The sequence below is a fragment of the Ovis aries genome, chromosome 3, assembly GCF_016772045.2.
Source record: "Ovis aries strain OAR_USU_Benz2616 breed Rambouillet chromosome 3, ARS-UI_Ramb_v3.0, whole genome shotgun sequence".
NCBI classification, from domain to species: Eukaryota; Metazoa; Chordata; class Mammalia; order Artiodactyla; family Bovidae; genus Ovis; species Ovis aries.
In genome coordinates, this window is record NC_056056.1 from 11,024,876 (window position 1) to 11,597,673 (window position 572,798).

Below are 572,798 nucleotides of genomic sequence, written 5' to 3' on the forward strand. Positions count from 1 at the left end.
CTGCTCTTCAGACAGGCCCACTGTCAGCGGTTACAGGGAACAAAATGTGCCTTGTCTGTGTACAGGCTTGTTCCTACCTGTTTGTCTCTCCCTCCTGTAAAGAAAACCCCTCAGCATCACAGTCTTCCTGGCGAACAGCCAAGCCCAGCGTCCGGAGGGGTTGATGGGCACACCTGAGCCCACTCCCAGGACTCCCAAGTGCAATCACACAAACTGAAGACTTTATTAAATAAGCTCCAAAACTACATACAAATCAGAGGAGTAAAAACAATAGTTATTCAGCAAAACATGTCTGTGTAGCAGCCAGCAGCACTGTGGCCCAGGCTCGAGGGACCGCTGCAGCCAGAGTGAGAACACCACGCTCGCTCCCAGGCAGCTCTGCAGGGAGTTTTGTCTGTCTACCACTCCACGTCCAGTTTCCAGAACAGGCCACCTCTCATCCATGACCATCCCATTTATTTCCCGTTCCTTTTATACACATGAAACACACGGCAGAGTATATACTAATAAGCCAAGAGCTTTATTGATGCAGCAGGCACTTTACAATGAACCCAAGAGAGCCCGCCTTCTCTGGGAGGTCGGGGTGTCTGTACAAACCCTCGGGGGTTTCCGCTTCAAAAAAAAACCTAGCTCTCCCTTTTACCGCAGCCCTTGGATCTGCACCTGCCCAAACCACCCCTCCCTCCTTTTAAACAGGCAGTGCACACAGGTACCCCGGACCAAGGCGGGCCAGCCACTCTGGTAGAGTCAAAATGTCAGTTCTGCGTTACTCGTGGACAAAGGCATAGACTATCAGATCCTGCAAAGGATTTATGAAAACAGACGATCTCTCCCTCCACCTTGAAAATAAAACACTTCAGCGGATGCAGGTCGTGAAATAGTTGACTTGGGAGTTCCGAGACAGGCGGCCCATTGTCAATCCCTTCTTCGACAGCCTGTGCATCCAAAATTCTTCTTGAGGTAACATGAGTCTCTCTCTTTTTTTTTTAAACAGTCTTTCTTGCTGTAAGAACTCTTATAATGGAGCCTAGTCCTCCTACTGCTAATGCCTGTAGGGGCAGCAAAAGAAAAGGTGTCAATTGAGACCTGGCTGGCCAAGGGGCTCCTAGCTTCTTGCCAGGGGAGACAGGACTACACTCCTGACCATGTCACAGATCTTCTGAAAAAGCATTCCTGCGAGAGCACAGAAGAGGTGTCAACAGGGCCTGCATTCGACGGATCGAGCCCTTTCCTGGAACAAAGGGTCCCCAAAAGCTGTTGGCTCTTTAAGGCAGGAGAACTGGGCTTGCAACACTGTCACCAAGCTCACAGAGCCCCCCAGTTTCCCTTTGACAAGCTCACTGTATCCAGAAACAGCCCTAGGCCCTAAAACAGACACTAGCCCACTGCAGTGGAAATGTCCACAGGCTCATGCATCCGGCTGCCATGAAGGGACCAGAGAGCGTGGCCCCTCAGACGACTCCAAGGGCTTTGCTCAGCTCCCAAGCACCATAGCCACCTCCATTACGAAGCCCAGGAGCTCACCTTCTGGCAGGGCAGGCAGAACACCCACCAGCAGCACCAAAGGCCACAATTCAGCCCAGGCCTGAGGCTGGCCATGTGACTGACCCCTCAGTTAAGGGCCACTCCCTTAGTACTCGGCAGAGCCTTTCATGAGGGACACTGGCTTGACAAGAGGTGGCCCTCCCTCCACCCCCCCACCCCCTACCCACCCCCCAACACCTTGTACTAAAACAAAGGACAGGCCCAGCTTTTCCAGCTTCAGGAGGATGAAGGTCCTATTAAGAGACTGCCAAGGTATCTACCACTGTTTCTGTGTGGCCTGGTGAGGTAAGGCTGGAGCAGGAAGCCCTCAGAGCTAACCGGAGGGCTCAGCCTGCATCTAAGGCCCAGGATCACCACCTCCGCCAGCCCAAAGAAAGTATGTCAAAGCCCTGCCACCAGCAAGCCTACCTGAACCTCACCAGCCAAGTTACAGGCCCCAAGGCCTCCCCGGCACAAACTCAGCTAAAGCAATGGCAATGACCAGAGATGGTGGACCCCTACCAGTGCTTCCTTGGGAGAGGAAAGTGCTCAGATGTTCCAGGTTGCTTGAGGCGTGGCCCTCATTCTCAACGGCCTATCAGACCATCCTGTCTGTGTTTGGGACTGCCTGGCCTGTTGATCTGAACCCTGGGCTGGGGTGAGCCAGCGGGCAATGTGTTCACGTACCTTTTCATGCCACTGGAGTAACACTGCGCTGCTATTCTCTGTGGGCTTCTCAAACCCTTTATAAATGTACTTCATTAGCAAGTCAATGCCGTTTCTGTCCAGTGACTGCACAGCCTGCTCGATTTCGCTGCTCTTAAAGTTTGTAAGCACTTTCAGCACCACGCCCTGGGCCCGCTCCTACAGGGGAAAGAGAGAGGGAATGGGGTCTAGAGCCATGGCCCAGGCGTACCCACGTCCCGCACTGCAGGCTCTGAAACAGCAAACCAAGTAGTCAGAACTCATTAGGAACATTGCCCAATTTCTAATTCATTTGCAATGCTTAAAAATATATATATATATATATATAGTGAAATTTTTTTTTATTAAGTTTCAAAGTATCCCAAAGTATTCAAAGCCAATGATTTATTCCACTTATCTGAGGGGAAATAAGCAGTTTACTGGGAAAAAAATCACTATTTCTGATGACGCCAGCAAGGCCTTAAATTCAACTCCCATATTTAAAAAACAAACAACAAACCCCCCACATAGCAAAAGGCAAGTTTCCTTGGCTGTACCTTCTGTGCTCACGCCCAGTGGAACAAAGGGGCCACTCCCCTCCACTTTTGAGAGGTGCAGTCATTGATTAAATCAAGATACCATCACAACACAGAAAAAACCCCAGCTCTAAAGAGACCCCCTTCCCGGACCAAATTTTAGATAGCCTCACTGATGAGATTTTAGGCAGCCTAACCGATGCGGTCTGCCCAAGTGTCTCATCTCACCTAGTTTTTAAGAGGCAGAAATCATAAAAGCACTGAAAATCCTTATGCAAATAAAGCCTATTCAATAGCTTATAAAAGCATAACCACTAAGTCCCATGAGGCAAGCTAATTTATAACTTTGTTCATCAGGAAGGGCTGGGCTGACTTCTCACCCCATGAGGCCTTGGGGAGGAATGAACGTTTCTTTGGGGAGTGTTTACTACGAACACTGACAGCTTTGGTGTCAGGGGTGCCAGGCAGCTTCTGAGGAAACACTGCGCGGAGCCAGCTCGCTTCCCTGGTAGAGGTCCACTGATGAAGAGATGAGACACCTGCTGTCCAGAGCCCCGGGAAGCTCATGCCCTGGTCCCAACACCGCCCAGCAGCTCGACCCCCTTTACCTTCACGGCTTGATTCTTGGTGTTGACGGGAGAGTTCCGCAAGGCTGCGTGAAACGCCCGAAGCATGTCCCCTGTGCACTGGCGGTTAAGGACAACTCGCCTCAGCGTGTCCGCGCTTTTCTTAACAAACTCATTTCAGGAAGAGCTCAAGGGAGTAGTGACAAGTGCCATCTTATCCACATCCAGCCCCCACCCACTGTGGCTTCCCCGTGGGCACCACCTGTTTAGAGGGCAGTCTATAGCTCTCCTTAGCCACAAGGAGGGCGGGAGGGGCACCTCTGCCAAGCCTCTCCTTCTGCGGCCCCTAACCTTCCCCTTCAAAGCAAGTTTGGACATGGACTCGCTCCCTCCCAGGAGGAGGAATGAAGTTGCTGCCCCAGCATGGTGACTTGCAGCAATATCTGACAAAGCTGGTTGACACCTACTTGGCACCGGGCCCCGTATCTGCCCTGCTAGACCCTCATGACCACTGTGTGAGGTTATCATTTTCATCTTCTCATTCTCCAAAGGGAAGAACGAAGGCACAGATGGAGGTCCCTAATTCTTAATCCAGTGTGTTAAACTATTAAAGAAATTAAGATGTGCTAAAACTTTTATCTTCCAAAACCTACCCAAGTCAGTGCGGTCCCAACGGAGGGAAATTTAACAATCTCAAAGAACCGTCTGCCAAGGAAATAAACCAAGCTTCCCCTCCCTGTTCCCCAAACCTTAGCTGGAGTCCTGACACACTCTTTGCTGAGCTCTGAATATCCAGCACGCAAAAGAAAATTACAATCTGGGTTAGGTCCCTAAAGGTGACACCTATTTTAAACTGAATTACATCAGCTGACTTTCATTTCCTCATCCGAAACATCAGCTTCAGCCAAAAAGCTTCAAAAATAGAACAAGAGGTGGCTTCTGCCCAATCGGGTCTCTACTCCTGTTCATGCAGTGATACCCACATGTGAACAGCCAGAACCTCCTGAGCAGAGCCGAGTGCCCAGTCTGCCCCACTGTGGCCTCCATCTTCAGTGAGTTGGGCCCACACCCCCAAGGTGGAGCCCCCTAGCACCTTGCAGGGCTGTGGTCCACTCTCGCACACCCTGTACCTGTCAGCTTTGGAATCCTTTCGCCCAGCCAGGCGTGGGCCAGTCTGATTATCAGTCACTGATAAAACTTCTACCTCAGAACTCTTTGTGAATTTGGCATCCCAGAGCAGTAAGCAGAGTCCCAGTAAGCTTCAGAGGAGCGCAACTGGCACTCTCCACTAACCAAGCATGGCTGGGAAACAGTACTTCAGAAGATGAATAGGTAAGGGTAGGGTAACCAGTCCACAGAGGCAAAAAGACCCATGGCCCTGACGTTCATCTCTGCAGCATCCCTCTGCCTATCATTCACTGTAGTGTTGAAAGGTAGGGGCCTTCAGGAGCTGAGGCAACTAGGGAGCAGGGAGGAGCATACCATCTATCAAGCTGGCCTCTGTCTAGGACAGCTTTAGCCCCTTCCAGAAAACCAGCTGCAGAAGCTGGGGAACGGTGCCCAGCTCCAGGTCTCCTCTAGATCAGGGTTTCTCAACCACAGCACTAATGACATTTTAGACCAGATGACTGATGTGGGGTCTGTCCTGTGCATCTTACAATATTGAGCAGCACCTCTGGCCTCCACGGACTAGATTCTAGTTGCACACCCCACCACATACCAAATTGACAAAGTATCTCCAAACATGGACAAATTTCCTCAGGGGGAGGAGACTGCACAATCACTCAAAACTCTGCTCTGGACAGATCCTCGCTTCAGAGGACCAGAAGGGGTCTCAGCAGGAAGAAAAGGAACCAAGTCTCAGATATGTACCCAGGTGTTTTCACATGTCATCTCATTACTGCTAACAGTTCTTTGTGACAAGAATCATTATTCTGATTTTAAAGGCAATGAATCTAAGGCTCAGAGAAGGAAAATGACCTGTTCAAAGTCACAAAGCTAACCTGTCCAGATGGCCTTCAAACCCAAGCATGCCTGAGTCCAAAGTCAAGCTCTTTCTACAACCCTCTGCAGCCACTCCCCCCCCCACCCCAGACGCAACTGGCATGCCCAGGATGCTTGCTGTGGGTCCAGTACCATTCTGAAGCCTTCTGGGATGCTATCTAGTAATGCTCCCACGGAACCTGTAAGCCCAGCTTGGTTCTCCTTTTAACAAAGGAGGCTACCAAGGTTCAGGGAGGGTAACTGACCTACTCAAAGTCACACAGCTATAGCATGACTGAGTTGGGTCTGTGTGGGTGCACAGCTCATGCTCTATTTCATCCATGACTAGCTTCCCTGTAACAGAACTAGGATGGGCCTACTCCCTACATTCTCCCACTCCAATCAACCAACCCCTATCCCTACTCCCCCCACCTCTGTTCCAAGACTCCTAGAAGCCTGCTCCACAGTTCAATAATCTAAATCCAATACCTGGCACACGGTAGGGACTCAGCAAATATTAGCTCCTTCTTCCTCCCTTCCTGGGCCCCGCTCAGTTCTCATTTGCTAACCTCTCTTTCCCAAATCCCAAAAGGTACACGCTCCATGGTAACAAGGTTTCTGACACTGCCATTAGTGGAGAAACTACCATCCCGGTGTGCTAAGCCTAGGCTTCCAAGCAGCCTCAAGGATCATGTCAGGAGCGTACCAAGAGGTGACCTTCAACAAGTCCCTGCAGCACTGGGACCAAGACAGCAGACCACCAGACCCCGCGCTCCCCTTCAGTGGATGATCTGGGCCACAGGTCTGATGCTGGAGTCTTTTTGCCAATACCTGCCCATGAGCCGGGTTCTGCACCACACTGCAGAATCAACCTTCCCTCATGGGGGCCATTCTCATGACCCCACTTCACCAATGGGGAAAGCGTGGTGATCCTGACGGGGCAGGAAATAACAAGATCGAATCCCCACCTTTGAAAATACATTTCTGTTCAAACAAAGAAAAGCTGAAGACATTTGTTTCAAAGGCACTTTGGAGGAACACTGCAGGACTCCTCCCAAAGGCAGTGAATGGGTTCGACTTCCCAAGCTGAGTCAACTGATAAAACACCCAGAACCTGATTTATATACAGTACAGCCTGAGCCTCCAACCCTGTCCTGGCCAGTAAGGGGGAGGTGGAGGCACTTCCTGTAACACCATTTGAATAAAGAAAAATCCTTCCTGTGAGAATAAGTCAGTTTCCTGTGCTCAAAGTGCTACAGGACCAAGCAGGCTGTGACAACCACCTCTATTTTTAATCTTGTTTTCTAAATGCTTGTTTTCTGTGACCACAAACAGTCATTTCCAATCGTGGGGCTCTACTTTTATATCTCACTTTATGCTGCTTGGTTTTTCTTAGCTCTAAACAACTAGTTTTTTTTCCACTGCTTCCTGCACAAGAAGGCTATCGGGGGGAGGGAGCCAAAACTCACTTGTTGAACGTGACTGAGACCACTGAGGTCCGAAACCCAATGGTCACAGGAAACTAAGAACAGGTGAGGAAGAGTGGCATTAAGCTGAAGGGTCAGAACGATTCTGAGGTGCGAGGTGAAATCTCAGACCTCAGGGCTGGACTAAGGCTGCAGCCTTCGCTCCCCCTTGGGTCCTTTCTTCCCAAGAACTGCCGTCTACCACCTATTTTCAAGTGGTGCTGCAATCCAGCCCGAAAGGACTGTGCCTGGGAGCCGCCCTGGCTGCTCAATTACTCAGCGGTGGCTCACCTTGGCCCCTCCCGCCGATCAAGCCCGAGTAAGGCCCCGTTTCCTGCATGAGAGAGATGGAGTGATCGGGAGCCCAGGCAAGCGCCAGCCTGAGGGGACGGAGGGAGGAAAAGAGGAGAGGCCACCCGGGGCAGTGAAGGGCCTGCGGGGCTGGAGGTCCGTCCGGCATGCTCTTGGGGCCGCCGAGCCAGCCAGCCCACCAGGATCCAGGAGCCGCGTGGGGCCGCACTGCTGAGGGAAGGTCCAGGGGCCCGGGACCAGGACAAGGGGGCCCGAGACCAGGACAAGGGGAGTAGGGAGTTCCTGAAAGGGAACTGAGGATGCCTGCCCGAGGAGAGCCAGATCAGAAGGGAGTTAGGAGACTGACCTGGGGGGTCCGGGGATGAGAGGAGCGGAGAGGCCGGCCTGAGGGGCCAGAGCCAGGGATGAGTTAAGTAGGAAGGCCGGGCCACAGGGAAGCCCGGGCCGCCGCGCGGGGGAAGGATATTGCCGCAGGAGCCCGTCCACCTCGCTAGGGTCCGGGCCTGGCTCGCCCGCCGCCGCCGCCGCCTCCTCCTGCTCGTCCACGAATTTGTTCTCATCAAATTCATCGATGTCCACCCGACGGAAGCGCGAGGACAGCGTGTTCCGGGCCATGGCGGGGACTCAGCGCCCGCTGAACCGGCTATACTCCGGAGCGGACCTCCACTCTACTCCGCTCAGAACCGGCTCCGGCTCGGGGGCGGGAAGCGGCAGCCCGGCACCTCCTCCACCTCCTCCGCGCGCAGCCGCTGCCGCCCGCCCACTTCCGGTTCTCGCCGGAACCGGAAGTGCTGGTGGGAGGGAGGGATGGGGTGCGTCGCTTCGGGAAGCACTGAGAGACGGACGTGGAAGGCTAACCTGTGGACCACCGCGGAGCTAGTAATCTTCATGGAATCTCAGTTTCCCCTTCTGAGAAGCGGCGGCCAGTCCTCCGCAGGCCCAGCACCTGGATGCCACAGCTGCGCTCTTCGGCTTCCCTCCTGCACCGGGCAACCCCTGGCCCTGGAAGGGCCCGGGGCCGGCACAGTCGCGGATTTCGGGAATCATCTCTGCCCAGACTGAGGGGGCACGGGGCCTCCAGAAGAAGGAGCCCTGCTCTGCTTGTCGAGTGCTGGGCAGGCTTTTGGGAGAAGACAGCTTCGAGCTGAGGCCTGAGGGATGAGTAGTAGTTCTTATGCCCCGAGAGTGATGTTGAGTGGGAGAGCCTAAGTCTCGAATTTGAAGACTTTAGGACGCCACCGCACGGAGCTCAGAGGAGGTTGCATCTGACCTTATTGTTGTAGTGACCCTATTGTTAATGGACTGGGAGACTTTCAAGACGTTTAAAATGTATCGAGGGTGCTGACAAGACAGGGAAGACATTTAGATTTGAGTGCGGCGTCCCGCGTGTGTAGCAGTCTCCTTGACCCGCAGTGTAGAGGGCAGGGATACGGGGATGACCCTGTGACCACCATCCTGGCAGGAAGAGGTCCTGGGGACTGAGAAATCTTGACTGGCTGGAAAGGCATATCCTGGAAGGAAAGGAATCCGGAGAATCTGAAGTGGGGGAAGTGAGGGTGGGGAGAAATAGGGCAGAGTCAAGGACAACTTTGTGGTGTCAAGATTAGGTGCCTGGGCTGTTGCTTGAGGGGCTCTTGCTCAGTCGTGTCCGACTCTTTGCGACGCCATGGACTATGCAGTCTGTGGAATTCTCCAGGCCAGAAGGGATAGGCTCCCACCCACTATCCCAGGGTAGCCTTTCCCTTCTCCAGGGGATCTTCCCAACCCAAGGCTCGAACCCAGGTTCCCCGCATTGCCTGGGGCCGAGGTGGAGGGGGGCGGGGTGATTCTTTACCAGCTGAGCCACAAAGTGAAAGTGAAAGTCGCTCAGTTGTGTCCAGCTCTGCAACCCCATGGACTGTACAGTCCACGGAATTCTCCAGGCCGGAATACTGGAGTGGGTAGCCTATCCCTTCTCCAGGAGATCTTAACCCAGGGATAGAACCGGGGGTTTCCTGCATTACAGGCGGATTCTTTACCAATTGAGCTATGAGGGAAGTCACAATAGCCTTAGCCTGAGACTACATTGGGTCTTTGTTTTCATATAATGGTATTCCTTTTCATAAAGACCAGTAGTTAATGAAATGTGCCTGGGTTTTCATTTTTTCAAATATTTCTCATTGAACTCTCTACAGATCAAAAAATATTGCCCAGCTAAGGTGCTACCTAATATTGGGTGCTAAAGATAGATTCCTACAGGGAAACAGGTGCTGAATAAAAGTCTCAAGGGTCTTGGGAGACCTGCCTATCAGCTCCATACCTTGAAAGAAATCTGTGACCAAGGCAGGCAACAAGCTAACAGAAATTCATATCCCCAGAACATTCTGATCAGAAGGAGTTTCAAACCAGAAATGCTCATTTTACAAGTAAGGAAATAGCTCCCAAGTAAACTAATAAATAATATCACTGTTTATGACCGTCGATCTGCCTTCCAGTCAGTGAGGCAGAAATTTAAAAATCCACACTATGTCAGGGATGACGGCATTTTGAGGAGGGGGAAAAAAAAACAAAAACATGCAGTTTCTGAGAGCACCTTGGATAAAGTGGTTAAGAGAAGTGTCCCTGAGGAGGTGATGCTGAAGTGGATCTGAAGGAAGTGAGGGATGGAGCCAAGCAAAGGCTCAAACACAGAGCAGGCTTGGTGTGTTCCAGAAAAAGCAAGGCCATACTGGAGCAGAAGAGTAAAAAGAAACAAGATGGGGCTTCCCTTGTGGCTCAAATGGTAAAGAATCCACCCGCAATGTGGGAGACCTGGGTTCTATCCCTGGGTTGGGAAGATCCCCTGGAGAAGGGAAAGGCTACCCACTCCAGTATTCTGGCTTGGAGAATTCCATGGACTGTATAGTCCATGGGATTGCAAAGAGTCAGACAGGACTGAGCAACTTTCACTTCACTTTATGAAATGCAAAGAAATCTTAACCTAGGAGAAGAAACAACACAACGTGGAAGAGGGAAGAGGGAGTGGCGGGTGCTGTGGGACTTTGAAGGTGAGAAAAGGATGTGGTCTTAACTCAGGACAGCCCTGGAAGTTCTGGGCAGAGAAGAGACATGATCTAACTTCAGTTTGAAAAAGGTCCTTTTGGCAGCTCTACTGAGAATGGAAACCAGAGCAAACTGAGGTGATTTATGAGGTGACAATAATGGTCCAGACAGGTGCCAATAACAGTGGTAGGAAGAGGCTGGGTATTTTGAAGATGTGCTGTGCTTAGTTGCTCAGTCGTGTCCAACTCTGTGACCCCATGGACTGTAGCCTGCCAGGCTCCTCTGTCCATGGGGATTCTCCAGGCAAGAATACTGGAGTGGGTTGCCATGCCCTCCTCCAGGGGATCGTCCCAACTCAGGAATTGAACCAAGGTCTCCCGCATTGCAGGCGGATTCTTTACCGTCTGAGCCACTGACAGAAGCTATAAAATTTGGGGGTGGGTTGAATGTGGCATGTAAGAGAAACAGGGCAGTCATAGAAGGGGCAAGAGAGTATGAGATGGTTGGGTGGTATCATTGACTCAGTGAACATGAGTTTGAGCAACTCTGGGAGATAGTGAAGGACAGACATAGTCCATGGAGTCGAAAAGAGTTGGATACAACTGAGCGATTGAACAAGAACAATAGATAAAGTTCAGAAAAGCTGTACACAATTATTAACTTTAATAGAACTATAAGCATTTGGAACCTATGATAGCCAAGTCCCTGTGCCCCATTCAACCTCCATTTATGACTAATCCATGCCAAGAATGCCCTCTGCTTTCTCTTCCCCACTTCCCTCCATTTCCTAGAAGCCTGCCTCACTGTGATCTGAGACAAAGCTCACTTCAATTCATCCAACAAGTATCCATGTGCTGGGTCTGGAGGCGAGAAAAACCAAACTAGTTGTCAGCTATGGTTCTGCTTGGGGAACTTCCAGGTTGAATGTGGAGGCAGATGTATAAATTTCATTCTAATTCAATATATTTGGGGTTAGAGAGAGGTTTGATTGCACAGAGATCAACAAGGGGAGGTTTTGTCCCAATTTACTCCAATGCTAAAGATTCATTAACAGAAACCCATAAGAGGCTGAGAGAAGGCTTCCTGGAGGTGACATCTGACAGCAACAAGGGGGCAACCTGGCTTTAAATAGAGCTCTAAGGCGTGGGTGTGCCTTTGTTAGTGGCAGTGGAGTGACACTAGGGCACTGATTCATGCTTGCTGCTGGGGGCAAAAAATGCAACTGTTCAGTCAGAAAACCTGAGCACTTTGCCTTGTGAAGTCCCCCCTTTAACTTTCAGGGCCAATTTATGTGTTCATTTCAACTGGGAACATTAATATCAATGATACTGAGCAGTTATGCATCAGGTCATGTGCAAAGAGTTTTACATGTTATCTTCCTGATCTTGCTAAACACTACATTTCACAGGTGAGAAAACTGAGACTCAGGGGAAGGGATTTGCTGAGAGTCAGCTAGCACTAAGCAACAGAGTAAGAATTTGAAACCGGATCAGGTTCACTAACAAAAGGCCATGAATGCCTTTCCCCCTAAATAACACATGCTGTCATTATAGCTGTCTACCCCACCACTCCCCACCCACCATAGCCTTTAAATTCCTCCAAGGCAGAGGCCATGTTAATTCACCTTCTAAAACCCTCAGCCTTCACCCCCTGGACCCCTCCAGAACAGTGGCACCCAGCTCGGAGTAGCCCAGACTGGGCAGCCTGCAAAAGTACCGAATGAGTGAACGAACCAACGAGTGGATGAATTCCAGTCTTATTGGTCAAATAGGTTGCCTCTCACCCCAGGGTGAAATTTCCCCACTGCCCTGCAGGAAACAGACCAAATCTCAGTAATTTTCCAGGAGAAACAACAACCTCAGATATGAAGATGATACCACTCTAATGGCAGAAAGTGAAGAGGAGCTAAAGAGCCTTTATGATGGCAGTGAAAGAGGACAGTGAAAAAGCTTGCTTAAAATTCAACAATCAAAAAACAAAGATCATGTCATCCAGTACCATCACTTCATGGCAAATAGATGGGGAAAAAGTAGAAGCAGTGACAGAATTTTATTTTCTTGGGCTCCAAAATCACTGCGGATGGTGAGTGCAGTTATGAAATTAAAAGATGCTTGCTCCTTGCAAGGAAAGCCAAGACAAACCTAGACAGCGTATTAAAAAGCAGAGCACTCACTTTGCCAACAAAGGTCCATATAGTCAAAGCTGTGGTTTTTCCAGTAGTCATGTATGGATGTAAGAGTTGGACCATAAAGACGGCTGAACACCGAAGAATTGATGCTTTTGAATTGTGCTAGAGAAGATGGTTGAGAGTCCCTTGGACAGCAAGAAGATCAAACCAGTCAATCCTAAAGGAAATCAACACTTAATATCCATTGAAAGGACTGATGCTGAAGCTGAAGCTACAATATTTGGCCACCTGATGCCAAGAGCCGACTCACTGGAAAAGGCCCTAATGCTGGGAAAGGTTGAGTAGGAGAAGGGGATGATAGAGGATGAGATGGTTGGATAGCATCACCGACTCAGTGAACATGAGTGAGCAAACTCGGGGGATAGGGAAGCACAGGAAAGAGTGCCGTAACTGCACTTCATAGGGTCGCAAAGAGTCGGATAGGATTTTGCGACTGAACTACAACAAAGTAATTGTCAGCGCGCAGGAGAGACAGGCTCATTGCAGGGCGCGACTCCGGCTCCTCGGGGCGGGGACTCGGCTCCCCAGGGCGGGACTCGGCTCCTCAGGGCTGTGCGGGGGCTGAGTGGGCGGTACCAAAGCGCTCCAGACGGCGGGGGGTGGGGAGGCTGGGCCCGCGCGGGATGGTAGGGGCGGAGCCAGGGCTCCCCAGCCGCCGCTCTATTGACCACGCCCGCCGCCACCCGGCAGTAGTTGCGGAGGTCAGCCCCACCCCTTCCTCTTTCCCGCCAAGAAGGCAGCGGAGGCAGACTCTACAGCCATGGTGAGTGTGGAAAAATCGGCCGCCATCCGCGTACTGTGGGGCTCAGGGGCCGGGATGGAGGGCGTGTGGCAAGACCTGAGACCCCATCTGCCAGCCTGACCTGTGGGACGCGTTGAGAAGTGGCCTAGCGCCACCTCAGTCTTCTCCCCACCTCAGGCCCGGGCCCCGAGAGGTATGCGCGCGCTCCCGGGGCCTCCGTCTTTCCGTCTGCGGAATGGGAGTAGGGGACCAGCCTCGCAGCAGGACTGGGCGAGGGCGCGTCTGCTGGGGTCTGGGTTGCCGTGCCCGAGGCGGGTAGTGCTGGGTCTCCAGAGCCCCCTTGGCCCGGGGCAAGGCGCTTGGCCTCGAGAGGCGGATTACGATGCAGGTGGAGGGGAGGTGTTTGACGCAGACCTGCTCTGTCGGGCAGGCCAAGATTAAGGCTCGAGACCTTCGCGGCAAGAAGAAGGAGGAGCTGCTGAAACAGCTGGAAGACCTGAAGGTGGAGCTGTCCCAGCTGCGCGTGGCCAAAGTGACAGGCGGCGCGGCTTCCAAACTCTCGAAGATGTAAGTGAACTGGCGGCCAGAGTACGGGGACACACGTACGGGCCTTGAGGAGTTGTCCGTTTAACTGCCCTTTCCATGGCTCCGTGGGTCACAACGTGGCGCCGTTTCTATTCAGCCTCTTTAGGTGCCTCTTTCTCACGGCGAGGCGCTGGTGACCAGTTGCCCTTACCTGCTTTTGATCTGTGGTCCTTTTTCCTGATGTAACGGTTTGACTGTCTAGAGGAAGAATTAAGTGCCCCCGAAGTCCCGTTTTAACGCCTCCTCTGAATGTCTAATTGACCCCATTCCTCTATCTCCCACCAACACTTGAGGTTTTTCCCAAGCCTCTTTCACTTGGTTGAGGCATCCCTTGCGTCCTTTATTTTAGTTGTAGTGTAACTTACTGGTGTATGGGGGTCAAGAATCAAAACTTGAGAAAGGGACATTAGTTTGGAGTTAGTCAGCTGGGGCATAAACTCCACTTCGGCCACATTCTACCTCATGTGCAGATTGGCACACCACCCATGTTTTTCTCCTTTCCTATAAAATGGGCCCCCAGTAATTTTCCGGTGGTGCATGCTGAATCAAGACGATGTTTACAACCATTTACTGATCAGCCCTGTTCAGCCTGAGGACATGTTTCACTTATCCCCAGCTTTTTCTTATCTTCAGCCTTGTCCCCCACCAGCGGCCCAGCTTGTGGCATGGTTCCCTCCAGTGAGATTATTCAGATCCACATTGCCTAGGTCTTCTTTGTAGCCCTTAGGATATATGGCCAGGGATGAAAGGTCTTCCTTCACTTCCCCTCATTAAGCCTCACTGAAAACCTCACAGCTCTTGGAAAACACTGTTTGTGCCAGCTGCTTCATGTCCCCTCTCTTTGGATGTTCATGTATTGTTTCTCTTGCCTCCAGAACACCCTCCTGGGCTGGGTTAGGCACCTCCTGGGTGAATGTGGGTGAGCTGATGGGGAATGCCCCTGCCCTGTGACATCTGGGTCAGGCCCTGAAATAGATACCTTGGGGAGTGCTGTGTGTCTTACACATCTTCATTGATTGTCTCTTGTTTTGTAGCCGAGTGGTTCGTAAATCCATTGCCCGTGTACTGACCGTCATTAACCAGACTCAGAAAGAGAACCTCAGGAAATTCTATAAGGTTAGTGGAGAAAGGATAATGGTGCTTGGCTACAGGGAGCAAAATTCCAGCTCTCCCTAGGCCCGAGAGGTGGTATGGTGAGCTCTGGCTGGGGTGCTTGGGACTGGGCTTTCTAGAGCCTTCTAGCACATGGCATGCAGACTGCATGCGGCTGCAGTTGTCAAGGAATCAAAGGTGTGGGAGTCTGGGTAGAGTTGGATTTTGAATAAAACCTCACCAGCTGGGTGAGTTTGGGGAGTCTATGAGGATTGACTGTTTAAATGTTTTGCTTGTCTTGGTGTGTCAGTCACCATCAAGTATCTGGCATTCTCATTTTTCAAATGAGGACCTCAAGACTTGGGTTAAGTTGCCTGGCATCACTGACATGCAATAGATGGAGTGATTGAGATTCCAACCCATAGGGTGGGGGTGGATTGAGTGCTTCTGGGAGATTGCCACAGGTACCTGTCCCTCACAGCCTGGAGTTTTTAACAACTGTTTTCTGGGGCTTGTGCCTAAAACTAAACTACAAAGCTGAACCTAGTAAAGAATCCGCCTGCAATGCAGGAGACCCTGATTCAATTCCTGAGTCCAGAAGATCAGCTAGAGAAGGGATAGGCTACCCACTCTGGTATTCTTGGGCTCCCCTTGTGGCTCTGCTGGTAGAGAATCTGCCTGCAATGCAGGAGACCTGGGTTCAATCCCTGGGTTGGGAAGATCCCCTGGAGAAGGGACAGGCTACCCATTCCAGTAGTCTGGCCTGGAGAATTCCATGAACTGTATAGTCCATGGGGTCGCAAAGAGTTGAACACAATTGAGTGGCTTTCACTTTCACTTCATGCACACATTGGTTTACTACAAGGGAATGACTTGTTTGCTTGAGGAGGAGGTGCCCTCTGTCCGGAAGAGAGGATCCTGAGCAAGCAGAGCTAAAGATTTGGTTGAAGCTGCTGCCCTCAGGTGGGATTTCTTGGAGAAAGCCACATCCCTGCCATTAAGGCCTTTCCGCTGGTTAAAGCAGGCCCACACAGATTATTCTATAATCTCTTAAAGATTACTGATTAGGGGGCTTTGACTGCAAAATGGCTTCACATCAACACCCAATTAGTGTTTGAATGACTGGAGGGTTTGACATGTCAAAGTTGCCACTGTGTGCTAGGCTTGCTGCCATCCCTGGACCTGTGTACATTTGTGCGTGTTGGGGGGGGGTGTTTCTGAGAATTGGGTCTGGAATGTTTATCAGGCTCTGAGGGAACTGTGTAGAGGTATGGCCTGGAAGAACTGCCTCCATGACCATCCAGTGAGTACACTCCACCATACAAGCCAGGCAGGGCTCCGGAGGGTAGAGATGAGGTCTCTGTGTCAGCACTTTTTGATGCATTAACCTCTGGTCCCTGTGCCTGTTACATGGTTATAGTGACTGGAGGATTTAAACAGCGTGTGTGGCTATGGCTGCTTTCTTGGACAAGCAGACCTCTAGGTGCTTAGCAGATTGAAAGCAGGAAGCCCTGACCTGTATCAGCTGGTATGAGGGGTGTGGATGGGCAGACTTCAGGTTTTCCTCAGAGCTTGCCCTCATCTCCTGTGTAGCTTTTTCCCTGCAGTTCTCTGCCCCAAGGCTGTTCATAAACTGAACCCTGTTAACTCACACCCACCTGCCCTGTGCCTACCCCTCCAGGCTGTTGGCAGTTCCCAGCCTGAGCTGTCACTCTCCAGGGCTTTTATGGCCACTCTGGCTTCTCGCTTTTGAAGCTGTTGTCAGTCGTGAGGTGAAACCTTCCACAATCTCTTTCCTTCTCCACACCAACGCACCACTTGTTTTCTGGTGGGCTGGGAACTCCTTGAGCAGGGAGCAGGTCTCATTTGTGGCTAAGCCAGCACACAGGACAGTGCTTCAGATGAAAGAGGCCCCAAGGGGCCTTTGCAGAACAAAGGGGACCATCACAGCTGCCTTAGCCTAGACTGACAGGGGAGAGAGTGGAGTGAGAGCAGAGATGGAGAGATGACCCATCTCCTGTTAAAGGCCTGAGAACAGGAGCCAAGGTGGGGAGCTTTGCCCCTCATAGCAGGATGGCCTTGGCCAAGCCAGATCTTCTCCTTAGATGCATGTTTTCAGTGTTACTGTCACCACAGGTACCTAGCAGACATCTCCCCAACACACATTTTGCTCAAGTCACTTCCTGGCACCTCAGTTCCAACCTCCAGGGCTTACTTAGGTATTGCAGTAGCTCCCAAACCCTGGTCCTCAGGTTCCCCTTGCTTTTCTTCACCCAGGGCAAGAAGTACAAGCCCCTGGATCTGCGGCCCAAGAAAACACGTGCCATGCGCCGCCGGCTCAACAAGCATGAAGAGAACCTGAAGACCAAGAAGCAGCAGCGGAAGGAGCGGCTGTACCCCCTCCGGAAGTATGCAGTTAAGGCTTGAGCATCCAGCTGTCAATAAAACAGACCACTGGCTGGCGTTGCTTTGTGTTTATAGGGGCTTCAGTTGTTGGGGAAGTGGCTGTGGTTACCAGGTGCCCGATGGATTCCAGCAGGCTTGCTGCCCTGGCCATAGGGATCTGTTGGGTGCTCTATTATGGTTACTTTGGGCCTGTGCCCCTGGGCATGGAGAGGCAGGGGTAGAAGGTGTGAGGGCTGTAGATGGTGATGTTCTGTTTGAGCAAGTCAAGGTGATCTGTGGTGGACTTGACATTTTGTCTAATCAACAGCTCCAGACACTAAGAGTTTCCCGTCTGGCATAAAGGCACAGGCATGGGCCACGTTCAGAACCCCCTGCCAAAAGCATAATGTTGGGCTCTGGGGGTGCAGGCCTCCCCAGCAGACCTTCCACTGCACCCTTGTTTGCTTCGGCCATGGACCTTACCTTCAGAGTCTCGGTGCACTTTCCTGTGTTGCAGTCCCAGACTTTGACCTGGAAATAAAAAGGTGAAGGGTAGGGAAGTCTTACAGGCTGGTGTCTTTGACAAAATTTTGTTGTCCGTGAGGTGTGTTTAACAAGGGCTGCGTAATACACAGACATTCAGTGCAGTATTTTCTTTGCCCTGAAGTTGAGTCCGAAATGTCAGCAGTACTAATATTTGGGCCAGTGCAGACATGAGTGCCAGGCATTAGGTACAGAAGTGGTTGGTATCTGGGTTCTACCCCTGGTAGCCTACTGAGGGCAGATAGGGAAGTGGACATTTCTGGACCTGCTCAGGGCTCTGGGAGGGTGTGGGGTAGGGGTTGGCAGGAAGGCAGGCCTGGAGGGGTTACCATGTGGGAGTAGCCAGCGCTGGCCAGCTGCTGCCCATCGGGGGAGAAAGCTATGCTCTTCACCCAGGTGATGTGGCCCTTGAGCTGGATGAGCAGGCTTCTGGTTGAGGGCTTCCAGATGTGAATGGTCTTGTCCCAGGAGCCAGATGCCTGGACAGCAGACAGCTCTAAGCATACAGGTTTGGGGACTGCATCCTCTGCCCCCTAAGTGGCCCATGACCCTCAGAGTTGCAGTTGGCAGCCACCCTGGAACTCAGGCAGCCCAGCTCACCAGTAGGCCAGATGGTGAGTAGCACAGGCAGCTGATGTTGCCTCTGTGACCCTCCAGCTCCTGGTGGAAGATCCCAGGGGTCCTTGCCCGGAGGTCCCACATGCGGATGGTAGAATCCCAGGAGCCAGTGGCCTGCAGACAGCTGCCCTGAGTGTGGAGCCTGCTTCCTCAGCTGGCCACGCCCAAAGGAAGCAGGCACCATCTCACCTGCAGAATCCCCATTTTAGGGAGGGGACAGGCTCAGAAAAGCTAAGTCAAGTTGTGGGATTTTAACCACTCTGGCCCAAGTCGGGAAATGGGGCTGGGCTCCCGGTTGCCTCATCTTGTTGGGGCCGGGGCAGAGATGGCTCACCAGGCAGTCTGAGCTGGGTGCGAAGTCACTGCTCTGGACAGAATCTCGGTGTCCCACAAAGTGACGCAGCACCTGGCCTGACTGGAGAAGAGAGCCCTGAGCTTCCGAGAGCTCCACCTTGGATGGGTCAGACCCTGTGCAGGCCTGCCTGGGTAGTGTCATGCCATATAGGGGTTGGAGGGGCTTCCAAGGCCTTGACAGAAGAGGGGGGACTTAATGGCAGAGGAGGTACAAGGGTGGTTGGGAGGGCATCTGGGGAGGTGGCTGCAGCTAGGTGCAAGGGAGTGGAACACCAGGTGTGCACATGGACAGTGGTGAAGATGGAACCACCTTTCCCAATTGGGAAAGGGTGACCAGTGTGAAGGGCCTCGGGATCCCAGGCCTCACTGGCTGCCCCTCCACATACCTGCACCTCCCAAAGCATCACCCTCTTGTCCCAGCCACCGGAGGCCAGCTGCTTTGAGTCATGGCTGAAGCTGACGGTCTCCACACTCCGCTGGTGACCTGTAGACACCCGCCAAGTGTCAAGGAGAGTCGAGGTGGCACAGGACACAGCAAGGTCTGAAAGGGAACCCAGGCCTGGCTGCTTGGCTCCCAGTCTCCCCCCAGCCCACTTACCCTTTAGGACCTGCAGACACTTGGCATCTGCGGCATCCCACAGGCGGACAGTGCGGTCACAGGAGGTGCTGGCAAAGAGGCGGCCGTCAGGGGAGAAGCGGCAGAACCTCACGGGGCCTGGGGCGGGTAGACATGGTCAAGGAATAGGGCACTACCCTCCACCTCCAGCCCTTGCAGTCTAAACCCCTGCTGATTTCTTCAGTTTCACTGCCTGCCTCCCTTCACCCTTCTAACCCTTATCCTCCAACCAGCTGGAAAATTCCTGGGCTTCCGTGCCTTTGGCCTGAAATGGCCAACCTGGTTTGCCCATCTGGAAGAACAAATAAAAGCACCTCCCAGAAACTCCTTTCAGTCCAACCTAGGTTCTACATTATCCTCTTTGAGCTCCCCAGCCCCTGGACTTTGCCTAGTATAACATGAACCAATTTGCCCTATAACTATCAGATTTTCCTTGTCTTTATAATTTACTGAGTTATTGGGAGCCAGGCACTTTACATGAATCTCATTCTATAGGATAGTGACTATTATCCCCATTCTAAAGAAATAAGAGGCACAGAGAAAGTGACAAGACGACTTCGATCATAGTCAAAAAAGTGGGTAAACGAATATAAAGGACGTTACGCCAAGTGAAGTAAGTCAGCAAAAGAAATATTGTTATGATTCCACTTACACCAGGTACTTAGTTAAACTGGAGACAGAAGCCAGGACAGCGGTTGCCAGGGGCTGAGGAAGGGAGAAATGAGTTCGAGGGGTACAGAGTTGTGGAGACCAGTTGCACAAGAAAGTGAACATAATGCTACTGAGCTGTACACTTAAAAATGGTTGAAACAGTGGCTGACTTTATTTTCTGGGCTCCAAAATCACTGCACAAAGTGACTGCAGCCATGAACTTAAAAGACGCTTACTCCTTGGAAGAAAAGTTATGACCAACCTAGACAGCATATTAAAAAGCAGAGACATTACTTTGCCAACAAAGGTCCGTCTAGTCAAGGCTATGGTTTTTCCAGTGGTCCTGTGTGGATGTGAGAGTTGGACTATAAAGAAAGCTGAACAAAAAATTGATGCTTTTGAACTGTGGTGTTGGAGAAGACTTGAGAGTCCCTTGGACTGCAAGGAGATCCAACCAGTCCATCCTAAAGGAGATCAGTCCTGGGTATTCATTGGAAGGACTGATGTTGAAGCTGAAACCCCAATACTTTGGCCACCTGATGAGAAGAGCTGACTCACTGGAGAAGACCCTGATGCTGGGAAGATTGAGGGCAGGAGGAGAAAGGGGACAACAGAGGATGAGATGGTTGGATGGCATCACCAACTCAATGGACATGGGTTTGGGTGGACTCTGGGAGTTGGTGATGGACAGGGAGGCCTGGCGTGCTGCGGTTCATGGGGTCACAAAGAGTCGGACACGACTGAGCGACTGCACTGAACTGAATGTGGTATTACCTAGATTTAAGTGGTAGGATTTGAGTCCAGGTCTGTCAGTCAGGCTCGGACCCAAGGGACCAGCTCCCATCTCCTTGCCCTCCCACCCCAGCCCTACTGGTGCTTCTTGCTGGGACGCCCAGCTCAAATGCTGGTAGACTCTGCGGAATGCAGAACAGGTCAATGAGCCTCAGTCTCCCAATCTGGGCTGAAGAGCCTCACCTTTGTGGCCACGCAGTCTCCACAGCAGCCTCCCGCTCTGGGTCTCCCAGCCATATACACAGCCGTCCTCGGAGGCTGTGAGCAGCCTCTGGCCATCAGGAGAGAAGGCAGAAGAGTTGACCTGGAAGGAAAGTACAAAAGGCCTATCGTGGGGCAAGAAACACTTTCTGCTCATGCCTAACTCCAGACTCCTGAGCCAGCCCTAAACACTGCCCCAAGAGCTTGGGTCGGAGCTTGGACTTCAAGCCTCTCAACAACCAGAACCCAGGAACCACTCTGCAGTCGAGTCAAGAGCTTGGAGCCTTCTCTGCTGTCCTGTAAAACCAGAGCCTGAGGCTCAGAGCTAGCCTTCTTTAGAAGCCAAGATCCCGTTTTAGAACTGGAGTCCAGAACTAGCTTAAAATCTGCTCTGTGCCGAGTTCCCTCTTAAGCCAGAGTCCAGAGAACACTGGAATCAGCTAGGAGTTTGAACCCTCTCTGGAACCACAGCTTAGAATTCTAGACCCCATTCTGCAACCGGAGCTCGGGGAACACTCGAGCTCCCGAACCACGCAGAACCAGAAACTACTCGAAAGCCAAGAAGCCCAAGGTCTGTCTGGGGAAAGGTCGACAGAACCTCACCTCCCCACGGTGCCGGCCGAAGAATTTCACTCTCCCCACGGCCAGCTTCCCTCGGGGCTTGCTGTTCATGGACCTGAGGCCTCCTGCCCTGGCGGGCTCCCTCCTAGGCGGGCGCTGATCCGGCCTGCGGACCTGACTTAGGACAAGGTGGAGGGGAAGGGGGAAACTGTGTACAAGCGGTCTCCATGGCAATCGGGGCGGGGCACGCAGCCGCTCTGGGGTCTCTGGGAAGCCATGAGAAGGGAGTCTGGGAGAGACTGTTCCCAGCCCGGGGAAAGTGGGACAGCAGCAGGCTGGACCGCGGATGGCTCCAGGAAGGAACTTCCGTGCCCTAACCGCGGGCAGTCGGACTTTGGGCAGCTCTGGCCGCGGGGCGGGATGGCGCCCGGCGGCCGCTAGAGGGCACGCCAGCACCACATACCGCGTCAGCCTCTGCGGCTGCACCGAACCCAGGCACAGTGCTAAGGGCACACAAGCCTGTTGGAGAGGATCCTGTTTCCCCATCTGCCCAATGGGGAGTCCCATCCCTGCCCCCCAGGGATCCAGGCATGACACAAGATAGGTGCCGATGAGGGCCCACTCTGGACCAAAGACCCTTTTCCTCCAGGAGTGGCGAGTACCGGGGCTGAAATGCTCCCATGTAACCGCTGGAAACGATATGATATTTAGATATTCATCTGGGCCCTCCAGGATGTGGAGAGCCAGAGGCAGTATGCAAAGCACAGGACATTAAAAAGTGAAGTCTCTGATGACATTCCTAGCAGCACGAAGTGTTCCAACTGAGGACGTGGAGGGAGGCCCCAGGAGTTGTCAAGATCCTTGTTGGATAGCTCAGCTGAAACCAGAAAGAACAGGACTTGGTTTCAATGTGCATTTTTCAGATGAAGAAACTGAAGCTCCAGGAGGTGGGGGGACTTGCTCAAGGTCACTCAGCCAATAGGAAAGGAATTGGGACCTCATCTCATGTCTCTCTGACCCTGAGGCCTATATTAGGATCACCTGCCATGAACTCCAGTGGCCTCACAGCAGATGAAGCATCTGACTCCTGGTACATCTGGGAAACTAGCCTTGGGGGGACAAACTAGGTCCAGTCATCCAGCATTTCCCTGGCAGAGCTGGGGGCAGAACCCAGCCCTCTCCCCACGGTTGGACAGGGGTGGGACTAAGATACCCCACTCTCCCACTTTCCAGTGGCTCCCTGAGGGTGCGGCTGGGGCAGCTGGGCTTTGGGAGTTTCAAACTCAAGTGAAGTGTTCCCAGTGGTGATTCACACCCCTCCCCCCAGACCTCTTTGCCAGAAATTCTTCTCACGGAGATCTGCTGTTCTCCTGCTCTATTTTAGGTCCTAGACAGTCAGGCGGACAAGGGGGCGACAATGGTGGCTTTGAGGCTACCCCACCCCCACTCTAACTCCCAAAGGACCCAGGTCAGTGAATTGGCTCCCCAGGGACTCCTCTGGTCCCATAGGGCCACCTCTGGCCCAGCCCCGCCCCAGCTCCAGACTTGGGTCCTGAACACGGCTCCCCCATCACTGACTCCCCAGACCCTCTCCTCCCTCTCTCTGCTTAGGCACCCTGCAGCCCATGCCACAGCCACCTAGTTGCTCCTGCTTTACCCGAAGTACCCAGAAGCACACGTTCCTGAGCTCAGCCCGTCACTCCCAGAGCGCTCTGGATAGACCTTGTCCACCAGGCCCTGCAACCACTCAGCCTGTAGCAGTGTGGCTGGGGTTAAAACATTTCTGCTTAACCCAGGAGTCTGTGGTTGGAATCACCCACAAAGAATTCCAGGGCCCTTGGACCAAGCATCATATCCACCTCTCCTGCTTCATTCTGCCCCTGTTCCCCGACCCCCCTGGCCCATCTAACTCCCTGAACTTATCCACAGGGGGCCCTTCTCCTTCCCTGCATCCCACCCTAGGCCTGTGCACACGGGGTTTCCCACCCTCTTGGCCTGATGCTTCCCCTGGATGGACGTCCTTTGCCCAGTTCCCAGACTAAGTCAGAGCTCCTGCCCCAAAGATGGGGCACTAAAGCCATGATTCTGGGTTAAATCCAGGTTCCGCCAGCTACTGGCTCTGCAACCTTGGGTAAGCTAACTGGTCACTCGGTGCCTTGATTTCCTCATCTGTAAAATGGGAGTGCTGACAGTGGTTACCTTGTCGGGAGTTGGTGACACGGTACCTGTTAAGGGTGCCTGGTGTGCAGAAAGTGCTCAGAGAAGGGGAGGGGGACTTGATATCCATCTTTGTCACTTCAGGCTAAAGCTCCGAATGCCCTTTGTCATGCTCCCAATGCCCTCAGTCATCACCTGAAGGGCCCACAGCCCAGGTACACCTCATGATGTAGGGAAGACCTTGTAATCAGGAGCTGTCTGGCTTCATGCGCAGCAGGGGCTGAAGGTGTGGCAAACCCTGGCTTTGGGCAGGGGCTGAGCTTGCAGGATGTGGTCTGTGGCAGCATGGGAAAGGGGCGGGCATGAGGGGGTCACAGTTATGGCGGCAGCAGAAGTATTTCATATCTCACTGGCTCAGTGGGATTGAGTAACTCAGAATCCAGCCTCTCCAGGAGAGTCTTGGGGGCCACTTTCCACCCTTTGGCTGTCTCTTCCTTCTCCGAGAGCCTGCCACGTTTTCTTCTCCCTCAGCCCCAACTGCCTGGGGCAGGGGGCTCTGTGCTTAGCTTCTGCACTCTCACCCCATCTCCTGAAAATAACCCACAGTTCTGGGACCAGATTTACTTCTCTTCATTTCCTCCAAGTACCAGCCTTCCCAGGCTCCTTAGTTCCTTCTGAACCTGCTGTAGATACACAGTCATTTTAAAGAGAAAACTGGAGATTCTGAAAGGAAAATGACTTGCTCAAGATCACACAGCTGGAGAGTAGTAGAGCTGAGATTCAAACCCATGTCCAATAGCCCCTAAGCCCCCAGGTCATTTCTGGCACCAGGCACTCAATAAAGTTTGGGGAGCCTGGGGTATGAGCCTCTGCCCCAACACCCAGCCCTCACCCCCTGTGAATGAGATCTCACTATCCTGCAGGACAACCTCTCCCATCGTGGTGTTAGAAAATCCTCAGTGAGTCAGAATCTGCCTTGTACCGTCTAACAGAGTGGAAGATAGGCCCGGGCTGCATCTCTGCATTTCTACTCCCAGGGACACATCCAGTGCTGTTGGTACTGTCGTTCTGGAAGGCTGGAAACGACCTGAAGGGTCATCTGACAAAACGCCCGGCAAAAAAGCAACACGGCAGAAGGCACTACAAGGAGAATCCCCCTCATATAAAAATCGACACACCAAAGACTGCCTTCCATTTCTCAGGCACACATCCATATGCACTGGAACTATAAAGAAAAGCAGGAGTAGGCAACTCCTAGCCCTCCAGAGGGGTTGGCTGTGGAGAGAAGGCGGGAGGGACTCAGCCGCCTTGGAGAGCACTTGCTCCTGTAATATCTGGGATTGAAGCTGGGCAGTGGGCACCCAGGTGTCCTTTGGATTATTCTTTAATAACTGGCTCTGCCTATTTGACCCTGCCCTCCTTTCCTGGCTTCCCTGGTGGCTCAGTGGTGAGGAATCTGTCTGTCAATACCGGAAACATTGGGGTTTTGATCCCTGGGTCAGGAAGATCCCATGGAAAAGGAAATAGCAACCCACTTCAGTATTCTTGCCTGGGAAATCCCATAGACAGAGGAGCACGGCGGGCTGCAGTCCATGGGGTCGCAGAGTCGGACACAACTTAGAGACTAAACAGCAACCGCCACCTCTCCTGCCTTCTCCCGGCTTCCTCACCTTCTCCCTCACTTCTTGTCCCCATCACCCCCAGTCCTGAGCAGTTTGGTGGATTATGCGGTGTCAGGGCTAGTATGAACTTTCAGACAGTGCCCCAGCAAGCAGAGAAAACTTTTGTAGCAGTCAGGAGAGAGAGGTGGAGAGTCAGAAGCCCTACTTCCTGCAAGCTTTCCAACTCCTAGCTCCAGTCTCAAGGCTGCCTTGTCCTAAAATACACCTGTTTCCTTAAAGTACATTCCTTTTTTTTTTTTTTTTGCTGAGTGAGCACCAGTGTGGTTTAGGTTATTTGCCACCTGAAGGGCTTTGATTAAAATATCTCTGGAATTTTCACAGCTGGTGCCCCGATGTTATGCCTTTGGGACCTCCTTTCTGGGACTCCCTTGCACATGGGGATCACCTAGGGGCGATCAACACCTTCCAGTCTCAGTCCTTTCCCCACAACCTGGACCACCCTTGCTGGAATACACCGTACTTGTCATTGTCCCTCCTAAAGTGTGAAGGCCAGAACAGGAAACATGCTCTTTGGCGGGGCTGACAAGTGCCAAGTTGAAATATACTGTCATCTCCAGTTTTCTCAAACTCTCGTAACGCAGCCTGCCTTACTAGAGTCACTTGTTTTCAACAGCTACTCTAATCTGGTGACTCACTGTGTTTTCAGTGGGAGCTTTTTCCCATGAACAACTCTCCAATCAACTCTCCCTCCCTGATGTGCTACTTGCACAATGGATTCTTCGGAAACACGAAAGACCTTACGTTACGCTGGCTAAATGTCATCTTTCTGGATCTCATCCAGCAGTCTGGTCTTGAAAGCATTGTAAGTCTGGCTGCCACTGCACAAAGCATTAATTCTGCCACTGTGGCAGCTGCGAGCTTTATGAGTAGGCCTTCTGTGTTCTGAGTCCAAACTGTGAACATGATGGTCAGCGAGATAAGGATAAGGACAGAGCCCTGTGGTCTATCCCTGGATTCTCACTTTTCTGGCACCCATCCACACCCATCACTAATGGGGGAGAACCCACTTTCCTTAAAGGTAGATTTGAGTGGAGAGGGGAGTGATGTGATCCTACCTCTACCAAAGTTCTCTGGTTGTAAATAACAAGAACCATCAACTACCAAAAGGGACCATAGGAGAACGGAATGAATGGCAAGGTTGGGGGGAGTGGTAAATCAGAGGGAAAGGATAGGAACCAGAGCTAAGAATTCAGGGTGAATCCTGGATGCTTCCAGGTCTTTGGAGAAAGTGACTGACCCAGCGTGCCCGCTCCTCTGCCAGTGCGGGGCATCTTAACTGTCAATCCCCACAAGATTTGGACTTCCATCCCCACCTCCACCCTTCCCTGTTAATCAGTAAGGGGGTCTCCAGATTGGTTTAAAACCAGCTATGCACCTATAGGCTCAGGGGTCAGACAGCTGCTTTCAAATCTGACTTCGCAACCTACCAGCTGTGACCTCAGGCAAGTTGCCTAACGGCTCGGTGTTTCCTTTTCCCCACACTTAGGAAGATGGTTAATGCTCGTCTTGTAGGGTTTGCTTTGAGGCAGACCCTTTGCATGTATTGCACGCATTTGTGTTCACACATGCAAAGTGCTTGGCATAGCACCTTGTGTACAGTAAGTGCTCTGAGTTGGTCAGCTGTGTTACTAAAGCAGTATTGCGTCATGAGTCCACATTTTCCCGATGTAGTCCCAAAGATAGGTGATGAGCTGTCAGGCCTTACAGAAACCCGGGTGTATCTGGATTGGGTTATTAAAGCATCCTGTTATTAAAGCAGAGAGGCAAGAGCAATTTGATTGAATTCCTGGTGACCCTTGCTGGCATTTCTGGTCACACTTCCTTTTCTGAGCCCTCTCAAAGCACTACCAAATGATCTGTCCAGAAGTGTTTGGCAATTAATGATGGGCTAACTGGCCTGTGATTGGGGACTCACCCTTCCTAGAAAAGTGGGACTTCTTTTTCCTGACTTCTTACCTCTATAGTGTCAGTCACACCTTCCACTGGGGCTCTCTTGGGGTAGTTTGCTAGACCTAGAGACTTGGTCTTATTTATTTACTTTGTAATATTTTTAGTGTGGATTTTCTAAGACTTTTTTCCATTTGGGTAGCAACGTGACCCAGGCGCCAGAAGGAACCCGAGAATCTCAGGGGGCCTGACCACCACCCACTGTCCCCAGTGTGGACTGTGACCTCATGCCTGCTTTCCAAGCTCTCAGGTTCAAGGACGCTTACCCCCAGGCCCTGTGGGCCTCTCCCACATTCCAGTGACTCTCACAGAGAGTCCAGTGACTCTCACAGAGAGGGAGAAACCTCTGGGACCCTGGGACGAGCCCCAGAGAGGTCTCGAACTCACCACCCTCCTGATGCCAGACCCAGACAAGAACGGAATGTAGCCAGCAGGGCCTCAGTGACAAGCCCTCCTGGCTTGTCGAGTCTGGGCCACAGCCCAGCCAAAGAACAGTTTTATGGTATTTCATTTCTTTAATTTCTTTTTCATTTTTCTTTTAATTCTTAAAACATCCTGGACACAACAGTGTTAAAAGGACTCGACTGAGGACAGGACGGCCACTCATTCTCCCAAGCCTCCAGTGTCGCAGCCGTGGTTACTCCTCAGGTGAGGCCTGTGCTTGCAATTACGCCGATTTGGGGTGGCACGTGGTTCCACCACGACTCCAGAGTTGTTGCTGAGGTGGAAGGGGCAGGCCTAGGTCATGAGGCAGACACAGTACATTGAACCTGGGTCTGACTTCTCTACGCCTTTGCTGGGCCCTGTTACATCTCTAATCAGCTTTATTCCTAGCACACGAACCAATGTTTTTAATTTTTTAAAATGCTTTAAAATACATGCTGACTGCAAAATATGGGTATGTATATGTATAAGACATAAGTGTCCGCCTCACTTCTTACAAGGATTGGTTGTGAACAGTTTAGGGGTGGGTGTCCTTCTAGTGACTTCTCCTCTGAACCCTATTTTCCCTTTGTAAAGTGTAAACAGTGATGCTTGGTCCAAGGGGTTCTGTGAAGGGAGGTGTTGCTCATTTCAAAGAGGCAAAGTAAACAGAGTGCCCGGTCTGGATCTAAAATATAATAGGTGCACAGGGAATGCTGCTTATTTCTCAGTGGTTACAAATGACTCCTTGTGTGATTGTGCCCCTTCAAGCCTCAGTCACCCCCTTTGGTCTCCCCAGCTTGCAGCCTGTGGTCAAACCCCATTTACTGCTCTCTCACTGGATCCAGAAGAAATTAGTTTTGGCCCAAAAAATCAGGGGAGAGGTAGAGGAAGGGATGAAACTCTCAGAACTTAATGGCCTCCTTGGGGTGACTGATCTTCAGCATGGGGTACCATCTGTCTTTAGCATGGGGTACAATCCCATTTTTTGCAGGCAAGGAGACCAGGGTTGGAGTGTGGAAGTGACTTAGCCAAGACCACCTGACTAGTGGGCACAAGAGCTAGAATGGATACCAGGCAGGTAGGTCCCTTCTGCCAAGCCACTCTGACGGCAAGTCAGTAATTCAGTATCCTAAATCCCTGTATTCAGGGTAGGCCCAGTGGAGATCTTGAAAATGCTTTTTGAATGAAAGAATAGGTGAATGAATGAATCACGGCTACAGTATATAAATCATATATAGTTACCATTTGTACAGCTTTGGTTTCCTTTTCACATCCCTCATTTCACATGATTTTTTAACAGTAATCCTACCTGCTAGGAAGCTTCACTTCTGTTTCACATATGGGGAAATAGGTTTGTTTTTCCATTTTGGCCCCAGGCCTTAGCATGAGAAGGAGACAGAGCTGGAACTCATGCCCAAGTTGTCTGAAGTCAGAGGCCACGTGAGCTGTTTCCACTGGCCCCTCTGCCCTCTGCACAGTGCCAGGGCCAGCCCTGGGAGCTCCTGAAAATGGCATAGGTCAGGGCTAAACTAAGTGCTCACTAGATGTTGAAGCACTAGGTGCCTGCACTGATGCCTGAGGGATACAGGGCTTGTCTGCTCAGGACCATGTGAATGATGGGCTTTGGGATACTTGCCCAAATTCTCCTGGATGCCCATCCTATCCCAGCTGGGTTTGGTCTCCCTGGAGCCCTGCATAGGAAGGCTCCAGAAGAAGTTGACACCCAGCTCTGGTCTCTCTGTGTCCTTCCTGGCTCTGAGGGAGAAGGGTTGGAGGAAAGGGTGGGGCTTGCTCAGGTCCTGAGGCATCTGTGAAGGCGGTTGACCAAGGTTGGCATCTAGTGGACGAATTCCCACCTCCTCGGGTTTTGGAGGGACATGACCTTGCCCTGAGAAGTAGCTCAGGAAGTCAAAAATGAGGGTCCTAGAATCCTCTTCCCCACCAGCTCTGGGAGCCCTGGGCTTGGCCTCAGGGCAGGGGCAGCCTTGGCCTGCTCACCCTCGCCCCTTTCCTTCCTTCTTTGCTTTTGCCCTCCACCCCCATTGCCTTCCTCTCACCTGCATCCCTCCCTCCGGCTCTTGCTAAATCCTGCCCCTCCACCCACTGAGCCTGCTACCTGAGCTCTGCCAAGCCTGAGAGCTCAGGGAGGAGGGCCTGGCCCCCTCGGGCCATCAGGGATGTCTTCTAGGCAGGTTTCAAGGCCTCTGGAGTTAAGGAGGTGTCTGGCAAATGCCAAACAGGGAGAGGATCTGGGAGGGGGAATGGGGTGTCCAGGGCCCTGGACCACCCGGGGGGCATCCACAGGAAACAGGAATGAGAGCTGACAAGAGGTGAGGAAATGCACCTTGAATGCCAGGCTAAGGGGCTTCACATGCCCAGACCAGTGGTTTTCCAAGTAGATGTCATGGAACCCAGAGGGTACAAGAAGGAGCCTCAGAACTCCTTGGAGGGGTGAAAGACCAGGAGGAGGAGACCCAGGGGTAGAATTCTGGGCCCCTGGCCCCACTCCAGCCAGAATGGCTCTAATTTCACAATATTTGCATTCAGCGGGAAGAGGGGGTGACCCACCTGGGCTTTAGGAAGCGAGTGCTGGCTGCCAGAGAGGAAGAATTGGGCTCACACAGGCCTCCTGACCTTTTTTCCTCACGTCACCAGGAGGTAATAATAATAATAATAGCAACCCGATCATCACAGAGCCAGCAGGTGCCAGACTACGCACACTGCATTACCGCATCAGGTAGAGTGGGTACCTGTGCCGGTGGGGAGCTTGAGGGCTCGGGAGAGGAAGAGACTCCAAACCAGGGTCACCACCCAGCCTCAGGGGCAGAGTCAGGATACAGACCCGGGGTCTGGTGTACCCCGGAGTGCCTGACCCCTGGGCAGCCCAGAGCAGCTGTGGAGCAGCTGCCATGGGATCCGACCTTGGCTGGAGCCCCCTCTGCCCACCTGCCCTCCCAACTGTCTCAGCCACACCTGGCACCCATATGCCCTGTGGAACTCTGACCAGCCTTGTGCTGCCCTTCAAGGAGACAGCTGGTAGGTGGGGGTTGGGAGACATGAGTAGGGTGGGGGCCAGAAAGCAGGAGCAGCTCTGGCAGGGCAGGGATAGACTAGCCGCCTCTACTTGCTGTGTGACCTTGGGCTCCTTGTCAGGCCTCTCTGGGCTAGGGCTGCTCTGAGCCACCTGGAGCTGGAGCTTCAGGGTTAGCTACAGGGAACTGGTGGCTTCCTGGGTTCATCTGCTCATGCCTGAAACAGCACACTGGGCTCCACAGGACGCTACCACATCCTTCACCCCAGGGCCAGAGTGCTGGGAGCTGACCGCTCGCTGGTAAGATCCCAGGCCAGTGTCTCAGCTTCCTCACCAGTACATTGAGAGGGTTGGTGGCTGGATGCCCTGCAGATAGCTGCTGCCTCCTCCACTTGGGGGCTATCCACAGCAGCTGCCCACACCCCCAGCCCGCTCCCCAGGGCCCCAACCTTCCTCAATGGCCATTTTGTGTCCTTGCCAGAGGACTGCTGTTTGCTCAGCTGCCCCACCCCTGAGACCTCATGATAATGGACTCCTGTCTGCCCCTGGAGGCCCCTGTGTCTGAGGGCTGCGGGGTGAGAAGCCCTCTCCTTCTGTCTGTCTGGTTCATTGTCCTTCCCTTCCTGTCTGGGTCAGGATGGGAGGCATTTGTGGTCATTTCCTCTCAGACTTGTTTCCCTTTCTAGAAGCTGAGGCCTGAATCCCAGCGTCCTGCCACCCCTAGCCGTGCATTCCCATGCAAGTCCCAGTGGCCCTCAGCCTCAGTTTCCCATTCTGTAGCACCCACCTAGTCATGCTTGCTCAGTCAAGTCCAACTCTTGTGACCCCATGGACTGTAGCCCGCCAGGCTCCTCTGTCCATGGAATTTTCTAGGCAAGAATACTGGAGTGGGTTGCCATTTCCTACTCCAGGGGATCTTCTGGCACCAGGGATCAAATCCTCATCTCTTGCGTCTCTTGCATTGGCAGGCAGATTCTTTACTACTGTACCACCTGGGTTCAAATCCCCAGTTCAAATCCTATTACTTATTGGCTTAATACCATAAGCCTCAGTTTCCATCTGAAAAACAGGAGTATTTCCTACCAGCCTCGTAGGCGTACAGTCATGGGAACTGACAGCTCTGGGCTGCTTTATAGCTGAGTGACTTTGGGTGAGTCACTTGACCCCTCCAAGCCTCAGCTTTGTCCTCTATGGAGTGGGGACCTGCTGTGGATGTTCCAGGTGAGAAATCAGGGGAGGGCACACACACCTGGCACACACTAGGTGCTCAGTAAGGGCTGGCTTTGAAAAGCCACTTAGGAACAATGAGGCGAGATGGTTGCACATCCCACAAACAAAACGGATGAGGTTCCTAGGCAACTTCCCCTCCCCAGACTCCAAGTGGATCTCTCTACCTTTACCTGTTTTTGCATTTTTCCTTGTGATTTCGTGTTTGAAGTCTGTTTCTTAATTTCCAAACGCGTGGGGATTTTCTAGTTATCTTTTTTTGTAATTGATTTCTAGATTGAATGCATACTCGGAATGATTTCAGCCCCTCACTCATGTGGCCCAATATGTGGTCATTTTTTTTGCAAATATTGCATTGTCCTAGCAAAGGCAGTGTCTTCTGTAAGTGTGGCTGCCGGGTTCCAGATGGGTCCTTTAGATCAGGTTTCTAAATCTTGTTTAATCTTCTAGATTCTCACTGACTCTCGCCCCCCTCACTTTTTCTATTAATTACTAAAGAAAATATGTTAAAATCTCCAGTTATGATTGTAAAGTTTATCGACCCTCCTTCTATTTCTTCTATTAATACTGTTTAATGTTATGTATTTTTAAGTTTAGGGGTATATATTTTTAAATTGCTAATTTTATGGACAGGTGAAACCTGTCTATAAAAATATCCTGTTTTGTTATTATAAAATGGCTTTATTACTAGTAATGATTTTGGCCTTAATGTCTGTTTTGTCTTCTACTGATATAGCTATGGCGGTTTTCTTGGGGTTATTTGCAGGTGTATCTTTATTTTCAGCCTTCCTATATCCTTTGGTTTTATTTATTTATTAAAAACCTTAGTTTTGACCACACTGGGTCTCTGTGGCTTTGCGCGGGCCTTCTCTAGTTTGCAGTGGCTTCTCTTGTTGTGGAGCACAGGCTGTGTGCTGCAGACTTCAGCAGCTGCAGCATTCGGGCTCCAGGGTGCTTGGTCTTCCGTAGTTGCAGCTCAAAGACTCAGGAGTTGGGGCTCATGGGCTCTAGAGCTGGAGCTCAGTAGTTGTGGTTCTTGGGCCTGGTGGCTCCTTGGCGTGTGGGATCTTCCTGGAGCAGGGATTCATGTGCCACCAGGGATGTCCTGTCCTTAGGCTTGGAGGTGTCTTTTTCAGTTGGGTCGTCTAGTCCATGCACACTGAAGTACTGAGTTACTCGGGGATTTGAATCAACTTCCTTTCGTGCCTTCTATTTGTCTTTTTGTTACACATTTCCTTTTCTCTCCTTTCTTATCTTACTCTGATCATCTGTTTTTCTTTCTAGTCATTTGGAAATTTGGCACTTTTAGTGGTTGCCCTAAAAATTACAACCTGTGCTCTTGCTTTCTGAAATCTGAAGTCTTCCCCCATATATCCATCACCTAGGATGCTGCTGCTGCTGCTGCTAAGTCGCTTCAGTCGTGTCCGACTCTGTGCGACCCCATAGATGGCAGCCCACCAGGCTCCGCCATCCCTGGGATTCTCCAGGCAAGAACACTGGAGTGGGCATCACTTAGGATAGAATGACTCTATGACCTGTTTATCAACACTGACTCTCCTGTCTGGTCATTTGGAAATCCCCCTCCCAACCAACTACTTATTTTGAGCAATAACGCTCATGGAAAATGTCCAAGTATAATACAGTGAACATTTATCTCCCACCTAGACTCACCAACAGCTAAGCTCTGGTCACATTAGTTTGATCTATCTATGCTTTTTTCTTAGTCTTTGGACAATCAATTGTAGACTTGTCATTATTTTTAATAACTTTTTTATAGCCTCAGAAAGTCTCATTTTTTTTCAAAGTGAAAATTCATTTTTTCATGGTTATATGCATGTACAATTAAAAAATACTCAACAGTAAGAAAGATACAAAGAAAAAAGTAAAAATCACCTGAAATCCTACTCCCTAGAGATGTTAATATAGACATATTATATATGTGGACAAGGATCCTATTTCCCACTCTCCCAGTTGTATATATGGGATCTGGGCTGCTTGTTCACCTCTCTGATCCTCAGTTTCCCTGGCTATGAATTGAGGATGTGATGGTCAATGTTATGTGTCAAGCTGGCTAGGCTGTAGTACTGTGTAATGTAACCAAACTCTAATCTAGGTATGGCTGTGAAGGTGTCTTGTAGATGTGGTTAACATCAACTTCTACAATTAGTTGACTTTAAGTAAAGGTTACCCTCAATGATATGGGTGCTCCTCATCCAATCAGTTGAAGGTTTTAAGAGCAAAATAGGTTTCCAGAGAAAAAATTCTGCCTCAAAACTGCAATATCAAATTCTACCTGAGTCACCACCAGTCTGGCAGCCTGCCCTCCGAATTTCTATTGCTTGAACCAATTCACATATAGGTTTCCCAGATGGTGCTAGTGGTAAGGAGCCCACCTGCCAATGCAGTAAGACATAAGAGATGCAGGTTTGATCCCTGGGTGGGGAAGATCCCCTGGAGGAGGGCATGGCAACCCACCCCAGTATTGTTGCCTGGAGAATCCCTTGGATAGAGGAGCCTGGCAAGCTAGAGTCCATAGGGTCACAAAGAGTCAGACATGACTGAAGTGACTTAGCATGCATGCATTTATCTATCTATCTATCTATCTATCTATCTAGTGAAAGTGAAAGTGAAGTTGCTCAGTCGTGTCCGACTCTGCAACCCCGTGGACTGTAGCCCACCATGCTCCTCTGTCCATGGGATTTTCCAGGCAAGAGTACTGAAGTGGGTTACCATTTCCTTCTCCAGAGGATCTTCCCTACCCAGGGATCGAACCCAGGTCTCCCACATTGTAAGCAAGACACTTTACTGTCTGAGCCACCAGGGAAGTCCTATATATATATATCCTAGATATGTATTACCCTAGATACATATTATCCTATTGGTCCTGTTTCTCTGAAGAACCTTGACTGTGATGGAGGTAATATTTGTTATTCATCTCTGCTGCTGGAAAGTTGTCCAAGGTCACCCATGGGAGGCAGAGCTCAGGCCTATAGACACCTAAACCTTTCCAGAGTCAAAGACAGTATGGTTCCTGAGTAAGGAGTAGCTGATGTTAGTCTGTCCTGGTTGAACCCTCCACTGTGTGATGCTGGGTGAGATTTGGGATGTCTCTGAGCCAAGGAACAGGATCATGGAGCCCACCTCACAACATGGTCATTGTTCATTTTCTATGCAAGTGAGAGCTTAGTTCAGCCCCTGACACAGAAAGTGCAAAACTATTATTGTTATTAACAAAAGTCTCCAGAATGAATCCCTGCAGAGGACAAAGTCTGACTGTGTGCCAGGTCCCAACAGGGCTGCTGTGACTGGCGGTCATGGTCTCAGAGCTGGGAGGGGAGTGAGGGTGCTGGTAGAACTCCCAGCACAATAAGACCCACAGCCTGGGGGCTGCACACAGCCTCACACACAGGACTCCTTTCCAGTGCCTAGTGGCATCAGGACCAGGCCCACCCCTAAGCTGGAAAGTCTGCTTCCCCATTTGGACTCAAGGGAAACCACCCAGGTCTCCTTAGTCTGCTGAAGGAGTGGAGGAGGGAAACCCAAGATGCTGTGACGCCAGGCTCAGGGGTCCTGCACTCTCTGCCACCTGTCTGTGGGTGACATCAGGTGGGTCAGTCACTAGCTTCTCCCCTACACCTGACCAGGCTTCCAGATTGTGTTAGCAGCCCTGCAACTGAGCCCCTACGTGTGCTTGCAATGGAGCACACACGTGTGCTTTGAGTCATTGAATGCATCACTGGGCCCCACTTAACAGATGAGGAAAGAACAGCTTGGAGGGGCAGGGACACGCCTGAGCTTGCGGTCAGATTGGAACCATGCCCCCCTCCCACCCACAGGCCCAGATTCCAGGCTGCCACACCCGGCCCAACCCTTGGCCTTGGCAGTCTGCCCCTCTAGTCCTGTCCTTCAGCCCCACAACTGACATCCTCCCCGCCCATCCCACTCCCAGAATTCCCTGCTGCCAGCTTCCAGCCTCAGCTTCCAAACAAGATGCTTTCCATCCCCTCCATGGTTCCCTGCCCATCCCACACCACTTACCAAAGCATTTACTGTGCCCCAGGGCTGCTGGCCACCCTTGGCTCTAGAAATTGTTAAATGGCATGGCTTTATCTCTCTTCTCACTACTTTAATCCTTAAACCTTCTCAGACAACTTTTCCAGAGTGTGAGCCTCCCAGAAGGGCTTTGGGATAATAAATATAATTCCAAACAATTTGTTGAATATTCACTAGATGCCAGGTACTGTGCCAAGTGTTTTCCTTGTATTATCTCATCTAATTTGCTCATCAGTGCTCTGAGGTAGGATCTAGCATTATTCCCATTTTACAGATGAGGAAGCTGAGGCTCAGGGAGGTGAAAGGGCACTGCTCAAAGACACAATAATAGTAATATCCCACATTTACTGGGCACTTAGTCTCTGTCAGACATTGTTCCTAGGGCTTTATACATACTGGGTCATTTAATGCTCTCCACAATCCTGTTAAGTCAGTACCATTCTAAACTTCATGAGAGAGGTAAGGAAATTAAAGTGTGCAGGGCAATGAGTTGCCCACAGCCATGTGGCTGGGACATGGTCGAGACTGGGTTCTAACCTAGGGTCTGACTCCACAGCCCACACTCAAGTCCTGTGGACTTCTAGGAGATAGAGGTGGGATTTGAACCCAGGACCTACTGCCTGCAGGACCCAGTGCTCCCTTAGCCTCCCCTGGGAGACAAGAAATAAAGCAAAGCCAGACCTTAGACCGTGGGATGGCTCCCAGCACATCAGGGCAGAAACCGCAGCTCGGAAGCAGGCCAGCTTCCAGGCGGGCTCCGAGCTCAGCCGAGTCCGAGGAAGTGGCTTTGGCTGGGGCCCCTGAGGGGGTGGAGGACTCCCCAAGGGCCTGGCTGGGGCAGGGCCTGGACTCCCCAGATGGCCCAGAGTTGGCGGGCATCTGTGCTGACCGAGTATTTTGCAATAATTGCTGTTTCCTGCCTCCAAGTGCTTCTAAGTTCTTACACTTAAATTTTTTAAACAGATGGGCCTTGCAACCTCCTTAAAATATTCTTAAACATAAAATTCAGAAACATATTCTTTTTGTAATATACATACTCTCTGGACGTTATTATCAAAGTCTGATGTTGATTGCCCAAGCCCCTCTGAAAGAAAACTTGAAATATGCTGTCAGAACCGTTAAGGGCATGGGCTCCTGTCTGTGAGGCAGGCCTGTCTCTCCAGCTGTGTGTCTCCAGACAAATCACTTCACCTCTCTGAGCCTGGGGAGACATGCAACACCTGGGTAGTGGGTGCTCTTATCACCAGGAATGAAAGAGATGTCCAGTATCCCAGTATGCCCAAGTAAACTACATCTTGGGCTCGACCCTCTGTAAGGTGATGAGCTGGCTCCTGGTGACTAGACTGTTTTCCTGGAAGGATGGGCACCCTTGGCCCTGTCTCTGGGCCTTGGCCTTTGCTGGCCCTCCCATCCTTCCACTTCCTCACACTGTGCAATGCCTCATCCATGCTCTTCACCCCACCCAGGCTGCACAGGGGCTGGGTGTGGCAGCGTCTGTCCCACGGCGTCAAGCTGGCAAGCCTGAAGCACTGGTGGGGCCATAGTAGGCCTGGGGCCAGGGTTCCCAGAGCCCAAGAGGCAGGAGATGGGAGAGGGTGGAAGGGTGGACGCTAGCTCGTGGCCCATTTCTCCTCCTCCCCCACACCTGCCCCATCTCAGTGATGGTAGCTCTTTCCATCTCTTGGGTCAGCCAGAGTCCAGGGCTTGTCTTGTCTGTCCCTTAGGTCCCATTTCCAGGCAATCCCCAGGTCTCTCCACTCTGTGGCTGGACGCCGGCAGCTATTTGCTCAGGCAGCCATGACAGCTCGACAGCTGAGGCTGGGAATGTGAACAACAGAAATTTGTTTTCTCACAGTCTGGGGGCTGGGAGACCTCCCAGGCTGGGAGATCAAGGTGTCGCAGGGTTGATTCCTTCTGAGGCTTCTCTCTTAGCTTGTAGGTAGCCGCCTTCTCCCTCTGTCTTTGCATGGTCCTCCTTGTGTTCTTGTCTTGTCCTATGGGGACACCCTTCCTATGGGGACACCAGTGGATATTGGATTAGGACCCATTTTAATGACCTCATTCTACCTAATGCCCTTTAAAAGCCCTTTCCACCAAAACTGTTAACTTCTGAGGCACTGGGAATTAGGATGTCAATATCTGAATTCTGAGAGGACACAATTCATCCCCAACAGACAGTCTTGAATCCTCCACTTTCCCTGTGTTCATAGCTCTTGCCAGGCCTGACCTCACCACTGTGCTCTGACCACAGTGTTAACTCTCTCTACTCACACTCCAGCCCACCTCTCCCCTGCAGGCACCCTGGTCTGATCATGTCATGCTCCTGGTGAAAACTCACTGTGGCTCCCACCAGATTCCCTAGTCTCAGTTCAGTCTCACCGCCCCCAATGCCCATACCAAAACTAGGAGCTAGCAATTTACCAAAGGCTACCCTGCATAGGGGCTGGTCTAAGCTCTTTAAGTAGCTTATCCTCATCAACCCTATGGGGGTTCAGTTCAGTCGCTCAGTCGTATCCAACTCTTTGTGACCCCATGAACTGCAGCACGCCAGGCCTCCCTGTCCATCACCAACTCTCAGAGTTCACCCAGACTCACATCCATCGAGTCCGTGATGCCATCCAGCCATCTCATCCTCTGTCGTCCCCTTCTCCTCCTGCCCCCAATCCCTCCCAGCAGCAGAGTCTTTTCCAATGAGACAACTCTTCTCATGAGGTGGTCAAAGTACTGGGGTTTCAGCTTTAGCATCATTCCTTCCAAAGAAATCCCAGGGCTGATCTCCTTCAGAATGGACTGGTTGGATCTCCTTGCAGTCCAAGGGACTCTCAAGAGTCTTCTCCAACACCACAGTTCAAAAGCATCAATTCTTCGGCGCTCAGCTTTCTTCACAGTCCAACTCTCACATCCATACATGACCACTGGAAAAACCATAGCCTTGACTAGACGGACCTTAGTCGGCAAAGTAATGTCTCTGCTTTTGAATATGCTGTCTAGGTTGGTCATAACTTTTCTTCCAAGGAGTAAGCGTCTTTTAATTTCATGGCTGCAGTCACCATCTGCAGTGATTTTGGAGCCCCCCAAAACAAAGTCTGACACTGTTTCCACTGTTTCCCCATCTATTTGCCACGAAGTGATGGGACTGGATGCCATGATCTTCGTTTTCTGAATGTTGAGTTTTAAGCCAACTTTTTCACTCCCTTCTTTCACTTTCATCAAGAGGCTTTTTAGTTCCTCTTCACTTTCTGCCATAAGGGTGGTGTCATCTGCATATCTGAGGTTATTGATATTTCTCCCGGCAATCTTGATTCCAGCTTGTGCTTCTTCCAGTCCAGCGTTTCTCATGATGTACTCTGCATATAAGTTAAATAAGCAGAGTGACAATATACAGCCTTGACGTACTCCTTTTCCTATTTGAAACCAGTCTGTTGTAGGTGCTATTAAAACTGTTATGTGTTGTTTTGGGATCTCTGAAGAGCTCCAATCCTTTATGTCTCAGTGGCAGAAAGAATTCATTGAGAGGCAAAGTGATAGATAAGAAGTCATTTATCAGAATAGGACTCTTGTGAGGTTTACAAGAGGGTGGTTGAGAGGATGCTGTGCCCTGAGAACTTATTGGGATACAGTTTTATAATCAAAGGAAAAGTGGGGAGGGTAAGAAGACCTTCTTTATCTTTCTTAAATAGACATCATTCTTCTACCATCAGGTTTTCCTCCAGGTTAAGCAGAAGAGTTTTCTTTTCTTTTTCTTTTTTTTTTTTTAGAAAAAAAGACATAGTATTTTTATTAACTAACTGCGTAACAAACTTCTATTACTTTTTTCCCTGTATTTTTTGACCATATATTCTTTGATCACCTCTTCATTTTATGACAATTTTAAAAATTTTATTTCTTCTTTTTTCTTTTTAATTAATTTTTAAAATTTCAATTGGAGGCTAGTTACTTTACAATATTGTGGTGGTTTTTGCCATACATTGACATGAATCAGCCATGGGTATACATGTGTCCCCCATCCTGAACCCCACTCCCACCTTCTTCTCCATCCCATCCCTCAGGGTTGTCCCAGTGCATTTGGCTTTGAGGGCCCTGTTTCATACATTGAACTTGGACTGGTGATCTATTTCACATATGGTAATAGACATGTTTCAATGCTATTCTCTCAAATCATCCCACTCTCACTTTCTCCCACAGAGGCCAAAGCCTGTTCTTTATATCTGTGTCTCTTTTGCTGTCTCGCATATAGGGTCATCGTTACCATCGTTATATAAATTCCATATATATGAGATAATATACTGTGTTGGCGTTTTTCTTTCTGACTTACTTCACTCTGTATAATGGTTCCAGTTTCATCCACCTCATTAGAACTGATTCAAATGCGTTCTTTTTAATAGCTGAGTAATATTTCATTGTGTCTATGTACCACAGCTTTCTTATCCATTCATCTGCCAATGGACATCTAGGTTGCTTCCATGTCCTAGCTATTGTAAACAGTGCTGTGATGAACACTGGGATACACGTGTCTCTTTCAATTCTGGTTTCCTCAGTGTGTATGCCCAGTAGTGGGATTGCTGGGTCGTATGGCAGTTCTATTTCCTGTTTTTTAAGGAATCTCCACACTTTTATCCGTAGTGGCTGTTGCATTCCCACCAACAGTGTAAGAGGGTTCCCTTTTCTCCACACCCTCTCTGGCATTTATTGTTTGTAGACTTTTTGATAGCAGCCATTCTGACTAGGGTGAGATGGTAGCTCATTGTGGTTTTGATTTGCATTTCTTTGATAGTGAGTGATATTGAGCATCTTTTCATGTGTTTGTTAGCCATCTGTATGTCTTCTTTGGAGAAATGTCTGTTTAGTTCTTTGGCCCATTTTTTAATTGAATCATTTATTTTTCTGGTATTGAGTTGCATGAGCTGCTTGTATATTTTTGAGATTAATTCTTTGTCAGTTGATTTTTTTCCCATTCTGAAGGCTGTCTTTTCACCTTGCTTATAGTTTCCTTCATTATGCAAAAGTTTTTAAGTTTAATTAGGTCCCATTTGTTTATTTTTGCTTTTATTTCCATTACTCTGGGAGGTGGGTCATAGAAGATCCTGCTGTGATTTATGTTGAAGAGTGTTTTGCCTATGTTTTCCTCTAGAAGTTTTATAGTCTCTGGTCTTACATTTAGATCTTTAATCCATTTTAAGTTTATTTTTTGTGTATGGTGTTAGAAAGTGTTCTAGTTTCAGTCTTTTACAGGTGGTCGAGCAGTTTTCCCAGCACTGCTTGTTAAAGAGATTGTCTTTTCTCCACTGTATATTCTTGCCTCCTTTGTCAAAGATAAGGTGTCTGTAGGTGTGTGGATTTATCTCTGGGTTTTCTGTTTTGTTCCATTGATCTATATTTCTGTCTTTGTGCCAGTACCATACTGTCTTGATGACTATAGCTTTGTAGTATAGTCTGAAGTGTGGCAGGTTAATTCCTTCAGTTCCATTCTTCTTTCTCAAGATTGCTTTGGCTATCCAAGGTTTTTTCTTTTCTTCTTCTTTTTTTGTATTTCCATACAAATTGTGAAATTATTTGTTCTAGTTCTGTGAAAAATACCATTGGTAGCTTGACAGGGAGTGTGTTGAATCTATAGATTGCTTTGGGTAGTATACTCATTTTCACTATATTGAATCTTCTGATCCATGAACATGGTATATTTCTCCATCTATTAGTGTCATCTTTGATTTCTTTCATCAGTGTTTTATAGTTTCCTATATATAGGTCTTCAACAGTATGTGAACTGTGAATTTCCAGATGTTCAAGCTGGATTTAGAAAAGGCAGAGGAACCAGAGATCAAATTGCCAACATCTGCTGGATCATCAAGGAAGCAAGAGAGTCCCAGAAAAACATCTACTTCTGCTTTATTGACTATGCTAAAACCTTTGACTGTATGGATAACAACATACTGGAAAATTCCTCAAGAGATGGGAACACCAGATCACCTGACCTGCCTCCTGAGAAATCTGTATGCAGGTCAGGAAGCAACAGTTAGAACTGGACATGGAACAACAGACTGGTTCCAAATTGGGAAAGGAGTACGTCGAGGCTGTATATTGTCACCCTGCTTATTTAACTTCTATGCAAAGTATATCATGCAAAATACTGGACTGGATGAAGCACAAGCTGGAAATATCAGTAACCTCAGATATGCAGATGACACCACCCTTATGACAGAAACCGAAGATCTAAAGAGCCTCTTGATGAAAGTAAAAGAGGAGAGTGAAAAAGTTGGCTTAAAACTCAACATTCAGAAAATGAAGATCATGGCATCCGGTCCCATCACTTCATGACAAATAGATGGAGAAAGAGTGGAAATAGTGACAGACTTTATATTTTTGGGCTCCAAAATCACTGCAGATGGTGACTGCAGCCATGAAATTAAAAGATGTTTCCTCCTTGGAAGAAAAGTTGTGACCAACCTAGACAGCATACTAAAAAGCAAAGACATTACTTTGCCAACAACGGTTCATCTAGTCAAAGCTACGGTTTTTCCAGTAGTCATGTATGAATTTGAGAGTTGGACTATAAAGAAAGCTGAGCGCCAAAGAATTGATGCTTTTGAACTGTGGTGTTGGAGAAGACTCTTGAGAGTCCCTTGGACTGCAAGGAGATCCAATCAGTCCATCCTAAAGGAAATCAGTCCTGAATATTCATTAGAAGGACTGATGCTGAAGCTCAAACTCCAATACTTTGGCCACTTGATGCAAAGAACTGACTCATTTGAAAAGACTCTGATGCTGGGAAAGATTGAAGGTGGGAAGAGAATGGGATGACAGAGGATGAGATGGTTGGATGGCATTCCTGACTCAATGGACATGAGTTTGGGTAGACTCCAGGATTTGGTTATGGACAGGGATGCCTGGCATGCTGTAGTCCATGGGGTTGCAAAGACTTGGACACAACTGAATGACTGAACTGAACTGATATATAGGTCTTTTGTTTCTTTAGGTAAATTTATTCTTAAGTACTTTATTCTTTTCATCACAATGGTGAATGGAATTCTTTCCTTAATTTCTCTTTCTGTATTCTCATTGTTAGTGGACAGGAATGCAAGGGATTTCTGTGTGTTGATTTTATATCCTGCAACTTTACTATATTCATTGATTAGCTCTAGTAATTTTCTTGTGGTGTCTTTAGGGTTTTCTATATAGAGGATCATGTCATCTGCAAACAGTGAATTTTACTTCTTCTTTTCCAGTCTGGATTCCTTTTATTTCTTTTTCTGCTCTGATTGCTGTGGTTAAAACTTCCAAAACTATGTTGAATAGTAGTGGTGAGAGTGGGCACCCTTGTCTTGTTCCTGACTTTAGGGGAAATGCTTTCAACTTTACACCACTGAGGATAATGTTTGCTGTGGGTTTATCATATACGTCTTTTATGTTGAGGTATGTTCCTTCTATGCCTGCTTTCTGGAGGGTTTTTATCATAAATGGATGTTGAATATTGTCAAAGGCTTTCTCTGCATCTATTGAGATAATCATATATTTTTAATCTTTCAATTTATTAATGTGGTGTATCACATTGATTGATTTGTGAATATTGAAGAATCCTTGCAACCTTGGGATAAAGCCCACTTGGTCATGATGTATGATCTTCTTAATATGTTGTTGGATTCTGTTTGCTAGAACTTTGTTGAGGATTTTTGCATCTATGTTCATCAGTGATATTGGCCTGTAGTTTTCATTTTGGGGGCATCTCTGTCTGGTTTTGGTATAAGGGTGATGGTGGCCTCATAGAATGAGTTTGGCAGTTTACCTTCCTCTGCAATTTTCTGGAAGAGTTTAAGTAGGATAGGTGTTAGCTCTTCTCTATATTTTTGGTAAAATTCACTCGTGAAGACTTCTGGTTCTATTTCTTCCTGGTTCAGTTTTGGAAAGTTATACTTTTCTAAGAATTCATCCATTTCTTCCAACTTGTCCATTTTATTGTCATATAGTTGCTGATGGTAGTCCCTTATGATTCTTTGTATTTCTGTGTTGTCTGTTGTGATTTCTCCATATTCATTTCTAATTCTGTTGATTTGATTCTCCTCCCTTTTTTCTTGAGTCTGGCTAAAGGTTTGTTATTTTATTTGTCTATTTTATTATTCTTCTCAAAGAACCAGCTTCTAGTTTTGTTGATTTTTGCTATAGTCTCCTTTGTTTCTTTTTTATTTATTTCTGCCCTAATTTTTATTATTTCTTTCCTTCTACTAACCCTGGGGTTCTCCATTTCTTCTTTTTTCTAGTTGTTTTAGGTGTAAAGTTAGGTTATTTATTTGATTTTTCTCTTGTTTCTTGAGGTAAGCTTATATTGCTATGAACCTTCCCCTTAGCACTGCTTTTACTGAATCCCGTAGGTTTGGGGTTGTTGTGTTTTCATTTTCATTCGTTTCTATGCATATTTTGATTTTTTTTATTTCTTCTGTGATTTGTTGGTTATTCAGAAGCGTGTTGTTTAGCCTCCATATATTTGTATTTTTAATATTTTTTTTCCTGTAGTTGACATCTAATCTTACTGCATTGTGATCAGAAAAGATAAGCAGGGGAGTTTTCTTGTCTCTACATGGTCAAGCTAGGTCCAAAAATTATTGTGTTTTGTGTATACAGAGAGCATGTCCTAACTTACTGAGCTCACTGGGCAGGTTGTGGGGCTCATGCCACCATTGTTTTATTGTTTGGGCACATGTCCCATTCTTCTGTTGCATGGTTTGTTGCTAAGCAAGCCTGTTTGGTTTTGTGGTAAAGCAAACTTGCTTTCTTGAGTGATCATTAACTTTTAGGGGTCTCCCAGACTTTTTCTACTTACAGCCTCCTAGTGGGATTAGCTGCTTAATCACCTACTTTGTCCCCTTTACTCTGTCCCTATCATTTTCATTATGTCTATTTAATAGATGAAGAAATTGAGGCATAGAAGGAGTAAAAATCTTGCTCAAGATTATACAGCCAAAAAATGGGTAAGGCAGGACTCAAATGCAGGCAGTCTGGCTACACATCCTTGCTCTTGCCCATTGCATTCAATGCACTAAGCTGTCCCAGCCACTGTGCTTTTGCTCAGCTGTTCCTTCTCTCTGGAATACCTTTTCACTCCTGTACCTCACAAACTTCTATGTGATCTTCAAAACATCTCAAATGCCCCTTCCTTTGGATGGTAGTCTCTGCATGACTCTGTGCCTACCCACCATAGAATGCCATGAGGTGAGGTGAGGTGAGGTGAAGCCGCTCAGTCGTGTCTGACTCTTTGCGATCCCGTGGACTGTAACCTACTAGGCTTCTCCGTCCATGGGATTCTCCAGGCAAGAATACTGGAGTGGATTGCCATTTCCTTCTCCAGGGAATCTTCCCGACCCAGGGATCGAACCCAGGTCTCCTGCATTGGAGGCAAACGCTTTAAGCTCTGAGCCACCAGGGAAGAGTAGAATGCCATAGCTGCAGTGACAGTGGTGAATGTGTCTTCTGTCTCCCTGGGGACAGGCACCAAATCTGATCCATCTCTATATTCCCCACACTCAGGATGGGCCAAGAGCAGAGGAAGGTACCAGTGAACAGATGAGTGGGTGAACAAATGAATGAATGAATGAATGCTTCATCACATACAAATAATTAACCTGGGCATTTCTGAGAAAAGATTCTACTTTCTTATTAAAAGAGCCAGATGTCTTGAATCTCCCAAATTCCTGCTTTTGGAGAAAAAGATAAGTAAAACACAAATGCCTGCCTAATTTTTTAATGGAAATTTACCTTTTTGCCTCACTTTTATCCCTGGACCCAGCACAGCCTTTGGGCCTTTGTAACAAACTCATGCCTATCCCCCTGGGGGATAGGAAAGTGAAAGTTGCTCAGTCATGTCCTACTCTTTGTGACCCAACAGACTATAGAGTCCATGGAATTCTCCAGGCCAGAATACTAGAGTGGGTAGCCATTCCCTTCTCCAGGGGATCTTCACAACCCAGGGATCAAACCCAGGTCTCCCGCACTACAGGCGGATTCTTTACCATCTGAGCCACCAGGGAAGCCCAGAGATTAGGAAGAGGTTGCCAAAGACGGTGCCCCAGGGAAAGGAGGGTGGGAAAACAAAACAACAGAAGGAGAAGCTCTTAGCACCCCCATGGGTTCCTTCCACATCCAAATAGTTAAAAATTATATTTTCGGGGTGTTTTTTTTTTAAATAAAGGCTTTGTTTTTGTAAAAATGACTCAGCCCCTTGTAAGACTGAAAAAGATTTAAATGACCCAGAAAAGGACAGAGAGGAAAATAAAATCATTCCATATCACACCTCCCACCTACTTGCGTGTGTCAAGTTGCTTCCACCATGTCTGACTTTTGCAACCCTATGGACTGTAGCCCAAGGCACCTCTGTCTATGGAATTCTCCAGCCATGAATACTGCAGTGAGTTGCCATTTCCTCCTCCAGGGAATCTTCCCGATGCAGGGATCAAACCCATGTCTCTTTTGTCTCCTGCACTGGCAGGCAGATTCTTTACCACCAGTGCCACCTGGGAAGCCCCCCACTTGCCTATGTTAGTGTATTCATTTGTACAGTCATCAAGGTATGTCTAAGGTGAGCACTCTGTTGTGGGTTATGTTTTAATAAAAAATCTCACTACTCATAAAGCCCTTGATATCATCTTCCAGACCTCACATCTGCTTCTTGTAGCATACTGATACACATGTCTAGCCAGTAAGCTGCTTATTGAGCACCTATTCTGTGCCAGGCTTTGACTGTGTCCTGTTTGACTGTGTGGATCACAATAAACTGTGGAAAATTCTGAAAGAGATGGGAATACCAGACCACCTGACCTGCCTCTTGAGAAACCTGTATGCAGGTCAGGAGGCAACAGTTAGAACTGGACATGGAACAACAGACTGGTTCCAAATAGGAAAAGGAGTACGTCAAGGCTGTATATTATCAACCTGCTTATTTAACTTCTATGCAGAGTACATCATGAGAAACGATGAAGCACAAGCTGGAATCAAGATTGCTGGGAGAAATATCAATAACCTCAGATATGCAGATGACACCACCCTTATGGCAGAAAGTGAAGAAGAACTAAAGGGCCTCTTGATGAAAGTGAAAGAGGAGAACGAAAAAGTTGGCTTGAAACTCAACATTCAAAAACTAAGATCATGGCATCCAGTCCCATCACTTCGTGGCAAATAGATAGGGAAACAGTGGAAACAGTGTCAGACTTTATTTTTTGGGGGCTCCAAAATCACTGCAGAAAGTGACTGCAGCCATGAAATTAAAAGATGCTCACTCCTTGGAAGGAAAGTTATGACCAACTTAGATAGCATATTAAAAAGCAGAGTCATTACTTTGTCCACAAAGGTCCATCTAGTCAAGGCTATGGTTTTTCCAGTGGTCATATATGAATGTGAGAGTTGGACTGTGAAGAAGGCTGAACACCGAAGAATTGATGCTTTTGAACTGTGGTGTTGGAGAAGACTCTTGAGAGTCCCTTGGACTGCAAGGAGATCCAACCAGTCCATTCTAAAGGAAATCAGTCCTGGGTGTTCATTGGAAAGACTGATGTTGAAGCTGACACTCCAATATTTTGGCCACCTGATGCAAAGAACTGACTCATTGGAAAAGACCCTGATGCTGGGAAAGATTGAAGGCGGGAGGAGAAGGGGACAGCAGAGGATGAGATGGTTAGATGGCATCCCCGACTCAATGGACATGAGTTTGGGTAAACTCTGGGAGTTGGTGATGGACAGGAAGGCCTGATGTGCCTGATGGGGTTGCAGGGAGTTGGACACGACTGAGCGACTGAACTGAACTGAACTGAACTGAACTATGGGTAAAGAGTGTGGAGCTGCCTCTGTGGGACAGACTTTATCTGTAAAATAATGACATGTGAAATTGTTTAGTTACAACCACGGCCAGAGCTACAAGGTGCTGGTTCTTTGACCTAGGCAATGAGGACAAGGAGGGCTTTCTGGAGAAGCTGCCCTATTGGTGTGAAGGAGGAGGAGGGGCCTTCCCTGGTGGTCCAGTGGCTAGGACTCCATGCTCCCAGTGCAGGGGGCCCAGGTTCGATAAGGATTGAACAGGAAATTAGATCCCACAGGCTGCAACTAAGACCAATGCAGCCAAATAAATAAATAAATATTTTTTTTAAAAAGGAAGAGAAAGCATAAACTTGGAGAGACTGAGAAAGGCATGCAAAGCAGAGGGCAAGGCCTGTGGGGAAGGAATGCCCACCATGGCTGACTGCCAGTTCCCCCTCCTCCAATGCTGCAGAGATCAGATTTTGTTCTTGTGTCTGCCCCTCTGGTTACTAAGTTACTTTTCTACTCAGGTAAATCCTGATGAGTCTAAGCTAATCATGGTGGTCCTCAGCCCCTTGCCAGGAGTTGGGTAGGGCCAGGACACATGGTCCAGCACTGACTATGAGAAGGAAGGAGCCTCCTTCTGAGGAGGACCAAGTCAACCCCTTTCTGCCTCTGGACACTGATGCTGCAGGTGGGATCCAGAATTGCAGCAGCCGTCTTGCACCCGTGAGGATGAGACAACATGAGAGGCCATCCGAGCAAAAAGAGCAAGAAGCCAGGTCCCCTACCACAGTCCTCTGGATTCCTGGTGGGATAGATTCTCCATGGTGTCACTGGCTTCCCAATCATTGCTTTGGATTTGTCAATTTCTCCCTGAAGTTCTGTCAAAATTTGTTTTACTGAAGCATTATTCACATGCTATAAAACTCATCCTTTTAAAGTGTACAGTTCAGCAGTTTTTAGTATGTTCACAAGCTTGTGTAACCATCATCAGTTCAGTTCAGTTCAGTCACTCAGTCATGTCCGACTCTTTGCGACCCCATGGACTGCAGCGTGTCAGGCCTCCCTGTGCATCGCCAACTCCCACAGCTTGCTCAAACTCGTGTCCATTGAGTTAGTGATGCCACCAACCATCTCATCCTCTGTCTTCCCTGTCTTCTCCTGCCTTTAATCTTTCCCAGCATCAGGGTCTTTTCAAATGAATCAGTTCTTCGCATCAGGTGGCCAAAGTCTTGGAGTTTCAGCTTCAATATCAGTCCTTCCAACATCATCATCACTATCTTATTCCAGAACATTTTTGTCACCCCATAAAGAAATCCCATACCCATTAGCAGTCATTCCCCCGTCCCCCTCCCCTTAGTGCTGGCAAACACTGTTCTTTCTGTCTCTATGGATTTGCCTATTCTGACATTTCATATAAATGGAATTCTGCAATATGTGGCCTTTTGTGACTTGCCTTCCTCTCACGCCAAGCATCCCATCAGATAATATTCCAAACAAGTGTGAGAGCTGCTGTAATCACCTCTTGTTAAAAATGGCACTTCCCTCCCTTGCTATATGCACAGAAAACTTTATAGAAGTAAAACCATATTATACATGTAGGTTTTACATTTTAAAAATTCAATCCAGTATCAAGGACATCTTTCTGTGTCAGTACAGATCTGTATCTCTTTTTAGTGTCTGCAGAAAAAAATCACATGGATAAAAAATTTATTTCTGGCTCAAGCTTAGTGCCCACATGCTCAGGCCCAGGAGGAAGTTTGGTTAGTCCCCTCCAGACAGGTCTTTACTACACTTCAAGCTTTTCATGACTGTAAAGAATTAGATGAACAGTCTCATGTGTACATTTCTTTAAAGTCCTAGACTTGGGACTGTGGGCTAAATGGTATGCATATTTCCTTTTTTTTTTTTTTTTTAATATTCTGCCAAACTGTTTTCTGGAAAGGTCAGATCAGATGGGCTGGCCACTACAATGAAGTACTGTGGCCTTTGGATTCCTACTTCTTGAGTTTTAGTCCCTTCTCTCCTGCTTGTTAGCAGTAGGACTTTAACATATCTGTGCCTCAGTTTCTTTGTCTGTAGAATGGGATAATGAAAATGCCAATCTCATCAGATTGTTGTGATAATGAAAGTAGTGTAATATTTGTAAGCAGTGGTTCTTAGCTGGGGTGAATTTGTGCATCCTCCAAGGGGGATTTTTTGGTAATGTCTGGAGAGATGATAGTTGTCACGACGAGAGGGGTGCTACTAACATCAGGTGGGTAGAGGCCAGAGATGCTGCTGACCGCCCTACAATGCACAGGACAGTGCTCCCCACCCCAGCAAAGGGTGGTCCAGTCCCTACAGTCAACAGTGCTGAGGGTGAAAAATCCCAGGGTAAAGGGCCAGACTCAGAGTAAGCGCTCATTAATGTTGGCTGTCATTATACTTCCAACACGTGGGCCTGAGAATGTTCATTTCCCCATACTTTGGCCAAAAGCTTAAGTCCAAGTTGCTTTTGACAGGGAGGACATAATATGATGGTAGATTTCTAAGCCATCAAAGGAGAATGTCTTTATACCTTTATGGACCCGACTTCCTGAGACTCGTCTTTATTTAGTCTGGGAATTGGCTGGCAGCTGGCTGTAGCTAAGGAATCTTTGACCTTGTAAGCAACAGCTTCAGAGTTCCTTGAATTAGCTGACTGAGTGTGTGTTTGTCTTTGGAAATACAAAGCCTGGGACGTATTGTGGATAAAGTGTAGATTTTGAAGTCAGGTCTGGATTCAGGTCCCAACTCACAGCTTCCTAGTTATAAGAACAAACGACTCTCTAAAACCCAAGTTTCCCCATCTGTAAAATGGGATTATTGGAAGGATTAAATAAGATAATGGAGCACCATGCCAGGTTCTTAGTGCTTAATAGCAGGTGCAATGTAATCAGTGATTACCTCATCCATGCCCTTTGCTAAGACTTTTCATAATTATTCAACTTAATGGTAACTACTGTGATAATCATCATTATAATTATCATAAGGTCAAGACCCTGGGTCTATCTATCCAGGTACAAGGGGAAGTCACTTGTTAAGCCTCCAGCCAACATTCCGCAAATGTCTGCTGAGCATTCTTATGCTCCAGACCAGGTGCTGGGTTCTGGCAGATACGAGGAGGGGCTCCTGACTCTCTCCCATCCATATCAAAGAAATAACAAAAAATGTCAGGCAAAAGTCCGGATAAATTAGCTTTCACTGCTGTAAAAGAGTTAATTTCCTTTATTGAAACAAAAGCAATAAGACAAGCTTAAAAAAAGTGGAGAAAAGAAAATTTAGTTATGTTATTCATAAGAGAACTGAAACAAGCCATAGGAAAAATCTCAAGTGAAATATCTCTGTATTTATAATTTATTGAATTATGTTTCAAATGAATAACAAACCACACTGAAGTGGAAAAGGACTAATTCAAGTAGCAATTTTGGGGTCATCCTTATGCAGGAGACACGCTAATCTCCGTATTGTTCTAATTTTAGTGTCTGTGCTGCTGAAGCAAGCACCCCAAGTAGCTTTTGAACACACAACTTTGATATACGCTCTCAGTTTAAAGATAAAAAGAACTGCAAACAAATACTGAACTTTACCTAATGGTCTTGTTTTTCACAGTGACTAATTTGGAAACTAGTCTCTGTGTACTGGCAGATTGAGTAAAAGGTGAAATGTATTAAGCATGTTGAGAGTCAGGTTGCTTACTGTTGTAGAAGAGACGTACAAATAGGAAATGACTGGAACTGAGGCATCAGTATGAACTCTTGGATTTATATTTATATATGTATGCATTTCCTAGTTGTATCCACTGAGAAGATCGACAGTGAGCCCAGCTCCTACCTTCTAAGTACCATAGTATCATCCTCCACAGGGGAACCAGAGCTCCTAGAAGAAATGGCTGGTTCCTACATGAGACCAGAGAAAATATAGGATGAGTCTAGAGCATCGTCTTGCGCCAGAAAATAGGGAATTGCTCAATGAATATGAGAGACACATCAAAATGGCACAGTGCCACCTTAAATGAGTCCTCACTGGCCACATCTGCAACAATTCGATTATCAAGCAAATAACAATAATGATGAATTATAACCCACTGAATAAGATAAGAATTTATGCCCTCACCATCCCCTGTATGTTTCTATAACTGTAGACTCTTCTTTACAGTAGAATGCTGAGTCATAACAATAGAAATTGTCACAATTTTGCAATCATCTGAGAAATTAAAATAGATAGAAATAAAGATGCTAAGAGGGTGAAAGTTTGATGAGAAATCAAATATTTATATAGTCTCAAAATACTCCCCCACAAATTACTTATTAATTATAAAGAGAACATCGTAATTGTACAGTAGGTAAAATTGGTAGACACCACCTTAATCAAGTGATTAAGATAACCATCACCACTAATAGGGCAAATGGACTTGAAGTGCTTCTTAATATGGGGCTTCCTAGGTGGCTTCCGAGGTGGCAAGAATCCACTTGCCAATACAGGAGATGAAGGAGATGCAGGTTTGAACCCTGGGTGGGGAAGGTCCCGTAGAGGAGGGCATGGCAACCCACTCCAGTGTTCTTCCCTGCAGAATCCCATGGACAGAGGAGCCTGGCTGACTGCACTCCACAGGGTTGCAGAGAGTGGCTGAGCATGCATGCTTCTCAATAGGATGTGCTGAGAAAGATACAGTATCAGTGCTGTGGTATCTCTGCCCCAAATGCATAGCCTGGAACTAATCATGAGGAAATATTTGACAAATCAAAGTCCAGGAATGTTTTACAAAATAAATGACCTGTACTCTTCAAAAATAGTAATGTTATGGAAAACAAAAAAGGCTGGAGACCCGTTTCAGAATTAAGGGAGATTTACATGTGATGTGTTATTCTGGATTGGATCTCTATCTGGAGAAAAATTGCTCTAAGCATCACCAAATTTGTATAAGATCTGTAGATTCGGTATGAAAAAGTGAAAGAAAAGTGAAGGTGAAGTCGGTCAGTCATGTCCAGCTCTTTGCGACCCCATGGACTATAGCCTACCAGGGTCCCATCCTCCATCCATGGGATTTTCCAGAGTACTGGAGTGGGTTGCCATTTCCTTCTCCAGGGGATCTTCCTGACCCAGGGATTGAACCCGGGCCTCCCACATTGTAGGCAGACGTTTTACTGTCTGAGCCACCAAGGAAGTTCGAGATTAGGTATAATATTGTATAATGCTAAAATTCCTGATTTTTCTAATTGTGCTGTGGTTATGTGAATGTTCATATTTAGGGGAAAAGGGGCATCATATCTCACCCTCAAATGTCCAAAAAAAAGCTCTCTATTGAGAGAATGAGAAAGCAAATGTCACAAAATATGAATAAATGGTGAATCCAGGGGGAAAGTATTTAGGAGTTATTTGTGTTATTCTTGTAGCTTTTCCATAACTTTGTTATTATTTCAAAGTTAAAAAGTTCAAGAGAAAAAAGAAAAAACAAACCTGTTTGGATTCTTTTCTTTAAAGAAGCTATTTTCCCTCAAGGAACTCATTCATATACTTGCCTGTTGAGCAAGTCTAGACTCTTCCCTAGTATTTCAGTGAACATCCCAATCTTTTAGAAACAAATGTAGATTTGCTTTTGAGTTCCTCATTCCTCAGCCATGTGGTGTGGGTTATGCTTCCTGACCATCAACCCTTCCTGTCCAGCTCGTTGACAATGTCCATTGAATACTTTCGCGTTGCACCATCGCTGAATCACCAAGGCTCATCTCTGCACCTGACCAGAGCAGGAGTATAGGGTGGGATCTTGTGAAACTGAAAGACTAAAATATCTGATTGCCTTTAGGGGAATAGCAAGGACTGAGAAGGAATGAGGAGGAACCTCAATGGCCTCCTGTGGGATAAGGGTCCTCATACATGCCTGGATCCTGGACTAGAAATCTCTGGCTACAGCGGTGCCTGGAAGCCTCCACCCTGTGTCTGGCTGCCAAGATTTGTCTTGGAAGGGGCAATCAGGAAAAGAGGGCCATGTAAATTCCCCTCTGCAGGAGTGACGCAGAACTAATCCCATCAGTGTGGTTAGGGGTGAGCAGGTGACCGCTTTGCTAAACTGCACTTCAGGGTTCATTGGAAGTTTACCAGCTCCCTCCGGTTTGTTAAACTCACTGTTGGCAAATGCAGTGAAATCTCTGGCTGCCCCTCTGATCTCAACCTGGTCTTGTGAGTCTGGGTACAGGGTTTGGGTTTGATTTTCCAAGCTGCCTTGGATCCTCACATCTCGGCTCTTGAAGGCCTGCAGGTCGATGGGGCTTCCAGTTGGGATATTTGGAAGTGAGTGGCTATGGGTGGGGCTGGGAAAGTGAATGGAGGCCTTGAAAGTCACCCCTGGGATCCTTAGAGCAATGGGAGGAGCCATGGGACAGTGACAGGTAATAGGGTGAAATGGTCAGCTTTTCATTTTAGAAAATCCACTCTAGCAACTGAAGTTGAAGATCAGAGGGTGGGAAGGGACGACAAGCACAAAGATCAATGTAGAAGCTGTTACACAAATCCAAGCAAAAATAGTGAGGAGTTTTATTTAGACCTTGTTCCATAACAGAGACAGCAAACGTAGCATATATCTCACCAGCCAGACTTCTTATTCTCATGGCAAACCCTGCTAATCCTTCACTGTCCTCCCACTGTCCTGCCAGGTGGGCAGCTCCCATAGATGACTACTGCCAGTCAATCCAAGTGGGCTCACTGGATGAAAGAAATGTGCCCTCCCCACTCTCCTGTTAGAGAAGGCAAGGAAGACAATCACTTTTGAGGATATGCTTGCATTTGTTGACAACTCACGTGATCAGACCTAGAGTGATGCCCCAAGTCAGTCTTTGAGGTTCTTCATGGTGCACCGTGCTTCGCCCTGCCGTACACCCTCTGTGTTCCCACTTAGTGCTTTTGCATGTCCATTAGCTCATTTCAACCTCTCAACATTCCTGGTTGTGAAGATCGAGGTTGTCGCTCCCATTTTAAAGATGAGGAAATTGAGAACAGAGATTTCAGGTAGAGTGCCCACGTTCTGCAGGTGGTAGGTGGTAGGTGGCAAATTGAGATTCAAATCAGGGCTGTCTGGCCCCCACAGCCATGGGTCCTTCCACTAGAAGATTGTTGCAGCTGCAGCAGCTGTTCAAGTCCATCAAGGCCTCGTGCAAAAAAGCCAGGCCAGGTTGGGATGGGACATTTTGGTAACAGTGACTTTCCCTGTCAATAAAATCCCTGGCTTAAAGAAACCTGGGAAACTTGTCTTTGGAATCACCCTATCTAATCTGCTCTGTGTTGGGCCATGGAGAAGGGGGGCCCTGGCCCTTGGGTGGGGGCGGGGGGATCGCTGAGGGGGTGCTGCACAGATGGTGAGGGGCGGAGGCCTCTTGCCATGGGAGAGAATAAAGTTTCTGTCCTTGCACAGTTGGAATGAGGGCCCCGGAGCCAAGCAGCCAGGGCCAGGGCAGGGCAGCCAACCTTTGGCACGTGAAATGGCACCCTGAGCTCATGGCAGATAATTCTCGGTAATAATTCATACCCCCTGGCAGGCATGCATCCTGAAAGCCCTGTCTGTTCTGCCTCACAGAGTCCCTGTTGGAATGTAGGGGCTCGAGGGACTGGCCCCAGATGTGGGCAGAATTCAGACTGGACCCGGTGGGTAGGGTAGCGTCTGGGCACTGCCTGGGGCAGAGGGTGTCTTTGTGCTCTGGGCCCTAGGAACCCCACCCCCACTCATAGTCGCCCCGTTGGGGAGAAATGGCCCACACGCCAGGCTAAGGCCTGCTCCCTCTGCTGTTCTTCTGGGGCAGCCAGGAGGAGGGTGCTTTCATAGGTGCAGCCTGGCATCTGACAGATCCACCCCATCACTCCTGGGGTGCCCCTTCTGAGCAATGGGAAAGTGAAGGGCAAGGGGCCCTCCAGCCCCCATGGCACGATCTTCTGGGCAGGTCTCAGTCCTCGCCCCCAGGGACCATTGTCTGGGGTGGCACCTGGACACCAGCAGTGATTCTGATGGGAGCTGGATTTTTTTTCTCAAAGCTTTTTATGTATATATATATTTATATTTATTTGGCTGTGCCAGCTCTTATTTGGGTCATGCAGGATCTTTGAAGATCTTTCAGTTGTGGCATGTAGAATCTCGCTCCTGGCCAAGGATCGAACCCAGGTCGCTGCATTGGTAGCACAGAGTCTTAGCCACTGGACCACCAGAGAAGCCCTGGGAGCTGGGTGCGAGAACCTCCGGCATGGTGTTTTGAGAGGGTGGTGCTGCAGCTCGGTCCTCACGGCTGTGTGACCTTGAACAGTTTACACAGCAGTTGGTGCCCCAGTCTCCCCATCTGTGAAGCGTGGACAGCAAAAGTACCTGTTCTGTGGGGTCACTGGGAGGATTCAATGAGATGACGCTGTAGACTCGGCAACTGAGCCTGGCATGGAGCACACACCTGGATGGCGGAGTTCCTATAGACAGTTATTGTTATTTCTTCCTTCCCCACTCAGTGAAGGGGAAATTCTAGGGCCTGTAGCCCTAGTGAGAAAATCTAGAGGGCAGGAGAAGGTCATCCCTTTTGAGGAGAGCATCATAAAAGGACCAGAAGAGGCTCTTCACTCTCTAACTGGGAGGTAGGCTGGGAGGTGTTGGCACCTCCCTGGCTCCAGGAGCAGCCCCCACTCCTTGGTAAGGCACAGGGAGCCCCTAAAGACTCTTGGTTCTCAAAGCACCAAGAACACCATGTGGATGTGTCTACGAAAGGCTTCCGTACCTCTCAGCAGGTTCCCAAGGGGAGGAGTGAGACCTGCTCAGCTTGGTGCCCCCAAGGCTGGCACACAAGCATCAATCACATTGGATATCCCACAGCTCTCTGCTGGAAGAGCTGGCAGATCCTCTGAGCAGGGAATTAACTGGTCACAATGCTAACAGGAGTTACTGCCTCCTGAATGCCCACGGTGTGCTGGACATCATGCTCAGGGTTTATAAAACAGCACAAGACTTGTCACTCGTTTTCTGGTGGGTGATGCTGTCAGGCAAGCTGGTAAGGGTCACAGATAAGTCTGTCTGGCCCCCAAGCCCCCTAAGCTCTACAGTCTCTGGCTTCTGTGGGCCACTGAGCTGCCCTGAACACTGAACTGGGGTTCAGAGCTGCGCGTCTGGCATGTGAGAGTGTTGTTGCCATAGACGACAGAAACAGCACAGCTTTCTTTACTGGCCAAGTGTCTGGCTGCAGACCAGGGTGGAGGGTTTAGGTAGGCATTTTTTCCCTGAAGATGGGTTTTCTCATTTTCATAGAACTTCAGGATGGAGAAAATTACTGGAAATATCCCATCTGCTCTCCAACCTTAATGATCTGAGATTACACTCTAGAGATTCCTGCCTGGAACCTGACTCTAGGTTCTGAGACAGATCACTCAGTTATTTGCAGACATTTGTTGGGGTCTCCTGGGTGCTGATCAACAAGAAGAGAGCAAGTTCTGCTTTCATAGAACTCAGACTCCAGGGACAGGAGACAGGCCTGAAGAAGGAAAACTAATAAATACCTGCTAGTGAAGATACAAGGAAGTTTGTGATGGGGACAACTTTAGACTCAGCATTGAGGGACAGTGTCCCTGGGGAAGCTGAGGCTTGAATAACAGAGGGAGGCGGCCATGCACAGGTGCAGGGACCACTGTCCTGGGCAGAGTAATGCAAAGCTGATGCAAAGTTGGGGGAGGATGGGGCGGAGAACAGATGGGACTGGTGCTGGTGAGGAGCCAGAGTGGGAGGTCATGGTCCAGATTCCCTAAAACCCAGCCATGTTTGGCTTGCTTGAGATTAGGATCAGCCCCAGTGGGGTCTGAGTGGTGACAGGGACATGTCCCCGTCAGCCTCTGCCGTGGCAGGAGTGGCACTGTGCTTCTGACTTGTCTGTCCTGCAGGGACTGGGCTGAACAAGTGCATGTATATGTGTGTTTGGGAAGCCAGTCTAAATCCAAGTCACTCATCAGTGGTTTGATTGCTCCTTGGAGGTACCTAAGGCACCATGTGAAGGCCCATTAAGTCATATGGGAGAAGCTATTCTCTTTCAGTCTCATCCTTCTGATTACATCAAGGACATGTCCACGTTCTGCTCATTTGCCCTTTACATCCCCTGAACATTTGCTAACCTTCCTTTTTACACAAAGACCTTGGGCCTGTTTCACAGGCATGGTGTCCAGCGAGACTGCGTGTTCTCAGCATCACATTCTGATCATCTTGTGTTTGTGGTCACTGGCTATCTTATACTATTGTAAGAAAGTTCATCTCTAAAAAAATTTTTTTAAGATTTTTTTGTTTTCATTTTTGCTAACAGCTTATAAAGCTTCCCTTTGAAATAAAATTAGTAAAAAGAATGAAATGATCGAAAAAAGAAACAGTAAAGCATACTGAAGATGGTAAAGGGAAATGTGACAAAAGTCACATGAATGACTGAAGTTTGAGAAACATCCCTCCGTGATGCTCAAGGCCCCCCTCCCCGATTCCACAATACTGTCTTTTCCCCAGGAAAACATTTCTTTCTGTTCTTACCTTCCCTTCAGCCCCATGTCCCCTGATCTGAGATTCTCTCTCTCTGCAGCTAAAGGTGGGGCTGCAAGGTGATGTCTGCACCTTTGGGAATGGCTTGCTTCTCCTCTACCCTGGGAGGGGCCTGGTTTTCAGTCTGACTTAGGTTCTTCTGCCCTAGTTCATTTTCCAGATCAGTTTCCAGTAACAAGGCCAATTCTCATAACAAACTAAGTATTGTTTTAAAGTTATTAAATGTCTGTGTCATGGTAAGGATGCAGATGATAACATTTAATCAAGACTTATAAATCAAACTTTTGATCATGTATTTATTTCGGTACAGTCCACCTTGGTGCAAAAAAAGATACTGTGGCAATTTACAAAAACAGATAAAATACAATATAGTAAAGAGATCAGGGTAAAGGCAAAAGCAAAAAGCTAGAATGAGGCCAGAGTCCAGTAGGAGACTCAGTACAATGACTGTTAAAAATAATCTCAAGTTTGACTTTAAGCTTCCCAGTAGCCAAAGCAAAAAAAAAACTGACTGGTTATAAAATTCTTAACAACAGTTAGTTTTGGGCTTTGGTGTAAAAACAGACCTGGTTCAACTCTTGACTATACTTCTTGTTAGATTCGTGACCCTGAGCAGGTTGCTTAACCTTTTTGAACTTGAGGTTCATCCCCTGTAATGGGGAAAGTAATGCCAACCGTGGGGTTCCTGGGTGGATTAGTGATACTGTAAGTAAAGGTGCCTTCTAGCTCTAGGAGGGTACTGCTTGGGCCCTCAGCTGCCCTGTGTCCTCACTAAACTGCAAGTCTTCAGCCATAAAAAGGAGTTGACATCTGTCCACTCTAACAGTCCCTACCTGCCCAAATGTGAAGCCTGTGAGAAGCACAGCTGGATTCGAACCTAGGACTTCCCAACCCTTCCTTACCCAGGGCTCCCTGACAACCATCCTGGGCTGTGTCCTGTCACCAGAGTGGTTTCCAATGTTGTCAAGGAGGAAAAGATGCTTTAGAACAAACCGGCTTTCAGAAGTCCTCAAGTCATTCCCAGGAAACCCCATCCCACCCCCCGAGCCTTACTTTTAGGTCTGCCTCCCAAGGCAGAGGCCTCCTTCTTTTCTCCCCAGACAGAGCAAATTAAATATTAAGGCCTAGAACTCTCTCATGAGGAATCAAAGGTAGCAGTCAAAGCCCCTTCCTGTATCATGTTGTTCAGAAATACCGGAGATGGCTTCCTTTGCCTTCACAGCTGAGGTCGGCAGGAAAAGCTGGCTCTCTCCTTTAAGTACCTGCTGTCAAATGTAGTAAATCCCACAACAAAAGCTCTCCCCTGCCTCCCATCACTGATAGGACAAAATCCAATTGTCTTAGAATTTCCTTTCCTCTCCTTTATACTTGACTTCGTTCCAAATGTGATTGGAGGGAGTCACTCTTTGGTTTGGCATTCAAGGCTCTTTATGAGTGGACCCCAACCTCCTTCTTGGGTCTCCTGCTGCTACTGCTGCTAAGTTGCTTCAGTTGTGTCTGACTCTGTGCGACCCCATAGACGGCAGCCCACCAGGCTCCCCCATCCCTGGGATTCTCCAGGCAAGAACACTGGAGTGGGTTGCCATTTCCTTCTCCATGCATGAAAGTGAAAAGTGAAAGTGAAGTCACTGAGTCATGTCCAACTCTCAGTGACCCCATGGACTGCAGGCCCACCAGGCTCCTCTGTCCATGGGATTTTCCAGGCAAGAGTACTGGAGTGGAGTGGGATGCCATCGCCTTCTCCTGTGAAGATGCAATTCATGGCTTGGCTACACTGGTCTAAAGGAAACGAGCACTATTCTGGAGCTGCTGCGAGAGAAATATACAATTGACAGAAAACACGTACTAACCAGCCGTGAAAACCTGACTCTGCTACAGAGTAAACTGCTTGCTTGGTAAGTCCCTTCACCTCAGTTTTCCCATCTGTAAAATGGGCACACACAGAGTATATACCTTCCACTGTTGTGAAGATGTACATGCCTTTCTTAGTCCACTGCTGATGTTCATGTTATATTACCTGATTTGGAAACCTGGCTTTCCACTTAACTGCCTCCACTTAACTTCTCTGGGTGCCAGTCTGACTATCTATAAAATGAGGAAAATAACTGTACCTACAATGTAACCCACATACAAGGACCTGAAAGCAGAAGGGGATCAGTGAATGTTTAGAGGCTGCAACCAGCATCCTGTCCCCGAGAAAACCATTCTGCTTGTCTTTTTTCAACATCAGTCCATTTTAACTTTCCCTTTTCTAAGACTAATGGGAAGAGAGGAGCCTGAACACTTCTCACATGGTTGGGCTGTGATATCACAAAGCACTGAGTCTTCTAAGACCCACACCCAGGACTTGCAGCCCCCAAAGAGTCTGTATGCTCAGCCCTTGGAGTTCCACTGGGTGGGGGCGCCTGGATGAGTCCGCTACTATGAGTCAGGCCTGGCTCAGCTGGGCGTCATCATTCCCCTTTATTTTGGGGGTGAGTTACAGCTTAAACAAAATAACGTCACCTGACAATGTCTGAAAGAAGTGTATTCTGCACAAAATGCATTTCCTTACACTCCAGGGTATGCAGCTGAATTTCCCAACGTGGCAGCTGGGTGTTCATATACACAGACACCTGGGAGCTGGCATGGGGACTGAATGAGAGCAGCAGGGTCCGGGGTTGTGTCGAGATCAGCTGTAAATACCCTTCAAACGTGTTAGTATGGTTTGGGTGCCAGGGGGTCTACAGCATAGCTGCCTCCAAGCCTGTAGGATAAAGGATTTGGACAAAGCCCTTCTGGAAGGAGGTCGGCTATGTCCCGTTCCCAGAGTGGCCCTGTGCCCTTTCTCCTTTGTTGATGCAAGGAGTCAGGCTGAGAACTTCTTCCAGCTCTAAAAATGTTGTTCAAAGCAGATAGGGACAGACCTGAAGGTCTGATCCCCTGGGTTGCCTGGGACTGAGGCTCAGGGGAGCCCACCTTTGCATTTTCAGCCCCAAGTTGGACTCCGGGCACCCTGGCCTCAATATCTCTGAAGCCAGGAAAAGCCTGACCCACAGACCCCTTTCTCCTTCCCTCCCAGCTTTCACCCCCTGGCTCTTCCCTGCCACCAGAAGGTCCAAAACCTCCTCTGTGCTGGCTGCCCAGATCTCAGCCTCCCCGCCGTCTCCCAGGCCAGCTCACCTAAAGACCAGGTTAGGACTGCCAAGGAAAAGGAAACCGGTTTCACCCTGGTACTGCCCAGCCTCAGGCTTAGGATCTTGCTCACGGCAGACCTGGAGTATCCCTGAGTGAACACAGGTTGTGGGTTAAAAAGTCCAAAGAGAAAGGACAAGGTGGACCCCGGCCCAAAGGCTCTGGGAGGTAGTGGGGAGAGGTCCCACAGCCTGGGTATGTGGCTGGAGCCAGCACTCCTGGGTGGAGAGGGAGCCCCAGGGCCTGGCCCAGTTCCCCACTCTGGTAGAGTTGCAGTGGCAGGCAGCTGCCTGCAGCCTTCTCAGCTGCTGCCTCAGAAACAAATGACGGCACTGATGAAGAATAAGAGAAAATAAAAATGAGTACAGAGGGAGGGGGTCTTGGAAGGGGGGCTGGTATTTTTTTCTTGGGGTGTGGTTTCTGTTCAGTGGCTGGGTGACTGTGGAGGTTTGGAATGCGGTCAGACAGCGGGTGGGGATGGGGGGCTGGCCAAAGGCAAGGAGCAAGGACATCAGCCAAAGGGCCCAAAGCCCCAGGGCCACCAGCAGCTCAGTCAGAACAGGGCCCTGGGATGGCATGCAGAGCTGGCCTCCACCCAACACTAGTGTGTTGGTTCCAAAGGTTTCGAGTAGCCCCTGGGTAGGGAGACAGACTTGAGAGGACAAGAAAAACCAGGAGAGAAGGGAGAGGGTTGGAGGTAGGGGAGAGCATGGTCAGGTCTTATCTGTAAAGTGGGCTAGCCTGATCCAGACTGAGGCCTCAGTCTCCTCATCTGTTAAATGGGCTTAACTGCCTCTACCTCCAAGGGGGTCAAGATTAAGCAGGTTAGTGCAGGTGAAGCTCTTGACAATATTCTGCAGGTGGGAGCGATTATTACTTCACTGGGTGCTAAAGAAGGCTGATCCTTGCTAAGCCACCTGCCTAGCACCTAGCCCTGGGCCTGGCCCCCAGTAAATATTTGCTGAGGGAGTCCCTTGCAGGAGTCGCTGTGGGGAGCCCCCATGCCCATGGCCACTCCTCTCCTGTGACCCCAGGTCCCCACTCAGATCACGAAGTGGAGGGTGTAGGTGAGCTGGTGGCCGTTGTCCCAGGCGTAGAGCACCCGCTCCTTGGGGTTGTAGTCGATCTGGGTGGTGTAGGCGTGCTCATTGAGGAAGGGCAGCTGCAGGCGGGCATCAGTGCCCGTGTGCGTGTCGAAGGCGTAGGCCACGTGGCCCTCCCGCTGGTTGTACGTGTCCACGGCGTACAGGATGCCGCACACCAGGAAGCAGTTCCCGTAGGAGTTCCGCCGCAGCCGCGTCTTCCACGTGGTCTCGCGCTGCACTGACAGGTCGCCGGGGTCCAGGCGGCTCAGCACGATCACCTCGGACTGCGCCTCGTCGCGGTCATCCACAGCGGGGTAGATGACCCACAGGCCACTCTCGTCCACGGCGAAGTCGATGTCCGAGTGGCCACGCCACTTCCAGGGCGTGGTGTCCTCATACACCACGTCCGGCAGCAGCGCCCAGGAGGCCACGAAGCGCTGCCGCAGGTCATACTTGATGATGTTCTTGGTGAAGGCGCGGTTGTAGTAGAAGGCTCCCTGGTACACCACGTGGCCCGTGCCGATCCAGTTGTAGGGCAGCTTGTACATGTTACTCCAGCGGCCTGCGTGCAGGGGGCGGATGGTCACACCAGAGCCTCGGGAAAACCCTCAGCTCATCCCAGGGACTAGCAAGCAATGGAAAAGCAGTGAGCTGTGGGCCTGGGGCTGGGCCAGTTATCTCCCCCGTCAAGACATTACCCCATGTGCCAGGGGGCTCAGAGGATTCAAGGTTACCAGTTGTGGACCAGCATAGGCCAGGCTGATACCGGGGCATTTGCCCATGCCCTTCTTGCTGCCTAGACTGCCATTTCCCATCCTGTCTGCCTGGGGAATGCCTCAGCATCACATCCTCCAGGAATTCTTCCCTGGTCTCCAGGCTGGGCTCCCACAGCCCCAAGGCCTCCCTCTAGCACTATATCCAAGTTGTTTCTTGAAGCTTTTGCCACACACATCAGATTGTGCATTTCTGGAGGGCAGGTCATGTCTAACTGACCCTTTCCCCCCATCATGTTCCAGATGTGATAACAAAATTTCTGCCCTTCCCTGTCCAGACCTGAAGCTCCTGCAAGGCCTGGGGCTCTGCTAACCTGTAAGACAGGGTGATAACCCCCCACCTCGTGGAGTTATGGAGATACCATGAGTTGATACACACAGGTGATTAGCACATAATAAGCACTCAGCAAGTGCTGCAAACAAGATGGACGTGGTCTTGCCCTCGTGAGTGTCATTTACTGTCAAGGGTAACAGTACTCAATTTCCACTTAGGGGGTGCCCCCAGACTCCCCTTCTTGGGGTGGCTGACCATTCAGAGCTAGGCCAGGCTGGGGAAGCCTGGACCACAGAATATCACAAGGCAAACAAGGGCCGTGTCTCCAGGGGAACCCTCCCTAGGCTCCCCAGACCTGCCCCCTCCCCAGCTCGGGGGTCCCCCACCTTGCTTGAAGTTTTCCAGGTTGCGGAATTCCACCAGGCTGTTTCCATAGTAGTAATTGGTGACATAGATCCTGTCATCCCTGGCAGCGGGGTCCTTCATCCAGGCCCCCTCATGGCGCCCATAGCTGTGGTGTCGCACAGGGGGGTCCACGGCCCGGAGGGTACCCTCACAGCTCGCCTCTCTGCCTGTGGGGAGCGAAGGGTGCAGCATTTGGTACACACAGGCCCCGAGCCAAAGGAACAGACCTGGGAACATTATCTGAATCTTTCTTAAATCCCTTCTGAGGTTTTGTTTGTAGCCTTATTATTATTATTTTTCTTTCTTCATAATCAAAGCAATGTCTCCTCATTGTAGAAAACAGAATATTCAGAAAAGGAAAAGGGAGAAAATAAAAATCATTCAAACTTCTGTTATTCAAAGAAATTTTTAAACATGTTGTATTTCCTTCCTTTTCTTATTTTCTCTGCATGTACAGCCATGCAGAAATACTTAAAAAGCACCATCATTCTTCCGAGTATACAGTTTTATGTATCCTGTTTTTTCCCTCCACTGAGCAATCTCTCACATCATTAAATGGCCTTTTAATGATGTGATTTCAAGGTTCCACCAGACCGCCAGACAGCTGTGCCACTGAATTAATTTAACCAGTCCCCTCAGTGTTGACTTCAAGATTATTTTCAGCTTTCTGACATTAGAAATAGACCACAAGCAAACCAGTTAAGCTGTAGCTGCTGTCCACATATCTGACGGATCCCTTAGGAAAAGATTCCTAGAGGTGGAATGCACATGGACCAAAGTAGGGAATGGTTTTAAGGCTTGTTATCACGGGCAGCCAAGATGCCCTCCAGAAGGATGGGCTCAATGACTTAATTAGGAAGATTTCTACCTAAGACATAAGCCGAAACTACAAACATGGACATAAAAAACAGGGCCAGAGACTTGACAGAAGAAATCCGGAAGTAAAAATTTGGATTTGATGATGGGATTCTAGGTGATGTTTTAAGAAGAATTTGTTGAGAACACTATCTGTTTCCCTGTAAATGTGGTCAGGCTTTTCCTACAAAGATCAGATAGCCAACATTTTAGACTTTCCAGACCACATATTTCTGTTCCATATTTTTTTTTTTTAAACAACCCTTAACATTTGTAAGAACTATTCTTAGCTCAGGGGCTGTACAAAAGCAGGTTGCAGGCTGTATCTGGCCTACGGGCAGTAGTTTGCTGACCCCTGTGAGGCTTACTCACCTTGACTGGGGACTTCTGGGCGTGGGGGTGGCTCGGTGGGCAGGGGACTGGTGGTGGGGGTGGGGGTGGGGGTGGGATCCAAGGCATGGGTGCCAGGGGCCAGATCCGCTCCCTCAGGGCCCTGGGGCGCAGCCTCCTCATGCTCTGCTGAGTTGGGCTCAGGGGGCCGGCCCTCCACCCTGGGCGGCAGCTGCTCCAGCCAGGAAGTGCCCTTGAGGGCATTGTCTGTGGAGAGAAGACCCCGTGTTCACATCCGAGCAGCACCCACCATTCCCCGGGATCCTCCCCAGGCCCACGGGGCTGCCAGCGCTGGGGCCATGGGGGAGAGAGGGGAGTGGCCCCTGAGGAGTGAAAAGCCTTGCAAAGTGGGAAGTGGGGAGGGCTTCCTGGTCAGCAGACTGGCTGTAAGCCCCTCAGGTGAGTGATCTCGGTCAAGTCCCCTGCCTCAGTGGGCCTCAGCTTCCCCTTCTGTGAAATGAGAGTCGTGAGGTCTACCACATCAAGCTGTTGTATCGATTAGAGAAAAATGTGTATGAGACATTTGCACAGATCCTGGCAAATATGAGGTGCCAGACCTGAGACCCCTTTCCCTCCTAAATAAACACTTTGTACCAGTGTTTTCATTTCCTGGATCCCATCTCCGGAGGCAGAAAGCCCTGCTCCCATATTACAGACGTTGTCTTTGTCTGGATCCACCCTCTAGTCTCTCTCATCCGGGATTTGACATCGCAGGTAGGGCAGGCCAGGCGTGGCCAGCTTCCCATCCCTTCTGGACGCCAGGTCTCTGTCCCCTTGTTCATCTCCTAACTCCCATCTCTCAGCTTGCTTGCTCTCCCTTTTTCCATCCCTGCTAGCATGGGCTGTGCTGACCGGAACTTCTTCAGCTCCATAGAATTGGTTGGGGCCCTCTCTGGTCATCCCTGACCTGCGCTCCCCTGGGTTGGAATGGCTGGGGTCAGGGAAATGGTTGGAATGGGCAGGGAAAGCAGTAAGACTCTGTGGCAGAGCAGGGGACGAAAATTCTTTAGCTTCTGGGCTCCAGTCCCACTAACTTGCTGTAAAACCTGGAGGTGGTCACTTCACCTCTCTGAACTTGTTTCCTCTCCCGGATCAACTGTGACAGCATGTGTGCAAGGATTCAGAGCTGTGATACCAGAGACAAAGGACCTGTGCTATCGTTACTGTGGTGGTAGGGCCTCCAGAGATGTACCGAGGCTCATGTGACTTCTACCTGTCTCTTCCTGCTGGGCTTCCCCTTTGCACAGGGTGTAGCCAGGCCCCACTGGGGAGCAGCCCCTGGAGTCTCTAGGGAATGAAGGTACACCCTCTGGTCAGCGGACCTCAGTGGGGCCCAACCTTGGCACCCAGCCAGGGCAGGGCTTGTTCCCACAGGCCTCACTGGCAGAGTCAGATGCCTGCAGCTGTTCATGGGCAGGGCCCCGGCCAGGGGTCAGCAGATCTACACAGTGGCCAGGCTGAACTGGCAGGACTCAGAGCTGACAGCTGGCACCAGGAGCTGGGAGAAGAGGCCCCTGAGATCTGGGAGACCAAGAATTGAGGGGCTCTTGGGAGACTGGTCCCTCACAGTTCCACTCCTGGCCCCCTTGGGCATGGGCTAGGCAGAAAGCCTCAGTGGAGGAGGTGATCAGCAGGACCCAGGAAGGGGAAGCAGGGTAGGGACACCTCTCAGGGACATCAGAGGAGAGCAGGCATCTGGGGACGAGCTCAGAGGGAGGATCAGAACCACACCAGTGGGGATGGCCCAGAAATCTGGGAACTCTTGGAACTTTCGTCTCTTGTTTTTCGATTAATTATTTCGTTGCACTTCACCATGATCTGGTAGGGAGCTGTAAGAAAGAGACCAGAGTCTGTGGGCTCTTCTTTGGGAGGAAAAGAGTGGAACGTGCTGGAGAGGCCATTCTCTCCAATGCCAATCTTGGCATGGGAGGTGTCGCAGAGGCCCCGGGGCACTTCCCAGAACCCTGGCCTGGCCCCTGCGTTCTCCCGCCCCACCAGAGGCAGCTGCTTAGTTATGCGTGTGCTTTCCCCCACTAGACTATGAGTTTCATGTTAGGCAGACTGTCTGGAAGATACAGCACACACAGAGTGAACTTTCAGCAAATCTTTCAAGGAAGGAGGAAAAGTCCAGTGAGACTGGAGATAGCTAGAGATCCTGCAGGGGTGCTTCACGTTGATTTTATCATTTCATCCCCACCCAACAACCCCAGGAGGGGGACTATCCCATTGTGTGGATGAGCAAAGGGCACCAACAGGTAAACCACGGAGCTGAGGTCTGGGGCAGTTTACAGAAGAGATCCTGGGTCCCTGTAGGGCTCCTCCTCCCCAAGGTTCCCATCTTCCTCCAACTCACCAGCCATGGCCTCGGTCGTGTCCTTCCTGCCTGCCTTGTAGTAGGTGATACCTCGGATCACAGCCTGCTGCTGGGCCAGGGCCCGGGGCTTGGCTGTGGGCTGGGGGAATCTGCCTTTGCCCTCCTTCTTCAGCCTCTCCACCTTCAGCAGCTTCTCCTTAGGAGGTTTCAAGAGGCCCTTATCGACAAAGCTCTTCTGCACGCTGCCATATTTGTTGTTTTCTTTGCCTTTCCTTCCAGCTGTGTCCTGGGGAAGAAGGGGAGTCTCAGACTTGGAGGGTGGTAGAAGGGATGTTTCAGGGGGTCAGGGAGGCTCAGCATTTGGGGGCTGGTAGTGGTCAGGTGGCTCCAGGCCCTGTGTCCCAGGAGCTCCTGAATTCATAGCTCTCCTCCCATCACGGTGACATCCATGACCAGGGTGTGCCTCGGTTTCCCTACTCAGCTCTCTAGCTCCCTGGTAGGCTTGAAGCCCAGTCTAATAGGTTAGATCCTGTTCCACTTCCCAATTATTGTTCACTCTGCCTGGGGGGTAGACTGCAATGGTCAGCTCCCCGGGGAGGTCAGCTTCCCATCCGTCTCTCTCACTCATTGGTCTTTGTGTGTGAGCAGGGAGAGGTTCTCAGGCCCTCCTGACCAATCCATCTGTGAGCCTGGAATTTTCCCAGTTAGCGCCGAAAGTCCCGTATCCTGGGAAACCCTTCAGTCCTGGGCAGACTGGGATGGTTGGTCACCAGGGCACTGACCTTAGGGCATGCTGTTTCTAACATTTTAAGAATTGTGTTATTTTGGCTTCCTTTTAAACGCTTCTGATGCTGGCTTGGCATGCGAACACTGCGCCTGTGACATTACCCATTGTTAGGCAGGATCTCCAGGAGATACAGCAAGGACGGTATCTAGACTTTCTGTGCCACTGCCCCAACAGGACTCTTTCCAGCTCTGGAACTGGCACGGAATGAGCAGGAAGCCAGCTCTGGGCCGAGGCACCAGGCTTCCTCCCTGCTTTATCAGCATCCTTGTGGTCTTTGCTGCAGACACAGATGGTCCCATCATCAAAATGTCAGCACAGGAGGCTGAAGGGTGGAGGGGAAGAGCATGGGCTTGGCCGTCACGCAGGCCCGGGTTCCATCAAGGCCACCTTCTCCGAGGGACCCTGCTCCATGTGTCCGCATCTGCCAAACCGGCAACGAGCATCCGTCCTTGCAGGTCGTTGCGGGCTTCACTGAGACAATGTCTGTGAAGAAGTCAGCTGCCTTCTTACCCCACTCACTAGAAAACAAGGCCCCTGTGGGAGCGGTGGGGGCTGTGTCCTGTACGTGGTGACTGGTCAAAGGAGCGAATGGAAGTAAAGTCTAGTCTGTGCTCCCTCTGCCAAGGCACACATCCTGGTGTGTGCTGGTCACAGGAAGTAGACTTCGGATAATTTATCCACCCAAAGAGGACCCTTTTTTTTTTTTAAACTTGTTTTGGTTGCCCTGGGTCTTCACTGCTGTGCAAGGACTTAGCAGTTGCTGTCCTCGAGCTTAGTTGCAGTATATGGGATCTTAGTTCTCCAGCCAGGGATGGAACCTGAGACCACCGCATTGGGAGCTCAGAGTCTTATCCACCGGACTAGCAGGAGGTCCCTCCCCCTTCTAATTTATCTGACCAGTGGGAGAGTCTTTTCTGCAATCTGTCTGGCTAGAGGAGGGCGTTTTGCAAATTTGCCCAAAGGTGTGTTCTATGTCATGGATGGCTCTGCCTGGTGAAAAGAGCAGTGCCTTTGCTCGCTTTGGGAGCTGAGTTTGAAGATGGAAGGCTGGGTGTTTGCTGCAGGAGTTCTCCACCCCACAATCAATTGGTTGCATGAAGAAGTGGTATTAGTTGGCTCGGGTCCCGGAGGCATTGCCCACATACATCCCCTGCCCGCCCTCCTCCCCCGCCCCCCGCAGCAGAACTGATGCAGCCAGGGGCCCAGCCACAGCAGATAAGGTTACAAGTGGTGGTGCTGCAGGCGACCTGGTTCCCCGGGGACCAGGCAGGGAGGGTCATCTCTGCAACTTTGTCCCCGCTAGAGTGGAACCAGGAGTGAGAATACTGCCAAACGCCTGGCTCAGGAGCCCCGTGTCTGCTCCCAGCTCACCTGTGTTGACGGTTTACTGCGCAGCAGGCATCCCCTCGCCCACCCCCACCCTGCCAGGGACTCTCCCACTAGGCCAACCCTCAGCCCCAACCCACAACCCCAACCCATGACCCAGCTGGCCCTCAGGGCCAAGGTCCCGGCAAGCTGTGCTCCCAGCCCACCCACCTCTGGTCCCGTCACCAGAGCCTGGTCTCACCTGAGCCTTGCTGCCGGCGCCAGGGGCCGGGGCAGCGGCGGGCGCCGTGGCCACGTCCTTCTGCAGCAGCTGGAGGCCCAGGCTGGAGAGCTCCTTCTTGATGCTCATCATGATGGCTGAGTGGTTCTCGTAGTGCCTCAGCTGCTCGCTGAAGTGGCGCATGCTCTCCCTCACTACCTCGTTCTCCCGGCTCAGGTTGGCCTTGATGCTCTGTGGGGGTGGGACTCGAGGTCTTTCCAGTCTCTGGGCTATCTCCCACCCTGGGGCACACCCCAGCTTCTGCCATCAGGGTTTGCCAACCCAGTCTCCCAACCCAGGGCTCAGGGGAACGTGTGGGGCAGCACCCAAGAGCAGTGGTGAAATAAAGCATGTTGCCTGAGACCCTGTGGTTATCAATTTTAATTTAAAAACTGCATGAATGAACAAATAGAAAATATGTTCATAGTACTAAATTAAAGGATACAAACGGATAGAAAATCTCTGGCTCCCATCCACCTGTTTCTGGGTTAATCATGATGGCCTTCTTTCTTTCTTCTTGTTTTTCTTGGCCATGCTGCATGGCTTGCGGGATCTGACTTCAGACACTGAACCCCCATCAGACACCGCACCCTGGTGGGGATCGAAGCCCTTGGCAGTGAAAGCTCAGTGTCCTAACCACTGGACTGCGAGGGAATTCCTCTTCTTCCTCCCTCCCTCCTTTCTTCCCTTTCTTCCTTCATTTCCCCTTTGCTTTCTCCCATGAGTCTGTTTTGGGAACTCTTGCACATCTCTGTATATAGTGCTCCTTACACCTTCTACTTCCTGGTGGCTCAGATGGTAAAATGTCTGCCTACAATGTGGGAGACCCGGGTTCAATCCCTGGGTCGGGAAGATCTCCTGGAGACGGAAATGGCAACCCACTCCAGTATTCTTGCCTGTAAAATCCCATGGACAGAGGATCCTGGTAGACTACAGTCCATGGGGTCGCAAAGAGTCGGACACGACTGAGGGACTTCACCTTCCACACCTTCTACTGACCACACAGTCGGCCACTGTCTGAATGGACCAATGTACTTAGCTAGTCCCTTATGGATCCACCTTTTAAGTTTTAAGTTGCTACCCATCTTTTGCTACTTTAAAATTACCTAGTAATACATAAATATCCCCTTTTCATAAAATAAACATAAACTTATTGGGGTTTTGCTACGGCCTCTGATCTCTTCCTTATCTCCAAGTCTCCAACTTTTCTCCTGGGTCTTGTCAGCTCCACCCACAGCACTAACCCCCATCTTTATCCCTACTCTGCTTCTCCTGCCCTGCCTCGTTGTCTCCCTCCTGCTGCGGACATTGCCTGGCTTTAGCAGCCCCTAGCTCCACAGGCTTCCCTGGTTTTTCAGATGGTAAAAAATCTGCCTGCAATGCAGGAGACCCAGGTTCCATCCCTGGCTTGGGAAGATCCCCTGGAGAAGGGAATGGCAAACCCACTCCAGTATTCTTGCCTTGAGAATTCCATGGACAGAGGAGCCTGGTGGGCTACACAAAGAGTTGGACATGACTGAGCTACATACACACACAGCCCCACTCCCACTGGATCACAGGGAAGACAGAAGGCAAACCATGTGAGGCAGCTTTCTCAACCTCAGCACTACTGACATTTGTGCGTTGTGGGATGTTTAGCAGCATTCCAACCACTGCCCACTAGAACCAACAGCATCCGCCACCCACTTCCCCCAAATTATGACAACCAGAAATGGCTCCAGATACACCAGCTGTCCCCTGGGGAGCAAAATCACACAGGGCTCAGAACCACTGGCATAAGGGAAGAAAGCAGAGGGAAGCTGGGACTCCAAAGTGCTGCCTGACTCCTGTGATGTTTTTCCCTTAGGCAGAGGGAGCCAGCTCCTGAGGCTGTTCTCTCTGTCTCCTCCCAGTGTTCGCAAAAAACTTCTTTTGTTTTCCACAGCTATCACTTAGTGAACAGAAGCAAAGCAAAGATAATGCAAAACAGAAGATAATTTAAAAATCATTTCTTCGTGGCTGCGGAAATCATTGTCTGGCTCCTCCAGATTGCCTGGCTCACAGTTACGCGAAGTGAGTTAACATTTCCTAAGATTACAAGAGGAAAGGAAGGTCAAAGCAGAACTGCAGAACCAACAACAGGAAGACCTGGCACGCACTATGCACAGGAAACCCTGGGCACAGGAGAAATTCAACAACTGTTATTATCTTTCTCCCGTGCTGGCACAAAAGAGATACTAATCAAATAATCTTTGAATAGTTAAGTGACCCTGGACTTTGGGGTTCGTAGGGGTTAATAGGGGCTTTTCAGGTGGCGCTAGTGGTAAAGAACCCGGGTTCATGCCTGGGTGGGGAAGATCCCCTGGAGAAGGAAATGGCAACCCACACCAGTATTCTTGCCTGGAGAGTCCCATGGACAGAGGAGCCGGCAGGCTATAGTCCATAGGGTTGCAAAGCTTTGGACATGACTGAAGTGACTTAGCACGCATGCACACAAGGGGTTAATCTCCCCTTGTGGGGCACAGGATGCCCAGGTGCCCCCTCCTGCTGGAAAGGAAGCCAGGAAAGGAAGCCCCTCACACCCCTGCTGGCAGCAGCATAGCCCCATGCTCTCAGCAGCCCAGCACGGACCGGATGCCGGAAACAGGCGGAGGCCAGGCTGTGCCAGCAGAGACGCAGACCTTAAGCCTGCACCTCCACGCTTGCTCAGCTCTGTCCCTGTCCTCAGGGGGCGGTGCCAGCCACCCACCCAGCCCTCCGGCACATTTGCGCTGAGCAGGAGAAGACAGTTAGCACCTCGGTCTCCACGGTAGGTGGGTCCTTGAACAGCCATGCTGCCTTGGCCCTGGCCCCAGGAGGCTTGGCCAGCCCTTCACAACACTCGCCCCAGACTTGTGCCCTGGTCTTGGTGAACTGAGGGTGGCCACAGGTTCCAGCCCCCTCCACACCCCTTTCACACAACCAGCAGGCACCTCAGTTTATCCACCCAGCCCTCCAGCTTCCTGTGGGCCCTCGAGGCCCAGTCGGATTTCCTCCTCAAAGGCGGAGCCCTGTGGCCTGCATCTCCTTGTCCCAGCTCCCTCCTGGAATCCATCTTCTAACAGCCACCAGGGTCCAGACAGAACTGCCCAGGCAGCAGCCTGGCCACTGGCTTGAGCCCTGCCCTTACCTCTTCCAATGTGTTCATCTGGGAAGCCACCTTGTGGACGTAGGCGTGCACTTTCATGAGGTCCATGCTGTACAAGGTGCCCTCCAGGAGATCCACCATGGACTGCAGCTGCCGGGGAAGGGCGAGAGTCAGGGAAAAGGCATAGCATGCGGCAGGACGAGAAGTAACAGGTAGAACTGGACATGGAACAATGAACTGGTTCAAAATTGGGAAAAGTACGTCAAGGCTGTATATTGTCACCCTGATTATTTAACTTGTATGCAGAGTACATCATGTGAAATGCTGGGCTGGATGAAGCACAAGCTGAAATCAAGATTGCAGGGAGAAATATCAATAACCTCAGATATGTAGCTGATGACAGAAAGCGAAGAGGAACTATAGAGCCTCTTGATGAAGGTGAAAGAGGAGAGTGGAAAAACTGGCTTAAAACTCAACATTAAGAAAACTAAGATCATGGCATCTGGTCCTATCATGTCATGGCAAATAGATGGGGAAAATATTGAAACAGTAACAGACTTTATTTTCTTGGGTTCCAAAATCACTGTGGATGGTGACTGCAGCCATAAAATTAAAAGATGCTTGCTCCTTGAAAGAAAAGCTATGACCAATCTAGACAACATATTAAAAAGCAGAGATATCACTTTGCCGCAAAGGTCTGTATAGTCAAAGCTATGGTTTTTCCGGTAGTCATGTATGGATGTGCGAGTTGGACCATAAAGAAATCTGAGTGCCGAAGAATTGATGCTTTTGAATTGTGGTGCTGGAGAACACTCTTGAGAGTTCCTTGGACTGCAAGGAGATCCAACCAGTCCATCCTAAAGGAAATCAACCCTGAATATTCATTGGAAGGACTGATGCTGAGGCTGAAGCTCCAATACTTTGGCCACCTGATGCGAATAGCTGACTCATGGGAAAGACCCTGATGCTGCGAAAGATTGAAGGCAGGAGGAGAAGGGAATGACAGAGGATTAGATGGTTGGATGACATCACCGACTCAATGGACATGAGTTTGAGCAAGTTCCAGGAGATAGTGAAGGACAGGGAAGCCTGGCGTGCTGCAGTTTATGGGGTCACAAAGAGTTGGACACAACTAAGCATATTCCACATATGGCAGGCACTGTGTCGGGGCCTGAATGAACCACTTCACTTAATCCATAACAACCCTGAGGACAGTGGAGAAGTGGACAGATAGCAGTGGATAGATAAAGGAGCTCTATCCACACCCCCTGGATCCCTGCTTCTGTTTCTCGTGCCCAACCCTGGCTTCCACGTGCGTACCTTTTAACTGCCTGTATCTGTGACTCTCTTCAAAGAGCCACTTTGCCCCTCAAAGTGTTTGGGAGTGTGTGTCCTCCTGGGGCAGTCTGTAGGCAAGGGCTGACTGGTGTGGACATCTAGAAGTCAGCATCCTAGCCCTGCAGGATAAGTGAGCTGCCACTCATACTCCAGCGTCCCCTACAGCTGGGGCTGGCACATGGCCTGAAACCATGCCCCTACTGGGCTTTCCTTCCCCCTCTCCCCCTAGCCCTCCTGCTGCTTCATCCGCTTCAGTATCAGTACCTCCTGGAAGCCCTTTCATAATGAGTCATCCGCACACAAGAGTCTGCTTCTGAGCACCCGACCTATGATAAGGTTTGGAGGTCTTTTATCTCGGTCGTGCAGATCGGGAAGCTGCGGCATAGAGAGGTAAAGCCAAGGCCCCCGGCTGTTAAATGGTGGAGCCAGAAGCAGAGCCCAGATTGGTATAAACCAAAACCTCTTTCCCATCATGCTTTACTGTGCCTGTCTGGGTTCAGATGGGGAAACTGAGGCCAAGAGATGGGGAGGGGCTTGCACAACCAGTCAGTAGCAGATGCCGCGTCTCCCTCGCCCAGTCACGGCTCTCCCCTCAGCTGCCCAACTCCATCCCCTCTCTGTCACACCTCATCAGGACATGATCCTTCCCTCCAGATGGCCAGGATGCCAGTGAGACTGTCAGGAAAACCTTGGCACAAAGGGCCAGTTGGGAAATCAGCTTTCCCTTGCCTCTAGTGGGCAGTTCCTCCAGTCCACCCCCTGTATGCATTCTCAGGGCCTGAGCAGGCCGGCGCTCCTGTTTGGCCTTGGCCAGCTGTTTCCAACAGTTTTACTCCCATTCTCCCAGGGGTGTTCAAGCTGTTTTAAGCCAGACAGTTCTTCTCTGAGTAGACTCTGATCTCGAAAACAGAAAAACGGGGACTCTGGTGGAAGTAGGGAAAGGGCCCTGAGCCTCCTCTGCTTCCCCACCACCGTGTTCAGCCTTGGAAGGGTTGCCTGGTACCCCCAGGGCTCTGTGGAGTTCAGTTTCTGAACTGTGCAGTTTCAGAACTAGACGCCCCTGGGTCTCAGCTTCTCTCTGGAAGGCAGGCAGCAGGGGTATGGTGCACAGCAGTACTGTCTGGACAGGGCTCAGCTCAGATGGGTGCATAGCAAGGGCTTCATGAATATCAGTGATGAGTACCATTCCAGGAGGCTAGATGGGACCTCCCAGCTTCACTTCTGTTGCCTTCAAGGCCACCAAAACTGGCTTCCTGAAGCACAGCTTTGACCATGGGTCTCTCCCCTGTCAGATGGCTCGCTGTGGCTCCCCACTGACCAGGTGGGGCTTCTAATCCCCTAAGCTTGGCACTCAAGGTTGCTTCGATCTGCCCCTGCCATCTTCTTTGGCCTCAGCAAATGCTCACTCTGGCCCAGGCATTAAGGACGGTGATGACAATACAGACACGAGCTTCCGTGATCCTTCATAGGCTGTCAAGGAGTGCAGAGTGACAGAGGTGTCCAGATCAGGAAACACAGATGGAAACACACACAGGTGCCCAGGTCATTAACGGCGGGGCACTGACCTTGTCTGGGAGTGGGTGTGGGTTGGTAAAGTCTGCCAGGAGGGAGTTTGAACTGAGCTCTGAAGGAGAAGCACAAAGTGAGCAATGATGGCCGGAGACAGACATTCCAGGCCAAGGGAACAGCTCGTGCAAAGAGCTGAAGGTATGAAGACACATGGCGTGTTTGAGCTGAGCTACTCAGAGTGTGGTCTGCAGACCAGCACCATTCCCAGTCCAAGCTGCTCATTACCAGTCTGTGATTAAATAATTATGCAAAGTGAGAGTAGACTTTCATAAAATTTCAGAGCTGTTCGACAGAGAAATTTTATATCTGTGGACTCTACTAATACAACACTGGATTTGTATTTAGTGTTTTGTTTACATTCTGTTTCATTTTTCTAACAACTAATTTTATAGTATTTTACAAAATATTGACACTTGACAGATTTTTAAAGAACTGGTCTTTCACCACATATAGTTTGAGAAGCACGATATGGAACTGACCGGTGGCTAGTAAGGCTGGGACAAAGGCGAGGAGGCACCCTGGGTCATACCCACTCTACTTACTCTCACCTAGCCTGTCTTCATTGCTGCTCTGCCTGAGGGACTCCTACACATCCCACAATGCCCACAGTTCTAATGTTACCTCCTCCTCAGGACTACCACGGTCCCTGGGATGGCACTTGGTCTGGCACTGACTACCTAGCCATTATTGGGATCAGGAGCTACGTCCCCACAGGACTGGGATTTCTCAAGGGTGGGGCCACGTCTAGTTCATGTCCAGAAGGAAAGGGAGTGAAGAGGTGAGAAACACTGCTCCCGGAGGCTCCGTGCAGCCAACCTCCCCAAGAAAGGGGATCTAGAGTCCCATTCTTCCTCGGAGCCGTTGCAACTAAGGCCAAGTAACAGCTGCAGTTCCTAGCTTGAGGGGAAGGGCTGGGGTAGAGACAAGGGGCGGGTATAGGTGGGTATGCTCTGTCGTCCTCCGCAGGACCTTCTCCTGACCTCTCCTCCTGGGGTGGTGGGGGCACCCACGGAGGAAGGCGGAGCCACACCAAACAGGAGCGGCCTCAGCCCTGTCCTGCACTGCTTCTGGCCATGGTTCCTCTTGGGGCTCTCTGGGTACCTCTCAGGCCCTCACTTTTGCTCCTAAGGTGTCGAGGAGGCAGAGTATCTTCTCTGGGCTCTTCCTACAATCCCACCTGTTGGGCTAATCCCACCACTGCCCCGCTCTAGTCCTCTAAGGCTGAATAAAAAATCCCATGGCTGCTGTGCACTAAAAGGCCTAAGGGATAGCTCCGGGCTGAGAGAACTGCCCAGTGACCTCTCCACTGCGCAAGGGGACACAGCAGAGAATTCCTGGGTTCAACTCTTAGTGCTGCCAATTTCTTGCTCTGTGATCTTAGGCAAGTCACAGTTCCTCTCTGGGCCTCAGATTCCTCCCCCAAGTAAAGCTGGGAACATAAGTTCCCTCTCCAAAGGGTTGTAGCAAGGATTAAACCGGCTAGCCTTTAGAAAAAGGTTTTGTCTATCCTCATGTTCAGTATGCTTACAGTCGGGTTACTGAGAAGTGGATATGAGCAAAAGTTGGATTTGTCCCTGTGCCTGAAGACTGGCCTCTGGCTTCTGTCCCTGGAGTCTGCAGCGTGCTAGTGGATTTGGGGGACAGTGTGGTCCAGGAACTGCCAAGTTGTCAAGAAGTCACTTGGGGACTTCCCTGATGGTACATTGGATAAGAATTGCTTGTCAATGCAGGGGACACTGGTTCAATCCCTGGTCCAGGAAGATTCCACCTGCTGTAGAGCAACTAAGTCCATGTGCCGCAACTATTGAGCCTGTACTCTCTAGCCTGCAAGTTGCAACTACTGAAGCCTGAGCACCGAGAACCTGTGCTCTGCAAGAAGAGAAACCACCACAGTGAGAAGCCCACGCACCGCAACAAAGAGTAGGCCCCCGCTCACCGCAGCTAGAGAAAGCCCGCCCAGCAACAAAGACTCGTCTCAGCCAGAAATAAACTAAAGAAAGAATTTCACTCCTTAAAAAAAAAAGAAGCCACTTGGCCTAAAATTCACCCCCCACCCCCTGCCCCCTGCAACTTTGAGAGTTTTGGTATCCATCCAGTTGTTACAAAAATAAAACTAAAGTTAAATTTAAAGAAAATATTTTGAGCCAAATGTTGGAGACGATTCTCCCCGGGGCCTCTTGCTTTTCTGTGTGTCTTGCCTGCAGAGGCACTGACTGTTCTTGTTCCAGGCCACCTTGTTGTAGAGTGAACAGCCTTGGAGCAGCCAGAGAATGTTTCCCTCCAGAGCAGGGAAGGTGGGTTTGATGCTCCTCATAAGAGATTTGGATTCTCTAAGTAGGAGCTCTTCTCTTGGAAGACATCCCACTGAACGTGCACGTGTTATCCAGCCCCCACTGCATCACCCCATGGGAAGTGAGTGGGAGAACCAGTGCAGGAAAGTGGAGACACTCCGGTGAGCATGAGTAATAATGTCCTTTGTCTCTGGCTCATGTCTTCTGCCAGCGTCCATGAAACTGGCAGGCTGCTTGTTAACTTACAAGTAGGGCAGCATCTCAGTGAATGTGACAGTTCTTGACACGAAAAGGGCGAAATAGACGTGTTTGGAAGAAATTATAAAAGAAACAGATCCTCTCAAAAGCCACCAAATTCTCTGTGATGACCTACAGGGGTGATGGGAGGGAGGCTCCTGAGAGAGCCTAATTCATAGACTCAGAGCTAATTCACGTTGTTGTACAGCAGAAACTAACACAACATTGTAAGGCAATTCTCCCCCAGTTTGAGAAAAAGCCATCAAATTATCTGGGCTATTACAAAAAGGAAGACAGGGTGATTTAGAACACATGCTTTGGACATGGATCTGAGTTCAAATCTGAGCCCCACCAGGCCCTCCAAGGACGGAATTCTGCATGGTGTGAATGGTACGTGGGTGCCTTGCTGCCTGGGTAGCTGTGATCTCCCTGTCCACGTCTATCCAAGCTATGGGTCCTGGTGCTGGGCCTGGCACAGGGCTGAGTCACTCAGAGGTGGTGCCTCTTGCTAATCTTCTCGTGGTGGGTGCGTGGTTATAAGCACAACCTTCACATAAAAACAGGGTATAGACTTAAGGTTGCATGTCATTATATGAGCACTTGGGCAGGTTACCTAACTTCTCCAAGCCTCAGTTTTCTCACCTATAAAATGAGGGCAAAGATCCCACATTTCACCAAATGGATTAAGAATTCAGAGAAATAATGTAGAGAAAAAAAAAAGAGCTTAGCATATCTGGCACGAAGGTGGCACATGAATATGGGAAATGTTATGACATGAAACAATCAGGTGCCACAAAATTTCAAACGCTATGTGAAGGTGATGGCGGATGACCTGGTTTGGGGAAAACCAGGACACTCGGCTGGATGGTAATGAGGCAGTAAAGGGCTATCTCCAGGTAAACTTGCCAGAGCACACTGCCTCCATCGCTGACTGGCCCTGTAGCCTTAGGCAAGATGCGCTTGCCTCCCAGGGAGCCTGTTTCCTCACCTGTGAAATGGGGCGAGCACAACCCCTCTCCTAAGATGTGTGGCCCTCTCACTGGAGGGCCAGCCCCGCCAGCCCACGCTAGGTGTTGGTGCAGGAGGGGGCCCCATCCCGCCTCTCCTTCCAGAAGGTCTACCTTGAGGAGCTCGGGTGCCTGTTTCTTGAGTTTCTCCATCTTCCACTCGTTCTCGCAGGGGTTGAGCGAGGAGGGCGGCGCCGTGCAGGAGCAGCGGCAGTCGGTGCCGGAGCTCACCGTCTCCACCGTGTAGAAGTCCTCCACGCGCGCCCGCCCGCTGCGCACCCGGCTGCACGCGTCCTTGCTCAGCGGCCGCATGATGCACTTGCAGCGGCAGTCGGAGCCCTCCGAGGTCATGCGCACCTGGTCCACGTCGCCGAACACCTGCAGGAGGGGCCGCGGTGAGCCGAAGGCCAGGGCTGGGGGAGGGCAGTGCTCCCCTTCCCTCCCCCCTTTTCCTTCAAGCCCACCCTAGGAGGCCACACACCCAGTGTCTGGGGTCACTGGGGGCAGCAGCACTTTGAGCCTGCAGGAGTCAGCTGGGTGAGATCAGTGGCAGGCACCCGGCTCCAGCCTGCTTTGCCCTCATACACCAGCAGGGCCCTGGGAGTCCCAACCAGAACTGCCCTAGCTGGCTCAGCCAGCCCATCCTGGGCTCCAGGCTCTCAGGGCACAGCTATTTATGACTCAACCAACAAATCCACACCCCTGAGCTCTCACTGAAGCCACCAGGACCCAGGTGGATTCAAGGCCCCCTTGGGCTTTCTGCCAAGCCCACCCCCATGAGCATCCCCGCATCCTCTGGGGAAGGGCAGTAGGCACTCCATTTCTGCTCTGAGCCCTCAGACACCTGTTTGAGGCCCTGGCCTCTGCCAGACTCTGGGTAGGAGCTGGAGGTGCAGAAGTAGATAGAGGTGCATCCTTGACCTTCTCAGCCATGGGAAAAGTTGACTCAGTGAGCCCTGAGATCCAGAGAAAGACATCCATGAAGACTGCTCGGAGGAGGGCACCCCGGGGGACATTTCTAAGCACGAGTAGAGCAGTCCAGGGAGAGCAAGTCAGATGTACAAAGACAAGCAAGGACCGGGCACCTTGGGAGCCTGGAGGAGGTTCATTCTGGCTCATGCCTACAGAGGGCCTGGTGGTAGGAGGTAAGGCTGAAGGAGGCAGAGCCTGACCCATGGAGGGCCCTTAAAGCTGGCTGAGGATCTGGTCTTCTTTCTGAAAACACTAGGAAGTCATGGAAGGGTTATCAGCAGGAGAGAGCCAGGGCCAGGTCTGCAGGGCACTCAGTCAGCCTGCTTTGTGGACAGACGGTGGATGGAGGAGGCAAGCCTGGGATGCGGAGCCCAGGGAGGAGACATTTATTGAGAACTCACTGAGTGCTGGGGAGGTGTGGGGCGGTGGTGAGGAACACAGCCATGGGCCACCTACAGCTGTGTACTCTTGGGCAGATTACTTAACCTCTCTGTGCCTCAGTTTCTTCACCTGTAAAATGAGGGTACTGCTAGTAAGTATACCCAGTGAAAGACTGTGAGGACTGAGAGACAGAATACCAGGAATATGTTGTAGTTGTTATTATTACCACCAATAATCCTGACAGGGGCTTGTTTATCCTCTATATTTCTCCATGTGGGTACATTGATAGATATTCTTTTTATTTACTTATCTGTTTGGCTGTGCCAGGTCTTAATTGCAGCACCTGGGATCTTTGATCTTTGTCGCAGCAAGTGAACCTTTAGTAACGGCTTGTGGGATCTAGTTCCCTGACCAGAGACTGAATCCTGGCCCCTGCATTGGGAGCATGGAGTCCCAGCCACTGGACCACCAAGGAACTCCCTAGATATTATTAGCGGTGTTCTCCAGATGCGAAAATAGCCCTGGAGCCAGCAAATAACTTGTTCAAGGAGGTGAGAGCCCAACACGGGTAGACTTGCGTCCCACGGGGGATGAGAAGGGTGGGGAAGGGGGCGCTATGGTGGAAGTTTTGTCCAGGGCCCTCTGCAGGGCAAGTGTACCCTGGGCCCGGCTGGGCAATTCTCTGCACCCATGAGCACTGCCAGCCAGGCTCAGACGCGGTAGTCTTTACATCGCCGCTAGTGCAGTAAGCCTGCCTCGCTTTGAGACTTCTGGGCTCCCTTCCCAGCTCTGCTGGAACCCCTAGTCACCCCCACCCACTCCCCCAGGTGGGGCGAAGAGCCCAGCAAGTGGATGTGGGTGTGTTCTGTGTGGCCCAGGCCAAAGAGGCCTGCCTCTTTCTGGGGACTCACCCATAATCCAACACCCATCCCCACCAGCAGCGGCCTCCACATGACTGCAACATTCCTTCCCGCCTCAGATGAGGTGCTATGTCCTGATGGGGGCGGCCAAGGCCCTGACACAGGCCAGGAGGCAGGAGTCGGAAGAGGGCCTCGGCTCCAGCCCCAGCTGCCAGGAGCCCGGGGCAGGGCCCCGCCTCCTGTGGTCACAGTGTCCTGTGGTGCTTGACTGGAGGCAGCAGAGCGTCGTGGAAAGGAGCCAGGCCTGGGCTCACATCCCAGCTCCCACATGGCCTCCCCGCATGGCCCTGAGTCCTCTGAGTCTCAGCCTCCTCCTCTGTAAAATGGGGAGGACAACCATCCTTTCCCCATAAGCTTGTCCTGAGGCTGAAATGAGTCAACGCGTGTGGAGCACCTAGCATAGAAGAGCTGCTCTCTACTTGCTACTGAAGTTGCTGCCAATAACCCTCTCGCATGTTTGCACATAGTTTTCTACCTCTGTGCTCTCACCGCAACCACACATCTTGGAGAGGAGAAATCTGAGTCTCAGAGAAGGTGAGGGGTTTGCCCAGGGTTGCACAGCACAGCCTGACTCCAAAGTGTAGTTCCCATGCTCTTCCTCCTACGACCACCCACAGTCACCAGGCAAGGGCTTCTGCACAGCAACTGAGCTGGGAGAGAGACAGTGGCCCTGGAAGGATCAGACCTCGGTCGGGCAGGGGAAATGTGCCTGATCCACCTTGCCCTCAGTCTGCAGGCTGGGGTTGCTGCCAAGCAGGAAAGTCCCTGCCTCAGCCCCCGTTTCTCCCTGCAGCCTCACTCAGCACACACTGCTGCTAAAGCCCCCAGAAGTGAGCTTGGGTGGCTTGTGCTTAAAAAGATCCCCAGCTATTTCCAAGGAAATCCCACAATAAGAGGCCAAGAAGGCATGTTTGATATTTCTGAAGAGAGATGGCCAGAATGGAGAAGTGGGGTTTCAACCTAGAAAATGTTCTAGGAACAGAACAGATTGTGTCACCTGGAGGTTGAAGCTTCCCTCTTCGCTCATGGCCAGCCCAGCTTCACCAAGAGGCAGTTTCCACATGTCCTTCTGCGGGCAAAGACCTCCCCTAGAGCCCATGGTCATCTGGACACCGCCTCCAGATGCACCCCACGGGCACCCCAACTTAAACCATTCAAAACTGGGCCCACCATCTTCTCCCAAACCCACATCTATCTACCCTCCTGCACAACTCAGATCTTTGAGCCTCCTCCTTGCTCTCACCACTCTCACCAGAATGAACCCACCAGTCATATTTTTCTGATGTGTGTGCATAAATGCTCAGTTGTGAAGTCATGTCCAACTCTTTACGACCCCATGGACCGTAGCCCATCAGGCTCCCCTGTCCATGGGATTTCTCAGGTAAGAATACTGGAATAGGTTGCCATTTCCTACTCCAGGGGATCTTCCGGACCCAGGAATTGAACCCGTGTCTCTTGCCTTGGCAGGCAGATTGTTTACCAGTGTGCCACATAAGAAGCCCGTTCTTCCGATGCTTCTTCCTAAATATCTTCTATCTCAATGGTCTCCACTCCCTGGCCACAGCCTAAGCTCAGGTTGCATTAACTGCTTAGTTAATGCAACTGCTACCTAGACCACACATGGGGCTTCCCTGCTGGCTCAGAGGTAAAGAACATGCCTGCCAATGCAGGAGACGTGAGAGTTGCGGATTTGATCCCTGGGTTGGGAAGATTCCCTTTAGAAGGAGATGGCAACCCACTCCAGTATTCTTGCCTGGGAAATCTCATGGACAGAGGAGCCTCACAGGCTACAGTCCATGGAATTGTAAGGAGTCAGACATGACTTAGCGACTAAAGTAAGCATGGTTAATAGACCTACTTAGCAACTAAACAACAGACAATATAGGAAGCTGCCTCTGCTAGATTAATCCTCCAAAGCTCCTCTTTGATGATCTGTTATTCTCTTGCTCCACAAACCTCCATGAGTTCTCAGCTGGAGATGTGCCTCAGAATTACCTGGGATGGGATAACTTGGAAAATGCAGATGCCCTCTCCTTACTCCACCTTGATGCAGACTCTCCCAGGCTCCTCGGGAATTTGGGTGCCCACTAAAAGGCTGAGAATCCTGGAGCCCCAGGAATCTCCAAACTCCCCAAGTTCCCGGTCTTGGATTTTTGAGCAGCCCCAACCTGACTCTATTGAGTCTCACTGTTCAAGTCTGTCAAATGGGGAAATCCTGAATGTTGTGTAAGATCTTGAATGCAAAGCCTAGGCAGACGGCTCTGCACCCAGGATGTTCTTCACGTGCCCCAGCCAGCGGGAGAGATGGGGCAAGACTTTTGCTGCAGCGAGACCCGAGGGGCCTGGCTTGGCCCCACTCTGTTTCGTGCAGAAGGACTCCATGTGCAGCCTGGCCTGCCATGGAGCCTGTTTCCCGTTACACCCACAGGCGGCAGCTCCGAGCGGAGGAGCAGCAACACCTAAGCCTCTGAGAACGGCCTGGCCTGGAACAGCTGATCCAGCCTGGGATACCACCGCCTGCTTGTGCCAGCCCCTCCTGCTCTCCTGGCCCAGCTCCCACAGGCCTTGGTACCTCCTCCCTGCCCTCAGGCCTCTGATCAGCGGCAGGGCTGTCCAAAGATCCCCTTCCCACTCCTGAACGCATGGAGGAAATGAGGTGCCAGCAGCTCTTTCACAGATGGGGAAACTGCAGAAGAGACGTGGAATTCTCAGCCACATTCCAAGGACCTACAGCAAAAAGCAGGTTCCTGGAGGCCTCTGGTACTGTGCCTGGGTGTCATGTGGTCACCTGTCTATCCAGCCTAACCTCTTCACTGGGCAGCCCCTTAGAAATGCCAGGAAGCTGTGAACACCTCTCACTGGACAAAACTCTTCCTTAGATGGAAAGCCCAAGTCCTGTTTAGGAGAGACCTGGTTATAAACACAAAATTAAAACATGCCAAGGGAGGAGCTGGCCACAAGCGTTCTGGGGTTAAGTTGCCCCTGTACCCCTGAAAGTCCTGGGCAGAAGGGGAAGCCAGACCTCCCAGGAGCCCGAAGTCTGAAGCAGGGCCAACTTAACCTTTTAGAGCCTAGGCAGACTTCACTTCCCAGATTGGCCCTCCAAAGGGCTCGCCCCTCACCCTCAGAAAATAGGATGGGCTTGAAGAGGAAGGAGGATTGTTGGGGGAGGGGGGTAATAATGAAAACAGCTCTCTCTCAGAGCCAGCAGGAGTCTGGCTGTGCTGAGGAATGCAGAGTAAATTCACCCATCAATTGATTTTTATTTTTCCCAGCTGGGTGAGTGGTGTGGGTGGGAGGTGTCTGGGGGAGGGCTGTGCTGAGTCCCCCAGCTGCTTCATCCTCCAAACTGTGATGTGCCTCCCCGCCCCACCAGCCCCAGCTTGCCCTGGGACAACACGTGCACGCGCGCGCACGCGCACACACACACACACACACACACACAGTCACCCAACCTAGCAAGTGTTTGGCTGACTCACTACATAAACAGGGTGTTGGGTTTTCTTTGTCTTTGCTTTGAATGCAAGCCCTCCCCCACAAGCTCTATAGTCCTCAGCATGGCTCAGAGGATGCCCAAGACCAAATATTCCTCCCAGCTAGAGAGATGAGAGATGGCAAAGTGCTGATCAGGTTATCTGGGGGTTTTGTTCCTGGATCCGACCCAGGTCCAGGAATCCTAGAAGGCGCTATATGGAAAGGAAGTTGGGAAGATGTTTTTCCAATAGGGGATCTGAGGTCCAGAAATAGGCAGTGACTTGCCCAAAACCACACAGTCTAAGAACAACAAAGGGCAAAAAAACCTAGGTTTTTTGATTCACAAACCAGCTTTCTACATACCCTAATTTCCCATCTGTAAAATGGGAATGCTACTCATTCCCTCCTTATCTTTGGAGCACATGGTCAAGACTGCAGCTCACTTGTTTGTATACCCTGAGCTGAATCTTCAGGCTAAGGGTCTGCCAGTGCTCACTGCTCATATACTTACATGTGGATAGTGGCCTCTGCCCTTTACCTGTCTGTGGACAGGGCAGCCTCACCTCCTACCCAGGAAAGAGGTTGAAGAGACATCAAGAGAAGCCACTCTTACTCTCATGCTCTGCAAGAATAAGGGCTCTACCTCCCTCCTGCCTCTCACTTTCCCTCAGTCCTGACTCAGTCCTCACCCGGTCTTTCTAAAACATCCTCAAGGGGTCCCTGCTCTGACTGACTCAAAGTGCTTCTCCTCTACATTCTGGATCTCACCCCCTTTTGGAGTCTCTGTGGTGAGATTTCAAAATCACAGTAGCATTTATTGGGCACATACTAGCTGCCAGAGTGGTGTTAAGCATTATCCAGGCCTGATCTCTCTCATGTAGAGATCATCGACTAAAGGAAGTGAGAACTACGTTATTATTCCCATAGTTACAGGTCAGGAAATTGGAGGCTCAAAGAGGTAAAGGCTCAAGGTCACTTGGATGAGAGGTGGAGGTGGGATTTGAACCCAGATCTGCTTGACATCAGAGCAGAACCTTTAAGCCACAACTGAGAACATCTTGATCACTTCTGCAGACATGGTGTCCTCTAGAGCAGGGATCCCTGACCTCCAGGATCTACTCCTTGATGATATGAAGCGAAGCTTCATATATAATAATAGAAATAAAGTGAACAATTAATGTAATGTGAAAAACTATCTTCCACGAAATCCATCCCTGGTGCCAAAAAGGTTGGGGACTGCCACTCTACGGGGTGCGTCAGATTTCTGGCAGGAGGGACCAGTCCAGCTGGATTCACTGGGGAGGGACTCTGGGTCCCCAGTATGGCCTGAAAGCCTTGGCCGAGGGCCTGCTACAAACCTTGGAGTCGCTAGGTAGCAGTTACCAGGGCTCTGTCCCACGTGCGTTAGCCTCCCACGGAAACTTTGAGCCAGATCTCCAGGCTGCCCCTGCCCAGCGCTCATGGGAATCACCTTCCTAGGCTGGAGATTCCATCGCCTTCTGCCCCCGCCTTCAAGCTCCCAGTGCCCCTTCTCCCTGGCTCAGGATTTCAGTACTGACCTTCTGCCCTCACTGGACTGTGTCCAGCGCCCCTTCCCGATGCTCCGGGTCCCAAACACCCCTACCATCTCCAGTGCTTCTTCCCCACGCGCTCCTGTCCTGGTGTCCCGGTCCCTGCAGCCTCCCTATTAAGCTCGAGGTCGGGTCTCGCCTGTCCTGGTCCTCGGTTCCCGGCCCCACACAGTGCCTGGTCTGCAGCCCCAGCCACAGCGCCCCCTCGCGCTCGGCTCTACCGACCTGTGCCCGGATCGCAGGGGAGCGCATACCTTACTGTCGGCGCGGACGGGGCCCACGCGCAGCAGCAGCAGCAGCAGAGGAAGCAGAAGCAGAGGCAGCGGCCGGGGCCCAGGCCGGGACCCGGGCCTGGTGGAGAGGGCGGCTGCGGCCATACGGGGACGGGCACGGACGGCGGGCGCTGACAGCACGCGCGGACGCCGGGAAGCGCGGGCCGCACTGCGAGCTGGGCGCCGCGGTCAGCTCTACCCGCGCGCGGCGTGCCCCCCGTCCGCCCGCGGCTCCCCGCCCCGCGACCCCTCCCGCGCCGCTGGGGGCGGAGCTGGGATGGAGGGGGCACCCCACCCCGCTGGCCCGCTCCCAGCCGAGCCTCTTTGCCATTGGGCGGCTCTCCAAAGGGCATCCCTGCAAGGACACAAAAAAAGGGTCTGGTTCGGAGCCCGCAGTAGCAGCTGGGGCAGTGAAGGAGCGCGGGCTCTCCACACCGAGTGAGGTCCTGTTCTTTGAGATGTAGGACCTTGGGAGTGTCTCTTCAGCTCTTTGACCTTCACTTTCCCGTCTGTTAAATGGGGAAAATAGTGCTTCCCTTTTGGAGTTGGGTGTAAAGTTCAGAGGAGGGATGTTTCCAGGGCACGCGAGGCTTGGAGATCTCCAAACACCCCGACCGTGCCAGCTCCACCCTTCTCCTGGCTCAGACTTCTCTCTTGCAAGGTCCATTTCTTCCCCTCTCCGAGATCCCTCCCGTTAACCCCCAACTAAACTCCTGTAGCTCCAATCATTTATACACCCTCCTCATCCGCCTGAGGAAGCGCCTCGATTCTCCGCTTCCTAGGCAACAAAACGTCCCGAGCAGCAGTTTGTGTTTGCCACTCCTCAAATTCCCTGGCCATCCCCTCGCTCCAGGGGTCTTCGGTCTCACTGCGGAAATACCTTGTTGGGATCTCTGTAACCGAAACCAAGGCGGCACCTCTCTACCCCCTCAGAGGCCACATCTCTCCATCGCGCCCCCTTCTCCAAGGCTCCTGTCTCGGATTTTCCCCCTCGCATCTCATTCCGAATTCCACAGTCACTTCTGCAGGCCCTTCTGGCTCTGTGCAGGCTGTGGTGGGAGTGGAGCCCCCTTTCTGCTCTCTGCGTATTGTCTCTTGTAGGTTTCCTCTCCCCTGAGCCCAGGAGGGCTCCTCTTGTGTGTGCTTGCCTGGCTTTGTAAATGCCAACTGCTCAAAAAGGGCCACTTACCTGTGCCGTCAAATGTTGCTACCTTCCTCTCTTACCCCAACCCTACTCTCCAGCACTTCCCCTTCCTGCACTCCCCTACCCATTTTCCTTGTAGAACTGATCACTTTATGAACTACATTGTTGGTATGTGTTTGTGTCTGTTCATACTTTCCCTTTTGAGAGAGGAGTAAGGCTCCCCAGACCATGTGCTTTGTCCACAGAGCTGCTCGCTCAGAGGTCTCTAAGTTTGGTCCCTGGTCCCCGGACCAGCAGCCTCAGCATCTGGGAACCTGTTGGAAATGCAAACGTCAGGCCTCAACCCAGAAACTCTAGAGGTGGGGCCCGACAATCTGTGTTTCTTAACCAACCCTCCACGGGGATTTAAAATCTGAGAACCACTGCCTCAGCACAAGGTCTGGTGCTCCTTAACTTTCAGTTGAATGATAAGAGTCATGTGCAGTAGGCGTTCAGTACAAATTGGCTTTCATAACTAGAGATTCCCTAGGGAGGGCTAGATTAGCTTAAAAAATAAATACGGTGTGTTTTTATGTGCATAGAAAATCTGGGAATGGACACAATTAATGGATAAGGAGAGGAGCCAGCCTTTAGGAATGCAGTGAGAAAGGATTTTCATTGAAGCATTTTTTGCAACCTGGATGTTTTGCAATGTGTGTCCTAGCTATTCAAAAAATAGACAAAATGTACTGAAAACAAACAACCTGGTGGGGGTTTCTCTTACCCAGCCCTTTCTCCCCATGCAGCCTGGATTGGACTCTTTGGCGGAGGTCCTGGACAAGGCTGCTGCCATCAAGAGAACTGTGCTCCCCCTGCTGGCAGTCTCCTACCTGAGCCCACGGTTTCCTCCTTTTCCTGCCCTCTCTCCCCTGGGTGGGTGGGCTCCTTACAGTGAGTTTTCTGTTTCAACAGGGCCTTGGGACCTTTGCACAGGCTGTTCCTTCCCCCTGAAACACTCTCTCTTCACCCAGTGTGACTCACTCCCACTCATCCTTTCATCTTCAAGGTTGAGATCCCTCCATCACCACCCCTGACCAAATAAATGGTCACACACACTCCCACAGCACCGGGAGCTTCTAAGCATATTCTGTTGTAACTGTGGGTATGTGATTATTTTGATAAGTGTCTGTCTCTACCACCATAGGACAAGTCCCTAGTGATGGAGCCTACACCAGCCTTGCTCTTAGTGATAGCTCTGACTGATTTTCTACCTCTGGCCTCAGCACTCCCCCCACAGATCCTCCTCCTTAGATAATTTTCTTCCTCTTTTGTCATTTGTCCGGCTGGTGTGTGTGTGGGGGGAGGGGGAGTCTTTTTCATCTTTCTGAGCCTGTTTCCTCATTTTTAATTGGTGGATAAAAGTGTCGGCCTCTTGGGATTGTTGGGGGGACAATGTAGGTGAAAGGACATACCTCACGGGACCCTATCTGCTTAGAACAATGGTTGGGGTCTCAGTACACAGTCATTTCCCTCACTCTTCTCAGTTTTGTGTTAGTTGACTCTTCCCAAGAAGCATTTTCGGAAGAGAAGTAACTGGGAATTTAGGACCACTCTTTAAATAACATTAGTAACAAGTCCTATTCCTTAAGCCACTTTGTTAATTGCTTTGCATGTGTCATCTTATTTGATTCTCATAACAACCCATGAGGTAGTAACTCCGTAAAAAAAAAAAATTTGTTTGGCTGTGCTGGGTCTTTGTTGCTTCGAGGGCTTTGCTTCAGTCGTGATGTGCGGGTGGGGGTTACTCTTTGTCGTGCAGGCTTCTCATTGTGGTGTCTTCTCTGGCCGCACAGCACAAGCTCTAGGCGTGTGGGCTTCTGTGGTTGCAACACTTGGGCTCAGTAGTTTCGGCTCCCAGGCTTCAGAGCACAGGCTCAATAATTGTGGCACACCAGCTTAGTTGCTCTGAGGCATGTGGAATTTTCCCAGATCAGGGATCAAGCCCCTGTTTCCTGCATTGACAGATGGATTCTTTACCGTTGAGCCACAAGGGAAGCCTGAAACCAGGACTTTGAGGTCTGGAGGTAACCAAAGGTACAGTTATTAAGTAAAAAGATTAGATATGTTTTATTTGTTCTTTCACCCCCTCAGCGATTATTGTCTACTGTGTTCAGGTTTTGTGCTCAGCAGCTGGGGTTATAATGAGAGTGAGAACAGAGGGATTTGACCAGTCAAGATCTAGAAAGGTTTTTGTGTGGCAGTTGACAACAGAGCTGGACTCTCATGGAAGAGGAGGAGCTGCTTCCAAGGACTGAGAGTTTGACTGAACTTTTCTGTCCATCTTTGAGAGTCGACTTAGAAAACCCCAGGCCTTCCAGAGGTTTCTGCAGTGCCACTTAGCTCCTGATTGGATCTCCAGGGAAGGGGAACTTACTACCTCCAGAAGTCTGTAATAAAGGGAAGTTTTGGCTCTAGGAAGGCCATCTGATCCTAACTCATTTTAGAACCTAGAGCTGAAGGAATGGCCCAGAAGACCCATCTCCTCTGTCTCCCTCCCTACTCTAAGGACTCCCTTTCCCCTTGGGAGCTGGGGAATAGTAGTGGGGAAGCAATCACACAGAGACCATCTGTCACAGTCCACAGAGAACTCAACAGCAGTAAGGGGACACACTGGGGATCCAGGTGTCCCCTGGTGGGATATAAATATCCATGAGAGGGTATTTGAACAGGATCTTGAAAGATGAATAGGAGTTTGGGAGTGGATTGGGTCAAGCCAACAGTGTGAAGGAGCCAAGCGTTCAAGCTCTGGTGTTTGACCGACTGGGTTTGGAATCCCCATCACCGAAGGGTGATTTCGTCAGTATATGATAGAGGCAATATTGGAGCTAAAGCTCCTCATAAAGCAGATGTGAGGTTTAGAGAACATGGCGTTAATGTCAAACTCTCAGAACAGTAGCAGTTACAGATTAAGGAGGCAGTACAGGTTAACCGGTGCTGGTAAGGTACAGCCACTCAACCCGTAAATACAGGGAAGCATTACAAAACATCCTGCCAAGCAGGTGAGGGAAGGGCTGTGATGAGAAATGTGGAAGGGGTCAGATCAGGCAGGAGTGCGAATTCCAGTATAAGGACTTAAAAATTAATAAGCAAGCAATGACATAGACAAGCCGACGGATTGGTAAGGCAGGGTGGGAGTCCGGATGGGAGACAGGCTGGGGAGTGGGCAGCCAGTGAGGAAGCTGAGGCATAACCCAGGAGACTAGAGGCGGGCAAGGAATCAGTGTTCTTGTTCTTTGTCTTCGAACAGCCCAGGTAGACCCTGGTTAGACCTTGGGAGGCGGCCACGATGAGCCCTTTACAGAGACGGTCGCTGAAAGCGGACTGCCGGGGCAAGCCCAGACGCTGGTGGCCGCGCGCCACCTGGTGGCAGTAGTAGGGGGGCTTTGCAGCGGAAACTGCGAAATCCGGGATTGTGCTCTGGGAAACTGAGGCAAGCAGCACGGGTGGGGGAGGTTGGGATCTTCCAATCTGACCCCGTCTCTAGTCTAACCCCGTTTTATTTATAGGAAAACTCAGGAGTAAGGAAGGCGAACAAGACCGAGGAAGGACGCTCTCAAACGAAGGGCTTCAAGACCCCAGGAGTAAAGAGCCTGAGTTTCTTTAATAGCATCAATGGCTTGAAGCTTAGTTTGCCATTCTGTTCCGTTCCTTGGGCAGGGGGAAAATGAAAGAGGAGGAAGAGAAACTTCAGTCTTTCCCGCCCACCCGGAGGTAAAAAGGCTTTAGAGAGTACCCCGGAAAGCAGAGTTTTATAGATTCCATTTGCATACGAACGCGGTCACCTCTAGTTAAACTCCGGTCCTTTAATCTCGGGTCCAATTTGTCCCGAAGCCGCGGAGGAAGGCCCTCGTGAATACCTACAAACACCGCCCCCTCTGAGACCCGCCTACGGGGCTGGGCCTCTTTGCACGTGCTCACCCGGCTCCTCGGTGATCCGCCTCCTAGGAAAGACTCATTCTAGGGATGGGGGGATCCGAGGCGTCACAGGGAAGGTTGAATACACGGATAAGTCACAATAAATAGAAGGTCCTGAAGTAACCTTTATTCAACTTGTACCGGAAGTCTTCATCAGGGTTCGTGATATTAACAGGCCTTGGCCTCCCCTTCTCAAGGCCGCTTTTCCCTCCTCCCACCCCTTCCGTTGGTGGGGTCCAGCGTGGCCGGCCTCGCCCGGCGGACTCCAATTCCCAGTGTGCCCCGCAGGGCAGTGCGTGGCAGCGGCGCGTGACGTCGGGGGTGGGAGCTGGCCAGTGCTGAGGGGGCGCGGCGCGGAGGGGCGCGGAGCCCGGCGGCTCGGGGCCCAGAGAGCGCCGCGGCCGGGAGCCCGCTGGCCCCTGACAGCCCCCTCCCCCTGGCGGACGACGACGGCGACGAGGGCGCCGGTCATGGCGGAGCAGCGAACCGAGCGCGGGCCCTGAGCTCCACCGCATGGAGCGGGACGAACTGCCGCCTAGCGGAGGGGGAGGCGGCGGGGGCTCGGCGGGGTTCCTCGAGCCGCCCGCCGCGCTCCCTCCGCCGCCGCGCAACGGTGGGTGAGGGGCGTGCAAAGTCTCGGCCCGGCGAGAACCCGGCCTCTGTCCCCTTACCCCGGGGAGTCCCCTCCTCTCAGCTGACTCTCTCCCTCTCTCTCTGGGAAGCCGCGGCGGCCCCGGGTTCCCTCAGCGCGAACCTTCACCCCGGTCCCCCTTCAGCGCCGATCCTCCTTCGCCGCCCTCCCCCCCCCCCACCCCCCCCGCCGGCGGACTCCCCTCCGCGCGGATCCCCCTCCTGCCTGGCTTCCTCCACCCGGACCTCCGTTTCCCCCTCCCCTCGGTCCCTTCAGCACAGGCCTCCCCTCCCCCCGGCCCTGTCCCTCAGCCCGAATCCTCCCCCCACCCCGATCCCCTCCGCACCGGCCCCTCTCCACCGGCCCCCCTCACCTCCAGTCCCGTCAGTGGGGGCGTCCCCTTCCCCTCGGGTCCCCTCTTTCCCATCCTCCCCTTCCCGGCCTCCGAGGGACCCCCTTGCGAGGGTCTCTTCGTCCAAAGGGTCCCTTCAGCTCCGAGTCCTTCCCCTCCGCCGACCCCCTCAGCGCTCCCCGCCACGGGTCCCTCCTCCCTCCGCGGACGCTCCCTCGGCGCCCTGCCGCCGCCACACCCTCGTCCCCTGGGTTCTCTCTGCCCCTCACCTTTTGGGAGTCTCTTTCTCTCCCCTCCGCGCTGCCGCGCTTCCCGGGCTGCCCACCCGCCTCCCTCTCGGCGCCCACCCCCTCGTCCCAGAGCTCCTGGCTCAGCGGTTCCTTTTCGGACCCAGCTTCTCCGCGCTCCTGCCCCGCGCCCTCCTCCCCGCCCTGCTCAGCCCGGTCTCCCGATGCCTCGGCGCACCGGCCCGACCGGGGACCCGGGGCACCTGCCTTTTTCCTCTTTCCGCCCGCTGGTCCCGGCCCGCGCCCGCCCAGCCTTACTTCTCCTCTTCCTTTTGGCGCTCCCGGAGCCCGGGCGATCACCTGGCCCGGCCCTTCCCTCCGCGCGCCCCCCTGCCCCCGTGTCCGGGCCAAGTCCTCAGGTTCCTCGGGGCTGCGACTGGGCCCGACTCCCCCCACCGCTCTCCCCCCACCGCCCCCGCCGGCTCTCTGCCCCCGCGGGGTGTTTTATTTGTATCTGTTTGATATTTCCCCCCACAGTGTTTGCCGCGGAATGTTTTTATTGGTAACGTGTAAGGAGCTTTTGTGAGGTCGTAAAAGGTGAACTTTTGAACTTGGAAAGCGCCCTGGAGCAATTAGCGCAGGCGATAGCCCCGGGAGGCCTGCATTACAAAGGGTGCTCGTACCGGCCGGCAAACGCTTCGGCGGCAAACCCGATTTATTTATTTATTTGCCCTGCCTTCCACCTTTCACATCTCCTCATTTCCGAATAAAGGGCAGGCTCTCGGAGATCCGCGCCTCCTCCCCTCTCTGCGCCATAAACGCGCAATTCTCTGAAAGATCTAGGACCGAACAGTGTCTAACAAGTAACAGATTTCAAATTGAATGCAAACACCCGGGACAGTTAGTAGGCACTAAAAATTAATTGCTTCAGCAAGAAGTTTCTCAATCAGGACAGTGGCCTGGCAGGTGTGAGGAAAGTAACCTGAAAATAGGTCACTTAGGCGCTCAGTTGCTGAATGAATGGGGAGCAATTTTGGGGTGTATCTCCGCCTTCATAAATTTACGAACTCGTCAGACATTTATTGCCAGTTGAGTAGATCTGGCATTTTTACCAGTTAAGGAAAAAGTCGGTTTCGAAGAGAGCCTGGTTAGCTTCATTTACTGTTGCTGACCAAATAGTGATATGTTTTCAAAGCTCTTGTCTTTTTTTTTTTGAGATGTCTGTGATGTGTAGTATCTAGGTGGCTTGCAGTCCCTTGGGTTGTCTTTGGAGACTAATTTCTGAATGTGAACATGTTTGAGATCAATAAAATCCCGTGTCACAAAGGAAGAGGCAGGAATCCAGTTAGGGTGGAAGGAGATAGTATCATAGGAACAAAGGATTTCTTTAGTGCTTTTGACTTTTAAGCTTTTTAAGAGGTGATTTGGTTTGGTGTTAATGTGTTAAAGTTGTAAATTTTGATCTAAAATTTACCATGCTGATTTTTTTTAACCAGATCTGTAGAAGCTCAGATCTATATTATGGCCCGTATTAGTGTGTGTAATTTCGTAATGCTTATCTGTGTGTGTAGGCTTCCTGTACCCACCTGTGCGACTCGTAGCTGATGGATTTTTTGCTACAGTCAGTACTTTCAGTTCTACTTGAGAATATTGTTGTAAGGGAAGTCTAGGAACTGCACTTGCTATTAATTATTCATTAGTACATTTTAAAGAACTCAGCGGTAATTTTAACTCTTAATCAAATTTCCCTTTCACAGTCTCATTTCCTCAATCGGTCAGGACCATTTAAAAGAATGTTATCAAGCAATCCATTTAGGCTAAGGTGGCTTTAGTATTTTACATCAGCCCAATTTAGTGCTACAAATATTTCCTTTTTGTTGAAAACAAAATGGGCAGTTTGATGGGCTCTAAGGAAAATACATGAAACATTAGACTGTTGTGGAAAGTTTTATTTCCCAGTGTAAAAATGAGTAGTGTGTACTGTTTAACAGTTTATGTTCATTATCTCTTATTAAGTTATAATTCACAGAAGAATTACCAAAAAAGAAAAAAAGTTTATTTTTGGAATGGTGGGGTTTTTTTTTCGTAATATAATTCCTAATTAATATTTTTCTCCAAAAGTGAATGAAACTGCTTAGGTTTAAAGCAGAGAAAATGCATTCTCCTGGCTTTTTATCCTGGTGGCTGATTTCTATTTTATACGAACTATTTGCAGTAGATAGTCATCTAGATAGCAGATCTTTTGGTTTGTGACATGAAGAAATAAACTGAAAGTGAGATTTTAGAAATGTTTTCCTGCTGGAAACGCCATTGATGATGAATTTACAGTCCTTTAAGTGGTTTTTATTATTCTATCCGAACAGAATTGCTAGTCTTTTGATGCACCATCACCCTTCCAAGAATTCCCTGTGCTCACTGCACTAAATATTTCAGTTGTTGCTTTTAGGTTTTGATGACAAACATGAATTCAATCAGAATTTCAAAGGAAGATGAATGATTTGAAGAAGTATATGTCAATGTTGCACTTGATCATTTTATTTTGAGAGAATAATGGAGTTCTAAATGTTTCAAGCAAAGGAAGTTTATAAGCCATTATAAGTAATTAAAAGCATGTTTTATGTAATTACACGTTGGAGGAATTGGAGAGAAGTTCACTAAATAAACCTGATGCCCTTTTTCTGTTAAGACCATGCCATCTGAATGTTTATCCCTGAAAATACTTTAGTAGGTATTTTCCGTGACTGTAACTTTTCAGTTCTGTGACTTTAAAGATCAAGTTAGTTCTGAGTCAGTCCAGAATTTTCTACCTTCATTAAACAAACAAGCAAAAAAGCATACTATAGTACTGTTGTTCTTTAGTCCAAACAGCAAACAGGTGTTTTTTAGTGGGTTCTGTGACCTCCAAAGAACACAGAAAGGCAACAATGAATAGATTCATCGGTGAGCTGAGGTGTGAGATGACCACATTTCCAATCTCAGCTTTATCGTCTATCATACTCTTTCATGTAATCTTAAGTATGAACATGTTCCAAACCCATAAATCATTCTGAATTCTGTAGCAAAAAGGTGTGTGTGTGTAAGCATGAATTAGTGCAAAGAGGAGTTAGATGGTGAGGAGGGAGATGAGCCAGTGAATAAAACTGCTGGTGAATTTCCTAAATTATGCTCAAATCCTATATTTCATATTTTATTAATAATTTCTTGTTTTTTTCACTTTTTCCCTTTCCTGGGGTTGTGGAGCAAAGGTTAGGAAATAGTTTTAGGTTTAAATATCTAGGTTTAGTTTAGTGGAGAATGGAGGATAGAAATGCTAACTGCAAATGTGGTGAAATTTCTCAAAACTAGTGCCTGTTGTGAAAGCTGGCTTTAAATTGCTAATGAGCCTGCATGTTCTGGGGTCTGGGGCTGTATTTGGAGTTTCATTAAGACATCATCATTTTGTTTTTATAACTAAGTATTTATTGGTTTGTGTTGAATAAATTGGCCCATTAATGAATTGTGTTCACATGGTAACTTCTGGCTTTGGGATAGCCTTAGCTGGGATAGTCTCCAAAATTAGGAGACTTCATTTTCAGCAAGCTCATCTAGATTTTTGGGGCCTTTTCATAAGTTTTGGTTATTATTTAATTTTCTGTTGTAGTCAAGTTAAATGACATTCTCCATTTAAGTATTTTTTGCAATATTTTATATAATTAGATTGAAAGTTAAATTTGGTAAGATGCCATTTATGAGTAAAGTTTAATGTTGTTGGTCAAATCTATTAAAGTAGGACAAGAAAAATGCCTCATTTTATGTGTACCAGTTGTCTTATATGTGAAAAAGGTTCACAATCAGGAAAATAGAAAGTTCTGAATCAACAGATAAATTTTGCTTTTCAGCAAAGAATAAAAGTGTCCTTGAAACAATTTTAAACAGAAAGTAGCTATTGAATATGTCCACACAGGTGATGATCCAATATACCCAACCTTGTAATACTTTAAAAGTATTTGAGACCAACAAGTTGTGAAGGAAAATGTTTTCTTTCAAACTTTTACATTCTTAAGGTCAACTTTTTCCTGATTCAGATAATTTCTTAAGGGTTCATGGATGCCTTTGTTAATAACTAGGGTTCAAAAATACCAGAATTATTAAAGTCAGCAGAAAGTGCTGAGCAGCTAATTATTTTTTGAGTGTTGAGTCCCTCTCAGAGCCGAAGTTTCAGATTTGTCTGAGCTTAATCTATGTTAAAAAACAAACAGAAAAACCAACTCTGGATTAACTTTGATATATATATATATTATTCCTAGAATCAGTCCCAGGCTTCTATTTATTGCTTGTTTTCCGACATGGGTTGTCTTTATGAAAAAGATAAGGCTGTTTGTCTAACCTGTTTTTTCAGCGTGGTTTAGAAATAGCCATAAATAGAAAACTTTATGTGAAAGATTAAAACATTTCCTACTTTATTTCATTCTTCCATTACTACCTGCTGTTAAATAGTAGCCTGGGGAGAACAACTTCTCAAGAAAAGAGATTTGTTTTTTTGCTGTTTACGATTATTTAAATAAGATTTTACTATGTAACCCGGTAATTCTAATTAACAGTGATTTAGTTGGGGAGCGAACCAGGATTTCCTCAGCTGGCTGCTGGGGACCTGAATTGCTTTTTTCCCCACCCCCAGCTGCACCAAATCTTTTGATCCCTAAGCTACAGTGGTTGTCATTTGAGAAAGCAAACTGAGAGAAAATAAGTTGAAAATAGTCTACTTTCAGCCTCATTTGCATCTTGGATGTTTTGTTCTTAAAAAAAAAATTATAGGGATAATTGAGTCTTTAAAATTTATTTTGAAGGGTGCAAACTCTCATGTCTGAATAGAAAATTCCTAGATTTCTTTAAAAATACTTTTTTGTTTTTTGCTTTAAAAATTTGGGGGATGTTGTAGTATTGACAGTCATTATTTCAGAAGAGAAATTATTCTCATTTTAAGTTCACCAGAGGCATTCAAGTGTTTTGAATTTCTTTAGGAGTGTGTGTTTGGGGAAAACAAAAGTTAGCCTTTATGCAATGGAAAAATTTTCAATCAAAGTAGTTGTGGTTTCTCCATCAGCGTTATATTCGTAAGTTCAAATAAGGAATCACAAATTCTTAATGTCATACACTTAATAAACTCAACAATTTGTTATATTCAGAGTTTAACTTTAAAAAGTGTCTTCAAATGATGAAATCTTTGGAACCTAATTGCCAACTGTACATACCTTTCAATTTGTTTATACGGGAGAAGCTATTCAACCATAAACCACAGATGGCAGTAGCAGCATATTTTTCAGTTTTCTAGAGGGACTCTGGCCTTTAAGTTGGTGTCAATTCTGCTGGCACTGTTGATAGGTCAGCTGCCAAGTGTAATGTTTCCAAAACCAATTCCCTAGGCAGCAACATGTAATGTATTCTGGAAACAAATCCGGGCATTTGATTTGAAGATACACTGTGGGTGGTTTGAACCGGAGTGGTGATTTTGCTCTCATTGTTTAGAGTGAGAAATCATAAAGAGAAGCTGGTAATAATGATAGAGGGAGTTTTTTGAGTGATAAGCTATATCACATTGGAATTGCACTGTGTATTAGTAGAGGATATATCAAACAGATATTTGCTTTAACAACAGTTTGCATTGGAAACAATTTGTAATTATGTAGAAAATAAATGAGAATTGTAATTTTGAGAGTGAAATGCACAACTAAAGTCCTCATGTGGCAGAAGTAGATAACTTTCTCAGTTTTTTATTTCCGGCTCTTCCTTATATTTCAGTGAATATTTTTATAAAAGCAGTTCAGAGATCTATGAGTGCCTGCTCTTCCAGCCCATCATTGTAGTGTTAAATTTTCTGTGTTTTTGATTTTCCTTCTAAATACATTGATTGAAAAAGGACATAATTAAACAGATTTTAAAATTTCCTATTATACTTCAAGTCCAGAGGTATAATTTCATAGTTTAAGATTTAGGAAACATTTCAGTAACAAATCTGTGCCAAAATGATGGACATTCTGGTTCTGTGAAAGAATGGGGAGTTGGGGGGACTACCTTAACTGGTGTTAGTTTTCATTAAAAAAATTAATTCTTGCATTCATTTCAGTCTTGAATCCATACTGTCTTGGAAGGATTTTAAAAAGTCTTGATTTTGTTGTTGTTAATTTCTTACGTTCTACTGGTAAAGAATCTACCTGCAATGTGGGAGACCTGGGTTTGATCCCTGCGTTGGGAAGATCCCCTGGAGAAGGGAACAGCTACCCACTCCAGTATTCTGTCCTGAAGAATTCCATGAACTGTATAGTCCATGGGGTCGCAAGAGTCGGTTGTGACTGAGTGACTCTCTCACACACACTGCATCAGATACAGTGTTCTTTTTATCACAGTTAACTCGTTTGTATAATTTAGTTTTTCTCTCACAAGAAAGAAGAGGACACTTGAAGTCTTACACACTTTTTATCTTGTTTCCTCATCTCTTGCCTTTTAAAATTCATAAGTGAGTAATGAAATAATACATAGTTGGATTGTGTTTTTTGTCAGTGGTTTCTTGATCATTTGTTACTAGATTGTTTCAGACTTAATCTCTTCCTATTTATTGAGTACTTAAATTTGTTATTAATAATTTACTGTATGGTGTAAACCAGTAGTTTTCAAAGTGTCATCCATGAACCACGGAAGAATGGGCCCTGAAACCTTTTCAGGAGGTTCTTGAGGTCAGAACTATTTTTATAATGCTGACATTATTTGCCTTTTTTGCGATGTTGACATTTGGGCTCATGTTGAGAAACGATGGTGGGTGAATTATTGGCACCTTAGCAGAAATCAAAGCATCAAACTGTACTAGTAGTCATTGTATTCTTCAGTTCTAGTCACTTGTATTTTTTTTTTTAAGCTATTTTCACTTAAGAACATCCTGGATGAAGTAGTAAAAATGATTAATTTTATCAAATCTCTACCCCTGAGTACAGATGTTTTTGGTATTCTGTTTGAGGAAATGGCAAATGCACAAAGCATTTCTTCTGCTTACCAAAACAGAATAATTGTTTCTAGGAAAAGTGCTTCTGCAATTATGTTGTGAGCTGAATTAGCTGCTTTTTTCATGGAACACAATTTTTACTTGAACAATTGACAGACCATATTCATTGGGCATTTGGCAGACCATGTTTTGGAAAATGAACAGGGAGCCTGTTAGGCCAGGGAAAACTGACAATGCTTCTTGATGGTGAGTAAAATTTGAACTTTCAGGTAACAATTAGAATTTTGGAAAACTTGTACTTGCTGCTTTGAGCTTGACAACTTCCCAATACTTAAAGCCTTTTCTGGTGAGCCCTAATGTTGATGTTACTGATAAATCTGATTTTTAAAAAATATTATATAATGAAATGTTTCAACATTTTGAAGATCCATTTTGGTGAAGGAGCAGTTTCCAAATTATCCAGTGTATGATGTTAAAAAATTCTGAATGGAGAAAAGATGGGTTCAACGTGCTAAATAGACCAATGGGTTTTAATGTAACAGAGTACACAAAGTTCATTGATACGGTTTTAGATTTCCCTTTGAACTGACCTTTAAGAAACCACTACTTACTGAATTTTGGTGTATTATCAAAGGAAAATACCTACAATTATTTTCATTAGGAAACAGTTCTTCCATTTCCAATTACAAATCTGTGTGAGACCAGATTTTCTGTGTATACTTCAACCAACAGCATACTGAATGCAGAAGCATGTAGGAGAATCCTAACCGCCAGAATTAAACCAGATATTAAAGATTAGTAAAAATATAAAACAGTGCTACTCTTCTCATCAATTTTGTTGTTTTGTTGGAAATTATAGTTACTTTTCATAAAATAGGTTATATTAACATATAACAGGTTTCTTGTTACTTTTGGATGAATTAACAGATATTTAAAAAGATTTCACACTGTGGTAAATATCACTAGATATAACCTGTGTAAATGTTAGCTCTTTGGGTCCTCAGTAATTTTTAGTTGTGTAAAAGGGATCCTGCGACCACGCAGACCAAAGTAATCAGAGAACTTCTTTTCTAAACAGACTGACTTAATGTGTAAGAAAATGGTGACTTTACCAGGTATTATTGTTAGCACTTAGTTACTTTGGGTTTTTCATTCCTTCTCTTTCTCAAAAAAAAAAAAAAACAAACTCTGTGAAGAGGCTATTTGGAAAAAAAAAATGAAAATGAGTTCATTTTAAGTTTTCTTTGCTTGAGACTAAATGAAGTATGTCATAGCTCACCTCACTGAGTTCTCTGATAAGGCTTTTATTACTTGTCATGTGAAACCTGTTGCTTAACTGTTAATTATTTGTATTAGAAAATTTCCAATAGAACCTGTTTCCTCCCCAAGGGTGGATTTATAATTGTGGAAATAAATCTGACAATACAAAAATACTTTATTACTTGCTAAAGAGTCATTGCTATAAAAAATTAAAATATTTAAGAGATAAAACCCTCTTATCTTTTCAAAATTTCCTTCAAGAATAGTTTGCTTCCTATGATAAACTATCATGGAAAAGAATATTAAAGAATGTATATATATTTAATTGAATTACTTAGCTGTGCAGCAGAAATTAACAACATTTTAAATCAACTATACTTCAATTAAAAAAAAGGACAGTTACAAACATAAAAGAATGGTTTGCTTGTTTGCTTTCAGTAGATGTGTTGGCTTTCACTGAGCCTTCTAAAGCTGTGATTTTGGCAGTGTCAGTTTGTAGATTGGTTTTCCTTTAACCTAGTTTTCACTGAGGGAGGTTGTAATAAAGTCTGTATAGGAGAAGTATCTCCTCTGCTGATGCAAGAATACCCTTTCCTAGTGTGAGTAACATTTTAGTGTAAGTCAATTAGTGTGTTGTTAAAGAGTTACGGATTTACTCCTTAGGGTTGTTGCTAGGTAGAACTCATTCTGGAGTGAGTTTGCTGGCAAAAGAAATGTCACAGAACAATGTGAATAACAATAAGGAGTTACTGGATCAGAATTTAAGATGAAAAGCTTGGTGGGTGATGAAAGATCAGTGAGATATCTGGGCTACCTTCCTGAGGTCTCTCTAGTCATCTTGATGTTCTTGGAGTTTCGTTTAATGTACCTTTCTAAGCATTTTTGTGTTCTGTAGGGATTGCAGCCTAATAATGAGAAAATTCATTTTAATGCTTGGATATTATTTCAAGTTTCAGATGAGCTTAATCATTTTAATTACTAAGCTTAATAACTGAGGCAGATTTGTGTTTTTTTCCCCTTCTATATTTTTGCTGTACTTTGAAATCTAACCTGTTAGGAGGCTTCTCTTTAGCCTTACAATCCTTCCTCCAAAATGCCTTTTTGGCAGGATAATAAACCACCTGGGGGAACCCCCCACTGATATCTGTTTAGAGGGGTTTTTTTTTTGAAGTGGCAGTGGTTTCAGTAAGGGAGGAAGGATTTTGGTTAGATAATATGAGAGGGAAAGAGCAGAGACTCTGGAGTGTGGCAGTACAAAGATCACAGCTGTGTGACTTTGTCACTTGACTTCTCTGAACTTTTGTGTTCTCATTGAATAATAACAGCAGCTAGCATTTATATAGTTGCTATTATATAATGTTTAAGCACCTTACATATGTTAACTTGCTGTTTTCATAACTCTGTGAGGTTGGTGTTCGACTGTCACCTGCATTTTGCAGATGTGAAAACTGAAGCCCGCAGAGATTAAACCCTAGTTTTTACAGTTAGTAACACCATTGATCATTTGTTTCCTAGGTTTAATCTCTCCTTCCACTCCCCTTCTCCCCATGTACTATGATGTTTCTGAAATTGAGGGCAGTGTTATTAGGACTCGTGATAAAGTCTGTAGAGTGCCAAGCATAGTGTTTGCCTCAAAGCAGATACTTGTGAATCCAGGCGATTTATTATTGTTGAGGATTATACACAGCTCAACTCCCTATAGAATAGAGTCACAGAGATCCACCGTTAGAGTTGCAAGTGATTTATTTCTCTTTCATGTTGGCTCTAATAAATAAGCCAACCAGAACACAGTTTTGATAGAATCAGAGACTATCTTTGAGTGCTAAGGAAAGAGGGGATTTCTCGCTATTCAAGCCAGTGATACCATATCTTGAATCTGTAGCCTCATCACTAAAAACACAAGTAATTGGTGTTTCATGAATGAATGGATAAATGAAAGAATAATCAGGTCAGGAATTTTGAGTCTTTTCCTATGTCAGAGTCCTTTGAGTCTGAGTTCTTTGCAGGTAGTCAGAGAAAGTCTACAAAATACAAGAGAAGAGAATATGCTTTTCAGTCACTTGAGAGAATTGGGGCAGTATGTAAGTCAAGCTGAGTGTTGAAGTTAAATCCAAGGTTTGAAAAGCCCTCCTGGAACCAGAATATAGTACATTTCTGTTTGGAAATACAGCACTCCTTGTAACTAAAATGACCAGATACACCAGATTAAGATGAGATGGTCAACAAATCCCTGGTTGTTGGCTTGAGTACTTTGGGGACTGCCATTTAGGAAAAGGTAGCCTTTGTCTCCTGTACATTTTTAAAAAATTTCTGCCACACAAAAGCTGGATATATGAAAAAAGGAGGACCAATCCAAGATTGATGTGACCTTTTGAAAGTGGAAATAGAAGAACCGGTTGTCCAAAGCTTGTAAAATATAGAGAGTGATTTTCTAGCAAGGAGATAGTGAGAACAATGTGACAGTGGGGGTTAATAGATTATAGTAGTAATGTCGTGTCGAGCAGGGAAGGACTTGAGAGAATAGAGCAGCCACACTATTTGAGGAGGTAGGAGGCTCAGGAAATAGTTGGTGGACCTAGGTTTTGCCCGGGTTCTGATTCTAGCTCTCTTATAAAGGCATGTTTCTGTGGGTCTACCTATAAAATGAAGGCGCTAAATTAGGTAATCCCTGAAGGAATTTTCCAGCTTTATGATGAAATGAGTTGGGTAAAGCAGGAAGTTGTAATTTAGGAAAGTCCTGCCTAAAGCAAATAACTATGGTACTCACAGCACAGATTCATTGGGATGATTTTGACTTTAGATACTGTTTGGTCATCCCTCAAGGAATATTTACATTCCTTAATGCTTACCATACTTTTGTCTCCTTATTAGAACACCTGGCTGCTTTAAGGTCTTTGGAATCACATAACTTACATGTAAATTCAGTTCTCTGGGTCTATATTATAGAAATGTTTGCAGTTAAAGTTATGATGTTATGATAATTTGTAATGTAAACTCGAGATTCAGTGTTCTTTTCTTTTTTAACATGATCACTATTCTTATACCTCCTCCCCCACAACCGTGCCACACTTTTCTTTTGTAAGGACAATTTAATTCACTGAGTCAAGCCCATAGTTAATTTCAGAGTTTTCCCTTATTCCTTGTAAAGGAATTTTTATCTGCAATATTCCTTCAGCACTGAGAAGAGTCCTGTCCTCTTAAGACTTAAATGCCCTGAGTTTGAGAACTTGGATTCATTAAGGAAAATTGCAAACCCTCCTTAAATGCTGTTGGTCAGTAAAAAGGGAACCCAGCAGGAAAGGGGCGGCAATGCATGGGGGAGGGGTGGAGGGGGGTTAGCAAGGGAGCTGCAGTTGAAATATTCATCAATCATTTTACTGGCACCAGGAAACCAATCAGCCTTTTAGAGGAGAGAACTTAATCAATCACCTAAAATGGGAAATTACAATTGCTTTCCCGCAAAAAAATATTCTCTTACTTGCTGACAGTTTAAATCTGAAAGATAGTTGGGCTGACTGGAATTCAGAGCTAACTGCTGGCGAGCAGCTCAGTTACTGAAAGTACTACTGTGATGAAAAAATGTGTTTTAACATTTGAAGATAAAATGTGCTATCTGCCATGAGCCTTTTAAAATATTTCAAGTAAAGTACTTTTAATGTAGTATGCCCATTAATATTAACAGTTGCTGAGCATTTATGGGTAATATGAAGTGTGTGAAATACTGTAAATTTATTTTGCAAAGCTAGTTTTCAGAGCATAGAGGGGCTCTTGGCTGAAGAATACCCAGTGTTTCCAATGCCTTGTTTGGAAAGCAAGTTTAGAGTGTTGTCTTAGGGACACTTCCTGGGGAACACAGTTGGAAGTGCTTGCATATCAATAAAAGCAGGAAGGATTTAGCTGTATCTTGTATTTAGATTTAAATGGTGTGATCTCTGAATTCTGGACTTGAATTGCTTGTGGCCCTTGGGTTCCTTAGGTTTGAGCTACTTAGGAATCTAATGATTTTAAAATTAGAAATGTGTCATCAGTGTATAAAATATGGAAACTGAAGGGAAAATTACCTATAATTTTGCTTCCAGGCGACTTTTATTAGCATTTTCTTATGTTTTCTTCTAGACTTTCTTCAAATCCTAGTTTTTTGCTAATTGTTGTGATCTTACAGTATATACCATTGTTTTATGCTTTTTGTTTGATTTTACTATTTTTCCTCAGTTTGTAAACTTTGCTGATTCAACATTAACTCGCTTGAAACTTTTAATAGCCATATGATATCTCATTGTTTTTCATTGTTGAACATTAAGATAGTTTATAGTTTCTCATTGTTTTAATGATACTCTCTAGACTATCTTGTGCTTTCTTTTGGCTTATTTTGTGGGGGCCCATATTTTTAGACGTATGTGTCTACCTCAACGTACCATCAGCAACAACCAGTTTAATTTACGCTAATACATCTTGTATATTAACATTTAGGGCTTATTACTATTTTTTAATAAATGCCTGATGCTTGAGATAGAATTGAGACACAGGTACGCTGTTTGCTCTAGTCTCCTGTCACAGAAGAGTATGTGGAATCATTCCCGTTGCCTTTCGTTTTCTGAATCTTGTAGATTTCTGGCATTAGTACACCCCCCTCCCCACCCCCACCCCCGGAAGCATGCACATTGCCTTCTGCTGCCTACCCCAGTATCTCCAGCCTAGTCAGAGCAGTGCTTATGGACCCTTCTGAGACTGCCTTCTTTCTCTTATAGATTATGGGTGAGTGGATCACAAAGACACTCTGGAGCCTTCTCTGGTTGCCTCTCAAAATCTCAGGAGGATGGATTAGGGTGTGTGTGTGTGTTTGTATGTCTATGTATGTGTCTGTATGTCTCTCTTCAAATACAACTGTATCAGTTGCCTCAAAGTCTTGAATATGTCCTGAAACTTACAACTGAATTTGACTGGAAATTAAGTACATGGAGAGAGAAGTTAAATTTACATTCCTTTAGATATCTGCATACTTTGCATGGTTTCCTTCCTCAGTAACTGAAAAACTGATCCTGCACAGGGTTTGATAGTGAAAACCTAAATAAATTTTATGCTAATTTGAAGGACATTCATAATTTTTAGCAGAGCTGGTTTCAGAATGGAAATATAAATATTTTTTGGAGTCTGGCTATCTATAAGTTTTGAATTATAAATCATATTGCTGAAATGAAGACCTCAGAGTCTTGTGGTAATTTAAAAAGTTTGTTGATTGAGAGTAAACACAAATGTTTGAAGATTATTTGCTCTGCTTCTTTGTGTTCACCACTGGTGGTAAGAGAATTTGCTGTTTGCCAAGACAGTTTTTATAAGGCTCTTTAATAAGAAAGTGAATAAGCCAGCTGCTCTTTCCTTCGACTACACCAATTGCAGAGCTCCTCAAATCCTGGTTAGTAATTAAGAGCCTTGAGATGACCTTGAATCTAACTGAACTACAAAAGCTGTCTTGAGTTAAATTTATAGTCTTTGTTGATTTCAAAAGAGGTTAGAAAGAATCATATTCTGTTTGCTGAAACATTAAGGGTAGCCTTGGGTGTACATTTAAGATCAGAAATAATTAATAAGAGGCACTTTTAAGTACAGAAGAGAAACCTGGAATGGACAAAAAAATTAGATTTGTCATTTCTTCATTGAGCATTCAAAATATGTATTTGAGGAGGTTTAAAGTAGGGTGACATTTTTCAAAGTGTCAGTGTGCAGTATTCAGATTTGCTGTAAAGATCTCTTTTCCCCATCTTAACACAGAAATTTTTGAACCCAGCTGGGAAATCAGAATAAACATTTAATGCTATTTAAAATTAACAGCTTATTAATTCATGCTTAAAATATTTTACAGTAGTGGTAGCTTTGTTAATAAAAGTTCCTATTTATACTCAGGCAAAAATTCCCTGGTGGCTCAGACAGTTAAGCATCTGTCTGCAATGCGGGAGACCTGGGTTTGATCCCTGGATTGGGAAGATCCCCTGGAGAAGGAAATGGCAATCCACTCCAGTACTATTGCCTGGAAAATCCCATGGACAGAGGAGCCTGGTAGGCTACAGTCTATGGGGTCGCAAAGAGTTGGACATGACTGAGCGACTTCACGTCACGTCAAAACTGCTTTATATTTGGGCTATGTCATAAGATCTATGAGTAGCGAATTTGTCTGCTTACCAAAAAGGGCAGAATATGTTTTCAGTTGTTAGAGAGCCTTGAGCTACTATCTTATTAATAGAAGGAAAGTTAAAAATGTTGTAAGAAAAGTCAGATTTTATGCGTCAATAGGTGAGATAGAACATTCTCTTAGCATCATAAATGTGATAAATCCCTGAAGAGCCCAGCAGTAAAACAAATAGTTTGAGCAAGCACTAAAGTCTTACATAGATCATGTAGGCTTTAGGGTTATTTTAGTTTTTATGTTTTTTAATAGGATTAGCTTACACTTTGATCGAAATAATTGATCATAAAATTATATACCTTTGTGTGTGTGCCACACACATCAGGGATTGTCAGTGTGGGATCATTAAAGATGGTAGTGGGGGTTCTCAGGAAGTTTTAGTTGTACAAAATTTGATCTGAAATCATGATTGTCCAGCCTAAATAAAGTAATATTGTCTCTCAAATCTTGACTTTTGCCTTGAAAGTGTTCCAATTTAGTCTGGCAGCTGTGCCATTCGACCTCTGAATAGCAGGTACAAATTTTTTCAGAAGGGTAGAATAAATAGTCGTTGTAGTATGGTAGACAAACTGCATTTGTGTGAGTGGCAATTTAAAATTATTTCAGCAAACTATTATTATGATATAGTGATTAACTACGTGTGTTAGCTTTAGTTGGACCTGGGTTTAAAGCCTCTCTCTCCTGGAGAGTAGTGGTGTTGAAAGGATGTAGAATCACCACACAGAATTTCTTACTGGAGAATGAATGAATGCAATGTGTGAAGAACTTGGAGTGTAGCTGCATTACTGTAGAAAGATTATTTAACATTTCTCAATTTCCTTTTCTATAAGTAAGGGCTTCCCTGGTGACTCAGCAATAACAAATCTGCCTGTCAATGCAGGAGACATGGGTTTGATCCTTGGGTTGGTAAGATTCCCTGGAGAAGGAAATGGCAACCCACTCCAGTGTTCTTGCCTAGGAAATCCTATGGACAGAGGAACCTGGCAGGCTATAGTCCATGGAGTTGCAAGGAGTTGGAAATGACTTAGCAACTAAAGTAAGTAAGGTGAATAGACCTACTTCATAGATAAGCAAGCCAGTTCACCAAAATGCAGCTCACTGAAACTAGTTTGCAAATATCCAATTTACCCAATATTCAGTTCAACAGAAATCAATTTGCTGAATCTAATTTGTAGAATTTGTTGTCAGTTTCCTTCTAAATTGCTGGCTTATCATTTTTTACTCCTTTATTCTCTCTCTTTTCCTGTACCTTATCTCTTCCCCCATTACCTGCAGACCAAACCAGACCGTATCTTTTTCACCAGCAGAGGTCCCCTCTCTGCCCTAACTTTTTGCAACTGCAACAGCAGCAGAGACAAATTGAACATTGTTGAAAATGCTGCTATCCTGTCTGTCTTAATTTGGCAGAAATCTTTAAAAGCTAATTAAACTCTCCCATCAGTATGTGTTTTTATAAATTGTCTTCATAGTTAAAATAAATTTTTAGTAAATTTAGAGAATTGACTATTAGGAATTTTGCCTATTTGGTGAATAGACTTGAAACTACCTCCCTCAGGTATGTTTGGAGAAATTAGGCAATATCATGTAAAGTGCTTATTACCAGACAATTGTTGGATTAAAGTCAGTATTCAGGTGTTCTTTTTCTTGAAGTACTCTTACTCAGGAAACTGGGAACCATCTCCCTGTACTCTCTCTCGAGGATTTTCTCACCTGGACTATCTAGTTGGACAGTATCTAATGCTGAAGTATCAAGGTTGGTTTATAGACCACCCTGTGACTTCCTCCTCATTATAGTATTGTTAAAATTGCCCAAATGAAGTACCTTTTTTTTTTTTTGCTTGGATAACTGTTATAAAATGGCCCTGCCTTCCCTGGTACCCTTCAGGGTTAGACTTCTCAGTGAATTTAGACATGTACTGCTTTTCTGAAGCATTTACTTCCAGACACTTGTAACTAGAATTATGAGCTTTAGGAGAGTAAACTGCAGCTTTATCAGGGTAAGAAGCAAGGCCAAGTCCCTGGAGGTTCTTGGTGGGAGGTATCACAACCAGAGCAAGTGCTCCTGTCTGTAATACACAGGAAGACTGGCTGCACCACCTCCTCACCCAAAGCCTTCTGAAGGTCTCTTAAAAGGGCTTTCTGGTAAAAATCTTTAAAAAGAGGTTGTTGAATGTTCAGTGTGTGCCAGGTTCTTGCTAAACTATCCAAAGTAATCCTTCCCACAACTTTTCTTCTGATAGGTGGTGATATTCCCAGATTACATATGAGTTAACTGAAGCTTGAAGTTGAAAATAACTTACCATGGCTTATGCCACTATTCCACTAAATCAGTATTTCCAAACTTTTGTTTTTTCTGTATCACTATCATGATTTTTGTCATTTCCTAATATTTGTGTATTTAATATATTAAATATTGAATTGTTAAAACTTTGCAACCCAAAATTTATTTTAAAAGGATATTTTGTTATTATCCTATATGAAAAATTATATGCTGTAGAGAAGGAAACAGTAAAAATAAATTTAATGAAAAAATACTGTGTTAAATTCTAGTTAAGATGTTGCCTGCTCAAGTCTGTATGATCAGGCCTTCTAGTTACAGAGGGAGATGAGCAAGCATTAGAGGGGTAATAGAGGAACTAGTGTCAAACTGAGATTTTTCTTCTGATATAATTAGAAGGGTTGAGAGAGAAGTGAAAAGGTAACAGCTTTGAAATGTTTTAAAGTGCTTTATCTTGGTTCACTTCAAATCTTCCAGTGGTCTCCTCACTTGGGGAAACGTGGATAGAGCCGAAGGTCTCATTTTCCATATGAATAAACCAAGAGGAGAGGAGAAAGTCTGTTCAACCGTCGCACCACTGGTTCCACAGACCTTACTGTCCAAGCCACCCTGCTTCTCCTCCTGGATTTTCCTTCTGTCGCCTCCCTTCTCACCCTTCATCTTGCCTCCTTCTCTCCATGCTTTTCTTTTCTTCCCCATCCTCTAGGAGAATTCATCTGACTCCAAGGTAGTTTGAGAAGGAAATTCTTTGATGCATATTTCTGATGTCTTTTTGTTTGTTTGTTTTAACAATTGTTGAAATAGGATTTCCTCTTATGAAACTCAAGTCTTTCTACAAACATTGCATTTCTTGGTTCTTACTGTGATTCCAGAAGGCGTAAAATATTCAGTTATTTTGTAGGTATTTGTACTCCTACATAAAGTATTTATGAAATAACTATATAACTAAATAGCTATAATGACATCACAAACCTTCCTTAGACTCCTAATTATGTTAGGAATTAGGAGTTAGGAATATTGGAAAAGTAAGTTTGGAAAAAAAAACTGCCAGCAGTTTTTGATGTCATCTCAAGTACAGTAAAATGTCTTTGATTTTGTAGTCTTTCTTGGTTTTGTAATTTACAACAGTTTACATTTAGTTAACATTTTATTGCATTCTGTTCCAGTGGAGACAGTATGTGCGAGCTCAGTTTCTCAGTCGTGTCCAACTCTTTGTGACCCTGTGGACGATAGCCTGCCATTTAGGACATGGCCTTGCAAACAGGGAGGCAATGCTGGCCCTGAGGATGTGACCCCGAAGTAGATCTCTGTGTGGAATGGGAGGAAATTTTAATACTTAATGCCTTTTAGGAAATAAAGCAAAATGGCATTAGGGTAATTAATACCATGTGGAGCAGGATTAAAAATTGAATAATGTAAACTGGAAACAGGAAGACTGTGACATGGTAGTGGCTGTAACAGCCAGTATGTCAGCACAGCTTCAGTTCCCAGGCCAGCTTGCATTTATTTCAGTCTGCTTCGACCTTACGAGTACACTCCTCATCTTGACATCGCTAGTTACTATTCTAAAAACTATGGTCAGTTCAGCTTATTCAGGGTTTCCCTGGTGGCTCAGCTGGTAAAGAATCCGCCTGCAGTGTGGAAGACCTGGGTTCAATCCCTAGGTTGGGAAGATCCCCTGGGGAAGGGAATGGCCACCCACTCCAGTATTCTGGCCTGGAGAATTCTATGGACCATATAGTCCATGGGGTCTCAAAGAGTTGGACATGACTGAGAGACTTTCACTTCTGACTTATTCAGGAATGTGAAGCATACCCAGAAACAGGATTGCTAGAGTCAAGTCACATAAGTGTTGTGCGTCAGTCTCCTACATACGAACCTTCAAGTTGTGAACTTTCAAAGACTGGAACATGTTTCTACCCAGACATCACTGTATCTTTTCTGAAGAGAGTAGATAGAATTGAATCCAGCAAGGAACCCGAACCTGTGCCATCAGCGTCAGGCGTGGGTGCAGTGGCAGCTGGCCCTCCATCTCCTGCTGCTGCTGATCCTTCCGCTCTGCCGTCTCCCACCTCCTCTCCCTGTTCCAGTCAGTAGTAACTCTTGCCTGTTCACTTGATACCAGCCCCTGTATGCCAGCTGCTGTACTGTACCTTGTACTTTCCAAGATACTGTACTGTAAGATTTAAAATGTTTTTCAGTTTTTCTGTTTGTTTTTAATGTAGTGTGTGATAAGTATTACAAACCTATTACAGTACTGTATAGATGATGATGCTGTTAGTTGGGTACCTAGGCTAACTTTGTTGGACTTCTGAACAAATTGGACTTATGAATGTGCTCTCAGAATGGAGCTCATTCATGTGTAGGTGCTTATTGTATACCAGCTAATGGTTTCCCACTCTGGAAGCCTGACATTTTTAGTATTCCACTAAGTTTTGGGCTACATATGGGAAGTAAGAATGCTGCATCGTGTTTCTGCTAGTGCTAATGCGTACTAATGCTGGAAGGGGAACTTTAAGCTGACAGACCTTAAAACAGGTATCAAAAATTAAAAGGAAGCATGTCTTATACAAGTAGAGTATGATTTTAGTGGGGCAGGGTAGACTAGTATCTGTAACTCTTAAACATGCCTCAGTCATTTATTTTATTGGTCTGGTGATTCGAGATCGCGAGATCTGAATGGTTGACCCAGAGGTCAATGCTGTAGCTTCATCAAGAAACCAACATCTTAATAATAGCACTGAGTGATGACTTAATAAAAGGTCCTGTTCTCTGTGTGTGCACAGAGTGCAGCAACAAACCTAGAGCTTCTGAAAAGTGGTTTTTATTTTTTAATTAAGTCTGTTTCACAAGTATACTTAAATTTGCGGCTTGGAGGGTGAAAATCAGAATAACTTTACCACCTATGATGAAAGTGAAAGTGTTAGTTACTCACTCATGTCTGATGCTTTGCAACCCCATGGTCTGTAGCCTGCCGGGCTCCTCTGTCCATGGGATTCTCCAGGCAAAAATACTGGAGTGGGTAGCCATTCCCTTCCCACAGGATCTTCCTGACCCAGGGATCGAACAATGCAGTCTGCATTGCAGGCAGATTCCTTATTATCTGAGCTACCAGGGGAGCCTCAAATGATATGATTATTAATAATGTTAATAATGGCAAAACCTGTTTTCTCATCTTAGAAGATGGCAGGTGAAAAAGCCCAGAAGCCAGATAGTAAGGAGAAAAAGCCCAGAAGCCAAGCAGTTTGATGCTGGTGGCAGAGTTAAAAAGGTTAAGAAGGGGAACCCCACTGCAGCTGAAATACTGTCGTGGTCAGAGAAATTGGCAGATATTCCTAATCAGCTATGTAGTCCAGAAAGCCCTTTCACGAGATGAAGTATTCAACAGCTAAATGCAAGGTTGAAAAGGAAAAGAAGGTGATGGTACTTGCTACTGTCACAAAGTCAGGTGGTGGTGACAAGAATGGTGGGTGGTACTTGAGTGGTTAAATTTGCCAAAATGCCTAGGTATTATCCTATTGAAGGTGTGCCTGGAAAGCTGTTATGTCATGGCAAAAAAAAAAAAAAAACCCTTCTAAGTTTTTTCTCAGACATGAGAAAACTGCCTGTGCACTAGCATCGCTTCTGGGATGATTCTGATCTTCCTCACTGGGCACCACAGAGGCAGCAGGGTCATTTTCCTGAAGCTTACTAATGACTGAGCTCTGTCCCTCACACCAGAAATTTGTCATTGTCATCTCCACAGAAACTGAAGGATGTGAAAAACCCCAGAACATCTCGCTGATGCTTACTTCAAGAAGATGAAGCTATGTAAGCTCAGGTATCAGGAAGGCGAGCCCTTCAAAGGGACACAGAGAAATACGAAAGTACAGAGCAGCAGTAGTGCAAGGTTGATTAGAAAGCTGTGGACTCATAAATTCTGGAAGAATCATAGCTTTTCCTCAGCTCCAGGGCTGTCTCCACTCTGTATATGCTATTACAGTTGGAATTTATCCTCACAGAATATTGTTCTAAACTTTTTAAAAAGAACCTACTTAAAATAATTAATCCATTAAAAAAATTGGCTAACCTTTACTGAACATACTCTATGCACCAGGTGCTCTTGAACGCTTTAAATTTTTAAAATTTCATTTAATTCAGCAACCTTATGACATGTTTGTATTATTGGTGCCATTTTAATTAAAAAAATATTATTGCTGTTAATTTTTTTTTTACATTTTGTTTGGCTGCACTGGGTCTTAGTTGTGGCATATGAGATCTTTAGTTGCAGAATTTGAACTCTTAATTGCTGCCTGTGGAACTTAGTTCCCTGACCAGGGATCAAGCCTTGGTCCCCTGCATTGGGAACATTGAGTCTTAGCCTCTGGACCACCAGGGAAGTCCCATTGTTGCCATCTTTAGATTAGAAAAATGCCAAAACTGTTAGGGCCATGATTACTGTTTAAATCACAGAGAGACAGTACAGATGTTACTTACTTTACACAGTTTCTCCCTTCTTCAAAATGGAGGCTAGAGTGGGATGGAAGAGATTAGGGATGATTTACAAAGATTCTTCTAGTTAAAAAAAAAAAAATCGAAGAAACTTGTCAACCTCTTAAAGGTTCCTCAAGTATTAACATTATATCTCCTGTATCCCCTAGTATGCACAACCACCAACTTTGATAAATTCATATTTTATAGGTGAAGAAAATGCTAAAAAGTTTGGCCAAACTTTTCTCTGGGTCACTGTTTGTGACCCTGTTAACTGCAGCATGCCAGGCCTCCCTGTCCTGCTCTATCTCCCAGTTCGCCCGAGCTCAGATTCATGTCCATTGAGTCGGTGATGCTATCTAACCGACTCACCCTCTGCCACCCTCTTCTCCTTGGCCTCCATGGCCTTGCATGCCATGCTAATTCTTGTAATCCCTCTCCCTACTGGTAACCACTAGTTTGTTCTCGGTGAGTCTGCTTCTTTTACTCCTTGTTGAAAATGGGGATCTAGCCAACAGCCATATGAGAAGATGTTCAACATTTGCTAACCATCAGGTAAATGGAAATCAAAACCACAATGAGGTATCATTCACACCTATCAGAAGGACTCTTATCAAAAAGAATACAAATAACAAAAGTTGATGAGGATATAGAGAAAAGGGAACCCTGATACACTGCTGGTGGGAATGTCAACTTGTGTAGCCACTGTGTGGCAGTGTGGAAGTTTCTCAAAACACCAAAAATGGAACTACCATATGACCCAGCAGTAGAAAGTGTATATCCAAACAGAAAAAAAACAAAAACACTAGTTCAAAAGGTTACCTTCACCTCAGTGTTCATAACATTATGCTTTATTGCAGTTGTCAAGATATGGAAGTGACATTGTCTGTCAACAGACACATGGATAAAGAAGATGTGGTATATAAATACGATGAAATACTGCTCAGAAGAAAGAATGAAATTTTGCTGTTAGCAGCAGCAGGGATGGACTTTGAGCATATTATGCTGATTGAATTAAGTCAGGTAGAGGAAGACAAAGTGTTATATGTGGGGTCTAAAAAATAGAAGAAGTAATGAGTAACACAGAGAAGCAGGCTCACAGAGAACAAACTAGTGGTTACCAGTAGGGAGAGGGATTACAAGAATCTAGGGGCAGCCTGCTTTGTACCCCTTATTAGCATCGTGTCCTATATTGAAAACGCTGGGTAAATGTTTGTTGAACTTAATTTTAGATCGTAGGAAACTTTAGCATGTAAGAAGCAGCAGGAATTTTTCACCCTTAATCCTGTTTGTGGAGTGTCTTTTACATTTATGTGGTGAAATAAACATATGTTGTTTGTTGTTCTTGTGCTTTGACTCCAATTTGAATAAAAAAAAAATTCTTTTGGGGTTATTTTGTAGATATGACTAACCAGCAACTAGCTTTGCTTCAGATTTGAAAGATTCTGGGGTGAAAGGTTAAAGATGTTGTATTTCTTTGTTGCCACACAATGGATTTCTGAAACAGACATAAGAGATGGTACTGAGCTTTAGCATTAATGATTAACTAGTATGACAGAAAGATTTGTACTCAGAATTATGTTTCTAATAAGAAGTAATTTAGAAGTCATTTAGAGAATGTCTGGGAGATTTTTTTTCCCTTCAGTTGAACTGGTCAATTTTAGAGAGCTAATAACACAAATCATTTCATTCTTAGGATTTTTTTTTTTTTGAAGTATAGTTGAGTTATAAAGTTGTGTTAATTACTGTTGTACAGCAGAGTTATTCAGTTATATGTATATATACATTCTTCTAAAAAATATTTTCCATTGTTCTTAGGATTTTTTAAATGTGTAAGTGTCCATTTATAAAAGCAATATATTTTCAATCAAAAAAGTAGAAGGAGGAAAAAAAAATATCACCCTCAACAGATGGTTCTGAAATGACCTTGGAAGCTCTGTGTCCATGGTCAAACAAACTCCTTGGTCTGTGAGACTCTTCTTCGGTTGAAATGACAATGAACCAAAAAAAAAAAATCTCCTTCACTCTCCCTACTCCTGCTGGGAATAACATATATTTTTTCAAAAGAAGCTAGTTCTTGTCTAATTATTTAAGTCATTCATTCATGTAAGGTTTTATACTTTCGTTTGTTGATCTCGTTAGTGAAGTTACTGTAGCTGCTTCTGATGTGGACATCTTGGGTTATTCAAGGAGGTTTATAAATGAATTCATCTACCATATGGTACTTTTTTCTTGGACTCTGAGGCCCCACTTTTGTGGGAACGTCAGGGTTTGTTTTTTGAAATAACGTCAAGTTTCCATCTGTCTGGCTGTTGCAGAGCATATACCTTGCAAAGGTGGTGTTTTATTAGCCAAATTGCTCCGAATATAAGTTCTCTTGTTTTGACTTGTGGCTCTTTCCATGGAACAAACTATGATTATTTCTTTAAACTTATAAGATGGAGATAATAGGAACTCCTTTCAGGTAGAATTCATGTGAAGAATCAAGCCAGTGCCAGGCATATAGTAAAGATTCGATAAAATGACAGCTGACAGATTATTCCTCCGTCCATGGGATTTTCCAGGCAAGAGTACTGGAGTGGGGTGCCATTGCCTTCTCTGTTTGCTACTCCAGACATCCAGGAATTGTAAATGAAAAATGTTAGAGGCTCACAGTACATGCAGTTTTCTGAGCAATGCCTGTGCTATATTTCCATAGAAACACTAATGACCTCTGATTCATCAAACTGAATTGCCTTCCTAAACTGTTTTCACCTTCTGATTCTCTCTTACTGCAGCCTTGAAGCTCTGTACTGCTTAAAAAAAAAAAAAAAAAATCTTAAAATTGAAATGTCATAATCTTGGGCTGGTTTTTCTGCCTTCAGTTTGGTTTCAAGGCTGCAGTTACAAAGCTTGAAGCCTGAAAAACTGTATAAAAGGTGATGTAGGTTGATCAGATGGAATTTATTGTTTCCATAGAAATGTAGACACTTCTTGTAAGCCGCATTTAAGCTGAGCAAATACATGGGCACAATAGATTATATAATTGAGAATCCTTGGTTTCTCTCCCTATTCTTTTTTCTCTACCCCTAAGATTTCATGTTAAGAAAATGACATTAGGGAGAAGGCTTTGTTTTTTGTTGCAGTTTTTAAAATGTGACCTTGACGTTTGTAGGTGGAAAAGGGAAATACAGCTTGAAGTTCTGCCAGCCGGATTTTGCTGTGCAGACTTGTGGTGTTATGTCTTTGTATTCAAAAGCGTTTTCTGTTATTCCTGAAGTATAGTTTATCAGGTTGCCTGTGAGAAACAAAAGCTAACTGTCCAAGTGGCATCCCACTGACTGGATAGAAAGGAAAGAGGCAGATGTGAATTTAATGCTCAACCAATCCAGAGAAGAGTGTTTCTGTATTTGCTTGGGTTTGGTGCTGAATTGCAGGCTGCAAGACTGGCTGTAAGGCAGCCATGGTCTGGCTAGCTAATGTTTGTTACCGAAAAAACAGCTACATTTATTCCTTTTCAGCCTCTATCCAAGCCACCTTTTGTACCAAAAGGAGCTGAGGAGATGGAGTTGGGAGGGGCTCTGAAAAATGGGGAGAGTTTCTAGAATTTCAGGAGCTGTGGATGGTTTGCCATGTGTATCTTGATTAACCCCTCAGAGTGCTTCCCTCTTCTCTTTTTAAGCCTTACACTTTTAATTACTTGGTTAAAATATTAGAACCACTGTATTGAAGTTAGTGAGAGTTCTGCTGGCTTCCCTTGTGGCTCAGCTGGTGAAGAATCCACCTGCAGCGCGAGAGACCTGGGTTCGATCCTTGGGTTGGGAAGATCCCCTGGAGAAGGGAAAGGCTATTTTGGCCTGGAGAATTCCATGGACTGTATAGTCCATGGGGTCGCGAAGAGTCTGACACAATTGAGAGACTTTCACTTTTACTTTCTGCTGGTGTTGACAAACTTCATAGGTGTATCTATGTATTTCCTTTCCTTAGTGACTCTATTACCTATAGAATAAAAGCCTAAAACTCCCCATGTGTGGCAGTAAAGTTCTTTATGATATGGCCCTGGCTGGGGCTCCAGTAAAATCACGTTACCGGGTAACATTATTCCCTTTCTGTTCATTCCTCGTACATGTGGCTTCCTCTGCATATGTTTCTCAAATAGCCCTGTTTATCTGGTGAATGCTTTTCTCTTCCACATGCTCCTGGCCCCATGGTTGCTGCTCTGTTCTCACTAATATTGATTACAACTACTAAGCACTTTCCACTGACTTAAGTGTATCATTTCATTGAACCTCACAATAGCCTACAGATGAGGAAATTGGTTTAGAAAGGTGAAGTCACTTCCTCAGTTAACAGTAGTAAGTGATGGTGCCAGGACTCATACCTATTCTTATGTCAAAATATATGCTCTTACCACTGCTTCTGTTTCATCAGGTCAATCTGTCCCAATCTGTCTGTCCATTATTCTCTCCCTACCATTAATTTTTTAAACTATTATTTACTTCATTATCTTTTTTTTTTTTTTGGCTGCACCACACAGCATGTGAGACCTTAGTTCTCCAATGAGGGATCGAACCCATGCCCCCTGCAGTGGAAGCACGGAGTCTTAACCGCTGGACCACCAGATAGGGAAGTTCCTGTCTTTCATTTGGCTTTAATTTTTTCTTGTTGTAATTAAATATATATAACAGAATTTACCATTTAAATCATTTTAAGTATACACTTCAGTGGCTTTGAGTATATTCACATTGTTGTGCTCTATAATTATTTTTTATTCTGTACCCCTTTGGACTGTTTTCTGACAGTAGGCTCAGTCTTGGGCTTCCCTGGTGGCTCAGACAGTAAAGAATCCTGCAGTGTGGGAGACCTGGGTTCGATCCTTGGGTTGGGAAGATTCCCTGGAGAAGGGAATGACTGCCCACTCCAGTATTCTTGCCTGGAGAATTCCATGGACAGAGGAGCCTGGTGGACTATATAGTCCATGGGCTCAGAGTCAGACACAACTGAGCGACTTTCACTCACTCACTCAGGCTCAGTTGTACTGATACCTGTATCTTCCAGGCCTAGGACCTGCTACAGTGTGGGCAGGTACAATAACATTTGAAGGAATAAGTGACTATATTTGCTAGGCTGATGGAATTACTTTCTGATAACAGTGGATGAACTTATGAATTGGTTAGTAAATAACACTTGTGTAAGTGTTTCCTTATTTCATTTACTTTAAAGCTGCGACAGAATCCAAAGGGTGTCATGATAAATTTAGAAGGAAGGACTTCTCTGGTGGTGCAGTGAATAAGAATCCACTTGCCAAGGCAGGGGACATAGGTTCACTCCCTGGTCCAGAGAGATTCCACATGCCTAGGAGCAACTAAGCCCCGTGCACAATAACTACTGAGCCCACATGCCTAGAGCAGCCCCCGCTTGCAACTAATAAGAAATCAACTGAATGAAGACCCAGCACAACCAAAAAAAAAAAAAAATTGGAAGAGGGAAGATTTTTTTTTTTATCTTATGTTTTTCCATTATAATAGCCATTGGCCTTACGTGACTAATTAAAATTAAGTTGAAATTCAGTTGCTCAGTCACACTAGTCACATTCCAAGTGCTTAATAGCCCCACATGGCTAGTGGCCATCATTTTGTGCAATGAAGATAGACAACATTTTTCATCACTGTAGATATTTGAATTTGACATTGTTGCTTTAGACTTTAAAGGCAGAGAACAGTGAAACTTATTTTCTCATAGAACTTGATATTTTGGCAAGAACTGCATTGTAGTGGCATGCGATTTAATACCATTGCTTTCTGGAAAAAGAAGTAGTTACTCAGCATTTACTAAGCAGCCTTTCCTGGGATCCTGGGATATACTTTAGCCTTGTGGCTTGGGATATTTAGGGCTAAGACCAGATTTGACTGAGAGAAGGACAGAGTTTCATTGGGAACCTAGTCATAATGGGGGGCGGTGTGGGTGGGGCACAAAACAGATGGGAAACTGATATAAATGACTAAATGTTGGTCTGGAAAGGAGCAGAATGGCTCTTGTGTATCAGTACAAATCCAGGATAGAGATTTTTAGCTTTTTTCATGGGTAGAATGGAAAACAAAATTTTCTAAAACCGGAATTCATGGTCAGTAGCCATGATCATAATTTGGTGTGGAAATCAGACAGCACTGAGATCATAGGGTAGGGAATCTACTTAAGCAGAGGAGTTTAAAAATCCTCTTAGAGCCTTGACTTCTGGAAACTCTGCTTCACTTCATATCTCAATTTTAAAGTATATGAAACTTGAATTGCAGTTGACTAGGAGAAATAATGTTATATTTCATATTTAATTAAAACATTTAATCTGACATTAGTATGTGGTTTCTGTTTTGGGGAAAGGTGAGATGTTGGATTAGAATTGCAGAATTTTGCATTTTTAAGGGCCTCACCTTAATTTTGCCTGTGGGCTTCAAAGTAGACTGGCAGAATCCTCACCAAGATTCAAGTCCCTATTGCACCATGCTGCCTTCCTCTAGTCAAATTGAAACATTCCTAGAGTAATATTTAACTTGCTTTTGTAAAAGACACAGTAGATTATAGTTAGCTGATGTTTGGGCTTGAATTTGTTAACTGGCATTACCCACAAGCTTTTGTTTGTTCACATTTGGAAAAAAAAGATACTCGGTTTATTTAAGATCCTTTTGTGGTAAATGTGTAACTGTATAGCCAAAAATATAAATAAAGAAGAAAAAAATCAATATTTAAAAAATTTGTTATGGTAGCCAATCATAGATTGAGGAGTCATTTCTTTTTGCCAAATTCTCTCCTATTGGAGAAAAGCTTGTGAACTGGATCTTCCTTTGTTTTAAAGAAAATTCCTAGACTTGGAGCTAGAGATTGTATTAAAGAATTGTATTCTTCCTTTGTATTAAAGAAAATTCCTAGACTTGGAGCTCTTGCCATAAAGTAGTTTATTTATTTATATATACTTAACCAAATTTTGTTGACTGGCAGGATCCTGACCACGATCCAAGCCTCTACTGCACCATGAAACTCACAACAGTTGAACAAAGTGGTTATTTTTATCCCCATTTCAGGAATAAGCTATTGGGTAGTTAATTAAACAAAAACAGTGGCAAATCTGGGATTTGACTCCAACTCAGACCCATGCCCTTTTTCTCTGCTTCTAAGCTGAACTGTGGTGGCTGTTCAAATATATGGGCTTCACTGGTGGCTCCGTGGTAAAGCATCTGCCTGCCAGTGCGAGAGCCACAGGTTCGTTTGATCCCTGGGTCAGGAAGATCCCCTGGAGAAGGAAATGGCAATCCACTCCAGTATTCTTGCCTGGAAAATCCTAGAGACAGAAGAGTCTGGTGGGCTACAGTCCATGGGGTCACAAAGAGTTGAGCGCGACATCAACTAAACAGCAACAGCTAAAAACATACAAACCTTGCACTAAATTTCAGATTGCTTCTGAACATGCTGACCGAGTGGTGTATCTGTCATTTTAGGAACCAGTCTGTTTGTTTGTTTTATTTTTGGCCGGGTCTTCGTTGCTCTGTGCATGCACGCCTTCTCTCTTTGCAGCAGGTGGGGGCTTCTCTTGTTGCAGTGCGCAGGCATCTTGCTGTGGGGGCTTCTCTTGTTGCAGCGCACAGGCTCGAGGCGCGAGGGCTTTCGTTGTTGCAGCACGCAGACCCAGGCGCTTCTGCTCTCTGGCTCTCGAGTGCCAGCTCGGCAGTTGGGATGCACACGCTTAGTTGCCTCTCGGCATGTGGGATCGTCCAAGACCAGGGATCGAACTGGTGTCCCTTGTGTTGCAAGGCAGATTCTTAACCACTGGACTACCAGGGAAGCCCCCAATCGGTGTTTCTTGACTCTCCCTTTTTAAAGCAATTTAAGCCACCAGCCAAAGGCTCTAGATTTCTCAGAACATTTCCGTAATCTGTTTAATGTGTTACTTCTGTGAGGCAGGAGGTTTGGGGGTTATTTTTGTATTTTTAGGTAGCTTAGGAGTCTGCTTTTTATTGAACAGTTCTGATAACCTTTCTTTGCCTTTGTGTTGAATTGAATTCAACACATAGAGGGGTTACTTCTAGCAGTGGTTTGGGTTCTTGTAGCTAGAAACCCTTTTGTTAGCCAGATCTGGTTTCTGAGAATCTCGGTAAGACTGTTTGAGAAGGGTAGCCAGATCTAGCCATTCCATTGACTTGTTGTAGGAGGTGGGATTAACATTGTTCTCTGTATCTCCCCAGACCTCCTGCATTAGTGATGATCTGTAAAGTCAGAGACAACATTATTAGCTGATGGTCTCAGGGCTGAATAGAGGGAATATATAGACATGGTTACTGAATTTCATAATCAGGGACCTTTGTGACCACTGGAGGAATTTGTTTTAAGGCAGATATAAAGAGTTCTTCTTTTCCTCAGGGAGTAACATACTACATCTAGGATTATTGTATCGAGCAGTTTATAGGCACAAAATATAAAAAAAGGTTCAAGTTACAGGAAGTAACTAAACTATGTTAGTAATGTTAGGGGATTCCATTCCAGGTCTTTGAGGATGATGTCATGAATGAATTAATAGTTAACTCTCTTATAATCTGCTCTTTGGTGCCATAGATACACCACGAGATTTCTTGGACCCTTGAAGTTAGTTAGTAGTAACTCACATATATAGAGCTTTGACTTTGTCAAGTACTGTGTAAAGTCTTTACATGCACTGTCTCATTTAATCCTTTTAACAGACCTATCAGGTAAGTGCTGTTAATCTCAGTTTGTAGCAGGGCTGGGGCCAATCCTACTTGGGTTGCATCAGCTGAAAGTGTAAAAGGGCTAAGTCTCTAAAGGAAAATCAGAATGCCATTAACAGAAGGGGGAGTGATTGCTAGGCAGGTAAAAGCAATAGATGCCCACTTTATCTGTTTTTCTTGGAACTGTCTTTGTTTTTTTAGTCACTCCCTCTTTATTTGTGTCTGATCTAGTTATTTTGAGTTCCTTATGTTGTTTTCAGAAAATGTTGTTAGATTTTGTCTTTTCTTGAAACCCAGTAAAGTTCTTTCACTTAATGTCCAATTCTGAGGTCCAGAATATAAGTAGTTACTTGCCTACGCCATATGACTAAACCAAAAGTGCCTTTTGAACTATAACTTTCCCATTATACTATTCTGCCTTCCCATGTTTTTGTCCTATTTTTGAGTCAGTTTATGTTAAGTGTTTGCTTATTCTCAGTTTCATTTCTGGCAGAATGTTCAATATTGGACCCATATGTGTAATGATGAGTGATTTCCTTATTGCCTGGCATCTCTCTACAACTTTTCTGATCCCCAGGCGTTTATATAGAGAGGCTTTAAAGTCGCTCTAAGGTGATCCTTTTTAGGCATATCAGTCAGTTTAGCACCTTCCAAACTCTGATTTTCCAGATCAGATTTCCTCACTCAGACATTCCACACACTTTTCAGGCCAGACTTAGATTTTCTGATCCTGTGACTTTCTTCCCTTGATCCAGAGACAGGGTAGTGTTTTCTGTTTTGTTTGTCCTACATTTGAACACCTTGCATATTGTATCAGTGGCAACCGTTGTGGGCATACGAACAGCTCTGTGGATGGATGAGGCACTGTCACTATGCTTAAGAACTCACTATCTTGTGAAGTGAAGTCGCTCAGTTGCGTCCGACTCTTTGCGACCTCATGGACTGTACCAGGCTCCTCCCTCCATGGGATTCTCCAGGCAAGAGTACTGGAGTGGGTTGCCATTTCCTTCTCCAACTATCTTGTGAAGGAGGCAGTTATTTAAGTTGTGAGCACAGGAGAAGCATCTCCTGTTTTCCATGTTTCATTGAAGAATGATGAGTAGTTCTTTACCAAGCGAAGGAGGAGGAAGCGAAGGAAGACAAGGAATGTGGTTTGTTTGGTGAATGTTTAGGATTGCAAGGACTTTGAAAGGGGTGTTTAAACAGTCTGCTATTTGAATCCTTCTCCACATGACTCTCAGTTGCTCTTTTGGCTTCTGGTTGCCTGACTCTGATGACACAAAATACTCTTGTAAACATCTAGTCCTAGTTTTGCACCATTATTTTTGAGTTTACCATTGAGATACTACAGTTGATATTTATTAAACAGCTGCTTTGTACTAGGCTTGTGAGAGATAATGGGGATACAGCTGTGAACGAGACAGGCCAGGTTCCTTCCCCTAGGATGGTAGAACATTACTAGTGGAACAGCCTTATAGTGGCATCAGACATTGAACAAGTAATTCCTTGTTGATGAGTGCGCAAAGCATTGTAGATAGTTATTATAGGGAGCTTTGACCTTTTGTATGAGATGAGGGTAAAGGAGGCAAGAAAAAGCTTTTCTGAGGAAATATTTAAACTGAGGATGGGTCAAAGCAAACTGGAGAGAGTAAGCAGTCATTCCAGAAACTAGAACTTTGATCAGCTGTGTATAGAACCCCTATTGTCTATTTGCCACTCACTGTGCTTGATTTTTCTCTTCAGTGTGATAGTTGTACACCAATCGGAAAGATGTAGCTTAGAGTTTTGGGGCCTGAAATGTGTTTTGAGGGCTGTTTATTCCAACCTGAATAGTATACTCATTAATGAAAGAATTGCTTCTGTTTGTGTGTATAGGTAAAATTCTTCTGCAGTTATGAAAATTTTAAGTAAAATTACCCTGTTTGATGTTTTATAAGTTCATTTTCTTTTGTTTTTATAAGTTCATATATTTTGCTTTCTTTTGGAAAATAATTGATAGCATAAGTAGAACATGACAAATATTAAGTGCATTGTAAATTTAGTACAAAGTATGATAGCTCAGCTGGTAAAGAATCCACCTGCAGTGCAGGAGACCCCAGTTAAATTCCTGGGTCAGGAAGATCTCCTGGAGAAGGGATAGGCTACCTACTCCAGTATTCTTGGGCTTCCCTGGTGGCTCAGTCGGTAAAGAATCTGCCTATAGTGTGGGAGACCTGGGTTCAATCCCTGGGTTGGGAAGATCCCCTGGAGAAGAGAGAGGCTACCCACAGTATTTTGACTTGGAGAATTCCATGGACTGTATAGTCCATGGGGTTGCAAAGAGCTGGATATGAGGAAGCAACTTTCAACATATGTATACATATTGCACATGTTTTATTATAGCTAACTTTGGCATGCTTACTCATAGTTGCTTATACTGTTGTTTATTGAGCTTCTCCGTGCCAGAGACTGTGCTAAATAAGCATTTTATATCGTTATCTCACTAAATCTTCATTACTGCTCCATGAGAAGTGCTGTTACCATCTCCATTTTTTTATATAAAAATGATGAAATGGAGGCTCAAAGAAGGATCTACAGTAGCTAAATATTATAGAGCCAGGATTCAAATGCAAATTTGACTTATGAGTCTAGGTGTTTTTTTTCACTGTATGATACTTTTCATATTTGGAGGTACCTTGGAGTAATTCATGAATTATAATCTTTTTTCCTATTTTTTTCTCTTCAGGCTTTTGTCAGGACGAATTGGCAGAGCTCAACTCAAGCACTAGTAAGTTCTAAATGTTCTAGTGTTAATGGGTAAGAAAAGCGTATGTGTGTGTACTTTTAAATGTATAACTTAAGGTGTCATTTATAGGCCTATTCACAGATTTTATTTCACTTTATGATTATGGGGAGGACATTCTTTTTTCTACTTATATTTTATTTTATTTTTCCTAATACTTTTTGGTGGTCAGACTCTAGCCATTTAATAGAAAATTTTTTGCTGAAAATTTCTGTTTAATGCTAGTCTTGTTTTCCATCATCCCATGAAGCTACCACTGACAAAAATTGTGCTTTCATTTATGTATACATACAAGCATATACCCACAACCACGTTTTAAAAGTATTGACTAATTTTGACATTTCTTTCAAAGAAGGATTAGGTAAAGGTTTAGATATTTATAGATCATAACCTTCCTACCACAGTTTAATTTCTAAGCATCTTCATCTACATTCTTAAGTTTAAGGTACGAGAATGACCATTCCAAAATATTAATTAAATGATGCTTTTCATCTGTGTTTATAGTGCTCTCATAATGTCACAGACACCATTCTGGGTTGTGGACATGGGAATATTCAGTGTATACACATATGATTTTGCTGTAATATTAAAAGGTCAAATGATACTTTAGATTGAAACTCTATTAAATGATCTAGAGTTATTTTTTCTAGTTCTTGTATATTTTAGGGTTATGAGGCTGGTTATTTGTTACCATTCTGTTGTTGAGGTAAGCGATAAAGTTCACCTTCTCACCATCCTGACTAACAGCTGTGGACCTTCTCGTATTTCCCTCACACACCTTAATAGTATAAAATTCATGTTTGTTCAACTAATAGTTACTTATTGCAAAACAAAAGTAAGTCTCATAATGGTTATCAAACATTAAGGAAATAGGTTTTTCTTTCTAGAAGTCATAAAGTTCTGAATCAGCTTTGTAGGTAATACTGGATATTACTTTGTAAGATATTATAGGTTTGGTTTACCCCACCTTCCTACCTCACATCCCAGTACCTATGAGGGAACACACTGTTTTCACTTTGTCTTTCTTTTATGAATAGCTGTCATTTAGGAGGAGGAAAAAGTAAATTCTTGAGTCATGGGCCTTTCTTAGAAGCACTTTTTAGAATTTGTCATTCTTGGCTGCTCTGGGTCTTCCTTGTGGCACATGGGCTTTCTCTAGTTGTGGCAAATGGGCTACCCTCTAGTTGGAATAAATGGGCTTCTCATTGCAGTGGCTTCTTTTGTTGGAGAGCATGGGCTGTAGGTATGCAGGCTTCAGTAGTTGTAACCCTCAGGCTCAGCAGTTGTGGCACTGGGCCTAGTTGCTCTGTGGCACGTGGGATCTTCCTGGACCAGGAAGTGAGCTTGTGTCCCCTGCATTGGCAGGCAGACTCCCAGCCTCTGGACCACCAGTGGGAAGCCCCACTTAGAAGAATTTTCGAACACTAGGAAGGATACTGACATGCCTTGTGATCTTTGAGATAGAACTACACATAAAACAAGCCAGATAATTGAGAACTCAATTTAATATTGAATGTTTTCTGCTCAGGCCCAGTTCTAGGCTCCAGGGATACAAAAATAAATCAATCTAAGTCCCACTGTCATTTGTTAACAGTCTATCAGAAAACCTTTCCTAGTCTGAAATTATTTTAAAATACAGTTTTTTAAGCATACGGGACCCAAATTTATTATTCATTTAGTAGCAATTAAAAATATTCATGCCAATCTTCTAGGAAAGGTACTTGATATTCTTAGGAAGATTATTTTTGGATTTTTCTTCCTGCTGACCCAAGTAATTCTAACTCATTTAACATTTCTGCATAGAATCCCTGTCTAGATATTGTGCTTTATAGATCTCTCCATTCCATGAGAATGAGCAGATACTGAATCATAATTTTATTAATATATGTCAGTATGGAATGAGAGTTTCCTAAAAAAATCATTTTTTAAAAAAAATTATACTTAGCTTATGTGGCCAATATTTTCAGTAGTCCCCATGTTATTTTTGTGAATTTACTAGTGTTTTTGGTCTGTCTCTTTGAAATACATAAAGATCTGACACTATAATAATGAGTAGGCAGAAACAGAAGTTTATCATCCTGTCTGAATCAATCTTGGGGTTCAAATGAGCATGCTCAGTCCTACCGAATAATAGGAAACCTCAAGAAATGAAATGGGCTATACACGTGTATTAAGTTGATTATGGTTGTTGATATTACAAATTCTATGGCTTCTGATTGGGAAGGAGTAAAGTCTCCTATGTTAATACCTCATGACTTGTGCATTAGATGGAGGACAGTAGGGTTTTCTTTGTGATGAATCTTTGGAATTTAGAGGCTCCAGTGTCTCCCTTACTCCTCAAATTCCTGATAGGGAAGGCCTGCTCATTCTTGCTTATTTTGGACCAAGAAATACCATTGTTGCTGATTTCCCATTTTGCTTGTCAGTGGTTGTAGACAGCAAGTTTGGGACATGTGGTATGTATTGGAACTGGATGAGGAAAACCAATTTTGTCCAATTCATATGGCCCCCGCCTCCCTTTTCAGTGGTAGAGCAGATGGGTAGCCATGCTTAGAATATGGGCGGCTGTTCACACTCTGGCCGCCTTCCTATGATTCCTGGGCTTCCTGGAGTCCAATGTTACGGCACAGGTTCAGGCTAAGTTCATTTCTACAAGAAGCATCTCTGTACCCTGCCTATTAGCATAAGCTAGGGACAAGGGCAGTCAAAGGTCAAGAGAAGTTCAAAACAGCATAACCTTTCTCTGCTTCTGTTTCCAAATAACCCCAGTCTGCCCTGCTCCCCGAGTTTTTTTTTCTCAGTCTCAGCCATCATGTTTACTGTGTAGTTGTAAAACTCAAGAGAACAACGACTGACTTGATACAAGGGAAGTTAGAGAATAGAAGTCATTGTTGCTTAAAACAGGAGAAATAATTGATTTATGTTTGGGGGCCAATTAGGCTATAAAACAGGAACAGTAAAGGGACCTATGACTTCAGGACAGCTACTTGCTCTGATTTCTGTCCCACAGACAAGAGGCTCCCCAATAAAGGCTGTCAGCTTTCTAGGCTAAATTATTAATTCCTTTCATGCCTCTCAGGGATTGTAAACAGCACATAATACAGGAAAACAATTGATACTGTTCAGTTATTGGCCAGATAGAGGGTCAAAGGGTAAATAGTTGGATTAGCAACAGCTGTTCTTCTTCCCTAGTCAGACTTTGTCCTTTATTACATTTCAGCAAATCCATTCCTTGATTTTTGGCCTTTGAATAGTTAAATCCATTCCTCTTCTTATAAAATAATCCTATAAATAATTGGAGAATGGATATTGACCAAAATTGAAAATACTGATATTTTAATTCAGTTTCTGTAGTTGAAGGTGAGCATTCTTTTTGGTATGTGCTGACTGTGGTGGTTTGGTGTCCAAAGGGTTTTATCCCAAGGAAAGTAACAACTTGAAGTTTAGACAGATTAGTAGCTTTTTAGCTGTTTATACCATCTGCTTGAGGATTTTCTTGTAGCTTGATTAAAAGACAGAAATTGCCTTTATTTAAACTGTTGGTAGGATAGTGCATGTTAATTGTGGAAAACACTAAAAGAAAAATACAAACACCCCTAATTCCACCGCCTGGAAATAACCATTGTTTCTTATTTGAGAATATGTCCTTCCAGTTTGTGTCTGAACTTTTTATGTGGTTAGAAATCATATATACAATTTTGTCTACTGTTTATTGCTCCCCCACTCAGCATTACATTGGGAATGTCCAAGTCATGAAAAATTTTTCATAAATCTTTTTAATGGCAAGATTTACCGTGGTTTATTTAACCATTTTCCTACTGTTGGACATTTCAGTTGTTTACAGTTTTTTCTTCATTATAAGTAATACCACAATGCATATAATTTTACGTAAATTTTTTGTCTGCATTTTAAGTGAGCCCTTAGGTTTTTATTTAATATAAGCCAGAATTCTTCCGAATTAAGAGCATGGACTCTGGCTCAAGATTGCTTGAGTTCTGTAATCTTGGCTAAATTATTTAACCTCTCTGTGCCTCAGTACTCTCTTCTATTGTATGGGGACAATGAAGAAGTACTTCTACTTGACAAGGCTGTTGTGAAGATTAAATGAAGTAATAACAGGCATTTGGAATAACGCTTGGTAAATGATAAACACTGTTGTTTTTGCTGTTCAGTTACTAAGTCGTGTCTGACTGTGACCCTATGGACTGTAGCATACCAGACTCCCCTGTTCTTTACTATCTCCTAGAGTTTGCTTAAATTCATGTCCATGAGTCAGTGATGCTATCTGACCATCTCCTCCTCTGTTACCCTCTTCTCCTTTTGTCTTCAGTCTTTCCCAGCATCAGGATCTTTTCCAGTGAATTCGCTCTTTGCATTAGGTGGCCACAGTATTGGAGCTTCAGCTTCAGATATGAATATTCAGGGTTGATTTCCTTTAGGATTGACTGCTTTGATCTCCTTGCAGCTCAAGGGACTCTTAAGAGTCTTCTCCAGAATTGCAGTTCAAAAGCATCGGTTCTTCAGTGCTCAGTCTTTGTGGTCCAACTCTCACATCTGTACATGACTGCTGGGAAGACCATAGCTTTGGCTACACAGACCTTTGTCAGCAAAGTGATGTCTCTGCTTTTTAGTATGCTGTCTAGGTTTGTCATAGCTTTCCTTCCAAGGAGAACGTGTCATTCAGTTTCATGGCTGCAGTCACCACTGGCAGTGTTTTTGGAGCCCAAGAAAATAAAATCTTACACTGCTGCTGTTTTTCCCCTTCTATTTGCTATGAAGTGATGGAATCGGATGCCATGATCTCAGTTTTTTGAGTGTTGAGTTTCAAGCCAGCTTTTCACTCTCCTCTTTCAGCCTCATCAAAGGCTCTTTAGTTCCTCTTCGTTTTCTGTATATCTGAGGTTGATTATTTCTCTCTGTAGTTTTGATTTCAGCTTGTGATTTCATCCAGCCCAGCATTTCTCATGGTGTCCTCTGCATAGAAGTTAAATGAACTGAGTGACAATATATAACCTTGTCTTACTCTTTTCCCAATTTTGAACCAGTCCATTGTTCCATGTCTGGTTCTAACTGTTGCTTCTTGACCGACATACAGATTTCTCAGGAGACAGGTACGATGGTCTGGTATTCCCATCTCTTTAAGTGTTTCTACAGTTCGTTGTGACCCACACAGTCAAAGGCTTTCGAGTAGATGTTTTTCTGTGTAGCATAATGTTGAAAGTCTCAGTCTCTCTGTACTACCGGCTGTTGTAATCACTTTATTCAATTAAACTAGCCTGTGTTTCTTAATGACACAAAGATAAATCATTCCAGATGTTAGCAGGTGTAAGTTACTACTTCAAGTAAGTAGTTTCCTCCAAGGAGCAGAGCTTATGTATTGCTGGCCAAGGCTGTTCTTTACCATCTGGTTGACTGTTTGGGTGTTTGGACCCCTTCCTCCAACAGCAGCAGGTAACCCAGATGACCATCTGCCAGCCCATTTATTTAACCTCTTAGGAAACTAAAGAAGTTAACCCTCTGTTTATTCAAAATAAATAACTCAGATTGTGCACTTGCTGTTTGGTCAGTAGCAAGGTCTTATAGAGGGCATGCTGAGGAAGAAATTTGTATCATTGAAAATCTACCATTACCATTGTAAAAGGACTGCATAGTTGGGATTCTTCCTGACACAAACTTTAATACACACACGCACACGCACACGCACACACACACACACACACCTACACCTCCCCATTACTGATTAAATACCTGGGTAAATGAGCATTTTAGAAGAGACTTGAGAGTTAAATTAATGTTTGCACTCTCTTGCCATACTGATAGATTCCCACCAGGCAGAGATTCATGAGTGATGTGGGAGGAACAGGCAATTTAAAACACAGCTTCAGAGTGAAACAACTTAATACTACTAGTTTGCTCTGGCTTCACGTTCATCTGTCAAGTGTTTTGGGATCCCAAGGAGACTTTTTGTTGATTCTTCAGGCTATAAGAGAGAAATGTACATCTCAGCTAGAATACCCAATTTTGGACTAGGTTCATTCCAAAATTCCAACATTCCGTGTTGTGTCCTATCAGTCTATTCCTAGTTGTCAAACTGTATATTACAATTTTTGATTTGAGAAAACAGTTCATATGAGCCCAAGTGTGGTCTGCAGATAATGAACTTAAGGCTGGGTGTTAGAGATCAAAGAAAACGAACATTTACTGGGTGTTCCTTATGTACTAGGTACTCTGAACATGTTCAGTGGGAGTGAGAAGGGTTGGTTATAGCATTTAAAATTACCTAAATTTAAGTTTGACTTTGTAATACCTACCTCATTGTTTCTTTCCCTTCTCACTTCTCTTTTTCCCTTTGATGTGTGTGCCAAGCTAAGACTCAGTTCCTGCCGTCAAGGGACTCTGATTTAATCAGGAATGACAGACACAAAACATGATATGTGGCTTTTACTCCATAAAAATAAAAATAATGATAATAATAGTAATAATGGCTAATATTTGTTACACACTTAATGCTTCATGTGCATTTTTCAATAAGCACTCATGAAACCTATTGAAAAGATACTGTTCCTATCTTACAGACCAGAGTGCTGAGGCCTGGAGAGGTTAAATGACTCACTCCAGTGTACACAGTGGAGAAATATCTGGGACTTCAGAGCTGCTGTTTTGATGAATCTTCTATCCTGTTTCTGGCTCTCTTGACTATGACAAGTCTCAGATGTTAATGGAAGAGTTTAAGGCAATATAATGATTTATAACATATAATGGGGCCTTTTGTGTCCAGAATAAAGACTATTTTCTAAGTGTCATTTGGGCTCTTTTGCATATATTAGAATTATTTTGGATGTAAAGTAAAGTAATTTTCTATGGAATAGGTTCCCAAAGAGATTTCTTCTGTAGTTCAGGATTATTTGCACCATTTATTGTCAAATGGGTTCTTTCCTGAAACAAATGAAGATAAGTTCACAAATCTGCCTTGGTTTCCCTTTTTGTGTCACCTTTCCTTCAGAACATTCTGGTTGTAATATTGGTATTTCACATTCATAACAGTTCCAAGAGCCTTGGCTTCCAAAGCTTCAGCAAAATCTGCTAGGTCACTGCAAGATCAGGTCTCCTGAATGTGGCCTTTTGCTGAGGAGTTCCTTGCTGATAAGGATTCTTTTGAACAGGATGGGGGTGGGATGAGAGCCAGGGTTTAGGCTGAGCGCTCATCCCCTTGACCTCTGCCCCTATTTCAGAGTTTATACTGACTTGGTAGGGACTCCCTATGGAGCCAACAGTTTAGGACTTGTTTACAGTTGATGAAAAGATAGTTGCATTCAAAGGCTGTTTTTGGGCCCTTGAAGAGTCATGGATCTCTGCTATTATCTTTGGTGGGTTCAGGGAATGCTTGAACATCTGGGTCTGGAGATTTGTAATAGATGACTAAGAAGGAATGAGAAAAAACTCTGAAATTCGATAGGTTGCTGAAATTATTTCTGTGGGAGCAGTATTGCAGTAATATTTTGAGAGCAGAGAAAGATTTCTATAAACCTGTTGTTTTAATTAAAAAAAAGCGGAAGATGACTGTTTAAATTCAGTATATGATAACAAAGGGAATGTGTGGGAATTCTTTTCTTTCTTTTTTGATGTCTCACCAAAGAGAAAATTTTTTGTGTTAGGCAAATGTGTTAGGTAGTGGAGACAAACCTTGGATTATTAAATCCTCCTTTTCAGAGTTATACAGAGGTTTACAAATTGGTATTTTCTCTAAAAATCTTGTGGTCCTCTATGTTGAGGAGAGTATAGCAATTGAATCCCAAACCAGTCCTCATAAGTGTTTTCTGGGCACAGAGATCAGTTAAGATGACTCTTAGCTTCTGTACCTGAAGTTACATTTCTTCGTTTTGTTTTTGTTTTTTGTTTTTTTTTGGTCCAGTATTTGTTGTAGATGTGAATCTGGAAGAAGAAAAGAAGCATCTTTCTTTAAAAGGTGCTGACAATATGAACCAAAATTAAATTTTAATAGGTATACCCTCTGTTGGTAAACATAGGGAAGGATAAAGTTCATGAATAATAAGATTCAAAGTGAAAATGTTATATCGTTTTCACCTTAGCATGAAATTCCATGAGCTAAATGTAATCTGGCCTATAGAGCTATTTTGTTTGACTAATTGGATGTTTAAATAAAAACATATTAGTTGTCAACATTTAAAACCTGCAAGATTTTTGTGAAAATTTGGATTTCTGGCCTTCTTGATAAATTGGATGGTTCAACTGTAGGCCCAGATTTCTACATGGGATCTGTTGGCTGCCTCTTTAAATGAGCATGTGCTCAGGTTTGTCTCAAACCTGCATGACCTCTTTGATATACTTAACGTTTCCTTCTAGTCTTCTGTAAGCATGTGAGTTTGCAATTCCTGCATTAAAAAATAATTGTCAGTGCAGATGAAGATGTGCGCAAATGAGAAAGAAGTTTATGAGTATAATCTAATAATATCTGTCAACACTAAAAATGTTTGAGTTTATTCTCACAGATTTAGCAGTTTAAAATTTAAACTTTTTAAATTCAAATTTGCAGATTTAGCAGTTAACCCATCTGGGTATTTATCCTATAAAAAATGACAGGTGTGCAAAATGTATATTCACAGATATTCTTTTCAGCATTTATAATAGCAAAAAAAAAAAGGAATAGCTCAGAAATTTAATAGGGGACTTGTTACATGGATTGTAGTTATCCATGTAGTGAAATACTGTAGAATCGTTAAGGAGAAGGTAAATTTTAGTCTGGAAGAAGATACACTGAACTGTTAACAGTGATGTCTTTGGGCAAATGGTATCACAGAGTAATATTCACTATTACTGTGTTTTAATTTTTTTATTGGCTGCACCATATTTTACAGGATCTTAGTTCTCAGTTCAAGAACCAAACCCTGGCCCTTGGCAGTGAAAGTGTGGAGTCCTAAGCATTGGATCACCAGGGAATTGACCTTAATTTCTTTTTTTTTTAATGAGGTTCTTATGTTAAGAAATGAGGTACAGATTTTTAAAAAATCTACTGGCTCTCATTTCAGCTGCCAAGTTTCTAAGGCTATTCTGCCAAATTGAGCCACCCAGGCTACAGTTTCCCATTTAGATCACAGATTTTACATTCAGAATTCTCTTATCTTGAAATTACTTTAAGGAATGAGGATTAGTATCCTCAAGTATCAGAAACTGTCTTGAAGCTCAGGAACAGGGTAAAAGCTTAGAGCAGCATTTTCAGGCTTCTGCTTTCAGCCTTGCCTTCATTCACTAATCATGGCATCAGAATTGGCCTACTTTTTATCCTACTGTCAAGAATGTAGGGAGCCTTAAGTAAGCTGCTCATATGAATTGTGCTGCTCTGGAGGTTGCAGGGTTATGTTGCTAAAAGTGAACCTAATGGACGTGGTGTAGTGGAAGAAATATGAGAGTTTGCATCTTGGCTTTTGCCAGTTCTTGCTAGGTGATCATAGGCAACCTGTGAAGTTCAGTTTCTTCATCCATAAAACAGTAATAATCCCTGTTAGGGGTTATTTTTTAAAAATAAGTCAGATAATACAAGTGAATTGCCCAGCATTTAGCTGCTCCAGCTGTTCTTGAATGTTTCTTCACTGCTGAAATATATGATGTTTCTAACTTTTTAGGCTAATATTTAGTGAGCATTTACTATATGCTTATGGTTTTAAAACTTTGTCTCCTTTTTCTTTCAACTCTGTGAAGCTGTTCTCAACTTTGGTTCTCCCCATTTTATAGATAAGGAAACTGACAGTTTAACACTTTGCCAAGATCACACAGCAGTTAAGTGGCAAAACTGAAGCCTCTGTGAGTCCAAAGCCAATGTCCTTTTTATATTTTTAAAATAGTGGAATGATATATTTACAGTGAAATATTAAGTATAAGATTCAAGAAGTTTTCACAAATGTATGTACCCTTGAAATTTATATTCCATCTAGATGTAGAGCACTGCCATCCCTTCAGAAAATTCCTTTAGGCTTTTTTCAGTTGATCATACGATTTTGCCCCCAAGAAGCAGTAACTTCTGACTTCTGTCATGATAGATTAGTTTGTTCTAGTGTTTTTCAGCATAATGTTTTAGACTCATCCATGTTGTCTCAAGTGTTACTAATTCTCTTTATTGATGAGTAGTAGTCCATTGTTTATATCATAGTTGATCTGTTCATCTGTTGATACCTAGTCTCCTTCTGGGTCCAGCCTACTAGGAATAAAGCAGCTGTGAATATTCTTGTACATGGTTTTTGTGGATATATTTTTATTTCTCTTAAACATATCTAGGAATTGTTGAGTCTGATAGTAGCTTTGTGTTAAACGTTTATGAACTTGTCAGTTTTCCAAATTGTGTATGCATTTTGCAATTCCATTAGTATGAGTTCTAATAGTTCCACATCCTTGTAGGTGTTTGGTGTTGTAAACTTTTAAATTTTAATTATTCTAGTGAGCAAAAATGATGTGTTTTTAATTTGCATTTCCCTTATGACTATGTTGGTCACTTTTTCACACCCTTATTGGCCGTTCGTGTTTCCTTTTTAGAAATTTCTATTTAAAATCTTTTGATAATTTCAGAAATCATGTTCTTTGTACTGTTATTGAATTGTGGATATTTTTTATTATGATACAAGTCTTTCATCAAGTATATATGTTGGGAATTTTTCTCCCAATCTGTGGCTTTCTCTTTTATTTTATTAAACATGACTTTTGATTAATAAAAGTTATACATTTTTATGAAGTTCTATTTATTAATTTTTTTCTTTTATTATTAATGCCTTCTGTATCCTCCCTAAGACATCTTGGCCTAACCTGAGGTTTCTGAGGTATTATCCTGCTTTCTACTAGAAACTTTATGGTTTTAGCTTTATTAAAAGTAGGTGGGTTTTTTTTGGTATGGTGTAAGATAGGAATCAGAGTCTTTTTATATGAATATTTATGTTACAGCACTTTTTGTTGATAAGACTTTCCCATTGAGTTTTTTATATGCTTGCTGAAAAATAATTTGATCTTCTTATGTATGATCTATTTGTAGACTCTTACTTTCTTCAGTAATCTATTTATAATACCACAATATTTTGAATGCTATAGTTGTATAGTAAATCTTAAAATTCTGCAACTCCATTCTTCCTTTTCAGAGATATTTTAGCTGTTTTAGCTATTCCAGGGTTTTGTTTTAATTTCCTTATACATTTTAGAATCAGCTTATCAAAAAAAAATTTTTTTTTAAACAAAGCCTGCTGAGATTTTGGATTTCACTGATCTTATCAGTTTGGAGAGACTTGTTATTTTAGAATTGAACCTTCTAGTCTATTAATTCAGTATATTTTCCCACTTATTCAGAACTTTATTTTTTCTTAGTGATGTTTTAAAAGATTAGCGTTGAGATCTTATACCTCTTTCTTTAAACTTACCCCTGAGTATTATTTTTTTTAATGCTGTAGTAAATCATATTATTTAAAAATTTTATTTTCCATTTGTGTGTTGCTAGTGTATAGAAGTGCAATTGATTTTTGTATATTGAGATTGTATCATACAACATTGTTAAATTTGTTTACTACTTCTAATAACTTTAAAAATAAATTCTTTGAGACTTTTTATGTGTGTGACTATGAATAAAGACAGTTTTACTTCTTTTTTGATGTTTATGACTTTTATTTTTCTTACCTTATAGCACTGGCTAAGATTTGCAGTCCAATAGTAGATAGAAATGTTGGGGATGACCTTCTTGTCTTGTTTTTGATCTTTGAGGAAAAGAGTTCAGTGTTTCACTATCACATATGATGTTAGCTATAGTGTTTTTTTTTTTTTTAATTGTGGTGAAACATACAGACCAAAACATTTATTAACCATTTTTTTTCTTTTTTATTGAAGGAGAATTGCTTTACAGAATTTTGTTGTTTTCTGTCAACTGTTTTTTAAATGTACAGTTTAGAGTCATTTCTACACTCATAGTGTTATGCAACCATCATCACCACCATCCATACACAGGTCTCTTTTTATCTTGCAGAAATGAAGTGAAGTTGCTCAGTCATGTCCAACTCTTTGTGACCCATAGACTGTAGCGTACCAGGATACTCTGTCCATGGGATTTTCCAGGCAACAGTAGTGGAGTGGATTGCCATTTCCTTCTCCAGGGGATCTTCCCAACCCAGGGCTCGAACCCAGGTCTCCTGCATTGTAGACAGACGCTTTACCATCTGAGCCACCAGGGAAGTCCTGGAAATGCAGAAATGAACCTGTAACTATTAACAGTATTTCCCCATTCTCCAGACCCTGGCATCCACCGTTCTACTTTCTGTCTCTGTGAATTTGGCTAATCTCGGTATCCCATATAAGTGGAGTCATACTGTATTTGTCCTTTTGTGCCTGAGTTCTTTACTTAGCATACTATTTTCATGGTTGATCCATGTTGTAGCATGTCAGAATTTCCTTCCTTTTTAAGACTGACTGATCTTCCATTGTTCGTTATATACCGCATTTGTCTATCCATACATCTGTTGATGGATCCTTGGGTTGCTTATACCTTCTACCTATCGGGAGTATTATGAATAATGCTGCTATGAATATTGAGTGTACAAATAGCTCAAGTCCATATTTTCAGTTCTTTTAGGTATATAGCCTAAAAGATCTTATTATAATTCTATTTTTACTTTTTTTAGGAAGCACCATATTGCTTTTTTCTATAGTGGCTCTACCATGTAAAGTGCCACAGGTTCTAATTTTTCTGCATCCTCCTATTTTTTGTGTTTTTGATAGTATCACACATACCTTATGGGTGTGAGTATCTCATTGTGGTTTTGATTGCATTTGTTATTTTGTTGTTTTAGTTCCACAAGTTCTTTAAATATTATGGATTATTCCTTATCAAGTATATTATTTGCAGATATTTTTCTTCCAATTTATGGATTGGCTTTTCACTGTTGATTGTGTCCTTTCATATAAAGAAGATTTAAATTTTGATGTACAGTTTACTTATTTTTTCTTCTGTTGTCTGTGTCATAGCCAAGAAATCATTGCCCAGTCCAATGCCAGGAATCTTTTCCCGTTTGTTTTCCTCTAAAAGTTTTATACATTTTGGTCTTCGTTCTGTTTTGAGTTGATTTTTGTATAATATGGTAATGTTCATAGTCATTCTTTTGCATGTAGATACTCGCTTGTTCCATCACTGCTGAAAAGATTGTCCTTTCCTCATTGAATGGTCTTGGCAACCTTGTTAAAAGTCATTGATCATATATGTGAGAGCTTATTTCAGGGCTTTCTATTCTGTTTCTTTTGTCTATGTGTCTGTCTTTATCCCACATTGTTTTGAGTACAGTAGCTTTATAGTAAGTTTTGAAATCTGGAAGTTACACATTTTTTGAGATGCCCTTTATAAGCTTGAGGAAGTTCCTTTGTATTCCTAGTTCTCAAAAGGTTTTTAGCACAAATGGTGTCAAATTTTTCAAATACTACTTCTGCATCTGTTTAGTTATTTAGACTGTTCATATATATTTAGACTGTTCATATATGAATTTCGAAAACTCAGCCAGCCTTGCAGTACTGGGATAAGCCTCTTATGGTCATGATGTGTTCTCATTTTTTTATCTTTATTTAACTCATTGTTTTGAACACAGTCGCTTTTATTTGTGTGAATTTATACTAGTTTTTTGTGTAGGCTTAAACCAACTGGTTTTGGTGTAGGCACTCTTCAGATTTCAAGTCTCCACCTAGTGGTCTCTTCTGGAAGCCCAGTGGTGAGAACCTGGCATAATATATTGGCATTTATTCCCACTTTGTCCACTAGGTGGCAACAGGTCCTAACTGAAGAGCCAAGAGCAAGGAATGAGACTGAAAAATGGAAAACAATGCTTGTAGAACTGGTAGTTAAACGGAACAGAAAACCAAGATTTTCTTTAAAGTAATACTACTAGTCCTCAAGATTGAGAGAAGGAATGATCCTTTAGCTTATTCCAAGAAACTAATTGGAGTGGAAACTCTTTAATTAGTATCATGGGAATCCATTCTGCTGCCTGACTTCCATTGCCTCTAAAACTGCAAAATGTTAGCTTATTCAATAACTACAGTTGCTTTTTTTTTTCCCCCCAATATTGGGAGAGGAAGAGGAATGTGATAGAGCTGACTATTAACGCAAAGGGATCTGAGTTTGGGGAGTCAGAGTAAGAAGGATGTGCTTCTTTATGCAAGAGCTGACAATTTACTTCCTTGGAGGCTGCAAGAAGAGGTGTTATTAGTACCCTGCCATCCCTTGTGTCTAAGACATCTTTCTTAGGGTATGAAAAGACTTTCTGAATGTTATAGTTGAAGGTGTGGGTTTTCTTTATAAAAATGGAAATTGGGAGAACAGAAATTTTCCTGGACAAGGATTTGTTTAAGGTAGTAGTGAAAGAACAAGGTCACTTAAAGGGATTTAAGATTCTGAGAAGCCCATAGGTAGAATTATCAGGCTGTGAAAATTAAAGGTAACAGGTGGAATGAGTTTCTAATTCTCCCTGAAGTAGTTGAGAAGAGATTTGAGAGGACAACTAGGCTGAAAACAATTTGACCTATTGTAGCTTGCTTGATAATGACGATGATGCCAACATTTTTGACCTCAGTGACTTAGTTAGCTTATGAACACAGCTGACTTAGGCAGGACCCCATTATCTACTTAACCTTTCTATTCCTGCTTTCCAGTTGAAAATAATTCGTTGACAATGAACTATTACATACAAATAAATTTGGAGGGAAGATGGTAAGTGTGCATTAGTTGAGATATGGTTCATATTTGAAATGGCATATACATGTCAAAGTCTAATAGTACTAGAAAATTGTAAAGGATACAGTTGATGTACTACCTAGCATACACAACATGTATTGACCTAATTTGAAAATGAGGATGCTGAATGAACTGTAATGAAGATTGAAAAGTTAGAATAACAGTAATTGGAAACTACCACATTCCCTTAACAGTGATAATGGGGTTCAGAGAACTGTAAGATTTCCAAGTGATTTTATGTTTGTGTTTGCAGTAGGAGCTTTGAAACATTGTCACCCATTTTGTGGCATCCAGGCTTATTAGCAGAATGTTAAAGAATCTCTTGTTACTTTTAGTTTATAAACACCAGGTTTTGTTGACAGTCCATTAACAAGTTACTGATAGCCTTTATTCATAAGTAGAAATAAATGGGATGTCAGTCACTCATAAAATGGATGAAAGTTGGATTAATATACCAAGAGGATTCTTTAAATTCATACCTTGAGAATCATGGGCCTACAAGATTGAGAAGGAAGAGGAGAAGGTAGAAAACAGCCACAGGCTAGCAAGAAGAGGCCTCGGTGCTATAGCCTTTGGCGCTAGGTGTGAAATTTTAAAAAATGTGTGTCTTCTATGACTTTACGCAAAATCTGTTATGTGGGTCTTCACTATGTGTATGCAGATGTTTATAATAGTAGCTCTAATACTGTTGATAGAATTACTACTTATGTGATCAGTCCTATTGACAGAATTATTTGTTACATGAGTAACAACAACTGATTCTTCTAGGAATTGTTTTTCTGTATGTTGGATGGAGTAGACCTTTGTAATTGAGAAGGCAGTTAAATCCTTTATGAAATTATTTTGTGCTGAGATTTTTGTTGATTCTTTTTGGTGTCTGCATTATTTAGTATCTCTGTTGTTCAGGAATTTTTCAACATAACTAAGATGCAGTAAAAGCTAAGCTCTAAACATCATTTTCATCAGAATAATCTTAATTGTGAAATTTAGTCTCTGTCTCTATCCCTTTGTTTCTCTGTCTTTTTCTCTGTGTGAGAGGTTTTATTACACAAAAACTTAAAATGCTTTAATCCCTGTTTCCTAATAGTCATGATAATTTTGACTCTTAATCTCTCACCAAAATATATCACATTCTCTTAAGCTTTATTAGTTAAGTCTGACCAGTTAGTTTCAACTTCTGGCCTTTGTTTTCTCTTTTGAAATACCTTGGGTAAAAAATACCACTAAAAAAACAAGCCTCATAAGCACCATTTGTAAATTAGTGGAAATGATCCTACAAATCCAGGTGAAAGATAGCAGGGTAATTTGAAAAGCTTCAAAAATACAGTGGGACTGGAAGGAAGCCTGGAAGAAATAGATGCTGATGGGGGCTGATCGGCTGCGCACAAGTTAGCAACATAGTGTGGTCCTGTGAAAAGAAGGCTGCCCAGCAGCAGTCACTCTCAATTAGTATTCTTGATATACTCGGTGCCATTTAGATCCTCATTATTAGTGACGTGACTTTTACCTATTGTTCAGTGTGCACAAGTGCAGTCAAGGTTTTGCAGAAAAGAGCTCCTTTAGTGGGGCTCGCTATATGCCAGATTCTGTACTAAGCACTTTATTCTCACCTTATATAATTTCCATCACAACCTTATGTAGTAGATGGTAGTTCCCAGATGAGAAGCTAAGACTAAAACGTTAAGACCACACTGCCTTTCATTGCCCTTTTCATCATAACCAAAGAAAACTTTAGAGCTTAGAGAATATGATCTCAGCTTAGGGGGTTGTAAAGAAACTTGGTAGAGTCAGAAAAACATGAGTTGAATACAAGAAGCTGTATTATGGCGAAGTAACACACCAACATATGTGTAAATAATTGTTGGTGTCTGGGAAATATAGACTGGTAGAAGGGAGGAAAACTAGGGGTGTTGACTTGAGTAGTTAAATTGCAAGAAAGACACTCTTCTTAAGCTAGTTTAAAATGAGGATATTGGTGGAAAATACAGGGTTTCTCTTGGAGACAAAGGAGGGAGCATTCAATTGGATTTCATGAAGGAGCAAGACCAGGATTCTTTTCAAATATCTCTTGTGGAGGCTTATTTCTCTTTCTCTGGTACTTCTGTTTCACATTTCTCTTCTCCTTCAGACTGATAACTCTTTGCTTCTGTGTCCATGATGAAAAATGGCTGCCCCTTCTCTGCCCTGACTTGTCTTTTGTCTTTCTAGCACCCGTGCTCAACACAGGCTGACATTTGTGTTCATATCTTAAATACTCAGGAAAGAGATTAAACCCAGCTTTGAGTCCAGGTATCCGACTTTGGCCACTGACTATTCAGCAGAAATTGCTGGTACATTGTAAGGAAAATATTAATAGAGCAGGTGAAATTTCTGATACGATAGCTTCAGTCAGGAAACAGGTAGCATGGAGATTGTAGAAACTCCCCATTAAATCTGGTATTAATATTTGAGGGACAGTGCAAACAGAGGGCAAATTCAGGGGCATAGTTTATTAGGAATTTGGTAGCCCTGGGGTGAGAGAGGATGGGGATCTGGGAACTGCAGTGAAAGCCCAGGCATTAGGTGGTGCTTGAAGTTTGGCAAGTAGAAAAGATACTTTCAAACCACCCTATTTTTGGCTGGGAGTGTAAATATGATGGACTTAATTGCAGTGGCCAGCGCTGGTTGTAGCCCTCAGTGTAACTCATTGCATAACACCTATTTGGTACCTACCTGCTGATAAGATCTGAGGCTGTCCAGGCTCTCTTGCCTTAGCCATGATTGGCTCTGGGGCTGGTTCAGATCGTATATACACATAGATGGTACTCCCACAGGTACAGCTTTTCAAAGTGGGAACTGAAGATATGTCTTTGGTATTCAAGTTTCTGTATTGTTGCCTTTGGAATTTGAAAACCATTCCAGTAGTCCAGAGTGACTTTCCTCCTCTGTCTTCCTCAGGAAGTTTTTCCTCCCAAGTGTATTTTGGGATTGAGTTATATTTGAGCAGTTTGTTATGGCGCTTGGGTCTAATTCCAGGAAAATAGACTTGATTTCAAGCTAACTGGCTTCATCAAGATTAGGGTTTTATTATTTGTGAGATTTGTGAAAACATAGGAAGAGATTCATTTCTGTCATAAGTGAGTGAAAAGGTGAACGAAGCTTGTCCCCAAGAAAAGCAACTATAAAGCTGAATAAAACTATCAACAACCACCACGACCATAGGCTTATAACAAATTGAGAAGTAATCAGCCAACTTTCCATAGGTCATGTTTATTGAATATGCCTTGCAGAATATACATTGTTTTCAAGTACACATGGAGCTGTTTCTAAGAGTATCCTGGGACATAAAATAATTCGGATAAAGTGAAGGTTAAAAAGCCCTAACTGATCATCTTAGTAGACACAGGAAAAACATTTGGCAAAATTCAATACTCATTCATGATAAAATCTCCCAACAAACTGGGAGTAGAAGGCAGCTTCCACAGCTTCACTAGGGACATCTATGAAGAGCCTAAAGCTAATAATACTTAATTGGTGAAATACAAACGTCTTTCCCGTAAGATTGGGAATAAGGTAGGTAACAATGTGCTCTTACTACCTCTTTTCATCATTCGCTGGAGATTCTAGCTAGTGCAGTAAGGTGAGGGTTAGGGAGGAATGCATCTAAATTGGAAAGGATTAAAATTGTTTTTGTTCATAGATGACATAATCCTATGTTTAATCCTTAATTCACAAAAAAAAGCCCCAAAACAAATAGAGTTAATTTAGTTTAGCAAGGTTATAGGATACCAGATCAATATACCAGAATCTGTTGTATTTTCATAACTATCAACAATCTAAAAAATGAAAGTGAAAATAATTCCATTCATGATTACATCAAAAGAATAAAATACTTAAGATTAAAATTAACAAAAGAAGTATAAAATATGTACACTAAAAACTAAAATATTTCTGTGGGAGGTTTAAAAGATCTAAGTAAATAAGAGAGGCTTCCCAGGTGGCACAGTGGTAAATCCACCTGCCAGTGCAGAAGATGCAATTTGATCTCTGGGTAGGGAAGATCCCCTGGAGAAGGGGATGGCAACCTACTCCAGTATTCTTGCCTGGAAAATCCCATGGACAAAGGAGCTAGGCAGGCTACAATCTATGGGATCACAAGGAATCAGACATGACTGAGCATGCAAACATAGAGTGTGGCTCTGATGGACTGTCTAGGCTGGTGACACTTAAGACACAGAAAAATGCCTGCGTTCAGACCCGAGTTACAGGTTAATAACCTCAGCTAGACAACTTGCAAATATGTGCTTCTGATTAACAAGTACGTGAGAGTTTGGGGAGTGAGGGAATCTTATCTGCTGCAAGTAGGGATAACTCATGGGGTAGAGCCATCAACAACCAGATGCATTGGGCAGTACTGCTCTGTGCTGTTTGCAGCACGTTTCCCGCTGTGTTCCCTCTGAGGCCTCGCAGCAATCCTGTGAAGGTAGGAGAGGTGTCTTTAGTCTCTGTAGGTACAAGTCGTAAGTACGGCTTAAGATGCGATTCACTTGTCCAAGAGCACAGAACCGTGGGGGAGTTGGGATAAAAGCAGAGTTTCTGTCTCCACACGATCCCAAACCATCTGTTTCTTTTTTAACTGTACTGTTTTGCCTCAACTCTTTAATGTCGTCCCTCAGTATCCACAGGGAGTTGATTCCAGGACCCTCCCTGAACACTAGAATCTGAAGATGTTCCAGTCCCTTCTAGAAAATGGTGTAGTATGGTTGGTCTTCCATATCTTAGATATGGAGGACCCACTGTACTGGGAAGAGAAGAAAAAGGGGTGTGTGATTTTGACTGATTGCATGTATTTTTCAGTAGGTTTACTTAGTCTGAAGAGTAGGAGGAAAGTTGGGCTATAGTGTAAATTCAGAGGTTCTATAGCAAGTATAATCTTGCTGATATCTGGTGGATACTAAAATTATACCTGTGTTGAAACTGTAGTTCGTGGCACAGATGCTTGAAGGTACCCTGTGCTTACTTCAGGGAGCTTCCTAAGTTATAAATGTTAATTGTGCCATAAGTCATAAAGGAACTCATTTGGCATCCATTTATTGAGTGTTTATTCCAAGACAGGCCCCTTTCAAGATTTGAGATCACCAGGTCCAGTTAGATCCTATTGAGATACAGCCTCAGTTGGGGAGGAATACAGAAGCAGGCTGGAATGTGCTTTGTCATTTTCATTCTCTGAAGCTGATGTGTCTGCCCTCCAAGGTGACCACTTAAGCCATGGACCCGGTGCCCTTTACATTCTACTAACCCTGCAGCTGCGCTTTCTGCAGGTACTCTTTCTTAATAAAAATAGTCCGTCTTTTCTTCCTTTCCCACTGTGGATTCTTCCATATGCTTTTCATCCAAACGTAGGTAGATCTTGCATCTAAAAGAAATCTGTGCTTTTTAAAAAAAGACATTCAAGTAAATTTTATTAATTATTGAAATATTGCATATTTGTTGTTAAACACTTCGAAGGCATAGATGAGTTATAAATAATAAACGTAAAAATCACCTTTATTCTACAGCCTAAGAGGTTTCAACCGTTATCCCTTTTCCTTCTAGCTGTTTACTTCCCATCGACCAGTGCACACTTGGCACATATACACACAAGTACGAACACACACACACAGACACACACATACATACACAAGATGTTAGCATTCTGTTGTGGTAGGCTCTGTGTGAAATGTTTCATATGTATTCTTATTCCTCAAGTAGCCCTTTGAAGTAAATACTATTACCATACCTCATGTTTACATGCATGTGTGCTAAGTCACTTCAGTCGTGTCAGACTCTTTGTGACCTATGGACTGTAGCCTGCCAGGATCCTCGGTCCATGGGATTCTCCAGGCAAGAACACTGGAGTGGGTTGCCATACCCTCCTCCAGGGGATCGTCCCAACCCAAGGATTGAACCCGTGTCTCTTACATCTCCTGTATTGGCAGGCAGGTTCTTTACCACTAGTGCCATCTGGGAATCTGACCCCTGTTTAAAGATGACATATTTAAAGAGGGTAAGTGACTTATTCAGGTTCACATAGTTGATAAGTAATGGAGCTGAAGTTTTCCCTCTCATTTATCCTAAGGACTTCACCACTCCTTTCCAGAAATCTATTTTCATCCGTGACTGTCACTCTAAAATTCTACTCTATAAGAATATTGCTAACTTTTCAAAGTTCCTGCCTTCTTCTCCAACCTTGTCTCAGGACCTCTTCTGTGTGCATCAGCCACACTTTCTGTTTCTTGAAAGCACTATGCTCCTATGCTCCTGAACCTGTGCCACCTATTCCCTCTGCTTGGAATGGTCACCGTACAGGTAATTATATTTCACCCAGGTAGTTATACTTATCCTTCAAGTCTTAACTTACACATCATTTCCTTGAGGTCACTTTCTAGACCTTTCTAACCCCTAAGGCTGACTTGGTCTCTTATTTGCTCCCATAGTACTTTGTTTTTATCATTTGCAGAACTTTTCACCATTGGAAAGATCTGTTCATTAGACCGTGGTTTGCCACTTTCACTCTGTACTTTTGTTCCCTTTGTGTCTCCAGGCTTCTCTTGCAGTCCAGGTACATGGTAGATGTCCAATAAAAATTTGTTACCTATGTTTTTCTTTCTGTGCTTGGCTCATTTACTCTCAACTCCATGCTTGTAAATCACAAATTTGAATCCTCTGTTCAAAAAATGAACTCCTCTTCCTTCTAGTCTGAAGTTGCTCATTTCTTAGTGTACTCCAGGTTCCTATTATAGTCTAGAAAGTTTGGCATCATCCTTGGCTCCTCATGATTTTTTCTGTTTGAGCCAGTTCCTTGGAAGGTGACTCATGTCCTTTGAACTGGAAAGATAGCCATATCATTTTAAGTGAAAGAAGGTTACGGAGAATTATATATAACTTGTGATATTTTCTCTAAACAGAAATACATGTATTTTAAATCTCTCAGAGACGTCTGGAAAGATATTACACTGAGTAGAATGATTGAGGGGACCAACTGGTGGACCTTAGTTTTCTCTCTCCTGTAGAATTTTCAGTGACTCTGTAGGACAAAAAAAACCATTCCTATTTGAAAAACAAAAAGCAACCTAAACCAACAGCTTAAATGCCTTTTTGAGATATCCTTTTCATTCTATTTCTGCTGCTTCACTTTCAGCTTAGCTCTTTTGTGCAACAGATTTCTATTTCTTCTTGTCTCTTTCAGAGTCTTTTCCCTTTCTCCTACTTCATCTGCTTAGTGAATCTTCCCAAAGTCATGCTTTCATTATTGCCTTTCACAGCTCAACACTTAAAGTGGCTCCCTATAGCACCAGTTTTAAACTTTTCTGCCTGGCTCGCAAGGCTGTCTATAATTTATCCTTTTATTTTTTCAGTGCTGCTCTTCATGACACCTTAACATAGTCTCTGAACTATTGTCCTCTTGTCCCCTATATATGCTGCATGTTTTCTCTGTTGCAGATATTTACTTACAAGTCTCATCTTCAGGAAACACCCTCAGACTCACATAATTGTCTTTCTTCCTGTGTGTGGGTGTGCTCAGTTGTGTCCAGCTCTTTGTGTTGCTCTTTTGGTGCTGTTGCAGGAGGAGATGATCGCAGGTCCTTCTACTCCACCATCTTGAACCAGAAGATACTTGTCCCTTATTACATGTAGTCATCTAATCTTTTTTAAACCTGAAAATGTTATTTATAAGCCACTAAATTCACTTCAAAACCCACTGAAGGGGCATCCTGAACTTTGAAAGCTATATAGGGGAGAAATCTGAGGCTCAGAGAGGTTATGATTTGTCCAGTGTTACATAGCAAGGAAGTATCAGAGCTGGTAGTTAAACCATTCTAAAGCCTTACTTGTTACATTGTATACCTTTTCTAGTGATGATAAAGTTCAGTGAATCTGAACAAAAATAAAACACCTTAAATAACCTTTAATAATGATTATGTGTGTGTGTGCTCAGTCTCTTCATGATCTTGTGGACTGCAGCCTGCCAGGCTTCTCTTTCCTTGGGATTCTCTAGGCAAGGATAGTGGAGTGAGTTGTCATGCCCTTCTCTAGGGGATCTTCCCGGCCCAAGGATTGAACCCATGTCTCCTGCATTGGCAGATGGGTTCTTTACTTCTAGTGCCGCCTGGGAAGCCCCTCCCTTCCTGAAGCACTTGGTTTTATCCAATAAAAACTAATAGAGGATTTTAGTGACTAAAATATGCAATTTTTTCATTGGCATATGTAAAGACAATTGATTTTCTGGGTAAATAAATAGCATGCTTGTTTAGTTGTACATTTTTCAAAGAACACGTCAGACCTTCTAACATTTTCAGAAACTTTGGAAATAATTGATGAAAGTAAATGCCTATAAAATGCATGGCATCCTGAAAAACAGCAGTATGTGAATTACCTCTTATGTGACCATCAGTATGAAAGAAAGAAAACTTTGATTTCTATGAAGGCATCATGGGAAGGACTGCTAAATCTGAATTTAACTTTGTTCATTCATTAGGTTTTTTAGGTAGGTTTTAGTTTTTGAGAGCTCATAAATGTATCTATTTGTATAAAATATCAGACACAATTTAATGTGTTTGGTTGCCACAACATGGTGCAAAGTTGTATTTACTCTGAAAAGAGATACTCAATAGCAACATAAGTATACCTTTCCTGTACTCAGAGGGTATCACCTGGCAGCATAGAAGTTTGGGCAATAGTTGAAAAGTGGATGACATGAAGTGTGGTGGTTGGAAGCTGATGTTAAGTTGGTGGGCTTGGCTTTGCTTCACACCAGCTTTCCATGGGGCAAAATACCTGGTGAACGTGTTATAATAAAATACGGATTATAGGACCCTACTTCTGATCTGGAGTAGAACTTAGGAATTTGCATTTTTAAAAGAAACTATAGATGATTCTGATATATAGCCAGTTTTAGGAAACATTGGCCTGAACCTCATATTTTTCCTGAAATTTTTCTAGTTTCTTTTGGCTTTGATTTTTCTTTTTAGTTCTTGTCTCAATACATTTGCATTTCTCCTTACTTCCTACCCATAGGGGGGAAAATTTCAGAAGGCTGAGCTGACAAGCCTCTTCTCCTACTGCCTTATTTTATTTGACCACCACCACTACCATGAGAATCTCAGACTTAAGTGTATAATGAATTATTCATGACCAAAGTGCTTGTTTTCCTGTCATTATCATGAAAGATTTAGTGGCTCATCTCATCTCATTTTAAAGGATTCAGAGTTGATAGTACATTTCAATTTTTGTTAAGAGAAATGTGAATCTCCCATCTCACTTGTTTTTTTTTCTCTTAACTTGAAGAATGTGGCTTGCAATATTCAGAATGAATGGACCTTATAGTTTTGGCCAAAAGAGAATATTTAAATATATTTGCGGCTTCCCTGGTAGCTCAGTGGTAGAGAACCTGCCTGCCAATGCAGGAGACTCAGGTTTGATCCCTGATCCGAGAAGATCCCACATGCTGTGGGACAGCTAAGCCGTGCGCCACAGCTACTGAGCCTATGCTCCGCAATAAGAGAAGCCACATCAATGAGAAGCTCAAGTACTGTGACAGAGAGTAGTCCCCACTTGCCACAGCTAGAGAAGAACCCTTGCACAAAAATTCAGCAACAAAGACCTAGCACAACCAAAAATAATAAATAAAATAATAGAGAATATATATTTGAACAATAATAACCAAGGTATTCCTACTAAGGCGTACTACATAGTCATTTAAAAGAATGAATGCAGTATAATAAGATTGTTTTGGAAGGCTGTCTATATTGTATAGCTGAGTGAATAAAGCAGATTATATGGGAGTAAGTTAACTTATGTACAGAGTACATCATGAGAAACGCTGGACTGGAAGAAACACAAGGTGGAATCAAGATTGCCAGGAGAAATATCAGTAACCTCAGATATGCAGGTGACACCACTCTTAGGGCAGAAAGTGAGGAGGAACTAAAAAGCCTCTTGATGAAAGTGAAAGAGGAGAGTGAAAAAGTTGGCTTAAAGCTCAGCATTCAGAAAATGAAGATCATGGCATCCAGTCCCATCACTTCATGGGAAATAGATGGGAAACAGTGTCAGACTTTATTTTTTGGGGCTCCAGAATCACTGCAGATGATGACTGCAGCCATGAAATTAAAAGACACTTACTCCTTGGAGGAAAAGTTATGACCAGTCTAGATAGTATATTCAAAAGCAGAGACATTACTTTGCCAACAAAGGTCCATCTAGTCAAGGCTATGGTTTTTCCAGTAGTCATTTATGGATGTGAGAGTTGGACTGTGAAGAAAGCTGAGAGCCGAAGAATTGATGCTTTTGAAGTGTGGTGTTGGAGAAGACTTTTGAGAGTCCCTTGGACTGCAAGGAGATCCAACCAGTCCATTCTGAAGGAGATCAGCCCTGGGATTTCTTTTGGAAGGAATGATGCTAAAGCTGAAACCCCAGTACTTTGACCACCTCATGAGAAGAGTTGACTCATTAGAAAAGACTGTGATGCTGGGAGGGATTGGGGGCAGGAGGAGAAGGGAACGACAGAGGATGAGATGGCTGGAAGGCATCACTGACTCGATGGACATGAATCTGAGTGAACTCCGGGAGTTGGTGATGGACAGGGAGGCCTGGTGTACTGTGATTCATGGGGTCGCAAAGAGTTGGACACGACTGAGCGACTGAACTGAAGTTACAAACAATCCTAGTGGAGGTGATGGAATTGCAGCTGAGCTATTTCAGATCTTAAAAAAGAGTGCTTTAAAGTCCTGCACTCAGTATGTCAGCAAATTTGGAAAATTCAGCAGTGGCCACAGGTCTGGAAAAGGTTAGTTTGCATTCCAATCTCAAAGAAGGGCAGTGCCAAAGGATGTTTAAACTACTGTACAGTTGCCCTCATTTCACACGCTAGCAAGGTTCTGCTCAGAATCCTGCAAGCTAGGCTTCAGCAGTGCGTGAACTGAGAAATTCCAGATTGTCAAGCTGGATTTAGAAAACTTAGAGGAACTAGAGATCAAGCTGCCAACATTCGTTGGATCATGGGGAAAGCAAGGGAGTTCTAGAAAAATGTCTGCTTCATTGACCATGCTCAAGTCTTTGACTGTGTGGACCATAACAAACTCTTCTTAAAGAGATGGCAGTACCAGACCAGCTTACCTGTTGGCAGGAAGCAACAGAACCAGACATAGAACAGCTGACTGGTTCATAATTGGGAAAGGAGTATGACAAGGCTATATATTGTCACTCTGCTTATTTAACTTCTGTGAAAAGTACATCATGGAGAATGATCCCTAGTTGGAATCAAGATTGCTGGGAGAAATAACAACCTCAGACTTGCAGATGATACCGCTCTAGTGGCAGAAAGTGAAGAGAAATGAAAGAGCCTCTTGATGAATTTGAAAGAAGAGAGTGAAAAAGCTGACTTGAAACTCAACATTCAAAAAACTAAGATCATGGCATCCAGTCCCATCACTTCATGGCAAGTAGAAGGAAAAAGTGGAAGCAGTGACAGGTTTTATTTTCTTGGGCTCCAGAATCACTGAGGATAGTGACTGCAGCCATGAAATTAAAAGATACTTGCTCCTTGGAAGGAAAGCTATGAGAAACCTAGTCAGTGTATTAAAAAGGAGAGACATCACTTTGTCAACAAAAGTCTGTATAGCCAAAGCTATAGTTTCTCCAGTAGTCATATACAGATGTGAGAGTTGGACCCTAAAAAAGGCTGAGCCCTAGAGTATTGATGCCTTTGAACTGTGGTGCTGGAGAAGACTCCTGAAAGTTCCTTGGACTGCAAGGAGATCAAACCAGTGAATCTTAAAGGAAATCAACCCTGAATATTCACTGGAAGAACTAATGCTTAAACTGCCAATTCTTTAGCCACCTGATGCAAAGAACCAACTCACTGGAAAAAACCCTGATGCTGGGAAAGATGGAAAGCAAAAGGAGAAGGGGGCAGCAGAGGATGAGATGTTTAGTGAGATGTTTAGATGTTTGACTCAGTGGACGTGAATTTGAGCAAACTCTGGGAGATAGTGGAGGACAGAGGAGCCTGGCATGCTGCAGTCAGGGGGGTCACAAAGAGTCAGACACAACTTAGCGACTGAACAACAACATGGGAGTAAAATGAGGTTGTTCTGAGGAGCTCCTGGGTTGCCTAGTCATTAGGATTCTAGGGTTTTACTTCCTTTCAATCCCTGGTCAGGGGACTGAGATCCTGTAAGGCATGCAGCATGGCCAAAATTAAAATGAGGTTGTTTCTGTTACAAGCCACCTTCCAAAAAACCACAAAGTTGTGCTGTTTGTATGTTCATGGGTAAAGGTCTTCAAGGAAATTAAGTAGTTTGCTCATGATATTTATTTATTATTTTAGTAATAGATAATACAACAAGTAAATACTGTTTATTACATTTATTATTTAAAATATTAAACTGATTTATTATATTTATAGTGATTTCCATTAAGGAAAGAGATCACAGATGATGAGAAAATGAATTTTCAGTTTTTACTTAATGTTTCTGTATTGAATCCTAAATAATGAGCATTGATTCTTTTTAATTTAAAAATTATGAAAGCATTGTTTTTAAATTGTGGTGTAATGTTCATCTTTCTGTAAAATATTTTCTTAACTCAGAACATCTTTAAAGAAAGAAAGATAGAAGAAAAGTATTAGGAATTTAGAGCGTTTATTCCATATTAGAATCAAAGAGAGCCTTTAGACAGTATATTGGAAATAGCAGCACCTCCCACCCAGCACAGTAGCAGATACACTTGGGTGATTCTCTGCACATCCTTTTGCTTCCCTTGGGTTGTTTGGTCCGCAGTTTGCATTCATTGATCAGTGAGTTGATTCAAAGTCAAACCCACCGACAGCAATGAATGTTGAGTGCAGCCATCAGTGTTTTCAGTTGGTGGGGTTACCTTGGCCCATCCCAACTCCTGACTCTTCTTTTCTACTCTAGGTTTTTGAGGTGTGTGTCTGATATCTCTCTTAGTAACCAACCATTGAGAATCCACATAATTATAGATGACATTGATGGTAGGGCTGTGAGAAACTATGGTTCAGGGAATGGAAGGAGCTCCTGGAAAAGCTCATGGGTACCTCTGTGACCACACAGGCAGTACTTACATACTGGTAGGTGTAACAAGAGTTGAGAACCTGGTTCTTCCTGTGTTTTGAACTGAGAAATATTAGTGCCATTCAAGGTAAATTAGCACAGATTATGCTTTAGGTTAAGTAATAATAATAGCTTACATATACTGAGCATTTGTTGTTTGCTAGGAATGGTACAAAGCACTATATATATTATTGTATCTCAAACTCTAGTAAGGTAGGTGTACTTATTATCTCCTATGAGCCTGAGGAAATAGAGACTCAGACACTCACCGGGGTCACACAGCTAGGGAGTTGAAGCAAGATTCATCCCAGATCCTTCTGACTCCTGACCGACCTTTTTACTTGACTTTAATGAACATTTAAATAAGCTCATGTGTGGATGGAAATGGTGAGGCAGTTACTGCTTTCAAACAGCTTGTATTCTAATTGGGCTGTCAAAACTTAACCACATTAACTATAATTGAAGTGGAATGTATTAAGAGCTGTGCAGACATTGGACAGTTTTGTGCTATTTTTGCTTATTAAATCCTACTCTTGTTCCTAATTAAAGGTTTTGAGGGAACATGGGAGAAATGGCTGTAAAGTACTTAATTGGATTTCACTTCAAAATGAAATACCTGTTTTTAATAAATCTCTTCTTGCTATTTCTCATCAGAATGGCCTATTTTTAGGAGACATTTAAAAACAGTATTACTGGGCTTTTCTTATCTCGTTGAAATGAAATACCACAACAAAAAGCAAGGAACAATGAGCAAGAGAAAGAGGAGAGTTTTAAAAAAATTAACTGGACCACCTTTGGGGGTTAGGGAGCAGAACTGGTTTTGGTGATCTCACGTGACATGTGAAGGTACACCGTGCTTCTTTGCTTCAGGAAATATAGTGTTGTCTGTAAGGAACCCAAGGTACAGTCAACGGTCGGTGGTTTTTTCAAATCCCAAACTCACCGACAGCGTTGAATGTTCCTTGGAGTCCTCTGAAGACTGGATCCTGCCCTGGCAGCCCTTCTTCAGCCTGCACCAATGTTCCAAGAGCCAGTGAGCCGAGAGACCACTGGTGATGGAGCTTCTCACATTCCAAGGTGATAGTATTTAAGAAATCTTTGTGTACAGCCCAGAGCTAATGAACTTCAGGATTGTGAGGCTGCAGTTACTTACTTATAAGCAGACTAAATAGATATCTGAGAAAAAACTTTGAATAGTACTATTTTGTAATTCTGAAAATATCAAGTATCCCATTTTATAGCAGTACTTTAATTATTGAAGGGCATGGATAATAAAGAAATTAACATATATATTGAGGATTTAATGTATACTGGGATTTATATATTTTTATCCTCCTTAAATTATCAACCCAATTTGATCTTGTGAAAAAGCTGAGTCTTAGAGAAATCAAGCAATTTGTCCAAAGTTACATAGCAAGGAGTCAATGTTACAAGCTGGAACTTGAATACTGGACTTTATGATAGTGGAAACTGTCATGATGCTTACTCCATTGACCACCTCAAAACTTAGCTGTTGTATATCTGGGGTCAGTACTTTCAGTGAGATCTAAGTCAAACAAGTAAACATCCTCTTCTTTTGTTGTTCAGTAGCTAACTCATGTCTGACTTATTGCGATCCCATGGACTGCAGCATGCCAGGCCTCCCTGTCCTTCACGATCTCCTGGAATTTGCTCAGACTCATATGCATTGAGTGGGTGATGCCATCCAACCATCTCATCCTCTGTTGCCCCCTTCTCTTCCTGCCCTCAATCTTTCCCAGCATCAGGGTCTTTTCCCATCAGTCGCTCTTTGCATCAGGTGGCCAAAGTATTGGAACTTTAGCGTCAGTCCTTCCAATGAATATTGCAGAGTTGATTTCCTTTAGGATTGACTGGTTTGATTTCCTTGCAGTCCAAGGAACTTTCAAGGGTCTTCTCCAGCACCACAGTTCAAAGGCATCAGTTCTTTGGGCTCAGCATTCTTTATGGTCCAACTCTCATATCCGTACATGACAACTGAAAAAACCACAGCTTTGACTAGACCGACCTTTATCAGTAAAGTGATGTCTTCGCTGTCCAGGTTTGTCATAGCTTTTCTTCCAATGAACAAGCATCTTTTAACTTCATGGCTGCAGTGACTGTCCACAGGGATTTTGCAGCCTAAGAAAATGAAATCTGCCACTAGTTCCACTTTTTCTCCATCTATTTACCATGAAGTGGTGGGACTGGATGCCATAATCTTAGCTTTTTGAATGTTGAATTTTAAGCCAGTTTTTTTCACTCTCCTCTTTTACCTTCATCAAGAAGCTCTTTAGTTCTCTTCACATTCTGCCAGTAGAGTGGTGGTATCTGCATTTCTGAGGTTATTGATATTGTTCCCAGCAATCTTGATTTCACCTTGAGCCCAAGATTTCTCATGATGTATTCTGCATGTAAGTTAAATAAGCAGGGTGACAGTAGACAGCCTTGATGGACTCTTTTCTCAATTTTCCCAACGCTTCCCTGGTGGCTCAGACAGTAAAGAATCTGCCTGCAGGAGACCTGTATTCGATCTCTGGGTTGGGAAGATCCCTTGGAGAAGGGATCCCTCTTCTTGTTTGCTTGTAGTAATAGCAGGTTAAATGTTTCATAGAAGATGAAAAAAAAATTGAAATTGATGATCTCTAGCTGATCTTAAATCACCAAGTTATCACAGAGGTTCAGGGGTAGTCTTCAAGTTATTTTCAATAATGAAAAAAACAAAACAAAGAAAAACACTGCTACCTAGTAGAAAGCATGGATTTCTCCATAGTAAGGTCACAGAGAGTAACTAAAATGTCAGGTGTCTAAGCTTTGGGCAGAAATGCTGTCAGTGCATTGTAGACATATTGGTTATTTTTTATTACCTGTTGAATATCCTTGATGAAAAACTTGGAAAATGAATTAATTACATAGAATTTTTCAGAGTATAGGATTTATAACAGGATGGATCCAGACATGCCCTGTCGAAAAGAGGGCTTACAGAACTGCCGACTGAATTGAGGTTAATCTTTAATCAGGAATAATTATTATCATTTGCTTTAAATTTAAGTATTAAAGGCTGAGTGTTCTCAAATTCATTTTTAAATAGCCAAATGGTAGACATTAAAAAATATCAACCACTGAGAATTTGGTTTGAATATAAGCTATTTGCATTCTACATCAGTTTAATTATTTCACCCTCTGTCAAAATACTTCAGTTAGCCAGCTTTATTGAGTCCTCAGTGTTATGACAGTAAGTTGTATATAAGAGACAACAAAAAAATCAAGCAACTGTTACTGTGTAGTATTTTAAAAACTCTAATGGTTTATTTTGAATGGTCTTCCCATTGGGCTGATAATATGAAGTCAGTGCCTTATTCCATTTTGATAAATAATCAGGCTTTATTTTAAAAAATACCTCTGCTACCCCCAAACCATTAGACATTTACAAAATACCATTTCTTAAATTCATGACATTCTAAGAGGAATTCTTTTCATAGACTTGAAAAACTTAGAGAAGAGTAAAAGGTAAGTTTCTAAAGTGAGATAGGGGTCTTTTCCATTGAGATAATTAATTTTCAGGGCAGTAAAGGCCTTCATTATCTTCATTCCTTCAATTTACTTTAAATCCTTACATTTAGTTTTTAATATCAAGCAAGTTTAAGGCACAAATTGGATCTTTTAAATGAGTTTGGCTAAGAGGTGTGTGTACTCAGTATGAGGATAAAGCCTAGGGGTTAAAAGCAGATAAGGTTTAAATTAGACAGGTTATAGAAGCTATACTTTTTACAGTTTACTTTTATACTACACATTTGATTAGTCCAAATTAATAAATTGATTTAGGCTGGTTTTGAGTAGTTTGTCAAACTCAGTATGCCATCCTTTAGTGTTTCACTTACCTCCTTTCGTTCCTTTTCCAGAGATGCTATGAAATATTGTGAAACCCACATGCTTTGGCTTGGAGATGTAAATATTCTCATAGTCCTCTTGAGGCCTCTTGATATACTTGAAAGAAACAAGAAGCATAAACTTGTTAGAACAATATATATTTGAGAGATTTGTAGCATAGAAGAGGAGTCACTGTCTTAGGTGGCTTTCTGCCCATACACTTCCCAAGCACTATTCAGGGAATATGTCTTAGAAGTGTCGAGGGTAATGCTGGTGTTCTTGAGGACAAAGTCTTTAAGTTATAAAGATGACAACAAAATGTCAGCATGAATCCATGTTCCTCTTAGCCAAGGTGCCAGTGTTCTGTTTCATTCATTTACTAACTCAACAGCGGAATCTTTTCTAGGAGTTCCTTCTCTACATATAGCCTTTGCCATCATGGAGCCCAGTGTCTACCCAGAGAACTAGACATAGACACAGCTGATGACAGGATATGTTGCCGAAATGGTATGAATATGTTAAGGGAAAATAGAGAAAAGAACGGTTAATTCTGCCTAGGAGTGCCAGGAAAGGTATAACTAAATGGTCATGTCTCATCTGGGCCATGAAAGTTTAGTAGAACTTTTTACTAGACAGAGAAGGAAGGATAGTCCAATAGAGAGAAAACTGCACAAGAAATCCTAGAGGCAGGATAATGCGGAATAGTATTGAAAGTAACCCCTCAGAGCATCAGTTAGCTCGACTTTAAGATGCAGGACAAATAGTACTGGTTCTTGCTGTGCACACAGCTGTGAAAATCACAGGAGGTTATGTATCTGAAAGTAGCATGCAAATGAAATTGCTTGGTCTGTCTTCTCGTCGCTCTTGGCTCATATGTGCTAAAATAGAATAAATGAAGACTTTTCCAATTGGATTTTTATTTGGCTTTCCTTTTTCCCCCTTTAAAGTGACCGTGTTGTTTGTTTGTTCAGTGGTGTCCTGACTCTTTGTGACCCTGTGAACTGCAGCATTCCAGGCTTCCCTGTCCTTTACTGTCTCCTGGAGTTTGCACAAGCTCATGTCCATTGAGTTGATGATGCCATCTAACCATCTCATCCTCTGTTGCTCCCTTCCCCTGCCCTCAGTCTTTCCCAGCATCAGGGTCTTTTCCAGTGGGTCAGCTCTTCAGATTAGGTGCCCAAAGTATTGGAGCTTCAGCTTCAGCATCAGTCCTTCTAATGAATATTCAGGACTGATTTCCTTTAGGGTGGACTGGTTTGATCTCCTTACAATCCAAGGAACTTTCAGGAATCTACTCTAACACCACAGTTCAAGAACATCAATTCTTTGACCCTCAGCCTTCTTTATGGTCCAGCTCTTACACCCGTACATGACTATTGGAAAAACCATAGTTTTGACTATATGGACCTTTGTTGGCAAAATGATGTCTCTGTATTTTAATATGCTCTCTAGGTTTGTCATGGCTTTCCTTCCAAGGAGCAAGCATCTTTTAATTTTATGACTGCAGTCACTCTTTGCAGTGATTTTGGAGCCCAAGAAAATAAAGTCTGTCACCATTGCCATTGTTTCCCCTCTGTTTGCCATAAAGTGATGGGACTGGATGCCATGATCTTCATTTTTTGAATGTTGAGTTTTAAGCCAGCTTTTTCACTCTTTCACTTTCATCAAGAGGTTCTTTAGTTCCTCTTCACTTTCTGCCATTAGGTTGGTATCATCTGCATATCTGAAATTGATTTTTCTCCCAGCAGTCTTGACTACAGCTTCAGCCTCACCCAGTCTGGCGTTTCACGTGATGTACTCTGTAAAGTTAAATAAGCAAAGTGGCAGTATACAGCCTTGGCATACTCCTTTCCAGTTCATTGTTCCATCTTCATTTCTAACTGTTGCTTCTTGACCTTCATAAAAGTTTCTCAGAAGGTCAGTAAGGTGGTCTGGTATTCCCATCTCTTGAAGACTTTTCCACAGTTTTCCACAGTTGTGATCCACACAGTCAAAGGCTTTAGCGTAGTCAATGGAACTGAAGTAGATGTTTTTCTGGAATTCCCTTGCTTTTTTCATGATCCAATGGAGGTTGACAGTTTCAGCTCTCTGGTTCCTCTGCCTTTTCTAAATCCAGCTTGTACATTTGGAAATTCGAAGTTCAAGTACTGGTGAAGCTTAACTTGAAGGATTTTGAGCATGACCTTGCTAGCATGTGAAATGAGTACAATTGTGCAGTAGTTTGAACATTCTTTGGCATTGCCCTTCTTTGGGATTGAAGTGAAAACTGACCTTTTCCAGTCCTATGACCACTGCTGCTGTTGCTGCTGTATTGAGTGCAGCACTTTAACAGCGTCCTCTTTTAGGATTTGAAATGGCTCAGCTGAATTGCATCACCTCCACACTTGACTTCACACTCTAGGATGTCTGGCTCTAGGTCAGTGATCACACCATTGTGATTATCCAGATCATTAACACCTTTTTTGTACAGCTCTCTGTATATTCTTGCCACCCCTTCTTAATATCTTCTGCTTCTGTTAAGTCCAAACCGTTTCTGTCCTATATTGTGCCCATCTTTGCATAAAGTGACCATAGTTTAAATTTTTTATATATTGTTTGGGGAAGCAATATTAAAAAAGCACAAACTTTGGGGCCAGAATCTTGACTTTGAAACTTACTAGCCACTTTGTTTCTCTTTCCTTATCTATAAAATGGAGATCATGATAGTATATGTCTTAGGACTGTTCTGAGGACTAAATGAGATGATGTATGTCAGATCTGTGAAAAACTATATGTATTTTTTATGTTATTGCAAAATGATTTAAATTGTTAATCATTTTCAAGTGTTATTTACATGTTACTAAATAAAATTACATTTTTTGCTCAGAATTTGGTTTCTGTGCATATATACTAATGTAAAAACCTTCTTTTATAAGTAATATAATGTCTAGCTAATACATTAGTATACATATGTGTATGTGTGTTTTAAAGACATTTTTCAAAACAGTGCTGTACCATTTTCATTTTGACTTTATGTAAAGTTTTTAATCTGTAAACTTCAGTTTCCTTAATCTGTAAAAATGAGAATGTTAGTACCTGTGTCATATTGATTGTGAGGATTAAGTTAGATATATTAATATAATTTAAACCTCTCTGGAAAGCTATGGATTCTCTACCTAAATACATGCATATAAACACAAAAATTAAAAGTTTCAGTTATAGAATCTAAGAACACATCCATAGACTCACTATGAACTTCAGGTTTAGAAATTCTGACTGGAGTTTTAGACCAAGGTTTTGCAGTCTAGTCGTCTTTTTCCTATAATATCTCTAGTTTCGGAAGCCTCCGCCTCTCTCTTATTAGGAATAGCTAGTGTAGACTCACCATCATCTAGTCACACCTTTCCCTGTGGTGTAACCTGTGCAGTGTAACCTGGGACAGTGATAACTATAAAGATGTAATGTGAATATTATATCTGGGAAAGTGGATATTTCGACTTCATTGTTTTGTACTAATTTCAGATACAAATCACTGACTAGTAATTCTGTGCTTATAAAATTAGCAAGAAGTTGCTGGGTGACAAGTTAACACAAATAATATTTGAGTGAATTTAACTGTCTTGCAGCAGTTCCCCACCTTTCTCTCCCCTTACTTCCCCAGCAACCATTTGGCTTGGATCTGATTCCAGCACTATGACTATTAATTCCGACTCGAAATTAGGCTGAAAAATTGTGTTGTTTCAAGGCAAAGCTTATAAAGGAACCTGCTGAATTCAGAGTGTTTACTTCAATGTCAGGAAATGGGGGAAAGAATGTGCCAGGGATTGTGGATGGATACATAATGGAATTATTGCTCTTTATTGTATTTGCCCTCCTTGAATTTTTTACCAGGGAGTTGAGATGTAGGAACAGGTTTTTTTCAGCTATTTCAGATGAGTCTAGAAAATAAGGAGGTAAGAGACCAACTCAGTGAGATAGCAAATTGGCCAAGTGCCAGAGGCATTATGGGATGCATACTTCAAAGCCTATCAAAATATTATAAGGACCACCTGAATTCTCCATCACCTTATTACAGTGATTTCATGTGTTTTGAGATATTACTATTTTATATTATTTTGCAAATCCACTGGAAACAAGACTTTGTTTTTCCATGGTAAATTAATTTGCAGGCTATTTGTAATCAGTGAACTCTTCTAAGAAATTCTGTACCAAGGTTTGTTGTCTAGCTGAGCTAAATAATGGAGTACATAAATAAGTTAGGCTTATAAAGTTGTAAAAGAAGTAGGAACCCAAGTCATGTAGTAGCTAATATTCATGGGAATTAAGGAATTAGTTGGAGAGATAGTGGATTTTATTTCAGTGTGTGAAAAGTGTTGGCAGAGATTTTTAAAAAGTCATATAGAGTAACAAGCATGTGTTTTGCAACAACCAGTTAGTGAAATAAACAAGAACAGTGAACAGAAGACTCAAAATCCTTTTTTATAATGAAACCCTCTTGATAGATACATCAATAATATAAGATTTTGATTTCTTCTCTAGCCTATTTTAGTTTATTGGGTTAAAAATTTATTCATATGGTACTTTATGCTTTTAAAACTTGACATCTATTTTTATAACCTTTATATTGAGGCATCATAAGTTATTAATATAAATACTAATTAAGTGTATTCATTCCATACTTTTAAGTTATTCATAACATTTAGGGAAAATGCTTTTTAATTGTTGCTTTCCTTGACTATTTCCAGAAAATAGTTGAATCTTTTTAAAATATGGTGTCTTAAACGTTTTATTTTTGAGGGTATATTGTTTAGAAAAGCTATGCTTATTAATTAGATCTACTTTCATAAAGAAAATAGTAGTGTACTATGTTTGGTAAGCTATTAATACTTGACAGATGGCTTTTACATTTTATGTCTCCATTGTTAACCTGAAGTTAGATAATCCTGATATTTGAGTGGGAATGTTAATAGTGGATAGGGGAAAAAATTCTGTGATGAAAGAATAGAAAATACGTTCCCATCCATAGTTTTATAACTTTCAAAGCTATCAGGTGTCTTAGAGGTCATTTAGTTGAATGATTTTCAAACTTGACTTTACATCAGAATTTAAAATGGTGTTGGTAGGGAATATAGATTGCTAAAAATGCAAACTCCTGCGTATCATCCTGGACTTTGTAAATCAGATCCTTAGGGATGGGTTCTGTAGTTTTATCAAGCCCCCAGAGCAGTCTGATGTAACCATTTCATAGACAGTTGGTAATCTCTGATTTAGGCCACACAATCTGTCTTTAACAAATAAGGAAGCAGATGTAGAAGGGAAACAACCCCAAGTCACACAGTGGATCAAAATTGAAATCCTTTACTCTGTCTGTGTGCTTGCACGTGTGTGTTTGCTTATTTTTTCCACACAACTTCTCCACCGTGAAAAAGCCAGCTTTTTGCAGACGTTTGCTAATGTCCTCTTGGGCATCGGCAGGGCACTTCAGGTCATCTGCCTGACAGGTCAAACGTCTTAGCCTTAGGGATGAACCCAGAACTAGTGCAAACAGGACCATTGATTTGAGTTTGGTATGCTGACTTGCCCTGTTTGACTAAGTAAGCAATGCTGAGTGGTGTTGGCTTAAAACCGTCCATGGTATGAAATGAGAAATAGCTGTAAGTTATCAAAACTCTGTGAAGGCCCTCCAGGCTCTGACATTTATCAGTTGCTGCTATACTTTAACACTTTTCTGTAATCAGAGGTGACTGTTAAGGATGGAAGAGGCTTGCCCGACCTCTGGCTGTTCTCTGGGGAGGATTTTATTTTAATTGCCAGTGGGATGTTAGGAATTATTTCTAAAAAGATCAAGAAACTCCAAATCGACTTCAGCTTGGGCTCCTGGCCAAGTGTCCGTCCTCAGGAGGGAGTTGGTGTCAGCTGCTGCCATGTGACTTTAGTATTTCAAAAAATCCAAAGCCATTACAGAAGTCTTTCCTGAGTTGGCAGGCAGAAGCAGCACCAGAAATCAAGGTCTGACACATGTCATCAGCCTGGAAAAAGTGGAGCTTGGACACTAATGATGGCTCTTGTCAAGGCTCAGTGTGATAAAGCCAGGAGGGCTCAGCTTAGGGGTTAGTTTGCATAAGAGAAGAGTTGTAGCTTAGAGAACACCTGCCAAGAGATTTCAGTGCCTCAGTTGTGTGTCAGTAACAAATCCTTCACCCTTGACTCCTGTCACTTCTTTTTAATGGGTGATGGTAAAGTTGCTGGGTGGCTAAAGAAGAGAGGCACTTGGTTATGTATCTGGCACATCTCCCAATTTGCTTGTTTTCTTGCCACTCAGTGTAGGACTAAATATGTGTGTCCGTATGCCAGTCTAGTGTATTGTTCTGTGTACCTCTGAAGGTGTACTGGGCCAGAGTCACAGGTCCTCTTTTTCCCTAAATGCCACTACCAATGACCACACAAATGTTTTGATTGACAGTTATGAGAAATCGTTTTTTGCTGGTATATCTCTCTGTTAGAAATGTTATTTTCACATCCCATCTCTGCCGTTTAGTAGCTCTGTGACTTCTGGTTTAACGTCTACCTCTCATCTAGAGGTTAGTAATTAACTATACTTCATAGGGTTGTGAGAATTATATGAAAGCAGCAATATACAATAACTAGGACATAACATTTGAATTTCAGTTTCTGTTATTGTAATTATTTAGTCAGACTTTCTGCTTATTGAAAATGATAGAATGAGGGGTTTCAAATTGTTGTCTTAGTGAATATATGAATTGTAGTCTAGAATGAATGTAAAATTGAAGTCAGGAGACCCAGTCTTGACTGTGCTGTATTTTACTTCAGTTTTCATACTTTTCCATTAAGAAAAATTATACCAACCAAACACGAGGTCAGATCTCTTAATTTCTCTTGCCATATAAAAAAATCTTTGCATTTGTAAAAATTATAAAAGTTACTGAAGTTTCCAGGGGCTTTTGTTTATTTGGGTTATAGCTGTCATTTTTTATTATATCAGAAATTAAAACTGAAAAATTGGTATTTATTAATTTGAAATAAAATGATAAATCCATTACTTATCAACATAACAGTTTAAAATAAGAAATGTATTAAAAGCAGTTATATTTTACCCAGAAAGATTAGTGAGAACTGTGGGATTATTTTATATTTTTGCAGCTCTCTTTAATGTCTGGCTTTATGTAAGTTAACTGATTTCTCATATCTGCATGTTTCTGCATCTGCCTTCTATCTGTTTCAATATGTTATTTTGGCTGAGGTATATGAAGAAAATCTGGCATATTGGAGAAGGAGATTGCAACCCACTCCAGTATTCTTGCCTGGAGAATCCCATGGACAAAGGAGCCTGGTGGGCTAGAGTCCAGAGGGTCGCCACAAAGTCAGACAGGACTTAGTGACTAAACAATAACAAAAATCCCTACATACATAGAAAAGGGAAGGGAATTTTTGTAGTTTCTTCAGATAATTATACTTAACTATTCTTTGATACTATATCTAATAGTTGGTAGTTTCTTAAAAGTTGGTAGTTCTTAAAGTGTCTAATAATGTTATATCTAGTAGTTGGTAGTTTCTTAAAAGTTAGTTCCAGTTTAGCATCTGAAACCACACATGAACTTCTTATACTCTATTCTATTCAAATCTGCTGGTCCGTCTTACACTTTGCTCAATCTTTGAATACCCATAAATGATTCTTTGACATCATGCATTGGCCATTTGGAAAATATTAATTCACTGATCTATGCAGATTTTCTGAACATTGACATATTTCATTATATAAATCAAATGAATTTCATTAGTATCACCACTAATGTTATTGAAAGTGAAAGTTATTCAGTCGTGTCCGACTCTTGCAACCCCATGGACTGTACAGTCCATGGAATTCTCCAGGCCAGAATACTGGAGTGGGTAGCCTTTCCCTCCTCCAGGGGATCCTCCCAACCCAGGGATTGAACCCAGGTCTCCTGCACTGCAGGTGGATTCTTTACCAGCTGAGCCACAAGGGAAGCCCAATCTCATTGAAAAAACTTATAAATATTGGGAAGCCATGTGAAACGCACAGTGACAGATATAAATTAGCCACAATTCTAATTTTTGTTTAAACGCTTGAATTGTTTCGTTGGCAACAAGGATTTGTTAAGTTATTCTCCTTGAAATGACATGCTCATTTTGTTCATTTTCAAGAAAATATCTGTCTAACATCCACATCTGAATTACCATAATATTCTGTTAGTTGTTCCTTCAGGTAAATTGAAAAAATGGACTAGTTCAGTGTACAGTTCAAACAATAGCTCAAAGTGTGTTTCCTTGGGGACAACCAGTGTGCAGTAGAATTGCTTTATGTGTACTTTCCATTTTGTACACAAGATACAAAAAAGTTGTATACTCATGCATCAAGATTTAATAACCAATAAATCTTACTGCTTCATCAAGGGCATTCAGTTAAAGTGGCTAGAGGAGGTCCTCTCCTCCCTGCCCAGCCCCGTGTGTGGCAGTGATGAATACAGTGACTGTCAGTGTATTTTGATGCCACTGCTTTGATGAGTGTTACAGTTAAGCAATTAAACTTAACATTGGCTTCATCCCATTAGTGCAAATGTCAAGCGAAAAAGGCAAATTAGTACAGAAGTAGTTTTGATCTTCCAGACTCTGTGAAAGGGTCTTGGAGACGTCTGTGAACCACACTTTGAGAACCAATACTGTGGAGTTTGACATGTTAGGAAAGTGTGGGCAAGCGGAGGAAACCTCCTTAATCCCTTCAGAATCAGAGGGCTGCTGTAGAGAAGACAACCGCTGGCATACCGTTTTGGTATCCCCAGAGGGCTTAGTTTATACATAGTGGATCTCAGTAAAGGTTGATCTATCAGTATAAATTGCCTAAATAATATTTCTAGAAATTTCTTTTTTCTTTTGTACTTAAAATGTCAGTTTTTAAATGTTCTCATGGTAAACAGTATGCATTTTCTAAGTCTTGCTGAGTCTTCTGTTTGTTCAAAGTTATCTTTTTATAATGAAGTTAAATTTATTTACCAGATTATGAGATGGACATGTGTCCTATATGTGTTTTTTTTTCTCTTTTTGAGTGGATAAAAAGTAAACCCCATGGGATTTACTCTTTTGTGTTCTTGGGGAAAATAAGCAGTTAAACAACATACCAAGTGCTGTTCAGATGAAGAGGTTAATAGTACCTGGCATAGAATTCAGTGTTTAGAAGGTATTTGTAGTAAATATTTCCTTTTCTTAAGCCTTCTTTCTGTGTCAGACATTGTTATTTTTTTCCCCACTAGCATTACTGAGAAATAATTGACATACATCACCGTGTTAGTTTAAGGTGTACAGCATAATGGTGTGACTTACACGTATTGTGAAATGATTACCACAATAGATTTAATTAACGTTCACCATCCATTGTGATTTTATATATATATATATATATACAACATAACATATATGTAAGTATATATTACAGTAAAGTTTGTATAAATAGACACAGTATATAAATATGTATTATTTATATAGTTATAAATTCATATAAATATGTAAATCATTCACATTAAATCTTCATGACAGTTCCACCAAGTATTTGATATTTACCCTTAATACATGAGACTCTAATAGTGGGTGTGATTTTGTCAAAATCAGAGAATCTTGGTCTGTCTGGTGCAAACTTTTAGTAAATGCATACCTGCTTAGAGTGATGAAAGGAGTATGGGCTGGACTGGGTAGAACTAATTATTTTCCCACTGCCAGGTTTTTCCTTAATCTTTCCCAGACTTCCTCCCAGGATCTCTTCGGTTCTATAATATTTGTCATGGTGTGCCTTCTACTGGAGTTGTTTGCAAGACTTATCTTTTCTACTATAATGTACCTCGGTGAAAAACATTTTGTTCAGATATATGTCAGGTACTTGATAAATGTTTATAAACATTAACAGTGAATTAAACTTTTATTTAAACACTATATAAATGAAATAATTTAAATATAAATTGGCTTCCCTAATAGCTCAGTTGATAAAGAATCTGCCTGCAATGCAGGAGACCCCGGTGTGATTCCTGGGTTGGGAAGATCCGCTGGAGAAGGGATACGCTACCCGCTCCAGTATTCTTGGGCTTCCCTTGTAGCTCAGCTGGTTAAGAATCCACCTGGAATGCTGGAGAGCTGGGTTTGATCCCTGGGTCGGGAAGATCTCCTGGAGAAGAGAAAGGCTACCCACTCCAGTAATCTGGCCTGGAGAATTCCATGGACTGTACAGTCATGGGGTTGCAAAGAGTTGGACGTGACTGAGCGACATTTACAAATATATATTAAGTCAGTTTAAAAACCATACCTATTATTTCCTTCTGAGATGTGACTAATAACCCTGTAATCTGTCTATTCTAAAAGTTGAAGTATGCATCTATTTTGATGGGAGGAGGTATGTTCAAATGTTTTATTTTTAATTCCTAGGTTTGAAGAAGAATGAAAAATATGAACATTTTTGTTCATATTGCTACCTTTGATTAAGCAGTATACTTTTTGGCTCTTGAGAGATGGTTCTATAAGATAATTGTAGAGAGGTTGCTGACTTGAGTTGATAAGATATATTTACTTTTCAGATGAAGGCAGATGGAAAAAAGTTGTAAAAGTCCAGCTTGCTAACCTTTTCAACATAAGAAATAGTCGGTTTGCAGCTTCATAAATCAACTTGGAGATCAAAGCACCCTCCATAAGATGTCAGTCACGATAAAACCAGTAGCTGGCAGGGGTTATTTATATCTTCAAAATTAATAGTGATCAGAAGCAGCCAGTATGATAATTGTTCTATTTTTATACACTCTATAAAAAGATTATTTAAATAGTAACATCTGTGTACAGGACTAACCATAAATGCTTAGCTAGCTTTGTGAGTGGAAACTTGAGGTACGGATAAAGGAGGGAGACGAGTTGTCAGTTCTTTGTAAACCACATGCAGTTGGGTCTTTGCTTCCTAATAAACCCTCAGCTTATCTTTTTGTTTCTAAGAAGTACTTAGGGCTTTATTTCTTCACTCTAGGGCTTTCTTAATACCTTCTCAAGTTTTTATTTTCACAATGGAGTCTTAACTAAGATATATGAAAGCAAACTGATAAAAAGGATTTTATCACAAAGTTCCATTCTTAAGTTTTCCAAAGATATTGGTTACACAAAATGAATTCTTGAAAATTATGGCTATTTGAAGTAGAATATTTGTGCTGCTCTAGGATGTTGAGCTGAGGAGAGGGCGTTTGTTAGATCACAGCTTAGTCAGTGTAAATCTAAGGAGGTGAGGAGTGCTGAGGAGGTGACAGAAGTAACACCCTTTCTTTGTGTTGTCTTAGTTAATGCATCCAGCGACACTTCTGATAAGGTCACTGCGCTGAGATGTCTGTCCTACTCCACTGTTTTCCAGTTGACCCTAGAATTGCTTGGTTTGCATGAACCAAAGTAATTTAATATACATGTTCTCCAGTCACATGACTATTAATTTAACAGTGATGCTTATTGGTAAAAATAGATCAGCTCAGTTGTGTCATTTGATTGAAATATTAAATTCTACAGTAACCGAAGGGTGGTGATATGTACTTACCAAATACAAGACTTTACTCAATGAAAAATCTTGTTGTTTAGGGCACTCTAAATTTGTGTGTGTATTAGGTATAATATTATATAGGGATCTGGCCCATTTAGGAAGAATGTCAGCTTCTAGGCGTGAGAGCATAACCTTAAAATGGTTGTGAACTTTAAAGAATATATAGTTGTAATTGGAGTGGGATTTATTCAGACACTGACAGGCAATAAAAATTGACATATGAAAGGTTTAAAATTTCAGTTGAATATTCTCTTTAGAAATGTACAAACTTTCTTATTTAGAAAACTGTCTAGTGTGTTTTCTTTAGGATTTATTTAAATCAAAATGAATTCCACTTTTCGTTTTGGTCATTTTTATGCTAGCATTCTCAGTCTTCTGACCCATTTAAAATGCTGAGGGACTTATGGGTGTTCTAAATATGTAGACTTTTTTCCCACTATACTTTTTAGGTCTTTTGCCTGTTTCTACTATTACTACTTTGAGTCTTGCAGTGGCCAAAATATGTTTGCTTGAGGTAGACTGGTGAACTATTTAAGAAAACAGAAAAGTAAAGCCTAGATCAGATTAGTAGTGGTGAAAGGAAAACCTAACAAGTTAAGAATAATACTAACTGAATTCAGAATAATAGCTACATCAAGAGGAAAAAGTCCAGAGGGAATTTGTGATCTGCTATAAATATTCCATAATTTTGTTCTGGGTGGTGATTACATGTATGTAAACATGTATAAGAATCAGACTTATTTAACTTAAGGTTTGTTCACCTTACTGTATGTAACCTAAAATAGTAATCTTTTCTGAAGCAAATGTGGTAAAATCTTGAACATAATGGAATAGAAAATCCTATCACTAAACAAATAAAATTATATCTACTTTAAGAAAGGTATAGGTGGTTTTTTATTCTCTCTTCTTTAACCTGTCATCATTTTTCATATTTGGAATTTTGTGTTTTATTGGGTGTTATTGGAGAGGAGAATGAAGTCTTATTTTTGTGCTATCACTTGTTGAAAGAGGACAAACCCAGTCTTGATCTTAAAACCAGATTATATGTAAATTCTTTTTATTCTTGAATCTGAGTAGAGAAAAGTCAAGACCACTTAGCTCTAGTAAGTTCTAAGTAAACATCACTTTTAAAGCCTCTATCTTTCATAAGTCTATCTAATACTTACTGAGGACTTGCCATGTACTTGATATTGTGAGGACTGTCTTGTGGGGGTGATGTTACTATTTCACTTAGCATTTGAAGCTCTGAGGTCAAGAAACTTTTCCAAGTTTTCATGGCTGAAGTAGAGGGGGCTTCCCGTTCTTGGCCTCCAAAGGATACCTAAGCTGCCAATGTCAGAGTATAAATATGAAGATAATTAGCATCCTTTGTAACTGACTCTATTGCCACAAAGGATAATCACTGGTTTAGGAGACATCCATGTACTGTTTGAGATGTCCCTTTAGAGCTTGTATTTAGTGGCCTTTAACGTCTCAGAATCATTTCTAACACTTTTTAATACCTTGGCAATATGACTTTGTCCTTTAAAACAAAATCTGGGGTAAAAGGAAGTGTTTATTTCTCCATTGTATGAAAAAGGCTATTTGTAGGTCATTTTTTCTTAAAAGGCCAGAAATTCTCTCTCTAAACCACATTAGAACCCATGCCAACTTGGTACAGGGCCCTTACCAGAGTAATGATGTAAGAACTTGAAAAGAGTACGCAGTGCAGCTGCCAAAGCTCACACTGTTTAATTTCAACACCGTCTGTCTGCCAACGTCCACAGCTTGATATTTTTTTTCTGTACATACCAATTTATAATCACATATATTTATCTCATTGGGGGAGGAAAAATGAAGAATTACTGTTTGATAAACTTACTGCTTTCTGAGGTAATGGTGCTGTTTTGCCTCTCACATACTTCTCACATACTTCCCTCCCACCTAAACTACCCCCTCCCCACGTATTTATTCTCCTGGGTGAATTTTTCCAAAATGTGACAGAGAAAGGCAGTTCACACCTTGCCTAATTTATGTTTTGCAAGGAAACCCATCCCCTTGCAAGGTTCATGTGCTACATTCCATCCGTTTGCCAAGTCTTGGACTCTTATCCAAAGTACAGTATTTGAGTATGCAATTACACATACTGGCAACAGCATACTTTTTCCTGGCCTCTCTTAGAGAAAGCTCAAAGCCAGGGGAGCAAATCCAGATGTTCTTGAATCTGGCATCCTTAATTCAGAATTCTAGATGGCAAGACTTTACTTGGAAGTGTACCAGACTTACTCAGCACCTGTTCTTGCTAACATCACATTTTTATGACCAGAGATTCTGGAGTTTGCCTCCTTTGCTGAGCAGAAAGAACAGCACATTTGAGCTGCATGGGAAGAGGCGCTCTATCATTTGAGAGAAATACTTGATTTGCTTCAGCAGGCATGCAGAGGAGGGTAGTGTTGCTTTTGGGGTTAGGTCTGGGATGAGAGCAGGTGCAACTGCAGCTGACACTCCTTAATCAAATCTGGCCTTGTTTAATTTTTAAATAGTCTAAAATGTTTTGACATAAACATGAGTGAACCGTTTTGGGCTGTCTGGCATCTACCATAGCACCTTTTACAAGGGGGAGGTGCTCAGCGACTAAATTCAGTCACCACTTATCGAACACCTTCTGTGCGTACTAAATACTGGTGTTGAATAAGATCTTTTTCAAAGATCTGTCTGGTAGGAGGCACAAACTCTTATACAGATAAATTGCAAATCACTGATTTTATTTGTTGACGCAGTTCAGTATTTTGTTCATTTTGTGAGTCAGCTACAAAAACCAGAACACAGGGTTGACTTTGTAACCTAAGAACAAGCGTGGGGTTTCTTTTTGATTCTAAAGTGTGCTACTTGTTGGCATTTTTGCCTCTTTAGATACCTCTTCTGTCTTGCCCAGAAATGAAGATTTGTGGAGTGTGGAAAGAAAATATTAGTATAATGCAGAAAGACATTTCTGAGACAGCTTCTAGGATTGATTATTCTGTTGTAAGCAATCTTCCCTTATCTAAAAAGATGTGAGGATGCACCAGTCTCTAGCACGCTGTGTAGGTTATCAGGCTGTTGTAAGGTGAAAGTAGGAAAAGTAATTTCCTTCTCTCTGTGGAATGTAGGCTTCCTTCGCCTGAATTGTTGCATAGTTAGGGCAGAGCCAGAAAGCACATTTACCCCCCAACTATTTCTGGACAGATGAGGTCATATTTCCTTAGTAGTGATACAGTTCTTATGTTTAACTTGTTATTCTTTCAGCCTTCCTCCTGATTTTTAAGGCTGAGTAGATGAGTATTTTCATTGGGCTTCTCTTATCCCTGAGAAGAACATTAAATTGCCCATGTCCAAACTTACTACCTCCCCTCCGTTTCTTGTGGCTGCGTTGCACAGCTTATGGGATCCTAGCTTCCCAACCAGGGACAGATCCAGGCCCTCAGCAGTGAAAGCAGAGTTTCAACCATTGGACTGCCAGGGAATTCCCTGAAAGTGAAAGTCACTCAGTCGTATCCAACTCTTTGCGACCCCCATGGACTATACAGTCTGTGGAATTCTCCAGGCCAGAATACTGGAGTGGGTAGCTTATCACTTCTCCAGCAGATCTTCCCAACCCAGGAATTTAACTCAAGTCTCCTGCATTGCAGGTGGATTCTTTACCAACTGAGCTAATTTCCCTACCCATTTCTTTCAGACAAAACATGTATACTGCTGCTATTAAAATAATAACAGTTTATACTCATATGCTATTTATGTTCCAGGTTTTGTCTCTAGAGCTTTATAAATAAAGCACTTAAAAAGAGTTATCTAATCCTCACAACAGTCCTGTGAGATAGATGCTTATGTTTTCAATTTTACAGGTAAAAACTGAAAGGCACAGTAAGGTAAGTAACTTGCCCAAGATCACATAGCTAATAAGTGGCGAGGCCAGGCTTTGAACTCAGGAGTTTCAAACCCATTGTGTTCTTAATCAGTGCATTATACCATTTCATATGCAGTTTGATGTTGAATGACACAGTTTCCTAAAAGTAGGAGGTAATAATAACATCTATCATTTGAGTGCTTCCTGTACAGGCATTATACATGGTCACTTTTCTTCTTTTCAGTCTTAATGAAGTGTGAATTGGTCCCGTTTTGCAGATGATAATATCAAATTTTATGGAGCACTTAATGGGTCAAGCATTGTACTTAATTGCTTTACTATGTATTATCTCATTTAATGTTCACAGTAGTGCTGTGGATAATTATTGTTCTCATTCTGGATACGAGAAAACTAAAGCTGGAGATGTGCACTTGGCCTAGAGTCAAATAGCTAAGGAGGTCTCCTGCTCATTTTTGCTGTATACTAGAAACTAGCACAGCATTGTTAATCATATTCCAATATTTAAAAAATTTAAGATATATGTATGCACACATATGTATGTACATATATGTGTACAAATATGTACAGATAGCTACTGAGAGATAGAGTTAGGATTTAAATACAGGGTCTGTATCCAGACCCCAGCTCTTGATACCACATAATAACGTGAAGCAATAATTAGCTATAGATGTTCTGGTGATGAGAAGAATCTCAGAAGACAGAGCCTAGCTCCAAATCTGTTTCTTTTCTATAATCCTCACATAGTTTGTTGTAAGCCTTGCTTTTCGTCGTCTTCTTGTTCTCATAACAGAGAAACTTGAAGTGTCAGAGACGGCCTTCTTATAGAACACAGGAGGTCCTTGTCTAACTGATTTAGTGAATTTGTCTTTTATTAAGGCTTCGAATTTTGCTTTAATTCCGTTTGCTGGGCTCATCTCTCTGAAGATGTCTTTCCATTATCTTCACAGGAATTCCTAGAAGTTATAGTAGGGGGAATCTTAAGCATGTATGAGGCTCTGTTTTTAAATACCGCACTTTAGTGTATCTTTATTTTTCTTCCTTTGGATTGTAAATTTATTTTCTTTACAACCTAACATGGTGTTGGAGATTTTTGTTTTAAATTACTTTTAACATGAGAACCTTTATATGGTCATTGAATCTTAGCTGCATTCAAGTCTTGAATCTAAAAATTCACGCATTCCCATTGGCAAACTCAGAACTAATAATTTCAGAAAGGGAGCGTGTTTTCTGCCCCTTCTTCCTTTCCTAAATAGCTTTCGTCTTTCCTGTCGTTCTAGATTTTCTCTTCTTCATCTTCAGTCAGCTTTTCACTGCGATTTATTAAATCTACCTCCGAAATACCCATCAAACTCTGGTTCAAGGTACTCAGCATCACTAGAAATCAGAAAAATGAAAAAATTTTAAAACTGATATGCTACTACATGGCCAGAATAGCTAACAAAAAAAACCCCTGACTATGTAAAGTGTTGGGGAGAACAGCTGTAACACCCTTTGCAAGCAGAAGTAGAGTGTAAACTGGTACAAACATTTGAAACTCTTCAGTAATAATATCTTTGGAAGTTGAACATAAGCAGTTCCATTTCTAGACGTATATCCAACAAATAGTGGATAAACTATATGCTGAAAGAACACTTAGGAGAATGTTCATAATAACATTATTTGTAGTATTCCCAAACTGGCAACAACTAAACTGGAGACAGTTGAATATCTATCAGCAGTAGAATGGGGGCTTCCCTTGTAGTTCAATGGTAAATAATTTGCCTGCCAATGCAGGAGACCAGGGATTTGATCCTTGGTCCGGGAAGATCTCACATGCTGTGGAGCAACTAAGCCTGTGTGCCACAACTACTTAGCCTGTGTGCTCTAGAGCCCGGGAGCTGCACCTACTGAAGCTTTAGAGCCTGTACTCCACAATAAGAGAAGCTACCACAATGAGAAACCTGTGCGTCGTAGCTAGAGAGTAGCCCCCTCTCACTGCAACTCAAGAAAGCTCACACACAGCAGTGAGGACCCAGGGCAGCAAAAAATAAATAAAATTATATTAGAAAACAACCCAGTAAAACAGGTAAATGAATTATATAATTTACAAAGTAGAATACTGTATGGCAGTGATATGGACAGACTGACAGTATGCAGCAGCATGGATGAATCTCCTATACAAAATGTTGAACAAAAGAAGCCAGACATAAAAGATTATATAATATGTGATTACTCTTGGACTGCAAGGAGATCAAATCAGTCAGTCCTAAAGGAAATCAATCCTGAATATTCATTAGAAGGACTGACGCTGACACTGAAGCCCCAGTACTTTGGCCACTGATGCGAAGAGCCAGCTCATTAGGAAAGACTCTGATACTGGGGAAGATTGAAGGTGGGAGGAGAAGGGGATAACAGAGGATGAGATGGTTGGATGGTATCACTGACTCAATGGACATGAGTTTGAGCAAGCTCCGGGAATTGGCGAGGGACAGGGAAACCTGCTGTGCTACAGTCCATGGGGTCACAAAGAGTCAGACATGACTGCGCGACCGAACAATAGTACCTTTGTGTAAAGTTCAAAGATAGGCTAAACTAATCTGTGGTGATAGAAGTCATAATAGTACCTTTACTGAGAGGATATAAATTACTGTGAGGGGGAGCAGAAGAGTTTTCTGAGAAGTTAGTAATAGTCTATATCCTGATTTGAGCGTCGGTTTCACAAGTGTGTTCAGTTCAGTTCAGCTGCTGAGTCATGTCTGACTCTTTGCGACCCCATGGACTGCAGCATGCCACGCTTCCCTGTCCATTACCAACTCCTGGAGCTTACTCAAACTCATGTCCATCGAGTTGGTGATGCCATCCAGCCATCTCATCCTGTGTCATCCCCTTCTCTTCTTGAACAAACAGAATTTAAAAAAGCAAATGTGTTCACTTAGTAAAAATTCTTTGAGCTGTATATTTGAGATGAGTGTGCTTTCCTGTATTTTTACACTTGCTGTTGTTTACTCGCTCAGTCATGTCTGACTCTGTCATCCTGTGGACTGCAGCATGTCAGGCTTCCCCGTCCTTCACTATCTCCCGTAGTTTACTCAAACTCATGTCCATTGTGTTGGTGATGCCATCCAACCATCTCATTTTCTGTCACCCCCTTCTCCTCTTGAACAAACAAAATTTAAAAAAAACAGGCAGAAGCTTGGTTTAAAAGTTTGAGGAGAAGCATAAGGCTCAAGGACTTATGTGTTAGATCATTTCTAGTTAATGACTTGGGGTTAGTCACTTAAAAGTGGCTTTAAATGACGACTTTTTAAAATTTACAGTAGAAAGCTGGAAGGAATCATACCAAACCAATAATACTTGAATCAAGGGTAGGGTTTTGAGAGAATTTGTGGGGTTTTGCTTTTTATTCAGTTAGCATTTCTCACATTTTGAGTTATTTTTCAATAATATTTTAAACATGCTTTAAACAATAATATTTTAAAAAGCAACTTTAATGAAGGAAATGTTCAGTAGCATGACAGGTAAAGTATCTTAGATACTTGAGGTCATGTGGAACTTCTGGTGCCTTGCAAATCAGATCTCATTTAGCCATGTTTGTTTTATAATTCAGTAAAACGGCAAGAGAATTGTTCAGAGGTTGAACAGAGCAAAATGTCAAAATAAAACAAGCCCTGGTCTCTTGTTTACATCTTTAAAAAGAAAAATTGTGGTAAAACCCACATAATGTAAAATTTGTCTCTTAACCTTTTAAAAATACACACTTCAGTAATGTTAAGTAATTTCACATTGTTGATCAGCAGATCTCCAGAACTTTTTCTTTCTGCAGACCAGAAACTCTGTATTCGTTAAACAGCTTCCCATTTTCCCTTCCAACCTCATCCATGGTAACCACCATTCTGCTTTCTGTTTCTATTAATTTGACTACTTTAGATAGACCATATTATTGGAAGCATACAGTATTTGTCCTTTTCTGTCTGGCTTCTTATTTCATAATGCCCTTACGGTTCATCCGTGTTACAGCATGTGACAGCCTTTGCATCTTCTCTGCCACCATTGTAGTCAAAGCCATCATCTATTCATCTGAATTACTGCAATAGCCCAAGTATTCTCCTTGCCTCCAGTCTTATAACCAACTATACCATCCCAAGACATTTTAGCGATTAAAAAAATTTAGAAAATAAAGGAACACGTAGTAGGCTTTTGTTTCATGTTTCATGTAGGCTTTTGGAGAAGGCAATGGCACCGTACTCCAGTGCCCTTGCCTGGAGAGTCCCATGGACGGAGGAGCCTGGTGGGCTGCAGTCCATGGGGTCACTAAGAGTTGGACATGACTGAGCAACTTCCCTTTCCAGTCTTGTGCTTAGTTGCTCAGTTGTGTCTGACTCTTTGCGACCCCATGGACTATAGCCCGGTAGGCTCCTCTGTCTATGGGGATTCTCCAGGCAAGAATACTGGAGTGGGGTGCCGTGCCCTCCTCCAGGGGATCTTCCCAACCCAGGGATTGAAATGAGGTCTCCCGCATCGCAGGCAGATTCTTTACTGTCTGAGCCATGAGGGAAACCCAGTCTTGCCTACCTCTAATCCATCTTTAACCCAGTGGCTAAATGCAAATATGACTTTACTTAAAATCTTGATGCCCCAACTTAGATAAAGTCTAAATACCTTAACCTAACAAAAGCTTTCACTATGGGGCCCTAATTCACTGATTCTTAAGTCACATCTATTTCCTCATTGCTCCTAAACTAGGTACACCCTTGGCTCCCAAACTAGATATACATCTTAATTCTTTTCTCAATCATATTTCCTGTTCCCAGTCTGTATTTATTGACAGTGAATCTTGAATGAATCATGGGATTTAGTGAGGCTGTTTGTCAGATGCTTCTGCATGGAGCTAACCTAGTGTGTTAATGTCAGAATGTAATTTAGTAATAAAATAATACTTCTCATTTCCTAGGTTTTTAGACTTTTAGACAACTAAAAATAGTCTGATCTAAAATAAGCAAAAATCTTAAGAAACATATTAACCAAATTCCTGTGAGGGGAAGGCTGGGGCGGGGGGGAAAGATGGGGAAATTATTTTAAAGTCTTTGTCCCACTTGGCTTTTTAAAATAGGATATCTGAAAGGTTTCTCTCTCACTCACTGGAATTTAATCCATGAAGTGTGTATTGAAGGTCTGTTGTATATTCAATTTTATGAGTCAACAAAAGTCCAGAGAAGTCTGTATACCTTGAATGACTATACATACTTCAGTAATTACCCAATTCAGATAACTTCTTTGGTTTCTCAAACAGTCTCTTCTGATCTAGATGGAAAATGACAAGTGTGTGGAGTGCATGTACCCACCACAAAACCAAGTGTATGTGTATTGTGTGTGTGTGTATTTTAAAGCTAGTCAGATTGAGTGACAGTTAACATATTAAGCTATAAAATTGAACTGATGTCACCCTTTTTACACAGGTTTAGTGAATTACTACATAGGGTTGGAATGAATTTCACTATTTGAACCTGACAGAGGAAGCCTCTGCCTACCCTATCAATTGTCTCTATTCCTCTTGAGCTCCACCAACATTGTACAGTGTGGTTTCTTGAATACACAGGTTGGTCTCTCATGTCAGTGCTTTTTGCTCACACTATTTCCTATGCCTGAAAAGCACCTTTTCTTTTTCTCTTATTTTTCTACAAATCACATTTATCTTTCAGTACACATCTCAGATGTTCCTCCTAGTTGTCTTTCCCTTACCGGGTTACATGCTTTTTATTTGGGCTTCCATAATCCTGAACTTTCCTTTAATGTAGCACTTAGAACACCATGTTATCTGTTTAAGGTTTGTCTCTACTACTAGATTGTGAGCTTAAGGCGTTTTTGTGCTTCACTTGCTGTAGGGTAAGTTTTCATTGACTCTTTGGATAAATAAAGTGAACTATTATTGAATGTTTGATAAGAATATTTGAATGAATAACAAAAAACCAACTTTAAACTTACTTTACTTTAAATTTGTGATTTCCAGCCACAAATTTTGAGCAGTGCAATTCTATTTTTGTTTAGATCATATCCACCAGCAAGCTTGGAACTCTGTCTGGCTCTTTCAAAGAAAAACTTCCTAAAGGAAGAGAACTATTATTAATAATTGAACACTGCTCTGTTGGGCACTGGGGACTTTGTCATTTAAGACAGCTGTGTGAAGAACTTTAGTATTTTCCCATGTTACAGCTGAGGCAGCTGAGGCTTGGAGAATGTTAGTCAGCAATTTAGTAGTAAAGCTTTAATTAAACCCATGTTGTTATCAGTTCAGTTCAGTCGCTGGGTCATGTCCAACTCTTTGCAACCCCATGAACTGCAGCACACCAGGCTTCCCTGGTATCACCAGCTCCTGGAGCTTGCTCAAACTTATGTCCATTGAGTCGGTGATGCCATCCAATCATCTCATCCTCTCTTGTCCCCTTCTCCTCCCACCTTCAGTCTTTCCCAGTATCAGGGTCAGTTCTTTGCATCAGGTGGCCAAAGTATTGGAGCTTCAGCTTCAGCATTAGTCCTTGCAATGAATATTCAGGACTGATTTCCTTTAGGATTGACTGGTTTGATGTCCTTGCAGTCTAAGGGATTGTCAAAAGAATTCTCCAGCACCACAGTTCAGAAACATTAGTTCTTTGGTGCTAAGCTTTCTTTATGGTTCAGCTTTCACATCCATACATGACTACTGGAAAAACCATAGCTTTGACTATGTGGACCTTTGTCAGCAAAGTAATGTCTCTGATTTTTAATATGCTGTCTAGGTTTGTCATAGGTTTTCTTCTAAGGAGCAAATGTCTTTTCATGGCTGCAGTCACCTTTGGCAGTGATTTTGGAGCCCAGGAAAATAAAGTCTGACACTGTTTCCATTGCTTCCCCACCTGCTTGTCATGACATGATGGGATTGGATGCCATGATCTTCATTTTTTGAATGTTGAGTTTTAAGCTGGCTTTTTCACTCTCCTCTTACACTTTCATCAAGAGGCTCTTTAGTTCCTCTTTGCTTTCTGCTCTAAAGGTGGTGTCATCTGCATATCTGAGTTAATTGATATTTCTGCCAGCAGTCTTGATTCCAGCTTGTGCTTCATCCAGCTTGGCATTTCTCATGATGTACTCTGCATATAAGTTAAATAAGCAGGGTGACACTATATAGCCTTGACGTACTCCTTTCCCAATTTGGAACTAGTCTGTTGTTCCATGTCCAGTTCTAACTGTTGCTTCTTGACCTGCATACAGTTTTTTTAGGAAATCTGCATACACTCATCTCAGAAGGCAGGTAAGGTGATCTAGTATTCCCACCCCATTTAAGAATTTCCCATAGTTTGTTGTGATCCACACAGTCAAAGGCTTTAGTGTAGTCAGTGAAGCAGAAATAGATGTTTTTCTGGAATTTTCTTGCTTTTCCAATGATCCAGCAGATGTTGGCAGTTTGTTCTGGTTCCTCTGCCTTTTCTCAATCCAGCTTGAACATCTGGAAGTTCTTGGTTCACACACTGTTGAATCCTAGCTTGGAGAATTTTGAGCATTACTTTGCTTGTGTCTGAGATGAGTGCAATTGTGCAGTAGTTTGAACATTCTTTGGCATTGCCTTTCTTTGGGATTGGAATGAAACTGACCTTTTTTAGTCCTGTGGCCACTGATGAATTTTCCAAATTTGCTGCTATATTGAGTGCAGCATTTTAACAGCATCCTCTTTTAGAATTTGAAGTAGCCCAGCTGGAATTCTGTCATGTCCTCTAGCTTTGTTCATAGTGCTGTTCTCCAAGGCCCACTTGACTTCGCACTCCAGGATGTGTCTGGCTCTAGGTGAGTGATCAAATCATCGTGGTTATCTGGGTCATTGAGATCTTTTTTGTATAGTTCCTCTGTGTATTCTTGCCACCTCTTCTTAATACCTTCTGCTTCTGTTAGGTTCATACTGTTTCTGTCCTTTATTGTGCCCTTCATTGCATGAAATGTTTTCTTGATAACTCTAATCTTCTTGAAGAGATTTCTAGTCTTTCCCAGTCTGTTGTTTTCCTCTATTTCTTTGCATGGATCACTGAGGAAGGCTTTCTTACCTCTCCTTGCTATTCTTTGGAACTCTGCATTCAGCTGGATATATCGTTCCTTTCTCCTTTGCTTTTTGCTGCTCTTCTCAGCTGTTTGTAAGGCCCTCTCAGACAACCATTTTGCCTTTTTGCATTTCTTTTTTTGGGGGATGGTTTGGCATGTTGTCATACTGTCTATGCTTTTTTCTCTATATTTTGCTACCTGCCCAAAATTAAGAATCTGTTTGCATGAGTTCTAGTTATCTGTTATCAAAAAGTAAATGTGAATTTCTAGGAACTATTAAAGCCGAAGTACCTTAAAATAATGTTAATGATAATTTTGCTTTCCTGTTACCAGGCTTTCACATTCACATAGAATCTAGAAATGCTATTCTTTCACGATATTATATATCCATTTAAACAACATTATAATCATAGAGCATTGGTACAGTGGACACTAGCCTATTTTTGAAAACAATGGATTTCCCCAAATTAGACTATACTGTTTATACTTAAGTAATTTTTTGAGAAATCATATAGTTCTTTCTACTTTTTCTGGAGACTTGAAACCTAATAAATAAATGATATCTAGCTATTTTAAAAGTTCCATGCATAATTTAGACTATATACTTGGCTGACATTCAGGAATCTATTTTCATCATATGTAAAATTGCAATGTACTGTCCCATATTCTCGTGATCCTGGAAGCTAGTTCTTTTCAAAGCTAGAAGCAGAAAAAAATTTACCCAGTTTTTGACAGGAAAAATTTTAAAGGGAGGTAAATGTGCCAGCAAACCATAGAAAATCAAACTGCTGAAGAGAACGGAGCTATTTCCCAAGAACCACTCATCTGGACTCTGCTTCTTCCTAGCAGTTTTGACAATGGACAAGCTTTCCAAGCTGCAGTATCCTTGTCAATAAAATAGGTGCTGATAACATACTGGATTATTCTTGAGGTGGTTTTGATTATTAAATGGCATGTTTAGAAAAACACTACACAGGTTCTGATACATTCAGTTCAGTTCAGTCGCTCAGTCGTGTCCGACTCTTTGCGACCCCATGAGCTGCAGCACGCCAGGCCTCCCTGTCCATCACCAACTCCGGAGTTTACTCAAACTCAATGTCCATGGAGTCGGTGATGCCATCTAACCATCTCATCCTCTCTTGTCCCTTCTCCTCCTGCCTTCAATCTTTCCCAACATCAGGGTCTTTTCAAATGATGCATAGTAGACCTTTAATAATTATTATTAGGAAGAGTGTGTTTTTGAAACGTAATAGTTATATATAGATAACAGAGTCCTAACAGAAGTAAAACTTTACCAGAAATCTGTCCTTTCACACGAGCTGATCAGCTTTCATTTTTGGAGTAGGCAGTTACTGTGACAACTTCTCTTCTATTATATACACATACTCTAAAATATCTACAGGAAACCTGGATCATCATTTTCTCTTAAGGAGAAATCCCTCTTGTCAGATTGAAAATAAGCATTTACAGGGAAAATTATGAAGAAATGAAAAATGGTAGTAATTTTATTAGTCCATGGGAAGTGAGAGGTTTTTTTTTCTTCCTATCATTATTTGAATTCCTCTTGACTGTAGGTACTTGGATAAACATTATTTTGTGCTGATAAGTGGTCATGCAAGTGGAATCTATTCAGTTAGGTTGTATTGGATTTGGGCGCTTTTTTTTTTTTTTTCTAAAGAAATTTTGATTTTTAAGTTGATCATTCAGTACAGTGTGTGTCCTGAAAGGTTTTCCTTTTTTTTAGCCGTGGTATGAAGTATTTAATGTGCCAACAATTAGGCAGGGCAAATGTTACATGATGTAAGAGGGCCAGACTGGGAAGCATACTAAAGGCTATTGTTTCCAGGAAAGAACTTGTCTTAAGGACTTCAGATCTCTTCTTATACATATACCTGAAACAAAGGTGTCAATCAATAAAGCTTTGTTGAATAAGTGATATTATTGGTTATTTTCTTGCTTTGGTAAGACTTTATAGTATTTTATTGCATTTGGGAAACCAAAAATTTATATCCATGTTTAATATTCTTTGCTTCTTCCTAAAATTTGAAACTGATTCAGATGTGAAAATACTGATTTTTGTGCATCCTAAATTATCATTAAAGTTTTCCATGTCATTTTTCTCCCAAAGGTGGGAACTGATTCTTGATTCATGTCATTGTTTCCAAGTAATGAACACATCCTCTAGAGTATTTTGTTTTGATTTGATTTGTGTTACTTCTGAAATTTTGGGGGTCTAATGTTCAACTTCTCTGTATCTTATTGGAAGGTTTTCAAGATTTCTATCAATTGCCTAACATTTGTAGGTATGTATAATTTATCTTACTGGAGAGATTCTTCTATTTTCTTGTCCTTATTTCACTTTGTTTTCTCCTTTAAAACTCTTCTGTTTTCATTATTGAAGAAATGAAAACCTTATTATATCCGGGTACCAGTTCATTATGTATAGCACATCCTCAGTGGTTAGGGTGAGACATGGGCTCTTAGTTCCTGTTAGTAGGAATGTGCATTGAACTTAAAAAGTTATCAGAAAGGTAGATAGTGATTTCTGTATAATTGTGTTCACTACAGTGTTATTTAAACAGAAAACAACTGGAAACCATCTGGATATCTTTTTTTTTAAGTCATTTTTACAGACTTTAAGAAATGTTTATAAGTGAACAAATTAGAATATAAAATTGTATATAAAGAATTAATTCCACTGTATTTGAACTGTACCAAGATATTAATAAGAATTTTCTCTGTAGGTGAGATTATAGGTGACAAATTCTCTTTTTTATTAGCCAAATGTTACGAATAGATAAGGTGTTACAAGTATAGTGACAGAAAAACTCATAGTATTTTAAAAATCACTAATACATAACTACAAATAACACTAGAATGAAATTTACTAAATAAAGATGAAAAAATAAGTTATTTTATAAAGTATATCATTATAGTTGACCAGGAATTTTCTTTCAGAGACATTCCTTTCTCAATGAGGCTTATCGATAATGATCTTTAGAGGAAAAGATATACTTTCTTTGCCCTGCTCGATTTCTGTGGTAGACTTGAGAATCCAGATCTTTTAGTTATGTTTCGTCTGATTAAATTGACAATTTCTGATTAAATTGACTGAAATAGTGTACTACTAGAAATGAAATGTCCTACCCTTTGAAATCTGTGTGAGTGCAAGATCCATTTCACCATTAAAATCCTAACCTCAAAGTATTTTTTTTCTCATATATTCTTGCTGTCTTGTGTTTAGCATATGTAACCAGAAACTGTTTAGTAACCAGAAATAGCAGTTTATCCATTAATGACTTTTATTCTGCTTGTCTCTTAACACCTGAAATATGTATTTTAGGTACATATATGTCATTGAAACCTTTTATTATTAAAAAAAAACTGGAGTGATTCTCAGATGCATGGATGTGGAAGCAGGGTGAATAATAGTAATATCTTCTGTTTGTAAAACTTGAGCTATGTTTGTCAAGCATCTGTGGTATTCTAGGTACTATGCTAGGCACTGACAATTATTTTTCGCAGCAGTTCTTTGAAGTAGTAGTATTCCCTCCGCGTTCCGCCCCCCACCGCCCCGCCCCGCTCCTCTCCCGCCCTCCCCAGAGAAGCAGATTTGTCTAGGATCATGCAGTTGGTGAGTGCTTAAGCTGAGACTGGATTCAAATCTTTGTGACTACGATGCTGAAGGATAGGATCTTTGTTTTGTTTGCTATTGTATGTATGTTCAGTGCCTAGAATGAAGCTTAGCATGTACTAAGCATTCAACAGATAGCCTTTGAAAGAATGAACTGTATACCTAGAAGCTTTTAAGCGGCCCAGCAGAAGAAGAGACTGTCTGTTGCAGTAATACAGGATTATATAGAGAAGTGAGCCTGACAAAATGTGATGCTATTAGAAAGCCAAATGGAGGTACTTCTAACAGAATCTAGATCCCAGTAACAGATGACAGATTGGGAACCTATTTTTTGATTTAACTGTCAAATTTGTTCTAAGTACATTTGCCAGATCTCTTTTCCACTTGACTTTGATATTCAGTGAGCAAAGAAAAGGCAAAAGACTACCTGATATTGGGTCCTTGCTGGTCGGGGGTGGAAATCTATTTGGAAATCCAAGTTTTCTAAGTATTGAGAAACTAGAATGGTAATTTCTTGATTGGGATTTGGATAGCAGGAGCCTCAGATTCTGTGGAAATAACATTGTGCTGTTGTGGTATATGGATATACTTTATCTGTTGTTAACAACAACTCTTGATATAGTCCTGTGACAACAATGACTAATTCCAGTTGGAAGAGAGTTAATCCAGTTAATATTTAGTTACCTCATAGACATGGTTGTAATTTGTACAGAAGCCCAGTTGTGACTAGCCCTAGCCATGCCTTCTCTTTATATTTATCATCCATGTCTCAGATATTTTTGGTTGCTAACAATTAGCTGTGTAATCATGATGGTTGTAGTATGCACCATTGAAGTGGTAAGTTCTAAGAGCATAGTCTTAGGAGAGGGAGTGAAGGAAATATGTATCACATTTAATGCTCCAGTGTATTGTGGTCTGTTCCCAAATTAGACAGTCCTAACTCAGACCCCCTTTACGCTGTCCCCTGCAGAAATTACCTTGTTCTTCATCATCATCTATCAAAAGGAGCTGAGCTTTTATATGATAGTGGTTTGCCACACATCTGAGTAGTGATCACTGTGAAACCACTCTCTGTATTTGAAGATGTTTTGTTTCCTTAATTGCTTGAAATCCATTAAGATCTTACAGTTTAGCATCTCTCTTTACTTGAATCAAATGGAGCTAAGGGTGTACCCTCTTTCATATTCTTATGAACTTCAGCTTCAAAGGATGGCAGGGCAGTTTCCCCAAATTATTGGATCCATTCTCAAAGTTTCTAAACTCCCATGCCTACTATTTTTTAAATGAGGTGACTCCTAGTAATTGTTATCTCAGTTAATAACTTAGCAGCTCCATGAGGGCAACTTCTGTATCTGTTTTGTTCATCATTCAACCTGGGTCTAGCACTGTGCATGATACATGTTTGAATAGTCTCTGGTGGATCAAAATTTTTCCCAAGTGCTCTGTCATTTAGCCTCCAGTATAGATGTATTTTTTGAACCACCACTGATAACAAAGATTCATAAGTGACTTGTTAAAAGTTACCTACCTAAATAGTGGCAGAGCTAAAATTTCATGCCATATCTAATCCAGCCAGTTTTTTGGATGTGAACCTAGGATTTTGGATTTTACAATATGGCACATTATCTCCTCTAGACGTAGTTCTGCTGTTTGCTTTTGAAAATCTCTTGCTTTTCATGCTATGAAAAGATTTTATGACATGTTCAACATTCTTCAGTTATTTGGGATCATTATTAAGAAACACCTACTATTTCTAGTTTCTGCTAGATTATTTTCAACATTAAAATGAGTCTACAGATATAGTACAGCTCTTGTCCAGGAATTCCTTCTATGACTGGTTTTATTTTCTTTTTTAAAGTTTTTATTGAAGTATAGTTAGTTTACATTGTTGTGTTAGTTTCAGATGTATGGCTTTGATTTTTAAAAGACATGAATTTTTTTTCTCATACCTGCAGGAAGCTATTTTAATTTCTTAGTCATGAGCAGTATTAGAATTTTTATGTTTTTGTTTTAATCACCAAGAATCAGTAGAAATGTTACTCAAAAAGTGTCTCCAGGAAATATTATTTCTTAAGAAATGATTCTTATATACTAAATAGCATTAAATTAATATTAGTATTAAAAACACCTCATGATATTAAAATTTGTTCCACCTACCTTTTCAAATGATAATTTTCTTATATTCATTCAATCCATTTAATATTTCTAAGACTTTGTAAAATTCTTTGTGCAGTGTTGACAGCTTTCATCTTTATTAAAATTTAAACAGAGAATTGTCTGTGCTGTATATCAGCCTGGACCCTTCTATTTCCATTCTCTGTGTTTGGTAAGAGTCTCAGACAGTGAATTGAACCTTAAGCCCTTACTGTATTTTCACAGAATTGACATTTCCAGAGTATTTTCTAATGTGCCAGGAGTTCAAGATCTTTTATATATATGATCCTTGAACCTTAAAATGACTGTCAGGAAGGCATTAATATTTGCGTTTTATGTATGAGGAATCTGAGACAAAGAGAGGAAGTGACTTATTGAAGATCACATAGTAAATAAGTGGCAGAGCCAGGAATCCAACCAATGTCCACCTGACCTTAAAAACCAGTTTCTTGCACCAAGCAGGAATAGGATGGGTTGAGAATGCATCCAAATTGAAGAACCTCGTATTCATGTTTATCATGTCTGTTTTATTTGTTGGTAGATTTGATGGTTAAGACATGTAGTCATGACACTAAATGCCATTCTGGAACATTTTACTGTGGCCGCTGCTGCGTGTCTGTCATTACTGTCTTAATATTCTTTATAACCTTCATTATAGACCAAGGAAAAAAATGAAATCTTTGGTTTCAAAATGCCTGTTTTAGACATCTCTGAAGTATCATGGTACTCACTACCTTGTCATTGTGGTTTTTGCTTAGAGATCAGTTTCTTTCATGTTGAGCTGGATGTGCAGTTGAAAATGTGGTCTGGATATAAGCATGGTCTAGTTGGGCTTCCCAGGTGGTGTTAGTGGTAAAGAACATGCCTGACAATGCAGGAGACATAAGAGATGTGGGTTCCATCCCTGTATCGGGAAGATCCCCTGGAGGAGGGCATCCAACCCACTCCAGTATTCTTGCCTGGAGAATCCCATGGGCATAGGAGCCTGGTGGGCTACGCTTCATAGGGTCGCAAAGAGTCAGACATGACTGTAGTGACTTAGCAAGCACACTGTCTAGATCAGTACTGTCCAACAGAACTTTCTGCAGTTGGAAATACAATTTTTTGCTTTTTCCAGTATAATAGTCACGAGTTACATACATGGGGCTATTGAGTGCTAGAAATGCATGCAGCTAGTGTGACTGAGCAACCAAAATTTTAAATTTTATTTAATTTTTATCTAAATTCAAATAAAAATATAGCATAGTTTGAGGTTGTAATTGATCCTTGTGTTTGATGAGTAATGATAGAATTTGAAGACATACGATAATTAGTAGTAGTTTAAAAGTTGGTTTTCCGACAACATAAAATTTGGTATGTGTTTATCCTAAAGCCATAGGACCAAATAGAGTACAACAGTTCATATTTCCAAAGCACTTTTTGATCATTCACAATCTCATCTGATGAATATTTCAGGTATGATATCATTTGGGACTTGTGTTTGCTAATGGACCACAGAAGAAAGAATAACAAAACCATTTACAACTTTCTTGTGCCGTGTCCCCTCTTTTTGAAATGGACGTCATTCTGGCCCCTTGATGCTCAGGTTGCAGCATGAGAGCTTGCAGAGAAACCCATGTTCTGTTCTCTTCTGCTCACTGAGATTGAAGAGTATCCCTCTCCCCTCACCTAGAATTACCAGTAATGTCATTTCTTATATCTAAAGAGAAAGTGGAGACTGTTTCTATATTTAGCCAGCAAGCTATAATAGTTTGATAGCCAACAAAAGAAAATGTAGTTTTCCTTTCAACAATGTCAAAGTAAATCCTCAGGGCTTCAATTTTAGTTCTTTGTTTTGGAAAATATGACCCAGAAGTCAGAAATGTTCTACCTAAGATTAGTTTTTAAATTGATGTCTTCCAAAGAAACTTTGGATGGAATTAAATAATAGATTTTATATAATAACTTGAAAAGGCATTTGTTTCTCTGGAGTTTTGATAGATTCAGCTTCATTTTGCTTGCTTGGTCTTATGAAATAATTTGTCGACCCTATTAATTTTGTTATGTGTCACTTGTGTTACTTATTATATATTTTTTGCTGTCATTTTATTTGTAAAATACCCCTCTCCTTTCTATCAGAGCTCACAACTAATCAACTCTGGGTGCTTTTGATTTTTCTGACTATGCCAGGGCATTGAATGAAGTTCCCTGTAGTGAGAAAAGAGAGCACATGGGACTCGTGACTTTATGTACTCCAACAATAGAGCTTTTATGACATTGGAGGTGGTTAAAAAAGCTAGAAGTAGCTCTTAAACATGGCATCACTGTGTTGCCCTTTTTTTTTTTCTTTCTGTATTCTTAGAGCTGCCAGGAGTGCATCGGGCCTGTAATTTCCTGTTCTCTGAATCCCCCATCTTTCTCCAGCTCCAAGCTTTGTGTCCCACAGCCTGTGACTCTGTGCTAACAAATCGCTATTGTCCAGTGGGGCGAATGGTGGCTGGAACTAAAGAATTGCTGTCTGGTTTCTATTCAAATCCAGGTAGTGAGATATATGAATGGACTTTTCGAATCGTCATGTGAATAACGTCTGCTCGGCATGAAGGCTCAGAGCCATACTAGGAAAGATTAACTCCTAGGCTGACCACTAACATTTTTTGTGATAGGAGGTAGAAACATTCCCAAGTATCATTTTATTCACACTTAATTTTCCATTTCATCTTCCAGAAGTAGAGTTCGCCATTCAACTATTTGGCTACTTTTCTCTCAAGTGATAGTGTTTCTGTTGGTAATATGGAAGTTTGGGAAAATGCTAAGTTGCTTTTACTTAGAGCACTGTTGTTTTCCATGAAAAGTTTCCTACTTTACATCTATATGACATAAAGTTATCTTTGTAGCATACTTGCAAAAATGAGAGAGAGCGAGAGAGAGGCTTTCTCTGAGAAATAAAGCAAAAATGCTTTCTAACCATTGAAGGGAAAAATCTCCTTTTTTTTGGTGCATTCTGAATACTTCTTTGCTTTTTTTCCTCCCAAAGCACAAATTTATACAAAGAAAATGGAAACAACTTCAAATGCAATGTATTAACCAAACAAGCATACCTCCTTCAAATTAGGAACCATCATAAACATTTGTAAGTATAGCAGAATCGGGATTTTTTAAAATTAGGTTGGAAGCTTGACGGTAATTCATAATTTTCATTACCCTTGGAAATTTGTTATATTATCTTTCTCCTCTATACCTGAAAAAATGTCCACAGGCTTAAAGGGCCATGCTTTTTACATTCCTTCCATATCATAGGTACTGTGGAACGAGAGAGCCTTTTATGTTTCTTTTTGTCTTAAACTCAGCTTTGTAAGCAGTAGTGTGTAGATTACAAGAGTTAGACAAAAGCAGGCGCGACTGAGAAGAGTTGAGGGGGGGAGAGCTTGGGGCACTTCCTGTCACTCAACACATTCCAGATCACTAAAAAATTTCCACACCCTCTGCGTTTCCCTCTTGCCCACCCCAGATCCCAGTATTTTCTGATTCCATATGTTGTGGTATTCATCACACTCCTTTGCTATCACTGGGCCCTGGCAAGACTGCTTCAGAGAAGATGCATTCCTTCAGATTGCACAAAGCATAGCTGGGAAAATGGCTGGCAGTTTCAGAATCTAGTCACGATCGCACGCATGAGCACCTCACACATCCATGCCCCTTTCCCCCCCTCTCCCGCCCCTGCAGCTGGCTGACCTGTCTCACCCACTGCTGGCCTATCGAACGGCCAGGACTGTCTGGTTTTGGCTCATGCCTTTGTCCATGTCTGGCTTAGTTCCTCTCTGTCTACGCTTGCCTCTACCCCCACCGCCCCAGGCGGCACAAGTGTTTGGCCACACAAAACTACAGATAGTAAAGGTGGTAAAAACTTCAAACTTTGCTAGATTTTCCAACAGTTTATTCTTTCGTTTATTCAATTTCTCCCTTCTTTAATACTTCATTTTAAGAAAACAAATACGAAATTAATTATCTAAAGGCAAAGAATGCAAAGCAACCTTTGTGTTCCTTATAACTGACTTCATAACTCTCTCCAGCTGCGTTATGGGGTGTGTATAAAAAGCTTCTGTTCTGAGAACAAAGGAGCACGTGCAGAAATGAGACTAAAAAATCCACTGACAGTATTTCACCACACAAATTACTTAAAAGATTTTAGTCAAGACTCTCAACAGATTCAATGTTAAAATGGTTTTTAGTTTAAAAAAAAAAAAAAAATTGAAAGTGCTTACCCAGTAAAAGAACCGAAGTAGTCCTGAACTGTTACGTAAGACTTTTTACAGTTGGATCTTTGTCAAAAGGGGGTGGGGGTGATGGGAGAAAGCAGCAACAACAATCAAAAAAGTTCGAGCTGCTGTGGCTTAGAGGACAACTTCTGTGTTTCCAGATAGGATTCTTGCTGCAGAAATGGAACTCCCAGCCAGCACAGCATCCTGTCCCGGTAGAGAAATGAGTTTGTCAGTTTGGAAAAAAAAAAAAAGGTACTGGAACCCAGACTAGACGAGGTATTGAACCGCGCCAGATTTCCTTGCAGCCCTGTCTGCTCAGCTCGCATTGAACTATATATGACCCAGATGATGGACAGAAGCACATTCAGTCATGTGCACACTGGAAGAAAGCGGATTTGCTGGTCCCTGGCAGTGTTGGGGTTTGTCTTCTGATTGGGCTGTGCCCTGATCAGTGAAATGTGAAGCCCTCACCATTCAGAGGCCGTAATTCAGGACTGGCAGTTTGAGTGTCTGGCTGCCTCTAGTCACTGAGAGAGACTTTGAAGGTATTGCTTTTGTTTGGTGACATTACCCACTCAGAGGCTACTTACACCTATGTACTAGTATTAGGAGCAATGCTAGTCTTTCTGAAATGCCAGAAGGAAGCCAACTTGGCCTGAATTCTGTATCATCTTGTTGATGAACTTTGTTCTAACTTAGCCCAATTATTTGATTTGAGAATTTTTGTGATCTTAACCAAGGCTTATGTCTAGACCACACCCCGGCTATGATTTTATGGGTTTGATAAGGTAAAAATAAAGGTAGCATTTGACTTTGAAGCTTTCTAGATGATATAAATTGTTCTTAATGGAAATTGGATGGAAGGACAGCAGAGAAGTTTGGGATTCTGGAGTCTTTGAATGTGCTAGGAAGAAGCTTTATCTCTTACTATTGCCTTTGTGAAGCTGTCACTCTTATCCTAGTCCTTAATCACATAGGCAGCTGCTGGGGGGAAGCTACTGAAGTGTTTACCCCATTCAACTGTGACATAGTCTTTAATTATGCAAGAACCACAGTCTGCTCTCTCTAGTCTATCTGAACTAGGGTCCTTGGGATTTATTTTCTGTCTTTCTGGGCCACTAGGAAACAAGGCCATTATTTGGACTGTTGGTTGTGACATTTTTATTTAGTGTATGAAAGTTATTTGTTTAATGTAAATTGACATTTTTAAAAAATTGAATAAAGTTGTTTTATGGGACCTTAGCACTGATAATAGGAAATCTACCCTACATGGATCAATTGATTCCCCCCGCCCCTCCCGCCCCTGCTGGGGACTTTGTTTGTTTAGGAATTAGCTTATATATAATCCTAAACTGGTATTTAGACATAAAAGTACTTTGGTTTATTTTCTGCGCTTTTTAGACTTTCAGAAATAAATCCATGGGCAGTGTATAACATCTGTTAATTTTGCTGTAAATTCTAGGTTTGGGTGTGTAAGGAGTTGTTATTTCTTAGATGTCATGTAATATCTTATATATGGTGACTGTCTAGGAATTCTCTTGTCTTAACCTGGAGAAGCTGGGTTGATACACTATGGGATATAACAGTGATCAAAGTCAAAGAAGAAGGGATGCACCCTCTCTGTAAACTACAGAGCAGTCATTCCTTTTTTTCCTTTAAATTGTGGTAAAATACACATAATGTAATGTTTATTATTTTAACCATTTTTAAGTCTACAGTTTTATAGCATTAGGTACATTCACATTGTTGTGCAATCATCCCTGCCATTTTCTCCAGAGCATTTTCATCATTTCTCAAAACTGAAACTTTGTACCTAACATAACATTAACTTCTTATTCCTTCCTTCCCCAGCCTCTGGCAACCACTACTCTTTCTGTCTCTATGAATTTGACTACTCAAGATGCTTCATAAAAGTAGAATCATACAGTGTTTATCTTTTGTGACTGGCTTACTTCACTTAGCTTAGGGTCCTCTAGGGTCATTCATGTTGTAGCATGTGTCAGAATTTCTTTCCTTTTTAAGGTTGAATAATATTCAGTTGTATGTATAGACCACATTTTGTTTATCCTTTCATGTGTTGATGGACACTTAGTTGCTTCCACCTTTTGGCTATTAAAACAGTCATTCTCGCAGATTTCCCTGGTCGTCCAATGATTTAAGAATCTGCAGCTTTACAGTGTAGGGAATTCAAGTTCAGTCCCTGGTTGGAGAACTAGGGTCCCATATGCCCTTTGGAGCCCTCGCCACAGCTAGAAAATCCGTATTCTGCAACGAAAGATCAAGTTGATACAATGAAGATCCCACATGCCCCAGCTAAGATCCAACAAAGCCAAATAAATACAACAAATTTTTAAAAATACATTTAAAAAAGACAATCATTCTTGACCATTCTTCTTGTAATCTTAAAAGGGCTTCTTTACAGAGCTATTCTGACCATCTTAAAAGCTATTCCTTTTTATAAGTAGGAAGGGTTTTGGTGTGCCTTTTAACTCTAGACTGACTGCTGCTGCTGCTAAGTAGCTTCAGTCATGTCCGACTCTGTGCAACCCCATAGATGGCAGCCCACCAGGCTCCGCCGTCCCTGTGATTCTCCAGGCAAAAACACTGGAGTGGGTTGCCATTTCCTTCTCCAATGCATGAAAGTGAAAAGTGAAAATGGAGTCACTCAGTCATGTCCGACTCTTAGCGACCCCATGGACTGCAGCACACCAGGCTCCTCCGTCCATGCGATTTTCCAGGCAAGAGTACTGGAGTGGGGTGCCATTGCCTTCTCTGACTGACTAGATCCTAATATCAAATTTACTAGAAGAGGGCAGATTCTTTTCAGGCTTCTTGGATGAGAGTTAATACATAATTCTTCTATGCTTATTTTTTATGGGTTTATCTTTTCCTTTTTGGAACTTCCCTAGTGGCTCAGAGGGTAAAGCATCTGCCTGCAATGCAGGAGACCTGGGTTCGATCCCTGGGTCAGGAAAATCCTCCAGAGAAGGAGATGGCAACCCACTCCAGTACCCTTGCCTGGAAAATCCCATGGACAGAGAAGCCCTGTAGGCTACAGTCCATGGGGTCGCAGAGTCAAACACGACTGAGCAACTTCACTTTTCACTCTCTTTTCCTTTTACACAGTGAGCTCTTCCTGGGCAGGGACTAAGGTCAATTTTTTTTTGAATTGTGCCTTTTATATCAATAAAAATTAGTTGGAAGAGTGTGAATTAATTAATAATAGAATAATAGCTGATTTTATTGGATTTTTATTATGTGCAAGACTCTAACAGATGTTTATTATATGCATTATTTAACTTTCAAAACAACTCTTAGATAAGTACTGTTATCTTTGTTTAATATTAATAAGTAAGATAACTTGTTCAAGGGATTTGAACCTTGTCTCTTTTGGCTCCTGAGCCGTTATGGAAACTTAATAATGAGATGATCAGTGTGTTTATTAAGCCTATGCACTGATTTGAAATCAGTTATTCTTTCATTAGGTATCAGGAGCTATAGCCCTGTGATAGATATGATTCCTGAGTGGATACTTGGAGGAAAGCTTGCCAGTTAATTAATTGAACCTTCTATAGGGCTGAACAATCCCTTGTTGAACTCAGTTTGCAGATATTCCTGTGTATGTAAATTCTCTTTCTTACATTATTTTCAAAGTGCAGTTAAATGAATGCGCTAAAACAAACATGTCGATGATCTTCATATATATATATTTATATTGTATTGTTCTAGGTGCTAAGGAGAGTCAGGAATAAAAGAGAATGCTTCTCTGAGGAAGTGAATATACAAGCTGAGAGCCAAATGATGACGAGAAGAATCCTTGAGTATAAAGATCCTGAAGATGTGTGATCTGGGCAATGAGAATGAGATATAAGAGCTCTAAGATATTAATAGGATTGAGTGTGGTGTGTTTGAGGAGCAGAAAGGATAGCTGGAATGGAGTGAATGCAGGGAGGAGGTCATGTTGAAGAGGTGTGATGGGACCCTATCATGTAGGGTCTTGTAAGCTGTGATAAGTAACTTGGGCTTTTCCCCAAATTTGATTTTTTTCCCCCAAATGGTGGGAAATGGGAGGTTTTAAGCAGAAGAGTCCTCCTGCCACTACTGCAAAGCACGTGGGATCTTAGTTCCTATACCCTCTGCAGTGGAAATGCAGAGTTCTAACTACTGGAACACCAGTGAATTCTGCTGATGACAGTACCTTTAACTGGAGTTCTTCCCAGGCTCGAGACGTTGCCAAGGCTTTTGTATGTTAGTGGCCTGCTCTAGTTGCCCTAGCAGAATGATACCTGTTTAGAAGAGTGCTAGAGCTGCCATTGGTTGCATTGCCCTTTCCACATCAACAAGAGTCTCTTGTTTTCACAACATTGCTGTTGTTTGGATAGGGTTTTGTATGCTGGTTTTTTTGTATTAATTTAGGCTAAAATTCAGTTTTAATTGGACTTGGTCTTTCAGTGTCAGTAATTTAAAAAAACATTTCCTTCACACATGTTGATGACTCATTGTTTACTTTATGTGATATACTTAAAGTCATATTGATAGGATTCTGAAATTGATAAACAGGAACTTTTCCAGTATTCTTAAATAAAGTTGTAATTAGATATTCTGACTCTAGTAGAATTGTTAACATTTCTCCCATATTACTGATTTTTTTCAAATATTCTGAAAAATATTGAACATCACATACCTGATAGTCTCATAGGTCAGTTCAGTTCAGTTATTCAGTCATGTCTGACTCTTTTTGACCCCATGGACCATAGCATGCCAGGCTTCCCTGTCCATCACCGACTCCTGGAGCTTGCTCAAACTCAGGTCCATCGAGTCGGTGATGCCATCCAACCATCTCATCCTCTGCTGTCTCCTTCTCCTCCTGCCTTCAATCTTTCCTGGCATCAGGGTCTTTTCAAATGAGTCAGTTCTTTGCATCAGGTGGCCGAAGTATTGGAGTTTCGGTTTCAGCATCAGTCCTTCCAATGAATATTCAGAACTGATTTCCTTTAGGGTGGACTGTTTGGATATCCTTGCAGTCCAAGGGACTCTCAAGAGTCTTCTCCAACACCCCAGTTCAAAAGCATCAATTCTTCGGCGCTCAGCTTTCTTCACAGTCCAATTCTCACATCTGTACATGACCACCGGAAAAGCCATAGCTTTAACTAGACGGACCTTTGTTGGCAAAGTAATGTCTCTGCTTTTTAATATGCTATCTAGGTTGGTCATAACTTTTCTTCCAAGGAGTAAGTGTCTTTTAATTTCATGGCTTCAGTCACTATCTGCTGTGATTTTGGAGCCCAAAAAAATAAAGTCTGTAACTTTTTCTACTGTTTCCCCATCTATTTCCCATGAAGTGATGGGACCAGATGACATGATCTTAGTTTTCTGAATGTTGAGCTTTAAACCAACTTTTTCACTCTCCTCTTTCACTTTCATCAAGAGGCTCTTTAGTTTGGGCCTTGCTCAGTAATACTTTTTTTTTGCTGACTGTACAGAGCTTCTCCATTTTTGGCTGCAAAAAATATAATCAATCTGTTTCGGTATTGACCATCTGGTGATGTCCATGTGTAGAGTCTTCTCTTATGTTGTTGGAAGAGGGTGTTTGCTATGACCAGTGCATTCTCTTGGCAAAACTCTATTAGCCTTTGCCCTGCTTCATGCCGTACCCCAAGGCCAAATTTGCCTGTTACTCCAGGTGTTTCTTGACTTCCTACTTTTGCATTCCAGTCCCCTATAATGAAAAGGACATCTTTTTAGTTCTAAAAGTTCTTGTAGGTCTTCATAGAACTGTTTAACTTCAGCTTCTTCAGCGTTACTGGTTGGGGCATAGGCTTGGATTACTGTGATAGTGAATGGTTTGCCTTGGAAACAAACAGAGATCATTCTGTCGTTATGAACTCCTTATTGCCAAATACAGACTTAAATTGAAGAAAGTAGGGAAAACCACTGACCATTCAGGTATGACTTAAATCAAATCCCTTATGATTATACAGTGGAAGTGAGAAATAGATTTAAGGGACTAGATCTGGTGGACAGAGTGCCTGATGAACTATGGATGGAGGTTCGTGACATTGTACATGAGACAGGGATCAAAACCATCCCCATGGGAAAAAAAATGCAAAAAAGCAAAATGGCTGTCTGAGGAGGCCTTACAAATAGCTGTGAAAAGAAGAGAAGCGAAAAGCAAAGTAGAAAAGGAAAGATATAAGCATCTGAATGCAGAGTTCCAAAGAATAGCAAGAAGAGATAAGAAAGCCTTCCTCAGCGATCAATGCAGAGAAATAGAGGAAAACAATATAATGGGAAAGACTAGAGATCTCTTCAAGAAAATTAGAGATACCAAGGGAACATTTCATGCAAAGATGGGCTTGATAAAGGACAGAAATGGTATGGACCTAACAGAAGCAGAAGACATTAAGAAAAGGTGGCAAGAATACACAGAAGAACTGTACAAAAAAGAGCTTCACGACCCAGATAACCACGATGGTGTGATCACTTACCTAGAGCCAGGCATCTTGGAATGCGAAGTCAAGTGGGCCTTAGGAAGCATCACTGTGAACAAAGCTAGTGGAGGTGATGGAATTCCAGTTAAGCTATTTCAAATCCTAAAAGATGATGCTGTTAACGCGCTAGCAAATTTGAAATTTTGATGCCAGCAAATTTGGAAAACTCATCAGTGGCCCTAAGACTGGAAAAGGTCAGTTTTCATTCCAGTCCCAAAGAAAGGCAATGCCAAAGAATGTTCAAATTACTGCACAATTGCATTTGTTTCGTACACTAGGAAAGTAATGCTCAAAATCCTCCAAGCCAGGTTTCAACAGTATGCGAACCGTGAACTTCCAGATGTTCAAGCTGGATTTAGAAAAGGCAGAGGAACCAGAAATCAAATTGCCAACATCCATTGGATCGTCGAAAAAGCAAGAGAGTTCCAGAAAAACATCTATTACTCCTTTATTGATTGTGCCAAAGCCTTTGACTCTATGGATCACAACAAACTGTAAAACATCCTTAAAGAGTTGAGAATACCAGACCACCTGACCTGCTTCCTGAGAAATCTGTATGCAGGTCAGGAAGCGACAGTTAGAACTGGACATGGACAATAGACTGGTTCCAAATGGGGAAAGGAGTACCTCAAGGCTGTATATTGTCACCCTGCTTATTTAATTTATATGCAGAATACATCATGTGAAATGTAGGGCTTGATGAATCACAAGCTGGAATCAAGACTGCCAGAAGAAATATCAGTAACCTCAGGTATGCAGATGCTAGCACCCTTATGGCAGAAAGAAAGAAGAACTAAAGAACCTCTTAAACCTCTTAAAGAACCAACCTAGACAGCATATTAAAAAGCGGAGACAGTACTTTGCTGACAAAGGTCCATATCGTCAAAGATATGGTTTTTCCAGTAGTCATGTATGGATATGAGAGTTGGACTGTAAAGTAAGGTGAGTGCTGAAAAATTGATGCTTTTGAACTGTGGTGTTGGAGAAGACTCTTGAGAGTCCCTTGGACTGTAAGGAGATCCAAACAGTCCGTCCCTAAAGGAAATCAGTTCTGAATATTCATTGATGCTGAAGCGAAACTCCAGTACTTTGGCCACCTGATGCAAAGAACTGACTCATTTGAAAAGACTCTGATGCTGGGAAAGATTGAAAGAGGGAAGAGAATGGGACAACAGATGATGGGATGGTTGGATTTCATCACTGACTTGATGGACATGAATTTGAGCAAGCTCCAGGAGTTGGTGATGAACAGCGAAGCCTGGTGTGCTGCAGTCCATGGAGTCACAAAGAGTTGGACTGAGCGACAGAACTGATCTGAGCCTTCAAGGTCAGATTCCCTGGAGATTCCCAGTCTCTCTATCTGATCCCAGGGCTGGGAAGCCTGACGTCGTGCTCAGAACCTTCACTAACAATGGGAGAACTTCTTTGGTATTATTGTTCTCCAGTTTGTGGGTCACCCACAGGTATGGGATTTGGTTTAATCGTGATTGCACCCCTCCTACCGTCTTGCTGAAGCTTCTTCTTTGTTTTTGGATGTGGATTATCTTTTATTGGTGGTTTCCAGCATCCTTCTGTTGATAGTTAATAGCTATTTGCATTTTGGTGCTCTTGCAAGAGGCAATGAGTGCAGTTCCTTCTACTTTGCCATCTTGAACCAGAATATACTTGTCCTTATTAATTGTAGTTATTTGATTTTCTTTTTACTTAAAAATGTTATTTATAAACCACTAAATTGATTTTAAAGCCCACTTCAGGGGCATCCTGAGCTTTGAAAAATATTATAGAGGAGAAATCTGAGGCTCAGAGAGGTTATAATTTGTCCAGTGTCACATAGCAAGGAAATATCAGAGCTGGTACTTAAACCATAGCTTGATTCTAAAGCCCTTACTTGGTGCATTGTATAACCTTTTTAGTGATGATAACCTTCAGTTGATCTGAACAAAACTAAAACACCATAAATGACCTTTGATAATGATCTTTAATAATAATATGCATGCCTGTGCTCAGTCACTTCAGTCATGTCTGACTGTTTGCAACCCTGTGACTGCAGCCCATCAGGCTCCTCTGTCCATGGGATTCTCCAGGGAAGAATACTGGAGTAGGTTTCCATGCCCTCCAGGGGATCTTCCCGACCCAGCGATCAAACCTGCATCTCTTCTGTCTCCTGCATTGGCAGAGGGTTCTTTGTCAGGAGAAGCCCAGTAATGATTATATAAAATGTAAATTTTCTAAAACAGAGGCTGCTGGGTAGAACAGAAATAATCTTTTTCTGATCATGTCCTCTGACTTTTTCAAAGAGCTGTTGGCCACTTAGAGTTGTCTTCTGTTGATATTACTCATTAGTTGTACTGGGAACCAGCAGATTCCCAAAGCACTTGTATCTCATTACTCAGCCTAGCCCTGAGCTAATCTTGGCTTCTTAAAATAATAGCTGTGTGAGACCTAGCTTCTGAGAGTGAGAACATGGCCTCTCAAAAGCGAGCTGTTGCAACATAACTTGTAGTCAGTGCTCAGCTACAAGACAGGATATATCCAGTGTCTGAGTCCAGCCCTTCTGTTTCCTGACCTGGTTATGGTAGTACTGGTTGAGTTAATTTTAAAGGAGAAATCATGTCCTCCTCTCCCCTGGAGGATAAGGGAAGAGAAGGAAATTAATGCTTGTTGTTTATTATGAGTCATGTGGTTTACTCTAGGGCCTTTTGACATAGGTTTTAATTTAATTCTCTTGACAATTCCATGAGAGAAAAGTTATTATCCCAACTTTTTTCATTTATTTCTCAAGTTAGCACAAAGGAAAATTGATTGTTGGTTATATCTTTTTTTGAATTTCAACACGTGTGATTTATGTAACCACCTCTACCATCAGGATACAGAACAGTTACAGTGCTCCCTGCCCTAAAACTATTTTGCGTATTACCCTTATTTTACAGAGAAGAAACATTGAGACTCAGAGAGAGGAAATGATTCTTAAACAGCAGAAAGTCAGGTAGTGACTGAGGTTGGGACCGAAGCTAAACTATACCTAACTTTGAAAATCATACCTTCACATCAGAGCTGAATTGGAGCTCTGAATTGATGAGACTTTGTAGAAGTGGACGTTTCTAGGCTTAAAGAATAAAGGGTTATGTCATAGGATGGAAGCCTTTGAAAACCCAACACTGTGGAAATAGAGCTCCTTTCTTATTCCTTATTGTATTGTGGGGTCTGCCTTGTATACCTCCAACATGTAATCAGTACAGATTTATGTTTTTGTCTTCATGGAGTAGCTTTTCCATGAAAAACAGAAGTTTAATCTTCCACTTACATCCTTTATTAACCAGCTGGGTCTTGTTTTTGTTTTTCCTTTCTTCTGCCATGACTTGGACATAGGTGTTTTTTTTGCCGGGCTTAAATGGAGTTGACTCTCCAAAGCTTCTGAACCAGTTTGTTTCTTGCTTGAATAGACAAAAATAGTCAGGAACCTCAGTGTCTGCTAGGGAATAGAGTAAAATCACATGGGTAGGATTGGGTTAAAGGCATGAGCCATAAAACATTACTCTTGTGGCTGCCAAGAAAGTGTTCATTTTTTTTTAAGAGACTGGTCCAATGTTAGTGATTGATTATATAATTAAAATAGGAATTTTGGATAATTTCTTCAGGTAGATGATAAAATTACTTTTCCTCCCCCATTTTGTCTTCCTTGGATCACACCAAGGGTAAAGATGGGAAAGTAGATTGAGCAAGAAAACAAAGAAGATTTGAGAACCACAATGGGCCAAGCCAGATGGTAGGTGCTTTGCAAAACTGTTATTTTGAATTCTTATAATGTCTTTATTGGCATTGTCATTTCCTCCTTGTACAAATGAATAAACCTGAGATACATAGTCTCTTCTTCATCATTCCTGAGACAGAGCCAGTAATCTAACTCAGGTGTTTTCTGTGGGGTTTTGTTTTTTGGTCTGTGTGGATTTTGTTTTGTTTTGTTTTGGTGTTGCTCCAGTGCTGTCTCTTTGTATTATCTTATTTGCTGTATTCACTAAAGCACTTCCAGTGCCTCTTAAGGGCATTGACAGCGTTCAGAGAATGGTGGTGGTGATTGTACCCCTTAGGACAGACTTTTTTCCTCTAAAGTATCAAAATCATTCTTGAGCGTGTTAAATTTAAAAAGAGATTCAGTTCAGAGTTGTGTTATGGTGCTGTCAACATCATTTACAAATTCAGGCTATCAAAATCTTCAGGAGCTGATTGCAACATGGAGGGACCTAGGGCTGTTGAGATTTGGAATATCTGCTGATCCAGAGCCTCATGGTTACTAGGCAGAAGGTGATAGACCAAAAGGTACTTGGCTTTGGACCCCATGTGGGGTCAGATTATATTACAGGAAGAAGCCAGAGCTAAATTCAGGTCACAGAGAGATGAATCTAGGCTGGTGCCAGAGCTCCCAAAGGATATTTCTGAGGCAGGCCATTGGTGGCCAGTGCTTTGGCCTGACTTACTATTTGTAATTACTAACTAGGTCTCTCCAAGCAGGGCTATTAGCCTGATCCATAGAGAGGTCATGTTCAGGAGATAACCTGCCACTGAAGTTACATGCTTTCTAGAAGTTTACATGTTTACCATTCTGATGAGAGTCCTAAGTGCCCACTGACAAAACATAACATGGCAAGTATTAATTTAAGCAATTTTATAAGGAGCCTGGTGTTCTCTGAACTTCTGTGAATCTGTGGTTTGGTGAGTGAATGGGTGTGGAGTCTCTAAGTCATGTCGAACTCTTTGCAGCCCTGTGGACTATAGCCCACCAGGCTCCTCTGTCCACGTAATTTTCTGGGCAAGAATATTCGACTGGTTATCACTTTCTACTCCAAGGGCTCTTTCTGACCCAGAGTTAGAACCCTTATCTCTTACGCCTCCTGCATTCTCAGGGAAATTCTTTACCACTAGCGCCATCTAGGAACCCCTGTGGTTTGGTATCTGACATTAATTTGGGGGGAATTCTCAGCCATTATTACCACAAATATTTCTTCTGTTTCTTTCTTTCTTCTTCTAATATTCCCATTTACACACATGTAACACCTTTTGTTGTCCCACAGTCCTTGGATAGTCTGTTCTGTTATAATCTTTTTTTTTCTTTGCTTTTCAGTTTGGGGAGTTTCAGTTGTCTTATCTCTATGCTCAGGGATCTTTCTTTAGCCATGCCCAGTCTAATGAACCTATCAGAGCCTTCTTCATTTCTATTACAGTATTTTTTATTTTTAGCATCTCATTTTAATTTTCTTAGAATTTCTCTCTACTTAAATTATCCATCTGTCTTTCATGTTGTCTGTTTCCCATTAAAGCCCTTAGTATATTAATCATAGTTCTTTGGAGTCCTGGTCTAATAATTCCAACATTTCTCCGATATCTGATGCTTGTTTTGCCGTTCAATATGCCTTGTGGGTGTTGTTGTTGTTGTTGTTGTTGTTGTTGTTTAAAATTGAATGCAGTAGTATACTAGGTAAAAATTGCTATAAACAGGCCTTGAGTAATGTAGTAGTAAGATGTGGGCAAGGGGAAGCATTCTGTAGGGCTTTGATTAGGTCTCAGTCCTCTGGCGAGCCTGGGCCCCAGAACAGTGAATTTTACTAATGCTTCTCATTTTTTTCCCCTCTTGGGGGAACAGGGTGGCCTGGTGGTCTGAAAGTGGGTATTCTTCCTTCATATGGGAAGCTAGATGAGGCTAGAGTTGGGTACCTTCTTCTGAATTGGTTAGTCTCTGATAAAACTCTAGCAAGTTAGGCTCTGGTAAAATAATTTTTCCCAGATGTGGGCCATGTTAAGAACAAAATGCTCTGGTATATTTCAGGGGTCATTTCCCCCTCTCTATTCCAGAAGCAAGAAGGAATTTTTCTGTGACAATCATTGTGAGGTCCTGGTAGAGGTCTTGGAGATAAACTCACGAAAGTGCGGAGCCGTCCTGTGACTGGGTCTCTCTGAAGTTTAACTCTCAGAGTTATCCACACTTATTCTCCAGCAGTTCATCAACTACAGCTTATGTGTTCTTAATTAACCCTGGCACTGGTTCCTATGAAATTTTCTGCTCATGAGTTGCAGCTTTGGTGATAGTGCAAGTTGCTCAGTTGTGTCCAACTCTTTGCAAGCCTACGGACTATTCAATCCATGGAATTTCCAGGCCAGAATACTGAAGTGGGTAGCCTTTCCCTTCTCCAAGGGATCTTCCCAACCCAGGAATCGAACCAGGGTCTCCTGCATTGCAGGTGGATTCTTTCCCAGCTGAGTTACCAGGGAAGCCCCTCTGTTGTCTGTATCTGTCTCCAATTTTGGGGACAGTGGTTTGCCATGTGATCTCATTTCTCTGCTAAGTCTAAGAAGAGTTGTTGATTTTACATTTTGTTCCATTTTTTTCCTATTGGGACAGAGTGGCAACTTCTAGGCTTCTGACATGGCCAGACTGGAAACTGAAAGCGGTATTGCTTTTTAAACAACTTGAGATATGGCTGTCATTTCTTCCTACTTTTAACCTTTCCTCGTGACTGTCCCAAGAGTTCAGAGCTTGCTTTCTCAGACCTTGTCTCTGGCCCTTGGAATAAGTCCTCTCTCTGGCATCTGCTGCTGCACATTGATAAGGATCACATTTTCTGAATTCAAAATCAGGACAACATATCTCATACGAGATTCCCCCCCCACTTTTAAGTAGACTGTTTTTAAGAACTATTTTAGGTTCACAACAGTATTGAGCAGAAAGTTCAGAGAGTTTCCATATACCACCTTCCACATATATTGTACAACTTCCTCCCATCAACATCCCATACCAGAAGGGTACATTTATTATAATCAGTGAACCTACGGTGATACAGTATTATCACCCAAAATTCATAATTTACCTGAGGGTTCACTCTTCATATTTTATATACTGTAGATTTTGGCAAATGTGTCATGGGCTTTCTGTATGGAGATTTAGTTTGAATTCCTGAATATTAAAATTTATAGGATGTTGATTCACAGAGACTGCAGAATATTGTTATCTTGGAAAATTCAAGTGCAGGCACTGTATGTAGATGAGTCAGATCAGTTTCAGTGCTTTTCTGCTTTGACCTAGTGCTTGAAAGGGCCTTGGAATAGACTACCTAGCAGATAAGCAGAGATGTAGTCTTTGTTTGCTTCAGGTGGCTTGGCAGAGATTGCAAAAGTTCCCATGGTGGGCTATTGGGGACCTGGAGGCTATAGAGTCACATAGATCTGACTTTCCCTAAAGGTATCAAACAACTGAAATTTGAACGTGCATTCGTTTAGAATCACCATTCTTTTCACCAATTGCTTTAATATTCAGAAGGATCAGTAAAGACCAGTTTTTCAGTTTTTTGGTGAAAGGATGGAAAACTGAAAAAGCCTGTCACTATGTTGTAGTGATTTTTGAAGCAGACAATATTAAGAAGAGGTGACAAGAATATACAGAAGAACTATACAAAAAAGATCTTAATGACCTGGATAACCACGATGGTGTGATCACTCACCTAGAGCCAGACATCCTGGAGTGCAAAGTGGGCTTTAGGAAGCATCACTATGAACAAAGCAAAAAACATCTTAATGACCTGGATAACCACGATAGTATGATCACTCACCTAGAGCCAGATGTCTTGGAATACGAAGCATCACTACAAACAAAGCTAATGGAGGTGACAGAATTCCAGCTGAGTTATTTCAGATCCTAAAAGATGATGCTGTTAAAGTGCTGTACTCAACATGAAAGCAAATTTGGAAAACTCAGCAGTGGTCAGTCACAGGAATGGAAAAGGTCAGTTTTCGTTTCAGTCCCAAAGAAGGACAGTGTCAAAGGATGTTCAGACTATTGCACAGTTGCCCTCATTTCACATGCTAGCAAGGCAATACTCAAAATCCTTCAAGCTACGCTTCAACAGTACATGAACTGAGAACTGCTAGATGTACAAGTTAGATTAAGAAAAGGCAGAGGCACCAGAGGTCAAATTGCTAACATAGGTTGGATCATAGAAAAAACAAGAGAGTTCTAGAAAAACATCTATTTCTTCATTGACTATGCCGAAGCCTTTGTGTGGATCACAGCAAACTGTGGGAAATTCTTGAAAGAGATGGGAATACCAGATCACTTTACCTGCCTTCTGAGAAATCTGTATGCAGGTCAAGAAGCAACAGTTGGAACCATACATGGAACAATAGTGTGGTTCAAAATTGGGAAAGGAGTATGTCAAGGCTGTGTGTAGTCACCCTGCTCATTTAATTTCTGTGCAGAGTACGTCATGTGAAATGTCGGGTGGATGAATCACAAGCTGGAATCAAGATTGCCAGGAGAAATATCAATAACCTTAGATATACAGATGATGCCACCCTAGATGGCAGAAAGCAAAGAGGAACTAAAGAGCTTCTTGATGAAAGTGAAAGAGGAGAGTGAAAAAGCTGGCTTAAAAGTCAGCATTCAAAAAACTGAGATCATAGCATCTGGTCCCATCACTTTATGGCAAATAAATGCAGAAAAAGTGGTAACAGTGACAAACCTTATTTTCTTGGTCTTCAAAATCACGGCAGATGGTGATTACAGCCATGAAATTAAAATACCCTTGTTCCTTGGAAGAAAAGCTATGACAAAGCTAGACAGTATATTAAAAAAGCAGAGACATTACTTTGCCAACGAAGGTCCGTATAGTCAAAGCTGTGGTTTTTCCAGTAGTCATGTATGGATGTGAGAGTAGGACCCTAAAGAAGGCTGAGCACTGAAGAATCGATTCTTTCGAACTGTGGTGTTGGAGAAGACTTTTGAGAGTCCCTTAGACAGCAAGGAGACCAAAGCAGTCAATCCTAAAGGAAATCAGTCCTGAATATTCATTGGAAGGACTGATGCTGAAGCTGTAGCTCCAGTACTTTGGCCACCCTATGTGAAGAGCCGACTCATGGAAAAGACCCTGGTGATGGGAAAGATTGAAGGCAGGAGGAGAAGGGGATGGGAGAGGATGAGATGGTTGGATGACATCACTGACTCAACGGACATGAGTTTGAGCACCTTCAGGAGATGGTGAAGGACAGGGAAGCCGGTGTGCTGCAATCCATGGGGTCGCCAAGAGTCAGACATGACTGAGTGACTGAACAACAGTTTGCTTTACATTTTTTCTGATTATATTTCCTTTTGAAATTAGAATACATTTTTTTTCTTGATGGCTATTCATATTCATTGTCAGACATGTCTTTTTAAGTTTATTTTTCCTGAGAGCTCTGTAGTTAAGGCATATGACTAGTATTCATTTTGGAACTATTAGATATAACTGAAACCATTAAAAACTCAATAGACATAAACAGTGATTTTAATATTTTGATTCGTAGACCTACAGTGACCCTTTTATCTACAGTGATCCTTCTCCTTAGCTACAGACCCAAAATTCTTAATTCTTTCAAATATCTTTATTTGCATGTCCCTTGATCCCTCACTCCTGCACATTCTCCTTTCTACCTTTGTTTGTTTGGTGGGATGAATCACACAGAATTAAAGTTGTGGTCACTTCTGCTACCTTCTTCTTTCATGGCCTCCATACCTGTCAGCCAGACAATTCATCTCTGTCTCTGTCTTAACTTTCACATTTCTGCTTTCATCACTGAGTAACCATCTTTTCCGTTTGTTCCCTGCAATCATTTTTTAAAGCTTGTATGTATTGATACTTTATATACCAGAAACTATACCAGGTATGTATCAATTGGAGTTTAGTTGGCGATATTCAGCACTTTTGGTTGTCTCAACCTGGGGTCAGTGGTCGGGGATGGGTAAGTAGGGACCAAGGTTTCTCCTAAATATTCTTAAAGCACAGGACAGCTCTTCCATAAAAAAGAATTATTAGGTCCAAAATGTCAATAGTGTAGAAATGGAGAAACCTGAATCACATCATTTCATAGCTTATTTAATCCTCACAACTCTTTACATGGGTTTTATTATTCCTACTTTATAGATGATTAAACTGAGTCTCCCAAGATTTAAGTTACTCAGAGTCACACAGCTAGTAAGTAATGGAGCCAAGTTCAAACTTAGTCTGTCTGACTCAGTCTGAGCTTATATTGGTCATGGTACATAGTCTCCTCTTAACTCAGACCTTTAACTTCTACCTGGTCTACTATAATGGGTTCCTCCCTGATCCTCTTGCCTCTTGTCTCTCCATTTAAGTCTGTCTTAAGCATGGCATAAGGCTCTAATTATACTGCCTCTCTGCTCACAGTCTTCCAATGCATTGGGAATGTAGTTTTGGTTCCCTAGCCTGGGAGTTAAGGCCAGAGCTACTGCAGTCAGTCCCTGAACGACCTTTCCCGCTGATTTTCCACAACTCTGTTCTTTTCAAAGATGTGTTTTTCTTTGTTATTTTTGCTTCTTTATGTGTTTTCCAATATTCCATAACATATATACTGCTGTTGTAATTTATTTTTTATTTTTATTTTTTTTTGCTGTTGTAATTTAAAATGTTTTTAATGGCAGAAAAGAAAATCCAGCCCATCTGATGATTTAGGAATTAGAAAATAAAGTGATTGTATTTTTATTTTAAAGCTCCCAGACTTCCTCTGTGTAATCCTTTGTTCATGCTGTGTCCTTTGTTTCGAATCCCACACGATTCATTATCACCGATTCAAATTCTTTTTGGCCACCAGGGCCCAGCCTGAACACTACTGCCTGCCACTGATCTGGAGAGCAGAGAGGTTAAGAGCATGTGCTTTTACACACTGATAGGGTCAAGTTTGAGATCTGTTTTTTCTGATAGGTACAGCTGTGAGACCTCTAGCAAGTAACCCAACCTCATTAAGTCTATTGCTCATCTGTAAAATTGAGGTGGTATTGAGCTCACAGAGGGTTTTTGAAATTCAGTGAGAGCTCACATATGAAGTGCCTGGCACAATATGAGTGTTAAAGGAGTCCATTAATAGAGTTTCTTTACTGCATTATTTTTCCACTTCTTTAATTCACACCTCTGCATCTCTAGTAATGTAGTAATGTAAGTTGTAGTGTCAGAATTCATGCATTTAAATCCTGGTATCATCACTTACTAGTTATGTAAACTTAATCAAATTACCTAGCTATCATGTGCTTCAGTTTCCACATCTATGCACATAATAGTATGTGCTCCATTAGGGCTTATTTCAGGATTAAACAAGACAATGTAGGTAAAGCACCTAGACTAGGTCTGGCCCATAACTGCTCAATTATGTTAGCTATTATTACCACTCTTACTACTTAACTCATTATTAGCGCTTACTACTTCTTAACCCCTATTCAACTCATTTGTATACTTGTAACACCTTATCTGAGGATTAACCCCTTGAAGCCCTGAGCACTGTTTTGAATTTAGTTATAATGATGTAGTTATATTTTACTTGCTTAAGGACTTTCACTGACATCACCCTATTTGAGCCTCACAAAAATCATATGAGGTAGGCAGACAAAATACTAGCTAAATATAAGTTTGTGTAGGAAAGGTTTAGGTGTCTGCCACACTCTAGGTTTTAAGTGCTTCCTTCTTCACCATGTTTATCTTATTTGGCTTTCATAGCTATCCTGAAAGGTAGTATTTATTACTACATTTTAAATATAAGGGACCTGAGGCTCAGAAAGTTTAAGTAGCATGATCAAATTCAATCAGCTAATGAGCTTCAGAGCCTTGCCATGTTTCCACAGAGTTGTGTCGAGTTTTCATGGCCAGGTGTCAGATTTAGTGGTATCTAAGCCAAAGTCTCATTATGTTCCTGTTTCTGCTTTGGGGAATCTGGTCACCTTGTCTCCTGAAATAGCTGTTGATGTAAAATACTGCAGTAATGTCAAGAGAGGAAACCTTCAGACAAGGACCATTGGAAAAATTGATCTTAGATTTCTTAGTATTCCTGTGTTTTAGAGACTGCTAAGAATGAGTAGATGAACCTCCATTGGTCTAATACCAGTGATTTCAAGGGTCTTTGAACATTTTTATAACAATCGAGTTTGCTATACATCCAAGTGAAGTCATTCTGAGACTTAACATTATAACCAATAGTATGTTGGAAGGAGCCCTAGATTATTTGGAATCAGAAGTCTGGGAGTTCTTATACCAAGAATCCTTTTTGAGGAGATTTGGTGTAGTTTTCAAAGTCAAACAGACCTGATTGGAGTTGCCTGACCTCTCTTTAGTCTCTTGTGTGTACAATGAGGAGAAAAATACCCATATGGCAGAGTTTTTAACATTAAATACAGTAAAGTATGTAAACCATTTTGCCTCATTCATAGCAGGTATTTAGTAAAATAAACTGTAATAATATGCTTTTAAAATATTTATTTGGCTGTGGTGGGTTTTGGTTGCAGCATGTAGGATCTTTAGCTGTGGCGTGTGAGAGCTAGTTACCTGACCAGGGATTGACCCTAGGCCCCCTGCATTGGGAGCGTGGAGGCTTAGCCACTGGACCACCAGGGAAATCCCAAAACTGTATTAATATTAAATGTATGTTGTTCCCACCTACAGAAAAAAGTCCAGCTATTTAGCTCGGTATATAAGATCTTTCTAAATCTGGCTTTCCTCTCAACATCCCTCAGTCTTTTCCTGCCACTCACTGTCATATTCCTTAAACCCAAGCTACACAAAAGTATTCTTACTTTCAAAACAACCTCTGCTTTTATGTTGCCATGTCTTTGTACATGCTGTTGCTTTTGCCTAGAATGTGCTTTCTGCTTCCCCCTTCTCTGCCCGTTGAGAGCATACTCCTTCAAAACTGAGCTCTAATGCTACTTCTGATTGTCAGGTTTCCATCAGATCTACTCTTACTCCACAGATTTATCACTCCTGCCTGTGAGTTCCCATTTAGCACCTTGTTTGTACTTTTCTTGGGCACCGTAGATAATTTCCTGGTCTGTCTCCCCAACACTTTCTAGAGGGCAGTGACCCTGTTTTAGTGTTTCTGTGGAATTCTGGGGTGGCAGAGTGCATTTGCTTTATCTCACTTGGGACTTCCCTTTCAGTTTGAATTCTGAATGTGAAAAACGTGATGACAGATCTCTGTTTTAAACCTCTGTGAGATGCAGGCAGTCCACGTGGAGGTTAATCTCATTGCTCAGATTTGGACATCACCATGTGTGCAGTTTCTTTAATCCTCCTCTAGCTATCAAAATGGATTTAGCAGTTGACATCCTCTTTTTTCTGTCTGGGGCAAATGGAGCTTTGTAGAGTTTAGCCTGGAGGAGCAATGACCTTGCCTCCCCAGTTTAGAATGATCCCAGGACATAAAACTAGATGTCCCTGAGGACCTAGGATGGCCACAGTGTCGCCAGTGACAGGAGTACTGTGGCCTTACTTATGTTTATTCAGGAGACTGGGAAAAACATTCAGCCTCTGATTTAATTTTCTGTGACACATTGAGTCTGTGTTTTAGCCTGCAGAACACTACAGCTGTGTCCTAATTCTTTTCACCCTATCCCGTTCCTACCTTGTGATTTTCATATCACTACCTTTTAAGGCATTTCTATCCTTGGCTGATAGTCTTGCATTGGAAGTCACTGCAGAAGAGTGGAGAAGATACCTCTGAATCATCGATGTAAACAAGCAAAAATCACCACTACAAAGGAGCTGAGAGCAGTGGCATGTGTTGGGATCAGTAGTAGGTGATCTGTTCCTGGGACTGACTTGTTGATGTTTCTCTGCCAAGGGGGAAGCGATCTCAATTAATAAAACAAAGCTGTATAATTTGTGTAATGACCAGTATGAAGGGCAGTAATCACAATAATAACAATTACCATTTTCTAAGGGTCTACTGAGTATCTAGCCCAATGCTAGGTATTTAAGATGCAAAAGTAGGTTGGATGAGGTCCCTATTCTGGAGTAGTTAGTAGTCTAGTAAGGGAGATAGGGAGAGATTGAAGGCAAAAGGAAAAGAGGGTGGCAGAGGATGAGATAGTTAGATAGCATCACTGACTCAATGGACATGAATTTGAGCAAACTCTGAGAGATGGTAAAGGACAGGGAAGTCTGGTGTGCTGCAGCCCATGGGGCTGCAAAGAGTCAGACATGACGTAGTGACTGAGCAACAACATAGGGAGATAGAATCATAAAACTGGTTGTCACACTGGAAAAAATTAGCTCATTAGCGACAAGAAGTACAGGATGCTAAGAGCACTGAGGAGAGACATGTATGTGAGACTTTGGGAGCAGAAAGGCTAGACCATTTTTTAGAAAGAAATCATGAGTTTGATTCTTTTCTGGTGTATAGTTTGGCTTCTGCCTACTCTTCTCTTATTCCACTGCTTAAATGTTTTTCTCCTTCTCCAAGGCCAAGTTTGGTCCTGTCATTATTACTCATACCTTGTGTACTTATGATACTTATCACAGCTATAATTAAATATTTCTTTATGTAATTGTGTAATGCTTGTCCTTTCTACTAGTCTGTAAGGGCAGTGACCATGCCGGTCTTGTTTGCACTGATACCTATCAGTATCAATCCTGTGCCAGGAGTGTAGGCACACAATAAACATTTGTTGAATGAATGAATGAATCCTTATGAACTCCTCAAGTACTTAGATTGTCTCCCCAACATATATTGTATATGAGATTTAGGAAAAATTAAGCCTATAATCTGGTGGGAGAAACATCTCACATCAGATTTATTGTCCTTGTGGTGACGTAGTTAGGTGGCCAAACCTGTGTCCTTTACAGACAAATCCCTTGGGTTCTGAGCTCTACAGTGCAGAGTAGACAACTCTGACATTAGTCCTCCTTTCTCTTGCATTTTCTGTTGTTGGTGTTTGAATAATGATACCACTATTTCCTGAAAAGCACAAAAAATAAGAAATGAATGCTCAAAATGGCTGACATAGTATTTTGATCCCCGGTGTCTCACCTAAAAACTCCTCTCTCAAACTCAATCTGCAAATATTTTTCTTGGAAACGCCCATCTTTCACAGGCATTGGAGTAAGCTCCAGGTATAGCCAGCATGTATTGAGTGTGCCAGATGTGAGGCTATACCTTTTTATAGTCTTTCTGTTTGGCTGTTAAGGGTTGGAATTTGAAATCGAACTGGGCAGGATCTGTGCCTGCCTTGAGCAGATGTTAAAAGTGAGGTTCTTAAATGTCTATCTCACAATCTATCCCTGGCAAATAGAAAACTGTCAGTTGTATAATAGAATGAATGTATTTGTGGCCTGCATAGCACACACGCTGTATGTATTTCCTTGACATGTGTCCACTTTTTTCAGATGGCACTTTCCTTTCTTCTCACCAGGACACTTCCTACCCTTTCCCATGATAATTTGCTCAATGCTTCTTTAATGGTCAGTAGAAAAGATTCTGAAATTTCTTCTGTTCACCTTTTTAGGGTTGCTGAATTCTTGGTTTGCTTATGGAATTGGGACTGAAGCAGCTTAAAACACAGGTTAGCTGCAAAAGGGTATTTGTTTTCTGTTCATCCTATCCGGAAATGTTGAGACTCAGAAAATCCCTAGAACATCATAGCTGAAAGATAGACTTACACACACATCTCCCACAACTTTGTCATTAAGCAGATGACAAAACTGAAGCCCACAAAGGGCTTACTGTGCCTCAGGCTATCCAGTGAGGTAATGGCAGAGTCTTGAACCCAACCCGATCATTGCATCTTTTTATTTTATTGATTTTTTTAGGTTAAATAACTGTGACAGGAAGAGTTCATAAAAAGCAGAAGCTTTTTTTTAAAAAATGAGCTTGTGTTAAAGCTGTAATTCCAGATCACACATGACACTTCTGTTATAAGCCTGTTATGAGCAGCATTTTGCAAATTTGGAGAGATTTTGAAAGAGGTCCCATAAATCTTCAGAATTCCAAACCTTTGTCCTAGTCCACAAGGAAAGTAGCAGTTGCTAGAGTTGAATAGATTTCAATTTTTATGGGAGCAAGTGCAAAAAGAGTTGCAGTGATTTTAGGGGAGAGATTCTTGGCCCCATTTTCCCTACAATGTATGCATCTGACAGCTGGCCTGTCATTCTATTTTTAGACATAATCTACGGGATTACAGAGTGGTTTCATTTGTTTCAAAGCTATGCTGCAGAAATGCAAGCTGTGTAGAAAATGGATTTGCTTTGTAGCAATTTGGAGACTATTTAGTACACTATCTTTAAATTTTTAAATTTAATCAACTAATGTAGATCCCTTTGTTCAAATATTTCATCTTAATGTCCACTTACAGCAGTATTCTAACTTAATTTGGGAGAAATAAATACTAGAAATACTAGAAGTGGAAATGAGTTTTTTAATTTATGTCATATCACTGATCTTTGTTTCCCCTTTCTAGGTCATAGAAGGAACAATAGACATGCTCCTTATAGGGGTTTAAAAATAATTTATAGCTGCATTCATTAAGCACCTGTTAGCATTTATTGAATGCCATCTGTATCCCAGGAACTGAGCTTGCCTAATATAGTGGTTGTTGCAATAACCATTAAAGGTAAGGGATGATATCCCTGTTTTGTACCAGAATGCTGTGTGTCTCCAAGCAATTGAGTAATTGCCAAAAGTATAGAAATAGTAGAGCAAGAATTGGAACCCAGGTCTGTCTGATCTCAGAATCCTGCTTTCCCTTTCAGCAGGTAGCCTCTACTAGTTTTAAGAAGAAGCTGATTGGTAAAACTAGAAGGGCTAAGTACAGAAAGGTATAATAATTCAAAATATGATTGGAGGGGGGTTATGTAGGTATTGTACCATAGAATAGAATTTACATATACCTTACGTGTTCATAAAGACTCATTTTGATTTAGAACTGTCATTTCACAGGTTCTGTTACTTTTTCTTTTGATTACATAAATGAAAAAATTCAGAAAATGTAGGTTACTACTTTAGCATCTCAAATGTTCATCAGGAAAAGGCTCTTGCTTTTAGTACACAAAAGATTTACAATGTAACAAATGATTAATGAGATAAAATTGCCCTAACTTTTGGAGGAAAAAATCAGTATCTTTGAAGGTAAATCTTACCTTTTCCAATGACTATACTATCTAGGAAAATCATTCTAAATAATTTAGAACTTGGTTGGCATGACTTTGCTGTTCTTTAGATTGGAATGTCTAAGATGCTACAACTAGTGGTGATCTGACATTGTCCTTAGAAGCAGGATACCTCAGGAAAGTGATAGGCCTAACAAACCAGACCTTAATAACTTTGGGAAATTGCCTTGAGAAAGGAAAAAACATTCAAAACTTAGAGTTAGATCCTAGTTCTGCCCATTTAAGCATTTGCCTACCACTCTGAGCCTCAGTTTGTTCACTGATAAAGTAGGGTAATGATACCTTACTACAGAGTTATTCTGAAGTCATTTTTAACAGTCATGGTGAAGGAATATGTTTTGAAATGACTTGAGTTGCAGCATTTTATCAGTGATGTAATTCCAACAGTAGCTACATTTAAATAACCTGCTGTCACACTTTGTTATAAGAAAAAAATACCTTCTCATGCAGCTGGTCTACTTGGCTTGTGTTAATGTTGTTGAAATTAAATTTATTTGGCTTAATAGCAAGCAATTCTTGTTCCATTACTTACCATTCTGCCAGTTCCTGGCCTTGGTTGGCAGGCTCTGTACAACAATAAAAAATACAAAATTAGTTTTCCTGTTAAGTGTATGTGTTTATGGTAGGAAGAATGTGAATTAAAGCTGGATCCTGAAAGGCCATTTGAGATGGGAAAAGGGAAGCACTGCAGGAGACAGAGACTTCTTTGGCTTGACTTACCACTTGATCATGAGGCGGTCAACACAGAGAGGCTGTGTTGGCTTGTTAAGGTTAACAACAAAGACCAAACAGCTTCTCCCCACTTCACAAACCATCTTTCTCCCATCTACATTTAGTTGACTGGGACCATTACACTTTCTGTTGCTTTCTTTAAAAAACAAAACAAAACCTTCTTGTCTGCCAAGACATTGCTCTTTATATCCAATCTTTTGCTATAATGAAAATGCTTGGTTTGACATCCTGCTGAAAATCCCTCAGCCTGTAAATTTCCAAAGCCTGCTTTAGCCTAGTGCTTCTTCTTTTCTACCTGTTGAGCTTTTTGTCACCCCACATCTAAGAATGAGTGGAGAAAAGGAAACAAGTCTATCAAAGTTCATCATCCCCTACTTTTTCTTTTTTTCTTTTTTTTTTTTTTTTTTTTAACCATATTAGGATAGAGACTGTTCAGTATGTCTGTCCTGTAGTCTGAAATGCGTGGATGGGGAGTCAGTCTAATTCCAGGTCTACCACATTATAGTTGTGTTTGACCTATGTCCAAACTCTTCTCTCAGAGCTCAATTTTTTTTCATTTGCAGAAATGGGAAATGTCTTTGTATTACAGGTATTAAGGTTGAATATAACAATATATGTGAAACACCCAGTGTAGTGCTTACTTAATACATGAGAAGTGTTTAATAAACGTTGTATTCTTTTCTTCCAAAAGTATTTTCTAGATAGAACAACACTGAATCTTGTACTAACCCAACAAACGTATTAATCCCTGTGTTAATCTCTCCTATAAGGATAGCATGTCAATCCTTTGTCTTTAAACTTCATTTTATTATTGAGGAAAGCCTTTTAAGTTCCAGGCAGCTGGCTTAAAAGTGACTTTGAGAGCACATGAATTTATAGATCAGGATCTGTCATCTTGAAGCAAAAAGAGCTGTGGAGATAAACCTTTGGGTTTAATGTATCCAGGATGGTTCTTGTGAATCCTAAACAAAACTAGGTCCTAGGTGTGTATTCCTGGAGTAGGAAATGGCAACCCACTCTGGTATTCTTGCCTGGAAGCTTCCATGGATAGAGGAGCCTGGCAAGCTATAGTCCCTGGGGTTACACAGAGTTGGACATGACTGAGCGTGCACACGTGCTCAGGTTAGTCAGTATTAGTCAGGATTCTCCAGAGCAACTGAAGCAATATGGGGTGTGTATGTTTGTGTGTATGTGCATGTAGATAACTAAAGATGTATTGTAAGGATTTGGTTCTCATAATTATGGAAGCTTACAAGTGCAGAATCGGCAGAGTGAGCCAGTAGGTTGGAGACCCAGGAAAGTCAGTGGTGCAATTCCAGTCCAAAGGCTGGCAGGCTAGAGACCCAGTAGAGCCAATGTACCAGTCAAGTCCGAAGACAGTCTCTTCTGGAGATTTCTGTCTTGCTCAGTGGAGGCTGGTCTTTATGTTCTCTTCAGGCCTTCAACTCATTTGATGAGGCCCAACCACATTATTAAGGGCAATCTATTATACTCAAAGTCAAAATTAAAACTTAACAAATTTAAATGCTAATTCAAAAAATTTCATTCCATCCATCATGGAAATACACAGAGTAATATTTGATCAAATGTTTGATCTGATGGCCCAGCCAAGCTGACATATAAAATTAACCATCACGCTAAGTGTAATGAAAAACACAAGACTCAGAGATTGCTATCAACATTGATCATTACTTTCTGTCCCTTAATATTAACACAGCTGTAGTGCTTTCTACAGTACTTTCACATACCTGTCTCAGTTGATCTCCATAGAAGCTCTTATTAGATTATCAGATACAACCCAACTTGTCTGAATAGAGTTCTGAGACTGAGACAGATTTGGGGACTTGCCCACGGTGTCACATAGTTAGTGAGTGGCAGAGCTACAATTTGTCCAGATCCTTTAACTTCAAATCTGAACATTTCCTTTTGGCCATCTCTCTGTGCCAGCTGGAAAATTCTGGAAATGCTTTTGAGAGCCTGGTGGCTTTTCTTCTTGAAACTGTTGTACTCCTCCTTGGAACCATTTTCTGATAAAAAGTTAACAAAATATATATTGGTGAAACCTAAAGATCTTCCTTTCAGATGATTCTGATGATGCCCTCAGGCAGAAAAGAAGAAAGAAAGAGGAAGGAACAACCTTAGCAGCAAAAAGAGTAATGTCAAAAAGTAATTAGAGCAGGACAAATGGATTGTGCTGCCATGTTCAAGATTGTTATTTCTGTAAGCAGTGAGGAGGAAGGGCACTAATGTAATGTGACGGATCTGGAGCAAAACCCAGGGCACTGCGCAAGCTGCAGAGACACAGCCAATAGCAAAGCTCAAATCTCAAGGTTTGACTGAACAGTATTTGATATCTCAAAGAGTTGTTTCATGTTCTTTGGAGAAACTATTGTGTCAGGGGACCTACTTTCTTGATTTTGGCTTTTGGGAAGTGGCCTCATGGTCTTATGTAGGTAGTCGGTGTCCTGGGATAACTCCCACCCAGCATGTTGTCCCTGCACATCTCTAGGCTAGGCAGGGACATGATGCCAACAGGGATTTGGAAGAGAAGATACCAAATATGAAGTGTATTACCTATTCGGAGAGAAAATGAAATAGAAAAGGAGTCTTAATCAAAATGCAGCTTAGTATTAGAAAGCCACCCTGGAGAGACGGTAATATTCTCATCTGTTGAGGACAGATTTACTAGCCTAGATTACCTGTATCCATGATCCCACTGCTGCCACCATGTATGAGGAAACTGCCACAACCCTCTAGAAACATAGAATTTCCATATTTGCCTGCAAGGACATCTGCACAAGTAGATCAGCTTTTCCCCTGTGAATCACCACACCTTTGAAGTCTGTTGCTAGTTGCTGCCACTTCTATGGCAGTGTCATTAAGAGCTTGTGTTTTTAGTACTCAGACATTCCTGGGTTTGTTTTCTAGCTCTGTTCTTTATAAGCTGTTTGACCTTGGGCAATTTATCTAACCTCTCTGAGACTCAATGTTTTTATTTCTAAAATAAGGATAATAAGTGTACTTCCAGACTTCTTTTGAGAGTTTCGTAAGGTGATACACTTACAACAGTCAGTGCTGTGCCAGATGCCAGGCACAAAGTCATGAGGAGTAAGGGGAGAAGAAAAAGCACGGAGTGGGAGGGTGTGTAGGGGGGTGTGGCTGGCCTGAAGCTGTCTACCCAACAGGCCTCAGAGGGGAGCTAGACATCTGTTCTTGAGATTTCTGGTTTGAGCAGAGATAAATGGTTATACCTCAAGATCCCATAGTATAGCTGTTCAGTTCAGTTCAGTTGCTCAGTCGTGTCCGACTCTTTGCGACCCCATGAATCACAGCACGCCAGGCCTCCCTGTCCATCACCAACTCCTGGAGTTCACTCAGACTCACATCCATCGAGTCCGTGATGCCATCCAGCCATCTCATCCTCGGTCGTCCCCTTCTCCTCCTGCCCCCAATCCCTCCCAGCATCAGAGTCTTTTCCAATGAGTCAACTCTTTGCATTAGGTGGCCAAAGTACTGGAGTTTCAGCTTTAGCATCATTTCTTCCAAAGAAATCCCAGGGCTGATCTCCTTCAGAATGGACTGATTGGATAGAATAGCTGGAGTAAGACTAAAAAAATTAAATTGGGATTTCTTTACTTACTACTCAGTGGGAAGGGGAAATTAAGACAGAGTGTTATGATGCTAAGTATTCAGACTCATGATATAGATTATTGCTATTGGCCATGTGAAGGGATTCACCTTTCATTCCTGACTCTTGACTTGCCATCTCCCACCCCCATCCCTGTTCCCATTCCCACTCTAAAATCCTCTGACACCTCAGAACTGACCAAAAATCAAGTCTTAATACTCTGCCATCATATTTTTAACTGTCTTCAAGTCACTTCAGTTTGATAATTTTTTTCTTACCATGCTGTTACCAACCAGGGTTCTTGACCAGCCCCGATCAATAGAAATTGACTAGAGGCCAGATTAGAAATTTAGGCAGGGCTTAATTGGGGTCCTGCTGTAGCAGGGGGCAGCAAGAAAAGCAACAGGTTCCCTTGTTCCACTTCCTGAGGAGAAGGGAAGCTTGCTCCTTTATGGAGTGAGGGCAGGGCTGTGTCCAGGGCTCAGGCCTGAGGGGTTGCTTGGGTATTTTGCCCATCCCTTTGGTGGTGGTGTGCACAGGGGACATGCTCAGTATCCTCCTTTTGCTCCTCACACCCTGTTTTTGCTCCAGGCTCTGTAAAAGTGGCAGTTGGGTTTTTGTCTCCATATCATTTGGGTCCAGAATTTGTCCCAACTGTGTAGGCATGCAGGTATTTTTAGTGCCATACAGTTTATTTTTATTTTGTTGCTTGAGGGGATGTAGGTCTGGCTGTAAGCATCGTAGCACTGCAGCAAAGGGCCCCATGTCCCAGCCTGACAGTCTGAAGAGGGCTGGCTGCTAACAGGGGCAAAGAGAATCCTATCATAACCTGTAGAGACAGACCTCTTATTTGGCATGTTGCAAAGGAATTCTATTTTTGGACTTTTAGAAGTATGCTGTCTGGTGTTGGGCTCATAGCCCCCTTGTTAAGATTCTGTGGTTATATTACAGTGTGAGTCTTCTGGGGCATCCCAACAACCATGGATTTATGAACTATTTTCCAAGGTTTGTTTCTCTGTGCGTAATAAAATCATGTAAAAATTGAGCTCATTTTTACATTGTGTCTTTGGAGAAGGAAATGGCAACCCACTCCAGTATTCTTGCCTAGAGAATCCCAGGGATGGGGGAGCCTGGTGGGCTGCCGTCTATGGGGTCGCATAGAGTCGGACATGACTGAAGCGACTTGGCAGTTACATTGTGTCTTGCTTGTTCCAAACCTATGTCTCCATGAGAAAGCCTCAGGAGCCAGAGTTGAGCTCAGTTTTTGTCCCCTTGTCAAGTTTTCTAGTGCTTTCTGTGGTCTGCCCATAATTCAGACACCCTGTTTGTGGCTTTTTCTCTGAAAAGCTTTACCTTCTTTTAGATTCCCAAATCCTAAAGAATATAATGTCAGGTGTAAAGACAAAACTAAATCCCAAATATATTAAGTGGTCCTGGATTTATAATTTGCTGATATGATATTGTTTCTAGTTTACCAGTTGCCTCTGGGTGTTTCTTTTCAGAAACTGATTAGGTAAAAGTATCACAGCTGCCAAGGTTTAGTGCAAGGTGTTTTAGTTAATGGTTCAAGGAGTCTTGTTCTTTTTAGTTGTGATCAACAGAAAATGCTAAAGAAGCTTTGACATTTTGCCTGCCCAAGGTTACTTTTCTATCTTTAAAATGGGAGTGAGCAAAATCAATCACATTATCAACCCTGTTTAATGTACAGACACAGGATTTTTTACATGGAACCAATTATTTCCTACTGTTCAGTTTATTTCTCTCCCTTGGTTCTTGTCGCATCATAACAAAAATTTGGAACAGTGGGCTGGTTACGACTCTAGCTGACAGGATTTCTTGGCTCCTATCTTATTGTAGCAAGGATTGGAAACAACAGACTGCTTACAGCTTAGTTACAGCTCAAGCAAAACAGGTCTTTTATTAAACAGAGGATAGTACGCGCCCAAGATGTGGGAGTGGGCTGACCCTGAAGGTGTGGCAACGATCCCTCCTGGCTTCCCTTTTTATACTCCCTGTCACCTCCTCTTAGTTCTGCCCTGTGCAAAATTAGACTTGTACCTGCCACCATTATGCAGAATGCCAAGCTGGATAAATCACAAGCTGGAATCAAGATAACTGGGAGAAATATCAATAACCTCAGATATGCAGATGACACCACCCTTATGACAGAAAGCAGAGAGCCTCTTGATGAAGGTGAAAGAGGAGAGTGAAAAGCTGGCTTAAAACACAACATTTAAAAAGCTAAGATCATGCCGTCCAGTCCTGTCACTTCATGGTGAGTGAAAGTGAAAATCATTCAGTCATGTCTGACTCTTTGCTACCCCATGGCCTACACGGTCCATGGAATTCTCCAGGCCAGAATACTGAAGTGGGTAGCCTTTCCCTTCTTCAGGGGATCTTCCTGACCCAGGAATCAAACCAGTGTCTCCTGCATTCCAGGCAGATTCTTTACCAAATAGATGGGGAAAAAGTGGAAAGTGACCCTTTATTTTCTTGGGCTCCAAAATTGTTGTGGACTATGACTGCAGCCATGAAATTAAAAGACGCTTGCTCTTTGGAAGAAAAGCTATAACAAACCTAGACGGTGTATTAAAAAGCAAAGACATCACTTTGCCAACAAAGGTTTGTATAGTCAAAGCTATGGTTTTTCCAGTAGCCATATACGAATGAGAGGTGGACCATAAAGAAGGCTGAGCACCAAGGAACTGATGCTTTTAATTGTGATGCTGGAGAAGACTCTTCAGAATTCCTTGGACGGCAAGGAGATCAAACCAGTCAGTTCTAAAGGAAATCCGTCCTATTCATTGGAAGGACTGATGCTGAAGCTCCAGTATTTTGGCCACCTGAAGCAAAGAGCTGACTCACTGTAAAAGACCCTGATGCTGGGAAAGATTGAAGACAGGAGGAGAAGGGGGCAACAGAGGATGAGATGGTTGGGTGGCATCATTGATCAGTGGACATGTTCAGTTCAGTTCAGTTGCTCAGTCGTGTCCAACTCTTTGTGACCCCATGAACTGCAGCATGCCAGGCCTCCCTGTCCATCACCAACTCCTGGAATTTGCCCAAACTCATGTCCGTTGAGTCGCTGATGCTATCTAACCAATTCATCCTCTGTCGTCCAATTCTCCTCCTGCCTTCAATCTTTCCCAACATCAGGGTCTTTTCAAATGAGTCAGCTCTTCACATCAGATGGCCAAAATATTGGAGTTTCAGTTTAAACATCAGTCCTTCCAATGAACACCCAGGACTGATCTCCTTTAGGATGGACTGGTTGGATCTCCTTGCAGTCCAAGGGACTCTCAAGAGTCTTCTCCAACACCACAGTTCAAAAGCATCAATTCTTCAGAGCTAAGCTTTCTATATAGTCCAATTCTCACATCCATACATGACTACTGGAAAAACCATAGCCTTGATGAGACAGACCTTTGTTGGCAAAGTAATGTCTCTGCTTTTGAATATGCTGTCTAGGTTGGTCATAACTTTCCTTCCAGGGAGTAAGCGTCTTTTAATTTCATAGCTGTAATCACCATGTGCAGTGATTTTGCAGCCCCCCAAAATAAAGTCTGACACTGTTTCCACTGTTTCCCAATCTATTCGCCATGAAATGATGGGACTGGATACCATGATCCTAGTTTTCTGAATGTTGAGCTTTAAGCCAACTTTTCACCCTCCTCTTGCACTTTCATCAAGAGACTCTTTAGGTCCTCTTCACTTTCTGCCATAAGGCTGGTGTCATCTGCATATCTGAGGTTATTGATATATTTCTCCCAGCAATCTTGATGCCAGTTTGTGCTTCTTCCAGCCCAGCGTTTCTCATGATGTACTCTGCATATAAGTTAAATAAGCAGGGTGGCAATATCCAGTCTTGACGTACTCCTTTTCCTATTTGGAACCAGTCTGTTGTTCCATGTCCAGTTCTAACTGTTGCTTCCTGACCTGCATACAAGTTTCTCAAGAGGCAGGTCAGGTGGTCTGGTATTCCCATCTCTTTCAGAATTTTCCACAGTTTATTGTGATCCACACAGTCAAAGGCTTTGGCATAGTCAATAAAGCAGAAATAGATGTTTTTCTGGAACACTCTTGCTTTTTGGTGATCCAGCGGATGCTGGCCATTTGATCTCTGGTTCCTCTGCCTTTTCTAAAACCATCTTGAGCATGTGGAAGTTCACGGTTCACGTATTGCTAAAGCCTGGCTTGGAGAATTTTGATCATTACTTTACTAGCGTGTGAGATGAGTGCAGTTGTGCAGTAGTTTGAGCATTCTTTGGCATTGCCTTTCTTGAGTAAAATCCAGGAGACAGTGAAGGACAGGAAAGCCTGGTAGCCCATGGGGTTGCAAGGAGTTGGACAGGACTGAGAGACTGAGCAACAATGCCAGTGTGAAAAGGGAATGCAAATAGGTGTATGCTTAAGGCCGATTGACGGTTGCAAGTTACATAACAACAGGTTCTATTGTGCATGTCTTTCCCATAATTAATCTGTTATAATCAGTGTATGTGTGTATAGAATATTCACAAACCTTTAATTGGCTCATAACTGCCTAAGGTTATTTGAAGACATGTGAAAGAGTTGGAGAAGCTCCTGTGGTTAGTTTGTGTCCACTCTGTGCCTAGGGCACATGTGCAGGAGTTGGAAAAGTTTCTGTGCCTATTTTTGTAGCATATCTGTGAGCTCTCTGGGGCATTTCTGGTATGGGGTTTAGAGATCAGCTTGCATCCTTTTCAGCTCTGCCACGCCTGTTGCTCATGCCTAACTTCCTACCTTAGACTATTGCAGTTCTCTGGACCTAGTCAGTAAAAGAAAGCTATAGGGAGATTTTTGGTTGGTTGTACTAGGCCTTCATTGTTTTCTTAGTTGTTTGCCTTATGCTTGGAAGGTCGATGGAGACTGCAGATGCAGGAGGCCTTTTGTACTTTTAAGCAAAATGAGAAGTAACCATCTGTCCAAAAAAAGTGAGGTGCGGAAGAGGAGAAAGAATCTTCCATGTAGTTTATGGTTTGAATTTTGTCTCTTGTCATTTGCCTCCGGTTTTTCTATACAAAATGAAGTGCAGGATGCATTTATTAATAGAATAATGTTCAATTTAAGCCTTTTAAAATTTATAATTATTTTTCATCGTTGTTAAAATCATATGTTGAACCAGTTGTGTGCTGAGCATTTTATGAACTAAAGAAAAGGATATGTCTTGTTGCTTCTGGGAATTAGTCTGTAATGATCTCAATTTTGGTGGAGTGTATAAGGGAGGAAAAGCACCTTTTATATAAGATTTTGTAAATTTAAATATACACTTACTCAAAAAGTTTTTAAAAAAAATTAAAAACCCCTGTCCTTCAGTATTCACCTAAGGTGTGATCACTGTTTGGTGCTGATACCTGGACCTTGCAGTCTTGGCACATGTCTGCTACTGTGTTTATTGATTTAGTTACATTCAGTAGCTGGGCTCCAGTAGCTTTCCTTGCTGACAGTGGCTGTAGGCTAGTTATGTTACTTTTGTGAGCATTATTTTCCTTTTCTCTTCAAAGGGCATGCTCCTTACTCTTGCTTATGAGGGTCAAATAGAATAATGCATATGAAAATCTTTTTCCAAGGGGCAAAGCTTTGTATGAGCATAGACTAATGCATGGTTTATAAGGATACTTTTTTCCAACTTTTTTTTTTAAACTACATTTAGGCACATTTTACTGTGTAAAATACTGATGTTTAGTAAATTTATCATTCTTGTCGTGTAGTTGTGTTAGTCACTCAGTTGTGTCTGACTCTTTGTGACTCCATGGGTTGTAGCCCACCAGGTCCCTCTGTCCATGGAATTCTTCAGGCAAGAATACTGGAGTGGGTTGCCATTCCCTTCTCCAGGGAAGTTTACCATTACCTTAAGTCATTTTAAGACTTCCCTGGTGGCTCAGACGGTTAAGCATCTGTCTACAATGAGGGAGACCCGGGTTCGATCCCTGGGTTGGGAAGATCCCCTGCAGAAGGAAATGGCAATCCACTCCAGTACTATTGCCTCGAAAATCCCATGGACAGAGGAGCCTGGTAGGCTACAGTCCTTGGGGTCACAAAGAGTCAGACACGACTGAGTGACTTAACTTTCACTTTCACTTTAAGTCATTTTTAGAATATTTTCATCATCATCCCAATAAAGTCTCTTGTGTCCCTTAACTATTAATACTATTCCCAACTCCTGATCCAGGTGATCCCTGTAATCTTTCTCTCTAGATTTTGCCCTTTTGGACATTTCATCTAAATGGAGTCATACACTGTGTGTCCTCCATGTCTTACTTCTTTCACTTAGCATGATGGTTTGGAAGTTTGTTCATGTCATAGTATAGTTCTGTTTCTGAATAACACTCCATGATACAGATCTACCATACATACATTTTGTTTATCCATTCAGTAGTTGATGGACATTTGGATTATTTCCAGATTTTTATTATGATTAATGCTGCTCCAAACATTCACATACAAGTCTTTTTATGGACATGTGTTTTCTTTTCTCTTGAGTATAAAGATGTATCTTTTAATTATAAAAGTAATACATGCTTGTTCTGAAAAATTTTTTATATAGGAAAGTATGAAACTTGGTAAGTGAGTCATCTCCATAATTACACTTTCCAGGGGGTGGTGATGGTAGTAATAATAATTGTTAGCATCTGAGTGTTTTGAGCATTTACTGTATGCCAGGCATTGTGCTACCTGATATATTCAATTCAATTCAGTTATTTCATATAGCATATATATGAAATAATCCATAGAAGTTGATACTGTTTTTCTTTATTTTATGAAGGAGGAAACTGAAGTTTAAGGACTAAATGTTAAGTCACTCTTCTAATAAGTGGCAGAGCCAGAATTTGAGCTTGGGCATTCTGGTATATGTTCTTTGAGACTTTCCAAAACATGCAGTTTTTTTAAAACAAAAATTATCTTATTCTGTAGCTTGTTTTATTTCACTTAATTTGTCTTACAGATTATTCCGTGGTAGGATTTATAGATCTATCATTATTTTTATGATTGTATGAATAGATATGCCAGGATTTGTTTAATTCATCTTTCATTAGTAGACATTTGGTTGCTTTTTTCCCCCTCTATTATAAATTGTTGCTGCTTATTTGCTCGGTCATGTCCAACTTCTTGTGACCCCATGGACTGTAGCCCACCAGGCTCCTCTGTCCATGAGATTTCCCAGGTAAGAATACTGGAGTAGGTTGCCATTTTCTTCTCCAGGGGATCTTCCTGACCCAGGGATCGAACCCATGTCTCCTGCATTGTCAGGCAGATTCTTTACTGCTAAAGCCACCAAGGAAGCCCCCTATTATGAATAGAGCTATAGCAAATATCCTTGTATATAACACATTGCTTTCTGATGGTATTACTTTTGTGGCCTTAGGTCCTGGAAGTGAAATTTCCAAATGACAGGCTTTGTACATTTCAATTTTGGTACTGTTAAATATCTCTCCACTGAAGATGGTAAATAACCCCCTCCAACTTCTTCACCGTTTAAATAAGCATATGAGAGCCTATTTTCCCTAACCATTTCAATGGTGCATTATTTTCTTTGTAATGTGGTTATATGTCATCAATCATATAAATGTTTTAGAGAGAAGTTAACGTATCAGGGAAGGGCAGTGTGGAATAGCTGGTAAATTTTAGTTTCTAGCCTTTTGATAGGTCAGGATTTAGCATTTATCTGGGCTCTCAAGAGGTACAGTATTGGAGTAACCCAAACTGTAATTCAGGTTAACTTAGGTTGGCTTACTTGTTTGATGTTTTAAAATGAACACTTAAGACATTTCAGCCATAGCTATTTCCACTTTCTTAGGCCTGTTAGCTAACTGCTCTGGCCTGCTGGTGACCTTTCACCTCACTGCTGCCTACACTATCCTTGCCTTGCCCCTAACTCACTTTAAAGTGAAGCCAAGAAAGGGAGGTAAGAACTTGGACAGCTGGGATAGATACTTGTGCTTGTCATTTCCATTCTTTCCTTCAGTGAAAATCACCAAAGTGAGACCAACAGCCTAATACTATCCTTTTTTAGTCTCTCCAAAGATAAGGCTCTTGTCATCTCTGTTACTGGCAGGATCCAAGTTGCCATGGTCTCTGTGGCCAGTATAGAGCTATATACACCTGTTTAAGGGGAGGTAAGTTTTCCATCCTGGTGCCAATAAAGGAATTGAGGACACAGAGTTTTGGATAGTTGTCTTGCAGGAGCCAGGCCACATCTTACATCTTTCAGACATTGGGAACCATGAATAGCATTTTCTTATAGATTTTGCTGTTGTCTTCTGACTGGCCTTTTCCTCTCCACTCTCCATGCTGGTGTCTTCATCTCTTGGCCCTGTTATTCTAGGAGATGCTGCCCTCTGCTGGTGGACTGTAGGCTACCCAGAGCAGTTTAGATAGGTCTGACCACTAGAGGAGCTGACAAGGCTATATAGAGCCAGAGTCATCAAGCTGTCTAGTCTCCAATTTCATGAACTAATCCTAAAACTTTCTGCTATGAAAATAATTCATTAATCACTGGAAAATATACAAGTACAGGGACATTCATTGTAGCATCTATAGTTGAGTGTAAGTCACTCAGTCAATGTCTGACTCTTTGTGAGCCTATGTACTATATAGTCTGCCAAGTTCCTCTGTCCCTGGAATTCTCCAGGCAAGAATACCGGAGTGGGTTGCCATACCCTTCTCCAGGGGATCTTCCCCATCCAGGGATCAAACCCAGGTCTCCTGCATTATAATGCAGGGAAGCCCAAACATCTGTAGTAGCAAAAGAATAAAACCTAGATGTCCAACACTTGGGATTGTAATTATAGCTGCTAAAATTGGCTGTGTAAAAGACAACATAAAAGAATAAAAATATTTATCACAAACACAAAGCAGAATGTACCAGTTGCAGCCATGGTACATCTCTCTTAAGTAATATAATGGCTAATCTGAAATCCTCAAGACTAGTTGTCAAAGCTAGGATAATTTCTCTTGATAGTTTATTAATACAGTTAGTAAAACAGTGTGCCTAATATTTCTTTACTATTGTTGTATATCTGTATTTTCTCCTGAAACAAATATTTGACATTTGAGTAGCCTGCTGAAAAACATTTCTGTGATGTGTGGTCCTCCTGCAGACCTGATTTCCTAGGACAATAAGGGTGGTGCTGTATGTAGCAACTGTCTAAAATAGGCACCCCAGCTGTGACGGGAAGTTCCTAGGCAGCCTTTTCACCTGTGGTGTCTTTATAATAGAGGAGATCAGATAGAGTATAGATATTGCTTTGTATGATTTAATGAGAGACTGACTTCCCTCCTTGGAATAGGTCTCTACCTCAAATGATGCCCCCCCAATAGGATGGTGACAACTACAGGTTATGATATTTCTGAGAATTTTCTTTTTAAAGAACTGTAAGGAGGGAAGGGAGCCTTCTGAGAAACCCACTTACGTTTTTTAAAACTAAGCACCTCATTTCACAACATTTGGATGAGAATAAAAAGTATTGGCTCATATATCTTGATCCTTGTCACTTAACAAGTGAATTGTTATTTTCAACAGCAGGACTAGACTGAAGCAAATGAGATACCTATAATACAAAATTTAAGACAGCAGTCACTCTCAGGGTCATGCAAGTTCAGGATCAGCCCTATTTCTCAAATAATCACTGTCAGACCCTGCTGAGCTCTTGGGAAGACATCATTCCTGATGTGATGTGATGGATTGTTTATTATCCTTTCTTAGTCTGAGCCTTGACCTAGAGCCTAGGGCCCCTGCGCTCTGGAAGCAGCTGTCTGGTTGAGCAGATTTTGATCAACCACTTGACTTTTAGCTGTTGGTTTAGCCCGGGAGGGGTAGCCCACTAATGACAGCCTGTCTAAAATCCAGAATGAATCTTGCAAAATGACCAAGTAAGGCCAAAATAGCCAGGTTTCTTATCTCCTTAATTACTTCCCTGTTTCTTGGCTTTTTTTATATTGAAAAATATTTGAGTTTCTTCCAGCTTTTAAAAATTGTAACTTTCCATTGATCATCCATATACATACATCTTTGTGAACATAAGTATTTGTGTAAGATAGAGTAGGAAGGGTCTTTGAATCAAAGAGTGTGCAAAGTTTAAGTATTAATAGATACTGTAAGCTATATTCAAGCTGTGTATCAACTATCAACATGTATAAGCATACTCATTTTCTCAAGCCTTTTCCAGTGAAATATTCTCAGCATTTAAAATTTTTTTGCCAATTTGATGGATAAGAAGTAGTATATAATAGTTGTTTTAACTTGAGTTATTGTTAGTGACCTTTTCAGTATTTATTGACACTGTAGTCATTTTAGGACATCTTTGTTTCATCATATTAGTTTCCCATTGGAAGGTTTGCTTACCTTTTTCTTAATCCTTATTTGTAGGATTTCTTCATATTTATAAATGTGTATGTATGTGTGCGTGTTTGGGTGGCTTTGCCTTCCAGAAGTTAGACATTTATATAAATGTAAATACAATCATCTTTTTCTTAATGATGTCTGGGTTTCATGTTATGCTTAGACTTTCCCTTCCCTCAACAGTAAAAAAATATTCTCACTTTTTATTTTAATAATATTCTAGTTTACTTTATATATATGATTAGTTCTTACGTATCTCATGAAATTCTTGTTTCATGAGCTGTCAACCCATTTTACTGCCAAAGGAAAAACAGTGAAGTTTTAATTCAGAAAGATCATAAAAACAAAATCACTATGTATGCCCTTTTGGTAATGATTACTTTGGGATTATAGACTTGGGACCAGGCTGCCCTTCCTTCTCCTCTCTGCTGCTGCTGCTGCTAAGTCACTTCAGTCGTGTCCAACTCTATGCGACCACATAGACAGCAGCCCACCAGGCTCCCCCGTCCCTGGGATTCTCCAGGCAAGAACACTGGAGTGGGTTGCCATTTCCTTCTCCAATGCATGAAAGTGAAAAGTGAAAGTGAAGTCACTCAGTCGTGTCCGACTTCGCGACCCCATGGACTGCAGCCTACCAGGCTCCTCCATCCATGGAATTCTCCAGGCAAGAGTACTGGAGTGGTGCTCTGCTCCAGTTGTGTTTGTCCTTTCTTAACTATCTTTTTTTAAAGTACATGTTATTTTTACTAAAAATAATAACTGTTTGACACTCCTGTTTATAAAATGTTTCCACACACATTCTGGTTGGTTCCTCAGAGCACTTGTGAGTTAGAACAGTAGATATAATTATCCCCATTTTATGGGTGAAGAAACAGATTATATAAGCAACAAGTTGCAGAGAATTTTCTGGCTCCAGTTATTCTAGCTACGGTTCTTTTTAGTTACCCAAGTTCTAAGAACATCTGACTCTTAACCTGTATCGTTCGTCTGTTGTTTATCTCCTTAAAAAAGATTTATGGTTCAGTATCTGCGTGGAAATGTTTACATCCTCCTGAAATAAACAAAAAGAGAAGAAACTCAATATGCCTCACAAATGTTTCTTAGGTGTTTTCTGAGAGGACAGAGAGGGTTGGCAGATGGTTGGGATAACTAGAATTTAATGAAATAGAGCTCTCCTGAAGCTGGAATAAACGCTCTGTTGCTGCTAGCCTGATAGCCTTTCATAGTTTCCAGTGCCTTGCCTTTGTAGACTTCTCCAGATACACATTCAGAGTTTTAAAGGAGCTGAGTGAGCCTTTCATAGACCAGGCTTTCATCTCTGATTCTGTCCGTGGCTCTCATTCCAGAACCCCAGCTACATGCCTGCCACCAGCAGCTTCTGTGGGGCCTATCCTGCTGGGTGTTGACTTTTAGATTACTGGGACTCTTATAATGAATCCTTTACTGTAAAAAGTACCCTACCCATTTTCTTTTTAACTTCTCTTTTTAGCCATTAAAATAACGGCATTGCAGTGTCTTAGCCTAGAAGTTCAGAAGATTCTTTTTATGCTGCATTTATCTTGAGAGTTTTCAGTGTTACATGATAAAGCATCTAAGTTTCCCAATTTTGAGATAACTTGACCCAAGAGAGATGTTCAGTGGAATTCAAGTATATTATTTCCATGCAAAATAAACTTCACCAGAACTGAGAAAACACCATTAAAAGGGCAATCTACATTTCAAATTCATAATTGTTTCAGTAATACCAAAAGGACAAGTATTATTGTACAGAGTTGTTTTCCAGGAATATGCTCAGAAGGATTGTGTTAATGCATTTGGGTGTCTCTTGCAAAGAAGACATGGTGAATAGGCAGGCCAGCTTTGGGCAGAGTTGTAGAGGCTTAAAAAACATCCAAGAAAAAAGGGAGAATTTCAGTATGAAATTTAAGTTCATTTAAGAGGGGTTATGATATTGTTACCTTTATGGTCATTTTTGTACTAAACCAAATTTACAGAGGGGACTTCTGTTTCTGTTCGTGAATTTTGTCAAAGTCAGGGTTTTGAGGCAAAGTTTTTTTTTAGGATCTGCTCTCTCCAGTTATTGGACCTACCTCTTTGGCTCCTCTTAACTTTATAATTGATATCTCATTAACCAAAGCAATGGTCACAACCTCTCTTAGATTCTATCCTGTATGAATTGAATATAGCAGCAGCTAACCTGAGAAGACAATCAGTGCTTTTAGGGGGATACTTGAAGGCCAGTTGTCGATGATATATAAATACTAATCAGGATCTTCAGGAAATAAATTCAGTAATTTTAAGCATTTTCTACTCTGGCTGGTGAAAACAATAACTATTCCTGGCTTTTGTGAGCCCTGAAAATAATTTCCCCTATGCCTTTTGGGTGGTTCTTTCCCTAGCTTTGGGTAGTTTGTTCACACGTGTGATCATCTGTCTTCAGCTGAAGACTCGGGAGAACTCTCTGCAGATCTCAGTCATGCTCTCTCCATGTAGTGCTCTCTCTTCCAGCCCTCTGCCCTGGTAATTCCAGCCACCTCGCCTCCTGGACTCCCAGCCACAGATTGCTGGACTCAGTGTGAGCTCTCACGATGCTCACTCTTGAAACCCGTCAGGCAGTTATGTGGGATGTTCACAGGAGTTTCCTTGTTTCCCCTTAGGAATCACTGTTCTTTGTTATCTCAGATCAATAGAGGAAAACCATTATTTTATATACTTTGTCCAGTTCCGTCTTGTCTAGTCAGGAGGCCAAACTAGTTCCCATCATTCCATCTTGGCCAGAGGCAGAAGTCCATTTGTAACTTTTATGTATTTTTAAATATATTTAAGTTTTCATAAAAGATCAAACTGATCTCTTTTCATTAACAGTAAGTTGCAAACTTTTTTACATGTCAATACTATGAAGACTTACCTCATTTTTGGTAATAGCTACATATATCTAGTGGCTTTATTAGATTATAAAATTTCTTTTCTTATTTATTTATTATGTACAGTACTACAGTGAATGTTTTCTCATCCCTGAACAAGTATATGTGTAGGATACTTTTCTAGAATTGAAATTGCTATAAAAAAAAGAAATAGGGCTTCCCAGGTGGCACAGCGATAGAGTCTGCCTGCCAGTGCAGGAGACACAAGAGATGCAGATTCGATCCCTGAGTCAGCAGGATACCCACTCCAGTGTTCTTACCTGGAAAATTCCATGGTCAGAGGAGCTTGGTGGGCAGCAAGTCCGTGGGGTCACAAAGAGTTTAAAAAATGATACGTGCCTTTTAAAGAATAGATTTAGTTTTGATAAATAATGCCAAAAGTAATTTGGCAAAATGTACAAATTTATATGAGTGTGTGATGGAAGATGTGAAAAAAATCACCTAAACTACTTTGCATTAACACTGATGGGATACATGGAGAAACTTGCTTTTTTTTATAGGGTAAAGAAATGGAATTGGGTAATTTCTAAGGATATTTCTTGGCAGGCAAATTCTTAAATTGATGTGATTTGAAACAGATCTGTCTGCTAACCCAGTTAAATAACTCAGAAGAGTTCACTAATGCAAGTGTTCAGATATGACACCCACTATCCATAGCCCTGATACTGTTCTTTTTGGCTAGAGTGCCACTTGAGTCCTGCAAAGATGCTAGTGTTTGGTCCAAGCACCAAGAGAAGATGCTTGGCGGATCCCAGGAAAGCATTTCCTGAAGTCTTTGGTCTCTCTGTGGGCCTGGGGGGTGATCCTTTCTCAGCTTTCTATACTGGTTTGTCCTCTTACAGCTGCTTCTGTGTTGAAGTCAATGAAGGCTCTGCATAATTCACTACTTTTGCTCCAAATTAAGGTCCACTCCCTGGAATCAGGATGGACTCTTGAGAGTTGGGGACAGAAGAGAGAAGTGATCCAGTTCACCAAATGGAAGTTCTTTCTCTTTACCTGACATCTGGTTTTAATCCCTTGTTTAGATTTATTTGAAAATCTATGAAAAAGCAAAAGTCTCCGTGATACTATTACCTGAACAATACAGCTACACAACTCAGTTATTACTCTCTTCAGGAAGCCCTTCCAAATCTTCTGTTCAGCTCATCAAATAATCAGATATTTACTGGGCACTAAGAACACAGTGATAAGCCGCTCCCACCCCAGCTACAAACAAGTGCATCTCTTCTGAGCATACCTTATATTTTGCCCCTCTTTTAAGATATATATATCTTCCTCTTCCACTGGCTTGAGCTTCTCAAGGACAGAACTTTGACTCATTTGTTTTGACTCACTCACATCTAGCTTGGCAGGAACAGGAATTGCTCATTGTTGACCTGCTCAGAATGCTTAATTCTTTGTCTCTACTTCTGGACAAAAGGGAGAATGATCTTTTTTAAAAATTACTTTATTGAGGTATGATTGATGTATGAAAAAATGTGTATAACTTGATGAGTTTAGAGACAAATATATACTTATAAGGGCTTCCCAGGTGCCCCAGTGGAAAAGAGCTTACCTGCCAGTGCAGGAGACAAAAGAGATGTGAGTTTGATTCTTGGATTGGGAAGATCTGGAGAAGCACATGGCAACCCACTCTAGTATTCTTGCCTGGAGAATCTCATAGACAGAGGAGCCTGGAAGGCTACAGTCTATGGGGTTGCAAAGAAATGGACACAACTGAACAACCAAGACTTTCGCACACATGTACCTGTAAAACAATCCAATTTCAGGCTGCCTTTTATTGTAATTATCTGTTTCTGTAGAGTTATGGATTCCTTGGAAGTCTAGGCCTTTTAACTTTATTTTTGATTCATCAAATACAAATCAAGTACAGTTGGCCCTGCAGATTCCACATCCATGGTTTGGCCCAATCAAGGATTAAAAATATTAAAAATTTTTTTAAATTTCAGAAAGTTCCAAAAAGCAAAACTTGAATTTGCTGCATACCAGCATCTATTTACATAGCATTTGCATCATGTCCGTATTTGGTATTGTAAGTCTCACACGCTAGTTAAGTAATACTCAAAATTCTCCAAGCCAGGCTTCAGCAATACGTGAACCGTGAACTTCCACATGCTCAAGATGGTTTTAGAAAAGGCAGAGGAACCAGAGATCAAATTCCCAACATCCGCTGGATCATCGAAAAAGCAAGAGAGTTCCAGAAAAACATCTATTTCTGCTTTATTGACTATGCCAAAGCCTTTGACTGTGTGGATCACAAGAAACTGTGGAAAATTCTGAAAGAGATGGGAATACCAGACCACCTGACCTGCCTCTTGAGAAACCTGTTTGCAGGTCAGGAAGCAACAGTTAGAACTGGACATGGAACAACAGACTGGTTCCAGATAGGAAAAGGAGTATGTCAAGGCTGTATATTGTCACCCTGCTTATTTAACTTATATGCAGAGTACATCATGAGAAACGCTGGACTGGAAGAAACACAAGCTGGAATCAAGACTGCCAGGAGAAATATCAATCACCTCAGATATGCAGATGACACCACCCTTATGGCAGAAACTGAAGAGGAACTAAAAAGCCTCTTGATGAAAGTGATGAGAGTGCAAAAGTTGGCTTAAAGCTCAACATTTAGAAAACTAAGATCATGGCATCTGGTCCTATCACTTCATGGGAAATAGATGGGGAAACAGTGTTAGACTTTATTTTGGGGGGCTGCAAAATCACTGCAGATGGTGATTGCAGCCATGAAATGAAAAGACGCTAACTTCTTGGAAGAAAAGTTATGACCAACCTAGATAGCATATTCGGAGAAGGCAATGGCACCCCACTCCAGTACTCTTGCCTGGAAAATCCCATGGACAGAGGAGCCTGGTAGGCTGCAGTCCATGAGGTCACTAAGAATTGGACACGACTGAGCGACTTCACTTTCACTTTTCACTTTCCTGCTTTGGAGAAGGAAATGGCAACCCACTCCAGTATTCTTGCCTGGAGAATCCCAGGGATGGGGGAGCCTGGTGGGCTGCCGTCTATGGGGTCGCACAGAACCGGACACGACTGAAGCAACTTAGTAGCAGCAGCATCAGATAGCATATTAAAAAGCAGAGACATTACTTTGCCAACAAAGGTCCATCTAGTCAAGGCTATGGTTTTTCCAGTGGTCACGTATGGATGTGAGAGTTGGACTGTGAAGAAAGCTGAGCTCTGAAGAATTGATGCTTCTGAACTGTGGTGTTGGAGAAGACGCTTGAGAGTCCCTTGGACTGCAAGGAGATTCACCCATTCTAAAGGAGATCAGTCCTGGGTGTTCATTGGAAGGACCGATGCTAAAGCTGAAACTCCAATACTTTGGCTACCTCGTGCGAAGAGTTGACTCATTGGAAAAGACTGATGCTGGGAGGGATTGGGGGCAGGAGGAGAAGGGGACAACAGAGTATGAGATGGCTGGATGGCATCACTGACTCGATGGACATGAGTTTGGGTGGGCTCTGGGGGTTGGTGATAGACAGGCCTGGCATGCTGCAATTCATGGGGTCGCAAATAGTCGGATATGACTGAGCAACTGAACTGAAGTAACCTAGAGATGATTTCAAGTGTTAAGGATTTACATAGGTTATGTGTAAACACTATGCCATTTTATATGAGGGCCTTGAGCATCTTTGGATTCCGGTGTCCGTGAAGGTTATAGAACCAATCCCCTGTGGATGCTTAGGGATGGATGACTGTACTCATTTTGTGCTAGATTCTGTAGTAGGTACCAGGAATGTAGAGATGAATCAAATTATGTCTCTGTTCTTGGGATGATTACAGATCCATGGGCAGGCAGGCATCCAACATGATGAAACTACAGAAATTCATAGGATTAGAACCTTTAGGGCAGGTAAGAATTGGAGATTTCTTGGAAGATATATATGAATTAGCTGAGACTTAAATAGTTCATGGAAACTAGCCAGGCAGAAGGAAAACAGTACATGCAAAGGCACATTTGGGAAATTGCAAATAGCACTGTTCGTTGAGAGCATTGGGAACATGAACAGGGAAAATGGAGAGGTTGACAAGAGGTTTGATCAGGAAGCCTCTCTTAACTTTGGGAAGGTGATTTATTCTGAAAGAAATTACAGATTTACAGATTTTAAATGGGAGTATATGGTTTGATTTGAATTTTAGAAAGCAGCCAGAGTGGAGAATGAATTTGGGAGGGGAGAGGTGGAAAGGACCTTCTGAGATGGCGCTAGTGGTAAAGAACCTGCCTGCCTGTTCAGGAGACATCAGAGATGTGGATTCAATCCCTAGGCCTGGGAGATCCCCTGGAGGAGAGCGCGCAGGAGAGCAGTAGAATCCCCTGGGAATCCCCTTGGACAGAGGAGCCTGGTAGGCTACAGTCCACACGGTTGCGAAGAGTTGGACATGACTGAAGTGACAACACACACATGCCCGGTGGAAGGAGGGTTTCCCAGGTGGCACTGGTGGTAAAAGAAACCACCTACCAATGCAGGAGACAGATGTGGGTTCAAGCCCTGGGTTGGGAAGATCCACTAGAGGAGGGCATGGCAACCCACTCCAGTATTTTTGCCTGGAGAATCCCTTGGATAAAGGAGTCTGGCAGGCTACAGTCCATAGGGTCGCAAAGAGTCAGACACGAATGAAGCAACTTCGCCCACATGCACACAAAGTGGAAAGGTAGGAAAAAGATAGCTAACAAGCCAGACCTATAAGGAGGCTCTCAAAATAAGCCAGATGAGAAATAGTGGTGGCCAAGAATAGGATGGTAGAGATGAAAATAAATGTATGAGTTGGGGAGGGGGAGACAGTGGAGGATAAGATGGTTGACGGCATCACCAACTCAATGGACGTGAGTCTGAGCAAACTCCTGGAGAGGGTGAAGGACAGGGAAGCCTGGCGTGCTGCCGTTCATAGGATCACTGAGTCGGACATGACTTAGTGACTGAACAACAGCAACTTTATATTGCTGCGCATACACAGAAAATACATAAAGTAGTTTGATGTACCCGTGTACCCAGCCTCAACAATAATCATCATCCAGTGACTAATCTTATCCCATCCATGTCTTTACCTCCCTCACCTCCCCATGTTACTTTGAAGCATTCCAAAGTATCATCTCATCCATAAGCATTGCAGTATGTATCTCTAGAAGATTTTTTTTTTTTTAATCTATAGATTTCTCCTCAATCTCTTTTTCCCCTCTCTAAAGTTTACAAGGTTGGGTGATTTGTCTTGTTGAATTTACCACAACCCAGATTTTGCTGACTGGCATCCTTCTGATGTAGATGAGTGTGTTTCTCTGAAGCCTATAGTACTTTTATTTTAGTAGTTGGATATAGAGGCTTGATCATCTTCAGATTCTACTTTTCTGGCAAGATACTGAGTTCTTCAATCAGAAGATACATACCTCTTGTTCTCTCTCTCTGTTATGTTAGTAGCTGTTGATGATCATTATCTAGGACCCATTATTTCATAGTAGCATTCTAATTCCAGTATTTCTTGTTCACGTTTCTACAAAGAGAAATTTTTCCATTGCTGTTGATTACCCTATGCTGTATTTCATTTAGGAAAAGCAAGGTAAATACTTGATTCTTTCCCTTTTTAATATTTAATAATTTTCAAAAGGTTGTGTTAATTCCCTGGCATCCTTCAGTGGTGACATTGTTCAGTTAATTGCAGTTATTCTTTTTAAAGGATATTCAGATTGTTTCATGTTTGGTTAGAGTGGCTGATTTAGTAGCTTTTGAGGAGACAGGAAAGACAGGAATGATAGGTTTTGAATGTAAGTGGGGTAAAAAGGAGAAAGGAGTCAGAGTTCCAGGTTTTGGCTTGGGTTGTTGAGGCTGTTCACACTGAAACAACTGAGAAAGAGGAGCAAGTTTCAAAGGGCATACATATTTGGACATGTCTGAGGTGCATATGATCGATGCATCTTGGAGATGCCCAGAAGGCAGTTGGATAATAAGATGTGAGGCTCAGGAGAGCAATCCATGAGTCCTGGACCCAGGATAGAGCTCAATTGCTATGTGAAATTGACTCATTTGATTATGTGTGTTATATCTTATTTGATAGAAATTAGTCCCTCTGCCAGCTGAAACTACACTGTACGCCAAAGTAAGATTATTAAGCCCTGTTGCCTTCTCTTTTCTGTGTGCTTATCTTTAGAGAGTCAGGTTCAATCTCTAGTAGAGCAGAAAGGACAGAACTGGTTGTAGGTAGGATTGCCGCTTGTCCGGTTTACAACCGGTCCTTTTGGTTTTCAGATTTATTACAACCAGTCCCTCAATTAGAGGAGAGCTCTGTGTATGGGTAGGATTTACTGGAGTTGGAATTGAGGCTGGGTGAACTGGTTTTGGCTTTGCAGGAATAGCCTAGGGCAATCTTTTTGTGAAATTTGTATTCCTGAGGATTTTATTTCCCTCTCCCGTGTTCCTGCTTTCTGAAGCAACTCCTTTCCTTCCTTCCTGTAATCAACAAAATACTCACTGAGCGCCTGCTTGTGTCAGGCACTGGGCATACGATGGTGAACAAGAATAAGGGGCACAGTCCTTGCCTTTATATAGCTTGGAATCTAGGAGATACGTGTATATATTATGTATGTTAATCAGAAGATCATTAGCAACGTATCCTTCCGTACTAATACAGGAACTCAGTAAATAGGACATACTGGCCAGAAATCTTTTCTTACCAGTGCTGGATCTTCTTTATTGGAAGATAAGGTGTCAAGTTTACAAATGAGAAAACATATTTAAAACAAAAGGCCTTTGAAATGGAGCTTGTTTAGGGGGAAAAAAATCTCCTCTGAAGAAAGATGGAAGAGGTAGAAAACATGAAAATGAAAGTAGACAGTGAATGCACTCTTAAGTTTAATTTAAAAAAAAAGCTGCACACCACCTGCTCACCTACACAACATACATACCAAAAGCCTTCTAATTGCCTGCTACATGACGCATGCTAAACACAAGACTGTGCTCTGAAATTACCAAAGCTTTACTCTTTGGGGTAATATTCAGACTATAATGAAGATATTGAGTTGGCCAAGAAGTTCGTGTTTTTCTGAAATACCTTACAGAAAAACCTGAACAAACTTCTTGGCCAACCCCATAGAACTGTGAAGTAAAAACAGTAGGTAGTTTGTATTATCATGATATACTTAGGGATCCAGTCATGTGCGACTCTTTGCAGTCCCATGGACTCCTACCAGACTCCTCCATCCATGAAATTTTCCAGGCAAGAGTACTGGAGTGGGTTGCCATTTCCTTCTCCAGGGGATCTTCCCTACCCGGGGATCGAACCCAGGTCTCTGGCATTGCAGGCAGAAATGCTTTATCCTCTGAGCCACCAGGGAAGCCCCAGGGATCCAGGCAGCATGGCAACAGAGTGTGGTTTGACTTGGTCTGATTTGAGGGCTGGGAGGATGGAGTGTTAGAATATCTCACAGTGGAGCTGATACTTAAATTGAGTCCAGAAAGATGAGTAGTTGCTAGTGGAAGCTATAAGAAAGTAGCAAGGGGAGTTATTCCAGGCAAATGTTATAGCTTAGCATATTTGCACTACAAGTGGGTTAGTATGGCAGGAGTGATGGTTATTTGTAGGGAGTAGTGGTAAATGAAGCTGGAGAGATCAGCAGGGGCTAGATTGTAAAGGGCATTGGGATTGTGGATTTTTATGTTACAGGGAGCCTGGGAGCTGTTGACTAGTACAGCTCATGCTACAGTTTTTATCTTGCATACCTTTGTTCACAGTCCTCACTTACACAGAAGTGAGTTACTCGTAGGCAGAAAACTCTTCCTGTGTCATCTGACCATTTTTTTTTCATACAGTCAGGCAAATACATGGATAGACAAATGAAACAACAATGAGAAGTCAGGGCCTAGGCCAGAGTCTATGCAGAAACTACTGGGTTTCAAGTGGTCTTCCTTTTTAGGGGTATCAAAGAAGAAAGGCTGTCTGGCCATTTGCCCAGCCCCCAAGTCTTGCTTTTTACCGCTGTGATCTTTTTTACTTCATTTATATATGTTGCTTAACAGCAGTTTGAGTTGTTGCTATATTCAGAGCTGCAGTATTTTGTTTGCATTAAACTCTGGGCTTAATTGTGAAAATGGTAGGCAGAGGTTCCATATGGGTTGAATAAGTCGCAACTAGTTTAGACTTCTCAAGAGACAGAATAGTTGGCTGTGTTTATGTTTATATGTTGTATATCTGTTTCTTTTCTTTTTTTTTCAAAGGGACTGATTTATTCATACTATAATCTGTGATACTTTAAAAATTTATGTACAATATCCTGACTGGAGAATTATGGAGATTTTTAAAAGGAGGGCTCACTCTTCTTTCCCGGTCTTCAATTTGTGGGTGGAAAACTGATCTAATTAAAAACTCGACTCATATTTAAATTTACTTGATTGTTTCAGAAATGTCTTTTTACAATCGATTTGTTCAAATCACAGTCAAAGTACATACAAGGTACATACATTGCATTTGCTTATACTTATAAGGCTGTTCTCTTTTCAAAATTGCCCTTGATTTTTTAAAAAATATTACCAGGGCTTCTTTGCTTCTCGTAGACTTTTTCTAGTGGCAGCGAGGGAGGGCTCTTCTCTAGGTGCAGTATGCAGGCTTCTCATTGTGGTGGCTTCTCTTGTGGAGCACAGGCTCCAGGCACTCAGGCTCAGTAGTTGTGGCCACATGAGTTTAGTTGTCCCAAGGCATGTGGAATCTTTCTGGACCAGGGATCAAACCCATGTCCTCTGCATTGACAGGCAGATTATTAACCACTGGACCACCTGGGAAGTCCAAGATTATTCTTACACCCTGCAGTCTTTTTTCTAGCCAGTCATGTTACTCTTCTTCATATAGGTTTAGTTCCTGATTTTGTATCATAAGCATTAAAAGTCTTTTGTGATTCTTTTTCCTTCAAGTCCTGAAATGCCTTTCCTGCCTGTCTACATGTTGAACACCAAGGTTCAGCTCCCTCTGTGTGGCATGCCACTCCTCTGTGTGGCATGCCACTCCAATCTAATCAATTTTCTTTCATCCATTTCCCTGACACGTAGATCTAAGGTAAGAATATCATAATGTTCATTTCTGTCAGTTCAGTCAGCATAGTGCCTAGTTCATAGGAGACACTCAGTGAATGTTTGTAGGATTGGATGAAAACCCTTAGTCCTTAGTTTCTAAAATATTTTTAGTTTGTGGCTCTGGATTATTTTTTGTTTTTGTTTTTTTTTTCCCCTGAACTATGGACTCCTCTTTCCAACTCCAGGAATAGATGGCAAAAGTAGAAATCATATTTAAGTGTATTCTTGGTTGCTCCTGTTGTTTTCCTGAACTTGAGAGCTTTGCTTATTAGTCTCAGTTAGTATGGTCTTCATTTGGCTGTGTTTCATTATTCATGTTTAGTTGAGTTAAACTCCTGTCCTTGTCATAAGAAATGTCTGCAATCAAGCATCTGACAGATGAAAACTGGAGACCTTGGGCTTTTGTTTTTTTTGTGGTTTTTCAAGTTTAAAAAGAAATTTAATATGTTTTCTGCATAATTCTGTTTTTCTGAAATGGATAGAAATATTCTAACTAGTCCCTCTCTATCAGTAGTCACATGGCTTTCACTTTGCATCAGACTATCATTGAAACTTCTTGAAGGCAAATAAGGCTCAGATGATTCCAGTGATTGTGTAGCCACTGGAATTGCTATCTTTTGTTTTACTTTGAAGGACTGAACATAATACATCTTGATTACCCCTTCAGCTTAGAAATCTGCCGTCTTCTTTGAAAGTTTCCATTTGAATAAACAAACATGAAAATAATGTTGAATAGTGGCATCTAAAAAGAGGTTTTGTTGTTTTCTTTCCAAGATATGTGGCATTATGGAGGAAATGAGGGACCTAGAATATTTGGATTTCTTCTCAAGTGGTCTGATGACTTGCTTTTTTCCTTTTCTTGGGCCTCAGTTTCCCCATCTTTAAAATGAAAGTGAACCAGTTTCTTGCAAGGTTAACCGAGGTTCTGCTGTTCATAATTTGAACTCAGCTTTTGAATTCTGTTAGATATGCAGTATGCAAATATTGCAGGTGTTGGTTGGATGTAAAATTTTTTTCTACATTACAGAGCTAGTATTAGCAAGTAGAAAATGTTGCTGATTTCTTACTCTTTCCTCTCCTTCCCACTGATAAATTCCATGAATCCTTTTAATCTATTTAAATGATTTTTCTTGACTGTAGTTGTTTTAACAATCTTGGGAGCTTGAGTTTAGATTTAAGGTTTGTCTTTTGCATTCGCATGGTGACTAAGGTGCATGTTCATGTTCTCTGCCTTTTCCTCCCAGTAGAACTTAAAAAGGGCTCTCGAAAAACTTGTGGGACTGAAGATATTGAAGAAATACGACTCTATCTAAAGATAAAACTTACCTGCCTTAAACGATGTTAAAGATTTGTTCTCAGGCTTTTGGGTACGTCAAGGATTATTAGTGAGACCCACTACCGCGTTCAGTCCCTGGGTCAGGAAGATCCCCTGAGGAAGGAAATGGCAACCCATTCCAATATTCTTGCCTGGAGCATTTCATGGACAGAGGAACCTGGTGGGCTACAATCCATGGGGTGGCTAAGAGTCAGACACGACTGAGTGACTAACTTTCACACCCTTTAAAATCAAGAATGCTGCTCAGTCCTGATATTAGTAGATTAACCAGTAGCTCTCCATTTTATATTTTCCTCCAAAGGTTGTTGCAGTAAAGCAGAGGTTTACTACACTTTATTAATCTCTTGTCTGATTGAGAATAGGAATGGGAAAGCTGGTTGATGTGTTTCTGTTGGAGTGAGGTGCGTGATGGCAGTGGCAGAAAATTTATTATTAGGCAGGCAAATTATAACGTTTTCTCCTCTAAATCATTGGTTACTTTCCCTTTAGGCCCTACATTGTAAGGTGACTTAGTGTTCTCTCTCTTGGTTGGGAAATCCCTCTAGTGATAGTGGTAGCAATATTTGCCATTCAATTATATGGCTGCCAGTGACATATTCCACTCCCACCCTCAAAAAAGTCTCCTTTTTTATGGAATACTGCTGTAAACTGTGCCTAGCCTTTAAGTTATTTCCAAGGCTAGCCTAGACATTGAGGAAGATTATAGGATGAAACACTGCGAAGTTAAAAAGCATTTATCCCTGGCAACTGGTCTCTCTTTGATCATCCCACCTTCTCAGTGGAACTTGCCCTGATGTTGTGTTCTGATATCTGAATGGATAGCTGAATGTTTGACATCATGTGTCATTAGCATATGGCTCTGATTTGCCAGCCTCTGCAGATCTGTGGCAGTGTTTGAGCAAGTATCCACACACCTGGTATGATGCGCTCTGCCATGTGTTACTGGTATGATTCACAAATCAAGGAGGCATAGCATAATGATTGCTTAATGTCTTAGGAGTTTTACAGGAATGAAGCAAGAAGCTTACTTTAAAGATTTACACTCTTGACTAGAAATAGGGGATGAAATTTCTAACCTTTACTTTCCAAAAGGATTTTGCAGACCTAGTTCCCTCTCTCCACATTATTTCAAACTAGTGTGTATAGCCACAGCATGAAGGGGCCAGAGTTAAAGTGAACCCTGCAAATAACTCAGAGCTTCACATTTTAATTTTCTCAGAAGAATTTGCCTTGTCATTGTTTATTATAATGACAAAAAGCAGGGACTGCCACTCCTACCCCTCCCAACACGTGCGTAACACGGAGTCTTTGTTTTTCTTTTTCTTCTCCCAAAGGTTCTAACTCTAAACTTTAAATTCAAATTACAAAAGAATATAATATAGCTCTTGAAAGAAAGGAGAGAAAAACCCCTACATACTGGAACTCTTTTAAATGAAAATAAAGTCCTTCTAGAATACTGCCTTTTAAGTTAAGAATCTCAGCTTTAAAAAAGACTGGAGGAGTATTTCCTACTAAATGTTTCCATAATAGTTTTCAGAGACATGGTAGGCAGTATTGTTAACTAAAGAAAATAAGTCTATCAGTTCCACTTAGATAACCTTTGGTAATAAACGAACTCTGTACACGTTGTGACCTTAGCGCCTGAACTTTCTAATCACATGACTGGCTTGTAAACTGACCTGTGAGGATGACTGTTGTAGTTCGGGCTAAGAGAGAGAAATTGGCCAAGTGTCGGAAGAGTGGTCATCAGGCTGGACTTGTCTTGTAATCTCCTTTTCTTCATGGCTGCAATAGAACTTCCTAACAGACTCCGAGAAGCATGAAATGGAGACATGGGAAGGTAAGGGAGCGGACTGTTTTGGTCTGAGCTCAAATCTAAGGTTTAGAAATTTTCTTTAAAGGTTTAGAGCAGATAGTAGCCTTGAAAGAAGAGAGAGGCAGTCCAGTTCTTTTTTGTGTGTGTCTTGGCAGAATTCAGCCAACAAGTTTTTATGTAAATAGCAACTGACTGTAAATGTTTTTAAATAAGAGAAAAGCAAGAGAGAACTGTAGTAAATTGGTTATTGTGATTGATGGTTGTTTTTTTTTAATGAGCAGAAGAAAGGAAAGAAAAAATGGATTGAAATTTTGTAGTGACTTGAAAAAAATCTTAAACTTCATTTTACATCACAGTTCTTAGGTAAAGTTTACATTTAAAAAAATTGTTCTGTTTACTTCTTGACAGACTTTGTTTATATTTTAAATTCCCTAATCCAGTTCACCATCTGCCAAAGCCTTATTTAGTACTGTTAATTATAGATAGTATTGGGGTCTTGAGGCCTTGATAAGGCAACCTCATTTCCTTTAGGGGAACTTAGATACTTTACGGTGTAAGACTAAGTCATTGCTAATTTCTTTTTAAGTGGACTGATTTTAAAATGGATATATTTTCTCTCTCTCTCTCTCAATCCCTCTGGCTGTCTCTCATTAATAGTAAGTAGTGTTGAATTTGTATGTTTGGAATAGGCTGTTGTGTGAGAAACCCCATTGTGCCACAACTTTATTATTTGGGCCAGAAGAGACATAGGCAGCTAAAGAAACAGCTAGAAAATGAATCTTAGTATTAAAGATTTGCTGTATTTGTTCACTGTGTTTATACAGAGCCTAAGACTTTACTAAAAGTTTGGTTTCTCATACGAATTACTGAGTTATAGCCAAAAGAGTTTCAGATTCTTTGAGGCACTTGGTATATTTCTAGGAATGACATTCATCTATGAAATGCTTTCTTAGCAAAGCTTCCCACCCCCTTGCAGCATGCCTAACCTCTGCCATAGGCAGCTTTGCAGTTTAATTCTTACTCTGAGGATGCATACGCTGGAGAAATGGGAACTTAACTCACAGTAAAATTCTTATTTATAGTAATACTTTATTGTAATGCTCCCTTATAAGTTCTCCCCCAACACTTTACCAGGATTGCTTCACTGGTTTTTATTATACGTTGGCGGAAACAATAAAGTTTACAGAAATTATCAATTACATGCGCGATCTGATATTTTTTATCTTGAACAACTTCCTCTTTCCCCCAGTAGGCACAGAAATTCTTTGTTAAACTAATCTGGATATACTAGCTTTTCCAGAAAGGAGTAGTTTACGAAGTAAGGTTTGCTTTCAATCCTTCAAGTAGCTTAGGTTTAAGCAGAGATACCAGAGCAATAGTTATATGAGTTTGGAGAGAATAGGTCTGGAGGATTTGGATATTTTTCTACCAGTTTGAATATGTTATTGGTATGTAGTCCACCCATTCTGAAAGAGAAAAAAATGTTTGAACATAAAGTTCTCCCTCAGTTCTTAATTAAATATTGAAACTTCAATTTTTCTTAGCTGTTCATTGGCAGAAAATAACTATGGTACTAAAACAAGAACTTTTATAAAACAAGTGAATTTTTAAAATGTCACCTGAATCACTCATACGAAATTCTAATAAAGCATAATGAATTAACCCTATTGAAGGAGGTCTTTGAAAGCTTAAAAAGCAAAAAGAAATCAGTGAAAATGCTACTGTAAAAAAAGAATTGCCTGGTTTTAGATATTGGGCCCTTGTCCATTTAAATTAACCTTTGTCACAGCTGGGCATACAAATGTTTTGTTTTAGTTCACAGAGGGTTAACTCTATTCAAGCTTTCACTGTGGCAGGCCTGATCTGTGGAGTCATACAATCTGGTCTTTCAGCCCTGCCAGTCGCTAGGCAGGAAGTCTTATTTCTTAAACTATCTTTCAGAATGGGGGGTTGGGATTTGGAGAAAGGTGGGTGGGGGAAGGGCCTTGGAGCATCTGTAAGGATCAATAACAGAGAGCAAGCCGCAGAGAGGCCATTGTGCACACTTCAAGATAGATGTAGCCCTTTTGCACGGCCCCTGCCTGGCAAGACAGACACCTAAAACCAAAACAATGCCACTGAATGAATTCCTTGTGAAAATAAGATTGCTGTTTAAAAGAGGAAAAGTCCTTGAGTGCCCTTTTAATGTTGGGAATATTCTCATTCCTCTACTTGCTGGGATCAGGCAACCCCCACTAGAAATAACTCCAAATTGATTTTTAAATGCCTTTTGTCCGTATGCTAATACTGTATTGAATTGGAGAGGGTGATCATTTTGGTCTTAGTCACGTGCGTCAAAGCTTTGAGTAAGTAGTCTTTTTTTTCCCCCCTTATTTTTTTTTTCTTTTTTTTCCTAACGTTTGTTTTACCTTCTCTATATTGGAGACATCATTGAAAGAATTTAAAAAAATTCAGCTAGGATTTGAGTAACACATGTGTGGAATCCTGCCCCCCTCCCCAACAGCTGGTATTGGCTCTTGAAACTTCAACTGAGCTAAACAGATGCTCTTAAGTGTTACTTTGAGATCATTTAAACCAGATTTGTAGCCACGAAATCTACTAAAATCACAGGTCTTATTTTAAAATACACTGAAGTTGTGATATGCTACATCCTAATGCACATTATATGGATGTTAAACAGAAATACCCGAAATACTTGGGAAAGTGAGCAAATTCTGCCAATGAAGTTATGATTTTAAAAGCACTACCAAGTTTGTTCTTTTACTTCAGCCCACATTTTCATTTTTCGAATTCCCATTTTTCAGGCCCAACTGTAACATTCCTGTTTTACTGTATCCTTTTTCAGAGGACCAAGACAGTAATTCAGTAGGTATTTTTATGATGCAAATTCTTTATGGCAGTTGGAAAGAGTAATGGAGTCCTTGCTGCTTCTCTTCTGCTAAACTCCCAAATTATTGTTGACAACTGATGGTAACAACTGTGGAAAATGGAATCATAAAGAACTTCTAATGTCCTTCTTCCAGTTAAAAATCTCCCAGGAATAAATACATAAGCTAACTGGGGGTCCATAATGTGACTTGCAAATATACAAATGCAGTAAGGGGAGGGGGAAGACCTGTATTTGAAAAGAGCCCCAAGTTTATTTTATGCTTCTTTAATTGAGACCTGACAAATTCTCCTGGACAGTTTTGAAGCTTGAGAGAATATATCAATACTTCAAAAGATCATTCGGGTGTTTTTAACACATCTCTAACCTGTACACCTTTTCTGGGGGAAATGATATCTGAAAGAAAATTTAACCATCACAAATCTTGATAACATTGTTTTTGCCTTTCTGATGCATTGTAATTCTGAATTGCAGAAGGGATCAATTCTTTTAATGGGTATTTTCCAGAGAGATACAAATATTACTAACAAAATCTGGAAGTTCAGTTACATTTACATTGTATTAAAATAGGGTATGAAACCTACCATGACCCTTTGAACAATGTGGTCTTTAATGTGCTTTAGGGGGAGGGCCTAGTGAAGGAAAAGCCATAAAAGTCTTCAGGGTTCAAGATGAGGTTGGGATTTTAGGCCATCGCTTTTGTCATTTTCACACACAAACATCACTGCAATCATGTTTGATTTAGCATCCTTAATACAATGAGGTGGGAGAACAAAAGGATATCAGAGGCACAAGTATGAAAGCCAAACATTCTCCCTTCCCCCTAGATTTTTTCAGATCACTCTTTTTGTGTCCTCTGCTACTGAGTCTCTTTCTAAGCCAAGAAAATTAGTCCATTTATAAGAATCTTCTTTTTGCATGCCTCAGTGGTTTGCTTAGGCATTTGAAAAACAAGCTGTTTCTCAGATATTTTTTAGTTACGTTAAAAGTCATGTCTCAAAGACTTGGTTAAAAACACCATAGTTAGGAAAAATGCATCTACTCATATTTCAAGGTTGAGAGTTTGGGGGGGCGTTCTCAATGCACAGCTGTTTTACATATTTTGAAAAGCCTGATAGATGTAAAGGTCATTGCTAACTCTAACAGGGTCTTAATGCTCACACTGTGATCCAAGGACCTTGCATTAATTAGGATGAGAAGCATGGAAGGTCAGGAGTCAACTGACTGGTGGGCCTTGGTGAATTGTCGTTGGGGCCAATCAGAATTTGTATAGCATTTTTAGCCGTTGAAACCAAACCAAAACAAAAACAAAAAACGAAAGAACAAAAAACCTGCTGTTGCTTCCATGGCCTCTGAGCAGATCCCTTGGCCTGAATGGTAAGGGCTTGTCCTGTGCTGCCCAGATGGCTCATAAAAACTTGACTGCGTCCATTGGTTTGCTACAGACTTGCCAGTGTTGGGTTAAGAACCTCAGCAGCCTGCTCTGTCACTTGCCCAAGTCAGTTGACCTCTGTGAGCCTCAATTTCCTCATATGTACAACAGTGGATGGTAATACCAATCTCCACAGGGTTGTTATAGGAATTGAATAAGAGAACCGCTGTCACAGTGCCCAGCACATGCTTAACATGCCTTGACATTGAAATGAATTTTAAATAGTAGCGAATTTAGGGAGATTAGGAAGGAGAGGATTCTTGGGTGAGGCTGTGGCTGGTGCTGTTTATATTCATCAGAAAAGTCCTCAGGGAGTGCCTCCATTCAGTAGGGAGCAATCAGGGGAGGAACCTTTAGAAATTGGAAAATTCTGTACAACCAGTGAGACAAGCTACTGAGTTTTCTCCTACATCCAGCTGCTGTGCTCATATCCAATTACTGAGCAATAAAAATGATTGGTAAGGGCCCCCTGCAGAATTTGGAGCTTTTTCCCCTAAGAGAGGTGGTTTTTTTTTTTTTTTTTAAACAATTGTTTTGTTGGAAAGAAGGGATGGCTTCTGAGTGAGCAAACAGATTAAGTCATTATTAAGAAAGGAAGGATAATCATGTAAGTTAATAGTTGCCAAGATGATTGCCATGGCCATACTTGGTGAGGTAATACAGTTGGGAATAGTATTAACATGCTTACCATTGCCGTGTTTAACTTTGGAGTCTTCAGTCTCTCTGCCTTGTAGTTGAGAGGTTATATCAGTGATTCATTTTTTTATCTCTGTATTTAAAATTGTAATTTATGTAGCCAAAGATTCATTGAGCCCTGGGAACACAGGTGAATCAGACATAATTCCTTACCTGAACTGCAGCTCCCCCTTTTCAGCTACAAAGAGGGGGAAATAATTTTAATGTTATTTAACAGATATTAACATTATCAGAGTTTTAATTTTTATTTATTTATATATTTTTTGGCCACACAACATGTGGGATCTTAGTTCTTTGACCAGGAATTGAGCACTTGCCCCCTGCAGTGGAAGTGTGGACTCTTAACCACTGGACTACCAGGAAAATCCCTCACTTAGAGTTTTTGATAAACACAGTGGAATACTACTCAGCCATAAAAGGGAATGAAATTTTGCCAATTGCAGCAACATGATTGGACTTGGAGGGTATTATGCTAAGTGAGATAAGTCAGACAAAGAAATACTATATGATATCACTTATCTAAAAAGCATAAGAAGAAGCAGACTCACAGTTACGGATAACAAATTAGTGGTTACCAGTGTGTTCAGTTCAGTTCAGTTGCTCAGTTGTGTCCAACTCTTTGTGACCCCTTGAACCACAGCATGCCAGGCCTCCCTGTCCATCACCAACTCCTGGAATCCACTCAAACCCATGTCCATTGAGTCGGTGATGCCATCCAGCCATCTCATCCTCTGTTGTCTCCTTCTCCTCCTGCCCTTGATCTTTCCCAACATCAGGGTCTTCAAAATGAGTCAGTTCTTCACATCAGGTGGCCAGAGTATTGGAGTTTCAGCTTCAGCATCAGTCCTTCCAGTGAACACCCAGGACTGATCTCCTTTAGGATGGATTGGTTGGATCTCCTTGCAGTCCCAGGGACTCTCAAGAGTCTTCTCCAACACCACAGTTCAAAAGCATCAATTCTTACGGTGCTCAGCTTTCTTTGTAGTCCAACTCTTACATCCGTACATGACTACTGGAAAAACCATAGCCTTGACTAGATGGACCTTTGTTGATAAAGTAGTGTCTCTGCTTTTTAATATGCTGTCTAGGTTGGTCATAACTTTCCTTCCAAAGAGTAAGTGTCTTTTAATTTAATGGCTGCAGTCACCATCTGAGGTGATTCTGGAGCCCAGAAAAATAAAGTCAGCCACTATTTCCACTGTTTCCCCATCTATTCGCCATGAAGTGATGGGACTGGATGCCATGATCTTAGTTTTCTGAATGTTGAGCTTTAAGCCAACTTTTTCACTCTCTCCTTTCACTTTCATCAAGAGGCTCTTTAGTTCTTCTTCACTTTCTGCCATAAGGGTGGTATCATCTGCATATCTGAGGTTATTGATATTTCTGCCAACAATCTTGATTCCAGCTTGTGCTTCCTCCAGCCCAGCGTTTCTGATAATGTACTCTGCATATAAGTTAAGTAAGCAGGGTGGCAATATCCAGCCTTGACGTACTCCTTTTCCTGTTTGGAACCAGTCTGTTGTTCCATGTCCAGTTCTAACTGTTGCTTCCTGACCTGCATACAGGTTTCTCAAGAGGCAGGTCAGGTGGTCTGGTATTCCCATCTCCAGTGTGTGTGGGGGTACAAACTATTGGGTATAAGGTAGGCTCAGGATGTATTAATACAGAGCAGTGGGAATACAACCTATATTTTGTAATAGGGCTTCCCAGGGGGTGTTAGTGGTAAAGAATCTGCCTGCCAATGCAGGAGACATAAAAGACGCAGGTTCAATCCCTGGGATGGAAAGAGCCCTTGGAGGAGGCATGGCAACCCACTCTAATACTCTTGCCTGGAGAATCCCATGAACAGAGGAGCCTTGCAGGCTATAGTCCATAGGATCTCAAAGAGTTTGACACAACTGAAGTGAGTTGGCACGCATACACGCACGTGAATGGAAAGCAACCTTTAAGCTTGTATAAAATATTTAACATTTAAGGGGAAAAAACAGGTTTTGAGGGCAGTTGCTGGGAGAGGAAGAACATTTGGCTGCCGAAACATTATTCAAAACTGGCAGTAAGTTTTGTTTGCACTTTGGGGCCTTATATTCTTTAGTTTTTTGACTAGTTAGACATTTCTTGACCTGGTGGCTCAGACGGTAAAGAATAAGTTTATTAACTAACTGCAAATGCATGTTTTGGACCTTTAAAAAGAAAGAAAGAAATACCATCCCAGTGGCTGTTTAATCCCTAAACACATATACTTGAGTCTGTGCAAATGAGAAATGTGTAAATGAAAGTCTTGGCACTCAGTAGCTGGTCATGAAGTCTTGGCTATTGTTAACTATTATAAGAGTATGTATACATGCACACACTCACAAATGTGTGGAAAATTCACTCATGGTTTTCAAGTGTGCCACGAGATAGTTGTTGATTGCCGCCAGCAAGAAAATCTGCCACCCTCATGTCTTGTATTGACGGGGCAGGAGAAGGGTTTGGTGATGGTGTGCTACAATTAATTTCTTTCCTCATCTTTAGGTATAGTCCGTGCAGTTGTTTTAACCATATCACATATTTAAATGGTACTTTCAGAAACTGACCATCACATTGTTCTGTTAGGATTCTAGGTGTCTTTTGAATGTGTGGAAATTGATTCTCCCTGAGCACCTCTGCTCTTGTCCTCACACGCCTTTGAGTCATGTACACTAAAACACTTGCCATAAGGGTTACAAATCTGATACCAAAGAAAGACTGCCAATCACAGAATATGCTTTAGTAGGGAAAGATCATCATATGTCATATGCTGAAAAATATTTGAACTTAGTTTCTTAATTATTTTTTTCCACCAACCAAAGGAAGAGAATGATGAATGTCTAGGGAGTCTTGGGGAGTGGTGGCGAAGGAGTGTTAGTTTTATGAAAGTACTGATCCAGGGCCTTAGGCAAGCAGAACCCTGTGGTTCTGATGGCTACATTAGTAAAATCTTGTGAGTGTAATTGTGAAAGAATGCTTATGTACATAATTTAAGTTTCATAATTTATGGTCTTAATAATGAGTGCAGAGAGACTCTAGCACTTTTTCTGAACAGTGTTTTGAAGGTCGTTGCTTAAGACTTTTTGGCAGTTAGAGGGTGAATCTCATAATTCATCATGTCTGTGTTCTGGCCCTGCATGGTAAACCTGGTCAGAATTCCGATGAAAGTAGCCTTTTGGTAAGGCAGTGTGGCAACTACGTTTTCCACATGTGGTTTTACTTAAAGCATGCTCATTTGTCTCCCTTTCACCAGGACCTTAGAACTGGGCAGCAACCTTGGTAGCTAAGTACTGAGCTTTGAGCATTGGCATAAGGTTTTGGGGATGGCTCACCAGTTAGTCAACTAGAGTTCTTATAAACTGTGCACTTGGATTTTCAAGTAGAGAAGCTGTGCCATTCATTCAGCTGACATTCACTAGTGGTTTCCTTATGCTTAGTTATTGAGCTGTGTATATAAGGATACAGAAAAATTAAGATTCTGTCCCTGCTCTGTAGAGCTTACAGTCTAGTGGAGCGAGATAGGTAAGTGCAAAAAAAGTGGAAGTGAAAGTCACTTAGTTATGTCCCATTATTTGTGACCCCACGGACTATACAGTTCATGGAATTCTCCAGGCCAGAATACTGGAGCAGGTAGCCTTTCCCTTCTCCAAGAGATCTTCCCAATCCAGAGATTGAACCCAGGTCTCCCACATTGTAGGTGGATTCTTTACCAGCTGAGCCACAAGGGATGCCCAAGGATACTGGAATGGGTAGCCTATCCCTTCTCCACCGGGTCTTCCTGACCCAGGAATCAAACTGGAATTTCCTGCATTGCAGGCAGATTCTTTACCAGCTGAGCTACCAGGGAGTCCCAAGTACAACAAAGTGAGGCACAATAATAGCAATCCGGAAGGTACAGAGGAAAGAGTGCTCTTCCCTCCCGCCCCCCTCCTTTTTGGCCACACCATGCAGCATACGGAACTTTGCCAACCAGGGACTGAACCCATGCTCCTTGCAATGCAAGTGCTGACTCTTAACGACTGGACCATCAGGGAAGTCCAAGAGTGCTCATTTTTCTTTGGACTACCAGGTGAGGCTTCAACCAGAAAGGCATTATGACAACTTGGTCAGCGTCTGTCAGGCTGGTGAACTGGGAAAGGGGACTCCCAGGCAGAAGGAGCAGTGTAAGCAAAAGCACGAGAGTATGAAACAACCTGCCAGGGTGCTGGGTGGTACAGGGCCCACATAATACAGAGATATTGCTTGATTTGAGATGCAAGAGGAACCAGAGAGAGCCTTGGTCTGTGACTGCATATCCCTACACTTGAGGAGCAGAAGAGAGCCCTCTTCACATTCCCTTCAGTGTTCCTCTTGCAAATATGTTGAAGAGATTAATGTACTTTGCTAGAAAAGGGCACGGGTCCACCCCAGAGCTGGAGGCCTGGACATGACTGCTTCTGAAATTTAGGGAGAGCATGCTATGACCATACTTAACTTTGTTACAACTTGCCAGATACTACAGAGGGAGAAGCCTTGGTTAAATGGTTCTAATAAGTTGTACATTTGTGCTCTGGGGGAATGTTCCAAACAGAAATGGGGTCTGTTGTATTTCTTTAATGAATAGAAAAAGAGTCTTTTAAAAATTTTTTTACTTTATATTGAAGTATAGTTAATTTTACAACGTTATGTTAGTTTCAGGTATACTGTGTGTCAATTATGTCTTAATAAAATTGGGAAAATCATAAAAATATAACTAGGGGGGAAAGTTTCATGTCATCTTAATAGGCGGGAACATCAGGGTGACTCAGACAAGGCAATAAACAGTCTTTTATTTGGCACCAAGTCCCAATTTACAGGATGTGAATGAGGCAGCTTACCAGCAAAACATGAAAAAAAAGACTGAGAGATTTGAGTTACTATATACTCAGAACTATAATGATCAATAGTGTTAACCCATTATCTTTTACAGGGATGTAATATATACTGTTATAAAAGACATTACAGCTACCCTAAAGGTGACAAACCCGATTTGTACTCATTAAAAACATAGTATACAGGTCCAGTGGTTAAGACTCTACACCACATCACTGCCTTGGGCCCAGGTTCAATCCCTGGTCAGGGAACTAAGATCCCACAAGCTGTGTGGCACAGCCAAAAAAAAGTATACAAAGGGGAGTAGGGAAAAGAGACCGCTTGTGTTATGTACTCGTCAAGCCACACTAGGTTGTTGGGAGCATCAGATTTTCATGTGACCCTTACAGGCAGGAACATGTCCAGAGGAGAAGGCAGATGAACAGTGTGGTAAGGGCAGTAGAAATCATGTACTGTGTAAGTCAGTTTTGTAAACTGGAGATATTAAACTCTGAAGGCTCAAAACTCTTCGTAGAAATAGGGAGGGAGCAGGCTGGTTCAGATTGAGCAGTGTCCACAGCTTGATTAAGATGAGAATGGTGTTTTTTGTTTGCTTGTCTGTTTTGGTTTGGGGGTGGTTGTGTTTGCCTTTTTTTTTTTTTTTTCTGTACCACACAGCTGGTAGGCTGTTCATTTTCCAACCAGGGATTGAACCTGGGCCCCTTCAGTGAAAGCACCAAATCCTAACCTCTGAACTGTCAGGAAGTTCCCAAAATCAATATATTTTTATTACAGGGAGCCATATTTAAGCATCAGGAGCCATAGTAATTACTCTCAATCCTTATGAATCCATGTGGTATAACAGCACTGCTTCACTTAATATCCAACCCTCATCACCACCACTATCACACAGATGAGCAGTAGCAGCTTCTGCTTTTCTAAAACAAGGCCATCTTTTTAGAATTCACAGTTTCAGAGGCACAGAGGAGTTCTCAAATACTTATTTAGTGAATAAATATCAGGAGATGATTTGAAGCAAGAAGTAATGATTACTGAATAGTGAATCAGTGTCTACTTTATACTTCCAATTTTAAAATTACTCATTTGTTTAGAGCTATAATGCGTGGATCAGAGTTGTTTATTAATGAAATATCTATCTATATATATATGTTTTTACCCCCTCAGAGAAGATGCCTCAGACTCCATCTCTTTTTTCCTAAATAAGCAAGGATTCCTTAAAAAAGAAAAGTCCCATTAACAATCCAAATAGGACAAACCTAGCTCTTCTAGGCTTTTTTCCTCCAAATGGAAAATCTAAATTTGCATGAACATGAAAACTGTTTTCATTGCAAGTAGAAACTTGATTCCTAGCTCAAAAATTGCTACATATAAGACACTGGTTGGAACTAGGGACTTTGGTCTGAAATGTTATGTTCTTACCCCCTACCTGTTGAGTGATGGGGTAATATTTTTCCTAAATTATCTTCTATGGCATTCAGTTAATTATAATTTGTGAACCATTTCATCTTTGTTTCTAGACCTTTTCCCATCTTTTGTTCAGTGACCTAGAAGGATAATTCCCATTCAGTTAATACCAGTCTTGTAAATTGCTCACTTGTTTTCATTCAACTGATGTCATTTTTTAGAAATGTCCTTTGTGAAACTACATCTGTGGCCTCAGATGGATTTTTATAGTGGTATGTGTAGAGGAGGCAGAGTATATTAGTAGAGGAGAAATCCTATGATTTTTACTTATTTCTGTTTAAATTGTATATTCACAAATTAAATTTTTAGGGTACCTGTTCCCAATTTCTTTTTTGCCACACCATCTGAAGCCTGCATTTCAGATAGTGGTAACCTATAAAACTGAGTGCAGTCAGTACTTAGTCTGTGCAGCTGATCACAGTCTAGTGAGCAGCTGTACTCTCCATTTCCTGAATCTGGCCTTCATCACAGTCTGAAAAGCAGGTTTTGATAAAAATCAGTTTCCAAATGTAATTTACATAACTTGAGCCACTGGAATGGGTAAAATGTTCTTTGTGAGATTGGGGAGGTATTTGTGTAGCAGCAGGGCTGAGTGGACGCATGAGAGTAAGAGGCATTTTGATAACAGTGTTTGGTCTGCATTTAACCAAGTTAAGGTAGACCCTCTTGCTAATATGAAGGTACTCAGTGCTCACTCATAGCATGGTAAGAATACATCTAGTTGCACAGACTTTGTTGTGACTCTCATTGCTTCTTTGGTGGTGTTTTTTTTTTTCTTTTTCTTTTTCTTTTTCTTTTTTAAAGGCAGTGGCAGCACTGAGGCTGTTTTTATATGTGCCATGCTTCTCTTTCTGTACCCCACCCCCACAGGAGATAGTTAGCTGTAATGGAAAGTCTGTCTTTGGAAAAGTAGTAAGGTTGAGATTCAGATTCATCACTGACTGGATATGTGATCTTGGGTAAGTCACTTTTCTTTTCTGACCCAAAACATGTACCTTTATCTTTTTCTTAATAAAAATTAAAATACATATGAAAAATTAAAAATTTTTTTTTACATTTCACTTCATTTTTTTAATTTTGAAAATGTCTGACATACAGTCTCCTTTTTAAAAGCCTTTGTTCTTACTTTTATCTTCTTTAAATGCATATGAATTTCTCCTAGTTAAAAAAATATGTTGATGTATGGCAGAAACCAGCACAACATTGTAAAGCAGTTAGTGAAGTGAAGTCGCCCAGTCGTGTCCGACTCTTTGCAACCCCATGGACTGTAGCCCACCAGGCTCCTCCGTCCATGGGATTCTCCAGGCAAGGATACTGGAGTGCATTCCCATTTCCTTCTCCAGAGGATCTTCCTGACCCAGAGATCGAACCCAGGTCTCCCACACTGCAGGCAGACGCTTTAACCTCTGAGCCACCAGGGAAGCCTGTAAAGCAGTTAACCTCCAATTAAATAAATTTTTAAAAAGAAAAATAAATAAACATCTGCTTAAATCTGTTGCTTCTTCCTGCAAAAGTTTTTTCTATCTATCATTCTTGTGCTTACTCTCTCTGTCATGTCTGAGTCTTTGCAGCCCCATGGATTGTAGCCTGCCAGGCTCAGCCAGGGGGATTTTCCAGGCAAGAATACTGGAGTGGGTTGCATGCCCTCTTCCAGGGGATCTTCCCAACCCAGGGATAGAACCTGGGTCTCTGGCATTGCAGGCAAACTCTTTACCATCTGACCCATCATTCTTGAACGGAGTGATACTGCTTATTTTATTTCTTTACCACTCACATGTTTTTAACTGAATCTGATTTTTGTTCTAACCAGTTACTGAAACTTCTCACCAGTGACCTTTGAGCCTTTTCTCCTCACACTTTTTGACCTGCATTGTGTTTGACAGTGTTCTCTTCTTTGTGAGACCTTTTTTGTCCCTTATATTTCTCATAATCATGAATCTGTATTCTACCTTTTTCTTCTTTGAGCATGTCACCTCACTTTCTTTCCCTAACTTCCCTTCCCTTCTGTGTCTTCATTTGACCCTCCTGGCTGCTTCTCTGGCTTGCCAGGTGGTGCTAGTGGTAGAGAACCCACCTGCCAGTACAGGAGACATAAGAGATGCAGGTTCAATTCCTGGGTTGGGAAGATCCCTGGAGAAGGAAATGGCAACCCACTCCAGTATTCTTGCCTGGAGAATCCCATGGACAGGAGCCTGGTGGGTTATAGTCCACGGGGTTGCAAAGAGCTGGACACGAGTGAAGTGACGTAGCACACAGCACAGCTGCTTCTCCACACACGCCCTTCCTCCTCCTTAAATTTCTAATCCGTTGCCGCAGTGTCAACTCTCCCATGTATTGATGACTCCCTCATCCTTCATTCTTGCCTTAACGATTGTCCTGTAAATAATTGCCTTTAGAAAACTTCTCCTTGACTCTCCCCCAGCATCTTCTCTTAAACTAAAGCGATTGATTTTTGTCTCTCACTCAGCTTTTGCTTTACTCTATTAGTGATATCACATTTCTCACAACCACCTTCGTTTAACACCTTGAGTTCATTTTTTAATCACTTTGCCATCTCATCCTGTCCTTATCCCAGCTCTGGAATCTAGTCAGTCAACAAGCCATCTCTAGGGCCCCTACACTTTTCTTTTCACTTTAGTCTGGCCATTTGATTGTTACCATTCCTGTTACGTAGATGCTCATGCCGTCCATCTTGTGGCAATCTGCACATCATTGTGAAATTAATATTTCTAAAATACTGCTTTGACCCAGACATAGCATTATTTAAAAATCTCAGTAGCCTTTTATCAGTAGGATAAAGTCTGTAGCCTCCTTTGTGACAATGTCTGGTCACGTCTCTTGTTGAGCTTTCTCCAGCATTGCTTCTTTCTTATTGATGTATAGGAGTTTTCTATATTTTGGATGTAAGCTCTCTGTAGGTTGTATTGACTACATATGTCTATTTTCATACCGTGGTTTGCCTTATCACTGTCTTGAAGTTCTTCATTTTACTGTAGTCTAATTTTACCAATGTTTTCCTTTATATTAGTGCTTTATCTTAGTGGTGTATTATTTTGCTTTTGATATTTGGGTTTGATATTCTCCTTGGAATTCAGTATTTTACATGATGTGAGGTAGGATCATGTCTCATTTTTTTCCCCACATAAACATTTAATTGTTCCAACATTGTTCATTGAAAACTGTATTTTCCTCACTGCTCTGCAGTGCCACTAATAGGTTAAATATCCATATGTTTATGATTATATTGTAGGATTCTATATCGTAGGATTCTCCATTCAGTTCTTTTGGTCTGTTTGTCTACTTGTGAGCCGGTAAAACATATCTTAATTACTACAGCTTTAAAATGAATATGGTAGGTCAAGTCATCTTATTTTTCTTAATATTTGCACTGTTTTTGTTCTTTTGCATATCCATGCACATTTTAGAATTCGCTTGTCAGGTTATACACACACAGACACACACACACAGTTGGGATGTTGTTGTTGTTCAGTCACTCAGTTGTGTCCGACTCTTTGCGACCGCATGGCCTGCAGCACACCAGGCTTCCCTGTCCTTTCCCTTCGCCTGGAGCTTGCTCATATTCCTGTCCATTGAGTTCATGATACTACCCAACCATCTCATCCTCTGTCATCCCCTTCTCCTCCAGCCTTCAATCTTTCCCGGCATCAGGGTCTTTTCTGATGGGTCTATTCTTGCCAAAGTATTGGAGCTTCAGCTTGGGATGTTGAATGGAGTTTTACTAAGTCTGTAGATCTTAATAGTAACTCTTCCAATCTACTAGCATCGATACCTCTCCATTTACTGGAATCTTTTTCAGTTTATCTTAGAAATAGTTTATTAAATAAGTACATTAAAATTTTTCTATAGAGATCTTGTGTCTTGATTAGATTTACATCGTAGGTATTTTACATTTTTTGATGCCATTATAAATGGTATCTTTTTACATTTAATTTGTTTGTGACTAGGATAGAAATATAGTTAGTTTTTGTGTGTTTCTTATTTTACTGTGCTGATTAGAGCCTCCAGTACAGTATTGAATATAAGTATTGATAATGGACCATCCTTGTCTTAAAATCTCAAAGAAAAGGTTTGTTGTTGTTTTTTTTTAAGCTTTTCACCATTAAGTATGATATTTGGTATAGGTTTCTTTAGATAGGGGCTTCCCAGGAGCCATAGAGGTAAAGAACCTGCTTGCCAATGCAGGAGACACAAAACGCAGGTTCTGTCCCTGGCCTGGGAAGATTCCCTGGAGGAAGAAATGGCAACCTACTCCAGTGTTCTTGCCTGAAAAATTCCAGTGACAAAGGAGCCTATCTGGCTATAGTCCTTGGGGTCACAAAAGAGTCAGACGTGACTTAGCGACTAAACAACAACAACAAAGATGGCTTCATTTTATAGATCTCTTTATGGATCTGGAACTTGACATTTCTACTTCTAAAGATTAATCAGTGTCCATAGAGACCCTAACTGAACTCTCCATCAGCCCTTCCCTCTCTACGCCAGAGTGTTATTTAACATGTGAAGAAATGAGATTTAATGATAGTTCCTGTTTCCTGCTCTAGAATAATTTCTGATTAAAAATAGATTGTTAAGATTATTTCTAAATTTTGGAAGACTTTAGCAAAGAAAAGCATGTTACCTTTCTTGGTAATAATGCCCGTGTGTGGTTACATTTCCCCTTCATGAATCTTAGAGCCTTGTCATGGTGAAGGGTCTTGCATAACTCAATGAAGCTACAAGCCATGCAATGCAGGGCCACCCAAGATGAATGGGTCGTAGTGAAGGGTTCTGACAAATCATGCTCCACTAGAACAGGAAATGGCAACCAACTCCAGTATTCTTGTATCAGGAACCCCATAAGCAGTATGAAGGGAAGATGAGCCCTCCCAGGTTGGAAGTTGTCCAGTATGCTACTGGGGAAGAGTGGAGGACAATTACTAATAGCTCCAAAAAGAGTGAAGTGGCTGGGCCAAAGCAGAAATGATGCTCAGTTGTAAATGTGTCTGGTGGTGAAAGTAAACTCTGATGCTATAAAGAACAATACTGCATAGGAACTGGGAATATTAGATCCATGAATCAAGGTAAATTGCACGTGGTCAAGCAGGAGATGGCAAGATTGAACATCGACATCTTGGGAATTAGTGAACTAAAATGGACAAATGGGCAAATACAACAGAGATGACCATTATATCTAATGGGCAAGAATCCCTTAGAAGAAATGGAGTAGCCCCCATAGTCAACAAAAGAGTCCAAAATACAATATTTAGGTGCAGCCAAAGAACTTCCCTGGTGGCTTAGATGGTAAAAGCATCTGCTTGCAATTTGGGAGACCCAGGTTCAATCCCTGGGTGGGAAAGATCCCTTGGAGAAGGAAATGGCAACCTACTCCAGAACTCTTGGCCTGGAAAATTCCATGGTTGGAGGAACCTTGTAGGCTACAGTCCATGGGGTCGCAAAGAGTCGGACACAACTGAGCGACTTCACTTTCACTTTTCAAAGCCAGAAAACCATCAACTCTGCTTCATTGACTGTGCTAAAGCCTTTGACTGTGGATCACAACAAACTGTGGACAATTCTTAAAGAGATGGGAATACCAGACCACCTTAGCTGCCTCCTGAGAAACCTGTATGCAGGTCAATAAATAACAGTTAGAACTGGACATGAAACAACAAACTGGTTCCAAACTGGGAAAGAAGTGCGACTAGGCAGGTATTGTCACTGCTTGTTTAAACTTATAGGCAGAGTACATCGTGAGAAATGCGAGGCTGGATGCATCACAAGCTGGAGTCAAGATTGCCAGGAGAAATATCAACAACCTCAGATATGCAGATGATAACCAGTCTAATGGCAGAAAGTGAAGAGGAACTAAAGAATCTCTTGATGAGGGTGAAAGAGTGAAAAAGCTGGCTTGAAACTCAGCATTAAAAAAATTTAGATTGTGGCATCTGTCCTTTCACTTCATGGCAAATGGAAGGGGAAAAAATGGAAGCAATGACATATTTTATTTTCTTGGGCTCTAAAATCACTGCAGATGCTGACTGCAGCCATGACAGTAAAAGACACATGCTCCTTGGAAGGAAAGCTATGACAAACCTAGACAGCTTATTAAAAAGCAGAGATGGCACTTGGCCAACAACGGCACTTGGCCAACAAAGGTCTTTAAAGAATACAGACACACACACGCACACGTTTTTTCCAGTAGACACACACACACACGGTTTTCCACGCACACACGCACACACACACACACACACACACACACACACACGGTTTTTCCAGTAGTCACATATGAATGTGAGAGGAGATCATAAAGAAAGCTGAGCACTGATGAAATGATGCTTTCAAATTGTGGTGAGTCTTCAATAGAAGACTCTTTGAGAGTATCTTGGACAGCAAGGAGGTCAAACCAGTCAATTCTAAAGGAAATCAACCCTGAATATTCATTGGAAGGACTGTTTCTGAAACTCCAGTACTTTGGTAACGTGATAACAGCCAACTCACTGGAAAAGGCTCTGATGCTGGGAGAGATTGAAGGTAAAAGAAGGGGGCAGCAGAGGATGAGATGGTTAGATAGCATCACTGACTCAGTGGACATGAATTTGAGCAAATTCTGGGAGACAGTAGAGTACAAAGGAGCCTGGTTTGAGGCTCCTCCATCCATGGAATTTTCTAGGCAAGAGTACTGGAGTGGGTTGCTATTTCCTTCTCCAGGGGATATTCCCGACCCAGGGATCGAACTGGGTCTCCCGCTTTGCGGGCAGATGCTTTACCGTCTGAGCCACCAGGGAATCAATTATAAATCAACTTAAAATTATTTGCCTTCTCTGAAAGTTTCACATAAATGAAATCATATAGTATGTAATCTTTTCCATCTGGCTTCTTTCACAGGTGGGAAACATTACTGAAGAATGTCGAAGCATGTCACTGATCATACATCCTAGATTTACTGGCAGAGGCAAATAGGAAGTATTGATAAAGAATTATCAGGAACAATATTGGAGTAAGGCTGATAAATTTTGAAAATAGGGATATCAGAGTAAACTTGATAAAAAATTATGAAAAAGATGGTATGAGTAAACTCGATGTAACTCAGTGTAACACGAATTGAAAAACTGCTTCTGTTTATTAAAATTTAGATGAGGTGTAACAACTGAATCTTTAATTCTAGACTAAGTAATTTCCAGAACTGAAAATCCATAATAGATTTACGGTCACTTTTGAGTAACTTGCATGCATTGTGATTTTTTTTTTGCTCAATAATAAAATGATCTAATTCTATTAAAAAAAAAAAAAAGGAGCCTGGTTTGCTGCAGTCAATGGGGTCATAAAGAGTCAGGCACAACTTAGTGACTGAAAGACTGGTTGCATTTATTTCTCATAAGTGACCGGCAAGCCTCCTTGAGAACATTTTGCAGGAAAAAAATTGTGGGCAGATTGTCACTGTTTTACATAAAGAAGGGTAGGACATAAATTGATTTATCTGCAGATATTTGTGGGTAACTCGATAGTCTTGCTGAAGCTTAGTGGACTGTACTGGCTATTTTAAAAGCGAATGAGATTGTTTTGAGGAAAACCCAAGTTACTGGTGTCTAGCACCAAAGTTAAGACATTATATACCAGTTGTTTCTTCTGTTTATGCCCTCTTCTGCTTTCACTTGTCTAACTGAGAGTCATACATTAGAACTTGCTCCTCTATGAAATCTGTTATTATCTTACTTTGCCACCAGACTGACTGAATACTCCTTTGTGTTAGTGGAATTTTTTAAGTTAAAAATAGAAAAAGACAGTCAACAATATTGTCAGTTTGTAAAGCTGTTTCATTCTAATACAGACCATGAGGAAGCTAGAGCTCCATGTTATTTATAGGTAATCTGTTAATTCATTGATTCTCACAATTCCTTGAAGAAGGGAATCTGATCCACATTTTAAAGAAAAGAAACTGAGGCACCTCTGGCAAGGTTTAAGAAGCTTTCCAAAGTCACACAGCTAGCAAGTCACAGACCCTAGATTATTCAAGCCCAAGGATTCTGACTGTACAGACCAACTTCTTAATCTCTATATTCTACTGCCTCTGCTTAGAAGATTTTGTAGAGCTGACAGTTGTCTCTTTCCTTTCCATCTTTGAGTTGAGACTTACCTTGCCATGGGCCTTAAGCTCAACTCTACCTCCCCACCCAAAGCTTGATCCCTTGACACCAGGCAAATCTGTTTACCTAATTCCAGTCTTCTCAATTAAAGCTTAACGTTTCTAAAAACTCTTAGTTTCCACCCTCCTCTCTTCTCTTACTCTTGGCAAAAGGAGCAAGAGAGGAAGATTCCAACAGTTTTTACTTCACTGTTTGATTTTTTCCCTTTATTCATCAATTTTCAGAATAACGAGTTGGTATCATAGCATCCTCCAGTGGTAACTAATGAGGTTTTCTGTTTTAATATTATTATAAATGAATTGATTTTGATATTTGAAGTGTTTTAATCCATTGCCATAGTCATTATTTTTGATGATAGTCTTCCTTTTAGGCCAGTGGGAGGCTTTTGTGTTGCTCCCTGTATCCTTTTGACATGACCCCATTGTTAGTCTTGGGTAGTACAAGACTCAGCTTTTGTATTGTTGTTGTTCAGTTGCTAAGTCATGTTTGACTCTTTGCAACCCCGTGGACTGCACCACGCCAGACTTCGCAGAATTTGCTATCACTGTCTCCCAGAATTTGCTCAAACTTATATCCATTGAATCAGTGATGCCATCCAACCATCTCATCTTCTGTCGCCTGATTCTCCACCTGCCTTCAAGCTTTCCCAGCATCAGGGTCTTTGTATCAGGTAGCCAGAGTTATTGGAGTGTCAGCTTCAGCATCAGTCCTTCCAGTGAATATTCAGGGTTGATTTCCTTTAGGTTTGATTTTTTTTTGCTGTCCAAGGGACTGTTGAGAGTCTTCTCCGTCACCATAATTCAAAAGCATCAGTTCTTTGGCACTTAGCCTTCTTTATGGTCCAGCTCTCACATCTGTACCTGACTACTGGAAAAACCATAGCTTTGACTGTACGGACCTTTGTTGGCAAAGTAATGTCTCTGCTTTTGAATATGCTGCCTAGGTTTGTCATAACTTTTCTTCTAAGGAGCAAGTGTCTTTTAAATTCATGGCCACAGTCACTGTCTGCAATTATTTTGGAGCCCAAGAAAATGAACTCTGTCACTGTTTCCACATTTTCCCCATCTGTTTGCCATGAATGATGGGACTGGATACCATGATCTTAGTGTTTTCACTCTCCTCTTTTACCTTCATCAAGAGGCTCTTTAGTTCCTCTTCACTTTCTGCCATAAGGGTGGTGTCATCTGCATATCTGAGGTTATTGATATTTCTCACTGCAATCTTGATTCCAGCTTGTGCTTCATCCAGCCTGGCATTTCCCATGACATACTCTGAATTTAAGTTAAATAAGCAAGGTGACAATATACAGCCTTGATGTACTCCTTTCCCAATTTTGAACCAGTACATTGTTCCATGTCTGATTCTGTTGCTTCTTGACCTGCATACAGGTTTCCCAGGAGATAGGTAAGGTGGTCTGGTACTACCATCTCTTTAAGAATTTCCCACCATTTGTTGTGATCCACAGTCAAAGGCTTTAGCATAGTCATCGAAACAGAACTAGATGTTTATCTGGAATTCCCTTACTTTTTCTGTGATCCAGCAGATGTTGGCAATTTTGATCTCTGGTTCCTCTGCCTTTTCTAAATCCAGCTTGAACATCTGGAAGTTCCCAGTTCATGTACTGCTTGAAGGATTCTGGGCATTACCAGGCTAGCATGTGAAATGAGCTCAATTGTATGGTCGTTTGAACATTCTTTGGCATTGCCCTTCTTTAGGATTGGAATAAGAACTGACTTTTTCCAGTCCCGTGGCCACTGCTGAGTTTTCCAAATTTGTTGGCATATTGAGTGTAGCACTTTAACAGCATCCTCTTAGGATTTGAAGTAACTCAGCTGAAATTCCATCACCTTCACTAACTTTGTGTAGTAGTGCTTCCTAAGGCCCACTTGACTTCACATTCCAAGATGTCTGGCTTTAGGTGAGTGACTTCACCATTGTGGTTATCTGGGTCATGAGGATCTTTTTTGTATAGTTTTTCTGTATATTCTTGCCACCTCTTCTTCTTTTTCTTCTTTTTTTTTTTTGGGAGGGCACCTTTTTCTAATCTCTTCTGCTTCTGTTAGGTTTTTGCCATTTCTGTCCTTTATTTTGCCCATCTTTGCATGAAATGTTTCCTTGGTATCTCTTAATTTTCTTGAGATATCTAGTCTTTACCATTCTGTTGTTTTCCTCTATTTCTTTGCATTGTTCACTTAAGGCTTTCTTATCTCTCCTTGCTCTTATCTGGAACTCTAAACTCAATTGGGTGTATCTTTCCCTTTCTCCTTTTCCTTTCACTTCTTTTCTTTTGCCAGCTGATTGTAAGGTCTGCTCATGCCACTCCAGTATTTTTGCCTTGAGAACCCCATGAACAGTATGAAAGGCATCTTCTATATATTCTGCCTCAAACCTGAAACAGCTGTTTTTCTTAGGAGTCCTGGCTCCTGTTCACATGAAGTGGTATTTTTAGAGTACACAGTCTGAGCCCTTCCACCTTCTAGTATTCCTGATCAAGGCAAGCATTCCATTTCCCTGTAAGTTAATAAGAGTCTTCTCTTTCCTACACTATTATTTAACCCATTGCTATTTGTGTAGATAGCAAACTCCCTTGTCAGAGTTTCGAATACCTATCATATTTTAAACCCTCAGATTTTCATCAACAACTCTGTCTCTTATCTTATTGAGCACTATAGTTACCAAGCAGCATACTCTCTTCTTTGGTGCTGTTGTTTCTGTTGCTTTTATTTATTTATTTATTTATTTATTTATTTATTGAAGTATAATTGATTTCCAGTATTAGTTTCACATATACAACATAGTGAGTGATTCAATATTTTTGTAGATTATACTCCATTTAAAATTACTGTAAAATACTGGTTATGTTCCCATAGTCTCCATTTTGAAGTGCTTATTTGGCTGATTTTCTTCCCATTGTATTTTCAGGTAGACTAACACAGGTTAAGAACATTGAATTAATAGCTTAAGAGTGCTAAATGTTTGTGAACCATCTGCTTTATGGTAGCTCACTAGTGAAAGAATACTGTAGATATAATGAATCTGAAATTTCAGTGAGGCATCTAGCAGTCATTCATGGTATCATGTATAAGATAGAGAAATGCAAGCCAGACTAGGGTGTCTGGCTAATTAACAGACAGAACTAGTTGAACAACTGTTTCCAGTTGGTTAATTTGCTTAAGTCACGTTGAGAAGAGGCTCCAACAACTTGCCTGAGGCCACTTTCTGTTGAATATTGTTTTAAAGTTAGGAATGAATATTATCTAGTATTAACCATACAAGGTAAAAAGGAGGAGGGTAAAATAACTAATATACCAGGTGGCCAGATCCCCAGAGTTCCACAGACCAGAATGATATATGGAATTTCTTATATAAAGATAAAATTGATCAAAGACAAATGTAAAGTCCAACTCTTGGGTTCAAGAAATCCTACTTTTCTCAGGAAAGGACTATGAAAGACATATATTAATGGTATACTTGATACATACTTCAGGATTTAGATTTCTGTAAACCAGATGTGAATTAAGTATAGGGGGACTGGAAGTACAGTAGTCTCAGAAGTTTTTGAATTCTGATTTCAGTTTCACTCCTGGCTATATATAACCAATTAAATTTCGTTACCTCTTTAAGCTGGGCTGCCCTTGTGGCTCAGCTGGTAAATAATCCACCTGCAATGCAGGAGACCTGTGTTCGGCCCTGGATTGGGAAGATCCCCTGGAGAAGAAAAAGGCTACCCACTACAATATTCTGGCCTGGAGAATGCCATGGACTGTATAGTCCATGGGGTCGCAAAGAGTCGGACATGACTGAATGACTTTCATTCACACACTCACTCACTCACCTCTTTAAGCTTCATTTTTCCCATTATAAAATGTGTATCATTTTTATAGCATTATATCATCAATAATTATAAAATTATATGTGTTTACTGGTGTTTGCTGATTGATAGCTGCAGATATATAAGACTAATTGAGCCTTAAATTAAGGAGAACAAACCATTCAGTTCTGGTTACTTGGTTTTATGAGAAATTTTGATACTATATGATTAAGACTAAGAAATAAAAGAATTCAGTTAGGAACTCCATTTATCTTTAAGTGAATGATTGGTTTATGAATTAGGCTAGGTTATACATACATTTTTTGCCCGCAAGCACATGACTCAAGGCAATGAGGAAGGCTTCAGGTTAACAGACTTTGGCTCAATGTAAAGTAAAACTTTTGAACCATTAAAACCATCTAAAATGGAATGAATGGAATGAAGTACCTTATTGAGCCGCTGGAGATGTGCAAGTAGAGTATGGGGTAACTAACCCCTTGTCTAGGAATATCATAGAGGGAATGCATGCCTCAGGTCAACTTGTTCAAGACAACTTGAAAGGCCCCTTCTAACTCCAAGATTCCTGGCTATATGAAGATAATGATACCTCTCACAGTCATTATGATGAATAAATAGTACATGTAAAAACTTCTTGAACATTGCATGGTACACAACCGAATATTTTTTTCCCATATCTACAAGATAAAAGTAATCCTTGCCCTGGTCTTGGTACAGGTGAGATAAGGAATGTAAACATGCTTTAAATACCCTTCAAGTCCTTTATAAGAATAAGAGTTGCAAAAACCTATCTGACATCTGGCCAAGAACCATTTAGGGACATTTTGCTTATGTTTATTCATTTACAAAGTAAAACATTGGCTTTTTAGCTTTTGTGTGTTTGTTTTTCAAGAGGAGAAAGGCCTGACTTACTTGCATAGACTGAATAAATTTGACTTGCTTTGGCCACAGAGTATGTTAGTTAGGTGCATAGACTTTGGGGATCCCAGCCCTAGCTCCCTTTCTTACTGGCTGGGTGACTGTTGAAAAGTGATATCACCTCATGAGCTTCATGAGTTTCTTCACCTGTAAAGTAGGGTACCTCATTTAGGTTTGTGGTGGTGATTCAGCACAATAACATGTGTTACGTGCTTGGCTGAGAGCCTACACCCAAGTGCTCAGTTAACAATAGCTTCTTCTGTTATTGCCCGCTTCCCTGGTGGCTCAGACCATAAAGAATCTGCCCACAATGCTGGAGACCCAGGTTCAGACCCTTTGTTGGAAGATTCCCCTGGAGAAGGAAATGGCTATCCACTCCAGTATTCTTGCCTGGAGAATTCTATGGCAGAGGGGCCTGGTGAGCTATAGTCCATGGGCTCAGACAGGACTGAGGAAGTAACACTCACTCTTCTGTTGTTATGATCTTTCCCAACGTGCTATGAGAGAGATTTGCCAAATGCTTCTTTGAAGGGCTACGAGTTTGATTGGAAGAGGGCCTTTCTCTTTTATGTTTGAGAAGCTTCCGTCTGAGTTGGTTTCCTAGTCTGTGGCATAGACAAGGGTTTATAGAAGCAAAACATGGCAATAAGAAAAGCTATGACCAGAGAAAGCAGTCAGAGGACCCCAAGAGAATCTAGTCACTGCACCCATCAGTGGAGAAATATCTCCCTCTAGTCTTTGATGTCAGTGTGGCCTTTTTAACGCTTATGAAAAGAACAAGCATGTTACAAGACATGAGCAGATTCTTAAAAGGTCTGTCTTTGATTGTTCTGGGGGCCCTTTGCTCCTGGATCCATCCAGATGCTGCACAGAATGCCTGCAAGCGCTTTATGAAGATATTATTGATCTCCAGTCCTGAGACTGGCAGATTAAGCTCAGCCACTTCCTAAATGGACTAGTTACTTAACTTTTTTGGAGATCTCTAAATGTATTCATTTACAAAATAATGATAACAGTTGTACTCATCTTTGGGATTATGAGAATTACATGACACGACACAAAGAAAGCACACTGCCTAGTTGTAGGTGTTCAGTGAAATCATATCCATGAGGTGTAGTTCTTACAGATATTGATTAATTATAACCATTTTAAAGTCTATTCTCGCAGAGTTCTTGTATATATTTTAATGTATGCATATAATAGAATATTGACAACTTTAAAATTAGAAAATTTAGATTCTCCATAGCCAATCATGATTTCCTGACAGTATTCCATGGCCTATTTCTAAGCCCCTTCAGCAGTTCAAGCCCAGCACTCTTAAGAGGTTTTTATCTCAAAAAAAAAAAAGAGATTTCATCTCACAGACGGTGCTGTGGTCATGCCATTCATTGGCCTATTTGGCCTTGCCTGGTTTAGTTTTTTAATTTGCTATTGTAACTTTGCTCTAATGTTTTCCTTGAGCTTACTTTGCATTCTTTAAAGGAAAAGAAAAGAAATGTTTATTATACCAGGAACACTTTATAGGAAATCTTAGTGAAGTTTCTTTTAGCTGCAAATAATATAAACACATTTAAGTTAGCTTAAGGAAGGATTGTGTTATAGAAACTGATATTCCCATGTTTATCAATTTGACCCAAGTTAGGAAGTGAATACAGGTCTCAGAAAGACTTAGAAAGGTCTATAACTAGGAACTGTTCAAAAAACCTAGGCAATTCCCCTTTTTGTATGTCTTTCCCTATTTCCCTAGCTGTGTAGTCTCATATATCTGCTTTTCTCTGCATACCTGTTATTTGAATCTATTAAGAGCAAGAATCTTAATAGATCTGTGTCCTTGTATGAAAAAAAAATGTATTAGTTTCCTTTGTTGCTGTTAAAAATTACCAGAAACTGGGTGGCTTAAAATGACAAAAATTTATTCTTTCACAGTTCTAGAAGCCAGAAATCCAGAGTCAGTAAGCTGAAATGAAGGTGTGGGCAGAGCCACACTTTCTTTAGAGGTTCTGAGGGAAAATCCATTCTTTGCCTCTTTGAGCTTGTAGTGGTTGCTGGTTAGTCCTTGGCTTCTGGCCAGCGTTTCCCTCTGTCTTCACATCACCTTCCCCTGTACACGTGTGTGCGCTCCTGCATGTGCGCGTCCTCTGCTATCTGTATCAAGTCTCCCTCTAGTCTCTCTTATAAAAACATATGTGGTAGGCGTAGAGAAGACACATGTGGTTGGAGGGTAGGGGAAGAATGGATTGGGTATTTGAGATTAGCAGATGCAAACTACTACGTATAGAATGGGTAAACAAGGTCCTGCTGCACAACACAAGGAGCTATGCTCAATATCTGACAAACCACAGTAGGAAAGAATGTGAAAAAGAGTGTACATCTGCATAACTGAATCACTTTGCTGTACAGCAGAAATTAACACAAAACTGATCAACTATACTTCAATAAAATAAATTTTAAAAAACCATGTGGGGACTTCCTGGTGATGCAGTGGTTAAGACTGTGTCTGCACTTTCAGTTCAAGGGATGCGGATTTGATCCCTGGTTGGGGAATGAAGATTCCACATGCCTTGTGAGGGGGAAAAAAAACAAAAAAAGTAATTGCAAGTAGGGCCCACTTTTATAATCTGCCCTTGGTGTGATCATATCTGCAAAGACTTTTTTTTCTTATAACATTTACAGGTTCCAGGTATTAGGACCTGATATCTTTGAATGGCCTTTATCTAGCCTACTACAAATGGGGATCATAAAGACGTATCTCAAATTTGGCAAATAATAAAGGCTGTGTAAATGCCAGCCTCCTTCTTTCTCTATATCTATGCCCTTCTTTAACATTCCCTTCACATACTTTTCTGGAATGTTACTATCACTTTAAGTGTGAACCTATTTGGATGATAATGAAAATAATAGCTATCTGGTAGCTCAGAGGTTAAAGTGTCTGCCTGGAATGCAGGAGACCAGGGTTCGATCCCTGGGTCGGGAAAATCCCCTGGAGAAGGAAATGGCAACCCACTCCAGTACTCTTGCCTGGAGAATCCCATGGAGGGAGGAGCCTGGTAGGCTACAGTCCATGGGGTCGCAAAGAGTCGGACACGACTGAGCGACTTCTCTTCTCTTCATTAACTGTCTATGGTAGCCCAGGCACCATATACTGTGTTTGAGTATTTTATATAATATAAACTCAATATATATAAATATATATGCGAGTATTTTATAAAAATGCACAGTGTTTTATAAATGTGCTTTAGTATTTTATCTGTGTTATATAGATGACAGTAAAATCCCATTTTACAGATGAGAGAAACAGCTCAGAGTTAATTTGCCCACGTTCACCTACCTGCTAAGTGCCGGAACTAGGGTACAACTAAGGATCTTTAATTTTGAGGGCTGTGTCCTTATACCTTGCTTATTACTGAGTGCAGTTCAAATCTCTGGTCTTCTGCCTTGGCCTCTGATCAGAATCTTTCCAGGAGGTTTCTTTTTTTTCTGTTTTTTGTTTTAATTGAGGTATAGTTGAGCATGGAAGCTTCTTCACTGGTTAATGATTATAACTGTCATTTATTGGGTGTATACCATATGCTGGACACTTAGATACATGATAAGTAATCCTTACCACCTTCCTACAGGGTAGAAGTGGTAGGCTACCACTAAAGAAAGTAAGGGAGAGGGAGAAGCCTTCCACATTTCTGATTTGGATACTCTTAAGTGATGATGAAACTCAGAGAACATGAGTTCTATTTTCAGTTAGGCTTTGTTTGTGGAAACTACAGGTAGATGAAGGAGTCTGTTCCTACAGCAAGATGCCACCTCTGCCAGTTAGCCTGGAGAAGGTTATGTTCAGGATCTACCCAGGGTTGCTTCTTTCAGAACTGCAGGCTTAAAGTCATCATTTCCACTATGCTCTAACTTTCACGTATTCAGTTTCTGTTCCAGATGATCGTGCTGAACAACGAACCTGTCTTATTTGTGGCGACCGTGCCACAGGCTTACACTATGGAATCATCTCCTGTGAGGGCTGCAAAGGGTTTTTCAAGCGGAGCATTTGCAACAAGCGGGTATACCGGTGCACTCGTGACAAGAACTGTGTCATGTCTCGGAAGCAGAGGAACAGGTGCCAGTACTGCCGCCTGCTCAAATGCCTCCAGATGGGGATGAACCGGAAGGGTAAGTGGTGCTTGCAGCTCTACTGCCCACCCTTTACCCATCATTTTATCTTCAGTGTCAGCTAGTAAGCCTTGGAGTTAGACGTTTCCTACGCCTACACTATATACTAGGCATTGTACTGTGTATGTACTCATAATCTGCCTACAAGGATCTCCCAGATTAGGTGGGTAAAAGACTGATGAGGCATTAAGGATCCTGTGAAAAGGAATGCACAGGCTCCATATGGCAAGACCCCAATCAACAATCAGGCACTAATAACTAGGATTAATATACTCCACTAGTTTTTTCATGGCATAATGAAAAGAAGTAGGAATTTTATATGAAAAGACAAGAAGGCTGTAGGTCCCCTTGAATGTGTTATCATTCTGTTTGGTAGAATCATGGCATACTCAGGTTAGACATGCCCAGAAATCTGCATCCAAGTTGGTGAAGAATTAGGGATTTATTGGCAAGTTTTCCAAGAGCCACTAGCCTAAAATGGCACAAATAAACCAATATTCTAAGGAAGTTGGCCTGGAGGGCAGCTTTGAAGAATGAATTGGGCTGATGGAAGCAGAAAAACCACCTAGAAAGTTTTTAGAAGGGTCCAGAAGAAAGGGAAGGGGGGAAAGTGATGGCATGGATGGGGAGATGTAGGAGAAGCTCATCTCGTAGGAATTGGTGACATACTGAGTATTTGGCCTTACTAGAAATTGAAACTGAAGATTCACATTAATAGTAAATTAATTAATAAAGAGTGGGGCAAAATGTTGACCTTTGTAGGTGCTAAATTTGAAGTACCTGAGAAGGACACCCATAGATGTCCACTAAGGAAGTTGGATATATAAATTGGATTGGAACTGAGGTGACAAGCCCTGCCTACCAGTAGAAGTTTGTGGAGCTGTTGGCATAGAGGTAGTAAAGTTTTGTTAGTGGGTAGAAATCACCCAGAGAGAGAGAACTTGGATACAGAAGAGAGAGCCAGTGTCAGAACTCTAGGAGTATTCTCATGGAGGGTGGAGAGTGGTGCAATGTAGTTCAGTAAAAGAGCCCAGATTCAGGAGGCAGAGGTTGGTGACAGACTAGATCTGTGACCTTGGACAGTTTGTTTTATGTCTCTAATGCTCAATAATCTTTACCTTTATAATGATATGATGAAACTTTCAGAGCTCTCTAGAGGGTTAAATATGACAGTGTATATAAAATACTCAGCAAGGTATTAGGAGCTCAGAGTAGTAGTATGGGGTGGGGATTAGTCAGATTTAATGAATTGTTCAACTTTTGGTTTTGTAGATACACTCAGATATCCTTCAGACTGGTTTTTTAAATTGTGTATGTTTTTAAAATTGTAAACTTGCCTATTACGAAGAAAGGTGAGAGATATGGGCTTCCCAGGTGGCTCAGTGGTGAAGAATTCACTGGCTAATGCAGGAAATGCTGGTCCATGGGGTCCTTCCTCTCCCTGAAAATCCTCTCCTGTCCCTACTGTCAGTTTACTCATATAGAAATTCCCCAATACCAAACAAGTAATGTCTTGAAAAGAGAGTCTGGTCATTCATGTGTCTCATATTTATCTAATTTGATTTTGGTCTCCAGTTTTCTCATCTTCCTTTGTTGCTGTCATTGAGAGAGAGAGTGGGACTGTTAGTCGCTCAGTCATGTCCGACTCTTCGCAACCCCATGGGCTGTAGCCCGCCAGGCTCCTCTGTAGGATTTCCCAGGCAAGAATACTGGAGTGGGTTGCCATACTCTTCTCCAGGGGATCTTCCTGACCTAGGGATTGAACCTGAGTCTCCTGCATTGCAGGCAGATTCTTTATCATCTGAGCCACCAGGGAAGCCATGCCTTCATTGAGTTTTATCAGAGCATGTTTATGGGTTGCCTTCTTGACTGTTTTCTTTTTTTTTTTTTTCCTTGACTGTTTTCTGATGAACCATCCTGTTAATTCAGTGTGTTAAGATTCTGAGGCTTCCTGCCAAATTTGCCTGTTTCAGAGAAGAAGAAGCTTACCCACAGAAATCGTCTAACCATATCTAGGAGAAAATGACACAGGAGGTGTGAGGGATGTAAAGCTGCCTTACTAGGTTTATTTGCATGCCAAGCAGGCAGGCTCAGTTGCATAGTGAAGGCTTTGTCTCAGAGAGAAACCCTGCCACCTACTGGTTGGTGCTGAGAAAGCAGAATTAAAATTGCAGTTGCCATTGGAGTATTTTGGGGGCAATAGAACTATGGTGTTTGACACATAATTTTATGTATCTTGTCAAAACCTATAGAACTGAACACCGCAAAAGAAGTGAATTTTACTGCATATAATTTTTTTGAGCAACCATTATGGAAGGGGGAGGAAATGAACTGTAGGCTATGGCAAATCTAACTAGTAATAAAAATAAATCACAAAGACTCATTGAAAAGAATGAAGAAGAAAAGAGCTAGCCTTGGGAAATAGCATTTTGACTGTATACTATTAAAATTAAAGACAAAAAGAACTGTATACAAACAAAGCACTCTGATTTATAAATTTGATTCTCTCAAGGTTATGGTTTAGGAATTCTTTCACTACTTTGTTTGTATGCTAGGGTTGAACACATAAGTAAATACATTGTTGATAATGAGAGTTGAGTTTCTCACAACAGGGAAAGAAGTTATAAATCAGGAAAGAGGAAGGCTAGAATGAAACCTCTGGTGCTAGATTAGACTCAGAGGTTGTTGTAACATGGATTCATGTTTAGATAGATTTAAAAAAATAGTTATTATGTAGATACATGAATTTTATATATATACATATATTGCCTGACTCTAGGCATTGTGAAGGGCTAGAAGCAGTTACAACCCCAAGAGTAATGAGCACACCTAGTATCCACGCCTTGGTTTCTTAATATCAGTAAAAGGAATCAGGACTCCCTGGAGAACTGGTTGACTTTAGGACTGAGGCAGGGAATATATAAGATGAGTCTGGAGCATCTTGTGGTGCCAAAAAGTTAGAATGTGCTATAGATATAGATATATGTTAGTTTATAATCCAAAGAATAAAATATCCATGAGTTCATACTGATAAAACGTATTGAGTAAATAGAGAAATGATGGTTCTTCCTTACTGAAGAATTCTAATTAGTAAGTGTAGAGAAAATAAGAGAGATGGACAGTCACCATTAGAGCACCACAGTAGTTGCTATAGGCAAGATCTACTGATGGATGCTAAAATTAGAGGCCATAGATTTGAACAGAATCAGAGTATTTAGAAGTCTCAAAATATTTAGTAATTACAAAGAGAAAAATAGTACTTTTCAGTAGAGAATTCTGACAGATATCCTTTAGCCAAGAGATCAAGAGTAACATGAATGTGTTTACATGGACATCATGTATCCCCAATATGATCACTAAGAAGAGCACACGTGCACATGTACACACACAGAGATGGAGAGGTTCATTCCCCAAAGCCCAAATCGAGCAATAGTCTTCAAAATAACTGGCATTCTACAAAAGTCTCCAAAAGTGTCAAGGTCATAAAAGATAAAGACTAAGAAGCTGTCGCAGACTGGAGGAGACTCTGGAAGCATGACAACTACATGCATTGTGAGATCCTGGGTTGGATTCTGAAACAGGAAAAGGGTATTAGTAGAACTAGGAAAATCTGAATAAAGTCTTTGGTGAATAGTGTTGTGCCAAAGTTAACTTTCTAGTTCTGATGAATGGTCTGTGGCTATGTAAGCTTAGTTTACAGAAGTGAAAGCTGGATGAGGAGTATATGGAAATTCTCTATTATTTTTACCATTGTTCTATAAATCTAAACTTGGCCTCAAATTTTAAAGATTAACTATTAAAAAATACAGCTGCCATGTGTACCCTCAGTCTCTGTCCCCCATCTTTGACGCAGATATCTTTTCAGAACTCAAAATTGGCCGGTCAGGAAATTAATTAACAAGTCAATGAGGGAGATTTAAATAATGGTGGGAAGTAGAGGCTGGATCCTTTCTTTTCATCCCCACTACTACCTGAGTGCCCCCAATACACATTTTCCTCACACATCGTGCAGTCTTTAGGTAAAGTCAGGAGTCCTCGGAATAATTTTCAAGACTCCTCTGGCATCCCTTTCCTCCCTTCCATGTAGGGGGAAGAATTATGTGCTCTTCCCACATATGCAGTTCTCTTAAGAACTCAAGGATGTTTCATGTTTTGGCAGCTTTGCACATTTGGTTTTATCTTCGTGGAATATTCTACCCCCTTTTTCATCACCTGACTTATTCACTCAGTTTTTATTTGTAACATCTTCTAAGAAGCCTTCTCTGACACTACCTCCCACTCACCTGATGACCTTCTTGAACTTCTGTAACCCATTTTTGCCCTCTGCATAGTAATGATCACCTTGTGCTCTTTGTCTGTTCTCCCCATTACTGAGTGATCCTTTCAAGGGTTGTGACCAAGTCTTACTTTTCTCTTACATCCCTTTTGGTGTAGGATGCTTCCTGGTTTGATGAATTGAGTGTGGTTGGTCAGGGATAGGGGAGACCGGATAGGAAGTTGGGTGAGGGGAATATTGTTAAAATCATTAGAGGCAAGAGGAAACTACACTGAGCCGCATGGGAAATTCATATCAGTTAAGTAGTTTTGTGGAAATATAAAATTCCCTTAGCTTTGTTGTCTCATAACTTGCTAGGTAACTAGTTCAAAAGTCCTCCAAGTCAACCTTCTTGGAGGAGGTTGGTGTTTGTAGGACATTGTGAGATAGTGATGCTGTGGCATTGCCATGTCACTGGACCAGGAGAAACAATGGAGTACTATGAGGGAGAGAAAATATTTGAGCAGAAATCGTGAAGGAAAAGAAGCTCAAACTCCTTAGAAACTTAAAGAGCTTTGTAAAAATGACTCCTGCTTCGGTCACTCTTCCTTAATGTGTATTATTAACTATTTGAGAGTAAGTTGAAGATTGATTCCCCTTCGCTTCTCACATAATTACAGCACTGTTATCAAAATCAGGAGATTTAACATGACATAGTACTATTAATATGAAATTAAAAGATGCTTGCTGTTTGGAAGAAAGGCTATGACAAATCTGCACAGTGTGTTAAAAAGCAGAGCCATCACTTGCTGACAAGTCATCCCTATAGTCAAAGCTATGGTTTTTTTAGTAGTCATGTATGGATATGAGAATTGGACCATAAAGAAGGCTGAGCACTGAAGAATTGATGCCTTGGAACTGTGGTGCTGGAGAAGACTCTTTGAGAGTCCCTTGGACTGCAAGGAGATCAATCCAGTCCTTCCTAAAGGAAATCAACCCTAAATTTTCACTGAAAGAACTGGTGCTAAAATCGAAGCTCCAATACTTTGGGCACCTGCTGTGAAGAGCCAACTCATTGGAAAAGACCCCAATGTTGGAAAAGATTGAGAGCAAGAGGAGAAGCGAGAGACATATAGTTGGATGGTGTCACTAACTCAATGGATGTAAGTTTGAGCAAACTCAGGGAGATAGTGAAGGACAGGGAAGCCTGGCATGCTGCAGTTCATGGTGTCGCAGAGAGTCGGGAATGACTTGGCAACTGCACAACAACAACAATACTATTGTTTAATTGCCCGACCTATCTAAGTTTCACTAGTTATCCCAATGTCCCTTGTAGCAATTTCTATTTTCTAATCCAGGAGCCAGTGCAAAATCACACACTGTATTTAGTTTATAGGTCTCTTTAATCACCTTTAGTCTGAAGTGGTTCCTTATTCTTTTCTCATCTAAAATCATTTATTCTCTAGACTGTCCCTTAGTTTGGGTTTGTCAGTTTTCTCACAGTTAGGTTGCTCTTGATGCAGTTTTGGTGAGAATGCCACAAATGCAGTGTTGTGTCCTTGTAGTACATCCTGTCAGGAGTGCATGATGGGCTTCCCTGGTGGCTCATTGGTAAAGAATCCACCTGCCAATACAGGAAACAGAAGTTTGATCCCTGATCCAGGAGGATCCCACATGCCACAGAGCAACGAAGCTCCTGTGCCACAGCTATTGAGCCTGTGCTCAGAAAAAGCCTATGCAGCATGACCCAGCACAGCCAAAATTAAATAATATAAATTTAAAAATTAAAAAGAGTACATGGTATAAGTTTGTCCTATTATTGGTCATGTTACCTTGGACCACTTAGTTCAGGTGGTCTCACTTGGGTAAGGTGATGTCATCAGATTTTCCACTATAAAGTTTCTTGCTGAATAGAGGCAACAATATGTTCAGAGGCAAAACTGTGTTGTAAAACAGCATGGCATATTCAGGAACTAACAGTTCTCTATAGGTACAATGTAACATTTATGGCATAAGATGAGAATGGAGAGTCCCATAAGAACCAGATCCCAGAGAATCTTGAATGCCAAGCACGGGAACTTGAATTTAATTAACCCGTAGACCACAATAAACCCAGTGGATTTTGAGCAGGGATTTGATGTAGTTAGCTTCGTGTCTGTCTTTCTGGTTTCTGGGTTTGGTTGGCTGCCAACGCCTAACCAGGTGAGGAATGCATTCTAGAGCAGGAAAAATATTTGTGCTTCTTTTGAGCAGATAGAAGAACCATAGCTGATGCCATTCTCTTAGGTTTAGATGAGAGGTGCAGCAGAACTCTTTCTGTGATCCTACCCAAAAGCCCTTTGTTTTGTGGTTTTAAGTAAGTTCACTGCCAGAAGGACTCAGCCCTGCTGAAAAACTTGCTCTTAACTCAGTGTAGCATCAAGGAACAAGTACAGCTTTAGAATAAGAAGACCTAAATGGAAATCCCTGCTCTATCAGTTCTTAACTGAGTAACCGTGAACCAGTCCCTTTTTGTTTAAACTGCATAGGATATTAACGTATACTTTGTGTGTGTGTGCGTGCATGCACTGCTGTTTATTTTTTAATTTATTTATTTTAATTGGAGGATAATTGCTTTACAATATTGAGATGGTTTTTGCCATATAGCAACATGAATTGGCCACAGGTATACACGTGTGTCCCTCCCATCCTGACGCCTCCTACCTCCCTCCCCACCTCCCTCCCCACCCCATCCTTCTGGGTTATCCCAGAGCACCAGCTTTGGGTGCCCTGCTTCATGCATCGAACTTACACTGTCCATCTATTTTACATACGGTATTGTACATGTTTCAATGCTATTCTCTTAAATCATCCCACCCTCACCTTCTCCCACTGAGTCCAAAAGTCTGTTCTTTACATCTGTAGCAAAGGAGATACAGACGTAAAAAACACACTTCTAATATATACTTTTTAAGGTTGTTGTGAGGATCAATAGATCTGAGTATGATATAGGTTTTAAAGTATGAGCCAAATTTTTGTTTTAACAGAGGCACTATGACACATAATGTTGTTGCCCACACTTTAGGCAGTTTCATGCCATTTTAGCAAATGTTACCATCTCTGATTAAACCAGTACTATTGTTTATTTTATGTTCTTTAAATTATCTTTTTAAAAAAATCAAAGTGAATTTTCAAGTAGTTTTTAGCACTTCAGTGAATGGAAAATCAGTATTTTTTTTAATGCACATTAGGATAAGTGTATAATTAAGACATTATCTATGCACAACCTAAAATTATGTTTCTCCAGTGGGATGCACACACATTTTGGGAAATTATAGTGGTGGAAAGAAAGTTGGTCTTAACCCATAGCCTGGGCTCCAGATCTTTATTCTAATATTTAGTTTCTATCACCCAAAGGAGAATATTTTTCTGAGCATTAGAGTTATTTGTTCAGTGGGAGTGATAATACTAATAATACTTTACTCATGGGTTAACTTTACGCATGACAACACCTAACATGTATATGAGTTTCTTACTCCAGGTGGGATTGAGGGACAACACAAGTTTTTAAATAACAGAGCAAGAAATTGATAAGATGTAAATCTTTTAAATTTATGGCACTTTAAACAAGAAAGAAAGCATGTTGAATTCCTTCCTCATCTCCAAGACATTGAGAAGTGAAACATCAAGTGAGAAATATTCAGTGTTATACCTGCCAGTGATAGATTTTTGTTCTGTACCTGTGAGCTGAAGCAAAGGTATGTGTGAGATACCAATTTTGGAAATAGAAGTGTCTAAAGACTGTCACTGGCCCTGAAACAGCAGCAAAGGAATTTTAAGATGTTTAGAACTTGAAATTAGGTTAAAAGAGAACAACCATCATGTCTCTAGATAATATATATCTAGCTGTATATGTTTCTTGCCCCCAATTCACAGTAGCCTTTTAAAATAGACTGTTACCTCCTACTTCATAAGTGGAAAGTAGTCACTCAATCGTATCTAACTCTTTGCAACCCCATGGACTGCAGCCCACCAAGCTCCTCTGTCCATGGGATTTCCCAGGCAAGAATACTGGAGTGGGGTTGCCATTTCCTTCTCCAGGGGATCTTCCCAACCAGGGATCAAACCCAGGTCTCCTGCATTGCAGGCAGATTCTTTGCCTTCTGAGCCACCAGGAAATGCCAAGTCCTATTCTTGGAACTTTAGCTAAATTAGCTAACCCTCACAATTCCCCATAAGACAGGTTCTAATATTCCTCTTTGTTTTTCTGTAAAACTGAAATTCAGAGAGATGAAGAAACTTGTTTGTAGTTACTCAGACCTGGCAAAAACAGGGATTTAGACTCAAGTTTGTCTAAGTTGAAATGTGTGTTCTTCTAAGACCAAGAATGATGTCTGCTTTAAGGAAAATGAACTTCCTGTCAGCCTTTCAGTTATCCCAGGTAACTGTTAGGCTTGGAGCCTTTACCTTTACAGTCAACCAACCATGCCCTAAGGATTTTATAGATTGGATAACCTAACCTGAAAGTAAAAATATTGTATTTAAAAATGGAAATATTCTTTTTGTCTCCAGAAGTAGATGGGGAAACAGTAGAAACAGTGTCATACTTTATTTTTTGGGCTCCAAAATCACTGCAGATGGTGATTGCAGCCATGAAATTAAAAGACGCTTACTCCTTGGAAGGAAAGTTATGACCAACCTAGATAGCATATTCAAAAGCAGAGACATTACTTTGCCAACAAAGGTCCATCTAGTCAAGGCTGTGGTTTTTCCAGTGGTCATGTATGGATGTGAGAGTTGGACTGTGAAGAAAGGTGAGCACCGAAGAATGGATGCTTTTGAAGTGTGGTGTTGGAGAAGACTCTTGAGAGTCCCTTGGACTGCAAGGAGGTCCAACCAGTCCATCCTAAAGGAGATCAGTCCTAGGTGTTCATTGGAAGGACTGATGCTAAAGCTGAAACTCCAATACTTTAGCCACCTCATGCAAAGAGTTGACTCATTGGAAAAGACTGATGCTAAGAGGGATTGAGGGCAGGAGGAGAAGGGGACGACAAAGGATGAGGTGGCTGGATGGCGTCACTGACTCGATGGACATGAGTTTGGGTAAACTGTAGGAGTTGATGACGGACAGGGAGCCCTGGCGTGCTGCGATTCATGGGGTCGCAAAGAGTCGGACACGACTGAGCAACTGAACTGAACTGAACCTTCTTGAATTTATCAAGGCTTTCAAATTCATCATCCTGGTGGGATATTTGTAGCTGTAGGACTACTAATAATGCCATCGTGTTTGTTGAGCATATTGAATGTATACAGTGTGTGTATCCAGTGCCTTGGAAGCCCAAAAGTATCTGCTGCCTATGATGGAAAGAATATGTGCTTTGGGTCCAGAAAGACCTGTGTTTTAATCTTAGCTTCACCAATTACTACCTTGTGCTTTTGGCCAAATAAGTTTTCTTTTTGTGCCTAGTCTTTTGTGGGCATGCTTCTTACTATTTTATATTTACTTCCAGCGATCAGAGAAGATGGCATGCCTGGAGGCCGGAATAAGAGCATTGGGCCAGTCCAGGTGAGTTCTGGGTCTTACTCTGTGTGGTGCACCCTGGAAGCTGAAGCCTCCAGATGCTCCTGAAGCTGCTTACCTTGATCCTCCTATCTGCTTCTGGTGGGGAGCCAACTTTACTTTCATTCCTGTTAAACTGCTTTTAGAACCTGGGTATGAATGTGTTTTGCAAATCTTAAATATATGAAAGATAATGATTAAAGTTCTTGTGATCCCTCAACTTGCTTAAAGGATTTTTACAGAAGGTGAACCCAATTCTGGTTCTAAAGCATCCAGAGGATAATTTATTTGTTAACTTTTTGCCCACATGGCTTGTGGGATCTTACTTCCCTGACCAGGGATTAAACTCAGGCCCTCAACAGTGACAGCATGGAGTTCTAACCACTAGACTTCCAGGGAATTTCCCAGAGGATTTTTATGTCAGTCACTTAAGGTTGTGGGTTGTAGTTAGTCTGGCAGAAATCAGCAAGACTATTTAGCTATTCAATGTTGTTAAAGGTATTTCCACCTAAAGTTCATTGCCTTATTTGTAAAGTGAGGAAGGTAATACACATTCAGTCCCACAAACATTTACTCAGTAATACTTACTGTTTACCAGACTCCCTGTACTGTAAACTCAGTCTAGTGGGAAAGACATGTTTGTGAAGAGCTGGGTTAAAGGTAGGTGAAACTCGTGGCAAAGAAAAAGCAGTTAAAAGGGTTTTATAGGACTTCCCTCATGATCCAGTGGTTAAGGCTCCATGCTTCCATTGCAGGGGATGTGGGTTCTATCCCTAGTTGGGGAGATAAGATCCCACATACCATGTAATCCCCCCCAAGAAAAAAGCAGGGGGCAGGGGGAGAATGTTACAGAAGTCCAGGCAAGAGATACAGACTGTGGTTTCAAGTAGGGCAGTAATAGTGCAGATTGAGGAAAGGGAATAGATGCAAGAAATATTTAATAGGTAAAATTGGTAGGAGTTATCCAATTGAATGTGGGGGAATGAGAGAAAGACAGGAATTCAGAATTGTCTTAAGACATACACTGATGATGTATGGGAGGGTTTTCTGTCATGTGAGCCTGGTATACATATGCACTCAGTTGGAGTCTCTGTTTAATCAAAACTTCTATTCATTTATTCAGATCATGTATATGTCTTACAAATTAATATATTTCAGTCTGCATTCATATCTGCTCTATTTTGTGTGATAAAAACATATAACATGAAATACACCTCCCTAACAAATTAAGTGTACAATACAGTAGTGTCAACTATATGCACGTTTTGTATAGCAAATCTCTAGAACTTTTTTTAAAGCTTGTGACTGAAACTTTAATAGTAACTCCATATTTCTCCCTCCCCCCAATCCCTGACAACCATCATTCTACTTTCCCCTTCTAAGAGTTTGACAACTTTTGATACATCATACACCTGGAATCATGCAGCACTTGTCCTTCTGTGATTGCTTATTTCACTTAGCGTAATGTCCTTAAGATTCATCCATGTTGTAGCACGTGACAGGATTCCTTCCTTTTTAAAGCTGAGTAATACTCCATTTTTGTATATAGCACATTTTGGGTTTTTTGTTTTTGCTCTGTGGTTTTTGCTTTTAATTTTTATTGGAGTATAGTTGATCTTCAATGTTGTGTTTCTGTTGTACAACAAAGTGAATTAATCCACTCTTTTTTTAGATTCTGTTCCCATTATAGGCTATTACTGAGTGTTGAGTAGAGTTCCCTGTACTGTAAAATAGGTCCCTTTTTAGTTATCTATTTTATAGATAAGTACTAGTGTAGGAGATTCTCAGTCCCAGTCTCCCAATTTTTCCCCCACCCATTATCCCCCTGGTAACCATAAGTTTGTTTTCTACATAAGTTCATTTGTACTTTTTTTTTAGATTCCGTATAAAAGCTATATCATATGATATTTGTCTTTCCTTGGCTTACTTTCACTCGGTATGACAGTCTCTGGGTCCCATCCATGTTGCTGCAGATGGCATTATTTCATTCTTTTTTATGGCTGAATAATATTCCACCGTGTATATGTATATGTGTACCACACCTTTATCCATTCCTCTGTTGATGGACATTTAGGTTGCTTCCACGGCCTGGTTATTGTAAGTAATACATAGCACATTTTGTTTATTCATCCACTGATGGACAGTTAGAGTGTTTCTACCTCTTGGCTGTAGTGACAGTGGCCTCGGCTACAGTGAACATGGGAGTGCAAATATCTCTTCAAGATCCTAGTTTCAACTCTTTTGGATAAATACCTGAGTGGGATTACTGGGTCACATGGTAATTCTGTTTTTAAGTTTTTGAGAAACCTCCATACTGTTTTTACGTAGTCACCACACCATTTTATATTCCCACCCAAGTGCATAGGGTTCTAATTTTCCCCATCCTCTCCAGCACTTCTTGTTTTCTTGGGAGTTTTTGTTTGTTTGTGTAGTTGTTTGTTTGATTCTGGCCATCCAAATAGGTATGAGGTGATCTCTCATTACAGCTTTGATTTGCATTTCCCTGATGATTGGTGACATAGAGCATCTTTTTATATGCCTTTTGGGAATTCATTTGTTTTCTTTGGGGAAATGTCTATTAAGTATTTTGCTATTTTTTAATCAGGCCGATTAGTTTAATTGACTATTGGGTTGTAGGAACTCCTTATATATTTTGAATATTAACCTTTATCAGATATATGGTTTGTAAAAATTTTCTGGAGGGTGCCTGTTCACTTTGTTGACTTTGTTTTGGAGAAGTCTTTAGTTTAATGTAATTCCATTTGTCTGTTTTTGCTTTGGTGTCATAGTCACAAATTCATTGATAAATTCGGGTTATTGGATTAATACATATGAGCTACTATATATAAAATAGATAAGCAACAGGATAATACTTTGTAGCACAGGGAATTATACCCATTATCTTGTACCTATAATGGAATAGACTCTGCAAAAATACTGAATCGCTGTGCTGTAAACCTGAAACTAACACAGCGTTGTAAATCAACTATACTTCAATTAAAAAAAAATTAGTGTCCAGAAACTTTTTCTCTATGTTTGCTTTTAGGAATTTTTAAAATTTTATGTTTGTCTTTAATCCATTGAGTTGCTTTTTGCACATAGTGTGGGTAAAACTCTAATTCCATTCTTTTGCATATAGATAGCTGGTTTTCCCAGCATCACTTGTTGAAGAGACTCTCCTTTTCCCATTGTGTAGTCTTGGCAACTTGGTCAAAGATATTTTGACTGTATGTCTGGGCTTATTTGGGGGATCTGTATGTCTGTCCTGTGCCAACACTTTACTGTTTGATTACTTTAGCTCTGTAATATGTTTTGAAATCAGAAAATGCAAGGCCTCTAGCTTTGTTGTTCTTTCTCAGGATTGTTTTGGCTGTGTGGGGTTCTTTGGCTGTGTGGGGTTCATATGAACTTTAGGATTTTTTTTTTTTCTGCAGAAAAAATACCACTGAAATTTTGATAGGGATTGCATTGAATTTATAGGACACTTTGGAAAGTATGTAGTTTTTAACAATGTTAAGTCTTTTAATCTGTAAACACAGGATGTCTTTCCATTTATTTGTGTCTTTAATTTCTTTCACCTCCTTAGTTAAGTTTATTCATAAGTATTTTATTCTTTTTTAATGCTATTGTAAATGAGATTGCTTTCTTAATTTTCTCTTCAGGTAATTCATTGTTAGTATATAAAAATGCAACTAATTTTCCATGTTGGCTTTGTATCCTACAGCCTTGCTGAATTCTTTGATTAGTTCTAATAGCTTTTTGGTGACATCTTTAAGACATAGAAAGACTATGTCCTCTGTGAACAGAAATAGTTTTACTTCTTCCTTTCTAACTTGAATGGCTTTTCTTTCTTTTTTTTTAATTTGCCTAGTGCTCTGCAAGGACTTCCAGTAATATCTAGAATAAATGTGGTAAGAGTGGGCATCCTTGCCTTGATCCTGATCTTAGAGGAAAAGCTTTCCATTTTTTACCATTGGGTATGATACTAGCTATGGGCTTTTCACATATAGTCTTTATTTGTATTCGTTCTTTTTATATTTAGATAACAATAGAAAGTTTATCCATTGGGAAGAATTCTTAAGCATTTCCTCAATGAAAAACCTTCCTCAGTATTACCTAATGTTCCTTTGTCATGCCAAGGGATCTTCAGTCATTTACATCTACAGACTCTCTGTTCTCTCCAGAGTTGAGGAAGCTGATGCGCAGAAAAATCTGTTTCATCTGTCATTGCATTTGTGGTTTTGATACTGGGCATATAATTTTCCTTTTAGTCTTTTTCTGTTTCTAGGTGGTCTGTTAGGAAGAGAGAGCTATTATCTCCAAGTCCTTAATTGTACTTAGAAGGAATAGAATTTCCACTTATTGAGGACCTGTTGTGCTCATGCACTTAATAACTTTATCTTAGATTAACCTTCCAAGTCTATCTGACATAAACCTGTAAGATAGTGAGGTTTGCTCCAGCGTCTAGTGAGGGAACCAGGAGCTAAGAGGGAGTGTTATTACCTCTGTTTTACTGATGAGGGAGCTAAGGTTCAGAGAACTTGAATGATTTGCTCAACAGTAAGTACCCAGATAGGACATGTGGATGAGATTTAAACCCAGATTCAGGCACTCCCACACGCCCCATCGCCTGTTCAATGCATTAGTGGTTGTTTAGTGTCCCAGGGGACCCACAGGGAGGGACTGCTACAGTCCAGCTGAGTCCAGCCAGGATCAGCGTGATTTTACCATAACTGGCCCTTCTCACCAAACTCAAGTACTCTCATGCCCTCCATGTTCTGGTCTTGCTTTCACCACCATCACTGAGGCTACACATTCAGGGCCTCAGTAGATATTTTGTAATTTGATGGCACCATTTGTCTTCACGTGTCTCATAAAATGTAAACAATGTTCTGTGTTCTACAGACTTCTAAGAAAAAAGATTTGGGTTGGTTTGGTTTTGGGGTTTTTTTTTCCTGGCTACATGTGACTGAATAAAAAAAGACAAACCCTCTAATTCAATATACAGTCCAAGCTACTTAAAACCAATCACTCAGCTTGAGCACCAGGTAAACATTTCTCATTTTTCCTCCAAGTCCTCTGTGCTGGCTGACTTCCAATTCTAAATGTCTCCTGTGTTTATGGCTGGAGCAGCCCTAGGTTCCCTCATAGGCTGCTGCAACAAAGAAGTATGCAATTTTGAGTCAGATAGACTTGGGGAGAAAATGTCCTCCCAGGCTTTTCTTAGGAACAAAAAGCAAAAATTCATCTGATTCTTCCTACTCAACACTCACTCTGATTTTGTGTGCTGACTTTAGCCACCTTGGCCTCAACCCTGGGTTAAACACTTTATGGAAGAAGTGTTTGTCCATTCCCTGTATGGCATTGTAGTTAGAGCAGTGGACTGCATACATGGCTGCTCCGGCCTCTTCCTCAAACTCCTGCTCAGACATGGGCAGGTCAGTTTGCTTGTTGGAGCTATAATTTCTTTTATTCAATAGGCTTAGAAATGCCTTTCTTACTAAGAAAACTTGTGTAAAGGTATATAGTCAGTACTTAATAAGTGGACATTTATTCATTTATCCATCATGCGTTTATTTGAGTACTGCTTTCTTCTAGATTCTGTCATAGCCTAAGGTCTTATTGGGAATATTTTTGTGATACGTTATCCAGTGGTAATGAAGATATCATTGTCAACCTTCTATAATAGTTACTATCTGCTAGGCTCTTTTCTAAACATGTGTTAATATATTAACTAATTTAATCCTCACAACAATCCTATATGATACTTACTATTATTCTCTCCACTATATAGATGAAGGAACTTAGGTTTACATAATTATATGACTTGCTCTTAGATGGTACAACTAGAAAGTGGCAGAACCTGGATTAGAACAAAGGTGATTTGACTGTAAAATTCAAACTCTTAACTGTTATGCTATTCTATGTCTCAAATACACGGAATTATATGAGTGGATAGAAGAAAGACGTAAAAGTCTGTCTGTGCTTAGTAATAGAAGGATTCAAAACAAAGGTGACATTTGAATTGGATCTTAAAGGGCAAGTAGGAGTTTGCTATTGAAGAGTGGTGTTTCAACAGTAGGAAAGACTAGAAGGAGGACAAAGAGGAATGATGAGGAGCCTAGAGGCTTTGTGGCTTGAGAGGAGGGGAAATGGGCAAAAGGAAGGCTATGGTGAGCCATAGTGCTGGAAGGCAAGCAGCCAAGCTGTCCTAAGATTATGAGAGAAAGACCTGAAGTATGGGGGTGGAGGGGAGGAAATTTGGTTTTCTCTCTAGAGAGTTCTAGGAATCCCCATGAAGTTTAAATAAGTTCCCAGTCCTAAAAAAGGAACAGAGGGCATCCTGAGCATTCAGTCTAACATATATCAATACCTTATCAAAGATATCAGAGGAAGAGATCGAAAGGATTATGTCTGGGCAAGAATTTGAGGAAGAGGCCAATCATTGGAGCAACCATGGTGACAGCGACCACAGTTCCCCTGGGAACAGGGCTTCGGAGAGCAAGCAGCCCTCACCCGGCTCTACACTCTCCTCCAGGTGAGCTTCAAGGCAAACCCAGCAGCCTCTGGGGGTCACTCAAAGAGTGGACTCATAAGCAAGCAGCCTCTGGGCTGGGCTAGTATTCCTACCCATCTTTCTCGGCCACTGTACTCTTGCTTCCTCAGTCTTTTGGGGTAGGAGTCAGGATAATGCAAAGCAGCATTTTGCAGCCACATTTTAGCTAAAGACCTGAAAATGTTGACATTCTTTTGCAGACTGCTAAAGTGCTATAGCCACTCTTTGTGTCCATACTTTCTTCACCTAACAGAATGACATTTTAATTGTAGCTCTTTTCTCTTGGTTATTTTTTTCACTTGCGGAGGTGGTAATTGACAGTATCGGACTAAGCTATCATTTCTCTGCCTCAGCAAGAATGAAGATTTCCACATTATAAATTTTAAGAAACAGTGAAAACTTTTCAAGTTAGTCAGATTTGCTGGTATCATGAAATAACCGTTTTTGAAGACTCTTGGTTCTAGAATGGTATCTTAAGTTAGCTGTTAGGTGTGAAATATAACCAACCATCACCAAGGAAGATTCTTTTCTCCAGAAATCTCTGCAATAGGACATTTTTTATAAAGGCCAAATAATAAATATTTTAGGCTTTGCTGGCCATACATTCTAGGTCTTAGCTACTCAGTTCTGCCATTGTCATGCAAAAGCAGCCAGAGACAGGTAAATGAATGAGCATGGCTGTATTCTAATAAAGCTTCATTTACCAAAACAGGCCGTGGGCCATAGTTTGCCAGCCTGTTACAGGAGATTCATCTAGATAATATTAGTTGACTGAATGGTTAGATTTCTCCAAAAAGGGGGGAAGATAAGAGTGTGCCTTTCTCTTGATATTTCATTATCGTTTTTATTCACTCATTTGTTCCCTAGTTTGTTCCTTCCTTTGAATGTCCAGGGAGTTGTTGCCACATGCCAGGTTCTTTGCTTGGTGCTGATTTGTTTTGTGGTCTGGTGAGACACTTAGCCTGTCTCTGACTTAGTTGTCCTAGCAGTATAAAATATAAACACTCAACTTTGTCATCACAGTCTATGAATATTCTGTGAAACTCCCCAAATGTGGCAAAGAGATCATGTAATCAATATATATTCAGTACAACTCTGCCAGGTCCTAAGTGTCCAAAGGTGAGCCACGCCTATACACACTCACACAGAGTCCCCATCAAGTAGGGGAGACATACGTGTTACCATTGACTATGGTCCTGGCTTACTGAAGACAAAGAGCATAGCCAGAGAACACCTGAGCCACCTCCTGGCTCACTTCCTCTGAGGAGGCAGTGGACCTGTGATGGTTCTGCTTGACATGAGACTTTTCTCTCCAGCAGGTCTATGGAACTAAATGGATTCGTGGCGTTCAGGGATCAGTACATGGGGATGTCTGTGCCTCCACACTATCAATATATACCGCACCTTTTTAGCTATTCTGCCCACTCGCCACTTCTGCCCCCACAAGCTCGAAGCCTGGATCCCCAGTCATACAGTCTGATTCATCAGCTGGTGTCAGCCGAGGACCTGGAGCCACTGGGCACACCCATGTTGATTGAGGACGGGTGAGTGAGCCTTGCTGTATGTAGCCCTGCAGCTTCAATGTGGGCCCTTCCCCACCCCCTACCTTCATCCCAGGCTTCTCTACCCCAGGCTTTGCAATGAGTCAGGGTATAAGAAGTGATGACTCAGGCATCAGAGGACAAATCTGTGCTCATCAAAGTCAGTGGCTCTTCATTTTTCTCTTGAACATCTTTTCTCATAGAACTGGGGCTGTTTATCTTTTCCTATGGAACTGGGATTAAAGGGCTATTGTTTCTGGTTGGACTTAGGTAAGCCAGACCTTGGAATGGGTTTGAGCGCTTCTGTGCCAGAGATGAGCTGTAATTCTGGATATAATCATACATTAGGTTTAGGCTTCTTAACATAGTTGTGGCCCGTCTTATGTCCCTAGTCAACATACTCTGGGGTAGCCCAGTGCCATGTGCTCTGTGTGCAGGCCTGAGTGAGTGGAAGAAATACTCTCAATCCTGTCAGCTCTGCCTGAGTAGATAATAATTCGGCCATTTAGGCCTACACTTGACCTGGACCATAGGCTCTTTCAGTGTTATTAAGCTTAGATTTCCTCCTTTGCCCTGCCTGCCCAAGATAACCCTGAGATTTCTTAAGCTAGTCTCCAGTTTCAGAAGAGGAAATTCACTTATCTTCCTATAGGGAAGACATTATCAGTTCAGTTCAGTCACTCACTCAGTCATGTCCGACTCTTTGCGACCCCATGAAGCCATCATCAAACCTTTACATATCGGGTGTGGGGGTGTGGAGAAGAGTCACACCACAGGGCTTTGAGAAAAAGAAAACTGGGGCCCTATTTCCTCCAGCCGAGAGATGAGGAAGGCCCTGTTCCTTCATTCCATCGCACAGTAGCTTAGAAGGGTCGAGCAACTCTAGTTTCCTAAACACTCACCACCAGGGGGTGCAGTGAGAGCAAGAAAAGCTTCTGAATGCATTGTATTCTCTTTCAGCTATCTCGCCCCAAGGCTCAGTTTTACATCAACCCATGTATTGAGTGGGCACCACATGTATCCTAATGGAGCTTTCATTGCCAAAACTGGTGCACGAATGATTGGGAATTTTTTTGTAACACGTGAAGCATTAGTGGACACCGACATTAAAAGTCATACTCCTGACAACTGCTCAAATGTCTAAGCCTCCTTTCCCCTTTGTAACCTTTTCTTACCAAACCTGCCCCTCCAGCCCTGAGCTTGCTGCGGGCCCCAGTCCTATCCTTTTATCATTAGACTGAATTGAATGGAGCTGGAGATCCATGGTCAAGGGCAAGGAGCCCACTGCCAGAGACCCTTTGTGCCCTTAGGAGTATCCTCCTCCTTGGCCCCCATCCTCACTGCTTTGGCCACTAGAAGTAACTTTCCCCTCTCCATACCCCCTCTAGATATGCTGTGACTCAAGCAGAGCTCTTTGCCCTGCTTTGCCGCTTGGCTGATGAGCTGCTTTTTAGGCAGATTGCCTGGATCAAGAAACTGCCTTTCTTCTGCGAGCTCTCAATCAAGGATTACACGTGCCTCCTGAGCTCTACATGGCAGGAATTAATCCTGCTCTCCTCCCTCACTGTTTACAGCAAGCAGATCTTCGGGGAGCTGGCTGATATCACTGCTAAGTACTCACCCTCAGATGAAGAACTACACAGGTGAGAGCTCCTTGCTGGGGAGGAAGTCTCAGGCAACCAGACCATTGTCATCCCTGCAAGGCAGGGTGCCTGGCACTCCATAGGATGAGCATTAAAGCCACCCAGGGATGGACATGAATCTTCACTCAGATGCTGACTAACTTGTAACTTTGGTCATATCTCTCATCCTCAAGTTCTGAATTCATAAAGTAGGGTAGTGACAATAACTGCCCCAACAGGGTAGTGGCGAGGAAAAAATGATAATATGCAGCAGAACTTAGCAAGTGCTAAGCTGTTACTTTGATCACATCTGGATTACTGAGTTAATGTATCTGGAAAAAACAGAAATCTGAAATTTTCCTGTAAGGTGAGGGGCTGTGAGCTATCATTTACAATCCAAGAACAGGACCCTGCAGTTATTGTAATACCTACTGTGTGCCAAGCACTGGGCTTGGTATTTTACATTATTGTCTTTCTTTCTTACAGCCTCTATCATTGTAGGTGTTGTTATGCCCATTTTATAGGTGAGAAAACTGACGTTTGGAGGGACTTGCCCTTGAGGGTTTTAGATTTGAATCCAGTGTCTATGTTTGAATCCGTGCCTGCCCAATTGAAATCTTAGGCTCTTTCGCTGTATCTCAGATGCAGTAAGATAAGATCATGGGACTGAAATATTGAACTCTGCTTTCTTGATGTTTTCCACTGACTAGGATCTTTCTAACCTCCTTGCCTAGAGCAGGTGACACCCCAAAATCAGGAAAAAAAAGATCCATTGATACATTTCTGACTTGCTGACTTATGTAAAAAACAAAGTTTAAATCCTATTTTAATATTTCACCTTTACTAGACAGTTTAAAATAATGGAAGTCATGACATTCTAGAACAGCAAGAAAGAGAAGAACAAGTACCTCCATGGAAGGAAGCTGGAGAAGGTGGAATACCAGCCCCCAAACTTCTCTTGCACATCTCCCTCTGCCACTTAATCATCATAATAAGCAGAGACTTAGGCTGGGAACAAAGCTCCAACACCTTCAAGGGCCCTTTGCATAGCTGAGGGAGGGAAGAGTCTAGGTACATTCTCCGCTAGTTTTCTAATATTTCCTTATTAATGATGCTTACTGGCTTGATGGTAATCTATAAATGACAGGAGTTTTAACCCAGCTGACATTTGTCCTCAAACAGAGCTATCTGATTTTGCAGATAACCTAACCCCTTGTCTTGAGCCTCTAATTCACTTGTTTCCATCAATCTCCTGTCTCCTGCTCTGTAACTCTGGGCCAGCTGAGTGTTTGGATAGCCTAAGCCAGCTCTAATATTGTCAGAGTTTGCAAAACTGGCCCAGTGAGCTTGGCCTCCCTGTTTGCCTAGAATCCACCAGTGCAGCCTGAGGCTGTCTAAAAAGTGTGTTCTGCCCTTTGTGGGATGATGAATTTTCTCAAACCCTCTTCAGGTAGGCAGGGATCACTGACCTTGTGGGGTTCCCTGGCTTTATGTTTCATAAAAAATACCCTGTCCCACTCTTTCCAGTCCCTTGAGCTGAAAGAACAAGGCAGGGACCAGTAACAGCTGAACTAGTGAGAGAAGTTTTACTTTCTACAAAGGGCCCTTATCAGAGAGAATCTAGAGCTCCACTATCCAGCATAATAGCTGCTAGCCTCAAGTGGCTATTTACATTACTTAAAATTAAAAATTTAGTTCCTCATTTACACTAGCCACATTTTAAGAGCTCTGGAGCCACATGTGGCTAGTGGCTGCTGTATCGGACAGTTGCAGATATACAATAGAACATTTCCATCATCATAGAAAGTTCTGTTGAACAGTGCTAACTTGAAACACGAGTTGCAGCTGAGCTCTCAAGTGAGTTCTGAGGATAAGAAATAGATTTGTTGTTAGTACTCCCACTCCACTATGGAATCCTTCAGTGGAAAAATACAAGTTAAACTTCAGCATGTCATTTCTGATGTGACACTGATTTATTGAGCACCTATTGTGTGTGCTGGGAGGAGAGGTGTTGAGATAACAGATGGTGCAGACATGGTTTCTGACTCTGAGATGAAAGCTCATATTCTTGATTTAGGGGGTTGTGGGACAAATAGAAGCAGATAGAATCTACGTTCAGGGCGATACTAGTGGAGATTGAGGAGGCCGTACGAGGGACTGCGAAAGCATAGACTAGGGAACGAGTACCTCTACTTGCAGGATCAGGGAATGCTTGCCAAAGAGGAGGAGACATTTGAGCTGCATCTTGTAGGGAAATTTTTATAAGCAGATTAGAGAGAATAGGAGGCAGGCAGGAGAATAACACAGAGTCCTAAAAATTATAGAGATTCTGAGTGAGTGGTTTGAACATGTAACCAAAATGCAATCCTGTGGATTAGAGTATAGAGAGAATACATCTGAGAGTGAGAGAAATCAGGGGAGGAATGAGAGAAATGAGGGGAGGAATGACAGGAGAGAAAGACAGAAAGACAGTCATCAGGGTACTTAAATGCTAATCTAAAAAAATTTGGATTTTATTATGTCAGTGGTATTAAGTCATAGGACATTTCAAAGTGAAGCAATTACGTGTCAGGTTGCATTTTACAAAGATTGCTGCAGCTATAGAGTTCAGGATGGGTTGCATGGATGAAGCTAGAATACAGTGTAAGAAGCTGGTCCATAGCCCAGGAAAAATCAACAAGTCCTGGACAAGGCAGCGATGACAATGGGATTAGAAGTACAAGAACCTTCGCAATCTGGCTCATCGCTGTAAGGCAGTCCCCACTCTGCTGGAAACCCAGACTGTGGAGTCTGTAATTGGCCATAGCTTTTTCCTACCTTGCCTGCTCCAGCGTTACTCCCACTCCCCCAAAATGCCTTTAGTTTTTCACAACTGCTGAAGGCAAGTGAGTTCCTGTTGTCACGAAAAGACTTTCTCAGATGATACATGACCACCTCCTTTTTTCTTCTCAAATATTGAATCAAATTTATGGTCCCCATTTTCCTTAATCAGGCTGTTATCAGACAGTGAGCTGGGTGAGTTTGATTTAAAGCAGATTGTAGCACCAGCCAGTGACTGCTCCTGGCCCTAATCAAGACTCCTTCACTCTTAGGAGAAGATGCCTTGCACTAGATGGGCTTTAATGGGCATGTCTATCTTGTGAGCACTAGCTGCATTTTTGCCAGGTCTCTGAAAAGTTGCCTCCTAGCTTCCTTGCTAAGGCCCTAGCTGTAGGTTCAAGGAAACTCAGTTTTTTCTTTTGGTTGTGATAACAGAAGTGATGCTACTGCTGCTGCTGTTAACAATGATAATAGCTAACAATTAGAGACTGTTTATTGTGCCAAAATCCATCTTAAGTGCTCTGCAAACATTATTTGTTTAGTCCTCACCACTTCCCTAAGGGACCATACTGATATTATCCCTGTTCCACACATGAGGAGCAAAAGGTTCAGAAAGGGAAAACACAAGGCTGCAAAGCTAAAAGAGATGGAGTTGAGATTATCACCTTGATCTGTTGTGCTCCAAAGCCCAGACTCTACTATTACTACATTTTTTAGCCTTCTCAAAAGTATGACTTTCTGTCTTGCAGCCACAGTCTGTCTTCTCATCTTGGAATCTGTATGTGAGTGCTGAGATGGCAGTTCCTCTAAGGCTGTGGCCGATGACTGCCTCTGGGAGTAGGTGCATTTAGATGAATGAAAAAGAGACAACTGGGCCTTTCAGCTCCCTTAATGGGACATAACTTACACAGTGTCAGCTTCAATTGCTGACTGAATGGTCCAGTGGTTTGGGGGATCCTTGCAGGCATGTTTTCCTTGTCCCAGCATGCTTATATAATGGTAACCTAGAAGAAGAATGGGTGTGTTTGTCCAACTTTCTGCCTTTGAGTGCTGATAATTTGTAGACAGGGAATACAGGGGCGTTAGAACTGTGGAGTGGGCAGATGTGGAGGAGGCACGGCTGCAGGAGAAAGCAGGCCCATGGAACAGAGAACAATTTGTTTATCAGGGGGTGGGATGCGGGGTGTGGAGGAAAGCTTTGCAGTCAGGCTGTGGAGACTGAGTGGGGGCTGCCGGGCTGGCTGCCAGCCCCCAACCATGACTGCCAGGGGTCCATGATGGTTGCCTGTCCTAGAAAACTTGGGAAAACGGGTATGTGCTCTCCCCAAGCGAGAGGGCAGAGCTGGGTCATATATCCAAGCCAGGCATGTGGGAGTTCCTTTGTGTCCCTCAGGTCAAGACTCAACTAGGAATAGGTTTGGCATTGCTGTCTGGGGGTCTGGCTGCTAGCCACACACCTGCAGGGTCTGCAGAGCCAGAGTGAGCACTTGGGGCAAGAGGTTACTGATGAGAGGAGAGCACGTTATCTTTGCTCGCTACACTGCTTGGCCACCAGACAGATGCTGACACTGCTGCTCTACTTGCATCCTCCTCTTTCATGCCCTACCCCATCCCATCTCCTCCCTACGCCTCCACACAGATACTAGTGGGCATTTTCAGTAAAGACCTTTTACATCTCAAGAACAGAAGTAGCTGGCAAAGTACTGTGATGAGGAGTGATCTTCACCCCCAGGCACACTGCCTGCTGCAGGTCTCAGCATCGTGGAGGCAGCGGAGGGGCTGTTCTGTGCACAGCACCCACTCTGGGTCGGGCGCTGAACTGAGTTGCTCTGGGAACAGAGACCTCCTGCAGTGGCCCCTGTGGTAGCCTTTCCCAGTTGCCAGTTAAGAACAAGACAGTCAGGGGATGGACAACGTAATGCTGAGAAAGCAACAGGCTTGGGATGAGAAAACATATAAGACCACAATAAAGGTATGGTAAATAATCTGTCTGAGCTGTTGTTTCCGTGTGTGAATAAATAGGATTATAATATCCAATTTGTGAATTTATTGGGAGTATCCAATGAAATAATGTATGTAAAATACTTAAACTGTCTGGGAAGTAGCAAAGGCTCAACAAATAGTAGAAGAGTAGACATGGTTATTATAGTGGTTATTTAGTATAAATCTACCAACCAATCTGGGAAAGTATTAGTAAAGCTGTAAAAGCCACTGGGCCAAGAGCCAGAGAGAAACAGTCAGCCATGCTGGCTCAAATCGTGAACCGGGAGCCAAGCCTTGAGGCCGAGGGGCGGGGCTCTGGATTGTGAGCAGCTGCTGCAGCAGCTCCCCCTGCTGCTTGAGAAGTGCAGGTGACTCTGGCCCCAACAAGAGCCAGACATTCCCCAGGGAAGAGAAAATGTCCTGCTTGCCCAGGAAGCCAAGCCCTTGCAAAGCCTTCAGAGTCAGCACAGAAAGCAGTAGAACCCAGACAGCAGTAAAATATGCCCAGGAGTTCTGGACCCTATCCAGACAGGGCCTTGTTGCCTAGCAAGGGGCTACAGTACCCAGATCTGAACATGTCGCCAGGAAGCAGCTCTGAGGCTAAGCACCTTCTCTGTGACTCAGCTGTCTGGAACAAGAAGACTAGACACTGGGCCTGACCCCAGCTTTTATAGACTCCTATTCCCCTACTAAGGCTTTGCCTTCTTGGTTTGGGAGTATCTCCATTTTTGGTATAAGATATTCCCCACTGAGACCTGGAATATTAGTCCCCCAGCCTAGGGCTCCTTTGCCTAAAACTTGGTCTTTGCCTCAAGGAACTAACTTCTCATCCAGAGAATGCAGCATGGCCAGCATTGAGTCTTCTCTGCTAATGGAGGCCACTTCAGATTTTGAGAAAACCAAGATCTTAGGGAGTTGGCCCAGATTCAGGGTTCTCGGTCTGTTCCAAGCTAGCCATTTGCTTATGGAGCAGTCATTTCTGTTCCTTGAAACTTTAGTGTCTCATCTGTACAGTGGTAATTGTAATCTCACTTAGCCCATAGGGCTGAGAACATTAAATTAAATGAGATAATACATATAAAGTACCCAGCACAGAGACTGGCATGACATGGAGGCTCAATTTATGTTTCCCTCCCTCCCTAGCTGAAGTCAGGCCTGCCAGGTTCACTGCTGGAAACAGTGAACTTAAATACAGTCAGCAGCTTTTCTCTTCATTGTGGCAGTTGCACACACAGAGTCACAACTCGTGGTAGCTGCCATTGTTACTGAAGGCTGCATCACAACAGCAGTATCTTAATGATGTATTTCTCTACATTTACATCCCAAGCACCCTTTGAGCCTTGCACCGCAAGCAGGCAACCGTTATTTACAGAAGAGATCCTCAAAACTTAGAGGGGTCAAAGGACTTTCCCAAAGTCTTACAGCTTGTATGTGATGGAGCAGGATTTGAACTTGATATGACTGACCCTAATTGACCTTGAGAACAGCAGCTTGTATGAGCTGCCTTGGCCTCTAGAGAAACCATGAATTCACCTGTCCTTCACAAGTGCTTCTGGAGTCCATTTCCCCCAAGCTCAGCCTCTTTCCTGTCTTAGCTGCGTTAAGGAGCTGTAGGAGATTTCTGTCTCCCTTCCATTACCTCCACTGGTAGTCAGAGCCCACTATTAACACCTGTGTCTGTTTTCCAGATTTAGTGATGAAGGGATGGAGGTGATTGAGCGGCTCATCTACCTGTACCACAAGTTTCATCAGCTAAAAGTGAGCAATGAGGAGTATGCTTGCATGAAAGCAATTAACTTCCTAAATCAAGGTGAGTAACTGAGGATAGGAAGAAAGGACTTAGTTTTCTTTGCCCAGCAAATATTTGTCCTCGTGTTTCCCCCCTACCCCCTTTACCCTCAGGCCTGTTGCATCATGTGGGTACTGATCTTGGAAGTCCTGCGCTGCTCTCCTCATCACCCTGCCCCACTGTAGTGCAGGGCATGGTTTGGACTTTTTTCTTCAAACCTAAATGCCACAGCCTCTATAACTCATAGAGGAAGGAAGAGGATTTGCTTTGTTTAGTCAGTTTTAGTGCATTTAAACACAGACATCAAGGACAGTACATGCGTCATTTAAAATATGCACAAGTTTACCAGTGACTGAAGAAGAGCAGAGTGACTGATGAGACTATTGGAGATAAGGAACCTGTGACAAGCTGGCAGTGGTTCTGACGGGCCCCTTCAGGGCAGAGTGGAGGTGCACAGAAACTCATGCCCGTATCAAGCGTGGCTTTAGTTAGAAGAGTGGTGATTGTGATTTACATGGAGTATTACCTGCAAACTGGCATTGTATAGCTGCTGGTAACCAGAATATGCAAGAGAATTTGTGTTCCCTTTTTTTCAGAATAGCATGTGAGTGAGTTGCTCTCAGAGTGGAACTGGGCTATTTTGCTGCCCGTGACATGGACAGTGGTCTATTCCTGTATTCAGTTTCCTAGTCTAGAGACTCTTGATCCCCTCCTCTTTGCCAGCTCCTCCCTTGGTACCAACTAAACCTCCTCCTCTTGCTTCCGCACCTTTTATGCATTTGTCTGGTGTTCTGTGTGCCTCCCTTAGGCCAGGCCCTGTGTTGAGCATTAAAGACATTGCAATAAATTAGATCCCAGGCTCCTGGCCTCAAGAAGTACACGGATGGCGCTTGATACATTGCTTGAGCCTCAAATGAGGGGAGAGGGACTTCCCTGGTGGTCCAGTGGTTAAGACTTCGCCTTCCAATGCAGGGGGTGCAGGTTCGATCCCTGGTGAGGGAACTAAGATCCTGCATGCCTTCTGGCCAAAAAATCAAAACGTGAAACAGAAGCAATATTTTAACAAATTCAATAAAGACTTTTAAAATGGTCCACATTAAAAAAAAATCTTACCAAAAAACACCCTCTACCACTTAAATGGAAAGAGATCAGTAACAACTACTTGGAGAATGAGAAATCTGATAGTGAGGCTTCAAAGGCAGGGTAAGATTTATATAGAGAACATTTCTTAATATATTCTGTGTATGAAAAAAGAGGATTGTGTGTTAATATGTATATGAACACACTATATAATATATACACATATATGAGAAAGATATCTACAGGCATACCCTGGAGATATTGCATGTTTGGTTCCTGACCACCACAGTAAAGTGAGTGTTGCAATAGAGTGAGTCACATGAATTTCTTGACTTCCAGTGCCTGTAAAATTTATATTTATACTATGCTGTGTATAAATATAAATTTATTTATATTAAGTGTACAGTAGCATTTTGTCTTAAAAAACGGAGTATATACCTCAAAAAAAAAAAGGTTTATTGCTGAAAAATGCTAGCCATCATCTGAGCCTTCAGTGAGTCATAATCTTTGCTGGTGGACGATCTTGCCTCAGTGTTGATGGCTTCTGATTGATCAGGGTGGTGGTGGTTGAAGATTGGGGTAGCTGTGGTGATTTCCAAAATAAGATAGCAGTGAAGTTTTCCACATGAATTGACTTTTTCTTTCATCAGTGTATTCTGTGTAGCATGCAATGCTGTTTGAACATTTTGCCCCCAGTAGAACTTCTTCCAAAACTGGAGTCAGTACTCTCAAACCCTGCTGCTGCTTTATCAACTAAGTTTATGTAATACTCTAAATAAATCCTTTGTTACTGTTTCAACAGTCTTTACAGCTTCTTCACCAGGAGTAGATTTCATCTCAAGGAACCAGTTTCTTCATTCATCCATAAGAAGCAACTCATCTGTTAAAATTTTTTTCATGAGATTCCATCAGTTCAGTCCCATTTTCAGGCTTCACTTCTCATTCTCATTCTCTTGCTATGTCTACCACATCTGCAGTTACTTCCTCCACTGAAGTCTTGAGCTCCTCAGTCATCCATGAAGGCTGGAATCAACTTGTTTCAAAATCCTGTTAATGTTGATATGTTGACCTCTTTCAGTGACTTGGGAATGGCCTCTGAAATGGTGAATCCTTTCCAGAAGGTTTTTGATTTATTTTGTCCAGATCCATCAGAGGAATCGCTATCTCTGGGCAGCTATAGCCTTAGGAAATGTATTTCTTAAATAGTAAGACATGAATGTTGAAAAGACTCCTTGATCCATGGGCTGAAGAATGGATGTGTTAATCTCATTGTACATCTCCATCAGAGCTCTTGGGTGAACAGGTGCTTTCTCAGTGAGCAGTAATATTTTGAAAGGAATCTCTTTTTCTGAGGAGTAGTTCTCCACAGTGGACTTGAAATATTTAGTAAGCCATGTTGTGAACAGATATGCTGTCTTCCAGGCTTTGATGTTCCATTTATGGAACACAAGCAGAGTAGATTTAGTGTAATTCTTAAGGGCATTAGAATTTTTGGAATGGTAAATGAGCATTGTCCTCAACTTAAAGTCATCAGGTGCATTAGCCCCTAACAAGAGAGTCAGCTTGTCCTTTGAAGCCAGACATTGACTTCTCCTCTCTAGCTATGAAAAGTCCTGGATGGCATCTTCTTCCAACATAAGGCTATTTTGTCTATATTGAAAATCTTTGTTTAGCGTAGCCATCTTCTTTAATTATCTTATTAGCTAGATCATCTGAATAAAATGCTGCAGCTTCTATGTCAGCACTTGGTTCTTCACCTCGCCCTTTTATGAAGACAGCATCTTTCCTTAAATCTCATGAACCAACCTCTACTAGCTTCAAACTTCTCTTCTGCAGCTTCCTCACCTCTCTTAGGCTTTATAGGATTGAGAGGAGTTACCCTTTCTCTGGATGCGGCTTAGGTCTAAGTGAATACTGTGGATGGTTTGATCTTCTATGTAGACCACTCAAACTTTGTCCTTATCAGCTTATCAATAAGGCTGTCTTTCTTTCTTATTATTTTTGTGTTCACTGGAGTAGTGCTTTTTAATTTCCTTCAAGAAATTTTCCTTTGCCTTTACAACTTTGCTAACTCACAAGAGGCCTAGCTTTCAGCCTATCTTGACTGTTGGCATGCCTTCTTCAACTGAGCTTAATCATTTCTAGCTTATGATTTAAAGTGAGAGATGTGTGAGTTTTCCTTTCACTTGAACATTTACAGGCAATTGTACAGTTATTAATTGGCCTAATTTCACTATTGTTGTTTCTCAGGGAATTGGGAGGAGCAAGGAGAGGGAGAGACACAGGGGAACAGCCAGAGGAACAGTCAGAACACACATTTACTGATTAGGTTCACCAACTTGTATGAGCACAGTTTGTGGCACCCCAAAGGAATTACAATGGAATAGCACCCTGCTCCAGCACTCTTGCCTGGCAAATCCCATGGACAGAGGAGCCTGATGGGCCTGCAGTCCATGGGGTCGCAAAGAGTCGGACATGACTGAGCGACTTCACTTTCACTTTTCACTTTCATGCATTGGAGAAGGAAATGGCAACCCACTCCAGTGTTCTTGCCTGGAGAGTCCCAGGGACGATTATAGGGTCGCACAGAGTCGGACACGACTGAAGCAACTTAGCAGTAGCAGCAGCAGCAGCAGCAGAAATCACTGACCATAGATTCACATAACAAATCTTATAATAATGAAAATGTTTGAAATATTGCAAGAGTTACCTAATGTGACAAACATGAAATGAGCAAATGCTGTTGGGAAAAATGGCACCAATAGACTTGCTTGGTACAGAGTTGCCACAAACCTTCAATTTGTGAAAAATGCAGTATCTGTGAAGTACAGTAAAGCAAAGCACAATAAAACAAGATATGCTTATATACAGAAAAGAAAAAAAAACTGGAGGGACCCAGTAGAATACCAGTGGCCCAGGTAGAATAGTCTGAGTAGAAGCACACAGGAGACCATGTATGAGTATATGTACAAGCATGAGAATATAGGTGTCAGCATGATTTCTGAATGGGTCCAGCAAAGAGCAAATTTAAAGCTATTGTGAAGGATAAATTGGGAAATTTTTCAGTCTCTTGTTCAGCATCCACTAGTACCTGTTTTGTGCCAAACTCTGTGCTGGGAGCTGAGTATGAAGTTGAGAAAGATGACAGCCTAGCCCTCAAGGGGCTCAGTCTAAGTGATTGTCCTTGATAATTTTTTCATTTACCTAATTTCTCTTCTCTTACCCAGAGCTTTAATTCCTCCATGTCAGAAAAAAAAAAACAATTCCCTGTTGAGACAATGTTTAATAACTTTTCAGTGAAAGATACACATATTCAAGGAGCTGGCGGAAGTCCCTCCCATTTCCTGTGGTCTTTTTTCACAGATATCAGGGGTCTGACCAGTGCCTCGCAGCTGGAACAGTTGAACAAACGATATTGGTACATTTGCCAGGATTTCACTGAATATAAATATACACATCAGCCGAACCGTTTTCCTGACCTCATGATGTGCTTACCTGAGATTCGATATATTGCAGGTAATGGGCCCTGGGCTTCCAATCCTTCCTTGCTTTTCTTAATTTGTGAAGGGAATGAGGAAAGCAGTGTTTTCAGGATGCTGATGCCAGGCCCATCACCAGCTGAATAAAAGAAGTACTAGTCCTGCCCTCAGAAAAATTTACATTATAATGAGAAGTTTGGTTTTTCTTTGTAGGGAAGAGAATCTAACATTTCCTAGACTCCTGTAAAGTGCAGGGTACTTGGTGGCCTGTTATTCAATTCAGAACAATTTCTGCAAGACTTATGGTTGACCACTCTATGGATGGGGAAACAGGTTCGAAGTTTTTCAGATTAACTTCATTTCCTGAATTACATACCTTAAAAGGGTGGGTTTTACAGCATGTGAACTAACTATATCTCAATTTTTAAAATTAATTTTATTGATTAGAATTGCCTATAGGTTTTTGAGGATCTTTCACTTAAAGAGGTGTCTTTAAAATAATTATCAAAGATCCTGTGTTCACAAAGCAACTTTTGTTGTAGTTGTTTTGTGATCTTGACTCCCTTCTGAGCTTCTTGACATTTAAATAGGTCCATTTCAACATAAAATCCTGGCTTTTACTCTTGTTGTTCTACTTCATTTGGTAAAGAATCTTGTTTACAGTTATCTAGCACATACTGAGGGGCAACTAAGAACTGTGACGTCTGGTCTAAGATTGTTTCTGTAAAATTAAGGAATACAGTTTTGAAGGGAAAAAATGTTCAATCTAGTAAAATCAATTTTTAACTTTTGGGCCACAGAATAGTCTAGGAGACAGGACCTGGACCTAAATAAACTGGTAGAATCTTAGGAGTGTTTTGGTAGTTTACGTCTCAGCATTTTCAAAACTGTGTTCTTCCAAATGAGATATGAATCAGGTGCTTTATGAAATAGAAGTTAATAGAGAGAAGTTCTCCCCCACAGAATTGGCAGAGTTGTCAACCCTGTCAGCCCTTCCTTTGGGAAGCTTTTAATAAATACCCATGCTTGGGTTGCACCTGTAGAGATTCTGACCTAATTGATAACGGAGTGGAGCCCGGTCATCAGTATTTAAAAAAAAAAATACTCCCCAGTAACTCTAGGGTTCTGTCAAGGAGAACTGTAGCTTCAGATATTTACAGAGTATATTAGCACACTGCACGCTCTTAGAAGTCCTCCAACTTAAAACAAGCAAACCTATTTTAACCCTGAATTTCTCAATTTATCTTCCCCTGTAAACTCCGCCTCTCTCCTCAGTACATTTTATTCCCATTATACCATTCTGTAGTGCAATGTTTCATAGAATGCTAGTTAAGATTCTGCTAGGAAATGAAACAGGATATAAGTTTCTCTAAGAGGACATCTAAGAATACTTATCAGTTTCAGAATCCTCATTTGTAAAATGGGTATAAAAAGTAATATCTATCACACAGAAATATTGTGAGAATTAAATGAGATAATGTATTTAAACACCTACCACAGAGTTCAGTATTCTTCGGATAGTAGCCACAATTATAGCTTGCACCATTACTAGACTCCCTAGGGCACCGAAATGGGGCTACATATTAGAATGTTAGCCCAGTCTGTTTTGCCTTTGTAATAGTCCTGGCACGGCACCTTCCTCACCCCAGTCACTCAAAAGGGCAGTGTTCTCCTTTCCCCAGCCCAAGAGGAGGCAAACACACCATTTCACTGGCTGCCAAAGCTGACTCTTCTTTTTCCACCTTTTCCCAGGAAAGATGGTGAATGTTCCCCTGGAGCAGCTGCCCCTTCTCTTTAAGGTGGTGCTGCATTCCTGCAAGACAAGTGTGGGCAAGGAGTGATCTGTCCCCAGCACCCCTCCTCAGGCCAACCCTAACGCCTGGGGTGGGCAGGACAGGCTCCGGAAGAAAGAGCCAGAGAGACCAAGATGGAGGCTGTGGAGCAGTGTTGCCAGTTGCCTCCACAGCAAGAAGAGTCTTTGTTTGTCTTGTTTTTTAACCTCATTTTTCTATATATTTATTTCACGACAGAGTTGAATGTATGGCCTTCAGCATGATGCACATGCTTCTGTGTGAATGCAGCTGGTGCATTTCCTTGCAGTTTACAGAATGTGAAGATGTGTAATGTTGCCGTGCTGTCATTGTTTAGAGATAGTTCTTTTGTATTTTGAGGGAGAGGGTGGGATGGGGCTGAGATGACTATTTCCATAATGTTGACAAAGATGACTACCTCAGTGGAAAGAGAAGGGTGTCAACAACCCTACTTTTTCCACACGTTCTCAGCAGACTCATATTAGTCTGTCAGAGAGCAAATTGCCTTTTACTAGCTACAGAATTACCAGGTAAAAGAGCACACCATAAAAGGGGAAGTGGTGTTAGGAGGTTTACTAAGCAGAGTGGGTGAGACATTGGGAACAGATCACGAGATGAGGATTTACCCATCTCTTTTCTTTGGAAAGTGAGAGTTGGGCACAGTGACCAAATCTAAGTTAGGTGTCCACCCTCCAAGCAGGTCCTCAGGGAGGAGGGTTTCTATTCTCACATCATACCCTGGGGCCTCCCCTCCCCGCCATCCACACCACCAGTACTGATTCCTGCCGCTGTCACCTTTTCACCTCGGCAAAGCCCTGGGGATAAGCTGATCCTCGGGACTAGTCTACAAGCTATCTTGGGACTCACAGCTACCTAGTTTCCTTACTCTCCTCACACTCGTTGCCTTTCCCTTATAAACGTGACTTCCTACTGACCCTTTGAAAAAACAGCTGAACAAAATGTCATGTTCTAAATCCTAACGCCCACTACTGATTTATTCTCTTTTCACCTTCAGAGGTTAGTGGGACAAAAGCCAGATTGCTAACAGAATGAACACTCGTCCTTTGGAGGTCCCGTTTATCTCCCCACCCCATCCCATTCCACCTCCAGATCTGAATCAGAAACTGCAGTCTCTCTCTAACAGCTGGAAGGACCATTCACCCATCTGCTGACCAGAATTTTTGCCCCTACATTCTACTCCTGGTTCTCTTAATGTCTCCCAAAATAAGATCAGGTTTCCTCAGAATAAGCCCAAGACCCAGAGTGGCACAGCTGCCCCTTAAGAGTATCAGTGGCCTGGCTGACCAAGGTCTGGAGGGCTAGAGTCCAAAGCTCCTGGAAGGGAACGGCGGGGCTTTAAACTACCTCATGTTCCTAAAGGCCTGGCTGCCCCCTCTGCAGGTATGGCCTTGACCCCTTTTTCTTTCACTACCTGCCCCACCTAGTCCCGGGAAACGTTCCTTACCCTCTTGGCTTTGGCCAGCAGCCGCACCAGGTCTGTCGTGGAATTCTTTCAGGGGCTTTTTCCTTCTCCGCCTTACTGCCTTGTCCCTGCCTAAGCCCAGGTCCCTCCCACAGCCAGTGCAGCAGACAGGCCATTTAGCTGGGTACATCCCTGGGTAGGCTTGAGGGGCCTACAAGGACCTCTTTTTTTGCCTGTTGAGTCAAAGGCCGTTTGCTCTCTTCCCAGCCCAGCCTAGCACACTTACTCAGAGGGCCACCACACTGTGTGCATATCAGGTAGTCTGTGTCAGATTGTAATTTTTTCTTTCCGGTGAATTGTTACGGGTACAGAAAGTGAAGACTTTGTCCTTTGATGGATCTAAAACTCAGAGCATTTCTTCTGAATGTTGTTTCTCCAGTTGCTCTGAGAAGGAGAAAAAAAAAGGAAAGGAGAGACGTTCCTCAGGAAAAGCTCCAACCAGAATGTTTTTCACATGTCAATGGGAAGATTTGTATGTATCTGTTTATTTCACAGTATTTTTGTTTCTCTGATCTTTTATTTAACCAAACTAGATCACAGCCTTTGGCTGCAGGTCAGACTCCGAGCCACTTTCCTCAAAGTAGGGAAGGATGCACAAAACAGAGACCCCTTCTCCAAGACAGCTTCTGTGTGCTTATCTTTCTTTGCTAGACCTCCATCGGTCAAATCATTATTATTTTTTTTTAATTGTTTTTCTCTTAAGTGTTGTACTGGTTGGGTCGGGTACTGAAAGGAATTGCTCTCTGATGAGGCAGGAACGTGTCTCTTTAATACTGCAGCATTAAACAGAGCAAGTTGTTAATTTGTGGAGTGGGGAAAGGTTCTGCAAGTTGCCATTGTACAAATCCATTTTTACAAATGTTTGCAGTAGATTCCACAGAACAAAGAGCCCATTCATTGCCGAGAGCCCTGCAGAATCTCTGAGCCAAGTGGCCATGTGTTCCGAGCCGGAGCCTGACCTGTGGACCGCCTTTAATGTCTTCTGCACCCAGTCCTTTTATGACGTGGGCTTTTTTTAAACAGGGTAAAGTGACTGTGTTGCGTCGCAAACTCAGGTATTATGAGAGGAAGGTAGGAGTGTAGCTAGCAGTGTGGAGACATTAGGTCAGCCACTAGATGTATTTGTGAATTCAGTTTGAAGGACACAGAGAAAGGTTGGAGGGGGAGGTTTGATGTGTTGTTTTTCGCCTTTCTTCCCATGATGTTTGGTTAACAGGTAGCCTTTTTGCTAGTGGAAAAGAAAAAAGTTGTGCATCTTGTCTGTAATTCCCCTCTCTTCTGTCCTCTCTCTGATCCCCTGCCACCAACAGCACTCACTTTGAGTGAGAACCTTTCCACCATAAAAATATGACCCTGAAGCCGTGTGTTAAAGGAGAATCCCAATCATTACACTGCATTGAAACATAAAAGCTTTTCTCTTCCTTCCCCTTTGCATGTTTTCTTGATCCAAGACAAAACTTTGGAATCTTGGAACTTCACCCACAACTCACACTCTCTGGCTCCTTTGTCGGCTTTTGGAGTCTTTCACAGGCTTGGTGGTTTTACCCTCAGTCTGGAGAGACTCTCCAGAACCTATCTCAAAGCACTCCACCTGTCTCAGAGGATACCCAATCCCCCAGGCCCGTTGCATAGTGAGGTGGGCAAACCTCCAGGGATGGAAAGCAGATCCAGAGGAGGAGGGGTAGAGGCAACTGAGGGGTCTCCATGGCATCATGACAGTCACCCACTCCACAGCACCCTGCCTCACACCTGCCACCTGTTGTCAGAGAAGGGAATCCTGCCATGGCCAGTATGTCACCAAGTCCTTAAAACCCTGGGCTTTCGGAGATAGCTGCCTTGCTCTGCTGCCCATTTCTTACCTTAGTTTCTTTGTTCTCAGTTTACTGGGGAATGGGACAGATAGAGACAGACAAACCCAGTATTGGCAACATCTAGGCCACATCCAAGGTTGGCCAAAGTAAAAAGACTGGCCTCCCAGCAGGGCAGGAAGTGGAGCAGTGGTTCCAAGTCTTTAGCTCTGGGCCCCTGGTCTATGTCTTCTTGTTGCTTTTTAAAATTCTGCAGTTGTTTTGAGAAATCCAATTTTTTAGACCAACCCTTTTATTAAACTTTAAATTTTTCTGTATTGATTTTTTAAAGTTAAAAAATTTTTTAAAAAAAGCAAAAAAAAAAAAACCTAAACAAAAACCCACCACTCTTACTTTCCCAATTTGATCCATGAGAGTCCCCCTGCACTCCCTTCTGCTTTTGCATCTGATCAGTCCTCCCTTTTCCCTCAGCTTGATGCATCTATGTCCAGTGTCTGTGAAATGATGTTTATCTGTGTCTCAGGATAAGAAACGGCAATCATTCCACCAGGTGCTGGAAACTGGTTAGCCTTGAGGCAAGGGTTTCTAGGGCCACAGCTCAGGGATGTGTATTTAATAACAGGGTCCCCAGAAACCCATCTCCTGGCTACCACAAGCAACAGCTTCTTTTCTGGGCTTAGGAGCCAGACCTGGACTGTTTCCTTAAGGCAGGGGCCCCACAGACCATGCTGAGGCTTCCTGTTTGACCAGAGCTGGACTCCCTTGAGACTTGGGAAGGCTTCAGTCTGTCCTGTAAGATGAACCACAGTGACCCTGCCTCACTGGCTCACATGATGCCCAGTCCCTCTGCCTAATCCAGTACCCATCTGGCCTCCCTTCTCGGCCTGCAGCCCTCAATGGGCTACAGCCTGCTCAGGAATCAGTTGCAGGCTCAAAGGGAAGCCATGAATCAGGCCAGAGCTTGCTTCAAGCCCAAGAAAAAATTTGTCTTACTGGTGGAGGCTAGTCTTCCAAATCCTGGAGCCAGCCCTGCCAGCCAAAGGATCATTTTTGCCCTTTGGTGACCATTGTTTTCTTTCTCTGAAATGTCTTAGATGATAATGTTGTGACTCAAATTTCCATGAAAAAAAAAAAAAAAAAAACTACCTCTTGAGTGACATCCTGGTCTATTCCTCTCTGAGGAGTCTTGTGGGAAAAGAATACTGTAGCTCCTGCTCTGTTTACATGTTTCTGTGGAGAAAGAAACCCTGCCTGCCCTGGGGTGTTGGGTGTTTTTGTCTGTGTTGCCATCCCAGGCCTGTGATAGGGGCTTGTGGCTACATTGTAATGTCTGGGCCATGTCTGGGGAGTCCTTCCCACCAGCCCAGCCAGGGACTAGCCATCCCCTTGAAGAGGCCTCCTTTTCCTTCCTATGATGAAAGGCGCAGGGAGCACCACCTCCCATGACGCCACCTTCAGGAGCTGCGATGGCACACGCATCCATGAGCCTCCCCCTGGGCTACCGAGGCCCACCTCTACCCACAGTCCTGCACAGGAGTCGAGTAAACAGGATGTCTCTGAGCCCTTGTTCCCAAAGGGCCGGCCAAGGGCTGCCCGCCAACCTGGCTCCATCAGTCCTGCATGACCACGTGATAGTTGGCGGGCTCTTCTACCCAGGCCCTCTGCTACCTCCCACCCTGCCATCTGGCAAGGAATGGGCCCTTTTCTGTGAATTGACTACCTGTGGAAATGTGACCAATTAGTGTGAAATGCATGTTTAGCGAATGTTAGGTACTGTATTTGAACCAATAAATGTGAATCCTTCTGCACATGGCATCTTGTCTGTGAAGCATGTCTGGGGTTCTGAGGTGGGACAATGGGTTGTTCTAAGGAGTGGGCTCTGCCTTCAGACCTGTGCCCGGCACTTTGTTGGGACTCTTCACAAACCTGAACCTCCTTGAACTTCAAGAATTACTACCTTTACTTTGTAAATGAAGAAACGAAAGTTAAATACTGGTGAAGGGACACTAACCTGCCAGAAAGTGGCACAACTAGAGGAACTGAGTCTAGCGGGAGGGGCAAACACAGTGGGATCACGATTGTAACTAAGGATGTATTGATACATGCCGATGTGTATGGGCCTGTATGTCACTGTGGTCCAACCAGTTAATCCCTGTCTTTCCAGAAAACAGATGAGGTTTTCTAGAGTTGAGAAAATAGAGGCTCTGAGAAGTCCCTGGACTCAGGATGAGCTTCACAGATGAGTATTAAAGGTAGGCCTTGAAGAAAGTCACCAGACAGGAAGAGGAGGACAGACCAGGTAGAGTGGTCAATAACATGTTGGAAGGTCCAGCTGTGAGTCAGAAACATACAAAATACCCAGACATAACAAGGGACTGCCATGGCAGGAATGGGGGCAGGTGAGAGTTGAGGCTGGAGAAGCCCTTGGGAACCTTGAATGCCACATGGAAGAGTTAGAGGAAGGAAAGCCATCTGCTACATCTCAGGAAAGAATGAAACCTCAGTGACCACAGTGTGCTGTTGAGTGGCCTGCCTGTCTGTCACTCTGGTCCAACCAGTTCATACTTGTTTTTCCAGAAAATAAATGTCCTAGAGCTGAGAAAACAGAAGCTCTGGAGGTCAAGGTATGTGCCCAAAGTCACATGAAATGTCAGGGCCCTGACTTGAACCTAAGATCTGCCCAACTGTCCTGTAATCTTGCAGTCCATACAGAGAAGTGGCAGTGTTTGGTTTGAGGGTTTGGTTTGAGGGTTTTATGAAGACAGATGGGAAAGATGAAAGGTCTTCAGTTTGGAAAGATGAAGGCTGAGGAGTCTGGGCTTGGCCTGGTACCTCAGTTGGCCTGCCAACACAAGAGACCCAAGTTTGACCCAGGATCTGAGAAGATCCTGCATGCCACCGAGCAACTAAGCCTGTGCACTGCGACTGCTGCAACCCGAGCACCTTAGAGCCCATGCTCCGCAGCAAGAGAAGCCACGCGCCACAGCTAGAGAGCAGCCCTTGCTTGCCGCAACTAGAGCGAGACCACGCAGCAACAGAGATCCAGCACGGCCTAAAATTCATACAGAAATTAAATTTTTCTTAAAAGGCTGAGGAGTCCAGTCAAAGTCTGTTATATCCCATGTGTGAAATGAAGGAAAGTCCAGCTGCCTTCCCATACCTCAGCCTCTTCTAGCACAAGCAACCAGAGAGCCCTTGAGGTTTGAAAGAGATGGTTTTAGAATAAAGGAAACGCCGCAGAACTAATTAGTAGATTCTTCCTTGCCCAAGAGGGAACAGATAAGACAGAGGTGCAAGAAAGAGAGCGTATTTGCTGAAAGCCTAGTGAGTGCCAGGTACTGGGATTGGTGTTTCACATACACTGTCTCCTGTAATCTTCAAGAATTTTGCAAGGTTTAGATCTCAACCCCATTTCACTCATAAGCAAATTGAGGCTTGAGGAAGTTCAGCCATTTGCACCAAACGACACATGAGTAAGTGACAAAATTGGCTTTTGAATCCAGGTCTATCTGATACCAAAGTTACAACAAGCTTCCTCCCTGCTCGGCCTTAGCAGCTCAAATACTGCTGAATGTGAATGTCTGGAGTTTGTAACAAAGCTCAGGAATGGCCTTTGGTTGAACTTTTTGCTCTTAGCAAAACTATTAAATTAATAAAGGATTAATTTCTATAAGAGATGAATGAACAGACCCAAATTGATCTGAAAAGCATTGCTGTCCCAAATGGTTTCTCAGAACATAGATAACCCATATGTGGCTCCATGGAGGGGCAAAAGTTCTGCCAAAAGTCCAGGAAATACTGCTCTTGTTCTACCTTCCTCTTATTGGTTCCCAACCTTTGATGGCATATTAAGGCTCTGAGAAGTCCTACCTGAAGAAAGCTTTAATTTTGTTTCCCAGGGCCTACCAAAAGTATTTGACCATGGATCATTCGTTGCTCCTGGTACAATCCTGTTGGGACAGTGTTCCATGGAATAAATTGAGGACATTGCTCTAAATTTATAAATTGCTACTTAACTAATGCTGAACTTTTTTTGAGTGCCAGGAAATTACCTGGAAGTAAATAATAATAATTAACATATATAGAGCAAAGCTAAGTGCTGTACAGAAAAATATTTTATGTGCATTTGATTACTGATTCCTCAGGGCCATCCTATGAAGTTGATGCTATAATGATCCCATTTTACAGATAAGAAAACCAAGACCCAGAAAGGTAAGTAATTTGCTTAAGGTTATACAACTTGTAGGTAACCTCAGGAATGAATAAAAACCAGCACTGATTGAATGCCCACTATTAGGATCTGCAGAAACCCTTCCTTATTCATTTTTATGCAAATCCTCTGAGGTAACATCATCTCTATTTAACTGAGGAGGAAACAGGGTATGCTGGCAGCTCTGGGTTGTCAGTCTGGAGCCAGAAATCCCCAGAAGTGGTGACCAGGGAAGGGTGTTAGGATGAGCTCGGAAGTGACTCCATGGAGCCCTCCCCAGGGGTCATTTTCCTCAGGCAGTTTGTGTGACAGCATACACATCAACAAGGGGTCTCACCACCTGAGTTCTAATTCCACTCCTTCCTTTACCTTGTGTGGCCTTGGCCCAGATAGATGCCTCTCTGATCCTCACTGCCCCTGTCAGATAAATGGAGATGACAGTGTCTGTGTCTTGGGGGTTTAAGGAGTATTCACTGTAGCTGGTTCAAAGGAGAGGCTCTGTGAAGTCAATCCCTAAAAGGAAGGGCAGGGAGCTGCAGCCCCTCATACTCCCAATAGCAGAAACCCAGGAAATCTAGAAGCCGCCTCCTCTCACTTGGCCTGGCTGCCCACCAGGTTTTTAGGCCCATAGTGGTAATCAGCTTCTCTGAGATTCTATGGCAAAAGTGCCCAACTGTCAGACCCAGGGCTCTTGGAGTCTTGTTCCCTTGGCAACAAGTCTCACCATGGAGACCACAGCCCCATCCTTGCCCTCCCTGCAAACTCCCTCTCTACAGACCTTCCCTGTTCAACACCTAGTCTTGGGAGCAGTGTAGGAACCAAGGAGAGCTTCAAGGAGGCGGCTCTTCCTCAGACTGAGGAGTTTGAGGCACAGCCAGCAAGAGAGGCAAAAGGAACTCCCATCTTTTGTGTCTACTGTATGACTAGCAAGGTTCTGAGGAGTCTACCTATGTGGCTTCATTAGGTTAAAAGCCAGGCACTCATCCTATTTTACATCAGTGGAACCTGAGGCTCAAAGAGACAAGGCAGACCAAAGTCTTACAGCTGATGGTCAGTCTTGGAGCAGGACTTGAATACACGGTTTCTGACCTAGGAACGCCTGCTTCTTCTGAATCACGCCTCCCCACCCCCCAACACACACATTGTCAAGACAGCCTCCAGCCTCAGTCTGGGGAGGGTTAGAAAGCTGGGTGAATGAATCCCTTCAGCTCTAGGCCTCTGCTGGTAGCATGAGCAGCAGCTAGCAGCCCCTTTTTGAGTTCTGGGCTGGGCTTCAGTGGCAGCAGCAGTGGAGGAACTGCACTATTTTAAGCCAGGGCCAGTAGGCCCCATGTGGGCACAGGGAGGGTGGCCTCAGGCCCTTGGCCAGCTTCCCGGAAGTCGCCATGGCCTCCCTCCTCTCCCCTGAGCAGCTTTCTGAGGCAGTCACTTCCCTACAAACAGGAAAGAGGCTCTCAGGCCAAGAGACCTCCAGCCCCAGCTTCCTCCTCCTGCCCCTCACCCCCCAGTCTTCACTAATACATGGGGGAGCCCACCAGTTCCAGTCCCTGGCCAGTGTCCATCATCTGGGCTGTCTCCTGGCAGGTGGGTGGGAGGGGGTCTGGATTTCTGCTGCTCAGGCCATCCCAGTTCACCCATTGCAAGTCTAGGTCTCCACTTGCCGAAGATCTTTGTCCCCTCGCCCGTAGCCTGATTTATCCTACACATTCCCATAGAGGCTGGCCACCATGAGCCAGAAGAGCAGAGTATCCCCAGATTTGGTCCCACTCAAGGATCTTAGAAGCTGGGACATTCCCAGAGAAAGATGGAGGCAAACACAGATTGACTGACTGTGACAGAGACAAAAGCAGAGAGATGTTCAGAGGCAAAAGCAGAGAAATAAAGACACAGCTGCACAGGGCTGGGGCCAAGAGGGCAGTGGGGTGTCTCTGAGTGGTTGCTCCTGACCACCCCCAAGTACAGGCCCTGTCTCAGGGCTGTGTGGGGCCCACTGGCTGCATGGCTAAAGAGGAATGTGGGGAGCAAGGCTGGGTCACCCCTTGAGGGCCAAGCGTGTGCAGTGTGAGATAAACTACCCCAGGAAGGGGGCCCCAGCTGTGGCTGCACGCTCCAGGAGCATGGCGGAGAGGCCCGGGCCCAAGGTTGGAGCCCCAGCGCTGCCAGACGCCCAGTTCCTGCATCTCCTCCTGGGAGTTTCCACCAGGCCTCACAGTCTAGAAAGTCTCAGGACCCACAGCTCAGTCCTGAGGGCATGCAGATTCCCATTCATAGAGCAAGGAGGGCCCTGGCAACCCTGCCAGCCACAGAGTCACTTCTCCAGCTCTGTCTGCAGTCCTGGCTCAGGTGAGGGGGTTTGGGGGGCTGGGGACGGGTTGGGGGGCAGTGGTCTCTTAAGCTCTCCATGCAGAGCAGGGCTACAGCAGAGGGGTGCTGTGGTGGAGCAGTGATGAGCAGGACTGTGACTTGTCCCCCATGTGGCTTTGCACACTCACGTGCATGTGTGTGAGCCTGTGTCCATGTGCTTCCTTGCTTACAGGGGTGTGCAAGGATGTACATTTCCACGTGTTGTCAGGAGCCCCACTCTGCCTCCACAAGTCCTTGCTCTCAGACTAGAGAAGTAGCCCCCAGAGACACCTGGTCTCTCCCACCCTGACCAGGTGGTCCAGCCCCAAGAGCCACAAGGCAGAGGGGGAAGAGCAAGCAGGTCTACTGCCGTCCCCCCGTCCTCCTCCCCACACTGCAGCTGAGGCTCCCGCTGGCCACGGCCTTGACCCCACTCTATGGACTTCTCTGACATTGGCATCGGATCTGAACATCTGGCAGCAGGCTGATAAGGGGTGCAGCGGAAACAGCCTCTGCTGCTGCCAGCAGCCCCACCCCCTCCACTGCCCTGTGAGGGGTCTTCACATCCACACTTTATCCTTCCAGCTCAGGGCCCCTGCTCCTCTCTCTTTTCTCACATTCTGCTTCGTCCAGTCTCTCTCTCCCCTCTCTTTCTCTTTCCCCCTCCCTCTCCCATTTCTGCGCTCATTCCTTCTCAACACCCCCCACCCCGCATTCCCCTCTTCTCTCTGTCTCTGTCTCTCTCTCTCTCTCCCTCCCTCTATCTGGCCATCTCTGTGTCTGTTACACTGTCAGGAGGTCTCCCTTTTCTGTCTCTCTCTTCCTGTGGTTTCTTTCTGTCTTTCTACACTGTACCCCAAACCCAGCCTGCTGATTCTTTCTCTTCTCCATTTCAGTTTCTGGGTCTCTAGTTTGTTTGTTCCTTGTCCCACCTCCAGGAAATAGGCCTGGCACTTTGGGAAAGTCCCCACTTAGAAGAGAGACCCTGGGCTTTGTTTACTTGGGGACGGAGGGAGGGAGCCTGGTTCAGGACTACACTCCTTCTCCTTCCCCTCTGGGTGGGTCTCATGGCCTGAGACAACTAGGCAGGAACTGGAAGTAAAGGACAAATAGGCCACCCAGGGGCTCCCACAGAGTGAAGAGGACTCTGTCTGCAAGCCCAGGTTCCCAGCTCCTCCTGCCTAGATTTGAATCCTAATCCATCACATCCTGTTCTGTGACTTTGGGAAGACACCTCATCTCTCTGAGCCTGAGTTTCCTTATCTCTCAAGTGCTACTGATGGGAGGTGAGGGGAAAAATATAACATTAACTACCTCCAGGATGGTAGAGAGGGTCTGAGACTGACCACAGGTGTGGAATGGTTAGTAGGGAACCAAGGAGGCCCTTTTGTGTTAGGGCCTTGCCACTGCCAGGAGGCCCTCATCCAGTAAGGCTGAGGATGGAGGGGGTGGCATAGAGGAAGAGGATGTCAGTAAATATCCAGCATGACTGGGGTGAGGCACACCCAGCCTGAGTGGTGGAAAGTGACAGCTGACTGCACATAGAGAAGGAGGGCAGGTAGGGAAACAGGCAGCAGGACTCTACACTCACAGCCAGCCTGCGGGTACAGCGGCAAGCAGTCATTCGACAAACACTTGCTGCTGCTGGCTCTGTGCTGGCTGCTGTGGACTCAGAAATAAATCAGCCCTGAGCCTTTCCTTGAGGGTTCCCCAAGCTGGGGTGAATCATTCTATCACAGAAGGGCAAACAGTGCTCAGGATGATGTTGCAATCTCAAACTCCACACAGAAAGGGCCCCTGAGGACAGACCCGCCAGTCCTTCGGTCGGCTTGGTTGTGTTTTGCTAATATTTACTGAGCATATATGACATGCCAGGCAGCCACTGCGCATGTTGTGTGTGTTGCCTCGTGTTGCCCTCTTTTTATGGGAGAGAATATGAGACCCAGAGAGAGGTCCCAGGTCCCACAGCGAGAACACAGAAGAGCTGGGATTTGATGGAGTCTCTGCCACTAGCACCTTGGCAATTCTTCTCTAGACTCAAGGCCTTGTGAGGAGACTGGCAAAGCCAGGCTGGTTCTTTGCATGGTGCTATGACGTTGAAAGACCGTGTTTGTCTTATGTAAGAAGGTGGAGAGAGCGCATTTGCCCCTCTTGTCATACTTTGTCAAGTAGATTTAGAATGACTCCATGATTTGTAAAAACTAAAAAATATTTTAACTTCATCCCCAAATCTTCACAAAGTATCCCATCAAAAGAAGTGCAAAAGACTTTGCACTTGTTTTTTCATTGTTGTCACATGTAAGCGATATATTGGTGATAATAGGATATTTGCTGGAATATTTATTTTTTAAATTCAGAGGATGAGTGGTATCAATCTAGAAACAAAATCATATTAATATGGAGACCCTAGTTGGATTCAGTCGTATACAAGAGAAGTGTATCCTATAAGAACTTCTGTGGGTAAAAAAATACACAATTATGAGGTCGTACACATTGGAGAATAAGTTGCAAATTATATCACAGTACAATTAGAATATATTGGATCAACAGAATTAATTAGTTATGATTGTCGGTAAACGTTTTGTCCTGTGTATATTTTCACAATAAAAACGTCTTACTTGTTGCATTGATCATTTCATAATATGATTAATGCAATATGTAAATCAGGTCCTTGTGCTGTATGCCTTAAACTTATACAGTGGTGTGTGTTAATTATTTCTCAATAAAACTGGGGGACCATGTTTTAAATGGCATATTGAGGAAGACACATTAGGTTTTAAATATAGTTGGCTTCAAGGACTTCCCTTGTAGCTCAGTTGGTAAAGAATCTGCGTGCAGTGCAGGAGACCTGGGTTCAATTCCTGGGTCGGGAAGATCCCCTGGAGGAGGAAATGGCAACCCACTCCAGTATTCTTGCCTGGAGAATCCCATGGACAGAAGAGCCTGGCAGGCTACAGTCCACGGGGTCACAAGAGTTGGACACAACTTAGCGACTAAACCATCACTGGTGGTCCAGTGGTTAAGACACGGTGCTTCCCCTGCAGGTGGCAGTGGTTTGATCTCTGGTCAGTGAACTAAGATACCACGTGACATGGGGTGTGTAAAAAAAAAAAATATATATATATATATAGTTGGCTTTAGTCATACAGAAAAACCCTTTTCATGCCAAGCCAGGTGAGTGAAGTGTTCTTCGTGATTTGTCTGTTTCCTCAAATGAAAAGGGTTGTGTGTGGACTTCCCCGGTGACGGCTCTGTGGTCCCCTGTGCCCCCTCCCCACCCCCTAAGACAAAAGGCTGGGAGGTAAATTCTCTGAGGACAGAGACTCCTCTCTTTCCCTTTCCTCTAGTGCCTAGACCAGTGCTTGGCGCCCAGTGTGCCCTCAGTGAATGTGAGACGAATGAAGGAATACACGAAAGAGTGAGGCATGCGTGGGAGGGGCACAGAGCAGACCAACTGGGACCTCTGGGACCAGGACCTGTCTGGGTCTGGAGATTGGACAAGGACACCCTCAGCTGCATGGGAGGCCTAACCTTAAATCCCTTCCCTCTGCTCTGCCCTGGTCTAGTTACCTGCTTTTCCTACCCTGGAGCCACTGTAACCAACCACCTGGCCCTGCAGGCAGTCTCAGCCCAACCTCAACCCCCCCAGCTGTTGACCGAGAGCATCAGCAGCCTCTGTGGATGGTCACATCCAGAGAAGCCACCATGGACTAAACTGCACACACGAGCGGTGTTCAGTCAGCTCACCTGCTTGCCTTTCATCCCCCTCTTCCTTTCTTCATCTGCTGAAAGAGTAAAAAGACCAGGCCAAAGCAGCAGGGCCACCTGGTCGAGTCATCCGTGACCCTGCCTCCACGCCAGCCCGACCTGACTCCCCTCACATGTCTGGGCCAGGCTGGACCCCGCTAGGCCAGGCCCCAGGGAGGTAGCCATTCAAGGGGAGAGAGGCTGGGCTGCAGGCCGGGTGGGGGAGCTGCCCATAAATCAGGCCCCGCTCCCACCCAGTCGCTAACAAGCGGGGCTGCCTACCCGCCTACGTGGGGTCCCTGCCTCTGCGCTGCCACAGCGGCCTGGAACAGCCAGCTGGCCAAGGCCTCCAGAGTGCCTTGGCCTCCGCCCCCATCCGCGGCCCCGAGATAGATAGGAGTATTTTTTTTTTTCTTTTAGGAGAAGAAAAAAAAAAAAAATAGACCTAAATGAAGAGAAACACCAACAAAGAAGGAGAGAGGCCTGCAGAGTCACGTGGGGGCAGAGACCAATTGCGCCTCCGGTGGCCCCCCCACCCAGGGCGGGGAGGAGGAGGAGGAGGACGGACGGACAGGGCCAGCCTACTGTCCGCCCGCCGCCCGCCGTGGCGTAAAGAAGTTCCCGTGTGCCCACGGTCACCACCGCCCCACCTGGGCCACTCGAGCTTCCCCTCGGACCCCCAGTGCCCACTGGCCACCCTCATCCAGCGTGCGAGCTCGCCTTCCGCTCCGTAAGTGAGGGCCTGGGCCCAGGCCTCTAATGGCCAGCCTCCCTCCTCAGTGCCTCCCTGCGGCCTGGGCCGGCCACTGCCTGCTCTGCTGAGTGACTAGTGCCCGCTCCTCTGGGCAGGAAAGGGGCCGGGGATCTCCCCAAATCTGCCCTCCTACCATGCTACCAGTTCTTTTCCCTGGCTGGCTGTTGGGAGGAGCTAGGCCTACGGGGACAGGCCCTACGGGGGTCTGTGGGGTGTCCTGCTGTCTCCGGGTGGCCGGGTTGCGTTGGCTCAAGCCTCGTAGCCTGGATGTACGTCCATGGTCCCTGGGTCTGTCTTTGGGTCTCTGCGTCTTCCTGCCTGTGACTCTGTGCTGTCTCTGCGGATGTCTCTGAGTCTCTGTGTGGATTCAGATGTCTGTCTCTAGTATCCATCTGTCAGTCCCGGTTCTGTGGCTGGGCCAGGTCTGAGTTTGCTTCCCTGGGTAGGTGGGTGAGGGGCTGTGATTCCCCATATGTTGAGCTAGAACCTGGGCCTGTGAGGAGTGGGTGCAATGAAGCCTGGAGGGTCAACCCAAGGGCTCCCAGCCGGTGACTGTGGAACCTCTGAGAGAGGGGATCCTAGTGGAAGGGGAAGGAGAGAACTGGCTCAGAGCCCAGGCCCCACCCCACCTGGGTCCCCAGCCCAGACTTGCTTACACTGCCTGACTCCTCCTCAACAAGGTCTAGGAGACCCCCGTGGGCTCCATCCCAGAGGATCTGACTGGGGGTTCCCCAGCCCAGCCCTCCCCCTCAATCCCCTTCCCTCTCTGCTCCTGGTTGCCACTTTCTGAGGGCCCCCCCCCGACTGTTGAGTGGCAGCGGCCCCCATGCCCCAGCTCCTGCAGACACTCTGCTTTCTCAGGAGTTTGGGGTAGCGGGTGGAGAGGTCTGCAATAACGCTCTTTCCTCACTCCTCACCAAGACTGGTCCATGGACTCCCACGGAAACCACAGACTCTCTTCTGTAGGGCCGACCTTTTCCATTTTATATACGGAGAAATTGAGGTTCAGAGAAGCCAAGTGACCTGTCCGAGCTTTCCTCGCAAGTCAGCCGCAGTGCCTGTCCTTCATCAGCTGGGTGAGCGAGATGGGAGGTGGTCTGCATGGGGTCTTGAGGCCTCGGCTCTCAGGACCAAGGCACCTGCTCCAGCTAAAGCCAGAGGCCTCGGGGCAGAGGCCCAGATGAAGCTGACCGCAGCCCAGGGTCTGAGCCTTCAGATTTGAGCCTTTAGGGCGGCCGCGAAGCTGCGAATGCCTGACTGTGGTATTTGTCCGCTTGAAGATCATGCCTTTTTGGCTTCGTTGTTCGTTGTTCTCAACACTCTCTTGGACCCTAGTGCCCCAAGAGGGCAGGGGCAGGATGCGAGCAGGCCCCTTCCTCTCTGGGGTCTCAATTTTTTACATTTGAAAAATGAGAGTGACTGAATAGATGCCCCTCCTCCCCTTAGCTCAGAGCAATGGCTCAGCCCTTCAGCTCGAAGTCCCCAGGACACTTTTGTTCCTAGGGCTGCCGGGCACTCTCTTGCCCTGCTCCCAGCCCAAGTAAGAGCGCAGAACTGGACTGGAGAGGGATTTCTCCTGCCCCTGGGTTCTGTTCTCCCAGCTCTCATCCCATGGTTTTGAGTCCTTACCAGAACTCAGAAAACTCTCAGGGTGGAATTAGTATGCCTCCCATTTCCAGCCAAGCAAACTGAAGCTCAAGGAGAAGAGTTTGCCCCAGATCTCCCAACTGGATGCTTTCGGCGATTCCGCAGTGCCAGGCATGTGTTTTGCCAACACTACTTCCGTTCATCTGCACGGCCACCCTTAAAGTCCAGTTATCACTCCCACTTTACAGATGAGGAAACTGAGGGCTGCAGAGGGGAGATTTGCTTAAATCTCCATTGAGGAAATGTACCTGGGTGGGGGTGGGGGTGGGGACTCAGTTTCTAGCCTTGAACCGGTATCTTGGCCACGGTCCCCCTACGTTTGCCCTACCTATTTCCATGCTGCAAAACGGCCAGAGCCCCCAGCGTGGCCCTCACCAAGACTAAGCAGGGTTTGCAAATAGGGACTGGCCTCCTTTCACCGCAGGAGGGTGGCCCAAGGCTCCCAGGCGCCCAGCACCTGCTCAGATTCCCGGGCGCCCGGGCTCCGGGGGGCCGGGATGGGGATGAGAGTCCGAGAGAGTGAGAGGAAAGACACGAACCCGTCTCGGTGGCGTTGGAGGGCGCGGGCCGGGCCTCCGCCCCCGAATACCGCAAGAGCCCATATAGAGGGGCCAGCCCCTGGTCCCTGCGCGGCGGGTTCGCACAGCGCGCACTGGCAGTGGAGGGGCCTGGGTCCCAGGTGCGCCTCGGAGCGGCCCTGGAGGCGGCGGGGGCGGGGAGGCGGGGTGGGGAAGCGCCGAGGCCCCGCGCCGCCAGCCCCGAGCCCCCGCCTCCCCGCCCCCGGCCCGAGCGGCCGTCATCGCGGGCGGGCGGCGCTGCGCCCGGGTGCGGCTCATCGCCGGCGGCGGCAGCGCGGCCAGGAGGTGCGGGGCTCGCGGTGGCCGGACGCGGGGCGCTGCTGCTCGCAGGAGCCGCCAGGTGGGCGCCGGGCGGGCTGCAGCCGCCGTCGCGCCCCTTTGCGCTGCCCGGCTCCATCTAGGCTCTGCGCGCTTCCCTCCTGGGGACTTCGACTCTCCGCCCGAGGTCGCTCCCCCGCCTCGGGCTCGGCCTCTCTCTCGGGGCCCGCGGGGTCTCCGTCCGAGATCTCTGCGCCTCGCGCCCGGCTTGCAGCTCCACGCCCGGCGCCCGCTGTCCCCGCTGCGCCCTCCTCGCCGGTCCCTGCCCGACGTCCCCGTCTCGGTGACACGGCCTCGGTCTCGGTGTCGGTGGCTGCCGCCCACGGGCTTTGTCTCTCCTGGCCTGGGGGCCCGGCAGCTCCGCGATTTCGGGCTCTCTGCCCGGGTGCCGTCGTTGTCCGCCTCTCTCAGCTCGAGCGCCTGTCCAGGTCCGACTCTGCCGGGCCACGCCTCTGAGCTCGGGGCCGGGGTCCGACCGCTTTCCGTGCGTCTCCCCGTCCGAGCCCTGGCCGGGCTCCGCCGTCTCTCCAGGTTTTCTCTCAGTGTCTCTGTCTCTCTGCCTGGGTATCTCCCAAGTCTCTCTGGCCTCTCCGGCGTCTTGGTCTGTCTCTCGTCTACCACTGTGTCTCTGGCTTTGCAGCTGTCTCTCCGAGGTTTTCTCTTTGGGCCTCTGTTCCCCAGTGTCTCTGATCTGTCTTTTTCTGCCCTCTGTGTGTGTCTCTGTCCTTCTCTCATCTCTCTGTCTCCACTGCTCTCGGTCTCTACCTCTGTCTCGCTGTCTCTTCACCTTTCTTGTCTCCCTCAGGTTTTCTGACTCTGCGTCAATGCCTCTCTGTCACTCTCGGATTTTCGTTGTCTCCGTTGCCCCCGGGGTACCCTCTCAGTTAAGTAGCCCCGGTCGGTGTCTCTGGCCCTCTTTTCTGCCCATCTCTGGGTCTCCCAGACTCTGCCTCTGTCTCCCTCGTCCCCATCCGATCCCCAGAACGCTTGGGCCCCATTCCACCCGGAGTTCAATGGCATCTCCCGGCGGGCGAGCTCATCGCGTTTTCTCAGAATCCGGGTTTTGTTCTTAAATGAACGAATCCGGATCAAAGCGCATTTAATCTGACAGTCCCAGGTCGGCCGCGGTGGGGGGCCACTCAGGAGGAGCCCCTGGGAGGGTGGGGAGCGGGCGCGGCGGGAGTGCCGGGACAGGGCCAGCAAGGGCCCCGCGCGCACGGGAGCTGCTCCGGACACATGTGCTGCTGTCGCCTGCTCAGGGCTCTCACATAGGGGGCCTGCAACAGGCGTCCTTGACCACCGGCGCTGCGGTGGGGCCCAGGGGCCTGCCCGTTAGCAGGGCGCCGAGGGCCGCGCGGCCGCGGAGCGCAGGACCCACCGCGCCCAGGTCCCCCTGCACCACCAGCGGCCGTCCGGCTCTGCCATGAACCTCTCCTCCCTCCACAGGCGGACGCCGTGGGCATGGACTATTCGTACGACGAGGACCTGGACGAGCTGTGCCCCGTGTGTGGGGACAAGGTGTCCGGCTACCACTACGGGCTGCTCACATGCGAGAGCTGCAAGGTGAGCGGGCAGCTGGGCGGCAGGGTACAGGCGAGAACGGCGGCGGCGGGCGAGCCACGAGCGCGGCTGGGAGGTGCGGGGAAGGGGAGGCCGAGCCTGCCCCTCCTGCGCTGACTCCCCTCTCCCCCAGGGCTTCTTCAAGCGCACGGTGCAGAACAACAAGCACTACACGTGCACCGAGAGCCAGAGCTGCAAGATCGACAAGACGCAGCGCAAGCGCTGCCCCTTCTGCCGCTTCCAGAAGTGCCTGACGGTGGGGATGCGCCTGGAAGGTGCGCGTGCCGCGCCGCATACCCCTGGCCTCCGACGGCGAGGGCGCAGGGGGTGCAGATGGGCGAAGGGCTGAGGGGAGGGTGCCGTAGGTCTTCTGGAAGTTTCTGAGGCCAGGCAGTTAGTCCTTCACGTGAACTTAGGGCCGATCCCTGTGGGGGAGGGGTGAGAACCGATGCCGGTTTGGCTGAAGGGATGCGCACAGGACCAGCCTGGAGTGGGCTTGGGAAGTATCCAAAAGTGAACCCCAGAAAGTGGACCCTCTCCCCAGCCCTTGGGAGCAGAGCCCCACAGAGCTCCTCCCTCTGTGAGTTCTGTAACACCCCCACTGACATCCAACACCAAGCCAGAGCCAAGGTTTTCAGTACCTTTACTGGCTGGGTGACATTGGGCAAGTCCCTTAACCTCTCTGAGCTGCATACTCCCCATCTGAAGTGAAAGTGAAGCTTGCTCAGTCCTGTCCGAGGCTTTGTGACCCCATGGGCTATACAGTTCATGGAATTCTCCAGGCCAGTATACTGGAGTGAGTAGCCTTTCCCTTCTCCAGGGGAACCCAGGTCTCCCGCATTGCAGGGGGATTCTTTACCACAAGGGAAGGGGCTTTTCAGTAGTACCTTCCTCCTTGAGTTAGTGAGAAGATTGTATGAAAAGCTCCTAGCATGGTGCCTGAAATGTAGAAAGCGCTCAGCAGGTTAGCTGGTATTGTTATCCTTACTGATGATATTATCCATCCAGCATCACTGTGCAGCCCTCACTCACCCAGACCACTCATCTCTTCCGTCCATCCAGCCAGAAGGTTCACTCAGTTCGTTCACTCAGCAGGTCCCTAGCCAGGCCCTAGAAAGCTGGGGAGTGGGGACCAAGTGCCCTCAGAGAACCCAGGCCCATCCTTGTCTCCAGGCCCATCCTTGTCTCCCCGCCCACCCCTAACTCTCTGTCCACAGGGGAGGAAAAACGCTTCAGCAGGAAAGACTCACGCTCTTTGAGGGTGGACAGTCATAGGCTTCCACCCCGCTGGCCCCAGCCGGGCTGTGCGCTGAGCAGGCAGCTGTTGGTTAAAGTTTTTAAACAATGTAGAAGGCCCCTGGTGGCTCTGAAAGCTGCCGGGCCCTAAGTCCTGCCACCTAGAGGAAGGGCTCCTGTTGGAAGGGGAATATCCTGTCCTGCCCCCAGAGCCCAGGTCCCCAGCTCCCGGGCTGCAGGGAGTGGAGCAGGGCTGCCCACTGCCATGGCAGGAAGACTGGCCAAGTGGGCCCTGGGACACCCTCCTTGCTGAGCACTGGCCTCTCTCTCCTCTCCTCTCCCTTCTCCTGGAGCTCAGGGTAGGGTCCTGTCTGAGCAGGGGCAGGGGCCACACTTTGGTTGCAGAGATACACCTGTTGGGTCCAGCTGGTGACACATTCTTGGCCAGGCGGAGGGACATCTGGTCAGCAAGGGAGGTCCCTTCCCCCAGCCCTAAACTCAGCTTCAAATTTGAAGGCAGCAGGGGACGCCTGAGTCATTTTGCAACAGGGGTTCACCAGAGTTAGGCAGACAGTCAAGAAGCAGCTGGACCCTGGGAACCCACCTGGGAATGAGGCTGACCAGAGCCCACTTCTCATCACCACCTCCCTGCCCCATTGTGGGCCCCTGGAAGTTCTCACCCTGGGTATGATAGCACTCAGTGGGAAGAGATGCCAGACATCTGGGTAAGAAGAGGATGCTGCCCGTGAACCCAGAACACTTTGGGTGTTTAGTAAAGTACGAGAGATGGAAAGGCTTTGAGACAGAAGGAATACCACAGGCAGGCTTGGGGACATGCCAAGCAGAGATGCAGAGAGATAGTGAGGTGGAGAGGAAAGAAGACAGGGGCTCGTGAGGGGTAGACAACGTGGCAAGGGGACCAGGCCTTGAATGCCAGGTTAGGGGATCGACTCGACCAGAGGGGCCATGAGAGGTGTGGAGCTGGGGAGAGGCCCAATCAGATCTGTTTGGGAAAGAGCTGTGAGTGGAGCGGTAGGGAGGGTGGCTGGAGGGGATGAGCCTGCCCCCTCTGCCTCTGCCCACAGCCGTGCGCGCTGACCGAATGCGAGGCGGCCGGAACAAGTTTGGGCCCATGTACAAGCGAGACCGGGCCCTGAAGCAGCAGAAGAAGGCACAGATTCGAGCCAATGGCTTCAAGCTGGAGACAGGCCCCCCGGTGGGGGTGCCCCCGCCGCCCCCTCCCCCACCGGACTACATGCTGCCCCATGGCCTGCATGCCTCTGAGCCCAAGGGCCTGGCCTCCGGTCCACCAGCTGGGCCGCTGGGCGACTTTGGGGCCCCAGCATTGCCTATGGCTGTGCCCAGCACCCACGGGCCACTGGCTGGCTACCTCTACCCTGCCTTCCCTGGCCGCGCCATCAAGTCTGAGTACCCAGAGCCCTATGCCAGCCCCCCACAGGCCGGGCCACCCTATGGCTACCCAGAGCCCTTCTCGGGGGGGCCTGGCGTGCCCGAGCTTATCCTCCAGCTGCTGCAGCTGGAGCCGGATGAGGACCAAGTGCGGGCGCGCATCGTGGGCTGCCTGCAGGAACCGGCCAAAGGCCGTCCCGACCAGCCTGCGCCCTTCAGCCTCCTGTGCAGGATGGCCGACCAGACCTTCATCTCCATCGTGGACTGGGCACGCAGGTGCATGGTCTTCAAGGAGCTGGAGGTGAGTCCCTCCTCCCACCTGGCTGGCCGCTGGATCTGGGGTGTCCTCTCAGCTGCCTAAGTCTCAGTCTTGGCCACCCCTTGGGTGGGACTAGCCTACCCACTGGCTTCAGGCTGTGTCAGGGGACAGGGAGGCCACCCCGGGGAAGCGAGGAGTACTTCTGGTCCAACTCAGCCTGCCCTGCCCCTCTCCCTCCTCCCCACTCACCCCTCCCTCTTTCCCCTTCCCTGTTTCCTGGGTATCTACCTCGCATGGCCTCTGCTGCTTTTATCTCTGCCTCTGCCTCTCTCTGTTGCCTCTCTCCCGGCTGTGCTATCTATCTGTTTCCCTGTCTCTCTAGTCCCTTCACTCTGTGTCTCTTTCTCTCCCAGTCTGCATCTCTCTGGACACTTCTCTTTATCTAGATTCTCCCAAAGGACTAGCTGAGTCCCTGGGAAGCTGTCTCTGGCTGTCCCAGCCCAGCATCAGGAAGAGAGTCCAGGCCCTCCTGTCCTCTCATTTGGAGGCCACCACTCCCCACTAGCCTCAGATGTCATGGAAGGGGTGTTAGTATCTCAGTTTGGGGTGCTTCTCCTTCCTCCCTAAGGCAAAACATCTTACTGTCCCTGCATCTCTCATGCATGGTGGTTGGTGTGCTTGTGCCGAGTTACTCAGTCGTGTCCGACTCTTGCGACCCGTAGACTATAGCCTTGCCAGACTCCTCTGTCCATGGGATTCCCCAGGCAAGAATACTGGAGTGGGCTGCTGATTCCTTCTCCAGGGGATCTTCTCGACCCAGAGTTTGAACCCAGGTCTCCTGCATTGCAGTCAGACTCTTTACCGACTAAGCTACGAGGGAAGCACTATGGTGGCTGGTCCTAGGTGTAAATGTGTGTGTGTGTGTGTGTGTGTGTGCAGGGAGAGCTAGGTGCCAGGATAAGTAGGGCGTGGCAGGGCCCACCTCTCATCTTCCAGATGCTCTGGCTGCAGGGTCTTCCATTCCCCTGGATTGGGATACCTGTGGCTAAAACAAGCAGGAAAGCAGCAGGAGACACTAAGGCCAGACACGGAAGAACATCCCACTCATCCCGCCCAGTGGTTTGAAGCGCTCGAAGGCTGAGAGCTGCCCCTCTAGTGCCCTGGCTCCCTCTGACCAGGGTGTCCTGCCAACCTCAGAGGCCCCCAAGCCTGGCCAGAGCCCATCCTCCCAGGCCCAAACGCGATAGGCCTTCAGTCCAGGCCTGTGGCTGTCTGCCACTCTCAGGTCTGCCCCCCAAACAGCAGTGCCTGTTGCCCTCCCTGCGGACCCGCTGCAGCCTTGAGCGCATTGTCAATGCTGACGCCACGCAGGCCTGGGCTTCCTCCAGGGGCATGTGGCCGGATGGGCCGGGGGCACTGCCTGCCGGGGCTGGGCTGGACATGGGGTGGGGGAGGGGTGAGATGAAGGCTGGGCACTGTGAACCCACGAGGCACTGTGGGGCCGGGGGTCTGGGTTGCTCTGGGAGTCAAGAGTCGGCAGCGATGGCTTCTGCTTCTACTGTGGAGGGCCTGTGTCGTGGCTGAGGTCTGGGGATGTGCTGCGTGTCTGTTGTGGGGTAGGACTTCTCGCCCATGCCCCCTCTCTAGGCCGACCTCATGGACAGAACAAGAGGCAGGGCCTCAAACAGTCCCATCTGCCTTCTACTCATGCCTGGAGGCCCTGAGTGGGGGATGAGGGTCCCAAGACCCTTGGATTGGTTGCCAGCTTTCCCTCCAAGCCTCCCATGAGCCCCCAGTGCAGAGGGGAGGAGGAACGGAGCCTTTCTGGCCTTCCAGAACCCTGGATCCAGGGGCAGGGCACTTCCTCTGGCCGCCTTCCTGGTCTCTCGGGGGTTTTTCACGCAGGATGGGAAGGGCTTTTGTCCCAGCTTTGCTGAGTGTTTTTTCCTGCTTCTGGCTTCTCTGTGGTCCAAACCTTCCTGCTTCCCCTTCCCAGAGTCTCTGAATCAAGCCCAGGTTACCAACCTCTGTAAAGGAGACTTGCAGATAAGTACTAGCCCAGCCCTTAGAGGGCCTCTCATCAGCCACATGGAACTTCTTTCCCACTGGTCCAATAAGTCCTGGGCTGATGTGTTTGCAGAGCCAGAGCTAGGGAAGCTGACAGGTGGGAGGGGAGCCGAGTGACTCTGTTCTCCCCTTTGACCCTTCATTTCTCACCTCTGAGCAGGACACATCTTAGCAGCCAGCAGAGAGGGTGCTCTGAGAGTGGGGCCGCCCGTGGCCTGTGCATGGGGACAGTGAAATGGATGAGACCCGGGGGCTGCAGGCCAGAGGAGGAGACAGACATGCACATAGATAATGCCGACACAGGGCACAGGGTGCCCAGGTCTCTGAGAGCAGAAGAAAAGGGCCAAGGGAGCCCAGTAGGAGAGCAAATGGTTCTATCTTAGAAAGTTAGGAGAGGTTTCTTTGATCTGCCCCTCTCCAGAAAGCAGTCTGAAAAGGTTAAGGGTGTTCCAGCAAATGGGAACAGCATCAGGTCCAGAAATGCAAAAAGGCTTCACGAGTCAGAGAACCCCAGGCAGTACTGTGAGGCAGGGCTGGAGAGGGAGGGAGGGCGGGAAGCAGAGCCTGAACCAGGAGTAGGTCCTTCGGTGGTGGGTGATGGACAGCCAGCCAGGGAAGGCCAGCTCCCATCACAGAGCCGGCGCTGTCCCTAGAGAGACCCACTCAATCCCCTGTGATGCTGATGACGCCTTGCTGCTCAGGGCAAGGTATGAGATCATTGATGAGCTGATATTGGGGGCTTCAGATGCCCTTTTGGGGTTCCCCTCCTCCGTCCTCTTTCCCAGCCTCGATGTCCCTCTGTCTCTGCATGATGTTCCATCTCATGTAATCACGTGTGCTAAATATGATGTGGCCCAGAGATAAGAAGCACAGACTGGAAGCAAGGAGGCCTGTGTGCAGCGTGCAGATTGCCACTCATCTGCTGTGTGCCTTTGGTGACTTTACTCCTCTGGGCCTCAGTTTTCCGTAGCTGTAAAAAGGGGGCAGTGGAAATAATCGACACCTCATAGGATTGTTGGAAGGGCTTAGTGCACAGGAAGTGTTCAGTGAGTCGGGGCTCAGCTCCCTCCCTCACCCCCTGCTGCTGTTCCACTGAATCTAACCTTGCAGGTGGCAGACAGGCCAGGACAGGAAGAAGGAGAAAAGATATATCGTGTCTCTGTTCCTCTGAGCATGCTAGGGCTCTGACAGAAGACAGGGCCCACCTTGCCCTGTGCTTCCGAAGCAGCTTTGTACCTGCAACGTAGCAGAAACTCACCTGTGTGCACTGTTCAGTGGGGGCGGGGTGTAGGCCCAGGCAGGCAGCCTCTCTGGACGGTCCCCCTGAGGGACAGCTGGGAGGATGCAAGATAGCAATCAGGGAGGTAGAGGCGAGGGCCAAGAACGCCTAATGACCCATCTTGACATCAGTGCACCCTTGACGCCCAGCTCCGAGGCCCTCAATCGGCAACACATTTAACTGCTTAGATATATGGTTTCATTTAAGTGACAGTAACTCTGTCAGTCCTGGGCTGACAAATGACAGCCCGCCAACCACTCGGCCGGGACAGCGCCACGGCCAGCCCATGGCTTGTCAGCCACTGGAGAATTACAGAGCCTGCTGGCCTTCGACCGCCAGACCGATCAGACCCCAGGGGACTCCAGAGGGGGGCCTGCTGGGAGGGAGGTCATCTCAGCACCCATAAATACCCGGTCTCTGAGGCAGGCTGCAAAGTGTCAAGGCTTCAGGAAGATTTGTGGCGGACCAGCAGAAGGGGTGGGCGGCTGGTGGGCCCCGCAGACAGGCCTGGCTGATGAAAGACCCCAGGGCTGAGACTGCAAATGTCCTGATTGCCAGGGTGAAGGTAGAGGAAGAACCTTTTGCTTAGGGAGAAGCCCACGGAAGGTGAAGACCAGCCCTCTTTGGTTAAGTGAGCCTCTTTGCCACTTGCTTTCCACGCACTCCAGTACTATTGCCTGGAAAATCCCATGGACTGAGGAGCCTGGTAGGCTACAGTCTGTGGGATCACAAAGAGTCGGACACAACTGAGTGACTTCACTTTTCACTTTCCTATGGAGAGGAACTGGCCCTGTGGTTTTCCTTTTAATGAAAAGGGGAGTGTGTGTGTGTGTATGCGTGCTTTCCTCTGTGTGCCGAATGTTTGGAGTTTGGTATCTTTGTGTGACCATCTAGGCAAAGTGAGAGTGAAGCGTCTGGAAGGCACAACTGCTTAGCTGATGGGTAGGGGAACCCAGGTGAGGGGGGCAGTGTCTCTGGAATAACTCACCTGGGAACCCTCATGATTGACATCACTGTTTTCTGTAACCAAAAGAGGGAGGATTTATTTTTCCCATCTCTCAGAATAAGAAATCAGGGCCTAGTGTGTGGCTAAGTGGGAACCAGAAGGCACAGGGCGCTGAAGCCCAGCCTCCAAGGTGCATCTCTCTGCCTGTGCCCCTTCCACCCCCGTGGCAGGGCTGCCCCCACTCCCGGGGTTCGAGGTCTGGGTACAGAGTCTGCTCCCGGGACTTGGCCAGCCGGGTCACTGTGACCCCTTCTGCTTTCTGCCCAAAGCTCAGCCAGCTTATCTTTTAATTCTCCCCCTTATCTCATGTGCTTCCATCTCCCCACCCCCAGTTCCCTTAATTCAGGCACAAGGGTGTCTGCTCCCGAGAGCCCCAGTGGGTGGGGGTGGTGGTGGGCAGAGCCCATCCCTGCACACCCTCCGTCTCCATCTGGGTTGGCTAAAGCGGGCCAGTGTGACTCCCCGAGCAGGAGGTGAAGGGGAGTGGGAGCCTGGCCGAGGTGCTTGCTGAGCCTTGCCTTCCTCCTTGGAAGGGGTGGGCAGGCTCTCTGGGGGCTGGCCACTTCCTGAGGTGAGATAAGGCGGGGTGCCCCCTGCCTGCTGTGTCTCCTGGCCTCTCCATTCAGAGCTACTTCTGCCTGAGCCTGGGCTTCCCTTGGCCTGGGTTTTTTTTTTTTTTGTTCAGACAGTTATGAGGCTCTAGGGCGGACTTTCTGCCGGGAGAGGAGGGGGAGTGGTGGGTTTTTGACATGGAGGTGAGGGGAGGCAGGAGAATGGGAAGGCAGAGCAGGGTAGAGACAGACCCTTCCTCTTATTCTCAGCCGTGCGGGCTGGGAAGGGCTGGGCAGGCGAGTCCTGGAGGAACCTGTCTGTGTGTCCGGCAGCTTGCTTTGTTCTTTGTCCACTTTTCTCTCCTCCTGTCTGTCTGAGGACTGGCTCCAGGGCCACCCCTAGGAGAAGAGCAGAACAGAGGGGAAGAGGGGCTTCTACCCGCCCCGCCTCCCCGAGCTGTTGGTCAGGTCTGGGCCAGGTCCCCACAGGCCGGGGGCTGCCTGGACGCCTCTGGCCTCCAGGTTGAGGGTGATTCCTCTGGGCTGCCTGTGTATGTCTCGAGGAACACACATTTGTTCATCAAGCAAAACTGACCCCCCTCTTCTGGGGGCCCAGAGATGAGCTGGATACCAATCCTGCCGTCGCAGACCCCACAGGTTATCAGGGGAGATATGAAGAAGAGACATGAATAGTACCATCAGACGTTGTAGCTGCCAAGTTGGGAGGAGGGGGAGGCTTTCTGGGGGCGGTAGTGAACATGCCCTGAACTCTGGGGTGGCAAGGGTGGGGCTTCCTCCATACCTAGAGGTTAAAAGCACAAATGAACCAGAAAGAGCTCTGTGACCTCGGGTAAGTTAGTTGATCTCTCTGAGCTCAGTGTCCTTTCTCCTTGGTGTCCGATTCTTTGTGACCCCATGGACTGTAGCCCTCCAGGCTTCTCTATACATGAAATTCTCCAGGCTAGAATACTGGAGTGGGTAGCCATTCCCTTCCCCCAGGGGATCTTCCCGACCCAGGGATTAAACCCAGGTCTCCCGTATTGTGGGCATTATTACCATCTGAACCACCAGCGAATCCCGCTTTTTTCTGTAGACTGGGGATAACAGCAGCACCTACCACAAACACTTGCGGAGCTGTAACAACATGACTACATGTTGTAGTTTGCATTCACTGCAGGGCATGGCAAGGTGCCCGGGGAGTGCCTACTGGGTAGACGGTGGCTGGTCCATGAGCCACAGATGCTGAGAAGGACTGGAGTCTGCCCTGTGTGCTCCCAGGATGACACACTGCACCCAGGACCGTTCTGAACACCCAGAAGGGTTCAATTGTCACTGCTGTGAGCTGTGGGCCGAGAATGCCGGCCATGGCCCTGGCCTGGCTCTGTTTCTCTCTGATTCCTGGAGAGTCCCTTGCCCTCTCTGAGTGGCAGATTCTTCATCTGGTAATAGTTTAGGCCGGGGGTGCCCCGAGGCCCCTTCTGGCTCTGGCATCCCATGGTCCTGAGTCCCTCTTGTCACTGTCAGGCTAGAGTGTGGCGATCACCATGCTGGAAGACTGTCCCTGCCCTCACACTGAGTGCCCCCGAGGACAGCCTAGGGACTAGAATCAACCCTGTGCACCCTTCTGTTCCTCCTTCCGATGTAGGCCCTTGCCAGCCACCTGCTCATTCCCTGGGCTGCAGGCAGGCTTGAGCTTAAAGGTTCTGCACAAGACCCAGGGGAAGCCCTCTGATACGGCTCCTTTTGGAGCGATTGAGGCTGCTAGAGATGTGACCACAAGCCAAATGGGCACAATGAAAAATTAACACTAATTTCCCCTTGCATTTGAAGGAATCCTTCACAAATCGTTTCGGTGGACATTATTCGCTAACATTTACTGAGGGCTTAATATGTGCTGGACCACCTTCTAATACTTTGCCCACTTTCCAGATGAGAAAACCGAAGCCCACAGAGGTGACAGAATTTGCTTAAGGTCATACAGCTTGTAAGAGGCAGAGCCATGGTCTGCAGCCAGGCCCAGCCAAGTCTAGCGGGCCTCCACTGGACCCTCTTATTATTTTGCCAGACCTGTACCTTACTTTGATGAGGAAGACAGATGGGCAGGTTGGACACAGAGGCTGGGCAACTTGCCCGGGTCACATGCGCCGTTGAGCGTCTGAACGGGAGGGAGGGGGAGGGGAGGGTGCTCAGCAGGACGGGACCCCGGGCCCCGGACCCCGGTGTGCCTCTTCCTCACAGGTGGCCGACCAGATGACACTGCTGCAGAACTGCTGGAGTGAGCTGCTGGTGTTTGACCACATCTACCGTCAGATTCAGCATGGCAAGGAGAGCAGCATCCTGCTGGTCACCGGGCAGGAGGTGACCAGACCCTACTGTGCCCCCCGCCCAACCCCCACCAACCATGCCCTTCCAGAATTCTGGGCCCAGAAGAGATCCCAGGCCTCTTCAGGGCTGGCCCTAGACACCGCTGAATATCAGCCCTTTTTCCCCAGCTTCGCAGGATGCCCACCAGCCTGACCTCCCTCTGACCAGCCCTAGCTTTGACCTGGAGAGGAGCCAGCCCCTGGGAGCCCTGTTCTTGGGGAGCAGCTCAGAGCTGCGGGGAGGGTCTGGAAGGCTCTGGGAGGAGGTGGCGGTGGCACTGAGTAGTGAGAGAGTGAATAAGGGCTGGTCGGGCAGCGACAGAGGTGGCAGGACAGTCCCCACCTCCACACATGCAGAGGAGATGGCGTGAGCCAAGCTCAGAGAGGCAGGTTAGGACTGTGGAGCTTCGGGGGCCGCTGGGAGGAGGGTCTGGAGGGGAGGCGCCCTGTGGGGCTGAGATGAGGTACGAGATAAAGCTGGAGGGCTGGCTAGGGGCTTGCAGGTTCTAAATCCTGAATGGATGGATGGATGGGCAAAGGGGTCTGGGCCCCAAAGAGCTCAGAGTCAGAATTTGGGCACTCATAGAGTGGGAAAAGTACGGACTCCAGGATGGGAGACATGTTGGGGTTGGGTTGTCTCCTGAAATCAAACAGGGAGCATCAGAAGAGTTTTAAGTGGGGAAGTTCACAGCCAGGTTGTATTTGAGGAAATGGCAGGATGGGTGGTGAAGAGGAAACAAAGGTAGTCACCCACTGCTCAGAACACTTGGGACCTGGGAGGGCATGATTCGAAGGGGGGCTGAGACAGGGTGGAGGGAAAATGGAGGGAAGGAGAAGGAAGGAAAGGGAGGCTGATGCCCAGGGTCTAACCTATGGAGGGAGCATCACTCCTGGTGTGTGTGGGGGGCGTGGATACAAGAGGGGGAGTGGGTTTCAGAGGTGCTTGGAGTGGGGGTGGGGTGGAGATCGGAGACTACCGCCCTGCTCCCCACCCCCTACCTCCACCCCAAGCCCTTTGTCTTCATCCTCTGTCCTCACCTGAGTGCCTCAGGCCATCCACGGCCAGCAGAAAGCTGGTCGTAAGGGGGTAAATTTGAAGCCACCCGTGAGTGCACGTGAAGTGAGTGCGAGGCAGGAGCGTTGGCCCCTGCCAACAGGTGGGTGTTCGGCTCTGAGGCCATGGGACCGTGTGTGCGCCCTGCACCTGTATTTTATTGTGCAGATATCTCCACACACATAAGTGGGGGGATGTTGAGACCTGCCCGTCACCATGTCAGTGGGAACGTATACTTATGATGCGACCATAAGAGGGGGGGTGTGTGTGTGTTCACGCCCCGTGAGTGTGTCCCTGCACGTGTGTGAACGCGAGCTGAGGTGTGGCCACGTCCCCCGTCCAGGTGTCCCCGTGCGGCCCCGGGGCAGTCATGGGGCCGCATCCACGTGTTCCCGGGCAGAGCTGCCCTGCCCTCGCCCCACACCCAGCACGAGGTGGCACTCCCTGCGCCGCGGGAGCGAGTGGTGCTGCACCGCAGGAGCCGGCGGCCGCTGTTTGCGCGTGGAGGACCCTTCGGCTCTCCCTCTGCACCCATCTGCCGGATGTCGGCTCTGCTGCGTGGGGTGGGGGGGCTTGGCTCCCTGCAGGGAGCAGAGCTGGGGGGGGGCGGGGACTTGAGGAGAGGCCTTCCCACCCGGCTCCGCCCCTAGGCGGGGCACCGCTGACCCCGGCCTCCGACCAGCGCCTGCCCTGCACGCCCGCCCCTCGCGGCGCTGACCCTGCCCTGCGCCCCCCAGGTGGAACTGACCACGGTGGCCGCCCAGGCGGGCTCCCTGCTGCACAGCCTGGTGCTCCGGGCGCAGGAGTTGGTGCTGCAGCTGCACGCGCTGCAGCTGGATCGTCAGGAGTTCGTCTGCCTCAAGTTCCTCATTCTCTTCAGCCTCGGTGAGTGGGCTGGGCGAGGCCTGGCCTGGGGGTCAGGTGCATGGCAGGTGGTGGGGCGGAGGTGCGGCTGGCAAAGAGACCCCAAGGTGGGGCGGTTCCCTGATGGGCGTCCTGGGAGAGGCCAGGACCCCTCCCTTCGTGAAGAAAGCTCTGAGGGGACGTGGTCCAGGGCCTGCTTCCTCTCTGGGCCTGAGTTTCTCTGTGTAGGAGGACAGAGGGCCAGGATGAGGTCTAAGACTTGCCCTTTATGGGATAAGGACGTCCCCTGAGAATTTGGTAAATTCTTGGCTGAAAGCCTTAGGGAAGTGCCCAGGCCACCCCTAGAAAATGCCCGTGTGATTTCAAGAGCTTCTGATCCATGGTTCCCATCCTGAGGTTCCCTGCTTTTCCTAATTCCCTGCTCCAGGGGTGTCTTTGAGGCCCAGACCCCTTTGCCCATTCATTCATTCAACCCAAATCCTTGTCTTCAAGGGAAGCCGAGACAACAAGCATAATATGATTAGTAAACTATACAAATTAGTGAAATGACTAGTAAAATGTGTCACCTGGAAGACTGTGGTAAGTGCCAAGGAGGAAAAAAAAAGCCGGGCAGGGGCGGAGGGCAGTCCAGGCCACCTGTTCTTCCAGCTCCACAAGTGTCTGGTGTCTGCCTCCTTGTGCCCTTCTGATCCTGGCCCAGCCTGTGCCACTCACGTCTCCACCCTGCTTCTGGGTTCTCATCAAGTCAGCCTCCCTCTGTCCTCCTTCATCCAGCAAGCTATGTCCAGTGCCCTCCTTGTGCCGAGAAATGCTGTGCCCCGCTCTCAGGCAGCTCCCAGTCTGGGAGTGGCCTTTGCACAGCACCATCAGGGCTGAGACAAAGAGATGGGGAATCCGGAATGGGGAGCAAGGGATCTGCTTGGAAGGCTTCCTGGAAGGGGACATCTGAACAGGGAATTGGAGGATGAGTGGAGTTTGCTAGGGGAATACATCTTTTAGCAGAGGTATAGATGGGATGAAGGGTTGGAAGAGAGGGCGGTGAATGCCTTGTCACCTGGAGAGAGGGCAGGATGGAGATGTTGTCTTTGTGGGAAATGACATCATAGTCACAGTCTGGCAAGTGTGTGCCTGCCCAAGAGTCCAGGCAGCTGGGGAAGCAGAGGGTAAGATAATGGCTGGGAGTAGGGTGATTAGTGGAGTATTGACTGGGGGAAGCCCTGTGCTCAGGCTGTGGTCATGGGCCTGGGTGCCTAGGCTGGACTCTGGCACAACAGGTTGGTAGCTGGAGGAGGCTTGTCTGCAGGGCTATAGAGCTTGGTAGGAGACAACCATGGCAGAGGGTGGGGGCAGGATCTTTCCTCTAACAGTGCAAGCTAGGGAAGGAAGTGAATGCATGAACAAGTCTCTCTCCATCTTTATCTCACACTGTGCCTTGTCTTTGGGGGGAGTGACCTGGGTCATGACAGTGACCCTCCGGGTGGGGGCCAGAATGTTGGGGCTGTGAGGGGAGAAGGCCTATGACCCAGGCTTTTCTGAGCTCCTGGGCGCACAGTGAGAGGAAGCCAGGGGAGCTACAGAGGCTGCTGACTGACAGGTTCCGGGTTAGGAGAGGAGTCTGAGCAGTCCAGCGTGAGCAGGACGGGCCCAAGAGGAGAGACCAGTGACAGCTGGGATACTGGGGAAATCTGCCTGGAGGAGGGCCCTCTGCGCTGGGCCTTGCTGTACGAGCAGGAGTATTCTGGGAGAAACAAAGCAAGCAGCAGCAAGGGCATTCCAGACTGAAGGAGTAGCTGGTGCAGAGGGATGGGGAGAATCCTAACAGCTCGGTTGTAGCTGTGGGGCAGGGAGAGGGTGAAGAGGAGGCTGGAGAGGTGGGCAGGGGCCAAGCTGGGCAAGGCCTTGAAGGCCAGGCCAGTACCTTGAAGCTTCCCTTGGGAAGGATCTGCAGCAGGGAGAATCATGATCTAGTTTGCATTTTGGAAAGGTCCTTCTGACTGCAGCATGGGAAAAGGATGCCTGTGGCAGCCCAGAACCCTGCCAGAGGTTAGACATGGGGCTAGGAGAAGCGGATACAATCTGGGCAAGATGAGGGGCATGATTTGCCCTGAGTCTGGAAGGTGGGAGGGGGTTACTCCCAGGATCCCACCCAGACCGCCAGACCGGGGTCCCCAAGAGAACTAGGGCCCAAGAGAGGGGTGGCCACTTGCCCATCGCCCTTCAGCTGGCGTGCTGAGCATCACCCCAGGACAGTGCCTCCCTGAGCTGCTCAGCTTGAACCCGTGTGATGACTGTCCCCCCACCCCGGCCACCCCGCCCTCCCACCCTGCCCCTCCACCCAGCTGCCCCTTCTCGCCTGCCTCCACAGAAGGGTGCCATTTGGTGTCTAAATAGCCGGCTCAGGCAGGCGCGAAGGCAGGTAAGGAGGTTTAATTAAAATTAGTGCCTCTCTCCTGGCAATCACGGTGTTTATGAAGATGGGCCCGGCTGGCATTGTTCTGCAGAGGACTTAATCGAAGCTTAATGGATTGACCTAACATTCGATTTCCTGACTTGCATTGAGGCGGCGGCAGCAGCATTCCCTTAAGCGTTTGCAATTTACCCACTGCTCGCGCCAACAAAAGGCGGCCTGAATAGCAGCCCCACTCGAGGGGCCATTGTGCGCGGGGGCGCCTGCCTGAGTCACCGCTATTGGGACAACATTCTTTATGCCTTGCTGGAATGAAAGGATTATTCAAATATTCAATTAAACCGTGAAAAGGGGGCTTTTCTGAGAACCTGGGGGCCCCCGGCTCCGCAGAGCTAGCGGGCTGCTCTCGGAGGTGGGGGTGATATCTCCCAGCTCCCCCACCCACCCACCCACCCCAGGACTGCTGAGCAGGCCCATCTCCAACCTTTAGCGGCTCAGGGCCCATAGCTGGACAGCAGATGAGGTCCAGCTCTTGGGTCCCCTGAGACGCAGAGTTGAATTTGCCCCCATTGTGCAGATGATGGGAGACTGAGGCTCAGACTGGGGAAGAGACTTGCCCCCGGTCACCCAGCTGGTGAGCTGGGATTTGAGTTCCCGACACGGCAGGAACACCTTCAGGTTTCTGTGACTCCTGCGTCTAAGGGAGGAAGGGTGTGTTGTCCCAGGGGATGCAGGCTCTGTCACATGGTCATCCCAGAGAATCTTCACAGCAGTCCCTTTAGAGGGCGGCTGGGCAGAGGGGCATGACTTGATCATGCTCCCCTCCAAGGGGGAGTCCAGAAGTCTCCCTGGGGAAACCAAGGACCCCAGGCTGGGTGGTCCTTGGACCGGACTCCTGAGTTGGATGGAACATGAGGGCATCATGTCATCTAATCCCCCAGGAACCTGTGTCCAGGCCTGACCCTGCCCCTGCTTACCCATAGTGCTTTGGAGCCAGAGAGATCTGGGTTCGAGTCCTGGCTCTGGTATCAACTGTGTGCTCCAGGCACGCTCATACCCTTTCCTGCCTGCCTTCCTGTCTGTAGGGATTAGCTGATGGAGGTGGGCAGGGAAGGTGCGGCGGGTGCTGGGAAAACGACTTTCCTGTCTTGCACTGTGGTGGCTGGGGCTCAATTAGTGGCCGTGCCTCCCTCCCCCAGCCCTGCAGTCCACCTCGGGGGGCAGTGGGTGTCTCCAGCCCGCTGAGAGCTGCCAGCAGGGGTGTGTCCCTGAAAGCTGTCCTTGTCTGCAGCTCCCCACCTGTGCTCCGCCCTGCTGTGCCTGTCACACTGCTGCTGGGAACAGTAAATCCTGGTAAAGCCGGGGCTCCGGTCCTCCCAGCCCCCTCCCACTCCTGCCTCTACTGCAGCATCTTGGCTGGTCCTTCCCGCACCCTCCCCTGTTTCCTCTGGGCCCCTTGCCTTCTGTGTGGCCTTGAGCTGGTCCCTACCCTTCTCTGGACCCCCAGCCTCCTATTGTAAATTGTCAGAAGACAAACTGGAGAATTGCCCAGCCCAGCGGATGGTAGGGATTAAAGGTAGATGGGGTTGGAAAGAGATTGGGAAGTGGATGGGACTGGTAGGCACCTCTTGCCCCCAGGGAGGCTAGTTAGGTGGGGAGACTTCCCATGACCTTTGAGTGAGTCTGGAGAGGACCAGGCTAGGGAACAGTTACGTACAGTTGGACAGGTTGTTTAACTGAACAAGGGCACCTAGACAGGGGAAAGGTAGAGCCTGAAACCCAGCCTGCATGCCCCTCACCAAGCTGTCTTTCTGTGGGTACGGGGAACCTTCTGTATAACTGGCACAAAGGTGCCTTATGGGCTAATGGTAATTCTGGGGAGGCCAGGAAGAACATGACCCTGGCTCACTTAGTGTATGAAGGGAGAGGAATATCATGGGGGAAAGATCGGAGCGGGGGAGTGCCCAGATCCTGCCATACGCCCGAGGTCCAGCTCAGATTTCCCTAAATCCGACTTTGGACAACACAGGCCTCGACGGGCACGCTGGGGGCGGCTGGGGATCAGGGTTGCCAGGAGCATCCAGCCCTCCTGGCGCAGCGGGTGTTAAGAGGGATTAGAAGGGCCAAGGGCTGCGCATGCTGGGCTCCAGACTCCCCTGCAGCGGCAGGGCTGTGAGCGGTGGGAGCTGAGGGGAAGTGGATGGATGACTGTTTTCTGAAACACAGGCCACCGCATCCCAGGCCAGATGGGGCTAGGAGTCAGGGATGCAGACAGGGTCTGTGGGTTCCTGCTGACTGGTAGCCCCTAGGCAGGGCACCAGCTGAAGATGCTGCCCAGGAGCTGAGGGGGGCTCCTGTGACAGGAAACTGGCCCTCTGTGGGCACCCTGGGGGCCAGGAGCCTGTGCAGCTTCCCCTGCCTCCTGGTGGGCGTGGCCCCTTCCATAGAGGACGAAGGCCTTCAGGTCAGGAGAGGATAGGGCGCGGGCCACCAGTTCTAAGCAGTGGGGCTGGGATTTCAACCACCATCCATTTCACACTGGAGACACTCAATTTTTGTCTCCTCACTGGGCCTCTGGGCAGAGGATGCACTGACCACACTCCTTTGTCCCTGGTCCACACAGAGCTACCCAGCCACCCGCCGCTCCCTCCCATCGGCAAGTGTCCCTTTATGTTTTGTCCCTGTTCTTGCACAATGTCCGTGTTTTCTGTGCGAGCATTTTTTATTGCTTTGGTTTTTGTTGTTGTTTTCGGTTGCACTGGGCGGCATGTGGGCTCTTAGTTCCCCAACCAGGGATCGAACTCATGCCTCTCTGTTGGTAGCTCAGAGTCTTAACCACTGGGCCACCGGGGAAGTCCTTTGCGAGCATTTTTAAGTTATGTAGATGGCGTTTGGGCTTCCCCCGTGGCTCAGCAGTAAAGAATCCACCTGCTAATGCAGGAGACACGGGTTGGACCCCTAGGTCAGGAAGGTCCCTTGGAAAGGGAAATGGCAACCCACTCCAGTATTCTTGCCTGGAAAAATCCCGTGGACAGAGGAGCCTGGCGGAATACAGTCCATGGGGTCACGAAAGAATCAGACACGACTTAGCGACTAAACAACAGCAAAGATGGTGTTCCCTTATAGATCTCATTCTGAATCTCCCTTTTTTGTTTTTATTCTGTTTCCCCTCCACCCCCCTCAGCCCCAGGCTTTTAAGGGTTTGTCCATTTGCTCACCGCTGTGTCTACCCCATTACTTCTGTCTACTGCACAGGACTCCCGGGGGTGTAGCCCCCGCCCGGCCATCCAGGCCACCTCCCCATCACTGTAAATACTGTTGCGGTGAGCATCCAAGGGCCCCTCCCCATGGCCCCTTGAGAGAATTTCCTTGGGGTGCTGGAGCCTCTTGATTGGCCAGAAGGTGGATCAAAAGTGTGCCTGCCACTGTCTGGAACAGTGGATGGGACCCCTCCACTCACAGCTCGCCTCTCAGGATGGTGCTGATGGACGACAGTGATGATGGTGGTGGGATGCTGATGCTGATGGTCACTCCCTGGAGACAACGGCAACAGGATGGTTTTGACCTTGGGGCATAGTGTTGGCCGTGGACATGGGGAGAGGAGGAGTAACAGTGACAGTAACCTGGGGAGCCTCGGGAAAGTGCGGGACGCTCGTTCCTCTGAGCCCTCTCTGGGTGTCAGCTCCCTGGACTCTCACAACCATCTTGTGAAGGAGAGGCTATTGTTGCTCCGCTTTGCTAGTGAAGAAATCGAGAGGTTCAAAAACAGGTCCGAGGATGTACCAGGGGAGGTTGGCAATGGTCCCGGTGGGCGCGATGACAGTGGCGGCAGCGGTGGTGACAGGTGCTTGTGGCTGGGTGGCCGGCGGTGGCCTAGCGTGTGACAACCACAGGGGTGTCAGCGGCAGTGACTGCTGCCGGTGGTGGCGTTCAACCAAGGTGTCGATGGTGACGGCAACCCTGGTGGTGGCAGGAACGACCGTGGTTTGGTAGTTGACGGCGGCAGGGACCACCTGCGTGAAAACCAGGGATGCTGGTGCCGGTGTCCGCCAACCGCGGGCATGGCGCCGTGGCGGCGATGGGGAGACTGTGGTTTGCGGTTGATGGTGGCAGTGCCCACGTCTCTGGTGATCGCAGGGACGTTGGTGTGGGTGAAGCCAGCGGCGGGGTCGGTGATGTGACGGGACTGGTGACCGGCCCCTCCCTCTGCAGATGTGAAGTTCCTGAACAATCACAGCCTGGTGAAGGAAGCTCAGGAGAAGGCCAACGCCGCCCTGCTCGACTACACCCTGTGCCACTACCCGCACTGCGGGGACAAGTTCCAGCAGCTGCTGCTGTGCCTGGTGGAGGTGCGGGCGCTGAGCATGCAGGCCAAGGAGTACCTGTACCACAAACACCTGGGCAACGAGATGCCCCGAAACAACCTGCTCATCGAGATGCTGCAGGCCAAGCAGACTTGAGCCCGGGCCAGCGCGGGGGCGGGGCCGGGCCGGGGCCAGGGGCGGGGCCGGGCCAGCGCGGGGGAGGGGCCGGGCCGGGGCCAGGGGCTGGGCGCTGCGCCCCGCGGCCTCCAGGTGGTTTACTTTTATTATGCTGGCCCAGGACCCCACCACGTAGGCCGCTGCCCCTCAGCTCTCGGAAGCCCCGTGTTTGGGGTGGGCGAGGGTGAGCAGGGCCTGGCTGAGGGCAGGTGGTCCCCATTCACCGCTGGCACTGGCCTGCCACTCAGAGTGCCCCAAGGAGGTGGCTGCTAGCCACTCCTTCTCTCCCCCTGCTCCCAGCTGTCTGTCCTGGAGTCTGGATCCCAGACCCAGGGAGGAGGTTCGGATTCCCTGGTGGGCCTCAACGTCCCTTGAGTCAGAGGTCATCCCTTCGTCCTCTCCTGGGAGCAGAGGCAGAGAGAGGTGGAGTGGACATCAGCGGGCGGGAGAGGAGTGGGTCTCCAGACCCCCTCCTGGAGACCAGGAGGGAAGCCCTCTGTTTTGTAAACTAAGGAGAACAGAGTTTGCAAACTTAGGCAAGGGACTGTTGGGCCCTGGAGGACACTGGGAGACTGGTTAGGACAAAAAGACCTCCTCCCTAAACCCTCTGCCCCAACTGACGTCTGCAGGGGAGAACTTTGACACGTTGTTATCTGAAAAGCATTTTGCTACAATCATCTTTCTAACCCTCTCCCGCCAGAGAAGTTTGGTTTGGCACAATCGGCATTCTAGCCCTGTTCACAGTTGGCCCTCCTGGCTGGTATTTATCTGCAAGGCTGTAGTCAAGAAGTTTGTTTTGTTTTGTTATTTGATTTTAATTTAGATGCTCCTTGAAAGGTATGTATGTGGAGGGGCAGGGGACAGATCTGAGGTCTGAGACTGGGGGTACTAGCACCAAGGACAGCCCATGGTTTCTCTCCAGACACCCTCATACCAAGTACCCCAGGGGTGGTGCTGGGTCATTATTCCTGAGCCCCCACTCCAATCCAGAGAAGAGACTGTCCCTCTACCTCACTAGGTGGACAGCAACATGGCCTGTGGGGAGCTCAGAGTCTCTGTGGGTGGGAATCAGGGTGATCTTGGGGGGAGAGTGTACGGGGCTTCAGATCAGGGACATTGCTAATGAACCATCTTTCACTGGCCCCATCCCATTGGGTTCCTTGCTGCACACCTTTGAAGCTGGACCTCAACTCCTCTCCTACAACCCGAAAGACCCTCTCCAGGGCCAGGCACCAGGGAGAGGCCTCGGTGTCCTCTGTCTCCAGGCCGGGCGTCCATGGTCTGTCCTGCTTTCACGATGCTGTTGCAGCTTGTGCTGAGCTTGCCCAGTTGCAGATCGCTGGGCATCCCTGCCCCTGCCTTCCAGCACCCTGTCTCAGTTGCCGCCCCTCTCTTCCGAAACATGTGCCCCTGGCCAGGCTGGCGATCCCCCAGCCCCCAAATGAGAAGTGCCCTTAAGAACCCCTCAACCCTTGCAGCCCTGGAATAAATTTTGCAATTAGTTTCCAGCTACTTTTGCCTACTTACATTCTGGGGCCAAAGCAGAGCCTCCCAAATAGGCTTGGGTTATTTAGGGCAGGGCCGTGCTCCAAATGGGATGAAGGTGATAACCAGGTAACCTTTGGTTCAAAACCTGGGGGAGGCAAGATGGGGTTTAGGGGGCTGCGGAGGGGGATACAGGCACTACTGGGGCCCCACCTCATCCCTGGGTCCCTGCTAACCCTGGGAGACCTGGGAGAGGCTTGGGCTTTCCAGAGCCTCAGCCTCAGTTCCACCCTGGTGTGCATCTCAGCTGCCATCCTGGGCAGGATGGAACAGTCATTTAGTGAGCATCCACTGAGTGCCACCCGTCATTTCACTGTTCCTCCAGGAGCCCCGGGAGGCAGGGGTTATAATCCAGAAGAGGGCAAGGGATTTTAGCCGGCCACCTGCTGGGGCCCACCTGCCTTCAGGGCGCTGGCCCTTTCTGTCTGCCAGCGGCCGCCCACAGGCCCTGGGCCTGGCCCCTCTCACTGATTCCCCGACTCCCCCCAACCCAAGCCACCTGGTGGCAACAGTGAGCAAGGCCCCCCTCTGAGGACTGCTTCCTCCGGTCTGCTCCAAGCGCCCTTCCAGGACTTCATCTGCCTTGTCCATTTGTCCAGTCCCATCCGCTCTTCGCAGTCACTTTGGTAGGTGGCAGCCCCAGATTACAGACGAGGAAACTAAGATGAGTTGTCCTCTCCAAGGTCATACACTGAGAAAGGCCAACCACAGATGCAAGCTTCCATCCTAATTTACTCCCGGTCACTCCTGCTCCACCCATGCCTCTGGACAGATTAGGAAAAAGCACTTCTTTTAGGGCGAGCCAGCCTGAGGCAGACACCTTGGCAGTAGCACCTTCAGATACCCTGAAGTAGATACCCTGGTTCCTGCCCCCGGGGAATGTTTAGTCTTGTAGGGGAGATTGTCTTAATCAGATAACCCGATAACTGCACAAGATAACAAAATGGTTGATTCTGCTCCTGGGGGGACAGGAAGTCTTCACAGCAGAGGTGTCCTCCAAACTGGGTTTTGAAGGATGTCCAGGGGTTTGCCAGCTCGACAGGAGTTGGGGGCAGTCCAGGCAGAAGGAACAGTGTGAGCATAAGGATGGAGGGGTGTCAACCAGCAGTGTCTGGGGACCTAAGTGAAGTGGATAGCCTTTCTCTTCTCCAGGGGATCTTCCCAACCCAAGGATCGAACCCAGTTCCACCCTGCAAAGGTTACCTGCCCGCACTGCAGGCAGATTCTTAAACAGCTGGGCCATAAGAGAAGCCCAAGAATACTGGAGTGGGTAGCCTATCCCTTCTCCAGCAGACCTTCCCAACCCAGGAATTGAACCAGGGTCTCCTGCATTGCAGGCAGATTCCTTACCAACTGATCTATGAGGGAAGCCCTTGAAGATCTAAGAGGTTATTTTGGCTGAAGAGCGAAGACAATGTGTTGGGGGGAGGAAGTGGAGCAGGGGGTGGGGAGACTGGAAAGGACTCCTTGGTCCCCAGCCATGACCGCCCCCTCTCCCACCCCAACCCATTCAATTAGTTTGTGGGGAGGCAGAGGCCCTCTGGAGGTGAGTGAAGAGTCAAGATACTGCAAATACAGGCAGTAGGGGCTACCAGATGCCCCGTCCAGTTCAGTGCCACCCTCTTGCTGCCTCTCTAGGGTCCGGCCCCTTCACTCCTTTCTCACAGTAGTGGGCAGCAGGCTCTGCCTAACAGGCCAGGGCTGAGTGCCCTGGTGGTGAACCTCAGCAGTGATGCCCGGCCCGCCACTCCTCCTGGGGTCCTGCTGGATCCTCCCTGGGCAGGCAGGAACTACACTCCTCCCCACCGAGGCTGCTGTCTTCTCTCTCTGCCTGGGACCTTCGGGACCTTAGACATCGCCGCCCCTGGGCTGCAGGGTCTGTGTGCCCACGCTCTCCGTCACATCCTTCTTTGGCAACGGCCAACTATTCTGATGGCTCCATGTCCCTGCGGAGTGGGTCTGATGCCCCCCATTCTGCAGATGATGGACTAGACTTCCAGGAGTTCAACCCCCCAGCCCCAGAATGAAATACCCAGACCCCTGTGTCGTGTGGTGGGTTAACTACACCCTGAATAGATTTTTATCTCAGACTTGATGCAGGCAGGGCCCAGGATGAAAGTGACCCTGAGGTCACAGAGGGAAGTGGGTGCAGCTTGTACCTTGCTGGGTCTCAGCCTTCTTCTCATGCAGCCCCGCCCCACCTCCACTCACCTGCATCGGGAGTGGCTGCCTCCCCGCTTCCAACCAGCGGATGCTCTGATGCCCCTCAACTGCGCCGTGGCCTCTGGCCCAAGAAGTGCTGGAGTCAAGCTGAGGTCAGCAGGATGCTGTTAACAGCCTTGCACCCCAAGACCAGACCCTGGGCCTCTCCTTCACCTGGCCCCTACCTTGGGGCCCACCCAGATGCCAAGCCCTCACCATTCCGGCTCACCTTCGCTCTGAAACTGGCTCCGCCCAAGAGGAGACTGGGCCTCAGACGAGAATCTTGCCCGAGGCCACAGAATCAGTGATGCCAAGACTAGTCCCATAGCCCGATTCCGAGTTGGGGGTCCTCTCACAGCCCTGACACATCTGACCTGAAGCCACCCCACCTGCCCTGGTGCCTCCTCTGAGCAGGCTGCCTGGATGGCTCCCACTCACAGCGACTGCCACCCCTCACCTGTATGTCACCCAGCCTAGGAGACCCAGGTATGAGTCATGGAGATCTTCCCTGAGCGTCAGAGTTCTTCTCTGTACAATAGGGGTGATGGTGGTCTCAGGGCTGAAGTAAGGACCTGTAACTCTGAAGTGGTTTGAGGCTCAGCACCAGCCAGGTACACAGTAGGTGCTAATTAGTGTTGGCCACACCTACCCTGATGGTGAAATTGGGTCCATCTTGAGTTGCAAAATCAAAGCAGTAGCCTGTTCCTCCCTCCTCCCAGGGAGCCTGGCGTCCTGTCTGCCTCCCCAGGCCAGGGTGACCCCAGAGAAGGAGAGGTCACTACAGTACCGTTTATTACCAGAGACACCACGGGGCTGTCAGAACTTCGGGGCAGGAGGGGCGGGGTAGAGGGGAGGGGCGGTCATGGACAGAAAGCTGGGGACAGAGCTGTGGGACCTGGCGGGGTAAGTGGGAGCTCCGGGGCCAGGGGTTCCCCTGGCAGAGGGGAAAGGCTGAGGCTGTGGGAGAGGGTGGTGGTCCACACGCAGGTGGGCAGGAGCCCCCAGTGGGCTTTCAGAGGTCCCCAGGAGGAGCTTGCAGGAAAGTCCCCATGCGCTGTCTCTAGAAACCTAGGAGGCAAGTGTACCCTGTGGGTTGGGCTGGCAGAGAACCAAGATGGGGACCCACCCTTCCAACGTGGGGAGAGGGCTGGGAAATGAGGCTGGGGGGAGACTTTGGGTGGGATTCTGGCCTGGGTGACCCTGGCAGTCTCCCTCAGCCTCTCTCCAAGCCTCAGTTTCTCCCTCCGGAGAACACCTGCAATGCCAGGGAGCGGGGTGTGTGTGTGTGGGGTGGGGGGGCAGGGGCGGCAGGCGCTTTCGGGAGGGGCCGGGGCAGGCCTGGGAGGGACATCCAGCAGGCAGCCTTCACTTCCCTGCACCTCTTGCTCGGGCCACCTGAGTGGGTCGTGTGGTGGGGTAGGGAGCCCTAGGGCATCTGGAGGGCGGAGCGGGATGGGGGTCCCTCCGAGGCCGAGGTGGAAGTGGCTCCGTTGCTACGAGGGGCCTTAGCAACGCACCCATTCAGCGGAGACAAAGGCGCTGTCACTTGAGCGCAGAGGCGCCTCTGCCGCTCTCTTGTTCCCACAGACGCTGCGCCTGCGGGGGCGGGTGCTGGGGGGCTGGGAGCCGAGGTGTGTAGCGGGGTGATGGGTGGGGAGGGTAGAGTGGGGGGTGCCTTTCTGCCTGCTCGGCACGCCCCCCATCTGCAGGACGCCTGCGCCCTCCCGGCAGGCCTGCAGGGGGCGCCTCCAGCCCATTTTGCAGAAGGGGAAGCTGAGACAAGGAAGGACTGGGACATCCGCCTGGACGCAGGTCGGCTAGGAGTTTGGGGTCATACAGACCCAGGCTCAGATGGCCTACGCTTACCCCCACGTGACTCCTGCTGCCTCAGTGTCCTCCCCTGGCTCGTCAAGGGCTCCTCTCTGTGCCTCAGCGTTCTGAGCAGCACAGAGGGAGAGTGACCACACCCCTGTTTTCCGCAGTCACCTCATGAAAGGAGCCACCAGAGCTCCTAGGTTTAGCACAGAGCTCAGCCCCACCGAGAGCTCCATAGACCTGCCTCTGGCCCTGGCTGGAAAGAACCCCCGGCTTTCGGAGGCTGGGCAGTGCTGAGTTGGCCCCTCAGAGGCTTGTCTCCGGTTCAAGACTGTGGGAACTCCGGCTTAGAGAGGCTGCCAGGGACCTCGGGCCAGGATGAGTGCTCCTTGAGCAGGTGGCCCCGGCCCTGCCCTGCTACCCACAGGCCCCTACCCCTCACCCCATCACGTCCCCATCAGCTGTCCAGTGGGGAAACTGAGGCCTTGGGGAAAGCACTTGCTCCTCGTTGGGCTTACAAGAACTCTCAGACCACCAGGCATCTGGCCAGAGCGTTGAGAGTGGGTGAGGTGGGGCGGCGGGCGTGGGGCGCACAGAGGAAGGCAGGCCCGCGGTTCCCTGCCGCCCCGGCAGCACTGGCCTGGGAAGGGGTCCCAACCTTACTCCCTAGGAAAGCCTCTCCCCAGAGCACTGACTGAGCCCACCGGGCGCTAGTGGGGGAATTTTAGGCGCCAACAAGGAGCAGAATGAGACAGGAAGAGCCTCTCAAACTGTGGGAGGCCGGTGGGGTCGCTTCTCAAATCACTTCCATTTCCGCACAGTGGGGCTGAGGGACTGTCGGGGCACCAAGGGAACAAGGGGGCCACCCACCTGGGGTGTGGGAGCCATACCTGAAGCCTTGAATGCTGTCAGCTCCACAGCCTGAGGACAGAGGAGGTCCGTCAGGGGGTAGTCCCCCTCTCCTTCCGCTCCTCTGGCTCTGGGGGCCCTTGGCTACCTTGGAGATGACTCCTCCACCCCTGGGGGCCTTGGCACTCAGGTTCTGCCGGCTGCTCCCAGCACCCTTCAGTCCAGTAGTTGACGGAGGAGGGCCCCTGGGTCCCCAGGAGAATCCCCCACCCCAGCCCCATGCTGGTCCCTGTGGTTTCCCTGACCCTTCTGGTCACAGCTGCCAGCCCCTTGGTTGAGCCCTGCCACCCTTGACCCAGCCTCACCGGTTTCTCGGGTTCTGCAATGGAGGAGAAGGTTGTGGGGATCCTGGGGCCGTGGGTTCCTAGAAGGGGGAAGACACTTGAGCAGGCGAACCTGTAGGAGGCTGAGGCAGGAAGCTGTCTCTCTCTGCTCCCCTACCCTGAACAGGGACCTCATTTATTAAGAATCCACTCAAAAATTCACCTTGTAGATTAGCGCTGAAGAAACCAGGACCCAGAGAGGGAAAGTAACTTGCCCAAAGGCGCACAGCAGGGGAAGTAGGAGCTGGGACACCAATTCCTGGCCTGACGCCCTGTCTGAAGTCATTCAACCCATGCCCCGTCTCAGGGTGCCGAACCCCATCCATCTACCTGCCTTCAGGAACCCCCTACACCTCTTCTGCATGGAGACCCAGGGAGGGCGACTCTGGTAAGCTCTGCCTCTGGGCTGGGCACCAGGGACCCCTGTTGCCTGGTGGTGGAGTGGCAGGAGGAAAGGAGCCTTTTATAAGCTGCCCCCCAGGCCCTGCAGTCACAGAATTCCCCAGGCCCGTCTCCTTGTCTTTCAGATGCTAGGCCTGAGCACTGGGGAGTGACTAGCACCTAGTGACTGGAGGGTGCTGTGGTCTTACCTCTAAGAGCCAGGTGTCTCTGGGATGGAGCCAAGACTCTGGGGTCGTCCCTGGCCACTTCCCAGGGACATGAGGGTCTAGAGTGGAACCCCGGGCCCGTGGGACTGGAGCGAGCCTGAAAGGAAGGGGCATCAGTGCTGGGATCCCTGCCAGCGGTGGGACCTCCCGCCCCTTGGTCCCCAGGCCTGCCCACCGTGAATGCCTCTGCTGCCTTCTTCTCAGTCATCCTCTGCAGGGCGCTCCGGACCTGGAGGATGGGGCAGGGGCAGGGCTGGGACCCTTCCTCAACCCCTACGGGCTGGGTGCAGAGACCCTACAAGTAAGCCCTACCCGCCCCCATCCACATCCCACCCCAGCAGCAGCCAGGGTCCTCGGACTCACCTCTCCATTGTAGGCGGCATAGACCAGGAAGATGTACGGGCCCTGGGGACAGACCCAGGCTGAGGGTGGGTGACCGCCTGGGAGGCCCCCATCTCCCACTGCCTGGCCTGGCACCACAGCACAGGCAGCCCCAGAGACATTTAGAGACACTGGCTGGTGAACACAGCCTGCCCTGTCCGCCACCCTGCGATGGTGAGCGGGCAGTTGTGGCATTCCACAGCAGAGAGAACCAGGAGGGCCCGGCCCTGCCGGATCCCAAGCCTTCAGACTCGGGTCACCAGGCAGCCTCTCTGCCCTCTATCCCTCCACGCCCCACCCTGACCTGCCCTGCCTCACAGCCTCACCACCGCCTGAAGCTCCAAGGCTAAGTGAGGTCCAGGACAGCAGACCGGGACAGGGACCCCACTGCATTCTGACTGTTGAGTTCAGCTCAGTCGTGTCCGACTCTTTGCGACCCCATGGACTGCAGCACGCCAGGCCTCCCTGTCCATCACCAACTCCCGGAGTTCACTCGAACTCATGTCCATCGAGTCGGTGATGCCATCTAGCCATCTCATCCTCTGTCGCCCCCTTCTCCTCCTGCCCCCAATCCCTCCCAGCATCAGCGTCTTTTCAAATGAGTCAGCTCTTCTCATCAGGTGGCCAAAGTACTGGAGTTTCAGCTTCAACATCAGTCCTTCCAATGAACACCCAGGACTGATCTCCTCTAGGATGGACTGGTTGGATCTCCTTGCAGTCCAAGGGACTCTCAAGAGTCTTCTCCAACACCACAGTTTAAAAGCATCAGTTCTTCGGCGCTCAGCTTTCCTCTAGCTGAATGCCTCTCTGAGCCTCTGTTTCTTCATCTGGGAAGTCGGATGCGGCCAGGACTTGCCTCCTGCTGTGTGTGAAGGCTGAGTCACAGCCGGCTCCTCCCCACACACTCGAGGACTACAAAGCCCTAGCCCCTCACCAAGCAGGGTCAGCATGCTTGACCCTCCCAGCAGCTCCATGGCGCGGGTTGGAGGGAGGTTCGTTCTCCGCATTTGATGGAGAGGGTCCTGGGGCCAGGGGTGAGGACAGAGCAATGTGTCCCAGGCCTAAGTGTGGGCCTCCACCCGCAGGTGGCTGGTGGAGCTTAGGACTCCCTCACCTTCCACCTGGACGATACAAAAGGCAACAGTTCCTCCCCTGAGGCTCAGACAAGGGGACACAAGTGAGGGGATGTGGGGTTCCTTGAGGCCCTCTAGCTTCCCAGGGTTGAGAACTGGAGCCCCAAAGCCCTACTACTCTCCATGGCTCCCAGGCACCAAATGGGTCACTACCAGCCTCAACGCTGCCCCTAAGCCAGACCATGGGGGCTCCCAGCCCCCCACACCCAGCTGGTGCTCTCCCTGCAGCTCTCTGCACGGCGCCCCCATCCCATCTCCTTCGACTCAGTCCTTGTGCTAAGTTGCTTTGCGAGCCCACGGACTGTAGCCCACCAGGCTCCTCTGTCCATGGGATTCTCCAGGCAAGAATACCAGAGTGGGTTGCCGTGCCCTCCTCTAGGGAATCTTCCCAACCCAGGGGTCGAACCTGTGTCTCCTGCATTGGCAGACAGGTTCTTTACCACTAGCGCCACTCCTCACACCCAAACATTCACACCAATCCAACCACACCAGCAACCTGTCTAACATCCTCCAAGGCCTGGGTGGAAGTCTGAGCTTCTCACACCAGCTCTGGGGACCCTGCATGGTCTGGCCCCTGTGTTCCCTCCTGTCCCACTTCTCACCAGCTCCCCCAACCCCATGTCTCCCTCCATCTGATTTCACTGTGCTCCCCTAACTTAAAACTTTATTCCCCTCTCTCCATGCATCATTCAGGCATTCGCTGAGCACCACTGCCTCCAGGGAATGCCCACCCTGCCTCCCCATACAACCCCGACTGCCCCTTGTGCCTCTCAGTCTCAGTCGCACCGTACTGCGGTTGCGTGGCTTTGGTGTCTGTCTGCGCCCTCAGGCTGAGACCTCCAAGGGTGGTTTCTTTGATCCTGTGCCCCACCACGGTCTCAGCACGCAGCCCAGCTCGGGCACAGGGGAGGCCCTGGGGAAGAACATGCTGAATGGCTGAATGAAACCATCTTGCACCAGGTTATGCTTTGCCCTTTGCAAATATCATCTCAATGGAACCCAACAGTGATCTCATGAGGTGGAGATTATGATTCCCTTTATACAGATGTAGAAACTGAGGCCTGTCTCCACTTGTCTAGGCCTCCCAACAAGACCCTCTGGCAGGGAAGGTGTGAGCCCCAACCTGTCACAGGACTGAGGCTCTGCTCTTCTAGCACAAAACCTGGCAGAGAGGCCAGACAGAAACAAGTCACCCCCAAGAGCAAATAACTGAGTCCGGGCAGATCTCAATCTCTCCAGCCCCATCCCCGCTCCCTGGCCACCTGGGGCAGGTCCTGCCCAGTTTATGCCCCAAGACAGAGTGAGAAAGCGATGAGGCTGGAGGTTGAGCAGGGAGAGTACGACATGGAGAAACAGCAGGTATGACGGAAGAGAGAGGAGAGGGAAAGGCCAGGCCTGGAGAGGGAAGCATCCAGGAAGGACTCAGAGAACGTGGCTCTGAGCCGACTTGGGAGCTGCCCTGAGATGGTCACGGGAACATCAGAGCGGGCTCAGGTCTCATGCCTTCTGACCCCTCATGAGACAGCCTTTCTCCTCTCCTTTCACCAGACCTGAAGGTCTGAGGCTGGCTGGGGGCGGGGGGCAAGAGGGGTGACCCTCAGAGAGAGGGAGAGGCAGGGGAAGGGGACAAGAGACGGGGTCAGAGCACAACGGAAGGGGAGATGTAGAGAAAGGTCCAGGAAGAGCCAGGTAAGACCCACACTAGAGGAGAAGGGGACAGGGAGAGGAGACTGTGGCAGAGACAGAGCCTGCAGGACAGAGAAGGAATCTCAGGGCAAACTCAGAGACGAAGTAATGAGACACCGAGAGAGGAAGGGACCTGCCCTGAGAGGGAGGCAGAGTGGGCTGTGAGGGCGGCTCTGGCCCTGTGGCTGCAGGTCCGCCCGCCTGAGGGCCACGGACAGGGATGGAGCTGGAGTAGTTGCCATAGCAACAGGAAGCTGCTGCCCTCCCCACTCTGAGGCAGGGTGGAGAGACCTGGGCAGGGTCTCTCTGTTAAGTGGGCCGAGCTGGGATTCCAGCCCGTGGAGTTCTGGGAGTGCGGGGCTTGGAAAAAGGGCTTCTCCGTGTCCGTCTGTGTCCCCAGCTGCTCAGCCCCGCCACGTCTGCGGGAGCCATGCTTTTTTGCGAAGAGTGTGGGAACCTCAGGTTTCCTTCACTCTCCCGGCCCCACTCCGGACGCGCCCCCCCATCCTTCCTGAGCTGTCTGCTGCTTCCCCCACCACCTCTGTTTTTCCTTTCTCCAGTCCCACGCCTGTCGGCAGAGGGCAGCAAGTCCCCAAGGCCCACGGGGAGACGATAGCATGGACCAGGACCCGGGAGCACTTGGCGCGGACCACAGGAAGAGGTGCTGGAGGCATCAGGGCGGCCGAGGGGCACGGTGGGCTCTCCTTGGACTGACCTCCCTCCCAGCGCTTACTCAGTCCCCTGGGTGGTGGCTGCTTGTGTCCATGCCTGAGTCCCCACAGGTCTGTAAACTCCTGAGGACACGTGCCTGGCCTGAGCCACTTCCGTGGCTCCAGGACACGCGACCTGAAGGGTTCACAGTGGGGTTTATGCAGCCCCATGGCACTGTTTCCTTTACGTGGGTCAAATCCTTCCAAGCAACACCTTTTCTAAACTGCTGTTTTCACCAGTGGAGTAGCTCCTGCTGCCCCACATAGGCCACCCGCAGACCCCAAGGGGAGAGGCCCCCACCTCCTCAGCTTTCTGCCAAGGCCTGAAGTGGCTTGAGCACAGCCTGGAGGCTGGGACTTCTGCTGCGCCCTTGAGGCCCCTCCTGGGCCTCAGCTTCCTCAACTGTCTAACGGGCCACAAAATCCTCCCTGAGGTTCTGCTGTTTGATTGGAGGTTTGACCCAGTCCCCTCTCGCCCGTCCTCCCCCCAGCAGTGTCCCCACTGCCTTGGTGACAACCACAAGAGAGAGGACACTCCCTCCCCAGCCCCCTGGCCAGCCCGCCATGCCCGCGGAGCTTGCGTGTGGCCCAGGGCCCGGAGGTACCTGCAGGGAATTGAGGCCCACGGCGGCGTAGGCCCAGGCCGGGCTGAGGTGCACCAGCATGCCCACCAGCCAGGTCAGGCCCAGGATGGGCAGCAGGACCAACACCGGCTTCACCGTGGCCCTGCAGGACAGAAGCTGGGCTGGGGGAGGCCAGGGGCCAAGGGGGTCTCTGCAGGGTTCTGGGGAGGGCAGTCCCGGGCAAGCGTCTGGAGAGGGGCCGGAGCTGCACATCAAGGACCGTGGCTCAGGCCTTGGGTGAAGCTGGAAAGCTCAGACCCCCAGAGTGGGAGGGAGTAGGGGTGGTGGAGCTAGGAAGGTGGGATCCCAGTCCCAAGCCTGGCTCATCCCAAGCCTGGCTCAAGGGAAGGGAGTGGCAGCTGTCCAGGGGGAGGGCTGAGGCCTGGGCAGTGGGTCCAGGGGCATGGATCTGCCCCATGGCAGATCCTCTTCCCCCTCCTCAAGGCCCCCCGGGGGGTGACCATGCTTCTCAAGGCCCCACTGGCTTGGGTTGCCCTTCCCTTGGCAGAGGGTAGAGTGGCAAAGAGGAAGGCCTGGGCTCGGGGGCGGGGGGGTGGCCCCTCCAGCAGGATATGCTCCCATAGAGTGATGGGGTTCCAGCGGGGGTGGAGACCTAGACTCTCACTCTGAACCTGAACTTCTAGGGCCTGCCTCATTTAGGGGTTGCCTCCACCTGTCTCCACCAGAGGCAGTGCCTTCTGTGGATGGTGAGTCCCCAGGACAGTGGCTGGTGTCTACACCGCCCCTCATACACACACGGGCCCCATTACCATCCACACGCATGAGCACGTGTGCACACACAGCACGGACATGTTGCACACACACACCCATCTACAGCCTTGCACTCATGAGCGCACACGGCCACACACACGCCCACCCTGGCCTCACACGTGCTCACACCTGCCTCCCCCGCCTCTTTCTGACTCCCCCAGGCTGGGGTCTCACCACATCTGGATCCTGAGCTGCTGCTGCCTGCAGGGCTGTGGGCTCAGCATGCGGGCACGGCGGCGGGCACTGGACACGGTGACAATCACCACACGGACCAGGATGCAGGTGTTGGCCTGGAGATCTGGTGTCAGAGCGCAGAAGGGGCTCCCCCTCCCCTGACCTGTCCCTCCCCAGCAGGACCCCGGGGCCTCTCTGCTCACAGTCAGCACAAAGAGCACGGGCCCCACAAAGGCCCAGATGGCGTCTGTGTGCACGTTGAGCCAGCAGTGCCCAGTGGCCATGTAGTCATGCGGGGACATGGCCAGGGTGATGGCCACGATGGCCACAGGCACACCTAGGGGAATAAGAAGTGACCTCAGGACCACGCCACCCCTTTTGTCCTCCCTGGGAGCCAGCCCCTGTCCCGAGCTGCAGCCCCCAGAAGTCCCACAGTAGCGGGTGTACTGGCGGCACTGGGTGATCCAGGAGTGGGGTTGGGTGGGCTTGATAGTTGTGGGTGGCACTGGAGCCCTGAGGGGTTGGGAAGTGGAAGAGCTGAGACAGAGTCAAGGCCTTAGGGCTGAGAATCAGCAGAGTTGGAGGCAGGTGACTGTCATGGGCTTAGCTGGTCCCAGATTAGGGAGGCGGTGCTGGAGGCCAGGAGGTGGTTGAAGTGGAGGAGGATTAAGAACTGGAGTTGGGTAGAGTTGGAGGTTGATGGAGCTGAGTTTGTGTCAAGACACGGGTGCTGGGCGCCAGGTGGGGCTGGGTGCTGGTGAAGAAGGTGAGTGTGGGACGGTGGTGGGCATGGGGCGGTGGGTGTTGGACATAACGGAGGCCATGCAAGGCAGGGTCGAGGGGAACAGAACACGAGTGAGGGGCAGAGGGCCCTCACCCCAGCCTGTGGCATAGTAGAGCGGCATCCGAGGGCCCGGGCGCATGCTCACAGCCACCACCTTGCTCCACAGCAGCAGCCCCTCCACCAACATCCAGAAGAAGGCGACCAGAAAGAGAAGGTGCATCACAGCTGTGACGGCCATGCAGGCCACCTGGACGGGAGGGTGGGCGATCCCCACTGAGGCCAGTTATGGGTGTGGTCCGCCCTGGGTCCCCTGTCCATGCCTGGCATTGCCAACCCAAAGCAGTTTGCATGGGTGAGGTCCCCAGGCAGCGCCCCAGGCCCAGCTCCAACGTTCGGTTTTTCCTCTCTAGGCCTTAATGCTCCCTGGAAAGGAAGCCAGGTGCAGACATGGGGTGGGGGGGCGGGGTGGGGGGGGGCGCCAACCCAGAAAAGGCTGAAGGTGTTTTCCCAGCCATCCCTGAGCTCACAAGCCCCCCCTTGCTGGTTGCCCACCTTGTTGGCCTTTGCCCACTCGCTGGCCATGAGGAAGCCCTCGGCGGAGGCCAGGGAGAAGGTGAGGTTCTTGTGGACCGTGGCCCGCTCTGACTTGGGGACCCTGGACAGACAGGGGAGCTGGTAACGGGGACACCACCGCCAACCCCCACCCCATCAGCCCCAGCCCCACCCGCGTCCAGGTGAGCTGGCTGATGAAGGCAGAGAGGGCGGCTCCGCAGGCCCACAGCCCCAGGGGAGGGCCCTGGAGTGGGGTCTACCTGGACCAAGGGTGGGTGCCCTCCCAAGGAGGGATGTGGAGGCTGGCTGGCAAGGGGCAGGGTGGGTCCAGGGTGCCACAGCAGGTGGTGAGCTCGCCTTACCCAGCTGCCAGGAAGAGCAGGAAGGTGGTGGAGAGGGCACAGAAGGACACGCCACAGCCCACAAACGAGAGCGTCCTCAGCAGCGACTCCTCCTCAGGGCCTCTCTGAGGGGGGACAGAGGCCTCGGAGGCAGGAGCCCGCCGCCACCCTGTGCTGACGGGGCCAGGCCTCACCCGCCCCGCCGGCCACTTCCAGAACAACACCCACCGCCCGATACCCACCCCCAACCCACAGGCCCGCACACAGCGGGCACTTAATAATGAGCATTTGCCTGTCCTCCTCTGCTGGCTCTCCCTAAACAGGGGTGGGGCAGGGGCCGGCTTTCACCGATTTCTCAGTACTGGATGGCAAGTGGGCGACACACCCGTGGGGAGGAGATGGCATGTGACGACCACCTGCTGAGCGGGAGTATGGAGCTGGCACGAATTACTTATGATGTGTCAAAGGTCTACGCTCTGTTTTTACAGGAAAACTGCATCAGATGGCATGTTTTTCTAGTGTGCTCCCCAACACGCCAAATGACCCCAGCATTCCTGGGCTCAGGCCCACCTCACTCAACCTCTTGGTGAGTGACCACTGAGTCCCTTTCTGGCTCCAGCCAGCCCACCTCGCTTGGCCTTCTCCTGGAATCTGGCTTCCCCCACCCCCAGTCTATAAATGCTGGGACCTATCAGAGGCCTGCCGTGGCCGAAGCTCCTTTAAGTCCAACTGCATCTCAGCCACGGCTTTACATATCGGCTCTTGTTTCCAGCTGAGACCCTCCTGCCCCGAGCACTAGGTCACAGGCCCCACGGACCCCAGACCTGTGGTCCCCCAAATCTATTGCCCACCTGAGCCTCCGCAGAACTGAGTCCCTCACCTTCTAGTGGCCCTGGACCCCCTCTCCCTCAGCCCAGTCTCCTGGTCTCCCCACTGCTCCCTGGTCCAGGGCCCCTCCCTTCTCCTAGGCCCCTCTCCTAGGCCCCTCCCTCTCCTTTCCCCTCTGGCACCACCCCAGCCTCACTCATGGCACCCCAGGCTCCCTCATGCAAACATGCTTCACCCCCTTCCACACATCCTCTGCAAAAGGAGCACCATCCAAGCGTATGAGCCTGGCATTCCAGGTCTGTGTGATCTTGCCTACCACGCCCCCCCCCCGCCCACCACAGACATTGCACTGAAAGCCCCAGACTCATCGAAGTTCTGGAACATAACTGGTCTGCCATTTCTAGCCTCCGCGTACTTCCCTGGTGGCTCAGCTGGTAAAGAATCCACCTGCAATGCGGGAGACCTGGTTTCGATCCCTGGGTTGGGAAGATCCCCCGGAGAAGGGAAAGGCTACCCACTCCAGTATTCTGGCCTGGAAAATTCCATGGACTGTATAGTCCAGGGGTTGCAAAGAGTTGGACACGACTGAGTAACTTTGACTCAGCCTTTGCTCAGGTGGCCCTCTGCTTGGCATGCTTTTCTATTCAACTATTGTTTATCCTTTAAAACTCGGTCCTGACATCACCTTCCCCTTCCCCCCTCCCCAGCACTCACCTGGACGTCATACACCTGCAACAGGACGGCAAAGTTGGTGCTGTGGTTGCAGAAGCAGGCAGTTGAGCCCTGGTACGTGGCAGTCACGGAGCAGCCAGTGGTGGCCCAGGAGCCCCCTGAGTCTGGGCTTGGGGTGAGTAGGGGACAGAGGGCTCTTGAGATGGGCTGCCCATGGGGGCGGGGGCAGGGGGAAGCCTTTCCACAAACCCTGCCTCTATCCAGTTATATGACCTTGGGCAAGTCACTGCTCCCCCCTGGGTCTCTGTTTCCCATCTGTGAAATGGGAGGATGGGGCTGAAACCAGTGATCAGCATTAACTGCATTAATTACTAAGCAACAGTGACTGACCTTCATTCCCTGGTTTTGAATATATCATCAACTCTAACACCCATTCCACAGATGAGTCTCTCCCTACTCTAAGCCCATAGAGTAGGCTTACATAGCTTCTATGACAGGGAGCTCACTACCTCATGAGTAACAGGTTCTCCCGCCCCAGTTTATCCCCAGCTGAGTGGCGCCTGAAACCACCCCCACGAGGAAGTTGATGAATGGAGGCTAAAAACCTGCTTGAGTCCTGCCTCATCCTCAAGTGCGAGGGATGTCTTTTTTATTTTTTTAATGCCTTATTTAAAGAACCTGGAAACTCACCTGAGACTGAAGTTCCAGAAAGCACAGACAGGCTCCACCAGCTTCGGAGGGAAGGCCTAAGGGCAGCCAACAAGGACAGGGCAGGTATGTGAGCGCACGTGGGCAAGGAGAGAGACCAGTGGACGCGGGGAAATGTGACCTCCTGTGTTCGAGGGGCTGGGGGTTGCCCAGCATAAATCATGGGTGCAGGGGTTGGGGAAAAATGCCAGTGGGAAGGCACAAAGAAGGTGAAGTGAGTAGAGTTGCAGGCTGGCATTATGGTTAATATCAAAATCCTAGGCATGAACTAAATGTCCATCCTTTGGGGATTCTGTAAGAGAGTCTCCAGAAGTATTGTGAGTTTAGCAAAGCTGCAGGATACAGTATCTTTATATAGAATTCAATTGCATTACTATAAACTTATAATGAACAATTTAAAGTAGAATTAAGAAAACAATACCATTTACAAAAACATCAGAAACTCTCTACCACTTAGCGGTGCATGCATGCTCAATCTTTGTTACGTCCTACTCTTTGCGACCCCATGGACTGTAGCCCGCCAGGCTTCTCTGTCCATGGGATTCTCCAGGTAAGAATACTAGAGTGGGTTGCCATTTCCTCCTCCAGGGGATATTCCTGACCCAGGCATGGAACCTAGTCTCCTGCATTTGCTGGCGGATACTTTACCACTGAGTCACCTGGGAAGCCCGTACAACCTAGAAGTATGTCTAAGTATATCTAACAAAAAACCTTCAAGACCTGCACACTGACAACTAGATAGCACTTCTGAGAAAAATGCAAGAAAATCTAAATAAACTCAGCGATACACCTTGATCAAGGATTGGAAGACTCATTGTTAAGATGCTCTTTCATCATCTTACTTCAATTTGGGAGATTCAGTGCAATCCCAATCTAAATCCCAGCAGGTTTTTCCATAGACATTTACAAGCTGGTTCTAAAAAAAGTTCTTTTGGCTGTGCCACATGGCATGCAGGACCTTACTTCCCTGACCAGAGATCACTTCTGCCCTCTCCAGTGGAAGTGCACATTCTTAACCATTGCCAGGGAAGCCCCCTGATTCTAAAAGGTATACAGCAATGTGAAGACCCTAGGCCAGCCAAAGAAGTTTTGAAAAGGAAGTACAAAGTTGGAGGACTTACATTAACTGATTTCAAGGCTTACCATACAGATACATTAATCAGGACATATAGGATTAGTGTATAGGTCTAGGGAATAGAATAGAGAGCCCAGAAATAGACTTACACATGTATGAACAATTGATTTTCAAAAAGGTGACAGGATAATTCAAGGGAGAAAGAATAATCTTTTCAACAAATGGTGTTGGAATGGGATATGGCAAAATATGTCTATATGGGAAAATATCAAGTTCAACCCCTACCTAACATAATATCTATAAATGAATTGAAATGAAGCTATAAATGTAAAGGCTAAAGTGATAAACTCCTCTGAGAATATCTTTGTGACCTTGGGATAAGCAAGTTTTCCTAGACATGATGCAAAAAGCATAAGCCGTGCAAAAGAAAAATTGATAAGCTGGACTTCATCATATTTAAAACTTATTTTTCAAAGACACCATTAAGAAAAGCAATCCACAGACTAGGAGATGTTATGTACAAAACATATAGCCCACAAAATACTTATATCCAAAATACATAAAGAATTCTTACAATTCAATAGTAATACAAATAATTTAAAAATTGAAGAACAAAGCTGGAGGCATCATGCTCACTGATTTCAAACAGTATTACAAAGATATAGAAATTATGAGATTGGCATAAAAACAGACACATAGATCAATGGAACAGAAGAGAGCTCAGAAAGAAACCTCTGTGTCAATTAGTTTATGACAAAGGAGGCCTGGATATATAATGGGGAACGAACAGTCTCTTCAATAAGTGATGCTGGGAGAACTGGACAGCCACAGGCAAAAGAATACTGCCCATTTCAGTATTTTGGGCTTCCCCTGTGGCTCAGTTGGTAAAGAATCTACCTGCAATGTGGGAGATCTGGGTTCAACCCCTGGGTTGAGAAGATCCCCTGGAGAAGGGAAGGGCTACCCTCTCCAGTATTCTGCCCTGGAGAATTCAGGGCAGAATACATACAGTCCACGGGGTTACAAAGAGTTGGACAAGACTGAGCGACTTTCACTTTACTTCAGGCAAAAGAATAAAACTTGACTACTGTCTTATACCATACACAAAAATTAACTCAACACTGAACTAGACTTGAATTTAAGACATGAGCCCATAAAACTGCTAGAAAAAAAAACATAGATGGTAAGTTCCTTGTCATAGCGAGAATATTTAAAAGCCTAAACTATCCAGTTAAACACAGGCAGAAGACATACAGACTGACAATGAGTACATGAAAAGATGCTCAACATCATTGATCATAAGGAAAATGCAAAACTACAATGAGATAGCTCCTCACACCTGTTAAGACGGCTCTTACCCCAAACCCAAGAAATAACATGTGTTGCCGAGGAAATGGAGAAAAGGGAACCCTCATACACTGTTGGTAAGAATGTAAATTAGTGCAGCCACTATGAAAGCAGTATAGTGGTTCCTCTAAAAATTAAAAATAAAGCTGCCTTATGATCCAGCAATTCCACTCCTATATATATCCAAAGAAAATGAAAATCTTAACTCAGAAATGATATATGACTCTGCTATATTTAGGGTGGGTAAGCAACAGAGGCCTGCTGTACAGCACATGAAACTCTGCTCAATGTTATGTGGCAGCTGGATGGGAGGGGAGTTTGGGGGAGAGTGGATACATGTATATGTATGGCTGAGCCCCTTCGCTGTTCTCCTGAAACTATCACAACATCGTTAATCGGCTACACCTCAACACAAAATAAAAAGTTTTTAAAAAAGAAAATATATTAACATGTGCATCTCCATGTTCACCGCAGCATTATTTTCTAGAGCAAAGATATGGAAACAACCTGTGTCCATTGATGAATGAATGAACAAAGAAACTGTGGGGTGTGTGTGTGTGTATATATATATATAGAGAGAGAGAGAGAGAGAGAGATCGGCTTCCCTGAAAGCAGCTGATAAAGAATCTGCCTGTAATGCGGGAGGCCTGGGTTTGATCTCTGGATTGGGAAGATCCCCTGGAGGAGGGCATGGCAACCCACTCCAGTATTCTTGCCTAGAGAATCCCCATAGACAGAGGAGCCTGGCATGCTACAGTCTATAGGGTCACACAGAGTTGGATATGACTAAAGCGACTTAGCATGCATGCATGCATATATATATATATAAAACAGAATATTCAGTTCAGTTCAGTCGCTTACTTGTGTCCAACTCTTTGCGACCCCATGGAGTGCAGTATGCCAGGCTTCCTTGTCCGTCACCAACTCCCAGAGCTGACTCAAACTCATGTCCACCAAGTCGGTGATGCCATTCAACAACCATCTCATCCTCTTGTCTCCTTCTTTCCCGCCTTCAATCTTTCCCAGCATCAGGGTCTTTTCAAATGAGTCAGCTCTTCGCATCAGGTAGCCAAAGTATTGGAGTTTCAGCTTCAGCATCAGTCCTTTCAATGAATATTCAGGACTGATTTCCTTTAGGATGGACTGGTTGGATCTCTTTGCAGTCCAAGGGACTCTCAAGAGTCTTCTCCAACACCACAGTTCAAAAGCATCAATTCTTCAGTGCTCAGGTTTCTTTATAGTCCAAATCTCACATCCTTACATGACTACTAGAAAAACCAAAGCTTTGACTAGATGGACCTTTGTTGGCAAAATAATGTCTCTGCTTTTTAATATGCTGTCTAGATTGGTTATAACTTTTCTTCCAAGGACCAAGCGTCTTTTATTTCATGGCTGCAGTCACCATCTGCAGTGATTTTGGAGCCCGCCAAAATAAAGTCTGTCACTGTTTCCACTGTTTCCCCATCTATTTGCCATGAAGTGATGGGACTGGATGCCATGATCTTAGTTTTCTGAATGTTGAGTTTTAAGCCAACTTTTTCACTCTTCTCTTTCACTTTCATCAAGAGGCTCTTTAGTTCTTCTTCACTTTCTGCCATAAGGGTGGTGTCATCTGCATATCTGAGGTTATTGATATTTCTCCCAGCAATCTTGATTCCAGCTTGTGCTTCATCCAGCCCAGCTTTTCTCTTGATGTACTCTGCATATAAGTTAAATAAGCAGAGTGACAATATACAGCCTTGATGTACTCCTTTCCTGATTTAGAACCAGTCTGTTGTTCCATGTCCAGTTCTATCTGTTGCTTCTTGACCTGCATACAGATTTCTCAGGAGGCAGGTCAGGTGGTTTGGTACTCTCATCTCCTTCAGAATTTTCCACAGTTTGTTGTGGTCCACACAGTCAAAGGCTTTGGTGTAGTCAATTAAGCAGAAGTAGATGTTTTTCTGGAACTCTCTTGCTTCTTCTTTGCCTTTTTTGCATTTCTTTTTCTTGGGGATGGTCTTAATCACTGCCTCCTGTACAATGTCATGAACCTTTGTCCATAATTCTTTAGGCACTCTGTCTATCAGATCTAATCCCTTGAATCTATTTGTCACTGCCACTGTATAATCGTAAGGGATTTGATTTAGGTCTTACCTGCATGCACATGTATATAAAACAATATTATTCAGCCAGAAAAAGAATGAAATCTTGCCATTTGCAACAATACGATGGACCTTGAGGCCATTATGTTAAATGGAATAAGTCAGACAGAGAAAGACAAATACCTCTGATCTCACTTATATGGGGACTCTATGCAAAGAAAGTCAGGATCATAAAATACAGAGAATGGATTGGTTGCCAGGGCAGGTGGAGCAGGGGCAGGGAGAAAAGGGTGAAGGGAGTACAACAATAGAATTAAAAGAGAGAGGATCTATGTGGTTTGCATGGGGAAATGTCAGTAATCAGAAAAGCAAATAGCAGGCTAATGTAAACATTTTTAGAAAAAAAATAAAGAATATTTCCTGTTTTTAAAAAAGCCCAATGACATCTCAAAAAAAATTTTAATTAAAAAAATGAATGAAAACTGGGGAAAAGATTTGAACTTATATTTAACAGAGGAAGATATATGAATGCCTGATAAATGTATGAAATGATGCTCAAAATCATTGATCTTCAAGAAATTGCAACTTAGAACCACAATGAAATGTCAGTACAAAACCATTATAATGAACAACAGGCGGCAACATAGATGATACTCAAAACCAACATTTGAGCAAAAGAAACCAGACTACAGTACACATTATTTGATTCCTTTTATATGACACTTTGGGAAAGACAGACAGACACTTTAGGAAAGTCAGAGCGGGGAAGGCTGACGGGGAAGGAGCTTGAAGAAGCCTTTGGGAAAGGTGGACAAGTTATGTATCTTAACTGGGGGCAGTAATACATGAGTATACTCACTGGGCAAAACTGATCACATTGTGCACTTAAAGTGGATGGTTTAGTGTATGTAGACTTATGTACTTTAATCAGATTGATTTTTTAAGAAGTCTTGAGATGACATACAAAAGACATAAGGTGTAGTGTATGAGTGTATTTGTGTGTGTGTGTGTGTGAGTGTGGGGGCACATGTGTCCAGGATTGGTGGTTTTGGGGAAAGCAGACTCTAACTATCCCTGAAATGCTCTAAAGTTTCAGAAGGAAGAAGGAATTTGTGTTTTACATGTAATGAATTAAATGACATGTCCTGCTGATATTTCTATGTCAGTTTATAGCAAAATACCCCATTCCTTACATAACCTCAGCTGATATTTTATTGTGTAGCTCTACAAGGCTTTTTTGTTGGGGAAGGGGGCACACTGCGTGGCATGCAGGATCTTAGCTCGCCAAGTCAGGATGAAACCTGTGCCCCCTGAAGTGGAAGTTCTGAGTCTCAGCCGCTGGACATCTGGGAAAGTCCCTACAAGGCTTTTAAAGTAGTCCCCTGTTGATGGACATTCAGGTTACTTTCATGCTTACAGAGCACACTGCAAGGTGGGGCTCTCACATCTCCTCGTGTGATCTGATGAGAACCACCATTTTTTCAGTCATGAAGAACTATGACAAAATCCCAGCTCTGCACCAGGCACACCAGCTTCCCTAAGCTCCTGTCTGTGGAATGGACAGTTGGCAGATTAAATGAATGCTGCTTATTTAAGGCATCTGCTATAAAGTAAGCATGCAATGCATTACTTCCCTTCCCCCGCTCTCAAAGACAATGGGATGGCTTATGGATGTGTATTTTTCTTGAACAGTTTTAGACCTTGGTTCTCCAGTGAACAAATATTGAGATGTGTGTGTGTGTTGGGGGCGGGGGGGTACCAAACCAGGATAACTGTCCCAGGTGGCTGTTTCCCAGAAGCACCACACAGTACCTGGGGCTGGTGTTGCAGGTGAAAGGTCACAGCTGTGTTGGCCTCCCCAGTTTCATCCCACACTTCAGAGGAGATGATGGCTGACCCCACCTGGGTGCTTAGGAATCTGTGAGGAGAAAGGGAGCTTTTAAGGGCACCAGGTGTCTGGGAGGGAGAGGTCACATGTGGCTGAGGTCATCAAAGATGATACCCCTAAGTCCAAAGAAACATTAGCAAAAGCCCTGTGTGGGGAATTAGGGCACCTGGGTTCCATTCTTGCTGGCAATTTGGCTGCCCTGGTGGCTCAGATGGGAAAGAATCTGCCCGCGATGCAGGAGACCCGCCCGGGTTCGAACCCTGAGTCAGGAAGATCCCCTGGAGGAGGAAATGGCAACCCACTCCAATATTCTTGCCTGGAAAATTCCATGGACAGAGCCTGATGGGCTACAGTCCACAGGGTCGCAAAGAGTCAAAATAGTACTGAGTGACTAACATTTTCATTTTCTATTACCTCCCTGAGACTCAACACTGCAGCCGGGACCCCAGGCACGAGTCGAGCCATGTTCCAACGAGCACATCTTTGCTAGGCCCAGAAATCTGTGTGTGTCGGGGGTGAGCAAGTTTGGCTCTGGGCTGCCAAAGGCAGATTTGCCCACCAGAATGGGGGTGGGTTCTGGGTGGGGACAGAGGCCTGGCCTTCCCTGGGAAGGAGATCCAGGCCCTCAGCAGCCTACTAGGGGGGACCCACCTCTGCATTCCGCTTGTTTCTTCAGGACTGTCAGGGGCCCACGGCTCCTGGCCAGGGGCCCCCAGTGTGTGCTGGAAGACACTCGAGCTGAACCAGCTGTGGATCATGGTGACTCCAGAGAGGCCTGGATGAACAGGAGGAGGCCTGAGACCCACCCAGTGACTGAGCAGACACCACAGGTTGGTTCCGAGGGAAAAGCTCTGCCCACTTTACAAACAGGGAAACCGAGGCTCATAGAGGTTAAATGACCTCCCAGAGATCACACAGTTAAGAAGTGGGCAGAACCAGAATTTCAACCAGCTATAGTTGATGTGCTTAAGCTGGCAGCTCCACAGCCCTTTGCCCCTTATCCTAATCCTCCACCCCAGGTGGCATCCAGGGAAACTGCTTGCGGTTTGAGGGGAGGAGATTAAGTGAACATCTACTATGGGGTAGGTGTTTAAGCTCCTAATAACCCAATGAGGCGAGTACTAATCTTAGAGATGAGGAGACAGCTCTGAAAGCTGCGGTGACTTATCCAGAAGAGCAGAGCTAGGAACTCCGAGGGCTGAGGTTTAACCCAGACACCAGAGGGTCCCACCACCTGTGCCCCTTGCCCACCTCTCCCAAGGAGCCGCCTCACTTCAGCAGCGGGGATGCGGATGTGGCCGGGCCCCTCTGGATGCCCGCCAGGCACCGTGAACACGTAGCCCTCCGTACTGGCCTCCCTCAGGCGTAGGCGCCTCACCTCCAGGCCTGGGGTCAAACAGGGCTGAGTGGCTGGACCTCAGGAGGCAGGTGTTCATGCTGGGCTGGCCCAGCTGGCAGGGTCTGCTTCCCCTCTCCCTGCCACACATCCAGGAGGCCAGCATTCCTGGATGGTGGCTCAGCAACTTGCCCAAGGTAAATGTGACATTTCCAAGTCCAGGGGGACAGGGTGAGTGAGAAGGGGGAGTCTCTGGGGGGCAGACCCTGAATATCAGTGAGCCACCAGAAACCGCTGGGCCCCTGAAAGACCCAAGTTTTGCCTGATGTTCCACTGTCAGTGCTCGCCCACTCAGTCTGTTATACAAACATTCACTGAGTCTGGTCCTGAGATGCAGAAGTGACTCAGAAACAGCCCTGGCACTCAGGGAGCTTCAGGCTGAATCATATTAATTGCCACAAAAGCAACAAAAGATATGTTCAAAACACCAGGGTAACAGAGGAGAGAGGAACTGACTGTTGGGAGAGAGCTAAAACTGGGGAAGGCTTCCTAGCAGAGCTGATGCTCGAGCAGGGTTCTGAAGGATGTATAGGAGTTTGCTAGGAGATCAAGAGAGAGTATTCTGGATGGAGGGCACAGCATGGGCCAGGGCAGGAACAGAAAGGAGTATCTGTGGGAGTCAGAGAACTCCCAGTGATCAGGGCTGAGGAGGATGTCTGAACCCAGGTCCTACGCGCAGCCCAGCTGTGTGGGACAGGTTGGGGCAGGCTCACCAGCATGGCGGTACTGGAGGTGCATTCGAGGCCGCTCGGAGGTCAGCATGGAGTTCATTAGGGGTGCCAGGTGCTGCACACTCGACACCAAGGCCATGGGTCCGCCAACCACCTGGGAGGAGGCCGCAACTCAGCCCCTCTCACACTCCCCACCCCACTGCCGCCTGCCCTGACCGCTGGGGTTAACATGTTTTCACGGACCTGGGAGGTGGCCTGCCTGCCCTGGACCCTCAGAGGCTCCGCCTGAGGGCGTCCAGGATCAAGTCCTAGATCCTCAGACTGACCTCTGAGGCCTGCCTGATGAACCTTCTCTGGCTTCTCCAACCTGGTCCTAAGCCACGCTGTCCTTGACTCAAACTGAAGGCCCCACAGTGCTCTCTGCCTGCTGGCAGGTTGCTTGTCAATGGGCACACTCAGAAGGCAGAGCCATGCCTTTTGCTTCTTTGGGCTGACTCGGTGTTGGACCTATAACAGGTGCTCAAGTTTTAGCTTCCAAAAGAAAGCCATGGGGAGGGGTGTTGGTGGATGGTGCTGGTGAGGACAGAGCAGGGATGGGGATCATGCATGGCTGGGACCCCCCCTCTATGCTGGGCAGGTCACCTGATTTACACCTACTCCTCTCCATTGCCTAAGCAAGGCAGGTATGATCATCTCCATTTTCCAGGGAAGAAACCTGAGGTTCAGAGTCCAGTTTGCCCCAGTCTGCCACAGTGTCTCAGATCCCCAGAAAAATGTGGGGTTACACCCTCCCCAGGATGGAGAGCACCACCTGGAGAGGTGAACATCCCACAGAATCAGCCTCCTGGGTTGTGCCATCCCTACCCCACCCTCAAACCCAGGTTTCGGTTCTGTTCTGAGGTCACAGGGGACCATGCCTGCCTCTGAAGCCCCAGAACAATCAAGGCAATGTTCACGACCCTGTGTTTTCTCCCTTCTCTGAGCTGATAATTCCCAGGTCTACAGCCACTTCTGCCACGACGGGATTTCCATCTGTCTCTTCTCTTCTCCATGGCTGAACACTTAGTATAGAGGACCTCCCACTTAAGGTGGTCAGTGATTGTTGAATATGGGAGGCCCTTGTTGATTAGTGGCTCTTAATTTTTAATTGCAGAAGCTGTTGTTCAAGAGCAGTTGTTTGTGGAAGTTCAACTTATAAAACAGAAAAATGAAGAGCTTCTCCAGATGGATGGCAAAATGGAGCTCGGAGATGGGTGCTGACTTGCCCACGGCTACACAAATGGGTGACAAGGTAGGAACCAGAGCCCAGGCCCCTGTGGCACCCAGCCCTGCCAGCCTCACCTCACTGACTGACAGCCACACGCCAGCCAGCGGCTCCTCCAGGACCCGGCTGGCCACAGACATGACGGCCTGGCCCAGCTGCTCCCAGGACCCTGTCGTGGGCTCTGGCTCCCACGTCCCCAGGGCGGCCACTCTTCTCAGAAAGCGCAGGACAGCTAGCAGTGCTGCTGGCCCCAGTGGAGCCGCCTCCTTTGCCAGGACTCCCTCCAGGATTCTCAGGAAGCGGGCAGCCTCCGTCAGGGACAGGTCTCCGTGGGCTTCAGAGAGAGGGTCAGGAAGGAGCTGTGGGGCAGAGGAGCCCCTGATGGTGGGTCTCGCTGTCATAAGGGGATGCCTCCACCGTCCCCCTACCCCTGCCCAGCACCAGGGCCTATGCTTGGTCTCTGCCTGTCTTCTTGGTGGGCACAGATCTAACTACTCATGAGCCCCCAGCTCTCAGAGTGCATGGGTACATGAACAATCCTAATTCCTGCACACACATTAGGTGGGTGTCCCCTTTCTAGACAAGGACACTGAGGTTCACAGAGGCCACCCAAAGTGCCCCTGGGAGGGGGCTCACCACAATGGCATTGGCCAAGGCATTGACTCGGCGGATAACATCCTGGCCAGGCCACGACTGGGCGTCCTGCAGCCGCCGGTACTTCTCTGCAAAGCAGTGGATGCCAGACTAAGCCCTGGGCAACCTCCTCCTCAGAGATGCCCCATCCACCCTGTGCCGCCTGCAGAGGATGGGCACACTGATGGTGGTGTGTCTGGAGACTTAAGTGTCCTGGATGGGGAAACTGAGGTACAGAATGGCAAAAACACCTGCTTGAGGTGAATCCCACAATCTGGGATTCGTCCCCAGGTCAGAATGGCCCCATTTATCTGTGGTCTAGACTCCATTGAGGCCCCAGGATGCTGAGAAGATTCCCAATTCCTAGGCTGTGCCAACTGCTTCCCTCTCAGCCCTACGCTGGTCCATACCCTGCGTCCCCTTCAACAGAGGCGGACGGCGCACCTGTCCGGTAGCAGCAGAGGAAGGGCAGCGGCTGCAGGCAGAGCAAAGAGCCCTCGGTGTGGGGTGCTGGGTCCCACGTAGGGCACTCCTCTGAGGGCACTGGCCAGGGTGGGAGAGGTGTCAGGGCCGCCTCCTGGCTCCCCACCGTCTCCATGACCCACAGCCCATTTGGGCCTTGAAGGCACCTGCACGCCTGAGGGAGCACCAGGACGCGCCATCCTGGAGTTAGGAGGCGATGTGGGAACCAGAGAGAGGAGCGTAGCAACCAGCACTGGGCGGAGCAAGGCGGCCGCGGGGTTGGGGGCGGGGGGGGGGGGGGGGGCGGGGCGAGTCCCTCCAGGCTGCTATGACTAGGTACTAGGTTAGGTACTGGGAGCCTGGAGAGGGGGTGGCCAGACTTGGGTGTGGCCGGGTTGGCAGAGGTGGGCTGGGTCTGGTAGGGAAGCCAGGAGGCGGTGGGTGGAGCCAAAGGTGGGCGGGGTCTGGCAGGCAGGAGGCGGGGCAGGCCGTACCCGGACAGAGAAGCCGCACCCACACTGGCGGCAGCAGCGAGGGTGCGACATCCAGGGCGCCCAGATCCCAGCGGAAAAGCAGGCCGCCCGGGGGCGGCGCGCAGGCCCGTGCCCGGTGCATGTGCGCGGGGCTCAGCGCGCGTGCCCACAGGTGGAAGTCGGTGAGGTTGCCGCTGAAGGCGTCGCGCGCTGAGAAGCCACCGCCCAGAGAGTCCTGGTCCTGGCCCAGCACGAGGATGCCGCCAGGTGGCAGCGGGTGGCCGGCGCCCAGGCCCCGCGCCCCAGCGCGTCGCCGCCCGTCGGCGAACAGCGCCCAGCGCCCGCCTGGGTGCTCCCACGTGACGCACACGTGGTGCCAGCGGCCATCCGCTGGGAAGGCAGCACGAAAGGGCGCGTGATGCCCGCACACCACGAGCGCAGCGTGCACGGCTCCGCCGGGCTCGGCAAAGGCTCGCAGCTGCAGCGCGTTGGCCAGCGTGGGCACAGCCAGAGAGAAGAGTGCTGCCGGGTCAGACGAGGTGGCATCCCACTGCACGTGCGCGCACGCTGTCAGCGCCCCCAGCGCTGGCAGAGGCGTCCGAAGTCGAGCCGCCCGGTCCGCGGATCTCTCGCTGAACATCAGTGCGGCCGTGGCGCGCGCGCCTGCGGGGATACACAGGCCTCCGCCTCAGTTTTCCCACCTGCACACACCGTCCCTTCTCTGACAGCCCATTGTCACATCTGAAAAGCCCGCCCCCTTAAGCTTCAGGTGCCTCCCTCCCTCGGGAAGGAAGAAATGGGGGCTCCAGTGCCCCTAACCCACGGGTAAACCCTCTACTGTCAGTCCAGGACAAGGGAATCTGAGATTGCGACTCAACTTCCTCTGGGCTCAAACCACAAAGACTGTCACAGTGGGCTGCTATCTCGAGGTCACCAAAGCTCCCTACGTGCCCCGCCCCCCCCCAGCCCATACTTTCCAGGCCCCAGCCCAAACTCACGCCTCTGAGGGGGTCTTTGCAGAGGGGCTTCTCTTTGGCCCACCCAGATGGGGTCAGGCAGCTGCGCAGTGAGGAGCCGATCTGGGGGTGGCAGTACCAGGTGGCCCAACCGCTGCTCACAGGACTCTTGGGCCTGCCACCAGTTCAGCCGCTGCCCTGGAAACTTGCACACCTCATCTGCAGTCTCCACTACCTCTCCAGGGGCCACTGGAGCTGCAGGGTGGGAGAAAGGTCTATGGGGAGAAGTGTGTGGGCATCTGACCCTTGCCGGGTGAGTGGGGTGACAGAGCCAAGGACATTGGGCTTGGAGACATTTGGGGCTGGATGGGGCTGTACCCTGGCTGTGCTAGCAAGTTTTCTCCCCTTGCTGGGTCTGTTGTGTCATCTGTGTAGTGGTAGGAATGAGACGGACATGAGTGATGCTTTCAGCCCAGGGCTTGGTATAGCGGGGCTGAGCTAAACTGCGCATCCTCCTTCCTTTGCATTCCAGGCCAGTGTGGCACATGGACCAGGGGCTGGCTGAGCTGCGGGAGGGGAGAGCCTCTCTGGGGTATCCCTCATACCAACCTGTGACCCAAGGGTTCCTTGATTCACCTGGCGAGTTGGAAGGGGTCCCAGAGAGACTCCTTATCTGAGAGAGAAGACAGGTGGGGTCTGAGTCAGAGCCCCACACCCATATGTACTGTTACTGAAGGCCTACTGTGTGCTCCAGCAGGGAACAGTGGAGGTTGCAGGCCCTGCAGTCAGACCTGGATTCACCCAGAGTGTGATCTTAGGCAGGTCACCTCATTGCCCTGAGCCTATTCCTAGCATCTGCAGTGAAAGTGAAAGTGTTAGTCACTTAGTCGTGTCCAGCTCTTTGTAATGCTATGGACCGTAGCCTGCCAGGCTCCTCTGTCCATGGAATTCTCCAGGCAAGAATACTGGAGTGGGTTGCCATTCCCTTCTCTAGGGGATCTTTCCTACCCAGAGATCGATCCTGAGTCTCCTGCATCGCATGTGGACTCTGAACCACCAGGGAAGCCCTAGCATCTAGTGGGTGCTTTATTCCAGTTCTGTGCCGGGGCTTAGCTTGTGTAACCTTTCCCGTTACCTCCTGATGTGAGGCGGCCACTTGGAACCCTAGCAGCTCTGAGTCCCCGTGGCCTCCTCCCCTCCACCCCCTGCCTCCCGGAAGTTCAGGTACCAGGAAGGCTAGGAGGCAGCAGCACCAGGGGGCCATTCCGGATCTAGCAGGAGGAGCAGGTGAGGAACAGCACAGATCACAGGCGTGTAGACTGAGGAAGGAAAAAAAGCACAGGAAGGCAGCTCAGCGTCCCACCTTGCTGTGCTACCCACTCTGTCTTCTTGCCCCTTGTTTGGCTCCCAGGCCCTACTGGGCTGGAAGCCCAGGATGGGATGGCCCCCCAGGAGGGATGACATTTACTTACACAAAAGGAATGGTCTCCAGGAGCCTCTTCCAGGCCTGCAGCTGGGAAACACTGTAGCCCTGGTGAGCTGGTGGGGAGGAGGGATGGGGACAGCAACAGCCCCCTGGCTGGAGAGGGATGGAAACCAAGTGCAGGGTCTCCTGAGGTGGGAGGGGAGGGAGGGAGAGTGGGCTCCCGACCCTGTAGGTTTCCTTGTGTTCTTTGCACTTCTCAGCCTGCCATTCAAGGCTCTGTGCAATCAGGCTTCTGCTGAGCTCTCTGGCTTTCATCATTTCCCCACACTGCCACCTTTCCCTTGCTCCCCACGCTGCTCCCATCCCTTCTCCAGACCTTTGGCCACGCTGTCCCTCCTTCCCAGACTGGCCTCCCATTCCCTCGGAGACACCATCTACAAATCAGCTCGCCGTCACTCCATCCACCCAGCACCTGCGGCAGACCTGCCACCTCCAGGCGCTGTAGCTAGCTGAGGAGGCCCTAATCACAGGTGATTTGGGGTTAGGGTTAGTGGGGATGGGGGCGGGGTTCAGGTCTGAAAGAGCCCTGGCCAGGCACAAATGGTCTCAGAAAACACTGGAAGTGAAGTAATGCCCCACTGGGTCCCACCATTCGGCCTCAGGTCACCTGGAAGTCTAGAGCCATCACCAATGATAATTTGTTCCATTTCTCCTTTCCCAGATAAACTCTGTAAGCATGAAAATCAAACCCCAGCCCGGGAGGACACGGAGCGTCACACTTTTGGGACTCTGAAAAGCACCAAACTTATTGTCACTTTCCTCCCCTCTTTTAAACAGCACTTGTGTCCCCCAGGATCCCACTCCCAACCCCAAGTCGCTGGGCAATTTTAAGAGTCTGGCCCGGGCACACAGCGTCACGCAATAACTGTTGACTGCCAGCCCCTCTGTTCACATCTGTCCGTGTTTGTCCCCACAAACTCCCTGGCACCCCCCCTTCCTTGCTCACCGAACACTCGTTGGTATTCAAAAGAGAGGCGAAGTTTGGTCTCCCCACTGCACGTCCCTTCTTCACAAGAGGCCAGCGGGGAATCCCACGTAGGCTGATGGGCCCCAGGAGGGCGCGGCGCAAAGGGCTCCCCTTCACCTGTGCTGATCGCGTCCCTGTTCACAGCCCGGGTCCTCACCGGCTTCGCCTAGTGCCTGGGATCGGCTCAACCGATCGAGACCTCAGTGCGAGGTCTCGGGGACTAGAGTTGGGCGTCGGCGAGCTCTCCGCCTGGAGCTCTCCCAGGACCGACGGGTGCGGGGCGGCGCTAGGAGACCCCGCCCCTTGGCCCTAGCCCTCCGGTGCGGCGATTCCCCTGCCTGTGCATTCCGGACTGGGCAGGCGCGGGCCGGCAGGAGATGTATGAGTCATGGAGGAGGACGGGATCAGTCTCTGGACCGGACCCGTGTCACAACTCCCCACAACACATAGGTAAAGTCACTCTTATTAGGAAGGGCACCTGGTGAGTCTCGGATAAGGGAACTTGGACTCCCCACTAGCATCTCAGGCAGGATGAGGAGGGAGCATCCAGTACCTCACCTCCTACGTGTCCTGAACTGGTCCCCTACAGACCTCATCCCCTATACCTTCAACCCCATGTGAGGAGGGGCCGTCATGCTCATTTTCCAGATGAGGACTCAGAGCTCTCATCCCAGGCTGGACAGCTGGCCAGTGGTAGAGGCTGGCCTGGAACTCCCATCTCTGGGCCTTCATCCAGGTCATGGAACGGGTAACACAGGCAGAATTCCCTGCTGATCTAGTCGTTAGGACTCCTGGCTTTCACTAAGGCGGGCCCTGGTTCAATCCCTGGTCAAGGAACTAAGATCCCACAAGGCGTGCAGACAAAAGAGGTGGTAGTGGGGGTGGGGGGGGGAAGGTAATATGGGGAGCAGAAAGAGAGGGAGAGTCCCTGTTTGGAGGAAAGGGAATAGAAGGGTTTTGGTTTCTGAATCCCATGGAGAGAGGACCCTTGCAGGCTACAGTCCATGGGGTCGCAAAGTCGGATGCGGCTAAACATCTAACACTACGCTACACTACACCCCTCCCGGCCTCCTTGGTCTGCCTGGCCTTCCTGTCCCATCCCGAATCTCCCCCTGTTTCCTAAGTTATGACCTTACCCATCCTTGGCAACACCCCCCCTCCCCCGCCCGGGGCTCCCATTTCACTCCCTCCCTTCCTTGGGGTCACATTTCCCAGGAGTCACTGTTGGAGATGACCCAGTACTGTAGGGTTGAGGCTGTGTGCTCATGGATCCTGAGCCATTGGGACTGGCTTGGGCGGTGGCCCTGCCTAATCTCACCTCCCCAGAGCCTGGGTATTGTCTGATGGGCAGCCAGGGGCCATTCATCGGCTTTATGGGCAGGCGGCTCTGACAGTCCCCTTGTCTCCATAGACAAGGCCCAGAGGCTGTGGGTGAGTGATAGCCATGGGGCCCCTGGACTCATTGTCTGAGTAGATGGAGGATGGTGAGGACAGCCAGGGTCCTCCTTCCTGGGGCCTGGCCTTGGGCCAGCCCCTCAGCCAAACTGTTCCTGGTCCGGGGCTAAGAGTTTTAGAAGGAGGCCAGCAGCTGGAATGTTTTCACTTTGGGGTTACAACAAACCCCCCAGAATGGGAACTTGGCCATCAGCCAACTTTTATGTGACCTGGGCAAGTCTCTCTGCTTCAGTCTTGCTGCACCAAAGGTGGAGAATCGCTTGGCCCTCTAGGGGACATAGAAGGTGGCTGTGAGAAGAGCTATGTGAATATTGGTGTTGGAGGGGCCCCACAGCCTGGACCTATTGTCATTTTTCTCTGGGGAGGATGGGCTTCTGCTCTACAGACCGGCTCCCTTGCCGTCCCCCCGCCTCTGCACACTCAGGGTCCTGAGAAACCCAGACTAGCCAGGAGCCTGCCTCCCCTCTTACCTGCTCTAATTTCTCCCCTGGGCAGTCAGAGCAGTATCTCTAAAATTCCCATCCACTGCTTAAAACCCTTCTGTGGCTCCCCGGTGCTCCAGGAGAAAATCCAGCCCTGGGCACCTGGCTGACTTGACCCATCTCGCCCTCCTTCTTCCCCACTGGGCCTCTTCCCCTTCACTTGGTAGCCCAGCCTGTGGCCAGGCTGAACAGCTCCCCTTTCTCACCCCTGGGCCTTTACACGTACTAGTCCCTGTGCCCAGGACGAGGCAGGAGCACCCCACCTCCAAGTCCTTTCTGGCTTGTTTCTACTCATCCTTCAGGTGTCCGCTTAGACCTTCCAGGATGCTTTCCCTGCATCACAAGCTGCTGAATCTTTCCAAAAGCCAGGGAACTGTCTGCCTTCCCTCCACGTCCCCAGCCCCTGGCAAAAGCTTGACAGAGGGAGCATTTTGTTGAAGCACTAAAGAAACGATCCCACAGATCTTGACACACCCGGACACACACTTCATGACTTTGAGGTTTTCGTGTGAGCCCGTGCTCTGATTGGTGTGAGTCACAGGGCTGTGGGAAGAGGACTCAGCTTAAAGGGCTCCCAGGCTGCTATCGCACCACCAACTGTGGCTGGTGCACAGACACTCCCATCCTTCCTTTCCCCCTACCTGTCCCCAGTGACTGACAGTCCCTGCTCCAGAAGCAGGGAGCTGGAAGCCGCTGACGTAGTGGCCTTGAGCTGGACCCCCTCCCTGCCCTCACCCCACTCCAGGCCCCTCTCTGCCACCAGCCAGCCTAGAGACACAGAAGACTCCAAGTCTCCGCTCTGGGTCTCGGCTTCCTTGCTGTGTAAAATGGGGCCCTTCACCCCACTTTAGAGAGAGTGATCAGGAACATCTGTGAGATGCCTGGAGCCTGGACACATCGGGTGCTCAGTAAATGCCTGTTAGTATTAGGAGGGAACCAAGAACCAGAGGGGAGAGACGTGTGGTCACAGAGCAAGTTCCTGGCACCACCTGTCTGCTTCACTTTCCTCGTACAGCCTGTCACTCTCATCTCTTTTCTCCAAGCTTAAACATGTTTTTACCTCCACCCGATGTGACAGTGAATAGGTGGTGGGTTCAGGGTTTCTCCTGGGGGCAATGAAATGTTCTAAAATTGGTTATGGTGATGGTTACACAATTCCCTGGTGGCTCAGATGGTAAAGCATCTGCCTACAAGGCTGGAGACCTGGGTTCGATCCCTGGGTCAGGAAGACCCCCTGGAGAAGGAAATGGCAACCCACTCCAGTACTCTTGCCTGGAAACTCCCATGGACGGAGGAGCCTGGTGGGCTACAGTCCATGGGGTCACAAAGAGTCGGACACGACTGAGCAACTTCACTTTCACTTTCACACAGTTCCAATGAATGTACTGAAAACAAGTGAGTTGGGTGCTTTAAATGAGTTGTATGCTATTGAATTATATTTCGAAGAAGCTGTTATTATTTTTTAAAAAGTGCAATACTTGGGATTTCCCTGGCAGACCAGCGGTTAAGATTCTGAACTTCCAATGCAGGGCATGTGGGTTCAGTCCCTGGTCAGGGAACTAAGGTCCCACGTGCTGCCCAGTGCGACAAAAGCACAAAAATAAAGCAAAGCAACCCCCTTCCCCCAATTAAAAAAGCAATGCTGTACAAGAAAAGTGCTGGGTTAGAGATGGAGGCTCTGCCTGTTAGCTCCCTCATCTGTGATTTGGATCCTCTTCCCTACCTTGCCTTCCTCGCAGGAACTTGCAGGATCAAGTGGGAAAGTGGAGTTGTAATAAGACCACTACCAGTATGGTTTTTATAAAAATAGTTTTCTTACTCCAGATGTTGACTGGAGAAAGAAATGAACAAATACTTCACCAAAGAGGAAGTACAAAGTGAAAAATATAAGGGAAAAAATAGTCCTCAGGTTATTCCTTTTATTCAAGGGAATGAAACCAGAAGCAACATTAAGGTATCATTTTAGGATACCAGTTTCATAAAAACCTTTAAAAAGTGATAATGTACTTTGTGGGCTCACAGAAGTAAAATCAATACATCCAGATATTGTGACATAATATAAAATAGCATAATCCTCTTGGAAATTATTAGAGTTTTAAGAGGAGAAATAAGGAGTAATATTTGTTATTGTTCAATTGTTCAGTCGTGTCCAGCTCTTTGCGACCCCATGGACTGCAGCACGCCAGGCTTCCCTGTCCTTCACTGTCTCCCGCAGTGAGACATGCTCAGACTTATGTCTGTTCAGTCGGTGATGCCATCCAACCATCTCATCCTCCGTCACCCTCTTCTCCTCCCACCCTCAACCTATCCCAGCATCAGTGAAAGTGAAAGTGGCTCGGTCGTGTCTGACTCTTTGCTACCCCGTGGACTAGACAGTCCATGGAATTCTCCAGGCCAGAATACTGAAGTGGGTACCTGTTCCCTTCTCCAGGGGATCTTCCCAACCCACAGATCGAACCCAGGTCTTGCGCCTTGCAGGCACATTCTTTACCAGGTGAGCCACCAGGGAAGTCCATCTCAGCATCAGGATCTTATCCAGTTAGTGGACTCTTCGCATCAGGTGGCCTAAGTTTTGGAGCTTCAGCTTCAGCATCAGTCCTTCCAATGAGTATTCAGGGTTGATTTCCTTTAGGATTGCCTGATTTGATCTCCTTGCTGTCCAAGGGACTAAAAAGTTAACTTTTTTGATTCAAAAAATATTAACATCTTTGATTTAAGTAATTCTGCTGGGTGGGACTTATGTTTGGGAGGCACCCAACTAAATGAACATGAAAATGTTCATCACAGCATTATATATAATATTGAAAACATTGGAAGCTTCCTATGCCCAACAAATACATTATGGCTTATCCCCTTGAAAAATACTATTAAACCATTAACAAGGAGAATTATGGGACTTCCTTGGTGGTCCAGGGGTTAAGACTCCACCCTTCCACTGCAGGGGGCATGGGTAATATCCGTGGTTGGGGAACAAAGATTCTGCATGCCATGTGGCACAGCCAAAATGTAAAAAAAAAAAAAGAGAGAGAGAGACAGAGAGAAAACTGCAAAAACAACATAGTGATAAAGAAGCTGCAAATGACCTAACGGTAAAAGAAACAAAGCAGGAGGCAAAAAATAAATGTGATATGGTAACTAAACACAACTCTGTGTAGACTGTGACAGATACTATTGATGACCAGCACAGCACTTTTTTCCCACTGTCCTTCTTTATTCTCAGAATATTTACTTTCTCAGCTTTCCTTGAGCTGTGAGTAGCCATGTTACCAATAAGATCTAAACCAAAGTCTCCTGGACGAATTCAGGGAAGTATCTTTCTTTACTGATAAATGGGATTGTCACAGCTTTCACCATCCCTTCCTTCTGTCCTCATTCTGCATTGAATTTAGACAAGATGCCTGGCGCTGCAACAGCCTTCTGCAACAGTGGACCATGAGGCAGCAAAAGCTTGTTAAAAGGCAACCTATCGAGGATGATGGAGCATCAAGATCGAAAGAGCCTGGGTCCATCACATCACTGTGCTGCCTCCTGACCTGGAACGCACCTGCAGCCAGTCTTTGGTATACAAGGAAAATACACCCCCATATTATTGAAAGCATTGTTACTGTTAGCTGCTGCTGAGAGTGTTCTAACTGATAAATGGGCAAAGACTCAAAAATATAGTGGATAATGTACAAGATTTGAAGTTGGACAGACTGGGGTTCCGATCCTATTCTTCCCACTATGTTATTGTGTGACTTCAGGCAAGCCTTTTCCCCTATGGCCCTCAGTTTCCTCAGCTCATGACACCCACCTGTTAGGCTTTTTCAAGGATGGAATGACATGATGGATTTGGAAGTGCTTAGTTAACAGGATGGAGAAGGCAATGGCACCCCACTCCAGTACTCTTGCCTGGAAAATCCCATGGATGGAGGAGCCTGGAAGGCTGCAGTCCATGGGGTCGCGAAGAGTCGGACACGACTAAGCGACTTCACTTTCACTTCTCACTTTCATGCATTGCAGAAGGAAATGGCAACCCACTCCAGTGTTCTTGCCTGGAGAATCCCAGGGACGGGGGAGCCCGGTAGGCTGCCGTCTATGGGGTCGCACAGAGTCGGACACGACTGAAGCGACGCAGCAGCAGCAGCAGCAGCAGCAGCAGCAGCAGCAGCAGCAGCAGTTAACAGGAAAGTCGCATTCAGGGTTAGTCTCAACAAACTGAAAGCTAGAGGGAAAACAAAAGGAAAGGAGCCAGTGTGGCCAGTGTGTTAGAAGAGGGGAACTGGTTGCGGAATTTTTTCTCTTTTTCTTTTCTTTTTGTCCGAGTATTCTTCAAGGCTGCTCTGGCTCTCTCCCCTCCGGGCTGTGACCCCCAGCTTGGCATGGAAGGCCCTGCACCCAAGGCAGAGGGCTGTTTCTTGGTCTTGTGTGGAGGCAGCAGTAGATGGAGCTCGTGGCTCATGGCAGAGCCGGCCGGGGTGTGGGACTCCTCACCTGGCCCCGGCAGGCGGACAGGCGCCGGGGAGGCTGGGCATTAGCGGCTGTGACTCAAATAATCAGGGAAGGACAGCTGCTTCCTTGTCAGCAACCAAGAGGGAAATAAAGCTCACGTCCCCTCCAGCGAAAACCTGCTCTCCGGGTCCCCTGGCTCCTGCCACCAACTGCTCGATGTCTGTGTGCCAATCCAATTTGAACGCCTGCGAGTCACCCCAGAGAGGGCTCATTTTAACTTCATCAAGCGCAGAGAAAAACACCAGGCTGGAGGATGCGGGAGGGGAGGCCTCGCTGCCTGGGGGCCTGGCAGGGGATGGGATCCTGGGGCGGCTGCCCCTCCAGTGTGGGACTTCGGGCCCCTGGCTCCTAATCTGGTTCAGCCAAGGCTCAGTGAGCACCCAGTGTGGCTTCCCTGGAGTTGGGAGAACACCCTTTAGCTCAGCTCAGGAAGTCCTTCCCGATGTCCTCAGCCTCTCCTATCCCCTCTCCTCTCCGAAACCCTCCTCTGGCTGTCCCAGGCTCTCCACGAAGGCCCAGACTCATGTCCTCTCACATCTCCCTGACTTTGCATTTACCCTGCCTTCTCTGTTTTCCTGCCTGGTGGATGTCTACAAATTCTAGAACGTTCCTAGTCATGCTTTAAGACTCAGGGTTGCTGGCTGCTTCCCCCCACCCCCCACCCCGCCCCAGGCGGAGTGAGATGCTCTCTCTGGGTCCCTGCAGGATTTTGTATGTCCCTCTGTTTTCACAGGGGACTGGGTAGGGTGTCCCTCGCTTCCTTCTTCTATCCCTCTTTCCTTCTGTGTTTCCAACAAATGCGCTGAGCCCTCCTCTCCACCAGGCCCTGTGCGGGGTTCCCCACACAGGGGTGAACCCCAGCCAGTCTCTGTAGCACAAGGACAGGTGAGTCTCTGGCCACGGACTCAGTGCAGCAACACTGCTGCCCAGTAACAGCCACCTACAGATGACAAAGGGAGGAGCCACATTTGTGTATGTTTCTTTTCCTTTAAAAAATGACTCTCATTGCTGATTTTTTGCTGCGTCTTCGAAGCTCTCCAAGGGCTCCTTCTAGTTGCAGCGTGTGGGCTTTCCATTGCGGGGCTTCTCCTGCAGCAAAGCACAGGGTCTAGAGCCCAGGGTCAGTAATTGTGGTGCACCGGCTTAGCTGCCCCAAAGCATGTAGAGTCCTCCCCGATCGGGGACAGAACCTGCGTCCCCTGTGCCGGCAGGTGGATTCTTAGCCACTGGACTACAAGGAAGTCCTAGGTATGTTTCCTTTTTTCCTTCTTTGTTTCTTAATCAAGGACTGTTTCTGACACAAGAGACGTTTCTGACCCCTACTCCGATTACGAGAGACTTACATTTATAGTTTATTCATTTAATCTTTTTATGAGCATGTAGTGCTTTAATAATCAAAGTGACAATAAATGTTTCAATAATAAAAATGGAATAATAATAACGATCATTTGAAAATTAGCGTTGGCCTTTTTGCTGGGCTTCGTCTCTAAGGCCTGCCTCCCTAGGAGGTCATTTAGTTTGCCTGCACCCTTAGGAGAGAGCACGATGTCCTGGGCAACCAGAGCCAGGGACAAAGAACTTGGACCATAGGACACTGCCACCTGCTCGTCCCCCACCAGGGGAGCTGTGGTGGTGGGTGTTGAGCCCCCAGCCCATCTGTGATGCCCGCGTCTGTCCCTGGGTTTCAGGGTCAGGACTCTGGGATGGTGGCGGTTGTTTATTTTGCATGTTTGGTAATTTGAACAAATCTGACAGTTGAATTGTTCCTTAGGCCACAGTAGACTATCCTGGCACCAAGGAGGCTGTGTCAGCATGTCCGGGCTAAGGCTCTGGCTGGGTGTGTTGGGAGCTGTTGTGGTGGGCCTTTTGGAGGAAGGTGGGTGAATGAGGTGAGAGGAAGAAGATGGAAGTTTAGGTGTGTATAGAGCTGGGAGGCAGGGAGTGAAGACAGGCCTGGAGATGGAAACTGGGGAGTTAGCATGAGGCTCAGAGAGGTGAAGGGACTCCCTGGAGGACACACAGCAGGAGTGACTGAGGTGGGCTTTGACCTTCATTCTTACTAACAGTCACACGTCTCCCGCAAGTAACTAGCAGTGCTAACCTGAGACATGCTTTCCGGGGTTGACCACGGAGCGCTCTACACTTCTGTCCTCTCAACCCCACACACTGGCCTCTAGATGAACTTTCTTGAGAGAGATCAGGCCAACCCGAGTGCAGGCCAACTCCTGCACCCGAGAGGACAGATAGGGAAGCCTCTTCTGTTAATTCTGAAATACTGAGAGTAGGGTAGAGAGTGTCCAGCTTGGGAGTCAGGCAAACTAGGGCTCGCCGCACACTGGCTGTAGTGGCCACGCGTCACTTCCTAGGGGTCCGGCACACCCACTTCTTTTGGGGAATGCCTCTCTGCCCACCATTCCTGTGGTTCCCCTCCAGCTGTCTCTCCTCAAAAGCAAATAAGCAACATAAGCACACCAAGAATGGGCCTGGGACATGGTTTGGCCATTCCTCTAGTCGTGTGTGACCCTTGCTGTGCCATTCAGAGCTCACTAGATGCCTGTGAGTGAGAAGAGCAGGGGTCCTGACTCTGGAGTTTTAGAGTTGGAAAGATATGAACCTGGAACTGCTGTGGTCACATATCATGGGGTTAAGTTTGGCTGCATATAAGAAAAAATTCCAAATAAAAGTGGCTTAAACATGCAATTATTTGAGGGGGGGGTTGCATGTAAAAAAAGACTTATGGTGGTCAGTTCAGGGCTCATATGACAAGTACTGGCGTCCAGCCTCACCCCATGGCCCAAAATAGCTGCCAGAGCTCTAGCCATTACACCCATATTTTAGGCAACAGGAAGGCAGAAAGGGGAGAAGAGCAAAAGAGATGTTTCTTCCAGCTGAGTCAGCTTGCCCTCCCTTAGGCAGCCTTTCCAGGATGACTATAGAATATTTCTATTTGTGTATCACTGGTTGCAAAGGGGTTTGAAAAAGCTCATTTATTACCTGGGTGCTTTGCTGCTTCAAATATTTAAAACTGGGCTTCTGTCTCTGTCACAGGCTACTTTTCTGTTCTATCCATATGAAGTGAGAGGGAATGAAGTCAGTTGAGAGCAAAGCACTCATGAGATAGGAGATAGAGTGAGGGAGAATGGGGTGGGGGATGGAAGGAGAAAGAAAAAGAGTGGGAGACAGGAAGAGATGCAAGGACAGAGAGGCAGGGGGAGATGAGGACCTCACCAAATCCCCTAGGCAGAAGGGTGGCTGAAGCCAGCCTCATCCCTCAACCTCCAGGTTGCGTGGATCAGCAAGCACTTCCTTTTCTCCAGCCAGGATGAATTTGGTTTCTGTCACTTGTAACTGGAAGAGGGTGCTGAACTTGGACATGGATTTGCCTTCTTTGAGCCGTGATTTTTCCTTCCAGGAAGTGAGGATCCTATTGCCCACCAGGTGGCGCTGTGACAAGGACTAATTGTGATGATATCTGCCCGGCTCCAGGTAGGGAGCTCAGCCTGGTGGCCTGAAGGCCCTGCTCTTCCTCCAGTTATTTCCTCCTGTCCAGCTCCAGGGATTGAGCTCCGCGATTGCTGGGGGTTTACATGGAACTGACTCCACGTCTGACCCGGGGGGCTGGCTAGACTCAGGGCAGTTTTCCAAACACCTGAGTGTGTGTGTGTGTGAGTTGCTTAGTCATGTCCTGAGTGTGTGTGTGTGAGTTGCTTAGTCATGTCCTGAGTGTGTGTGTGTGAGTTGCTTAGTCATGTCCCAACTCTTTGACACCATGGACTGTAGCCTGTCAGACTCCTCTGTCCATGGAATTCTCCAGGCAAGAATACTGGAATGGGTTGCCATTTCCTTCTCCAGGGGATCTTCCTGACCCAGGGATCGAACCTGGGTCTCCTGCAATACAGGCAGATTCTCTACCATCTGAGCTATAGGAAGTCACCTGAGTAGTGGGATGGAAACCGAAGATGCCCCCAAATGAAGAGATGAATGGAGGGAGAGCTGGAGAAATTCCTGGAACAGAAAAAACAGCTGCCACCTTGTCATAAGGGGCTGTGTCCATGGGCACAAGCAGAGGAGCTTAGAGCCCTGACCTAAGTGGGTCTGAAACCTGGGGTGGGAATTCCTTCTTGCTCTGGGGAGGTCAGTCTTTTGTTTTATTAAAGTCTTCACCTGGTTGTATGAGGTCCACCCATGTGACAGAGGGTAATCAGATTTTCTTTTCCTGCCTTCCCTTTTGGGTGGCATATAGGATCTTGGTTCTTTAACCAGGGATTGATCCTGTGCTCTCTGCAGTGGAAGGGTGGAGTCTTAATCACTGGACCACCAGGGAAGTTCCTGCTTTACTCAAAGTCCACCAATTTAAATGTTAATCTTATCCAAAAACATCTTTACACAATAATGTTTAACCAAACTTCTGGGCACAGTGGCTCAGCCAAGCTGATACATAAAATCAATATCACATAGTGCTTAGGTTAGTATTTTGTTGAATAACCAAGAATGAAAATCAGGAGAGGGGACATCTTTATAATTCTCCCTACCACATGTGGGCATGTAGCCCAGGTTACCAGGATACCCCAGTCAGGGTATCCATGCTCCTGGCCAAGGCTAGTCACCCTAGGATGGGCACACGAGACAGGTGGCCCACTGGGTCTTCTGCTAGAATTTCTGGGAAATTTTCCTGTGCTCTTCTAACTGGGACAGCCAAACCAGAGGAGTGGTGGTCCTCTGCCACATTTTAGAGAAAAAACAAGTGAAAGCAAAGCCAGCCCAGAAGAGAGCAAATCCAAGGTCAGGACAGAGTTCTGGAGACCATCTTTAGGCCATCTTTTATGTGGTGGCTCAGACAGTAGAGGAAAAAATTAAGTTCAAGTGTTAGTTGCTCAATCGTGTCTGACTCTTTGCGACCCCAGGGACGGTAGCCTGCCAGGCTCCTCTGTCCATGGAATCTCCAGGAAGAATACTGGAATGGGTTGTCATTCCCTTCTCCAGGGCATCTTCATGTACTGGAATCCAGCTAGCCCTGAACAATTTTGCTAAAAACCAGTTCTCCAAAAGCCAGTACCATTTAAAATTATTAAGTCACTTAAGAAGTAAGCAATTTGCCAAATGAATCAAAGTATCTATTAAAAATTATTTCTTTTAACTAGGCAAGTCCATGAGCTCTGTTGCCAAGAGCTACTCACTCTTAGAAAATTAGTACCTGGTAACCTGTTGGGCCGTAGAAGAGACTGATGACCGTGCCACATCAAGTAGCCTGAGATTTAAGCTGTCCCTTGTGAACTGGTGGGTTTTTTTTGTAATTTTAATTTTTACTTTATTTTGCTTTACAATACTGTATTGGTTTTGCCATAGATTGACATGAATCAGCCACGGGTATACATGAGTTCCCAATCCTGAACTCCCCTCCCCCTTCCCACCCCATATCATTGAACTGGTGTTTTCTGATCCTCCAAGTCATCAGGACAGTGGGCCCAGCAGCACTTCATCCTATGGGAAAAACACTACATTGGAGTTTGAGTCCGGCGAGGCCTAGAGGTCAGAATTTACATGATTCTGCAGCCTTGATGTCATCGAGGTCCACTGCAGACATCGCTCCCTCAACTCGCACCCCAGGCCTCAACTCGAGCCTGCTGAAAGTGAAAGTGAAAATGTTAGTCACTTCACTTCACAGTCTTTGCGATCCCATGGACTGTAGCCCGTCAGGCTTTTCTGTCCATGAAATTCTCCAGGCAAGAATCCTGAAGCAAGTTGCCATTTTCTCCTCCAGGGGATCTTCCCTGCCCAGGGATCAAACCTGGGTTTCACGCATTGTGGGCAGACGCTTTACTGTGTGAGCCACCAGTGAAGTGTCTGGGCCTGCTGCTTCCCTCTTATAAGGGTCCCTGTGATCACTCTGGGCCCACCTGGATAATCCAGGATAATCTTCTCATTTCAAGATCCTTAACTTGAATGGTATCCGCAAAGTCCCTTTTACCATGTAAGGTAACATCTTCACAGGTTGCAGGGACTGGGCCATCAGCATGTTTGGGGGTGGGCATCATTCAGCCTACGGCGCCTACCAACGATGTGGACATTCACCCATTGATTCCTTTCCTCCGTGCAATGACTTGGTGATCGATCAGCTGGAACCTTGCTGGAGGTGGTAAGAGCCCTGATCCTCCAGGTGTCCTGCCCCCACCCCTAGACCCTCCCACTGCACGTGATCCACTCCGCGTGATCTCGTGGTTTGGCCACTGCCTTACTTAGGACGGGGGCAGACACATGAGGGTCACTCTAGCCTTATTTCTCTCTGGCTACAGAATGCAATAGATCAGTCTGCTTCTGAGCCAGCAGCACTCACAGAGCACAGCATCTATGTGCCTGGAGCTTCACTGGCTTTTTGCTCACCCACAGGGTGGGCTTTTCTCTCCTTTATGGGCATGGAAGGCTCAGAGAGGCTATGTGGCTTGCTCAAGGTCACACAGCATGGAAGTGGCAGATTGGACCTGAGGTCCAGGGTACTCCAGATCCCGACCCTTACACCTCAGTAAAGCCATAGACAGGCCTCAAGGATGGCGGCTTCTCCTCATGTCTGCGTTCTTTTTCCTTAGCCCCCAGATTTCAAGTTCAAGCTCAGTTCCCTCCAAGTTCAAGCTCAGTTCCCTCCAAGTTCAGCAGGAGTCGGCTGGTGGCTGTTGGGAACAGAAGACATTAGGCTTCCTGTGCGGGGGGCCCCCGGCCCCCGAACTGCTGTCACCTTTTAATAGATTTCTTGGGGAACGAGTAATTTGTTGCTGGTTCGGGCTCGGTGTTCAGCAGGAAGTCCCTGCAGGCCTGGAAGGTCAGTATGAAGCGACTCAAAGGCGATGCTGGAGGAGGATGCGGGTCAGTGCCGGCCGCCGAGCTCAGCCGCGCTGCCAATTACCGCCCGGCCTGCTTCCTGCCGCGGACGCGCCCAGGGCCAGGGCTTTGAACCCTGGCAGGGAGGCCTGCTTCCAGTAAACAACCCAGGGCAGTGGGCAGATTGACAGCAGAAATGCAGGGGGCCGGCTGGCCACTGGTGCTGCTCACCACTCCTGCGGGCAGATGGACAGGACCGCAGACCCCTGGGGGTCCCTACAGTCAGGGGGCTGGGGGCCATCAGCGTGTCTGAGCCTCACTCTGAGTACACAGCCTCCTGCCACGTCCAGTGGGGTTTCTCAGCCATCATTTCTGGGCCATGGAAGATGCTTTTTTTTTCTGGGTTGGGGGATGAGACTGATCTGGGTCCCTTTCTTGATCACCAGCCTGGGAGCAGGGGTTTGGGGAAAGAGCCCACAGAGGGTCACCAGTGTCCTGACTTTTTTCTCTCTCCGAAAGCCTCGGAAATATTTGGGGGCAATGGTGGCGCTGCCAGGCTTTCCACCACCACTTTATTTGGCAGTTAAAGGACATGTGCTTGGTGCAGGATTTCGTTTGTGTGAAGCTGTGGAATTTTGAGATATTAGCAAGTGATTGCCTTTATGAGGGACTGACTGGAGGAAGCATGAGGGATCTTTCTGGGGTTGGTGGGAATGTTGTGTGTCTTGGTTGGGTGCTGATTACACATTTGTCAAAACCCATCCAACTGTGTCCTTCAAAGCTGTCCATTTTACTGTATGCAAACTATACCTCAATGAGAGAAGATAAAGGGTAAGAAAGGGGATGCAGAGGCCTGGAGAACTGGGGACAGACAAGACAGACAGACAGACAGACAGACAGACACACACACACACACACACACACACTTTTCCCTTCTAAAATCAGGACATTTATTCCCTTCCTTTTCCTTTCCTTGGTGCAGTTGCAAAAGAACACACAGGTTTTGTTCATCTTTGTACTGTGACTGATAGATACCCTTCCCCATGAAAGGAGTACATGGGTGGGATGTGGAATGAGATACCTGAGTGGGCTGGTGTCTTGTTCCTAAGCTCACGGCACCTGGCTTTGGGTCCCCAGAGTGGGGCCATTAATTAATTAAAGCCCCAGCAGCTGTTGCTCTGAGAGAAAGAACCCTGCATGTCCACCCAGCCCCTGATGCTCCCCTTGCTGCCCTCTGACCTCCTTCGAGTTGCCCGTGGATCCAGAGGTAAGTGGCTGTTTCTGTGGCTGAGAGGGCTGCTTGGACCCAGCAAGCTCTCCATTCCACACCTGGAATATATCATCATGCCAGAATGCCAAGGAGATCTCAAAGTGGTGGGGAGCTCATTTGAAAAGACTCCAAGGGCTACATTTGGGACAACTGGAGATCAAAATGATTAATAACAAGAATGGATCATAGTGCATAAAATTGAAAAAAAAATCCTTGGAATTAAAAAAAAAAAGACCCAGAGAAATCAGGGTAAGGGAAAGCTCTTTCTTAGAAGAGTGCCAACTGAGGAAGAGTGATGGAAACAGAAAATGAAATCTTATAATCACACACTTTTCCCTTCTAAAATCAGGACATTTATTCCCTTCCTTTTCCTTTCCTTGGTGCAGTTGCAAAAGAACACACAGGTTTTGTAAAAATGGATTTGGGTAGAAATCAATGAGTGCCATTTCCATTGGGTCAAAGACCATTGGCAATAGGCTATGCACTCAATCTTAAAGCATCACCTGCAAATTACTTTTTAACTATAAAGAGGAAAATTAGCTTTACACATGGAGAAACCTGATGGACCCCACCTTACCCAAATGATTAAACTTACTACCAATTTTGGGGCAAGCCAATATCAATGCCCCCTGATGTGGTGCCCGGAGAAAAGACACACCGCTTATGAGGACCTCCTGTCAAAAATGCTTACCTGCCAAAGTTACTGGACATGTCCACGTTGAAGAAAATTCTTTTGAACTAGTCTGGCCTTTTTATGAACAACAAAAAGCAAGCCTGGAGACTGTTCCAGATTGAAGGAGGTTAAAGAGTCACAGAGACTGAATTCAGCGGAGCTCCCTGATTGGATCCTGATCACAAAAATCATGATATCAGAGAAACTGCATGTAGACAGGATATTAGGGTATAAGCCTGAACACATACTGCATTTCTGGAATGTGACAATGGTATCGTGGTTTTGTAGGGAATGCCCTGCTTATTAGGAAGCTGGGCTGGGACAGTTGATGGGATCCTGGATCAAAAAAATCATAGAGGTTTTATTGGGATAATTGCTGGTGTTTGAAAGTGAACTGAATATTAGATAGTAATACTAAATCCTTATAGTGGTATTGTGTTTGTGTAGGAGAATGTCCTTGTTTTCAGTAGATTTGTCCTGTAGCATTTAGGATAGAGCATTGTGTGAGTTTCAATTTGATTCAGCAGGGAGAGGAAGTTGAGAGAGAATGGTTCATTGTACTGCTCTTGCAACTTTCTGAAGGCTTGAAAAAACTTCAAAATAAAAAAGTTGAGAAAAAGTAATGCATAGGGAGAGAGAATTGGAGGAAAAAAAGGCAGAGGCTCAAAGAGTAAAATAAGAGTGACTTGAGGACTTCCTTGGTGGTCCAGTGGTGAAGTTTCTATTCTTCCACTGCAGGAGTCACGGGTTCAATCCCTACTCGGGGAAGTTCTGTGTACTTCAGCCAAAAATAAATAAATAAGTAAAATAGTATTCTCTAAAAAAATAAAGAATGACTTGATTACCATCAGCAAGGTATTATGACTGTTTGTAATATGATTTTTTACATACATAATGTACATCCACATACGTTCTAAAGTTGGAGCCATATATATTCTGCCCCATTTTTCATTCTTTCCCCTGTGTCATTAAACATACATTGAAAACATAATTTTTAATGGCTTTGTATATTCCATCATAAATTATTTAGCCATTCACCTGTTGTTTGACATTAAAGTGGTTTCTAGATTTTTATTATGATAATCTATTATAATATCCAATGTTTGTAATCCATTAGTCAACATATAGCCAATGTATATAATACATTATCCAATATAGATCCAAAATATAATCCACTATAACACCCAACGTGGACTATCATAAATAATGTCACAATGCGCAGCTTCACACCCCTATCTTTGAGGAAAGAGTCGTAGAGGTAATTTCTGAGTTAAATGTTCCGAACTTTTTTAAGGATCTTGAACTATTTTTTTAAAGGTAGACAGGATATTAGATAATAATCCTGAACCCATATCACATTTCCGGAATGTGACAATGATATTGTGGTTTTGAAGGAGAAAGCCCTGGTTATTAGGAGACTTTGCTGGAGTATTTATCTGACAACTGAATTCAGTGTGAGAACTTGATGGGATCCTGGATCATAAAAATCATTGAGGTTTTAGTGGGATAACTAGGGGAATTTGAAAGTGGATTGAATATTAAATAGAAGTACTGAATCCTTAAGTAAAACTAAATCCGTGTAGTGGTATTGTGTTTATATAAAAGAACATCCTTTGTTTTAGCGAGATTCATCCTCTAGAATTTAGTGTGGAGTGTTACATGATTTTTCAGGTGATTCACCGGGGAGAGAGGGAGAGAGAAAGGGAACTGTTTTATTGCAATATAGCTGATATACAAAAAACTGCACTGCTTAGCATGAGAGCTGCCCTCTTGGCAAATTTTGAAGGGCTCAGGTACTTGTTGTATGGGATCTTGAACTATTTTGGACAGTGGCTTTCCAGAAAGGTTGTACTCATGAGCAAATGGCAAAAGTGCTTTTTGTCACATCATCGCTAACACTGAGGATTATTATCAGAAAAAATTCTTTGATCGATTTGATGACAGCAGCTTAATTGATGAGAAAGTTCCCACGAATGCATTTTCATCCCTCTTTCACTGGACTGTCGGGACTTGGCCATTCTCCCTGTCTCCAGCCTCCTCCCCCGACTTGGTGGCTTTGACGTCATTCTCCCCTGGGCCCTGCCTGCCTCCTTGCCTGCTTCTTCTCTCCACTCTTTGTCCACTCCTCATCCTTACCTGCCTGACAAGCAATACCGTCCCTGGCCTCTGTCCTTGGCTCCCTTCTCTGCCTCTGCCCACTCTCTTGAAGCATCTCATTCACATTCAGGACTAGCATGGCCTTCTCCTGCTGTCCTGCACCTCCCTCCCCAACCCAGACCTCCAATGCAGTATATCCCAAAGGGACCCACGTGACCTTCCTGCCACCACCCATCCTGCCACCCAAGTCAGACCCCTGGTGAACATCAACTCTTCCATTTCTCCTGTTCCTCCCATCTCACCTCTAACCACCCGGTTTGACCTTCTGTAATATTTCTTGAGATGGTTCCCTTCTTACCATCATCACCGCTACCACCCTTATTCAGATCATCTTCACCTCCTCCCTGGCCCATGACTGTAGTTTCCTCCCGGATGGCCTATTTCCAGAGTCTCCCTGTCCACCCCACCCTTTGACCAGCTGCCAAGTTGATTTGCACGATACACGGACATCAGGTCCTGCCTGCCTTGGTCCCTGCTGAGTTTCCGGCTTTTCACTCCCTCTCATTGAATGCCCTCCAACGTGCCTCCACGTGTCTGCTCAGACTCTCCGCCTTCTGGAGCTCCCATTCTCTTTCCTGCAACCCCAGCTAGCTGACTCCTACTCATCTTTTCAGTTTTGTTTACAATCCCATGTTCTCTGTGATGAACTTACTGTTGCTTTTCCTCCTCCGGGGGAGCTGTCCTCTCCCTTTTGAATCTCTGTACCCTGTGAAATTTCTATCAGAACTTTCTGGCCCTTTAAGCTTCTCACATTGATTCTTGTATCCATTTCCCTTGAGGGCAGAGTCTTTGTGTTCCTGAGCCCAGCACAGTGCCAGACACAGAACTGGAGTTTGTTTAAGGGATCTCTAAATGAATGAATGAATGAGGTAGCATTTGCTTTGCTGTGGGAGGGCTTGGCATGTTCAGACCATGGTGAAGACGGGGAACTAGATCGAGGCACACAGTCAGAGGCTTGGTTGGAGGAAGCATCTGTCACAGTGGTCCAGCAACCTTCAGGATACCCTGTCTCTGGGTGATGCACTCTGCTCAAACTTTCTTTGTCAAGTGGGAATCCCATTCTTCCGAGAGAAGTCTCAGTGCTTCTCCGCTTGCACACCTCACGTGGCTCCCCAGTGCCCTCCGGACAGGCCCAGCTTCTGAGTTAGCCTACGAAGCCCTTCAAAATGGGATGTATTCTCATGACTTCCTTGTGACTCGCGCAGACCCTTGATGGGAAGAAGGGAGGATACCCATTCCTACTCACCATCAGCTGGGTGGGCAAACCCATGGTTCTTCTCATCTACTGGGGCTAAGTAGTTAAACTCTCACCTCAGGTCCCACTTGCAATGATTGGGATTCTGTGGGTCTTGGCAGGGCCCCAGAATCTGCTAAGCGCCCCAGTAGAGTCTGGAGACGGTGGGGGGAATTCACACCCGATGCTGCCGTGTGTTTGCCGTGCCCTCCCGCTGGAGCTGTGTTTCTGTGGCCTGTGCAGCAAGGCTTGGCACTTGGATGCTGTGCCAGGACCCTGGAGCCGGGAGCAGCTGCTTTAATTCATGCAAAGGAAGGCGCCCAGGTTTGCCCTGTCTATTTATAGCTTATTTATGAAGAAGGAAAAACAAGGGCCCAGTTGCCTTAGCAACCGGGAGCATCATGGGCTGCTTTCCCTGCGATGGGAAGATGGCCAAGTCTCCTTGTGGGGGGCACCCCCGGATGTGTGTGTATCCTGATAGAGGATGGGGGTGAGCCTTCCAGGGCCCGTCCCACGCTGGGCTCCTAGCAGCCTGCAGGCTGGGGGAGGGTGCTTGCCAGGCCCTTGGAAACTCTGGGCGGGCGCAGGGGCCGTGCACAGCTGAACCCTCCTCTCCTGGCCTCCGTGCTCACTCCTGTCCTCTGGGTGCCCACCCTGCTGCCTCATGCCCTCTGGGGAGCCGTTTCCTGGCCATGCTCTGGCACTCAGGGCGCGTAGCTCGGTGAACCGGAGGTGCAGTTCCCAGACCGGTGCCCTTTGAGGCTGTGATGTAGCACAGAGCCCAGGCACTAAGGAAGGGTTTAACAAATAGTGAATGAATGACTGACTGAACGAATGAAGTGCTTTACAGTTCACATCCATGCTCTTACTTGGCATGCACAAGGCAAGAGAAACGCCGTAATGTGCTCTCATTTTATATACGTGAAAACGGATGAGCAGTGAAGAGACCAGCCTCCAATCACGCAGCTGGGAACGAGCTGAGCTTGGCTTGCTTTTGTTCTAGCAAAGCCCTGAGGGACACGGGAGCTTGGGTTCCAGTTGGACCGTAATTGCCAGGGGTCGGGAAAGTGGTGTTGTGTCTGGTCTGGGGCTGGGAGGCACGTGGTTCAAACTGTGGCTCTGTTACTTAGCTGTGTGCCACTTATCATCTTGAGCCCACGACTTCACTTCTCTGGGCCTCAGTTTGCTCACCTGTAAAGTTGGGCAGTAATGCCTGACCCTTAGGGACTGCCAGCTCCCAGAAGGCAGGCACTGTGTCTGTCTCTGGATCATCTGTTTTCTGTGTTGGCTTATTCTAGGATGACCATGAGACCTGGTACACAAAGTGGTTAGAACAGGTTGTGGGGGACACACAGGGAATGTTTGTTGTTACTATATTATTAGGAAACAGGCATAGAGAGTCCGATGGTTTCCCTGAGGTCACACAGCCAAATCCAGAGCAGAAGTGAGCTTTACTAGTCAGTCAGGTTTGGTGGCACTGCCAGGGATTAATTTGGGACTGTGTCCAGGCCCAGGTTCAGGACTGGGCTGTGTCCCAGGGCAAAGCAGTCATGCTGGACAGGGAGGCTGAAGCAGGGTCTCTGGGTGCCAGGAATCTGTCTAGAGCTGCCCTCCCTACGGCCCTGCCCCAGGCAGAGTGGAGTTTTCAGGGCCTTGGGCTGGCTGTCTCAGGGGCCGGTCCAGGCCGCCTGGAGGCTCTCTGTCGCCCTCTGCTGGGTTCCGACTGCCTCTGCTGAGCCACCTCCAGAAGATGGAAGACAACGCCACCTCTTAAGCTTGTCTGAGTGTGAAGACCATACCAAAGAGACCCAGTTAGGAAGAGAAATGCCCCAGGACAAACTGAGATGACAGATCATTTCCACATCCTTGCCAGGCTCCTGTAGCTCCCGCCCAGACCCCGGGGCTGGACACAGATGCCCCGCCACCATTCTCGGGGCGGGGCGGGGCGGGGCGGGGCGGGGCGGGGCGGGCTCTGCTTCATTTTGCTGCAGGCACATCCGCCTCATCCCTCTTTCCTGAAAACCAAGCGTGCCAGGGCTTTTTGTTTGGTTTTGTGTGTCCCATACCCCAGACCTTCGCTCGGGTGTCTGTTCTTCCTGCCTTCCCACCCCACGAGCTCCTGCTCTGTCCTTCTGAGCCTCTTGGCTTCTGCACCATCCATCCTCCATCTAACCCTTAGCACACCAGGCTGTGAGTCTTTCTGGGGCCTTCTCTCCTCCCTCTGACAGTGAACTCATGAGGTGTGTTTGATTCATAGGGCTGCTGTAACAGGACCACAAACGGGGTGGCTTACATAACAGATATAACAGAAAAGTATCGTCAGGAATTCCCCAATGGTCCAGCAGTTAGGACTCAGACTCTCACTACTGAGGACCGGGGTTCAAGCCCTGGTTGGGGAGCTAAGATCCTGCAAGCCTCAGGTGTGGCCATAAAGAAGAGAAAAGAAGAGAAACTTACCATCTCACAGTTTTGAAGTCTAGAAGTCTGAGTCTGAAAGCAAGGTATTGGCAAGGTATGGTCCTTCTGAGGGCCGTTCCAGACCTCTTACATAGCTTCCAGTGATTTTCATGTTCACATGGTGTTCTCCATGTTTGAAGGTCTGTCTCTAAATTTCCCCTTTGAAAAGGCCCTAAGTCCTACTAAATTAAGATCTACTCCAGTGACCTCATTTTTACTTGATTACCTCCTCTCTCCAAATAAGATCACATTTTGATGTACTGGGATTTGAGACGTCAGTGTATCAATTTCGGGGAGAGGGAACAGTTCAATCCACAGCAAGAAGGAGAGGAACTCCATTGGATTCACCTTTGTGTTCATTCTCTCAGGGCTGAGCCCAGAGCAGGTGTGAGAGAGTGTGAGGAACATTGTGAAAGCGGTCTTAAATTCAGTTACTGTTGCTACTTACTGACCCTATGGCATCTGGGGCATGTTGAATTGTGACCTGTCCTATCCAGGTCTTACGGAGTTGAGCCTCTCTCATCAGGAGGGTGGAGAAGGCAATGGCACCCCACTCCAGTACTCTTGCCTGGAAAATCCCATGGATGGAGGAGCCTGGTGGGCTGTGGTCCATGGGGTTGCTAAGAGTCGGATATGACTGAGCAACTTCACTTTCACTTTTCACTTTCATGCATTGGAGAAGGAAATGGCAACCCACTCCAGTGTTCTTGCCTGGAGAATCCCGGGGACGGGGGAGCCTGGTGGGTTTCCGTCTATGGGGTCGCACAGAGTCGGACACGATTGAAGCGACTTAGCAGCAGCATCAGGAGGGGGACATTTCTAGAACAGAGCCTGTCCTTTTAGTTTTCACATTCAACAAAGCAGAAACTTGGTGAGCTGGGAGATACCTACTCTTTTTCGTCAGTAGATTCCTGTGAAGACAGGTGAGTGAGGCTTCATTTTCCTTTGTTCTTGTTCAGTCACTAAGTCATGTTTGACTCTTTGTGACCCCATGGACTGTAGCATGCCAGGCTTCCCTGTCCTTCACTGTCTCTGGGAGTTTGCTCAAAATCCTGTCCATTGAGTTGGTGATGCCATCCAACCATCTTATCCTCTGTTGTCCCTTTCTCCTCCTGCCTTCAATCTTTCCCAGCATCAGGGTCTTTTCCATGAGTCGGCTATTCGCATCAGGTGGCCAAAGTATTGGAGCTTCAGCTTCAGCATCAGCACTTCCAGTGAATATTCAGGGTTGTTTTCCTTTAGGATTGACTTATTTGATCTCCTTGTAGTCCAAGAGACTCTTAAAAGTCTTCTCCAGCACCACAGTTTGAAAGCACTCAGCCTTCTTTATGGTCCACCTCTCACATCTGTACATGACTACTGGAAAAACCACAACTTTGACTATACAGACCTTGTTGGCAAAGTGATGTTTGTACTTTTTAATATGCTGTCTAGGTTTGTCATTCTCCTAATGTCACACAAAAGACCCAGAAAAGTAATGAAAAGGAACTTAACCTTTGACAAATATTTATTGAACACATAGTTGTGATAGGCATGGTTCTGGGTGACTGAGACGCCATTCATTCATTTATTCATCCCTAGAAACAAGCTTGACACATAGTAGGTGTTGAGTGAATAACTTAATTACATAGTTGAATCATTTAAATATTTGCTGAATGAATAAATTAATTCATCTCACAATTATTGGGGCTATGATCTATTTCTATGTAAATCTGAACAAGTTACTTTACTTTAATGAATCCTAATTTCCATCAATAAAATGAGTTGAATTATATAGCTACCTTTGAGGCTGTTGGCAGGATGAAATGAATGTATTAACAATAATAGCTATTTATGGAGAAGTTGCTACCTACCAGGATAAATGCTCTTTATGTACAGTTTTCAATTTTCACAGGAGCTTTTTAAAAACTGAAATAAAATCAACATAACAAAAATGTCACCATTTAAAAATGTGCAGCACAGTGGCTTTCAGTACATTCATAATGTGGTGTGACTGTTACAAGCATCTAATTTCAGAACATTGTCATCATCCCCAAAAGAGACTCAGTATCCATTAGACAGTCACTCCCCACTTTCTCCTCCTGCACCATCTCCTTGTGCTCAGTTGTGTCCGACTCTGCGATCCCATGGACTGTAGCCCGCCAGGCCCCTCTTCCATGGGGTTTTTCAGGCAAGAATACTGGAGTGGGTTGCCATTTCCTTCTCCAGGGGATCTCCCCCACCCAGGGACCAAACCTGAGTCTCCTGTGTCTCCTGAACAGATGGATTCTTGTTGAGCCACCTGGGGAGCCCTGCCCCATCTCCCAGTGACCACTGCTTTACTTTCTGGCTGCGCATGTGTCTAGTGAGGATACGTCATAGCAATGGAACCATACTACCTGTGCTTTTTGTGCCTGGCTTCTTTCACTTAGTACCATGTTTCTAAGTTCATCTCTGTTGTAGCATGTGTCAATGCTTCATTCCTTTTGATGGATGAATAATATTCTGTTGCACTGATGTACCACATTTTGCTTATCCATTCATCAAGTTGATGGACATTTGGATTGTTTCCATTATTTGGCTATTATGAGTAATGCTGCTATAAAAATTTGTGTACAAGTTTTTGTGAACATCTGTTTCCAATTCTCTTGGATATATACCTAAGAGGCAATTGCTAGGTCTATGTTTAATTCTGTGTGTGTGTGTGGGGGAAACTGCCAAATTGTTTTCTGGACAGCTGCACCAGGCACATATGAGGGTTCCAGTTTTCCCTCATTCCTGTCAACACTTGTTATTTTCTGTCTTTTTGATTATCGACATCTTAGTGGGTGTGCAATGGTATCACACTGTGATTTCTAATGCCTAATGATGTTAAGCAGTTTTCTTTTTTAGGCTTCATTTTTATTCCACAGTAGCCTTTTTAGGCAGCTGTTTTCCCCACTTGACAGCAGAGGAAACAAATTCAGAGTTGCAAGGAGGCGGTGGAGCTGTGCCTGGAAATTGGGTGTGCTTGTCTCTGAATCCCCATGTATTCGAATTTGCAGTAGACACCGCAGGATGCCGGGTCTGTGGCGTGTCCACCTTAGATAAAAAGTCCTTTCTGCCTACTCCGGGCGTCAGTTTCTCCTCCCCTCCACTTGAGGCGCTCTACTCCAAACATCGCCAGGCTCCTCTAGGAGCCTGTAACTCTAAGATCAATCGCCCAAGTACGGAGTTTGCTCCGCCCGTTCAGCCCTAGCTCGCCGGTGGCGCCGGAAGTGATTTGTTCATTTTGTTGGCTCCCGCCCCCGGCCTGGAAGTACTTTTTCGGGAAGATGGCGGCTGTGTCAGTGTATGAACCACCAGTTGGCGGTTTCTCTTTCGATAACTGCCGAAGGTGTGGCCTTGCCCGGGGCCGGGTTCAGGGCGGGAGTAGGAGTGCGGTGTCGGGGTCGCAGTTGGGCTGCGGTCTGGGCCAGGAAGTCTGAACCAAGGGTGGACAGAGGGGGCCCGCGGCCCGCGGCCCCTGTGACTCAGGGGAATCTGGGCCTGAGCTTGACTTTCTCCTGAGGCCGGGTCGGCTCGTCCACTTTCCCGGCGCACCGGGACACCTTCCATCTCCATCTCCTTAGGCGTGGTGCGGGTCCTGTCAGACGCTCTATTCGCAGAAAAACGGGACAGTCCTCTTTGAGGGAGGAACCAGTCAACATGGGCGTGAAAGCAAATGCTAGTCGTTTTTCTTTTTCCTGAGTTCCCTATTAGATACTCTTCCTGCCGGTGCGGCACAATTTGGTCCTGGCCTTCAACGCTTTATTCTCTCATTTGCTCTCAGAAATGCCGTCTTGGAAGCCGATTTTGCAAAGAAAGGGTACAAGCTTCCAACGGCCCGGAAAACTGGGACGACTATCGCAGGTGTGGTCTATAAGGTAAGCCGGAGCTGGCTGAGAGCAGCAGGAACCAGGCCACCTGGTCTCTTACTTCTCTGGGCTGTGTGAGGAAGGGCACATCTTACAGCGTACTACATCAGGAAAAGGTCTTTTAGGAGAGACTCAGTTTTTTGTGCACTTATCGACAGTTTATAGTCTTACCTCGCTTTGTAGTTTTCGATAGGAAGCCAATTTTCTGTCTTAACGTTACTAATTGAGGAAACAGAATGATGTAATGGGAAAAAAGGAGATTTGTTTAACCGTTTAGCCTTTTTTTTGTTGCTTCTAACTTTGTGCAGGTCACTTTCGTTCTCACAACCACACTTTCCCGTCCAGGTGGCCATAATAACTCCTGATCTAAATTGTTGTAAGGGTCAAAAGAGATAACTGGTTATTGTTGTTAGAGGTTAAGAGCGACATCTTTTAAAAAGAAATTGACAGACCTGGCTAATTTAATGGAAGGATTTCTGCATCTTAATCCAGACTTTTCTCATATTGGCTCTGTGATTTGTAAGGAATTTACTGAACCTCTGAGCCTCGTTTATAAACAGGAATGATAGTTCCTACTGTCTACTGAGGGTTCAACCAGTAATGCTTATTAATAAGCCTTTTTCTTGAATGCTGAAAGTATAGCACAGTATTTCAGTGGGTAGGGGAGTGGTTCAGGGAGCAGGGTGTGGTCAGTATTGTTTTTCCTGAACTAGAGGACTGTTTGTATATGTGAAATTGTTTAAAAGCATATATTTTTGAAAAACAGGATGGCATAGTTCTTGGAGCAGATACAAGGGCAACTGAAGGGATGGTTGTTGCGGACAAGAACTGTTCAAAAATACACTTCATATCTCCTAACATTTAGTAAGTATTGATTAGTTCGAATTACTCCTTTTTAAACATTCCAGGGGTAAAATTGCATTTACTGTTTCTTAATAAAACCTGTTGTTCAGTCTGTATTTTCTGTCTCCCTTAAATGGCATTTCCATGGACATAAACTAGTTATCTTCTAGTCCTCTTTTTGCTTTAGTTCAGTTTTGACCCAGTTCTGCCTTTTGTGTGCATTTTGAATCCACTCCCTCCTATCCTTCTACTGAGGCCTTGGTTTGAATTCTTTTTTCTCAGCTGGACTATTGCAGTTGTCATTTAAATGGTCCCTCTGCTTTTGGTCTTTTCTCTATATCTTTTGTTCACTTTTCTGCCATATTGGGTTTTGTAAAACACAGATCTCATAGATCTCCCTTTCCTCTTTAAAATTTTTTCAAGAGATTTTTCACATTTCACACTGCTTTCAGGATAAAATTGAAACTCTAGTATGATATTTAAAGTCATGTACGATTTCACAAAAAGATTATCTTTTCATCCTAATTTAGCTGCTTTCACCCTATGTTCCAGTTGTACCTGGACTGTCTCTATCTCCTTCATGTCCCTGTTCCTCTCATGTCCAAGCTGTTTTACCCTTGCTTTTGGAGCCCCTCTGCTTAGAAATACCCTTTCTTCTCTGTTTGTATAGTGTTTTTATTCTCTCCTTCCAAATCCAGCTTAAATGAAACCTCAAAGATCAGAGTGAATTGCTCTTTCCTCCAATTTCCTATAGCATTTTCTACCGATGCTACTATATTGTAGTATATGTCTCTTATACTCAACTTTGAAATCAAGTGCTATTACTGTGTCATATTTTCTTTATCCTCAGCACTTGGGAATGACTGGTACCTAGTAGTAGATACTTGGTAGATGCAAATGCAAGACTTTTAACATTCCTTGCTCTTTTGTACAACTTGTGTGTTTTCTCGGATCCATAAAATGCACACTGTTAAGAACATATAAACTAATGATTTGAAAGGTTCTGTTGCTCCACGGAAAATATATTTACATGTAATTAGATGTGCACTCTTAATTTTATGTTTATTTAAGATTGGCTAGAGTAGTAACAGTGCATGTATACTCAAAAACATCTGTCTATATCCCTCACCTTTGCGGATGTTTTCCAAGAAGCTCCACTTCTAATTGAGCCCTTTGGTAGTTAAATTTCAGCTGCACTTCTTCTAATTGTATTTTTTAGTTGTTGTGGTGCTGGGACAGCTGCGGACACAGACATGACAACCCAGCTTATTTCTTCCAACTTGGAGCTCCACTCCCTTTCCACCGGCCGCCTTCCCAGAGTTGTGACGGCCAACCGGATGCTGAAGCAGATGCTTTTCAGGTAAGGTTTCAGGATGGGGATTTCTATAGCATCTTTTTCTCATGTCTTAGATTTTCAGCCAAGGGAGCCCTGGAAGCTAGAGAAAAAGCATTCGGAAATACACATTTAATCCAGAAATCAGTTGTTACTGAAAAACCACTTTAATTTCATAAGGCTTTTGATAATGTATTTGAATTTATGGGGTCTGTTTTTTTTTTTTTTCAATAAATGAATCACATGTGACCAATGGAATAATTTCCTGAGGCGTAGGGTATTGCTGGATACAAAGACCTTTTTTGTTCTTAGAAAGTTAGAGCTGGAAGGAACCTTTAAGTTCATCTTGTGAACATGCACAAATGATTATTTCCTCTCCCTCTTTTAGGGGTAAGGTAACAGTGAAATGAGAAGTGACAATTTGTAGTTAGCTGTGAGTGGGTATAATAACGTTAATATCAACCAACATTTATTTGTTTGTGCCAGGTTGTGTGCTAAGTGCTTTATGCGTGATCTCACTTTATTCTTTTAGCTCTGCGATAGGGCTGTTAACATCTCTAATTATAAGTGAACGAACTGAGGCTTTAAAGAGGTGCAGTCATTTGCCTGCCCTTACCTTCCCTCCCTACTGACTCCCATAGAGAGTCCCTCTTAGGAGTTTTGTTTCTCATTAGTCCTTAATAGTCACACCATCACTTTGTGTTTGTATAGGTCTAGACAGTTTTCACATTTTAAGTCCATTTTTCATTTGCTCTCATAAAGAGAAGAGAGGCAGTGTGATATATAATAATGCCTAGGAAATAGCCTAGGCATTTAGTCCTGAGTTGTAACACTGGTTTCTCATTCTGTGACTGCCTTACCTTCAACAAATTCTCTCCTCTTTCCTTCTTTTTTGGTGGGACACCTTGATGCCCTTTTAAAATTTTTTGAAAAGTTGATCAGAGGCTTTTATTCTGGCCCTCATCATTCATGAAGCAACCTACACAAGACATTTTCTTTTTCTCTGCCCAAACTGGTAGCAGCTGCAGCCAGGCCTTTGAGAGTTAAAGGGGAGCAGGAACAGAGAGCAAAGATTGTAAGCTGGCAGCTCACAGACCATATTCAGCTTGTAGAGAAATTTCATTTGGGTCACATAGTATATTTAAAAAGTAGTGGCAAATAATTATAAATTGGGAGCTTTGAATTTAAAATATGGATTTCCAGCTTTTTAGAAAATTTTTTAATAAAAATATAAAGTGGGCTGTAATCTGGGACTGAGCGGCTGTTGTTGCCTTTAGAAGTGAGGGCGAGTGTTCTGGTATGTCAGTCCTTGTGGTTCACTTCCTTATTTCCTGTCTGCCTGTGCCTTCCTGTGAATTTGCAGGTCTTCATCTTCATGGTCCTGGCCCCTCAGTAAGTGAATATGTTTAATGTAGCTGTGCAGCAAGGCCAGTGGAATAATTCCCCCTTTATACAGTGGAAGATACCAGGGTTTATGAGTCATATGGCAGGAAGCCTAGTCATACTTATCCAGTTCCTACCCTGACTGTACTGAGTCTTTATGTCAGCAATTTCCATTATTTATGTATGTAATCATCATCCTAATACTAGAGAATTATCACCTATCAGATTCTTCCAGGACAGTGTGAGAACTTGTTAAAGTACATCTGTTGTCAGGATAACTGGACACTTGTGATTTTGATTTTAAATGCAAAGCTCCCTCTCGTGGTTTGTGTGGTGCATTACATTTAAAACAATTTTTAAGCTTGTAAAATTGCAGTAAATAGCCTGTTTCAAGATTGCTTGCAATGTCATTTAAAGCATTTAGCTAAATCTAGCAGATGTTTCTGTTGATCTCTTTAGAATGTTTCAGAAATTCTAAAATCTCTTGTTTCAGTGTTTTGTCTTTTGGTTAACATACTGTGTAAAAGTTGAATTTTATCAAAGTTTGGAGAAGAAAACTTAAAATTTATGCCAGGATAATTATGGTTCTGTCTTTTGACGTTTTTGTTAGTTACATAAAGTGAGTCACTAGTATAAGGGGGAAAAAAAGCATAGATTTTGACTTTAGAATGTTGCTTCAAATCTTGTCTACAGTGCTTACATTGTGTGACATTAGCCTGTTCACTTCACTCTTCTTAGCCTCAGTTTCTACCTCAATAAAATGTGGATAATAGTTCTGTTTCTCTAACTTTTGGGGGAGGAAATGAATAAAGAACCAAGCTTATGCAGTGCCTTGTACAGGGCCTGCTACACAGATCCTCATTCAGAGGCTGAAATAGAGTACAGGGTGTACTCTTATTGCTATTTTTTTCCTCCTAAATAATCCATTTTCTTGTATGTGAATCAGTGAGAAAAGAGGGTTTGATAAACAGAAGTGAGCATCTTTTTCTTTACTTAAACAGGACTTTTATTTTTCTTCTTTGACTGGATGTAGAAGATGTAGATGACACTTGTTCCTTCTGAACATGGAACCTTCTTATTGAGTCTGTCAGAGATGTTAGATATACTAGTCTATATTCTGGAAACTATTTGAATATGCAGAGGCTTTAAAAACTTATTTTATTGTATTTCCCCCCCTTAACAAAAGATATGCATATTCATTGTAGAAAATTTTGAAAATACTGAAAAGCCCAAAGAAAAAAATTAAAACTGTGCCATTTAGGGAGAATCACAATTTGGCTTTGTATATACATTAATACTTCTAATCTTTTTGTTTGTTTGTCCATCCTTCTGCCTTTCTTTCCATAAGTGCATGTTCACAGTAAAAAAGCGAATATATGTTTAGATAGATAAAAAAAATACAGAAATTATCTGAATTTCTACCACGCATAAGCAGTTGATGCTAACAGGTTAATGTACATTCTTCAGGGTACATTTCCCTGTGTTTAATAATACATGTTTTGTTCTACAAGAATGGGATCCTAGTTGTGCTTTCTATCTATATCTATCTTTTCACCTACCAGTGCATCTTGAGTAGTTTCCATGTTGGAATATTTCAAAAAGAAAATAATCTTCTTTTATAAGTTACTATAAAAGTAATGTATGATCATTGTAAAATATTCAGACACTACAGAAATGTGACAGGAAGGAAGTAGATTTCAACTGACATTCTGCCACTGAAGCACATGTACTATGAAGCTTTGAGATCTGTTTTTTGAGACTTTTATACTCTGCATGTGTACATCCTCATATATGTGTTTGCAGGGGGTGGAATACTGTTGTGTTGTTTTGTAACTGACCTTGTTCACATAATAGTGCATCCTGGTATTGTTCCCATCAGTAGGTGAGCTAGCTCAGCATCGAGGGATTTTAACCGTGAGCCTGTGGAGGAGTTCTGTAGACCTGTAACTGCTGAAAGAGTGCAAAACGTGTGTGCACTTGTTATGGGTGAAGATTCCACAGTTTTAATCATTCTTTTAGAGGGGTCTATGCCCCATTAAAATTTAAGAGCCATTGAGCAACATCTTAATTTTTGTTGGATCATAATAATCTATATTATTAACCAATTTTTAAAGAGTAACAATATTGCCTGTTTTAAGATGTTTAATTATATGGTATTCTGTGGATCCTTTGGAGTGTGGAATCTTTAGGTGCTTGTGTTATTAATTCTGTAGGCTATATTCTAAAATAAATTCCTAGAAGTGGAATTGCTGGGTCAAAGATAGGAGCATTTAACGTTTTAATACATATTGCCAGGATTGTAGCCGAGAAAGATTGTTCTAAGCTGTCCTACCATCAGTTGTGTATGAAACTCATGGCCTGATCTTTAATGATTGCGTAGTATTCTGCTGTATAGCTAGGTGTATTAGTTTAGGTAATTCTGTTTCCACTTTTCTAGCATCATAAACAGTTACTGCAGTAAATATTCTTATGAATTCATTTCTGCATATTTATCCTTTTATATTTTTAGAATTAGATTCCTGGAAATAGAATTTCTGGATCAATTTTTAAGGATTTCATTGACTTGCCAAAATAGCTTAGACTCTTTTAAAGGCATCAAGCAGATTATGTTTTAGCTTGGAAGGAAACTAGCTGGTTATTGTTGACTTTAACTGAACAGTCTATTTGGCAGGAGATATATATATATATATATATATATATATATATAGTGGATCAAGCACTGGGCTAGGGTGGGAGTGGTGGGTCTGGTGATTCTCTGGCTTCTCACCCCAGAGTTCCAAGATCTACTCTTGAACCTGTTGCCAGCTCATGTGGCTTAGGACCAATTTCTTCCCCTGTCTGGGCCTCTCTTCCCTCTTGAGACTGCTTCTAAAATCTTTCCCTGCTCTTTATTTTTTCACTTATAAATGGAAGATTTGAAGTAATGAATTGGTAATCAAGGGATGCAGGAAGTATTGGACTTGACCTAGAGCACTTCCTGATAGGTAACTGTCTCAGGCAGTCTAAAATTAGGACTTTGGTTTTTGTGTTAATTTATTTGTATCAATTTTAATGATTGTATCATCAGGCAAATTCAACATGTTTTAGTTTCATTTTTCTTCCCAAAGAGCCAAAGGCTTACACTGGAGAACTTTAAAGCCAGCATGTTTATCCAGTATAGCAGTTCTAATGGTAAAAAAAATTGATCCATATATAGGGAAAGAAATCTGTAGAAGTGTAAAACCAACCAAGTAGAGGGTCCAAAGGAGCAAATATGTGCAGAATTAAACAGATGGGGTCAGGTGGAAAATGTCTCTCCCATGTTCCTGAGAGAGATGGCTTTAAACTGTGGACAGTAGCAATGGGTTTATAAACTGTCATGGAGTTATTTCATGGTTCACTTCCCTGCATAATGAAGTACTTTTTTCTTTTATTCAGTATGAGCTCTTATCTGCCATAATTTTGTGGATTTATTCAAGGGAAAGGTATTTTGACAAAAGTGATTTTCCTGTGGTGAGGTTGATAATTTGAACAGTTCTAGTTTAACGACATTTCACCATTGACTTGGAAGGGACCTTATTTTCGAATCACAGAGAGGTCTGATGGGAGGGGTATTCATGATCTTCGGAGTAAGCCACGCTTGGCTCTGAGACTTTCTAATGACTTTGGGTTGGTTTTTCCTTCTCTACAATAAGAACTATAGTGTCTTCTTTTGAAGGGAGTTGTGAGGCAGAGATGATGTAAGGCACATGGGTGCTTCATACAATTTACAGTTTTTTTTGACTGATAGATGTTCAAATATGTTTGCTCCATTCCTTATTTTTTTCCCCATCAGAACAGTAGCTATTTAATGAAGCAGTAGTAGTGAAAGAAAAACTTTTTGTTGTCTGACTTCTCGTGCAACTTTTGAGTAAGTTATAGTGATGCAATGTAGACTCATTTTTTTTTTCTTATGCATGCTCTGATCACCAGGTATCAAGGTTACATTGGTGCAGCCCTAGTTTTGGGGGGAGTAGATGTTACTGGACCTCACCTCTACAGCATCTATCCTCATGGATCAACTGATAAGTTGCCTTATGTCACCATGGGTGAGTGTAATGTTTCCCTGATGTTTCAGAATCCTCTTATTTACCAAAGTAGTCTCTAAAAGAGCTGGTTTATTTCCTGATAGAGGAGGCAGCACAATGTGCTTTGATTCCTTCTACAAATATCTGTTGATTTCCTTCTGGGGATTAGGCCTGTTTTGTCTGCTTGGGATATAGCAGTGAACAAAATTTAGACTTAAGTGTCTTGCCTACAAGGAGTTTATATTTTAATGGGAGTGGACAGACAATAACAACAGCTTTATGTTAGAAAGTGATAAATACTAGGAGAAAAAAACATAATGTAAGTGATATTATACCACAATTATGCAAGATACTACCTTTGGGGGAAACTGAGTTAACAGTGTACGAAAACTTGGTTTATTATTTCTTACATCTGCCTCTGAATTGACAATTATCTCAAAACAGAAAGTTAAAAGAAAATTAATGCAGTGTAAGGGGACTTGAGAATGTTGGGGTGGAAGCCAGATAATACTGTTAAACAGGAAGGTTACAGTAGGTTCGTGAAGAAGGTGAGGTTTGAGTGAAAGGGGCTCCCAGGCAGAAGGAAGACTGGAGGCCTGCCTTGGGGAACAGGCCTGGTACGTGCAGAGAGTTTTTAAGTGACAGAGTCTCTGTTTGCCGTTTAGTCGCTGAGGGATCCTGGACATTTAAGGTTCCTCTCTCAGCCTTGATTTCCTCACTCTGAAATGGTGTCAGTAATGCCCACCATGCATGCAGGGTATGATGATTAAAAATGATGTATGTAAACCATCTGACCCAATGCCTGTTCTGTAAATAGTAGCTACACTTTTTATGTCAGCTTTGTACATTTGTATTTTAGCTATAAACGCTAGATGAATATTTTTTTTTAATAACTAAAAAAAAAAGTGATAAAATTACATTAGAAGAGTTGGGATTTTTGAATTTAACTCTCATGCTCAATTTCTGAGTGAAATTTTTGCATATATCCAGAAATTTGAACAGGCCATGTGTAACCAGCGTTTTTCTAGATGTTGTTTAACTTTCACATTTTTTGCCTTGGTATCTTGGCTCTGCAGAGCCAGGGATAACTGCTGCCTTGAATAGTCTGAAAATTGTTAGTGTGAGACTTTGCTGTTTCATTATGTTTAATACTCAAGCCTCTTATGAGGTTTGTATATAACAGATGTTCCCTGTTTGTGAGAAGAATGATTTGCCCCCAGATACCATATGGAATAATTATTTTAAAATGAAGATAGACTAATTTTAGAAATGTTTTGAATTCTTTGTTCCATTTTATTTGTTATCTCCATCGAGATACTGTTTTTATTTCTCCCCATCTGGTGCCTTTAAATGGTAGTAAAGGTGCAATAGTCTTTTCTATTAAGTAGTTTTATTTCTTCTTTTTTTAATTAAAAGACTTTTCACACTTGCAAGAAGGTAACAAGAATGTACAATGAATAGTCATATATACCCTTGACTCATTTTTGTCACCTAACATTTTACCACATTCTTGCTCGCTCTCTGGTGCATTTTTGCTGTGTGTGTGTGTGTGTGTGTGTGACCATTCGAGAGTAAATTGTGGACACTATAACCCTCTACCTCAAAATCCTTTAGAATGTTCCCTTACATCACCTTGATGACATCATCAAAATCAGAAAATTTAACATTGATACAAGGCCTTTTCATTTTTGCGATGGGAAAATTGAGTTGGTTTCTGTTGCTTTTGAATTGTAGTAATTTGTCTTATGAGCATCATCCCAAACTTAGGAAAGGTTGTTGGAAGTGAGTAAAGCAGATTTGTGTCTGCTCATTCCGTTCCTGCAAGTCCGCTTTGTGCCCCGTCCTGGCCAGCAGTGACCTGCTTCCCTCCAAGTCCAGCGTGCGTCCGTGGTGACGGCTCCACGCCCGGCTTAGAAATCGTTACTCTCCACAGTCTGGCTTTGCTTTCATAGGAGATTAAGAAGAGCAAGATACCAGTAACGTCCGATTTTAGATACACAAGTAAGATGTGACTTTTAAGGTTTAGTTTGCTTGTTCCCATCTGTTCATTTATTTATCAACTATTTCTTGAGTGCCTTCTGTGTAATAGCACTCTAGCAGGCTTCACAAAGCAGTGACTGTTTGGATCTTGCCCTCAACATACTCTCAGTGTAATGGGGGAGATAGATGTATAAAGACAAGGTACAAAGGTCAGTGGAGGCCCAAGGGAGAAATGGTCACTTCTAGACTGGAAGATTTCAGGGAAAGCTTCACTTCACTTGAGCTGAATCTTAAAAGAAGGATAAGTTACTTTCACTCATTAGAAATTTATTTAGCCTCTACTATGTGCTTGGGGGGTTTCCCAGGTGGCGAAGTGGTTGAGAATCTGTCTGCCCTTGCGGGAGATGCAGGAGACTTGGGTTCATTCCCTGGGTCGGAAAGATCCCCTGGAGAGGGAAATGGCAAGCCACTCCAGTATTCTTCTTGGGAAATCTCCTGGGCAGAGGAGCCTGGCGGGCTACAATCCTTGGGGTCTCTGAGAGTTGGATATGATTGAGCCACTGAGCATGCATGTGCTAGGTAGTGGGAATGTAGTGGTCAGGACAGCACTTATCCTCAGGGCTTATAGTCTTGTGTGTGAGATAGGAATTAGACAATTAATCTGATACGCATTAATAAATACACATTAATCTGAAAGAATGCGCTGTGCTGAGTGCCCTGAAGGAAAAGAAAAATTAAAAGGGAGAATTTCTAACAGGAAGGAGTGTGTGGATAATGGGAGTTTGGAAAGTCCTTATCCTTATTGGGCAAGTGACAGGAAAACATTTTCGAATGAAAAGCAATTTATGAACATGACAAAACATTCAGGTGCGGGAAAATATGTGAAAGATAAGTCCCTATTTCATAGTAACCAGTGTTAAAGAGTTTACTGTGTTTTTTCTCAGGAGGTATTTTATGATCCACCTTTATAGATCCCTATTATCTGTTATCTTTCTGTGTATTCCTGTTACAAATACACTGCTGAAGTTATGCTGTAAATATTGTTCCATTCCCATTAACTTGTTTTGGAGAAAATTTTGTATCAGTGCCTATAGATCGATATCAAATCTATAGTAACACTGTCCTAGAATTTTACTGTATGTCTGTACCAGGACTTAAGTGACCATTTGTCCTGTTGATGAGTGTATGTGTTGGTGAGCTTGTGTAAATGCATCTGATAAATTCCTGGTAGTGGAGTTTCTGGATTAGGGTGGGCATGCATATTGCTCAGAATGCTCTGTTGAAAGCATTAGAATCACTGGATGATCTAGGAAAGGAGGATTTTTTTTTTTTTTTTTAAGGATAGTAGATGACTCACAGAATAGCTGGGAGGGCAAGACCTGGGTGTGGGGCTGAGAACAGTATCGGAAAGCATGCTGCCGCATGGGCCCCATTGGAGGCAAGGGTGGAATCTGCAGACAGCCCCGCTGGCCTGGCTGGCGCAGGCCCAGCTCACTCCTCACTCTGCTGCCCCAGCTGCCTCGTCCAGAGCTGAGGCTTCCGGCCATCTCACTCACTGTCAGAGAGTTCCTTCCAGCAAAGGGTGGGTGCTAGATTGCTGATGGTGGGTAAAGTTCAGTCATCTGTTCGTAGAGTGGTGGGGTTCCCCAGACACAGGAAATACTGCTTCTGGGCAGCCCCTAAAAGTGACAGGTGACTGACTGTACAGTGCATCTTACCTTTTGAGAGCTGTTGCCAAACTGCCGTCCAAAATGATTGCATTAATTTGTATTCCACCAGGAGAATGTGAGAATGCCTTTCTCTTATAAGCTCTCCTACTTTGGGTATTCTTGTCAGTCTGGTAGGTGAAAAATGGGAAAAAGTAGCTCTTAAACTGAGACCTGAATGGTAAGTAGGAATTAGCCAGGAATTTGCCACCCTGCTCCCTACCTGCCAGAGAAAGACTTTTTAGGTCCTGCGGTGCACAAGGGACCAGTATGGTCAAAGGCCAGAGTTTAGCTGGATGGGTGAATTGAGTGCAGTGGGTGAGGGGAGTGCTCCATGCGGGGGGCACAGCAGAAGCAAAGACAGGGAGGGATGAGGATGTCTGGGCTTTGAGGAGGGTGGAGGAGAGGCAAGGCTGGAGAGCTAGTCGGGAGAGTCCCATCGTACAGGCTGAGTTGTCTGTGTCCTGGATGTTCCCATCTACTGTTTGAAGCAGGAGATGATAGGATGAGATTCGTCGTTGGAACAGGCTAGCAGCCGTGGGAAGGAGGATTGGCATGGGGAAGTCTGGAGGCCGAGAGAGAGGTAACATCTGGCCGGAAATGTTGAGAGTATGGATGGGTCCAGGGGTGACCACGGTCGTCCTGGAGACCTCTCAGAAACCAGCCACTTGGCCCCATTGCAGCCTCTGACCATCTCCTGCCCTCCTCCAATGCCAGTTCCTTCCCAGCTCTCAACCTCAGTGCTCCTCCACTGGGGTCACCTCCCTTCCAGTCCGGCTCTGGACCCTTTTTCCCGTTTCATTTCCTCTTCCTCCTCTGCTTGTACTTCAGGGGTTTGTGGCAGCGGGCCCCTCGCCCTCCGTGAGCTGCCCTCACTTCCCACTGCTGCCGTGCTGCCTCCTTTCAGAAATGCCTTTTCTGCCGGGAATGTTCCCTCGCGACTGCCTCAGGCTGTTACCAAGTCCCTCTCCAGGAACTTGGGTGAGACTTGATTCCAGGATTCAACCTTGTCCAGTTTCTGCTGTCCCAGCCCTTGTCCTTCCTGCCCCTGCAAGAGTCAGCGATCTCTGTCAGTAGAATCTGTCTTACTCCTAGAGTCTGTGTGATTCAATGACTGTTAGATGTTGAATTAATTTTCTGATTCTCTAACTTGGTTGTGTATGTATGAAACCTAGTGTTAGAAACCTTAACTGCTGTTGATTGTTTGTGAACAGGTTACAGAACCCCTAGGGGAGAGTTGGTTTAGATTGTGTTCCGTTTGTGTGGCCCCAGTTGGGCCGTTAAGAGAACAGTACAAAGCATTGGATATATGATAGGTCTTTTTTTTTTAGCTTTGTATTATTTTAAATTTAAAGCTAATTTGGAGGTGTCCCTGTGCCAGTGTCTGCTGGTGCTGTCACATTATTTTTAGTTATAATTACCTGCAAGGGGTGCGTCATTGCCTTCTTACTGAGAGAAACCTGAAACTTAGATTTACTGACCTGCCCGTTACCACCCTGCCTGGGAGCAGCAAAGCTGAGATTTGAACCCTTGTCCTTCAGCCCAGGCAAGCCTGAGCTTACCACAGCTGCTTTGATTTTATCATCTTACAGATGTTACTTCATTAAGCTATTAAGCCTTGCTTCTGAATACTAAAAATATTTACACAAATTCCCAGGGGCATTTATTTGTTTGGCATATTTTTGACTGCTCTTTGTGAAGATTTTCTATCCTGCATATTAAAAACAGTATTTACTGAAACAGCTTTATAGTATCAAAGGAAACTTTTCAAAATTATAAACAATTCTACCACCCGAAGACAACATGAATTTTATATTTTGTTTCTCTCTAATCCAAGTCCATTGTGAAGAGCAGCCTTTTATCAGAGAATGTGAAATAAAATAACAGTTTTTGTGCTGTCCTGGTTTTGTCTTTGTCATTCTCTTCGTTTCTTTCAGCCATTGTTCACTTTTGAGCAGGGGTTGACGCCTCTTTCCCTGTGGTGGGAGCTGTGCTGGGCTGCCTTTCTTCCTGAAGAAGTTGTTCTGGCTTCCCATGGAGGTGTTTGTTGTTTTCCTTTCTTCTCTTTTTTTTTTTTTTGAGGGGATGAGGAGTTTGATATTGAGAGAGAACCGCAGAAATGCCAAAATGTAGTGGTTTTTGTCTTAATTCATGTGACTTACTTTGGGTGAGCTACAAAGCAAACCTCCAGCTACAGATGAAATAGAAGGCCCTCCTAAATGAAATGGGCCCACTGAGCGTTAACATTCCCTGTTCGACTAAGGCTTTCCTAAAACGTGCTGTAAGTGAGAAAATGAGTATTTCATGTAAATTCTCATGTTTTAGTGAAATTACCAAGTTTTTTATTATGAAAAATAAAAAGATAGCTTTGTAATGGATCTTTTTTTTTTTTTTTCCTGAGTTATTTGACAGTAAGAGCTGGAAGCTACAAATTACCCATAAGACAGGGGTGTCTAAACTTTGTCTACCCATGGGCCTATATTGGTGACTAGCCAGGCGCCTGAAGGCTACTCTTAATTTGCATGGAACAGAAGACACCTGTCTTGTCTTGCACGTCTCTTAACCTTCTGGCACAGCTCCTTGAGCATCGGGTCCAGGAACCTCCTCGCTGAGGGCTCGCCTTCCTGAGGGTTTGCTTAAGAGGAGAAGACATCAAACGCCTCATGGTGTGGCCCTCAGACAGCTTCTATCCTAAACCTATCTTGTGAAGAGGATGCCGACTGTAATGATAGCTGTGTTCCTCTGGTAGCTTGCCCGCTTGCAGTGCTGGCAACTGTGAGAGCCCTTTTACTGAGAGGATCTTTGCACTGCTCTGAGGTGGTTGCCATCATCCCTGTCTTATGAATGAGGATATTGAGGCTCAGAGAGGTGTGCCGAGGTCACGCAGCCTGGAGGTGCGTGGTCTGGCTTGAGAACCCTGGGTCTCTGTGGCTTTTCCCCCTTGGCTTGGTTGTTACTGAGTGGTGTGTGGCAAGTGGTTCAGGCCAAATGTGATTTGATCCATTCTCAAAAAAAGAAGAATGCACCCCTTAGGTTTCATTTAATTATTTCCCTCTTTACGAACATAATTTGCAGGAGACTGCAGGTGATCGATTAGTGGAATTGTGGAAAGCTGGGCAAGATTTTTTTTACTTTATTAAGAAAGGGAAAAGGGTTTTGGTGTTCTTTTTTTTAATAGACAAAATGTGGGTTCTTTTAATTCTCAGATTAATTAGCTTATTCTTTTAACTTGCCAGCTTTTCTTTATTAAACAAACTGAAGTAGTGTCAGGAGAAGCTTGGGGACCATCTTTTGCTATTAGTTTGGCAGTGCTCCTTGTAGCTGCATTGGCAGCATATATAAAATTTTTATTTTGCCCACTTATTCACATAGAGAATTAATATGAATGAAATTTAAAGCACGACATTCCTGGAAATGAGGCCCTTGGATAATTTAGGAATACTAACTTAAGGAATAAACATTGATATGCACCATTAGGGAAGGCTTTGGGTCACTGCCAGGGCCGTCCAGGTAAAATTCTCTCTCCAGATGAACTGGCTATACAATTTCCTAATTACTGGAATGTACGTCTTAGTCCCAGTTTACAGAGCCCCCTAGCAATTAAAAAGATTCGGGACAGAGTAAACATACCAGATGTCTCACCTTGTGGGCAAAGAAGAGTCTTAGAATTAAGTTGGAACTTAGGAACATCGGTAGGGAATTCAGACCTGCCGGTTTTCTCCATATTTTTACTCTAAAGTACAACCTTCGTGCAGGCATTTTATTACCTCCACATGACTTGATTTGAAAAAATTTTCCTGTGCTATGTATATTAGACCAGTGCACTACAAGATGGCAAACATTTCTTCCACATTAATTTTCAACTCTGAAATCAGATGTGAACTCTGATTTAGCACTGTATTTAGTTCAGTGGCCTTCTCAGAGGGCACATGCTTGACCAGAGCTACTCATCTAACCTCTCTGAACCTCAAACCCCTCATATCTAAAAAGAAGCTGACTGACTTTTTTACTTGATATCACTGGATCATTGGGAGGCTGCAGTATCACATATGTGAACACGCTCTGTAAAGCACTACATGCTTTCCCCTGCACATGTGTTGCGGCATCATTTTTAATTTTTCAAGGTAGGGTGGGGTTGTGGAAAGAGCTGGTCTTTGTAGTCAGACTGGGTTCAGATCCAAGTGCACCGTTGGTTAGCTATTTGAGCATTGATTTCTCCTTCAGGAAAATGGAGGTTCTAAGGTCTGTTCCATGGGAAATGTGTGAGGATTAAGCAAGATACCACATGTAAAAATCTTTGTGTGTGGAACATCATTGATGTTTGGTGCATGGTATTTTGATAATTTTGGTGCTAACACATTCTCTGTGTGCGGTTCTGTGTACTAAGATTTTCCTGGCAGTTTTTCTTGCTTTGATTAAATAAGATGAATTTCAGAGGATTTAAAATGTGTGATGCATGGATTTTATGTCTTAAAGTTTATACCACTGTGGGATGCCAGGAATTAAGTAACTGAGAACCAAAAGCCCATGAAAGTTGGATTACGCATCTTGATTTCCTGGTTGTTGCAAAGGTGGTACTAAGCCAATAGATGGTGCCGTTATGTTAGGAAATGAGAAAATATTTACTTCTACAGTTCATCATGTTCTTTCAGGGAGTGTAACAGAGCCAGTCTTTGCTGGCTCTTCATCTGTTCTAATTAGTGTGGACTTTGTTCTTGATTCTGTGTAAAAAATATTAAATGTTTCTTTTTGTAGGTTAAGTAGGGAGGTATTGAATTAATATTAGGGTGCTCTTCCTCTTGTTTTTTCTACTCTTGATGTTTTACCACTAAATCTTTTGTAGTTTGAATTTAGCCCTTAGTTTACAGCCAAAAATAAAGCCCTTGCCAGGAGTATATCTCAGAAGTTGAATGCAGTACGCAGAGTTTTGAGTCCTTTGCTTTAAACCCTATTTCAGAGAGAGTGAGGTTCATTATTAATTCGTTCATCTTTACCTGCTCTTGTTTCAAAATGGGCCCTGCTACAAAATGTACTTTCTTATTCTTGCTAATGTAACCTAGTGCTTGGTCATCTTTACTTCTTTATTGGACAGACCAAGAGGAAAGTCATTTTATATATCAGAAGACCTTTCATGTGGAGGTCATATAGCTAAGGATTTGCTGGCAACCAGATCTACCATTACTAGCTGTGTGGTTTTGGTTAGGTTCCTTTACCTCTGTGATCTTATTTTTTTGTTTGTTTTTCATCTATAAAATGGATATAATACAGGTGAATAAAGTGAAAAAATATGCAACAGTGCTTTTGCACATTTTCCTCAGTATATAGGATTTATTATTCACCCAAGGCTCTGTGGACAAGATAACCTTTACTTACATTTAAGACTAAGTGTGGTTTTATAAATTATGAAACTCTGTGGTCCTTTGTCCTTGAGGGTTCTGAGGGACAAGGAAACTTGGGAAAAGCCTGCAAAGGGATTAACTTGCAATTTGGGATGCTGTTTTGAAATGTGGACCGGCGTAAAGGTGCCTTTGAAAGCCTGTCAGCTCCGACTGCCTCAAGCTCCTGTAGCAGGAGAGGGAAGTGTACGCCCTGCGGTCGGCGGTGCTGAGGGGCAGCTTGATTCCTGGCGGGGCCTGACGAGGGTGGGAGCCTGATTAGGAAAGGCAGTATAATTTTAAGGCACTTTTCATCCTCCATCTTATCCTTTCAACATAGGGTTAGTTGACTCCTCTGTTTGAGTTTTCTGGCCTTAATGCATTGTGGTAGTTCATTGGAATACATTAATAAAGCACAGCCTTCACTCTTTAGGCCTGAAGTCCCCAAATGTTAGTCTTTCCTTAAGAATAAGTGTTTACAGTCTGTCAGGTCAATGAGACATTGGCAGTTGCAGTTATAAGAAAAATCCCTGTTCCCTTTAAGTGGTGTTTAAAATGATTTACTTACAATAAAATTTAACTCCTTTTTTACTACATTACATTTAGAAAAGGAACTGCATTTCTTGAGAAATTACTTTCTGAGTGAAAATGTTGTTGGGTGCTTTAAAATCTATTTCCTAGCATATTAAATGCAATATATATATTTTTTATTCATTGGGGATAAAAGATAGACTCTGACATTGAGGTACATTTGCTGATGAAAAGGAAGCATTCTGTCCCCTCACAAGGGGTTTAAATGTAATACTCAGTGCTTACTCAGGAGTGAAAACATCAAATTAAACTGTTTATGCTGACAGAGGACGATTCTGGATTTCCGCAACCCATGCAAGATTGTCTGATTGCTTGGCCTGCCTCTCCAGAAGCTTTTGGCCAAGACTTATAATGAAATGCATGCATACAATTAAACCATTTCAAGTCAGTGTCTGAGTTTTCCCAGGCGCTGAGAGGAGTTCCACTGCTCTCTAGTGGCTGAATGTGCTCCCCCAGCACTATCATTGTTTCATTTTCACAAGTCAGCTCTTCACACGTTGTCGGTGTTGGCCTGCAGAGCAGGCACCAACGCCAGCAGACCGGGCCTTGTAGACCAGAGCAGAGTGAAAAATGATCCCAGTCCATGGGTCTGTGAAAGCACCAACTTTTTCCAGGATGAGTGGCCAGTTGAGTAATGATGAGCAGGTGTGAGTAAGCGCTCTGTCAGGGAGAGCTGACACTGATGGATGAGAATGTTCTCTGCCTTGCTCTTTTATCGCTGCATACATCTTACACCCTGGCAGTCCACAGTGGCAAACAGGTCCTTGGGTGCTTAAAATGGACTGCTTCTTAGCAAAAGGAGCAGCTTTCTTCCTGAAAAGATCTGGTTAAATTGATTTGGGGGGAAAGCAGTAGAAATCCATTTCCTGCTCCTCTCAGAACTTCATGGAAAGAAATTTTAAGGACCTTCATTTCTATTAAAGCTGCCAACCCTGAGACTTGTTGAGTATGATTGTCTAAAAGACCCCTAGAGAGCAGGAAGCTTGTCCTAGAGCATCTGTAATAGCTTGCTCTTACTGAGCTTTTTACTGTGTGCCAGGCATCCTGTCTAGACGTGCCATCTCGTTCAGATCTCAGCCAACCTGTGAGGAAGACACATTCTGTCATCCTCCCCTTTGTGTTGGGGAGGCAGCCAGAGCAGTAGGGCCGCTGTCCTGTCGCTTCTGGGGCATCATTCACCTTGTCTTGATGCGGTGGTGCCTCCTGGAGCAATTTGGCAGCGCTGCAGGACTCCGAGGGCCTCAGTGAGGTGCTGGGGGAAAGCAGGGAGGAAGCGCAGAGCTGTGCATGTCCTGTGCATCTGTGTGTCCCAGGGCCTGCTGCCCAGTGGCCACCTGGGATGGTTGGTTTGAAACAATGAGTGGGGAGTTTCACCTTCTGAAAAGTGGATGGGCTAGAGCCACCAGTGAAAGTTGCTCAGTCGTGTCTGACTCTTTGCAGCCCCATAGACTATGCAGTTCATGGAACTCTCCAGGCCGGAATACTGGAGTGGGTAGCCTTTCCCTTCTCCAGAGGATCTTCCCAATCCAGGGATCTAACCCAGGTCTCCTGCATTGCAGGTGGATTCTTTACCAGCTGAGCCACAAGGGAGAGCCACCAGACCTAGGTTTGAATCTCGGCTACCCTTACTGCCTTTAAATTAGCTGAGCCTCAGTTTCCTTGTCTATAAAATGAGGAATTACCTGTACCACATGAGTTTAGAGTCAGGGACAGAAAAACCCTTGGTAATTATTTTCCCTTCCCCAATGTGAGAATTTATGAGCCTAGACATGATTAGAAAAAGCAGATTTCTACCTGATGACTTTTTGAGAGTTTGACTTGAGAGAGTACCGGGTTTTAGAAAATTATTTGTCTTTTATTTATAGTTTCTTCAGCACGTCTAATAAAATAGATTTTACAATTGCTGGGTTTGATTTCATACTTTTAGTTAACCCTGACATGTATAAAAGTATAATTTCATGTTTCTTTTTAATCCCACTGTCCTTAAGCCATATTAATGTGGATGCTTTTTAAATATATAGAACAGGTAAAAGCAGTATCTCAGTAAAATTTTCCTGATGCATTTTGAGTTTTGTCCAGAGATGGATTGTTCTCTTAGAAACAGGTTCAAATTGAGCCACTAAAGTAATGCTGATACACTAAGATCAGAAACACCCTCAGAGGGTTTACAAAATGGAGAGTAACTTCACTGTTTTATTTAATTTTTTTGAATGGGACTATTTAAAAATAAATACTTTGGTACTTGAGTAGTATTGGTAAATAGTGAATAGCATCTGTTTATTCATTTAAAACATTTAACTAAAATCCCAGTCTCATTTGAATTTCCAAGCAAAACACAAATTAACTGAATCCAGATGTGTGTTAATTGTTCTGCTGAAATCTAAGCAAAAAGTTAGAAAGCATGATTTTGGGGCTAAGGGAGTTAAGAAAACTAGAGCTTTTCATGCCTACTTGCTAATCTCAATTTCAGGCATCTGGGTTTGCCGTCTGAGAGACAGCATGGGGAACAGAAGCCGTGCTGGACACTTTAGATTCAGACGATTGGGCTCATGCTCCCAGATTCGCTAATCGTCTGCTGTGTGATCTGGGCAAGTTCCTTGTCTCCAGGATTCAGTTTTCCTTTCTGTGAAACGGGGCTGCACTTACCTGCCATGTCTGAGGAGCATAAAAACTCTGTGACTGTGCTTTGAAGTTTAATAAACACCAGGTCCACTGTGTCTGTTGGCGTCTGTTTAGTAAGTTGGTTGTCACATGGCAGACTTCTGGATAAGTGAGATCTGGCTTGGTCCTGGTATGCTCAGAGGACTTCATTGTTAAGATGATTTTACATCTTTTTAGAAGATGTTGGTGCCTGTCCTAAGGAAGCTCTCCCAAGGACTGGTAGAGAGACATCATGTATTTATCTGTCTGTGACAGTTGATTGCTTTTGTTCATTGGGATTGTTGATTCCTGCATGGGTTGACCTGCGGGCCCCTCTCTGCAGATTTTAGGACCAAGCTGCCTGCTGCTGCTACACAGCAGGACTATGACAGCTGGCAAGGTCTTGGTCTTCTGCGATATCTTTTCTCATCCCTTCATGATGTCGAATTCTTCAAGTGTGTATCTTAAAAAATTGTAAGTAATACATTGTCATTGAAGGAAAATAAGAAAACACAAGTAAGCAAAAAGATTACAGTTTATTACAGAAATAAACATAATTTTAAAAACTTTTCTTCCACGTGCATATAATATGTATTGTATAAGCATATCTGTTAATTTTGCTTCAGAACATGTTTTTCCCTCAGTACTCCAGTACTTTGGCCACCTCATGGGAAGAGTTGACTCATTGGAAAAGACTCTGATGCTGGGAGGGATTGGGGGCAGGAGGAGAAGGGGACGACAGAGGATGAGATGGCTGGATGGCATCACTGACTCGATGGATGTGAGTCTGAGTGAACTCCGGCAGATGGTGATGGACAGGGAGGCCTGGCGTGCTGCGATACATGGGTCGCAAAGAGTCAGACATGACTGAGCAACTGAACTGAACTGAACTGAACTGAAGATTGTATTGTGGACATTGCCAAAAATTATTGTTGTGTTTAATCACCATGTATATGAATTTGTTTGTTTTCCCTATCTCGTGATTGTTGGTGCTGGACCTTTACATTTACCTCCAGTCTATGATGTTACTTTTTTTGTTTTTTATCATCTAAACTGATCAAAGTGTCATTTGGGTTGTTACTGTTCATTTCTTTTGGATCTATCTATAGCAGTAGAATTACTGGTTTGGTGGGTACCTGTGGCTCTGTGCTTTCTGATTGATGCTTCTAAATTGTGGGTTAAAAAAGTTCCATATGTGCTTCTACAAGAATATGTTAGATTGCCCTTTCTAGCTGGGTATTCTTCTTTCTAATGTTTGCTAATCTAGAAGTAAAAAAAAAGGAGGCTATTTAGTTTCTATTTGTATTTATTTCTTTGATGACTAGTGAACTGGAGCAGTGTCTCTAAATGTGTATAGACCTCTTGTTTTCTTTGTAAACTGCTGTGTCATTTTCTTTGTTGGTGTATTGATAGTATTTATCTGTGAACTCTTTAATTTTTAATGCCCTGTGTGTCACACATATCTCTAAGTTTCAGGACTTATATTTTACATTGTTTACAGATGCTAGTCTTTTTATCTTTTAAAGCCAGTGGCCTAAATGTTCTTAATAAGACAGATACTTCATTTTGAAAGAATGGCTGGAGACGTGACCCTTGTGGCGTTTGTGCCTGAGCCCCCTCTTCCTGGAGGTCTGCGTTTGGGTTCCCCATGGAGTCATCTTGAATGTCTGTGGGTGAGTCAGTCCCTGGCAGAGGTGGGGAGCAGACTGTGTTTCCAGGGCATCTCTTGAATTCTTCTGATGAACACCAAACCCGACAGCCAGGGTAAGGCAGGGCGCACCCAGGTGGCCGCAGTGGATGTGGCAGTGCAGAGCCGTCTTCATCCCCCGCGGACGATAGGGTGGCGCTGTGTGCCCTGACCTCCATCCTGGTCTCTTCCTACGGCTGGCTGCCGAGTGGTTTGGGAGGTGGTGGTTGAGCGGGTGGTTGTGTGTGGATGGCATGGAAGAGCTTGGGAAAGGACAGTGGATGCAGAGGTAAGTCAGTAACTAGGTGGCCATCTCAGCATTGTGCACACCCTCTCTAAATGCCAGTCCCTGAATTGTACCTGGTTTTTCTGATTTTTTAAAGAGCTTTGTTCTGGAAACAACACTGACCACTCAGTACCTGTGGGTGGGCTGACAAAGGCAGACTTGGTGGAGGTTGCTAAGGAGCAACCTGGAGACTGCTGAGGAGACAGAGCTCTGGTGGGGGAAGGCAGACATCCAGGGAGGGCGTTTCTCTCCTGAGAGTATCACAGAGCTCAGACCTGACCGGGACCTGTAATAGGACATGGTTTTGTGGGTTTAAAGCACTTTTTTCCTTTTGAAAATTGACTTGCTTTACATTTGATTTTGTCTTATGTTCATTTTAGTATGGTAAATTAGGTAATAAATGTTCTGTTTCACTTTATCAAGACATTTACTGCTGTAGTCACTCTTTCAGGACCCGCTGTTTTCCCAGCTTCTCCATTTGAACAGTTGTACTGAAATCAGCCCAACCTAATTCAGTAATTTTTTTTTTTTTTTAGTGCTCACTGTGTGCCAGGGACTGCTAGGTCTGGGGGACGCAGCTGTGAAGGGATGGACAAGTTGGCAGAGATGAAAGTGGTCAACTCTCATCACTTTAGATGTGGTGTGGTGCTTAAGAAAGGCTTCTGGGAAAAAGTCATCTCTCAGCTGAGGTTGGACGGGTATCTCCGCCTTCTGTGGATTATGAGGGGCAGAGGGAGAAGCATGTGTCAAACGTAGACGTGAAGTGGTCTGGGCACTTAAGAAATTACTGTCAGCTTGGCGTTGGTGGGGTGCCAAGTGTGTGTGGATATTGGGGAGGTGGGGTGGCTGAGGGAGCCAGAGACCTGGTCATGGAAGGTCACGCGTGTCTGCTTTGAACTGTACTGTGGCCTGTAGAACTTTCTGTTTGAGAGAATGACATAGGGTCACACCTGAGACAGAAATCCTGGCCTGTGCCTGTTAGTCCCGTAATCCTATACAGGAAGCTTTATTATGAGGATGACAAAGTGATAGCATTGGATGTGTGGCCCATGGTGGGCATTCAAGCAGAAGGCTCTTGTTTCCTGTCCTTGGCTGCCTCCTCTCTCCTGTTAGGGGCGTTGAGGGCAGGCCTCTCGTCCCTTGCTCCTAGACCCTTCCTGCATTTGTGGACAGCATAGGCCCTCTGACATCAATTTCCTTCACCTGACAATGCCTGCTGTCTAAAGCAGCGGACCCTGTGCCTGGCCCACTGCCCCCTGGCTTTTCCGTTTGTTTATTCCTTGATGGGAAACCAGGCCGTTCTGACTAATTGTCTAAGGTGGCCTTGCTTTTGGAGTAAAAAAAAAAATGAGAGGATTTTTCCTTCAGAGGGATTTTTGCCTTGATTTTGGGTATGAGAGTAAGAGGTTAGTAGGTTTAATGATGAAATAATTGGAATGTCTGCAGATATTATAATGGTTTATAGGAAAAATGGGATAAAATATTTAAACATTTTGTGAGTCAGATGGCTGCCTTATTAACATGAAATTTGTCTTGATGGTTTATTGTATATAGTTTTAAGTGGCGTTGAAATAAAATCCAGAAAACTTGAATGAAATTATATTTAAAAAGACAAGTCTCATTGAGTTTACCATCTTTTTTCTTTTGAATGGCCAGCTCCTTCCAGTTCCTTCCCCTGGATGCATTGCCTTGAGCTTATGTGAGGATTTGCATGTTGTTCTCTTGCCATTTTGGGTGATTGCAGTCATATTTGAAATTGTCTTCTTTCTTCTGCATAGCAGACGCACATTCAGAGTTTCCTGGAAACCTGTTGACCAAGTCAGTGCATTGCATTTCCTAACACTTCTGTGTGTTTCTGAAAAGGGGGCGCCAAAGTCCTCCTTTCCTAAAATGCTAGGAGCAGGAGCTAGTTTGTAAGTGATTTAGAAATTGTTTTTAGTGTTGAATTTCCCTTTCTTTTCAGATATATTTCGAGTCTGCTTATCTTTGATCTCAGAGGAAACAGCATCAGGCAGTTTATCAAGCTCTTGTTTTCCTGAAAATGTCTCAGCTCTGTGCACGTGTGTGTCACCGGTGTGTGTTGGGGAGTGTGCTCTCAGTGGAGAAGCAGAGGTACCACGCAGTAAGGGTCCCCGTGTCCCTTCTGTATGCGCCTCTCCCACACCTTCCAGCTCTAAACATCACGGTCTCTGGTTATATGAGACACATCCACTGCATTGACAGACTTTCTTTCCTATGAGTTTAGGTTTAGTGTGCATTTCCACTTAGAGAAATTTTGTCTTCAGTACTGTTTCTCATGAAAAAAAAGCTTTCGATAAAGAAAGAATTACTGTATTGGGAGGGAAATGTTTTTTCATGTCTTAAAATTTTAGATGAAGCTAAGCAGAAGGAAATATATGTGCTCAGGAAAAGTAAGAGTAAAATTAATTTACTGTGAAACTGTCAAAGAGACGATGGCCCAGGAGAAAATACAGAGCTTGTGGCCTTTAGGGAAAGATGGCTTTAAGGTCAGTTGAGTTTTTCCTTTTACAGTAACTGATTATAGTTTTCCACAAATGTGTTAGTAAATAGCCATCTTTCCCCTGTCTTTTTCCAACGTGTGTTTCTGGCCTCTGGTGTGTGTATCCTTGGGCTCTTTGCAGAGATATTCTTGGACCAGGCTGGGAAAGAAGTATTTTTTTTCCTGTGGTTTCTTTATTTGCAGTTTTCTTGTTTCTTTGTGATAGTTGTCCTTTGTTTTCCACACGAAACCCCAGCTTGTTTTTTACTGTGGAGTTCGAGATTGGTTCTCACTCATGCCTTAAAACAGAAACTTAGGTTACTTTTCCCCCCGATCCTTGAAACTCAGAGTAAATGTGTACGTCTTAAAGCACTGGTGGACTTTGACTCTGTTTCCAGGTTTTCCAGGACACACATACTATGAAATTCCAAAGCTGGATTTTGGTCAGTTTGTGTAGATATATCTAGTTTTATTTGGGCGCACTAGTTTTCTATCTGTTTAATTCCTGTTTCCTTTCCAAAGGGCTTTTAATATCTCTTCAGGTTTCTTTTTTTTTTTTTTTTTCTTCTTTAAAAGAGGAGAAAAAAATTGTGAGAGGGGAAATGGGGTTGCCTTTTGCTCCCAAAGCCTAAATGAATAGTCATTGCCTGTAATGCCGTCTACACTCGTCGCTTCCCACTGCTTCAGATGTGATGTATCCGGTGCTGTGAAGGTAATGATCCTCAACCGCAGCAATATTCCCTAACAGGAGCATCTGTCATATTCATCGGGATTACCATGTTCATTGATTTGTGTCTGTAAATCTGCTGTTTCTACCCTTTAAATTTGATCTATAATTGGACCTCCTTAAATGGTTCAGATAAGCTAGTCTGTATTTTCTCAATGCAGCAATGCTGTCAGCTTCTCCTTTTTCATTATACATTCAGCAGACTTGATAAAATCAGCAGGACACCTCATTTGAAACTGTTTAATCGCTGCCTTTTTCCTTTGCTAAACCATTGAGGTGGTCAAGCGGTGTACACAAATCATTTTAAATAGAAAATATGGTTTTCTCTGTGACCCAGCTAAATAGATAGTGTTATGCAAAACAAGTTAAAAAGTAATAAATGCCAAAAAAATCTTCTAATTGGAGTAAAAAATTGTGGGCAACTCTATCCTCTCTCCAAAAGTAGAGTATCCTGAAATATTGCCAGAACCCTGTAAAGACAAGATGATGGTTTTCTAAAGATTCTCTGGTTTCTGAACAAAGCAAGTTTAAATTTTCCAGTGGTGCTGAGCTGCCTTTTGCATCCCTTCAAAGGGAGCCCATCCTTATTTGTAATGCCTTTACATCCTGCTTTTGTAGGGAGAAATTTGCTGTCTGTTAATATCTATGCAGCATAACCTTTCAGCCATGTGCTATTGTGATAATAAATTTTTGTTTCTTTGTCTGTCATATTGTCTACTCAGCTGTTACTCTTCAAAGTACAAACTAAAAATAATAGCTCTAAATAAATGCCACATAATAAAGTGTTTTACAGCTGTAGCTGGAATAACCTGGTGGCTGCAACGTGCAGTCCTATTACCGTTGCTGGTGCTGTGGTTTCTTCCCCGTGTGTCAGGGTGACTCTGCCAGGGCCAGCTCATTAAAACAATCTCTTCTTTCTAACTGGCTTGGTATTTAGCACTATACCCAGCAGCCTGCCAAGGCACAGTTGTGAAACACAAGAGTCACAGCACAGGATATATGAAGTTAAGTGGCATTCACTTTTTTGAACAAATAGAAATTATCCATAACCTCATTTTCTTGCTTCAGGACTTTACTGTGAATAATTTGCAGTTACTCCTGTGAGTAGGTTAGAAGTGGGGCCAGTTGCAGGTTTACCTGAGATAGTGGTAAGTGAGACCCCAGGCTTTTGAAGAGCAGCGTTTGCCTGATTTTTGTGGCCCTGTCATATTAATGTTTATACTGTGCTTGAATGTGACATTGGGTGTGTTTTGCCATTTTTGCTGCCCCACAGTAAACTTGAGAGGGAGAAGCTGAGAGTTGGTAAATATGCTAAATAAACATGCGTCTTTTCTTTCCTATAGGTTCGGGCTCCTTGGCAGCGATGGCCGTGTTTGAAGATAAATTTAGGCCAGACATGGAGGTGTGTAAGTCCCTACAGTTCTGTTCTCTTTTAGATAATCTTTCTCATATGTTGGACATTTACGAATTGATCACTGATTCCTCCAAAGTTTGAATAGTACTGCTGCTGTTAGTTGGCATGCTCTTTGGCACAGGTACTGTGTTTGCTCGGAAGACTGGTTACTCGGGAAAGCTTCAGTTTGTAGTGGCCCTGCCGTGCCCTCCCTCAGCCTCGGGGAGGCTGCACTGTTGAGTTTTTTCTGCTGGCCGTTGGGCTGTCTGGGCGTCTTCTTGATTTTAAATGTGTGACAGTGTAGGATGTTTTCTTATGCACTATCACAATGTCTCAAAACAACAGATTTTCTCACTGAGAGTAACTATGTATGTCTGTACATCCTGTCACACACACCTGGCCTGAAAATGGGGGCAGTTTGAAAAACCCCTTAGAGTGTTCTGCATTTGGCAGAGGATACCTACCCCTGTATGTAGGGTCTCTTCTCGGAGCGTGGTGTGTCTCATGTCTCACATCTAAAGAGATCTTTTTATTTTCTTGGGTAATGGGGAGGGTGGTGTTCTGAATGACATTCCACCTGTGCCTGCTTAAATGGTAGATGTACCCCCGACTCAGCAGACCCCCCAGATCTCCAGGAACACACCACCGGTCTTTCACTGTCAGTTTTGAGGGAGTGTTCCATGTGCTTGGTTACTTTGTGGTCCCACATTACTCCTCTGCAGTGCTTTATCCTCGCTGCTGAGCCAGCTTGCAGCCACGTTACGTTCTGAATGCAACCCTCATTATCTGCCCTTGGTTTTTTGATAGCTGTTAAATTTTTTCATGGAGAATATCAACTTGTTTTCGACAGTTATTGGGCTGTTTTACGAGTGGTTTACCCTGTTTCTTGATGTGTAGGTTTCTGCTGTTCCTGCTTTTGCAGTAGTGTTTTGTGTAGACACCAGAGGGTGTTTCTGGGAGTTACTTTTTGCCTTCTTGACAAAACACTGCTTTTTGCCTAATCATCTTTGGAGAAGATTGCATGTTTAAAAAATTTTGTCCTTCTCTAGCTCATTGTCATCAGTGTTAAGTGTTCTTGGAGCTCTCCTCTCAGGTTTGGGCCACGTGCCAGCAGAGCGGAGGATGTAGGGCCGTGGATGCTGCCCAGCCAGGACAGGGTCTCCTGCCAGAAGCCACTAACCAAACCCTTGGTGTGTTGAGGAGAGCACACACAAGTGACGTGGTCACTAATGGCTGGTTTTCTTTCTTTCCTTGGATATCTGCAGGAATTAAAGCATGTGATTAAAGATAGAATTCAGCTAGGTATTTTGTTCTAGAAACAATAGTCTTGCTCCAGTCAAGAATAGTAAACCAATCTAGGTATCAACTCTAAATGAGATTAGAATTCCTTTCTCATTTCTCAGTGTGAACATTTATTCCCGTATCAGCATTATTTTCTGTTTGGGGTTCTTAAGTACAGAGGAAAAATAAGGTATACTCGTTCACTTAAAAAGGAAAAATGATCTCCTAGGCGTCAAACTAAAGGAGAGGAATTCCTAAGTCTCCACAAATCCGTTAGAATTAGTGCAGGTACAGGGAGAAAGACTCTAATGATTTTCATTTAGAAAGTCACCTCGATAATATCAAGCCCTCCTTTAAACCACATTAATCTTTTCAAATGTTCTTGAAAGCTGTGTCTTTTTCCAGTTGATTGGGACTTCCATATGGTAAAGAAAAATGAAAATTGCAGAAAAAGTTGAAAGCATGAAGTATATTAAAAGTGACTTTAACACTCTGCTAAAGTAATTTTATATCATTTATTTAGAGTTTAAAATTGAAGTGATTCAGAGGCCATGAATATAATATTTCTGTGAAGGGAAATGTGAATCATCCCTTCAATAAAGTTTCTGATATTATCAATCTGAAGAGTGTTTCTTAGATCAATTTTATCTGTAGTTCAGACCACTTCTGTATTAGCTGTGAGACTTTGAAACAGGTTGACCAAGTTCCCATTTCATATTGTTAATTAAATTTCCTATTTCAAGTGAGTGGTTTTTATTCTGTGAAGTTTTTGGAACTTGACACAGACCAAAAGTCAACAAAAACCACTTTTATTAAGGAGAAGGTAGTAATGCTTGCTTCTCCAGTGAAGTGAATTTAAAAGTAAATAGAAGGCAGAGACAATAATGTAGTTTACCAATCTAAAAGGATGTTAATAGAAACTGAAATTATTGTGAAGACCAGGCAACTAACTCTGGTCACTCTGCTTTCTTTTGGTGAAGGTTAAGTGATCTGGTTTCAGTGGAAGCTAAGACTGCTTACAAAGGTTGAGAGGACCCTGTTTTAGTGACTTTGTTGTAAAAGAGAGCTCAGCCAGGGTGTCATTCCTGGCTCTGTTATTTGCATAGAACTCGTGGAAACGTTTGGTTTCAAATTTCCAAACTTTTTATTTTCCTTCTTTCCAGGGAGGCTTTCTTTCTGTGGCAAGAAGCCCTCCATAACTTTTCTTTCTTGCCTATTTTGAGACTGCAGGATTGGATGACTAAGTCTGCTTATTTCCCTTCAGTAGGGGAAAGGATTCTGGATGTGTCTCAAACAGAAACCCAGGAGAGTGTTTCTGCCTCTCAAGTCTTGCATGGATTGCCAGGACAGTAACTGCAGCTCACTTCACAGAGAATTGCATTGGGAGGGGTCAGTTTTAGGCTATCATAATTACCAGTTGTTTGCCAAACAGTGATTTTTAGGCCAAACTCATGAAACAAACTCTTGGCTTTATTGTTAAATTAGAAAAAGCCCATAGTCTTTTTTTTTTTTTAAATTTAAACTACAGACCTGTGCCTTAGACAATGTGGGGTCTAGACTGTAGTATTTATGGACTGGAAGTTCCTCTTTCCTTAACAACTTTTAATATTTTCTCATTGTCTTCAGCTGCACAGTCTTGTACGGTAGCCACCACATGAGTCTGTTGAACACTGGAGGGTAGCTTGTCTGGACTAAGAGGTGCTGCAAGTAGAAGACACATCCCAGATTTCAGAGGCTTGGAACAAAAAATTCTAAAATATATCTTGTTAGTAATATGGTTACATGTTGAAACAATACTATTTTAAATATATTGAGTTAAGTAAAAATACCAGTTTTTTTCACCTATTTTTACTTTTTAAAATGTAGCTACTAGAAAATTTTAAGCTACATATATATGATTCACATATTTTCATTGTACAGGGCTGGTCTTGAACTTGTCATTTGCACATTGCATTTAAGAGTTCTGCCATGTCTGGGTGCCACCTGTACTGTTAACTTCTCTTGAAAATTTTCATTTACATCAGCTCACTGTTCTATAAATTGAGTTATCATTTACACATAAGAAAATGCACAGAGATGAAGTATGCAGTACGATAGATGTTGGCATTTGTAATTACCCAAGTAACCATCAGTCAGATCAAGACAGAGCATTTCCTTCGCTGCAGAAGTGCTCCTTTCCTGTCAGTTCCCTTTCCTCACTTCCCTCCAGCCACTCTAGTTCACCTTTTTAATTTAAATTTATTTTTAAAATACAGTTTATATCCATGAAATCCTGGGTTTGATGTGCTGGTTATTTTTCCCCCCAAGACACATGAAAATGAGTGCATACTATTAATATAAATAAAAAATGTATTCACGTATCACCATCATGAGTAAGCCCAAGGGTATGAATATTAAACTTTAGGAAACAGAGGTCTTCGTTCCTGCTCCACTTCAGCCGTTCTTGCCTGCTTGCTCGTCTTTGAATATAGCGTGGACTTGCTTGTGGATGAATCCTTCTCGCTTCTGGTGTCTGCCAGCCGGGCTCTCACCTGTTTCCTCATTTGTTTGTGTTCCTGGGCTGCGTGGTACACGCCCGTCCCATTGTTGTATGGCTGTTTTCAGGGCCATCTCCCCTACTGATTGAGAAAGGGAGACTCTTGAGGGCAGGGTCATTAAATCATCTCTCTTCTTCAGCTCCTAATGTTCAGTACACGTTTGTAGAGTTGAGACAGGATAACCTGGAGCTAAGGCAAAGTCTGAGTCATCAGAAACCACCTGGAAAACGGAGGGGACTTTTTCTTCTTCCCATCTGGAAAGTGTTGAACGTGTGTGTGTGTGTGTGTGTGTGTGTGTGTAACTAGTATGTGTTGAACGTGTGTGTGTGTGTATGTAACTAGTATATTTTTCAAGTAACACATAGTATTGAGGGTGTGCTGAACGTGTGTGTGTGTGTGTGTTCTGAGATAACAGAAGAAGATAACTAGTATATTTTTCAAGTAACACATAGTATTGAGGGTGTGCTGAACGTGTGTGTGTGTGTTTTGAGATGACAGAAGATAACTAGTATATTTTTCAAGTAACACATAGTATTGAGGGTGTGGTGAACGTGTGTGTGTGTGTTTTGAGATAACAGAAGATAACTAGTATATTTTTCAAGTAACACATAGTATTGAGGGTGTGATGAATGTGTGTGTGTGTGTTTTGAGATAACAGAAGAAGATAACTAGTATATTTTTCAAGTAACACGTAGTATTGAGGGCAGAGTCAACAAAGCAGACACCCTGTTAAGTATACAGGTGAGGTGAAGATGGGGCAAAGGGCAGATGCTCATTGGGAAATTACAGGCCAAAAACCAGAACAGTGAAACCCAGCTGAGATTCATAAATGCCTAGGATGGGCCTCTGCTGTTTGATGTAGTCTGAACCAATGACTTTTTGCGGGCAAAAGCCCTGACTCAAGGTTTTAGAGAAACTTCTGGTAACTGTGTGCATTTAAGGCCCATGAAAAACCTTTTAAGATTCTTGTCCAGTCGTGGCCCTGACACTGCCTTTCCTGGTCTTGGGATGCTCGTCGTCTTTTTCTCTCCTTGACGTCAGCCTGGAAGTTCTCTGAGGGCAGGAGCTGTGCTTACTGTTGGCTGTTTCCTCACACAAAGTATGGTAACTGATGTGTAGTAGGTAGTCTGCCAGGATTTGTCGAATGAGTGGGTAAAAAGGCATCAGAAGCAACTTTACTCAGGTGGTCCCAGATTTACCTTCCTTTGAAACAATTTGATAACTTCACCTTTAGTGTTACCAGACTGAGAAAAATGAAGGCATTAAAAAATTATATTACTGCTGGTAAATCTCATGCTTTGTTTTTACCAGCAAAGGTGCTTATTCAGACATTGTAGCTATCTATTAGCAGAGAAGTGGGTCAGTTGTATTAGAGTGTTTGTTTTTTTAGGTGATGATGCATTCTGTGGAGCCATTGCCATAGGATTTTTTTTTTTTTTCTGTATTGTTAAGGCTGGCATAAGAACTGAGCCCCTTATCCTGGTTATTATCCACAGGCTGGCTAGACAGGAAATTAGGGATGAACACCGGCCTTCTCAGTCCACTTGCCAGTTAAGTGTAAGGAATTTGATCATTGTACCTGGAAATATGAGGTTGGCTTCTTGTGAATCTGTATCTTGAAAATTGCTAAAATTAAAAATTTTATTTTAGGGTGGGGAAAGAATTAAGGAAATGAATCTGATAACTTAGGTTCATTTTCCTTCCATCCTGTTTCTTTGTAAGAAGGGATGTTTTCATTTGGCCCAGTGAGAAATTTAAACTCTTGAAGATTATAATTCATTAAAATGGGTAGAAGATGAATATTTAGTCTGTCAAGATCAATACTGTCCCCTCTTTGTGCTAATTGTCAGAAAGCGAGCGAGGGCCGCTGAAGGGTAGTGGTGGTGCGGCAGGACCCTCACATCACAGGGAGATGATTCAAAGGCAAACTGTCCTGCACCCTCTGGTATCGACTTGCAAATTAGCATCTGGAATCTAATTAAACAAGCTTAATGAAAGTAGCAGCTGAATGCTGCTGGAAAAGACAATCAGCTTTTTTCCCCCTCTCTGATACATATTCTGTACTATTGAAGTTGGTCACCAAACACATCATGTGAGCACAGTTAAAAAAAATTAGCATTTATTTGAAGAATAGAAACTGTTTTTCATTCTGTTATGCATTTGGCATGCTCCGGCGTCCCATGAGAGCCGTGCCACAGCAGATAGTGCACAATATTTATAAATCCGTGACAGGCAATAATAGCAACTTGAAAAATTCTTTTGCTAGAATCTCAAGTTGAGAGCTGCCAAAAGCTGAGAGGATCAGATCTGCAGTGGCAGCTGCTGTGCCCTACAGTTAGAATTCTAGACTTTGAAGATGCTCAACTTAAAGAAATGAAGACTGCAGGCTTAGCCAATTTTTGCAGGTTTCTAGAGCTCTGGCTCTCTGCCTTTTGAAGATGAGTTGCTGAAGCTTCTACCACTGCCTGAGGCGTGCTAACACCAGCAGGATCTTTTTTTTTTTTCCTCCAGTCTTAGTGTGTCTTCAGTTTTAAGTAGCACATGCTTAGTCAGTGCCAACTGTGATGGTGCTTTCTCTGGTCGCAATACTGAGGGATAAGCTCTTACCCTCCCTTCAGAGGGAGGCTGCGAAGATAGATGGTGACGTATACAAGTGCCACTTCAGCCGTCTGATTTATGGAGTCATATTTCATCACTCAGCAAGCGCTGGCCTCTGGAGAAGCCCTTATGGATTGCTAAAGATGTGAGCTGCTATCGCCCTAAAGGCTTGTGGTTACCTCACAAATGTGATGCCAGACACCTAGCTACGGAGGAAACAGAATTAATCTGTCATCGCAGGCAGCTATAGATCCACTTTAATGAAAGAGTTGATACCAATATGGTATTCTGATAGCAGATTGTAGAAGTAAATGCTTTTTTTGTGTGTTTAAGTCTAATGGTAGAAAGACACCGAAGTTTCAGATTTATTTGTATTTGGCAGATGGACAGTGATATAAGAGAGCTGCATTATTTTGATTAAAAAAAAAAATCTGTTCAGTTTGACACATAGACTGGCCCTGAAGGGAAACACAGAGCATGAGTTCAGTGTGGTCACGTGGAAGGGGTCACGGGAGCCTAGGAGCTGGAGAATTGGGCTCTGAGTGTTTCCACTGCACTCACCGCATGACTCTGGGCAAGCCACGGCCGGCACACTTCATCCAGACGTTGGGGACCCAGAGACCTGTCTGTGGGTTGCTGTCAGGATTAGGTGTGGTCTGTAAAACACTTCAGATGACGGCTCACACAAAATTGGCTCTAAAATATGGCAGCTGCTTCTGTTTTTTTCTTTTTTCAGTAATTCAGTAGTAGGATACAAACATCACATAGCAACGACTCACATGATTGTTTGTACTCGAGTCAGGCTTGATGATTTACAACATGGTGTAGATAGATTTGATTCTTCTTTTTCATCTGAAAGCTTAAAATCGGAGCCAGGCCTAGCTAGTGGTCGTAACGGCAGTAGAAGAAGCCTCTTTAACACATAACACAGGCTGTGGAAGTGTTCGCCTTTTTACTATAGGGAGAAGGTATTGAAAACACAGCAGTCATAATAGCTGATGCTTTTTGAGTGCTTGTGCTGTGCCATGCTCTTTCTAACAGCTTTCTCTGCATTGTCTCATTTACTTTTCAGCAGTTGGGTGGGGTCTGTACTTTGTTATCCCTGTTTTGTTGAGAAGAAAAATAGGGTGTCGGGAGGTGAAATATCTCACCTGAAGTCCCACAGCAGGGCAGGACAGTATCATGGTTTGAGCCCTGGTCAGTCTGGCCCCGATGCAATCGGTCACCATGCTCTTCTGCCTCTTTGTAGGCCTGTAATTCTTTGGCAGCAGAGTGGTGGAGACATCTTATTCTAGGTGAGCAGAGGTGTGGGCCACTCGGGCTATTCCTTTTCTCTGATGAGGTCTTGTGAAGACGGCAGGAAGCCAGATGAGTGTTAGAGGAGCTGTATTAACCTCTTTGGTGAGCCCAGCAAGTGGAAGGACCCCAGGGAGAGAGACAAAGTTAGAAATATAGAGCTATTGGGAAATATAAGTCATTTGGCTATGGAAGGTTTTTTCCTCTTTGACTTTATCAGAATTTATTTTCACCTTTTAATTGTCCTCTCCTGGAAATATCCTGAGATTGTTTTCTCCCCAAAGTTTTCAAGTATTTACAGAGGAGCTGTTTTTCTCTATATAGCTAATGTTCAGATGGCTTAGCCTTCTTCAGATTTAGTAATGAGACCAAAAAGCCTTTGAATATTGGTGAATGGCATTTGTCCATTTGAGGCAAATCACGAGTAGCTTGAACCAAAAATATAAAAAATAAGCAAGACTATCATATTTGAATAATGAGGTGTTCTTTTTACCCCAACTGCCAAAACTTTTTAATCTTCGTCAACAATTGTTCTGTCCTCCGTCTTATTTAGGTTGCATCTGTGCGACTCTGAGCTCAGGAGCTCTGACAAGCGGCATATGAATTCTGTATTCATTAGTGATCTTGATCCAAATGCCTCTGTCCCTGCCACGGGGGCTCAGGTGTGGAAGCTGCTGGCTAATCCCACCAGCTGACAGTCAGAGGTTTAATGACTCCATAGGAAGGTGACCACTCACTGGGAGGTTTGCTGGCAGAACCCACACAGCAGACAATGGAGATCAAGGAAGACGATCAGTGTTTAGCTGAAGCACCTTCCTGTGTGACTTGAACCCTGCTAGCATCAAACGGAGTTTTAAGTAAATGCAGAATTTTTAAAAAATACACTGACCCTTGATAGCTATCATAAACAATGATTTTGGGGGAAGGGGTCTGTATTGATATTGATGGTGTTTAAGACTGTTTTGCTTTTAGCAGTTTAATAGATGTCAGCTTGATAAGCTGTACTTGACTCACTTTTCCAGGTTTTTAGATTTTAAGTTTTTGTTTGGTTACTACAATATCTGTTTAGGTGTTTTCTGTATCTGGGGGGAAAAAATACTTAAAGCCAGAATTCTTTCGTACAAGATGTTCCTAAGAATCTATGCTGACATTTTTGTCTCTTGTGACCTCTGTCTGTAAAAAGAAATTACTATCAGAATGTGAGTTATTTGATTGATGGGTGACGTGTCACTAGAGTTTTGACTTTTTGTTTTTAGGTTCTCTAAACATGTTGGATGCCTTATTATTTTAATAACAGCTTAATTGAGATAATATTTACATGCATACAATTCACCTACCATAAGTGTACAATTTAGTGGTGTTTATGTTCACAGAGTTGTACAGCTATCAGCATAATCAATTTTAGAACAATTTCATCACCCTCAAAAGAAATGCCGTATTCATTAGCAGCCACTCCCCATTTCCCTTCAGCCTTCCCAGCCCTAGGAACAGCTAACCTACTGTCTGTCTCTATAGACATGCATATTCCGGACATTTTCTATGATAGGAATCATTCAGTATGTCTTGTGACTGGCTTCTTTAACTTAAAGTATTTTTGTAGTATTTCATCTTTGTAGCATGGCTTGATACTTCATTCTTTATTGTGGTTGAATAGTATTCCATTATATGGATATATCACATTTTATTTACCCATTCATTAGTTAATGGATATTTGGATTGTTTTCACTTTCTGGCCATTGAGAATAGTGCTGGTATGAACATTTGTGTTCAAGTTCTTGTGTAGACATACATCGTCATTTCTCTTGGCTGTATGCCTAAGAGTAGAATTGCTGAGTCATGTGGTAACTCTCTGTGTTTAACCTTTTGAGCCAGACTGGTTTACAGTGTGGCTGGGTTAGCAGCGTGTAAAGATTTTAGTTTCTGGACATCCTTGCCAACATTTATTGTTTGGCCTTGTGATTACAGCCATCCCGGTGGGTGTGAGTTGGTGTCTCATTGTTTGGATGGATTCCTTATTGGTTAACAACTAATGCGGCGATGGAAATGTTGACATGTAACTATCGAAACACTTGACACACTTCTTCATGCGCTGGATTTGGCCCGTTTTCGGATGGTTGTATATTTGTTTAACTATTGAAAGTTCCGTTTTAGAGGCTTTCTTTCCCTGAGACTGTTTCTGTCATTTGCTTTTGGTCATAATTCCTGCTTATTGGCTTTCCTTAAGACCTGAAGCATTAGACATAGTAAATTGTGTCTTTGTTGTTAGATCAAAAATATATTAATTTTCCCCAGTAGTTTTCTCATTGTATTTAATGTGAAAGAAAAAAAGTTTTAAGAGATGTTACAACCTGAAGATACAGTCCCTGGGGCCCTGTATAGAATTATTTGTAGTAGAGTTAAGGACTTAATTTTAGAAATGAATAGATTTAAAGTTAGCCTTACGGTTCAGTGAGTGATTTGGAGAATTACTGTTCAAACCTTTGGAATAAATAATGAGGAGGCACTGTTGATGGTTTAAGCGTCTCACCAGAATCAGGTATTTTGAGTTGATCCCTTTCTGAAAAGTGAGTTTGTTTTCCTGAATTTGAGCCCACTGGTGGGCCAGCTTTGGAGAGGCAAAAGAGGGCTCCTTGAGCTGAGGCTACTCCTCGAGTCTTCTTGCTCACATTTGCGTTCTGTGCTGTTTTGGAAGGCACGTGGGGATTTTCTTGGGTCTTTCACATGATGATTCAAGAGCAGGGCTTTGCTTCTCACCGTGCGAGAGTTTGGGAGAAGGGAGTGGCAACCCATGCAGTATTCTTGCCTGGAGAATTCCATGGACAGAGGAATCTGGCAGGCTAGTCCATGGGGTCGCAAAACAGTCGGACACGACTGAGCGACTTCCATACGCGCACACATGCAGAGTGTTGCTGGTGCATATGGCTTCTCTCCCTTTGATTCTCTAGGATTCCCAGTCTCCTTGATTTAGAAATTGCCACTTGGCTGTGAGTCCTGCTTAATAAAGCATCAGTAAAGTCTAAAATTCTTTCAGTCCTTTCAGTTTAATCTCGTTCTTAAAATAATATATAGATTCATAAAATTCTTGAAATGAGAATAGGATGCAGTAAAACAGAAAATTAGAGAAATGGCCACTTGGGGCCAGGCCTTGGGAATTCAAGAATCAACAAGTCTTAGGGAAGTGACTCTGTAAAATTTGAAGGTCTCCATTTCTAATTCTTTGAAGAGTAATGAAAACACTGCATATAGTGTACTTCCATAGTTAGTGACTTTCAGAATTCATTGTTGATTTTTCCACCAAAAATATTTCTGTGTAAAAATTTTTCCATGTCTTCTGCTCTGCTGTATATACACTGAATTTCACTTTCTTAAATAATCAATAATATGTAATCAATCAGCAGGTGCTAATTGGGTACCAGCTGAATGCATACACTTGGTGGTATAATCCAGAGGTTGTATTGAAAGAGGCCGTTCTGTATGGTGGTGGGAATTCTTTAAACAGCTATTGGCAAAGTAGATTGAAAACAAGGGATTAGTTTACTTGGTAGTAGATCGGTAATTATTTATGATGCATTTCTTTGGAGCAGGTGTTCCATTTGAGATGTTTTCACTTAACATATTTCCTGTAACTGTGAAAGGTGGGGGAAAATATACTATATAGGAGAAATATTTCACGAAGTGTTGCTTGCTACACCTGTGGCAAAGATCCAGCAGACAGAATGTAATTTCTTTGTGACCAGTCTCTTGAATCAGATAGGCAAGAACTGAGGGAATGTTGAATAGAAATTAATGTTTGGTGACTTTCAACTACACAGGTGGAATTAAAAGGAAGATGTTATTGCTTGTATATTTGGTATCATGGTATCAAAGAGAAACTTGACTTCTTTATCCATCTCTTTATCAAATTGAATTGCCTTTGCTGACTTGGGTCTCAGGGATACTTTATGTGGGTTGTCTCTTTCTGTTACTTAAACCAAGCCAGGATTTGGAATGTCACAGCTCCTTGGGAAAAGACATAAAAGAAGTTCTTTTATTTTTTACTGATTTCATTCCATTCTGGAAATCTTACTTTGTAAAAATTTTGAATCATAAAGGAGAAGTGAACGCACACCTTCCACTTCTCCTGGTTGTATTTCACTGTCAGAAGTGAAGCTCTGTGTCACAAATCCAAGAGGTCATCTGTGGTGGAGGCTTACAAGCCTTTGAACAATGGATTTCTACTTTTCTTGTGTACAGGTTAGAGAAATATAAGAAATGAAATATAGGACTGAGTGTTACTAGATGGTAGCTTAGAATCTTATAAGTTTTGCCTTGGCAGGTAATTTGGCATAAATTGTTAATGTAAATCTGGGTTAGTGGTGAAGACGTTATTTTAGTAAAAAAGATAAACTGCTGATTAATTCAGCATAGAACTCAATTACAAATTGAAAGTGTCTCTGCGGGACTCCTGGACCCTAAAGACAGCAGATGTTGAATTGATACTCCAGCATATTTCACGGTGGTATGAAATATTAACATGGTTTATTATACTTGTGTGGTGTGCGGTACCAGACAGGGGGAGGTGGTGGGCATGTGGGCGTGCAAAGCAGCCACACATTACACGGTCATTAATGTACACTGAAGTGTGATTAAGAATTTGGGGGAAGTTTCATCTTCTTGCTTTTAAAAAATCAAATAGCTCTGTGGAAAAATTAAGTTTAAAATAACATTTGGAGCTAAATATTTAAATGTGGTACCGATGTGTGTTTACATTGTACACATAAATGAACACAAAAATGGTGTACTTACTGACACAGGATATTTAAATGTTAAATGGGACCACTACCTACAAGAGTAAGGGAACTTGAGGGCCTGAGCTGTATTTTAATGAGTTAATTGTAAGCTTTCATGGGCTGGAAAGTTTTCATGGGCTGCTGTACTGGTTTTACCTTCTGATCTAAAACATATGGTAATTTTAAAATGCCCCTATAATTTGCACAGGCAGAGTTTCATTTCTAGCCAAAAAAGAAAAAAGCTTTATGGTTTTCGTATATCTGCATCAACTTAAGGGGGGAAAAGTCAGCAAATTTTATGTATCGGAAGATCTGAATAAATGGAACTGCCAATATTTGAAGGGATTGGCAGTTCTTAAGAGGCATGAGAAAGTTGGCTTACATGAGATATTTCAAAGCCATTACTACTCCTATGACAGTTATTTTTCTTGCATCACAGCCTAGATCAAGTCTAGATTTTGCTAGCTGAAGTAAAGACAGTTCCAGAAATAGCCAAATGATTACGCTAAGAACAAATGTACCTTGGATACCTCTGCTATTATGAAGGCTTTTTTTTTTTAAGTGCTTTCTCAAAAACTTCTCAAACACATAAAAGTTGGCAAAGGCAGAAGAGGAGTGGGCAAAGAAACCAGAAGTTTCTTGGTACCTACACCACCAGCACATCTGTGTCCCCATTAGAGTTGCCGTTAGGCTTCTGTAAACTCTTGAGGGTGATGGTCATTCTGAGATGTGAAGGGTGGACTTGAGTTGCCTTCATCTGAGTCTTACTTCTCTCCAACCAGGCGCCAAGTTCTGTGCCTGCTTCTGAGGCAGAGTCCCTTTCTTAGAGACATTTGCAGCCTGCTGGGGTGAACAGGCCCACAAACAGTACTGAAAGTACAAGAATGGTGCTTATAAGGGGAGCATAGGATTGATGCAGAAGAGGGATTGGTGAGGTCTGTCTCGGGGCCTTTAAGGTGGCCTCAAAGAGCATGTGTTTCCTCACTTGAAATTGTTTTTGTCTTGGGGATTAGGGAAGGGGTGGGGTGGGGAGTCTGAAGAGGAGAGGAAGCTATTCCAGGAGAGGGCCATCACCATGTACAGAGGTGTGCGGACTCCTACTCTAACTTTCTCTCGGTGGTGTAACCCTGGAAGTTTAGGCAGCTGAACATGTTTGGAAATAGGAAAACAAAACTCCAGTGTCTCAAGTTGTCTGAGCGGTCATTTCCCGAGTCAGTGTGGCCTTCTAATTAGCATCCGTTTTTCAGTGTGGGAGAGGGCTGAGCTTAAGCAGCCCTGTCCCTGCGTGTGAATATTTAGTTTAGAAAGCTGCCACGTTCCATTAGGGGTGGCTGTGTTTCGGCAGTGGGTGCAGGAGCTGTGTAGACTTTTCAAATGTCCTTTGAGATTTACGTTGCAGTGTAATTGGGAGATGCTGGTACTTAGTGTGTTGTGCATGGCAGAATGTGAGATTACCTGCTGTAATGAGACCCCAGCAGCATACCTCAGGAAGGTAGTTAAAGTTTTAACCTTAGCAGATAATGTTACTTGTGGGTTTCTGTGAGGTAATTTATACCACTCTCCCCTAACCCTGAAATTGTGCAGAAACAAAAAATTTTAAAAATACGAAATTGTGCTAAATAGATATTTTAAAATTCCACCTAGTAGTCCAGGTTTTTGAATTTATTTGCAATGAGCATTGTTTTCTGTAGACCACAATCACACTCACAGTTGTTGTCACCCTGCCATAAATGTTGGAATGTAGTTTTTTCCTAAAAATCAGAACTGTGGTGATACTGGAATGCTGAAAAGACTTAAGGAATCATTAACTTTGATTCCTTGACAAATAGGTTGGTGTCTCTTAATGAAGATAAATTAAATTAGAGAGACAGGAGGAAGAATAGGGCGTGATGGAAAGTGTGTGTGTGAACTTTGAAGAGTTCTAGGTTTAAGGTTGTTTTTTGCCTCTTCTGTAACCCCTGTGCCCCCAGTTTGTAAAAGATAAAACTCATTTGTTAAACGGGCTTAAGTCAGCACCTGACGGGATTATTAGGATCATATTTGTAAATTACAGTCAGGCTTAACAAAAGTTTGCTCTCTCATCCTCTGACTACTTCATGTCCCAGAATGTTAAAAGAAAATTAAAGTGCCTTTTCTCAGTCTGTTTTAGTTAAGATTGAGGTATAATTGACATGCCTACTCTGTTTTTATTTTAAAGAATTTTTTTAAATGTGGACCATTTTAAAGTCTTCATTGAATTTGTTACAGTATTGCTTCTGTTTTATGTTTTTTGTTTTTTTTTGACCATGAGGCATGTGGGATCTTAGTTCTTTGACCAGGGATCAAACTTGCACCCCTGTGTTGGAGGGTGAGGTCTTAACCACTAGACCACCAGGGAAGTCCCTGTTTTAATTAAGATTTACAGTCAACAAATGGCCTCATGGGAAAATGAACTTAAATGGTTATCTTTTTTAATTGACATACAAGGTGGTTTAAAGAGCAGTTTGACTCATTCTGTTTGCTGAGAAGTTTTTATACGTGTATTTTAGGGAGATATCAACCTTTAAATGTAGTGCTGGATGCAGTGAATTTGAGAGGCTTTTGCTTTAGAATTTGATGAATGTATGAATTTTTTAGAAAAACTCATCAGGATGTTCTTAACAAGCCAGATGAATAATGGAATGATAGAGTAGCATTATTTAAGCAATATGTTTGCAACTTTGAAGAATTTCAGAGGTAAAGTACTTTAAAAAGATAAACCCATGAGTGAGTAATCAGTTATATCTAAGGAAGAAACGAGCATCATTGCTGTTTTTGGATGCTAGTTCTTGGAGGTTCTACTGTCTTGAGTCAAAAATCCATGAGCTCTGAAGTCAGACAAAACTATGTTGAATCTCAGACCTTCCAGTTGTTGGCTGTATGTTTTTGGGTTCGTCATTTTCCTTCCCTGAGCCTCGGTTTCCTGGATTTGTAAAATGGCGAAAGGGTAGTACATATCTTAAAGGGTTATTTGGAAGAATAAGTGGAAGAACGTACTTGGCACAGTGCCTGCAAATAGTGAATGTAAAGTTCTCCTTTTAGAATAGAATTTCCAGTGGCATATAACAAGTGAAAATGTGCTGTTTAGTACACTTTTTATTGACATGGCAGTAAGTCTGTGTGGAAGATGTGCATGTGAGCAGTCTTATGGTATCATTTTGAATTTCATTTGTGGTATAATTGCTTCTTTCATAATTGATTTGCTTTGAACTAGAAGTTATAAAAGTACTATTACTGAGTTATTTTTGGTACTAAGTTATTTTTGGTTGCCCACTGCATTGGTAGTTCTGGAAGGGTTAGGGTTAAGCTTTTGATAACCGCTCGTGTGTATTAAGAGAGAGGGGTAGAATCAAACCAAGTTAGCTATCATCATGGGTTTCCTGCATACCAGACACCGTGCTCTCAGCTTCTGTGCATGGAGTCTTTGAATCCTCACAGCCACTCTGCTGCTGGTGGTTTTAGGCCTCTTTTGCAGATGAGGAAATTGGGACTTTAAAAGTGTTGAGTGACTTTATGTAGCTTGTAAGTAAGAAGACTAGATTCATAGCTGAATCTCCTGAATCTTCATTCTCAAATTCTTTGCTTCTGCCTTGTCCCTCCCCCTCCTCCCATCTCCCATCACCATGATCAATATAGCAGATATATGCAGTGGCTCCAGAAGTTTCCTTATGCCCTTTTGGAAGGCTTCCCTACCTCAAGATCCATAAGTAACTGCAGTCTATCTGCAGACTGTGTGTGCCTGGGGTCCCAGGAAAAGGTGATGGGCAGGGGCCTTGATCTGACTCACCTGCCCTGTCTGCTCTCTGCCTGTCCGTTTCTGCTTCTTCAGAGCTGTTCCTCGAACATAGCCAAACCCTTGTGACCATACATCTCCCTTAGAGCTTCCTTCTTTACAGTCTTTCTGCTGTTGCCCCCATTGTCAACCAATCCCTTCTACTCTTTCTACTACATTCCAGGGGCCAGACAGGAGTATTTCAGGAGCCCCTACCACCAAGATCCACTGGAGAAGGAAATGGCAACCCACTCCAGTATTCATGCCTGGAAACTCCCATGGACCGAGGAGCCTTGTAGGCTACAGTCCATGGGATCGAAAAGAGTTGGACACGACTGAGCGACTTCACTTCAGTACCACCAGTGAAGTGGCATTTACAGGTTGGTTCCAGCCCAGGCCATTTTTTTCCAGAACAACCTCAGTATACTTTCACTGGCTCTGGCTTTATCTTGTCCCTTTATGGTGACACCCTTTAGAATTCCTGCCACAGGATATGTAATTAACTTAACCATTGTCTCTCATCAACCCATCAGAAAAATAGCTGCCAGGGAGTTACAGAGGCCTTTCTGTGAAGACTGAGTTTGTTTAGAGTTTGGTCAGTGTCCATAACTGATGCTGAAAGTCCAGGCGGCACTCTCTGCTTCTCCCTCTCCTGTGCTCCTTCTTCCTCCCCTTCATCTGCCTCCCACTTCTGCTGTTGGTCCTCCCCGGTGTCTGCTCAGGCCCCCCAATCACTTGCTTTCCTGTTGCCTGCCTTTGGCCTCTCCTCCCCCACTGCTTCCAGGCTGCAGTTTCAAAAAGCACAAATCTAACTACATCATTTGCCAGCTTCAAAGTTTCCTCGTCTTCCCACTAGAATGAAGGGTCAGCTCTCTCTGTGGCCCGTGAGGCTCTCTGGGATTCAGCCACGTGGAATTAGCTACCTGCCTACACCTGTGTCCTTCCCATTTTCATGGCTTTACTCCTGCCATCACTTCTGCACCTCAGCTTGGCTGCCATTTACATGAGTGTCAAGCCTCAACCCAGTCTTTATCACCTGCGCCCTGTGAGACCTCTGTACCCTTCTCATAGTTCCATTGTCAGCCTTGTCTCTTAAAAACTCTTCATGTTGTGCTTGTTTCCTCTCTGGACTCTATAGTCTTCGTGGGCAGGGTCTTATCTGTTCAGGCCTTATACCCAGTGTTTGGCACACTGTCCCTGGACTGTATTAGTATCAGAGCAGAGCATTAGTAAATGTGTGCTGAACGAAGCTAACCTGTACCTTTCTTTGAGGGGTTTTGCATCATTTGAAATCTGCTTCCTTTGTGGTCATCTTTAAATGCCCTCAACAAGAGTGCCCTGAGCTTGCTTGGACCTCCTCCTAGTCCTTCCTAATCCCTGTGAGGCTGTAGAAGCAGCATCTGGGAGTGTAACAGTGCCCATAGCCGTCCCACGCACTTTGCATTCTGCACTGGTTTCCCACCCTCCAGACTTTGGAGGTACATAGGCTCGATGTGAACATGGCTCCTTTGTACCTTTGTTGAGACCCAAGGAACAAACCCACTCCGTTCCCCGCCTCCCCTCTGTTCTGGTAATAGCCCTTGCAGTATCTGCAGGAATTTATTGGCAGAGTTATCACTGACCGCATTGTTTTATGGAGAGAGAGAGAAGTATTACTAAGATCTTAATACTACCTGGGGCAACTTGGTTTTCATTCGAAGGACTGTTGAACATATTTCTCACTCTTTCTTTAAACCTAGTCTTCCCCCCACCCCTCTGATTATATTTGATTCAGTGCAGCCTTGGAAATAAATATTTGTATACACACATGCTGTGAATGCTGATTTCCTCTCCTTGTGGAAAGCAGTATGTTCCCATCTCTCTTGGTCCTTTTCCCTCTGGAAGCCTAGGTGTTTTTCCTTCCATTCGCTTGTCTCAGAATCCAGCAGAGCCTCTTGCCCACCATCTTTTTTCCTGTGGTGGGGTAGGAAGACATAGGCTTTGGTGATGCCAGACACTAACTTGGCATGGATCCCTGAATCCCACTTATGCAGAGCTGTGTGCCTTCAGCGGCCATCCAGGTGGCTCAGTAGCAAAGAATCTACCTGCAGTGCAGGAGAGGCAGGAGACGTGGGCTGATCCCTGGATTGGTAAGATCCCCTAGAGAAGGCAATGGCAACCCACTCAGCATTCTTGCCTGGAGAAATCCCATGGACAGAAGAGCCTGCTGGGCTGTAGTCCATGGGGTCTAAGAGAGTTGGACACAACTAAGCATGCATGTGTGCTTTGAATGCACCATTTACCCTTCCTTGTGCCTCCGTTTCATCTGCAGTACAGGTGGAAATGATGAGGATTAAATAAGGTAACATAAAAGTTTGGCTAAGACCCAGGGATATGGTGGGTGCCCATGTTAGTTCTCTTACAACCTCGTCTTTTTCCTTATGCCCTTGAAGTTGGCACCAATTCTGTTTCTAAAGTCTGTGTGTCAGGGCATTCCCGTCCGTTTATTCCTCCCAGCAGCCCTTGGGCAGAGGCATTGTCCCTATTCTTCCGACGGCCCTTGTGGCTCAGAGAGAGTTGAGCACTGTCTTCATTAGTAACCCAGTTCTCCCAGGCTTCTCTCGTCTTTTTTTGGCCCATTGTAGTTGTGCAGCCTTGCACATCTCTCCTAGCCTGAGCCCTGCTCAGCCTTCTGCGCCATTCAGTGATCTGGGACAGACCAAGTTGGCAGGGACTTGGCTGGCAGTTCCTTGAATATGAACTCCCCTTCCCATCTCAGACAAAATCCTTTTTAATCACTCGTGAATCCCCAGCAGGCTTGCCCTTCATTATTTGCGTCACACAGTTCTTGGATGCCACAAGGAAAGAAATGGCAGCACCATCTAGACCTTAAAGACACGGTGACTAAATTAGTCCCCACTCTGGGCACCCTCAGCACCAGCTGCAACTCACTTACACCAGACAGTTCAGATGTTTACACAGGCAGACCATGTTTACCCAAACAGCTCAAGCTGAAAACAAAAACTCAGACATTTTTGCTTTTATCACACAGTCCAGTCTGAAAAAAACTAACCTTTTCCACTATAAAGTATGTGGCTATACAGGGGGATACATCAGGCCTGTTAGAGGTACGGGAAGCATACTGCTTTTGGGGGACCGGTTTTAAACACTTTTTTGAGCTCTTTAAATTTTATTCAACCGTCAGCCATGAATGACTCCTTCAGGCCACATCAGTGGCATAGTCAGAACCTCAGCTTCTCAGTAGGCCACTGCAGAATATCCTGCCCAAACCTCTTCCTCTTTGACTGTCTTTGAATGCTCTTGCTCCCTGGTCCCCAGTTTGGACTTACGCAGTTAGGGAATTCCCCCATTTTGTATTGATTTTTTTTTTTTTTGATCTTTGTTTCATAATCAATTTCATGTTTTAGTTTTGGCAGAGCTGTGAATGCATTTGAAGTCAGTGTTTCATTTTTTAATTTGTTGATATTCACACCAAGCGTTGTGCTAGCTGCTGGGATTGAAACGGCATGATTTTGGTCCTCTTTAGAGTCCAGACTCTTGTCACACCCAGAGTTTTATCTGTTCTGCTGTGATCATCAGAGAAATAGCATTTTTTTACTGTTTCAAGTCAAAGCGACAAAAGATTATGGAGATTTTCCAAAATGGAGTTTGGACTGCTTCAGTTCTTACTGAGTAAAATCGTTAGTTTTTAGTAAAGGAGCAAACTGTTATGAACTAAATGGTCCTTGTAGATTTAATGGCAAATAGGAAAACTGATGAAAATTGTGGGAGAGTTCAGCTGTGATGCCACCCACATCCTTGTTCCCCTCAGGCAAAGGCAGGAGAGCTGCTGCCCCCGGCTCTTGGTGTGACAGGGGCACAGAAAGCAAGGGGCGCCTCTGAAATGCCCTGGAAAACAAGAGCGCCAGGGAGTGCCATTTGTTATGAAAAAGGCTGAGTGTTTCTCTTTTCTTCAGCCTGCTTAACACTTGCACCTCAGCCACATAAATGGAATGTATTTTCCAGGAAATAAGCAGTTTTGTTTTAACTTCTTTAAAAATTTTAGTTACAAATCTGTTGTTTCAAATGACTTGCCATATATGTGTGTTTTCAGATTCTGCAGCTGTATATAAAATAGTAGGTTGGGTTTTTAGTCAGATGCATATTTAGTACCTTGCCTGCCCCACCATAAAGCACTGTTCATAATGCACAGCAGTAGCATGCCGAGGGTTTATTTAAAGAGGATTAATTTGATGCTGAGCTGTCCAGGGTGCCCATTGGCTAGCTCCCCTACATTTTACTCTGGTGACACTCCCAGTCTAAAGATCACTGAAGTGAGAAGAGAGGTCTGACTGTTGCTGCAGACAAGAGTAATGTAGAAAAGTTTCTTTGCAGGACTGGTTTGGGCCTGTACCACTGTGGATGCCGAGGTAATCTATCAGTTTGTGAGTGTCTACAAAATGCAACTCTCTAGATAACAGGTTTAAAGTAAAGATTTAATACAGTCTCCATCTCCTCTGATGTTGCAGTGACAGTTTAAAACTCATTCTCTAAATCTCAGCAGACTTTATAGCTAGCAGTGGGCCAATATAAAGTTTAATAGCATTACAACCCATAAATCATCTTTTAAAGATGCTACTAGTAGCTCCAATATTAAATGCAGACAATCGCCTGTGTTATAAATAATTTATCAAACACCATTTCAGATTAGCCTTCCATGCTGAGTTATTTATTTTAGCCTTTTCTGTACGATTCCTAAGGCACTTTTTGAAAGATGCATTACTGGTCAGTTTAATGAACTTGGGGGTCTGTTTTGTCCCCTCAAGCACTCGGGTACAGCTGTGGTGACCATTACATGGCCGGTGCGGACCTCTTTGTGCCTTTTACAAGTGCTGCCCATTTGTCATGTAGCGGTAAATGGAGCTGCACATTGGAGTCCAGGGACACATTGTGCGATGCAGTGATGGAGACAAACAGATAGCTCTATAAAGTGCTGCTTGTCACAGCCGACTTGTAGTACAGTACATCACTCTTATTGTAATCTCATTTAAGAAGCAGGGGTGGCCCGGGGGACTGATATTCCCAGTTAGTTTGGTCTTTGTAGCCATAAAGCAGGAAGTGCTCCTTTTATATTCTCTGAACTTTTAGGGAGTGTGCTTTTTGCTTGGATTAATTATTATAGGAACTTCTCCACTGCACTGTGTAAAGGTTTGCCAGCAGGTTTGTTTGGACCTCCTCCTCCTGGCCTGGTGTTTGGTACAGTCAGTCACTCTTCGGAGATTAATTATGTCCCTTGGAGCCCTCTGGCTTGCTGGATTAAATAAGTTACCAGTTTTTAAGCAATAGCCATGTGCCAGACCCATTCAGTAATCGTGTGATAAATCTTAAGTTATCATCACTATATTACAGAGGAGAGTGAACTCAGAGAGGTGGAATGACTTGCTCAAGGGTGCACAGCAATGAGGAAGTAGGAGGCTGGAGACTGAAACACATTCTGTCTGCCTCCAACCCTGCTTGATGACCTTGAACCTGGGTTGCTCAACTAACTTGAGCACCGGAATCATGATGGTGGTCTTTTTGCCGAGCAGCTCAAAGTAAAAGGAAGCTGCCATTGGCCTACATAGCCTTTTTTGTTGGGGAGGGTGGCTGGGGGGGAGGTAGCCTGGATGAGTCCGGCTGCTCTGCGTACACATTGAATCCAAGTTCCCCTGTGACTAGCAGTGTAAATCCACAAGCAGCTGGCCAGGGGAGGCTGCTGGCCCGGCAGTGGGAGAGCGCTTCACACTGGGCCTTAACAGCTGGGGTCACAGCCCGTGTGTAGCAGCTGTCCCCAGGTGGATTCTCCCTAGAACTCTGGTCCCTTTGCTGCTTCCAGAAAAGTGAGGTGGTTTCCCCATGAAGAATGAATCCTAAGGGAAGAAACAATGCTTCTGCACTTACTGTGACCCAGAGACAGATAAAAATGTGTTTTCCCTACCTCTTGCTTTTAGTCTGTGGTTTTTCTCAATAGCTTCCCTAAATATTTGGTAGCACGTGTTAAAGACAAGACTTGTTTAATTGTGAAAATCCACTATGAAGAAAACACAGTATGAATATGCCCAGTAGCATATTTGCATATATGTCTAGAATTCTGGGTATGGAGATACTACGGTAAAGGACCATATTTGTCATAAGATACAGTTCCTGGAACATAGTAGGTGTCTGCAAATATTTGTTGAAGGCATTAACTATGTAAAATAATGGGCAGACAGAAAAGCCTTGGTAATTTTCACCCTATTTGTCTTTTGAGGGTTTTTGGTGGAGGTGAGGAATATGTGGAATAAGACTTTGGATCTTAATGTTCATCTCTGCCATATCACCTTGTAGAAATGTTTAGGTGGTGGTCTGTGGGCAGTGCTTTCCCCACCATGGAAGTGACCATCAGAGGGTCTGTGAGTTGGCTCAACGAGAAATTGGCAACCACCATCTTTCTCTTGGGCTTCCCTGGTAGCTCAGCTGGTAAAGAATCCACCAGCAATGCAGGAGACCCCGGTTTGATTCCTGGGTTGGGAAGGTCCCCTGGAGAAGGGAATGGCTACCCACTCCAGTATTCTGGCTTAGAGAATTCCATGGATTATATAGTCCATGGGGTTGCGAAAAGTTGGACACAACTGAGCAACTTTTACTTTTCATCTTTCTCTTATACTTGTTCAGGTTCTGAAGATTTTTGCTGATGAGGAATGACACCCTGAATCAAGGGGCTGCTGTCTTCCCAACTTGGTCAGGAGCCCCCAGCTGACAGCTGAGACAGGTTACCTATGAGCCGGTGTGGTGGTATGGCCTTCTGGCCCTAGAGCCCAGGGTCCTGTTTTAATTATTTGTGTGACCTTGGGCAGGTCATTGACTCTCTCTCTGCCTTGGTTTCTGACAACACCAACCTCAGAAGCTAGTTAAGGGTAGGGGTAGAAATGACGATGATCATCAAAGTCTACCTCAGTACTTGACACACTGTAGTAGGTGCTTTAACATTTTCGGTCCTGTGTGTATGAGAGGTGGGTAGGACTACAGAAAGAAAAAAAAAATCAGAGACTTGAGATATTTCCCTTTTTAATGAATTGTCTTTCCTAGAATTTGAAGGGGTGGTAGTGGGAGGAATTTAGAAGGTTTATTTCCCCAATTTTAAAAAGCATTTTATGAGTAATTCAGGTTGTATGTAATATATTTTGCATTAATTTTTAAGTTAAAAAATTTTTAAGTTTTGTACATTCATCTACTCACATTAAAGAATATTTGTAAACTAGAGGAAGTCTCACCTGTAATCTCAGCACTGTTGGCACCTTGGCATCAGCGGATTGTAATGGATTGATGTTAGATGAGCATGTCTCATATTGTGTATATTTCAGGTTCTGTAAGTCTTCCTCATCACCATCCTCAAGTATTAAATAATTTGGGAAATTTAAATCTGCAGGCCTGAGTGCTACCAGCAGTGTTTGTGACAACCACTGAGTACTGTTGGCTGGCTCAGGGCACCAGCATCAGTGATGAGAATAGCAGTGAAATGAAACAGGAGAGGAGAGGAGGTGGTAGGTCAGGAGCAGAGGTATAAGCAAGGTACTTTGATACACAGACCCCCCCCCCCCCACCAGGTCCCCCGAAACAAGTTGGAATGATTTTGCATTTGTTAACTTAGTGGTTGGTTTTTGCTGTTTCTGTGGTAGCAGCTTGAACATTCTAGATGTTCAAGCTGGTTTTAGAAAAGGCAGAGGAACCAGAGATCAAATTGCCAACATTTGCTGGATCATGGCAAAAGCAAGAGAGTTCCAGAAAAACATCTATTTCTGCTTTATTGACTATGCCAAAGCCTTTGACTGTGTGGATCACAATAAACTGTGGAAAATTCTGAGAGAGATGGGACTACCAGACCACCTAACCTGCCTCTTGAGAAAACTATATGCAGGTCAGGAAGCAACAGTTAGAACTAGACATGGAACAACAGACTGATTCCAAATAGGAAAAGGAGTACGTCAAGGCTGTATATCGTCACCCTGCTGATTTAACTTCTATGCAGAGTACATCATGAGAAACGCTGGGCTGGAGGAAGCACAAGCTGGAATCAAGATTGCCGGGAGAAATATCAATCACCTCAGATATGCAGATGACACCACCCTTAATGGCAGAAAGTGAAGAAGAACTAAAAAGCCTCTTGATGAAAGTGAAAGAAGAGAGCGAAAAAGTTGGCTTAAAGCTCAACATTCAGAAAACTAAGATCATGGCATCTGGTCCCATCACTTCGTGGCAAATAGATGGGGAAACAGTGGAAACAGTGTCAGACTTTATTTTTTCGGGCTCCAAATTCACTGCAGATGGTGACTGCAGCCATGAAAATAAAAGACGCTTACTCCTTGGGAGGAAAGTTATGACCAACCTAGATAGCATATTAAAAAGCAGAGACATTACTTTGCCAACAAAGGTCCGTCTAGTCAAGGCTATGGTTTTTCCTGTGGTCATGTGTGGATGTGAGAGTTGGACTGTGAAGAAGGCTGAGCACCGAAGAATTGATGCTTTTGAACTGTGGTGTTGGAGGAGACTCTTGAGAGTCCCTTGGACTGCAAGGAAATCCAACCAGTCCATTCTGAAGGAGATCAGCCCTGGGTGTTCATTGGAAGGACTGATGATAAAGCTGAAACTCCAATACTTTGACCACCTCATGGGAAGAGTTGACTCATTGGAAAAGACCTTGATGCTGGGAGGGATTGGGGGCAGGAGGAGAAGGGAACGACAGAGGATGAGATGGTTGGATGGCATCACCGACTCGATGGACGTGAGTTTGAGTGAACTCTGGGAGTTGGTGATGGACAGGGAGGCCTGGTGTGCTGTGGTTCATGGGGTCGCAAAGAGTCCAACACGACTGAGCGACTGAACTGAACTGAATGGTAGCAGCAGCCACCTTCCCCGCTAAGATGCTTTCTTTGCCCCCACCTTCACTGATTTCTGGTAAGGCTTTTGACCTCCATAGACTTGGGAATCGCAGGAGAGAACTTCTAATGAGAGGATCCTGTTTGAATGAATTCTGTGGGGCTGAATACACACAAGAGAAGAACTCGTTTTATTGAGGCCACATAGGTGCCACTCAGGAAGTGGGAAAACCTGGTGGGATAAAGATCAGAATAACCCCCAGCCCCTGCTGCTGGGTTGCTGAGGATCCCACTTCCAGCAGGGCCTTCTCTGAGTCTGTAGAGGGCGCTCATGTCACTGGAATCCTACTTACTGGCTTTGGGCAGGTTGAGGACCAGGAGCCCTTCTCAGTACTTGTAGACAGTGAACTTGCTCTCTTTGATTTCAGGCTGGAATTTGGGCCAGGCATCCGAGTTTCTCCAAGGATGTTGCTTGGATGAGCTCTGTATTTCAGCTTGCCAGTTGGACTCCATGCCCTTGTGTGGGGAAGGGGGGCTGAAGCCCAAGTTAAAGTCTCTTCTTTGCAAGACTGGTTCATTTTTTTTGTCCTTGTGTGAAGAGATTGAGCCTGCTGTTCCCCAGGTCCTGCCCTGCTGCCTGTGGCGCCTGCTTTCTGCTTTCTGAGTGCTTGGTGTGCGGGCCCTCCCTGAAGTTTTGCTGACCCAGCCAGTGTTCTCACAGCTCCTTCTCAGTTATCCATTAGCCCTTAATATTTTTTGTTGTAGTTACTTGAATCTGGTGCTTCTTGAGTAAGAAATAAATTAATCTACATTTTTTTTTTACCAGTAATTGTTAGAGACTTAAGACTTGCTCTTAAAGGAAAGGTAAGAGTGACTCCCAGAAAGGAATCACTTCAGCGAGCATGCAGACGTACTAGTGGGAGGGGTCAGGTTCTCTAGTGCAGGAGGTCTTGGCCTTGGCTCTGCTAGCATTTCCCCAGAATTGTGTTTTGGTGTTCATTTTTTTCACCATGATATTGACTTTCTTTCTTATGTTACCAGGAAGCAGATTCCAACCATTTTGGACATTTTTGATCAAGGGTCGGCAAACTACAGCACGCGGGCCAAATCTGGCCCAGCACCCGTTTTTGTTTGGTGAAGGTGTGTTGGCGCACAGCCACACCCACTTGTTTACGTATTCTGTGGCTGTTTTGTGCTGCCGTGACTGAGTAGTTATGACGGCGACTGTCCACAAACCCAGAACACTTACTACCTTGGCCTTTGTTAGACAAGTTCACCAACCCCCGTTTTAGGTGAAAACGTTGCTATCAGCCCACAGTCCTATTACGTGGCAGGCGTCTGACGTGAAAGTTTGTTGAAGAGGGCATGTGTGCATAAAGGGTTTGAAAGGCCTGGTTCTCTTGCTTACCGGCTGCAGAACCTTGGGCAGATCATTGAAGTACTTTTGAGACCTTTCCTTCATTAACGGGCACTAAAAATGATGCCTACCTCACAGGTTGGCCTTTTCCCCTCCCCCTTTTCTCTTCCTGCTTTTGACAGCACTCTGGACATCAGAGCAGGCCCTCCATTCGACTGGGAACACTCTTGTTGCTATTTTCTTTCTCAGGAGGAGGAAGCTAAGAAGCTGGTGAGTGAAGCCATAGCAGCCGGGATCTTCAATGACCTGGGGTCTGGGAGTAACGTTGACCTGTGTGTCATCAGCAAGAGCAAGCTGGATTTTCTCCGTCCGTACTCAGTGCCCAATAAGAAGGGGACCAGGTAAGTGAAGGCTTCTTGTGGCCACCCTTACTATATTCATGGCATCCGAACAGGACTTCCTTTTATTTGTACCCATGTTAAGCCAGTGTACCCAGGCCAGCTTTATTCAACAGACCTTTGAATCAGTTTTTGACTGGGAACTGCTGTCAAGTATAGGAAAGTGATGTAATCTGTAAAATGTTGATGGGAGATGTTGAGTGGACAGATTCCTAGACTGCGGATTATGGGGAGAGGTTTGAATTCAGCATGTGCTGGCCTTTCTCTGCTTCCTTAAAGATGCCTCTGAAATCTGTATGAAGTTCTGTGAGAAGGTACATTTTCCAGGGCAGCCAGCCCATAGTTTTTTCTCAGAGTGGTTCAAGAATCTGAAATGGTTATCAGCCATTGGTTAAAAAGTCTCCAGAAGTTAGCCTTTGAGAGCTAACTGGTGCTTCTTCCTATTGTGGAGGGAGCCATGCCACTTCCTTAGCCTGTGGCATGTGCTGAGCTGGCGCTGCAGCCCAGCTCAGAATGGGCGAGGGGGCAAGGTGTGCATCAGTTTGCTTATGTAACTGGAAAGTGGCCAGCCCTGATGGCAGGTGAGCCGCTCAGCAGCAGTCTCGAACGGCTGTGCAGCTGCCTAACCTCTTCCTGGAGGCTGAGCCACTCAAAACGTGGCTCCTGAGCTCTGCTCCAGCGGCCTTCATCTGAATGTACGCAGGAGCAGTTAGAAACTCAGCCCCAAGTTTGGCTAGAGGAGAGCAAGCACACCCCCTTCCTCGGTGCTGCTTCAACTCCCACCACATGGACTTAACTCCAAGTCGGGTAATTCACAAGGAAAGGAAAGAACATTGAGAAGTAGCAGGTGTTCAGTGCAGTGTGCTCAGCATCGTGGACCCACGATGTGTTTGAGACAGGTAGGACAGCACAGCAGAGAAGAGCTCTGGCTTGGGGTAGGGACTCTGGGCACCTGTCTTGGATCACCTTGGGCCTGGACAAGGTGATCTCTGCTGAGCCCATGCGACTCCTCGGGCCCTGGGTGGGAAGGGAAGCAACCTTTCGGGCCTGGGCTGTGTTGGACCTGGCCTTGCATGTTCGCACTGGCTCCTCTGCAGCGTGGTATTGCCCTCCCCTGTTGCTTCAGGTAGAAGTGCTCCCTTTGTGCTGCTGAAACCAGGTGCCATAACCCAGGGTGGGAGGAGACTCCACTCCTCCCACAGACTTTGTGGTTCAGGAGTCCAGCACACAGGAGTCCCGTGGGGCCCTGGCTCCAAGGCCACAAGCCTCCAAGGGTCCGTCCAGTCGGGGAAGGAGCACTATCTCCACACCGGAGCTGGGGGTGGGCACACCTGAAGGAGGTGCTGCTGCTCGGGCCCTTTAAGAGCAGGGTGGGGACTGTGAGGGGAGTTTCACAGAACTTAAAGGCCCACTGTTCGTGGCTGTACAAACTCCTGGTTTTGTACAGAGCTGTTATGCCACCCTTTTTTCTGTCTCCTGCCCTCTTTGAGCACAAGCTGCCTGGTGAGAGGATGGCTTTTCAAGGAGCACCTGGTCATGGCACAGCCAGCAGCGTCCGCGGACAGAAAGTGTCTCAGCTGCAGACAGGCGAGAGGAACAGGCGGACCTGTGCTGCTTCGACAGTGTTGTTCTCTGGTCCCACTGTGAGATTAGAGGCTGCCAAGCTCAGAGAAACCTTTCAGATTCACCTAGGCAAAGTGGTGCTGGGTGAGCGTTAGTGATGATCTACCGTGTCCCTTTAGGGACAGTTAACTCTCCCTTCTTGAGTCTCGAGTGTGGTCAACAGTGACAAGCCCAGAGTCTGGCTGTGGGTCATTTTTGTACTGTTAATGCTTCCAGATATTTTTACCATGTTTAAGGTTATAGTTATGTCATCCGGGGCAGTGGCACCTTAATGAAAGGATTGACTTCCTGCTGGTTACTGAAGGTAACTTCAGTATTAATGGTTATTAATGCTTTAGGGAGGTTGAAGCTTGAAGGCAGAGGAACAAACGCATCTCCTGGGGATGCGGAGGTGGGGAAGGAAATCCAAGGGTCCACTCAGTGCCAGGTGCTCGATCTTACCTCTTTCCACATGCATCCTGTCTTCCTGTAGCCCCATTTTGTAGCACTTGAGAGCCGAGGAAAGTGACCTTTGGGGGAGCGGAATCCCCCCTGCTTCGAAGAACTGGGAGTCAGGAGAGCCAGGACTCCAGTCTAAGCCGGCTTGCCCCCTAAATACTTGTCCCTCTCTCTAGCCCTCTGTCAGGCCCCTAGGGGATCCTAACTCTCTGCTTTTGTCTTTCTCTCACTAGGTTTGGCCGGTACAGGTGTGAGAAAGGGACCACTGCTGTCCTCACTGAAAAAGTCACAACCCTGGAAATTGAGGTGCTGGAAGAAACAGTCCAAACAATGGACACGTCCTGAATGGTGTCAGTGGCTGGCTGGCTACCGCTCTGGAAGACTGGGGGCAATGGAGGCTCCCCCTGTAAGACATTCGGCCAGTGTTTGCTGAATGAAAACCCAATAAAAAATGAAAACAAAATTAAGTGGCTGAAGTCAGAGCTAGTGGTTTCCCACCCCTTTGCTAACTTACTTTTCTCTTTGTTCAGGGTAGTCCCAGGTTTCTTCCTTTTCTTTGCTGCTTAGGATGAGTGCAGCACAGCCAAGTAGGAAAGAACCACTCATCGGTTCTCAGTACCGAGAACAAGCAGGTAGGTGGACAGTGTTGCTTTGCTCTAGCTGCGTGACCCGGGGTGTACTCCACTTTGCCCAGTTTCACAGACGTCCCAAGAATGCTTGGGACTTACTGTCTGTTAGGAAATGACTGTTTTTCCAATACTCAGGCCTGCTGAATGGCTGAAATTGTGTACCTCCAGAGGGTCCTTGTACTAAGCAGAATTGTTCTCAAGGGGTTGAAAGTTGATGGCATGCAGAAAGCTAGTTCATCTGTGTCCAAAGACGATACTGCCAAGGGAGACAGACACAGTAGGGATTCTGAGAGCCATAAGCAGAATATTTGCAAAAAGTCTGCCTGGAATCAGAAAAACTTTCAGTGCTAAGTGCCAGACAGACAGAGTCTGACTGTCCTCCAGGGCATGCTCATCTTGGGGACATGAGAAAGGCCCGGTGCCATGGTCTCCCAGAGTGAACCCAGTCTTGGGCAAGCTGCTCCGGTTAAACTGCCAGGAGTGGGGTGGGGAGAACAATGCGATTATTTAGGATAGCAACTTGGCTGACGTTTTATCAAAATTATCTGGGGAGCTTAAAAAAATTCCCAGATTACTCAGTGTCTGGGGCCTGAGAAATTGTGTTTTTAAAAGCAGCTTTAGAGATTGTGCTGCAGTGTGAAGCTGTTTTAAAAGAACTCACGAATCATATGCATTCACAGAAGGACCCCTCTTACCCATTTTATTTCAACCATGGAGGATGAGTACAAAGCAGAGGCTGCATCTGAAGAAAATCTCTCAAACGCGACAATATTACAGTAGAACAGAGTTCACACAAGAAATCGGCACACTGGCCCGACCCAAATCCTTTGTCCCCAGGAAGGCCTGACCAGGACACCAGTGGGGCGGACACATGTACTGTCTGTCTGGAGGGCTGAACTGTCACCAAGTCAGTGGGCGACTATGTAGACCATTTGAGGATTAACTTGAGTGTAAAAACAAAATTCAAACTACTTCCTTCAGAGCTTCAGTTTTCCTTAAGTTCACATTTATAAATTAATCTTCACAGTTAATCCTATTTGGGAGCAAGAAATAAGTGAACACACTTCTGGTTTTCTACAAATAATACAGCTGTATGTTAACTCTTGACTTGCATGGTCCGCGGATTTCAGCTTTGTGAAGGGGTGAGTAGCTACCATTTTTGGATCATTTGCCATGAGCTAGATAATTTACATATTTTATCTCAAATTCTGTCAGCAACCCTGAAGACAGATGTTATTAAGTCCATTTTATAGATGCGGCAACGGTCTCAGAGGTTAAGAAGCTTGCCCAGGGTCATGCCAGGAAGGTGCAGGACCAGCGCAAAGCCCGTATAGTTTTGTTTCCTATGCCTCCTTCTCAGCGAGGAAGACACTTCACACTGATCATTAAATGAACCCCCAGCATTCAGGCCAGTGATGAGGGCCCGGTGCTGGCAGGTGTTCAGAAGAGGGCTGAGCCGACTGCACAGAGAACACTCATGGCTTTCAAATACTCTTTGCCTCTATGTCAGATGCTGGGTTCACCTCGTCGTCATTTATCAAGTTATAAACAGAGAGAAAAATATTAGGAAAATCTCCACTCTACTTAAAAAAAAATATTTCCACTTTCTTCCCTTACAACAGAGTAAATTAAGCACACAGCTTGATTGTTTGAAAAGATTCTAAGAGCTAAACTTGCCACTATCCATTTTAAAAGGCTCACTACAAATCAGAGTCTCCTGTATTCTCCTGTTACTACAGACCTTAACAGGTCACTGAAGGAATTATCCAAAAGATTCACATTACAGTCCAGATATAAGGGGTGTGTCAGTGGCTCACTGAACCATCCACCCCTTGCAACCCAGCTGAGAGTGTTCACAACAGTTTAAAGAAAGGAGTTTCAAATGTGACCACCAGTAGCACGTGACCAGTGCCCCTCCCCCCAGCAGCCCTGTATTCAGCATCTGCTATGAAGCCTGGGCCCCTCTTTGGGGAACCTGCTGAACCCTCTAGTCTTAGTTGGTCCCAGCTCCCAGGTGGCCACTTTGGAGAAGACTCAGGTAAGGCAGGTAAGGTGTGGCTTCTGAGAAGGCACACTGCATCCACGCTCAGGTGCTTGAAGTCCACACGTGCATCTGTTTGGCAATCTGGTGCACATAGGTGATGTCGGGTCTCTGGTTGGGGTCAGGGTGGATACACATGCTGACCAGTTCTCGTAACTGCAAAAGACAGATGATGCCTATTACTCCCAAGCAGCTTTGTTGAGGTTCTGTATTAACTCATTAACCCTCACGGTTCCTACACGATGAGCAGAGACATTCAAGACGGGTGAGTGGTGGGCGCGCAGGGCCAGTGTTTGGCCTGTCTGGTCCCAAGGCCAGGTCTTGGAGACCCTGAGAGTGCTGCCTCCAAAGAATTGTGAACTTCTGCCGTCTCCCCTCCTGGGTAAATCTGTGTACTGTGTGTGTGCCTGCTGTCAGTCATGCAGATGCCCAAAGCAGAGGGCAAAACTCAAGGCAAGGGCTTATTGATCATAATAAATGCATTAACATGCAGCAGAGCTGCAGTCTGCCCACCCCCTGGCCTCTTTATTGTGCTCATGAAAGACGGAGCTTTTAATTATACAGACACTGAAGGCTGCGCCTGCCTCCGGGTGGGGGAGGGGTACCTTGAGCCTCTGATCACCTCCATTCTTCTGATAGCCAGAGTGCCAATTATTTTAATGGTAATTAAAATAATGACCTTAGAAAGCCTACATCTTAACTTGCATCACTGGGCTCACTGCAGTTTTTTCTTTTTCATTTAAATACCTGCTGCTGGAAGGGCTGGCCAGGCGCAGCAGGGAGAAGGGAGATCCTGACTTAAGGGGGCTCATATGGACTCTGGGATCGGCCCAGTGGGTCTGGTGGTGCGCACTTCCTGCTTCACTCCTGAGCTGTTCCAGGCTGAGGGATCTGGGGTTCCTCCTCCTGGGAGAGGTTTCAGCCTGTGTGCCTTACTGGAGATTTCACTGCTTTATAAACACTGGGAAGCTCCTGGCCAGATGCAGCCGAGCTTGCAAGACCAAACTCCAGAACCATAGTGTTTGGGGGCAGTGGCTGTGAAAGTGCCCAAGAAAACCACATTAAGGTAGTCTGAGTAGACCACACAGTTGGCAACAAGTGTGTGCCTGAAAATTTCAAAAGAGAAACAGTGTCTTATTCCTAAAAGGAGATAGAACTTCAAAAGTGAGGTGTGCAGAAGGGCTTCAGTGCTAAGAATTAACACCTCCAGGAGCTGCACACAGCTGGTGAAAGCCAGGTGCTCTGGGGTGGAGGCACTCTGGATGGTGGAAGAACTGACTTGGGAGGGAAGAGGGCCAAAGGCTTTATGAGAATTCCTTCATTCCAGCTTTATAACCATGAGACAGAGCTGACAGTTCCCACTGACAAACTGGCAAATTGAGGCCCAGAGAAGTCATTTGCTCCAGGTGGTATGACTCCAACCTTCTTAACAGTTTTCAACAAAACTCCTAATTCAAGGCGTCCCTGGTGGCTCAGGGGAAAAGAATCTGCCTGGCAACACAGAAGACACGGGTTCGATCCCTGATCTAGGAAGATCCCACATGCTGTAGAACAATTAAGCCCCTGCACCTCAAGTACTGATCCTGGGCTCTAGAGCCGCAACTACTGAGTGTCCATGTCCTGTCTGCCCTAGAGCCTGTGCTCGGCAACGAGAGAAGCCACTGCAGTGAAAGCCCGTGGACTGCGGCTAGAGAGCCGCTCCCACTCAGCACAACAGAGAAAAGCCCTCGGGAACAAAGACCCAGCACAACCAAGAACACCTACAGATTTAAAAAAAAAACAAAGGGGGAGAAAAACCAATGCAACTGTTAAACGCTGGTGAACAACTCAACTAGTTTCTCCTTTCCTACCAGCTTCCACCCCAGAGCATAAGTACTTCCTCCAAAGGTCACAGGAGAACTCTGCAAGCCACGAAGCAACAGCCACGAGAGAGTGCAGTGAGCAACTCTAGGGACATGCACTCCTGCCTGCCCTCTGGCTGCTGCCGGGAGTCCGCAGAGCCAGCAGGCATGGGAACAGAGGCTGCCAGGAGAAGGGTGGCAGAGGCCACTTCTAGTCAGCTTGCTTGGATGCAGGGTTAGCACACGCTGGGACACCTGGTCGCTATAGCCTGGTGGGCAAGGACTGCTCCTTCCAGAACCTTCACAATGGTGAAGTGAGCAGTCTGGACGCTGCCTTGCCTTGGCTGGACGACTGGCTATGGAAGAGGGCTACACCCTCAGGAAACAGGATGGCATGGCAGCTAGGTGCAGGGTCATCTGGGTCAAACACTGCTTTCATCACAAGCAAGTTACTTAACCCCTCTGAGTCATTTAACCTTCCTGGTAAAATGGCATTAGGGGCAGGGGGATTCATCAGTCCTTAATGTGAGCTGCTGTTATTGTGAGGCAATGGCCTGTGGTCCTGCAGGGTGGGCCCAGGGAAACTCAGACTCCCTGTCACACCCCCTAGTCCTGACCCTGAACACAACCCATGGAGCGTTTCCTTTGAGCCAGGCTCTGCTACAGCAATGGCTACTCTGGCTGATGATGGTGGTAAACGTTGGCCTGGTGCTGGACTGAGCACATCCCCCCTGCCTTACTTACCTCAATCCTCTGCGGGAGATTCCAAGATTACCGCTATTTTACAGATGAGGAAACAGACTCAGTTCAGTGACTTGCCCAAGAAGAATGAGGGTGAGTATGTTACAGTCTTAACCACTCTGGGCTGTAAACCTGTTCTCTCCTCCTCACCTTTTATCCATGAAGGCAAAACATCAGCCCTGCTTTTAAGAAGAGGGACCTGAGGCAGAAGACACTCTCCCACAGCCTTATCCATCACAGCCTGACTGCCAGACTTGTCAGAGTCTGTATCCAGAGCCCCTGCCCTCAGTGTAGAATGTTGAAAATAAGACCACCAAAGGGTCTGACGCAGGTCTGTGACAGCAAGGAGACTGGTCTGCCTGCTGTGGTTTCCTCTCATGGAAGCGAAGTGGCTGCCAATGGTAGCGTGGGGTCAGCGAGGCCCTGCCACCCCTTGTGTGCCTCCTGTTGTCCCCAACCCTGAGTCCCTCACAGCAGGAAGTGGAGAAGTCACTTCCTTCTGCACCCGTTAAGTGAATCCAGGCTCAGCCCCTCCTGGAGCCTCGCTGGTCATCGGAGCTCACCAGGCCCAGCCCTGGCGGCAGCGGACCCACCTTCTCAGAGTAATGTTCCCCGGGGAGAGGTGGGTAGTCACACTGCTCGATCTTCTGGCAGAGAGAGAAGAGATTCATTTTGTCTCCATAGAAGGGGCTCTGAAGAGCTGCCATCTGCAAGGAGAGGGATGAGAGAGGGGTTTTTGGCCCTGAGGTCCAGGGGAGAAGGGGCTGCTCCTGCCGGCGGGGGTGGGGTGGGGGTGAGTGTGTGCTTCCAGGTCCTCACTTGCAGCAGCTGTCCAGCGAGGCTCCCCACCCCCCATCCTGAGGAAGCTGGGGTGCAACAGCAAGAGGCAGTTTTAACACGATCCTTGTAACATAAGCACATCAAATGGGACAAAGGTTTCAGTGACAAAACTAAGGGCAACGAAGAAGGCGCATCTGTGTCCTGAGGACCAGCTGTGTGCAGGCGCCTGCCTGCCCACAGCTCAGCTCCCAGGTGCCGATTTTGGTCGTAAGTACACAGGGCATGGGGAGACAGGCCCTGCTCAGGAGGAGCTGTGCTTGGGACTAGTGGGTTCCTCTTGTCACATGGTCTTGTATTTCTAAAGAGCAATTCTGAAGACACTCATGGGAGGATGTCTATTTGAGAAGTAAATTTAGGAAACCGCCTACCTAGATATGCAGATGACACCACCCTTATGTCAGAAAGTGAAGAACTAAAGACCCTTTTGATGAAAGTGAAAGAGAGTGGAAAAGTTGGCTTAAAGCTCAACATTCAGAAAACTAAGATCATGGCACCTGGTCCCATCACTTTACGGCAAATAGATGGGGAAACTGTGGAAACAGTGGCTGACTTCATTTTGGGGTGCTCCCAAATCACTGCAGATGGTGACTGCAGCCATGAAATTAAAAGGTGCTTACTCCTTGGACCAACCTAGACAGCATATTAAAAAACAGAGACATTACTTTGCCAACAAAGGTCCGTCTAGTCAAGGCTATGGTTTTTCCAGTGGTCATGTATGGATGTGAGAGTTGGACTATAAAGAAGGCTGAGCACTGAAGAATTGATGCTTTTGAACTGTGGTGTTGGAGAAGACTCTTGAGAGTCCCTTGAACTGCAAGGAGATCCAACCAGTCCATCCTAAAGGAGATCAGTCCTAGGTGTTCATTGGAAGGACTGATGTTGAAGCTGAAACTCCAATACTCTGGCCGCCTGATGCAAAGAGCTGACTCATCTGAAAAGACCCTGATGCTGGGAAAGATTGAGGGCAGGAGGAGAAGGGGATGACAGAGGATGAGATGGTTGGATGGCATCACCGACTCAATGCACATGAGTTTGGGTAAACTGGGAGTTGGTGATGGACAGGGAGGCCTGGCGTGTGGCGGTTCATGGGGTCGCAGAGTCGGACGCAACTGAGCGACTGAACTGAACCTATCTAAGGACTAACGTTTGATGTGTGGGGTGGAGGGGGTGGGGAGGCATTTTTGGCTTTCATTCTGGCTGTGCTCCAGCCTGTCACAGAGCTGCTGTGGAAGCCCAGGGTTCAGGGCAGTGGCTGCTGCTGCCTGAAAGCTGCATGTCCAGACATTAGCAGGGGGCGCAGGGCTGTTTGGCTGCCCACGAATGCAGGCCGGGGACCCTGGGCTTCACAGACACTCCAGACAGAAGCTTCCTGAGTCCCACCCATCTCCACACTCACTCGCTGCAGGCCCAGCCCCCCATTTCCTCATCTGAGATGGACACGGCTCCCCCTGCAGGGTGGCAGTGAGCCTTGGCCAGCACGGAGGAGGGTCCCAACCTGAGCTGTCATCCTCCGGCTCCATTCTGGAAGCAAGCCCTCTCCTGGGGGCTGTGGAGGCCCTGGTGGGTTCTTGCCCCATCAGGGAACTAGCTGAGTTTCCTACCCCACCACTCAGCACCCTTGGGGGTGTCTTCAAAGGGGACACAGGAACTGAGGGGTGGCCGTGTTAGGCGGCCCAGTGAGGTGCCCACTGGCCCCATCTGCTGATGAAGCCGTAATGAGGTTAAAGTGCCTCCTGCCACTCCTACTTCCAGATGACAGCCCAACTCCTGCTACTCAAGCACCGTCAGGTACCTGTGCCCGCCTGGACATTCAGCTCTGGTTCCCCTCGAGGAGCCGGTGCCAGAGCCGCAGCCAGGGTCTCCGCGACACCTGAGGAATCCTTGCTCCCCGTCAGGCCCCAGAGGGTGGGCCAGTGAACCCCGTCTCAGGGCAGAACATGGTAGGTCGCCCGGCAGCTTTAGTTCCCCCGTGTTCTGTTCAGCCTGTGAATAGGTCAGCTGACCCTGAGAGTATAGCCTGCCTCCTTCAGGAGGCACAGGGGGCTTCAGACCCCACAGTGTCCTTGGGCTTCCAAATGGCCTTTGGAGAGGTGGTGTGGCCTGGAGACCTGGGGTTTCCTCTGGCCCAGGTCAGGGGTCTCCCCAGAGCAGCACCTGTGGGCCCAGGGCCCTGGCTGAGTGATTTCAGAGGGGAGCTGAGCCTTACTGCTCTCTTCCACCTGACCAGGGGCTTGGGCCCCTCTGAGGAGGGCTGCAGACCACCTGGACTGTGAACCCTCCCATGGGAAGGCTGCAGGGAGTGGCTGTGGCACTTGGCAAACCAGGAGGGGTGTGCAGAAACGGGGAACTGTCTTTACCAACTAGCATGCAAAATGGCATCGCTTGGGTGATGTATTTCCAGTAATTAAAACGAGAACCTCAGGTGCAAAGGGTTAATTGGGCAGTTTCAAAGGGACATCTGTTGCCCCGGCAGAGAGCATCTGAGGCTCCAGGGCGGTCACTCAGGGTGATCTGGTGCCCTTCAAGTCAAGGCAGGTGGATTAAGGCGGATTTTCCTGGAAAGTGTTTCTGTCCAAAGTAGAAAGGATGTTTAAATGCTGGCCCCACTAACATGGGCTCTGGTTTTCCATGTGTCTGACCTGGGAGAGGGACTGGGTGATCCTTTCAACCAGCCAGCCTGATCTGATTTGCACAAAAGGGCCCCTGAATGGCGAGGCCTGAGCCCTGTACATGCCGTTCCCTGCAGCTAACCTCCCCATTCCCTCCAGCACCTTCCCCAGTTTCAGAAACGCTTTCTGAACAGGGTCAGCAGTGAGCTCTGCCAGAGGAGCGCTCGCAGCCTCCCTGGCTCACGGTGGCTTCTACATCCGTACATGCAGATTCTAGTGGAAGCGGCATCCCCCTGCCCCCCTCCCCAGGCCGCTCCCCCTCCAGCTGCTGGCCACAGGCCTTCCAGCCGGATCAGAGCGTCATGCTGTGAAGGAACCTCTGGGGTTGCTGGAGACACTGGGATTAGAACGATTAGCCCGGATGTCGAGATCCCCTTGTACCGGCAACCACCCACCTCTGATTGGTCAAAGCAGAGGAGGAACGGCTGTTTGGGGCTGACACTGGTTGCCTCGTTAGGACTGCCAATGCTACGGCTCTCAGCGCTGCTCCTCAGATGCAGAACTTTTCCTCCCTGGCGTCATTGGGATGACACATGGCCAGAGAGATGGGCGAGTATGGGCGCTTGCCCCCGCCGGGAGGGCTCAGGGAAACTGGTATGTGATTTGAGATGTCAGAAGGAGAAGTGGTCTCTGACTCAGAGGGGACAGCAACTGCCTTTGACTCTGGCCCTGTCAAGGCCTCAGACATCCGTCTCATCACCAGTTTCTCCCAATCTTGTCCGGGAGTGAAGGCTGACCCCAGGGGCTAGCTGCCAAGCAGTCTGCCGCCCTGCTTCCCCAGACCCTTCTCTGGCTCAAGCCGGAATAAAGCAGGATTCCACCCAAGGCACAGCTCCTCCCTGGTCTTCCCTCGCTCCCCCTCCGGCCCACTTTCCTGCTGGTCTCAGCCTCGAGGCTGCTGTGAGAAGGCCCCCTACTGAGGACCCTGATTCCTTCAGCTCCACGCTCAGAGCTGAGCTCCCATGTAAATAAGTAAATTCTGCAGAGCCCAGGCGGCCTGCTGAGCGCCTCCACGGGAGTGCCAGGTAATGAAAACAAAGCACCAGGCCTTCCAACCGGCCAAACTCAGGCATCCCTGCTGGGAGCTCCTGGAGGGGCCACTGCAGTTGCTGGGGGCTCCTCACAACCAGTCCTTCCCCCAGAAAGGGGCTCTGAGCCAAGGCACCGCATCTCTTTGTCCACTGTCACACCTCCCCTGCTGGCTGGGGAGAAGGGATGAGGCCCTGGCTCCACAAGGACCACCTCCCTGGCTCCTGTTCACAGAAGGGTGGGTATCTATGCCCGGGTACCACTGCCCATGTAGGCCACTTCTTGCTGTGTGACCCTGGGAGGTCTCTCCACCCCTCTCAGCCAGCTTCCTCCCTTACAGCAAAGCTGGGACTGGCCTGGTGTCATTCTTGGGATCCACTCCAATGTCCAGGGCAGTGCGGCTCCCCGCTGCTAAGATGTTAGGCCTGTTTGTCCCATGCTGACCTCTTCAGGACAGATCCCACTTGGCACCCACCAGAGGGGTGCAGGCCAGGTGTACTGCTTTGTGGCAGCTCCTCACTAGCCATGGGGTGACAGCAGCATCTTAAGGTGACCTCAGGAGGTTTTCAGTGGACATCTGGATGCCCAGGTGGATGGTGATGTGGTGGGCTGAATAAAGGTCCCCAAAGATGTTCACATCCTAATCCTGGGAGTCAGCAAATGTGTTGCCTATATGGCAAAATAAATTTGGTAGATGTTATGAAATTAAGGATCCTAGATAGGGGGAGAGTCCTGCGTGATCCAGGTGGGCCCTACTACATATAAACACAGTATCTTTGTGAGAAGGAGCAGAGAGACTGGAGTACAGAAGAGGTCCGTTGACTTAAGTGATATGATGAAGAGATCACAAGCCAAGGAATGTAGGTGGCCTTTTCCTTTTCTTGCCTTGAGTCCAGGGAAACTGATTGTGGACTTCTGGCTTCCAAGGGGGAAGATTATAATTTTATGTTGTATCAGGCCAACTGGTAATCTGTCACGGGGACTCCTGATACTCCCAGTCCACACTGGGGCTTGGAGGGAAGGGTGAGCCTGCCTCTGTTGTGTGCAGGTTTCCTCTGGCTCCGTGCTGCCGCCCGCCGCCCTGGCCCAGGGGTGCTCCACTGGGTCCGCTCAGAAGCCTTGGAAGTGATCTGTGGGTGGTGGGGGGGGATGGGGGTGGGAGAGCCTGTCGCAGCTCTACAGGCTGGCGCCCTCAGGGCACCCCCCAGGCTGTGCAGTGGGGGCTCCAGCCGTGTCTGGGGGACGCTTCCTTCCAATTACCATGGCCCTGGGCTCAGGTGCGTCTCCCTCCCCGTCTGCTGGGAAAATATCCAGTTCTGTTTTCCCACAGGGCTTGGGGGTGGTAGCCTGGGGAAGAGCCCCAAGCTGCCTTCTGCCCTCAGAGGGGCCAGCACGTCAACCACGTCAACCACACCAGTTCTCTTCTGTTGGAGACCCGGAGCCACTGGGTTTAGGTCAGCTGTCCCCTCGCATGCAGGACTCGTCTGATTTCATTGACTTTCCGTGCCTGGCTGCGAGTCACACAGCTCCACACAGTGCCAGCAAATCAATACTGAGATACACCCGCCCCTCCAGGCTGGGGAGCCCCTATGGATGCTCCCTCTTTATACGTGTGTTTAGGCACCCATGGCAGGGACTCGAGGACAGCGTCTGCCTCTAGGGAGTGGGCACCGGTGCGGATGGCTTGGCACCAGCTCCGGAGCCCCGAGGACAGCAGCAGGGCCGTTATATCCCAGCCACCTGCGGGCCTGTTTGTTTCCATCTGGAGACTCACGTGGTTCAGAGGCAGGAAGTGACAGAAATCCCGAACACAGCACAGAGAAGTAGAGAGCCACCTGGACTAGGTGAGTGTCCATGTCTCTGTGGGGACGGGTGACAGTTGGCCTTTGGCTCCCCGCTGGCCAAATCGAGAAGGGAAATGTGGCCAGCTGCTCATGTGCCCTGGCTCAGGGGCTCAGAGGCAGCAAGGGGGGCAGGAAGAGCGATGCCTTGACCTGCCCCCAGACTGCCCAGGGCCTTCTGAGCCGGGTGCTGTCCACACCTCATGAGCCAGGTGTGAGCCCGTTACACCTGCACCAGCAGCTCCTGGGCCCTCACGGGCAAAGACTGAGGTCGGGGCCCACACCAGGCCCCGCGTCTCTCTCACCCAGTCGCCACACAGCTCCCCATGTGGGAAGTAGTCCAGCTCAGCCCGCTTCATCCCTGCGGCGGGGGAAGCCCCTGTGCCCTGATGCACTGCAGCTCCCAGGGGGCACCACCTCCATGGGCTACTCCTGTTTGGTGCTTATAAAAAATTTCACCTACAACAGACGCCCCTGTGAGGCCCAGGAAACACAGTCTGCTCCCCACCTCTGATTACCAGGGCCTGGCGCACCCACAGACCGTCAGGAGGGCTCAGTGGGACACCCACACAGCACACCTCCAGGAGAAGGGGACTCAGGCACAAACGCCACCAGGGCCACGTTTCCACGTGGCCTCATATTCAACCACAAGACCACTCTTTAAAATGAAATGTCTGCTACTAACAGCAGGCCACTGGCTTAAAAAGACGCTGTGAAGTTTAAACCTTGTAAAGGGATCAGCGTTTGGATCTCATAGCCTTAATCTGTAATGCAGTGAGCAGGTATCTCAGCGCCAAGAGACTGACGGCATAGCCACCCCAGTCCTGGCGCTTCAGCAGCGGGCAGCTGACTCCTGAAGTCTATACCCACGGGCCACGAGGTCAATTCCCAGGGCCAGAACTCCTAAGGAAACAAAGAAGTCTCTGCAACTCCAAAACACTCCTGGTGGCCCCTTGATGCTACCCCAACATGTCGCTGCCCTGGGAGATTCTTCAGCTTATTGGTTCTAAGCCAGATTTCAGGGACGCTCAAATCCATCCCAGGAAAGCAGAAAAATAATCAAGATTCCAACTCTAAACCCAAAGCATGTTTGGTGTCTCTCAGCCCTGGAGGGTCTTCAAAGCCCTTCAAAGCCTGAAATGAAATGAAATGTTATTCCATTTACCTGGCCTGTGACAACGCAGGATGCTGCTCCTGCCGTTTCACAGACGAGACCTGCCCAGCAGGGGTGGGCCACGGCAGCAGGCGGGTGTGGCTGCCAACCTGGGGATACTGAAGTGCTCTGCCTCCCCAGCAGCAGCAAAGGTCATGCTGTCTCATGCCTGAGCCTAACAAGACTCAGAAACATTCCTGTCCCTTTATCCAGGCTGGCCACCAGATCTGGAAATGGCCATCTGGTAGCTCCATCTCACAGCTCAGGAAGAGAGGCTGGTGGTCTCTAGGGTGACCCATGGTCTGAACCTAGAAGCTCATGGCCCCCTCTTGGTGGGGAGCATTTCAGAGGCATGGGCCTGAGCTGACAGGGGCCCTGCGTGGGGTCTGGTCCATGGGTAAAGGACAGACACTGAACAGAATCACCCTGGTTACCAGGGAAACCGGGGCAACCAGATCCCCCTGCCTGTGCTCCTTCCATCAACAAGCAGACACTGGACACTCTATCTGGTTCCAGTCTGTCTCCCTTCCCAGATCTGAGCAGCCCAGGGGCGAGATGGCACCCAGCCTCCCACTGGCCATCCCTCCAACCCCTTCCTGCCTGACAGTGCTAATCAGGCTGACGTTGGGCAGAGTGGACTGGTGAAGGACCAGACCCAGATGGTACCAATGCCACAGGCAGACGTGCATCCCAGATTTCCACCGAGCTGGTGAGGTGAGCCCTGCCCCAGCTGGGTGCCCATCACGCTCACCCCTCTAAATGCCGCTGGGCCGTGGGCCATACACTCACCTCATACAGCAAACAGCCCAGAGACCAGATGTCAGACTTGAAGTTATAGCCGTTCTCATGGATCCTCTCTGGTGACATGTAGTACGGCGTCCCCACTGAAACATAGCAAAGGGATAGGCAGGCGCTCATGCTCTGGGCAGTGGGGTTGGGGCGGGGGTGGGGTGGGGAGGGGAGGGGCCTGACCTCAGCCTCACTGGGATCCTGGGCAGCCCCCTTGCCCTCTCTTCCTGCCCCCTCCTCTGACAAGTGAGAGGGCTGGGTCAGACTGGAGGGCCCCACACTCGTGGGGCCCTAGAAGTTCCTGGAAACAGGGACTCACCCAGACCTGAGAATCCATCTTGGGGTTTGGTGGCGGATGACTGGTGTTCTTTCTAATTGCCCAGGGTAGGGGGACACAGAGGTCAGGCTCTGGGAAGCAACTGACCAAGTATCATCTAAAAGTGACTGCTTAAATCCCAGAAGAGTTCAGATAAGGTTCTCAGCAGTGAAAACCACCACGGTGACTGCTGACCAACCATGGCATGTGAGCCCATTTAACAGACAGAGAAACCGAGGCTCAGAAAAATGACAGGACTGAGGTTCAAACCCAGATCTTCAGGCTCTAGAAACTGAACTCTTAGCCACCACCCTTGGCTACTAGCACCAATCAACATGTCCTGCCTGAGATTTCTTAACCAGGACAGAAAAGATACTAACTATAAAAGAAAAGACTGATTAACTGGGCTTCATTAAAATTAGGAACTTCAGTTCATGAAAGACCACTGAGAGTTAAAAGGCAAGCCATAGACAGAAAGAAAATTGTCCCAACAGTGATCTCATAGACAGAATGTATTTTTAAACTTCTGTAAATCAACATATAAAAGACAAACACCCACCCTCTCTCAAATTAGCAAAATATTTGAAGGGTCATTTCAAGAGGAGACTATCCAAGTCTCCTCCAATAAACACGTGAAATGAAGCTATATTTCTCATTACTGATTAGGGCAATGCAAATTAAAAGTACAATGAGGTACCATCTACCACCTGAATGGTTTAAGCTAAAAGACTTAGATAACTAAGGTGGCGGTGTGCAGAGCAACTGGAACCCTTATGCATTACTCACGGGGCCATAAAACAACACCATCACCCTGGGAAGCCATTTGGCAGTATCTACTGTACTACAGTTACACACTGCCAACATTAAAATCCAGCAATTCTTCTCCTAGGTATATGCCCAAGAGAAGAGTACTCTGTTCATCAAGAGACGTGATCAAGAATTTGCAGAATGTCTTTATTTGTAATAGCCCCAAACTGGAAACAAGTGGTAATCAACAGCAGAAAGGATAGATTGATAATGTGGTCTTTTCACATAAGTGAACACTGAACAGCAACAAACAAGAGCAAATCTCAGGTACGTACCACAAAAGGGACCGTTTTCATAGACTCAATGTTGAGGGAAAGAAGCCAGGAACAAAAGAAGACCATCAGGAAAGGGCTTGAGAGAGCTTTGCTGTGTGCATATCATGTCTCAGTTAAAAAGCAGAGGCAGCACACTTAAAGACCAGAGCTGGGCAAGCATGGAAGGATTTCCTGGTGGGTAGTGAGCTCCCCATCACCAGAGGCATGCAAGTTGCAGCAGAGTGGCTGATTTGGCAGGGCTGAGCAAGGGGGCATAGGAACCTGGATTTGCAACCACAGATTTATAATCTGAAATTCTTATATCAGTCCATCTGAAGGACAGCTGTTCAGGAGGCCAGGTTTTAAAGACTGTTACATGGAGGACATTTATACTGGCCATATGAATGTGACGGTGGCTGGGGCTGTTCTGGTCAGGGACTATGAAGGCAGCCACAGTCCAGTGTGGCAGAGGCTGAGACTGAGATGTGGACTGATGACCCTAGGAAGGAGGGATGTGGGAACACAGGGGACCCTGGGGGAGAAGAGGCCTGTTGATGAGCTGGACTGGGAAAGTGACGGCTGCCTCAAGGCAGGGGCCTAGACTTCAGGCTGTCATGGGCCAAAGGCGTTTCAAGGCAACTTATTTTCGCCAAGTAAAGGTGTTTAAACACAAAATCCCAACTACCACTTCATGTCACTACTTCTCAGTTTAACACTAAAACAAGAGGAAAACTCAAGCTCAATGACAGTGTCTTACATTGAGAAAGTTTAGCTGTTTGATCTTCTTGCTTTTCTCCTCTCTTTGGAGATGGGTGAGAAATTCTGTTGTGCCCGTCTTGTAGAGGCCATGAACAGTGTTGGAAACTCCTGCTCCTGGCCTGAGCACCCCAGGAGCAGGATCTTGTTACCAAAGTGTCCCAGTGCCCTCCCAGGACCAGGCCACAGCAGGTGCCCTCTAAGCATCTAGTCACCAAGTCAATGAACCCATCTGCATGGTATCAGATAGTATGTATCAGGATAAACACTTTTAAATGCAGCCTAACGCACTATTTACTTATATCTGTCCGAGGGACTAGCTGATTATTGCTTTCCTGGGTTACCAAGCATTGTTTGATGGCAATAATCTTTAAACCAGGACAGCAGCCATCACTTAAATAGTTTTAAGAACTGTGTCATCCTACATGCATACTTTATGGCTGAAATCAGGGGGCTAATTGCTACTTAGCAGAAAGAGCTGTCAGCAAATGAACCCATGTGGGATTCTATAAGCAAACTGCACTTCTAGTAGCAACCCCTTGTATATTTCGGTCACAAGGGAGCAAAATGAAAATGAACGGGCAAGTGTGAAATGGATGACTTGTCATATCCAAACCACAGGATGAAATCCAAACAGTTCTCTCCTAACAGTGGGAACCTCAGACCAAATGGCAAGCGATCCAGCACTTGGGGTGCTGTGGGTGGACATGCTTACCAGGTGAGGACCATCTCCCACACAGAACCACCACACGGGGCTGATGGGGTGCACACAGAGATGGCGCAGGTCACAGGCCCTGTCCTCAGTGAGGGGCAGCAGGTGCACTGTCTGGCTGCGCTGCACCAAGACCCCTGGCCAACCACCCCCAACGCCACCCCCTAGCCAGAAGTGTCAGCTGGCCCTGACACCTCTTCCCACCCTGTCTCACCCTTCGCTTATTCTAGATCCTCCTGGGCCCCACAGCAGGGACTTGGGGGAGAGAAGACCTGCTGAGTGGTCAGGCTTTGGCCTGGGTGGGGCTGCCTTGCCAGGCCCATCTGAAAGTGAAGACTGAGTAGCTGGTCCCCCTGCTTGAGTTCCCCTGCTGGCCACCCCGGCCTGCCCTCCAGTTCAGTCTGTGCCTCTGCTTCCTGGTGGGCTTCTCAAGGTCAGTTAAAGTGCCCCCTCCCCTGGCAGGGAGGGCCAGCTGCTCAGTGGAGTCGGGGCCTTTCCTTTATCTCCCTGTCCCTCTGCTGAGGTTTCAGATGCCTGCCTCGGCCCTGCTTGGGGTGAAAGCCTGGAGGCACCAGAGAGAGAAAGCTGGGGGCTTTCCTCTGCTTTCCTCTCAACCTTCTACCTTTTTATTGCTCCTTCAGCTTTTACTCGTTTCCACCGGATATGAGGTGGAAAAGGCAAATATATCCTAATAAGATTTGTACTTTCTTCTAAAATGCCAGGGCTACATACTCCATCCATTCATCCGTCTTTCCAGTCATGCATCATCCTTCTGTCTGTCCGTCCACCCATCCATCAGCATCCCAATGTTAACTGATCCCTGACACTCTGCCGGACCCTCCAAGGTGTGGGTCTATCAGGAGGTAGTGAGTTGCCTGTCCCAGCAAGTGTCCAGGAGGAGGCAGCTGAACAAGGAAAGAGTCAGCTGACCAATGGCTGTAACGAGATCACCTGAAAGAGGCTGTTAAAAATCTGGACCCCTGGCCCCACTCCAGGCCTGTGGGACCAGAAGCTCCAGGGCTGGAACTTGGGCCCCTGCATCTCCCACAACCTCCTGGAGCATATCATACAACTGAGAGGAACACTGCAGCCTCCCACACCGGCCCTCCTTTCAGCTGCTCAGGAATGTGGAGCCATGAATCCACCAAGTGCTAACAGAGGGAAGTGTGGCCTGTTCCCTGATCCAGGGGTGGGACCTCTGCATCTTAAAGTTGGGGTGCTCTGTCTCACTGTAGGGCTCTTCAAACTACAAAGCTGCAGGGGGTGAACAGCACCTCTTCCCGTTTTGCCAGCTTTTCCAGGGAATGAAGTCTATGAAACTCTACTTTTATGCCCACAGTAAATGCCCAGACATTACAAAAGATAATGCACAACTTGCATGAGTTTTATTAAAGATAAAATGAGAGACTTCAAAGGAGTTCCAAGCTTGCAGCAGGCCCTGGAGAAGTGACCCCAGCCCCCAGGGGTTCTAGGGGAGAGAGGGAGAAGCTGGCAGGGGGAGAAGCCTCTGCAGACAGGGGCCCTAAACGCCAGGCGGGGACCTCCGTGGGCACTTCCAGCGGCAGAGCAGCGACACAGCCTTCGCAGAGATGCTCAGATGCAAGAAGTGCACAGCCAGGGTCTCAAATCCCCTGCCAACAATCTCCCCATCAGCCTCTCAGCCCCCAGCCCTGCCCCAACCCTCCCCTCCAGGGACAGAGCTCTGCATATGAAAGAGGAGCCCAACAAACCCTGACCTTCCCGGCGTCTTCACCTAGAACTCCCAGATTTCAAACCCGGCAGATATCAGAGGAGAACTCGGAACCTCAAAGCGGAGGCTGATTAAAGGGCCCCGCTTCCCGAGATGCGCCACTCCTGTCAAAACAAACTTTGCCGTGTTTTGAAATGCTCATGGTGTTTGAAACATGTTCATTAGATATGAAAAAGGCAAAGATTTCACATGAAGGGGAGGCTGGCATCTGTGGGCTGCACTCCTTCCCTGGATGGTGGTTTTGAAAACAGCTGGGAAAGGGGGTGGGGCGCTGACACGCATCTCAGCGGCACCCCAGCCAGGCCTGGACCCGTTGCAGCCGCTGGCGAGCAGACAGCCGGACCCTCTCTCTCTGCCTCCAGTGGAACACGGGGTGAACTCAATGGTCCGTGGGGTCCTCCCCGCCACATTCTGGAGCTCTGGTATCTGTCTCAGAAAAATGGGGATAGTTTGAACTCTTGGCACACGGACAGGAGGAAGCAACAGCTCTAGGAAGGCTCTGCTCCCCACAGACCCCAAGGGCTGGGCAATGGAGCGGGGTGGTCCGAGGAAAGGAGGGCTCGGGGTGCCCAAGAGGGCAGGGGAGCCAGTGAGGACCAGACTCCTCTGTGCTGCACGAGGCCCTGACCCATGAAACTCCCTCCCTGACCCCCCCCAACACCAGGCCTCACTTGCTGAGGGGGCCCCCTCCTCCCCGGCCCCCTGGCCACTGTCCTAGCTGCTGCACCTCACCTGGACAAAGGTTTGGCTTAGCCCCCCTGCCCTGCCCATTCTCACTGCCCCTCGCCCCACATCCTGCACCCCAAGGCAGGCGCCATGTCTCTGCCTCGGGCCGAAGGCTTCTCATCCCCCAAGAGAGAAAAGCCAGGTCCTCAGCTTCCGGGGCCTCTCCAGATTCTCCCAGCTCCACCCAACACTGGGACCGCAACACACGAACACTCTGTCCGTGTGCCACCGTTTGTCACTAAGTCCTCCTAAGTCACCAGCCGACACGAAGTCAGGCCACACTCAGCCCTCCCGAGAAGCAGCCATGTTCATAAACACTGTACTTTTACCAGCGTCGACTTGATTCCATATTGTCTACATCCCTAAATATCTGCCTACTGGTAGTTCCCCCATGGAGGATCGCGAACAGATCTAAAAGTGAGGGAGCCCGACGCTGCCAGGTTACACGGCTCCCCACATTCCCAGATTATCAGGGGCTCATCCCAAGATGGCGCAGGAAGCCTTGGGCGGAAACGCTCGCGTGGCCGCGCCTCACCCGCCACGTGGCACTGCCCCGCCCACCACGTGGCCACGCCTCGCCTGCCACGTGGTTCTGGTTGAAGCGCCACCTGGCAACGCGAAGGTGCTCGCCTCACTGCACCTGTGCTTCCTCCCCTATTAACGAGTTCTGAGGATTCCCACCTCCCTGGGCAGCTAGAGCACTAAGCAAGGTACCACCTGGGACATGAAGATGCTGTGGCTGGTGGGGAAGATGCTAAACACATTTTCCAGCCCCCAAAGGCCTCCCCAGCCCCTCCCTGCCCGGGGACCACAGGGATATGGCAGCGCTGCTCTCTGCCCCCGTTTCCTCATCTGTCAAAAGATTTTGACACATTTTTAAGATGCAACATGTTTTTCAAGCATCCTTTAAAGCTTGTCTTGTTAAGACACCTCCTTGGTCAGTTTAGCGGCTTCAAGAAAGGGAAATAAAGCCCCTGGGAGGGGCCAAGGCAGCTCCAGGTCCCCAGTGGACCCTTGCTCCTTGGGCACAGCTGAATCAGACAGCCCAGCACTGTGCACACAGTGGGCCTGCCACGTACCATTCTGCTTGTCCCCCACACAGTGCCACCCTGGGTCTGTCCGGGAACCCCCTGAGAGCAGGAAAGGTGGTATCACCTCATGTTCCCATAACCTCACATCTCCCACCCAGCCCAGGACCAGGGCATTTGGCCTGGGGAACGGAGAAGGTATGTATGCCCCACAGCCAGGCCAGGGGTCGGTGACATGGAAAACAGCCTGACTGTGGGTACCTGACAAGGGTCGCCCCCAACCAGACCTGTCTTCTCCAGCCCCCCTGAAAGGCAGGGTGGGGCACGGTACTGGGCTGGATGTGAGCCTGCCTCACCTCCCACCCGATCCCAGCCCGAGGCCGTCGGGTCTCGAGGCAGAGCGGGCAGGGCCTGCTCTCCCAGCCCCACAATTTGTCTTGCAGCTGCTGCCGTTGCTCGGAGCGAGACACTTGCTTGTAGCTTGTGAGCTGTGTGTAGGCAAATCTTTCATTTTTCTTTCATTATGCCGGCGTGTACTGTCACTTAATTTTTATGTATGCAATCCTTCCTGACAAATATGATCTGCTGCCTGGTAATTCGTCTGACGCTCATTCTGTTCCGCGCTCTAATTACGGCTCCTATTCCTGACACTGAGGCAGCCGCTCTGCCACCGCTGGGTACCGCACCTGTCAGCCCGGCCATGGCATGACTAATGCCCTTTCATGCCAGCCTCGTGTTAGCAAATATGGAGGCGGGGAGGGGGCTGGGGGAGGAGGCAGCAGGAGGAGATGGGATTTGCATAAGCCCTACCCTGGGTCAGCAGCCTCTGGAGACAAGGTGGTTGCTGGGGCAACGTGGCTGCCTCGGAACATTCCCCACATAGTAGGTGCACAGAGAGGCAACGGATGAATAATTCATACCCACGCACGGGGTGTGAGGGAGGCTCTGCCCCCCAAGTCCTTCCTGAGTCACAAAGCACCTGCAGTTAGTGCAGCCTTCTGCCCCACAGAGTGTGTGTACGAGACAGCTGTGTGTGGAACCTCGCTATGGAAGGGTGTCTTTTCTCCTGGTCTCTGAGACTTCAGACCTGGGCTCTGGCTTGGCACTGTCACCTTCGTGGGGCCTAGCCCTTGGTTCTGGCCACAGGGCCTTGCTGAGCCCGTGCGGGCCTCTCAACTCGATGGGCACACGGCCCCAGGAGGGCTCCTTCCGCCTACCACGAGACCCGACAACCACTCAGAGGCTGTGGGAAGAGCCTGGCTTACCCGGGCAGCCTTTTCCCAAGTTCCAATTCCTTCTCATTAATATAATAAGTGCACCAGTCCAAGTCGATAAACTCACACTGTCGGACGAGCCCGCATTTCTGCCCGCTCCTAACGATGTGATCTTAACCAGCTCTGACTTGTGCCGCAGTTTTTCCCCGGCGGGACAGAGGAGGGTTGGGACCTGACTGACAGGGGACAGGAGGCAGTGGCTTTAACTCTGCTCTTTGATCGTTTCTCTTGAATTTCTGGCCTTTCTGAAGCCCTTACACCAGAGAGGTAAACAGTCCCAAGCTGACAAGACACAATGATTTTCCCAAAGAGAAGGATATGGGGAAGCGAGAAAGAGACGGCTTCCTCCGAGGTACGGGGAGTCAGTGCCCGAGCTCTGGAGGCAGATCCTTCCAGGGCTCCCGACCCTGGGCTCCTGGAAGAACCGGGCGCTGCACCGGGAGGGCCACATCAGGGCCCGGCTCTGCCATTATAGAACTCAGAAGAGTCCCTCAAGCTCCCTGGGTCTCAGATTCCTCATCAGTGCAGAGGAAGGAGCCTATGGACCCTGACATCTGCTTGAGGCATGACCGAAGCATCGCCAACTCAAGGGTTGGCGGGTCCTTAAACATCCTTTCGTTCTGACCTAACAGAAGAGCAACAGTGCACCAGCTGCTAAGGAGGCCGGGCCAGAGGTCCTCTGAGGTCAGATGAGGACGATGGTTTCAAAACAACCACATACACACACGCACTTACACAGTCACACACACTTACAGTCTGTCCGGTTCCCAGCTGGGAGCTGTTGATCTCTGAGCTAGCCTGTTTCTCCAGACTGTGTGCTATACCCTGAGAGCCTCGAGCCATAGGGACCTGTATGAACAGTGACAGTTTCCACCAGGAAAGCGTGTCTTCCAGAAGGCTGCTGTGTGTCTCTTGGCACGCCGCAGGCTCTCGGGGGTGTAGCACACAGGAAGACCAGAGATGCACTGGCTGGGCCACGGAGTGCGGGGGACGCGAGTAGACAACAGAGCGGTGTTCGAGGGGCTCGGCCTGTGCACGAGACCAGCTCCCTCCTGTGGATGCGGCACCAAATGCGGGAGGTGAGTCTCAGGCGCCGTCCCCTGCAGATGCCACGACAAAGAGCCAGGAACTGCTGGGGGTTGGGGAAATGCCCCTGCACCCTGCCCTGGCCTGAAATGTTCCCACGCAGCCCTGGTCACAGCACCCAAGGGACCCTACTTCTGTGTTCCACACACACTGGGGACTTCGCTGGTTTCTAATCAAATGTAAAATTCTCCAGTGGTCCAAGTTTCGCATTTGCTCACATATCTGGAGAAGGAAATGGCAACCCACTCCAGTACGCTTGCCTGGAAAATCCCATGGACAGAGGAGCCTGGTAGGCTACAGTCCATGAGGTCGCAAAGAGTCAGACACGACTGAGCAACTTCACTCACTCATATCTGGATTCTGAAGCTGGACAGTGCTTAACATGACCCGAAACACACATGTGACCTCCAAGTCTCCTCCGGTGTTGGGCCCCCAGTGCCCCCGCACTCCTGGGATGGTGTTCCCACTGAGCTCAGCCTTCGAGGCCCCGCTTGCCTTCCTTGCCACCCAAGGGCCCTCGACCCTCCCCATGCCATCGTTTCCTCCATACCTCACCGGCTCCTAGTCACTCCCCACACTTCAGCTACAAAGTCACCTCCACCATGAAAGCACTGGGCTCCTGTAGCTTTGAAATGGCCGGGTTAAAAGCCAAAAGCTGTAAACAGCCCAAACATCCCCAGCAGGAGGAACGGGCTGAATGTACATGAATGAATGAAGTGTCACGATCTCACGTGTTGGCGGGTCCTTGAATATCCTTTTGTTCTGACCTAACAGAAGAGCCATGGTGCACCAGCTGCTAGGGAGACCAGGCCAGGGGTCCTCCAGGGTCAGATGGGGATGAGAGCTTCAAAACCACCACACCCACACACAATGGGACACCATGCAGCAATGAGAAAAATGACATGGTGGTCTCTGCGATCGCAGAGCCACACCTCCCTATCCCTAAAACATGAGCTTGTGAGGACACGGGTGGTCGCATCCTGGGCTCCTCCAGTCCTTGGGTTTACTCCCCTCTGGCCACCGTTCTGAAGAAGAATGTCTGAGGTTCTAACCAAAGGCACCGCGGGGACAGGGTTCGCACCTCCCCACGTCATCCAGGACTTTGGGGGTTGCTGGGGTGTGAATGGCCTGTCCTTACCTAGGGAGTGGGCCGCGGTGGTCTCTGAGCTGAAGAAACGGCCCAGGCCGAGGTCGCCCAGCTTCACGATGCCTGTGGCTGTGATGAACACGTTGGCAGGCTTGATGTCTGCAGGGGAAGGAGAGGGAGGTTGGTGTGGGGTCTGCAGTGAGGCTGCCTGGTGGTGAGGGGAAGAAGGGAGGAGGAGGCCTGGGGGTGGGCAGAGAGTGGGGCCCTTCAGGTGATGGGTTTAGTCCCCAGTCCTGCTCTCTCAGGGCAAGGCCCTGGCCCTGTCTCTGCCCAGCTGCGGGACTTTGAGAAACGTAACCTCAGTTTCCTCATCTGTAAGATGGGTCTAACTTCACTACAGCTCAGGGCTGCTGTGAGGTCTAGGAGTGCAGGGATTTTTGTTCTGTTTCTTCTTTTTCAGCAGAGTGGGTACTCTATGCAGGTCTGTATAACAGATGAAGGAGGCGCTCAGGGAGGTGCTGTTCCCCAGTCACCAGGCAGTGCCTCACACACAGCAGACACGGATCAACGCGGGCAAAATGAGCAAATGGAGGAATGAGTAAAGGCATCTAGCTAAAGCACACAGCGCTCTGCCAGGCACCAGCAGGCCCTTTGCTCACAGTCTAGGATGATGTCAGCTCTTCGAAACACTCATCTCCTCTGTCCAGCCAACTCCTACTAAGACTTCGAAGCCCAAGTGAAAGGTTCCCTTTTCCGGGATGATTTCCTGCCCTCCCAGGCAGAGCTGGCGGCAGTACCGGAACTAGCCATGACTTCCCTGCCAGGCTCTCCACCCACCCTACCCTCGCTGCAGCCCCTCTTGCTGGCTCCGGGCTGGTTTCGGGGACTGGAGATTATGTGTTGAGCATGGCCCCTGTTTCTGAGGTTCCTGCAACTACACGGCACTTGGTGCTCTCACCTTGTGGAGGCCCCTGACAAGGGCATAAGGTCCAGGGTGCCGTCAAGTCTGAGGTCGCCCACTCCCATTCTCTGACGCTGTAAGGACAGGTGAGATGCTGGCCACCCACCGGATGGGGATACAAGGCGGTTGCCCTCCTCAGGCTGTTCCGAGCAGCCTAGGGGAAGGCTGTGTCCTGCGGCCCCTGGCACGTACCACGGTGCATGACCCGGCGGGAGTGCATGTGCTCCACGGCGCTGCAGAGCTGCACGAAGTACTTCCACACGGTCCTCTCCGGGATGAGCCGCTTCTGCTTCTTGAAGTACTGCGGAGGGGGAGACAGACACACAGACAGGCTCAGGTGACGGGCCTGGGAGGGTCACTGTAGGATCCCAGCTCCAGGGGTCACGTGTCCACCCTCAGCACCAGGCTCCCTGAAGGCGGGGCCGGCCTGGCCAGAGGGGATGTCCTGACGGCTTCTCTGAAGGAATGCTGGGATCACATCTTGAAGGCTGCTCTCTATGACCCTTTACCTAGAGTCTCTTGGACACAAGTCCATTTCCTCCCACACTGCCCGACAGGGATTAGTTCCTTGCAGGAGTGACTGGTGTGGGCTCTCTGCCCTGGGCCTGGCCCAGCCCAGGATGGGGGCACCCAAGACCTGCTTGGTGATTAAATCTTAGCTCCCTTCCTGGGAGCCAGCACATGTAACCATGAACAAGCGTGGCAATGACCTCCAGGAAGCGGGCTTGACAGTCTGGAATGGACTTTCCAGTTTCAACAGGCACAACCTATTTTGTTGCCTGGAAAATCATACTTAACACTCCAGAAAAAAAAAAGTAAAAAAACAAAAGCCTAAAACCCAAAACCTACCCAGGCTGCACTGAGTGATCTGTAAGTAACCAAAGGTCCTGAAAGCTCAATCAACCAGGAACATGCCCTCGTCCACTGTTCAGATCAGCATCCCTCCGGGGGAGCTCCTGTGGGCCAGGCTCGTAGGGGTCGGGGACATAATTCACCCACCCGTCATGTGGAACTTAGTTTTTGTTCACTTAGAGCAACCATCTTTTCCCAAAGCAGCCAGAGGTGAAGACTTGGTCCACATGTCAAGGCAGCCACACCGGCACAGGGAAGACCCAGGACACACTCGCAGCCTGAGGCAGGAGGCGGGACCCGAGCTAACCTCTGCTAAGCACCTGCCATGTGCAGCCTCTGTGCTGGGCTCCACAGTGATGGCTGCACCCATCTCACAGATGGGGAAACTGAGGGCCACACAGGAGCAGTAAGGGGCAGAGTTACAACAGCTCAACCTGGGAAGCCCAAGCTCTTAACCCACTTCTAATGGTACCAGTAACCACCTGATGAAGGCCCAAGGTCAGAGAGGTTCAGGAAATTGCCCAGGGTCATCCAGCAGGGGCGGCAGAGCTGGGACCGGATGTGGACACCTCCAACCTTGGTACAGTCATAGTGGGAAGCCCCTGGACTGGCTCTAATGTCCCAGGAGGCTCTTCTACGGCTCCATTCTGGGAGGGGACCTCATGCGTCAGCTGCCCCTGGCTCCCGGCACAGAGCTCCCCCAGGACCACCTCAGGCCTCCGTAGTGGGCCGTGCTGTGGTGTTATTTGTGCCCTAATGTTAGCTAATCCTCATTATAGCATTTAAATGGGGACATGCGCGGCTGTGCGTGGTGATTTTCTAAATGTCACGTCCTATTGGTGCGGGTGACATTTAGCAGGAAGGCGCGGAGTCTCTGGTGGGTTCTGGGGTGGCAGCAGCTCCGGCTTCACCATCCATCGTAAACAACGCCAGCACACGGCCCTGGCGGTGCTGCTTGGCTCTGGAGGCTGGGGGCCTTTGGGACAGAGGGTCTGCTGGCCAGCCACCTCCCTGTCAGGCCAGGACTCAGTGTGGCCCCAGGCTGAGCCCTGCCTAGGGCCCCATTCCCTCCAAAAGCCGGAGGCAGCTAGAGAGCAGGAAAGGCCAGAGAACAGCTGCTCCCAGGCCCCGAGCACTGTGCTGGGTGCATTACAGATGGGAAACTGAGGTACAGGGAGCTGCCCAGGTCATCCCGCAGGTGTGTCTGACCCTGGGCCCAGGGTCTTCCTACTCCCTTGCCTTGCCTGTCTGAGCTGCTCTGCCTGCAAGGCCACAGACTCAGCAGGGGAAGGGGAGGGTGAGGGGCCCTTGATGGAGGGAGGGAGGTGCCAGGCCATATAAGGAGGAGGGCTCCTGAGACAGGAGGGCCTGAAGCACCTGGAAGCTGGGCCACCGCCCTAGAAACCAAGGGTGTGAGTAACCGACTTGAACCCTGGGTCAAGGTTGGCCCAGGGTAAGTTGGGGTGAGGGGAGGCACCACCCCAGGCCAGGTGCAAAGGATGCTGGATGCCACCACACCTCCCTCCTGTTTCTCCTGGATGGAAGGAGCTTGCATCCAGGCCCTGCAGCTCCCGAGCGGCCCTCCCCGATGAGGCCCCCACAACTGCAGTGGAAACTGAGGTTCAGGTAGGGGAGGGATCTATAATTTGCCCAGCACCCCCAACTCCCCATTGTCTGACTCCAGCCCCCTCCATGAGCTGAGAGGCTGTGAGGGAGGGGGTTTGAGGGCCATGGGGGCTGACAGGGTGCAGCACCCTGACCAGACAAAGTGCTCTGTGGACCCTGGGCTTCTATCCCTCTGGGCTCTGGCACAAGCTATTCTGCCTCTAGGCTTGCAGGTCTCCCCTCAGGTCTCTGCTAATGTGTCACTTCCTCCAGGAAGCCTTCCCTGCTAACATGTCACCTCCTCCAGGAAGGTGGTTCCACAGACCCTGAACTTGGCTTGTTCATGGCTGTGCGTGACTGCTCGTTCATAGGTCTGCTCTCCCATCAGAAGGCGCGCTCCCTGAGGGCCGTGCCTAGGCCAGCAGCATGGGGGTGGGCACAGAGCGGGTCTGGATGCATGGTATTCAGTGAGAGAATGACGCAGGAAGGAGAAAAAGAGTGAGGGGAGCGGGGGAGAAGTGAGATGTGATACAGCACATCTGTTCCCACCAGGGATCTGCGTGGAGATTAACATCCCTGCAAACGCATTAATATGTCAACGAAAGTATAAAAGCAGGTGATAACAGCTCAAGTAATGCTGCTTCCCAGAGACGCCCGTATTCCTAGGAGCCAAATTTCAGAAGAGCAGGTACCGAGCAATCATTCAATCCCCAGTGCCTGGTGGGAAAGACGCAGCGTCTATGACCGTCTGCAAGTATGGCTGGGAGCAGAGTGGGGGCTCGAGCATGGCCCAGCCCCGCTCAGGGACAGACTGGGCTCGGGGGAGGAGCGATGCAGGCCCACCAACACGGTCTGTGGATGAGGGTCCAGACAGCCGGGGAGTGAGGACCTTGAGGGAGGAGGGGTGAGTGAAGCTGAGCACGCTGGCCCAGGGATCCCATTTAGAGACTGTGCTACCGCAGGCAGGTGACAAAACCTCTCTGAGCCTCGCTATTTAAGGATAGTATGGACTCAGTGAGTGAGGCAGATGCTCAGCACGGCTGTGACCTGCAGTGGGTGCCCCATCGGTGGGGCTGTGATGGTCCCCGTGTCCAGGCTCAGGTGGACCCAGTCCTGGGCTCAAGGCGGGGGTGTGAACGGGCAGTCTGGGGGCTGCTGTGGGACTTGGCAGGTTGCTTAAAATCTCTGAGATCCCTGACCTCGCCCATTATATGGGAAGGAAGATGTCTCTCAAGGGGTGAGGGGCTCAGGAAGGTCCCCTGGGGATGATGCCACCGGAGGGCCACTGGAAGCAGAGACCTGGGCCACAGGCACGGGTCTGTCCCCATGTTGCTGGGGATCCTCAGGTAACTCTTCCAGCCTCTCTGGGCTTAGTTTTCCCTTCTATAAAATGAGGCAGAAGACACTTTCCCAGAGTCTGAGACCTGGGGTCTGACCTACAGGGGGTTATACCCCATCCCTTCTGCGAGGCAAAAGTGGCATGAGCCCATGGGTGGGCTGGGGTGGTGAGGGACCACAGATGGGTCTTTTCTGCCTGTGGCTGACCCTCTCCCAGCAAGTGTGGATGGGACCATAACTGAGGCCTCTGGGCATCAGCAAGGGGGGTGGGGGGCGAGTGTCCTTGAGTGGCTGCCTCTGCCTGAGGCCAGAACACTGGGGGATCTGGGCTGAGGTAGGGGGGCACCTGACCTGGGCAGTCCCCCGAGACCCAGCTCTCCCGCCAGGCACCCTCACCTTGATCATCTGTGATAGGTCACCCGCATCCGCCAGCTCCAGCACAATGTTCAGCTCATTGTCCTCAATGAATGAGTCCAAATACTTGATGATGTTTGGATGGTTCAATTGCTGCCCAAAGAGAGAAAAAGAGGGAGATGGAGTCAGTGAGAGATGATACAGTTGGAGAGGCGAGTATCTGGGGGGAATGGCCTGCAGACCTGGGTGACACTGGGAAAGCCATTTTGCATCCCTGAGCCTCAGTGTCCCCCTCTGTAAAATGGGCATAATCTTTTGCAGAGAAACTGTGAAGATTACACGGGCTGATACCCCTGAAATATCTACATGGTGACCACTTGCAGCTAAGACTCAACAGACACTGTGGAAATGACCCTTTTCTCCCTCCTCCTCTTCATCATCAGCACCACCCAGGCCCCTCCAGGGTAGGGCCAGGCCCCCACCACTCCACCTCTGTACTCAGTGGTCCTGGAATACTTGGAAGTGTCCATCTCCTTCCTTCTTCCTTCCCACTTTCTCAATTTCTGACCCACCCTTTGTGAAATCTTGAGAAAACATCATTCCTGGTGTGAGAGCTGCCCTGAGCATGGTGCTCAGTGATGAAGCCCTGATTCTGGCCTGATCACCGTGGCCCGTGTGATCGTCAGATAGGACTGCGCCCCACTGGCCGGAAGTCAGACCCTGCTCGGCTGACAGGAGACCCTGGCATTCCTTACGACTTAAACTATACCGAAATGACCCCAGGATCTAGGGAAGGCAGAGGGACTCAAATATTCTGCCACAGCATGGTCAGCCTGTCCAGCGGGGGTCCCACCCAGAGGCCACTTGAAAGCACATTTTTCCAAAGGCCCAGAAGGTGCTATGTGAAGGGCACGTATTTATGCTGCGCCACTGTTCCGCCCCTCCTGGCAGCCTCTCACTGGTCCTGGCATGAACAGCATGAATGATGCCGCCCAGTGGCCCCTCTAAGGACCGTGCTTCTTTCTGTTTTGTAGGAAACACCCCGTGCCCTGGCACATCCTGTTGACTTCCCACAGGCAGGCTGGCGAGGTGGGTCACGTTCTGCAAAGGGTCTGGCCTGGTGGCAGAGGTTATAACCATGGCAATGGGGGCTGCTTCTGACCAGATGCTACACTGAGTCCTTTCAATGCATCTTCTCACTAATCCCACGACAACACCTCTGAAGACAGCACTCTCGTCATCAACCCCTTAGACAGATGAGAAAACCAAGGCCCCAGGTGGTCAGCAGCTTACCCACGGCCCCAGAGCTAGTGAGCAAGGGGTGTATCTGCCTGCGAAGCCCACAGCTGACTACGCTCAGTGGCACTGCAGCCTGGGGGCGGGTCAGAGCCCCCGCACCAGGCAGGCCTGGGTCATGCCACCTGGGGCGGCCTCACCAAAGAGGCTGTGATCACTCAGTTCTGAGCCCAAGAACCAAACAGGCTGGCTCAGTGTGCACACGTGTACAATCCCTTACTCACGTGAGCAACACACGTGTGTTCTTGGCCACGAGTAGGGAGACAGGGGTGTGTGATCCAGACAGCCACTCCCCAGGGCTGGGGAATCAGAGTTTCAGGGATCACAACTGGGTCCAAAGTTAACCATTTAGTAAAACTTTCAAAATGTTATCTGAAGAGTATTTTAGGACCTGTGATAGCTGGAGTTAAGGATACCTCCCTACAAGCCTCTAGGCTCCCCCTTGGGACCCATCACAGCCAAGGGCCACCCCAGCGAGCATCCACAACTCCCATATGGCCACGGCACCTCACGCTCAGCCACTGCGGGGCCCCCTCTTGTCCCCACATTCAAGTCTCACATCCTGAATGTGGCATTCGAGTCCACCGTGACCTGCACGCCCATCCATGCTGCCACGGCTCCTGCAGCAGGCCCGTCTCAGCCTTCCAGATTCTGAGAGCAGGCCCTGGGCGCTGCACGACTTCCCTGGGGCCCTTGCGTCTGCCAGCGTCACTCGACGGTCACCATCTGCCGCCTGTCTGTTCTCCCTCCTGCCTGGGAATCCCTGGGTGGTGGGGTGGCGGGTGCCATGGTTGACAGTACCAGTAGCCCCACTTTACAGGAAGCTGCCAAGCAAGCTTGCTCTCTATGTGGGGAGACAGGACACCAAGTCAGTGCTGACTGTGTGCTCTCCTGTGCCAGGCCCTCTTCAGACACTATTTTATTTTAAAATTTTTTTCATTGGTTTATTTTTTGGCCATGCCACGCTGCTTGCAGGATCTCAGTTCCTCAGCCAGAGACTGAATCCAGGTCCCGGAAAGGAAATCCTGGAATCCTAACCACTAGGCCAGCAGGGAACTCCCCCGATACTATTTTATTTAATTCTCTCTATCTGCCCATATCCTGTGAGGCCAGCATTCTCTCCATTGAGCTGATGGGCAAACTGAGGCTCAGGGAGGTTAAGTCATATGCTTAAGGTCACACAGCTTGTAAACGAAGACATCAGCGTTTGAATCCAGGATCCCGGGCCTCCAAAGCCCATCCCTTTTTTTCTCCTCCATCACCTCCTAATTCTCAGGTGGAATCCTGAACCTGGGGAGGAGGGCAGAGCCCCAGGGAGAGCCACCCCTAGACCAGGGAAATAGGTCTAGTCCAGAAAGTTCTGTCATCTCTGACTCTCAGGAGACCGGAGGGGAAGCCAGCAGGAAGGCGGAAAGGATGACCATAGACACCATCCACCACCATCCCTCGCCCTGGACAGGCCCCGCAGGTCTGTCCTTCATACAACCCTGTCCAGCTCTGGTGGAACCAAGGACTTCTGCCCACAGAGGGGCAGGCACATCAGCTACTCCCGGGGGGCCCCATCCCCAGCTGTGCATCCTGCCTCCTCCCTGATGGAGGCCTGGCTAGAGTCCAAAAGGTGGACAACTCAGGGGCCCCAAGCCCCTCTAGCTCCCAGAACCTGGGGCCCTGTGCTTGGCTGTTAATTCTGCCCAGTGCCCCAGACTGGCTCGGCTCTGTCTCCCTGGCATAGAGCATCTCCTGGATGCACAAGAATGGGAGAGAAGAAGAGAACACACCTGGCTGAATATTCAGATGTGTGTGCCTCTGAGTAGAAATACAAGGGCACAAGGCTGAGAGCAAAGATGTAATGAGACCGACAGGGAGACAGACAGACAGACCGCAGTCGGACCCAATGCCCACCTCCGCTCCTTCCCCAACAGCCTGGTCCACGGCTGCCACATCCAGATCCGCAAGGGGCACGGACAGCCAGTCTTGGGGCGCCGCGAGGACTGGGCAGAGGTGAGGTGGGGTCCCCACTCAGCCACAGGAGGACAAACCAGCCACTGCCCTCCTCCAAAATACGTTGTTTCTGAATTTAAAGGGCTAAGGGGCTATGATGGTCACGACATAGCCCAGCCTGGCCCAAGGAAGCGTGGGGCTCCTGCTCGGCGCAGGGCACTCACCTTCAGGAGGCCGATCTCCTTGACACAGTCCTGCCTGGCCTTGGCGTCCATCATCTCAAATATCTTGAGTGAGAGAAGACAGAGAAAGAGTGGTTAAAACCAGCACCCAGAGCCCCAGAGGGAGCACAAGGCCCAGGACCCCAATCTGGGTTCTCACGCCTCCTTGCAGAGGGAACCCTTAGGACAATGGTTCGGATAACTGGGTGCCCATCACGTGCCAGGCGCTGTGCTGACCAATTCCCACCGAATCATCTCAGCAGCTCCTATGAGGCGGGGGTTACTGCGGCCAACTTACAGAGGAGGAGACTGAGGTCCAGAGAAGTCCTGTGACTTGCTAAGGTCATGCACCGGTAAGGGGTAGGACAGGAAATACCCTTGGAGCCTCAGTCTTCACGTCTATAAATGGGGCCAACAGCCTGACCTCACTGGGCAGTCATGTGGACCAAGTTAGAAGAAAGGGTGTAGCATGCACCCCCTGATGGCCCCCAGGACCTGTGTTCACTGCACGTGGGGCCTCCCAGCACATCCTAACTTACAGGAACAAACCAGAGGGCGACACTACAGCCGCCCCACCGCAGAACCCATCCCAGCACTAAAGACCAACACAGAGAGAACCCGGGTGAGCCCGTCCCCGGCAGACAAACGCAGAACACGGGCCTTTTCTGAACCGAGGAGCCCGTGTCCCCTCCAGCCATCCCAGGCCACGTGTGCAGCACCCAGATCCGCAAGGACAGAATCACACTGTCCGGCTCCAGGTGGGGCTTCTTTGCCCGTCTCCCCACCTCGTGACTGTGTCTGAACTGCCTTCCCTCTGCTGGGCCTCCTCTGCCCAGCCGGTTAATCTCATTCTTTAAGGTAAATGAGCAAGTCGAGGGGCTGTGGAAGCCCTGCTGGAGGACTCAAGGCCATTTCCTGCAGAAAAGAGCCATTCAGAGGGGCCCAAAGGCTCTCACGAGCAGCTTTCTCCTTGAGCTTTGCTGCATAGAATACATCTGCCTGACCCCACTCCTCCGATTAGAAGGGACTCAGAGGTTGGGCAGTAGCCCAGAGCTACCAGAGAGGGTCAGTTGGCTGCAGATCTGAGCCTCAGCTCCCACTTAGCTTCCCCCACCAGCCCTGGTAAGTTATTCATGTGTCTGCAGTTTTCCTCCTCCGAAAAATGGGGTGATAATCCCCAACCCACAAAGCCGCTATCAAGATTCTGTGAGCTCCAGCATAACGCAGGATACAGCAGGCACTCAGCATGTGCTCGTCCTTGTTTTCCTTTATGGTTCACAGGGAGCTTTCGCAAAGACCAGGCCGCCTAATTCTTCCACAGCCCCGTGAGTGAGGAGAGTGCCAGTTTCCCGGGTTTTCTTCAGGGAGTGGCAGGACTAGCCCAGGGCCACAGTGATCAGCCACCAGCCGGCTCCTGCTGTGTAGTTCTGACCCCACGGTGCTGTTGGCTCACCTGCACCTTCTTCAGAGCCACTGTCTTCCTGTCCAGCAAGCAGGTGGCCTTGTACACCTCACTGAACTGCCCTCGGCCAATCTTCTTCTCGATCTGGAAGTCGGCCAGTGAGCAGCGAAAAGACAGGGCCGTGGGGTGCCTCTGGAGGGGAAAGACAGAGGGCATCAGTGACCAGCCAGGCGGAGTGGAGGGCTGAGACCTGGGATGGGGTTTGGGGGGCGGTGCTACCCCTTCCCCAGCCCCGGCAACACCCTTTCAGGGTGAAGGAGGGACCCTGATCGCCCCCTCACTATCAGAGGCCCCCTCGCCCCTTGGCGCTCTCCACACCATCTCCCTTTGATCCCGACGATGCCCCTCTGCAGATCTGGGCTCCTCCACATGCTTGTCTCCATCCCTCAGTATCGGATCACTTGTTCTTTATTCGTTTCTGTCTCCACTCTCGTGGACCAGGGCCTCGTCTGCCTTGGTCACTCCTGAACGCTTTGTCACGGCTGGAGCCGACCAGCAGAGCAGGTGCAATAAACATCTAAGGCAGCAACTAGCAAAGCCACACCGCCAAGGGGAGGGAGGCTCTGCGGGGTCCTGTCAGCCCCAGGGCTCCAGGACACACCCCCAACCCTTATCCTTCAAGTCACCCCATGAAGCAGCAACCTCCCCTCCCAGGGTAGCTTTCCCACCACAGAGATGGGAACACACAGGTTAAACCCGCAGCCTGACATTCGGAGCCCATTCTTTGGATAAACTGTCCCCTTTATGGCAACATGAAGAATCTGGGCACTGTGATGACTCTCCAGGGGTCAGCACTGAAGGCAATGATTAAGCTGCAGGACCTGCCCAGGATGGAGCCAAACAGATGAGGCACAGCGGCCAGGTCCACCCTCTGCCCAAAACACAACTGCAAAGGTGGTCTCAGGAAGAGGAGAGGAGGGGGAGCCACTGTTGGGCCCTAGAAGGGGGCGGGGGGAAGGGCAGAGGGAGCCCCACGACAGCCTGGCAGGGTGGGCCCTCCCTCCTGCTACACCCCCACTCTCAGGTGGGGGAATCACACCCACTGGGGACCCTCCCCACTGGGTGGTGACATGAAGATGGGGTCTGTTGCTGCTGGGTGACTTGCACACAGTAGGTGTGCAGAAAGGTGTGCAGAGTTCCTTCAGGGGAACAGGGGTGGGGCAAGAAAGCCAGAGGGCCCCCGGCCCCCCCAACACCTGCCACAGCAGGGCAAGCCACTGTATTTTCAGAAGTGGAAACGCCTCTTCCAGAGTTTGGCCAGAGCCTCTGAGGGGCCAAAGGTCAGGAGTTCCCCTGTGCTGTGTTCTGGAACTCTCCCCACCAGGAATGCCAAGAGCAGACCAGTCATTCCTGGAGGAGCCCTGGGAACCCCCGTGTGACTGGCTGTGGAGCCCGTCAGCCTGGTCACTGGCTGGTGACCTTGGTGGTTACACAAGCCACCCTGAGCCTTGGTTTCCTGTCCATAGGGTAGAAGAAGTAGGGTGGCTAAGAGAATTCGGCAAGATTGCTAAGCCGTGCACACAGTAAGTGCTTAGCGGTTGCAGCCATGTTATGGACAGGCTTGGGCGGGGCAGGAATGAGGAGGTCGGGGTTGGAGGATTGGGGCCTGAGCGGCTACTCCCCACCTCTGTACCTGCCATGGCCCAGCTCTGCATCAAGGAAATTCTAACAGGCACCTTCTTGCCAGGACTGAGAGATGGAACTCAGCTTTGCAGCTCACAATCGCTGGGCCCACCCTGACTCAAGTCTCCAGGCATAATTACCTCCCGTGATGGGAGATTTTAAGACATTCTGCCTGGGGACCTGAGCAGGGGGGTAGGCTGGCGGAGGAGGAAGACGGTGCTCTCATCCACCACCTGCCAGTCTCTGCCAGGTAAGCTCTTTAGTCTCAGCAATGGACCTACATGCACACCCAGCGTTCACCTCAGAGGAGCGAGCATGTTATTTACTAAGCAGGTACTACATGCCAGGCACCGTGCGCGTAGCTTCCCGGGACCCTGTGAGCAGACATCACTGTGACTCCGTTTCAGGAAACAGCCTCAGAGGGGAGGCTCCAGACCGTACCGTGAGTAACACCGGGGATTTGAACCAGGACAGGATACTCCCTTCACCCTGTACATGTTACCACCCAACTCTGCTTTCCCATCAAGACCCTGTGACTAGTCAGGCCTCCCAGCTTCAGCCACCTGAGCCCCACCTGTGCCCCCACCATGGGCCTCCGCCTTAGTCCCCTCTGTGCCCCCTGAACTGGGGCTCTGACTTGCCAAGCAAGTGCTCAGGGCACGTGTGTCAAAGGACACAACGAAATGCACTCAAAATAGCTGGGAGCACAAGGGAGTCTGTGACCCGGCCACTGTCACTTCTGTGGGCACAGCGGAAACCACACTCCCTAGAAGAAGGCAACGCTCTGGGCCCCTGGAGGAGCCACACGTGGTCAGGGCGACAGCGCCACGCTGTCTCGCGTGTTAGGCGCCAACCATGCCTCTGCTGGTGTCCTAGGTGATGAGACAGGCTTAACGACTGAAGTCCCCTAACAGCTTGTAAAACGAGGCTTATCGATCCCACTTTATGATTAAGGACCCTGAGGCACAGCCAGGCAATGGGAGCTGGGACTTGAACTCCCGGATGACGGAAAGCCAGGCATGCTGCCCGGCGACAAGGGGCAGGGTCTCTCTGCCCCACCTGTTTCCCTGGGGACAGCGAGGGTCTGGAGGGCGTGCTCTCTAAGGATCCTACTTCTGCCAATGCGGAGTGATGAGTGGCCAGAGTCCCTGGCACTTTCCACCCACCTCAAGGACGTTCCCCAGAGGCCATATGGTCCAGCTCCATGGCTGGAAGCTCCCAAAGGATAGGGACCACCCAGCCAGCCTGGCTGACCGCCTTGCACTTCTGAATATGCGATGACCCAGATTTGCATTTCCTATCACAACCCATCCAACCTAATTAGAGGAAGGCTCCAAGGAGGGGGCAGGTTACCCAGGGGGCAGTGCAGCGTGAGGGGGCTCAGGGGCTGCTGCCACCCCCACCGGGGTCAGGACAGGGCCCTGTCCCTGAGGGGACCCCTGCTCAGGCAGGGCTCACTACAGGATACAGGGCTTCTGGGGGTGCAGCTGCCTGAGCCAGCAGAGTCCTGACCCCAATCTAACTCAGGGACTCGGAGCAGAAAAGGAACTGCTGAACTGAGTTCTTGCCCCCAAAGGCCAGGCCTCTCCCTGCTGCCACCCACCTCCTGGGTGGGCCCCCGGCAAGTTCCTGCAGGGGAGAGAGGTGGGCCATGATGGGGGTATTAGAAACCCAGCCCCAGGACCGCCAGGAGAAGAGGGTCTGGGAGCTCTAAGCTGCTGGGCAAAGACAGGGTTGGCCCCGAACAGCCCACACGACGGTGGGGCCGACAGTCATCCCTCCTGACGGCCTGTCTGAAAACGGCTCATTTAACACTTACTGTCCCGTTATGTCAGGGACCCCACTCTGCCTCCTAGAGAAAATACAACCCCAGGGCCCAGGGTGGCAGAGAGGTGACAGCCACTCTGGCCCAGTCTGCTGAAATGCTGACACTGGGGCCTGGAGGCCTGGGTTCAAGTCCTGGCTCTGCCTCTTTCCAGAGAGCCCTCTGGGCCTCAGTTTCCTCATCTGTCCAACTGGGATCTGTTGAACAACCGTCATCTGTCCAACCGTCATCTAGTTCTTTGTCCTTGGCAAATAGCCCTGGGTGACTGATGGAAGGACAGTCAACTCAGAGGCTGCAGGTACGTCCACCTCACCCCTTTACTGTAGCCAGAGGATGTTGGGTAAATGACCTCTCTGAGCCTCAGTTTCCTCATCTGTGAAATGGGGCTATGAAGACCTATTTAAGAGGGTTGTCCAACAACCCTCTAGAGGGCTGTTGGGGGTTAAATAAGTTAATGAGTGAATGCTTAGAAGAGGACCCGGTACTTAGGAAATGCTGCATATTTGGCGTTATCATGTTTGTTATTGTTACTGTTGGTTTGGCATTGCAGAATGTCTGGAGAATGCAGCACGTACTTCCCAGGGGCTGGGGAGAAACAAAGGCAGGGTGTGCACAGTGCCCAGGCAGGTGGGAGCCTGGCCCAGGGAATAAACACAGGGAATTGTCAGCTGGCGTTATCAATACCACTTGCGTTCCCATCCCACCGAGGGTCTGCGCTGAGCATATTCCTAGCTCTGGGTTCTCTAGCTGTAAAAAGTAAAATGTATTTTAAAATGCAAGACTAAGATCAATGACATCCCGTTTCCTTAGCACCCATGGTGCTGGGTGTTTAAAGAACACCATCTCATTTAACTAGGTCTTCATAGCCCCATTTCACATATGAGGAAACTGAAGCTCAGGAGGTCATTTACCCAACATCCTCTGGCTACAGTAAAGGGATGAGATGGATGTACCTGCAGCCTCTGAGTTGACTGTCCTTCCATCAGTCACCCAGGGCTATTTGCCAGGGACAAAGAACTAGATGATGGGCTTGCCCCCCTTTCTAGGCTGTGCTGTGGGCACCAGAGGCCATTTCTGACTATTCATCCCCCTTCCCCATGGTGGGAGCCCCTTAGTTCTCCCCCAAAGGTAGAAGAGATGGGGTAGAGGGACAGGGAGGTGGCAGTGGGCCTGAGAGGGGGCACTCATGATCTGAGAGAGGAGGAACCCTTGGGAACAACTCCTTGGGCAGTAGGACGAATCTGGTGGGGTCACGAGTCAAGGATATGGCCAAGGTCCTGAGTCACTTCTAGCTCTGACCCCACTCTCCCAAGAGATGGGAGGACAACATCAGATAAACAGCAGGGGAACCCGGTGTCTTGGACCACTCCAGGATACTGCCACCCCAGAAAGCTTGGTGAAACTCAGCTCTCTTTCCCAAGTCAGATCAAATTAGGCCACAAACGCCCTTCACCCTGTGTTAATTTGAGTTTAAAATGTTTGAACCATGGTAAGCCTCAGCCATCGACAAATCCTTAAAAAAAAAAAAAAAAAAACAGGAGCATAAAATTACATGTTAAAAGAATAAAAATGCATCCGCCCAATTAATTTTCTGAAATCTCATTAAAAAATTTAGCCTGACTAAGTCAGACTTCTGACCTGAATTTTAATCATCTTTACACTGGATGGGTCTTTTTTCCCTGATATTTGCAATGCATCATTAATTTTAAGGCAATCGCTTCTACGATTTTAAAAAGCACACTTCATCAGAATGACATTTCCTGTAAACGAACTTCACCTTTAAAGACATCTGACATTGTGTGCCGGGAACTTCTAATGGATTCGGTGTATGTGTATACAGCGATGTGTTTTAAATCTGCCTGGCACAAAAGAAGGGCGCGATTTACAGAGAGTCCATATTGTCAGACTCTTTATGAGGCCAGACTCACTCAGCTCTTCATGGTCTGGCTAATTTTGTACCTGAAGCCAGCCTCCCCTCCTGCAGCCCGAGTGGCGAGAAGGGCTCTATGTGGCCACCGGACTTGGAGTCACTGCTGGCTTTCCCTTCGATAGCAAGACGGACAACTTACACGCATCTCGATTTCCTCCCCTGCAGAGAGTTTTAAATAAGATCTCCTCCTCTGGCTTGGTAGGAGGATGGAATGAGGTAAGTGCCAGGCATTGCAATGTAGGTACAACCACCACCGAGACTGTCTCAACTTGGAAGTCTGTCTACATTCAGCTCTGTGCCATCGGCTCATGGGAACGGTGAGCAAGACGCCTGAACATCTAGACGCCTGATGACAAAACCTAACATCATCTCGGCTGTGGCGGCGCCCCCAGGACAAGCCTCATGAACCAAGCTCCGGGAAGGCTGAGCTTAAACACACGGATGAGAGAATCTGGAATCGGCTCCAACGACTAACAAGCAGAGACTTGAAGGGAAACAAACCTTGAAGAGCATCAGCTCCCATGCCAGCAGGCTGGCCACGTCCTCGACCTCCCTCTCCCCCTCATCCCTTCAGTTACCGAGGGCACTTGGTTTCTCCCTGCTGCAAGTCTCTGGAATCTTCCCTCCTCGTGTCCAGCCCATTTAAGGTCAAAGCATCATGTGACCTCCTATTTTCACTTGACTCGTGACCAGCTACTAGGGACATAAAACCCCAACCCTCTGTCAATTTAAATCCGTAATGGGCTTCCCATTTGCTGCAGGTACAATGCCAAATGACAGCGTGGTTTCCAGACCTTTCATAAACACCTGCTGTGCTACCTTACTTGAGCACAGGTATTTAAATGCTTATCTAACCCGACTGATCCTGCACCTTCAGCTTGGGTTCTTTCTGCTTCCTGAACATCCCCTCTCCCTGTCGTACCCCCAAACTCCTGGTCATCATCAGCCCACGTCATCTCCTTTCTAGAGCTTTCCTCATCAACCCTGACCCCCGGGGCAGAACAAGCCACCCCACTCTCCAGGCTCTCTCTGCGTCCGTTCATCCCTCCCTGGGAGCCTTTCCTCTACATGGTCTTTATCTACTTATGTGTAGAGCTCCCCAGCAGACCCAAGGCAGAAAGGAGACAAGCACTTGCTGAATTTATAGCACTTGGCAAACACTTCTTGAATTTTAATGGCCATGAATATTTGATCGTTAAATCTTATCTACCATTATTGCTTTAGGAAGATTTTCATGAAGATTGTGGGGCCATGCAGAACCAGTGACAGCTGTCCCCATCCCCTGAACATACGCACATTCCTCTCTCCGAACAGTGACGAATATAACTGAACTTGGCATGTCCCAAGCAGGTTTGCAAAGACTTTCCAGAATGGAAGACACATTAACTGGGGCTTTCTCAGACAAGAACACCTTTCTCCTTCTTGGAAATTCATATGGTTCTTAGTGGGTCAGCTCAGCCTTGCATTTCTTTCCTGATGAAAATGCTCTGAAGCAAACCGGTAAAAATCATAAACCAAAGGGGCATTTTAAGCTCTGTTTCTCAACTCCATTCATTCATTCATTTGAAACCTCCATAAAAGCAAGCATGTTCAGCTTCTCCAAGTCTATATGAATTTCACATAAAATTCTACCCGGTTCAGCAAACTTATTTTCATAGGCTGACAGCACCCAGAGCTAGAAAGCTCCTTCAGATGAACAAACCACTAGCCTTGGACACAGAAGGTTAACAAAAGTCAGAGTTTGCATGTTAACTAAATTGTTTTTCCTACCCTGGGGATATTTCCAGCCCTGGGCTCTTGAGCTGTGAAAACTAAAATGATTTCTAGAATATAAGAGTAAGATCAATCACATACCATTTCCTTAACACCCACAATGCTGGATACCATGTTGGGTGTTTAAAACATACCATCTCACTCTCTTTGTGGCCCCATTTTACAGAAGAAGAAACTGAGGCTCAGAGAGGTCATTTACCCAATGTCACCTGGCTAGTGAGGGAATGGAGTGAGGAACCACATCCTGCCTGGTCCAGAGCACAGCATTCTTGCTATCATGCAGCCTGGCTCTTTTCTCTAAGGATGACTTCAGGGAAACAGCAGTGCCTCCTGCCATAAAGGAAAATGCCTGTGCCATCAATTTGAGGTGTTTCTATGTCCTGAAACAGACAAGATTCGAGCCATGATCTCTCCCCAGACGGTGTTTAAATACCAGTGCTCTACGAGATGAGGGGAGACAGAGCGCTTGACTCTTCATTCCAGCCCCACCCTGCAGCAGCCCCAGCGTCAATGTGGCTGTGCCCCAGTTCCACAGACCTGGCCAGATACTGGTGGACCAGGGGCATCTTTCCCGCCAGCCACTTGCCAACGCTGAGTAATCATATCTAATTACACTTAACTACGTCATTACCCACTCCAACATGTGCAAAGAGACACCCGGACGGTGCCACCACCGCAGCCCACCACCTCCTCGCCTTGTTCATGAAATAATTACAGGCCTCTCTGCTCTGCCAAATGAGGCTGTAATTAACCCTAATTGCTCAAAATGCAACTGGCTAATTCTGGGAGATTAATCAAGGGGGACTCAATTGTTAGTGAATGACTTAATATGACAAATTGCTACATTACCCGAGGAGGCCCGCTGCCCCCAGCCATTGGGGAGGTGTCCTGGTGGACCCTGGACCAGCAGTGTCTACAGGCTTCCCAGTTTTCTGGGACCTGCCGCCCCACATTTCACCGTGAAGATGGGCCCCTACATCCCAGCCAGTGACTGGGATGGGTAGGATGAACAGCATGGTTGCCTGTGGACCTCCTGTGAGCCCACACATATGCAGTTTATACTTCACATGTCACCTCTGTGTGAATCTACAGAGGTGCACCTTTCCTTGGACTGATTAGTCTCACACCAGGAAGCACAGCTGAATGAGAGCTCAGGTACAGGAGAAGGACTTCAGACTCACCTTGCCTCCTCGGCCGGGCACCTTTAGGCAGTGCAGAACCTGTACAACTGTACATGGCAACCCTGTCCAAGAAGGTCAAACACCAGTCCACCTGAAGTCTTCCAACAGAACTAGGCAGTTAGAAGCTGTGACAATCCTAACAAGACTCAGGAAGGTGGCTCTCTCTGAATCTCCTCCTGATTTAGGTCTCATAGGCCTGGGACAAAAGCCAACCCTCAACAATTACTTTTCATCACTCCGGGCTGCCCACAGCACCCAACAGCATCTGGCACCGGCCAATCTGTCCAGCCAAGCTCCTTGCCCCCCTTCAGGTCTCTGCAAGCCACTGACTCCAGGAGGTCTCTCTGGTCCCCTAGTTTAGACCACATGCCTTGTTGAGTTCCACGGCCCCCAGTTTCTTCTGCTTCCTTTCTTGTCTTTCTCTCCCGTGAGGCTGTGTGCTCCTTAAAAGCAGACCTGGCTCTGTTAGCACACGACTGTGTCCTGGGTGGATGCACGCAGCTCACGAACCTGGCAGGTGAAGCCCAACCCAGAAGATTCTGTCTAGGAAGGGAGGCCGACCTGGGAGGCAGTGTCCCAGTGCATGCAATCGTGGCCCTGACCCAGCGCCTGTGCTCAGGTCTGGACGCAGCACAGAGCAGAGAGGGGAACAGGAAGGCTCCTCAGGGGCAGCGGCATTTGGACTGAGGCCTGGAGGAGTCGAGGAGGGCACCCCAGGGAAAAGTGCAAAGTGAAAGGTGTGGGGTGTGCGGGCAGCCCAGAATCCCAGAAGCCACTTTCTGAGAAGCTGTGAAAGGCTGCCTGGCTCTCCGAGGTTCTACACAGAGGGTGGGTGGGGCAGGTGGAAGGGAACCAGTGTCCCTGAAACTCTGCTGCCCAGACAAAGAGGCTACGGGGAGGGCCAGAGCACAGCTGAGACCAGAAAGGAGGAGTCCGGCTCAGTCAGGAAGCACATTCTGATCCCAGGTGCGCTCCGCCTGTTCCCCTGCACCCCTCACTCTGCCCAGGCCTCTAGGACTCCCTCTACGTCTGTCCTAACCAGCGCTGATCCCTCTGAAATAAAGCCCTTACATTCACATGGAAACCCCAGGGGCAGATCCAATGCCTGGCGTCCCAGCCCAGAGGGCATCTGTGAGTGTGGCTGACAGGTGGAGGGCCGAATGGTCAGGCGGTGACTCTGCCCCCATCACGGGAAGCATTCAAGGTGTCTGGGGCTGCCAAGGGGCTTCCTCTCGTGGCCAGGATGAAGCAGCCTCAGGGATCAGTGATCCTCTGAGACTCTCCGATGCACTGCAGATGACGGAGAAGGGCTTACCTGTGGGTCAGGAGGGTGCGCGGGCCCCAGGGTGTGGCAGAGGTTGTTCGGGTTCCCTCCGTGGGGCATGTGGCTGGGCTGTCCTGCCATCCTGCATGCCAGCCTCACGAGGGCACGGGCTGCAACAGAAAATGAGGGCTTTCTTACACACAGGCCTGCGCTCCTTCACTTGTCCCCTTTTACAAATGTGCAGGCTGAGGGGCCGAGCTGTCGAGTAACTTGCTCATGGTGATGTGGCTCGGATGTGGCTCGACAGCCCACGTGACACACCTCCCTCCATTACGCTGTCCCGACCAGGCTGCTAGGATTAGCCCTGCTGGACAGAGGTGAAAGCAGGCTCTGTGCCGGGAAAAGCCCAAAGGTGGCCTGCCAGCCAGCAAGAGGGGCACCACATTCAGCACCACATGGGACAGCCTGTTCTTTCCACATCACTGTCCCCCATGCCTGACCCCCTATTCTCACCCCATACAATCCCAGGTTGGCAGCTTAGTGGCCAGAAGAGACCGACCCTGAGTCAGACTGCAAGTCTCAAATCAAGGACTGCCGGTCCCCATCCTTGCTGGGCCCTGGCACTCCAGACACTGGGAAGGCCGAGGGTCCCACTCACAGTCCTGTACAAACCTCCAGGCAGGGGCAGAGCCCTTGGCACATGGGAGCAGCCCCCTCAACCTCCAGAGCTGGTGCTGCCACATCAGAGGCCCCCTCAGAGAAGAGAGGCAAGGAGGCCAGCCACCAATTGCCACAGTAACCGCAGTAGCCGTCCCTGATGAAGCACCCGTCATGTGCCCAGGCCTGAGCTGAAGGCCATCTCAGCATCACTCTCAGCAGACAGGCACGGCCTGGGCAAGACCCAGACCCAGGCACACAGAAGAGGCTGTTTGGCCCCTTTTCCTCCTCAGGAGGAAAGCCCTCCACTCACGCACCAGCATTTCTGCAGCACCTAAACTGCAGTGTCCAGGGCCAGGCCCAGGCTCCCATGGGACACCTGGAAGACGGGGTGCAGAGCAGGCAAGTGACGAGCGCCCCCAACTAGGCTGCGGCTCCTTCCAGCAGGCGTGGTCCTGGCATTCCCGTGGGCACCTCTCCCTTGACCCACCCCACGCAGAACCCAGAAGGACTGGCCAGGCTACCGGAGCAGCACTGTTTACACCCTCTAAAGTGCTGGAGTCCCCGTCCCCAGGGATCAGTGGCCCAGGGCCCTGGTCAGGACAACTCTGAGCTGTAGACACCCGAGCGGGGTGAGCTGGTCTAAGATAACACCCCCCGCTTGTCTGCTCCCCTACTCCCTCATGATTTCACCCACCTGGCCCTGTCTCAGCATCCGCTTCTGGAAAAGCCGAGCCCGTATACCATCTTTCTCTCTGAACGGACCTTGCCTCTTGCCACCTATGAGTAACCTGGTCATCCCTGGCCATCCCCACCAGCCGAAATGCAAGCTGACAGGCTTCTGGTCCAAGGGGTCGGCAAGCTTGGCTGCACGTGTCTCCTGGGCGCACACATGCCCCACATGAAGAGGGTGGTCTGGGCAGCAGGAAGGAACCCACACCGAACCCACCCCTCTCACAACTGGGGTTGGCTCGGTCAGAGCCCTGCAGACCTGGTCACACGTTTCTCCCCGCTGTAGTTTTTTCTGGCAGTCAACAGGCCAGCCCTCCCAGGCTCCAAGATGTCTATGACACCCGTCAAAGTGTGGCCACCAAGCCCTGAATCATCCGCTGACCCTGACCCTTGGCCTCCCTGGCTCTGCCCTCCAAGAGCCTCCCTAGAATGCGCACACTGCTGTCCAGCGCCTGACCTTCCTGTGTCCCCAGGACAGGCCCAGCTCCTCCCTCGCACCCCTCTCTTAGTAGATGGCAGAAAGCGAGGCCACGTGGGGCATGGCACTGTCCACAGGTGGTGCCCACCTCAGCCAAGCAGGAAGTCTCAGGTGCTGAGAATACCTGCCCAGTATGGCCTGGCCCGATGCTCTCCTCCCTGTGAAGCCATCAGTTTTGACCCTCACACATGGTAATTTGGGGCTTCCCTGGTGGCTCAGATAGTAAAGATTCTGCCGGCAATGAGGTAGACCTGGGCTTGATCTCTGGGTTGAGAAGATTCCCCTGGAGGAGGGAATGGCAACCCACCCCAGTATTCTTGCCTGAAGAATTCCAAGGACAGAAAAGCCTGGCGGGCTACAGTCTGTGGGGTCACAAAGAGCTGGACACGACTGAGCAACAAACATTAGCACTTTTCATTTTCATGGCATTTTATGACCTTCATCCTAATGTGTATGTGAGATAAAGAGGTGGATCTCTCAATATCGCTCTCTGCTCATCTCTCGAATGAGAGTCCCTTGGAGGGTATTACGGGGTGTGCCTATACTTCTGAAGTCTCTCCCACCCCATCCCCCCTGCCTCTGGCCCAGCCCAGGCTTCCCTCCGCCTGGATCTCTGGGTCTCCTCCTCCACAAGGGCCTCCGAGGAGGATTCCTGAAGCGCAGATGGGTTCCCAGCCTCTCAGCACCTCCCAACCATCTGTGCTGGACTTCTGCACTGGAGTGCACACACCCCCACCCCCTCGCCCCGGGTGACACAGTGAGGACCTGGGTATGAAAAGCCCCGGGATAAACAGATAAACATGAGCAGCTTCCCCAGGCAGTGCTGTTACTCAGGAGGGAAATGTGCGCGACAATAAGCCGGATACAGAGGGAACAAAATGTAAAATGAACATGAATTTTAAGATAAAACCGGAGACTCCCGCAGGCTCTGCAGCTGCTTCGGGCTGCACCCCTAGACCCCTCGGGGTGACATGTTCCCCGTCCTCCGCGCTTAGGGAGACCTCGGGGAGGAGGCTGGAGGAGAGCTGTCTCCAGCAAGAAGGTTCTGTCTTTATCTCGGAAGGCACCAGGCGTGGCCCACAGGCCAGGTCCATGCGTGACTCGCTCACCTGCCTACCTGCTCAGAGACCACGTGGGTTAGAAACCACAACGCAGCCATCTCTAGTTCCCATGTCCCGCCCCCACCCAGCCTCCTGGAGCCAGCGGGCCTGGGTTTATAGCTTGGCTCTGTCACTACCCAGTTGGGACCTTGGGCAAGTCACACTGGGCAGAGACCTAGGAGGTATTTGCAACATCACCTCCCACGCCCCCATGTAGCGATCACCTAACACCTGTACCCAGAGGTGGTCTGCAGGCTCTCAGGAGTTCACCCCACTTCTCACACAGGCCCTAAAAGTAAGGGGCCCTGGTCTCATCAGAAATAACAGTAATAGGAACTCCCTGGAGGCCCAGTGGTTAAGAATCTGCCTGCTCGTGCAGGGGGCACGTGTTCGATCTCTGGTGCAGGAAGATTCCACCTGCTGCGGGGCAACTAAGCCCACGTGCCACATCTACTGAGCCTGAGCCCCTGCTCCCACAAAGCCACTGCAGTGAGAAGCCTGCTCACCACAGCTAGAGAGTAGCCCCCACGTGCTGCAACTAGAGAAAGCCCATGCACAGCAACGAAGACCCAGTGCAGGTAAAAATATAAACAAAAAAAATTGAAAATAAAGAGAGCTGAGCACCGAAGAATAGATGCTTTTGAACCGTGGTACTGGAGAAAACTCCTGAGAGTCCCTTGGACTTCAAGGTGATCCAACCAGTCCTAAAGGAAATCAGTCCTGAATATTCATTGGAAGGACTGATGTTGAAGCTGAAACTCCAATACTTCAGCTACCTGATGCGAAGAACCAACTCACTGGAAAAGACCCTGATGCTGGGAAAGACCAAAGGCGGGAGGAGAAGGTGGCGACAGAGGATGAGGTGGTTGGATGGCATCACTTACGCGATGGACATGAGTTTGAGTGAACTCCGGGAGTTGGTGATGGACAGGGAGGCCTGGTGTGCTGCAGTCCATGGGGTCACAAAGAGTCAGACACAACTGAGCAACTGAACTGAACTGAGTGTCCTTATGCTGAGCCCCACATACCCTTCACCTCCGTTAGCCCATCACCTCTTAACATCACCTCCACGAGACAGATTCTGTTACTGTTCCACTTAATAGACAAGGACACTGAGGCCCAGGGTGGTTAAGAGATTTGCCGAGATCACATGTAGCGGAGCCAGGGTGGAGACCTGTGACAGCATCTTTGCCCCAAACCCCTGGTTCTGCACCCCTAAGGCCCTTACCAGCAGAGAATCATCTTCCTTTCCAGCAGTCCCCACAGAACAACCCCCACCCCCCAATTCACGAATGGGGTGGTGCTGAGTGGGCAGGGGTCCCAGGGGCAGTGGGCCATGAGGGGCCATTCCCCCACAGGGACCCCAGAGTCTCTCTCTTTGGGATGGCACGGAGCGGATGCAGTACTGCCATCCACATGCCTGGTCTGCCAACCCCTTGGGGTAACTTCCTGTTCCTAAGAGCGGTTCTGCCCAGAACCTAATAGAACTGGCTGCAGCTCAAGCCCCTGTGAGGAGGAAGGGCCTTTGTTCCAGGAAAGGAGTCTGCAAGTCACAGCACCCCCAAGTGCCAGAGAGAACCACACAGAGAGGATGGAGGCAGAGGGGGAAGGAAGGGGAGGAAGGAAGGAAGTGAAGGTTCTCTCCGAGGCACCCAGTGGCCAGATCTCTTCCACTTAGCCTGGGCTGTCGAAAGACCCATTTTATAGGCAGAGACTCAGGCTCAGAGAGGGAACACAAAACGTCATGTAGGGAATAAGCTACAGAGGGACGCTCTGAACCTCACTGTGCCTCCAAAGCGCCACCCAGGCTCAAGACAGCCTCTGCCTCTTAGGGTTTTCCAGGGTGTTGGATTTCAGTGGATTTGCATTCTGTTTGGCCACATCTCAGGGCTTCCCTGGTGGCTCAGACGGTAAAGAGTCCGCCTGCAATGCAAGAGAGAGGGGTTCAATCCCTGGGTCGGGAAGATCCCGCGGAGAAGGGAATGGAGGCCCACTCCAGTGTTCTTGCCTGGAGCATTCTGTGGACAGAGAAGCCTGGCGGACTACCGTTTATGGGGTCGCAGAGTCGGACACGACTGAGAGACTAACACTCTCACTTTTTCTCATACCCCTGGAAATTCCTGCCAGAAACCCCTTGTTAGGGGGTCCAGCTGCAGAAAGATCAAGGCAAAGGGATGAGACGCAAAGAGCAGGGTAAGGATTCTGCACACAGGGCACCTCCAGGAGCTGCGTGTCTCGTGGCTCCTGCCAAGTCGCAGAACAATGGGGCCCAGGCTGCCAAGCCCAAGTCAGGGGCCAAAAATCTGTGGAATGTGAGACCCGGAGCCGCAGGCCACACTGAGCGCCACCTCACAGAGGGCCTTTCTTCTGCAGGGAGTGAGAGCCCTGCATTTCCAGGGCTCCCCAGCCTGGGTTCACACATGTGCCTGTCCCCCAGGTGCCCAGGGACTGGATGGGGACGAGCTCGGTGGGGAAGGCCCAGGGCCTGTTTGGGAGCCCAACCTGCCTTGGGTTCAAATCCTGGCATGGCTGCCTTTAATCCTTCATCTGGAAAATGGGGCTAAGATCTACCTTTGAGGGTCACTAAGAATTAACTGCGCTAACAGATGTAAACTCCTCAGGACAGCAGAGGGTCCGCTGAGGCTTTAGCTGCTACCAGCGTCGTTTCCACTAACCACCCCTGGACAGTGGAGGAGGGCCGGACTCCATGCGACAGCCATGGGAACTGGGGCTCAGAGAGGGGCGGGGACTTGCCCAGGGTCACACAGCCGGTAAAAGACGGAGCTGGGGTGCTGGACCCCAGATCATGCTCTCTTTACCACACTGCATGGCTTCTTTGGGGTGACTCTGGAGCAAACACCCTCCTCAGCGTTTACAAGACCTGGAGCTGCTTTTGGAAAGCCCCCGACAAGCTCCCCTGGCCCTGGACTTTGGCAGGGCTCTTACTAATGTGGGGCGTGACCCTAAGTAGTTGGGTGAGTGGGTTTAGTCTGGGTACTTCCTGGAAGGGATTGGCTCCCAGGCTGGGCTCCGAGGCTCCCCAAGAGGCCTTTCTGACCACCATTGTCACCTGGCGCTTGTCTCCCAATTTCTTCTAGGGCAAAGTCACGTCCCTCCATTGCCTCCTGCCAAATACCACACTTCGCGGAGGACAGCGGCTCACTGAGGCCTTATCCTCTCAGGAAAAATGACCCAGGACACCAGGAAGGCTCAGGCCAAAGACCCAGCTTGGGCCAGGAGTTTGCGAGGGTCATGGGGGTGCCAGTATCCGTCTACACCTCACCGTGCTCCTCAGCCCTGAAGTGGGAACAGTGAGTGTCCACTTGCCCTTCTCTGCACATGTGTGTGCCTGTGCACACGTGTATGCAATCAGGTCACAGGCTTTAAGCAGAGCCACGTTCTTGGTGTGTCCACAGGGGCAGGGTCGTCACTACCCCAGGTTTGGGGGTGGAGCTGGTGAAGGCCTGTGTGGCTCCCAGGCTGAGAGGCTGCCACACCCTTAGAAAAACCTCACCGACAAACCCAGAGGCCCGGTCTCAGCTGGACGCCATACGCTCTGCCCATTCTCTGGGGAAGGCCCCTCTCTGTTTCTGCCAGCTGAGTGAAAAGCTTCACAAGTCGTTTTTCCAAAGCAGGAAGCCAACCTGGTGACTCCCCGCCCTCCTACATACACAGAAGGAGTGGCCTGACCCCAGAACGGGCACAGGGGGCCAGCTCTGCTGCTCCAGCAAGCTCCTGGCCACAGAAACTTAGGAAAGGTGCTCACTGCTGGGGTGGCAGGGGGAGGAGAGGTGCCACAGGCCCACATGGCCCAACACACCCCTACACAGACAGTGCTCTGAAGCCCAGCAGGAGGCCAGGCAGTTCACAGGCTGGCCACTGGGGAGGTCAAGGCCAGTCCAGCTTCAGCATCAGCCAGCACTCACAGCAATGCCTCCCCAGGCTGAGTAATTTGACATCTTCCAGGAAACCCAAGTGGTGCCACCAGGTCCACTTTGCAGATGAGGAAATTAAGGCTCCAAGGGAAAACGGGACTTGCCAAAGCAAACACCCTCCTCAGTGTTTCTGAGAACTGGGGCTGCCTTTGCAAAGCCCCCTGACACGTGCCTCCCGCCCTGGCCTTCAGCAGGGCTCTTACTAAAGTGGGGCGTGACCCTAAGGCGATGGGTGCTTGGGTTTAGTCTGCCATTTGCTCCTCAGACCAGGGAGGCTGTGAGTAATGAGGGAAAGGGACACCACTGATGACCTGGTGTCCTCGCATGAGGCCTGGGCACTGAGGATCGCCCCCACACAAGGACCAGCCCTAATGACAGCCCACGCTAGGAGCCCTCACTGTGTGCACGCCAGGGACATGCCAAGGACTGTGCACGCCTGGCTCCACCCCACAGCCACTCTGCGCGGGGGCTGCTACAATCCACAGAGGAGGAAACGAAAGTTCAGACTGGTTAAGTGATGGGCCCAAGGTCACACAGCAGGCAGCAGGCAGGACTGACATTTGAAACTAAAGTGTGCCTGCCTCCTCTGGTCCATACTTCCTTGGACAGTGAGGATGGGAATGAATCAATTCTGGCCCAGGGGTGTGGTTCTGGCTGCTGCTTCCTCCATCCCAGGCCCCCTTCCCTTCTGGGGTTGAGATAAGGAGACATTGCCCATTCATCACTTGACAGGAAGCAGCTCAATCTCAGGCCAGAGTTACAGGGGCAGGGGAGCTGCAGGGGAAGCGCCACAGATGGTGTCTGGCTTCCTGACTGGTCCTGGGTCTCCTCATCCCACCCCCAAAGTCACACTCACAGATTCCATGGCTCCACGACCAGCAGGAGGCTGGCTTCTCTGAGACCTGGGGCCACATGCAGCCCCTGGAAGGGCAGTGCGGCCTCTGCAGTGAGGTCCCTAAGCCCCCTCCCTCAGGGCAGCGGGGTGCCTCCACAGGGTAGGCCTGCAGAACCTGGAGGCCAGTGGCTGAAGGGACAATGCAGCACCCACCCAGCAAGGGGGCCTTTCTGCCCACTCAGCTCACCTTCCCTCCAGCCCCCCAACCCCATCCTTCTCTTCTGGCTTGCATCTCCTCACCCACCCCACTTCTCTTCAGCCTGGGGCCTCTCTCCAGAGCTCCCGAGCCCGACTACCAAAAGTCCCAGGCACTGAGGACTCACCTGCCCTTCCCTGGGTCCCCGTGTCAGTGATGGGATCTCGCATCTGCCCAGGAAGCCAGCAGGAATGCAGGCTCATCCCAGGGACGCCTCTCCCTCCCTCACAACCCACTCCTGGGCTTCACCTAGGCTGCTGGTCCTTTCCGCAAACATGTCTGCACTCACCCAGAGACCCTGCCCTCTGCTGGCCTGGGCCCTTCTCAGTGGGGTCCCTGGAGTCGGCTCTGCCTGATGACCCAGCCTCCCATCAAGAGAGGTTTCCCCCCAACAACATGACACAAATCCTAACCGGCTGCCCCCCACCCAAAACCAAAAACCTCCCAGAAAGAGGCCCACACGCCTGAGCGAGGCATCCCAAACTCTGTCCAGCTGGCGCCGGCCTGCTGTCCTGCAAGCCTACCCCGCCCCAGGCCCCTGCACGTAAGGATCTTCCCATCCCAACCACACAGCACCCTGAACCTTCCAGGTCCTTCCATGCTCCAGCCTCTGCTTGGGCTAGGACCAACCTAGGACCTCCCATGAGGCAAAGTCCGTTTCCTGCATCAGGACTGGGTTCTTGGCCCTAATCAGGTTCAGACTTCTCGTGGGACCCTGGGAAAGCTCCGCCTCCTCCTGCATCCATCAAGCGGACACAGCTGGACCCCTTGGGGGGGGCACCCGGGGCAGTCAGGTGGACCAGGCCCCCTCCCCATCTGACGGCGTTCACACAGGCTTCTCCTCTAACGTCCGGCTGTTCGGGTACAAACTGCTCCCTCTGTCACTCTGCCCTCCTCCTCTGCTGGCCTTTCAAGGTAGGGACTGAGCTCAGCAGCCATCTCTAAACCGCCAGGGCCTTGCCCAGGACCAGGCACAAGACGGGTGTCCAGTGGGAGCTGGCTGAGTAAAATTCTGACCAGTCAGTGGAGGCGGGGCTCCTTGCATCCTCCTGATGCCCGAAGCAAGAAACACCTGCCTCCATGCTCAGATTCCCCAAGGTCTCAGATCAGGCAGAGATCACCAGACAATTGAAAACACACCACGCCTGCACTGCGAGGCTTTCCTGAGCCTTTTTAAAATCAAGGAGGCTCCCAACCACCTTTTATTTTCTCCTCCTTCGGTAATAAAACCCAATTCTGTGAGCAAAAGAAAATGTAGGAACCGTCAGCATCTCTCAGAGCAATGAGGCATTTGGTTTCTTCCACGGGAAGGCCTTTGGTGCCAGGACCTGGTGAAGAGTGATCTGCCCAGCCTGTGCTCTGCAGCGGGGAGTGACCGCAGCACCCCGGCATGCTCCCCCACGAGCCTGCACCACCCTCTTACAGATGAGGAAACCAAGGTGCAGAAAAGCCAAGTGAGCTGCCACGCTGGGGATACTGGTAAACGGCGTGCACCTGTGTCAGAACCCAGCTCTGACTCTCTGAAGTCTGGGTTTTAATCTCATTTGCCCAGTGCCATCCTTGGAGACCATGAAGCTGGGGGAAGCTGGTGGTCTCACTCTGCAAGGAGCCTCAGGACCCTTGGGCAGGCCCACCATCCCAAGGACCCCAGTCCGCCAGGGAAACGAACTTGCTCTCTCCTCAAGGCCTTGGTAGGTTCTGCTTTCCCTGGCCTGGAATGCACTGCCTCCTGGCAAACCTGGATCCTCCTTCTGGGCACAAACTAGGGTACTTCCTCCAGGCAGCCTTCCTGGACTCCCTCAGACAGTGAGTGACTCCCAGTCTCCACTGGCCTGGTCCCTATGCCATCGCTGCCTGTTCCCACGTTTTCCACTCCCTCAAATGGAGAATTTCTTCAAAGGCAGAGACTAAATCACTCTCCTTTTGGCCCTGGTGGGCCACAGAGGGGGGTGATCTAGTACATAAACACCGGGGGCCAGGAGGGAGACGCCTCGGAGAGCAGAAGCTTCTCTGGCCCCATGTCCTGTCTCAGACCACGGATACTGCCCTGCCAACCAACAGCTGAGGGGGAAGCCCAGCAGAGCCACCCTCGGGGAGACGGAGGCTCAGTGCTTGTAAAAAGCCCGCCCTGGGCCCCAGGAGGACAGCCGTAATCCCACAGGTGGCCTCTCCAAGGGGGAAGTTCTTCAACCCCTGGCCTCCCCTAATTTTCTCTCCTGCTCTCATCTTAAGGTTTGAAAAGATGGCTATTTCCAGCAGGAGAAACTTCCATGGAGCCCTCACTGCTCAGACATCAGGCAGGGCCCAGGAAGCTAAAACCCACACCAAAGAGAGAAGAGTCATCAGTACTTTTTCCACTTCCCTCGTAACCTTGGGAGTTCTGGAAAGTCCGGAATCACCCAGTGTGGACCCCTCCAACCTGGGCAGTGACAGAGGCCATGCCAGGCTGACGGCCCTGGCCCACTGGCAGTCCCACCAGGTGTGTGGTCAAGGGGACAGCGGTGGCAGAGAGGCAGCCAAGGTCAAGTGCTCTGTGAGCTCAGGCCCCAGAGGTCTCTAGGGCCTCCCTGTCACTCGCTAGGCACACCTTCAAGGGCAAAGAGAGCAGCCCCAGGGGGCTGGAGAGGGTGAGGGGCTCCTGACAGTGGGAGGCAGGGAAAACGCCAGTACCTTGCAAAGTGGCTTCTGAGGAGCTCCAGGAAGGTCTCGGCTCGGGGTTGAAAGGTAGATGCTCACATGGTCCCAGGACCTCTGGAGATCTGGGTGGCCTCTCCGTGCCAGGGCTGGTGGAGGAAGAGGGGCCAGCCCGGTCTCTGCACGGGACTTCCCCTGCCCAAGACTCCCGTCCCCAGCCACTGCCAAAAGGAAACTCCCCCACCACGAGCTGCTCCAAAAATAACTCTTGCTGCCACCTCTGTGGTGAAAGGAACTTGCCACTGCCACCAGGGAGCCTGCTGCTCACCAGGGACTGGAATCTGACGGCAGCGGCCACCAGTCAGTCTTAAGAGAGAGCACCTGTGTACCCGAAGCTGAGGGGCTTGGACTGCAACCAGAGTCCACTCTGGGATCGCTCGGTCCTGTTCCCCATTTTACTCTCCAGGAAACTGAGACCAGAGGGCAAGAGACTGGCCCGGGGCAGGCAGGTAGCGCCCGGCCAGGGCCCAGCCTCCTAAACCCACTCCACACCCACACGGTCAGGCAGCAGAATCTGCCCTGCAGGCTCCACCACCCCCTCACTCCCAACCCAGAACCGGGACCGCAGACACAGATTCCACCAGCCTCGGAGGGATGAGCGGTCCTGCCCTCAGCTCTGGTGCTCCATCCTCACCCACTCCCCCTGGGGCCCAGCAAACACGAAGAACCATAAATATCTTGCTGTCGCTTTAAAAGCGTAACGTTTTCTAGGTGCTTCCCTGGTGGTCCAGTGGTTAGGATTCCGTGCTCCCTAGGCAGGGGTCTGGGTGGATCCCTGGTCAGGGAACTATACCCGTGTGTCATAACTAAGACCTGGTGCAGCCAAACAAATTAAAAAAAAAGCTGAACGCTTTCTAATCTCTCTTTTGTGAGCTGAGCCAAAAAGACTTGCCTAAGAGATGAGAGCCTTGGTAGGCAGCGGCGCCGAGTTCAAGTCCTGGCTCTGGCCGCACCCCAGCTGCGTGGGCCCCGGGGCCCTCACAGGTAAAACGGGGACGCGCAAAGAGTACACAGCGCCCCAGCCTGTGGAGGGCTACATTACGGGACTCAGAAATGCTCAGCCCCGGGCCTGACACACAACAGAGCCCCAGTCAATGGAGTCAGCGTCATTACATCCTCAAGCTCTGGCCCCACGCTCTCCCAAACCAGGCTGCGTGAGTCCAGAAACTGAGCTCAGAGTTCCCGCCTTCCCTTCCTTCCACACGTCCTTCCAGCTGCCGTCTCTGCTCAGGGCCAGTGCTGACCACTGGTGACCCCAAGACCAGACAGATGGAAACCCCCTTGCTCTTATGGGATCGCAGGAGAGCACCCAGCAACCCGGGGACAGATAACCACAAGCCAGAAAAGAGCAGTAAGAGAGCCCCCAAGGAAAGGCCAGACAGACCCTCAGTTTGTAACCCAGGCAAGGTCACGGCCAGCTCCTTACGTGAGGTGGAGTCCGGGAGGGCCTGGAAGGATGACCAAGGTCAGCACCAGAGGGGAGGGGAGTTCCGGCGGAGAACACAGTGGGATCAAAGGCCTGGAGGCTGGCGGACCTGCAGGCACATGAGAGAAGGCAGGGACGCCTCCAGGCCCGCTCCAGCCCTCCGTCTCCGAAAAGAGCTCCTGTGGCCGGCACCTGCCCCCCCTCCAGAATGAGAGCCAGCTCCACCCTGGGCCAGCCACCCCCCGCGCCCCATCTGCAGCTCCACCGCTGGGAATGACACAGGCATATGGCAGCTGAGGCCCCAGAGGACACAGGGAGCTGGATCCTGGCACCGGGGCTCGGCCACCTGCCAGCGCACCTTCCCCACCAGCCGGGTCCAACTGTCGGGCATATGCCAGGTGTCGGCCCCCTGGCTGGCTGCGGCTGGGCCCTTGGCCAGCTGTCCACGGGTCTGCGGGGCCCCAGTACAGGACTGTGCGTCATGCCCCGGCGAGCTGGGAGGCATCCGCCTGCACCCATGGTAGAGGCTCCAGACAGGCTGGTCAGGCCCTCGGGTTGGACACTATCTGCCTAACCATTGTTTCTCTTCTGCTTCCGGCCTCCTGTCTGCTGGAGAGGAATGCCCTCCAGGATGCTCATCTAGGACATGCTAGCGCCCTGGAGAAACACAGACTGTGGGACTCTTTCTCTTCCTCCTGACCAGAGTAGCCAGAACCTTCCAGAAGTGTACCTTGGCTCCGATCAGTTTCCATGCCTGTGGGCACACATGCCCTGCCAGTCACTCCCCTCCTGTCCACCTGGGACTCGGAAGAGGGGGCGGAGCTGTGCTGAGGGGCATAGTCCCAGTGGTCCCCAGACTCTCAGAGCTTCCCGGGTCACCATGAGCCTCCAACATGACCTCCACGCGGCTCAGTGTGGTTCAGTCTGTGGGCGACAGTCTTCTCCCTCTAGTCGGGCCACAACCCAGAGGAGTTCTGGGCCAGCACATAATCTCTGGTGTGGCCCTGGACCTTCCTGTGTCGCATTTCCACCCCCACGACCCCAGCAGTCCCTGAGTTGGCCTGGGAAGTTACGTGGCCATTTTTAACTCCTCGAGGGTGAATCCTGCTCTGAGCCTTGGGGTGTGGCGTGGTGGCTCAGGACTTGCTTGGGAATCTCAAAGGGCTACATGGCCTTGGGAAAGTCATGGCTTATCTCCCAGCCTCAGCTTCCCCACCTACAACATGGGTGGGTCAGGCTCTGCAGTCTTAGGAGAGCTCTTCATGGGCCAACAATTTTTATGAGGCTGACGGAGGATTTGCGACTCACTGGCGCGGACTGTATCTGAGCTCTGGGAGCCTCTATCTAATCCCGGGCCCAGGTCTGGGAGGAAAACCAGACCTTCTGGGTCTGGGATTGCTAAGGGACTCTCTCTCTCTGGCCTTGGAAGGCTTTGTCAGCACCCCCAGGCCCTGCACAGTGCTCTCCCCACAAGTCACACTCCCTCGCAACAAGTCTCAGCCATGTGGGGAGATGGCTCAGAGGCCTCCTGGCTCTCAGACACACGACTGTGGAGGTGGAATGTGTACATGGGGCATCCACACACAGAGCACCCGTGAGATGAGAGATGCAGGCCAGGTCCTTGACCGGTGTCAGGAGCGTGTGTGCTCACAAAGCCACCCTGCAAGGCAGACAGTGCATTCATTTGACAGATGAGGAAACAGGCTAGCGAGGCCACATGACTCGCCGGACGTGTCCCAGTTGGAGAAGAGACAGAGCCTGGATGGAAAGGTAGGCCTGAGTCCTTGTGGTCGTGGGGGAACCAGACCAAAGTGCTTAACTGCACTGCAGAATCAAAGCAGGGGCCACTGATTCCAACTTGGGCCAATCAAGGGGGCTGCAGAGACCTGCAGGTGGCATTTGATCTGGCACCCGAGGGCCTGGAAGCGAGGTGAGGCAGCCCAGCACAGACTCTGGACTCTTGACAGCCTCAAGTTCAAATCCTGCACTTGCCTCTGTCCAGCCACAGGAATTTGGGCTACCTCTCTGCAGTCCCCTCCTCTGTAAACAGGGGCCGGGTAGGACCCATCTCATGGGGTTGTTATGAGGACAAAGTGGAGGATATGCAGGCGGAACACCAGCAGCTCAGGCCTAGCAGGACGAGGCATGCACAAGAGCTCAATAAATGTGGCTGTTGCTACTATTATGATTACTGTCATTGCCATAAAGAACCAGCGCCCATTCAACAGCAACGTTTCCACAATTACTTCCCGCAACTCACTCTGTGAACCGACTGTCACAATAAGGCCAGTCCTCATTCCTCAGGGGTCCCTGATCTCATGACCTGTGAATGTGGCAGGAGGTGACCTCCGCCTCTGGGGATTCTCCCCCTTTGGGGGAAAATGGGAGAGATCACACTGGCTCCTGCTGTATTCTCCAGGAAGCTGGAAATGATGGCAAAGCATTTTACAAAGTTACCAGGACGATGAACCTGAGCCGCCTCCCTCCCCGCACTGTCTCAATAAAATAAATCTTGGCCCACGGCTGGCGAGAGACCCTATATATTTACATGACGATCGTGCCTCATGATCACAGGGCTCCTGGCTGCAGCAAGCAGCGTGTGGCAGGGATGACAGTGGTCCTCGGAGACTCACTATTTTCCAGCGACTTTTATTGTCCATTATATCCCGGCGTTTACAGGGCTCTGCTCCGGGCCTGGCAGGAATATCGCACACGGTGGGGCTGGCAGGCCTTAATATTCCAGTCTTGGTGCTACAGATCAGCTTTCGCATCTCATCCATCCCCCTCTCCCCAAGTCTTTGTGTGATACTGAGACCCCAGGGAGCTCCAGGGGATCTAAAGGGAGAGGGTTGTGGGGAGGGGTCTAGGTATGTCCACCCAAGCCATCTGCTTGGTTCCAGTCTGTCGTCCCACAGAGGGGACACTGCTAACATTGTGGCCTTCCTTGGGCATGGGAGTGGAGGCTGCAAAGTGGAGGGGTGCACGGGGTACTGGAGCCATGACTACTGGCTTGTGGGGGGCTGCTTGCTAATTCTCAGGGATTCTGTGAGACAGTTATCACGTTGGTTGCCCACAATCAGGCCTGGTAGGATATTTATTCCATGGAAATTGGCAAATGCTACAAATCAAGGCTTTGTGCAAATCCCTCTCCCTCCCACCCCACCACCCCTTGGCCTGGGGACCTTTTGTTAAACACCAGCATAGCCCAGGGAGAGGGTGACCCAGCAGGCCACTGTGAACACCAGGAAGGACACACGGACTTAAGAGTCAGGTGTGAATCCTGACTTCCTCACACTCCACTTGTGTGTGACCTTAGGTAAATGACTTTACTTTTTAAGCCTCAGCTTTCTTATCTGTAAAATGGGGACATGCCTGCAATCCTAGGTTGTTGTGAGGATTACAGCACCTCACAGCAAGTTCTCTGGGTGATGCTTAGTATATAGCAGGTTCTTAATAAATGATATCTATTGTTCTTCATTGATTCAACACTTAACAAGCACCTACTCTATACCAGGCACTAAGGAACAGGGATACAGAAAAGCCCCACTGGATGACAATGATCAAATTCTTCACATCTGGACAGTTCCTGATTGTTCTGCAGATGGATTTTTACCCACACCATCTTATGAAGCCTCAGGACAACTTTGAGAGGTGGGCACAGCAGGATAGATGCCCATTTCTGAAATAAGGAAATAGGGGCTCAGGTCTGGATGTGACTTGCCTGAGGGCCCTGCCAGGGCCTATCAAAATAGGGCTCAGTCCCAATTCCACTCCAGGCCCATGAAGGCACCCATCTCTAAATTCCCAGGGTTCAGCCAGACTGGCCCCCTTATGGTGCCAGGAGAACCCAGGGCGAAGGGACTCCTGGTCTAGGATCCTGGGTTCTAGTCTTGGCTCCACTGCCTCCCTGCTCTGGGTCATTCCCTGCCTGGGCCCGTGGTTCCCCACTGGAAGGCTGAGAGGGCTGCACACAGGGTGCTGTTGGCCCTGATGGGTGAAGGTCTGCCTCCAGACTTCCTGGCCTGGCTGAATGTCCCTCTGGCCCCCACAGTCAGGGAGGACTCAGGCATACAAACATCTCCGGTGCCCCAGCTGGAGCCCAGACAAGCCAGGGCCTCTTAAGCAGGAGAGAAGAGAGCATGTGTGGGGTCTCCCGTCCACCTATTTGGGGCTTGCCACTCACCCTGCTGGCGGGGCTCACCCACCCGTTTCACAGATAAGGAGACTGAAGCTCAGAGAGGGGTGGCATTACCAGCCTGGGAACTAGGATTCATCTCCTGGGCTGGCAGCCTCCAGAGCTCGTGGCTGGGGTGCGCACCAAGCCCCTCGGTCCTGACGTCTGCAGATGGGACAGTCCTGGCCATCGGGCCTCAGCCCAGAGGGGTCGAGGAGCATTTCGCTGAAACAAGACAGCGAGAAAAGTACAGGCAACTCTGATGACTCAAATAACCTTTGAAACTAGGAGGTGGGCGGAAGTGGGCAGCATTTCTGGTGGGTTTCACCTCACTTCCTAGAAGGATGCGTCACCAGCTTTAGTTTAGTCAGCGCTCACCCGACCGTCAAGGCGGATCCGCGCTCTGGGTGGCACGTCTCAGCTCATTTGTCCCCAAAGCGATTACTGGCTGGCAGGTGGGGGCCGTCCAGTCAAGGTGGGGGCCGTCCAGTCAAGGCGGGGGGGTTAGGGGAGGGAACTCTTCTCATTTTACAGATGAGGAAACTGAGGCTCAGAAAGAGGGCAGGGGTTGGTGCAGAGACACAGAGCAGGTACCTAAGTTCAAATTCCTTTGCCAGAAGGCTAATTTTTCTCTTTGGGGAGATAGAAAAGGAAAGCTTCTGCAGCTTTCAAAAGAAAAAAAGGGAAGGAAAAAGAACTAGCAGCTGAATGGAATTGCAACAAGGCCCCTGGCCAGCCCGAAGAGGTTTCCGAAATTCTGTACAGTCTGAATTCTTGTGGGCTGAGGGGGTCACGCGATTTCCTCTGCAGAAGGCGAGTTGAAACAGTCTGACTGAGGGGGCAGAGGGAGGGGGGGAGTGTCCACGAGACAAGGAATCATGAGTTTCTGCCTGGCTGCTCAATGACTTGCTGGATGACCACAGACGAACCCTTTGCCCCTCTCAGGGCCTCAGTTTACTGATACTCACTGGAAAAGACTCTGATGCTGGCAAAGATTGAAGGCAGAAGGAGAAGAGGACGACAGAGGATGAGATGGTTGCACAGCACCACCGATTCAATGGACATGAACTTGGGCAAACTCTGGGAGAGGTGAGGGACAGGGAGGCCTGGTGTGCTGCAGTCCATGGGGCCACGAAGATTTAGCCACGACTTGGTGACTGAACAACAACAGTTTACTGTGCACTGAGCCTTCTTCTAATGCACTTGAGTGAGGTTAACCTCCTGACCCCCTTATAGTACATAATTAGCTCCATTTTACACAAGGGGGAAACTGAGGCACAAAAAGGTCAGGTGTGCTGTCCAGCATACGTGGAAGAACTGGGGTATGAACTCAGGTAGTGTGGCTCTAACCACTGAGCCACAAAGCCCTCAGCCTGCAGGAGGCATATCACCAGAGTCCCTCCTGCCCTCAGGGGCTTTGCATCTGTGTCTTGGATACCAGAAGGCAGATTTCTAGAGACCCCGAGCCATCCTTCTTAACTTGCCTGCTGCTCTCAGCTGCTACCTTGTCCATGAACTCTGATTCCTTCGCTTTGCTCAGCAGCCTTTATAACCACACCCTGGGAGACCCCCAGGAAACTCCCAGGTCACAGCAGCCATCGACCCACCTCTCTGAGGCTCAGTGGGGGCCCAGAGTCCGAGTAGGCATAGATGACCCTGCTCTGATGTCCATTTTGGAGCTTTACACTCAGGTCAGCCTCTGGGACCGCAGGAGGGAGACTGCCATTCAGACATCCAAGAAAGACAGAGAAAAACATCTATTCACAGCCAGACAGAACCTGCTCTTTGGAAATGATGCTACTGACGCGACAAGCAGCCCAGCTGGGCAAGAGATTCCCGAATAAGCCTGACCTGGGAACATCCACGTGGAAGGCTCAAAGGCTTGGGTGGTCACCAAGCTTATAAAATCTGTCTGGATGCTCAACCGTGAAATTCCTGAGGGAATAAGGTTCTGACCCAAAACCTGGGCTTGTCTTCCAAAACAGAATTCTTCAGACAACGGACATTTTTTGGCTTCGACAAATAGACTGCTGATCTCTGTGTCACTCGGATCTCTCCAGGAAGACGGACTCATGATGAGAATGTGCTCCCACTCCAAGCCACGCGCTGTGTCACATGTTTGGGTCTGCCAGGTCATTCCCAGAGCGGGCATTACTATCTCCATTTTGCAGATGGGGAGACTGAGGCTCACAGAGGTGCCGATTCCCACAGCTGGGAAAGGTGGAGGTTGAAATCCTGTGGCTGCCTGGAACGTGGGGAGTTGGGGATGAACCCGGCGGAGCCTGCCGTCCACATCATGAAGGGGAGCTCCGGCCAGACAGGGACCCACAGGGGGCGTTCTGTGGGGCAGGTGCATATGGAGTCTCAGGCATGTTTAGAGGAAGCACACACGCTTCCCTCTAAAGAGTGGGAAGAACCCCTGTGAAGGGACAGGTGGGGAGGGCTGGAGCAACGACGGTCAGGACCATGCCTTCGAGGCTGCTGCGGTCTAGGCTTTTCCAAGACACTGGAACCCACTAAGCCGGAATGTTGCACGGAGAATCCGGAACATCTGCACCAAGAGCAGGCGGTCGTTCAACAAACACGCTCGCAGCCACCACCACGCCACTGCTCTATTCCTGGGAGCAGGAAAAATCCTGAATCCACTCATCTGAGGTCTCATGTCTCACCAGAGACCTAAGAATAACCCCCCAAAGAATCCACCAGCCCACTTTCTGTGCTTGAAAGCAGAAGGACAGGAAACTGAGGCTTGGAACAGAGAAGTAAGGGGCCCAAGGACCTTCAATCATTTGTTCATTCAACCAGCAGGTACTGGAACCAGTGCAACCTCAGTGGGGCTCTCCATTTAGAGAGAGAGAGGAGTCTCACAAGCCAATGCACCTACAAGCCAGTGTGACTGCTGCTTTGCACACCAAGAGTGTGGAAACACAAGGAAGTGTCTCGCAGTCTGCCCGAAGAATGGGGTGTTGTTTCTTCAGAAGAGGAAGCTGCTCTGAGCAGAGGAGCAGCGGGAGGGCGCTCCAGGCAGATGGCACAGCCTGTGCAAAGGCCTGGAAGCTGGATGGGCCCAGCATTAGGTGTGGGACAGAGGCCCTAACAACAGCTGTAGCCTCAGCTCTGCAAATGGGCAGGTAAGTGGGAAGAGCGACCCTGAGCACAGAGAGCCAATAAGGCATGCAAAGCCAGCACCAGAACTCGGGTCTCCAGGCTCCTCTTCCAGGCTCTTTTGCACACTCTGCCACCCTTGGTACCAAGTTGAGGTATGAGTTTACTCAATGAGTTACCTGATGAATGAAAGCCTCCATCAAAGTTCAGCAGCATCAAGCCTCCGCCAGCTACATGTACGCTGACCTCCCCACCCCTGCCTTGGTCATCTCCGGTGACCATTACAGACAGGAGGAAGGAAATGCCTACAGAATCTCCCTCTCGAGAGACCCTTCTGGGGCCGTAATTCAGGAGGGCCACAGAGTGTACATTCTGGGCTCCGAGACATGCTCTCCTATTTGCTGAGTATTCACTGAGCACCGAGCCTGGTGCCAGGCTCTGTGCTAGGCACCAGAAAGATTCGCAAAAGGTGGTTACAAACTCTCATACAGCGTTCCCTAATTCAGAAACGGGCCCGGCTGGAAACTCTACTATCGCCCGGGAGAGGCCAAGAGAGATGCAGAGAGGCCCAGGATTTGCTTGCTCAAGATCACTTGGCCAGGAGGTGTCAGGCTGGGACGTGTCTCCGGAAACGACTGGTCACAGGGCTTTTGCCAAAAGAGATAAGAGTTCCCGGGGAAACAAAGGAGCCTGGGATCCCTCCTTCATGCCCTGCGGGCTGCCCTTTACCCACACAGCAGGCGGAGGCCAAACTGGCAGGCACCACCCAGAATGGCAGGGCCCTGTCATACTGGGAGGGGCCCCTCTCCCTGCCGGGGGAGCCCGGCCACGGCTGGCGGCTCGTGCAAGAGGAGCGGCTCTTGGCTCTAAGCTACCTGGGCTGGTGCCACCGAAGGACTAAGTGCTTGTGGCCAGCGAGTCCAGGATGCAGAGCCCTGGGGTCAGCGAGCCCCTGCCTGGGTCCCCGCCTGGGTCCCTCAGTCCATACAGTGAGGGGTTATGACCCTCCTTCCTGGACTGGGGTCCTTGTGCACATCTGTCTCCTCCGTGGGAATGCTGGCGGGACCCCTGGGTACCCTGGTTAACCCAATGCAAATGGCCGCAAACAGTCCAGAGGACTATGGCTCAGCTATGCCCACCCTCAGCCCTGTACCAGGTCAGACAGCATCCCTACAAAACTCACACAGGGTCTTTGAAGACGCAATCGAATTAAGATGAGGTCACACAGGATTAGGGTGGCCCTAAATCCAGTGGCTGGTATCTTTATAAGCAGAGGGAAACCTGAACTCAGAGACACACAGGGAAAAGGCCACGTGACGACAGAGTCAGAGATAGGAGGGGTGTGTGTATTCGCAAGGGAACACCAAGGACTGCTGGTGACCAGCAGAAGCTGGGAGCAAAGCACCCAACGGACTCACCCTCAGAGCCTTGATAAGGAACCAATGCTGCCAACACCTTGATTTTGGACCTCTGGGCTCCAGGACTGTGAGAGAATCAGTTTTTATTATTTCAGTCCACCCCACAGGCAGGGATTTGTCATGGCGGCTCAAGGAAACGAACATGCTCCCCGCCATCCCCCGCCCCCCCCCGCCCCCCCTCCAGCACAGCTGGCCTTCCATGTGCAGCTGAGGTTCCCTGGGTTCTCCAGGCATCGAAGACTCTTTCAGACTCAACTTCTGTTTCGGGTGCTTCAGAGGAAGTTAATTAGTGATGGGCTTCCCCTGTGGCTCAGCAGTAAAAAATCTGCCTCCAATGCAGGAGACGCAGGAGACATGGGTTCGATCCCTGGGTTGGGAAGATTCCTCTGGAGGAGGAAATGGCAAACCACTCCAGTATTCTTGCCTGGGAAATCCCATGCATGGAGGAGTCTGGTGGGCTACAGTCCAGGAGGTCATAAAGAGTCGGACACGACTGAGTAATTGAGCATGGGCCTAGGGCTTTCACAGGCCTGTAAAGATTCTCCCAAATTCTGAAGATGGACATAAGGTTGCCAGCGCTGTCTGACATCTAAAATACAATTTCTCTCTGTCGTCAGCATCCTGCATAAAAGGACACCCGACACAAGAAAGTTGCTGAGGCCAGGCCTGTCCTTAAGTTTCTCACGTCACCAAGGATCAGTGAGACAGCCTCACAGACCCAGACCTGGCCTGGGTCTGGGGTTTGGGAACCAAATTCCAGCTGCTGTGCCCCTCCTGGGTGACTTTTTTTAATCCCTGCTGAGGAAAAGGGAGGCTGGCCTCCTCCACTCTCCTCTGAGTACAAAAAGGAGGTTTCTCCATCTCAGAAACTTGACAAGTATATTCCAGTTAACCTGTGGGTAATTCCAGTTAATCTCCTCTGAGGACTCGGTGATCTCCCAGCCAGAGGGTGGAGGCATTCCGGGCCAGTCAATGAGGGAGGATCAAGAGGGAAAGAAAATAAAAGAGGAAAAAGGAGGAGGGAGAAGGAGAGAGAAGCACTGACCCTTCTTGTGAAAAGAAAACCGAATTGTGAAATTATGCAACGAGCAGACATCACGGGCCGGATGACTCCAGCCTTCCTCAAAGACACCTCGTAAACCCGCGCCCAGCCTTGGAGGGAGAGGCCAGATGCCTGGCGCTGCAGGAAGGGGCTTTCGAAACATCTGGCCCCAGGGGGTGGCCCGATGACCCAATGGAGGCCAGTCACCCTGAGCTCTGTGACCGCTGCACCCACGACTACCGCGTGGTGACCGGTGAGGTGCCCAGAAGAACCGCTGGGGATCACAAGCTGTCTGAGTTCAAGGAATGTTTCTTTTCCAGTAACTCGAGAGTGCTAATCCCATCTTAGAGATGCCCCCAACGCTGGGGAAACTTTCTGCCCCACCGTGCTGGGGTGGCCTTGCCTGGACAGTCTCAGGAACCTTAGATGATAAGGCCAGACGTCCTCGCCTTTCCAGGGCTGGCGTCCATCTCTCCCTCCCTCCCCTTCTACACGCCCAGGCCAGGGGCAGGGTGGGCCCCAGCTCTCAGGAAGCCAGGAAACACACTCTTTTCTGGGCTAAATGCCCAGATTCCTTGAGCAGTCACAGGACACGCTTTTTCTGAGCCGATCCAAAGCCACAGGCGCAGTCTGAAAGTTTCTTTGGGCGGCATGAACCTGCGGGCACCAAGGCACACCTGGAATTCCAGGCTGAAGGCTGGTCAGCAAGAGAGGCCCCAGCTGGGCAGGGGGTCCACGCTGCCTCGGCGGGTGACCAAGGGCACAGAGTTGTGCTCTGTGGGCCAAGAAAACGAGGTTCCTTCATTCCGTCATCATTTGCCAGGCTTTTCTTGAGAGACTCACGGAGCCAAGGGCTGTCTGAGGAGCAAAGCAGAGAGCCTTATCCCTCTAGAGGTGTGTGGTCAAGAGGTGGATCCAGACACAGCAGCAGACAGACACGGCCATTTCAGACTTAATAAGTGCTACGAGGGAAACACAGCTGAGGAGCGGGTTGGGGTGAAACAAATAAGGCTTCATGGGGTCGCTGGGACAATTAAATCAGATCGTGCAGCAAACTGCTTAGCAAATAATCGGTAGGGCAACCGAAGCCAGAAAGAGAAGGGCTGGAGCAGGTGGTCGAGACTGGTGTGGTTTGGGGGCCTTACTGCCCCATGTGTCCCAGGGGGCCCAGGGAGCCCCCGGTCGCCCTGCTTGACCTGAGTGGACTCCCTGCTCTTTCTGGGTGAGAAAGCCTCTGACATCATCACGCCCCAGGTTAGACCACTGAAAAAGTCGAGCCCTCTAAATCATCATGCCCCTGGTCGCCCACAAAAACCACCCGTTCTCCACCAGCAGGTCTGTTTCAGCAGGCAATTATCCTCCCTGAATCTAAAGCTGGGGTCCTTCACCTATCTGCTGGGAAATCTTGGCCAAGTTTCACAACCTCTCTGAGCTTCACTTTTCATGATGTGAAAACGGGGAGGGAACCCTCCTTAAAAAGCTCACTTGATGTGTTTAATGAGACCGTGGAGGCAAAGCGTTCAGGGTGTGCCTGGCACACAGGAGGCCCACCTGCCCCAGCTCCCGCCTTCCCTTTCGAGAACGCAGCTCAGGGAAAGGAAGAGGGAGGAGGGAGCGTGGACCTGGTCTGGGCAGCCGGGTCCAGCCCTTGGGGAGCTTGGCATCAAGAGGGAAAGGCTATGGGACTGCCCTGGTGGTCCGGTGGCTAAGACTCTGCACTCCCAGTGCAGGGGGCCTGGATTCGATCCCTGGTCAGGGAACTAGATCACATGTGCCACAGCTAAGACTCGGCACAGCCCAAATAAAGAATAAATAGATAGCTTTTAAAGAAAGAGGGAAAGGCTAAGAAGTAGAGGGGCTGGTGCTCTAACCAGAGTGGAGGGCCAGACACATTTCATGCAGCAGGCCGAGGCTTCTCTGCTGGGTGTCTTGGGCACGACCCTCACCTCTCTGAGTCTCAGTCTCCTCGGCTGAAAAATGGGTTCTGGTGACAATGAAATGAGACCCCACCCAGGTACATGAAGTCACCCAGAGAGTAACTAACGCGCCAGTCCACTCACCCTCATTCATCCACTCAAGACAAAAATATTTAGACTGTATCCCAAGTGAGTGCTGGGCCCTGTGAGGGACCAGGGTGGGAGGGGTACAGCCCAGCCCCTTAGGACAGACTGATCTCCTCTGGAACCATCCTGGCGTTACCTGGCTCTGAGAGGGGGTGTGCAAGGGCTCCTGGGCTAAGCTAGGCTCATCCTCTGCGGAAACGATGCCTGGACAGCTCCAGGGAGCAGCTAGCTCACCCTCCGGGCACCACTGACCCTTCAACGCAGCCTCACACCAAACCTGACGCCGGCTCCTCGCTGCGTGCCATAGGTCACCTGCAAGCCAGGCCGGTGGACGGTGGGTCAGGGCGACCTCGTACCCTGGCCCACTCCCCCCACAACCCTACAACAACGTGCCACAGACAAACATTAAAGCTCAGAGCTGCTCATATGAACAGCTTCGCCTCTGACTCCTGCAGACCAATCAATCAATCAATAAGGAGAGAGTCGGAATTCGATGACAGTGACGATACCATGGGCTCCCAGGAAGCACATTAGAAAACCGGGTCTCTAGCAGATTAACGAGACTGCCTGGAAATCGGGGGAAATAAATGTATTCCCGAGTGGACGCACTCCCATTAACTCCAGCTTCTCATCCCTGGAAAGGAAAAAAAAAAAAAAAAAAAAGCAGAAATCCGGATTTAGGGGAAATAACACATCCATGGCACTTTTTCTCCCCTTCCCAAAGCAGCTGCTGTGAGCTTTACATATTTTATCATTTATTCGCACGTTGTCCCCAGCAAGTTGATAGGCGTCGGCCTTGTTTTTCACAAGAAAACTGTGAAAGAGGCTGAGAGTGTGGAGGTGAGGGGGCCTCCCACCCTGACACCCAGCAGAGGGGCTGGGGCGGTGGGTGGGAGAGAGCCAAAGGTTCTTTTTGGGAGGAATTTCAGCAGCAGGCAGGTGAGAGGCTTTGGGAGAGCCCACACAGACAATCACACCAGCCTCCCAGTCTCCTGGCCTGAACACCCTCCGTAACACCAGACCATTTTCGACACACACCACCAGAAACACTGTCCTGACTATATCGCCCTCCTCTACCAACCTTCAAAGCTTCCAGATCAAGTCTTCATTCCAGAGCGTGGCATCCAAGGCCTCCTGGCCTCTGACCCTAATCCCAGCCGACACATTGACTCCACGGAGCCTCTTCCGTTTCCTGCCACCTGGAGGTTTCACACCTCCGGCCCCTGCATATCCTGTGTCCTGCATCTAGCTCTCCCAGCCCCAAACTGGTCAACCGCTATGGATCCCCAGGAGCTTCCAGGGGAGATGATCTGGGTTCAGATCCTTGCTGGGTGACTTTGGCTAAGTCACTTCACCTCTCTGAGCCTTGACTTCACTTATAAAAAGAAGCCATTTACAAGGTGAGGACTATAAGATGGCAGCACGTGTAAACCCCTGGTGGGTGCTCTGCTAGAAAGAAGCAGTAGCAGTAGGGGAGAAGTTGTTTTCCTCAAAAAGATAGCTGACAAATCTATGTAAATAATTCCACACCGTTAAGAGGAAAGAACTGGCGTTTGCAGAGGAGGCACCAGGCACGTGGCATGCAGCCTCCACCCAAGCCAGGCCTTTTCCTCCCAACATGCCACAGCCACACGCAGGCCCCCTGCTCACAGCGAAGCCATGAGGTGTCAAGAGCCCCTTCAGTCTCTGGCAGGAATTCACTACTGCTCCCTGATTCTCCTCCCTCACTGTCAAGTCTGACCCCTACGGGCCCTGGTCTCCCCCCATCCCCAGCCCCACCCCAAATCCAGGTATTGGGTCAAAGGGCCAAGAGCTCATCACCCCTTCTTCACTGAGGAGGACACTGAGACTGGACCCATGAAGAAGCACTCCCAAGATCTGGGAATCACTCCCAAGGCCCTGAAGCAGTTCAAGCCACAACAGAACATTCTTTCAAACCGGCATCCTTGGCTTTGTTGCCAAGACACAGGGGTCTCTGGGTAGGAGCTCAGAGTGCTGACACCAGGCCCCTCTTCACCTCTGCTCCAGGCTGCCTACCTCTCCCCCACTCGCCCAGGCCAGCCCCCATCCCCTCCCTGCAGCACCTTCCCAGATGGGCTTCAAGGAGCCAGTCCCCCACTCAAGACCCTTCCAAACACCCATCGCCCACAGGATCAAACTCTGGGTCATCACAGGACCACAGGGTCGTTACCCACAGGATCAAACCCTTCTTCAAGGAATCACCTGTAGCAGGCCCACAGGGTGTAGGAGTCACAAAATTTCACCCCACAGGACAGGTTCCATCCCTCCAGCCAACCCATCTGCCCCCAACAGAGGCCTGGATTCTAGACACAGTCTCCAAGTCTCAGCTGTCTCCGTGGTAGCAGGGTTTGAGGAGCAAACTAAGGGTGTACCACTTCTTTCCACTTCTCTGTCACTCAGACCTTCGCTGGGCCGGGCCCTGGGTTGGGTACTGGGACCACAGAGGAAAGGGGACTTTCAGCTCTGGAGAGGCTTCGAGTCAAGGGACTAACCAGTCAGTGGGCCTGAAGGGGATAGGGGACATGCCTAGGAGGGAAGCACAGTGGGGCCTGGGGCTGAAAGCGAAACCCTAAGCAGCATTCTGAGGTCAGAGGAGCCTCCAGAAGGTGGTGAAGTTTGAGAAGCAAAAAGCAAGGCATTACAGGCCAAAAGAGCCTTGAGTTCAGCACAGCAGAGGGAGGGGGCCTGGCAAGCGGGAGGCGGCAGGGAGGGTGGGCAACTGGCATGGACAGTTCTGAACACCAATCCGCTCTGGACTCCGTGACTGTTACCTCCTCAGCCACCCCTCATCACAGTCCCATGAGGGACTTCATTTCACAAAGATGAAGACAGGTTCAGCTTCACTGTGTAACAGCAAAGTTCCCCGAGATGCTGGCTCGGCCGTGTGGAATTGGGGGTGTTGGGGGGTGAAGCAGAGGCATCTGGGCTTGGAGTCCTCACTCTGCTGCTTCGTTGCCTTTCGGAGGGGTGCTGCTGTTCTCCAGAGGGCGGCCCCGGAAAACGAATGAACCCAGGGCCACCACGTATGAAATAATCTGAAGCAAGTTGCTGGACTCTCTGAGCTCCTTCTGTTGCATCTGTATATGGAGCCAGTAACACCCACTTCTCATGACAGGCCCAAAGCAGCCGGTGCAGGGTCAGGCATATGCAAGGACCCTCCAAATGCTGGGTCTCCCTCCTTCCCCTTCCTCTGAACTCAAGGTGTGAGTTCAGGCTGACCAGCCCTTTCCTTATGTGTTGGGGACAGGGGCCACCCAGCTTGCCCACTTTCCTCCAGGTGGTGTCCCAGTGAAGCCTGTTGCCCCTTTCCACCTCGGCCCGGGCTCTCAGGACCCAAGGAACCATCCATCTGTGCAGAAGATTGGTTTTTTCCTCTCTATCTCTTTTTTTTTTCTTTCCTTTCCCCTCTAAGCAAAAACTGCTTGGCGGCTGCTCCTGCCTCTGTCCCCAAGGCAGTTCCAAAGGGCCCATCTTGTCCTGCAGAAGTGATGGCGGTAATTCCGTTAATGGGAGGCAAGACGGATGGTACCCGGTGCCCAAAGTGTACGAAGCGAGCTGGAATCGGCCGCCCCCGGGGGGGAGGAAAGTGTTGCCGGAACACACCCTCCTTTGGGGCCTTATTAGGTCTTGAAAGAGCTGCCGCGCTCGCTAAAACCTGCTTTTGCCAGCAGAAGCCTCATTTTACAAATATACAACAACACAAAAACCCGTAAATGGGAAGAAAACCCTGAAGATTACACTCCCCTGCTGCAAGCGAGGCAGCGAGCTGCCACTCAGAGCTGAAGTCTTTAGCCTCATCGACTCTGGGTTTAAATAAATGAGCCTGAACACCAGCTCAACCATTTTGTGAACACGGAACACGGTTCCTTTGCTGTTTAAGGACTGCTTGCCTTTGGTGGGATGGAACAGCTTTGGGAACATTTTCTTTTAAAAGGCTTGATGTCCCAGATACCATAAAGCCCTATGGCCCTCGCATCAGTCCCCAGGGGAATTCTCACCCATAGGCCGTCATAACCACCGTCAATCTCTCCTGGCTTCTTCTGCCCTGAGAATCAGTGGCATCTCAAATGCAACTTCACTGTGGATGGGGTGTCCATTTCCACAATGAGCCAAACGGCTCACTCTCTCCCTAGTTTGGGATTACACTGCTGAATTACCCTGGGGGCTTTGTAAGTGCATACCAAGCACTTTAGTTGTGTCCGACCCTATGGACCACAGCTCACCAGGCCCCTCTGTCCATGGGATTCTCCAGGCAAGAAGACTGGAGTGGGTTGCCATGCCCTCCTCCAGGGGATCTCCCTGACCCAGGAATGCAACTGACATCTTTTATATCTCCTGCATTGGCAGGAAGGTTCTTTACCACTGGCACCACCTGGGAAGCCCAGGGGGGCTCTAGTTTGTCCAAATGCAAAATATGTATGTAGGTCAAAGCTGGGATGGACATAGCCAAGGTGAATGAGGGGCACAGCAAGTGACCTTGCAGTCTGGCTGCCTGGGGCTGAGTGACCTCGACAAGCCATGAACCTCTCTGGGCCCCAGCTTGCTCATCCCTAACACAAGGCTCACCCGCCACCCACCTCAGGCCTGGGAGCCAGGAGTCAGTGCAAACCCAGCTCCCTGCCAGTCCACTTAGAGCACTGATGGTCTTTCTAGTCTCAGCACCGCTCAGACACACAGTAGGCCATTCCTAGTAGACCTGAGTGGTTTAGGGTGTGTGCTCTGTGAGTCAAAAGCCTGGGTTGAAATCCTGGCTCAGGCACAGACCTACTGTGAAGCCCTTAGGCAAACGACTCAGTCTCCCTCTCCTCGTCTGTAAAATGGGACCAAAAGAACCTGCATCACGGGGTCACCAAGGGGAGTCAGCGCGATAATACCTGGTCAGGGCCTTCCCGGGATAGCCCCAGGGACCGGTAGCCCTGAGAGGGAGCCGGTGAGAGTCCTGAGGGAGCCTGAGAAACGCTCCTACCTCCCAACTGGGAAAACCACATTCTCAAAGACACCTGAAGTAAAGCGACCCCAAGAGGCCGACCCAGGCCCCCTGGGAGAGCAGGGACCTTGAACAACAGGTAGCATGTTACATCCCCAGCAACTGCCTTCTCTGGGAGACTTCAGGCACCATCACTCCACCAGGCAGCCCGGGGACACTGAGCCCCCAAGCCCACGGCCCCCGGTCATCGGTCTCCAACCCCTGCTTCCCCCATTTCTTGTTTTCTGGTTGTTCTCCCCACAGAAGTGCCAGCTCCGTCCTGTCTCTTGATGGTTATACATCTTAGGTCAGTGTCCAGATCTGTGGAATTGATGAATAACCAAGCAAAGCAAGAAAGCGATGAACTCCCTGGGGAGGGTGGCTCTGGGCTGAGGGACTTCTAACGTGTCCCAACATGGAGAGGGGCTCCCAAGGGTCACAGGTGCCACCAAGATGCAGTCCTCACCCCAGTGTCATGAATTACCAATACAAAAACAGCCACCAACTGCTGAATGCCCGTTTTGTATGTGGGGTCACAAAAACCCCTCAGAGACAGGAACTAAAATTACCCCTTGATTTGCAGTGAGAAAACCGAGGCCCCAGTGGGAAGCGACAAGCCAAGGAGACACGGTGAGCAAGAGGCAGAGGTGTGACTTGCATCCGAGTGTGTCTAACCCACCTTCTCCCGCCTTCTTCTCCGATCCTAAGAGTAGCCCCAGGGCTGGCTGGATCCTGGAGGAGAAGAGATGGAGCTGCAGCTTCCGGACGGCTCCCTGCCAAGAAGGGTGACTTCCCAGAGGCAGGAGCCTGCAGACAGCAGCCACTGGGGTCCAGCTCCCTGCCCGTCCCATGCACACACAGCGGTGGGGGCAGTGTCCCAGCCAGGCAGGGACCCAGTCACCCAGCCGTGCCCAGGACTGTGTGCAGAGCAGTGGTCTGAGGGGTCATCTGGGCTTGGGTTCAAATCTATTTTCAAACCAAGTGGCTTACAGCTTTGTACTGATGGATTCGTTCTCTGAATCTTTCAGTTATCCTCATCAGGAAAATGGGGGGAGGCTACAACTGTTACAAAGGTTAACTAAGGCATCACAGATAAAGCACTTGGTCAGATCACTGGTCCACAGTAGGTACTGAGTACTAAGCATTAGTTAACTTTCCCGAGCCTCCCTCATTCACGTTTTTGGGAGTGGCCAGCAGACGTCCTGAAGCTGCGCCCCGCCACCCCCCGCCACACCCTCCACCCCGATTCCAGGGCCGGGAACAGCGTGGGTGGCCAGTGGCCTCTAGTGCCCAGCCCCCTCTGATCTCCGGGGCACACCACCTGCTTGGCGTTGTTCCCGAGGAAGCAGGTCAGCAACCTTATCATTTGATTTCTGACCCTTGTCACTCAGGAAGTTGGAGGGGATGGGTCTGTCAATGCAGGAACATCCGGCAACGACAGAAGGGATTACAGCAGGGAGGGGGGCATTTCCGAGGGGGCCCATGATCACGAAGTGTCCTTCTCGAGAGGCCCAGGGTGAGGAGGGAGGCCAGCAGGCCACGGGAGGGGCCAGCGGCCTGCAGAAGGGACCTGCAGCAGAACTTTCCCTTCCAGTAAGACTGGTCTCAGTCCTGGGCCGAGACCCGACACAGGGCCCTTGTTCTTTCTGAAAGGTTACACTCCTCCCATCAGGGCCAGCTTCGTGGGCAAGTGGCCACGTCGTCGCATCTGCCCTGTCCTCAGCAGGAAGCCCCCTGCTTCGGGTTTCATGCTCTGTGTCCACTCTCTTGAAACCCCACTTTATCTTTGAACTTGCATTTTCTAAGTGAAGTCTGGGGAACAATGCTGCACGTGCTGGGGGTGTGGAGCTTCAGCTTGGAGAGCTGGAGCGGTCCTGCCTAGCCCAGGGTCACAGCTGCCTGCTCCCATCCTCCCGCCCCCCAACTCCCAGTAACTTCTGACATTCTCCACTCTTGACAGGGGCCTGGGTGCAGGCACGGCGAGAGGTGGGGCCAGGCGCATCTGCCTGCTGAGCCACAGGGTAGGGCCATGGCATCTGCTAGGATCTGTATTTACCCTGTGAGGGTCCCTGTGCCCAAGGTATCGTGACATTAAATAGCAAATTAAAAACATCACAGCAGGTGGGGAGAGAGACTGAAAAGGGAAGGAAAAAGCTTTCTTCCTGCTTTCTGAACAAGGGGACCTACATTTTCATTTTGTACGGGGCCCCCAAATTACATAGCTGGCCCTGCCTTCCATTTGCTTACTGACCCTTGGGGACATCCCTGGACCTCGGCAGAGCCAGAAGACATCGCTGCCAGGTCTAAGGCCATCACTGCCTAAGGAGCTTCTTAGAACAAGGCCCCCCACCCCTTACCCACCCTGCCTCCCGGTCTTGTCCTTTGAAGTCCCATCATTGGTCACTTATTGTTGTCTTGTGGACCAGGCCAGGGAGCTGACGATCAGCTAGATCGCAGGGCAGGACCACTGGCAGCACCATCAGGCGGAGGGGGCCGGTCCAACTGAGAGGCAGGGAGGGTGTGGAGGGAAGAGCTGGCATAGGCAGGCTGCCTCCCAAAGGCAGGGGCATGGGGATGGCTCTGGGAGGCGGGCAGGAGCCATTCATCTGTAAGGCAGGGACCCCCGACTCACCTCCTGGGGCTACTGGAGACTGAAGGGGCTCCCTTGCTGGAGGGGTGTCCCTGGCCAGTCAGTGTGGACAGTGCAGGAAGTGGGAACGGCAGAGACACAGACACTGAAGCAGGACAGTCAGCAGTGGCCTCCCCAAATGACTGCAAAGCCGACAGGGAACGAAAGCAAGGCGGAGGCCGTATCCTGAGCCCCTACTGCATGCCAGGCTCCAGGCTGCAGGGGCCTAACCTTACCACTGGCCTCGTCCTGAGCTGCTACCGCAAGCCAGCTCCTGGCTGCAGGGGCCTAACTTTACCATTGCCCCCTCCTGGGGTACTCCTGCAGTTTCTATCCCCACTTGACCTCTTACAGAATCCCCTTCCGTTCTGTAGTTTGTAAAGTCCAGTTGGTGCTGAGCCTGGGGTCAACCAGGCTTTTCTGACATGACTCATCACCAAGAGAGCGGAATTCACAGTAGCTAAGAGCTCAGACTACACCATCGGGCCACCCCCAGCTGTGTGCCCCGGGGCAGATCTGACCTACCCTGGGCCTCAGTTTCTCATTTGTAACTTGGGGTTAATAAAAGTCCCATCTTGGAGGGGGTTGCTGTGAGGGGTAAGTGAGGTGCTGTGAGTGCAGGACGCAGCACACAGCCAGTGCCATGGCCGTGAAGCCCCAGATTACCCAGTGAGAAATCTGAGCATCGCACGCGCTTCTCGGGACCGGGCACGTCTGCTCCCTCCTTCCTAGCATCTGCCACGACTCTGCTCCGAGACTGCTCTCTCCCCCCATTGTCATGTCACATCAGTCCATAAATATTTAAACAACATGTCATCAGATTATTATAACATATGATCTATAGCACTGATGTGCTGCAGTTCCGCGCATTTGGGCTTCATTTTCAGAATATCGAGACATAAAATATTTATGTATTTAGCCAACCACGAGATCTCACATTCTGTCTCAGAACGCTGGGTGGTGGCAAGACACTGAACTGAGACGTCACGTGTGAAGGGGATGCTTGTTCTCACGTCGGTTCCTGGGGCCTCTGGATTGTTTCTGGTTCATTCCAGGGACGTCACTGTGTGGCCTGTGAATGGTGGCTGGCCAGGTTTACACCAAGCAGAGAGCCGGGAATGAAAGAAAGCCTCATAAGATGGGCCTCGAGTTCAAATCCTTTGGATGCTGTCATGTCCCTTCCTGGATCTTCACAGGTCTGCGCATAGTAGGTGCTCGGCAAATGTCCACTGGGATGTAAGTTAATTCACCTGCTGCCCACAGCACCGCCTGACGGTCTGGCACCCAGCAAGGATTCAGTTATAACTGCTCGCCTGTTTCATTCCCCACCCCCTGCAAGTGCCCAGCATCAGGCTTGGCCTGGAGTAGGATCCAGTGAATGTTGCCGGATGAACAGCAATTGAAGGAATAAATGCGTGACCAGATAAATCACTTAATTAGCTAAGAAATGAATGAGGGATAATGACTCCCTGTCTGCTGGTCCGAATTATACTGTGTAAGACCCTCCTTCTGAGAAATAAAAGCTCTCCAGTAACCCGTAGTGGGTAGGCAAAGGGGTTTTTCTGGGTAATTAAATATCTCGATTGCTATAACATTAGCACATCACAGTGACCATATGTCCCGGAATTTTCAGTGCTGTGCAGTTTCAAAGATGCCACCCTCTAAGCCATGCGAGCATCCAGGAACTTCTCACAGACCATCAACCAAACACCTTTTTCCAAGCTGCCTCTTCTGTCCCCAAATGTTACTAAAATGCTTTTACAGACCACTGCCATCTTGGGTGTTTGGAAACAGTGGTCATGTGTCCTACCTACAGACGATTGCGCCTGATATCCCAGGAGATCATAAAAATATTCGCAATTGAAAGTTGTTGGCTTCGAGTACCAGTATTTTCTTTGTGTGTTCTCCAAATGTCGTGCTGTCACCATCGAGAGCGGGCAGGCCCCACCTTTGTCCCCAGCCTCTGGCACAAAAACCCAGTCCTCATTTCCTCTTGGGTTGGCTGAGGAGGTTGGCATTTAAAACAAACACAAAAGGCCACTAAAATTCCTGTGGGAGACGAACAAAGGAAATGCACACACACTGAGTCAGGCACTCCAAGTCCACGCTTGAGATCGCGGTGTAACTAAATCCAGCTACACTTGGCTAGACCCGCCAAACACATGGGGTGGGCTTCCAGTCTGTCTGCCATGTGGTGCCCAGTGGTCTTGCCATCGGGGCACCCACCCTGGTGGCCCACCAAGGCCGCACCAAGCTAGGGAACTGTCTCCTTTTTCAACCCAGGATTCTTTGCTTTCTGGACGGGGGCAGAATCGGGGCTCCTGTTCATTTGCTCCACAGCAAATGTCTGTGCCCGAGGTGCTTGGGAGAGTTAATCTCTACCCTTTCCCCAAGCAGCCCCCAAAAGATATGCCTTCTAAAAAACTAAGTGCCTGACAGAAAACACAGCTTTAAGACATGGTGCCCACCCAAACCTACCCAAAGCCCCTCCTCTACAGACTATCTGCAGAATTGGAGCCGCCTCTGCAGAAAAGGGGCAGAGGAAGGAGAACACCGCCACCCCCCAACTCTGGGCAGGAACCTCTGTGTTTAGGTTCCTCCTTCTTGGAATAATCCAAGGGTGAGTCTTTCTCTAAGAAACCTCTCTGCACAGGGAGGCTCTGTCATGCACAACTCAGCCCTTTGCTGCCCACTGGGAGGAATGAAGAGGGGTCCCTAAAGCCAGTCAACTTTGCCACCAGCTTGGTAACTCCATATAAACATTCTTTTTTTTTTTTTGCTGCGTGGGCTCTTCCTTGCGGTACACAAGCTCTCAAGTTATGGGCTCTCAAGTTGGGGTGTGGGGGCTTAGCTGCCCCATGACATAAGATCCCACAGAGCCAGGGGTCGAACCCACGCCCCCTGCATTGGAAGGCAGATTCTTAAGCTCTGCACCACCAGTTCAGTTCAGTTCAGTTCAGTCGCTCAGTCGTGTCCGACTCTTTGCGACCCCATGAATCGCAGCACGCCAGACCTCCCTGTCCATCATCATCTCCTGGAGTTCACTCAGATTCACGTCCATCGAGTCCGTGATGCTATCCAGCCATCTCATCCTCGGTCGTCCCCTTCTCCTCCTGCCCACAATCCCTCCCAGCATCAGAGTCTTTTCCAATGAGTCAACTCTTCGCATGAGGTGGCCAAGGTACTGGAGCTTCAGCTTTAGCATCAGTCCTTCCAAAGAAATCCCAGGGTTGATCTCCTTCAGAATGGACTGGTTGGATCTCCTTGCAGTCCAAGGGACTCTCAAGAGTCTTCTCCAACACCACAGTTCAAAAGCATCAATTCTTCGGTGCTCAGCCTTCTTCACAGTCCAACTCTCACATCCATACATGACCACAGGAGGGAAGTCCCTAAACATTCTTCGAGGATTCTGCCACTCACACACTTAAAACTCTCCATTCATTAACAAATGTTAATTGAGCATCTGCTACTGCTAGGTGCAGTGCTGGACACTGAGGTGCAGCTGTGGTTCACAGACCAAGTCGCGCCGGCATGGAGTCACAGTCCATTCTGGGAGGCAGATAACAAACACACGGTACCAGGGGCAGGTAGGGGCCTTGAAATAAAGCCAGTCCAGGGAATGGGGAGCGAAGGACATGGGATTCATTCTGATAGGGTGGGGATGGTGGGTCTCTTTGGAGAAGTGACTTTTTCAGTGTCCTGCTGAAGGCTAGGAGCAAGTCATGGGAATATTAGGAGGAAAAGGGTTTCATGAACCAGGACAGCAAGTGCAAAGGCCCTGAGGTAGGAGTTCACTTGGCATGTTTGAGGAAGAACAGGGAGGCTGTGTGGCTGGGGCAGAGTGAATGAGGGGGACAGTGGTGAAGAGTAAGGCTGAAGAAGTAGCAGGGACCCCCCTGCTCTTGCCATGAAGACCAAACCTCACAGATCCCGGGGGACTTGGCTCCGGGGGACCTCCTCTCCTATTTGCCTCTTGGTTCATACTCTTCCTTCCAGCTGCCCAGAGGCCCTCTCTGACGCCCTGGGCCTGGCCACTAACTCACAGCCCACACAACGGGCACTTCCAGATGGCAGCCTTCAGACCAGGCCACATGACACAGGATTCTCACAACACGAAGGCTGATGGTGATTAGAACCACGTAGCCTGGATTCTCTGTTTCTTTGTCCATCAGATGGGCATAATGGTACCTGAGTCACAGAACTGCAGGAGGACGAAGTGAGTTAATCCACATAAAGGGTTACTACAGAATGTAACATGTAGTGAGTGTCTGGGACAAAGGCTCTATTGAAGGACTCACAGGCTGAGGAAGTGGCAGGAAGTTCCTGGCTTTGCTCAGCCTGGGGTCTGCCCACAACCCTGGACCCCAGTCAGGCTCCCAACTCCCCGTCCCACGGCCCCATCCACACACTCACCCTCAGTTTTACCTGCCCTTTATCTCAGCCTTCTCAGGCCTCCAGGCCTCGACCTCCTGCCTGGCAAACCTCATGTCTCCCTCAAGGCTGGGGAGCCCCTCCCTGCTGGAAGCTCCCCTCCGCCCATTTCCCCATATAGTAAGTCCCAAAGGGTGCCTGCTGCGAACTGTTCCCAAGCACCCACAATGGGGTCGTGACGCAACTTCTGTCCCTACCAGGTGGTGAGAGGCCCAGGGGCGGGGCCGTTAGAGGGTCTCGATGCCAGCTCCCAGGGTTAACACTTGACCCAGAATGTCAGGACGTATTTCTTCAGTGAATGAGTGGACACAGCAGCCAGCAAGGGCGTATCTGGTTAACAAAATGGAGTCCATTCAACCCACACAACAGTGAGCGGTCTGTTTCCGTATCGAACTTTTCACCCTAGCCTGGGCCCAGGTGCTATGACCAGAGCCGCGGCCTGAAAGCTTAGAGAATGATCTGATTTCAGCCACAGAACCGCCACAGCCTGTGTGGGAGACCTTAGGCTGGTCACAGCCTCTCTCTGGGCCTCATTCTCCCCATCTGTAAAATTAGATTCTTTTAAGCTTTTACTTTTAAGCATCAGAAACTTTCCTTATAAAAATGTTTTCCACATAATATTAACCATTTGAAAATTAAAACTTAAGGGGCATTTAATACATTCCTAAAGTTGTGTAACCACAATCTCTCCCTAACTCCAAAATACCTTCATCACCCCAAAAGGAAACTCGGTGTCCATTAAGCAGTTTCTCACCATTCTCCCTGGGCCCCCATACCACCAATCTGCTTTCTGTCTCTATGGATTTATAGATTCTGAATATTTCATATAAGAACCTTCTCTTATTAAAATGACCCCTGAGCAAAAAACCTCCTTATATCAAACAGGTAAGACGAGTCGGGTTGCCCCCTCCCACTTTGAGGAGGTGATGTCCCTCATCCTTAGTGGCCTCTCAGGGGAAGCTCTGATCCCAGGACCTTCCTTTTCAGAATTCTAATCCTAAACTTGGATTTCTAAGGCAAATCATCCCAAACAGTGCCCCAGAGCTCCTGGTGTTACTGGCCCATTTGCCAGATGAGAAAGTAGAGGCTGGGCCCACGTGAAGCCCAAGCCTGAGGTGACTGCTGGGGAGGTACGGGATTCAGAGATCTCCAGAGCCTGCTGAGGCCCTTCCCTCACCACAAACCACCATGGCAGGGTCTCGGATGTCAAGAGCTAGACAAAGGCCCACAGAAGCCACCTCAGGAAGGTGGCCAGTCCCGAGGGACAAAATCTGTCCTCTCAGAGAAGACAATCCAGCTTGAGGGAACTCCAGGGGCTTAAGTGAAGTCATGTCCGACTCTTTGCGACCCCATGGACTAAGCAGTCCAGGGAATTCTCCAGGCCAGAATACTGGAGTGGGTAGCCTTTCCCTTCTCCAGAGGATCTTCCCAACCCAGGGTTCGAACCCAGGTCTTCTGCATTGCGGGCGGATTCTTTACCAGCTGAACCACAAGGGATGCTTAAGAGAGGGCGCCAAACACGCAGACTCCCTCAGCCCTCACTGCGCAGACCCTCTGTGAGGACCCTGCTGGCAGAGAGGGCCACCTGCTCACTTCCAACCGAGAACAACCTGTCCTGGCCCAGGTCTGTGACAGCTGCTCCGTCCGCACAGACCTCTGATGGGGCTGCCACTGTGTAAATAATTAACAAAACATATGCCTCACTTAATAACACACCGAGGCTGACACAGCTCTCCGGGCCTCCCAAGACCCTCCAACTCCAAGAGGACACACCAAAAAGTTACAAGGTTCACTTTCCTCGCCATGGTGGGACAGTGGAGGGGCGGTGGGTAGACAAGAAGGCAAAATACTGATTTCAAAACATTTCCCTGAGATGCCCAGGGCCACCCTGACATTTAAATCCTGTGTCTTTCCAAACTGTCACTGTCTCCCCCATGATCTATTTTGAGGGTCATGGTCAGAGAAAAGTGCTTCATCGGCACCTGGAGGAGCCCCCCTGACAACCTCCCTTTCAGCCTTGCTTCAGGCCTCAAGAAATAGGGGCACTGAAAATGTTTCTGACAAAGAGATGACCTTTACGTCCCTGTGACCCTGGGCAGGTCCTTGGTAATTAAACAGGTCCCAGTCTCTCATTAAACACTTACGAGATGTTACCCATGTGCCGTGCATATTACACACACTACTTCAGTTCTTCCCTCACATTTTATGAGGTCATAACACCATCCCTGTTTTCCGGATGAGGAAACTGAGGGCCCCCAGAGGTGACTGACTTCACAAGTGGCAGGTCTGAGCCTCCCACCTCACTCACTGGGTGCCAAAGCTCACATTTTCAATGTGATTGTGAGTGAGTGCCCTCCTCTCCCTGGGCCTCAGTTTCTGTTCTGTAAAATGGGCACACAGGTCTTCTCTGGATGGCAAGCCTACTGAATTCCTCATGTGCAGCCGGGACTAATCAGAGCCAAAAGTGGTTTATAAAGTAACAGTGACCCCTGGCAGGGCTTCCCTTGTGGCTCAGCTGGTAAAGAATCTGCCTGCAATGTGGGAGACCTGGGTTCGACCCCTGGGTTGGGATGATCCCCTGGAGAAGGGAAAGGCTACCCACTCCAGTATTCTGGCCTGGAGAATTCCATGGACTCTACAGTCCACGGGGTCGCAAAGAGTCAGACACGACTGAGGCAGGTCTCTTCCCGACAATCCCCAGTATCCAAGGCTTTGAGGACAACCAGGAACCAGAGAGGGCCTAAACACTAGTGGCCTCAACTTCAACTCAGGGGCCTCGAGAAGTTCTCCTTAGATGAGCACTGTCCCTTCCCCCAGCCCAGTTCTGAATCGCGAGGGTTAAACAACTCCAAGGAAACCCAGGGTCTGCAGGCTCTCAGTGGCCGCCTCCCTCCCCTTCCCTTGTCGAATTCCTTCACACTCCATGGAATTCCTACATAAAGCCCCTTTTTCTTTTCTGTGAGGTCACCATCACACAGATGTCTAAGAGAGAGAAAGACCGGCTCCACGCGGATCAAGGCCGTTGGAACTGAATGCCTTTCAGATCCCAGCTGGCCACCTTTCAATTCGTCAGGCCCGTCACTCACCCCCCACTGCACCCTCCACACAGAGCCAGCTACAGCGCCAAGCCGGTTTGGGGTGCAGCGATCCTGCAGCAGACGCCAAGAAGGCGTGGCTCGGAGACCCGGCCTTTGCCGCCAGACCACCAGAGAAGCGGTCTGTGGAAAAATCCAGAACTGGAGACGACAGCAGAGGCTGTGTATGAGGGTCTGTTTCCACACAAGCAAGTCTTGTTGGAGGGACAGATGTCAAAACGCTAGACCGCTCTGCAAGTCCAAGTTCCCAAACTGAACGTCACAGGAAATTACACCACCAACCGATTTGCCCCAGTGTCAGCTTCTGTCTGGATGTCAAGTCAGAGGAGGCCATTGGCTTAATTCAGTTTGGGCCAAAGGAAGGGACTGTGTGGATGTCACCCAGATCAGGCAGGGATGCATGAAGCATTGGCCTGATTTTTTCCTCTTTAAACTAACACTTTCCCAAAGACTATCTGGTCACTACCCAAGACTCAGAAGTGAGAAAATGGCCAAGTACCAAAAAGCCACTGAGGGTCTTTGCCCAAGGTGGGCCATCCATCGCCCCGCTCATTTCAAACCAATTTCACAAACACTCAGACAACCCCTCACTCCACGAGCACCCTCTCCCCAGAGCTCCAAGTTCTGACCACCATCTGAAGAGACGGCCAAGGCAAGGCCTGTGGCATGGGCAAAACCGCTTCCTAAGAATGACATCAGCAAAAAAAAAGAGAGAGAGAGATAAAAATGTAGAAAGAAGGACTATTTTTACCTCCCTAAATCACAGGCCAGACGGGAGAGAAATCCACCATGCCAGAAATGTGGCTGGGCCTTCGCACAAGATCTATTATTTCACACCTTAAATTAACGCATCTCAAGGCAATTTGCAAATGTTCATCAATTTGCAGAACACACTCAGAAAGGAGAGAGATACCTTTTCCTTTCAATACCAAAGGACATGCACAGGGGCACCCCACACCCCAAACCACACAGATCTTCGCACACAGCATTCCATTCTAGTACAGTGTCATATAAACCGTGATGTAAATTGGAAATGAACTGGGAAGAGAGACTGGCACGGGACTGAAATGGCAAGTGACAAGAAGCCTGCGCAGAAACGATGCTGTTGTCGGATATTCAGAATTGAGAGTCAGGCCCCACAGAGGTAACTCGTCATCACCAGAGGTCAGCATGCCAGGCTCTTCCTGAGGGCAGTGTCCTAGCTTGCTTCCTCCCCACACAAGACTGGAGGTGCCAACCCATATTTAATCTCGGATGACTCACCAGGGCCCTCCACTCTCCACCCTCCAGCTTGCTGGCTTGGTCCGACCTGAGAAGGGGAAGGGAATACTCTTCTCTTTTTGACAATTGTTTTGACACTTCCCTTCTGAAACCAATTTCTGGCACTTCGAGAGGAAAGAAGAAATGTGAACTGTGGCCCCTTCTATCTGATAGCACTGGCCCTGGGCGTTGGTCATCTGCACCAGAGGGGCCGGAGGGGAGGGGCAAGGATGGCAGTGCCCTCAGGAAGACCTCTCCCAGGAGTCTGGAGCCCAGCAAGCAACCACAGCAGGACAAAGGCAGACAGACCTGGTTTAAAGTTAAGAACCTCAACTCTGCAATCAGAGATGTGGGTTTGGATCCTGACTTTGCCACTTGCCAGTCGATGACCTTGCCCAAGTTACTTATCTTCCTCTCTGTAGGATCAGAATAACAACCCCAAACCTTTACACTGCGCCAGACACGTGGTACACAGCCACTGTGACTTTCCAGGTTCAGTGAGAAGATGAAGGGCTCTGCTCAGTCAACCTTGGGTTCAAATTCAAGGTCAACAGCATATCAGCATGGAATCTTCTGTAAGCTGTTTAATCTCTCTGTGCCCTAGTGCCCTCATCTGTAAAACAGGCATCATTGATTGTTCCCATTTCATGGTGTTGGTGAGTGGACTGAATGAAATAAGGCACGTAAAGCTTTTAGTACTATGCTCAGCACATAGAATACCCTTAATAAACGCTGGCCATTAGCCACAATGCATAACTTCCATAAAATTATGCACATCATTTCATCACTGAGCCTCAGTTTTCTCATCTGTAAAATGGAGATAATAACCCCCACCTCACAGTGAAAACTAAGTGTATGTACATTAAAGCACTCAGCACCTGGTCCAGTGGAAACAGGATGGGCTTGAAGTCAGGCAGGGGACAGAATTCTGCCTCTACCTCCTCTCTGTGGTCCCAGGACATGGCTTGAGCTCTCAGAGCCTTAATTTCCTTGTGCATTTAAAGCCAGAACTGTGCTCCACAGCCTAACTTTTGGAAGGATTACGGTGCCCAGAACAGTGTCCCGCACACAGCAGGTACTTCATAAATGTGACTTCCCTTCCCCTGCTTTCTTGTTCGAAGCGTCCAGAAGTGCCATTTGGCAAAGCCAGGAACTCCGTTTCTTCAAACCTGAGCGGCCCTTTACCCATACCAACCTGGGCTGCTGCTTAAGTCTGAGACTTTATTTTGTGGAGGTAGAAACTACTTTTTAGTCATTTCCGAAGTAGACGGGACGGCAGAGGCTGACAAACCACAGGGACCATTTTAAATCCTGGGCCTTTCTTCTGGGAAGTTAGGCAAGAACCTTCCCAAATGTTTGCCCGTGGGGCTCTCTGCCAGCGAGTGACTCATCCACAGCTCCCCACAGGCATATTTTATTTGGGGGTGGGGGATCGGGGGAGGGCCTGGCCTTGCTGGGGGAAGGGGAGGCCGCTTTTCTAGCACACCCAGAGGTGGGTTTTGTTTTTCATTTTTTAGAACAAAAAAGAAAAAGAATGTGGGTCGTTTTTGTTTCCTTCCAGGTTTTGTTTGCTAAAAGAAGACGTCCAAAGTTCACTCGGTAAGCTGCTGCGTGGGGAACAGGCGCTTTCGGGCGGCTCTGCATCCCTTTCAATGAAATTCTTCTTCCATTAACGCCACGGCTTTTAAATGTGCCTCCAAGGTTCGCCTGCGCACACACTGAGCTCCTAAGACGACATGTTCCCCTCAGAAAGGCAAGCCGAATTTTGACACTCCAGAGGAACTAGGGAGCTCCAGTTTTTAAAGTTTGCCTTAAAGCAGTTAAGACTTTCGACTGCAGAGATTTTCAACATTTATAAAGCACACACACAAAAAACCTGTCAATCAAAACTTCAAGGACAAACCTCAGAAGACTGTGTCCCAAGCCTGCTATGATCAATTTGTCACCATCTGAGGGGCTCCCTCCTGGAGCCATACAAATAAATTAGATGAAGATCTATCTACTTAGCAAGGCAGGCAGAGAGAGACCCCCACATACACAGACAAGTATCCCGGGACCCCTGGTCTCCCCACTGGTCTCCCTAGGGTCAGTTGCACCCCAGGCCTGGGGAAAGGGTTAAAATGCACCAGGGCCAGAGAGGGGCGAGAATAAAGCCAGGGGACCCAGAAGAGTATTTAAGAAAATTGAACACAAGTCCTCCAGTGCCAGGCCAAGAGGCTCCAGCTCCGTCTGGAGCCCCATAGAGGGTCCTGCCAGTGGCCCTGCCCAGGCCGGACTGGGCTGTGACATCTGACCCCTTCCTCTCATTCACCAGATATGGCCCAGCACCCACTGGGTGCCCAGGCCAGGCATACTTCTCTCCACGGGTTCCCTGGCATGGGAGCCAGCGGCAGGCACATCAGGGCAGTAGGCCTGGTGGGTGCAAAGGGGGCCCTCGGCCTCCACAGTAAACATACTCACACACTTCTGTACACAAGTTACACCGTTACATCCACATCTGTACGCTTTTGTCCTCAAAGGCTCATAAACACGCACACAAATCACTTGCGAACACTCACACGTGTGCGCGGATGCACATACCCCCCAGAATCCACACATTCTCGGTCACAAAAATGAGATCTCACATGAAGCGCCTGGCACATAGTAAACACTCAATAAATGGGTTAAGTGGGAGCCGGGCCCACTTGCCGCGCACTCACTCACACCAGACCCCACGACCCCGACGCTCCGTGGTGCACACGCACCAACTCGGCCACAGGCACGCGCACACTCCCGCGAACACACCCGGAGTGGCACAGGGACACGCCGCCCACGCGCGCTCGGACGCACGGCCCGGGACACACTCAAGACTCGCACGCTCACGTTCGCCCCGACCTCCCGCGTGCACACCCGCTCGCTCTCCCCCGCGGAGCCTCGGGCGCGCAGGCGGGCACGCGCACCTCCTTCGGCCCGTGTGGGTGACGGCCCCGCGGCCCAGCCCCCGCCCCTTCCCCAGCCCGATCCGGCTGGGCCCCGGGCCCCAGGCCACTCACCGGCTCGCGGGCGGGCTCGGCTGCCGGCGGGGGGACCGGCGCGCGGCCGGCGGGAGCGGTGGGTCCCACACGAGTTGGCGGCGCCGCAGCTGCACGCTCGCCGTTGGGTTCCGCCGCCTCCTGCGCGGGCCCGCGCGCGCGCTCCCGCCCCTCCCCGCCGCGGGCCCGCGCCGCCCCCTGTGCTCGTGCGCGCTGCCGCCACGCAGGCTTGGGGGCGCGCCGGGCGGCGCCCTCTCCACAGCCGGGTTAGCCTAGGAACCCCTCCCCATTTCAAAGCTGGGGAAACTGAGGCCAAGACTCTCACTGTGAGTCGGGCCCAGCGTCTCCCCTTCTTCTCAGACTCTAGACACTTAGGGTTAGGGTCCGCAGTCAGTCAGCCCCGTGGACCCTCCCATGCATCTTTGGGTACCCACCACTTAACATTGCTCAGTCACAGCACTGGTCCTGTTGAAACTGGCTAATCAACAAGCACTTATTTCACGCCTGCTGAAAGTGGGCACTGAAGGAGGCTCCAAGGGTATCTCCATGTGGTGAAGATGCCGTTCTCTGCCCTCAGAGGGCTAGGGTCTCCTCATCTGTAGCTCCCCACTTCCTGTGGACCCCAAAACCAGTAAAGGTCAGTGTGCAAAGTTTTCTGGAAGAAGTGAGATGCTATTAATGAATGCCTAACACCCCCTCTGAGGAGACAAGAGTCCGCAAGGGGGCCCAAGGGCAGCAGCTCAGTTCCCTGCTTCACTTCCTTGGAGGACCCCACCCCACAAAGTTGGCCCAAACAGTTCCTGTTTCCACAGTCTGGGCTTTTCCTCCACATGCAAAACTGTGCTGTGTCCCCCAGGAGGGCAGGAACCAAGGCCTGATACTGGCTGCCTGCCAGCTGCCCAGCTTGGTCGCTGTGCTGGGCACCAGGGGATGCCCACTGGGCCTGTTTTCCCAGTGAGTGAGCAGGTTTCAACTGGCTGGAATCACTGACAACAACTGAACACCCACTGTGTGCCAGACTGAGGACTGCACACTTTGCCAGCCTGGTGCTGTTCAATCCCATGGCCATTATTTGAAGGAGGCTATGTGCTGCTTTCGTGCCCATTTTACAGATGGAATAAATGAGGCCTGGAACTGAAGCTTAACGTGTGTGTGTACAGTGGTGTCCGACTCTGTGACCCTATGGACTGTAGCCCACCAGGCTCTTCTATCCATGGGATTCTCCAAGCAAGAACACTGGAGTGAGTTGCCTCTTCCTACTCTAGATCTTCCTCACCCAGGGATCAAACCTATGCTTCTTGTATCTCCTGCATTGGCAGGTGGTTTCTCTGCCACGGAGCCACCTGGGAAATCAGAACTGAAGCTGAGAGAAGCAAATTCCCTTGTCCATAGTCACCAGCTGATAAGTGGTTGAGCTGGAAACTGGACTGTAGACGATCTGAGTCCAGGGTCTGTGTGCCCAATCTAGCAGCATACCTCAGTGCTGCTGATACTAGAAGGAGCAGCAGTCAGTCCAGAGCTGGTCCAGAGGAACCAGCCCTTCCACAAGCCGACAGCAATGAGCGGATCATTCTACAGATTGGTTAGCTGTTGCTGGGGGTCTCTCTACAGCCTTACCTCACATGATACACTTCACAATAAGTGTCAGGTAGATTAAAGAGTGAAATATAAAAAATAAATGTTGCATAAAACAGTAGAAAGCATTAGAAGTTCTGAGACAATATAGGGCAGTCTTACTAGTAGGTGGGTGATATTGGCTATATTTGTGCAGCAAATATTCATTCATTCACTCAAGACATATCTCCCAGTGCCTTCTATGGGTCAGATGCTATTCTAGGCACTGGGATACTGTGATAAAGAAAATATAACCCGGACTGTCATGAGGCTTCAATCTAGGGGTGAAGGGTAGGAAAGAAAGAAAAGTGTCTGGCATGGCAAGGAAAATGGGTTTGGTGGAAAAAATAAAGCAGGGAAGGGGGAGGAGAGCCCCCCAGGGGTGCTTTCTCATAGAGAGTGCTGGGAGAAGGCCTCTCTGATGAGGTGACATTTGAATGGAGGTTGTATGAGGGAGTGAGGAAAACGTTCTGTGTGTAGGACAGGCCCCATGTTCCAAGGACCCTGCTAGTCAGCTACAGAGCAAGACCCTGAAATTCCTCTGAAGGAACCTGAGAGCAGCACCAGACCACTGAGAAAAGCTCTGAGGGGACTTCCCTGGGGGTCCAGTGGCCAAGAATGCACCTTTCAGTGCTGGGGACACAGATTTGATCTCTGGTCAGGGGACCGAGCTCCAAGTCCGGGCGCGGAAACTACGGAGCCCACACACCACAGGTGAGGATCCCGCAGGCTGCAGCCAAGACAGATGCAGCCCCCCAAAAAAGTCATATTAAAGAGAAAAAGAAGCACCCCACCCGTACCTGTGTTAGAATCTACGGTTTGTAAAGTCTGTTCCCATCCTCACAGAGCCCCTGTAACAGATACCCCCAATGTCCTCATTTGCCAGTTAGGAAGCTGAGGCTCAGAGAAGTCAAGACATAGGCCGTAAGTCACACAGCCAGCCGCCAGCGGCCGAGATAGGTCTGGCTGCAGGCCAGCTGTTGGCTGCTGCTGAGTGTTAGGGGACTGAAGAAGTCCTTCACTGTCTTCCCTCCCCCTGGGCATATCATTCAGGAACAGGAGGGGCTGGGGCCTCGCTGTAGGCTTCCAGAGATAGGAGGGTGCAGCAGCAGTACTTGGGGGCATGGAGGGGAGTCATCTCCACCCGGTTTTCCTGGCCTTCCTCTTCCTCACCTCCTACTTCCTTCCCTCTGGCCTGGACCCAGCCCCTGGTGACATGCTGTGGGGAAAATCAGGTGAAGCTCTGCCCAGAGACCCTGCAAATGCCCTGCCTCAGCCTCACTACCCCAGACACGGCGGGGATTGGTAGAGAGAAAGGGTACAGTGCAACTGGAGCCCCACTCGACTTTTGTTTTTAATGCAAAGGATTTTTCTGCGAGTCCCCAGATGAGTCACCGTGAAGAGGTGCTTTGCAAACGACTCCCAGAATTAAAATCAACGTCTCCCCCCACACGGTGCCTGACACTTCCTCCCACAGCATTTGTGAATCTGGCTCTCTGTTCACCCTCAAGGGTTTCAGGATTAAGCCCTTGTCGTTTCATTATCTCTTGGCCGTTAGGGGAAGAGAAACTACTCTTCTCCATCCTTCTCTGCATCCTCCCTGTATCCCTCGAGGCAAGTGGCGGGGGGTCAGGATTTGCGTTTTATAGATAAAGAAGCTGAAGCTCAGAGAAGAAAGTCAAGGTGGTTTAGACCCAGCCCAGATGGATTCTAGGACTTCCCTGGTGGCTCAGACGGTAAATGCGGGAGACCTGGGTTTGAGCCCTGGGCTGGGAAGATTCCCTGGAGAAGGAAATGGCAATCCACTCCAGTACTGTTGCCTGGAAAATCCCATGGACAGAGGAGCCTGGTACGCTACAGTCTATGGGTTGCAAAGAGTTGGACACGACTACACTTCACTAGATGGATTCTGGCTTTATCCAAAGCTTATACTGTTGTCATTATTTTGGGTGAGTGGTAGTCGGGGAAGAGGGAACCATGACGTACTAGATCAGACCGTCTTCTTTGAAGGCCCTTTGTCCAAAATGTTCTGTTGCCAACTTCCCAGTGGTGGACATTTGTGGGGGATGGTCTGGGTTTACCCAGAAGCTCTTCTTTATACTTGTCGTCCTCTGAGAGTGTGATTATTAATAGCACGCCTTTTCACTTCAAAAGTGTCTTGGTTTAGATGATAAACTTCAGGGTCACCGTGGTTACTTGCAAAGGTCACTGCATTGCGGGGATTTAGACTATACCTTATGAAATTGGGGCCGCTTCTCTGCCGGGTTTCTCCTCACCTCCTGACGTCTGTGTGTCTGACCAAGACGTGTCACAAGTGTTTACGGGGATTTTCAAGAGCAGCAAACCCAGCTAACTAGCTGGCGAGGCAGTCGGGACTGGACTCAAGGCTCCATCCCACCCCAGCCCTGCCCTTCACTCCCTGTGTGACCCAATGTCAGTTTCTTGACTGGCCAAATGCGACCTTGACCTTGTAGGATTTCCCGTTGCTCAGCGCAAGCTGGGAAACCAATCGAACCTTTTGGTAAGGACCGGGAATGCAGGAAGCATCACACCCCTCCACGACATTGTATGCCTCACTTTTGAAAATAGCAAACCTTTACAACAATGTTTTGTTGCACCAGTTTTATAAACGTTTACAGTGCAATACACGTTATTTTTCAGAGACAGAGGTTAATTTCTAAGGTTCTTGTTTGCTTTAGCAGCATTTGATGGGGGATCTTTTACATACATTTCTAATAGATGAAAAATAAACCAGATTGCAAATCGTGTTTTCTTTCTTTCTTTTTTTTTTTTTTTAAGCAAATCACATAGCAGGTTTTTGGTCTAAATTGTGTAGAATAAGTTAAACTTGAACTGCTTTTTATTAACCCATATGAGTGTATTCTTATAAGCATAGTTATGTTGAAATAAAGTTTTAAAAAGCAAAAAAATATGAAATAACAAACTTTATTTTTAGCTAGTTTAATTTTTAAATATTTATTTGTTTACTTGAATATGTAATACTTGCCCACAGTTCAAAGTTCAGAGGTGCAGGAAAAAATGGTGGAAAGTCTCCAGCCTAGTCCCCAGTTATCTCCTTTTCCCTGGAGGGAACAAGTGTTGCCAAACACACTCTGTTCCCAGATGCTGTGTTCTGTGTGGGTATGTATGTATACATGTGTGTCTCTATTTTTTTCTTCTCTTCGTTTTCACACAAGTGATAGCATCTGATCTATGGTGCTATACCCCTTGTATTTCCCTCAGTTTTTGGAGGCTAACTTCCTATCACTCCACAAAGAACTATTTCCTTTTTTATGACTGCGTAGTATTTTAAAATATTTTCATTTAACCCACATTTAGCAGGCAGCTGCTCTGTGTACTGTTCTAAACACTGTGGGAGATGACAGAAGTTTCAGCCATGGGCCCTGCCCTCATGAATTTACAGTCTGATTTGGGACCAAAATTGCTCCAGTGGACCCAAGCTCATTTGTGAGGCTTGGCTTTGGGGGCTAATTTTTTCCGTTGTTATTATTCTCAGCTCCAGAGATATGTTGGGTCAATGAAAGAGCCCAGACATGGATTCTTCTGAAAGTTGAAAACTCAGTTGTGCAAGTTCAGGCAATCCATGTCTTCATTCTAGGCCTCAGTTTGCTCATCTGTAAAATGGGGACAGTTAGCTTCTGTCACGGGATGACAGTGGTCACATGAAATTGTATTTCTGAAAATGCTTTTTGTAGAATTAAGTGCTGTTCCCCCTGGGCTGGAGGATCTTGGGAGGCTAAGATGAGTTTTTAAGGAACCATACAGTAAGTGTAGGGTGTCAGGGCTCTTCTGCCTTTTGCTGTCTTGTAAACTTTTCCTGCTTTGCTGATCCTGTGATAGGACCTGCTAAACGTTCTCTCCCCCAGGCTTTGGCAGCCTTAGTTGCCAAGTTTGAGTCTGCTAGAGGCTTAACATGGTACACCCTACACTCAGGAGGCCCTGGGGTTTTGGGAACAATACAAGTTAACTGTCATCCTTAAGATAGGCGGGGGTAGGGGGGTGTCCTTTGGATAACCCTAACCCTGTCATTTCAACTCTCACTTTACAGATGGGACTGGTTCAAGGCCATGCAGCCAATAAGAGGTAGAGATATACTCGATGATGTTACTACACCCCTGTACCTTCCTGCAGCTCCTGCCACTGACCTCCAGTGATTGGCATTTCAATGAACAAATTAAAATCCTGACTTGTAATGATCACCAAGAACTGTGCCTTTTGTGTGTGTTCTCTTAATTGACCTCGCCAACTACGCTTTGAGCTAGTGATGCCCATTTGCCCACTTTGCAGGTAAGGAAACAGACTCAGAGACTGTTGATATTAATTTAACAAGAGAGTGGGTGTTCTGTCAGTCCCTGCCACTGTGCACCTATTTAAAAGGTTTGGCATTTGTGGCTGCCTTAGAGGCATCAGACATGGAGATGGGGAACCATGGAAATGTCATTTTGGCTTCTGGAGGGTTTTCATAAGCTCACAAAACACTGGGACTTCGCTTTCTGGTTGCTTGTTCCTCCTGATATTGAGCTGAGCGATTCTCTGGCTGTGACTTCTTTTCTCTCTTCCCTGGGGTAGTGGTGGTGATGGATTTGCCAGCAGGTGCCCAGAGCCTGGCACAAGAAAGCCTTAAGGTTCGCGGTGTGACCGGAAGTCCCTGGATGCCCAGGATGGTTCTAGGCTATGCCTACTGTCCTGGCATCAATGGTAATATCCCCTTTCATTCTCAGAAGTGTCCCGGATTGGACAATAAATTATATGGTCACCCTGTTGTTCAGCTGAAATAAAACAATAACTTGCCAGGTAAATAAATAATTGACCATCTCAGTCGGGCACTGGGCCATGCCCTTGCGTAGTCCAAGCATTGGCTCTGTGATATTGGTGTCGATGTCCCAGATGAGAAAGTTTACAGATGAGAAAATTAACATGGGGAGGTTAACCAATTTGTCTAACACACAGTTTAAGGGACCATCTAATGGGTCCAGAGTTCTGCTCTGAACTGAGTCAGCAGGGTCTCATGCTGGCTATATTTCTCCCTGCAGCATTCAAGTGTCCACTTGACTTTGGGGTCCAAGAGAGGGGCCCAGTTGCCCCTCTCTGAAACTCCTGGGATATGGGGCTAAAGTAAGTCTTCTCTAGGCCTGAGGGCTCCCTTGACCCACTCAGGACTGGTTGTCCTCAGAACGGATGGAAGCAAGGGAACCTCTGGATTTAGGGCTGATGACACCATCTATCCATTGACCCCAGATCCTCCCTGTGAGGGAAGCTTTGAAGGAGGACATGGGCATTTGGTTGCTGGGTTTCCCAGCCCTGCCCCCGGCTTGCTGGGAATGGGTGTAATTTTTCCAGGCATCGGGACCTGCCAGGATTGTCTCGGGGGGCATGGAGAGGAGGGACCAGATGGAAACTGGAGGCTGGCAAAACAGGAGTGGGAGTGAAGAGGCAGAGGGGAGGGGCGGGAATCAGGAAAGGCTGGTTTAAGTTTCTCTGGGGAGTGGCTTGCACTGCCACTCTCTACCCCAGCCCCAAAGCAGCCCTCTGAGCCAGGAGTCGGGGCAGAGAAGCTCTAACCCATCCTTAGGAAAGAAAATCCATTTTCCCTCATTCAGGGATTTTCTGAGGGACTTGGTCTGGGGTGGTCATTGCTCTTTTAGGATGATTTCCCCTGTGCCAGGGTATATGGGTCGAGAGGTGCACCACAGGTGAGGCAGTAAGTTCTGGGGGGCTCCAGAACCCCTGAAGAAAGAGGCATGTTTGGGCGCTGCTAAGCTCAAAGCTGTGGAGTTTGGGTTCTGAGCCGGAGTTGCTCTGGCCAGTCTGAGCTAGGGAGCCATTGTGACCTCACGCATTCTGCCTACAGCCAGTTGCCAAATACCACAACCCAACTGTGCAATCAGCCCCCCAGAACTGGGCTGGGGCCAAGACCCTTGGCAGAATTCCAGCCTTGGAGCCAATCAGACCAGGTTTCAGAGTCTAGTTTGCCACCTCCAAGCAGCGTAGCCCCGAAAGAGCCACCTCACCAACCAGAGCCTCAGTTTCCTCATTGAGAAAGTTTCTCACCAGATTATGATGAGATGAAGAAACCAAGCCAGCTCCTGGCTGGAAAGAATATTAGTATCAACTGTTTGTCACACTCAGAAACTAGCACTTTACCTTATACAATTGTTATTTCTTTTAATAATTCCAATAAACCTGCAAGGTGGGTGCCAGGGTTACTTTTCTTTGAAAGTGAAAGTTGCTAGGTCGTATCCAACTCTTTGGACCCCATGGACTATACAGTCCATGGAATTCTCCAGGCCAGAATACTGGAGTGGGTAACCTTTCCGTTCTCCAGGGGATCTTCCCAACCCGGTGATCGAACCCAGGTCTCCAGAATTGCAGGCAGATTCTTTACCAGCTGAGCCACAAGGGAAGCCCAAGAATACTGGCCTATGTTGCCTATCCCCTCTCCAGCAGATCTTCCCGACTCAGGAATCAAACTGGGGTCTCCTGCATTGCAGGCGGATTCTTTACCAACTAAGCTACCAGGGAAGCCCATATAAGCCAGCTATTTGCTTTGGTTTCTCTGTCTGACAAAACAGGCTCAGAGAGGTCATTGACCTGCTCAAGGTCACACAGTGGGGAAATAGTGAGACTGTAATTTATAAGTGATAGGCAGAATAGCTGCTGGCACAGCTATTAATAGCTCCAGGGTCTCATCTGTAACATAAGCATGATGATACCATGAATCACTTCCTACTTCCAGCAAATCCCATACGTATATGCATTTACTAGGGAAAAAAAAAAATCCGTAATGTTGCATTTGCCAATTTCAATGGTGTAAAGCACTCCTGGCATGGCTAATTTAAACCTATCAACAACTGCCCTGCAATTCCCAAATATTTAACAACCTGCTCTCATTTAACAGTTAGCTCTCACCAGCCTGTGCGAACTGGCTCTCATGCATCACTGGGTTCCATTATCCTGCACTTAGGGCCCGTAAAGGGTAGCTCCAGTCTCAGTGCTTTAAGGTTCCCTTTCTCTTTGCTGGGAAAGAAGGGCAGCAGCTGGTCTGTGCGGAGTGCCTACTGTGTGCCAGGAACTTTGCCACTGCGTCTGAACCTTGAACCCTCTTTAATCTTTACAACAACCTTTCAACGAAGGTATTATGATACCCGTTTTATAGGTGAGAAAACTGAGGCTCAAAAAGGTAATGTCCCTTGGCCAAGGTCACCCAGAGAATAAACGGCAGAGTCAGGATTCAAAGTCAGTCTGCCTGACAAGACTCCACTTAAGCAGACTATGTCTTGGGAGCTCTGGGTCTGACATGAGCAAGTCCTGGCCCTTTCTGGGCCTCAGTTTCCCCATCTGTAAGAAGGAGTTGGACAAATCAATTTCTAACCATCCTTTCTGGACTGAGTCGTCATTTTGAGAGCCCAAGACTATGGTGGGATGGAGATGGGAACTTACATCAATGGAATGAATAAAGACCTAAAGGGAAGAGTTTTGCTGGTTGGTGGGGGATGGTGTACAGGAAGGGCGTATTTCCAGCGGTGCCTGAAGCACGTGCGCTTGGAGTCGGGGCAGCGCTACAGAAGCAGCCTGGATTTGAACTCCAGCATCTCCAGTTCCTGGCTGTGTGACCACGGACTAGTAGATCCACCTCTCTGGTTGGTCCTGCAAGTAGTCTTCCCTGTTGTTGTGGAAGCCTAAGGGACAATGAAGCGTCCCTGATGTGGACATCTTTGCACCAGGTAGATGTGGCAAAGTCCCTGTACCTTTACAAACTCTCACAACTTTCTTCCTTTTCTGGCCCTCATCTCTAGAAGTGGACTGAGCAAAAGCCATCCCTCTTTTCTCCCTGATCTGGAAGCCCAGAGCAGCTGAAAGGGGATGGGAAGGCCTGAAGTTTCTCTTTGCAGTGAAGGCAGAAGCCAAGACCACCACCCCCACCCCTCCGCAACCCGTCTGGGCCCACCTCCCTCTGGCTTGCACCGGCTGGTTGCTCTTCTCAGATTTCTGAAAGCCTGTGCTCCCAGAGGAGGCATTAAGGATGGTGGAATGCAGACCCGGGTGTGCAGAGAAGCAGTCTGGGGGAGAGCCCACCCCCCCAAACCCCGCCAGCTGCGTCCCAGCCCAGCCCCCACCAGAGAGGAAGAGAAAGGAAGCGGAAAGGACAGCAATCCAGCCGGCTCTCAGAGTTCAGGATTCTTGTGTGGGGATGGGTGGGGGAGTCAGGAGGACTCAGACCACTTGCAGGGCAGGCAGGCATGGGTGAGTCTGAGGGTTTGCGAGGACCATGGCCAGGGTCCCAGTGTCAGGGTGCTGTTGCTGAAGAGAGGAGAAGGATATGCTTTGAGCAGTGAGTGTTTTCTGAGCACCGTAAAGCTCTTTACCTGCAGAGCCCAGCTGTAACCGGGTTTTCCTGCCCGCAACCCAAGAGCAGGCTCAGCAAGGAGTCATGTCCAAGAAGAAAACGAAGCAAGAAAACGCATGAGATTAATAAAAAAAAATCATCCAGCCCAAATCCACCCATTCCCAAATTGCTGCAAAGCGGAGCAGCTCTTTATTGAAGTTCTTCTAGAACACTGGCGAGCAGAGTTAAAAACAGGCTAGTCAGCACAGCCTGCAGAAAAATGTCCTAAAGCCAGCTTGAGACCTCATGCCCTCTTCTCACAGTGCCTGTTTCCGCCTCCCCTCCCCTCCCCTCTGTAGCTAGCTCTTTCTTAATTTCTGTATCTCGGCTCATCGCCGGAGTCATAGATTCCCGCTTCCTCAGGACAGACTTGGCTTATATCTATTTAGTACTAATAGTGCCCCCTTCCGTACTCAGACATGTCCTGGGAGAACAGTAAAGGGTGCAGCCCTCCTCTCCACTCCCCGATGGCCTCCAGCCTCAGCAGACTTGTAAGCAAAGGACACCCATAGAAGTCACAGGAGGGAGCAAGACTCTTAACACTTTCACTATCTTAAGAGCCCAGCCATCCCAAGTGTTCTCATTTACTCTATACAATACTGACCTTGCCAATCAAGTCCACATTCTAGGGAGGAGGAAATGAAGGCCCAGAGTTTAACACTTGCTCATAACCAAAGATCCAGGACATCCCCAAATTGAGACCCACTCTTGGCTCTGCCTGAGTCTGAATCCCTTATGTTTCCCACCAGGCCAGGCAGTGTGGCTGGTTGGAGAGGATCAGCTTGGCACACCCTTAATTTCCAAGGGAAAAATCAACAGGCTTCCTCATGCTGTCTATGGAGACCCCAAAGCCCAGAGAAGGTTTGTGCCTTACTCAAGATCACACAGTCCATAAACAGCTTATGCTAGAATGAGGCCCCTTGTTCCCCAAGCATCCTTGAGTTTTTCCTGAGTAGATAGGGGGCCTTATTGATACTCTGGGGCCCTTGGCTGAGCCTTTCTTCCTGGCTCACCCTTGTTGGACCCTCTTCCAGGAGGAGGGAGCCAGATCCCAAGCAATTCCACTGCCTCAAGTAGATGCCATGGGCCTGGGATGCGAGGAGTGTCCAGACCCTGGAAACTCCCACCACTGCTCCTGTTCATCAGGGTCACTGGGGCGGAATGCCACATCAGGAGTATCCTAACTGTGCCGCTCAAACTTAGTGTGGTATTCAGGACCCTCTCTTCTCCTTCCCATTCCCCATTTGCATTTTATGCTGCAGCCATATGGTTCTAGATATTCCCTGCCTTTTCTGGTCACCAAGCCTTAGCACACACTGTTTCCTCTGCCTGAAGTGCCCTTTTTCCTGTCTGAAGAACTCCTATTCATCCATCAGGACCCAAATCAAATACCCCTTCCCAGGGCATTCATAATCACACTGATGGGTCTTATGGATTGTTTACAGTCAGTGTCCTTTATGACTGGTCAGTGTCCATGACAAATGGGTTGTTAAATATTTAGACTCTCCCTCTGTGAAGTCTTCCTTGACCCCATACAGTCTCTCCTTCCCACCTCCTGGGCTGTCTTCTGCATCCCTCTGCCTCCTCCCTAGACCATGAGCTCCGGAAGGGCAGGGACTGTGACTGGGCCATCAGGGTATCTCCCGAGGGCCGCAGCAGTACCCCGGCAGGCATGCTAGCACCTTGGGCACAGGTTCGGCTCCTTGGTGGTGATGGCCAGGATCTAGAAGAGCACCAGGAAACCTCAAACGGCTCCCATTCCTTGATGGGGAGTGCTTATTCTACGGGCTCACAAACTGCATGTGCTCTCATGATGGCTCACTCCTTCCATCTGATCTTTACAGATGGAGAAACCAAGGCACAGAGAGGTGAGGAAACTTGGCCAATTTAGTGATGAAACTGGGATTTGAACCCAGGTCGCAACCTATAGTCCCTGCTCTCTCCACGGAGTCTCTGAATCCCAGGCAGCCCTGTGTGGGGAAGGGCAGCCTTAGCTTGAGGGCTCTGTCCTACCCTGCCAGACACCTGCTCAGGACAGTGAGGGGGTTACTGACGAATATAGACTTACTCCACCCACCTGCGGGGCCCCTGACGAGGAGAGCCATGTGAGATGGACTGACCTTTTGTCCTGGGCCTCCCTTGTCGGGCCTCCAAGGCAAGCCTGGTCTTTGGCTGCCCTTGACATCCATTCCAGATAAGGTTACTAGGAAGTAGTTCTGCAAAAGATGTGGGACTTTCCAGGACAAACCAAAAAGAGAAGACAGAAATGATCCTCCCACAGGGTCATATTAGCCCTGCCCATGTAGGTCCTCTCTGCCCCAGATGTCACCCCATGTCTGACTCTTTGCACCTCTCAAGGGGTCTTGAAGGTGACTTGATGGAACCAGCCCCAAGGCTTGAGTCATGAGAAAGTGAAAGTGAAAGTGAAATTGAAGTCGCTCAGTCGTGTCCGACTCTTTGCGACCCCGTGGACTGTAGCCCACCAGGCTCCTCTGTCCATGGGATTCTCCAGGCAAGAATACTGGAGTGGGTTGCCATTTCCTTCTCCAGGGGATCTTCCAGGTCCCAACCCAGGGATCGAACCCGGGTCTCCTGCATTGCAGGCAGACGCTTTAACCTCTGAGCCACCAGGGAAGGTTCAAATCTTGGCCCCAGTGCTGAGCTTGGCAAGCCACTTGACCTTTTTGACCCTTGCTGGCTTTGTAAATGAAGGGATTATTGGAAAAATTAGATGGAATAATAAGTACCGAGTGCCTAGCATGGGGCTGAAGTTCTCTCTCTGTGTGGGGATTGAATTGGAGTCTCCCTGTCCCTCCAGAGAAAGTCCCTTGTTTCCTTCCCTGACAGTCTTGGTGATCTACAAATTCCCCAGGTAAGATCAGCTCGCCCCCTGCCTTAATATAATCTGGTTTGACCTTCGTGCACCGGGGGTGGGGAAAGCACAGCACCCCCTTTCCTCTTCTGCCCAGAGCCCTCTCCTCTCAAGCCCACGTGGGAGGCCTGGGCCTCCTTTAGATGAGATTATTGCTCTGGAGAAAGTCCCTGTGCTCTGAAAACCATAGACATCCAACCTGCCACCTCCACCTCTGTGTGGTTTGAATTAATTTTTCAGAATTTGGCTGAGCTCAAACCCAGTATACGAAAATCCCAACTTGTTGAACACAAACGTCACGCCTGAGGATTCACTCTTGGGTTCCTTTGAGTTGTCAGCTCCCCCTTGTATGTTGTAAATGAGTCTCCCTTGATAGAATTTCAATCTACACATTTCCCAGGTGTTTCTGTGGAGCCAAATAAAGTAGGGTTTACCTGTTCCATGTTCTGGAAGTCACCTGGGCAGGCATTTTGAGTGGAAGTTTCTACCCTGCACTGCACAGATCATGAAGGCATCTCACATCCAGACTCTTTACCTGGAATCAACAACAGAAACTTACTGCGTCCATTTCCCAGTCTGTGAAACTGAGACCCAAGGAGTGGAAGGGGCTCGCCTCAACTCCTGAATAGAGTTAGGGCAGGTCAGTACTAGAATGACCTCCCCCGATGTTTCTGGAAGGTCTTGAATCTTAAGGCAGACTTTGTAACCTTTCCTCCCCTCCTCCTCAGGAGGAGAGATGGCTTCTCTCCTCCTGGCTTCCTGCGGCCAGCAATTTGAAGTCACAGCTTCTGAGGGTGACAGCCTGGTGGTCTGGCATCCGGTGACTTCTCCAGCCCCACTGCCATGTTTCATTTGTGTTCTAGCTTCACAGAACATCCTTCTGGCCTCTGCATGTGACTTAGATTTGTTGCCCATTACAATCCCTCTGCCTCGAAGCTGCTTTTGTGGACGGGGATGGTGGGGACAAGGGGGTGAAAGTCATAGATGGGCAAGTGTGTAGGAGGGCTGGACTAGGTTGAAGCAAGCTGGATGCCCAAGGTACACAATGTAGGGAGGTGGTGATGATGGTTTAGTTACTAAGTTATGTCCGACTTTTGTGACCCCATGGACTGTGGCCTGCCAGGCTCCTCTGTCCATGGAGTATTCTCCAGGCAAGAATACTGGTGTGGTTTACTACTTCCTTCTCTAGGAAATCTTACCGACCCAGTGAGCCCAGGTCTCCTGAGCTGCTGGTGGATTCTTTACTGACTGAGCTACCAGGGAAACCCAATGTAAGGAGATGGTCCCTTAAAAAGTTAAACATAGATGAGCACTTGTGTGTGTGTGTGTGTGTGTGTGTGTGTGTGTGTGTGTGTGTGTGTACTCAATCACTCAGTCGTGTCTGACTCTTTGTACCCCTATGGACTGTAGTCCTCCAGGCTCCTCTGTCCAGGGGACTTTCTCGGCAAGAGGGCTAGAGTAGATTGTCATTTCCTCCTCCGGGGGTTCTTCCTGACCCAGAGATCAAACCTGTATCTCCTGGGTCTCCTGCATTGGCAGTCGGATTCTTTACCACTGAGGCACCTGGGAAGACTTTGGTCCAGCAATTCCGCTCCTAAACATAAACCCGAAAGAATTGAAAACAAGGGTTCAAGTAAAAACTTGCACGTGAATGTTTACAGCAGCATTATTCACAATAGCAAAAACGTGGAAACAAAATGTTCATCATCAGATGAGGGGGGAGGCAAAATGCGATCCATCCATGTAATGGAATATTATGTGGCTACTGAAAGGCATCAGGTCCCATCACTTCATGGCAAACAGATGGAGAAACGATGGAAATAGTGAGAGACTTTATTTTGGGGGGCTCCAAAATCACTGCAGATGGTGACTGCAGCCATGAAATTAAAAGATGCTTGCTCCTTGGAAGAAGAGCTATGACCAACTTAGACAGCGTATTAAAAAGCAGAGACATTACTCTGCTAAGGTCCATCTAGTCAAGGCTATGGTCTTTCCAGTAGTCATGTATGGATGTGAGAGCTGGGCTATAAAGAAAGCTGAGCACCAAAGAATTGATACTTTTGAACTGTGATGTTGGAGAAGACTCTTGAGAGTCCCTTGAACTGCAAGGAGATCCAACCAGTCCATCCTAAAGGAAATCAGTCCTGAATATTCATTGGAAGGACTGATGCTGAAGCTGAAACTCCAATACTTTGGCCACCTGATGTGAACTGACTCATTTGAAAAGACTCTGATGCTGGGAAAGATTGAAGGCAGGAGGAGAAGGGGATGACAGAGGATGAGATGGTTGGATGGCATCACACCAACTCAATGGACATGAGTTTGAGCAAGCTCCGGGAGTTGGTGATGGACAGGGAGGCCTGGTGTGCTGCAGTCCATGGGGCTGCAAAGAGTTGGACATGACTGAGTGACTGAACCGACTGACTGACTGAAATGAATGGAGTACTGGTGTATGCTACAGTGTGCTTGAACCTTGAAAACATTATGCCAAATAAAAGAAACCAGTGGCCACGTATTGTACGGCTCTCTTTATGTAAAATGTCCAGAATAGGCAAATTCATAGAGACAAAAAACAAATTAATGGTTGCCAGGGACTACACAAGGGGAAAACGGGAAAGGATTGCTAATGGATACGGGGTTCTCTTTTGGAGTGATGAGACTGTTCCGGAACTAGATAGTGATGATTCTACAACATTGTGAGGTACTGAAACCCACTGGATTTATGCTTTAAAATGGTTTTAGTGGTAAATTGTATGTAAGGAAGCATCAATTTCAAGTGCCAACCTGTACTTGCGTGCCTTGAGGGTGACTCTTCTCACGTTTTGTGCCCTGGTTGCCTCACTCTAACCCTGGTCCTGGCGTCCACAGCCTTGCCACGGATGAGAAAATTTCGTGTTTGCTTGTAACCTCTTCTCTGCCCACCACCTCTCAGTACCATCCTTTCTTTTGGCAGTTTAGTTCATGGGCTGATCATAATAAGGATATTTGGTAAAAAAGAGGCAGAGATAGGGAATTAAGAACAAGAATTGCTTGGGAATAGTCAAGATATATTATTTAAGAAAAGAAAAAAATATAGAGAAAGGAAGTGAAGAGGGAAAACACACCAGGCTCAATTTTTAAATTTAATTTAATCTCAAATTTATTGAGACATAATTCTAAGACCATACAACTCATCCATTCAAAGGGTACAAGCCAGTGGTTTTGATTGTTCAAAGGGTACACACTTCCAGTTTTAAGATAAGTAAGTTCTGTGCAACTAAAGTACAGCATGGTGGCTATAGTTAATAATTGTTGTTGAGTTGTGTCCGACTCTTTTACAACCCCATGGACTGTAGCCCTTCAGGATCCTCTGTCCATGGGATTTCTCAGGCAAGGATTCTAGAGTGGATTGCCATTTATCTTCTTCAGGGGATCTTCCTCACCCAGGGGTATAACCAGAATCTCTTGCATTGGCAGACAAACTCTTTTAAGCTGAGCCAACTAGGAAGCCCATAGTTAATAATACTGTGTTGCATACTTGAAGGTTGCTAAGAGAACAGATCTTGAAAGTTTTCACTACAAACACACACAAATGGTAACGGGTGAGGTGGTGGATGTATTAACTAACCTAATTATGGTAATCATTTCACGACATATACATACATCAAGTCATCTCTTTGTACTTTATACTTACACAATGTTATATAGTTTATAAGATTTTTCCAGTGGTCATGTATGGATGTGAGAGTTAGACTATAAAGAAAGCTGAGTGCTGAAGAATTGATGCTTTTGAACTGTGGTGTTGGAGAAGACTCTTGAGAGTCCCTTGGACTGCAAGGAGATCCAACCAGTCCATCCTAAAGGAGATCAGTCCTCGGTGTTCATTGGAAGGACTGATGTTGAAGCTGAAACTCCAATACTTTGGCCACCTCATGCAAAGAGCTGACTCATTTGAAAAGACCCTGATGCTGGGAAAGATTGAGGGCAGGAGGAGAAGGGGACGACAGAGGATGAGAAGGTTGGATGGCATCCTCGACTCAATGGACATGGGTTTGGGTGGACTCCGGGATTTGGTGATGGACAGGGAGGCCTGGCATGCTGCGGTTCATGGGGTCACAAAGAGTCGGACACGACTGAGCGACTCAACTGAACTGAAAGGGAATCAACCCTAATATTCATTGGAACAGCTGACCGAAGCTGAAGCTCCAATACTTTGGCCACCTGATGTGAATGAGCCAACTCATTGGAAAAGACCCTGATGCTGGGAAAGATTGAAGGCAAAAGAAGATGGGGCAGCCGAAGATGAGATGGTTAGATAGCATCACCAACTCAATGGACGTGAATTTGAGCAAAGTCTGGGAGATAGTGGACAACAGGGGAGCCAAGAGGACTGCAGTCCGTAGGGTCACAAAGAGTCGGACACGGCTTGTCGGCTGAACAACAAGTATGTCAATAATATTTCAGTAAAGCTGGAAAGGAAATGCATTTTAAAAATCTAGTTTTTAGTATAGTCACAGATGTGCAATGATATCAGCACAGTCAATTTTAGGACATTTTTATCACCTAAAGAGAAACCATGAAGCCTCAATGTTTATGTCTATGGGGATGAAGAATCCCTGCAAGGACGGGATGAGTCTAAACCAGGATGAAGTATGGCAGCAAAAGGCCCTGTGCCGTCAGGTGGAGGGTTGTCCGGTTGCCTCACTGAAGAGAGCAACCTCACATTCCCTAGCAAAGGTAAAAATTCACATGTCTAATGACCCAGCAATTCCACTTCTGGTTTAAACCCTTGAGAGACTTTTGCATTTGTGCACAAGAAAGCTAAGTAAGGGTGTTGGCTATAGCAGTTTGTAATAGAGGAGAAAAGGACATAACCTAAGTGTCCCTCAACAGGGAAAAGATTAACTATAATGTGAAACACACCCAGTGGGCTATCCTGTGACTGTGAAAATGATGACTACATGTATCAACATGAATGCGTTTCAAAACCATGATGTGATATGAAAAAAAATCAAGTTGTAAAAGCATGGATGTTGCCTAGTGCCATATATGCACATCTTTATTATGCAAAAACAATCATATATAACTTAAAATTTTAGTTTACTTTGGTCTTTGTTGCGGCATGTGAATTCTTAGTTGTGGCACGTGGGATCTATGCCCTGACCAAGGATCGAACCCATGCACCCTGCACCAGAAGTGTGGAGTCTTAGACACTGGACCACCAGGGAAGTCTCAATCAAATATAATTTTTAATGTTTTATTTTGAAATAATTCCAGACTAGAGAGAACTGCAAAATGGAGCAAAGAATTTCTGTATACTTTCAGATTCCCCAAATGTTAGCATTTTACCACATCTGCTTTATCATTCTCTACCACATATAAAAAAAAGTATATATATTTATATGTATGTTTGCTTTATCATTCTTCCCCTCTAATCTCACTAAAAGCAGATGTTCAAGCTGGTTTTAGAAAAGGCAGAGGAACCAGAGATCAAATTGCCAACATTCGCTGGATCATCGAAAAAGCAAGAGAGTTCCAGAAAAACATCTATTTCTGCTTTATTGACTATGCCAAAGCCTTTGACTGTGTGCATCACAAGAAACTGTGCAAAATTCTGAAAGAGCTGGAAATACCAGACCACCTGACCTGCCTCTTGAGAAACCTGTATGCAGGTCAGGAAGCAACAGTTAGAACTGGACATGGAACAACAGACTGATTCCAAATAGGAAAAGGAGTACGTCAAGGCTGTATATTGTCACCCTGCTTATTTAACTTCTAAGCAGAGTACATCATGAAAAACGCTGGGCTGGAAGAAGCACAAGCTGGAATCAAGATTGTAGGGAGAAATATCAATCACCTCAGATATGCAGGTGACATCACCCTTATGGCAGAAAGTGAAGAAGAACTAAAGAGCCTCTTGATGAAAGTGAAAGAGGAGAGTGAAAAAGTCGGCTTAAAGCTCAACATTCAGAAAACAAAGATCATGGCATCTTGTCCCATCACTTCATGGCAAATAGATGGGGAAACAGTGGCTGACTTTATTTTTCTGGGCTCCAAAATCACTGCAGATGGTGATTGCAGCCATGAAATTAAAAGGCGTTTACTCCTTGGAAGAAAAGTTATGACCAACCTAGATAGCATATTGAAAAGCAGAGACATTACTTTGTCAACAAAGGTCCACCTAGTCAAGGCTATGGTTTTTCCAGTGGTCATGTATGGATGTGAGAGTTGGACTGTGAAGAAAGCTGAGCACCGAAGAATTGATGCTTTTGAACTGTGGTGTTGGAGAAGACTCTTGAGAGTCCCTTGGACTGCAAGGAGATCCAACCAGTCCATCCTAAAGGAGATCAGTCCTGGGTGCTCATTGGAAGGACTGATGTTGAAGCTGAAACTCCAATACTTTGGCCACCTGATGCAAACTCATTTGAGCTAACTCACCTGAGCTAACTCATTTGAAAAGACCCTGTTGTTGGGAAAGATTGAAGGCAGGAGGAGAAGGGGATGACAGAGGATGAGATGGCTGGATGGCATCACTGACTCAATGGACATGAGTTTGGGTAAACTGTGGGAGTTGGTGATGGACAGGGAGGCCTGGCATGTTGCGGTTCATGGGGTCTCAGAGTCAGACACGACTGAGCAACTGAACTGAACTGAACTGAGAAATTGAATACAGTCTTGCCACCACTGCAATTGAGATCTGGAACATTTCCATTACTCCAGAAGTTCTTCATGCTCCCTTGTAGTCAATCCTCACCCAAACTCCAAGTTACTGGAAACCACTGATCTGGTTTCAGTTCCTACAGTTTTGTGCTTTCCAGAATGTTATATAAATAGAACCATACAGTGTGAGACTTCAGTGTCTGACTTGTTAAATCATTACAATGCTTTTGAGATTTATCCATGTTGAGTTTGTTCCACGTTTCAGTAGTTTATCGTGTTTAATTGCTGAGTACGACTGAAGTGACTTAGCAGCAGCAGTATTCCAATGTGGAAATGGCCTAATTTTGCTTATCTGTCCACCAGTTGTTGAGCATTTGGGTTCTTTCCAAGTTTTGACTATTGCAATTAAAGTTGCTAGAAATATTCATTTACAAGTTCTTGTATGGACATGTGTTTTTGTTGCTTGCATGCTAAAGTCACTTCAGTTGTGTCCAGCTCTTTACGACCCTTTGGACTGTAATCCACCAGGCTCCTCTGTCCATGGGATTCTCCAGGCAAGAATACTGGAGTGGGTCACCATGCCCTCCTCCAGCGGATCTTTCTGACCCAGGGATCAAACTGCATTTCTTAAGTCTCCTGCATTGGCAGGCAATTTCTTTACCACTAGTGCTTCTCTTGAGTAATACCCAGGAGTAGGATTATTGAGTCATATAACTAACTAAATAAGAAACCACAAAACTCTTTTCCAGAGTGACTGTACAATTTTGCATTCCTACCAGCAGTGTATCTTTTTAGTTGCTCCACAACCTTACCAGAAGTCGATGTTGTCAGGATTTAAAATTTTAGCCATTCTGTATATGTGTAGTGCTGACTTACCGTAGCTTTAATTTGCATTGACTACTGAATAATGGTGTTGAGTATTTCATGCACTTATTTGCCATCCATCCATGTGTCTTCTTTGAAGTGTTTCTTCAAAGCTGTTGCTCATTTTATTATTGGGTCATTTGTCTAACTTAAAAGAACTCTAAGGGAATTCTTTGGTGGTCCTTGGTTAGGTCGCTATGCGCTCACTGCTCAGGGCCTGGGTTCAGTCCCTGGTCAGGGAACTAAGATCCTACAAGCTAGGCTGTGCTGCCAAAAAGTATAAATAAATAAATAACTTAAAAGATTTTAAATTCTGGATCTTAGTTCTTTATCAGACATTTCCTCGCAATCTTTGGCTTTTCTCTTTGTTTTCTTAACAGTAACTTTCATAAAGCAGAAGTTTTTCATTTTGAGGAAGTCCAGTTTATCATTTTTGTTTGTTTTTTACAGTTTATATTATTTGCCTCCTGACGAATCTTTTTCCAACAAGGTCACAGATACATTTTCCTACATTATTATCTACAATTTTCATAGGATTATATTTTACACTAAGTTTATGGTCCATTTTGAGTTAATTTTTACATATTGTGAAAGGCAAAGTTTGAAGTTCTTTTAAAAAAAATAAATATCTGATTGTTTCAGCATCATTTCTTGAAAAACAAAAAGACTATTCTTTCTCCATTTCATTACCTGGATACCTTTGCCAAAAATCAACTGACCATATGAGTAGGGGTCTATTTCAGGACTTTCTATTCTGTTGCACTAAACAGAATGGTCTAAACCTAGACCACTATTTCACTGTCATGCTTACTGTCACTTTACACTAAGTACTGTGAATCCCCCAACTTCATCTTCTTTTTCAAAATTGTTTTGGCAATTCCAACTCCTTTGTATTTCCATATGTAATTTAGAATCAATTCGTCAGCATGTACCAAAAAAAGCCCACTGGGATTTTGATTGGAATTGTGTTTATTCATAATTGTGGAAGAACTGATATCTGAAAGTATTGAGTCTTTTGATCCATGAACATGGTATATTTATCCACTTATTTATGTCCCCTTTGATTTCTCTTGACAATGGTTTTCAGTGTACAAATTTCATTTCATTTATTTATCCCTTAGTTTTTTCATGTTTTTGGTGCCATTATTGTAAGTGATATTGATTTTTAATTTTCATTTCAAAAATTTTATTCCTAGTACATAGAAATACAATTGATTTTTATATATCAGTCCTATAGCCTGCAATCTTGCTAAATATTCTTATTATTTCTATTAGATTTTTAGTTGATTGGGGGGGCCATTTTCTACATGGGTGATCATGTTGTCAATGGATAGGTAGAATTTTAGTTATTCTTTTCTAATCTGTTTGCTATTTATTTATTTTTTGCTCTTTTACTGGATGGGCTGAGATATCCAATACAATGCTGAATAGAAGTGGGGGGCAGTGGATACCCTTGCATTGTTCCCTATCTCAAGAGGAACACATTCAATCTTTCACCATTAAGTATGGTGTTAGCTGTAGGTCTTATTAGATTGTGGAAGTTCCCTTCTGTTCCTAGTTTGCTGAGAATTTCTTTTTTCTATCATGAGTGTGTTTCAAATTTTGTCAAATGTCTTTCATGCATCTATTAAGATGATATATTTTTTCTATCTAAATCTGTTGATATAGTGAATTACCTTGATTGATTATTTAATGTTAAACCAACCTTACATTCCTGAAATAAACCCCACTTAGTTTTATTTTTTTTTGATAATGACAAATTTATATTTTCTGAGGATTACAAGCAACTGAGGAAGATTTTGTCATTACATTATTTAATGATGTGAGCTAAATAAATTCCTCAATGCCTAAAAAATTGCCGACAGAGCATATTTGATTATTGAAAGCTCTATTTTTCTTTTTTAATATAAATTTACTTATTTTAATTGGAGGTTAATTACTTTACAATATTGTATTGGTTTTGCCATACATCAACATGAATCTGCCACAGGTATACACGTGTTCCCCATCCTGAATCCCCCTCTCTCCTCCCTCCATGTACCATCCCTCTGGGTCGTCCTAGTACACCAGCCCCAAGCATCCAGTATCATGCATCAAACCTGGACTGGCGATTCGTTTCATACATGATATTATACATGTTTCAATGCCATTCTCCCAAATCATCCCACCATCTCCCTCTGCCACAGAGTCCAAAAGACTGTTCTATACATCTGTGTCTCTTGCTGTCTCACATACAGGGTTATCGTTACCATCTTTCTAAATTCCATATATATGTGTTAGTATACTGTATTGGTGTTTTTCTTTCTGGCTTACTTCACTCTGTATAATAGGCTCCAGTTTCATCCAACTCATTAGAACTGATTCAAATGTATTCTTTTTAATGGCTGAGTAATACTCCATTGTGTATATGTACCACAGCTTTCTTATCCATTCATCTGCTGATGGACATCTAGGTTGCTTCCATGTACTGGCTGTTATAAACAGCGCTGTGATGAACATTGGGATACACGTGTCTCTTTCCATTCTGGTTTCCTCGGTGTGTGTGCCCAGCAGTGGGATTGTTGGGTCATAAGGCAGTTCTATTTCCAGTTTTTTAAGGACTCTCCACACTGTTCTCCATAGTGGCTGTACTAGTTTGCATTCCCACCAACAGTTTAAGAGGGTTCCCTTTTCTCCACACCCTCTCCAGCATTTATTGTTTGTAGACTTTTGGATCACAGCCATTCTGACTGACATGAAATGGTACCTCATTTTGGTTTTGATTTACATTTCTCTGATAATGAGTGATGTTGAGCATCTTTTCATGTGTTTGTTAGCCATCTGTATGTCTTCTTTGGAGAAATGTCTATTTAGTTCTTTGGCCCATTTTTTGATTGGGTTGTTTATTTTCCTGGAATTGAGCTGCAGGAGTTGCAGCTCAATTTTTGAGACTAGTTGTTTGTCAGATGCTTCATTTGCTATTATTTTCTCCCATTCTAAAGGCTGTCTTTTCACCTTGCTTATAGTTTCCTTTGTTGTACAGAAGCTTTTAAGTTTAATTAGGTCCCATTTGTTTATTTTTGCTTTTATTTCCAATATTCTGGTAGGTGGGTCATAGAGGATCCTGCTGTGATTTATGTCGGAGAGTGTTTTGCCTATGTTCTCCTCTAGGAGTTTAATAGTTTCTGGTCTTACATTTAGATCTTTAATCCATTTTGAGTTTATTTTTGTGTATGGTGTTAGAAAGTGTTCTCTTTTTTTTTCTTTTCTTTTTTTTTTTAAATTTTAAAATCTTTAATTCTTACATGCGTTCCCAAACATGAACCCCCACCACCACCTCCCTCCCCACAACATCTCTCTGGGTCATCCCCATGCACCAGCCCCAAGCATGCTGCACCCTGCGTCAGACATAGACTGGCGATTCAATTCTTACATGATAGTATACATGTTAGAATGCCATTCTCCCAAATCATCCCACCCTCTCCCTCTCCCTCTGAGTCCAAAAGTCCGTTATACACATCTGTGTCTCTTTCCCTGTCTTGCATACAGGGTCGTCATTGCCATCTTCCTAAATTCCATATCTATGTGTTAGTATACTGTATTGGTGTTTTTCTTTCTGGCTTACTTCACTCTGTATAATCGGCTCCAGTTTCATCCATCTCATCAGAACTGATTCAAATGAATTCTTTTTAACGGCTGAGTAATACTCCATTGTGTATATGTACCACAGCTTTCTTATCCATTCATCTGCTGATGGACATCTAGGTTGTTTCCATGTCCTGGCTATTATAAACAGTGCTGCGATGAACATTGGGGTACATGTGTCTCTTTCAATTCTGGTTTCCTCGGTGTGTATGCCCAGCAGTGGGATTGTTGGGTCATAAGGCAGTTCTATTTGCAATTTTTTAAGGAATCTCCACACTGTTCTCCATAGTGGCTGTACTAGTTTGCATTCCCACCAACAGTGTAGGAGGGTTCCCTTTTCTCCACACCCTCTCCAGCATTTATTGCTTGCAGATTTTTGGATCGCAGCCATTCTGACTGGTGTGAAGTGGTACCTCATTGTGGTTTTGATTTGCATTCTCTGATAATGAGTGATGTTGAGCATCTTTTCATGTGTTTGTTAGCCATCCGTATGTCTTCTTTGGAGAAATGTCTATTTAGTTCTTTGGCCCATTTTTTGATTGGGTCGTTTATTTTTCTGGAATTGAGCTGCATAAGTTGCTTGTATATTTTTGAGATTAGTTGTTTGTCAGTTGCTTCATTTGCTATTATTTTCTCCCATTCAGAAGGCTGTCTTTTCACCTTGCTTATATTTTCCTTTGTTGTGCAGAAGCTTTTAACTTTAATTAGGTCCCATTTGTTTATTTTTACTTTTATTTCCAGAATTCTGGGAGGTGGATCATAGAGGATCCTGCTGTGATCTATGTCTAAGAGTGTTTTGCCTATGTTCTCCTCTAGGAGTTTTATAGTTTCTGATCTTACATTTAGATCTTTAATCCATTTTGAGTTTATTTTTGTGTGCGGTGTTAGAAAGTGATCTAGTTTCATTCTTTTACAAGTGGTTGACCAGTTTTCCCAGCACCGCTTGTTAAAGAGATTGTCTTTACTCCATTGTATATTCTTGCCTCCTTTGTCAAAGATAAGGTGTCCATATGTGTGTGGATTTATCTCTGGGCTTTCTATTTTGTTCCATTGGTCTATATTTTTGTCTTTGTGCCAGTACCATACTGTCCTGATGACTGTGGCTTTGTAGTAGAGCCTGAAGTCAGGCAAGTTGATTCCTCCAGTTCCATTCTTCTTTCTCAAGATTGCTTTGGCTATTCGAGGTTTTTTGTATTTCCATACAAATTGTGACATTATTTGTTCTAGCTCTGTGAAAAATACCGTTGGTAGCTTGATAGGGATTGCATTGCATCTATAGATTGCTTTGGGTGATGTACTCATTTTCACTATACTGATTCTTCCGATCCATGAACATGGTATATTTCTCCATCTATTAGTGTCCTCTTTGATTTCTTTCACCAGTGTTTTATAGTTTTCTATATATAGGTCTTTAGTTTCTTTAGGTAGATATATTCCTAAGTATTTTATTCTTTTCGTTGCAATGGTGAGTGGAATTTTTTCCTTAATTTCTCTTTCTATTTTCTCATTATTAGTGTATAGGAATGCAAGGGATTTTTGTGTGTTGATTTTATATCCTGCAACTTTACTATATTCATTGATTAGCTCTAGTAATTTTCTGGTGGAGTCTTTAAAGTTTTATATGTAGAGAATCATGTCATCTTTGAACAGTGAGAGTTTTACTTCTTCTTTTCCAATTTGGATTCCTTTTATTTCTTTTTCTGCTCTGATTGCTGTGGCCAAAACTTCCAAAACTATGTTGAATAGTAGTGGTGAAAGTGGGTGCCCTTGTTTTGTTCCCGACTTTAGGGCAAATGAGGGGTATCTCCTTACTGCCACTGTTCCTGACCTTCAACGTGGGATAGCTCCTCTCCACTGCTCCTCCAGGCTGCGGGCCCTGGCCTCAGGCGTGAGTGGCTCCTTCCAGCTGCCGTCCCTAGCCTTGGGCTCGGGGTGGCTCCTCAGGGTCACTGCCCCTGACCTCCCCCTCCCTGACATTCAAGCTGGCTTTAGAAAAGGCAGAGGAACCAGAGATCAAATTGCCAACATCCACTGGATCATCGAAAAAGCAAGAGAGTTCCAGAAAAACATCTATTTCTGCTTTATTGACTATGCCAAAGCCTTTGACTGTGTGGATCACAATAAACTGTGCAAAATTCTGAAAGACATGGGAATACCAGACCACCTGACCTGCCTCTTGAGAAATCTGTATGCAGGTCAGGAAGCAACAGTTAGAACTGGACATGGAACAACAGACTGGTTCCAAATAGGAAAAGGAGTACATCAAGGCTGTATATTGTCACCCTGCTTATTTAACTTATATGCAGAGTACATCATGAGAAACGCTGGACTGGAAGAAACACAAGCTGGAATCAAGATTGCCAGGAGAAATATCAATCACCTCAGATATGCAGATGACACCACCCTTATGGCAGAAAGTGAAGAGGAGCTAAAAAGCCTCTTGATGAAAGTGAAACTGGAGAGTGAAAAAGTTGGCTTAAAGCTCAACATTCAGAAAATGAAGATCATGGCATCTGGTCCCATCACTTCATGGGAAATAGATGGGGAAACAGTGGAAACAGTGTCAGACTTTATTTTGGGGGGCTCCAAAATCACTGCAGATGGTGACTGCAGCCATGAAATTAAAAGATGCTTACTCCTTGGAAGAAAAGTTATGACCAACCTAGATAGCATATTCAAAAGCAGAGACATTACTTTGCCGACTAAGGTCCGTCTAGTCAAGGCTATGGTTTTTCCTGTGGTCATGTATGGATGTGAGAGTTGGACTGTGAAGAAGGCTGAGCACCAAAGAATTGATGCTTTTGAACTGTGGTGTTGGAGAAGACTCTTGAGAGTCCCTTGGACTGCAAGGAGATCCAACCAGTCCATTCTGAAGGAGATCATCCCTGGGATTTCTTTGGAAGGAATGATGCTAAAGCTGAAACTCCAGTACTTTGGCCACTTCATGCGAAGAGTTGACTCATTGGAAAAGACTCTGATGCTGGGAGGGATTGTGGGCAGGAGGAGAAGGGGACGACCGAGGATGAGATGGCTGGATGGCATCACAGACTCGATGGACGTGAGTCTGAGTGAACTCTGGGAGATGGTGATGAACAGGGAGGCCTGGCGTGCTGTGATTCATGGGGTCACAAAGAGTCGGACATGACTGAGCAACTGAACTGAACTGAACTGCTTTCAATTTTTCACCGTTGAGGATAATGTTTGTTGTGGGTTTGTCATATATAGCTTTTATTATGTTGAGGTATGTTCCTTCCATTCCTGATCTGGAGAGTTTTTATCATACATGGATGTTGAATTTTGTCAAAGGCTTTCTCTGCATCTATTGAGATAATCATATGGCTTTTATTTTTCAATTTGTTAATGTGGTGTATTACATTGATTAATTTGCAGATATTGAAGAATCCTTGCATCCCTGGGATAAAACCCACTTGGTCATGGTGTATGATCTTTTTAATGTGTTGTTGGATTCTGATTGCTAGAATTTTGTTAAGGATTTTTGTATCTATGTTCATCAGTGATATTGGCCTGTAGTTTTCTTTTTTTGTGGCATCTTTGTCAGGTTTTGGTATTAGGGTGATGGTGGCCTCATAGAATGAGTTTGGAAGTTTACCTTCCCCTGCAATTTTCTGGAAGAGTTTGAGGAGGATAGGTGTTAGCTCTTCTCTAAATTTTTGGTAGAATTCAGCTGTGAAGCCATCTGGACCTGGGCTTTTGTTTGCTGGAAGATTTCTGATTACAGTTTCAATTTCCTTGCTTGTGATGGGTCTGTTAAGATTTTCTATTTCTTCCTGGTTCAGTTTTGGAAAGTTGTACTTTTCTAAGAATTTGTCCATTTCTTCCACGTTGTTCATTTTATTGGCATATAATTGCTGATCATAGTCTCTTATGATCCTTTGTATTTCTGTGTTGTCTGTTGTGATCTCTCCATTTTCATTTCTAATTTTATTGATTTGATTTTTCTCCCTTTGTTCTGGATGAGTCTGGCTAATGGTTTGTCAATTTTATTTATCCTTTCAAAGAACCAGCTTTTGGCTTTGTTGATTTTTGCTATGGCGTCTTTTGTTTCTTTTGCATTTATTTCTGCCCTAATTTTTAAGATTTCTTTCCTTCTACTAACCCTGGGTTTCTTCATTTCTTCCTTTTCTAGTTGCTTTAGGTGTAGAGTTAGGTTATTTATTTGACTTTTTTCTTGTTTCTTGAGGTATGCCTGTATTGCTATGAACTTTCCCTTTAGCACTGCTTTTACAGTGTCCCACAGGTTTTGGGTTGTTGTGTTTTCAGTTTCATTCATTTCTATGCATATTTTGATTTTTTTTTTGATTTCTTCTGTGATTTGTCAGTTATTCAGCAGCATGTTGTTCAGCCTCCATATGTTGGAATTTTTAATAGTTTTTCTCCTGTAATTGAGATCTAATCTTACTGCATTGTGGTCAGAAAAGATGCTTGGAATGATTTCAATTTTTTTTGAATTTACCAGGGCTAGATTTATGGCCCAGGATGTGATCTATCCTGGAGAAGGTCCCGTGTGCACTTGAGAAAAAGGTGAAATTCATTGTTTTGGGGTGAAATGTCCTATAGATATCAATTAGGTCTAACTGGTCTATTGTGTCGTTTAAAGTTTGTGTTCCTTGTTAATTTTCTGTTTAGTTGATCTATCCATAGGCGTGAGTGGGGTATTAAAGTCTCCCACTATTATTGTGTTATTGTTAATTTCCCCTTTCATACTTGTTAGCATTTGTTTTACATATTGTGGTGCTCCTATGTTGGGTGCATATATATTTATAATTGTTATGTCTTCTTCTAGATTGATCCTTTGATCATTATGTAGTGTCCTTCTTACTCTCTTTTCACAGCCTTTGCTTTAAAGTCTATTTTATCTGATATGAGTATTGCTACTCCTGCTTTCTTTTGGTCTCTATTCACGTGGAATATCTTTTTCACTTTCAGTCTGTATGCATCCCCTGTTTTGAGGTGCGTCTCTTGTAGACAACATATATAGGGGTCTTGTTTTTGTATCCATTCAGCCAGTCTTTGCCTTTTGGTTGGGGCATTCAACCCATTTATGTTTAAGGTAATTATTGATAAGTATGATCCCATTGCAATTTACTTTATTGTTTTGGGTTCAAGTTTATACACCCTTTTGTGTTTCCTGTCTAGAGAATATCCTTTAGCATTTGTTGGAGAGCTGATTTGGTGGTGCTGAATTCTCTCAGCTTTTGCTTGTCTGTAAAGCTTTTGATTTCTCCTTCATATTTGAATGAGATCCTTCCTGGGTACAGTAATCTGGCCTGTAGGTTATTTTCTTTCATCACTTTAAGTATGTCTTGCCATTCCCTCCTGACCTGAAGAGTTTCTATTGACAGATCAGCTGTTATCCTTATGGGAATCCCCTTGTGTGTTATTTGTTGTTTTTCCCTTGCTGCTTTTAATATTTGTTCTTTGTGTTTGATCTTTGTTAATTCGATTAATATGTGCCTTGGGGTGTTTTGCCTTGGGTTTACCCTGTTTGGGACTCTCTGGGTTTCTTGGACTTGGGTGATTATTTCCTTCCCCATTTTAGGGAAGTTTTCAACTATTATCTCCTCAAGTATTTTCTCATGGTCTTTCTTTTTGTCTTCTTCTTCTGGGACTCCTATGATTCAAATGTTGGGGCATTTAACACTGTCCTGGAGGTCTCTGAGATTGTCCTCGTTTCTTTTGATTCGTTTTTCTTTTTTCCTCTCCAATTTATTTATTTCTACCATTCTATCTTCTACTTCACTAATCCTATTTTCTGCCTCTGTTATTCTACTATTTGTTGCCTCTAGAGTGTTTTTGATCTCATTTATTGCATTATTCACTATATATTGGCTTTTTTATTTCTTCTGGGTCCTTGTTAAACCTTTCTTGCATCTTCTCAATCCTTGTCTCCAGGCTATTTATCTGTGATTCCATTTTGATTTTAAGATTTTGGATCATTTTCACTATCATTATTCGGAATTGTTTATCAGGTAGATTCCCTATCTCTTCCTCTTTTGTTTGGTTTGGTGGACATTTATCCTGTTCCTTTACCTGCTGGGTATTCCTCTGTCTCTTCCTCTTATTTATATTGCTGAGTTTGGGGTGTCCTTTCTGTATTCTGGCAGTTTGTGGAGTTCTCTTTATTGTGGTTTCCTTGCTGTGGGTGGGGTTGTATCAATGGCTTGTCAAGGTTTCTTGGTTAGGGAAGCTTGTGTCGGTGTTCTGGTGGGTGGAGCTGGATTTCTTCTCTCTGGAATGTAATGAAGTGTCCAGTAATGTGTTATGAGATGTCAATGGTTTTGGAGTGACTTTGGGCAGCCAGTATATTGGAGCTCAGGGCTGCGTTCCTGTGTTGCTGGAGAATTTGTGTGGTATGTCTTGCTCTGGAATTTGTTGGCCCTTGGGTGGTGCTTGGTTTCAGTGTAAGTATGGAGGCTTTTGATGAGCTCCTGTCAATTAATGTTCCCTGGAGTCAGGAGTTCTCTGGTGTTCTCAGGATTTGGACTTAAGCCTCCTGCTTCTGGTTTTCAGTCTTATTTTTACAGTAGTCTCAAGACTTTTCCTTTTATACAGCACTGTTGATAAAACATCTAGGTTAAAGACGAAAAGTTTCTCCACAGTGAGGGACACCCAGAGAGGTTCACAGAGTTACATGGAGAAGAGAAGAGGGAGGAGGGAGTTAGAGGTGACCCAAATGAGATGAGGTGGAATCAATAGAGGAGAGAGCAAGCTAGCCAGTAATCACTTCCTTATGTGTACTCCACAACTGGACTGCTCAGAGATGTTCATGGAGTTATACAGAGAAGAGAAGAGGGAGGAAGGAGACAGAGGTGGCCAGGAGGATAAAGGGGGGGAATCAAAAGCAGCGAGACAGATCCAGCCAGTTATCAGTTCCCTAAGTGTTCTCCCCCGTCTGGAACACACAGAGATTCACAGAATTGGGTAGAGAAAAGAGGGGGTAGGGAGGAGACAGAAGCGACCTAGTGGAGAAAAAGGAGAGTCCAAAAGGGGAGAGAGCAGTCAAGCCAGTAATCTCACTCCCAAGTAAAACTAGGTACTGAAGATTGGGTTCTTAAAGGTACACAATTGATAACAAATACCAAAAAGCAAAGATTAAAAATCTAGAGTAGAGTTTGGAATTTCAAAAGTACAATATTAAAGAAAAGAAGAGAAAAAAAGAAATTAAAAAACCAAAGTCACAAAAATTATTAAAATATATATATATATATATGAAGTTTGCTTTAAAAAAATTGGGTCTTTTTTTTGCAAAGTAATAGTAGGTTATAAAAGTGAAAATTAAAGGAGTAATAGAGGACTTAAAAATTAAGAAATGTTAAAAAAAAAGAATGATAAAAATAGTAAAAATATATCTAGGACTTTCTCTGGTGTTGTTGTGGGTATTGTGGGGTCAGTTCATTTTCAGGTAGTTCCTTGGTCTGGCTTATATTTCTCAGGATCTATAGGCCCCTTCCTATGTAGTCGGTACTAACGACAGAGTTTTAATCTAGTACACCTGTCACTTCCAAGGCAGTTCCCTCTGTTTTAGCTTCTTCTGTTTGCTGGTCTCTTCAGTGTCTGATTTTCACCCTGACACAAAGAGGGCGGTGGTGGACACTTTTTTAGGCTTACTTGTTCAGTCGCGCTGTGGGGAGGGAGGGACGCTGCAAACAAAAACACTGGCGTGTGCTCACAGTGCCTCAGCCACACTGGGCCTGCCCCTGCTCACGGCACATGTGCCCTCCTTGCCCACACTGCTCAGGCTCTA

The 572,798-nt window shown here is 46.4% G+C and overlaps 9 protein-coding genes, 2 long non-coding RNA genes, 2 other non-coding genes and 1 pseudogene across 32 annotated transcripts; 6 read left to right on the top strand and 8 right to left on the bottom strand.

The window, feature by feature from the left end:
- Positions 1-501: 501 nt before the first annotated feature.
- ARPC5L (actin related protein 2/3 complex subunit 5 like) lies at positions 502-7,773 on the bottom strand. Its single transcript, XM_060411817.1, has 4 exons — positions 7,538-7,773; positions 3,353-3,434; positions 2,212-2,388; positions 502-1,049 (listed from the first exon to the last, which is right to left on the bottom strand). Exons 1-4 carry the CDS (start codon positions 7,684-7,686, stop codon positions 987-989), a joined length of 471 nt encoding a protein of 156 aa, XP_060267800.1. The 5' UTR covers positions 7,687-7,773; the 3' UTR covers positions 502-986.
- A 5,225-nt stretch (positions 7,774-12,998) lies between these two features.
- RPL35 (ribosomal protein L35) lies at positions 12,999-17,162 on the top strand. The gene is made up of 4 exons (XM_012163088.4): positions 12,999-13,043; positions 13,453-13,589; positions 14,642-14,723; positions 16,977-17,162. The coding sequence occupies exons 1-4, from the start codon at positions 13,041-13,043 to the stop codon at positions 17,124-17,126; spliced, it is 372 nt and encodes a 123-aa protein (XP_012018478.2). The 5' UTR covers positions 12,999-13,040; the 3' UTR covers positions 17,127-17,162.
- On the bottom strand, positions 17,159-36,719 carry WDR38 (WD repeat domain 38). Of its 5 annotated transcripts, XM_004005644.6 has the most exons (10): positions 36,625-36,719; positions 21,463-22,297; positions 20,842-20,962; positions 19,198-19,314; positions 18,986-19,083; positions 18,580-18,660; positions 18,228-18,359; positions 17,957-18,106; positions 17,568-17,615; positions 17,159-17,476 (listed from the first exon to the last, which is right to left on the bottom strand). In XM_004005644.6, the coding sequence occupies exons 2-10, from the start codon at positions 21,985-21,987 to the stop codon at positions 17,402-17,404; spliced, it is 1,347 nt and encodes a 448-aa protein (XP_004005693.4). In that variant the 5' UTR covers positions 21,988-22,297; positions 36,625-36,719; the 3' UTR covers positions 17,159-17,401. The 5 variants fall into 5 exon arrangements, with proteins under 5 accessions (XP_004005693.4, XP_060267798.1, XP_060267795.1 ...); XM_060411815.1 differs by lacking the exon at positions 17,957-18,106; XM_060411812.1 differs by having other exon boundaries at positions 17,159-17,615.
- Positions 36,720-51,140: 14,421 nt separating this feature from the next.
- Positions 51,141-51,245, bottom strand: LOC114114202 (U6 spliceosomal RNA). Its single transcript, XR_003589037.1, has one exon. It is a non-coding gene; the product is annotated as a U6 spliceosomal RNA (small nuclear RNA).
- A 7,307-nt stretch (positions 51,246-58,552) lies between these two features.
- On the bottom strand, positions 58,553-87,269 carry OLFML2A (olfactomedin like 2A). Of its 2 annotated transcripts, none has more exons than XM_027966451.3 (8): positions 87,033-87,269; positions 79,575-79,838; positions 73,061-73,168; positions 69,895-70,104; positions 67,580-67,826; positions 65,209-65,433; positions 63,963-64,148; positions 58,553-63,091 (listed from the first exon to the last, which is right to left on the bottom strand). In XM_027966451.3, exons 1-8 carry the CDS (start codon positions 87,153-87,155, stop codon positions 62,487-62,489), a joined length of 1,968 nt encoding a protein of 655 aa, XP_027822252.1. In that variant the 5' UTR covers positions 87,156-87,269; the 3' UTR covers positions 58,553-62,486. The 2 variants fall into 2 exon arrangements, with proteins under 2 accessions (XP_027822252.1, XP_027822253.1); XM_027966452.3 differs by lacking the exon at positions 87,033-87,269 and adding an exon at positions 86,767-86,946.
- A 5,213-nt stretch (positions 87,270-92,482) lies between these two features.
- NR6A1 (nuclear receptor subfamily 6 group A member 1) lies at positions 92,483-310,545 on the top strand. 10 transcript variants are annotated; one of them, XM_042245711.1, is made up of 10 exons: positions 92,483-92,761; positions 125,957-125,998; positions 272,724-272,966; positions 282,711-282,766; positions 289,144-289,298; positions 290,633-290,860; positions 292,246-292,500; positions 298,971-299,092; positions 303,515-303,667; positions 305,383-310,545. In XM_042245711.1, the coding sequence occupies exons 1-10, from the start codon at positions 92,662-92,664 to the stop codon at positions 305,469-305,471; spliced, it is 1,443 nt and encodes a 480-aa protein (XP_042101645.1). In that variant the 5' UTR covers positions 92,483-92,661; the 3' UTR covers positions 305,472-310,545. The 10 variants fall into 10 exon arrangements, with proteins under 10 accessions (XP_042101645.1, XP_042101646.1, XP_060269775.1 ...); XM_042245712.1 differs by having other exon boundaries at positions 290,636-290,860; XM_060413792.1 differs by having other exon boundaries at positions 272,736-272,966.
- Positions 109,394-125,534, top strand: LOC132659555 (large ribosomal subunit protein eL6-like; annotated as a pseudogene).
- On the bottom strand, positions 144,005-191,566 carry LOC105611269 (uncharacterized). Its single transcript, XR_003588618.3, has 3 exons — positions 191,254-191,566; positions 157,744-157,849; positions 144,005-146,182 (listed from the first exon to the last, which is right to left on the bottom strand). It is a non-coding gene; the product is annotated as an uncharacterized LOC105611269 (long non-coding RNA).
- MIR181A-2 (microRNA mir-181a-2) lies at positions 154,754-154,862 on the bottom strand. Its single transcript, NR_107951.1, has one exon. It is a non-coding gene; the product is annotated as a microRNA mir-181a-2 (primary transcript).
- A 9,091-nt stretch (positions 310,546-319,636) lies between the features above and the next one.
- NR5A1 (nuclear receptor subfamily 5 group A member 1) lies at positions 319,637-342,902 on the top strand. 2 transcript variants are annotated; one of them, XM_027966453.3, is made up of 7 exons: positions 319,637-319,762; positions 323,776-323,892; positions 324,023-324,164; positions 326,211-326,836; positions 333,936-334,055; positions 335,852-335,999; positions 342,598-342,902. In XM_027966453.3, exons 2-7 carry the CDS (start codon positions 323,791-323,793, stop codon positions 342,843-342,845), a joined length of 1,386 nt encoding a protein of 461 aa, XP_027822254.1. In that variant the 5' UTR covers positions 319,637-319,762; positions 323,776-323,790; the 3' UTR covers positions 342,846-342,902. The 2 variants fall into 2 exon arrangements, with proteins under 2 accessions (XP_027822254.1, XP_042101649.1); XM_042245715.2 differs by lacking the exon at positions 319,637-319,762 and adding an exon at positions 322,257-322,351.
- Positions 342,903-347,318: 4,416 nt separating this feature from the next.
- Positions 347,319-374,555, bottom strand: ADGRD2 (adhesion G protein-coupled receptor D2). Its single transcript, XM_027965877.3, has 26 exons — positions 374,313-374,555; positions 373,353-373,492; positions 373,109-373,199; positions 372,490-372,553; positions 371,923-372,135; positions 370,946-371,587; positions 370,434-370,532; positions 369,993-370,078; positions 369,434-369,715; positions 368,135-368,246; positions 367,277-367,411; positions 366,677-366,800; positions 365,950-366,055; positions 359,614-359,669; positions 358,966-359,092; positions 357,445-357,548; positions 357,083-357,185; positions 356,624-356,777; positions 355,950-356,083; positions 355,747-355,862; positions 354,784-354,904; positions 350,632-350,673; positions 350,251-350,497; positions 349,643-349,701; positions 349,319-349,349; positions 347,319-347,681 (listed from the first exon to the last, which is right to left on the bottom strand). The coding sequence occupies exons 3-26, from the start codon at positions 373,142-373,144 to the stop codon at positions 347,674-347,676; spliced, it is 3,201 nt and encodes a 1,066-aa protein (XP_027821678.3). The 5' UTR covers positions 373,145-373,199; positions 373,353-373,492; positions 374,313-374,555; the 3' UTR covers positions 347,319-347,673.
- LOC132659554 (uncharacterized) lies at positions 357,183-362,843 on the top strand. Of its 2 annotated transcripts, XR_009600103.1 has the most exons (4): positions 357,183-358,009; positions 358,959-359,098; positions 359,599-359,697; positions 360,220-362,843. It is a non-coding gene; the product is annotated as an uncharacterized LOC132659554 (long non-coding RNA). The 2 variants fall into 2 exon arrangements; XR_009600102.1 differs by having other exon boundaries at positions 359,599-362,843.
- Positions 374,556-398,641: 24,086 nt separating the features above from the next.
- PSMB7 (proteasome 20S subunit beta 7) lies at positions 398,642-455,157 on the top strand. The gene is made up of 8 exons (XM_004005645.5): positions 398,642-398,720; positions 399,156-399,249; positions 400,007-400,104; positions 401,303-401,443; positions 406,751-406,866; positions 425,681-425,739; positions 452,481-452,632; positions 454,924-455,157. The coding sequence occupies exons 1-8, from the start codon at positions 398,659-398,661 to the stop codon at positions 455,033-455,035; spliced, it is 834 nt and encodes a 277-aa protein (XP_004005694.1). The 5' UTR covers positions 398,642-398,658; the 3' UTR covers positions 455,036-455,157.
- Positions 455,158-455,992: 835 nt separating this feature from the next.
- On the bottom strand, positions 455,993-541,160 carry NEK6 (NIMA related kinase 6). 4 transcript variants are annotated; one of them, XM_042245719.1, is made up of 11 exons: positions 541,035-541,160; positions 522,110-522,234; positions 497,737-497,855; positions 488,081-488,221; positions 486,631-486,693; positions 483,212-483,322; positions 479,213-479,321; positions 478,111-478,218; positions 468,264-468,358; positions 460,536-460,649; positions 455,993-457,516 (listed from the first exon to the last, which is right to left on the bottom strand). In XM_042245719.1, the coding sequence occupies exons 2-11, from the start codon at positions 522,129-522,131 to the stop codon at positions 457,406-457,408; spliced, it is 993 nt and encodes a 330-aa protein (XP_042101653.1). In that variant the 5' UTR covers positions 522,132-522,234; positions 541,035-541,160; the 3' UTR covers positions 455,993-457,405. The 4 variants fall into 4 exon arrangements, with proteins under 4 accessions (XP_042101653.1, XP_014949683.1, XP_060269782.1 ...); XM_015094197.3 differs by lacking the exon at positions 522,110-522,234; XM_060413799.1 differs by lacking the exons at positions 522,110-522,234; positions 541,035-541,160 and adding an exon at positions 514,051-519,304.
- Positions 541,161-572,798: the final 31,638 nt, after the last annotated feature.

Bases quoted from the DNA above. Each gene is read 5' to 3' on its own strand.
- ARPC5L (XM_060411817.1), bottom strand. From the start codon at position 7,686: ATGGCCCGGAACACGCTGTCCTCGCGCTTCCGTCGGGTGGACATCGAT. The intron at 2,389-3,352 runs GTAAAGGGGGTC...TTTCCCCTGTAG, and splicing joins CCAAGAATCAAGCCGTGAAG to GAGCGGGCCCAGGGCGTGGT. The intron at 1,050-2,211 runs GTACGTGAACAC...CTGCCCCTACAG, and splicing joins TACTCCAGTGGCATGAAAAG to GCATTAGCAGTAGGAGGACT.
- RPL35 (XM_012163088.4), top strand. The intron at 13,590-14,641 runs GTAAGTGAACTG...CTTGTTTTGTAG, and splicing joins GCTTCCAAACTCTCGAAGAT to CCGAGTGGTTCGTAAATCCA. The intron at 14,724-16,976 runs GTTAGTGGAGAA...TTCTTCACCCAG, and splicing joins ACCTCAGGAAATTCTATAAG to GGCAAGAAGTACAAGCCCCT.
- WDR38 (XM_060411812.1), bottom strand. From the start codon at position 21,987: ATGGGACTCCCCATTGGGCAGATGGGGAAACAGGATCCTCTCCAACAG. The intron at 19,315-20,841 runs GTGAGGCTCTTC...TACCCGCCCCAG, and splicing joins GAGACTGCGTGGCCACAAAG to GCCCCGTGAGGTTCTGCCGC. The intron at 18,107-18,227 runs GTGAGCTGGGCT...TCTGCTGTCCAG, and splicing joins ACTCACCATCTGGCCTACTG to GCATCTGGCTCCTGGGACAA.
- OLFML2A (XM_027966451.3), bottom strand. From the start codon at position 87,155: ATGGCCGCAGCCGCCCTCTCCACCAGGCCCGGGTCCCGGCCTGGGCCC. The intron at 79,839-87,032 runs GTATGCGCTCCC...CCCCTCCTGCAG, and splicing joins CCGTCCGCGCCGACAGTAAG to GTGTTCGGCGACGTGGACCA. The intron at 65,434-67,579 runs GTGAGTTGGAGG...TTCTCTCCACAG, and splicing joins CACGACCGAGGCCATGGCTG to ACAATGCCCTCAAGGGCACT.
- NR6A1 (XM_042245711.1), top strand. From the start codon at position 92,662: ATGGAGCGGGACGAACTGCCGCCTAGCGGAGGGGGAGGCGGCGGGGGC. The intron at 282,767-289,143 runs GTGAGTTCTGGG...ACCTTATCAAAG, and splicing joins AGAGCATTGGGCCAGTCCAG to ATATCAGAGGAAGAGATCGA. The intron at 290,861-292,245 runs GTGAGTGAGCCT...TACCCCCTCTAG, and splicing joins CCCATGTTGATTGAGGACGG to ATATGCTGTGACTCAAGCAG.
- NR5A1 (XM_027966453.3), top strand. From the start codon at position 323,791: ATGGACTATTCGTACGACGAGGACCTGGACGAGCTGTGCCCCGTGTGT. The intron at 323,893-324,022 runs GTGAGCGGGCAG...CCTCTCCCCCAG, and splicing joins TCACATGCGAGAGCTGCAAG to GGCTTCTTCAAGCGCACGGT. The intron at 326,837-333,935 runs GTGAGTCCCTCC...TCTTCCTCACAG, and splicing joins TGGTCTTCAAGGAGCTGGAG to GTGGCCGACCAGATGACACT.
- ADGRD2 (XM_027965877.3), bottom strand. From the start codon at position 373,144: ATGGCCCCCTGGTGCTGCTGCCTCCTAGCCTTCCTG. The intron at 359,670-365,949 runs GTACTGTGTGGT...GGCTGCCCTTAG, and splicing joins ACCTGCAACACCAGCCCCAG to GCCTTCCCTCCGAAGCTGGT. The intron at 355,863-355,949 runs GTGAGCAGAGAG...CCAGATCTCCAG, and splicing joins CCGTGCTCTTTGTGCTGACT to GCCAACACCTGCATCCTGGT.
- PSMB7 (XM_004005645.5), top strand. From the start codon at position 398,659: ATGGCGGCTGTGTCAGTGTATGAACCACCAGTTGGCGGTTTCTCTTTC. The intron at 400,105-401,302 runs GTAAGTATTGAT...TGTATTTTTTAG, and splicing joins TTCATATCTCCTAACATTTA to TTGTTGTGGTGCTGGGACAG. The intron at 401,444-406,750 runs GTAAGGTTTCAG...TCTGATCACCAG, and splicing joins CTGAAGCAGATGCTTTTCAG to GTATCAAGGTTACATTGGTG.
- NEK6 (XM_060413799.1), bottom strand. From the start codon at position 514,162: ATGGCCAGGACTGTCCCATCTGCAGACGTCAGGACCGAGGGGCTTGGT. The intron at 483,323-486,630 runs GTGAGTGCCCTG...CTCTTTGGGCAG, and splicing joins AGGAGATCGGCCTCCTGAAG to CAATTGAACCATCCAAACAT. The intron at 460,650-468,263 runs GTGAGTGTATGG...CTCTCCTTGCAG, and splicing joins TGGGCTGTTTGCTGTATGAG to ATGGCAGCTCTTCAGAGCCC.